Below are 576,716 nucleotides of genomic sequence, written 5' to 3'. Positions count from 1 at the left end.
TAGGCGGCACCCAGGAGGTTGGATTATTCAGTATTTTTTAAATGCATACAATGCATTATAGTGGTGGGGAGCACCAATAGTTGTCCTGCCAACTATATTTATATCCCGCCATTCTTCGAAAGCATAACGGCATATGCTTGAAGAAAATTCCAAAGGACAGTTCTTGCGGTAAGAGCTGTTCTTTGCGATGATAGGACTTCTGGGTTAATGAACTGAAATCCTATCTGCGCATGTGTGGGCTGACGCACGCCTCTGGCGGTTGCTGGAAGGGATCCAATTGGGCAGTAGGACTTAGCAAAGGGGGAGCAGATGGAGCAAGGGATGAGGCAGAATGGGGTTTGTTGGTGACTAATGTGTGTATATATATATACATATATATACACAGTATATCACAATGTAACTATTAGAATCTTTAATGACACCTTGTTCCTCACCTCCTGGTGCACCTTCTACACTTCCCCTCCCCAATTACCAGAGACAGAGAGCAAATACAGTAGGGAGTGGAATCCGAGGCGAGCGCGGTTCCGCCTCTTCTAATAACAACACTGCCTCGCAGGGGTAAACGCTGGATTTTTATGTGTGTGTGTGTGCATATGTATACAGTATATATATATATATATATATATATATATGTATATACACACATATAGCACACATGCATATGCCCCCACCCCCCCATACACACACACACATATGCACCTCACAAAATACAGGCTGCTGCAATCATAGCCTTCCCAGCAAACATTGGCTATTGCAGTGATCAATTGTAAACCCCACCCCTCCATATACAGTGGGGATTGAAAGTTTGGCACCCCAGGCAAAAATTCATTTTAATGTGCAAAAAGAAGCCAAGGAAAGATGGAAAAATCTCCAAAAGGCATTAAATTACAGATTAGACATTCTTATAACATGTCAAAAAAAGTTTGATTTTATTTCCATCACACTTTCAAAAGAACAGAAAACAAAAAATGGCGTCTGCAAAAGTTTGGGCACCCTGCAGAGTTAATACCTTGTACTGCCCCCTTTGGCAAGTATCACAGCTTGTAAATGCTTTTTGTAGCCAGCCAAGAGTCTTTCAATTCTTGTTTGAGGTATCTTCGCCCATTCTTCCTTACAAAAGTCTTCCAGTTCTTTGAGATTCCTGGGCTGTCTGTGACGCACTGCTCTTTTAAGGTCTATCCATAGATTTTCAATTATGTTGAGGTCAGGAGATTGTGAAGGCCATGGCAAAACCTTCAGTTTGCGCCTCTTTATGTAATCCACCGTGAATTTTGAGGTGTGTTTAGGATCATTAGCCATTTGTAGAAGCCAGCCTCTCTTTAACTTCAGCCTTTTCACAGACGGCATCAAGTTAGCGTCCAAAGTTTGCTGGAATCTTATTGAATCCATTTTTCCTTCTACTCATGAAATGTTCCCTGTGCCCCTGGCCGCAATACAACCCCAAAGCATGATTGATCCACCTCCATGCTTAACAGTTGGACAGAGGTTCTTTTCATTAAATTCTGTGCCCTTCCTTCTCCAAACGTACCTTTGCTCATTCCGGCCAAAAAGTTCGATTTTTAACCTCATCGGTCCACAGAACTTTATTCCAAAATGCATCAGGCTTGTCTATATGTTCATTTGCAAACTTCAAACGCTGATTTTTGCGGTGAGGACGTAGAAGAGGTTTTCTTCTGATGACTCTTCCATGAAGACCATATTTGTACAAGTATCTCTTTATAGTGGAATAGTGTACCACAACTCCAGTGTCTGCCAGATCTTCCTGGAGGGATCGTGCAGTCAAACGTGGATTTTGACTTGCTTTTCTCACAATCCTGCGAGCTGTTCTGTCTGATATTTTTCTTGGTCTTCCAGATCTTGCTTTAACTTCCACTGTTCCTGATGACTGCCATTTCTTAATTACATTCCGAACAGAGGATATGGGCATCTGATAACGCTTTGCTATCTTCTTATAGCCTTCTCCTGCTTTGTGAGCGTCAACTATTCTCAGTTTCAGTGTTCTACACAACTGCTTAGAGGAACCCATGGTGCAGATTGTTGGAGCAAGGTCAGATGAGTCTGGGCTTTTAAAACCTTTGAGATTGACATCACCTGATCTTTCCAGATGAACAATCCATGACACTGCCAGGTCTCAGCTATCCAAAGGGGCAGTACAAGGTATTAACTCTGCAGGGTGCCCAAACTTTTGCAGACGCCATTTTTTGTTTTCTGTTCTTTTGAAAGTGTAAATGATGGAAATAAAATCAAACTTTTTTTGACATGTTATAAGAATGTCTAATCTGTAATTTGATGCCTTTTGGAGATTTTTCCATCTTTCCTTGGCTTCTTTTTGCACATTAAAATTACTTTTTGCCTGGGGTGCCCAAACTTTCAATCCCCACTGTACATACTTACCCACCCATCCCCCTCCTTCCCCTAGCAAATATTAGCTGCCACAATCATTTATAATAGATAACCCACACACACACACATACAGTGAGAGTGCTGCCTTACCTGTGGACCAGCATGGAGGAAGAGAGTGTGTGTGTAGCACAGGTCTCAAAGCCCCATAGTAAGCAACTGCTGCTCGCTGCCGCTTCGGATCCCCCTGCCAGCTACATGAGGAGCTGTCGTTCATGCGCGGCAGCTCACTGGAGCTATGTTTAAAAAACAAAACTGTGGCTATGGATCGGCTGGCGGGCAGGGGGGGATTTCTAGGTACTCAGACCCCCCCCACTCTGCATGCGCGTGTGCCTCCTCGCACGTGAGTGTCTCCCCCTGCAGCAGCATCCCCTCTTCCTAACACCTACAATCACTGCAACCATGCACAATAGGTGAGCGCTGGAGGGGCTTACAGGCATGAGTGAGTCTGACTCATTGCGGCCGGCACAGAACTGGAGACAATGGAGGTGAGGTGCCCCGTTGAGGCCAGGAGCCCGGCGGCAGCCGACTCCACTGCCTCCCGGAGTTCCGCCACTGTCTTCAGCTCACAATGGGACAGCAGGATAACCTGCCACCCCCGCCTCTCTCTCTCTCTCTCTCTCCCATCTCTCCCTCACCCCTCTCTTCCATCTCTTGCTCACCACTCTCTCCCATCTATCCTCTCTCCCATTTCTCACTCTCTCTCTCCCATCTCTTCCTCACCCCTTTCTCTTTCCCCCCTCTCTGCCTCACCCCTTTCTCCCATCTCTCGCTCACCCCTCTCTCCAATCTAATGTTAATGAGGGGTACTAATGTGCAGTGTAATGAAGTTAAAATTGCACAACTGCATGGCCTAGTTTGAATCCTTTTTTAACCCTTAACATTCATTTTCCTAATTTTTTATTTTATTTATTTATTTATTTTGTATGTATTTATATATTTTAAACTATTATTTTTCTTTATTTTTTTCTTTATTTTTTGGGGGTTGGGGGTGGGGTGATGGTGGTGGTGGTGGTGTGTGTATGTGTGTGTGTGTGTGGGGGGGGGGGAGGCAAATTAGTGCCTTGCCCCAAGTGCCGAAAATCCTAGTTTCAGCCCTGCATTCACAATAATTAAAATGTTAATTCAGAGCTTTAGCTTGGGAGATTCCCAGCAAGTCTGTTTTTAATTAAGGCTGGGTAAAGACTTGACTGACAGCATCACAGAGAGACAGATTCAGCGACCGTGCAACCGATTTTGGTAAGCATACACACTTACCAAACATCACAACTACACGGGCATTTAAATATGCCTGCCCAGTTGTGTCATTGTTGGCGGTTCCTGTTGCCAGCAAAAATGGGTCGATTGGTCAGTTGCCCATACACACAGGCAGATGTACCGATATAGGGCCTAATTCAGAACTGATCACTGTTGTGCGATTTCACATGATTATCGAACAACTGTGCATGCTTCGGACAGCAATACGCAGGCGCAAGGCCAAACTGCGGAAGAATGGTGCAAAAAAATTTATTGCTAGGCATACGCCAGGTGATTGACAGGAAGCAGATGTTGGGGGTGGAAACTGGCCATTTTCAGGGAGTGTCAGGAAAAACGCAGGCGTTCCCAAGCGTTTTCAGCGTGTGACGTCAGCTCTGGCCCCGATCAGACTGTTTGTGTCGCACTGTAGGAGTTAGTCCTGGGCTATGCACAGACTGCACAGATTGGAAAAATCATTTGATGGTGAGTGAGTTGCAAACGGATTAGCAGATGTTCGCTATCTGGTGAAGTTTTCGTACGGCGTACGCATGCATTCACACACTTGCACGGGGTGGGTATTCACTCTCTATAGGCTGCAGCTATCTGGTCACAGATCTCTGCAAAAACAGAGAGCGATCAGGTTTGAATTAGGCCCATATTTGCAAGATATATTGGCATCTGCCGTGCTGCAGGGCCAATGCGATATGTCTGTGAACAACACTGTTGCACTTAATGATATATAATTTGGCAGCTGTGTGAACGATATTTCACATAGTGTATACTCAGTACAGGGGTGTCTCTAGAGAAGAGGGGACCCATGTACAGGCTCCGTGTGTGGGCCCCCTCCTCGCCCATAGCCGTCGTGCTGCTGCTAGCGCTCTGAGCGCTCTAGAATCTGTCACAGTGTTGGAGTCTATAGCGCATGCGCAGGACTCCGAAAAATGGTCGCTGCGCCATTTTTTCAGAGTCCTGCGCATGCACTGTAGACCCTGGCACTGTGTCAGAGTCTCTAGTGGTCAGTGCACTAGCAGCAGCGCAATGGTAACGGGAGAGGAGGGGGCCCACACACGGTCAGCGATGGACTCTGGAAAGTTAAGTATAGGAGAAATGGGTGCAGTGTGTGCGGTGTGGGCCCCCCCTGGACTCAGGGGCCCGTGTGCACCGCACACACTGCACCCATTATAGAAACGCCAATGGCTCAGCATAAGAATATGGTGGCCCAACACAAGCTATTATTTATTTACTCTCAGGGCAGTTACAAGGTGACTTCTATCAGCATAGCCACTGCTAAACCAAGGGAGCCCAGAGTTCAGTCACATAATAGGAAGTATACTAGTGTACTTACAGTACATCACATCTGTGACCTCACAGCTACCACCCAAAGGCAGTGTCATAGCTGTCTCACAGTATAGAGCAGGAAACTGGGAGCCAGCATTACATTAGCCTCCAGCTCCTTGTTGAAAACAGATAACATCAGAAATCATGGCTCGTCGTCAGATCAGGATGCACAAACAGAGGAGGCACAGGAGACCTCGTACTAGAGGTAAGTGTCACTAAGTATGGAATACAATAGGTTCATTAACATTAAAACAAAAGAGATAAAGAAATATAATTGAATGTTAACACTAAGCTCCCTCATTGCTTTCTATTACTACAGGTCCCAATCGCAGACACCGTTATTATTATCGGAGACGGGCATATTAAACAAATGTGACCATTTCTTCCTGTGACTGGTGCCAGCTGCTCCTGACATCATCACCTGGTGGACGATGAGCAGCACAGAACACAAGGATGCATGGCTACACAGCCCGCCGCTACATGACACAGCAGGAAACATGTAGTAAATAAACAACCCTGAGCAGCATGTGGTCTGTGAGCATTGTACTTTCTGGAGTAAGTGGCCATGAGAGTCACATGGGAGTGTATCATTTGTAGCACAGGGTAGAAGCCCATTGTGTCATTATGACTATGGAGTGTGTACAGTAGCTCGGTATAAAAGAAAAGAATCATACGCTATATTTGACCAATTCATATGCTGAAGGTATATAGAAGTATTGCTTCCTACAGAAGGATAATACACAAAACAATTGTATATTTTGTGTTTAATAAAGGACTGACTCCAATATAGATAAAAATATATACAGTTAATATCTCATAAAAATGTTGGACACATAAACGTCTATATTATAAATAGTCTATATAGTGCATGTATTCATCCTATTAATGGATTTATTGCAAGGATAATTAAACAGTATATAAAACTGGAACTTCTCCATATTCCTCCTTAGAGTAACTCCAGTATGCATCCTCTGAAAATCCCACAAATTCAGCAATGTCGATATTTTTTTAATATGTGTACAGCCTAAAGAATATAAGGCGCCCATAATTTTATTGTGATAAACTCAAACGCTTTCTTTTTGCTAGCTTAACACTAAAATAACGACACAGACACCGATAGCTGGATTTAAAGGTCAGACAGTATTTATTTATAGCTGACCTGATTGTTAAAATAAATTTATTATGATGAGAGATTTTATGTTGGTTGATGGCGAAGGAAAAATCGCTACCAGACGCCAGCTCCAGTCACTTAAATTGTACCAACAAAAAATTGAGGAGGGGACTAACAATAACACCGCCTCCTACAAGCATAACCCGCATCGTGCAGGACTCACCACTCTTCTCTCTGGCAGATACTGATGTTCCCGCAGGGGAACGTCAATTGTCCACCCGCAGGGTAAGGACACACTCACCGTCTTTCTAAAAGAAGGTGCCCCACAATGACCACTTATGCCTAGCTGACTGCTGGCTGGTAGCGACTTCCTGCCACAACAAGGTTTAACTAAACTGCCACCACCATCCACAACAACAGAAACAAAGGAAAACTCCCAAACTAACGGAAAGGACCAAAATGCTCTCTATAAAAACGCTAACACCTGCAGGAGAAAGATGGACACCACCAGCCTTGTAGAACTGTCTATTGTGCAAAAAAACAACAAAGGATGCTTAACCACTACACCCCCTAAAGCCGTGACAAACAAAGAAACAGCCGAGTTAACCTTCTTGTGCACCTTCTCCGTGGCAGAGAAACGCACAGCTCCTCTCCAATGACAACGGGGCACTAACATACAATAGGATGTCGATGCCTTTCACACGACCCATATCATTACCGCCCAGGTGGAGAATAATCCAAATCAGGGCGACCCCACCTCCGCACATGGTTACAAAAGAAGCTTCAACAAATCATCCCATCTCAAAACTTGAACACCTAACCAACGGACGACCCTGCGCCCAAAAACCTCATCCGACCTACGTGCCACGGGATGTCCTGCTGCTCAAAAAATATAAGAATGGCCAACTAGCCACACTTGTTCCAAAGGATCGTCGACAGCTGCAAAAGGAAACCCCTAACATCAGCACTGGAACAAACATGAGAACACCGTATAACAGAAATAACAGAAACAACCCAAGTGTAGGAGAAAACTCTAAAAACCTCCCGTGGACCTGAGATATGCCAATTGTAGTTAGGCCCCCTTGAAGGAATATGTAAAAATTTTCTTCACACCCCCGATTCCTGAACGTTACCCGTTCAAAAACCGAGGGGTAAACAGAGTTTTTGGGTTAGCGCAACAGGCGCAACTAAACTTTATCCAAACGTATGTAAAACTTCTAAGAAGCAGACCTCCAATGACCCAGCTCCTGAATAGCTGCCGCTGAGGAGCCTGCCACAGTCGCATGGGCAGCAGCCCCAATCCGAATGGAATGGGTACCGAAATCTGCACACCGCAAACCCAAAGCTTTAAAACATTGCCGGAACACCACAGAAAACTGGAACTTGGTGAGAGGACCAGTGAGGGCATGCAGCAGAAATTGACCACCTCCCAGAAGCCGCAATTGGACCTACTACTTCGCCAGGTGCAAGGGCTAATACCTTCATTCACCTGTGGCCTAAGGGACACCCAGCAAAACCCGGCCAGCCAGATCACGAGCCATCTGGCATAGCAACAGGTCATCCTGCAACTGAATGTTACAAAAAAGCAGGCAGGAGTCCCGAGATGACTTACTACTCGCCACCAACTCACTTATCCTAAAAACCCCAGAGAAAGCCAGTGCAAAAGCTAACTTAAAGAGAGCAACCTGAAACTGGACGCAGCCACACGAGGTAGCACACTCAGCAATTCTATCAATAACTGCAAACTAATAGGTCTACAAGAACCCGCTGGCGCAGACCTTTCCTTAGCCCAACCTTTAAGGGCCCTGGAAAGGACAAAAGATCTGGTGGGGTCTGCTTGCTCGCAAACTCCAGCATGGACGGAAATGCCCGCAAGGGCAGAAGCCATGGCCGCTTTAGACCTACCTTCCTGATATTGGTTCCAGACAAAGGCCAGCAAACTGTCCACGGAGAACTTACCTAGGGGACCATACCTACTCGAAAAAGCCATCCAATCACCCCAGGCTGCGTCATACGCCCGAAGCGTGGAAGGAGCTAAAGCTGTCCTGGCCAAAGCAGCTAACCCATCTCGTTAATCTGCCAGATATAAGGCAGGCACGGTAAACCTACAGCCGCCGCCCCCGGCACCAACCCACGGAACTTATCAAATTGAAAACGAGACAAAGCATCCGGTATCCGGTTGTCGATGCCGGGGACGTGGTGAGCCCTAAAAGTGATATTGCGCCTTAAGCATTTGAGGACCAAATGCCGCAAAAGGCGCAACGCATGGGGGGAGGAGGAACGCTGATTGTTAATAGCGTGAACCACTCCCAGGTTGTAGCAGCGGAACGAAATATCCCGATCCAAAAACCTGGAAGCCCACAGCTCTAAGGCCACATGTCAGCATCCGGAGTCTTACCGGTATGCTGGGGCCGCGGGGCCGGCTTCTCTAGCAGTGTGCGGGCAGCGGCGGAGGTGGGCTGCTGCGCCGGGTCCGTGGGCGGCAGTGGCAGCGGTGAGGGGGTCCGCTCGTGGCGGCGGGGCTCTTGCTGAGCCATTGCTAGGAGACCAGAGGCAGTGAGCAATGTGGCTTTGCAGAAAGGTTTGCATTACTGGACGCCGCCATGTTGGAGACCAAGTTTTAAGCATAGTTCCTGTTTCCTGTTTCTTCCAGCCAATCCAGGGGAAGCTCTCCCTATAAAAGCCGGCTGGTTTAGGACAGGGACGCCAGTGCTTCAAGTTACAACCCTGTTGTAGGTGCTTTAGCCTGTGCTCCCAGGATCCTTGTCGTATTCTGGTTACTCCTGCTCCTGCTTGGTCGGATCCCCTTTTCTGCTGCAGTCCTGCTGTTCCTAACCTGCTACTGCCTGTGGAAGCGCTCCTGGAAAACCCGGTCCAGTAAGACTCTTTGGGCACAGTCGGCCCCGGGTCTTCTGCCTCGTCTTTCAAGCCACACTCCACAGATCTACTTCACCAGCCACGTCTTTGTACCACCAACCACAACCTGCAGATTGTTATCTTCAGCCTCATCCTCCAAACCACAGTCCACAGTCCTTGTCTCCAGCCACGTCTTCAACTACCATCCACAGTTCCACAGTTCATCATCTACAGTCTCGTCTTTCATATCACAGTCCACAGTTCTTTACCTCCAGCCACGTCTTTTAACCACCATCCACAGTTCCACAGTTCATTATTCACAACCTCGTCTTTCAAGCCACAACCTGCAGTCCTCTATCCGCAACTACGTTCTTTAACCATCGTGCTCCAGCCACAGTTCTCTACCTCAGCCCTGTACATAATAAATACTATTTATTGACTTTCAACCCCGCCTACGTTCTTCATTGCTCCGTGTCCCATGCGAAGGAACTATATCCAACCCAATCATCTTGTTCACCCACAGCCATCTACCTCCTCGGGCAAGTCTCAGCTGCCGGATCCTCAAACTTTGCTAGACGTGACACCACAATGATAGGAAACAGTTCCAATAATAGAAGGTTCCTGGTGAAACCAAGGGAGACCCAAGAGGGAGGCCAGGGCGCAGCACACCATTCACCGACAAAAAAAGGGGGGCATCAAAACCGAAACTGCCCGAAGCATCAGTGAACAGCTGGAGGCATCCGTTGGAACCACGAGGAGATGGCCACAAAACCTCCCGGTTAAAAGAAACCTGGAACGAAGACCAAATCCTTAAATCATCCCTGATCTAACAGGAAAGGTAAATGGTGTAATGCCGCCTGACCGTCCCTGCCGTGGCCCGTTCAAGTTTCCGGCAAAACACCCTATCCATGGGGATGATCCTGCACGCAAAATTGAAGGAGCTTAGCAAAGACTGAACCTGTTTAAGTCGGACCCTGCACTTGCTCACGCAGTCGTCAATCAGCCCTAAAAGCTTCTGCACCTTGTCTACGGGGAGGCAACAGCAACCAGCCACCATATCTATTTCAATCCCTAAATAACTAAGGCAAGTTGCCGGCCCCCTACATTTATCCGGTCCAACGGGAACCCCCATGACAGCAAACAATGCCTGGTGGAAGACAAGATGTCACCACAAACCGAACTGTCCCTCGGGCCCACAAAGAGAAAACCATCCAGGTAGTGGGCAACTCCGGGCTGGCCGGAGGCGGCCCAGATGCAACAATACAAGAAAGTGCTGAATCTCTCAAAATAGGCACAAGAGGCAGGACAGCCCATGGTCAGGCACCTGTCCACGTTGAAATCTTTACCCAATTTCAAGGCGGACTCAACATCAAGCTTAGCAAAAAGGGGCACACGGACTGCAGTCACGAACCAAAATGCAGAGCTTCATCAAAAGATTGATAACGCACTCTGCAAATCGATTCGGGAATGGCATAATAAACGGAACCCCCATGTGGATGAGACAAATGCCGGATAAGGCAGAACTTGCCTGGAGCCTTCTTGGGCACCACCCCGACCGGGAAGATGCAAAAGGTGGGCAGAGGGGGTGTAGGATAGGGGCCACACATGCGACTCAAGCCAACCCCCACCTCCACCCTCTGTCCAACCACATGCAGGAAATAACGAGCCGACTTCAAATTTCTGCGGGTAACCGCATGTACGGAATCCAAAATGGGCAGGCGAAAACCGAAACGAAAACCGTCCGATTAAAACCGCGCTTCCGCCCTGCCAGGATACACACTAAGCCACCACCGCAGCTCCCGCACCTGAATTGGAAAATGGGCCTTACTTGTTAGTTCCGCTGGCCTCGGCCGGAGCGGAGGACTTGCCGCTCACGGCTGAGGTGGGATCTTTGGACGGGTGACTGGCTCCGCAGTCTTTGGACGGGTGATTGGCACCGCAGACTTTGCACAAGTGGCGAAAATGGCAGTTAAGGCTCCTGGTGCACGTGCCCTCATTATACGCAAAACACTTGCCCAGTGCTACCGAGTATAAAACCAGAAAACTCGAAGCAAGGGGCTCCTTGCTCCGGACAACCGTGGGAGGCCAAACTTGCTGGGTAACCTCGAACCACACCTCCTCATCTTTGAAACTCAAGGGCAAAATTAAGTTGCCATCTTGATTACGACGAAATTTGTCTTTGCAATCCCTCCAAGCGTAACCCTTAGATTTCAAATACATTTTATGAACCAAAAACAGATATTTCACAACATTGGGATATTCTGCAGGCCTGGAGTCAGCATAACAAGCCGCAAAATCGAAGAAACCCCGCAATCATTGATGGAAATTACGGAAGGCGTTTTTCCCCTATGCCACCCGCCTTCCTAGCAGTATCAAAACTCTGACGCATGTCATCCGTAAGGGTGAACATGTCCACATACTTGCCCTATCTTATCGTTTCCCTCGTCCTTTTTCTAAAGGCAGCGGGTAACCACCGTATTGGCGCAATGCACCATCTCTGTAAAAAGCGGGGGATCGGAGGGAACCACAGCAGCCAAGACTTTGTCCTGCCGAAATTCTTTAGCTACGCGATGCGCAATAAGCCTAGCCAACTTACGCAGGCGCCTAGGAGAACCAGAGGAAACACTACTAGAAAAGCTAGAAAAAGTGCTAGAGGAACAAGGAGAAACAACAGCATGCTCACCCGTGCCCGAAGGACCTGGAACCCCAAACAGCCGCATCAACTGCCGCCGATCCCGGCAGCGCATCTGCAGCCGGCATCGAAGCCAAATCTTTCCTCGACCCCCGAGACCTCCGTGGTGTAGACACCGACTCTGCTGGACTCGCTAACACCTGTGCAGAAGAAACAGAGGGGACAACAACAACAGGCAGGACCTGCAATTCATCACAGCAACAGAAGGTAAAGGTGGAAGGGAGGCAATACACCACTGGAATCCGGAAATGAGGAAGAAGGGAAACCTGAGGACCGCTAAAGGCCCACATGGGCTGGACCCCGAAGCCGAAGCTGCAAATTAGGGAGAAAATTGGGGAGATGCGGAAAAGGACAGACCGTGCAGCCGAGCACCAAAAGTTATGGTGAACGGCTGAGTGGCTGCGAGAGGCTGGACCCCGGGAAAAACAGAACAAAAGGGAACCCCAGCATGAACACCCAGGGCACCAGCGGGGGAGGGGGGCCTGGCAATTGAAAAGAGGCAGCCAGGGAGGTCTGCCCAGATACTACCTGCAATACCCCGGCTTGGCCCGCAGGGAGCACAGGGGAACCACTAACAAGGGGCGCTTCAGGTGGAACAAGTCCCAGGGGACCAGAAGACGCACCCAAAAGCATCCCCGGCAGATGCAGATGGGCAGGCACCCCCACCAGCGAGGCAGCCTGCACCACTGAGGCCCCAGGGGGAACCACCGGGACACCACCACCAGTGACATCCCAAGAGGACGCCCACTAGAAACCCCCCCAGTTGGTGAGAAGAGCAGGCTGGCTCACTGCAGGGGCGCCAGGTCCGACCCTCTGGCGCGCGGGGGGGGGCTCGGCACCCGTGTCCTGCAGGGAAACTGAAGGGGAAACGACGGCAGTGGTAACTGAACCCCTGCCCCAGCCCCCCCGCAGCGCCATGCATCCTCACCCACCCGCCACCATAAGGCACCACGAGGCCGCCGGCCGGAGCCGCAGAAGGGGAGGAGGAGCGGGAGACACCGGGCGAGTGGAGACCGCCGCCAGAAGCGCCATACGTGGATGTCCAGCGCTCACGGCAGCCAGAGACAGGACACCCTTCCTCACTCTGTCAAAAAAGACAGAGGAAGGGAGAGGACACCATCGGAGGCCCCCCGTCGCGACCTGGAGGTAACAGTGGAGGAGGGCAGTGGAGACCTCCGCGCGGGCATGGGGACGCCGAAAACCCGCTGATGGGAGCGGGCGCGCGGCTTCAACAAGCCGCTGGGGAGGGAGGGCTGATCTGCGGTGACGGGACATGGCCAGAGAGTGAGAATGGAGGCATGAGGAAAAGAACAACAACAGGGGACCCACAGCAGTAAACCACACAAAACAAACAAAGGAAGGGGCAGTGTAATATATGGAGACAAAAGGCAAGGCCAAATGGACACAGTGGGAGACAATAAGGAATACATTAAATGTATACTCAGCCTTCCAGCATTCCAAAATGGCAAGAGGAAGTCTGAGGCACATGATCGATATTATATTCTGGCCTAAGCCAACACCTACAATCCTTGACTGACATACTGTACAAACCAACCTATGAGAAAATTACCAGGACCCTTGAAAACTACCTAGCAACTGCTTAGTGATGAACAATCCAATCACAAAAAAAGGGTCTCTTATATGGCCTCATGCTTAGTCAGCCTTCAGCTAATCTAAGGAGGCCCAGTACTAGTAGGTCAGTTCTTCCATGTAACAAGCATACAGTATATAACAGGTTAACAGCCTACCTCCCAGTCATCCTGATTTTGGCTGGACAGTCCTGCTTTTCAGACACTATCCCATTGCCCAGGCACATGGGCCGCAGTGTCCTGTGTGAGGAAGGGGGGAAATACACGTGGCTTACATTCAGTAGCCACAGGGACTATGGCAATTTACCAAGGGGCTGATACCAGAGAGAGGCCGGATCTAGGAGGGTGGCCTCCACTTAGGTGAGTTTTGGAGGTCTCCTGGATATTCCAGCATAACAGGCAGTTACTGTAGCTAGATACTTGCCTAGACACTTGGAATATACAGGAAAGAGTCACTAATTTCAGCCAGATTCTTTGAACTCCAAGTAGAGTAGGTTACTTTCCTTTTCTTTGTTGTATAGTGAGCAATGCATGGTTTATGTGTGCCATTGGGCAGTAGGGGTCCAGGCCTGATGACATTACCTGGATCAGCATGCCCCCTTCCTCTTGGACTATCTAGTGGTGCACTTAGGGAGTTTTCTAGATACCTGGAGATTCCCCCAGTGCTGGCATCATCACCGCCTGTTGTCAGCTGTAGCATGGTTCACAACCTGCATATTGCCAGCCATAGAGAAGGCTACTCTTGTTTGAAGAGCACGGAACCCAGCACAACTCGGGTGATGGATGCTGTTTTACACTGTCCACAGTCCCAAATCAGGCATTGCCATTGACCATTAATGGTTAACAACCATCAATGTTTAACTTCCGATGGTTGTTGGTATTTCCATTGATTCCGATGATGCAATTGCTCTCCGTCATCAATGGCACAGAGCCCCGCAATATTTTCCCCCTTTCTCCGCTGCACCAGTACACAGAACCTACCTCTGCTCCCTGATGTCCAATCCCCAACTCTGATAAGCACGCAGTCTTGTGAGAAATAAAACAGGTATGACCATCGGTGAGCGAAACTATTGATGGTTCCCATCAATGGTTTTGTACCATCGAGTTTAACCACCAATGGTACTGTTAATACCACAGATGGCCATACCAGAATATGAGAGAGCAGACTGATAAAATTGATTCTCTTCTTTCCCTGCTGTTAACAGACTCCCCATGTGTGCCTCTCGCACACACACACACACACACACACACACACACACACAATGTACATTATTGTGTGCACATCTCTCCACCCTCCCTTTCTGTTTATGTATTTCTTTTCTTACTCCCCCTTTCTATATATATAACCATCTTCTCTTTCCCCTCAGCCCATCAGTACACTAGTGGCACACTTGAAGTAGCTTCCAGTTACCCAAAAACCCTCTCCCAGCACTAAAATAACGCCCTCTTGATATCAGATTGCCGCAGATTGAATTTATTAAAAAGATCAACAATTTTTTAAAAACTTCTATCCATTTAAAAAATATATTTAATTAAAAATATGTTATGGTTTTCTTTATAATCTTTTGTTACTATTGCGGTAGTACAAGTGTTGCCACAAAACCTACATTTGGGATCTACAAAAAAAATAGGCAAATGTGCTGACCCTGAGCCTAATTTACCTTCCCATGCCAGAGCTTTGCCCTGGACTTGAACCTTTAGAATGTTAGGGACCTACCCGATGATGAGGTTACCTGGATGCGGTGGATAGGGCCATACTTTTGGCCAAAATGATGCAAAAAAACCCTCACACTTAGGGGGTCATTCTGACCCGATCTCACGCTACAGTTTATCGCAGCAGTGCGATCGGTTCAGAACTGCGCATGCGCGAGCACCGCAGTGCGCCGGCGCATGCTAGAAGGTCGAAGCCCGTCGGGCCGCTACGATCGCCTCTGCCTGATTGACAGGCAGATGCTGGGCGGGGGGGCCATTTCGTGGGCGCGTCCGGCTAACGCAGGCGTGGCCGGACCGAACGGGGGCGGACCGAAGTGGCTGCGTGATGTCACATGCAGCTGCTGCGGGCCGGGGAGCGATGAGTAGCTCCAGGCCAGCACGCTAAAGCTGCGCTGGCCGGGAGCTACTCTTGAAGTGCAAAGGCATCGCCGCTCTGTGATGCCTTTGCACTACTGTGGGGGGGGGGGGGGGGGGCGGCACTGACATGCATAGCCCTGTGCTGGGCGTCCCCCCGCATGTCAGTGTGAATGATCGTAGCTGTGCTAAATTTAGTATGAACAAGTAGGTTTCAATGAAAAAAATCATGAAAAACATATGTCGACTTTTTGACCTGTCAACATTTTTAATGTCAGTATTTGACCATGTGGGGATCTTGACCGTCGATATTTTGATTGTAGGTAAATTGACTGCATCCCGTAAGAAGTGAAGTTGTTGAATTAGCAATCACTACACCTTTAACACATTACCGGGACAGGCTCACAGGGACAAGAAGTAATAATAATCAGGTTTAAGACCCAATAATTTATAAATATGCTCCTAAGAATTGTTATAATGCAGTCAGATGTGCCATCAGTGGTTGCATCTCTGTATTAAAGAGATAAAAGAAGTGTAAAGATATTAATGAAGAAAAAATAGTTATTGGCACTTAAAGGTTAATATGACTCATCTTTGTGGGCAGCATTTTTACTATGGCCCTCATTCCGAGTTGATCGCACGCTGCCGATTTGCGCAGCGATCAGGTTACTACTGCGCATGCGTATGCACCTCAATGCGCACGCGCGTCGTACGGGTACAAACAGCATTGTTGCTGTGCAATGCTTCTAGCGACGATTCCATTTGCACAGCCATTCGCAAGGAGATTGATAGAAAGAGGGAGTTTATGGGTGTCAACTGACCGTTTTCTGGGAGTGGTAGGGAAAATGCAGACGTGTCCAGGCATTTGCAGGGCGGATGTCTGACGTCAATTCCGGGACCGGACAGGCTGAAGTGATCACAAGGGCTGAGTAAGTTCAGACCTACTCAGAAACTGCAAAAAACTTTTTCGTCCCGCTCGGCTGCACATGCGATCGCACACTTGCTAAGCGAAAATACACTCCCCCGTTGGGCGGTGACTATACGTTTGCATGGCTGCATAAAGTAGCTAGCGAGTGATCAAATCGGAATGAGGGCCATTGTTAGGCCCTGACCTGCTACCTGACTCCCTCTATGGTGCTGTGTACTTCTATACTGTGCTGCTATGCTCACTTACATTTATTGTGCTTCTCCATTTAAGTCTTGTGTCTGTAACACTGCTGCTTGACTTGTACGGACCAGGATATTTATGCTAAAACTACACATATGGCTTTAGAGTATTAATTATATCATATACATAAATACATTTCTCTGACGTCCTAGTGGATGCTGGGAACTCCGTAAGGACCATGGGGGGGGGGGGGAATAGCGGCTCCGCAGGAGACTGGGCACAAAAGTAAAGCTTTAGGACTACCTGGTGTGCACTGGCTCCTCCCCCTATGACCCTCCTCCAAGCCTCAGTTAGATTTTTGTGCCCGGCCGAGAAGGGTGCACACTAGGGGCTCTCCTGAGCTTCTTAGTGAAAGTTTAGTTTTAGGTTTTTTATTTTCAGTGAGACCTGCTGGCAACAGGCTCACTGCATCGAGGGACTAAGGGGAGAAGAAGCGAACCTGCCTGCTTGCAGCCAGCTTGGGCTTCTTAGGCTACTGGACACCATTAGCTCCAGAGGGACCGAACACAGGCCCAGCCTCGGAGTCCGGTCCCAGAGCCGCGCCGCCGGCCCCCTTACAGAGCCAGAAGCAAGAAGAGGTCCGGAAAAATCGGCGGCAGAAGACATCAGTCTTCAACAAGGTAGCGCACAGCACTGCAGCTGTGCGCCATTGCTCCTCAGGCACACTTCACACTCCGGTCACTGAGGGTGCATGGCGCTAGGTGGGGGCGCCCTGAGCAGCAATGTAAAACACCTTGGCTGGCGAAAATACACCACATATAACCCCCAGGGCTATATGGATGTATTTTAACCCCTGCCAGAATTCACCAAAAAGCGGGAGAAAAGGCAGCCGAGAAGGGGGCGGAGCCTATCTCCTCAGCACACGGGCGCCATTTTCCATCACAGCTCCGCTGGAAGGACGTCTCCCTGACTCTCCCCTGCAGTCCTGCACTACAGAAAAGGGTAAAAAAGAGAGGGGGGGCACTAATTTGGCGCAGTTTTGATAATAACAGCAGCTATAAAGGGAAAAGCACGTTATATAGTGGTATTCCTGTCTATATATAGCGCTCTGGTGTGTGCTGGCATACTCTCCCTCTGTCTCCCCAAAGGGCTAGTGGGGTCCTGTCCTCTATCAGAGCATTCCCTGTGTGTGTGTGCGGTGTGTCGGTACGATTGTGTCGACATGTTTGAGGAGGAAAATGAGATGGAGGCGGAGCAATTGCCTATAATAGAGTTGTCACCCCCTAGGGAGTCGACACCTGAGTGGATGAGCTTATGGAAGGAATTGCGTGACAATGTCAGCTCTTTACGAAAGACAGTTGACGATATGAGACAGCCGGCTACTCAGCTTGTGCCTGTCCAGGGGTCTCAAACGCCATCAGGGGCTCTAAAACGCCCGTTACCTCAGATGGCAGACACGGATACTGACTCCAGTGTCGACGATGATGAGACAAATGTAACTTCCAGTAGGGCCACACGTTACATGATTGAGGCAATGAAAAATGTTTTGCATATTTCTGATAATACAAGTACCACTAAAAAGGGTATTATGTTTGGTGAGAAAAAACTGCCTGTAGTTTCTCTGACGTCCTAGTGGATGCTGGGAACTCCGTAAGGACCATGGGGAATAGCGGCTCCGCAGGAGACTGGGCACAAATAGAAAGCTTTAGTACTACCTGGTGTGCACTGGCTCCTCCCCCTATGACCCTCCTCCAAGCCTCAGTTAGATTTTTGTGCCCGAACGAGAAGGGTGCACACTAGGGGCTCTCCTGAGCTTCTTAGTGAAAGTTTTAGTTTAGGTTTTTTATTTTCAGTGAGACCTGCTGGCAACAGGCTCACTGCATCGAGGGACTAAGGGGAGAAGAAGCGAACTCACCTGCGTGCAGAGTGGATTGGGCTTCTTGGCTACTGGACACCATTAGCTCCAGAGGGACCGCTCAAGCCGTGGAGCTCGGTCCCAGAGCCGCGCCGCCGGCCCCCTTACAGAGCCAGAAGCAAGAAGAGTCCGGCAAATCGGCGGCAGAAGACATCCTGTCTTCCACAAGGTAGCGCACAGCACTGCAGCTGTGCGCCATTGCTTCTCAGCACACTTCACACTCCGGTCACTGAGGGTGCAGGGCGCTAGGGGGGGGGCGCCCTGAGCAGCAATAGAAACACCTTGGCTGGCTAAAAATACATCACATATAGCTCCTGGGCTATATGGATGAATTTTAACCCCTGCCAGATTTTCACAAAAAGCGGGAGAAAGGCCGCCGAGAAGGGGGCGGAGCCTATCTCCTCAGCACACAGGCGCCATTTTCCCTCACAGCTCCGCTGGAAAGACGTCTCCCTGACTCTCCCCTGCACTACAGAAACAGGGTAAAAAAGAGAGGGGGGCACTAATTGGCGGGTTATTAACAATACAGCAGCTATAAGGGAGAAACACTTATATAAGGTTGTCCCTATATCTATATATAGCGCTCTGGTGTGTGCTGGCATACTCTCCCTCTGTCTCCCCAAAGGGCTAGTGGGGTCCTGTCCTCTATCAGAGCATTCCCTGTGCGTGTGCTGTGTGTCGGTACGTTTGTGTCGACATGTATGAGGAGGAAAATGATGTGGAGGCGGGGCAATTGCCTATAATAGAGATGTCACCCCCTAAGGAGTCGACACCTGAGTGGATGGCTTAATGGAAGGATTTACGTGGCAGTGTCAGCTCCTTACAAAAGACGGTTGATGACATGAGACAGCCGACTAATCAGCTAGTCCCTGTCCAGGCGTCTCAAAAACCATCAGGGTCTCTAAAAAGGCCGTTACCTCAGGTGGTGGATACTGACGTCGACACGGATACTGACTCCAGTGTCGACGGTGAGGAGACAAACGTGACTTCCAGTAGGGCCACACGTTACATGATCACGGCAATGAGAGAGGTGTTAAACATTTCTGATACTGCAAGTACCACTAAAAAGGGTATTATGTGGGGTGTGAAAAAACTACCTGTAGTTTTTCCTGAATCAGACGAATTAAATGAGGTGTGTGATGAAGCGTGGGTTTCCCCCGATAAAAAACTGATAATTTCTAAAAAGTTATTGGCATTATACCCTTTCCCGCCAGAGGTTAGGGCGCGTTGGGAAACACCCCCTAGAGTGGATAAAGCGCTCACACGCTTATCAAAACAAGTGGCGTTACCGTCTCCTGATACGGCCGCCCTCAAGGAACCAGGTGACAGAAAACTGGAGAATATCCTTAAAAGTATATACACACATACTGGTGTTATACTGCGACCAGCAATCGCCTCAGCCTGGATGTGCAGCGCTGGGGTGGCTTGGTCGGATTCCCTGACTGAAAATATTGATACCCTGGAGCGAGATGCACAGAGGGATATTTCCACTCTGGCTTCAAGAGTGAGTGCGCTGTCCATTTCTGCCAGAAGAGGATTATGGACGCGACAGTGGTCAGGTGATGCGGACTCTAAACGGCATATGGAAATATTGCCTTATAAAGGGGAGGAGTTATTTGGGGTCGGTCTATCGGACCTGGTGGCCACGGCAACTGCTGGGAAATCCACATTTTTACCCCAGGTAGCCTCTCAACATAAAAAGACGCCGTCTTATCCGGCTCAGTCCTTTCGTCCCCATAAGGGCAAGCGGGCAAAAGGTTCCTCTTTTCTGCCCCGGGGCAGAGGAAGGGGAAAAAGACTGCAACAGACAGCCACTTCCCAGGAACAAAAGCCCTCCCCCGCTTCTGCCAAGTCCTCAGCATGACGATGGGGCCTTACAAGCGGACTCAGGCACGGTGGGGGCCCGTCTCAAGAATTTCAGCGCGCAGTGGACTCACTCGCAAGTGGACCCCTGGATCCTGCAAGTAGTATCTCAGGGGTACAAATTGGATTTCGAGACGTCTCCCCCTCGCCGGTTCCTGAAGTCTGCTTTACCAACGTCTCCCTCCGACAGGGAGGCAGTATTGGAGGCAGTTCACAAGCTGTATTCCCAGCAGGTGATAATCAAGGTACCCCTCCTGCAACAAGGGAAGGGGTATTATTCCACGCTGTTTGTGGTACCGAAGCCGGACGGCTCGGTGAGACCAATTTTAAATCTGAAGTCTTTGAACACTTACATACAGAGGTTCAAATTCAAGATGGAGTCACTCAGGGCAGTGATCGCGAACCTGGAAGAGGGGGACTATATGGTGTCTCTGGACATCAAAGATGCCTACCTCCATGTCCCCATTTACCCGTCTCATCAAGGGTACCTCAGGTTTGTGGTACAAAACTGTCACTATCAGTTTCAGACGCTGCCGTTTGGATTATCCACGGCACCTCGGGTCTTTACCAAGGTAATGGCCGAAATGATGATTCTTCTTCGAAGAAAAGGCGTTTTAATTATCCCTTACTTGGACGATCTCCTGATAAGAGCAAGATCCAGAGAACAGTTAGTAGTCGGAGTAGCCCTATCTCAAGTAGTGCTACGGCAGCACGGCTGGATTCTAAATATCCCAAAATCGCAGCTGCTTCCGACAACACGTCTTCTGTTCCTAGGGATGATTCTGGACACAGTCCAGAAAAAGGTGTTCCTTCCGGAGGAGAAAGCCAGGGAGTTATCCGAACTGGTCAGAAACCTCCTGAAACCAGGGTAAGTCTCAGTGCATCAATGCACAAGAGTCTTGGGAAAGATGGTAGCTTCCTACGAAGCGATTCCATTCGGCAGATTCCACGCAAGAACGTTCCAGTGGGATCTGCTGGACAAATGGTCCGGATTGCATCTTCAGATGCATCAACGGATAACCCTGTCCCCAAGGACAAGGGTGTCTCTTCTGTGGTGGTTGCAGAGTGCTCATCTTCTAGAGGGCCGCAGATTCGGCATTCAGGACTGGGTCCTGGTGACCACGGATGCCAGCCTGAGAGGCTGGGGAGCAGTCACACAAGGAAGAAATTTCCAGGGCTTGTGGTCAAGCCTGGAGACATCACTTCACATAAATATCCTGGAGCTAAGGGCCATCTACAATGCTCTAAGCCTAGCACGACCTCTGCTTCAAGGTCAGCCGGTGCTGATTCAGTCAGACAACATCACGGCAGTCGCCCACGTAAACAGACAGGGCGGCACAAGAAGCAGGAGGGCAATGGCAGAAGTTGCAAGGATTCTTCGCTGGGCGGAAAATCATGTGATAGCACTGTCAGCAGTGTTCATTCCGGGAGTGGACAACTGGGAAGCAGACTTCCTCAGCAGGCACGACCTCCACCCGGGAGAGTGGGGACTTCACCCAGAAGTCTTCCACATGATTGTGAACCGTTGGGAAAAACCAAAGGTGGACATGATGGCGTCCCGCCTCAACAAAAAACTAGACAGGTATTGCGCCAGGTCACGGGACCCTCAGGCAATAGCTGTGGACGCGCTGGTAACACCGTGGGTGTACCAGTCAGTGTATTTGTTCTCTCCTCTGCCTCTCATACCCAAGGTACTGAGAATCATAAGAAGGAGAGGAGTAAGGACTATACTCGTGGCTCCGGATTGGCCAAGAAGGACTTGGTACCCGGAACTTCAAGAGATGCTCACGGAGGACCCGTGGCCTCTACCTCTACGAAGGGACCTGCTCCAGCAGGGACCCTGTCTGTTCCAAGACTTACCGCGGCTGCGTTTGACGGCATGGCGGTTGAACGCCGGATCCTGAAGGAAAAAGGCATTCCGGATGAAGTCATCCCTACCCTGATCAAAGCCAGGAAGGATGTAACCGTGCAGCATTATCACCGTATTTGGCGTAAATATGTTGCGTGGTGCGAGGCCAGGAAGGCCCCTACAGAGGAATTTCAACTGGGTCGTTTCCTGCATTTCCTGCAAACAGGACTGTCTATGGGCCTAAAATTAGGGTCCATTAAGGTTCAAATTTCGGCCCTGTCGATCTTCTTCCAAAAAGAACTGGCTTCAGTTCCTGAAGTTCAGACGTTTGTCAAAGGGGTGCTGCATATACAGCCTCCTTTTGTGCCTCCAGTGGCACCTTGGGATCTCAATGTGGTTTTGGGGTTCCTAAAATCACATTGGTTTGAACCACTCACCACTGTGGACTTAAAATATCTCACATGGAAAGTGGTAATGCTATTGGCCCTGGCTTCAGCCAGGCGCGTGTCAGAATTGGCGGCTTTATCCTATAAAAGCCCTTACCTAATTTTTCATACGGATAAGGCAGAATTGAGGACTCGTCCTTAGTTTCTCCCTAAGGTGGTTTCAGCGTTTCACCTGAATCAGCCTATTGTGGTACCTGCGGCTACTAGGGACTTGGAGGACTCCAAGTTGCTGGACGTAGTCAGGGCCCTGAAAATATATACGTTTCCAGGACGGCTGGAGTCAGAAAATCTGACTCGCTGTTTATCCTGTATGCACCCAACAAGCTGGGTGCTCCTGCTTCTAAGCAGACTATTGCTCGTTGGATTTGTAGTACAATTCAGCTTGCACATTCTGTGGCAGGCTTGCCACAGCCAAAATCTGTAAAAGCCCATTCCACACGGAAAGTGGGCTCATCTTGGGCGGCCGCCCGAGGGGTCTCGGCTTTACAACTTTGCCGAGCAGCTACTTGGTCAGGGGCAAACACGTTTGCTAAATTCTACAAATTTGATATCCTGGCTGAGGAGGACCTGGAGTTCTCTCATTCGGTGCTGCAGAGTCATCCGCACTCTCCCGCCCGTTTGGGAGCTTTGGTATAATCCCCATGGTCCTTACAGAGTTCCCAGCATCCACTAGGACGTCAGAGAAAATAAGAATTTACTTACCGATAATTCTATTTCTCATAGTCCGTAGTGGATGCTGGGCGCCCATCCCAAGTGCGGATTGTCTGCAATACTTGTACATAGTTATTGTTAACTAAATCGGGTTATTGTTGTAGTGAGCCATCTTTTCTAGAGGCTCCTCTGTTTTATCATACTGTAAACTGGGTTCAGATCACAAGTTATACGGTGTGATTGGTGTGGCTGGTATGAGTCTTACCCGGGATTCAAAAATCCTTCCTTATTGTGTACGCTCGTCCGGGCACAGTATCCTAACTGAGGCTTGGAGGAGGGTCATAGGGGGAGGAGCCAGTGCACACCAGGTAGTACTAAAGCTTTCTATTTGTGCCCAGTGTCCTGCGGAGCCGCTATTCCCCATGGTCCTTACGGAGTTCCCAGCATCCACTACGGACTATGAGAAATAGAATTATCGGTAAGTAAATTCTTATTTTTTCCTGTATCCGAGGAATTAAATGAAGTGTGTGATGAGGCGTGGGTTTCCCCCGATAAAAAACTGATAATTCCTAAAAGGTTATTGGCATCATACCTCTTCCCGCCAGAGGATAGGGCACGTTGGGAAACACCCCCTAGGGTGGATAAAGCGCTCACACGCTTGTCTAAACAGGTGGCACTACCCTCTCCTGATACGGCCGCCCTAAAGGAACCTGCCGACAGAAAGCAGGAGAATATCCTAAAATGTATATACACTCACACGGGTGTTATACTGTGACCGGCAATCGCCTCAGCCTGGATGTGCAGTGCTGGGGTGGCGTGGTCGGATTCCCTGACTGAAAATATTGATACCCTAGATAGGGACAGTATATTACTGACTATAGAGCATTTAAAAGATGCATTTTTATATATGCGTGATGCGCAGAGGGATATTTGCCGACTAGCATCAAGAGTTAGCGCGCTGTCCATTTCTGCAAGAAGAGGGTTATGGACGCAGCAGTGGTCAGGTGATGCGGATTCCAAAAGGCACATGGAAGTATTGCCTTATAAGGGGGAGGAGTTATTTGGGGTAGGTCTATCAGACCTGGTAGCCACGGCAACTGCTGGAAAATCCACATTTTTACCCCAGGTAGCCTCTCAACATAAGAAGACGCCGTATTATCAGGCGCAGTCCTTTCGGCCCCATAAGGGCAAGCGGGCAAAAGGCCCCGTGGCAGAGGGAGAGGAAAAAGGCTGCAGCACACAGCCAGTTCCCAGGAACAGAAGCCCTCTCCCGCCTCCGCAAAGTCCTCAGCATGACGCTGGGGCTTAACAAGCGGACTCAGGCACGGTGGGGGCCCGTCTCAAGAAGTTCAGCGCGCAGTGGGCCCACTCGCAAGTGGACCCCTGGATCCTTCAGGTGGTATCTCAGGGGTACAAATTAGAATTCGAGACGTCTCCCCCTCGCCGTTTCCTAAAGTCTGCTTTACCGACGTCTCCCTCAGACAGGGAGGCAGTATTGCAAGCCATTCACAAGCTGTATTCCCAGCAGGTGATAATCAAGGTACCCCTCCTGCAACAGGGAAAGGGGTATTATTCCACACTGTTTGTGGTACCGAAGCCGGACGGCTCGGTGAGACCAATTTTAAATCTAAAATCCTTGAACACTTACATACAGAGGTTCAAATTCAAGATGGAGTCACTCAGAGCAGTGATTGCAAACCTGGAAGAAGGGGATTATATGGTGTCTCTGGACATCAAAGATGCTTACCTACATGTCCCAATTTACCCTTCTCACCAAGGGTACCTCAGGTTTGTGGTACAGAATTGTCACTATCAGTTTCAGACGCTGCCGTTTGGCTTGTCCACGGCACCCCGGGTCTTTACCAAGGTAATGGCCGAAATGATGATACTCCTTCGAAGGAAGGGAGTTTTAGTTATCCCTTACTTGGACGATCTCCTGATAAGGGCAAGATCCAGGGAACAGTTGGAAGTCGGAGTAGCACTATCTCAGATAGTGTTGCGGCAGCACGGTTGGATTCTCAATATTCCAAAATCACAGCAGATCCCGACGACACGCCTTCTATTCCTAGGAATGATCCTGGACACAGTCCAGAAAAAGGTTTTTCTCCCGGAGGAGAAAGCCAGGGAGTTATCCGAGCTAGTCAGAAATCTCCTAAAACCAGGCCAAGTCTCAGTGCATCAATGCACAAGGGTCCTGGGAAAAATGGTGGCTTCCTACGAAGCAATCCCATTCGGCAGATTCCATGCAAGAACCTTCCAGTGGGATCTGCTAGACAAATGGTCCGGGTCGCATCTTCAGATGCATCAGCGGATAATCTTGTCACCAAAGACAAGGGTGTCTCTCCTGTGGTGGTTGCAGAGTGCTCATCTTCTAGAGGGCCACAGATTCGGCATTCAGGACTGGGTCCTGGTGACCACGGATGCCAGCCTGAGAGGCTGGGGAGCAGTCACACAGGGAAGAAATTTCCAGGGCTTGTGGTCAAGCCTGGAGACATCACTTCACATAAATATCCTGGAGCTAAGGGCCATCTACAACGCTCTAAGCCTAGCAAGACCTCTGCTTCAAGATCAGCCGGTATTGATCCAGTCAGACAACATCACGGCAGTCGCCCACGTAAACAGACAGGGCGGCACAAGAAGCAGGGGGGCAATGGCAGAAGCTGCAAAGATTCTTCGCTGGGCGGAAAATCATGTGATAGCACTGTCAGCAGTGTTCATTCCGGGAGTGGACAACTGGGAAGCAGACTTCCTCAGCAGGCACGACCTCCACCCGGGAGAGTGGGGACTTCATCCAGAAGTCTTCCACATGATTGTGAACCGTTGGGAAAAACCAAAGGTGGACATGATGGCGTCCCGCCTCAACAAAAAAACTAGACAGGTATTGCGCCAGGTCAAGGGACCCTCAGGCAATAGCTGTGGACGCTCTGGTAACACCATGGGTGTACCAGTCAGTGTATGTGTTCCCTCCTCTGCCTCTCATACCCAAGGTACTGAGAATTATAAGACGGAGAGGAGTAAGAACTATACTCGTGGCTCCGGATTGGCCAAGAAGGACTTGGTACCCGGAACTTCCAGAGATGCTCACAGAGGACCCGTGGCCTCTACCTCTAAGAAGGGAGCAGGGACCCTGTCTGTTCCAAGACTTACCGCGACTGCGTTTGACGGCATGGCGGTTGAACGCCGGATCCTGAAGGAAAAAGGCATTCCGGATGAAGTCATCCCTACCCTGATCAAAGCCAGGAAGGATGTAACTGCACAACATTATCACCGTATTTGGCGTAAATATGTTGCGTGGTGCGAGGCCAGGAAGGCCCCTACAGAGGAATTTCAACTGGGTCGTTTCCTGCATTTCCTGCAAACAGGACTGTCTATGGGCCTAAAAATTAGGGTCCATTAAGGTTCAAATTTCGGCCCTGTCGATTTTCTTCCAGAAAGAACTGGCTTCAGTTCCTGAAGTTCAGACGTTTGTCAAGGGGGTACTGCATATACAGCCTCCTTTTGTGCCTCCAGTGGCACCTTGGGATCTCAATGTATTTTTGGGGTTCCTAAAATCACATTGGTTTGAACCACTCACCACTGTGGACTTAAAATATCTCACATGGAAAGTGGTAATGCTGTTGGCCCTGGCTTCGGCCAGGCGTGTGTCAGAATTGGCGGCTTTATCCTATAAAAGCCCTTACCTAATTTTTCATACGGACAGGGCAGAATTGAGGACTCGTCCTCAATTTCTCCCTAAGGTTGTTTCAGCGTTTCACCTGAACCAGCCTATTGTGGTACCTGCGGCTACTAGGGACTTGGAGGACTCCAAGTTGCTGGATGTAGTCAGGGCCCTGAAAATATATGTTTCCAGGACGGCTGGAGTCAGAAAATCTGACTCGCTGTTTATCCTGTATGCACCCAACAAGCTGGGTGCTCCTGCTTCTAAGCAGACTATTGCTCGTTGGATTTGTAGTACAATTCAGCTTGCACATTCTGTGGCAGGCCTGCCACAGCCTAAATCTGTAAAAGCCCATTCCACAAGGAAGGTGGGCTCATCTTGGGCGGCTGCCCGAGGGGTCTCGGCATTACAACTTTGCCGAGCAGCTACTTGGTCAGGGGCAAACACGTTTGCTAAATTCTACAAATTTGATACCCTGGCTGAGGAGGACCTGGAGTTCTCTCATTCGGTGCTGCAGAGTCATCCGCACTCTCCCGCCCGTTTGGGAGCTTTGGTATAATCCCCATGGTCCTTACGGAGTTCCCAGCATCCACTAGGACGTCAGAGAAAATAAGAATTTACTTACCGATAATTCTATTTCTCGTAGTCCGTAGTGGATGCTGGGCGCCCATCCCAAGTGCGGATTGTCTGCAATACTTGTACATAGTTGCTGTTACAAAAATCGGGTTTTTGTTGTTGTGAGCCATCTTTTCAGAGGCTCCGCTGTTATCATGCTGTTAACTGGGTTCAGATCACAGGTTGTACGGTGTGATTGGTGTGGCTGGTAGGAGTCTTACCCGGGATTCAAAATCCTTCCTTATTGTGTACGCTCGTCCGGGCACAGTATCCTAACTGAGGCTTGGAGGAGGGTCATAGGGGGAGGAGCCAGTGCACACCAGGTAGTCCTAAAGCTTTACTTTTGTGCCCAGTCTCCTGCGGAGCCGCTATCCCCCCCCTCCATGGTCCTTACGGAGTTCCCAGCATCCACTACGGACTACGAGAAATAGAATTATCGGTAAGTAAATTCTTATTTTTTTTTGTAAATGTTTTGTGTAATTAGTTTTTAAAGTTACCATCAAGGCAATACCTGAAAGGTTCAAACGTGACAAATTCACCTTGGATCAAGATATTTATATGTGGGGAAAACGTACACATCTGAAAATTACAGTATAAGCGTTAACTTACAAGACAAACATCAGCAGAAACATTATGGCAGGTGTGTTAAAACAAAAGCAGTAGGTATTTATTTAGTGCTACTCAGCAGCCACTGTATAGCAAATATCAGGTCTTCCACAACAGCAGGTTACAAATATTTTCCTTAGAATAAAGCAATCTCAACAGTGAACTCTCCGGTCCTGGTGCCCTGACGCTAAACCCACTCCCACCCAGCTTATCGCCTGGGCAACTTGTTCAGCATCAGGAGCCCTGAACCTTGTTCCCAGGGGATATTTAAGCCAAGTTCTCAGGTCCTGACTATTAGCTGGCTGCTGATCTCAGCCAGCTACAAAACCTGGACCAGACCTTCCATACAACCTACGCCCGGGTAACCAGGCGGTGGTTTGTCCCAACTCACTCTGCACCTGAAAACTATTCTGTGCCAACCTACTCACCTGTGGCCCCGTGACCGTCCACCCACACTAGTTACAGTCAGCTATGTTGGAATCAATCCTCTAATACTTTTCATTCTACAAATGCATTTGTAGGAAGATTAAGCTATGCTATACTCCCCCATCCCAATTTTCTGTATCCCCCTAATTGATATTAAATTCAATAAAAAATAAAAACATATGTACATACACTAGGTGGCTCATCGTGCCCTACGGCCACTCTTCACACAGTCGCAAGGGGCTACGCCCCCTTAACCGTTACACGGCCTTGGGGTGTGCAATATTTTTATTATATGAAGTATTACCTCCAAACATAATTTTGTGTTTGTGATTGGTTAAATATTGCACGGACAAAGGGCATGCGATAGTTAAGGGGCCATAGCCCCTTGCGACGGTGTGAACAGCGCACGCAGGGCACGATAAATCACCCAGTAGGTGCTCTGGTTGGGGAGTGGCGGGTGTGGGGGAGACGCGGATAGTGGAGGGGCGCCGCGGGTGGGAGAGGGGCTGTTGCGGGGTTGCTTCGGGTGGGGGAGGGGTGGGTGCGGGGGGGACTGCGGATGGGGGAGGGTGTCTATAGATGCTGCGGGTGGAGGGGTGGCGGATGGGGCATTGTGAGAGAACAGCTGGAAAAATTGTTAGTAAAGCTTGTAAATTACATGTAAGTTAAATAAGGATATTAATATGTCAAGAATATGGATGAGTAACCACGTTAGTCAATCCTATCTAACCTTGGGACCTGATAATTGTGGTGATATCTGATAAAGTCAGGTAAAACAGCCCCAGTATGTATCAGTGCTTCCACAGGAAGTGTTGGGCTGGCGGACTGTAGTGTTTTTATCTGCTGTTGAGATTCAGTTCAGCTGTTATGAGAAAAGTTTGCTAAGTGGTCAGTATATAATTAGAATGGATGGAGTTACTGCTGTGTAGTGAGACCGGTTGGAGATCAGGGGTCAGATGGAGCTCGATGACCTGAAAACAGCCCGCCACTGGGGGCATCGGCGTACATTTCATCTGGTGTCAAAACTTCACTTGCTTGTGATCAACGTACATCAGTGGAGGTCCAGGTTGGGGTTTTGGCACTGCAAATCTCCTCAAATGTAGCCCGCCCAATGTGGTATTATGCTGTAACAAATAGCATTATTTATAACTATAATCATTTTTTTCTTTTTACAGAAAAAATCACCAGGATGGCAATTCTTCACTGTGCAGGAACAGATAATGGCAACAAGAGGATGTACTGCCGATGCTGGAGAAGACGGGAGGTAGTAAGTGACATAGGCCCTCATTCCGAGTCGATCGCTCGCTGACGTTTTTCGCAGCGCAGCGATCAAGTGAAAAAGCGGCAATTGTGCGCATGCGCATCATACGCAGCGCGCATGCGCTAAGTACTTTCACACAAACCTTTGTACTTTTACCCAAGCTCGAGCGACGTTTTTCAGTCGCTCGAGTGATCGTAGTATGATTGACAGGAAGTTGGTGTTTCTGGGCGGCAACTCGGCGTTTTCAGGGAGTGTGCTAAAAAACGCAGGCGTGCCAGGCAAAAACGCAGGAGTGGCTGGAGAAACGGGGGAGTGGCTGGCCGAACGCAGGGCGTGTTTGTGACGTCAAACCAGGAACTAAACAGGCTGCATTCATCGCAAGATAGGAGCAGGTCTGGAGCTACTCAGAAACGGCATGAAATTTTTCACGCGCAGTTCTGCTAATCTTTCGTTTGCACTTCTGCTTGGCTAAGATACACTCCCAGAGGGCGGCGGCCTAGCGTGTGCACTGCTGCTAAAAGCAGCTAGCGAGCGATCAACTCGGAATGAGGGCCTATGGCCCAAAAATATATTAAGCCTTTAAAAGTGAGAAACTGGAGACGAATAAGGAGTGATAAAGTTTCAGCCAACCAGCTCCTAACTGTACTTTTTCAAACACCTCCTGTAAAATAGAGTTAGGAAGCTGATTGGATGGTCATTTATCACTCTTTGGGGTCTATTCATGAAGCAGTGAAAAGTGTGGAGAAGTGAGCCAGTGGAGAAGTTGTCTCTGACAATCAATCAGCAATTGAAGTAACATTTATAATTTGCATACTATACAATTGTATGGAGCAGCTGATTGGTTGCCATTGGCAACTTCTCCACAGGCTCACTTATACCCATTTTCCACTAGCTTTTTAAAACACGGGTAAATGCGGGGGGCGCATTTACCCGTGTTTCTCTGACGTCCTAGTGGATGCTGGGAACTCCGAAAGGACCATGGGGAATAGCGGCTCCGCAGGAGACTGGGCACAACTAAAGAAAGCTTTTAGGTCACCTGGTGTGCACTGGCTCCTCCCACTATGACCCTCCTCCAAGCCTCAGTTAGATTTTGTGCCCGGCCGAGGTTGGATGCACACTAGGGGCTCTCCTGAGCTTCTAGAAAGAAAGTATATAATTAGGTTTTTTATTTTACAGTGAGACCTGCTGGCAACAGGCTCACTGCAGCGAGGGACTAAGGGGAGAAGAAGCGAACCTACCTGCTTGCAGCTAGCTTGGGCTTCTTAGGCTACTGGACACCATTAGCTCCAGAGGGATCGACCGCATGGAACTGGCCTTGGTGTTCGGTCCCGGAGCCGCGCCGCCGTCCCCCTTACAGAGCCAGAAGCAAGAAGAGGTCCGGAAAATCGGCGGCAGAAGACATCAGTCTTCACCAAGGTAGCGCACAGCACTGCAGCTGTGCGCCATTGCTCCTCATGCACACTTCACACTCCGGTCACTGAGGGTGCAGGGCGCTGGGGGGGGGCGCCCTGAGCAGCAATAAAAACACCTTGGCTGGCATATATATCACAATATATAGCCCCAGAGGCTATATATGTGATAAATACCCCTGCCAGAATCCATAAAAATGCGGGAGAAAAGTCCGCGAAAAAGGGGCGGAGCTATCTCTCTCAGCACACTGGCGCCATTTTCTCTTCACAGTGCAACTGGAAGACAGCTCCCCAGGCTCTCCCCTGTAGTTTTCAGGCTCAAAGGGTTAAAAAGAGAGGGAGGGCACTAAATTTAGGCGCAATATTGTATATACAAGCAGCTATTGGGAAAAATTCACTTAATATAGTGTTAATCCCTAAATTATATAGCGCTCTGGTGTGTGCTGGCATACTCTCTCTCTGTCTCCCCAAAGGGCTGTGTGGGGTCCTGTCCTCAGTCAGAGCATTCCCTGTGTGTGTGCGGTGTGTCGGTACGGCTGTGTCGACACGTTTGATGAGGAGGCTTATGTGATGGCAGAGCAGATGCCGATAAATGGGATGTCGCCCCCTGTGGGGCCGACACCAGAGTGGATGGATAGGTGAAAGGTATAAACCGACAGTGTCAACTCCTTACATAAAAGGCTGGATGACGTAACAGCTATGGGACAGCCGGCTTCTCAGCCCGCGCCTGCCCAGGCGTCTCAAAGGCCATCAGGGGCTCAAAAACGCCCGCTCCCTCAGATGGCAGACACAGATGTCGACACGGAGTCTGACTCCAGTGTCGACGAGGTTGAGACATATACACAATCCACTAGGAACATCCGTTACATGATCCCGGCAATAGAAAATGTGTTACACATTTCTGACATTAACCCAAGTACCACTAAAAAAGGGTTTTATGTTTGGGGAGAAAAAGCAGGCAGTGTTTTGTTCCCCCATCAAATGAGTGAATGAAGTGTGAAAAAGCGTGGGTTCCCCCGATAAAAAACTGGTAATTTCTAAAAAGTTACTGATGGCGTACCCTTTCCCGCCAGAGGATAAGTTACGCTGGGAGATATCCCCTAGGGTGGATAAGGCGCTCATACGTTTGTCAAAAAAGGTGGCACTGCCGTCTTAGGATACGGCCACTTTGAAGGTACCTGCTGATAAAAAGCAGGAGGCTATCCTGAAGTCTGTATTTACACACTCGGGTACTAGACTGAGACCTGCAGATAGTGCTGCTGCAGCGTGGTCTGTAACCCTGTCAAACAGGGATACTATTTTGCGAACATAAGACGTCGTCATATATATGAAGGATGCACAGAGGGATATTTTGCCGGCTGGCATCCAGAATCAATGCAATGTCCATTCGGTCAGGAGGTTATTAGAGACCCGACACTGGACAGGTGATGCTGACTTTAAAAGGCACATAGAGCCTTATAAGGGTGAGGAATTGTTTGGGGATGGTCTCTGGGACCTCGTATCCACAGCAACAGCTGGGAAGGAAAAAAATTTACCTCAGGTTTCCTCACAGCCTCAGAAAGCACTGTATTATCAGGTACAGTCCTTTCGGCTTCAGAAATACAAGCGTGTAAAACGAGGGAAGAGGGAAAAAGCTGCACCAGTCAGCCAGTTCCCAGAATCAAAATTCTTCCCCCGCTTCCTCTGAGTCCACCGCATGACGGGGGGCTCCACAGGCGTAGCCAGGTACGGTGGGGGGCCGCCTCAAAAATTTCAGCGATCAGTGGGCTCGCTCACAGGTGGATCCCTAGATCCTTCAAGTAGTATTTCAGGGGTACAAGCTGGAATTTGAGGCGTCTCCCCCCCGCCGTTTCCTCAAATCTGCCTTGCCGACAACTCCCTCAGGCAGGGAGACTGTGCTAGAGGCAATTCACAAGCTGTATTCCAAGCAGGTGATAGTCAAGGTGCCCCTACTTCAACAAGGACGGGGTTACTATTCCACATACCGAAACCGGACGGTTCGGTGAGACCCATTTTATATTGAAATCCTTGAACACATACATAAAAAAATTCAAGTTCAAGATGGAATCGCTCAGGGCGATTATTGCAAGCCTGGAGGAGGGGGATTACATGGTATCCCTGGACATCAAGGAGGCTTACCTACATGTCCCCATTTACCATCCTCACCAGGAGTACCTCAGATTTGTGGTACAGGATTGCCATTACCAATTCCAAACACTGCCGTTTGGACTGTCCACGGCACCGAGGGTCTTTACCAAGGTAATGGCAGAAATGATTATACTCCTTCGAGAAAGGAAGTTTTAAGTATCCCGTACTTGGACGATCTCCTTATAAAGGCGAGGTCCAAGGAGCAGTTGCTGGTCAGAGTAGCACTATCTCGGGAAGTGCTACAACAGCACGGATGGATTCTATACATTCCAAAGTCACAGCTGGTTCCTACCACACGCCTACTGTTCCTGGGGATGGTTCTGGACACAGAACAGAAAAAAGTGTTTCTCCCGCAGGAGAAAGCCAAGGAGCTGTCATCTCTAGTCAGAGACCTCCTGAAACCAAAACAGGTATCGGTGCATCACTGCACACGAGTCCTGGGAAAAATGGTAGCTTCTTACGAAGCAAAATTCCATTCGGCAGGTTCCATGCAAGAACCTTTCAGTGGGACCTCTTGGACAAGTGGTCGGGATCGCATCTTTAGATGCATCAGCTGATAACCCTGTCTCCAAGGACCAGGGTATCTCTACTGTGGTGGCTGCAGAGTGCTCATCTTCAAGAGGGCCGCAGATTCGGCATACAGGACTGGGTCCTGGTAACCACGGATGCCAGCCTTCGAGGCTGGGGGGCAGTCACACAGGGAAGAAATTTCCAAGGACTTTGGTCAAGTCAGGAGTCGTCCCTACACATAAATATTCTGGAACTGAGGGCCATTTACAATGCCCTAAGTCTGGAAAGGCCTCTGCTTCAAAACCAGCCGGTACTGATCCAATCAGACAACATCACGGCAGTCGCCCATGTAAACCGACAGGGCGGCACAAGAAGCAGGATGGCGATGGCAGAAGCCACAAGGATTCTCCGATGGGCGGAAAATCACGTCTTAGCACTGTCAGCAGTGTTCATTCCGGGAGTGGACAACTGGGAAGCAGACTTCCTCAGCGGACACGACCTACACCCGGGAGAGTGGGGACTTCATCCAGAAGTCTTCCAACTTTTGGTAAACCGTTGGGAAAGGCCACAGGTGGACATGATGGCGTCCCGCCTAAACAAAAAACTAGAGAGATATTGCGCCAGGTCAAGGGACCCTCAGGCGATAGCTGTGGACGCTCTAGTGACACCGTGGGTGTACCAGTCAGTTTATGTGTTCCCTCCTCTGCCTCTCATACCAAGGGTACTGAGAATAATAAGAAAACGAGGAGTAAGAACAATACTCGTGGTTCCGGATTGGCCAAGACGAGCGTGGTACCCGGAACTTCAAGAGATGATCTCAGAGGACCCATGGCCTCTGCCGCTCAGACAGGATCTGCTACAGCAGGGGCCCTGTCTGTTCCAAGACTTACCGCGGCTGCGTTTGACGGCAGGGCGGTTGAACGCCGGATCCTGAAGGAAAAGGGCATTCCGGAGGAAGTCATTCCTACGCTGATTAAAGCCAGGAAAGATGTAACTGCAAAGCATTATCACCGCATATGGCGGATGTATGTTGCTTGGTGTGAGGCCAAAAAGGCCCCAACAGAGGAATTTCAACTGGTTCGATTTCTGCATTTCTCACAAGCAGGAGTGACTATGGGCCTGAAATTAGGCTCCATTAAGGTACAGATCTCGGCTCTGTCGATTTTCTTCCAGAAAGAACTAGCTTCACTACCTGAAGTTCAGACGTTTGTTAAGGGAGTGCTGCATATTCAGCCCCCTTTTGTGCCTCCAGTGGCACCTTGGGATCTCAACGTGGTGTTGAGTTTCTTAAAATCACATTGGTTTGAGCCACTTAAAACCGTGGATCTAAAATATCTCACGTGGAAAGTGGTCATGTTATTGGCCTTGGCTTCAGCCAGGCGTGTGTCAGAATTGGCGGCTTTGTCATGTAAAAGCCCTTATCTGATTTCTCTAACGTCCTAGTGGATGCTGGGAACTCCGTAAGGACCATGGGGAATAGCGGGCTCCGAAGGAGGCTGGGCACTCTAGAAAGATCTTAGACTACCTGGTGTGCACTGGCTCCTCCCACTATGACCCTCCTCCAAGCCTCAGTTAGATTTCGTGCCCGGCCGAGGTTGGATGCACACTAGGGGCTCTCCTGAGCTCTTAGAAAGTTATAGTCTTAGAATTTGTTATTTTCAGTGAGACCTGCTGGCAACAGGCTCACTGCAGCGAGGGACTAAGGGGAGAAGAAGCGAACTCGCCTGCTTGCAGCCGGATTGGGCTTCTTAGGCTACTGGACACCATTAGCTCCAGAGGGATCGACCGCAGGCCCAGCCTTGATGTTCGGTCCCGGAGCCGCGCCGCCGTCCCCCTTACAGAGCCAGAAGCAAGAAGATGGTCCGGAAAATCGGCGGCATGAAGACATCCTGTCTTCACCAAGGTAGCGCACAGCACTGCAGCTGTGCGCCATTGCTCCTCATACACACTTCACACTCCGGTCACTGAGGGTGCAGGGCGCTGGGGGGGGGGCGCCCTGAGGCAGCAATAAAAACACCTTGGCTGGCTAAAATACCTCAATATATAGCCCCTGGGGCTATATATGAGGTAAATACCCCTGCCAGAATCCCATAAAAAGCGGGAGAATAGGCCGCGAAAAAGGGGCGGAGCCTATCTCCTCAGCACACTGGCGCCATTTTTTCCCTCACAGCTCGGCTGGAAGGAAGCTCCCTGGCTCTTCCCTGCAATTCTACAGTACAGTAAGAGGGAAAAGAGAGGGGGGGCATTAAAATTGGCACTGTATACAGTATATTATATAAAAAGCAGCTATTAGGGACATAACTCAGTTAGTCCCTGTATATATATGGCGCTCTGGTGTGTGCTGGCATACTCTTACTCTGTCCCCCCAAAGGGCTTTTGTGGGTCCTGTCCTCTATTTGAGCATTCCCTGTGTGTGTGGAGTGTGTCGGTACGGCTGTGTCGACATGTTTGAGGAGGATAATGATGTGGAGGGGGAGCAGATGCCTTTAGCAGGGATGTCACCCCCTGGGGGTCAGACACCTGAGTGGATGGTATTATGGCAGGAAATGAGTGCACGTATAGACTCCTTACATAAAAAATTTGACGACATGCCGACTGTGGGACAGCCGAGTCTTCAGCTCGTGCCTGTCCAGGTGTCTCAAAAGTCATCAGGGGCTCTGAAACGCCCGTTATCTCAGGTGGCACAAGTAGATGTCGACACGGATACTGACACCAGTGTCGACGACGATGAGTCAAATTTAATGCCCGTTAAGGCCATTCACTGCATGATTGAGGCAATGAAAGAGGTGTTAAATATTTCTGATTTACATCCAGGTACCACAAAAAAGGGTATTATGTTTGGGGAGAAAAAACTACCTGTAGTTTTTCCCCCGTCAGATGAATTAAATGAAGTGTGTGAAGAAGCGTGGGCTTCCCCTGATAAGAAATTGGTAATTCCTAAGAAGCTACTAATGGCGTTCCCTTTCCCGCCAGAGGATAGGTTACGTTGGGAAACACCCCCGAGGGTGGATAAAGCGCTCACACGTTTGTCTAAAAAGGTGGCACTACCGTCCCAGGATACGGCCGCCCTTAAGGAACCTGCTGATAGAAAGCAGGAGGCGATCCTGAAGTCTGTATATACACACTCAGGCATTATACTCAGACCAGCTATTACGTCAGCATGGATGTGCAGTGCTGCCGCTGCGTGGTCAGATAAACTGTCAGAAAATATTGACACGTTAGACAGAGACACGATCCTGCTAACAATTGACCATATAAAAGACTCAGTCTTATACATGAGAGATGCACAGAGGGAAATCTGCCGGCTGGCATCTAAAATAAGTGCATTATCTATCTCTGCTAGGAGATGCTTATGGACTCGCCAGTGGACTGGAGATGCAGATTCCAAAAGGCACATGGAAGTCTTGCCTTATAAGGGGGAGGAATTATTTGGGGATGGTCTCTCCGACCTAGTTTCCACAGCAACGTCTGGGAAGTCAGCATTTTTACCCCATGTCCCCTCACAGCCTAAGAAGGCGCCATTTTATCAGGTTCAGTCCTTTCGGTCCCAGAAAACAAGCGGGGAAAAGGAGGGTCTTTTCTGTCAAGAGGCAGAGGCAGGGGAAAAAGGCTGCAGCAAACAGCAGGTTCCCAGGAACAAAAGTCCTCCCCCGCTTCCTCTTCCAAGTCCGCCGCATGACGGTGGGGCTTCACAGGCGGAGCCAGGTACGGTGGGGGCCCGCCTCAGGAATTTCAGCGATCAGTGGGCCCGCTCACAGGTGGATCCCTGGATCCTTCAAATAGTATCTCAGGGATACAGGCTGGAATTCGAGGCGACTCCACCCCGCCGTTTCCTAAAATCCGCCTTGCCGATTGCTCCCTCAGACAGGGAGGCGGTGCTAGCAGCGATTCACAAGCTGTATTACCAGCAGGTGATAATCAAGGTACCCCTACTTCAACAAGGCCGGGGTTACTATTCCACACTATTTGTGGTGCCGAAACCGGACAGTTCGGTGAGACCCATTTTAAATTTGAAATCCTTGAACACATACATAAAAAAATTCAAGTTCAAGATGGAATCGCTCAGGGCGGTTATTGCAAGCCTGGACGAGGGGGATTACATGGTATCCCTGGACATCAAGGATGCTTACCTGCATGTCCCCATTTACAATTCTCACCAGGAGTACCTCAGATTTGTGGTACAGGACTGCCATTACCAATTCCAGACGCTGCCGTTTGGACTCTCCACGGCACCGAGGGTATTTACCAAGGTTATGGCGGAAATGATGATACTCCTTCGAAAAAAGGGAGTTTTAATTATCCCATACTTGGACGATCTCCTAATAAAGGCACGATCCAAGGAACAGTTGTTAGTGGGAATAGCACTATCTCAGGAAGTGCTGAGCCAGCACGGCTGGATTCTGAATATCCCAAAGTCACAGCTGGTCCCCACGACACGTCTAATGTTCCTGGGAATGATTCTGGACACGGCCCAGAAAAAAGTGTTTCTCCCGGAGGAGAAAGCCAGGGAGTTGTCTTCTCTAGTCAGAGACCTCCTAAAACCAAAACAGGTATCGGTGCATCACTGCACGCGGGTCCTGGGAAAGATGGTAGCTTCTTACGAAGCAATTCCATTCGGCAGGTTCCATGCCAGGATTTTTCAGTGGGACCTGTTGGACAAGTGGTCCGGATCGCATCTTCAGATGCATCGTTTAATAACCCTGTCTCCACGAACCAGGGTGTCTCTTCTGTGGTGGCTGCACAGTGCTCATCTTCTGGAGGGCCGCAGATTCGGCATACAGGACTGGGTCCTGGTGACCACGGATGCCAGCCTACGAGGCTGGGGGCAGTCACAAAGGGAAGAAATTTCCAAGGACTATGGTCAAGTCAGGAGACTGCCCTTCACATAAATATTCTGGAACTAAGGGCCATTTACAATGCCCTAAGTCAAGCAAAATCCCTGCTCCTACACCAGCCGGTGCTGATCCAGTCAGACAACATCACGGCAGTCGCCCATGTGAATCGACAGGGCGGCACAAGAAGCAGGACGGCGATGGCAGAAGCCACAAAAATTCTCCGATGGGCGGAGAATCATGTACTAGCACTGTCAGCAGTGTTCATCCCGGGAGTGGACAACTGGGAAGCAGACTTTCTCAGCAGGCACGACCTCCACCCGGGAGAGTGGGGACTTCATCCTGAAGTCTTCCAAATGATTGTAAATCAATGGGGTCGTCCACAGGTGGACATGATGGCGTCCCGCCTAAACAAAAAACTAGAGAAGTATTGCGCCAGGTCAAGAGACCCTCAGGCGATAGCTGTGGACGCTCTAGTGACACCGTGGGTGTACCGGTCAGTTTATGTGTTCCCTCCTCTACCTCTCATACCAAAGGTATTGAGAATAATAAGAAAGCGAGGAGTAAACACAATTCTCGTGGTTCCGGATTGGCCGAGAAGAGCGTGGTACCCGGAACTTCAAGAGATGATCTCAGAGGACCCGTGGTCTCTGCCGCTCAGACAGGACCTGCTGCAGCAGGGCCCCTGTCTGTTCCAAGACTTACCGCAGCTGCGTTTGACGGCATGGCGGTTGAACGCCGGATCCTGAAGGAAAAGGGCATTCCGGAGGAAGTCATTCCTACGCTTATTAAAGCCAGGAAAGATGTTACGGCAAAGCATTATCACCGCATATGGCGGAAATATGTTGCATGGTGCGAGGCCAAAAAGGCCCCAACAGAGGAATTTAAACTAGGTCGATTTCTGCATTTCCTGCAAGCAGGAGTGAATATGGGCCTAAAACTGGGCTCCATTAAGGTACAGATCTCGGCTCTGTCGATTTTCTTTCAAAAAGAACTAGCTTCAGTACCTGAAGTTCAGACATTCGTGAAAGGAGTGCTGCATATTCAGCCCCCATTTGTGCCTCCTGTGGCACCTTGGGATCTCAACGTGATGTTGAGTTTCTTAAAATCAACATTGGTTTGAGCCACTAAAAACCGTGGATCTGAAATATCTCACGTGGAAAGTGGTCATGTTATTGGCCTTGGCTTCAGCCAGGCGAGTGTCAGAGTTGGCGGCTTTATCATGTAAAAGCCCTTATCTGATTTTCCATATGGATAGGGCAGAATTGAGGACTCGTCCCCAGTTTCTCCCTAAGGTGGTGTCAGCGTTTCACCTGAACCAGCCTATTGTGGTGCCTGCGGCTACTAAGGATTTGGAGGACTCCAAGTTGCTAGACGTTGTCAGGGCCCTGAAAATATATGTTTCCAGGACGGCTAGAGTCAGAAAATCTGACTCGCTGTTTATCCTGTATGCACCCAACAAGCTGGGTGCTCCTGCTTCTAAGCAGACTATTGCTCGTTGGATTTGTAGTACAATTCAGCTTGCACATACTGTGGCAGGCCTGCCACAGCCAAAATCTGTCAATGCCCATTCCACAAGGAAGGTGGGCTCATCTTGGGCGGCTGCCCGAGGGGTCTCGGCTTTACAACTTTGCCGAGCAGCTACTTGGTCAGGGGCAAACACGTTTGCAAAATTCTACAAATTTGATACCCTGGCTGAGGAGGACCTGGAGTTCTCTCATTCGGAGCTTTGGTATAATCCCCATGGTCCTTACGGAGTTCCCAGCATCCACTAGGACGTTAGAGAAAATAAGAATTTACTCACCGGTAATTCTATTTCTCGTAGTCCGTAGTGGATGCTGGGCGCCCATCCCAAGTGCGGTTTATCTGCAATACTTGTACATAGTTATTGTTAACTAAATCGGGTTATTGTTGAGCCATCTGTTGAGAGGCTCTATTGTTTCATACTGTTAACTGTGTTTCATATCACGAGTTGTACGGTGTGATTGGTGTGGCTGGTATGAGTCTTACCCGGGATTCAAAATCCTTCCTTATTGTGTACGCTCGTCCGGGCACAGTACCTAACTGAGGCTTGGAGGAGGGTCATAGTGGGAGGAGCCAGTGCACACCAGGTAGTCTAAGATCTTTCTAGAGTGCCCAGCCTCCTTCGGAGCCCGCTATTCCCCATGGTCCTTACGGAGTTCCCAGCATCCACTACGGACTACGAGAAATAGAATTACCGGTGAGTAAATTCTTATTTTTCCATATGGATAGGGCAGAATTGAGGACTCGTCCCCAGTTTCTCCCTAAGGTGGTATCAGCTTTTCACTTGAACCAACCTATTGTGGTGCCTGCGGCTACTAGGGACTTGGAGGATTCCAAGTTGCTGGACGTAGTCAGGGCCTTGAAAATTTATGTTTCCAGGACGGCTAGAGTCAAGAAAACTGACTCGCTATTTATCCTGTATGCACCCAACAAGCTGGGTGCTCCTGCTTCTAAGCAGACTATTGCTCGCTGGATTTGTAGCACAATTCAGCTGGCGCATTCTGCGGCTGGACTGCCGCATCCTAAATCAGTAAAAGCCCATTCCATAAGGAAGGTGGGCTCATCTTGGGCGGCTGCCCGAGGGGTCTCGGCTTTACAACTTTGCCGAGCTGCTATTTGGTCAGGGGCAAACACGTTTGCAAAATTCTACAAATTTGATACCCTGGCTGAGGAGGACCTTGAGTTCTCTCATTCGGTGCTGCAGAGTCATCCGCACTCTCCCGCCCGTTGGGAGCTTTGGTATAATCCCCATGGTCCTTTCGGAGTTCCCAGCATCCACTAGGACGTCAGAGAAAATAAGATTTTACTCACCGGTAAATCTATTTCTCGTAGTCCGTAGTGGATGCTGGGCGCCCGTCCCAAGTGCGGATTGTCTGCAATACTTGTACATAGTTATTGTTAACTAAAGGGTTATTGTTGAGCCATCTGTTGAGAGGCTCAGTTGTTTTCATACTGTAAAACTGGGTATGGTATCACAAGTTATACGGTGTGATTGGTGTGGCTGGTAAGAGTCTTACCCGGGATTCAAAATCCTTCCTTATTATGTCAGCTCGTCCGGGCACAGTGTCCTAACTGAGGCTTGGAGGAGGGTCATAGTGGGAGGAGCCAGTGCACACCAGGTGACCTAAAAGCTTTCTTTAGTTGTGCCCAGTCTCCTGCGGAGCCGCTATTCCCCATGGTCCTTTCGGAGTTCCCAGCATCCACTACGGACTACGAGAAATAGATTTACCGGTGAGTAAAATCTTATTTTTTTCCTAGTGGAAAAGGGTCCCCCTGCAAATTCCCGGATCAAGTGATCCGGGAATCCTACCTGGGTAGCTTGCCGGGTTGAACACGTGTTCAACCCGGGAAGCTGTGTAGTGTGAACGGGAGCCGTGTCGAGGCGACACGGCTCCCTTTCACAGTGTATGGGAGGGCGGCGCTGGGAGATCATGTGATCTCCCAGCGCCGCCCCTGCCGCGTCACCAACCTGACAATTGCCGGGTTGGTGAGCGCTGTCTGAAGGGGGCTGTAGCACGGGTCGCAGCCGTGTCAGGCGACACGGCTGCGACCCGTGCTGCAGTGGTGGAAAAGGGGTATTATCCAGACTTTTCACTGCTTCATGAATAGACCCCTTTATCTGTCTCCACTTTATCACGTTTTGAGGATTAATACATTTGGGCCATAAGACATGACGCAGTTCATTTCCCGACTGTCAGGATCCCGGCAGTCGAAATACCGATGTCGGAATCCCGACACCCGTTGAAATGTCAGCGGTCAGAATCCCCACTTGGGTGGTGATATAAGGGGCAAGAGGACACGCTGCGTTCTAGGGGGTATATTTACTAAGCTCCCGATTTTGGCCGATTTTGTGTTTTTTGTTCAAAGTGTCATCTCGGCAATTTACTAAACACAAAACTCAGCAGTGATGAGGGCAATGAATAAACCATCGGTCAAACACGCCTGTTATTTTATACAACTCTGTAATTTACTAACAATTCGTATTCTCAATCACTGCCGGCAATAGCCAAACACTGCCGGTAAATGTTACAATTCGTAAAAAAAAAGCAGTTTTCAAAAAGACCTGCCTTTTATCCGTATTCTGAATTTCTGATAGGCATGCACGGATCAGTGAGATCCGTGCATGCTTATCAGTGGGAAGGGGTGTGAATGGGTTAACAATCGGGGGGGGGGGGGATGCTGGTACATGTGGTTCTCCAAGTACCAGCTTGCGGGGGAGGCTTGCTGGGACTTGTAGTTCTGCTACAGAAAACAATATTCTTTATTTTTACACTATGGCTAACAGCCTCCCATCCACCGCCCACGGATGGGGGGGGACAGTCTCGGTCTTCACCCCTGGCCCTTGGGTGGCTGGAGGGGGGGGGGCCTTGGTTTAAGGGGTCCCCACTCCTCCAGGGTACCCCGGCCAGGGATGACTAGTTGGGGGGGTAATGCCACGGCTGCAGGGACCTATATAAAAGTGTCCCCCGGCTGTGGCATTATCTCTCTGGCTAGTGGAGCCCGGTGCTTGTGTGAAAAATACAGGGGACCCCTACATCTTTTGTCCCCCGTATTTTTTGCACCAGGACCAGGCGCAGAGCCCGGTGCTGGTTGTTTAAATATGGGGGGACCCTATTCATTTTTTCCCCTGTATTTTTTCAACCAGGACCGGCTCAAAGAGCCCGAGGCTGGTTATGCTTAGGAGGGGGCACCCCACGCAAATTTTTTGGTGATTTTTAACACTTTCCACACTTCATTTAATGTACACAATGAAGCCCTGCACGGATCACACTGATCTGGCCGGGATTCATTGTGTAAAGTCCGGCAGTGTTTTACTAACCACTTCCGTAAAACACTGCCCGACATTACGAATAGAGATGAGCGCCTGAAATTTTTCGGGTTTTGTGTTTTGGTTTTGGGTTCGGTTCCGCGGCCGTGTTTTGGGTTCGACCGCGTTTTGGCAAAACCTCACCGAATTTTTTTTGTCGGATTCGGGTGTGTTTTGGATTCGGGTGTTTTTTTCAAAAAACCCTAAAAAACAGCTTAAATCATAGAATTTGGGGGTAATTTTGATCCCAAAGTATTATTAACCTCAAAAAACATAATTTACACTCATTTTCAGCCTATTCTGAACACATCACACCTCACAATATTATTTTTAGTCCTAAAATTTGCACCGAGGTCGCTGTGTGAGTAAGATAAGCGACCCTAGTGGCCGACACAAACACCGGGCCCATCTAGGAGTGGCACTGCAGTGTCACGCAGGATGTCCCTTCCAAAAAACCCTCCCCAAACAGCACATGACGCAAAGAAAAAAAGAGGCGCAATGAGGTAGCTGACTGTGTGAGAAAGATAAGCGACCCTAGTGGCCGACACAAACACCGGGCCCATCTAGGAGTGGCACTGCAGTGTCACGCAGGATGTCCCTTCCAAAAAACCCTCCCCAATCAGCACATGATGCAAAGAAAAAGAAAAGAAAAAAGAGGTGCAAGATGGAATTATCCTTGGGCCCTCCCACCCACCCTTATGTTGTATAAACAAAACAGGACATGCACACTTTAACCAACCCATCATTTCAGTGACAGGGTCTGCCACACGACTGTGACTGATATGACGGGTTGGTTTGGACCCCCCCCAAAAAAGAAGCAATTAATCTCTCCTTGCACAAACTGGCTCTACAGAGGCAAGATGTCCACCTCATCTTCACCCTCCGATATATCACCGTGTACATCCCCCTCCTCACAGATTATCAATTCGTCCCCACTGGAATCCACCATCTCAGCTCCCTGTGTACTTTGTGGAGGCAATTGCTGCTGGTCAATGTCTCCGCGGAGGAATTGATTATAATTCATTTTAATGAACATCATCTTCTCCACATTTTCTGGATGTAACCTCGTACGCCGATTGCTGACAAGGTGAGCGGCGGCACTAAACACTCTTTCGGAGTACACACTTGTGGGAGGGCAACTTAGGTAGAATAAAGCCAGTTTGTTTGTGCAAGGGCCTCCAAATTGCCTCTTTTTCCTGCCAGTATAAGTACGGACTGTGTGACGTGCCTACTTGGATGCGGTCACTCATATAATCCTCCACCATTCTATCAATGTTGAGAGAATCATATGCAGTGACAGTAGACGACATGTCCGTAATCGTTGTCAGGTCCTTCAGTCCGGACCAGATGTCAGCATCAGCAGTCGCTCCAGACAGCCCTGCATCACCGCCAGCGGGTGGGCTCGGAATTCTGAGCCTTTTCCTCGCACCCCCAGTTGCGGGAGAATGTGAAGGAGGAGATGTTGACAGGTCGCGTTCCGCTTGACTTGACAATTTTGTCACCAGCAGGTCTTTCAACCCCAGCAGACCTGTGTCTGCCGGAAAGAGAGATCCAAGGTAGGCTTTAAATCTAGGATCGAGCACGGTGGCCAAAATGTAGTGCTCTGATTTCAACAGATTGACCACCCGTGAATCCTTGTTAAGCGAATTAAGGGCTGCATCCACAAGTCCCACATGCCTAGCGGAATCGCTCCGTGTTAGCTCCTTCTTCAATGCCTCCAGCTTCTTCTGCAAAAGCCTGATGAGGGGAATGACCTGACTCAGGCTGGCAGTGTCTGAACTGACTTCACGTGTGGCAAGTTCAAAGGGCATCAGAACCTTGCACAACGTTGAAATCATTCTCCACTGCACTTGAGACAGGTGCATTCCATCTCCTATATCGTGCTCAATTGTATAGGCTTGAATGGCCTTTTGCTGCTCCTCCAACCTCTGAAGCATATAGAGGGTTGAATTCCACCTCGTTACCACTTCTTGCTTCAGATGATGGCAGGGCAGGTTCAGTAGTTTTTGGTGGTGCTCCAGTCTTCTGTACGTGGTGCCTGTACGCCGAAAGTGTCCCGCAATTTTTCTGGCCACCGACAGCATCTCTTGCACGCCCCTGTCGTTTTTTAAAAAATTCTGCACCACCAAATTCAAGGTATGTGCAAAACATGGGACGTGCTGGAATTTGCCCATATTTAATGCACACACAATATTGCTGGCGTTGTCCGATGCCACAAATCCACAGGAGAGTCCAATTGGGGTAAGCCATTCCGCGATGATCTTCCTCAGTTGCCGTAAGAGGTTTTCAGCTGTGTGCGTATTCTGGAAAGCGGTGATACAAAGCGTAGCCTGCCTAGGAAAGAGTTGGCGTTTGCGAGATGCTGCTACTGGTGCCGCCGCTGCTGTTCTTGCGGCGGGAGTCCATACATCTACCCAGTGGGCTGTCACAGTCATATAGTCCTGACCCTGCCCTGCTCCACTTGTCCACATGTCCGTGGTTAAGTGGACATTGGGTACAACTGCATTTTTTAGGACACTGGTGAGTCTTTTTCTGACGTCCGTGTACATTCTCGGTATCGCCTGCCTAGAGAAGTGGAACCTAGATGGTATTTGGTAACGGGGGCACACTGCCTCAATAAATTGTCTAGTTCCCTGTGAACTAACGGCGGATACCGGACGCACGTCTAACACCAACATAGTTGTCAAGGACTCAGTTATCCGCTTTGCAGTAGGATGACTGCTGTGATATTTCATCTTCCTCGCAAAGGACTGTTGAACAGTCAATTGCTTACTGGAAGTAGTACAAGTGGGCTTACGACTTCCCCTCTGGGATGACCATCGACTCCCAGCGGCAACAACAGCAGCGCCAGCAGCAGTAGGCGTTACACGCAAGGATGCATCGGAGGAATCCCAGGCAGGAGAGGACTCGTCAGACTTGCCAGTGACATGGCCTGCAGGACTATTGGCATTCCTGGGGAAGGAGGAAATTGACACTGAGGGAGTTGGTGGGGTGGTTTGCGTGAGCTTGGTTACAAGAGGAAGGGATTTACTGGTCAGTGGACTGCTTCCGCTGTCACCCAAAGTTTTTGAACTTGTCACTGACTTATTATGAATGCGCTGCAGGTGACGTATAAGGGAGGATGTTCCGAGGTGGTTAACGTCCTTACCCCTACTTATTACAGCTTGACAAAGGGAACACACGGCTTGACACCTGTTGTCCGCATTTCTGGTGAAATACCTCCACACCGAAGAGCTGATTTTTTTGGTATTTTCACCTGGCATGTCAACGGCCATATTCCTCCCACGGACAACAGGTGTCTCCCCGGGTGCCTGACTTAAACAAACCACCTCACCATCAGAATCCTCCTGGTCAATTTCCTCCCCAGCGCCAGCAACACCCATATCCTCCTCATCCTGGTGTACTTCAACACTGACATCTTCAATCTGACTATCAGGAACTGGACTGCGGGTGCTCCTTCCAGCACTTGCAGGGGGCATGCAAATAGTGGAAGGCGCATGCTCTTCACGTCCAGTGTTGGGAAGGTCAGGCATCGCAAACGACACAATTGGACTCTCCTTGTGGATTTGGGATTTCAAAGAACGCACAGTTCTTTGCGGTGCTTTTGCCAGCTTGAGTCTTTTCAGTTTTCTAGCGAGAGGCTGAGTGCTTCCATCCTCATGTGAAGCTGAACCACTAGCCATGAACATAGGCCAGGGCTTCAGCCGTTCCTTGCCACTCCGTGTGGTAAATGGCATATTGGCAAGTTTACGCTTCTCCTCCGACAATTTTATTTTAGGTTTTGGAGTCCTTTTTTTTCTGATATTTGGTGTTTTGGATTTGACATGCTCTGTACTATGACATTGGGCATCGGCCTTGGCAGACGACGTTGCTGGCATTTCATCGTCTCGGCCATGACTAGTGGCAGCAGCTTCAGCACGAGGTGGAAGTGGATCTTGATCTTTCCCTAATTTTGGAACCTCAACTTTTTTGTTCTCCATATTTTATAGGCAGAACTAAAAGGCACCTCAGGTAAACAATGGAGATGGATGGATTGGATACTAGTATACAATTATGGACGGACTGCCACGGTTAGGTGGTATAAAAAAACCACGGTTAGGTGGTATATATTATAATAATAATACAATTATGGATGGACGGACTGCCTGCCGACTGCCGACACAGAGGTAGCCACAGCCGTGAACTACCGCACTGTACACTGGTTGATAAAGAGATAGTAGTATACTCGTAACAACTAGTATGACACTATGACGACGGTATAAAGAAAGAAAAAAAAATACCACAGTTAGGTGGTATATATTATAATAATAATACAATTATGGATGGACGGACTGCCTGCCGACTGCCGACACAGAGGTAGCCACAGCCGTGAACTACAGCACTGTACACTGGTTGATAAAGAGATAGTAGTATACTCGTAACAACTAGTATGACACTATGACGACGGTATAAAGAATGAAAAAAAAACCACGGTTAGGTGGTATATATTATAATAATAATACAATTATGGATGGACGGACTGCCTGCCGAGTGCCGACACAGAGGTAGCCACAGCCGTGAACTACCGCACTGTACTCTGGTTGATAAAGAGATAGTAGTATACTCGTAACAACTAGTATGACACTATGACGACGGTATAAAGAAAGAAAAAAAAATACCACGGTTAGGTGGTATATATTATAATAATAATACAATTATGGATGGACGGACTGCCTGCCGACTGCCGACACAGAGGTAGCCACAGCCGTGAACTACCGCACTGTACACTGGTTGATAAAGAGATAGTAGTATACTCGTAACAACTAGTATGACACTATGACGACGGTATAAAGAAAGAAAAAAAAATACCACAGTTAGGTGGTATATATTATAATAATAATACAATTATGGATGGACGGACTGCCTGCCGACTGCCGACACAGAGGTAGCCACAGCCGTGAACTACCGCACTGTACACTGGTTGATAAAGAGATAGTAGTATACTCGTAACAACTAGTATGACACTATGACGACGGTATAAAGAATGAAAAAAAAAACCACGGTTAGGTGGTATATATTATAATAATAATACAATTATGGATGGACGGACTGCCTGCCGACTGCCGACACAGAGGTAGCCACAGCCGTGAACTACCGCACTGTACACTGGTTGATAAAGAGATAGTAGTATACTCGTAACAACTAGTATGACACTATGACGACGGTATAAAGAATGAAAAAAAAACCACGGTTAGGTGGTATATATTATAATAATAATACAATTATGGATGGACGGACTGCCTGCCGACTGCCGACACAGAGGTAGCCACAGCCGTGAACTACCGCACTGTACACTGGTTGATAAAGAGATAGTAGTATACTCGTAACAACTAGTATGACACTATGACGGTATAAAGAATGAAAAAAAAACCACGGTTAGGTGGTATATATTATAATAATAATACAATTATGGATGGACGGACTGCCTGCCGACTGCCGACACAGAGGTAGCCACAGCCGTGAACTACCGCACTGTACACTGGTTGATAAAGAGATAGTAGTATACTCGTAACAACTAGTATGACACTATGACGACGGTATAAAGAAAGAAAAAAAAATACCACGGTTAGGTGGTATATATTGTAATACAATTATGGATGGACGGACTGCCTGCCGAGTTCCGACTGCCGACACAGAGGTAGCCACAGCCGTGAACTACCGCACTGTACTGTGTCTGCTGCTAATATAGACTGGTTGATAAAGAGATAGTATACAATACATACAACAATATACTACTATACTGGTGGTCAGGCACTGGTCACCACTAGTCACACTGGCAGTGGCACTCCTGCAGCAAAAGTGTGCACTGTTTAATTTTAAATTAATATAATATTATGTACTCCTGGGGGCTCCTGCTATAACAACCTGCAGTGCTCCCCAGTCTCCCCCACAATTATTATAAGCTTTGCCTTTTATACATTGATGTGCAGCACACTGGGCTGAGCTGAGTGCACACAGACTGAGTCACACTGTGTGACTGGCTGCTGCTGTGTATCGTTTTTTTTCAGGCAGAGAACGGATATAGCAGAGAACGGATATATTATATTAAAATAAATAAAAGTTAACTAACAACAACTGCACTGGTCACTGTGGTAAACTCTGTCTGACTCTGCACAATCTCTCTCTCTCTTCTAATCTAATTTCTAATGGAGAGGACGCCAGCCACGTCCTCTCCCTATCAATCTCAATGCACGTGTGAAAATGGCGGCGACGCGCGGCTCCTTATATAGAATCCGAGTCTCGCGAGAATCCGACAGCGTCATGATGACGTTCGGGCGCGCTCGGGTTAACCGAGCAAGGCGGGAGGATCCGAGTCTGCTCGGACCCGTAAAAAAAACATGAAGTTCGTGCGGGTTCGGTTTCAGAGAAACCGAACCCGCTCATCTCTAATTACGAATGACATCGACATCGGAAAAAAAAGAAAATGCAAAATACAACAGCTTTGTAAATGGCACGTAAAAAAACCAAAAAGTTGCAAATTCACACAACCGATGTCATTCGTGTTTAATCTCCCACCAAATCCCTACAAATACGAATGTTAGTAAATATACCCCTAGGTCGGAATTCCGGCATCGGTATTTCGACCGCCGTGATCCCGAAAGTCGGGATTTCGTACCGAATCTCATAAGACTTTAACATCAGAGAGATTTTGCGCTTCCATAGAAGCCTACGGCAGTGCAATAATCAGGCATCAAGTTTGCTCAGGCAGAAAACCAGCAGAGAAAATCCATTAGTACAGTACATATTGAGAAGCAGTATATACGTACATGGCTTTTCTATGCCTTTTAGCTTTTTTCCCCTTTTCTCCATTTAGTACATAGGGGGTAATTTAGACTTGATCGTAGATGTGCTAAACTTAGCACATCTACAATCACGTTTACAGACATGCGGGGGTACGCCCAGCACAGAGCTAGTCCGCCCCGCATGTCTGGCTTTGCCTCCCACGCACAGGTACAAAAGCATCGCACGGCAGCAATGCTTTTGTACCTGAAAAGTAGCTCCCTACCAGCGCAGCTCCTGCGCGCTGGCAGGGAGCTACCTGTCGGTCTTCTGGTCGCAGCGGCTGCTTGAGACATCAAGCAGCAGCCACGTCCCGCCCCCTGCACGGTCCGGGCACGCCTGCGTTGCCCGGACTGCGCCCCCAAAATGGCGGCCCAATGCCACCGGCCCGCCTCCTCCCACCCAGCGAACGCGTCTGCCTGTCAATCAGGCAGAGGTCGGGACTGTCAATCAGGCAGAAGCGATCACTGGGCAGAGATGCCGATCCCATCTTTGGCATGCACCGGTGCACTACGGCGCCTGCGCATGCACAGTTCAGACCTTATCACCTGCTGTGCGAACACGCACAGCAGCAATCAGGTCTGAATTAGCCCCATAGACCCCTCAGTCACACATAGATATACAAGTGTCACCTACCAGAATGAATCAATGCAGTCTAGTGAAGCGGTTTTATCACATTGTGAATAAGATGCACTTCTGTCGAAAAAGATGCTTGTGCAAGCCGAGTCGCACAGGTACTGGCTCGCCAGGACGGGATGTTTGGTGTGATTGCAACAATAGTGTATGAGAACACATTTGTATTACAGAATGTCCTTCTTTCTCTAACGTCCTAGTGGATGCTGGGGACTCCGTCAGGACCATGGGGATTAGCGGCTCCGCAGGAGACAGGGCACAAAAATAAAGCTTTAGGATCAGGTGGTGTGCACTGGCTCCTCCCCCTATGACCCTCCTCCAAGCCTCAGTTAGGTTTTTGTGCCCGTCCGAGCAGGGTGCAATCTAGGTGGCTCTCCTAAAGAGCTGCTTAGAAAAAGTTTTTAGGTTTTTTATTTTCAGTGAGTCCTGCTGGCAACAGGCTCACTGCAACGAGGGACTTAGGGGAGAAGAAGTGAACTCACCTGCGTGCAGGATGGATTGGCTTCTTAGGCTACTGGACACCATTAGCTCCAGAGGGATCGAACACAGGCCCAGCCATGGAGTCCGGTCCCGGAGCCGCGCCGCCGACCCCCTTGCAGATGCCGAAAAGCGAAGAGGTCCAGAAACCGGCGGCAGAAGACTTTTCAGTCTTCATGAGGTAGCGCACAGCACTGCAGCTGTGCGCCATTGTTGTCACACACTTCACACCAGCGGTCACGGAGGGTGCAGGGCGCTGCAGGGGGCGCCCTGGGCAGCAATGAGAATACCTTGTTCTGGCTAAAAAATACATCACATATAGCCCTTGGGGCTATATGGATGTATTTAACCCCTGCCAGGTCTCACAAACTCCGGAGAAGAGCCCGCCGAAATAGGGGGCGGGGCCTATCTCCTCAGCACACAGCGCCATTTTCCTGCTCAGCTCCGCTGCGAGGAAGGCTCCCAGGACTCTCCCCTGCACTGCACTACAGAAACAGGGTAAAAAAGAGAGGGGGGGGGCACTTTTTTTTGGCGTTTTTGATATATATTAAGCTGCTATAAGGGAGACAACATATAGGTTGTTCCTATATATATTTATAGCGCTTGGGTGTGTGCTGGCAAACTCTCCCTCTGTCTCCCCAAAGGGCTAGTGGGGTCCTGTCTTCGATAAGAGCATTCCCTGTGTGTCTGCTGTGTGTCGGTACGTGTGTGTCGACATGTATGAGGACGATGTTGGTGTGGAGGCGGAGCAATTGCCGGTAATGGTGATGTCACCCCCTAGGGAGTCGACACCGGAATGGATGGCTTTATTTATGGAATTACGTGATAATGTCAGCACATTACAAAAGTCAGTTGACGACATGAGACGGCCGGAAAATCAGTTAGTACCGGTACAGGCGTCTCAGACACCGTCAGGGGCTGTAAAACGCCCTTTACCTCAGTCGGTCGACACAGACCCAGACACGGACACCGAATCTAGTGTCGACGGTGAAGAAACAAACGTATTTTCCAGTAGGGCCACACGTTATATGATCACGGCAATGAAGGAGGCTTTACATATCTCTGATACTGCATGTACCACAAAAAGGGGTATTATGTGGGGTCTGAAAAAACTACCTGTAGTTTTTCCTGAATCAGACGAATTGAATGAAGTGTGTGATGAAGCGTGGGTTAACCCCGATAGAAAACTGCTAATTTCAAAGAAGTTATTGGCATTATATCCTTTCCCGCCAGAGGTTAGGGCGCGCTGGGAAACACCCCCTAGGGTGGATAAGGCGCTCACACGCTTATCAAAACAAGTGGCGTTACCGTCTCCTGAAACGGCCGCCCTCAAGGATCCAGCAGATAGGAGGCTGGAAACTACCCTGAAAAGTATATACACTCATACTGGTGTTATACTGCGACCAGCCATCGCCTCTGCATGGATGTGCAGTGCTGGGGTGGTTTGGTCGGATTCCCTGACTGAAAATATTGATACCCTGGATAGGGACAGTATTTTACTGACTATAGAGCATTTAAAGGATGCATTTCTATATATGCGAGATGCACAGAGGGATATTTGCACTCTGGCATCGAGAGTAAGTGCGATGTCCATATCTGCCAGAAGAAGTTTATGGACGCGACAATGGTCAGGTGATGCGGATTCCAAACGGCATATGGAAGTATTGCCGTATAAGGGGGAGGAATTATTTGGGGTCGGTCTATCGGATTTGGTGGCCACGGCAACAGCCAGGAAATCCACCTTTTTACCTCAGGCCCCCTCCCAACAGAAAAAGACACCGTCTTTTCAGCCGCAGTCCTTTCGTTCCTATAGGAGCAAGCGGGCGAAAGGACAGTCATATTTGCCCCGAGGCAAAGGAAAGGGTAAGAGAGTGCACCAAGCAGCTTCTTCCCAGGAGCAGAAGCCCCCCCCCCGGCTTCTGCAAAGCCCTCAGCATGACGTTGGGGCTTTACAAGCGGACTCAGGGGCGGTGGGGGGTCGACTCAAGAATTTCAGCGCACAGTGGGCTCACTCACAGGTGGACCCCTGGATCCTGCAGATAATATCTCAGGGTTACAGGTTGGAATTCGAGAAGTCTCCCCCTCGCCGGTTCCTAAAGTCTGCTCTGCCAACGTCTCCCTCAGACAGGGCGACGGTATTGGAAGCCATTCACAAGCTGTATTCTCAGCAGGTGATAGTCAAGGTACCCCTCCTACAACAGGGAAAGGGGTATTATTCCACACTATTTGTGGTACCGAAGCCGGACGGCTCGGTAAGACCTATTCTAAATCTGAAATCTTTGAACCTGTACATACAAAAATTCAAGTTCAAGATGGAGTCACTCAGAGCAGTGATAGCGAATCTGGAAGAAGGGGACTTTATGGTGTCCCTGGACATCAAGGATGCTTACCTGCATGTCCCAATTTGCCCTTCACATCAAGGGTACCTCAGGTTCGTGGTGCAAAACTGTCATTATCAGTTTCAGACGCTGCCGTTTGGATTGTCCACGGCACCTCGGGTCTTTACCAAGGTAATGGCCGAAATGATGTTTCTTCTACGAAGAAAAGGCGTATTAATTATCCCTTACTTGGATGATCTCCTGATAAGGGCAAGGTCCAGGGAACAGCTGGGGGACGTAGTAGCACTAACCCAAATAGTGCTGCAACAGCACGGGTGGATTCTGAATTTTCCAAAATCTCAATTGACCCCGACGACACGTCTGCTGTTCCTGGGAATGATTCTGGACACGGTTCAGAAAAAGGTGTTTCTTCCGGAGGAGAAAGCCAAGGAGTTATCCGAACTTGTCAGGAACCTCCTAAAACCAGGGAAAGTGTCTGTGCATCAATGCACAAGAGTCCTGGGAAAGATGGTGGCTTCTTACGAAGCGATTCCATTCGGCAGATTCCACGCACAAACTTTTCAGTGGGATCTGCTGGACAAATGGTCCGGATCACATCTGCAGATGCATCAGCGGATAACCTTATCGCCACGGACAAGGGTGTCTCTGCTGTGGTGGTTGCAGAGTGCTCATCTGTTAGAGGGCCGCAGATTCGGCATACAGGACTGGGTCCTGGTGACCACGGATGCCAGTCTGAGAGGCTGGGGAGCGGTCACACAGGGAAGAAACTTCCAGGGAGTATGGTCAAACCTGGAGATGTCTCTTCACATAAATATACTGGAGCTAAGAGCGATTTACAATGCTCTAAGCCTGGCAAAACCCCTGCTTCAGGGTCAGCCGGTGTTGATCCAGTCGGACAACATCACGGCAGTCGCCCACGTAAACAGACAGGGCGGCACAAGAAGCAGGAGAGCAATGGCAGAAGCTGCAAGGATTCTTCGCTGGGCGGAAGATCATGTGATAGCACTGTCAGCAGTGTTCATTCCGGGAGTGGACAACTGGGAAGCAGACTTCCTCAGCAGACACGATCTACACCCGGGAGAGTGGGGACTTCATCCAGAAGTCTTCCACATGATTGTGAACCGTTGGGAAAAACCAAAGGTGGACATGATGGCGTCTCGCCTCAACAAAAAACTGGACAGGTATTGCGCCAGGTCAAGAGACCCTCAGGCAATAGCTGTGGACGCTCTGGTAACGCCGTGGGTGTTCCAGTCAGTGTATGTGTTTCCTCCTCTGCCTCTCATACCAAAAGTACTGAGAATTATACGGCAAAGGGGAGTAAGAACGATACTCGTGGCTCCGGATTGGCCAAGACGAACTTGGTACCCGGAACTTCAGGAGATGCTCACGGAAGATCCGTGGCCTCTACCTCTAAGACGGGACCTGCTTCAACAGGGACCGTGTCTATTCCAAGACTTACCGCGGCTGCGTTTGACGGCATGGCGGTTGAACGCCGAATTCTAAGGGAAAAAGGCATTCCGGAAGAGGTCATTCCTACACTGGTAAAAGCCAGGAAGGAGGTGACTGCACAACATTATCACCGCATTTAGAGAAAATATGTTGCGTGGTGTGAGGCCAGGAAGGCCCCCACGGAGGAATTTCAATTGGGTCGATTCCTACATTTCCTGCAAACAGGATTGTCTATGGGCCTCAAGTTGGGGTCCATTAAGGTTCAAATTTCGGCCCTGTCGATTTTCTTCCAGAAAGAATTGGCTTCAGTTCCTGAAGTCCAGACTTTTGTAAAAGGAGTACTACATATACAGCCCCCGGTTGTGCCCCCAGTGGCTCCGTGGGACCTTAATGTAGTTTTGGATTTTCTCAAATCCCATTGGTTTGAGCCACTCAAATCGGCGGATTTAAAATATCTTACATGGAAAGTGACCATGCTACTGGCCCTGGCTTCAGCCAGGAGAGTGTCAGAATTGGCGGCTTTATCGTATAAAAGCCCATATCTGATTTTCCATTCGGACAGGGCAGAACTGCGGACGCGTCCTCATTTTCTGCCTAAGGTGGTGTCAGCGTTTCACCTGAACCAGCCTATTGTGGTGCCTGCGGCTACTAGCGATTTGGAGGATTCCAAGTTGCTGGACGTTGTCAGGGCATTGAAAATATATATTTCAAGGACGGCTGGAGTCAGAAAATCTGACTCGCTGTTTATACTGTATGCACCCAACAAGCTGGGTGCTCCTGCTTCTAAGCAGACGATTGCTCGTTGGATTTGTAGCACAATTCAATTTGCACATTCTGTGGCAGGCCTGCCACAGCCTAAATCTGTCAAGGCCCATTCCACAAGGAAGGTGGGCTCATCCTGGGCGGCTGCCCGAGGGGTCTCGGCATTACATCTCTGCCGAGCAGCTACGTGGTCGGGGGAGAACACGTTTGTAAAATTCTACAAATTTGATACCCTGGCTAGAGAGGACCTGGAGTTCTCTCATTCGGTGCTGCAGAGTCATCCGCACTCTCCCGCCCGTTTGGGAGCTTTGGTATAATCCCCATGGTCCTGACGGAGTCCCCAGCATCCACTAGGACGTTAGAGAAAATAAGATTTTACTTACCGATAAATCTATTTCTCGTAGTCCGTAGTGGATGCTGGGCGCCCATCCCAAGTGCGGATTGTCTGCAATACTTGTACATAGTTATTGTTACAAAAAAATCGGGTTGTTATTGTTGTGAGCCGTCTGTTCAGAGGCTCCTACGTTGTCATACTGTTAACTGGGTTCAGATCACAAGTTGTACGGTGTGATTGGTGTGGCTGGTATGAGTCTTACCCGGGATTCAAAATCCTTCCTTATTGTGTACGCTCGTCCGGGCACAGTATCCTAACTGAGGCTTGGAGGAGGGTCATAGGGGGAGGAGCCAGTGCACACCACCTGATCCTAAAGCTTTATTTTTGTGCCCTGTCTCCTGCGGAGCCGCTAATCCCCATGGTCCTGACGGAGTCCCCAGCATCCACTACGGACTACGAGAAATAGATTTATCGGTAAGTAAAATCTTATTTTTTGATATTGCTTCTCTGAAATGTATAAGCATAATATCCTGAAGACTTCTGAGTTTGGGAGAGTTATCCCAGACTTTTAGGAGCGTAGACAACCTTCTCACATCCCATCCACTGTTACGTGAAGGAGTAAGGGCATAATTCACTGTGCATTACGTGATCATGGCAATACCCCTATAATTATGGTACTGGATACACGTGATGTAGTTGTGTGATGGTCACAATACCGACGCTGGGATTCCGACCCCTAACAATCCCGATAGTTGGCATGCCGACTAACAGGGAGTATTCCACCACACCCATAGAGTGGGAATAGAACCTGCACTCGCCACCGAGCGTGCAGCATGGCGAGACTGCAAGGGGCTTTGTTGCTCTCCCCCCCGCACCTCATTCAGGCATCTCGAAGCTGGGATTCCGGCGTCGGTATGGTGGTAAGGTAACCGCCGGTCTCCTGACTGCCGGTCACACATACCCAACCCGTATACACATTCCTGTCAGGTGATATATAGGAGAGAGCCAAGCTAACAACAGGGAAGGAGGACAGAAATCTTCAGGAGAGAGAAGAGAGAGAGCAGATCCTGATCAGGATACAGAGGCACAGGGCAGACCTGTGAGAGAAACACCCACACTGCTTCAGCCATAACAGTTACTTTAGCCTGCCAGCTGCCTGTTATGACAGCATAGAGACCACAATACCTAAGAGGCCAATTCATCAAGCAGAGTGGAGGTGGAGATGTGCATCCAGAAAGTATCCACAGCACTTAACTTTTTCCACATTTTGTTATGTTACAGCCTTATTCCAAAATGGAATAAATTAATTTTGTCCCTCAAAATTCTACACACAATACCCAATAATGACAACATTAAAAAAAAAATTTTGAGAATTTTGCCAATTTATTCAAAATAAAAAAACTAAGAAATCACATGTACATAAGTATTCACAGCCTTTGCTCAATACTTTGTTGATGCACCTTTGACAGCAATTACAGCCTCAAGTCTTTTTATGATGCCACAAGCTTGGCACACCTATCTTTTGGCAGTTTCGCCCATTTCTCTTTGCAGCACCTCTTAAGCTCCATCAGGTTGGATGGGAAGCGTCAGTGCACATCCATTTTCAGATCTCTCCAGAGATGTTCAAGTCTGGGCTCTGGCTGGGCCACTCAAGGACATTCACAGAGTTGTCCTGAAGCCACTTCTTTGACATCTTGGCTGTGTGCTTAGGGTCGTTGTCCTGCTGAAAGATGAACCGTCACCCCAGTCTGAGGTCAAGAGCGTTCTGGAGCAGGTTTTCATCCAGGTTGTCTCTGTACATTGCTGAATTCACCTTTCCTTCTATCCTGACTAGTCTCTCAGTTCCTACTGCTAAAAAACATCCCCACAGCATGATGCTGCCACCACCATGCTTCATTCTCAGGATGGTATTGGCCTGATGATGAGCGGTGCCTGATTTCGTCCAAACATGACACCTGCCATTCACAACAAAGAGTTCAATCTTTGTCTCATCAGACCAGAGAATTTTGTTTCTCATGGTCTGAGTGTCCTTCAGGTGCATTTTGGCAAACTTCAGGCAGGCTGCCATGTGCTTTTTACTAAGGAGTGGCTTCCATCTGACCACTCTACCATACAGGCCTGATTGGTGGATTGCGGCAGAGATGGTTGTCCTTCTGGAAGGTTCTCCTCTCTCCATAGAGGAATGCTGTAGCTCTGACAGAGTGACCATTGGGTTATCGCTCAATTTAGACAGCCGGCCAGCTCTAGGAAGAGTCCTGGTGGTTCTGAACTTCTTCCATTTATGGATGATGGAGGCCATTGTGCTCATTGGGACCTTCAAAGCAGCAGATATTTTTCTGTACCCTACCCCAGATTTGTGCCTCGAGACAATCCTACCTCGGAGGTCTACAGACAAATCCTTTGACTTCATGCTTGTTTTGTGTTCAGACATGCACTGTCAAGTGTGAGACCTTATATAGACAGGTGTGTGCTTTTCCAAATCATGTCCAATCAACTGAATTTCTCTGACGTCCTAGTGGATGCTGGGACTCCGTCAGGACCATGGGGATTAGCGGCTCCGCAGGAGACAGGGCACAAAAATAAAGCTTTAGGATCAGGTGGTGTGCACTGGCTCCTCCCCCTATGACCCTCCTCCAAGCCCCAGTTAGGTTTTTGTGCCCGTCCGAGCAGGGTGCAATCTAGGTGGCTCTCCTAAAGAGCTGCTTAGAAAAAGTTTTTAGGTTTTTTATTTTCAGTGAGTCCTGCTGGCAACAGGCTCACTGCATCGAGGGACTTAGGGGAGAGAAGTGAACTCACCTGCGTGCAGGATGGATTGGCTTCTTAGGCTACTGGACACCATTAGCTCCAGAGGGATCGAACACAGGCCCAGCCATGGAGTCCGGTCCCGGAGCCGCGCCGCCGACCCCCCTTGCAGATGCCGAAGATTGAAGGTCCAGAAACAGGCGGCAGAAGACTTTTCAGTCTTCATGAGGTAGCGCACAGCACTGCAGCTGTGCGCCATTGTTGTCAGCACACTTCACACAGCGGTCACTGAGGGTGCAGGGCGCTGGGGGGGGGCGCCCTGGGCAGCAATGTATAATACCTTTCTTATGGCTAAAAATACATCACATATAGCCCTTGAGGCTATATGGATGTATTTAACCCCTGCCAGATCTCACAAACTCCGGGAGAAGAGCCCGCCGAAATAGGGGGCGGGGCTTATTCTCCTCAGCACACAGCGCCATTTTCCTGCTCAGCTCCGCTGTGAGGAAGGCTCCCAGGACTCTCCCCTGCACTGCACTACAGAAACAGGGTAAAACAGAGAGGGGGGGCACTTTTTTTGGCGATATTACTATATTTAAGCTGCTATAAGGATACAACACTTATATAGGGTTGTTCCCATATATATTATAGCGCTTGGGTGTGTGCTGGCAAACTCTCCCTCTGTCTCCCCAAAGGGCTAGTGGGGTCCTGTCTTCAATAGAGCATTCCCTGTGTGTCTGCTGTGTGTCGGTACGTGTGTGTCGACATGTATGAGGACGATGTTGGTGTGGAGGCAGAGCAATTGCCGGTAATGGTGATGTCGCCCCCCAGGGAGTCGACACCGGAATGGATGGCTTTGTTTATGGAATTACGTGATAATGTCAGCACATTACAAAAATCAGTTGATGACATGAGACGGCCGGCAAACCAGTTAGTACCTGCCCAGGCGTCTCAGACACCGTCAGGGGCTGTAAAACGCCCTTTACCTCAGTCGGTCGACACAGACCCAGACACGGACACTGAATCTAGTGTCGACGGTGAAGAAACAAACGTATTTTCCAGTAGGGCCACACGTTATATGATCACGGCAATGAAGGAGGCTTTACATATCTCTGATACTGCAAGTACCACAAAAAGGGGTATTATGTGGGGTGTGAAAAAACTACCTGTAGTTTTTCCTGAATCAGAGGAATTGAATGATGTATGTGATGAAGCGTGGGTTAACCCAGATAGAAAAGTGCTAATTTCAAAAAAGTTATTGGCATTATACCCTTTCCCGCCAGAGGTTAGGGCGCGCTGGGAAACACCCCCTAGGGTGGATAAGGCGCTCACACGCTTATCAAAACAAGTGGCGTTACCGTCTCCTGATACGGCCGCCCTCAAGGATCCAGCTGATAGGAGGCTGGAAACTACCCTAAAAAGTATATACACACATACTGGTGTTATACTGCGACCAGCCATCGCCTCAGCCTGGATGTGCAGTGCTGGGGTGGTCTGGTCGGATTCCCTGACTGAAAATATTGATACCCTGGATAGGGACAGTATTTTATTGACTTTAGAGCAATTAAAGGATGCTTTTCTTTATATGCGAGATGCTCAGAGGGATATTTGCACTCTGGCATCGAGAGTAAGTGCGATGTCCATATCTGCCAGAAGAAGTTTATGGACGCGACAGTGGTCAGGTGATGCGGATTCCAAACGGCATATGGAAGTATTGCCGTATAAAGGGGAGGAATTATTTGGCGTGGGTCTATCGGATCTGGTGGCCACGGCAACTGCCGGGAAATCCACCTTTTTACCTCAGACCCCCTCCCAACAGAAAAAGACACCGTCTTTTCAGCCGCAGTCCTTTCGGTCCTATAAGAACAAGCGGGCAAAAGGACAGTCATATCTGCCCCGAGGCAGAGGAAAGGGTAAGAGAGGGCAGCAAGCAGCTCCTTCCCAGGAACAGAAGCCCTCCCCGGGTTCTGCAAAGCCCTCAGCATGACGCTGGGGCTTTACAAGCGGACTCAGGAGCGGTGGGGGGTCGACTCAAGAATTTCAGCGCGCAGTGGGCTTGCTCACAGGTGGACCCCTGGATCCTGCAGGTAGTATCTCAGGGTTACAGGTTGGAATTCGAGAAGTCTCCCCCTCGCCGGTTCCTAAAGTCTGCTTTGCCAACGTCTCCCTCAGACAGGGCGACGGTATTGGAAGCCATTCACAAGCTGTTTTCTCAGCAGGTGATAGTCAAGGTACCCCTCCTACAACAGGGAAAGGGGTATTACTCCACGCTATTTGTGGTACCGAAGCCGGACGGCTCGGTAAGACCTATTCTAAATCTGAAATCTTTGAACCTGTACATACAAAAATTCAAGTTCAAGATGGAGTCACTCAGAGCAGTGATAGCGAATCTGGAAGAAGGGGACTTTATGGTGTCCCTGGACATCAAGGATGCTTACCTGCATGTCCCAATTTGCCCTTCACACCAAGGGTACCTCAGGTTCGTGGTGCAAAACTGTCATTATCAGTTTCAGACGCTGCCGTTTGGATTGTCCACGGCACCTCGGGTCTTTACCAAGGTAATGGCCGAGATGATGTTTCTTCTGCGAAGAAAAGGCGTATTAATTTTCTCTAACGTCCTAGTGGATGCTGGGGACTCCGTCAGGACCATGGGGAATAGCGGCTCCGCAGGAGACAGGGCACAAAAGCAAGCTTTTAGGATCACATGGTGTGTACTGGCTCCTCCCCCTATGACCCTCCTCCAAGCCTCAGTTAGGTTTTTGTGCCCGGCCGAGAAGGGTGCAATCTAGGTGGCTCTCTTAAAGAGTTGCTTAGAAAAAGTTTTTAGGTTCTTTATTTTCAGTGAGTCCTGCTGGCAACAGGCTCACTGCATCGAGGGACTTAGGGGAGAGATTTTCAACTCACCTGCGTGCAGGATGGATTGGATTCTTAGGCTACTGGACATAGCTCCAGAGGGAGTCGGAACACAGGGCTCGCCCTGGGGTTCGTCCCGGAGCCGCGCCGCCGACCCCCCTTGCAGATGCTGAAGATGAAGAGGTCCGGAACCAGGCGGCAGAAGACTCTCAGTCTTCATCAGGTAGCGCACAGCACTGCAGCTGTGCGCCATTGTTGTCAGCACACTTCACACAGCGGTCACGGAGGGTGCAGGGCGCTGGGGGGGGGCGCCCTGGGCAGCAATGTATAATACCTGTATGGCGAAAAATACATCACATATAGCCCTTGAGGCTATATGGATGTATTTAACCCCTGCCAGATATCTAAAACTCCGGAGAAGAAGCCCGCCGAAAAGGGGGCGGGGCCTATTCTCCTCAGCACACAGCGCCATTTTCCCTCACAGAAAGGCTGGTGGGAAGGCTCCCATGCTCTCCCCTGCACTGCACTACAGAAACAGGGTTAAAACAGAGAGGGGGGGCACTGATTTGGCGATATGTATATATATTAAAATGCTATAAGGGAGGAACACTTATATAAAGGTTGTCCCTGGATAATTATAGCGTTTTGGTGTGTGCTGGCAAACTCTCCCTCTGTCTCCCCAAAGGGCTAGTGGGTCCTGTCCTCTATCAGAGCATTCCCTATGTGTGTGCTGTATGTCGGTACGTGTGTGTCGACATGTATGAGGAAAATATTGGTGAGGAGGCGGAGCAAATTGCCTGTAATGGTGATGTCACTCTCTAGGGAGTCGACACCGGAATGGATGGCTTATTTATGGAATTACGTGACAATGTCAACACGCTGCAAGCCGGTTGACGACATGAGAGGGCCGGCGAACAAATTAGTATCTGTCCAGGCGTCTCAAACACCGTCAGGGGCTGTAAAATGCCCATTTACCTCAGTCGGTCGACACAGACCCAGACACGGACACTGATTTCAGTGTCGACGGTGAAGAAACAAACGTATTTTCTTTTAGGGCCACACGTTAAGGGCAATGAAGGAGGTGTTACATATTTCTGATACTCCAAGTACCACAAAAAAGGGTATTATGTGTGAGGTGAAAAAACTACCTGTAGTTTTTCCTGAATCAGATAAATTAAATGAAGTGTGTGATGATGCGTGGGTTTCCCCCGATAGAAAATTATTGGCGGTATACCCTTTCCCGCCAGAAGTTAAGGCGCGGTGGGAAACACCCCTCAGGGTGGATAAGGCGCTCACACGCTTATCAGAACAAGTGGCGGTACCATCTACGGATAGGGCCGTACTTAAGGAGCCAGCTGATAGGAGGCTGAAAAATATCCTAAAAAGTATACACACACATGCTGGTGTTATACTGCGACCAGCGATCGCCTCAGCCTGGATGTGCAGAGCTGAGGTGGCTTGGTCGGATTCCCTGACTAAAAATATTGATACCTTTGACAGGGACAGTATTTTATTGACTATAGAGCATTTAAAGGATGCATTTCTATATATGCGAGATGCGCAGAGGGATATTTGCACTCTGGCATCAAGAGTAAATGCGATGTCCATATCTGCAAGAAGATGTTTATGGACACGACAGTGGTCAGGTGATGCAGATTCCAAACGGCACAAAGATGTATTGCCGTATAAAGGGGAGGAGTTATTTGGGGTCGGTCCATGGGACCTGGTGGCCAGGGCAACTGCTGGAAAATCCACCGTTTTTTACCCTAAGTCACATCTCTGCAGAAAAAGACACCGTCTTTTCAGCCTCAGTCCTTTCGTCCCTATAAGAGTCATATCTGCCCAGGGATAGAGGAAAGGGAAGAAGACTGCAGCAGGCAGCCCATTCCCAGGAACAGAAGCCCTCCACCGCTTCTACCAAGTTCTCAGCATGACGCTGGGACCGTACAGGACCCCTGGATCCTACAAGTAGTATCCAAGGGGTACAGATTGGAATGTCGAGAGGTTTCCCCCCTCGCAGGTTCCTGTAGTCTGCTGTACCAATGTCTCCCTCCGACAGGGAGGCAGTATTGAAAACAATTCACAAGCTGTATTCCCAGCAGGTGATAATAAAATTACCCCTCCGACAACAAGGAAAGGGGTATTACTCCACACTATATGGTGGTACTGAAGGCTAGGTGAGACCTATTCTAAATCTGGAAAATTTGAACACTTACAAGGGTTCAAATCCAGATGGAGTCACTCAGAGCAGTGATAGCAAAGAACAAGGGGACTATATGGTGTCCCGGGACATCAGGGATGCTTACCTCCATGTCCCAAAATTTGCCTTTTCTCACCAAGGGTACCTCAGGTTCGTGGTACAGAACTGTCACTATCAGTTTCAAGACGATGCCGTTGGATTGTCCAAGGCACCCCGGGTCCTTACCAAGGTAATGACCGAAAGGAGGATTCGTCTTCAAAGAAAATGGACGACCTCCTGATAAGAACAAGGTCCAGAGAACAGTTGGAGGTCGGAGTAGCACTATCTCAAGTAGTTCTACGACAGCACGGGTGGATTCTAAATATTCCAAAACCGCAGTTGTTCCGACGACACGTCTGCTGGTCCTAGGGATGATTCTGGACACAGTCCAGGAAAAGGTGTTTCTCCCAGAGGAGAAAGCCAGGGAGTTATCCGAGCTAATCGGGATCCTCCTAAAACCAGGAAAAGTGTCAGTGCATCATTGCACAAGAGTCCTGGTAAAAATGGTGGCTTATTACGAAGCGCTTCCATTCGGCAGATTTCACGCAAGAACTCTTCAGTGGGATCTGCTGGACAAATGGTCCGGATCGCATCTTCAGATGCATCAGCGGATAACCCTATATCCAAGGACAAGGGTGTCTCTCCTGTGGTGATTACAGAGTGCTCATCTTCTAGAGGGCCGCAGATTCGGCATTCAGGATTGGATGCTGGTGACCACGGAGGCCAGCCTGAGAGGCTGGGGAGCAGTCACACAATGAGTGTGATCAAGTCTGGAGAATTCTCTCCACATAAATATACTGGAGCTAAGAGCAAATTTATAATGCTATAAGCTTAGCAAGACCTCTGCTTCAAGGTCAGCCGGTATTGATCCAGTGGGATAACATCACGGCAGTCGCCCACGTAAACAGAAAGGGCGGCACAAGAAGCAGGAGGGCAGTGGCAAAACTGCAAGGATTTTTCGCTAGGCGGAAAATCATGTGATAGCACTGTCAGCAGTGTTCATTCCGGGAGTGGACGACTGGGAAGCAGACTTCCTCAGCAGGCACGACCTCCACCCGGGAGAGTGGGAACTTCATCGGGAAGTTTTCCGCATGATTGTGAACCGTTGGGAAAGACCAAAGGTGGACATGATGGCGTCCCGCCCGAACAAAAATTGGGACAGGTATTGCGCCAGGTCACGAGACCTTCAGGCGATAGCTGTGGACGTCCTGGTAACACCGTGGGTGTAACAGTCGGTGTATGTGTTCCCTCCTCTGCTTCTCATAACCAAGGTATTGAGAATTATAAGACATAGAGGAGTAAGAACTATACTCGTGGCTCCGGATTGGCCAAGAGGGACTTGGTAACCGGAACTTCAAGAGATGCTCACAGAGGACTAATGGCCTGGGGAGCTAAGAAGGGATTTGCTTTCAGCAAGTACCATGTCTGTTCCAAGAGGAACCGTGGCATCGGCCTTTAAGAAAGGACCTGCTCCAGCAGGGACCTTGTCTGTTCCAAGACTTACCGCGACTGCGTTTGACGGCATGGCGGTTTGAACGCCGGATCCTAAGGGAAAAGGCATTCCGGAAGAGGTCATACCTACCCTGGTCAAAGCCAGGAAGGAGGTGACCGCACAACGTTATCACCACATGTGGTGAAAATATGTTGCGTGGGTGAGGCCAGGAAGGCCCCACGAAAAAATTTCAACTAGGTCGTTTTCTGCACTTCCTGCAAACAGGAGTGTCTATGAGCCTCAAATTGGGGTCCATTAAGGTTCAAGTTTCGGCCCTATAGATTTTCTTCCAGAAAGAATTGGCTTCAGTTCCTGAAGTCCAGACGTTTGTCAAGGGAGTATTGCATATACAGCCCTTGTGTGCCTCCAGTGGCACCGTGGGATCTCAACGTAGTGTTGGGATTCCTCAAATCATATTGGTTTGAACCATTCAAATCTGTGGATTTGAAATATCTCACATGGAAAGTGACCATGCTGTTGGCCCTGGCCTGGGCCAGGCGATTGTTAAAATTGGCGGCTTTGTCTTACAAAAGCCCATATTTGATTTTCCATTCGGACAGGGCAGAACTGCGGACTCGTCCCCAGTTTCTTCCTAAGGTGGTGTCAGCGTTTCACCTGAAACAACCTATTGTGGTGCCTGCGGCTACTAGGGACTTGGAGGACTCCAAGTTGCTAGACGTTGTCAGGGCCCTGAAAATATATATATATATATAATTCCAGGACGGCTGGAGTCAGAAAGTCTGACTTGCTGTTTATATTGTAGGCACCCAAAAAGCTGGGTGCTCCTGCTTCTAAGCAGACTATTGCTCGTTGGATTTGTAGTACAATTCAGCTTGCACATTCTGTGGCAGGCCTGCCACAGCCAAAATCTGTAAATGCCCATTCCACAAGGAAGGTGGGCTCATCTTGGGCGGCTGCCCGAGGGGTCTCGGCTTTACAACTTTGCAGAGCAGCTACTTGGTCAGGGGCAAACACGTTTGCTAAATTCTACAAATTTGATACCCTGGCTGAGGAGGACCTGGAGTTCTCTCATTCGGTGCTGCAGAGTCATCCGCACTCTCCCGCCCGTTTGGGAGCTTTGGTATAATCCCCATGGTCCTGACTGAGTCCCCAGCATCCACTAGGACGTTAGAGAAAATAAGATTTTACTTACCGATAAATCTATTTCTCATAGTCCGTAGTGGATGCTGGGCGCCCATCCCAAGTGCGGATTGTCTGCATTACTTGTACATAGTTATTGTTACAAAAAATCGGGTTATTATTGTTGTGAGCCATCTTTTTTAGAGGCTACTTCATTGTTATCATACTGTTAACTGGGTTCAAATCACAAGTTGTACGGTGTGATTGGTGTGGCTGGTATGAGTCTTACCCGGGATTCAAGATCCTTCCTTATTGTGTACGCTCGTCCGGGCACAGTACCTAACTGAGGCTTGGAGGAGGGTCATAGGGGGAGGAGCCAGTACACACCATGTGATCCTAAAAGCTTGCTTTTGTGCCCTGTCTCCTGCGGAGCCGCTATTCCCCATGGTCCTGACGGAGTCCCCAGCATCCACTACGGACTATGAGAAATAGATTTATCGGTAAGTAAAATCTTATTATCCCTTACTTGGACGATCTCCTGATAAGGGCAAGGTCCAGAGAACAGCTGGAAGACGTAGTAGCACTAACCCAAGTAGTGCTGCAACAGCACGGGTGGATTCTGAATTTTCCAAAATCTCAATTGAACCCGACGACACGTCTGCTGTTCCTGGGAATGATTCTGGACACGGTTCAGAAAAAGGTGTTTCTTCCGGAGGAGAAAGCCAGGGAGTTATCCGAACTTGTCAGGAACCTCCTAAAACCAGGAAAAGTGTCTGTGCATCAATGCACAAGAGTCCTGGGAAAGATGGTGGCTTCTTACGAAGCGATTCCATTCGGCAGATTCCACGCACGAACTTTTCAGTGGGATCTGCTGGACAAATGGTCCGGATCGCATCTGCAGATGCATCAGCGGATAACCTTATCGCCACGGACAAGGGTGTCTCTTCTGTGGTGGTTGCAGAGTGCTCATCTGTTAGAGGGCCGCAGATTCGGCATACAGGACTGGGTCCTGGTGACCACGGATGCCAGTCTGAGAGGCTGGGGAGCGGTCACACAGGGAAGAAACTTCCAGGGAGTATGGTCAAGCCTGGAGATGTCTCTTCACATAAATATACTGGAGCTAAGAGCGATTTACAATGCTCTAAGCCTGGCAAAACCCCTGCTTCAGGGTCAGCCGGTGTTGATCCAGTCGGACAACATCACGGCAGTCGCCCACGTAAACAGACAGGGCGGCACAAGAAGCAGGAGAGCAATGGCAGAAGCTGCAAGGATTCTTCGCTGGGCGGAAGATCATGTGATAGCACTGTCAGCAGTGTTCATTCCGGGAGTGGACAACTGGGAAGCAGACTTCCTCAGCAGACACGATCTACACCCGGGAGAGTGGGGACTTCATCCAGAAGTCTTCCACATGATTGTGAACCGTTGGGAAAAACCAAAAGGTGGATATGATGGCGTCTCGCCTCAACAAAAAACTGGACAGGTATTGCGCCAGGTCAAGAGACCCTCAGGCAATAGCTGTGGACGCTCTGGTAACACCGTGGGTGTTCCAGTCAGTGTATGTGTTTCCTCCTCTGCCTCTCATACCAAAAGTACTGAGAATTATACGGCAAAGGGGAGTAAGAACGATACTCGTGGCTCCGGATTGGCCAAGAAGAACTTGGTACCCGGAACTTCAGGAGATGCTCACGGAAGATCCGTGGCCTCTACCTCTAAGACGGGACCTGCTTCAGCAGGGACCGTGTCTATTCCAAGACTTACCGCGGCTGCGTTTGACGGCATGGCGGTTGAACGCCGAATTCTAAGGGAAAAAGGCATTCCGGAAGAGGTCATTCCTACACTGGTAAAAGCCAGGAAGGAGGTGACTGCACAACATTATCACCGCATTCGGAGAAAATATGTTGCGTGGTGTGAGGCCAGGAAGGCCCCCACGGAGGAATTTTAACTGGGTCGATTCCTACATTTCCTGCAAACAGGATTGTCTATGGGCCTCAAATTGGGGTCCATTAAGGTTCAAATTTCGGCCCTGTCGATTTTCTTCCAGAAAGAATTGGCTTCAGTTCCTGAAGTCCAGACTTTTGTAAAAGGAGTACTACATATACAGCCCCCGGTTGTGCCCCCAGTGGCTCCGTGGGACCTTAATGTAGTTTTGGATTTTCTCAAATCCCATTGGTTTGAGCCACTCAAATCGGTGGATTTGAAATATCTTACGTGGAAAGTAACCATGCTACTGGCCCTGGCTTCAGCCAGGAGAGTATCAGAATTGGCGGCTTTATCGTATAAAAGCCCATATCTGATTTTCCATTCGGACAGGGCAGAACTGCGGACGCGTCCTCAGTTTCTGCCTAAGGTGGTGTCAGCGTTTCACCTGAACCAGCCTATTGTGGTGCCTGCGGCTACTAGCGATTTGGAGGATTCCAAGTTGCTGGACGTTGTCCGGGCATTGAAAATATATATTTCAAGGACGGCTGGAGTCAGAAAATCTGACTCGCTGTTTATACTGTATGCACCCAACAAGCTGGGTGCTCCTGCTTCTAAGCAGACGATTGCTCGTTGGATTTGTAGCACAATTCAACTTGCACATTCTGTGGCAGGCCTGCCACAGCCTAAATCTGTCAAGGCCCATTCCACAAGGAAGGTGGGCTCATCCTGGGCGGCTGCCCGAGGGGTCTCGGCATTACAACTCTGCCGAGCAGCTACGTGGTCGGGGGAGAACACGTTTGAAAAATTCTACAAATTTGATACCCTGGCTAAAGAGGACCTGGAGTTCTCTCATTCGGTGCTACAGAGTCATCCGCACTCTCCCGCCCGTTTGGGAGCTTTGGTATAATCCCCATGGTCCTGACGGAGTCCCAGCATCCACTAGGACGTCAGAGAAAATAAGATTTTACTTACCGATAAATCTATTTCTCGTAGTCCGTAGTGGATGCTGGACGCCCATCCCAAGTGCGGATTGTCTGCAATACTTGTACATAGTTATTGTTACAAAAAAATCGGGTTGTTATTGTTGTGAGCCGTCTGTTCAGAGGCTCCTACGTTTGTCATACTGTTAACTGGGTTCAGATCACAAGTTGTACGGTGTGATTGGTGTGGCTGGTATGAGTCTTACCCGGGATTCAAAATCCTTCCTTATTGTGTACGCTCGTCCGGGCACAGTATCCTAACTGAGGCTTGGAGGAGGGTCATAGGGGGAGGAGCCAGTGCACACCACCTGATCCTAAAGCTTTATTTTTGTGCCCTGTCTCCTGCGGAGCCGCTAATCCCCATGGTCCTGACGGAGTCCCAGCATCCACTACGGACTACGAGAAATAGATTTATCGGTAAGTAAAATCTTATTTTACAACAGGTGGACTCCAATTAAGCTGTAGGAACAACTCAAGGATGATCAGTGAAAACAGGATGCACCTGAGCTCAATTTTGAGCTTCATGGCAAAGGCAGTGAATACTTATGTATATGTGATTTCTTAGTTTATTTTTAATACATTTGCAATAATAATAATAAAAATAATACATTTTACATTGTCACTATGGGATATTGGGGGTCATTCCGACCCGATCGCACACTGCACTTCCTCGCAGCCGTGCGATCGAATCGGAACTGCGCATGTGCAGTGGCCACAATGTGCAGATGCATTATTTCGCGGCTACGGCCGTCGCCAGGCAGCGACGCCGCTAGCGAGGAAAGCTGTCGCAGCGATGACCGCAAGAAGATTGACAGGAGGAAGGTGGAACCGGGCGGCAACTCACCGTTTTCGGGGAGTGGTGAGTCCAACGCAGGCGTGTCCAGGCATTTGGAGGGCGGATGTCTTACGTCAATTCCGGGACCTGCATCGCTGGATCGATCGCACTGGGTCAGTAACTCTTACTCTGGTCTTCTTTTACAGGAACCTTTTTTTTGCATAGCAGGGCTGCAGAAGTGTTCGCAGCCCTGCTATGCAGAAATGCACTCCCCCATAGGCGGCGTCTAGTTGATCGCACGGGCAGCAAAAAGTTGCTACATGCGATCAACTCGGAATGACCCCCCATTGTATGTAGAATGTTGAGGGAAAAAAATAATTTATTCCATTTTGGAATAAGGCTGTAACATAACAAAATGTGGAAAAAGTGAAGCACTGTGAATAATTTCCAGATGCAATGTACATAGACCTCTGAGTCTGACACTGCAAAGTGCTAAAATGCAGAGGCCATGGCTCTTCATTCCAAGTACCGCTGTGCTTCATATACATATGCAGACTCATTCGCACACAGATATACAACTGTTGCGTAACAAATAAATCAGTGCAGTTTAGAAAAGCAGTTTTATTGCATTGTATTGCAACTAGTGATGAGCGGGTTCGGTTCCTCGGAAACCGAACCCCCCCGAACTTCACCCATTTTACACGGGTCCGAGGCATACTCGGATTCTCCCGTATGGCTCGGTTAACCCGAGCGCGCCCGAACGTCATCATCCCGCTGTCGGATTCTCGCGAGATTCGGATTCTATATAAGCAGCCGCGCATCGCCGCCATTTTCACTCGTGCATTGGAAATGTTAGGGAGAGGACGTGGCTGGCGTCCTCTCCGTTTATTCATTGTTGATGCAAATATTTGTGCTTGCTTATATCTTCTTAATTGTGGGGACTGGGGAGCAGCTGTATTATTGATATAGGAGGAGTACAGTGCAGAGTTTTGCTGATCAGTGACCACCAGTTTTATCCGTTCTCTGCCTGAAAAAAACACTCCTTATCTGTGCTCAGTGTGCTGCATATATCTGTGCTCACACTGCTTAATTGTGGGGACTGGGGAGCAGCTGTATTATATAGGAGGAGTACAGTGCAGAGTTTTGCTGACAGTGACCACCAGTATACGTTGTCTGCCTGAAAAACACTCCATATCTGTGCTCAGAGTGCTGCATATATCTGTGCTCACACTGCTTTATTGTAGGGACTGGGGACCACCAGTATAATATTATATAGGAGGAGTACAGTGCAGAGTTTTGCTGACCAGTGACCACCAGTATACGTTAACTTGTCTGCCTGAAAAATACTCCATATCTGTGCTGCATTGTAGTATATAGTAGGAGTACAGTGCATAATTTTGCTGACCACCAGTATATAATATATAGGAGTACGGTACAGAAGGCCACTGCTGTACCTACCTCTGTGTCGTCAAGTATACTATCCATCCATACCTGTGGTGCATTTCAGTTTTGCACAGTTTGCTGACCACCAGTATATAATATATAGCATTACGGTACAGTAGGCCACTGCTGTACCTACCTCTGTGTCGTCAAGTATACTATCCATCCATACCTGTGGTGCATTTCAGTTTTGCACCGTTTGCTGACCACCAGTATATAATATATAGCATTACGGTACAGTAGGCCACTGCTGTACCTACCTCTGTGTCGTCAAGTATACTATCCATCCATACCTGTGGTGCATTTCAGTTTTACACAGTTTGCTGACCACCAGTATATAATATATAGCATTACGGTACAGTAGGCCACTGCTGTACCTACCTCTGTGTCGTCAAGTATACTATCCATCCATACCTGTGGTGCATTTCAGTTTTGCACAGTTTGCTGACAACCAGTATATAATATATAGCATTACGGTACAGTAGGCCACTGCTGTACCTACCTCTGTGTCGTCAAGTATACTATCCATCCATACCTGTGGTGCATTTCAGTTTTGCAGAGTTTGCTGACCACCAGTATATAATATATAGCATTACGGTACAGTAGGCCACTGCTGTACCTACCTCTGTGTCATCAAGTATACTATCCATCCATACCTGTGGTGCATTTCAGTTTTACACAGTTTGCTGACCACCAGTATATAATATATAGCATTACGGTACAGTAGGCCACTGCTGTACCTACCTCTGTGTCGTCAAGTATACTATCCATCCATACCTGTGGTGCATTTCAGTTTTGCACAGTTTGCTGACCACCAGTATATAATATATAGCATTACGGTACAGTAGGCCACTGCTGTACCTACCTCTGTGTCGTCAAGTATACTATCCATCCATACCTGTGGTGCATTTCAGTTTTGCACAGTTTGCTGACCACCAGTATATAATATATAACATTACGGTACAGTAGGCCACTGCTGTACCTACCTCTGTGTCGCCAAGTATACTATCCATCCATACCTGTGGTGCATTTCAGTTTTGCAGTTTGCTGACCACCAGTATATAATATATAGCATTACGGTACAGTAGGCCACTGCTGTACCTACCTCTGTGTCGTCAAGTATACTATCCATCCATACCTGTGGTGCATTTCAGTTTTGCACAGTTTGCTGACCACCAGTATATAATATATAACATTACGGTACAGTAGGCCACTGCTGTACCTACCTCTGTGTCGCCAAGTATACTATCCATCCATACCTGTGGTGCATTTCAGTTTTGCAGTTTGCTGACCACCAGTATATAATATATAGCATTACGGTACAGTAGGCCACTGCTGTACCTACCTCTGTGTCATCAAGTATACTATCCATCCATACCTGTGGTGCATTTCAGTTTTGCACAGTTTGCTGACCACCAGTATATAATATATAGCATTACGGTACAGTAGGCCACTGCTGTACCTACCTCTGTGTCGTCAAGTATACTATCCATCCATACCTGTGGTGCATTTCAGTTTTGCACAGTTTGCTGACCACCAGTATATAATATATAACATTACGGTACAGTAGGCCACTGCTGTAACTACCTCTGTGTCGCCAAGTATACTATCCATCCATACCTGTGGTGCATTTCAGTTTTGCACAGTTTGCTGACCCCCAGTATATAATATATAGCATTACGGTACAGTAGGCCACTGCTGTACCTACCTCTGTGTCGTCAAGTATACTATCCATCCATACCTGTGGTGCATTTCAGTTTTGCACAGTTTGCTGACCACCAGTATATAATATATAGCATTACGGTACAGTAGGCCACTGCTGTACCTACGTCTGTGTCGTCAAGTATACTATCCATCCATACCTGTGGTGCATTTCAGTTTTGCACAGTTTGCTGACCACCAGTATATAATATATAGCATTACGGTACAGTAGGCCACTGCTGTACCTACCTCTGTGTCGTCAAGTATACTATCCATCCATACCTGTGGTGCATTTCAGTTTTGCACAGTTTGCTGACCACCAGTATATAATATATAGCATTACGGTACAGTAGGCCACTGCTGTACCTACCTCTGTGTTGTCAAGTATACTATCCATCCATACCTGTGGTGCATTTCAGTTTTGCATAGTTTGCTGACCACCAGTATATAATATATAGCATTACGGTACAGTAGGCCACTGCTGTACCTACCTCTGTGTCGTCAAGTATACTATCCATCCATACCTGTGGTGCATTTCAGTTTTGCACAGTTTGCTGACCACCAGTATATAATATATAACATTACGGTACAGTAGGCCACTGCTGTACCTACCTCTGTGTCGCCAAGTATACTATCCATCCATACCTGTGGTGCATTTCAGTTTTGCACAGTTTGCTGACCACCAGTATATAATATATAGCATTACGGTACAGTAGGCAACTGCTGTACCTACCTCTGTGTCGTCAAGTATACTATCCATCCATACCTGTGGTGCATTTCAGTTTTGCACAGTTTGCTGACCACCAGTATATAATATATAACATTACGGTACAGTAGGCCACTGCTGTAACTACCTCTGTGTCGCCAAGTATACTATCCATCCATACCTGTGGTGCATTTCAGTTTTGCACAGTTTGCTGACCACCAGTATATAATATATAGCATTACGGTACAGTAGGCCACTGCTGTACCTACCTCTGTGTCGTCAAGTATACTATCCATCCATACCTGTGGTGCATTTCAGTTTTGCACAGTTTGCTGACCACCAGTATATAATATATAGCATTACGGTACAGTAGGCCACTGCTGTACCTACCTCTGTGTCGTCAAGTATACTATCCATCCATACCTGTGGTGCATTTCAGTTTTGCACAGTTTGCTGACCACCAGTATATAATATATAACATTACGGTACAGTAGGCCACTGCTGTACCTACCTCTGTGTCGCCAAGTATACTATCCATCCATACCTGTGGTGCATTTCAGTTTTGCAGTTTGCTGACCACCAGTATATAATATATAGCATTACGGTACAGTAGGCCACTGCTGTACCTACCTCTGTGTCATCAAGTATACTATCCATCCATACCTGTGGTGCATTTCAGTTTTGCACAGTTTGCTGACCACCAGTATATAATATATAGCATTACGGTACAGTAGGCCACTGCTGTACCTACCTCTGTGTTGTCAAGTATACTATCCATCCATACCTGTGGTGCATTTCAGTTTTGCATAGTTTGCTGACCACCAGTATATAATATATAGCATTACGGTACAGTAGGCCACTGCTGTACCTACCTCTGTGTCGTCAAGTATACTATCCATCCATACCTGTGGTGCATTTCAGTTTTGCACAGTTTGCTGACCACCAGTATATAATATATAGCATTACGGTACAGTAGGCCACTGCTGTACCTACCTCTGTGTCATCAAGTATACTATCCATCCATACCTGTGGTGCATTTCAGTTTTGCACAGTTTGCTGACCACCAGTATATAATATATAGCATTACGGTACAGTAGGCCACTGCTGTACCTACCTCTGTGTCGTCAAGTATACTATCCATCCATACCTGTGGTGCATTTCAGTTTTGCACAGTTTGCTGACCACCAGTATATAATATATAACATTACGGTACAGTAGACCACTGCTGTACCTACCTCTGTGTCGCCAAGTATACTATCCATCCATACCTGTGGTGCATTTCAGTTTTGCAGTTTGCTGACCACCAGTATATAATATATAGCATTACGGTACAGTAGGCCACTGCTGTACCTACCTCTGTGTCATCAAGTATACTATCCATCCATACCTGTGGTGCATTTCAGTTTTGTACAGTTTGCTGACCACCAGTATATAATATATAGCATTACGGTACAGTAGGCCACTGCTGTACCTACCTCTGTGTCGTCAAGTATACTATCCATCCATACCTGTGGTGCATTTCAGTTTTGCACAGTTTGCTGACCACCAGTATATAATATAAAACATTACGGTACAGTAGGCCACTGCTGTAACTACCTCTGTGTCGCCAAGTATACTATCCATCCATACCTGTGGTGCATTTCAGTTTTGCACAGTTTGCTGACCCCCAGTATATAATATATAGCATTACGGTACAGTAGGCCACTGCTGTACCTACCTCTGTGTCGTCAAGTATACTATCCATCCATACCTGTGGTGCATTTCAGTTTTGCACAGTTTGCTGACCACCAGTATATAATATATAGCATTACGGTACAGTAGGCCACTGCTGTACCTACCTCTGTGTCGTCAAGTATACTATCCATCCATACCTGTGGTGCATTTCAGTTTTGCACAGTTTGCTGACCACCAGTATATAATATATAGCATTACGGTACAGTAGGCCACTGCTGTACCTACCTCTGTGTCGTCAAGTATACTATCCATCCATACCTGTGGTGCATTTCAGTTTTGCACAGTTTGCTGACCACCAGTATATAATATATAGCATTACGGTACAGTAGGCCACTGCTGTACCTACCTCTGTGTTGTCAAGTATACTATCCATCCATACCTGTGGTGCATTTCAGTTTTGCATAGTTTGCTGACCACCAGTATATAATATATAGCATTACGGTACAGTAGGCCACTGCTGTACCTACCTCTGTGTCGTCAAGTATACTATCCATCCATACCTGTGGTGCATTTCAGTTTTGCACAGTTTGCTGACCACCAGTATATAATATATAACATTACGGTACAGTAGGCCACTGCTGTACCTACCTCTGTGTCGCCAAGTATACTATCCATCCATACCTGTGGTGCATTTCAGTTTTGCACAGTTTGCTGACCACCAGTATATAATATATAGCATTACGGTACAGTAGGCCACTGCTGTACCTACCTCTGTGTCATCAAGTATACTATCCATCCATACCTGTGGTGCATTTCAGTTTTGCACAGTTTGCTGACCACCAGTATATAATATATAGCATTACGGTACAGTAGGCCACTGCTGTACCTACCTCTGTGTCGTCAAGTATACTATCCATCCATACCTGTGGTGCATTTCAGTTTTGCACAGTTTGCTGACCACCAGTATATAATATATAGCATTACGGTACAGTAGGCCACTGCTGTACCTACCTCTGTGTTGTCAAGTATACTATCCATCCATACCTGTGGTGCATTTCAGTTTTGCATAGTTTGCTGACCACCAGTATATAATATATAGCATTACGGTACAGTAGGCCACTGCTGTACCTACCTCTGTGTCGTCAAGTATACTATCCATCCATACCTGTGGTGCATTTCAGTTTTGCACAGTTTGCTGACCACCAGTATATAATATATAACATTACGGTACAGTAGGCCACTGCTGTACCTACCTCTGTGTCGCCAAGTATACTATCCATCCATACCTGTGGTGCATTTCAGTTTTGCACAGTTTGCTGACCACCAGTATATAATATATAGCATTACGGTACAGTAGGCAACTGCTGTACCTACCTCTGTGTCGTCAAGTATACTATCCATCCATACCTGTGGTGCATTTCAGTTTTGCACAGTTTGCTGACCACCAGTATATAATATATAACATTACGGTACAGTAGGCCACTGCTGTAACTACCTCTGTGTCGCCAAGTATACTATCCATCCATACCTGTGGTGCATTTCAGTTTTGCACAGTTTGCTGACCACCAGTATATAATATATAGCATTACGGTACAGTAGGCCACTGCTGTACCTACCTCTGTGTCGTCAAGTATACTATCCATCCATACCTGTGGTGCATTTCAGTTTTGCACAGTTTGCTGACCACCAGTATATAATATATAGCATTACGGTACAGTAGGCCACTGCTGTACCTACCTCTGTGTCGTCAAGTATACTATCCATCCATACCTGTGGTGCATTTCAGTTTTGCACAGTTTGCTGACCACCAGTATATAATATATAACATTACGGTACAGTAGGCCACTGCTGTACCTACCTCTGTGTCGCCAAGTATACTATCCATCCATACCTGTGGTGCATTTCAGTTTTGCAGTTTGCTGACCACCAGTATATAATATATAGCATTACGGTACAGTAGGCCACTGCTGTACCTACCTCTGTGTCATCAAGTATACTATCCATCCATACCTGTGGTGCATTTCAGTTTTGCACAGTTTGCTGACCACCAGTATATAATATATAGCATTACGGTACAGTAGGCCACTGCTGTACCTACCTCTGTGTTGTCAAGTATACTATCCATCCATACCTGTGGTGCATTTCAGTTTTGCATAGTTTGCTGACCACCAGTATATAATATATAGCATTACGGTACAGTAGGCCACTGCTGTACCTACCTCTGTGTCGTCAAGTATACTATCCATCCATACCTGTGGTGCATTTCAGTTTTGCACAGTTTGCTGACCACCAGTATATAATATATAGCATTACGGTACAGTAGGCCACTGCTGTACCTACCTCTGTGTCATCAAGTATACTATCCATCCATACCTGTGGTGCATTTCAGTTTTGCACAGTTTGCTGACCACCAGTATATAATATATAGCATTACGGTACAGTAGGCCACTGCTGTACCTACCTCTGTGTCGTCAAGTATACTATCCATCCATACCTGTGGTGCATTTCAGTTTTGCACAGTTTGCTGACCACCAGTATATAATATATAACATTACGGTACAGTAGACCACTGCTGTACCTACCTCTGTGTCGCCAAGTATACTATCCATCCATACCTGTGGTGCATTTCAGTTTTGCAGTTTGCTGACCACCAGTATATAATATATAGCATTACGGTACAGTAGGCCACTGCTGTACCTACCTCTGTGTCATCAAGTATACTATCCATCCATACCTGTGGTGCATTTCAGTTTTGTACAGTTTGCTGACCACCAGTATATAATATATAGCATTACGGTACAGTAGGCCACTGCTGTACCTACCTCTGTGTCGTCAAGTATACTATCCATCCATACCTGTGGTGCATTTCAGTTTTGCACAGTTTGCTGACCACCAGTATATAATATAAAACATTACGGTACAGTAGGCCACTGCTGTAACTACCTCTGTGTCGCCAAGTATACTATCCATCCATACCTGTGGTGCATTTCAGTTTTGCACAGTTTGCTGACCCCCAGTATATAATATATAGCATTACGGTACAGTAGGCCACTGCTGTACCTACCTCTGTGTCGTCAAGTATACTATCCATCCATACCTGTGGTGCATTTCAGTTTTGCACAGTTTGCTGACCACCAGTATATAATATATAGCATTACGGTACAGTAGGCCACTGCTGTACCTACCTCTGTGTCGTCAAGTATACTATCCATCCATACCTGTGGTGCATTTCAGTTTTGCACAGTTTGCTGACCACCAGTATATAATATATAGCATTACGGTACAGTAGGCCACTGCTGTACCTACCTCTGTGTCGTCAAGTATACTATCCATCCATACCTGTGGTGCATTTCAGTTTTGCACAGTTTGCTGACCACCAGTATATAATATATAGCATTACGGTACAGTAGGCCACTGCTGTACCTACCTCTGTGTTGTCAAGTATACTATCCATCCATACCTGTGGTGCATTTCAGTTTTGCATAGTTTGCTGACCACCAGTATATAATATATAGCATTACGGTACAGTAGGCCACTGCTGTACCTACCTCTGTGTCGTCAAGTATACTATCCATCCATACCTGTGGTGCATTTCAGTTTTGCACAGTTTGCTGACCACCAGTATATAATATATAACATTACGGTACAGTAGGCCACTGCTGTACCTACCTCTGTGTCGCCAAGTATACTATCCATCCATACCTGTGGTGCATTTCAGTTTTGCACAGTTTGCTGACCACCAGTATATAATATATAGCATTACGGTACAGTAGGCCACTGCTGTACCTACCTCTGTGTCATCAAGTATACTATCCATCCATACCTGTGGTGCATTTCAGTTTTGCACAGTTTGCTGACCACCAGTATATAATATATAGCATTACGGTACAGTAGGCCACTGCTGTACCTACCTCTGTGTCGTCAAGTATACTATCCATCCATACCTGTGGTGCATTTCAGTTTTGCACAGTTTGCTGACCACCAGTATATAATATATAACATTACGGTACAGTTGGCCACTGCTGTAACTACCTCTGTGTCGCCAAGTATACTATCCATCCATACCTGTGGTGCATTTCAGTTTTGCACAGTTTGCTGACCACCAGTATGTAATATATAGCATTACGGTACAGTAGGCCACTGCTGTACCTACCTCTGTGTCGTCAAGTATACTATCCATCCATACCTGTGGTGCATTTCAGTTTTGCACAGTTTGCTGACCACCAGTATATAATATATAGCATTACGGTACAGTAGGCCACTGCTGTACCTACCTCTGTGTCGTCAAGTATACTATCCATCCATACCTGTGGTGCATTTCAGTTTTGCACAGTTTGCTGACCACCAGTATATAATATATAGCATTACGGTACAGTAGGCCACTGCTGTACCTACCTCTGTGTCGTCAAGTATACTATCCATCCATACCTGTAATGCATTTCAGTTTTGCACAGTTTGCTGACCACCAGTATATAATATATAGCATTACGGTACAGTAGGCCACTGCTGTACCTACCTCTGTGTCGTCAAGTATACTATCCATCCATACCTGTGGTGCATTTCAGTTTTGCACAGTTTGCTGACCACCAGTATATAATATATAGCATTACGGTACAGTAGGCCACTGCTGTACCTACCTCTGTGTCGCCAAGTATACTATCCATCCATACCTGTGGTGCATTTCAGTTTTGCAGTTTGCTGACCACCAGTATATAATATATAGCATTACGGTACAGTAGGCCACTGCTGTACCTACCTCTGTGTCGTCAAGTATACTATCCGTGTGCATTTCAGTTTTGCACAGTTTGCTGACCACCAGTATATAATATATAGCATTACGGTACAGTAGGCCACTGCTGTACCTACCTCTGTGTCGTCAAGTATACTATCCATCCATACCTGTGGTGCATTTCAGTTTTGCACAGTTTGCTGACCACCAGTATATAATATATAGCATTACGGTACAGTAGGCCACTGCTGTACCTACCTCTGTGTCGTCAAGTATACTATCCATCCATACCTGTGGTGCATTTCAGTTTTGCACAGTTTGCTGACCACCAGTATATAATATTGTTAGGGTCTCCTGCCCTGTGCTGCCACGTCGTCATGGCAACCGGGAGACAAGTGCTAGTGGAGTAACCTGAGCGCAGCTGATACTCCGGTTCGGGTCTTTTGCTGTGCAGTGGTTATAGGCTCTGTGCACGGCAGGGGATCCGGTGCTGGTTTTTGTGCTCACAGTCTGTGAGGTCTGAGTGGGGCGTGGACAGCACCTGCTTTATAAGGCCTCTTTTCAGGGTAAGCAGATGCTGCTGAATCTTTGTTGGTTAGTCAGTTCATGAAAGTTAGCCAGTACTGTGTAGCTTTGTATTTGTTTGTTGCTTACTGCAAATAGGCCTGGGGATTTGGTATTACACTCTGCCAATCCAGACCTAGCAGTAAGACTGGAGTCAGTCGTTTAGCTTGCTGGGGTTCTGTTACTACTCTGTGAACTTAGCAAGTTTGCGGCTGTATTCTAAGACTTGCCTGTCTAATCCTGTCTCACTGTGCTAGGTGTCAGGGGTCAGTTTAGTGGCAGTAAGCTAAAACCTGTGCACTGCAAGTGAGAATCAGGATTGTGGAGTCTCTCCTTGTGTCTATCATTCCATCTCTGACCAAGGAGTTTACTGCCACACCCGTTGGTAACCCTTTAGGGTTTTGCTGTTGCCCTTAGCAACAGCATTTCGGGTTCTCTACGTATTAAAACACAACATCTTGCTATTTCCATCTGAGCAGTTCTAATACAAGGGAGATACCCAGTTCCTTAGCCTCTGGGCTTCTCTGTTCACTTTGTGTGTATTTTGTTACCCTATCACCTTCTGTGTACGTTATGTCATATTCCCCAGTTTGTCTGTGAGTCCATTTGTTTTGCATAACATTTCAAACACCAGTACATTCCTGCAGACACTGGAGTGCATAACAGTTCTGACACCAGTACTTTCCTGCAGGCACTGGTGTGCATAACATATTCAGCAGCCTAATACTCCTGTTGAAATTTTGTGGGAATATGGAGCATACCCCTCAAAATACGTTGCAACAGGTGGTCGATCAGGTGCAGGTCCTGACTCGACAATTTAATGATTTGTCCATTAAAATGCACACCTCCCAGGCTGCTGGCGGAGCTCCCGCAGCAGCAGCACCTGCAGGGGTTAAGGAGCCGAAAGTAAATCTCCCGGATCGTTTTTCTGGAGATCGCTCGCAGTTCTTTTGTTTCAAGGAGAGCTGCAAGCTATACTTCCGGCTTAGGCCTCAGTCTTCTGGGTCGGAGATTCAGCGGGTGGGCATAGTGATTTCCTTGCTACAAGGAGACCCACAGGTCTGGGCATATGGGTTGCAGCCTGACTGTCCGTCGCTTAAAAGTGTTGATGCTTTTTTTACGGCACTGGGCATGTTGTATGATGACCCTGACAAGACGGCCTCAGCCGAGGCTCAGATTTCGATCCTTAAGCAAGGGCGAAGGCCAGTTGAGGTTTACTGTACGGAGTTTCGGAGGTTGGCCCATGATACCCAGTGGAATGACCCAGCCCTGAGACACCAGTACCGAAGAGGTCTTTCTAACCAGATAAAGGACCAACTGGTACAATATCCCTTGCCTGATAGCTTGGATCAGCTCATGCAGTTATCCATCCGGGTGGATAGACGGCTGAGAGAGCGTAGGCTTGAAAGGGAGACTGAGATTTCCTTCCTTCCCAAGGGAACCTCAGACTCTGAGGAATTTTCTGAGGAGCCTATGCAGATTGGGGCTACCCGCCTCTCCTCGCGTGAGAAGACGCGGAGGAGACAGCAGGGCTTGTGTTTGTACTGTGGGAATAAAGGTCATGTGGTAGTATCATGCCCAGAAAAGCCGGAAAACTTCAGGGCCTGAGGGTGATGGGAAATATCCTGTCAGGCCAGAAGTCAGAATTTCCCAAGAAGACTTTTATCATTCCGGTGACCTTGAAGATCCTCGGTCAAACTGTCAAAACTGAGGCCTTTGTGGACAGTGGGGCCGACGGGGTTTTTATGGACCGCCAATTCGCCCTGAAACACTCTGTTCCCTTAGTACCCTTGGCATCGGAAATTGAGATTTGTGGGTTAAACGGGGAACCATTATCCCAAGGTAAAATTACCTCTTGCACTAGCCAGATTTCTTTGTTTATTGGAGCCACACACTCTGAAAAATTGTCCTTTTATGTGACTGTCTGTACTTTTGCCCCATTGGTGTTGGGGTTACCCTGGTTAAGGGCCCACAATCCTCAATTTGACTGGGTCTCTGGGGAGATTCTTAGTTGGGGTACTGATTGTTTCAGGAGTTGCTTGAGCCTTCCAGTCAGGCTCTCGCAGCTAAGTTTGCCAGGATTGCCAGGGTGTTATGCAGATTTTGCGGACGTGTTCTCCAAAAAAGTTGCAGAGGTACTACCTCCCCATCGCCCCTATGACTGTGCCATTGATTTGTTGCCAAATGCTAAGCTTCCCAAGAGCAGGTTGTACTCCCTGTCACGTCCTGAGACTCAGGCTATGGCAGAGTACATTCAGGAGAACTTGGCTAAGGGATTTATCAGACCTTCACAGTCTCCAGTTGGGTCGGGGTTCTTCTTCGTGGGTAAAAAGGACGGTTCGTTGCGACCCTGCATCGACTTCAGGGAATTGAACCGTATCACGATTAAAAACTCATACCCACTGCCTCTCATTTCGGTCTTGTTTGACCAGCTTCGTACTGCCACCATTTTTTCTAAGATTGACCTACGCGGTGCGTACAATCTAATCCGAATAAGAGAGGGGGATGAATGGAAGACTGCCTTTAATACCCACTCAGGGCATTATGAATATTTGGTGATGCCTTTTGGGCTCTGTAATGCCCCGGCAGTCTTCCAGGATTTCATGAATGATGTGCTCAGGGAATATTTGGATAGATTCTTAGTTGTATACTTAGATGACATCCTAATCTTCTCCCATTCCCTGGAGGAACATCGGAAGCATGTACGCTTAGTCCTCCAGAAACTCAGAGACCACCGGCTTGGGGCGAAGCTGGAGAAGTGCGAATTTGAAGTTCAGCAAATCGCATTTCTAGGATATATTATCTCCCCAGAAGGATTCCAAATGGAGGGTTCCAAGGTACAGGCAGTCCTGGATTGGGTGCAGCCCACTAGTTTGAAGGCGCTTCAGCGTTTCCTGGGCTTTGCGAGTTTTTATAGACGATTTATCGCTGGATTTTCGTCTATAGTGGCGCCCTTGGTGGCACTCACTAAGAAAGGGGCGGATGTTGCTCACTGGTCTTGTGAGGCTAAAGCGGCTTTTGCCCGTCTCAAAAGGGCATTTGTTTCGGCCAAGGTGCTGCGACACCCAGATCCAGAGCGTCCTTTTGTGGTGGAGGTGGATGCCTCTGAGATGGGTATTGGGGCAGTGCTTTCTCAGATGGGAGTGTCTGATAATCGCCTTCATCCCTGTGCTTACTTTTCCCGTAAATTTTCGCCTGCCGAGATGAATTATGACGTCGGTAACCGGGAATTGTTGGCTATTAAGGATGCACTCGAGGAGTGGAGACACTGGCTTGAGGGGGCTAAGTTTGTGGTCTCAATTCTCACTGACCATAAGAATCTGGCATATTTAGAGTCAGCGAAGCGTCTCAATGCCAGGCAGGCACGATGGGCTTTGTTTTTTGCTCGCTTTAATTTTTTGATAACATATCGCCCTGGGTCAAAAAACATCAAGGCTGATGCGCTCTCGCGGAGTTTTGCTCCAATCCAGGAGACCACCGAGGAGCCGTTGCCCATTGTTTCCCCATCATGTATTAAAGTGGGCATTACCCAGGACCTCTTATCATTAGTCCTTAGAGCACAGGAGCAGGCTCCTCCAGACCTTCCGGTAGGTCTTTTGTTTGTGCCTCCTAGGTTAAGACAGCGAGTGTTCCTGGAATTCCATGCCAAGAAGTCGGCAGGTCACCCGGGTATTGCCAGAACTCGGGAGTTGCTATCTAGGGCGGTGTGGTGGCCCTCGGTGGCTAAGGATGTGGATCAGTGGGTTCGGGCATGTGACATCTGTGCCCGAAATAAGACTCCTAGAGGGGTTCCTGTTGGCCCATTACATCCACTCTCTATCCCATCTAAGCCATGGACCCACATTTCAATGGATTTTGTGGTGGACTTGCCCAAATCCTCGGGGATGACAGCCATCTGGGTTGTCGTTGACAGGTTTTCGAAGATGGCGCACTTCGTTCCACTGGTTGGGCTGCCATCAGCCAGACGCCTGTCTGAATTATTTATGCTGCATGTTGTGCGTCTCCACGGGTTGCCACTTGATGTGGTCTCTGACCGCGGATCCCAGTTTGTGGCCAAATTCTGGAGGGCATTTTGTTCCGATCTCCAGATTTCTGTCAGCTTGTCGTCAGGCTACCATCCGCAGTCTAATGGGCAGACTGAAAGGGTGAACCAGTCCTTGGAGCAGTTCCTCAGGTGTTATGTCTCCAAGTGTCAGACTGACTGGGTTGCTCATCTGTCCATGGCGGAGTTTGCCTATAACAACGCGGCTCACTCTGCTACAGGGATCTCTCCCTTCCTTTGTGTGTATGGGCATCATCCTAAGGCCAATTCTTTTGACCCCCTGGACTCCACGCCTGGTGGTTCCTCTGTGGTTTCGGTCCTTAGAGGTATTTGGCGGAAAGTGAAGAAAGCCCTTGTGTCTGTGTCATTAGTGACCAAAAGGGTTTTTGATAAGCGGAAAAGACCCTGCAGCTTCAAATTAGGAGACTTCGTCTGGTTGTCAACCAAGAATTTGAAGTTGAGACAGCCATCTCATAAGTTAGGCCCCCGGTTCATCGGCCCTTATAAGATCACCAGGGTTATCAATCCGGTGGCATTTCAGTTAGATCTGCCCCGTTCTTTGGGTATCAATAAAACATTTCATTGTTCCCTTTTAAAACTGGCGATTAGTAATCCTTCTTCCAGTGGAAGACCTTCCCCTCTTCTGATACGTGGCCAGAGGGAGTTTGTTGTTGAAAGGATTCTTGACTCCAAGGTGGTTCGGGGTCGGCTGTCATTTTTGGTGCACTGGAAGGGGTATGGCCCGGAGGAGCGGTCGTGGGTGCGCAGTTGTGATCTTCATGCCCCCAGACTGATACGCTCTTTCTTCTCGCAGTTCCCCGATAAACCCGGTGGTAGGGGTTCTTTGACCCCTCGTCAGAGGGGGGGTACTGTTAGGGTCTCCTGCCCTGTGCTGCCACGTCGTCATGGCAACCGGGAGACAAGTGCTAGTGGAGTAACCTGAGCGCAGCTGATACTCCGGTTCGGGTCTTTTGCTGTGCAGTGGTTATAGGCTCTGTGCACGGCAGGGGATCCGGTGCTGGTTTTTGTGCTCACAGTCTGTGAGGTCTGAGTGGGGCGTGGACAGCACCTGCTTTATAAGGCCTCTTTTCAGGGTAAGCAGATGCTGCTGAATCTTTGTTGGTTAGTCAGTTCATGAAAGTTAGCCAGTACTGTGTAGCTTTGTATTTGTTTGTTGCTTACTGCAAATAGGCCTGGGGATTTGGTATTACACTCTGCCAATCCAGACCTAGCAGTAAGACTGGAGTCAGTCGTTTAGCTTGCTGGGGTTCTGTTACTACTCTGTGAACTTAGCAAGTTTGCGGCTGTATTCTAAGACTTGCCTGTCTAATCCTGTCTCACTGTGCTAGGTGTCAGGGGTCAGTTTAGTGGCAGTAAGCTAAAACCTGTGCACTGCAAGTGAGAATCAGGATTGTGGAGTCTCTCCTTGTGTCTATCATTCCATCTCTGACCAAGGAGTTTACTGCCACACCCGTTGGTAACCCTTTAGGGTTTTGCTGTTGCCCTTAGCAACAGCATTTCGGGTTCTCTACGTATTAAAACACAACATCTTGCTATTTCCATCTGAGCAGTTCTAATACAAGGGAGATACCCAGTTCCTTAGCCTCTGGGCTTCTCTGTTCACTTTGTGTGTATTTTGTTACCCTATCACCTTCTGTGTACGTTATGTCATATTCCCCAGTTTGTCTGTGAGTCCATTTGTTTTGCATAACAGTTCAAACACCAGTACATTCCTGCAGACACTGGAGTGCATAACAGTTCTGACACCAGTACTTTCCTGCAGGCACTGGTGTGCATAACAAATATATAGCATTACGGTACAGTAGGCCACTGCTGTACCTACCTCTGTGTCGTCAAGTATACTATCCATCCATACCTGTGGTGCATTTCAGTTTTGCACAGTTTGCTGACCACCAGTATATAATATATAGCATTACGGTACAGTAGGCCACTGCTGTACCTACCTCTGTGTCGTCAAGTATACTATCCATCCATACCTGTGGTGCATTACAGTTGTGCGCAGTATATATAGTAGTAGGCCATTGCTATTGATACTGGCATATAATTCCACACATTAAAAAATGGAGAACAAAAATGTGGAGGTTAAAATAGGGAAAGATCAAGATCCACTTCCACCTCGTGCTGAAGCTACTGCCACTAGTCATGGCCGAGACGATGAAATGCCATCAACGTCGTCTGCCAAGGCCGATGCCCAATGTCATAGTAGAGAGCATGTAAAATCCAAAAAACAAAAGTTCAGTAAAATGACCCAAAAATCAAAATTGAAAGCGTCTGATGAGAAGCGTAAACTTGCCAATATGCCATTTACGACACGGAGTGGCAAGGAACGGCTGAGGCCCTGGAATATGTTCATGGCTAGAGGTTCAGCTTCACATGAGGATGGAAGCACTCATCCTCTCGCTAGAAAACTGCAGTGCCACTCCTAGATGGGCCAGGTGTTTGTGTCGGCCACTTGGGTCGCTTAGCTTAGTCACACAGCTACCTCATTGCGCCTCTTTTTTTCTTTGCATCATGTGCTGTTTGGGGACTATTTTTTTGAAGTGCCATCTTGTCTGACACTGCAGTGCCACTCCTAGATGGGCCAGGTGTTTGTGTCGGGTACTTGGGTCGCTTAGCTTAGTCACACAGCTACCTCATTGCGCCTCTTTTTTTCTCTGCATCATGTGCTGTTTGGGGACTATTTTTTTGGAGTGCCCTGACACTGCAGTGCCACTCCAAGATGGGCCAGGTGTTTGTGTCGCCCACTTGTGTCGCTTAGCTTAGTCACACAGCGACCTTGGTGCGCCTCTTTTTTTCTCTGCATCATGTGCTGTTTGGGGACTATTTTTTTGAAGTGCCATCCTGTCTGACACTGCAGTGCCACTCCTAGATGGGCCAGGTGTTTGTGTCGGCCACTTGGGTCGCTTAGCTTAGCCATCCAGCGACCTCGTGCAAATTTTAGGACTAAAAATAATATTGTGAGGTGTGAGGTGTTCAGAATAGACTGAAAATGAGTGGAAATTATGGTTATTGAGGTTAATAATACTATGGGATCAAAATGACCCCCAAATTCTATGATTTAAGCTGTTTTTGAGGGTTTTTTGTAAAAAAAACACCCGAATCCAAAACACACCCGAATCCGACAAAAAAATTTCAGGGAGGTTTTGCCAAAACGCGTCCGAATCCAAAACACGGCCGCGGAACCGAATCCAAAACCAAAACACAAAACCCGAAAAATGTCCGGTGCACATCACTAATTGCAACTAAGAGACACATTTGTGTGAAAAAGGCACTCAGTGCGGCTCACTCACATCTGCCCTCTTGCACTACATGGTGTATTAAGGCTAGGTGGCATATTTACTAAGTGCGAGGTTATAGAAATGGAGATGTAGCCCATAGCAACCAGATTTTACGTATTATCTTCTAGAAGGTGCTAGATAAATGATAAGTAGAATATGATTGCTTGCTATGGGCAACATCCCCACTTCTGTTTAACCACACTTTAGTAAATATACCCCTAGGTATATGAGAACACATATGTAATATGTTTTAGTACACTGGCTCTCATCCCTCAAGTTTTGACAGCAGGTCAGGTTTTAAGGACATTTTAAAGATAACTACTGGCCCAGTAAAATAGATTAACTCATCTGGGCATGCTTAAAGAAATTCACAAAAGATGGCCTGATGATGGTACTTGAGGACTGGAATTGAGAACCACAGTTTAAGTAATTAGAGCTTGCTGTTAAAGATAACCTAGCTATTGATATCATTATCAATCACTGAACTGTGGACTTGTGCAAGATAGCAGCGCTCTCATTTCCTATTAATCAGAAATATTGTAATCTTACTCATGAAGAGACTCGTTTTGTTGGTACAATAGATGTTATGCAAACAGACACCACCTTTGTCATTATTCACTTTGCATTGTTAAAAACTGTTTATGTGACTGCTCTGAGAGTTCATACTGTAGCTGTCACGCCACAATAAATAGTAATCATTAAAAATGTCATTGCATCCCAACACTGTACAGTCTAACCCGTGAGCTGCGGTTTCATCTTGCAGGGCATCATTATTGTCACCAAATAGTTGAATTTGTCCATAGTACTTAGCTAAGGAGGCATCGGTATGATAGCAGTTAAGTGGGTACACACGGGGAGATCTATCACAGACCGCTCAGCACACATCTTCCCCCCCCCTTCAGCACACAGCGCAATGTGTGCTGAGCGAGGGTGCTCACTTCACACAGCGGTGAAGTGAGCAATGTAACTAGATTGTGCCTGCATGCAGGCCAATCTAGAACTGGCGATAGCGACGCGCGGGGCCGCGCATCGCTATCCCTATGGTGCATACTCACGGAGAGATCCGTGCTTAATTTCTAAGCAATCTAGTCAGATTGCTTAGAAATTTAGCATAGATCTCTCCGTGTGTACCCCCCTTTAGAGATCACAATGACCTGTTCTCTCCAGGAGGTGGGTGTTTTGATGAATCATCTGAGAAAAAGCATTTGTGCAGTATTAGAACAGAAACCATCAGCACAGCTGTAGCAAGCAGAAGACAAAGACAGATGATGCAAGGAAGGGTAAATCAAAAGGCATTTCATACATAAAAAGTAGATTTGGATGACTTGGAGGAGGACAACGAGTTGTTTAGATGTGACTCATTTTCCCTAATCTTGATGTATTAAGCTGCATAAAATCTTACAGTGAATAGTTTTGAAGAAATTACAAGTTGCAAGATCTTGTGTTAGAGTGACGTCAGTAGATGCTGTCAAAAAAAGTTCAGTTTAAGGATATTTGCCAAGTACTGTAAGATATATTTGAAATCTCGACCATATAGGTTACTAATTTCCTGATATACTGATGTATTTTGTTTCCTCTATTTCCCAGCTAATATTCCTTGGGTACTGTTCCTCCCTGTCGTACACACCTTGGTGCAGTTTTGAACACTATGGTGGTCATTCCGAGTTGTTCGCTCGTTGCCGATTTTTGCTATGCTGCGATTTGTTGCTAAATGCGCACAAAACTTAGTAGATTTGCTGGTGTTCGTGCGGCGCTTTTCAGTCACACTGCTGATCGGTGAATGATTGACAGGAAAGGGGCGTTTCTGGGTGGTAACTGAGCGTTTTCCGGGAGTGTGCTAAAAAAACGCAGGCGTGTCAGGGAAAAACGTTGGAGTGTCTGGAGAAACGGGGGAGTGGCTGGCCGAACACAGGGCGTGTTTGTGACATCAAACCAGGAACTAAACGGACCGAGCTGCTCGCAATCTAGGAGTAGGTCTGGAGCTACTCAGAAACCGCAAGAAAATATTTAGTAGCAGTTCTGCTGATCTTTCGTTCGCTATTCTGCTAAACTAAGATACACTCCCAGAGGGCGGCGGCCTAAAAGCAGCTAGCGAGCGATCAACTCAGAATGTCACCTGTGTGTTTACTTTAACATATTTGTATGTCTAACAATACCCACACCAAAATGCAAATGATTTTATGATGAAATACCTAAAAGATGCTATAGTAAATAGACTCTTCTGCAATGGCATGGCATATTGGACAAGTTGGGTGTTTAGTGTCAAGTTTATGTTATACGGCAGCCGTTCAAACAGTAATTGGCAAGCTTCGAAAGCAATATTGCTCCCAAAAAGGTAACAGCTGAGATTTCCCTAAAAAAGTAAATACTGTACCAGTAAGAGAAAAGTCTAGCTATGGACATCACACTAGTTAGCAGCAAAAATAATGGTTATATCCCTGGAAAAACTCCACAATTCCTCAATATGGCTGCTTAAGCGCCTGGGCACCTGAAAAACTAGGTGTGTGGTGGTTTTGGCTGTGGGCTTTTTCTTTTATGGGTGGCTCTCCTAGACTCCAGGCTGAGCGGTTTGATGATGTACTTCACTCTGAATTGTGTCATTTCGGCCCAATCCCCATTTGTGAAACCAGGAATCATGGAGCAGGGCCACCTGCTGGACTGCCTCTTCCCCTGGAGCCCCACAAAGACCCCTGCTGAGAAGTCGGAAAGTATGCTTTTATCTAATCTAATGTATTACTCCATCACTGTGGAACAGAAACTCATTTAGATGTAAGACAGTTGATGCATAATTACATTCAATTTGAGCAATAGATAGAAGTGTATTTGTTACAATGGACTCCTACATAAATCTACCAAAACTAGTGAAGCTGGGTAAGTATAAACCAGTAAGCCTAAAATTGGTTGTAGGTCAAATATTTGAAGGGACTCATAACTGGCATTATGAGTTCATTTAGGACCTATCTTGCAAAACCAATATGATTTATTTGTATGAGGTGGGAAGTTGCAAAATGGATTTTGGGGGTAATTCCAAGTTGATCGCAGCAGGATTTTTTTTTTAGCAGTTGGGCAAAACCATGTGCACTGCAGGGGAGGCAGATATAACATGTGCAGAGAGAGTTAGATTTGGGTGTGGTGTGTTCAATCTGCAATCTAATTTGCAGTGTAAAAATAAAGCAGCCAGTATTTACCCTGCACAGAAATAAAATAACCCACCCAAATCTAACTCTATCTGCACATGTTAAACCTGCCTCCCCTGCAGTGCACATGGTTTTGCCCAACTGCTAAAAAAAATCCTGCTGCAATCAACTTGGAATTACCCCCTTTGATAGGACAGGGGATCTAAAATATTTAGATTTTTCTAGAAACATTTCATATTGTTTAATATAATAGACTGGTACAGTATCACACGACTTGAGGAAAGGTATGTACATCATTAGATAAATGGCTAAAAGATAGACTTTTAATTCAAATCAAACCTAATAGTAATGTTTCTTTTGCTATCAAAACAAAAGTTACAATAGTGTGTGTAGCTGTCCCATAATAGACTGTTATCAAAATAATAATAATAATAATAATAATAATAATAATAAATGTTATTTATAATATTGCACTTTTCTCCCAAAGTGCTTTATAGTTATACAAAACAAAAATATAAGCTTAACAGAAAAGAGAACTAGGCATTTGGGCTGTATGTGTTTAGGAAGGTTAGGGACATTAGTGAAATGTGTGCGTAAATAGGAAAGTCTTTAGTCTGTTTTTGAAGGATTCTAGAGTTGGGGCCTCTTGAACTGTGCGGGGAAGCGAGTTCCTTAGAGTCAGAGCCACAAAGCTAAAGCTCGACCCCAAGATAAATTCAGGGAAATCCCCTAGGTACTGTTAATAGTCCTTCATTTACAGATCACAGTAATCAAGCAGCAGTATGGAATCAGGATCTGCTTCAGGTACCTTAGGCCCTAGTCATGTAGGGCTTTGACAGTCAATAAGTCAATCTTGAAAAAGAGTTGCCATCTTACAGAGATCCAATTAAGGGACTAGACAATGGGTGTTATGTGCCAGAACGGAGCTGTTTGGTTAATAGCCTGGCAGCTGTATTTTGTACCAGCTGCAAGCGGTGCTATTCTTTTGCTGATAGACCTAGGTAGAGGACATTGCAGTAGTCTAGGGGGTACATTTACTAAGATGGGAGTTCTATCTAAGATGGGATGCTGCCCATAGCAACCAGTCAGATTCCAAGTTTTATCTTCTAGAAGGTGCTAGATAAATGAGAAGTAGAATCTGATCCGATGCTATGGGCAACTTCCCATCTTAAATAAAACTACCATCTTAGTAAATTTACCCCTAGGTATCTAGGTGTAAGGATTGGCGGCATGATGATACAAAAATGCAAACTGTTTAAATTGTACAAAAACATGCAGAATAGTTATTTTTTTATATACATTTTAACACTGATTGGGGTAGTTATTTGGTTTCAAACAAAAATATATGGGCGTGGTTTCATGGGGAAGGGGCATGGCCATAAAATAATACTAATTAATACAAAGCTGCACAGTAGTCTCCATTATTCAAATTCTGCCGCACAGTAGCGCCATTTACACACATTACACCAAGTAGGGGCCTTATACACATTATGCCAGGTAGAGCCCCTATCACACTTTACACCAGGTAGAGCCCCTTTTACACAGTATGGCAGGTAGTGTCCCCTTTTTACACATTACGGCAGGCAGAGTCCCCCTTTTTACACATTAGGCAGGCAGAGTCCCCCTTTTTACACATTAGGCAGGCAGAGTTCTCCTTTTTACACATTACAGCAGCATAGTCCCCCTTTTTACACATTAGGCAGGCAGAGTCCCCCTTTTTACACATTAGGCAGCAGAGTCCCCCTTTTTACACATTAGGCAGCAGAGTCCCCCTTTTTACACATTAGGCAGCAGAGTCCCCCTTTTTACACATTAGGCAGCAGAGTCCCCCTTTTTACACATTAGGCAACAGAGTACCCTTTTTACACATTACAGCAGGCAGAAAGCCCCTTTTTAAACATTAGGCAGGCAGAGTCCCCCTTTTTACATATTATGCAGGCAGAGTCCCCCTTTTTACACATTACGGTAGCAGAGTACCCTTTTTACACATTACAGCAGGCAGAGTCCCCCTTTTTACACATTAGGCAGCAGAGTACCCTTTTTACACATTACAGCAGGCAGAGATCCCCTTTTTACACATTAGGCAGGCAGAGTCCCCCTTTTTACACATTAGGCAGGCAGAGTTCTCCTTTTCTCTAACGTCCTAGTGGATGCTGGGGACTCCGTAAGGACCATGCGGAATAGCGGGCTCCGCAGGAGACTGGGCACTCTAAAGAAAGATTTAGTACTATCTGGTGTGCACTGGCTCCTCCCTCTATGCCCCTCCTCCAGACCTCAGTTAGAATCTGTGCCCGGCCAGAGCTGGGTGCTCCTAGTGGGCTCTCCTGAGCTTGCTAGAAAAGAAAGTATTTTGTTAGTTTTTTTATTTTCAGAGAGCTTCTGCTGGCAACAGACTCTCTGCTATGAGGGACTGAGGGGAGAGAAGCAAACCTACTCACGGCAGCTAGGTAGCGCTTCTTAGGCTACTGGACACCATTAGCTCCAGAGGGATCGAACACAGGTACCTAACCTTGATCGTCCGTTCCCGGAGCCGCGCCGCCATCCCCCTCGCAGAGCCAGAAGAACAGAAGCAGCAGAAGCATGAAGACATCGAAATCGGCGGCTGAAGACTCCTGTCTTCACTGAAGGTAGCGCACAGCACTGCAGCTGTGCGCCATTGCTCCCACAGCACACCACACACTCCGGTCACTGTAGGGTGCAGGGCGCGGGGGGGGGGGGGTGCACTGGGCAGCAATTAAGATACCTTTTGGCAAAATTATACATATATACAGTCAGGCACTGTATATATGTACGAGCCTCCGCCATTATTTTTACACAGAAACGGGGCCTTCTTCCTCAGCACTCACCAGCGCCATTTTCTCTCCACAGATCCGCTGAGAGAGGCTCCCCAGGCTCTCCCCTGCAATAGAAGAGGGTAAAAAGAGAGGGAGGGCATATAAAATTGGTGCAAAAACAATATATACAGCAGCTATTGGGTTAACACTAAGTTACTGTGTGATTCCTGGGTCATATAGCGCTGGGGTGTGTGCTGGCATACTCTCTCTCTGTCTCTCCAAAGGGCCTTGTGGGGGAACTGTCTTCAAATAGAGCATCCCCTGTGTGTGTGGTGTGTCGGTACGTGTGTGTCGACATGTCTGAGGTAAAAGGCTCCCCTAAGGAGGAGATAGGGCAAATATGTGTGTGAGAGGGTGTCTCCGTCGACAACGCTGACACCGGTTTGGATATGTGTAAGTGCTGAGGTGAATTTATTGCACAAAAGATTAGAGAACAGACAGGAAATCTACTCATGTCTGTCCCTATGTCGCAGAGACCGCCAGAGTCTCACAATGCTCACTATCCAAAATAATAAACACTGATATCGACACAGAGTTTGGCTCCAGTGTCGACTACGATAATGCAACGTTACAGCCAAAATGGCTGAAAGGTATTCAATATATGATTATTGTAATAAAAGAGGATTTGCATATCACTGATGACTCATTTGTCCCTGACACAAGGGTACACATGTTAAGGGGAAGAAAGCTGAGGTAAATTTCCCTCCTCTCATGAGGAAAAAGAGCGGGAAACTCCAGACAAGAGACTGCAGCTTCCCACAAAAAAATTCTCAAGCAGTATCCTTTCCCCACTAGGGCCAGGATGTGATGGGAATCTTCCCCTAGGGTGTCCCGTTTGCCCAGAAGGTAGCACTAGCTATTCTCAGGGATCCTGCAGATAGCGTGCACATTCTAGTATACTACTCAGACCGGCGATTGCGTCGGCATGGGTTTATAGCGCTGTGGCAGCGTGGACAGGTACCTTATCAGCAGAAATTGAGACCCTAGTATGCATATATATATATATATATATATATATAGAAATATATATATATTAAAGATGCTGTCTTAAGTGATAGGTATATATATATATATATATATATATATATATTAAACATGCCCAAAGAGACATGAGTATACTGGGTCCTAGAGTCAAAGCTATGTCGATTTCTGCTTGATGTGTCCTGTAGAATATACAATGGACAGATGATGCCGACTTAAGAGGCATTTGAAAGGCTGAGGATTGTGTGGAGAAGGGTTCTCGGACCTGATCTCCACAGCTATAGCTGGTAATTCTGATATTTTGCCTTATATTCCTGCACAGCCTACGAAAGCACGACATTATCAAATGCAGCCTTTTGAATAAAGAAACAAGAAAGTCCGAGGTGCGTCCTTTCTTGCCAGAGGCGGGGGCAGAGGAAAGAAGCTGCACAACACAGCTAGTTCCCAGGAACAGAAGTCCTCCCCGGCCTCTACAAAAATCCACCGCATGTCGCTGGGGCTCCACAGGTGGAGTTAGGCCCGGTGGGGGTACGCCTTCGTAAGTTCAGCCACAAGTGGGTTCACTCCCTGTTAGTTCCCTGGGCAATAGATATTGTGTCTCAGGGATACAAGCTGGACTTTGAGAAGATGCCCCCTCACCGACGGCCCTGCCGGCTTCCCCCCATGAGAGGGAAACAGTGTTAACTGCAATTCATAAATTGTATCTTCAACAGGTGGTGGTCAAGGTTCCCCTCCTTCAACAAGGAGGGGGTTATTATTCGACCATGTTGTAGTCCCGAAACCAGACGGTTCGGTCGGACCCATATTGAATTTAAAATCCCTGAACATATACCTGAAAGTGTTCAAGTTCAAGTTGGAATCGCTAAGAGCGGTGATTGCAAGCCTGAAAGGGAGATTTTATGGTGACTCGGGACATAAAGGATGCATTCCTTCATGTCCCCATTTATCCACCTCATCAGGCGTACCTCAGAATTGCGGTACGGGATGGTCATTACCAATTTCAAACGTTGCCGTTTGGTCTCTCCACGGCCTTGAGAATATTCACCAAGGTAATGGCGGAAATGATGGTGCTCCTGCGGAAGCAAGGTGTCACTATTATCACGTACTTGGACGATCTCCTCATAAAAGCGAGATCAAGAGAGCAGTTGCTGAACAGCGTATCACTTTCTCTGGAAGTGAAACGGCAACACGGCTGGATTCTATATATTCCAAAGTCGCAGTTGGCTCTTACAGCTCATCTGCCTCTCCTAGGCATGATCCTAGACACAGACCAGAAAAATGTTTATCTCCCGATAGAGAGAGCTCAGGAGCTCGTGATACTGGTCAGGAATCTATTAAAACTAAAACAGGTGTCAGTGCCTCACTGCACTCGAGTCCTGGGAAGGAGGGTGGCATCATACGAGGCCATTCCCTTCGGCAGGTTCCATACCTTCCAATGGGACTTACTGTACAAGTGGTCCGGATCACATCTTCGGATGCATCGGTTAATCACCCTATCCCCCAGAGCAAGGGTGTCTCTCCTATGGTGACTGCAGAGTGCTCACCTTCTCGAAGGTCGCAGATTCGGCATTCAGGACTGGGTCCTGGTGACCACGGATGCAAGCCTCCGAGGGTGGGAGGCAGTCACACAGGGAAGAAATTTCCAAGGGCTGTGGTCAAGGCAGGAGACTTGCCTTCACATCAATATCCTGGAACTAGGGGCCATATACAACGCCCTAAGTCAAGCGGAGACCCTGCTTCGCGACCAACCGGTTCTGATCCAGTCAGACAATATCACCGCAGCGGCTCATGTAAACCGCCAAGGCGGCACAAGGAGCAGGGTGGCGATGGTAGAAGCTGTCAGCAGTGTTAATTCCGGGAGTGGACAACTGGGAAGCAGACTTCCTCAGCAGGCACGACCTCCACCCGGGAGAGGGGGGACTTCACCAAGGAGTCTTCACGCAGATTGCAAATCGACGGAAACTGCCACAGGTGGACATGATGGCGTCCCGCCTCGACAAAAAGCTAAAATGGTATTGCGCCAGGTCAAGGGACCCTCAGGCGATAGCTGTGGACGCACTAGTAACACCGTGGGTGTTCCAGTCGGTCTATGTGTTTCCTCCTCTTCCTCTCATACCAAAGGTGCTGAGAATTGTAAGAAAAAGAGGAGTGAGAACAATACTCATTGTTCCGGATTGGCCATGAAGGACTTGGTACACGGAACTGCAAGAAATGCTCACAGAGGACCCATGGCCTCTGCCTCTCAGACAGGACCTGTTGCAACAAGGGCCCTGTCTATTCCAAGACTTACCGCGGCTGCGTTTGACGGCATGGCGGTTGAACACCGGATCTTAGCGGAAAAAGGCATTCCGGATGCAGTTATTCCTACGCTGATAAATTCTAGGAAGGACGTGACAGCAAAGCATTATCACCGTATATGGCGAAAATATGTGCTTGGTGTGAGGCAAGGAAGGCCCTACAGAAGAATTCCAGCTGGGTCGATTCCTGCACTTCCTACAGTCAGGAGTGACTATGGGCCTAAAATTAGGGTCCATACAGGTCCAGGTTTCGGCCCTATCCATTTTCTTTCAAAGAGAACTGGCTTCACTGTCTGAGGTTCAGACGTTTGTTAAGGGAGTGCTGCATATTCAGCACCCTTTTGTGCCACCAGTGGCACTTTGGGATCTTAACGTGGTGTTGGGTTTCCTGAAATCCCACTGGTTTGAGCCATTTAAGACTGTGGAGCTAAAGTATCTCACGTGGAAAGTGGTCATGCTGTTGGCCTTAGCTCCGGCTAGGCGTGTGTCAGAATTGGCGGCTTTGTCATGTAAAAGCCCCTATCTGGTTTTCCAGATGGACAGGGCAGAATTGCGGACTCGTCCGCAATTTTCTGCAAAAGGTGGTGTCATCTTTTCATTTGAACCAACCTATTGTGGTGCCTGCGGCTACTTGTGACTTGGAAAATTCCAAGTTGCTTGACGTAGTCCGGGCTTTGAAGAATTATGTAACCAGAACAGCTGGGGTCAGGAAGACTGACTCGCTGTTTATCCGGTATGCATCCAACAAAGTGGGTGCTCCTGCTTCAAAGCAAGCTATTGCTCGCTGGATCTGTAACACGATTCAGCAGGCTCATTCTGCGGCTGGATTGCCGCATCCAAAATCAGTGAAAGCCCATTCCACAAGGAAGGTGGGCTCTTCTTGGGCGGCTGCCCGAGGGGTCTCGGCATTACAGCTTTGCCGAGCTGCTACTTGGTCGGGTTCAACCACATTTGCAAAATTCTACATGTTTGATACCCTGGCTGAGGAGGACCTTGTGTTTGCCCATTCGGTGCTGCAGAGTCATCCGCACTCTCCCGCTCGTTTGGGAGCTTTGCTATAATCCCCATGGTCCTTACGGAGTCCCCAGCATCCACAAGGACGTTAGAGAAAAAAAGATTTTACTTACCGGTAAATCTATTTCTCGTAGTCCGTAGTGGATGCTGGGCGCCCGTCCCAAGTGCGGACTTTTTCTGCAATGCTTGTATATAGGGGGTAATTCTGAGTTGATCGCAGCAGGATTTTTGTTAGCAGTTGGGCAAAACCATGGTGCACTGCAGGGGAGGCAGATATAACATGTGCAGAGAGAGTTAGATTTGGGTGTGGTGTGTTCAATCTGCAATCTAAATTGCAGTGTAAATAAAGCAGCCAGTATTTATCCTGCACAGAAACAAAATAACCCACCCAAATCTAACTCTCTCTGCAAATGTTATATCTGCCCCCCCTGCAGTGCAAATGGTTTTGCCCAACTGCTAAAAAATGTCCTGCTGCGATCAACTTGGAATTACCCCCATAGTTATTGCTTAAATAAGGGTTATGTTATAGTTGCATCAGGGTTTATCTGATGCTCTGTTATTGTTCATACTGTTAACTGGGTAAGTTTATCACGAGTTATACGGTGTGATTGGTGTGGCTGGTATGAGTCTTACCCTGGATTCCAAAATCCTTTCCTTGTAATGTCAGCTCTTCCGGGCACAGTTTCCTTAACTGAGGTCTGGAGGAGGGGCATAGAGGGAGGAGCCAGTGCACACCAGATAGTACTAAATCTTTCTTTAGAGTGCCCAGTCTCCTGCGGAGCCCACTATTCCCCATGGTCCTTACGGAGTCCCCAGCATCCACTACGGACTACGAGAAATAGATTTACCGGTAAGTAAAATCTTATTTTTACACATTACAGCAGCATAGTCCCCCTTTTTACACATTAGGCAGCAGAGTCCCCCTTTTTACACATTAGGCAGCAGAGTCCCCCTTTTTACACATTAGGCAGCAGAGTCCCCCTTTTTACACATTAGGCAGCAGAGTCCCCCTTTTTACACATTAGGCAACAGAGTACCCTTTTTACACATTACAGCAGGCAGAAAGCCCCTTTTTATACATTAGGCAGGCAGAGTCCCCCTTTTTACATATTATGCAGGCAGAGTCCCCCTTTTTACACATTACGGTAGCAGAGTACCCTTTTTACACATTACAGCAGGCAGAGTCCCCCTTTTTACACATTAGGCAGCAGAGTACCCTTTTTACACATTACAGCAGGCAGAGATCCCCTTTTAACACATTAGGCAGGCAGAGTCCCCCTTTCTACATATTAGGCAGACAGAGTCCACCTTTTTACACATTACGGTAGCAGAGTACCCTTTTTACACATTACAGCAGGCAGAGTCCACCTTTTTACACATTAGGCAGCAGAGTCCCCCTTTTTACATATTAGGCAGGCAGAGTCCCCTTTTTACACATTACGGCAGCATAGTCCCTCTTTTTACACATTAGGTAGGCAGAGTACCCCTTTTTACACATTAGGCAGCAGAGTACCCTTTTTACACATTACAGCAGACAGAGATCCCCTTTTTACACATTAGGCAACAGAGTACCCTTTTTACACATTACAGCAGGCAGAAAGCCCCTTTTTACACGTTTGGCAGGCAGAGTCCCCCTTTTTACATATTATGCAGGCAGAGTCCCCCTTTTTACACATTACGGTAGCAGAGTACCCTTTTTACACATTACAGCAGGCAGAGTGCCCCTTTTTATACATTAGGCAGCAGAGTACCCTTTTTACACATTACAGCAGACAGAGATCCCCTTTTTCTCTGACGTCCTAGTGGATGCTGGGACTCCGTAAGGACCATGGGGATATAGCGGCTCCGCAGGAGACAGGGCACAAAATAAAAGCTTAAGGATCAGGTGGTGTGCACTGGCTCCTCCCCCTATGACCCTCCTCCAAGCCTCAGTTAGATTTTTGTGCCCGGCCGAGAAGGGTGCAATCTAGGTGGCTCTCCTGAGCTGCTTAGAATAAAAGTTTAGTTAGGTTTTTTTTATTTTCAGTGAGTCCTGCTGGCAACAGGCTCACTGCATCGTGGGACTAAGGGGAGAAGAAACGGACTCACCTGAGTGCAGAGTGGATCGGGTTTCTTAGGCTACTGGACACTAGCTCCAGAGGGACGATCACAGGTTCAGCCTGGATGGGTCACCGGAGCCGCGCCGCCGTCCCCCTTACAGAGCCAGAAGAGACGAAGAGGTCCGGTGAAATCGGCGGCAGAAGACATCCTGTCTTCAGACTAAGGTAGCGCACAGCACCGCAGCTGTGCGCCATTGCTCTCAGCACACTTCACACTCCGGTCACTGAGGGTGCAGGGCGCTGGGGGGGGAGCGCCCTGAGACGCAATATAACAGAATACCTTAGGTGGCAAAACAGAATACATCACATATAGCTCCTGGGCTATATGGATGTATTTTAATCCCCTGCCATTTTACACAAAAAAGCGGGAGATAAGGACGTCGTGAAGGGGCGGAGCCTATCTCCTCAGCACACAAGCGCCATTTTCCCTCACAGCTCCGCTGGAAGGACGGCTCCCTGACTCTCCCCTGCAGTCCTGCTTCAGAATCAGGGTAAAAAAGAGAAGGGGGGGCATTGTTGGCAGCAAATAACAATAATTAACAGCAGCTATAAGGGAATAACACTTATATAAGGTTATCCCTGTATATATATATAGCGCTGGGTGTGTGCTGGCAGACTCTCCCTCTGTCTCTCCAAAGGGCTAAGTGGGGTCCTGTCCTCTATCAGAGCATTCCCGGTGTGTGTGTGCTGTGTGTCGGTACGCGTGTGTCGACATGTATGAGGAGGAAAATTATGTGGAGGCGGAGCAGTTGCCTGCGTTGGTGATGTCACCCCCTAGGGAGTCGACACCTGACTGGATGATTGTATTTAAACAATTAAGTGATAATGTCAGCAATTTGCAAAAAACTGTTGACGACATGAGACAGCCGGCAAATCAGTTAGTGCCTGTCCAGGCGTCTCAGACACCGTCAGGGGCGCTAAAACGCCCGTTACCTCAGTGGGTCGACACAGACCCTGACACAGATACTGAGTCTAGTGTCGACTGTGACGAGACAAACGTAATGTCCAGTAGGGCCACACGTTACATGATCACAGCAATGAAAGAGGCATTGAACCTTTCTGACACTACAAGTACCACAAAGAAGGGTATTATGTGGGGTGAGAAAAAACTACCAATATTTTTTCCTGAGTCAGAGGAAATAAATGAGGTGTGTGAAAAAGCGTGGGTTTCTCCCGATAAAAAACAGCTAATTTCTAAAAAATTATTAGCATTATATCCTTTCCCGCCAGAGGTTAGGGCGCGTTGGGAAACACCCCCTAGGGTAGATAAGGCGCTCACACGTTTATCTAAACAAGTAGCGTTACCGTCTCCTGATACGGCTACCCTCAAAGAACCAGCTGATAGAAGGCTGGAAAATATCCTAAAAAGTATATACACACATACTGGTGTTATACTGCGACCAGCAATCGCCTCAGCCTGGATGTGCAGTGCTGGAGTCGCATGGTCGGATTCCCTGACTGAGAATATTGATACCCTGGATAGGGACAATATTTTGTTAACTATAGAACATTTAAAGGATGCACTATTATATATGCGTGATGCACAGAGGGATATTTGCACCCTGGCATCAAGAGTAAGTGCTATGTCCATCTCTGCCAGAAGAGCGTTGTGGACGCGACAGTGGTCAGGGGATGCGGATTCCAAACGGCACATGGAAGTATTGCCGTATAAAGGGGAGGAGTTATTTGGGGCTGGTCTATCGGACCTGGTGGCCACGGCAACGGCTGGAAAATCCACCTTTTTACCCCAGGTCACTCCACATCAGCAGAAAAAGACACCGTCTTTTCAATCTCAGTCCTTTCGTTCCCATAAGTACAAGTGAGCAAAAGGCCACTCCTTTCTGCCCCGGGGCAGAGGAAGAGGAAAAAGACTGCACCATGCAGCCGCTTCCCAAGAGCAGAAGCCCTCCCCTGCTTCTGCCAAGTCTTCAGCATGACGCTGGGGCTTTACAAGCAGACTCAGATATGGTGGGGGCCCGTCTCAAAAATTTCAACGCGCAGTGGGCTCACTCGCAAGTGGATCCCTGGATTCTACAGGTAGTATCGCAGGGGTACAAACTGGAATTCGAGGCGTTTCCCCCTCATCGTTTCCTGAAGTCTGCTTTACCAAAGTCTCCCTCCGACAGGGAGGCAGTTCTAGAAGCCATTCACAAGCTGTATTCCCAGCAGGTGATAATCAAGGTACCCCTCCTGCAACAAGGAAAGGGGTATTATTCCACGCTGTTTGTGGTACCGAAGCCGGACGGCTCGGTGAGACCAATTTTAAATCTGAAATCCTTGAACACTTACATAAAAAGGTTCAAATTCAAGATGGAGTCACTCAGAGCAGTGATAGCGAACCTGGAAGAAGGGGACTATATGGTGTCTCTGGACATCAAAGATGCTTATCTCCACGTCCCGATATACCCTTCTCACCAAGGGTACCTCAGGTTTGTAGTACTAAACTGTCATTATCAGTTTCAGACGCTGCCGTTTGGATTGTCCACGGCACCTCGGGTCTTTACCAAGGTAATGGCCGAAATGATGATTCTTCTACGAAGAAAAGGCATTTCAATTATCCCTTACTTGGACGATCTCCTGATAAGGGCAAGATCCAGGGAACAGTTAGAAGTCGGAGTAGCACTATCTCAGGTAGTGTTACGTCAGCACGGGTGGATTCTAAATATTCCAAAATCGCAGCTGATTCCAACGACACGTCTACTGTTCCTAGGAATGATTCTGGACACAGTCCAGAAGAAGGTGTTTCTCCCGGAGGAGAAGGCCAGGGAGTTATCCGAGCTAGTCAGGAACCTCCTAAAACCAGGACAGGTCCTGGGGAAAATGGTGGCTTCTTACGAAGCGATTCCATTCGGAAGATTCCATGCAAGAACATTTCAGTGGGATCTACTGGACAAATGGTCCGGATCGCATCTGCAGATGCATCAGCGGATAACCCTGTCGCCAAGGACAAGGGTGTCTCTCCTGTGGTGGCTGCAGAGTGCTCATCTACTAGAGGGCCGCAGATTTGGCATTCAGGATTGGATCCTGGTAACCACGGATGCCAGCCTGAGAGGCTGGGGAGCAGTCACACAGGGAAGGAATTTCCAGGGCCTGTGGTCAAGCTTGGAAACGTCTCTTCATATAAACATTCTGGAACTAAGGGCCATTTACAATGCCCTAAGTCAAGCAAAACCTCTGCTTCAGGGTCAGGCGGTGTTGATCCAATCGGACAACATCACGTCAGTCGCCCACGTAAACAGACAGGGCGGCACGAGAAGCAGGAGGGCAATGGCAGAAGCTGCAAGGATTCTTCGCTGGGCGGAAAATCATGTGATAGCACTGTCAGCAGTATTCATTCCGGGAGTGGACAACTGGGAAGCAGACTTCCTCAGCAGACACGACCTTCACCCGGGAGAGTGGGGACTTCACCCAGAAGTCTTCCACCTGATTGTAAACCGTTGGGAAAAACCAAAGGTGGACATGATGGCGTCACGTCTAAACAAAAAACTGGACAGATATTGCGCCAGGTCAAGGGACCCTCAGGCAATAGCAGTGGACGCTCTGGTAACGCCGTGGGTGTACCAGTCAGTGTATGTGTTCCCTCCTCTGCCTCTCATACCAAAAGTACTGAGAATCATAAGAAGGAGAGGAGTAAGAACTATACTCGTGGTTCCGGATTGGCCAAGACGGACTTGGTACCCCGAACTTCAAGAGATGCTCACGGACGAACCGTGGCCTCTACCTCTAAGAAAGGACCTGCTACTGCAGGGGCCTTGTCTGTTCCAAGACTTACCGCGGCTGCGTTTGACGGCATGGCGGTTGAACGCCGGATCCTGAGGGAAAAAGGCATTCCAGAAGAAGTCATCCCTACCCTGGTCAAGGCCAGGAAGGACGTAACCGCAAAACATTATCACCGCATTTGGCGAAAATATGTTGCGTGGTGTGAGGCCAAGAAGGCCCCTACAGAGGAATTTCAACTGGGTCGTTTCCTTCATTTCCTGCAAACAGGACTGTCTATGGGCCTAAAATTAGGGTCCATTAAGGTTCAAATTTCGGCCCTGTCGATTTTCTTCCAGAAAGAACTGGCTTCAGTACCTGAAGTTCAGACATTTGTAAAAGGGGTGCTGCACATACAGCCTCCTTTTGTGCCTCCAGTGGCACCTTGGGATCTCAATGTGGTGTTGAGTTTTCTAAAGTCACATTGGTTTGAACCACTTTCCACTGTGGACTTAAAATATCTCACATGGAAGGTGTCGATGCTGTTAGCCTTGGCTTCAGCCAGGCGTGTGTCAGAATTGGCGGCTTTATCATATAAAAGCCCTTACTTGATATTTCATTCTGACAGGGCGGAATTGAGGACTCGTCCTCAATTTCTACCTAAGGTGGTTTCTGCATTTCACATGAACCAACCTATTGTGGTACCTGCGGCTACCAGGGACTTAGAGGACTCTAAGTTGCTTGACGTTGTCAGGGCCTTGAAAATATATGTTTCCAGGACGGCTGGAGTCAGAAAATCTGACTCGCTGTTTATCCTGTATGCACCCAACAAGCTGGGTGCTCCTGCTTCTAAGCAGACGATTGCTCGTTGGATTTGTAGTACAATTCAGCTTGCACATTCTGTGGCAGGATTGCCACAGCCAAAATCAGTAAAAGCCCATTCCACAAGGAAGGTGGGCTCATCTTGGGCGGCTGCCCGAGGGGTCTCGGCTTTACAACTTTGCCGAGCAGCTACTTGGTCAGGGGCAAACACGTTTGCTAAATTCTACAAATTTGATACCCTGGCTGAGGAGGACCTGGAGTTCTCTCATTCGGTGCTGCAGAGTCATCCGCACTCTCCCGCCCGTTTGGGAGCTTTGGTATAATCCCAATGGTCCTTACGGAGTCCCAGCATCCACTAGGACGTCAGAGAAAATAAGATTTTACTTACCGATAAATCTATTTCTCGTAGTCCGTAGTGGATGCTGGGCGCCCATCCCTAGTGCGGATTGTCTGCAATACTTGTATATAGTTATTGTTACAAAAATTCGGGTTATTATTGTTGTGAGCCATCTTTTCAGAGGCTCCTTTGCGTTTATCATACTGTTAACTGGGTTCAGATCACAAGTTGTACGGTGTGATTGGTGTGGCTGGTATGAGTCTTACCCGGGATTCAATATCCTTCCTTATTATGTACGCTCGTCCGGGCACAGTATCCTAACTGAGGCTTGGAGGAGGGTCATAGGGGGAGGAGCCAGTGCACACCACCTGATCCTTAAGCTTTTATTTTGTGCCCTGTCTCCTGCGGAGCCGCTATATCCCCATGGTCCTTACGGAGTCCCAGCATCCACTACGGACTACGAGAAATAGATTTATCGGTAAGTAAAATCTTATTTTACACATTAGGCAGGCAGAGTCCCCCTTTCTACATATTAGGCAGACAGAGTCCCCCTTTTTACACATTATGGTAGCAGAGTACCCTTTTTACACATTACAGCAGGCAGAGTCCCCCTTTTTACACATTAGGCAGCAGAGTACCCTTTTTACACATTAGGCAGGCAGAGTCCCCCTTTCTACATATTAGGCAGACAGAGTCCCCCTTTTTACACATTACGGTAGCAGAGTACCCTTTTTACACATTACAGCAGGCAGAGTCCCCTTTTTACGCATTAGGCAGCAGAGTCCCCCTTTTTACATATTAGGCAGGCAGAGTCCCCCTTTTTACACATTACGGCACCATAGTCCCTCTTTTTACACATTAGCTAGGCAGAGTACCCCTTTTTACACATTAGGCAGCAGAGTCCCCCTTTCTACAAATTAGGCAGCAGAGTACCCTTTTTACACATTACAGCAGGCAGAGAGACCCTTTTTACACATTACGGTAGGCAGAGTCCCCTTTTTTATATGAGAGTGAGTGTATTATACTAACCTGTGACCAGCCGGCAGACCTCTCCTGTCTTCCTTCCCACCCTACACTGCGCTCTTAGCAGCACAGCACACTGTGGGTGGGTTGGGGGCAGGCTGGGAGAAACGTCAACTCTCCCAGAACACGGGGGGGGGGAGGAGCCAGGAGGCGAGGAGGGGGAGCTGCACTCTGCCCGTCTACCTATGTGAGAAGAGCTAGCCGGGTGATGCACTGCAGCTGAGCGGTGAAAGCGGCCAGGTGGGTGTTGCCGGTGGTCCTGCGCCCACAGTGCATCTGTGCTGTGTGCCAGGTACTACTGGCACACACCTAGTTACGGCCCCGAGTGTCGGGTGTCTTTTTTGCTGAAAATGCATTATAGTTACAACACAATGGACGGTATTCAAATTATATATCACTCCCAATCTCCTTTCTAAAATGATCCCCTTTATCGCGCATATCACACCCATAGTGATCAGGTTTAGCTTTGTAAAGTGCAAGAAATACTACCAAGGTAGGGATTGGCGCTGACGTGTGCTGTAGATCAACCAGCTGCTGAATAAATAGGGCTAGTTATACCCTAATAACCAAATAAATATAATGCAAAGAATCAGCGTTATAAGCTGGGTAAGTTATAATTCACAATGTTTATTATAGAATATATAGAAATTTTAAATATTATAATAAAATTACTGTTGCAACAGAAAATAAAAGTATGATATTTGTATAAAGGGCAGAAGCAGCACTGCTGGGTTTTCTTAGATCATGCTGGGAAAAGATTATTGGGAACAGCCTGAGTCCTAGGGAGATACAGGTATAAATGGCACATATTACCAGTTCCTCATACAGATAAGTCCTCCAAAAGGTTAGCACGGGTGGTCTTCAGGTTGCCGAATGTCGGGATCCCGGCGCACAGTATACCGGCGCCGGAATCCCGACACCCGGCATACCGACAGATATTCTCCCTCGTGGGGGTCCACGACCCCCCTGTAGGGAGAATAAATAGCGTGGCGCGCGTAGCGCGGTGAGCGCAGCGAGCCCGCAAGGGGCTCATTTGCGCTCGCCACGCTGTTGGTATGCCGGCGGTCGGGCTCCCGGCGCCAGTATGCTGGTCGCCGGGAGCTCGGCCGCCGGCACACCATACTACACCCCTGTTTGACAATGGAGGGCCTGGAAGTCGGTTGATTGGGAGTCGCTGCCATCACTTTGGGACACGTCCTGGAATATTTGCCAAAGGATCTTGCTACGGTCCACTTTCAACAGGACAGTTCAAATATCAGCAGAATCCAACAGTAAGAGGCCCTCCATTGTCAAACAGGAGTTCTAACCTTTTAGAGGACTTATCTGTATGAGGAACTGGTAATATGTGCTATTTATATCTCCCTAGGACTCAGGCTGTTCCTAGTAATCTTTTCCCAGCATGATCTAAGAAAACCTAGCAGTGCTGCTTCTGCCGTTTATACAAATATCATACTTTTATTTTCTGTTGCAACAGTAATTTTATTATAATATTTAATGTTTCTATATATTCTATAATAATTAATAAACATTGTGAATTATATCTTACCCAGATTATAGCGCTGATTCTTTGCATGATATTTATTTAGCTTTGTAAAGTGTTGGGTGCCTCGCTACCCCACCCGTCAGCAGAAACAGAATGGGTGTGGAAGGGGGTGAAAAGAATTGAATACTGCCCAATGTGATTAGGATGCATGGCTAGACTGTACTGGTTAATGTAATATATGACACTTGTATATCCGTCTATGACTGAGGGGGTAATTCAGAGTTGATCACAGCAGCACATTTGTTAGCAGTAGGGCAAAACAATGGGGGGGTCATTCAAACCTGATCGCTAGCAGTTTTTTGCAGTCCTGCGATCAGATAGTCGTTGCCTACAGGGGAGTGTATTTTAACTGTGCAAGTGTGCAATCACATGTGCAGCCAAGCGGTACAAAAAAACTTTATGCAGTTTCTGAGTTGCCCAGAACTTACTCAGCCGCTGCGATCACTTCAGCCTGTCCGGGGCCAGAATTGGCGTCAGACACCCGCCCTGCAAACGCTTGGACACACCTCATTTTTCCAACCACTCCCAGAAAACGGTCAGTTGCCACCCACAAATGCCTTCTTCCTGTTAATCACCTTGCGATCGGCTGTGCGAATGGATTCTTCGTAAAACCCATCGCACAGCAATGATCCGCTTTGTACCTGTGCGATGCGCCTGCGCATTGTGGTGCATATGCATGCGCAGTTCTGACCTGATCGCAGCGCTGCAAAAAATACTAGCTTGCGATCAGGTCTGAATGACCCCCCCATGTGCACTGCAGGTGGGACAGATATAACATTTGCAGAGAGAGTTAGATTTGGGTGGGTTATTTTGTTTCTGTGCAGGGTAAATACTGGCTGCTTTATTTTTACACTGCAATTTAAAGATTTCAGTTTGAACACACCCCACCCAAATCTAACTCTCTCTGCACTGGTTTCAGAGAGCTTCTACTCTCCCGCCAACTCAAATACTTGGCATGTCAGGTAGCATAGATAGTCTTATGAATAAGTTACATTACACAATCTTAACCATATCTTTGCAAATATATGTAATGAAGATCTCTGTTTTGTGTATTTTTGTTGCTTAGAATAACCCCTCCTTTTAAGCACCTGATAGATAATACTACATTGACTGAGCAGCTTCCATTTTAGATTGCAGTTCTGAGAGGCACAAATGGGATCAGTATTTGGAGATCAGGCTGGTTCTTGTAGTGCCATTTGGAGGACCTATGGGTGACTCCTGGTACGTTGGCTCTCAGTTTAGATATATTTTAGTATGTGCTAATATCATGTGGCCTTACAGTAGACAGTTGCATGGCCTAGAGTGGGTACTGTTATCATGTTTTGTTAGAGACCTCCAGTATCAGAGAAGCCTTGATGTTGTCCTGGAGGCTTAACCATATATTTGCAAATATATGTAACTAAGATCTCTGAATTATCTACCACTATGTAGTGTTCAAATTGTATTGCTAATATCCCTTGGTGTGCTGGGGAAAACCTGTTTTGTGTATTTTTCTTGATTATAATATCCCCTCCCTTTTAAGCACCTGAGGGATATTAGTAAATGGATTGAGCAGCTTCCATTTTATATTGCATTATACAAACTTCACCAGCACAGTCTTAAAGCACAGTTGCAAATGCAAAGTGCACTTTACACATATAGGTCCACCTGACCCTTTGCTGTCTAGTGCCTTTAGTTTCACAGCTCCACACACCTATCTTACTATTTTAATGGAGGACTTACCCTGTGCAAGTGCATTAGTCTTCCCTTATGTGCTACTACGTTCTGCCTCTCTTTGCAGACAGTGTACAGAATGCCGCATCAAACCCAGTCTGATCTCTCTGCTCCCTGAGGGCCAGCAATATACCGATAGTCACACACATCTGCCTGTGTTTGCTGTCTTTCTCCTGCACATGGGACAGCAGTATACAGGCTACTACCTTTACAGCTCTCACACTCTCAGCATTGTACTCTCAGCTGATGCCCACCCACCTCCTATAGTAATTGCTCCTCTAGTCACACTGCTCCCACAGTGACCCTTATATGCATGGGGGTGTCTTCTTAACAGTAACGCTCACTATCGTTTGAGGACTCCTTTTTTTCCCTCTCTCAGCAAAAACTCTGCAGCTCCTATCCTGTCCTGGGTGCTGCATGGTGGAGATCTCACTGGATTACTTGCACTGCATGCTTCTGGCTGCAGCTTCTCTCATTCCCAAGGTTTTCCTATGTGGTCTCTCTCCAGATCTCTCTCCTTGTCTCTCTCTCTCCTTGGGGGTCAGATGGGCATCGTGGCAGCCCTTCTCCCACGCTGAGTACGCAAAGGAGCTACCTTTTTACTCTCCAGCTCCAAGATTACTCTCTCAAAGGTGGGAAAACCTATCACTTTTATAGGCTAAGATGCACTCCGCTTCTAGATGTTGTTTCCGGCTTGACCACGACAATTTCCATTTCTTAAAATTTTCAAATTTGGCCTCACCCCTTTTTCTGCAAAAACCCTCCTATGGTCTCAGACATGCAGTATCTGCAATAGGCAGCTGCATTTAAAACTGAAAGGGGTGTTATTATATCAACATCCTCTATAGAGTGTTACACATATATAACCACAAATCTATTTTAGCATGTTCTACATGTAAAGGGTAATAGTTACATCAAGGTAATGTTTTCCTAGGAATATGACGTGGTCTTAATTACAGTACATAGTAAATGACAGTGGATCTGCCACAATACCAGCTGCAGATGGCAGAGTAACAATAACACTGCCTATTTTTTTAACTTTTTGCCCTCACTTCTCTAAAGGCCAAGCCAATGGAATACATACGATGTACTGGCAGGAAGGATGCCAGCTGTCCATATCCCGACATCGGCATCCCGCCCACCAGAATGCCGGCAGCGTGGCGAGCGCAAAGAGTCCCCTTGCGGGCTTGCTGCACTTATCACGATGCAAGCTCAGTGGCTTGCTGCACTCGCCACAGGATGTAATCCCACTCTAAGTGTGTCGTGGACACCCACGAGTGGGAATAGTCCTGTTTTGCCAGGATTGCCGGCTGTTGGGATTTCAGCATTGGTATCCTGATCGCCAGTATCCCGACAGCCGGCAAATTGAATGGATCCCAAACCAATGAGGAAAAGGTGTACATGTTTATTAAACATCATGTTTTACCCACAATAATTCATATTTATTGTAATATTACCACATATCACAGCAATAATATATTATTCGTGCAATATATTAAAAAAACACCAGTAGACGTCAATCCCTGTGGAAGGTAAAAAGTTAAGTGTCTGCTTATTCAATCACATTCTTACAGTGCATACACGGTCATAGGATCCCCGCATGTAACAGGAAGGGATATTTCTGATCCGTTTCCTAAAAAATTGTTCGAATCATAAAGTAGTCCATTGAATACAATGACTAATGATGGTGTTAGCTATTGAGGCCAAACTCAGGAAAGTAGTCTTTCTGGAATAATTTAGCAGCCCATATAGACACCTATGGGGGTTGCCTTTGCAATTGAAATCAGGGAGACCACAGTACATTTCAGAAATGTCTGTTTTTGGAAGATTTTCCATAAAATGCAGTGAATAAATACGCAGCATAACCTCAGAGGTGAATAAATGCGGTCAGAAGGGTTTACATAGCAAAAGCAGTGTTTTTGTAGTGAGGAACAAAGCACTTAGGGCTACATTCATCATTGAATATTTGTGGATTAATCGCAAAAAATTAGTGTTTCTCATATGTGTCACTGAAGGACCACAACAGATATCTCTGATACCTTCTGCAATTCCTCCATTCTTCCAGCTACTAATATTGCACCCAGATCACATTGGATATGCAATTCTTGATAAATGGGCCCCTGACCAGAATATACGCGCAAAATTCCTTAGGCCAGTATACTTGGGCATGCAAAGATCACAGGTAGCATTGGCCTTAGGGTACTGTGATGTATTATTTACCTCCAACCGCATATAAACATGCTTGTGTGACTAGTTTGTTATAATCCATTTACTGAAATCTAGAAACAATTGGCATCAATGAAACAAGCAATGTACCAACTAAAGCGCCAAACACTTGATGGCTACGTTGATGCTGACAATGCCGTTTTATATGCAGGGATGAAAGCTATACCTTAAACACACCTTAAATACACTTTACCATGGAGCCGCTGCGGCCGCTGTACTTAATACACACTCTACGTACTTTGTACGCTATTAGCGTACAAAGTCCCGTGCTGTGTACGGACTTAGCGTACAAATGCCGCGCTGACGGTACAAAGTACACACAGCACGTACACACCCAGAGATACACTGTAAACCCTTAACAGCTATGCAATGCAATGATAATACACTTTTCTCTAACGTCCTAGTGGATGCTGGGGACTCCGTCAGGACCATGGGGAATAGCGGCTCCGCAGGAGACAGGGCACAAAAGCAAGCTTTTAGGATCACATGGTGTGTACTGGCTCCTCCCCCTATGACCCTCCTCCAAGCCTCAGTTAGGTTTTTGTGCCCGGCCGAGAAGGGTGCAATCTAGGTGGCTCTCTTAAAGAGTTACTTAAAAAAAGTTTTTAGGTTCTTTATTTTCAGTGAGTCCTGCTGGCAACAGGCTCACTGCATCGAGGGACTTAGGGGAGAGATTTTCAACTCACCTGCGTGCAGGATGGATTGGATTCTTAGGCTACTGGACATAGCTCCAGAGGGAGTCGGAACACAGGGCTCGCCCTGGGGTTCGTCCCGGAGCCGCGCCGCCGACCCCCCTTGCAGACGCTGAAGATGAAGAGGTCCGGAACCAGGCGGCAGAAGACTCTCAGTCTTCATCAGGTAGCGCACAGCACTGCAGCTGTGCGCCATTGTTGTCAGCACACTTCACACAGCGGTCACGGAGGGTGCAGGGCGCTGGGGGGGGGCGCCCTGGGCAGCAATGTATAATACCTGTATGGCGAAAAATACATCACATATAGCCCTTGAGGCTATATGGATGTATTTAACCCCTGCCAGATATCTAAAACTCCGGAGAAGAAGCCCGCCGAAAAGGGGGCGGGGCCTATTCTCCTCAGCACACAGCGCCATTTTCCCTCACAGAAAGGCTGGTGGGAAGGCTCCCATGCTCTCCCCTGCACTGCACTACAGAAACAGGGTTAAAACAGAGAGGGGGGGCACTGATTTGGCGATATGTATATATATTAAAATGCTATAAGGGAGGAACACTTATATAAAGGTTGTCCCTGGATAATTATAGCGTTTTGGTGTGTGCTGGCAAACTCTCCCTCTGTCTCCCCAAAGGGCTAGTGGGTCCTGTCCTCTATCAGAGCATTCCCTATGTGTGTGCTGTATGTCGGTACGTGTGTGTCGACATGTATGAGGAAAATATTGGTGAGGAGGCGGAGCAAATTGCCTGTAATGGTGATGTCACTCTCTAGGGAGTCGACACCGGAATGGATGGCTTATTTATGGAAATTACGTGACAATGTCAACACGCTGCAAGCCGGTTGACGACATGAGAGGGCCGGCGAACAAATTAGTATCTGTCCAGGCGTCTCAAACACCGTCAGGGGCTGTAAAATGCCCATTTACCTCAGTCGGTCGACACAGACCCAGACACGGACACTGATTTCAGTGTCGACGGTGAAGAAACAAACGTATTTTCTTTTAGGGCCACACGTTAAGGGCAATGAAGGAGGTGTTACATATTTCTGATACTCCAAGTACCACAAAAAAGGGTATTATATGTGAGGTGAAAAAACTACCTGTAGTTTTTCCTGAATCAGATAAATTAAATGAAGTGTGTGATGATGCGTGGGTTTCCCCCGATAGAAAATTATTGGCGGTATACCTTTTCCCGCCAGAAGTTAAGGCGCGGTGGGAAACACCCCTCAGGGTGGATAAGGCGCTCACACGCTTATCAGAACAAGTGGCGGTACCATCTACGGATAGGGCCGTACTTAAGGAGCCAGCTGATAGGAGGCTGAAAAATATCCTAAAAAGTATACACACACATGCTGGTGTTATACTGCGACCAGCGATCGCCTCAGCCTGGATGTGCAGAGCTGAGGTGGCTTGGTCGGATTCCCTGACTAAAAATATTGATACCTTTGACAGGGACAGTATTTTATTGACTATAGAGCATTTAAAGGATGCATTAGGGATATTTGCACTCTGGCATCAAGAGTAAATGCGATGTCCATATCTGCAAGAAGATGTTTATGGACACGACAGTGGTCAGGTGATGCAGATTCCAAACGGCACAAAGATGTATTGCCGTATAAAGGGGAGGAGTTATTTGGGGTCGGTCCATGGGACCTGGTGGCCAGGGCAACTGCTGGAAAATCCACCGTTTTTTACCCTAAGTCACATCTCTGCAGAAAAAGACACCGTCTTTTCAGCCTCAGTCCTTTCGTCCCTATAAGAGTCATATCTGCCCAGGGATAGAGGAAAGGGAAGAAGACTGCAGCAGGCAGCCCATTCCCAGGAACAGAAGCCCTCCACCGCTTCTACCAAGTTCTCAGCATGACGCTGGGACCGTACAGGACCCCTGGATCCTACAAGTAGTATCCAAGGGGTACAGATTGGAATGTCGAGAGGTTTCCCCCCCTCGCAGGTTCCTGTAGTCTGCTGTACCAATGTCTCCCTCCGACAGGGAGGCAGTATTGAAAACAATTCACAAGCTGTATTCCCAGCAGGTGATAATAAAATTACCCCTCCGACAACAAGGAAAGGGGTATTACTCCACACTATATGGTGGTACTGAAGGCTAGGTGAGACCTATTCTAAATCTGAAAAATTTGAACACTTACAAGGGTTCAAATCCAGATGGAGTCACTCAGAGCAGTGATAGCAAAGAACAAGGGGACTATATGGTGTCCCGGGACATCAGGGATGCTTACCTCCATGTCCCAAAATTTGCCTTTTCTCACCAAGGGTACCTCAGGTTCGTGGTACAGAACTGTCACTATCAGTTTCAAGACGATGCCGTTGGATTGTCCAAGGCACCCCGGGTCCTTACCAAGGTAATGACCGAAAGGAGGATTCGTCTTCAAAGAAAATGGACGACCTCCTGATAAGAACAAGGTCCAGAGAACAGTTGGAGGTCGGAGTAGCACTATCTCAAGTAGTTCTACGACAGCACGGGTGGATTCTAAATATTCCAAAACCGCAGTTGTTCCGACGACACGTCTGCTGGTCCTAGGGATGATTCTGGACACAGTCCAGGAAAAGGTGTTTCTCCCAGAGGAGAAAGCCAGGGAGTTATCCGAGCTAATCGGGATCCTCCTAAAACCAGGAAAAGTGTCAGTGCATCATTGCACAAGAGTCCTGGTAAAAATGGTGGCTTATTACGAAGCGCTTCCATTCGGCAGATTTCACGCAAGAACTCTTCAGTGGGATCTGCTGGACAAATGGTCCGGATCGTATCTTCAGATGCATCAGCGGATAACCCTATATCCAAGGACAAGGGTGTCTCTCCTGTGGTGATTACAGAGTGCTCATCTTCTAGAGGGCCGCAGATTCGGCATTCAGGATTGGATGCTCGTGACCACGGAGGCCAGCCTGAGAGGCTGGGGAGCAGTCACACAAGGAGTGTGATCAAGTCTGGAGAATTCTCTCCACATAAATATACTGGAGCTAAGAGCAAATTTATAATGCTCTAAGCTTAGCAAGACCTCTGCTTCAAGGTCAGCCGGTATTGATCCAGTGGGATAACATCACGGCAGTCGCCCACGTAAACAGAAAGGGCGGCACAAGAAGCAGGAGGGCAGTGGCAAAACTGCAAGGATTTTTCGCTAGGCGGAAAATCATGTGATAGCACTGTCAGCAGTGTTCATTCCGGGAGTGGACGACTGGGAAGCAGACTTCCTCAGCAGGCACGACCTCCACCCGGGAGAGTGGGAACTTCATCGGGAAGTTTTCCGCATGATTGTGAACCGTTGGGAAAGACCAAAGGTGGACATGATGGCGTCCCGCCCGAACAAAAAATGGGACAGGTATTGCGCCAGGTCACGAGACCTTCAGGCGATAGCTGTGGACGTCCTGGTAACACCGGGGGAGTAACAGTCGGTGTATGTGTTCCCTCCTCTGCTTCTCATAACCAAGGTATTGAGAATTATAAGACATAGAGGAGTAAGAACTATACTCGTGGCTCCGGATTGGCCAAGAGGGACTTGGTAACCGGAACTTCAAGAGATGCTCACAGAGGACTAATGGCCTCGGGAGCTAAGAAGGGATTTGCTTTCAGCAAGTACCATGTCTGTTCCAAGAGGAACCGTGGCATCGGCCTTTAAGAAAGGACCTGCTCCAGCAGGGACCTTGTCTGTTCCAAGACTTACCGCGACTGCGTTTGACGGCATGGCGGTTTGAACGCCGGATCCTAAGGGAAAAGGCATTCCGGAAGAGGTCATACCTACCCTGGTCAAAGCCAGGAAGGAGGTGACCGCACAACGTTATCACCACATGTGGTAAAAATATGTTGCGTGGGTGAGGCCAGGAAGGCCCCACGAAAAAATTTCAACTAGGTCGATTTCTGCACTTCCTGCAAACAGGAGTGTCTATGAGCCTCAAATTGGGGTCCATTAAGGTTCAAGTTTCGGCCCTATAGATTTTCTTCCAGAAAGAATTGGCTTCAGTTCCTGAAGTCCAGACGTTTGTCAAGGGAGTATTGCATATACAGCCCTTGTGTGCCTCCAGTGGCACCGTGGGATCTCAACGTAGTGTTGGGATTCCTCAAATCATATTGGTTTGAACCACTCAAATCTGTGGATTTGAAATATCTCACATGGAAAGTGACCATGCTGTTGGCCCTGGCCTCGGCCAGGCGATTGTCAAAATTGGCGGCTTTGTCTTACAAAAGCCCATATTTGATTTTCCATTCGGGACAGGGCAGAACTGCGGACTCGTCCCCAGTTTCTTCCTAAGGTGGTGTCAGCGTTTCACCTGAAACAACCTATTGTGGTGCCTGCGGCTACTAGGGACTTGGAGGACTCCAAGTTGCTAGACGTTGTCAGGGCCCTGAAAATATATATATATATATAATTCCAGGACGGCTGGAGTCAGAAAGTCTGACTTGCTGTTTATATTGTAGGCACCCAAAAAGCTGGGTGCTCCTGCTTCTAAGCAGACTATTGCTCGTTGGATTTGTAGTACAATTCAGCTTGCACATTCTGTGGCAGGCCTGCCACAGCCAAAATCTGTAAATGCCCATTCCACAAGGAAGGTGGGCTCATCTTGGGCGGCTGCCCGAGGGGTCTCGGCTTTACAACTTTGCCGAGCTGCAACTTGGTCAGGGGCAAACACGTTTGCTAAATTCTACAAATTTGATACCCTGGCTGAGGAGGACCTGGAGTTCTCTCATTCGGTGCTGCAGAGTCATCCGCACTCTCCCGCCCGTTTGGGAGCTTTGGTATAATCCCCATGGTCCTGACGGAGTCCCCAGCATCCACTAGGACGTTAGAGAAAATAAGATTTTACTTACCGATAAATCTATTTCTCATAGTCCGTAGTGGATGCTGGGCGCCCATCCCAAGTGCGGATTGTCTGCATTACTTGTACATAGTTATTGTTACAAAAAAATCGGGTTATTATTGTTGTGAGCCATCTTTTTTAGAGGCTACTTCATTGTTATCATACTGTTAACTGGGTTCAAATCACAAGTTGTACGGTGTGATTGGTGTGGCTGGTATGAGTCTTACCCGGGATTCAAGATCCTTCCTTATTGTGTACGCTCGTCCGGGCACAGTACCTAACTGAGGCTTGGAGGAGGGTCATAGGGGGAGGAGCCAGTACACACCATGTGATCCTAAAAGCTTGCTTTTGTGCCCTGTCTCCTGCGGAGCCGCTATTCCCCATGGTCCTGACGGAGTCCCCAGCATCCACTACGGACTATGAGAAATAGATTTATCGGTAAGTAAAATCTTATTTAAACCTTAGCAGGGCAATGAAGACACGACACCAGATTGTAATTAAACCGCTGGGTTCCGACACCACAGCGTATTATTGCTGAAAGGGGGTTACAATACATACAATACAATATAACAATGGCTACAGGCAATGTTACATACGTGAGTGGATTCGCCGCGCTACCCAGTCTAGTCCTCCGTCATCTGATAGATAACGTTGTGAGTCTTGTGTCTGACCAGGCCTGCTGCAGGCTCTCTTTATACACTTCATCCAAAACATAACACAATGGATACTGTAATCTCTTTGTCCATTGGACACAGGGATGGTCATTTACAGTACAGGAGCGGTCATAGGTCGGTTTGAATAGGTGGGCGATGTCTGTTCCAACTGCTCTTGTGGGTGGTCTCCTCTGGATTCCCGCCGCATACATAATGTACAGTAAATACAGTTTATATCTATATTCTGCTCCTGCACATAACTATCCGCAGGAACATGCAATCTTTCTCAAACCAACACCAGAATGTTACCCTTAAAATACCCTACAGCCGGATACCAAACATCAACTTGTAACCTTGTTCTGTCCCCTCTTATCCTGTAAAGGTGAATCCCTTTGTTCTGTTACCATTTAAACTGCTGTTACTTTCTGGTGTGGTGCAGGGAGAATATGTGTACATTGTGCACTATTTGGATTAAATATGTAATGTGTTTTGATAGCCTTCCATGCGCTCACAAACTCTACCGTAAATACTCATACCACGCGCTAATGCGCAGGACCGCGGGAGCGACCATATGCAAATTGCGAATATGCGCACGCACAGCAGAGAAAGTACGCGCACGGAGGACATCTGTGTGTAGTTTGTACATGATGTGTGTACTGCAATATTTTTCGACTTTGACAGTCCACCCTTTGGCAGTCACCAATAACTGCCACTATCTAATCACTAAACAGAAAAATATCTATACAATATCTACAGAAGTTTTGGACGGTCGGGGGAGAGTTATAGGTGGGAAATGTATGACCTAGTGGGATAGTAGAAAGCATGTATGTATGAATCCATGTCTATGGGGCATGTATCAACAAATGGGGTGCACATTTAGTTGATGATACATGGAGGGGAAACATATGTGAGTGCTAGTATATGTGGATATCACCTGTCGACTATGTGTGCCATTAGCTGAAGGTTGCAGAGATGAAGTTAAGACATATAAATAAAATACATTCACATAAACATTTTGGGTAGGGCTGATGTCTTTTTCCGGATGGATGTATCTGGGCAGAGGGGGAGACAAAAGAAAAACGGGTGAACGAAACAGGCCATGAAATTCATTTGCAATCCTTATCATATCACAGTCTCTATGGATGGGTCGTGAACTAAATCTGCTGCTGTAACAGTACCCTTGCTCCTTAGACTCAGCAATTTTGTGCCGTGCTTGCGCCGCGTCAGAATTCAAACACACCTAAATATCAAACCAATAATTATGACGACTCCCAGGATACAAAGGAGAAACTTCCCTACACTCATGATGACATTTTGAGCCCACTCTCCTAAACCTGAGAACCAATTGCGTGGAATCAGTTCCTGCTTGAAAGCTTGTAACTCCCTTCCCGTATACCTGAAGGTGTCGTCATACATCTCAGTGATATTATCTATCAAGTTCGCTAGCGCATGGATATACCTATAATTTATAATTCCTCTGGCAGTACGGGTGATGTCTAATGCGAGAAGGAATTGAATCCCGGTGGATTCGTGGATCAAATCAGAGGCTGCGTGCTCTGTCCTATCTATGAGGTGTCTCTTGATGATGTGTTCGTAGTGAGTATTAGTATAAGGAGCCTGAGCACTGCGGTGAACGTCTTTCATCTTATCATGGGTTATGGTCATGACCTCTGGTAATACTCTCCCAATATAACACAATCCCTCTGAGCTCGGGGCAAGCCACTTGTACACCTTCCTCCCACATATGAAATAGGCATCATCTGGGAGAACATAGGGGACAAAATATGACATCACCATATTACAAACTTTCCAAGTAAAAAAACCTATCCCTAGTTCTCCCATCTGCTCAGTACAAGTATCGGGCTGGATGATATGGGCACAATACCCTGGCGATACTTTTCCAACCCACATGGTCTTGCTTCCACGAGTATACCTATACCGAAAATACCTCCCACTGTTGGCTATTTGGCGTACAAGTTCAGAGTCTATGGGTATCCTATCAGCTCTGAAGTGATGCGCTGATCCTGAGATCCTACAAATTCATACTTGCCATCAGAACCCATTCCAAATCCCTGCTCGACCTCTCTGGGACCCTCACCAAAACAAACCGTCCTTGATCAAAACCAGAATTACTAATAGAACCCTAAACACAGTCTCTTGTGATCGATCCATTTCGTTTAGGGAAAGGAGGAAAATAAGAAGGGGAAAAGACAGGAAAATGCAGGGGGAGGTGAGAGGAAAAAAAAAAAAAGAATGATACTACAACCGTTCTAGATCTGTGCTCGGATGCCCTTCAACAGTCCTGCCTCTCAACCTTCCCGGAACAGACACTCCAGTGATACGAGGTTCTCTACACTCTGCTCTTTGTCACGAGTTCTCTCCGGGTCAACGGCCTTTCATTTCCTCCAATGCATCTTATGTCTCTCTCTCTCTACTAATAGTTCACATTTTCCAGACCACCTGGCAGGTGCACTGTGTATGACCAACTGTTCTATTTTAAAGATCCACAGGTGACTTAGAAAACATGAACTGTTTGGTCCTGGGACTGAGCTTTAAAACCTCTTCTTATAGCCAGAAAGAAGACTTCCATTCATCCCAGGGTATTATACAAATTATATTTCTCTTACGTCCTAGAGGATGCTGGGGACTCCAAAAGGACCATGGGGTATAGACGGGATCCGCAGGAGCTTGGGCACACTGAAAAGACTGGGTGTGAACTGGCCCCTCTCCCTATGCCCCTCCTCCAGACCTCAGTTAGACTTTGTGCCCAGGACTGACTGGACACTCACAGGGGAGCTCTACTGAGTTTCTCTGAAAAATACTTTTTGTTAGGTTTTTTATTTTCAGGGAGACCTGATGGCTACAGGCTCCCTGCAGTGTGGGAGTGAGGGGAGAGAAGCAGACCCACTTCTTCTTAGTTTAAGGGCTCTGCTTCTCGGTTACTGGACACCATTAGTTCCAGAGGGTTCGATCACTTGGTGCGCCTACCTGCTTGTTCCCGGAGCCACGCCGTCACCCCCTCACAGAAGCCAGAAGAAAGAAGTCACGTGAGTGTGAGAAGATCAGAAGACTTCAGGACGGCAGAAGATTTCGGTGACCAGGTACAACGCAGCGGTGACGCTGCGCTCCATGCTCCCACACACATCACTGATGGCACTCACAGGGTGCAGGGCGCTGGGGGGGCGCCCTGGGCAGCAGGTCACTGGGGTCCGGGAAGCAGGCAGAAGCACTGTCGGTGCCTCGGCACCGTTCCTCGGCCCCCGCCTGCATTTTCAAATTGGGCGCGCTGAAGTCTGCCGGGAAGGGGCGGAGCTTAGCGCGTGGCTCACGGCGCCATCTTTCTCTCCTCCACGCGGCAGAAGGAGATGCTGGGCCGGACCTCCGATCACTGCCCGCAAGTAACGGGGTGATTTCTCAGGGGGGGGCGCAGTGTGGTGCATTATTTAGTTTCTAAGCAGCGCTGGTCATATATTTCCCCTATAGGGATATATAGGCGCTGGGGTGTGAGCTGTCATACTCCCTCTGGGTCTCTCTCTGGGCTTCACTGTAGGCCTGTCCCCTAGCTGAGACATTCTGAGTGTGTCGCTGTGTCGATAGAACGTGTCGACATGTCTGAGGCTGAATGTGATTCACCGGAGGAGGTTGTGGGGGGTGCAGTTGTGGGTCCGGATTTGGGTCTGTCGGCGCAGCCAACACCTGATTTACTCACGTTATTAACTACAATCAATACGAATGTAGCTTCGTTATCAAAGAGGTTAGATAAGTCTGAGTCACAGACGCAGGTGTGGAAAAAGTCCATAGAGGAGGCTTTATCTCAGGTACAGACCCCATCGGGCTCGCAGAAGCGGCCGTTTACTCAAGTGGCAGATACTGTTACCGACTCTGACTCTGAGGTCGATTTTTCTGAGGCGGCTTTGCATCCGCGTTTAGTGAAGAGTATTCAGTACATGATTGTGGCTATAAAGGATGTTTTACACATTTCTGATGAACCTGCGGTGCAGGAAACAAGGATTTGTTTGTTCAAGGGGAAAAAACCTGAAGTGAAATTTCCCCCCTCTCATGAAATGAATACTCTTTGTGAAAAGGCTTGGGAGTCGCCGGATAAGAGGTGGCAGATTCCCAAGAGGATTTACATGGCGTATCCGTTCCCCACTGATGATAGGGAAAAATGGGAGTCGTCTCCAAATGTTGACAAAGCTCTATCTCGTTTGTCTAAGAAGGTGGCGCTTCCGTCTCCGGACACGGCAGCTCTCAAGGATCCGGCGGATCGCAAGTTGGAGACGTCTCTGAAGTCCATTTTCGCTAATACAGGCGCATTGCTCAGACCTGCAGTGGCGTCGGTGTGGGTGAGTAGTGCTATTGCTAAATGGGCCGAGAATTTAGCTACTGACATGGATACCCTTGATAAAGATAATGTTCTTCTGACTCTTGGTTATATCAAGGACGCTGCAGATTACCTGAAGGATGCGGCGAGGGATGTTTGTCTCTTGGGATCAAGAGCCAATTCCATGTCAATATCGGCAAGGAGGGCGTTGTGGATCCACCAATGGAATGCTGATGCCGACTCCAAGAGAGCGATGGAAGCTTTACCCTTCAAAGGTAATGTCTTGTTTGGGGACGGTTTGGCGGACCTCGTCTCTACCGCGACGACGGGTAAGTCATCTTTTCTTCCCTATGTTCCCACACAGCACAAAAAGGCACCACATCAGCAGATGCAGTCCTTTCGTCCTAATAAATACAGGCGTGGAAAGGGTTCGTCCTTCCTCGCTTCAAAGGGTAAAGGAAGGGGTAGGAAGTTGCCTGCCGTGTCAGGAGCCCAGGACCAAAAGTCCTCCCCGCCTCTACCAAGTCCACCGCATGACGTTGGGGCTTCCCTGGGGGAGTCCGGACCGGTGGGGGACCATCTCCGAGTCTTCAGTCAGGTCTGGGTTCATTCAGGCCTCGATCCTTGGGTCTTAGAGATTGTATCTCAGGGATACAAGCTGGAGTTTTAGGAGGTGCCCCCTCACCGGTTTTTTGTTTCGCCCTTACCAGCGTCTCTTCCGGACAGGGAGCTGGTGTTGGCAGCGATACAAAAATTGTGTCAACAGAAGGTCATTGTTCCATTGTCCAGTATGACGGGGGGAGGGGTTCTACTCGAGCCTATTTGTGGTGCCGAAACCGGACGGTTCGGTCAGACCGATTCTGAATCTAAAATCCCCCAATCCTTACTTGAAAGTTTTCAAGTTCAAGATGGAATCTCTTCGAGCTATGATTTCCAGCCTAGAAGGGGGGGATTGTATGGCGTCAGTCGACATAAAGGATGCCTACTTACACGTCCCGATATTTCCTTCGCATCAGGCCTTCCTCAGGTTTGCGATACAGGACTCTCATTACCAATTTCAAACGTTGCCGTTTGGCCTTTCCATGGCCCCGAGAGTGTTCACCAAGGTCATGGCAGAAATGATGGTTCTCCTTCGCAAGCAGGGGGTTTCAATTATCCCGTACTTGGACGATCTCCTGATAAAGGCGAGGTCCAAGGAAAGGTTGCTAAGGAGTGTGGATTTGGTGCTGTCGGTGCTTCGTCAGCACGGTTGGGTGCTAAATTTACCAAAATCTCAGTGTATTCCAGCCACCCGGCTGTCTTTTCTGGGCATGATTCTCGACACGTAGTTACAGAGAGTTTCTCTTCCACAAGAAAAGGCTCTAGAACTGCAGTTGTTGGTCAGGGAACTTCTGAAGCCGAAGACTGTGTCCATCCATCAATGTACGCGCGTTCTGGGGAAGATGGTGGCGAAGTACGAGCCATTCCATTCGGCAGGTTTCATGCCCAGGTGTTTCAGTGGGACTTGCTGAGCAAATGGTCCGGGTCTCACCTGCACATGCACCGGAAGATAAGTCTATCTCCCAGAGCCAGAATTTCCCTCCTGTGGTGGCTACAAGGGTCTCACCTCCTAGAGGGACGCCGGTTCGGTATCCTGGATTGGGTACTTCTGACGACGGATGCGAGTCTCTGGGGCTGGGGTGCAGTCACCCAAGGCAGGAACTTCCAGGGGAGATGGTCGTTCGAGGAAGCGGGTCTCCACATAAATGTTCTCGAGTTAAAAGCCATTTACAACGGCCTGCTACAGGCAAGAAGCCTTCTTCAGGGTCGACCTGTCCTGGTACAGTCAGACAACATCATAGCGGTGGCACATATCAACCGTCAAGGCGGCACAAGGAGCAGAGCGGCAATGGCGGAGGCCACAAGAATCCTTCGCTGGGCGGAACAACACCTGAGCGCCCTGTCAGCAGTTTTCCTTCCGGGAATAGACAACTGGGAAGCAAACTTCCTCAGCAGACACGATCTCCATCCGGGAGAGAGGGCTCTTCATCAAGAGGTGTTTGCAGAAGTGACAAAGCGTTGGGGACTCCCTCTGATAGACATGATGGCGTCTCGTCTCAACAAGAAGCTTCCGAGGTATTGTTCCAGGTCAAGGGACCCCCAAGCCAGTGCGGTGGATGCCCTGGTGTATCCGTGGGTGTTCAAGTCGGTGTATGTGTTCCCTCCACTTCCTCTCATTCCAAAGGTACTGGGGATCATTCGGTGAGCAAGGGTTCAGGCGATTCTCGTAGTTCCAGATTGGCCAAGAAGGGCCTGGTATCCGGATCTTCAGGAATTACTAGTGGAGGCTCCTTGGCCGCTTCCTCTAAGAGAGGACCTGTTGTTGCAGGGTCCATGCATGTTTCCAGACTTACCGTGGCTGCGTTTGACGGCATGGAAGTTGAGCGCCAGATATTAGCTCGTAAAGGTATTCCAGGAGAGGTCATACCTACTCTCCTCAGGGCTAGGAAGTAGGTTACGGCGAAGCATTATCACCGTATTTGGAAGAAGTATGTTTCCTGGTGTGAGTTTAAGAAGGCTCCTGCGGAAGAATTTATTTTGGGGCATTTTCTTCACTTTTTGCAGGCTGGTGTGGATGCAGGCCTGAAGTTGGGCTCTATCAAGGTGCAGATTTTGGCATTGTCTATTTTCTTTCAAAGAGAACTGGCTGCCCTCCCAGAGGTTCAGACGTTCGTGAAAGGAGTTTTGCATATCAATCCTCCGTTTGTGCCTCCTGTGACCCCATGGGATCTGGACATGGTTTTACAGTTTCTCATGTCTTCCTGGTTTGAGCCTTTGCGTAAGGTTGAGTTGAAGTTTCTCACCTGGAAGGTAGTCATGTTGTTGGCACTGGCTTCTGCCAGGCGGGTGTCTGAGTTGGCGGCCTTATCTCATAAAAGCCCATACTTGGTCTTTCATTCGGATAGAGCAGAATTGAGAACTCGTCAACAATTTTTACCAAAGGTGGTCTCCTCGTTTCACATTAATCAGCCTATTGTGGTACCGGTGGCCAGGGATGCTGGGTCAGTTCCCAGGTCTCTGGATGTAGTGAGGGCGTTGAAGATCTACGTCGCCCGTACTGCAGTTGCCAGGAAAATTGAGGCACTGTTTGTCCTGTACGCTTCCAACAAGATTGGTCATCCTGCTTCAAAACAGACTATTGCACGCTGGATTTATAGTACGATTCAGCAGGCTCATTCTTCGGCCGGATTACCGGTGCCGAAGTCGGTGAAAGCCCATTCTACCAGGAAGGTGGGCTCGTCTTGGGCGGCTGCCCGGGGCGTCTCGGCTTTACAGCTCTGCCGAGCGGCTACTTGGTCGGGGTCAAACACTTTTGCCAAGTTCTATAAGTTTGATACCCTGGCTGATGAGGACCTTGCGTTTGCTCAGTTGGTGCTGCAGAGTCGTCCGCACTCTCCCGCCCGGTATGGAGCTTTGGTAGAAACCCCATGGTCCTTTTGGAGTCCCCAGCATCCTCCAGGACGTAAGAGAAAATAGGATTTTGGTACTTACCGGTAAATCCTTTTCTCCTAGTCCGTAGAGGATGCTGGGCGCCCATTCCAGTGCGGACTGTTTCTTGCAGTGTTCTCTTGTCGGTTCACTTAGTTTATACACGGGTTGTGTATTTCTGGTTTCAGCTTGTTGCTGTTGTTTTTTCATACTGTTATCTGGTTTACTGTTACTCCGGTTGTACGGTATGGTTGTGGTGTTTGTAGCCCTTAGTTTACACAAAAATCCTTTCCTCGAAATGTCCGTCTCTCCTGGGCACAGTTCCTATAACTGAGGTCTGGAGGAGGGGCATAGGGGGAGGAGCCAGTTCACACCCAGTCTTAAGTCTTTTCAGTGTGACCAAGCTCCTGCGGATCCCGTCTATACCCCATGGTCCTTTTGGAGTCCCCAGCATCCTCTACGGACTAGGAGAAAAGGATTTACCGGTAAGTACCAAAATCCTATTTTTAAGCACACTATGGAAAAGAAGCCTCGGAGAGAGATTAAAAAAAATGGCTGCCCAAAATGGTTGCCTCACCTTCTGCATGCTTCTGATCATCTCCATAAAACAGCTTAAATTCACCACAACTGACCAATGAATCATCATAAATATCCAAGGACTTACCTTTAACTTGTACTACTCTATGTGGACATCGCATCAAAACTAACGGATTGCATTCCTGCACTGAGATACACACTAAATTGAAACATCTGCATCTTTCCACTGAGACGTCCTTTAATTTGGAATCTACTGTATTCTGCATTGGACATCCCAAACAAGGTACTGTGGACTACAACCTATCTGTGGCTCCATCCAGCAGCTCAGTTAGACATCATTCACCTCTGTTCTCTGAGCAACAAATAACTATGGCCCTCATTCCGAGTTGTTCGCTCGTTCTTTTTCTTCGCATCGGTGTGATAAGTCGCAAACTGCGCATGCGCAATGTTCGCAGTGCGTCTGCGCCAAGTAAATTAGCACAAAAGTTTGGTATTTTACTCACAGCGTAACGAAGAATTTTCATCGTTCTGGTGATCGTAGTGTGATTGACAGGAAGTGGGTGTTTCTGGGCGGAAACTGACCGTTTTCTGGGTGTGTGTGAAAAAACGCTGCCGTTTCTGGAAAAAACGTGGGAGTGTCTAGAGAAACGGGGGAGTGTCTGGGCGAACGCTGGGTGTGTTTGTGACGTCAAACCAGGAACGAAACTGACTGAACTGATCGCAGTGGCAGAGTAAGTCTTGAGCTACTCAGAAACTGCAAAGAAATTTCTAATCGCTATTCTATTCGCAATTCTGCGAATCTTTCGTTCGCAATTCTGCACAGCTAATATTCACTCCCAGTAGGCGGCGGCTTAGCGTGTGCAAAGCTGCTAAAAGCAGCTAGCGAGCGAACAACTCGGAATGGGGGCCAATGACTTCTAGCATTAATCAACTAATATACAGTATAAACGAAATACTGTATAGATCAGTGTGCTCGTCTAGGGTTCGACAATTATGTATACCACTTGTCCAAATGGGTGGGTGTTTTTGATCAAAATAAGTTCACAGCACAGTCTCACTAATAATGCCCTGGTAAGATCCACAGGGAAGAAAAACGTCTGGGCTACTTAGTCCTTTGCGAACACCTTCCAATCTTCTGGGCAGCTGCTCAGTTCTTCAAAGTGCCATATGGTATATGGCAATAATTCTGTAAACGTAGAAGGGGGAGAAGAACAAGCGCCTTATGGGGTATATGCAATTGCGATAGAATTGCCGCAAATGTCGAAAAATGGGGCATTTTCGACAAAAAAAACCTGTCGAATTGGATTCGACAATGCAATACAGTACTTTTCGACAAAAAAACTGCCGTTTCAGATTCGACTTTTTGCAATTCGACATTTCTCAAATTCAACATGTCTGCAATGGTAAAAATGCGGCTTTTCGACAAAAGTATATTCAATTGAAGAATGTCGATTCGACAACAGTGCTTTTCGACAGTCATTTCGTCAATTTCATTCCGCCTCATTTTGCTGTCGTGATCTAATAAAAAAAATTTAAAACATGTTTTTTTTGTGTTTTTTTTTATTGCTAATAGCATATCTATTTATATTAAAAGGGATTATCTACTTGGTTTGCCTATTTAGGAGCCACAAGTATTATTTAATATATTTTTTTAAAGAATATTTTTCTTTTTTTTACTGACTAAAATAATATGGAGAGATCAGAGCATGTTTTTCAGTGGGAAGGGGTGGGAATGGGTTAAAATTTCAGAAATAAAATGCGCAGGGTCCCCCCTCCTAAGCATAACCAGCCTCGGGCTCCTTGAGCCAGTCCTGGTTGTAAAAATATGGTGGGGGGAAATGACATGGGATCCCCCGTATTTTAACAACCAGCACCGGGCTCTGCGTCCGGTCCTGGTGCCAAAAATACGGGGGACAAAACACGTAGGGGTTCCCCGTATTTTTAACACCATCACCGGGCTCCACTAGTCAGAGAGATAATGCCACAGCCGGGGGACACTTTTATACAGGTCCCTGCGGCCCTGGCATTAAATCACTAACTAGTCACCCCTGGCCGGGGTACCCTGGAGGAGTGGGGACCCCTTAAATCAAGGGGTCCCCCCTCCAGCCACCCAAGGGCCAGGGGTGAAGCCCGAGGCTGTACCCCCATCCAAGGGAGGCTGATAGCCAAGTGTTAAAAAAAAGAATATTGTTTTTTGTAGCAGAACTACAAGTCCCAGCAAGCCTCCCCCGCAAGCTGGTACTTGGAGAACCACAAGTACCAGCATGCGGGGGGGAAACGGGCCCGCTGGTACCTGTAGTTCTACTACAAAAAAAACAACAACAAATAAAAACAGTACACACACACCATGACAGTATAACTTTATTACATACATGCACACCAACATACACACATACTTACCTATGTTGACACATAGGCTCGGTCCCCTTCTCCACGTAGAATCCACGGGGTACCTGTAAATAAAATTATACTCACAACAATCCGGGGTAGATCGGTCCGCTTCTTAGTTTGTAATCCACGTACTTGGCAAAATAATAAAACTGAAACCACGGACCACGCACTGAAAGGGGTCCCATGTTTACACATGGGACACCTTTCCCCGACTGCCAGGACCCCCCGTGACTGCTGTCAAAGAGGGTCCCTTCAACCAATCAGGGAGCGCCACGTCGTGGCACTCTCCTGATTGGCTATGCGCGTCTGAGCTGTCAGGCGGCACATAGCGCATAGGCGCTTTATTATATTCAATGGTGGGAACTTAGCGGTCAGCGGTTGACTGCGAGGTTATGTGGGGTTATCCTCGCGGTCAACCGCTGACCGCAAAGTTCCCACCATTGAATATAATGAAGCGCCTATGCGCCGCCTGACAGCTCAGACGCGCACAGCCAATCAGGAGAGTGCCATGATGTGGCGCTCCCTGATTGGCTTAAGGGACCCTCTTTGACAGCAGTCACGGGGGGTCCCGGCAGTCGGGGAAAGGGGTCCCATGTGTAAACATGGGACCCCTTTCAGTGCGTGGACCGTGGTTTCCGTTTTATTATTTTGCCAAGTACGTGGATTACAAACTAAGAAGAGGACCGATCTACACTGGATTGTTGTGAGTATAATTTTATTTACAGGTACCCTGTGGATTCTACGTGGAGAAGGGGACCGAGCCTACGTGTCAACATAGGTAAGTATGTGTGTATGTTGGTGTGCATGTATGTAATAAAGTTATACTGTCACGGTGTGTGTGTACTGTTTCTATATGGGTATTTTTTTTGTAGTAGAACTACAGGTACCAGCGGGCCCGTTTCCCCCCCGCATGCTGATACTTGTGGTTCTCCGAGTACCAGCTTGCGGGGGAGGCTTGCTGGGACTTGTAGTTCTGCTACAAAAAAACAATATTCTTTTTTTTAACACTTGGCTATCAGCCTCCCTTGGATGGGGGGACAGCCTCGGGCTTCACCCCTGGCCCTTGGGTGGCTGGAGGGGGGACCCCTTGATTTAAGGGGTCCCCACTCCTCAAGGGTACCCCGGCCAGGGTTGACTAGTTAGTGATTTAATGCCAGGGCTGCAGGGACCGGTATAAAAGTGTCCCCCGGCTGTGGCATTATCTCTCTGACTAGTGGAGCCCGGTGCTGGTGTTAAAAATACGGGGGACCCCTACGTGTTTTGTCCCGCGTATTTTTGGCACCAGGACCGAACGCAGAGCCCGGTGCTGATTGTTAAAATACGGGGGATCCCATGTAATTTTTCCCCCCCGTATTTTTACAACCAGGACCGGCTCAAAGAGCCCGAGGCTGGTTATGCTTAGGTGGGGGGACCCCACTCAATTTTTTTCAGGGTGTTTTTAACACTTTTGTGCCGTCCATGAAGTCGAATCCAGGACGCACACTATTCGTCAATTGGTCCGTTTTTCGACAGCGGGACTGTCAAATCCGTTTTTTATTGAATATGTCAAATTTGGGTCCCGGCGGCCGGGATTCGACTGTCAAATTGTGTCGAATCCAAAAACGGTCGAATTCCAGCCGGGATTCGACCGCAATTGCATATACCCCTATGGTGTAGTAGGTTTTTTAAAGTGTGTTCCGACACACAAAGAATGATGGTTGCGTACCAGATAATAGCTTGGGTAAAGGCCTATCACTCTCCACTTGAGCTGCTTTTCACCATCCACAGAGGCTCCTGGGCCCAGCCTCCTCCTCTCACCCGCAGCACGTTACTTGCACGGCTTACAGTATATTCAGGCTCTGAATTGCTGAAGGGTCACTGTTCATTTCAAATCGCAGGACCCCAGCCAATCCCCAGGACACATGCCATCACTACCCCCACAAGAAATCTACTTCAAAGGCCTGAGACTGAGATTTTTCACACCTAGACAATAGGAATTGGATTCTAACACCTTTCCACAAGCCTGCTTTGTCATGGAATAATTGGCTAAATCAGCAACAGGAAAAGCAAAGTTATTTTATTTATCACTTGTTTCAGATATACCCATTGGATTAAAGAGCAGCAATAGGTTATAGCAATAACTCTGTTCATGAACCCATTATACATTTTTGGATCACATATCATTATAAATGAGTTCAAGATGGCACCGCAGATGGCTTCCTCGGCGCTGCTCTGCCAAGCAGCCTTCTTTTTTTTTTATTTTTCTATATGTTTATATTCCCCACCCCCATGAGTGCCACTGTCAGACACAGCAGAGAGGAAATTCTCAGGATCTCAGGACTCGCCCCCCGGCCAAACTTACCAGAGCTGCTGGCCAGATCAGTGGTTCTCGCTGCTCTTGCCGTCCTCTGTGGGGGCAGTGAAGCCAGACGGCCGGAAGTATGACGGCGACCTCGCAGCAGCCCAAGGAGAAGAGGTGCCCCATCAGGAAACGTAGCTGGCTGCCCGGAATCCCCAAAGTGGTCCTTTGTGGCGCACCCTTGAGAGAGTTGCCGGCGATGCCCTCAAGCCTGGAGCCCCGGCGAGCACCTAAGGAAGCGGTACACATGCCGGGTGCAGAGGAGGAAGAGTGCCCCTCAGCCCACGGCGGTGGCATCTGCTTCTACATAAACGAAGGGTGGTGCTCCAATGTTACAATCCTATGTAAATCAGGCAGCCCACGATTGGAGACACTCATCATTAACTGCAACCCGTTCTACTCCCCCCAGGAATTTGCCTCAACAATACTAGTGGGGGTGTATATCCCCCCAAGCAAGCGCAAATGATGCCCTGCAACAGCTGACCACCAGGATAACATACAGAACTCAAATATCCGGACTCATTGCTTATAGTACTGGGAGACTTCAATAACGCCAACCTGAGCCAGGAACTACCTAAGTACAAGCAGCAAGTCAAGTGCCATACCAGGGAGGGGCGAACCCTGGATCACTGCTATACCTCCATCAAGACAGCTTACCGGTCCATCCCCCATGCAGCCCTAGGCCTCTCCAACCACTGCATAGTCCATCTGCTCCCCACATACATTCAGAAGCTTAGCACGGAAAAGCCTGTGGTCAGGTCCGTCAAACGCTGGACAAGCGAAGCAAAGCTGAAGCTTCAGGCTTGTTTTGACTGCACAGATTGGAGAGTTTTTGAAACTTCTGCTACCAACCTGGATGACCTGGCTGATGTAGTGGCATCCTACATCAGCTTCTGCGAGGACACGTGTGTGCCAACAAAAACAATCCGCACCTTCAATAACAACAAGCCTTGGTTCAACTCCCAGCTCAGGAAGCTTCGTCGGGCCAAGGAGGAGGCATACAGCAGCGGGGACAGGACCCTGGGGGTCATTCTGACCTGATCGCTCGCTGCTGTTAATCGCAGCGCAGCGATCAGATCAGAAGTGTGTATGCGCCGGCGCTGCAGTGCGCCGGCGCATGCGAGACAGCCGACGGCTGTCAATCAGGCAGAGGCGGTTGCTGGGTGGCAGGGGGTGGCACGGCGGCGTTTGGCTGCCATATGGCCGATGTTTTGTGGGCGCAGTCTGGCCAATGCAGGCGTGGCCGGACCGTGTGGGGGGCAGAGCGCAGCAGCTGCGTGATGTCACATGCAGCTGCTGCAACCTGGGCAGCGAGGAGTAACTCCCGGCCAGCCGCAGGAGCTGCGCTGGCCGGGAGTTACTCTTCAAGTACAAAAGCATTGCCCCTGTGCAATGCTTTTGTACTTGTGTGGAGGAGGCTGGCCTGACATGCAGGGCGGACTAGCCCTGTGCTGGGCGTCCCCCTGCATGTCAGTGTAAGTGATCGTAGCTGTGCTAAATTTAGCACAGCTATGATCAGGTCGGAATGACCCCCCTGTACAAACAGGCCAGGAACTCCCTGACACGCGAAATCAGGCTGGCTAAAAACCGATTCTCCAACAAGCTGACTAACAACATTTCGGCCAACGACCCTGTGTCAGTTTGGAGGGGTATGCAAGCCATAACCAGCTACAAGAAAACCCGAAAACCCACTGTCATGCACCAGGAACTGGTAGATGAGCTGCACAACTTTTACTGCAGATTTGAGAAGGAGACCACCTGTGCCAGTCCTACCCCTGTCCCGGGTGAAGCTGACCACCCACTCCCCTATCCTGGTCTCCACTCCCAGGCACTGCGGGTGGATTAGAAAGAGGTAGAAGGAATGTTCAGTAGGGTCAAACCTAGGAAAGCCACAGGCCCGAACGGAGTATCGCCCCCATCTTCTCCAAGATCTACAACACCTCACTGGAGACGTGCAAGGTTCCCTCCTGCTTTAAATGTTCAACAATTGTCCCAGTTCCAAAGAGCGTAGCTGCAAAAGACCTAAACAACTACAGGCCGATCGCACTAACATCTGTGGCAATGAAATTGTTTGAACAGCTGGTGCTGAACTACCCGAGAGAAGCGACTAACACCCACCTAGACCCCGAGCAGTTCGCATACCGAGTGAACAGGAGTGTCGAGGACACAGTTAACTTGGGGCTGCACTGCATCCTACAGCACCTAGACTGACCAGGCTCTTATGCTTGGGTCCTTTTTGTCAACTCCTCTCCTTAGGGGTCCCAGAGTCAACACGCTTCTGGATCATCAACTTCCTGACAGCAAGGAAACAGGTGGTGAAAGCTGGGTCATTCACGTCTAGTGGGCGCACGATCAGCACGGGGGCCCCTCAAGGATGTGTCCTCTCCCCCTGCTCTTCTCTTTATATACCAACGACTGCACCTGGGCCAAGCAATCAGTAAAAATTATAAAATTCACAAACGACACCACCATCATCGGCTTAATTACTTAAGGACGAAGATGAATCTGCATACAGGCGCAAAGTGGAACGGCTAACGCAGTGGTGTGGCAGGAACAACCTTTACCTAAATCCCCTCAGAACAATTGAGATAGTGGTGGACTTCAGAAGGAAACCCAATGCTATGCAACTACTCGTAATAGTCGACATCGTGGTTTAGCGGGGCAACTCTTTCAAATTCTTAGGTCAAAAATTTCCCGAGACCTCAAATGGAGACCCAATATAAGCACTGTCGTAAAGAAGGCCCAGCAGCGGATGTTCTTTCTAAGGCAACTCAGGAAATTCAACATCCCGCAGAAGCTGCTGCTCATCTTCTACACAGCGATCATAGAATCGGTCCTATGTTCCTCGATCACAGTCTGGTATGGAGTTGCCAATGAGAGTGACAGACAGAGGCTGCAAAGGGTGGTGAGGACAGCTGAAAGGATCATTGGGGCTGACCTCCCTCCCATCCAGAAATTATACCAGTCAAGGGTCAGGAAGCGAGCGGAGAAAATCGTGGCAGATATGAAGCACCCAGGTCACAAATTTAACTGCTTTCATCAGGCATAAGCTACAGGTCCATTCCCGTGCAGTCGACCAGATCCATTAAAAGCTTCTTCCCACTAGCTGTCCACCAGCTGAACAATATATAAAATGTCTAACATGTATAATATGTCTAATATGTCGAGTCTATCGTACAGTTGCAATGTGCAGTATGAACCCCCTCTTCCCTCATGTGCTTATCCTTCTTTTTACTTTAATAATTTTCAACTGCACCAAATCCAGCGGTTTTCTGTCACCCTGATACTTATTTCAGTGTCATCTGCTGATGTAGTTTTGTTTTATTTACCCTGTACTTGTCCTATATATATGTCTTCAACTGTAAGCTGCTGTTTTCCTGTTTTGATTATTTGTTTATGAACTCTGTAATTGGGAGCTGCAGAACCCTTGTGGCGCCATTTAGATAAAGGATAATAATAATAATAATAATAATAATAATAAATAATAAGTGTTATCTGTGCTACGTTATCCCCCTTCTTATGCTATGTATTCCCCCTTCATGTTACTGCTTAGCGATGCACTGTACCACAAAAAATAAGATTTTACTCACCGGTAAATCTATTTCTCGTAGTCCGTAGTGGATGCTGGGACTCCGTAAGGACCATGGGGAATAGCGGCTCCGCAGGAGACTGGGCACAACTAAAGAAAGCTTTAGGACTACCTGGTGTGCACTGGCTCCTCCCACTATGACCCTCCTCCAGACCTCAGTTAGGATACTGTGCCCGGAAGAGCTGACACAATAAGGAAGGATTTTGAATCCCGGGTAAGACTCATACCAGCCACACCAATCACACCGTATAACTCGTGATACTATACCCAGTTAACAGTATGAAATATAACTGAGCCTCTCAACAGATGGCTCAACAATAACCCTTTAGTTAGGCAATAACTATATACAAGTATTGCAGACAATCCGCACTTGGGATGGGCGCCCAGCATCCACTACGGACTACGAGAAATAGATTTACCGGTGAGTAAAATCTTATTTTCTCTGACGTCCTAAGTGGATGCTGGGACTCCGTAAGGACCATGGGGATTATACCAAAGTTCCCAAACGGGCGGGAGAGTGCGGATGACTCTGCAGCACCGAATGAGCAAACTCTAGGTCCTCCTCAGCCAGGGTATCAAACTTGTAGACTCTTGCAAAAGTGTTTGAACCCGACCAAGTAACAGCTCGGCAAAATTGTAAAGTGTTGGTATAGTGCGATGGATCGATACCATAGGTGTGCAGTGGGGAGCCTTAGATAAAGTATTACCTCAGGAGTTACCTTGTATACAGACAGAACGAGACTTGAGATGTATATCTTGTTTATATAGTACTGAAATAGCAGGATCAATACAACAGGTTTCAGTATCATCAGCTTATCTCCTTCTCCCTCAGAGACTCTTCTAGAATAAACACATGTGAGGTAAAACAAACAAGTACATAACATATGCAACAGACAAACACTACATCTCTGTAACTATACAGCGCCATCTGCTGCCCCTGTACGGTAACTACATGCATATAAACGAAACCATAGTCTGTTGTCCATATTTCAACACCCCTTCTCAACAGACTGGGTTTCTTCAGTTAGACCCATCTTTGACGTAAGTCTCCAATGTCTCTCTCTGGTAAGAGGCTTAGTCATGATATCAGCTGTCATATCTTCTGTTGGGCAATAGTTCAACTCTATAAGACCTTGTTCCTGTAGATCCCTCAGGAAGTGATGCTTGACATCAATGTGCTTGGTTCTTGGGTTCACTCTTTCTGTTTGCGCTAATGCAAGGCATCCTTGATTATCCTCATATATCTTGATAGGTTCTTCTTGAGGCATTCCTAGGTCTGATAGTAGTTGCATTAACCATACCACTTCTTGACTTAGTGTGAATGTTCCATCACCTTCTCTTGAGATTTGCATTCCCAAGTAATGCGTTATGTGGCCGAGGTCTTTTGTTTCAAACTGACGGTTTAGTTCTTGTAACAATTCAACTTCGTCCCCTTCTTGTTCAAAACAAACTAGCAAATCGTCCACGTAAATTAATACATAGAACCATCTTTCCTCTATCAACTTTGTATAGAGACATGGGTCTGCTTTGCTTCTGATGAATCCCTTTTCTGTCAGAACTCCATTTATCTTTGTATTCCATGCTCTTGCTGCTTGTTTAAGACCATATATACTTTTGTTCAGTTTACATACGTGATCTGGGTTCTGAGAATTCACGAAGCCTGGTGGTTGTTCCATGTATATATCTTCCTTTAGTTCACCATGTAGGAAAGCCGTCTTTACATCGAAATGTTTCACTTGCATACCCTTTATGGCTGCTGTTAGGAGTAAGGTTCTAATGGTAGTGTGCTTCACAACTGGAGCAAACGTTTCATCATAATCTTCTCCAAATTTCTGTGAATATCCTTTAGCAACTTCTTCTCGTGATGCAGGTTCTTGCATGTTAACGGCTTTTGCTTTGTAAGATAAACGTGTAGGTGCTTTTCCCTTATTTTCTCTTGAAGAGCGTCTCACACCCTCGGATGCACTCTCATGAGTGTCGCTGGTATTTGTCTTGTGTTGTACTTCAACTTCTTGAATGATCTCTACTTCATCTGTTTCTTTGAATTTGGTGCTTTCTTCTTCTTCAGTAGAGTCTACTGGAATTATGACATCATCTCGTGTTTCTTCTATGAATGTCACACTGTTGCTTATAACTACTTTTCCAGTTCTTGGATTTAAGATTCTGTAGCCTTTTGAATGTTCACTATAGCCGACTAGAACTCCCTCTTCTGCTCGGTTCTGCAACTTGCTTCGTTTTTCAGCAGGAATGTAAACGAAGGCTCTGCATCCAAAAACTCTAATGTGCTTTAAGCTGGGTTTCTTACCGTGCCACAGCTCATATGGTGTCTTCCTTACTGCTTTGGAAAGTAGTCTGTTTTGAAGATAGGTGGCTGTTGCTGCTGCTTCACCCCAATATTTATCAGGTAGTCCTGAATCTGTAAGCATGCACCTTATCATTTCTGTTAGTGATCTGTTTTTCCTCTCAGATACGCCATTTTGCTCTGGTGTATATGGTACTGTCTTCTGATGCTCAATACCGAGTCCTCTTAAGTACCGTTCTATTTTCTGTCCTGTGAACTCGCCTCCATTGTCGCTGCGAAGAGTTAGCATATTCCTCTTGAATCTGTTTCTGGTCATGTTCACATAGTCTTGCAGCTTTTCAAAGACTTCATCTTTACTTTTTATTAGATAAGTGACTGTGAACCTGGAGTAGTCATCAATGAATGTCAGCATATACCTTTTGTCTCCTACGGTTCGCGTTTTCATAGGTCCGCATACATCACTATGTACCAGGTCTAGTGGTCTGGAAGCTCTGTTTTCACTTTTCTTAGGAATTGTTGTCCTTGTCGCTTTCGCTTTTATGCAGCATTGACACTTCATCATTTCTGAACAGTCTGACACTTTGAGATCCCTGGCTAGGTCTCTCTTCTGCATTTCCTTTATGCAATCTGGGTGTCTGTGTCCTAATCTTCTATGCCACTTGTGAATACAGTCAGCGTGTTTCTGTGTACTCAGCTTTGCCTGCTGTGCTGCGATATCCAGACAGTATAAATGTTCTTTTATTCTGGCTGTAGCTAGTGTTTCTCTTCCGTTTTGGATAAAACACTTATTATTCTGAAACTTTACAGTAAGTCCTTTTTCTACTAGATTCTTTACTGATAGCAGTGCTCCCTCAAGCTTGGGAACATATAGCACATCTGTTACGGGTATTTCTGTATAGCTGCCATTACCCTTGGAGCATAGGAATTGACCATTCCCTTTCCCTTCTGCAATGATATTTGTTCCATCTGCTAGGTAGATTGTTTCTTTATGGTTCAAATCAAGTTCAGTAAAGAAGTCCTTGTTATTTGTCATGTGACTAGTCGCTCCTGAGTCTACATACCACTTTTCTGATAATTGGGTTACTGTCGCTTTAAATGTTCCGTTCCAATTGTGTGCTCCTGTATCTGTAAGTGTGGCTTTGGCTCTTTGTTTGTGTAATCTTTCTGGTGGTTTGTGCTGCTCTGTCTTCCATATGGTGCAATCTCTTTTCAGGTGACCCACTTTCTTGCATCTGAAACATGCTCTTGTTTCCCTGGTGTGTGGCTTAGTGTCCGCCATTTTAAGTGCTTTCTCTGTGTCACTTTCAGTATTGCACTCTGTAAGCTCCTTTCTGCGTTGATACTCCTCTATGAGCCTGTTCTTCACAAAGTCTGGTGTGATTTCTGCTTCAGGTCTCATTTCTAGTGCGTTTATTAGTGCACTGTATGTATCTGGTAAACTGCAAAGGAGGATGGCTACTATGTGGTTGCTTTTGATTTCTTCTCCCATTGACCTGAGCTGTATGGTTATCTCTAGTAGTGCACTGATGTGTTCTTGCATTGTCTTGCCTTTATTAAATCTCATTTGATATAACTTTCTTAATAGGAATAGTTTGCTGTTCAAACTTGCTCCTTCATGCACTCTCTGCAAAGCACACCACATGCCTTTAGCTGTACTCTCTTGTCTTATGTGTATAAGCTGTTCATCTTCCACTAGTAAACTTATAGTGGCTCTTGCCTGTCTGTCCTTCTTAATCCACTGCTGATCCTCTCCTTCAGGTCTGTCTGCATTTATAACATCCCATAAATCATCTCTGGTTAATAGCATTTCTACTTTAAACTTCCATGTTTGATAGTTCTCATTAGAAAGCTTGCTTGCAGCTAGTCTGAGATCTGTGTAATTTGCCATAACCCTTCCTTGTATAGATCTCTCTATTCTTCTGTGGTATTAAACTTGTTTTACTCACAGTTTTCTTTCCAAGGTTCTCCTGGGTTGTTTCTTGTGCGTTACACAGTCTGCTGTCTGCGCCTGCTGGGACTTGCAGTGCGACTCGTGATCTGGATGCTGCTTAGGATGCACTCCTGAAAACTTTATCTTGTACAGACTCCAGTCTGGGCCCATAACCTGTTGGTATAGTGCGATGGATCGATACCATAGGTGTGCAGTGGGGAGCCTTAGATAAAGTATTACCTCAGGAGTTACCTTGTATACAGACAGAACGAGACTTGAGATGTATATCTTGTTTATATAGTACTGAAATAGCAGGATCAATACAACAGGTTTCAGTATCATCAGCTTATCTCCTTCTCCCTCAGAGACTCTTCTAGAATAAACACATGTGAGGTAAAACAAACAAGTACATAACATATGCAACAGACAAACACTACATCTCTGTAACTATACAGCGCCATCTGCTGCCCCTGTACGGTAACTACATGCATATAAACGAAACCATAGTCTGTTGTCCATATTTCAACATAAAGCCGAGACCCCTCGGGCAGCCGCCCAAGAAGAGCCCCTTTCCTGGTGGAATGGGCTTTTACAGATTTAGGGTGCGGCAGTCCAGCCGCAGAATGTGCAAGTTGAATCGTGCTACAGATCCAGCGAGCAATAGTCTGCTTAGAAGCAGGAGCACCCAGCTTGTTGGGTGCATATAGGATAAATAGCGAGTCAGTTTTCCTGACTCCAGCCGTCCTGGAAACATATATTTTTCAGGGCACTGACTACGTCCAGTAACTTGGAATCCTCCAAATCCCAAGTAGCCGCAGGCACCACAATAGGTTGGTTCACCTGAAACACTGATACCACCTTAGGAAGGAATTGGGAACGAGTCCTCAATTCTGCCCTATCCATATAAAAAAATCAGATAAAGGCTTTTGCATGATAAAGCCGCCAATTCTGATACACACCTGGCCGACGCCAAGGCCAACAGCATGACCACTTTCCACGTGAGGTATTTTAGCTCCACGGATTTAAGTGGCTCAACCCAATGCGACTTCAGGAATTCCAACACCACGTTGAGATCCCATGGTGCCACTGGAGGCACAAACGGGGGCTGACTATGCAGCACTCCCTTAACAAAAGTCTGAACTTCAGGCAGTGAAGCCAGTTCTATTTTGGAAGAAAATCGATAGAGCCGAAATCTGGACCTTAATGGAACCCAATTTTAGGCCCATAGTCACCCCTGACTGTCGGAAGTGCAGAAATCGACCTAGCTGAAATTCCTCCGTTGGGGCCTTCCTGGCCTCACAGCACGCAACATATTTCCGCCATATGCGGTGATAATGGTTAGCGCTCACTTCTTTCCTAGCTTTAATTAGCGTAGGGATAACTTCCTCCGGAATGCCCTTTTCCTTCAGGATCCGGCGTTCAACCGCCATGCCGTCAAACGCAGCCACGGTACGTCTTGGAACAGACAGGCCCCCTGCTGCAGCAGGTCCTGTCTGAGCGGCAGAGGCCATGGGTCCTCTGAGATCATTTCTTGGAGTTCTGGGTACCAAGCTCTTCTTGGCCAATCCGGAACAATGAGTATAGTTCTTACTCCTCTCCTTCTTATTATTCTCATTACCCTGGGTATGAGAGGCAGAGAAGGGAACACATCCACCGACTGGTACACCCACGGTGTTACCAGAGCGTCCACAGCTATCGCCTGAGGGTCCCTTGACCTGGCGCAATATCTTTTTAGCTTTTTGTTGGGGCGGGACGCCATCATGTCCACCTGTGGCCTTTCCCACCGGTGTACAATCATTTGCAAGACTTCTGGATGAAATCCCCACTCTCCCGGGTGGAGGTCGTGTCTGCTGAGAAAGTCTGCTTCCCAGTTGTCCACTCCGGGAATGAACACTGCTGACAGTGCTAACACATGATTTTCCGCCCATCGGAGAATCCTTGTGGCTTCTGCTATCGCCATCCTGCTTCTTGTGCCGCCCTGTCGGTTTACATGAGCGACCGCCGTGATGTTGTCTGACTGGATCAGCACCGGCCGGTGTTGAAGCAGGGGTCTAGCCTGACTTAGGGAATTGTAAATGGCCCTTAGTTCCAGAATATTTATGTGTAGGGAAGTCTCCTGACTTGTCCATAGTCCTTGGAAGTTTCTTCCCTGTGTGACTGCCCCCCAGCCTCGAAGGCTGGCATCCGTGGTCACCAGGACCCAGTCCTGTATGCCGAATCTGCGGCCCTCTAGAAGATGAGCACTCTGCAGCCACCACAACAGCGACACCCTGGCCCTTGGAGACAGGGTTATCCGCCGATGCATCTGAAGATGCGACCCGGACCACTTGTTCAACAGATCCCACTGGAAGATCTTTGCATGGAACCTGCCGAATGGAATTTCTTCGTAAGAAGCTACCATCTTTTCCAGGGCTCGCGTGCATTGATGCACCGACACCTGTATTTGTATTAGGAGGTCTCTGTCTAGAGACGACAACTCCTTGGACTTCTCCTCCGGGAGAAACCCTTTTTTCTTGTTCTGTGTCCAGAACCATACCCAGGAACAGTAGACGCGTCGTAGGAACCAGCTGCGACTTTGGAATATTCAGAATCCAGCCGTGCTGTTGTAGCACTTCCCGAGATAGTGCTACTCCGACGAACAACTGCTCCCTGGACCTCGCCTTTATAAGGAGATCGTCCAAGTACGGGATAATTATTTCGGCCATTACCTTGATAAATACCCTCGGTGCCGGGGACAGACCAACGGCAACGTCTGGAATTGGTAATGACAAACCTGTACCACAATTTTGAGGTACTCCTGGTGAGGAGGGTAAATAGGGACATGCAGGTAAGCATCCTTGATGTCCAGTGATACCATGAAATTCTCCCGGCTTGCAATAATCGCCCTGAGCGATTCCATTTTGAACTTGAACCTTCGTATATAAGTGTTCAAGGATTTCAATTTTAGAATGGGTCTCACCGAACCGTCTGGTTTCGGTACCACAAACATTTTGGAATAGTAACCCCGGCCTTGTTGAAGGAGGGGTACCTTGATTTCACCTGCTGGAAGTACAGCTTGTGAATTGCCGCCAGTACTACCTCCCTTTCTCCGATAGCAGCAGGCAAGGCTGATGTGAGGTAACGGCGAGGGGGAGTCGCCTCGAACTCCAGCTTGTATCCCTGTAATACTACTTGCAGAACCTAGGGATCCACCTGTGGGCAAGCCCACTGGTCCCTGAAGTTCCCGAGACGCGCCCCCACCGCACCTGTCTCCACCTGTGGAGCCCCAGCGTCATGCGGTGGACTCAGAGGAAGTGGGGGAAGATTTTTGATCCTCGGAACTGGCTGTCTGGTGCAGCTTTTTCCTTCTTCCCTTGTCTCTGTGCAGAAAGGAAGCGCCTTTGACCCGCTTGCTTTTCTGAAGCCGAAAAGACTGTACCTGAAAATACGGTGCTTTCTTAGGCTGTGAGGAAACCTGAGGTAAAAAAATTTCTTCCCAGCTGTTGCTGTGGATACGAGGTCCCAGAGACCATCCCCAAACAATTCCTCACCCTTATAAGGCAGAATCTCCATGTGCCTTTTAAAGTCAGCATCACCTGTCCACTGCCGGGTCTCTAATACCATCCTGGCAGAATGGATATTGCCTTAATTCTGGATGCCAGCCGGCAAATATCCCTCTGTGCATCCCTCATATATAAGACAACGTCTTTAATATGCTCTACGTTAGCAAAATATTATCTCTGTCTAGGGTATTAATATTGACAGGGTATCAGACCACGCTGCAGCAGCACTATTCATGCCGAGGCAATTGCAGGTCTCAGTATAGTACCTGAGTGTGTATATACAGACTTCAGGATAGCCTCCTGCTTTTTATCAGCAGGCTCCTTCAAAGTGGCCGTATCCTAAGACGGCAGTGCCACCTTTTCTGACAAACGTGTGAGCGCCTTATCCACCCTAGGGGATATCTCCCAACGTGACCTATCCTCTGGCGGGAAAGGGTACGCCATCAGTAACTTTTTAGAAATTACCAGTTTCTTATCGGGGGAACCCACGCTTCTTTACACACTTCATTCACTCATCTGATGGGGGAACAAAACACTGGCTGCTTTTTCTCCCCAAACATAAACCCCTTTTATGTGGCACATGTTCATTTTTCATTGCCGAGATCATGCAACGGATGTTCCTAGTGGATTGTGTATATGTCTCAATCCCGTCGACACTGGAGTCAGACTCCGTGTCGACATCTGTGTCTGCCATCTGAGGTAACGGGCGTTTTTTGAGCCCCTGATGGCCTTTGAGACGCCTGGGCAGGCGCGGGCTGAGAAGCCGGCTGTCCCACAGCTGTTACGTCATCCAGCCTTTTATGTAAGGAGTTGACATTGTCGGTTAATACCTTCCACCTATCCATCCACTCTGATGTCGGCCCCACAGGGGGCGACATCCCATTTATCGGCCTCTGCTCCGCCTCCACGTAACCTTCCTCATCCAACATGTCGACACAGCCGTACCGACACACCGCACACACACAGGGAATGCTCTGACTGAGGACAGGACCCCACAAAGTCCTTTGGGGAGACAGAGAGAGAGTATGCCAGTACACACCAGAGCGCTATATAATGCAGGGATTAACACTATAACTGAGTGATTTTTCCCCCAATAGCTGCTTGTATACACATATTGCGCCTAAATTTAGTGCCCCCCCTCTCTTTTTAACCCTTTGAGCCTGAAAACTACAGGGGAGAGCCTGGGGAGCTGTCTTCCAGCTGCACTGTGAAGAAAAAATGGCGCCAGTGTGCTGAGGGAGTTAGCCCCGCCCCTTTTTCGGCTGACTATTCTCCCGCTTTTTTCAGGAATTCTGGCAGGGGTAATTTATCACATATATAGCCCTGGGACTATATATTGTTATGATTTGCCAGCCAAGGTGTTTATATTGCTGCTCAGGGCGCCCCCCCAGCGCCCTGCACCCATCAGTGACCGGAGTGTGAGGTGTGCATGAGGAGCAATGGCGCACAGCTGCAGTGCTGTGCGCTACCTTGTTGAAGACCGAGGTCTTCTGCCGCCGATTTTCCGGACCACTTCTTGCTTCTGGCTCTATAAGGGGGACGGCGGCGCGGCTCCGGGACCGAACGATCGAGGTCGGGTCCTGTGTTCGATCCCTCTGGAGCTAATGGTGTCCAGTAGCCTAAGAAGCCCAAACTATCTCCAGTCAGGTAGGTTCGCTTCTTCTCCCCTTAGTCCCTCGCTGCAGTGAGTCTGTTGCCAGCAGATCTCACTGTAAAATAAAAAAACTAAAATATACTTTCTTTCTAGGAGCTCAGGAGAGCCCCTAGTGTGCATCCAGCTCAGCCGGGCACAAGATTCTAACTGAGGTCTGGGGGAGGGTCATAGTGGGAGGAGCCAGTGCACACCAGGTAGTCCTAAAGCTTTCTTTAGTTGTGCCCAGTCTCCTGCGGAGCCGCTATTCCCCATGGTCCTTACGGAGTCCCAGCATCCACTTAGGACGTCATAGAAAATTCCTAGTGTACGCGAGTACACCTGGCCAATAAAGCTGATTCTGATTCTGAAAAGGAAAGAGATTAAAGTACCAGCCAGTGAGATCCTAGCTGCCATGTTACAGGATGTGTTTGAAAAATGACAGTGACTGATGGTGTTGCTGGTAGTTTATCTCTCTCCACTTTTTCACTCTTGAAGGCTTAGTACATCTGCCTGTATATAATCGAACAAAATGGGTGATGTGGTTAGGTAAGCTGGCGCCCGCTTAACTAACCACATCACCCATTTTGCTCTTTAATTGTTGGATCTTCTGGGATAGATCCTAGGTGTAGGTGGGAGGCAGCAGGGATTAAAAAAGGAGCGCCAACCAGTTTCCTCATACCCCAACTCTTCTATTCTGTATATAATTTAACTTGGTGAAAAGTATTTGAAGAATTAAGTCTTTCCATTAGTCCTCTCGATAATCTGTACAAGGACTGATTGAGCCATACTTTTTTTTTACACATAGGGGGTAATTCTGGGTTGATCGCAGCAGGAACTTTGTTAGCAGTTTGGCAAAACCATGTGCACTGCAGGGGAGGCAGATATAACATGTGCAGAGAGAGATAGATTTGGGTGTGGTGTGTTCAATCTGCAATCTAAATTGCAGTGTAAAAATAAAGCAGCCAGTACTTACCCTGCACAGAAACAAAATAACCCACCCAAATCTAACTCTCTCTGCACATGTTATATCTGCCTCCCCTGCAGTGCACATGGGCCCTCATTCCGAGTCGTTCGCTCGTTCTTTTTTTTCGCATCGCAGTGAAAATCAGCTTAGAGCGCATGCGCAATGTTCGCACTGCGACTGCGCTAAGTAATTCTGCTATGAAGATAGTATTTTTACTCACGGCTTTTTGTTCGCACCGGCGAACGTAGTGTGATTGACAGTAAATGGGTGTTACTGGGCGGAAACACGGCGTTTTATGGGCGTGTGGCTGAAAACGCTACCGTTTCCGGAAAAAACGCAGGAGTGGCCGGAGAAACGGGGGAGTGTCTGGGCGAACGCTGGGAGTGTTTGTGACGTCAAACCAGGAACGACAAGCACTGAACTGATCGCACAGGCAGAGTAAGTCTGGAGCTACTCTAAAACTGCTAAGTTTTTTTTGTTCGCAATATTGCGTAAACTTCGTTCGCACTTTTAAGATGCTAAGATACACTCCCAGTAGGCGTAGACTAAGCGTGTGTAACTCTGCTAAATTCGCCTTGCGACCAATCAACTCGGAATGAGGGCCATGGTTTTGCCCAACTGCTAAAAAATTTCCTGCTGCGATCAGCTTGGAATTACCCCCCTAATACATGCAAAGATATAGCAGCCTCAGTAAACCGTTCCACAGGGCAGTAGTAGGGTCGATGCAAAGGAAAAATGTTTGCAATTTGTTTGTGGAATGTAATTGCTCCAGTTCATTATAAGACAGTCTGGTAGTCTATCTCCTTTCTGGCAATGAAGCTCCTACTACTTATATTACTAGTTATACCCCTGGATCTGCTCAGAGCTGGATTAAGGCTTCGGGGGGCCTGGGTTACTTAAGACAGGGGGGCCCTAAGATTTAAAATTAAAATCATAGCGTCTTCAATCACTACAAAGAAAATTACAATTAGGTTACATTACGTCACATGGTATAAGCTAAAATTCACATTACGTCACATGGTATGAGCCAAAATTTACATTACACCAGACAGTATGAGATAAAATTCACATTATGCCACACTGTATGAGCCAAAATTTATATTCTGCCACACAGCAAGAGATAATATTCACATTACGTCACACGGTATGAGCTGAAATTTACATTACGCCACACAGTGTGAGCCAAAATTTACATTGCGCCACACACCAAGAGATAAAATTCACATTACGCCACACTGTGTGAGCCGCAATTCACATTACGCCACACTGTATGAGCCGCAATTCACATTACGCCACACGGTATGAGGCAAAATTCATATTACGCCACGTGCGAATGAGCGGCTGCTGCCCGGCCTGAATAGACCCCATAGTACCCCCCAAACACATTATATAATACACAGTGCCCCAAACACATTATGTGACACATGGTGCCCCTCCAAATACATTATATAACACACATTATACATTACTTGTGGGTGCAGTCCTGTTCACGTGTGGGTTCCGGTAGCAGGTGCTGCTGACAAATGTACCCTCTACTGCCCCTGCAGCAGCATGTCTGTCGCCAGGCCTGCAAACCAGGCATAGAGGGCGAGTGTAGAGAGGGAAGGGTCGGGTGGATGACGTGCGCGGGCGTAGAGAGCGGGTGTGGGCGGGCATAACGAGCATCCGTAGATAGCGGGATGTCTCTGCGAGCAGGAAGTCTGTGCGGGTGGACGGCCGTAGAGAGCGGGCTGTCAGTGCTGGCGGGCGTACAGTGTAGTCACAGTCAGGAATAGAACTGCACACTCGGCAATGAGTCAGCTACAGGCGTGTGTGAGGGGGGTGCTGGACATTAGGGGGTGCCTGTGTGCATGCCTATGATAAATATGTCTATACATACATATATATATATACTTACGAGAAATTGGACTATAGTCCATTGGTTGAATTCCAGGAATCCCTACAAAAGTTACTGTATAAAGCCCATAGTTCTAAACTAATCTGTAAGGAGGAACTTGAATACTTAAATACTAAACAGCCAACATTACCGGTCTTTTATCAGTTGCCCAAGGTCCACAAAAGTAGAGACCACCCTCCTGGATGTCCAATCATTGGAGGGGTAGATTCCCTTACTGCTAATGTCTCTCATTACATTGACATCAAATTACAACCTTATGTAAAAAAAATCAAAGTCATATCTGAAAGATTCTGCTAATGTTCTTAGATTATTAGACGATTACATTTGGACTGAAGGTGATTATGGATTACAGTAGATGCCCAGGCATTGTACTCCTCTATCCCCCATGAGAATGGCATTGATGCCGTCAATAAAGTATTAAGTAATGGCCTTACTAAATCTCCTGAGGAAACCTCTTTTATTCTAGAATGTATTAAGTTTATATTGGAGCACAATTTCTTCGAGTTTGATGGCTCCCTTTTTCTCCAAAAACAGGGGACAGCCATGGGCACTAAATTTGGGCCCTCTTACGCTAACATTTTTATGAGTGAGTGGGAGGAGAAATACATTTACGGTTCATCTTATTACAAAGACAACATTAAATATTACCGTAGATATATTGACGACCTCCTATTCATCTGGCAAGGTGACGATCTCAGTATTACAGAATTTATTTCTTATCTGAATATCAATGATGTCAACCTCAAGTTTACGCACAAATTCGATAGGAACTCTATTGAGTACCTTGATTTAGAACTAGAAGGATCTAGGTCTGGTAAAGTCATCACCAGAACCTTTTTTTAAGGCAGTTGATGCTAACAGTTACATCCCCATATCCAGTTGTCATCATCCTGTATGGAAGGAGGGGGTGCCATACTCTCAATTTTTAAGAATTAGAAGGAACTGTAGTAGTTTAGAGGACAATTGGTCACAAACCGACCTTTTAAAGAATAGATTCTTGGAACGAGGTTATAATCCTGCATCCATTGATGATGCTAGACTTAAGGCCTCTCTTCGTAATCGAGAGGAATTGATTCAGGATAAAGTGGTTACAGCTAATTGTTCTCAACAGTACAATAGACCCTTCATTACGCAATATTGTCGTGATGCAGGAAGAATTAGAAAAATGATTGAAAAACACTCGGGTATACTCTTAAAAGACCCCATATTGGGGCTTAGCCTCCCTAAAAAACCTAATATGGTATATAGAAAGGCCAACAATTTGAAGAACATATTGGCACCTAGTCAGTTGAAGCCAATTAAGGTAGATAATCTTCATGGTTTACCACAATTAGGTTTGAGTGGGGGGTGTTTCCCTTGCCAACATTGTATATGTTGTAAACATATGTCAAGACTTCAATTTCAGATTAAATTGGATAATGGTCGACTATATAAACTTCAGGACAAGGTGACGTGCTTGACTGAGTATGTAGTTTACAAGATAGATTGCCCTTGTGGCTTGTCGTACATAGAAAAAACTAAGAGACAGGTTAAGCTCAGAATTCAAGAGCATTTGCGTAGTATAAAAAATAGAGTCATTTCTCATAATCTTCCCAAACACTTTAACGAAGCACATAATTCTGAAGTTAAGGGCTTGAGTTTTACTATACTGGAAGTTATCAAACCTCATAGTAGGGGAGGCAATAGGGATTTGGTATTATCCCGAAGGGAAACCTTCTGGATATACACCCTTAACATTCTGTCCCCGAGAGGACTGAATGAGGGGCTAGATATTGTGTCTTTTCTTTAATGCTTTTTGAAACCAGTTATGTACTCATCATGCTATGAGCTAGTTTTTTGCTCTTTGCATTATATGATTACTCTGTTTTTGTAAAGAAGTAATACAAATATGTACTCCTTTTATAATATATATATTATATTCCCACGCGGGTAATTTTAGGTATATTATTTATATTTATTTATCATTTTTTTATTATATTTATTTAGTTATATTTTATTTAATTATATTTTTACTTTATTTATATTTATTTTTTAGCTTTTTATATATATATATATATTTTATATATATATATTTTATATTTTTTTATTATTATTTTAGGGAGTCTCTGGTTATTATGATATGGCCACATAGACATACTAATATTCTAGGCTAGTATTATAATCTAATTAACACTATAGGTGTCTGCATGACTGCTTACAGGGGTACTTGCATGGGGAAGTACAGATATGCATGTTTATAGGGATATGGTACATATGATGGTGTCATAAGGCACTTTTACATACAGGCATATGGAAAGATTGCTAATTCACAGGGTTAGTTACTGCACGACAGAATAGGTTTAGTAACCCAATATGTGGTTTAAGTACAAAGCGCCTTTTGCGTTCCACTGCGGGTTCAAGTGGAGCGCACGCGTCACTTCCGGCCACCATCCTTGGTAGCACACATGGTGCTATGACGGTTTTGCGCTCCACCTTGCTTGTGTGTGGAGCGCGGACATCATATCCGGCGGGTGCGTTCCACCGTTGGAAGCGCTGGAGCGCACGGTTAAAGCCCGTAGCTCCGGGGCTATATGAAGCACCGAAAAGTTTTAAATCTATTTGGGTTGGGGTGGTGGGATGTCCCGACCATTATTAGTTGTTAGGGATTTATAGAGTCTTGGTTATTAGTGAGTTCACTTTGTAATAAAAGAGTTTATGGACGGAAATGATGTCACTTCCTGTCAGTCATTATTCACAGTTGGATTATATTAAAGATACACACATTAGCTTATATTAAATGATCATTTTGGTAAGGATATGGTGTGAACACATATATTACATCCATTGAGGACAATTTGTCCAGTTATAAATCATTAGATTCTATCACATCGCCCCTCATTGGATGAATAATCCAGGAAATGAGGTAAGTAGGGTATATAAAGCCCTTTCCCTGGTGCACCTGTCACTTGCACTTTGGGAGAGCACAGGAGCATATGTGAACCTGTAAGTATTGCACATAATAATGGTTTAAATTATTCACTGGTTAGGTTATATTATCCTAATTAATTAATTACACTGATTGTAGGATTATCTTCTGTGGAAGTTTTTTTCTCTATCAAATTTCACCCAAAGTGGGTATGTATGTTTGAGTCTATTCGGACCTTCTTTTTTTTTTTGTTATAATAAATATTCTTTTTATCTAGGTTACCCATTCATTTGTTCTTAATCATTTGGACCCTTGTTGTACTGTTGACAGAGGTCCTTTTTTATGAGTAAGTAAAATAAGGAGTACATATGTGTATTTATTCTACTCGTCTGGATTGCAATCATGACTATGTAAAATTATTTTGTAGAGCTTTTCAACAAATTTGTATTGTCACATGATCCAATAGAATTGGCGTTTCCTCTGATTGTCATTTTTGGATTTAACATTTTAGGTATGTACCTTTATAGGATATTAAAACATAGTATTAAAGGAAATTTTGGGTGGATCAATTATGATATTTTATGAATTACGCCCTTATTGTTTCATCTGTAATCAAATTGTTTGTTGTGTAATGTAATATGGATGTTCTAATGGCACGATCTATTGATCTTATGTTTACTTTAATCTTCATCATTCTCCTCCATTATTCTTTATCAACTGTATATTGTATGAACTTTTTATGTAGATGACGTATTTATAAATCTGTATATGTCTTTACCAGCTATTTTGACCTTCCCTCTGAAGAAGTCCGTAAAGGACGAAACGCGTCAGAGTTGAAGAGAGAAGAATACCCTTCATTTCATCTTTGACACTAATCTGTGCATTTGAAAGGGTTATCTCTAATAGCAAATTGTGCTTTTTAATAAATTGTTATTAACTATATATGTGGTCATTTGTATTGCTGGTGTAATGGGATGTGAGTGGTAGCGCCCCCGATTCATTGTTTGGAAGAATATATATATATATATATGTATATATACATGCAGACACACACATGTGTGTGTATATATGTATGTATATATATATATATATATATATATATTATATACACACATATGTATATATATATATATATATTAAAACCCAGTACGTACTGTACATACTGTAATGCAGCCTTACGTTTTTATGTGCTTTTGCACAGGTAGCCTAGGAGAGCTGGCTGAGAATGGGTGCTGGCTGCTGCCTCCATGCACTGTCCTCCTCCTTCCCTGCAGCCTGCGCGCCCAGCCAATGACTGAGCCGCAGGCTGCTGCTCCTCACATTATTGGACAGCTGAGCCATCGCTCAGCTGTCCTTCCGTTACAGGCAGTGACTAACGGCGCCAGCCTCTTCATGCAGTCAGTAGAGCCGGGAGCCAGAGCCGCCAGGAACAGCAATCGCTGAGCTGCCCTGCCGCTGCTTGTGGCGCCGGCTCCCGGGAGCGCAGCGCAATACCGCAGATCGGAACAGAGATCTAATCTGTGACAGGGGTCCCTTTGAATAAAGGGGGCCCGGGGTACTTATCCCCGGGGCCCCCCTCTTAATCCGGCTCTGGACCTGCTCACTGTAATGTGTTCTAAAATGAACTGGAGGACCTTATAAAGTTACAAAATATGAATTGGGGCACAATATGAAGTGGAGGCACTATAATGTGCCACAATATGAGCCGTGGCAGTACTATAACGTGGCATAATATAAGCAGGGGACAGTGTACACCATAATGTAAAATGGGTGGCTTCATGTGTACTGGCAGCCATAGAATGTGACAATGTAAACTAGGGCACTACTATGTTTATAAAATAAACATGGGCACTATTATTGGGTGTAAAAATAACAACTGCAGAGAGCTCTCTCTTGAAACATTGGGACAGGGGCCCCTTAGATATGTTGCTATGGGGCCCACAAAGTTCTGGCTGCATCCCTGCTTAGATGTACACTATAGCCTTTTTACTTTTTTATTCCAAGTTAATGAGATAGTTCATATGCAGCTAATTCCCAAGATAACATACAATTGTGGAGATGAAATTGATATAAAAAGTAATAATCCTTAGGTAATTAGGCTCAATTACTAATTCCAATGGCTTGTTTTCATGATCTTATCTTAAAGGTGAAACTCTGCTTAGTTATTAAAAGCAAATGTAATGTTCATTCAATTTCCTCTTGACCCAGAGTCAAGCATACCAGATATAGAAATGCAGCAAAAACCAATGCAGACTTTCAGATTAGAAAATGTGAGCTGTAATGTACTTTGTGCTACAGAAGAGAGATGCTGTTTTCAGTTGCTGTGGTCAACCTGACATCACAGACTCTTGGGGGTGATTGTATTGTTAGCGATGGTCATGAGTCATCAACATTCAGGGCGGAATGCATCAATCTGTATTTTGTGGTCAAACCTCAGAAAATGCAATTTTTGGAGGTTTGGCCGCTTACCGCAAGTGCACCAAGCTTCGGAATGCAATATATTCTGGAGCTTGGCCCCAATGGGTAACGCCATCTTTAGATGGCGGTACCCAATAGAAGCTTATGGGCCACTATTCACATTTCCATCTGAGGGGGATCCAATCGGTTTGCTCTCAACAACCCCCACGGCACATGGGTCACCCAGCACATACACAGTAGGACTCATCACAAACCCGGAACTCCTATCATCGCAAAGGACAGCTCTCCTCGAGAGAGAGAGAGAGAGAGAGAGAGAGAGAGAGAGAATTGACCTTTGCAGAAATCTTCATGCATATGGCATTAAGAAACGCTGATATGCATGTGATGGCGGATGCATTGTGTTCAAAATGCAGTGGGTCATGCATCTCTCCTTCAGACTGTTTCCCCAGCAACTCAACCCCACTCGTAGCCCATATAGGTACAAGGAATATCTGTGACGCCTGTAATTCTCAGTAATTTACATATTCAGAAACATTACTGAGAGCTGAATCGTCCAATTCATCAAAATAAAACTTTTCATAAAGTATCCCGCATTTTTCATGGTCTTTTAAATTAATTTGACATAAAAGGGCTGATTTCTCATATGCTCTATAGCCACTGGCTACCAGTCAATAATATGCAAGTTTGAGCAAATATGGGTGATTCTGAGTCATATACATTTCAACTGCATCTCCACTTACATCTGTATGAGTGTAACTTGGTCGGCAACAGGGTGTTTACATGTAGGGTAGGTGCTGTAAGTGTGTGTTGTGTGCGTGGTGGTGGAATTTGCGAGCTATTTGGAGTCAGCATATGCAGAGATTACAGATTTCTTGCATTAAGAATGGGAATGGTGCAGACGCATAGTTGTGTCCACTTCTGAGTACAGGTTAAGACCAGCATTTACTATGTGTGTACACGTAGAGTGACCGCTTGTGTGCAGCCACAGTGCTGACATACATTCTGATTTCAAAAGGAAAGGGAAGAATTGGACTTGTAGTGGCGCACTCAAATTAAGTAAATGTATTTAAAATATAACTTTTATTATCATCTTCATAAAAGAGCCAAGAACTGTGAAATTGATAAAATCAATGCAAACAAATGTGAGACAAAGTGCAACATATAGTGTTAAAAACACACACTCTTTAAGTCCACTGTGCTGTGCAATGTCTGATATATACAGTAAATGTGTTGCAGGTTCTATGACCTTATTGGTAATTAGTTGGTGCTGTCAGATATCAGGTCAGGTGCAAGTTTGAATCAGATTTATAGTATTATGTTATTATTAATTGTTTTATTGTCCAATAAATTCCATAACTCTATTCGACTTGATTCTTCTGTGTCGACCATCTACACCACACTTTGACACATATATTTGATCTATATTAATGAAGAATGTGTACTGTGTGACAATATGTGTAACAGACTGTATCCTGAGATTAATCCTTATTACAGTAAGTCGTGTGGAACAGAACTGTGCGCTCTCAGTCTCAGCTGTCAGCGCATTTGTGGTATACCTCTATCAGCACCGATTACATTGGTGTGTCCCACTCTGACTGATAGGTATCCACAGCTAGTGCCTATAACAATTCCTTGGCACGGAATAAGTTTAAAGTTGTAAAATGTACAATCAAATGATGAGCAGGGTACCACTCTTTATTTAGAACATTAGTAAGTGCTCTCAGTCTCTGCTGTCAGCCATTACTCATTCCTTAGCACAGAGTGAATTTGTAGTCATAAAATGTATAAACAAGTGATGGGCAGGGTACCTCTCTTTATTTGAGACGTTAATCAGTGCTCTCAGTTCTCTGCTGTCAGCACTCACTGAGGGTATCCCCCATATCTAGACCTATAAAGATGACTACCATTTGCCAGAATTTGTAAGTGGTACCATATGTTAAAATCTGTTAACCACACTGCAATATTCACATTAATACACCAAAACTTCCTGAATTGTAATTGTAATATCTCTATCACTTGGTGCTCTCAGTCTATGCTGTCAGCACTCATTATTCAAATCAGTGAAAGAGTATACAGTGAAAGTGACTGTTGATATATTTTTTAATTTTTTATATTTGTATCGGACGCACACGCCCTTAATCAACTGGTTATTTATCAGGGCTGTTACACCTTTAATTTCTTCTCACAATGTTATCACCATCAGTATTGAGTATAATAGTAGTAAATACTTGTCGCCTATCTAGGCCATGGCCCTCATTCCGAGTTGTTCGCTCGGTATTTTTCATCGCATCGCAATGAAAATCCGCTAAGTACGCATGCGCAATGTTCGCACTGCGACTGCGCCAAGTAACTTTACTATGAAGAAAGTATTTTTACTCACGGCTTTTTCTTCGCTCCGGCGATCGTAATGTGATTGACAGGAAATGGGTGTTACTGGGCGGAAACACGGCGTTTCAGGGGCGTGTGGTTGAAAACGCTACCGTTTCCGGAAAAAACGCAGGAGTGGCCGGGGAAACGGTGGGAGTGCCTGGGCGAACGCTGGGTGTGTTTGTGACGTCAACCAGGAACGACAAGCACTGAACTGATCGCACAGGCAGAGTAAGTCTGGAGCTACTCTGAAACTGCTAAGTAGTTAGTAATCGCAATATTGCGAATACATCGGTCGCAATTTTAAGAAGCTAAGATTCACTCCCAGTAGGCGGCGGCTTAGCGTGTGTAACTCTGCTAAAATCGCCTTGCGACCGATCAACTCGGAATGAGGGCCCATATTCAGTATAGGAATTAGTGGTATAACATACCGATGGGTGTAAAAATTTTACACCTTAATGTATGGTCACAAATGATGTTATAAATAATTACAAGTCTCTGTTTCAGATATTCAGTACTCTCAGTCACTATAATTAGTGTTGGAGTCTCATTTATAAAGGTAGACTTATTGTAGAAGCTACATAAATGTGAGCATCTTATAATATATATCTTTTTTCTTTCTCTATTTTAATTTTAAAAATAATGGCTTATATGTGCCAGTTGATAATTCACATTGATTACTGAGACCTCCAACTATGCAATCAAAGTATCGGCTTCACTACGTTCAATTGATGTTAATGAATGCCTGTCTTTTAGGTTTCTAATTGCCTGTTAGTTCCCAACACTGTGTGTGATATTTCCTATTCGTTATTCATTATCTGGGCCATATCAAACATATATAAAGGCCCTATGTTGTTTATAGCTGAATGCAATTGCTGGTTAATATTAAACACTGTTGCGTTAAAGCAGCTACCTATAAGCTGTTTGTTATAACAAGATAGCTGCCATCATGTTGCAGTGACAGGTGGAAATTATACAGGGCTCCTCTGTGTAATTGTACTAGGAGCTGATAAGCCGATACAATGTTGCTAAACTGAGTTACAATCTGAACTGAGCTGAGGCGTGGATAGAGCCGATACTGCACCTAACCTTGTGCCTTATCTCATAGACAGTTCACTATATAGATACACATTCGCTGACTATTACATTTTTCTGACTAGCACATTGAAATATGACATGTACGATGGATTAGACACATGGTTAAGAGTGTGAATCGCCGACGCGCGTTTCACAGTTAGCCCTGACGAAACTAAAACTGTGAAACGCGCGTCGGCGATTCACACTCTTAACCATGTGTCTAATCCATCGTGCATGTCATATTTCAATGTGCTAGTCAGAAAAATGTAATAGTCAGCGAATGTGTATCTATATAGTGAACTGTCTATGAGATAAGGCACAAGGTTAGGTGCAGTATCGGCTCTATCCACGCCTCAGCTCAGTTCAGATTGTAACTTAGTTTAGCAACATTGTATCGGCTTATCAGCTCCTAGTACAATAACACAGAGGAGCCCTGTATAATTTCCACCTGTCACTGCAACATGATGGCAGCTATCTTGTTATAACAAACAGCTTATAGGTAGCTGCTTTAACGCAACAGTGTTTAATATTAACCAGCAATTGCATTCAGCTATAAACAACATAGGGCCTTTATATATGTTTGATATGGCCCAGATAATGAATAACGAATAGGAAATATCACACACAGTGTTGGGAACTAACAGGCAATTAGAAACCTAAAAGACAGGCATTCATTAACATCAATTGAATGTAGTGAAGCCGATACTTTGATTGCATAGTTGGAGGTCTCAGTAATCAATGTGAATTATCAACTGGCACATATAAGCCATTATTTTTAAAATTAAAATAGAGAAAGAAAAAAGATATATATTATAAGATGCTCACATTTATGTAGCTTCTACAATAAGTCTACCTTTATAAATGAGACTCCAACACTAATTATAGTGACTGAGAGTACTGAATATCTGAAATAGAGACTTGTAATTATTTATAACATCATTTGTGACCATACATTAAGGTGTCAAATTTTTACACCCATCGGTATGTTATACCACTAATTCCTATACTGAATATGGCCTAGATAGGCGACAAGTATTTACTACTATTATACTCAATACTGATGGTGATAACATTGTGAGAAGAAATTAAAGGTGTAACAGCCCTGATATATAACCAGTTGATTAAGGGCGTGTGCGTCCGATACAAATATAAAAAATAAAAAAATATATCAACAGTCACTTTCACTGTATACTCTTTCACTGATTTGAATAATGAGTGCTGACAGCATAGACTGAGAGCACCAAGTGATAGAGATATTACAATTACAATTCAGGAAGTTTTGGTGTATTAATGTGAATATTGCAGTGTGGTTAACAGATTTTAACATATGGTACCACTTACAAATTCTGGCAAATGGTAGTCATCTTTATAGGTCTAGATATGGGGGATACCCTCAGTGAGTGCTGACAGCAGAGAACTGAGAGCACTGATTAACGTCTCAAATAAAGAGAGGTACCCTGCCCATCACTTGTTTATACATTTTATGACTACAAATTCACTCTGTGCTAAGGAATGAGTAATGGCTGACAGCAGAGACTGAGAGCACTTACTAATGTTCTAAATAAAGAGTGGTACCCTGCTCATCATTTGATTGTACATTTTACAACTTTAAACTTATTCCGTGCCAAGGAATTGTTATAGGCACTAGCTGTGGATACCTATCAGTCAGAGTGGGACACACCAATGTAATCGGTGCTGATAGAGGTATACCACAAATGCGCTGACAGCTGAGACTGAGAGCGCACAGTTCTGTTCCACACGACTTACTGTAATAAGGATTAATCTCAGGATACAGTCTGTTACACATATTGTCACACAGTACACATTCTTCATTAATATAGATCAAATATATGTGTCAAAGTGTGGTGTAGATGGTCGACACAGAAGAATCAAGTCGAATAGAGTTATGGAATTTATTGGACAATAAAACAATTGATAATAACATAATACTATAAATCTGATTCAAACTTGCACCTGACCTGATATCTGACAGCACCAACTAATTACCAATAAGGTCATAGAACCTGCAACACATTTACTGTATATATCAGACATTGCACAGCACAGTGGACTTAAAGAGTGTGTGTTTTTAACACTATATGTTGCACTTTGTCTCACATTTGTTTGCATTGATTTTATCAATTTCACAGTTCTTGGCTCTTTTATGAAGATGATAATAAAAGTTATATTTTAAATACATTTACTTAATTTGAGTGCGCCACTACAAGTCCAATTCTTCCCTTTCCTTTTGAAATCAGTCTTTTATATTGGCAACAATATATTATGTGGCAGCACCCCCTAAACCTGACCAGATACAAGGCAGCATAATATATGAAGGGGTATTGTATATAAACCTTGTTACTAGTGCAGTAGTCTCCCCATCCCCTCTTCCCTTCTGACATACATTCTCCCAGCATCATTGCTCTTTGGGTATAGAGATTCACTGGAGCGTCATTCATTTAGCGTCTGGTGCCTGGTGCGCCATCTTCCATCTCTTCAGTGTGTTTCTTTCTTTTTTTTATTTCAATATGAACGACTATCTTGCCGCTGAATTATGTAAGACCAGTAAGGAGAGAAGATTTGAAATAAGTATTTATTAGGGAAATAACACTTACCTATCTATGATGGGAACAGTACCAATGTATTTATCAAGGGTTCAGTATTAATGTTCTAATGAGACTATTATGTCATTTTCTTATAACAGTGAGATCACATATACCGTATCATTTCTTTGACAGGGCACTACTACTTGATTTACAATTGGTGCAATAAAAACATATTTTAAAGGGGAAATATTTATTACTTAATGAAGAGGCTACCAAACATGCATAGCATGTGCGAGTGTATCCATGGCCTGTCAGTGCATGCTGTCACATGTAGTGCCACAAGAGCCTACATTATATGTTGTCAGTTTTGTCCTAGTCTCCTATTGTGAAGTAAAACTTTTTTTATATATAGTTTTAGGTGTATGATAACTGGGAAAGAGTTGCTGAATAATTACTTTGTACATATAGAGACTTATTCAGCATGCAGCATTCGCATGCTTATGCCCTGTGAAGTATGCGTATGTGCAAAAGCTGCACTGTGCGTGTGCACACTGTGAAATGCGATGGTATCTCACATCTGCGAACACCTTTGCCTGATTGATTGGCGTTGGGTGGCCACTATTCGGACAACGCAGGCATGTCCAGACCATTTGCAGGGTGGGGTGGGCCGCAGTGGCTGTATGACGGCATCTGCCTTTAGAAGCTACGCTGCGTTGGCAGAGGGCTACCCTGACTATGCAAAAGCATCATCGTCGTGCAAGTGGGAGGGGGGCCGGATTCGGCCTTGTGCTGGGCTGCCCTGTGCTGGGTGTCCCCCCGCATGTCAGTGTAATTGATCATAGATGTGTGATTTTTTACACAGCTACGATCTATGCTGAATTAGGCCCATTGGGCCTAATTCAGGGTTGATCGCAAAAGCAAAATCTTTCTCTAATGTGCAAAACTATGGGGGTAATTCCAAGTTGATCGCAGCAGGATTTTTGATAGCAATTGGGCAAAACCATGTGCACTGCAGGTGTGGCAGATATAACATGTGTAGAGAGAGTAAGATTTGGGTGGGTTATTTTGTTTTCTGTGCAGGGTAAATACTGGCTGCTTCAACTTGGAATTACCCCCTATGTGCAGTGTGGGGGGGGACAGATATAACATGTGCAGAGAGAGATAGATTTAGGTGGAGTGTGTTCAAACTGAAATCTAAATTGCAATGTAAAATAAAGCAGCCAGTATTTACCCTGCACAGAAACAATATAACCCCCCCAAATCTAACTCTCTCTGCACATGTTATATCTGCCCCACCTGGTTTTGCCCATTAGAGAAAGATTTTACTGCTACGATCAGGTCTGAATTAGGCCCATAGGGGGTCATTTCAACCCGATCACAGCGTGCTTTCGTTCGCACAGCTGCGACCGGGTCACTACTGCGCAGGGGCTGTAATGCGCACGCGTGTCCGTGCCCGGAGACGGCCGTCGCTGGGCAACGACGCTGACAATGAAGAAAGTGGTCGCAGCAGCGACCGCAAGATTGACTGCAGGAAGGCATTCCGTGGCGGCAACTCACCGTTTGGAGCCATTTTCGGGGAGTGGTAAGGAAAATGCAGGCGTGTTCAGGCGAACGGAGGGCGGATGTCTGATGTCAAAGCCGTGCCCATCATCACTGGATCCGTTGCACAGGGTAAGTATGTCCAGGGCTGGTCTTGTTTTGCAGGAAACTTTTTTAGCATAGCAGGGCTGCACAAGCGTTCGCAGCCCTGCTAGGCTAAAATACACTCCCCCATAGGCGGAGATTAGTTGATCGCACCAGCATCAAAAAGTTGCTTGGTGCGATCAACTCGGAATGAGGGCCATAGTACATTATAATTGAGATATGTTTAATTGATTAGTTTGTCAAGATGTGTGGTAGGAAGTGAGCTTGCATGCATAGCTAGTTGGACACATTTGCATTATGGTTGGGATGCTCTACCTAGGGTTTTTGTGTTACAAGATGAACATCTATAAGGCTATTTGGAAAGATGACTCAAAAATATCTAAGAGGTCACGGATCTCATACCAAAGTAACAAAAATAGAACAAGAAGTAAAATACTGTTTGTTTTGTGTTCTAATAATTACTGAGACTAGTCATAAATGGACCAAAGCCTATTTTGTATCACCATCAGTCACTCATTGTTAAAAGTCCAGAGAAAGCAAACTTTCTAGCAAGTGTTTAACGGTACCCTTTATTCTGATCTTATCAACGTTTTCTTAACATTAATTTATCTAGCACCAGCATATTCTGTTGAGCTTTAGAATTGGCAACAAGACGCTAATAAAATGACACAGAAAGGTAAGAGGTTCCTGCGCGAAGACTTACTATAAGATAACAGGAGTTTAATACATAGTGCATATTGGTTCAGCCAGATTAAAAGGTTTAAAATAGCTTGGTGGACTATATGATCCAGTCACACACACAGCAATGATGGTCTCGGGTCAGAGAGTTGGTTGAATGTAGAAAGAGAACACATGTAAACTTTGTGTGAACTGCATAGAAGGTTATTAGGTGGAATTGCTTATGAAAGTTATGTGGGTGGTTGAGGAATTGATATACTTTACTGAAAAGGTAAATTTTCCTTGGAACGCTTCAAAGTTTGGAAGCTAAAACAATTTATTTTTGTTCTAGAGAATGCATTCCACAGAGTGGGTGCAGCCTGGAAAAGTCCTGGTAGTTTGCATGGTAGCAGAAGTAATTTATATTGGATATGGTTAAATACATAATGTTAATTTGGACTAACAAAGTGGAACAGCTATAGAGGAATGTTTTGCAAGGGAAATTAGCTGTTCAAAATAGTTTGACTATTTTGAAATAGTCAATGATAATGAGTACATGAATTCACAATGGGGCTGATTCAGACCTGATTGCTGGGCTGCAGAGTTTGCTGTCCTGCATTCGGATAGTCGTCGCCTCCACGGGGAGTGTAAATTCGATGTGCAAGTGTGTGATCCCATGTGTACGCAGAGCTGCAAAAATCCACTTTGTGCAGTCTGTGCGCAGCCCAGGACTTACTCCTACAGTGCGATCACATCAGGCTGATCGGGATCGGAACTGACGTCACACACCCTCCCTGAAAACGCTTGGACACGCCTGCGTTTTTCCGGACACTCCTGGTAAACGCTCAGTTGCCAGCCACAACTGGCCTTTTCCTGTCAATCACCTTGCAAATGCCCGTGGGAGTGGATTTTTGCACCATCCCGTCGATGACCGGCGATGCCCGTTGTTGTCCGACACGCGTGCACATTGCGGTGCATATGCATGCGCAGTTATGACCTCATCGTCCGCTGTGCGAAAACACAGCAGCTATCAGGCCTGAATCACCCCCAATGTGCAGACTTGTGTGAGATTTGTGCAAATATATCTTAACTGTATGCAGTGCCGTAACTAGACATGTTAGCGCTGTGTGCAAGAAACAGCATCGGCACGCGCCCCCCCCCCCCCTCCCCCCAATAAAAAAATAATGAAAACATGGCCAGTGCGCGTCCTAGATGCACGTCAAAAATATAGGGGCATGGCTTCATGGGGAAGGGGCGTGACCACAAAATAATACCAATTCATATTACGCTGCACAGTAGTCTCAATTATTCAAATTACGCCGCACAGTAATGCCACTTACACACATTACACCAGGTAGAGCCCCTGTCAAACATTAAGCCAGGAAGAGTCCCTGTCACACATTATGCCAGGTAGAGCCCCATTTTACACATTACGCCAGGTAGCGCCCCCTTTTACACATTATGCTAGGTAGAGAAATATAAAATAACATTCTTGTTTTAAGCATCACTCACGACCCCAAGCTCTCTGACTGACGGCAGGTGGGGAAAAGGTCACCGGAGGTCTGACTCCGGACTCGCTGGGCTGCTGCTGCACTGTGAGCTGGACTGCCTCCTCCTCAAAACCCCATGTCATCATGACTCTCCCTGCAGACACTGCAAGGGGACAGAGCAGCCAATCCTGGCGCTGTTATACGGAGGGAGTGAGGAGGAAGGAGAGGATGTTATACAGAGGGAAAGAAGAGGAAGGAGAGTTTGTTTAACAAGGGAGATTGGAGAAAGAAGAGAGTCTTATACGGAGGGAGCGAGGAGGAAGGAGAGAGTTGTCGAAGTCGAAAATATTATACCCACATCCGCAACGTGCAAACACCACAGAGTGGCCTCCGTGTGTGTGCTTGTTCTGCCGTGCGTGCGCATACCCGCATGCTGCGTACATCGGCTCACGAAGCCCTGCATATTAGCGCGTGGTATGACTAAATACAGTAGCATACGCATTGTAAACGCTGGTTTACTTACAGGACTAAAAAGCATATACCTTAAACACACTTGATACACTTTAATATTGGGCCGCTGCGGCCACGGTAATTAACCTTTCACCTTTATGTTATTCACAAACCTTACGTACACAAAGTCACACAGTGTACGCATTCTGCGTACGTATGCCTAAAGGGCGTAGTAACTACACAGTTTGCGTACACAGGACTATATGCTGTTAGCACAATGCAGCAGCCCGAGTGGCTGTAAATACCAGTGACGTGCGGTGAGGTCATTGGCTTGGGAGGCACTGAGATTTTATGTTATATATATATATATATATATATATATATATATATGTATATATATACATACACACACAGTGGTCGAAGTGGAAATTTTAAACTGGGGGTAGGAAAAGTGAAGGTTGCAATCATGCGCGCGCCTCTGGAAAAGGGGGTGTGGCCACTCAAACAGGGGTGTGTCCTTCAGTGTAGTAGGATTCCTTATACTATCTAGTACTGGCTCCCCTTTCACCTGATACCACACAGTATACACCGAAATTCACATTACAGCACACGTTATAAGCCAAAATTCACATTACAGCACACCGTATGACCTGAAATTCATATTTTACCACACAGTATGAGCCGAAATTCACATTACAGCACACGGTATGAGCCAAAATTCACATTACAGCACACGGTATGAGGCGAAATTCACATTACAGCACACAGTATGAGCCGAAATTCACATTACAGCACACGGTATGAGCTGAAATTCACATTACAGCACACGGTATGAGCCAAAATTCAGATTATAGCAAACAGTATGACCCGAAATTCATATTTTACCGCACAGTATGAGCCGAAATTCACATTACAGTACACGTTATGAGCCGAAATTCAGATTATAGCAAACAGTATGACCCGAAATTCATATTTTACCACACAGTATGAGCCGAAATTCACATTACAGCACACGGTATGAGCCAAAATTCAGATTATAGCAAACAGTATGACCCGAAATTCATATTTTACCACACAGTATGAGCCGAAATTCACATTACAGCACACGGTATAAGCCAAAATTCACATTACAGCACACGGTATGAGCCGAAATTCACATTACAGCACACGGTATGACCCGAAATTCACATTATAGCACACGGTATGACCCACAATTCAGGGACAGGGAGAGAGAGTGACAGCAGGGACTGAGAGAGTGACAGCAGGGACTGAGAGAGTGACAGCAAGGACTTAGGGAAGCAGGGGAACATTACCTGATATGTGCAGCGGAGGTGCGGAAGGGACTGTGGTTGTCGGTGGCAGATGAGCCCATGGTCTGCGGGGGATGCGGCGGTACTAAGCCGTCCTTTGTTGCTGCGGCATTGATGTCCCTCTGTTGTCTGCGGTGGTCAGCCTTCAGTGGCGGTGCAGCGTGCGGCAGTGAGCGCTGGTCAGCAGTGGGCGGCGGGCAGCTGTGATACAAATATATAATTTTTTTACATTTATTTTATTTATTTTTCCCTGTCCCTGCGTCCAAGTGATCTGGGGGTGAGCTGCAGTCCAAGTAATCTTGCCCAGATCACTTGGACTGCAGCTCACCCCCAGATCACTTGGACTGCAGCTCATCCCCAGATCACTTGGACTGCAGCTCACCCCCAGATCACTTGGACTGCAGCTCACCCCCAGATCATCTGGGGGTGAGCTGCAGTCCAAGTGATCTGAGGGTGAGCTGGCCAGACACTTCCCACCCCACCGCACAACTCCCCCCCCCCCCTGCGCCTCCTCGCCTGGGTGGTCAGGTACCAGTGCTGGTGCTGCAGGCACCGCAGCGCTGTCCCCAGGTCTGGTGCTCCAGTTATCTCCGGAGCTGCCGCTGCTGTAGGCAGCTACAACAACGGGTCCCGCCACCTGTAGTGGCGGCTCCACTGTAGCGCCGGGTCCCGCCGCAGCTGCAGCTCAGTGCCTATGGGTGATTGGACCAGCGGATCCAGTACTGGATCCGCTGTCCAATCACATCTGCCTCGTTGCCAGGGGCGGGTTTCCCCTGTCAACGAGGCACTGGCATATGTGTCGCTTTCCCTGCAGTTTTTTAATGGGTTTTCACAGCCCCGAGCTTGGCCCGCCCCCCTTTCTCTCCCCCTTTCCAGTGGGAAGGTGACAATACGCACCGGCTATCATCGCAGGCTATGGAAAACAGCTGCGGGAGGCTGCGCTATGCCGCGACGAGTACGCATCACAGCAACGCGACACTATGCAGCCTCCCGCAGCAAGGATGTTGGAGGACACTTTTGTATATATGTGTGTGCGTGTGGTGTGTGAATATATATATATATATATACACACACACATACATAAATACACACACATACATAAATATACACACATATGTACAGTTGCGGCAAAAGCAACCTGGGGACCTGTAAGTTTATGTATGTTAGTATTTAAGCACTGTTTGTTCAGCACTGAGTGTTATGTGTGTCCTGATGACGGGGGGCAGTACCCCGAAAACGGTGAAGAATAAAGCACCTTGTTTTTTCACTGAGATGATAGTCCAGGAGTGACAAGTGCAAGTTATTGAGGTATCCCGTGGAGTGCCGGCTGTTCGAGTTGGGTATGTATATATATATATATATAGAGAGAGAGAGAGAGACTTTTTTTGCAGGAGGAACTACAAATACAAGTACTTTATTTTGGAGCAATAATAATAAATACTTACAAGTATCTGGCATACGGATAGAAAACAGCAGGAAGTTGAGGGACTGGGGACTGAACAGAATGGAGACTGTCTGCAGCAGCTGCAGGCCAAGATACAGCCCATGACTCGTGGGTCATTTGAAGGGGGTGGAGCCAATTGCCAGAGGGGCGGAGCTTAAATCGCGGGCCGCGGCGACGGCTCTTTTACTTTTAAAAAAAATGATCTGGTCTGTCAGGGGACCCCCCTGCGTGCGCTAGTGCAGCGCACACAGTCCCCTGTGTTCCACACCCATTTCCCCGTGTGTCCCCGCAGACAGCGCGCACAGACCCCTGTGTTCCCCCTGGTCCAGAGGGAACACAAGGGTCTGTGCAGGTCGTCTGCGGGGACACACAGGGAAGGGGGTGTGGAACACAGGGGACTGTGTGCGCTGGCAGTGGGGACACCAGGGGGATGGGGGAACAAACTTACTGAGTCAGGGTAAGTCGGGATGCGGTGCCCTCCTAAATGTCCAGGGTAAATGATAGGGCCGGCCCTCCCACTGCCCAATCATATGTTCTTTAGTCACAGGGGCGTGCTTTCAGATGAGCTGAAAGCACGCCTCTGTCAAAGCGGCACTGCTATTAGGTGCCGCTTATTAGGCTTTTTTCAATGGGCTTTCACTGCCCAGTGCTTGGCCCCGCCCACCGCTTCCAGACATTTCTCGCAGACGGCTGGAGCCACCGTGAAAGGTGCCTACGATACACATTTAAAATAGTTTTTTTTATAGGGTCAAATTATTAAAATAATACACAGCCTAAAGAAGATACTTATGGCACAGAATATGTGTCATAAGTATCTTCTTTGTATTATTTTAATCATTAATGACAGGGGAGGCACTGCCTCCCCTGACTCCCCTGACTGCACGTCTGTTAGGTTCCTGGTGCTCAGAACAAGGGAGATGTTATGAAGTGAGTCCAGAGCACCAGGACGTAATACTGGATTTGGTGAAATGGAACGGGAATAGCCCCTGGCACCCTACCTCTGTTGTTTTACCCATGTTGTCAATTCACTCTTGCTGGACTATGGTTTCTTGGGCCCATGGCAGCCGCGTTTGAAGGGCGGATTAGGTCTGCCCAACTCCAATGCCCCCTCAGGTCTTAAAGACTCTTGTGCCGAGTTTACAGTATTTGGTGGACTCTCAGCAGACAAGACGGGTGTCTTAGAGGAACCTGAACCAATTTCTTTGGAACCATATCTTTTAATAACTGCATCACTGAATGCTGGGGGATCCTGAAGAATGGGATCTTCAGCTTTCATTAGGCTGGTCGCCCACTCAAAAGGCTCTCCTCTAAAGGAATATATCAGATAGAGCACTAGGTTCTCTGAAGTGATGCCCAGAAATGGTCTAGACAACATAATGATGTAATAGTGTTTGTAAAGCGCCAGAAATTGGACTAAGTCCCCATCAAAGATTATGGATGTTGAGATATCAACAGAGTCAGGATCTGTTTCCTTCCCATCTGACTGACTAGAGTGCTTTGCTAGAACCTGGTCACTATTGACCTTACTCGAGGCTGAGACTCTCTGAACCCCACCTGGGGCAGTGACTTTCTGAACCCCACCCGGGGCAGTGACTTTCTGAACCCCACCCGGGGCAGTAACTTTCTGAACCCCACCCAGGGTAGTGACTTTCTGAAGCCCACCCGGGGCAGTGACCTTCGGGAACCCCGCTGGGGTCAGCACCTCGGATTCTTTTACTGGGACCGAGCCGTTGGCCTCCCCCACTGGGACCGAGCCATCGGCCTCCCTCACTGGGACCGAGCCATCGGCTTCCCTCACTGGGACTGAGCCATTGGCCTCCCTCTCTGAGTCGATAATTATCGAAACTTCTCCCGGGACTATGACTTCCGGGACTTTTGCTGAAGCTATAACCTTCAGAACCTCCACAAATGCTATGCCTCTTAAGTTCTTTCCTGGGGAAGCGACCTCTAGACCCTTCTTTGAGGCTGCGTCTCTCGAGACCCCACTTGGGGATATTACTTCAAAGATCCCTTCTGGGGTTTTACTTCTCGAGTTCCCTTCTAGAACTATGGTTTCAGATCCCCTTTCTGGGGTTGTGCTTTTCAAGTCCCTACCTGGGGTAACAGCTTCTGAGACCCCTTCTGGTAATGACACCTGAGCTATAAAATTTGACGTCCCTCTATAACCAAGAGCATCGGGTACCGCTCCAGCGCTCTGGGCATCGGGTACCGCTCCAGCACTCTGGGCATCGGGTACCGCTCCAGCACTCTGGGCATCGGGTACCGCTCCAGCACTCTGGGCATCGGGTACCGCTCCAGCACTCTGGGCATCGGGTACCGCTCCAGCACTCTGGACATCGGGTACCGCTCCAGCACTCTGGGCACCGGGCACCGCTCCAGGACTCTGGGCATCGGGCACCACTCCAGGAACCTGGGCACCAGGCACCACTCCAGGAACCTGGGCATCGGGCACCACTCCAGGAATCTGGGCATCGGGCACCACTCCAGGAACCTGGGCATCGGGCACCGCTCCAGGGGCTTGCAACTCTGCTTCAACAGGAACCTCAAGAGAGGAGAGAAACATTCTCCTTTGGTTCCTGAATCTATAATGGGGCTCCCTAGCCCAAGGACCCCAATTATAAGACAGAGTGCTTTTAAGTGTGGGTTGTGTGACAAGTACCTCTGCCACAGTAGAGACAGGAGTAGGTCTTGTGTCCTGACTAAACTTGGCCAGAGGGCAGGACTTGTCGCCACACTTTGGCTTGCGCAACTCACAGGTCTGCAGATAGTGGCCTAAACCCCCACAATATAGGCATAAGTATAAGTTTCTGCGACGCAGACGCTCTTCTGAGAGCCTGGGCCGCAGAAAACTTTTAAACCTTTTCTCTTCAATTAAACCAGAGGATTCTCTTGTCACCATACTGTGAACAAGAGTCTCTTTAGAGATAGATGTACTCTCAACGACTTCTGGCAAGATGAGCAAGATTTTAGTCAGAAGGTTTTGCAGTTGGTTTAAGGATTACTGCAAAACTTCTAGTCGCTCAGGTCTCAAAGCACTGAAAGCAGAGTTCAGGGCTGAGAGAGATGCCTGCAGGGCTTGCATAGTAGACATAGGAGGATTTAAAACTAGACAAGACAAGGCAAGACTAGACAAGGCAAGACTAGACAAGGCAAGACTGAATTTTTAAACTAGACAAAACAAGACTGGATTTTTTTTTTTTAAATACCGGATTGGATTCTGCACTCTGAGTTATAGACAGGACTGGATTTTAAACACCGGACTGGATTCTAGACTAGACACTGGACTGGGCCAAAAAAGAAAAAAGTTTTATTTCTTTTTTGTGGTATGGCTGGTGGTAATGTTAGGTTCCTGGTGCTCAGAACAAGGGAGATGTTATGAAGTGAGTCCAGAGCACCAGGACGTAATACTGGATTTGGTGAAATGGAACGGGAATAGCCCCTGGCACCCTACCTCCGTAGTTTTACCCGTGTTTTCAATTCACGCTTGCAGGACTATGGTTTCTTGGGCCCATGGCAGCCGCGTTTGAAGGGCGGATTAGGTCTGCCCAACTCCGATGCCCCCTCAGGTCTTAAAGAGAGACAAAGCATGAACTGAGACAGGGTAATAACAAGGGGCCCTCTAACTGAAACAACCAAAGCCAGGGGCTACTAACTAGCCTAAAACTAAATGTATGTGCGGCTTGCCGCCAAAGGAAAAGAACAACAAAGGAAATGCTGACCACACGCTGACACAATACTTTTGTGTACCGGCGGTGACAGCATAAGCAGAACCCTCTGCAAAACACCAGTGACAGATACAACCAAGGAATACAGCGGCCTAGGCCGACGGACGCGGCAAAGCCGCTACTCACGGAACCGGTACAAATACTGGCAAACGGACAGGAACCCCCAATGCTGCCGACACAGACTCTCAGAACTGGAGGACAGGCAGAATCCCAAATGACAGACCGGTGGACACCAAGAAGCCAGAAACTCGACCAGGCATAGGCAAAGCCACAGGACTTCTGGACAGGAACGCTTCACGACAGGACACGGGATCAGACACAGGAATCGACACAGGGACTGACACAGGAATCGACACAGGAAGCAGCTAGACAGACACTGCTAGACAGGAGCTCAGGAACTGGCAGGAACAAGCTCAGAATTCAAGCACTCTGGAAGACTGGAAACCTAGAAATATCACCAGCGTCTGTAAATTGCACTCAGCCAGCACATAACAGAGAGGCCTAATTAATTATGTCATGCAGCTGCCCTGTTGCATGACTCCAAACTGACAAGATACAATTAGCAGCCAGGTGAGGCTGAACACATGGGAACAGGCTGCAATTACACAGACTCACCACTGACAGAAAACAATAATCTTCTAAACCAGAGCAAAGGGAAATCCTGGCCTGCAAGAGAACTAAAAACATAAAATAGGAATGAACCACTACCTGTGGTTCATAACAGTATCCTATCCTTAAGGGTGAGCTCCGAGCACCCCATGACACCCACGGGGAACATAAACAGAAGTATAACATAAAATACATAACCAAAATGCAAAACAGGAATGAGCCACAGCCGTGGCTCATAACAACGTCCCTGGTAAATACACTTTAATACCTTAGCAGGGAAAGGAAACACGACACCAGATTGTATTTAAAATGCCGGGTTCCGACACACCAACATATAATTACTGAAAGGAGGTTACAATAACAATACATTACAATAGAATAATGGCTACAGTCAATGGTACATACGTGTTTGATTTTTGCCTGCGCTTCCCAGTCTGGTCCTCAGTCATCTGGGTAGATGACCTTTACAGTCTGTGATAGTGACCTGGCATGCAGCTGGCTCTTTATACAGTGCATTAAAACATAATACAATAGACACTGTGTGCTCTTCTTCCATTGGTTCGAGGGTGGGACATATCCTGTGCACCGGGGATCATTGGTCAGCTCAAGAAGTGGGCGATGGCTAAGACTTGAGATGTGATTTCTGTTGTTTGCATCTGAGTTCCCGCCCCATGACCAGTTAAACCCATCACATTAATCATACTTAAATCTGGTATTATTAATAATTTAATGTGGTAATATATGATAATATTCTTATTCCCACCAGATTAATGTTTACGTGACTCTGAACAATATTATCACACACATGATATGATTATCTATTTCCATCCTCAAGATATCCATGTATCCATATACTCCTATATATATATATATATATATATATATAAAAGTTCCAACATACGGCACTCAGCGGGCTTAATCATCCGAAATAAATCACAATGCAGGCAGCATAAGCTTTGCAACGTTTCGGCACTTTATTTGCCTTCGTCAAGCAGCATAACCATCACCATACAGTGTAAAAGTGAATCTTAAATACCCTTACCTCTCTCCATCGCGTCTCGGCATCCCTCCAGTATCCGGACACGTCACTACCGCCTTCCGGGTTCAGCACACTCCTCCTTCCGTACACGATACTCCGTGTATTGTCATGGCAACCCGCGTCTATTGATAGTCGCGCTTGTTGCCAGGTTACGTCACAGTGAGAGTTAGCACGGCTTGAGGGGGGCTCCCGGATCAGTCACATGACACTCCATATTGCAGGATAAGGAGTACCCAGGCATCTGAAGAGGGGATATACCATAAAAAGTGAAAGAACAATACATTTAAAACCATAACATATACATTAAAAACATGGATTCTACAGATCTGGACGGTCCATCTACCTCCAAAGGTAAACCCCCTTTAGGGGTCAAAACCCGTGCAGGGCACGGGGGAAAAGGCAACACACGAGAAGGGGCGGTCAATGCAGGAGGAAGAGGGAGAAAGAACACCAAAGCAAAGAAATAGAGGTTGTTTTCAACTTATCCAACCATATCCTCTCTGAAGCTGAAACATCTGTACTGAGCAAAGGCTTAGGATTTGTACCGACTACCCCATTTGATTCTTTCGAATGGAAGGTAGAACAGTTCAGACTGGGTAGACAACTGAGACTTCGAGAATACTTTGGGGAACAAGCTGACAGTGAATCTTCCAACAAAACTCCAGTATTTAAAAGAAAGTCACAATTTGACCCTGTGTCGAATAATGTAGCTATTCAAACATTTATCAAGGCTCTCGACATTCAGGTCTTAAATGACCAGAAAGCCCCTAAACCCCATAAGAACAATCTGACTAAAGCCGAATGGATAGCCCTGAAGGACTTAAGTAACAATATGGACATTGTAATTAGACCTGCAGATAAGGGGGGGGGGGGGGGGTTGTAGTGATGAATGTCGAAATGTATTGTGCTGAGATTTACAGACAGCTAGCCAATGTTGAAGTATATACTCAGTTGTCTTCTGATCCCACTGATTTATATAAAGCAGAGATTGATTTGATACTGGATAAAGCTGTGAAAGATGGTATTATTGATTCTGAGGTTGGAAACTTTCTGAAGGTTGATGCCCCTAGGGTGCCCTTGTTGTATACTTTGCCCAAGATCCATAAAAGTATGTGCGACCCACCTGGACGACCCATAGTTTCAGCTAGGGATTCTCTATATAACAACATTTCCAAATTTTTGGATCATTTCTTACAACCATGCGTACAGGCGGGGAGCACATACTTAAAGGATACAACCGATTTATTATTGAAATTGAACGAGTTGGGTGAATTACCCCGTAATACATGGATGTGCACTTTAGATATTAGCAGCCTCTATACCAACATCCCTCATGAGGGGGGGTTGGAAGCTGTTGGTATTATACTTTCTGACAATCCATTATATGAAGGCCCAGATATAAATTTCTTTTTGGTGCTATTAGATCTGGTTCTTAGACGAAACTATTTTTATTTCAATGGCAAATATTATAATCAGTGCTCGGGTTGTGCCATGGGATCTCCCGTGGCACCGGTGTATGCTAACACCTATATGTCAGTACTCGAGAAACAACTATTTTTCACTCGTGAAGTACGTGACTATATAGTGTTTTACAAGCGCTATATAGACGACGTCATATTATTTTGGAATGGATCTTACTCACAATTGGTTGATTTGATTGGACAGATTAATGGGCGGAATTGCCCAATCAAGTTTACATACACACTCAGTCGTGAGGAAATCACATATCTTGACGTGAGAATCCAGCTGGATGCAGAAAATAAAATCCACACAAGTATTTACTCTAAAGAAACGGATAGAAACACGTTATTGGGGGCAGATAGCTTCCATCCCCAAGCTACGATTAACAGCCTCCCTTACTCTCAGATTTTGAGAGCCAAGAGAATCACCAGTGATACTAATATACTAGAAAAGTAATCTTGACACCATGACTAACAAGTTTAGAGCACGGGGCTATAATGATTATAACCTTAAATCTGCCAGAAATAAAGTTGCTTTAAGGTCGAGAGACAGCACATTTACTAAAAGAATCAGTGATGGAACCAAAGATTCCCTCAACTGGGTACATAGGTATACAGTAGCACATAATAAGATCAGAGAAACTAGTGCTACTCTGTGGCCCGTGATACAGAATGATATAAAAACTCTGAAACATACCAATATCAGACACTGTTATCAGAGAGGTAAAAACATCCGGGATTGGACGGTGCACACTGATATCACCAAACAAATGATAGCTAGGGAAGGTATAACCAGACGAGTGAATGGTTGTCATAAGTGTACAGGCTGTACTACTTGCAGCCATATGATAGTGGGAAAATATTTCTTTCACCCCCATACAGGTCGTAGATATGAGATCCGACATTCATTGACTTGCACCAGTTCCTTTATCATTTATTTGATTAAATGCCCATGTGGGCTGTGTTATGTAGGGAAAACCATCCGTACCTGTAGAGAACGGATGGCCCTGCATAGATCAGCCATTAGAGCGACCTTGAATGGCAAGGGGTCGGATCAGCCTATTGCGAGACACTTCAGGGAGGCTTGGCATAATATGGCCAATTTGCGCCATATGATTATTGATCATATTCCAAATGATGGGAGACAAGGTGATCGACTTAAAAAACTCTTGCAGTGTGAAGCTAAATGGATCCATTTACTAGATACTGTGAAACCGAGAGGATTGAATGACCAACTGAATCTTAGTGTATTTGTATAAATTAGAAATTAGTATGATACTAGCCATGACCTAATGATAGCTTATCGTACAGTTAACACTATCTCTATTTGTGTCTTTCATGATGATCTATATACATGAGCTGTGTATTCATTTGTTTTTAATGTATATGTTATGGTTTTAAATGTATTGTTCTTTCACTTTTTATGGTATATCCCCTCTTCAGATGCCTGGGTACTCCTTATCCTGCAATATGGAGCGTCATGTGACTGATCCGGGGGGGCTCCCTCAAGCCGTGCTAACTCTCACTGTGACGTAACCTGGCAACAAGCGCGACTATCAATAGACGCGGGTTGCCATGACAATACACGGAGTATCGTGTACGGAAGGAGGAGTGTGCTGCACCCGGAAGGCGGTAGTGACGTGTCCGGATACGGGAGGGATGCCGAGACGCGATGGAGAGAGGTAAGGGTATTTAAGATTCACTTTTACACTGTATGGTGATGGTTATGCTGCTTGACGAAGGCAAATAAAGTGCCGAAACGTTGCAAAGCTTATGCTGCCTGCATTGTGATTTATTTCGGATGATTAAGCCCGCTGAGTGCCGTATGTTGGAACTTTTACACATTATGGAATGAGCACCGCGGCAGTATTACAGGAAGTGTGAGTGCCGGTTATACGAATTGTATATATATAGATAGATAGATAGATAGATAGATAGATAGATAGATAGATAGATAGATAGATAGATAGAGATATATATACACATATATATAAAGATATATATATATATACATATAGTCAATGTCCGGCACTCCACTGAACAATGTATACTGCGCCCGGTGCCCTCACAGCCAAAATAGAAGCAAGAAATATAGTAATACCCAGCGGCACTCACAGCGTTGAAGATACTGGTAAATAAACGGCCAGACTCCGTGTCAGTCAATCAACGTTTCAATTTCATTTAGAATTGTCGTCAGGATACAAACAAACATAAAAATCTCACCTTATATCCCCACCGCTGTGTGCACGTCTCCCGCCCGCTGCGGCGCCAGTCCAGGACGCCGGAGCTGAGCGCGATTGAATGACGTCAGAGCAGAGCGCCCTCCCGGACGCTCTGCAACCCATCACCATGGTAACAATAATAAACATATCACCGTGCTGAAAATTATTAACAAAGAGAAAAGCAGCTATTGAACTTCATACTATCTAGTTCCAGATATAAATATCGGAAAAACATTAATCAAAGTTAATGAACTATATATAAAACAATCTCACAGTTTCATAAAGTTTAAAAACCATAGTCATCAAATTAGACCGTATGAAGCACATAATTAGCATGCAAATAGCAGAACCTATACGTTTCTAGCCACTAATACAACAGTTACATAGCTTCAGTATATGTATAAATGTGGGTGTGCAAAAAAGCATGCATACAGTTAATTAAAGCATGATAAGGGAAGTTTCTCATTTAACCCTCGAGGGGACAGTACATCAAGCTTAAAGATCCATCTAGCCTCACACCTCAATAAAGCAGTCCCTCTGTCTCCCCCCCTCATAGAGAGAGGGATGTAATCAATCATGCGGTACTTAATACTCGCTATGCTATGTTTTAATGCAGCAAAATGTTTGGCTACTGGTTGATCACTTGTACCAGTATTAAGTGCCTGTCTAATAGCAGAGCGATGTAATGTCATCCTCTCCTTGAACTTCCTAATGGTTTTACCCACATAAGAAAGCCCACATGGGCATATAATCTGGTATACGACATGGGTACTCTCACAGGTTAGCCGATGGTGGATTTTAATCTTAGTTCCCAAATGAGGATGGCAGAAGGTGTCACCACTAATTAAATACTTGCATGTAGTACATGGGCATTTAAAACAACCTGGTTTGCCACCTGCCAGGAAATTTCTTGATGGTGTAGCTCCTCTACCTGTGATATCCGTTTTGACTAAGATATCTTTCAGATTACTTGGCCTGGAGAAACAAGGCATTAAATCCGTCGTACCCAAGCCTAGATTTTCATCTGTTTTAATGAGATGCCAGTGTTTTTTAGAAATTTGACTGACTGTTTCTGATCGTGAATGAAATTGATTGACCCAGGGGAATTTAAGATTACCAGTGGTCTTAACTTTCTTAGTTAGTAGGTCCTTTCTATCTAGGGCCATTACTCTATTCTTATCAGAAAGCAACTTGGACTGTTTATACCCCCTGGCTACAAATTTAGAAATTAAGTCATCAATTTGAATGGCAGCTGTTTCAGCATCGTCATTGATCCTTCTCACTCTGATCATCTGAGAATATGGCAAGCCATATTTCAGACTCCTAGGGTGACAACTCTTCCAATGTAGGAAGGTATTACGATCAGTATGTTTAGAAAAAACCGTGGTGGTAACCCTACCCTCCTTAAGGAAGATTTTAACATCAAGGAAATCAATGACCTGCCGGTCCATTTTGTAAGTGAATTTAACCGGACTCGAGGATTCATTATGTTGGTCCATAAGAGATTTAAAGCTTGTCTCTGTACCTCTCCAAACAAGCATGAGATCATCAATAAATCTAGTAAAGAATACAATGTTGGTAGCATTCTCCGGATTTTTAAAAAATATCTCATGTTCAGCTGCGAACATGAAAATATTAGCATATGCCGGAGCGACTGCGGAACCCATCGCACACCCTTTAGTTTGTAAATAAAAATTTCCGTCAAAAAGAAAGTAATTTTTAGCGAGGATGAGTTCCAGCAGTTGCACAATAATTTCAATATGTGTTCTATCGAGAGAGCTACATTCCGACAGAAATTTTTGTACAGTATCCAAACCCTCAGCGTGAGGGATAACAGTGTACAAACTACACACATCTGCTGTGATTAACCATACATCATCGGGAACAGTACCTAAGTCAATTAATTTGTTGAGTAGTGCTGTGGTGTCCAGTAAATAATTTGGATGCGCCTGCACAAAGGGTTGTAAAATCGAATCAAGTAAAGTTGAGGTGGGTTGAAACAAAGACCCACGGGCCGCAATAATGGGCCTACCAGGTGGAGGATCTAATCCCTTGTGGATTTTTGGCAGACTATACAATAATGGAACCACTGGAAATTCTGGGATAAGGACCTCAAAGCACTCCTCAGTAATAAGTGAAGCATCCAATGCCAATAACAAAATTTCTCTAAGGTTACGAGAGAAACCGACTGTAGGGTCACCCCTGAGTTTGGTATAAACCCCGGGTTCTGCCAACTGCCGCTGTAACTCAATTCTATAGTCGCTCAGATCTTGAAGGACGACCGCTCCGCCCTTGTCGGCTGGTCGAATAATCAAATTCTCATTGCCGGATAAGGATTTTAATGCTCTGCGTTCTTGTGGGTTAAGATTAGGTGGTGGCGAGATAGTTTCTTGCATTGTGTTTGTCACCTGCTGATCAACAATGCGCATAAAAGTTTTAATACTGGAATTATTGGATAAAGGGTCAAAGGAAGAAGGCTTTTTGAATTGCATCAAACTGGGAGGAATAGATGATTCAATATTCCTATCACCTTGATTTTGTAGAAAAAACTCCTTTAATTTTAATTTCCGTTGTAGTTGGTATTTCTCAATATTCCATCTCAAATGATCAAAGTCTCTAGATGGTACGAATGAAAAACCTTTTGAGAGTACATTCTTCTCACTTTGTGTTAATTCCACACTAGATAAATTAAAAATTATTTTTTCTTGCTGGCAACGGGTGGTTTTCTTCCACGTTTGGCTGCGTCTATATTGGCCGCCTCGTCGGGTAGGGCGTCTTTGCGGGCACCGGTACGCGTTGTCACACCTAAAGGGAGGTTAGGACCTCTACGGCGATTACGGTTACGCCGGGGTTCAGAGTCGCTAGCCGTACTTGTGTTTTCAGCAGAGGTCTCAGTGTCTAAAGCTGTTCTTGGATACCGTTGTCTGCGAAAGAAGGGGCGCTTAATTTCACCTTCCTTGTTCCCGGAGAGCCATCTGTAGACCTGATGGTTGTCATAATCTTTTTCCACTTTCAGGAATTTCTCCCGTTTGTATTTAATTAGGTCTTGCTTATAAGTGGTCAACTGGTTGCCCAGTTTATTCAGCCACTCATTATCTTTATCGGCCTCTAGCAACGGTATATGTGTAACCTCTAATGCTGCAATTTTCATTTTAATAGATTCCACCTCTTTATTTGAATGCTCGATCACCAATAGCATTAAGTCCGCTGAGCATTTATTGAGGATGGATACCCATTTACGTCAAAAGGCAGGATCCCACCTGCCAATAGTAGGACAATTACGTACTCTGAATCCCCTCGGTATTTTTTTAGAACGAAAGTAATCGCTGAGTGTGATTGCATGAAGTGTGAAATCAATTTCCTTTTTCTTTAATCGTAATAGATCTCTGAAAATCACGTCAGTGGGAAGTGTCTCAATTTGATCAAACAGTTGTTCCTTGTGTAGAATAGTATCAGTCTCTGTCTTAGAGTAACTGAAATATTCTTGCAACGGTATAGATAAAGGGTTAAAGGTTTCATTATCACCGGCATTAGATTCCGCCATATTGGTGACAATATAGTGATTAATACAAAATAGAAAAAATCAATTAATTAAGCCGTGAACCGTTGAAATAATGGTCAAAAGAATCATTCATGTTCTGTATGTGTAAAAAAACGAAAACAGCAGCACTTAAGATATGAAACACCACCTTGTGAAAAAATGTGAAAAAAACAGCAAGTCCTGAGATATAACATAAAAATCACTACTGAGAAATCAATCAAGTTGATGGTTGCCGTGACTTAAAACACCCCAGCAATCTGGAACATCCTGTATAAATATAGTCAATGTCCGGCACTCCACTGAACAATGTATACTGCGCCCGGTGCCCTCACAGCCAAAATAGAAGCAAGAAATATAGTAATACCCAGCGGCACTCACAGCGTTGAAGATACTGGTAAATAAACGGCCAGACTCCGTGTCAGTCAATCAACGTTTCAATTTCATTTAGAATTGTCGTCAGGATACAAACAAACATAAAAATCTCACCTTATATCCCCACCGCTGTGTGCACGTCTCCCGCCCGCTGCGGCGCCAGTCCAGGACGCCGGAGCTGAGCGCGATTGAATGACGTCAGAGCAGAGCGCCCTCCCGGACGCTCTGCAACCCATCACCATGGTAACAATAATAAACATATCACCGTGCTGAAAATTATTAACAAAGAGAAAAGCAGCTATTGAACTTCATACTATCTAGTTCCAGATATAAATATCAGAAAAACATTAATCAAAGTTAATGAACTACCACCTAATCTTAACCCACAAGAACGCAGAGCATTAAAATCCTTATCCGGCAATGAGAATTTGATTATTCGACCAGCCGACAAGGGCAGAGCGGTCGTCCTTCAAGATCTGAGCGACTATAGAATTGAGTTACAGCGGCAGTTGGCAGAACCCGGGGTTTATACCAAACTCAGGGGTGACCCTACAGTCGGTTTCTCTCGTAACCTTAGAGAAATTTTGTTATTGGCATTGGATGCTTCACTTATTACTGAGGAGTGCTTTGAGGTCCTTATCCCAGAATTTCCAGTGGTTCCATTATTGTATAGTCTGCCAAAAATCCACAAGGGATTAGATCCTCCACCTGGTAGGCCCATTATTGCGGCCCGTGGGTCTTTGTTTCAACCCACCTCAACTTTACTTGATTCGATTTTACAACCCTTTGTGCAGGCGCATCCAAATTATTTACTGGACACCACAGCACTACTCAACAAATTAATTGACTTAGGTACTGTTCCCGATGATGTATGGTTAATCACAGCAGATGTGTGTAGTTTGTACACTGTTATCCCTCACGCTGAGGGTTTGGATACTGTACAAAAATTTCTGTCGGAATGTAGCTCTCTCGATAGAACACATATTGAAATTATTGTGCAACTGCTGGAACTCATCCTCACTAAAAATTACTTTCTTTTTGACGGAAATTTTTATTTACAAACTAAAGGGTGTGCGATGGGTTCCGCAGTCGCTCCGGCATATGCTAATATTTTCATGTTCGCAGCTGAACATGAGATATTTTTTAAAAATCCGGAGATTGCTACCAACATTGTATTCTTTACTAGATTTATTGATGATCTCATGCTTGTTTGGAGAGGTACAGAGACAAGCTTTAAATCTCTCATGGACCAACATAATGAATCCTCGAGTCCGGTTAAATTCACTTACAAAATGGACCGGCAGGTCATTGATTTCCTTGATGTTAAAATCTTCCTTAAGGAGGGTAGGGTTACCACCACGGTTTTTTCTAAACCTACTGATCGTAATACCTTCCTACATTGGAAGAGTTGTCACCCTAGGAGTCTGAAATATGGCTTGCCATATTCTCAGATGATCAGAGTGAGAAGGATCAATGACGATGCTGAAACAGCTGCCATTCAAATTGATGACTTAATTTCTAAATTTGTAGCCAGGGGGTATAAACAGTCCAAGTTGCTTTCTGATAAGAATAGAGTAATGGCCCTAGATAGAAAGGACCTACTAACTAAGAAAGTTAAGACCACTGGTAATCTTAAATTCCCCTGGGTCAATCAATTTCATTCACGATCAGAAACAGTCAGTCAAATTTCTAAAAAACACTGGCATCTCATTAAAACAGATGAAAATCTAGGCTTGGGTACGACGGATTTAATGCCTTGTTTCTCCAGGCCAAGTAATCTGAAAGATATCTTAGTCAAAACGGATATCACAGGTAGAGGAGCTACACCATCAAGAAATTTCCTGGCAGGTGGCAAACCAGGTTGTTTTAAATGCCCATGTACTACATGCAAGTATTTAATTAGTGGTGACTCCTTCTGCCATCCTCATTTGGGAACTAAGATTAAAATCCACCATCGGCTAACCTGTGAGAGTACCCATGTCGTATACCAGATTATATGCCCATGTGGGCTTTCTTATGTGGGTAAAACCATTAGGAAGTTCAAGGAGAGGATGACATTACATCGCTCTGCTATTAGACAGGCACTTAATACTGGTACAAGTGATCAACCAGTAGCCAAACATTTTGCCGCATTAAAACATAGCATAGCGAATATTAAGTACCGCATGATTGATCACATCCCTCTCTCTATGAGGGGGGGAGACAGAGGGACTGCTTTATTGAGGTGTGAGGCTAGATGGATCTTTAAGCTTGATGTACTGTCCCCTCGAGGGTTAAATGAGAAACTTCCCTTATCATGCTTTAATTAACTGTATGCATGCTTTTTTGCACACCCACATTTATACATATACTGAAGCTATGTAACTGTTGTATTAGTGGCTAGAAACGTATAGGTTCTGCTATTTGCATGCTAATTATGTGCTTCATACGGTCTAATTTGATGACTATGGTTTTTAAACTTTATGAAACTGTGAGATTGTTTTATATATAGTTCATTAACTTTGATTAATGTTTTTCCGATATTTATATCTGGAACTAGATAGTATGAAGTTCAATAGCTGCTTTTCTCTTTGTTAATCATTTTCAGCACGGTGATATGTTTATTATTGTTACCATGGTGATGGGTTGCAGAGCGTCCGGGAGGGCGCTCTGCTCTGACGTCATTCAATCGCGCTCAGCTCCGGCGTCCTGGACTGGCGCCGCAGCGGGCGGGAGACGTGCACACAGCGGTGGGGATATAAGGTGAGATTTTTATGTTTGTTTGTATCCTGACGACAATTCTAAATGAAATTGAAACGTTGATTGACTGACACGGAGTCTGGCCGTTTATTTACCAGTATCTTCAACGCTGTGAGTGCCGCTGGGTATTACTATATATATATACATATATATATATACACACACACATACTCCTGCTATTACAATTTGTTAGGAATTATATATATATATATATATATATATATATCTCCAAGAGTTTAGACTATGAATGTTATTACCTCAGATTTCTAAATGTCTGGTTTGTACTTTTGTTAGCTATTGCTAATTGAGTTTCTACTCAGCCTAGGTTCCTGGGTATTGTCTTTTTGTTTGTCTTGTTTTCAGACAAGACAATGACAATCCAGTATTTCTACCCTAGAATAATAGGAGTAAACAAAGGTGTTTGCCTTCTTCATAGAATTTCAAAGCTTCATGTAAATAAGGCCATTGTATTTGAGTCTCTGGGAGTTTAATTTATGTGTGACCGATCTTCATGCTATTAGAAGAGGAAGCAGACAGTGGGGGATTTATGCAATATATGGATTAGATATATGATATGTCTTTGTGGCTTTTCCATGCGAGTACAAATTCCACTGTAATTACTCATACCATGCTCTAATACGCAGAACCGTAGAAGCGACCATACTCAAATTGCGAATATATGCACGCACGGCCGAATACGTACGCACACGGAGGCCATCTATGTGGTGTTTGTACGTAATGTGTGTACTGTAATATTTTCTGACTTTGACAATCCACCCTTTGGCAGTCATCAATAACTGCCACTAACTAATCAATAAACAGGAAAAAAATATTACCTATACAATATATACAAAAGCTTGGATGATCGGGGGAGAGTTGTAGGTGGGAAATGTATGACCTAGTGGGATAGTAAAAAGCATGTATTTATGAATCCATGTCTGAGGGGCATGTATCATCGTGCCGTATATGTTCTAAATAAGCTTCGAGGTATTGCGAAGTATACATTAAATTCTTCTCATCCCGTATTAAGGGTCTGTAAATGGGCCAACAAACACTACCGAGCTCTTTTCGGCTTCTTGTTCCAACAAATGGGGTGCACATTTAGTTGATGATACATGGAGGGGGAACATATGTGAGTGCTAGTATATGTGGATATCACCTGTCGACTATGTGTGCCATTAACTGGAGGTTGAAGAGATGAAGTTAAGACACATATATAAAAATACATTCACATAAACATTTTGGGTAGGGCTGACGTCTTTACCAGTTGGATGTATCTGAGCAAAGGGGGAGACAAAGAAAGACGGGTGAAAGAAACAGGCCATGTAATTAATTTGCAATCCTTATCATAACACTGAGAAAAAGAAAAAATGGAACTGCGCATATCATCCAAAAATGAGACATTTATTCAATAATATAATAAAACATAAAAAGATTAAAAGGAAAAAATTCCCCCAGTTACCGGCCGGTAAACACAATAAAATTACTGTTCAGTATTCATATCATACAATAAGCCCCTATATCACAGTAATATACTTTCAACCACCTAAGAACAATGGTCTGATTCTTGCATCCGTTCACAGGTGACTACTATAATACAGCAGGCGTCCCTGCCATATTGAATATACTAGATTGTCCGTGGGACTATTTCAATAAGCAGTAAAATTGTATCTATCCTTCGCTTGTTCTCCCCTTGCACAACCAGGGTTTAATTATGAAATAGCAGCAATGTCCCATAGGTTTACTGATGCAGAGACAGAACAGCAGTGTAAGCTTATATTTGTTAGTCTCTTTTAAGAGAAGCAGAATTAATTGTTAATAGGCAGTCTCTGATAGCAGGCAGTTAGTACAACACACGGATCTGGGAGTGAATTTCCCTAATCCCCTTAGCACTGGGGTCCGAGTGTCAAGGTGTTAATATAGCATTATGCAGTTGCTCATACCACCAGCAATTTTGTGCCCACAGAGGTGTCCTATTCAGCAGTTGAGCCGGCCGGCTATAGACTCACGGTCATCCACATACGCGTTTCTCTGCTTTTCTCTGACCTCAGCGGCTTCCTCAGTGTGTATGGAGCCTCTCTGTAAATCACACGCTTAAATGTCAGTATCGTCTCTCTGTTCCGGTCCTGCGCGCGCACATCCGCCGTGCGCCGCGCTCCAAGTCTCCTTTTAGTTTGTATATAGCAGAGGTTCTCAACGTCCACTATCCTCAGTTATACCAAGCCTCGCTTTCAGCCCGGGATCACATTATCATCACCTTATTTCACGGCTTTTCAGAGGACGTATTTATAACAATACATACTAGGCTCTCATCACCTATGTAGTCACCTTTCTATATACGCATATTTTCCCCATCATTCCATAGATAGATATACCCACATAGATGTTATTAATCCTTTATATATCCTACACATTTCATATCCCTAAATAAATATATTAACGGGAAATAATATGTGATGTAGTTTTAAATATCATATTATTTTAAATTCTAGACATTAATTAAAACAGTTAATAAGTCTCCTACAGTCATCCCTTCATTTTCGTTTTGTTCTGGTGTTGGTCACTTTTAAACAGTTGTAATAATTTATAAACACAATACTTATTATTGTATGTCCCATATAGAAACTATATAATGCTCCCCATATCTGAATCCCTCCCCCTCTACATATTAGGGGGCCACAGAAAAGAAGAAAATATCAATGCTCCTATAGTCCCATTTATAGTAAATATCTTTACACCCCATTTAATTCCACAGTGTCATTTAATCCATTTGGCAACAGAGTGTCTAGCTGAAAAATCCAGTAGGCTTCGCGCCTACATAATAGCCCAAATCTATTCCCCCCCCCTCTTAGTGATTCCATCAAAATTACCCTTTTGACATCTATTAATATGTTTTGCTACTGGATGTTGCGCTCCCTTCATAGCGCTTCTCCTGTGCTCCATGAAACGTATATGGAGGGTGCGTGTCGTACGGCCTACATATTGTCTGCCACACCCGCAGGTTAATAGATAGATAATATATGTTGATAGGCAATTAATAAATTCTCTTATTTGGAATTTTTCTTTTGTTACACAAGACTGGAATTCCGTAGTTTTACGCGGTAAATATCTACATGATAGACAGTCAGTTTTTCCACACCTATGAAATCCTAATGGTTTTATTGGCATCCATGTGTTTTCAGTTCTTACTATGTTTTTATCCTCAAAATTACTAATGACCAATTTAGATCTCAAATTCTTGGCCTTCCTAAATATAACTGTACCCCTAGGATCTATATCTGCTTTTAACATATCATCGAGAAGTAACATAGAAGTATTCTTTTTGATAACGTTTTCAATTTGGTGTGCACAGCAGTTGTATTGTGTGGAGAACAGGCTACTTTTTTTCTTATTATTATTTTCCTCTGTCTTTTTAATCCCTATAGTTCTGGGTATCATCAATGTTTCCCTATCCATCTCAGCCACCTCAGACATTGCCCTCTCTAACAGATCTCTTGGGTACCCGTGTTCTAAAAATGAGTACATTAATGTCTTTGCTTGTGCATAGAAGGTGGATAGTTCAGTGCAGTTCCTCCTCAGTCTAACAAATTGACCCCTGGGGATATTCTCCTTCCATATGTGCCTATGAGCACTTTTAAAATTTAAATAGCGGTTCTGATCCACTTTTTTAATAAAAGTTTTAGTAACCACTCTATCATCCTCAATGGATAGGTCTATGTCCAAAAAATTAATAGAAGTGTTACTATGCTTAAATGTGAATCTTAAACCAAAATCATTAGCATTTAAACCTGTAGTGAAATTAATAAGTGATTGAAGGTCCCCACCCCAAATAATAAATAAATCATCTATATAACGACCATAGTATACCAGGTCCGCGCCAAGTCCACATCCCCACACATGTGCGTCTTCAAAGACGCCCATATATAGATTAGCGAAACTTGGCGCAAACCTGGCCCCCATGGCCACACCCCGTGTCTGTAAATAATATTGAGAATCAAATACAAAATAATTATGTGTTAAAATAAATGTGATGGAGTCCAATATAAAGGCACGTAGAGAGTCCAACATATCACTCTGTTCTAAATAATGTTTAATAGCTGCTACCCCTTTATCATGGGGAATATTGGAATACAAAGATTCCACATCACAAGTAAGTAAATAATAATGTTTTTTCCATTGTATTTTACTGATAGAATTTAAAAAATGTTTAGTGTCTTTAATATGTGATCTTAGACTCTCTACGTGCCCCTGTAAATAGTGATCTACAAAAAAAGACAAATTATTTGTTAAAGACCCAATACCCGAAATAATAGGACGCCCCGGTGGATTAATCAGTGTTTTATGAATTTTGGGTAAATAATAAAATGTGGCAGTGATCGGATAATTACAACTCAAAAATTTAGACGTTTCTTTAGAGATAGCACTATCCATGAGGGCAAGATCTAATAATTCACCATATTCCCTTTGGAATAGGGTGGTGGGGTTGGCATCCAATTTACAATAAAATCGATCATTATCTAATTGTTGGTGACACTCATTAACATAATCCCTTGTATTTAGGATTACCACCCCACCACCCTTGTCCGCAGGTTTAATTATGATATCTTTGTTACTCTGCAAGGAACCCAGAGCTTTTCTCTCCCCAGGGGTCAAGTTGTCCCCATACAGAGGACCCTCAGCTTTATTACATATATCCCTGAACTTCGAAAGTATATTATCTATCTATTAACCTGCGGGTGTGGCAGACAATATGTAGGCCGTACGACACGCACCCTCTGTATACGTTTCATGGAGCACAGGAGAAGCGCTATGAAGGGAGCGCAACATCCAGTAGCAAAACATATTAATAGATGTCAAAAGGGTAATTTTGATGGAATCACTATGGTGGCAATTGAACAAATTAAATATACTAAGAGGGGGGGAAATAGATTTGGGCTATTATGTAGGCGCGAAGCCTACTGGATTTTTCAGCTAGACACTCTGTTGCCAAATGGATTAAATGACACTGTGGAATTAAATGGGGTGTAAAGATATTTACTATAAATGGGACAATAGGAGCATTGATATTTTCTTCTTTTCTGTGGCCCCCTAATATGTAGAGGGGGAGGGATTCAGATATAGGGAGCATTATATAGTTTATATATGGGACATACAATAATAAGTATTGTGTTTATAAATTATTACAACTGTTTAAAAGTGACCAACACCAGAACGAAACGAAAATGAAGGGATGACTGTAGGAGACTTATTAACTGTTTTAATTAATGTCTAGAATTTAAAATAATATGATATTTAAAACTACATCACATATTATTTCCCGTTAATATATTTATTTAGGGATATGAAATGTGTAGGATATATAAAGGATTAATAACATCTATGTGGGTATATCTATCTATGGAATGATGGGGAAAATATGCGTATATAGAAAGGTGACTACATAGGTAATGAGAGCCTAGTATGTATTGTTATAAATAAGTCCTCTGAAAAGCCGTGAAATAAGGTGATGATAATGTGATCCCGGGCTGAAAGCGAGGCTTGGTATAACTGAGGATAGTGGACGTTGAGAACCTCTGCTATATACAAACTAAAAGGAGACTTGGAGCGCAGCGCACGGCGGATGTGCGCACGCAGGACCGGAACAGAGAGACGATGCTGGCATTTAAGCGTGTGATTTACAGAGAGGCTCCATACACACTGAGGAAGCCGCTGAGGTCAGAGAAAAGTGGAGAAACGCGTATGTGGATGACCGTGAGTCTATAGCCGGCCGGCTCAACTGCTGAATAGGACACCTCTGTGGGCACAAAATTGCTGGTGGTATGAGCAACTGCATAATGCTATATTAACACCTTGACACTCGGACCCCAGTGCTAAGGGGATTAGGGAAATTCACTCCCAGATCCGTGTGTTGTACTAACTGCCTGCTATCAGAGACTACCTATTAACAATTAATTCTGCTTCTCTTAAAAGAGACTAACAAATATAAGCTCACACTGCTGTTCTGTCTCTGCATCAGTTAACCTATGGGACATTGCTGCTATTTCATAATTAAACCCCGGTTGTGCAAGGGGAGAACAAGCGAAGGATAGATACAATTTTACTGCTTATTGAAATAGTCCCACGGACAATCTAGTATATTCAATATGGCAGGGACGCCTGCTGTATTATAGTAGTCACCTGTGAACGGATGCAAGAATCAGACCATTGTTCTTAGGTGGTTGAAAGTATATTACTGTGATATAGGGGCTTATTGTATGATATGAATACTGAACAGTAATTTTATTGTGTTTACTGGCCGGTAACTGGGGGAATTTTTTCCTTTTAATCTTTTTATGTTTTATTATATTATTGAATAAATGTCTCATTTTTGGATGATATGCGCAGTTCCATTTTTTTCTTTTTCTTTCTGATATATCTAATTGGGGTCAGAAAAACCAGGCCCTAGGAGCGTGCGGCTATTATCCAATATAAATCATTAGCGCCCAATTTTGTCTGTTATCATAACACTGTCTCTATGGATGGTTCGTAGATTAAATCTGCTGCTTTAACAGTGCCCTCGCTCCTTAGACTCATCAAATCTGTGCCGTGCTTGCACCGCGTTAGAATTTGAACACACCTAAATATCAAACCAATAATTATGATGACTCCCAGGATACAAAGGAGAAACTTCCCCACACTCATAATGACATTTTGAACCCACTCTCCTAAACCTGAGAACCAATTGCGTAGGTTCAGCCATGAGACCCAGCCGGTCAGTTCATTACTCACAGTCGCTAAGGTAAGGTTGTGTTTCCTCCTGAACTCCCACTTCAACTGCAAGATCTCGTCCATCTTCTGATCGATGATCTCCGTTGGGTCATCAGTGCTGTTCGTAATATATGTACAGCACTTCACACCATATTGAGTTGCCAGAGTAACACAGTACCCACCTGTCACGACTGTGACATAATTAAGGACCATCCTGTGCTGAATCAGTTCCTTCTTGTATGCTTGTAACTCCCTTCCTGTGTACCTGAAGGTGTCATCATACATCTCAGTGATATTATCTATCAAGTTCGCTAGTGCATGGATATACTTATAATTTATAGTTCCTCTGGCAGTACGGGTGATGTCTAATGCGAGAAGGAACTGAATCCCGGTGGATTCGTGGATCAAATCAGAGGCTGTGTGCTCTGCCCTATCTATGAGGTGTCTCTTGATGATGTGTTCATAGTGAGTATGAGTATAAGGAGCCTGAGCACTGCGGTAAACGTCTTTCATTTTATCATGGGTTATGGTCATGACTTCCGGTAGTACTCTCCCAATATAACACAATCCCTCTGAGCTCGGGGCAAGCCACTTGTACGTCTTCCTCCCACATATGAAATAGGCATCATCTGGGAGAACATAGGGGACAAAATATAACATCACCATGTTACAAATTTTCCAAGTAAAGAAACCAATCCCTAGTTCTCCCATTTGTTCAGTACAAGTATCGGGCTGAATGATATGGGCACAATACCCTGACAATACTTTTCCAACCCACATGGTCTTGCTTCCACGGGTATACCTATACCGAAAATACCTCCCACTGTTGGCTATTTGGCGTACAAGTTCAGCAGACAATATCCCTTCACAGTGCCTCCGAGCTCCATGACTACCAGAGCGCTTACTGATACCAGTCTTTACTCGAGTGATGTGATGCTCCTAAGATCCTACAAATTCGTAATCGCCATCAGAACCCATTCCAGATCCCCGCTCGCCCTCTGTGGGACCCTCACCAAAACAAATTGTCCTGATCAAAAACAGAATTACTAGTAGAACCCGAAACGCAGTCTCTTGTGATCGATCCATTTCGTTAGGGGAAAGAAGGAAAATAAGAAGGAGAAAAGAAAGGAAAATGCAGGAAAGGGGGTGGGGGTAAAAAAAAGAAAATGGTGCGACAACCGTTCTAGATCTTGTTGCTCTCTGTGCTCAGATGCCCTTCAACAGTCCTGCCTCTCAACTTTCCCAGAACAAACACTCTAGTGATACGAGGTTCTCTTTGCCTTGCTCTTTGAACACACAGTTCACTTTGAACACACAGTTACCAAACTACTTTGTCACGAGTTCTCTCCGGGTCAGCGACCTTCTTGCAGTGGGACGAGTGGACCCAAGTCTCTCTTTTGGCGAACTTCAATGCTGTCGTGCTGGTTAACAAGACTTGATATGGTCCTTCCCACCTGTCTATGAGGCAACCTGAGCGTAAGAAATTTTGACTCATCACATGATCCCCAGGCTTAATGTCATGACAATTACTGTCTGGTAGGTCAGGAATCACCAGCTTTAGCTTTCTTTGTTGATTTCTCAGCTGCTGGCTCATCCCAACCAAATATTTCATAGTCACTTCATTATTACATTTCAAATCATCCCAGGGGTCTATCATTACATGAGGTTGTCGACCAAAAAGAATTTCTAAGGGTGATAAGTTAAGCGGAGACTTGGGAGTGATTCTGATGCTGTACAACACTAGTGACAAAGCTTCTGGCCACAACAATCCAGTTTCAGCCATTAATTTGCTCAGCTTCCCATCAGTTTGCACATGACCTGAAAGACTTCACCTGTAACGTGGGTACCCCTATCACTTTCAATCACTCTAGGAATACCATATCTACACACAAATTCCTGCACAATTTTCTTTGCAGTGAACGTAGCAGTATTTGTGGCAGCAGGGAACGCTTCTACCCAATTAGAAAATACATCAATACAAACTAACACATATTTCAAATTCCTACAGGGTGGTAACTGTATGAAGTCGATTTGTATTACCTGAAAAGGTCCATCTGTAGGAGGAATATGGAATGGCTCTGTTGGTATTGTCTTTCCAATATTCTTCCTCAAGCAAGTAAAACATGTCATTGCTCTCTTACCTGCATGAGAATAGAATCCTGGCGCACACCAGTAGGCTCTCAACAGCCTGCACATACCCTCTTTGCCTAGATGAGTCAGACCTTGTGCCACCTCAGCTAGACTTGGAAGGTATGGTCTGGGGGCTACTGGCTTACCGTGTCCACCTGTCCACAGACCTGAGGACTCCTGGCCATACCCCTTTGTCCTCCAGACTGCCTTTTCCTGTAGGGAACACAATTTTTTTCATTTTAATTTACTATCGTGTATTATCAGTTGTGTGAAGTAAACAGTCTCTGGATGAGAGAAGAGAGGGGAAAAATAGTAAATAAAAAAAGAAAATGTCAGGTTTGGCATTCACCAACAGGCTGTCACACCATCATGCATATCGGTGTCTGTGCACAGTCTCCCTTCACCAGTATTCTCATTCTCCACCCTTTGTGCATGACCAGGCACACTGCATTAATACTGGTGTCCTTATGTCCTTATGCTGGTGAGATATACTGGATTTGGGCAGAGCTCTGAAGGACCGAGTAGGCATGTGGCGTTTGTACTGTGATCAGGTCCATGTATTGTACCCTCCTGTCGGTGAACGTAAGAGATGAGGAGGAAACTTTGAAGAAAAATCACGTAGAGGTTAGTAACAAATAAGTTTGTAGAGGCAAAGAGGATTTTATAAAATTTGACAACTGGATTAGGCACTATGGGGAAGTGATTCTCTACTGTCTATACCCCTAAAAAAAATTCTATGTGTCATATCTCTACTGGGACTATCCCAGCCATCAATCCAGTGTCCTGTCCATCCTAAGTTCATAGGGAACACGGTATCTGTGAGATAATTTCCTCTACCTGTGATGGACATGAATCTAGAACCGTGAAATGCAACATTAGTCTTCGTGGGTATCCAACATACTTTGTGCTTCCTGAGCGGAAGCACGCTATATGTATACCATCTCTAACAAAACTCCTGTTAAGTTAATCAGGGGCCATTTCTGCTAGAGAAAGAAGCAAAAGTTTAGAGGCCTCATCTTAACCCCAGCAAGTTTTGTCAAAAGGGTAAAGTTGCATTTATTCCGTTCTTCCCATTAACCGAATCTGTGTTTTCTATGTGGCTCATGATTCCTTACTATATGTCCCTTGATCCCGTCTATGTGTTTAATAATGTGGCTTGTTTTCTCTGTCTAGGGGTCTATATTGACTATGTGTTCTACTACTCCTACAGTCTCTGGCAAAATGCCCTTTATTTCTACAAATGTAACATATTATCGGTCATGATGAACCCCCAGGGGTCTGGGTTTTTGGCTGATGGGGCTTTCCTGTCAGAGCCTGTAAACTAATTGTCATCAGCTTCTCCTCCTGTTGTTTTCTGTGCCTAGCAATATTCTTGTGGTGTTCAATTGCGCACTCTCTGAGACAAGCTACTGTGGCCCCTCTCCAATTAGGCAAAGATGTTTGTACCCTTTCCCTTACTGTCTTATTGAGTCCGTCCATTAGCACAGAGACAGCCACCTCCCTGTAATTCGCATCGTTCCCTGTATCTGATATCCCAATGTATCTATCCATTATTTGCAGGGCCCGATGGAAATATTCAGATGCCATTTCATTTTCCCTCTGTTTTATGGAGAAAATTCTCTTCCACTTAACAGTAGTGGGGAAATACAACTCTAGTTGCCTGTTAATTCTTTCCACATTCTCCTGATTGTTTCCGTCAGTCATAGGACTATCCGACTCTAATCTACAATCAGTGATACATTTTTGGGTGTCAATATTAGGGGGTAGGCATGCTTTTAAAAATATCCGCCAATCTTTGTTAGCTGGTTCATGAGCATTACCCAGATCTCTGATAAACTTCTGACATCTGGCTAAATGCTTCCGGGGATCCGGGAATTCTGAAATGATTGACCGCAGCTCTGCTCTGGACCACGGGCAATACATTGCATTATTACTGGTGAGGATTACTCCCTGACTATCGGTTCCCCCATTGGGAGTTACTATTTCTAAAACAGGATGTAATCCTACCATTCCGTTCCTAATCTGTTTGCTGTAAGGTGTTGTTGTCTCTGTGTAATGACCCGTCTCACACTTACCAGTAGCTGTGACCTCACCAGTTCTTTCAGTGGGGAATACTGTTACTGCTCTAACTGGATGGACAGGCCCCACCTGTTAGGTGCGGCGGTCCGTGACGCCGCTCCGACTGTTGCCGAGCGACGGTCACGGCCGCCGCACCTTCTTCCGTACCCGTCCGGCGCCTAGCAACGCCAGGACGCCGTGCGTGCTGTGCCGCCGGGTCCCTGACAATGCTAGGATGCCGGGCGTCCACAGCCGCCGGGTCCATGGCAACGGGGACGCCACTGGCGGCCCGCGTGCCCCGTTGCCAGATACTAATTTTATTTAATGAGTTGCTCGTGCAGCAGGGTAGCTGCACGGCAACCATCAATTAGGGTCTGGGGGCTGGTCTGGCTGGCTCTCCGGTCATTGGACAGCAGGGCCTTTTTATGGGAGCCAGCACACTGCAGCCTCGCAGGTGATAGCTTCCTGTATGCTGTTCCTGCCTTGCAAAGTTTGTTCCTAGTCTGCTGAATCTGGTCGATCCTGCTCCCTGTGTTCCTGAGTCCTGGAGTTCTGAAGCCGGTCCTGGGAATCCTTCCAGTCCAAGTGAACCTGTTGCAGTCATCTGGGGGTTCTCGCTTATTGGGGTTTTCTCCCGGTTTCGTGAGTAGCGGCTTCTGCCGCGTGTTGCGGCCTAGGCCGCTTAGTCCTTGCGTTTGTTTTGTACTGGTGTTTTTGCGGAGGTTTCCGCTTTTCACTGTCCTCCCCGGTACACGACGGTGCCGTGTGGGGTGTGGACAGTGGTATCTTTTGTTGTCCTTTTCCCTTGGCGCCGTGCCGCACATATATTTAGTTTTAGGGTTGTTAGTAGCCCCTAGCCGTCTGTTTGCTTTAGTTAGAGGTCTCCTTGTTATTATCCTGTCTCGGTTCACGCCTTGTCTCACTCCAAGACCTGGGGGCATCGGAGTTTGGCAGACCTAATCCGCCCTTCAAACGCGGCTGCCATGGGCCCAAGAAACCATAGTCACGCAGGCGTGAACTGACCACACGGGTGAAACAATGGAGGTAGGTTGCTAGGGGCTATTTCCATACCACACCTTATTTCAGCGTCACGTTCTGGTGCTCTGGACTCACTACGCAACATCTCTCTTGTTCTGAGCACCATGAACTTAACATTATCACCGGCCCAAAAAAGAATAAAGAGTTATTTGTATTTGGTGGGCCTTGAGATTCGGCCTCATGAATCCGGCAGTATTAGGACCGTATCCCAGCCAGCTTTTGGCCAACCAGATTCAGGAACTAACTCAGATGGTTCAGGATCTTACTCTTCGGGTGAGATCGCAGGAAGATCTTTTGCGAGCCTCCCCGAGTATGATTCCAGAACCAAAGATGCATCTTCCTGACCGTTTTTCGGGTAACCGAAAGGATTTTTTTAATTTTAAGGAAGCTTGTAAACTTTATTTTCGGTTAATGCCCCGATCCTCTGGTACTGAGTCTCAACGGGTCGGGACTGTGATGTCTTTGCTTCAAGGCGACCCGCAAACCTGGGCTTTTGGGTTAAAAGCCGATGACGCAGCCTTGCTAACGGTAGATGCCTTTTTTAAGTCCTTAGGCCTTTTGTATGATGACCCTGATAGAGAAGCGTCGGCTGAGAGTCACCTGCGTGCACTTATGCAAGGGAAAAATCCAGCAGAGGCGTATTGTACCGAGTTTCGCCGTTGGTCGAACGACTGTGGCTGGATTGACCCGGCCCTGCGCAGGCAGTTTTGCCTCGGTTTGTCTGAAGTTATTAAAGACAGTCTCCTTCAGTACCCCGCTCCAGAGACTTTAGACAAACTCATGGAGCTTGCTATTAAAATTGATCGTCGTCTCCGGGAGCGGAGGGCTGAAAGAGGAGCTAGTTTCAGGCCTAGTCCATGTGTGTATACTTTCCCTGAGGACGTCGAGGAGCCCATGCAAATGAGTCTCTCCCGGCTGTCCCCAGAGGAAAGAACCAGAAGGCTAAATTCTGGTCTCTGCTTGTATTGTGGTGGCAAGGGACATGTCGCGCGTAATTGCCCGAATAAGCAGGGAAACGCTCTGACCAAGTGAATTGTGAGGGGGTTCACTTGGGTCTGCAATTGATCTCCTCTAATGATTCGTTATTAGTTCCTGTAAAAATTTCCTTTGGTAATCTCAGTTTGTTGGTGTCGGCCTTCGTCGACAGTGGAGTTGCGGGAAATTTCATGGATCTTGGTTGGGCTCAGGCTTTGGGCGTTACGCAGATACCTTTGGATAAATGTAGCACCATGCATGGCTTGGATGGTGGTCCGCTTTCTAATGGGGTAATCACTCACCGCACTCCTCCAGTACAACTGACAGTGGGGGCCCTACATTCGGAGAAAATCGAGTTTTACCTTACCCATTGTCCGGCAGTCCCCGTAGTTTTGGGTCACCCCTGGCTTGCCTTTCATAATCCCACCATAGATTGGCGGTCTGGGGAGATTTCCCGATGGGGTCCCTTTTGTGCTAAGGAATGTATTTCCCGTCCAGTCCGGGTTGCGGCTGTCACCCCAGAACTTATTCCTTTGGAATATCAGGACTTTGCCGATGTTTTCTCCAAGGGTAATGCGGATATTAAGCCCCTTATCGGTCCTATGACTGCGCCATTGACTTAGTTCCCGGTGCCTCTTTGCCTAAAGGGAGACTATATGCCCTGTCTGGGCCGGAAACTACGGCAATGGATGGGTATGTACAAGAGAGCCTGAAGAAGGGCTTCATTAGGCCCTCGAAATCTCCATTGAGTGCAGGGTTCTTTTTTGTTGAGAAAAAAGATGGGTCGCTCAGACCATGTATTGATTATCGGGCTCTGAATAAGATTTCTGTTAAAAATACCTACCCCTTGCCACTGATTTCGGTACTATTTGATCAGCTCCGTACTGCCGGTATCTTTTCCAAAATCTATTTTAGAGGGGCTTACAATCTCATCCGAATAAAATCTGGGGATGAGTGGAAGACGGCTTTCAGCACACAGTCAGGACATTATGAATACCTGGTGATGCCGTTTGGGCTGTCTAATGCTCCTGCTGTATTTCAAGATCTCATTAACGAAGGAGAGAGTTACACAGAGGTAGAGATGGAGAGAGTTATACAGAGGAGATGAGAAAGAGAGTGACAGACTAAAGGCCCGTACACACTGGCCGATATATCAGCCATTCTATTGAACGGCCGATATATCGCGGGTCCGTCGGCCAGTGTATACGGGCGATATGTCTGTGAACTCCATCGTTCACAGACATATTGCATCGGCCCTGCATCACAGCCGACGGTCAATATATCTACCGATATATTGGCGCATCGCTGTGTTTGTACGGGCGACCAGCCGACCGCCCGTACACATGCTGCGGCAGCCGGCGGTGATTGACAGCTGAACTGGGCGAGCGTGTTTACACGCCCACCCAGTTCATGACGTCAGTCCCCGACGGATCGGGCAGTGTGTATGCACAGTACAATGGCCCTCATTCCGCCGCCCTCTGGGAGTGTATCTTAGCTTAGCAGAAGTGCGAACGAAAGATTAGCAGAACTGCTTTGAAAAAATGTCATGCCGGTTCTGAGTAGCTCCAGACCTACTCCTATCTTGCGATCAGTGCAGACAGTTTAGTTCCTGTTTTGACGTCACAAACACGCCCTGCGTTCGGCCAGCCACTCCCGCGTTTCCCCAGCCACTCCTGCGTTTTTATCAGGCATGCCTGCGTTTTTTAGCACACTCCCTGAAAACGCTGAGTTGCCGCCCAGAAACACCCACTCCTGTCAATCATACTACGAACACTCGAGAGACTGAAAAGCGTCGCTCGAGCTTGTGTAAAACTGCATGGTTTTGTGTGAAAGTACTTCGCGCGTGCGTGCTGCGTACCATACGAATGCGCAGAAGTGCCGATTTTTAGCCTGATCGCTGCGCTACGAAAAACGGCAGCGAGCAATCAACTCGGAATGAGGGCCAATGCCCAATCTGTCCATATATATATCTGCAGATCAATTGATCAGTGTGTACCCACCATTACACACTTCCTGTCACATCTACTCCTCCGAAGTGGACCTTCTGTCTTTTCCTTCTGCCCGAGCTTGGCTCCGCCCCCTGACAGCCTGAGACCTCAGCTCCCACCAGCGAAGGCTGTCTCTCTGTGTCTCCTCTATTGCAGTGCTGCACTGTTGGGCCGGCAACAGTAACAGCGCGGGGGCAGCATCACACAGCCGGACCCACTCTGACTGAGAGATGATACTGGAAATAAACTACAGCTACCAGCATCCCTTGCTGCCAGGAGCTTCCAGCAGCAAGGGCTGCTGGGAGCTGTAGTTCATTTCCAGTTTCTTCACTAATGCGGTGCTGCAGTGCGGGGGGCACCTCTGAGTCCTGGCAGATTTATTTCCATTGAGCGGCCGTGCGGGTGGTGTTGCCAGATGGTGCGCCTACAGTGCGTATGCGCTGTGGGCAAGGCACCATTGGCCCACACCTAGTTACGGCCCGGACTGTATGTAACACGATTTAGCTACAGATGAATGTGGGTGTCACAATCCTGACTAGAATCATATCATTTGCATAACCTCCAACATTCTACACATGAAAACCAATACAAGTTAGCAAAGGGGTGGGGCCATGTGTAAAAGGGGCATGGTCAAGCCCCTTTTCCTATACTTTCAATGTTAATTTGGAGATTCAAAAATCGGTACAAAGCCCTTTTTGGCAGGTACAGACCATAAAAAAGGTACTGTATCTGCCATAAAGGTACAGTTGGAGGATATGCATCTGGTGACTTACCTCTGCCATCTGACTTCTATCCAGGGTCGGACTGGCCCACAGGGGAAACCTCCAGTGGGCCCCACTTCCTGTGGGCCCACCTCCACCTCTAGGGATTAGGTTCCAGGCTGTATCCTAGTGCACTTTAATTATACCTTGTACATATGTTACCTTATACTGCACAGGACTATGGGACCAGCCCATTCACTCTCCTACGGTTAGGTGGGCCTCTGTGGTGGTTGGCCACACCTCCACTATTGCCTGGCCACATCCTTAAGCATGGGCCCCTACCACTGCATTTCCCTGGTGGGCCCTTCTTGCCCCAGTCCGACACTGCTTCTATCCTAAATGTTTTCTGCTCACTGAGTTGAACAGCTCACCAGTACCATGAGTTGATTAACCTTCTGTGTGAATGCTAAAGTCAGCAAGTCTTTTTATGCTGTCCTATGCTTCTGTGCTAGCATCCACAAGTCCAGTGGTCACCAGATACAATGCCCTGTGCTCTCAGGCCTGCGGTCATTACTGTCTATCTCTGCAAAATACCCCACAACTAAGTTCCCTTCAAAACCAGCTATAGACGTTGTCATGACAGTTCCTGGTCAGCTGACCTTCCTGAGCCAATCCAGAATCACTCCCTCATCATGTGACTCCCTCATCCAGTCAGCAGTGAGCTAGCGGTATAAATTCCAAATCCCAGCACTGGCAAGCTGTCATTGCTTTGTTGCCTCTCACTCTGTAGCAGGGAGACCAATCCTGGGCCTTTTTTTCAATCCCAGGTATCGGGATTGAAAAATGATCAGTCCCGGAATTCTCGGGATACTCGAGACTGGGGTGAAGATTTTAAAATTAAAATCTTCAATTCCCCCCCTAAAATCCCCCGCCCCCCAATCCCCCTTCCCAGACCCCGCCCAACCCACAGAACTACTCACCATCTGGGTGGGCAGGTTCACTTGCTGCAGGCTGTGGGCGGCGAGGTGCAATACGGGCAGTGCGGATGGCTGGTGTCAAACTGCGCAGCATGACCTCTGACTTTACGTCATGCTGCGCAGTGCACACAGCCTGGAGCAGGGGGAGCTGGGAGAAGGGAGGGATTGGCCACCCTAGTCTGTAGTGAGCTCCTGCATCTCCAGCTGTATTAGACAAAGTGCTTTAACCATCACAGCACCACCTGACTCCCTGGCTGATATTAAAGGCCCATACCGCTATTTCTATTCCAGCATGTCCAAGTGCACTGGCGTGCCATCCTGGTGCACCTAAAGACTTTTCTGCATTCTATCGCGGCATCTATGCCTTGCTGGTTCCATCCAGCATTCTGAACACCTACCTTGTTGGTTCCACCCAACATTCAGAAAACCTGCCTTACTGGTTCCGTCCAGCGCTCTGAACGCCTACCTTGTGGGTTCCACCCAACATCCAGAAAACCTGCATTGCTGTCTTCATCCAGCATTCATAGAAAACCTGCCTTGCTGGTTTCGCCCAGCACTCCAGAAACTTCTGCCTAGCTGATTCCGTCCAGCATCCAGAACTCCTGCCGTGCTGGTACCATCCAGCATCCTAAAAACCTGCCTTGTCGGAAAGCCAATCCCGACATATGGAAATCCTGCCTTGTCGGAAAGCCAATCTCGACATATGGAAAACCTGCCTTGTCGGAAAGCCAATCCCGACATCTGGAAAACCTGCCTTTCCGGAAAGCCAATCCCGACATCCTGAAAACCTGCACTGTCGGAAAGCTAATCCTGACATCTGAAAAACCTATCTTGTTGGAAAGCCAATCCCGACATCTGAAAAACCTGCTGTGCTGGTTCTGCCCAGACTTCTGCAAATCTACTCCGCTGGTTCCATCCAGCACCTGGAAAACCTGCTGTGCTGGTTCTGCCCAGCATTCTACATTTCTGCCTTGCTGGCTCCACTCAGCATTCTGACATTCATCACCAGAACATTTCAGTCTTCACAAAGACAATTCGTATTGGTGACAACCCAGCTATATATTGCACTGGTGGGTCACTCCACAAGTGTTCCAGTACCCTCTTAGCTGGTCACCTTCTACCCTAATCCTCTCAGCCAACCTGCCATGTCTGCATGAGTAGATTATTTATAAAGCCTACCCAGTTCTGTCCACAACTCTCAAGAACAGACCCAGTTTCTAGTCCTAGTCCAGATTCACAAATAACTACAGCCGTGACAGTGGGGAGCAAAATATAGTTTTGAGTCAAGGACAACACTGTTGCAGGAAGCTTGAGGTGTAGGGTTTATTGTCATGTTGTCAAAAGAAATAGAATGTCAGGTAGGATGCTTGTTGGCTGGTGGGAATATTATTAGTTCTGTATTTCAAAGGTTCAGGTTTGAGGTGGTAAAATGACATCCAAGATGAATATCAGACTAGCAAAGCACCTCTCCTGGCCAAGAGCACTAGAAATCAGTAACTAGTCATCATTTCTGTACTAACAAAGAGTTTAGTTACAGTTTCGGTTCAATATTAGTATGTGTTATTACGATCTGTGAACCAGTTTAGATTAAATTTAGCCTATCCGAGCAATACTGTTAATACTGTCTAGATAATTTTTTCCCCCCAGGATGTAGTTTGACAACAAGCATTATCGGGATGTGAAAGGAAGGTGCCTGGATGTCCGTAAGTGTGAAATGCTGCTTTATAGCCATCGGAAGTGCAACTGTAAACATGATGAATTACCATCATATTTTGACACGTGTGAAATGCTTTAAGTATTACTTCATACCTGCCAAGATCCTTGTACCTGCCTTAACGTAGAAAGATAGAATTTCACAGAAGATAAGAACCACTTGGTCCATCTAGTCTGCCCTAAATACATGTAAATGCGCACAGACAGGGGCAAATGCAGGATATATTTATTTTTTTGGAGGGGGGGTTCCAGATATGAGAGAGAGCACATGTGTGGAAACTTCCTACCCACTCCAAGTGTGTATGTGTGTAAGAGAGCCAAGGAGACAGGGGGAGAGAGGGGTATGGGAGGGGAGAGAGAGCGACAGACATGCGGAGAGAGAGACAGACATGGAGATTGAGTGTGACGGGGAGAGAGAGAGACAGGTGCAGAGAGAGAGAGACATGGGGAGGGATAGAGACACACATGGAAAAGTGATAGACACAGGGAGAGACAGGCATGGAGAGAGAAACATGGGGAGAGAGATAGACACTGAGGGAGGAGACATGGAGAGAGAGTGACACAGGGATCGAGACAGGTAGACATAGGGAGGGAGAGATATAGGGAGAGAGTAAGACACACATGGGGAGAGAGGAGGAGACATGGAGAGAGACAATATGCAGAGAGAGAGAGAAGCAGACATGGAGTGAGAGTGAAATGGGAAGGGAGCAGGAGAGAGGACACATGGAGAGAGAGAAACAGACATGGGGAGGGAGAGATGGAGAGAGAGAAATGGACAAACATGGGGAGGAAAGACACTGAGTACTCACCTGATCAGCATCACCTGACCAGCCAGCCCCCCTCCAGCATGCGAGTCACGAACCTGCTGGATAGTCACTTCCCACCCGGCCAGCTCTGTCTTAAAGGCCCATGGGAACTGCCTGAGGAGCAGGCCGAGGGAGGAAGTGACTCTGCAACTCCCCCTTCGTTTAGGCAGCCCAGCCTCCAAGTAAATATAAGGGGATGTGCTGGAGCAGCACATTACAGACACAGCCTGCCCTGCAGCACTGAAACGTCTCCGTCTCCAGGATAACATCGGTCATCTTTAGATCCCGACTGCATGACCAACTACAGACCGGTATCGAACCTTCCTTTCCTAGGAAAGGTTATTGAGAAAGTCGTTGCAAATCAACTGGAAACCCGCCTGACAACCCATGATATTTATGATCCATTTCAATCAGGATTCAGGAGAAGACATAGCACTGAAACAGCCCTGGTGTGTGTGTTAAATGATCTTCTGATGGCAAAAGACAGAGGTGACTGTTCAATATTAATCCTTCTGGATCTCTCGGCAGCATTTGATACCGTGGACCATGGGCTTCTGATTGAGCGACTGATACATTTCTGTGGTCTGGAAGGCACAGTCCTAAGCTGGTTCAAATCATTTCTCACAGGCAGGTCACAGAGAGTATCATCTGGATTATACTCATCACCACCAGTGCCATTGCCATGTGGTGTCCCACAAGGTTCTATACTATCCCCCATGCTTTTTGCAGTATACATGCTTCCATTGGGCGAAATAATCAGGCGCCATGGCCTGGTCTACCACTGCTATGCAGATGATACACAACTGTACTTGTCCTTTGCTCCGGGCACTGATAACCCAATAGCAACCCTAAATGGCTGTCTAGCTGAACTACAGGAGTGGATGAGCGCCAGTTGGCTGCGACTGAACACGGATAAAACAGAGGTCCTTTTGATACGACCGCAACATCAAAGGACAAGACTGCAGCATAACCAACCAACTGGACTTACACTGGGGGATTCAGAATTACAGACCAGTGATCGTGTGCGGAATCTTGGCGTTGTCCTGGATAGTGGCTTGACACTTAAACATCAGATATCAGCCACAATCAAATCCTCATTCTTTCACCTGAGGAACATAGCCAGAATCAAGCACTTAATTCCCCCAGATGACATGCCAAAAGTCATACATGCATTTGTATCATCTCGTTTAGACTACTGTAATGCCCTCTACCTTGGTCTACCAGCAAAAGAATTGCAACGCTTACAGCTGGTGCAAAACACAGCTGCCAGGCTATTAACCAACCAGCCCCGTTCTAGCCACATAACACCCATCCTCTACTCCCTTCACTGGCTGCCTGTAAGATGGCGAATCATCTTCAAGATTGGCTTACTGAGTTTCAAAGCATTACATGACCAAGGCCCAAGGTACCTGAAACAGCTTCTGACCCCATACTGCCCCACTCGATTACTGCGATCTGTAGATGAAGGACTTTTAGCAGTACCTAGAATCTACCGTAATTCATCTGGGGGTCGAGCTTTTAGTCATGCGGCTCCGACTCTATGGAACTCACTTCCCCACACAGTGCGAGAGGCCCCAACTTTAGAATCCTTCAAAAGTAGACTCAAGACTTTTCTGTTTACTAAAGCATTTCCATAGTGTCCCTTTTAGTATCTTCATGCTTCTGTATTTTATGAAAATGTACTTCATTATTTTCTGTACTATATTATGCAATGTATCTGTTAAGCGCCTTGAGTCCTATTGGAGAAAGAGCGCTATATAAATAAAATTATTATTATTATTATTATTATTATTATTATTATTATTATTATTATTATCTGTGTCATGATCCAGGCTGTTTCAAGTAGGAATAGGTCTGTTAATAAGTAGTGTGATATCAATGTACAGTATGTGATATCAGGATATCTGAGTGGTGTGTCAATGGATGTGATGCCAAGGCATCTGGGTTATATCGAAATGGACATTAAAATTTGTATTATTCTGATTGATGTATCAATGTACCATTGTATAATACCAGTCAAATGTCTTTGCATGTTAAATGGTACAGACTTAATTGATCTGCTTGTAAAGAGCTTGTTTAAAGTACAGAGGTGTCAGATACCCTTTGATGCAGGGAACCAGAGATGGCTTGGAGAATGCATTTAAGAGCCTAGGAAAAATCCCTCAGAGACGCTTTGGCCAGCAGGGTGTGACTGGCCTTCCTGGGATCCAGGTGTAAAAAGGCCAGTATGTGTACACAGGCCTCATACTACAGCTGTAAAGGCAAGCCATAAAAGATGAGAAAACCAGACCAACTCTCTAAGCATCAAACAATGTAAAGATAAGGTCATCCAGCCTGCTCGTATTTCTAAGATACATCACAGTTTAAGCGGAGACTCACTTCACTGTGTCTTGGGAAGGGTTAACGAACTCTACAGAGGGAGTGGAGCCTGTGAGTGAGCAGCGACATGTAATTAAATATGAGGACCTGCTTGCTGCAAATTGTCATTATCTTGAGGTGGCATCCAGGGAGAGATTGGATCCTATAATATCCAAGAAACAGAGAGGCCTCACTTAAAACCAGTGTTTAGACTCTTCTGGTGATCTGAGTGTTGGCTTTTTTTTTTTTCCTCCCTTTTTATTTTTCTTGAGATTGTAATTTACTTGTGTGACTATTTAACTATTATATTCTTGTAACTTTCTTTTTTCTGTAACAATAAGCTTTGAAGTTTTTTACTTAAATTAAATTCTCTTAATTTTAGTTCTGGTTGTCTGTGCTTTCCAACCCAAAGCCTCAACAGAGGTTCAGGCTACCTAATCTTTAAGTATTAATAATTTTGTGTGCGGCTGAGAGCAGAAGCTCGCCCTGGGCATGGTCCCTCAAAGTTGCTTGGCCTGACTGGTGCAGCGACTAGTACTTCTGCTGGTGGCAGTTACCACGTGGATTTACCACACATGCTGAGGTAATCAGTAAGGTGTCACGGACAGTGTCTCAGATTGGTGCATCTGGACAATCTGCACTGGATTCGGTATGATATACCGATGGATTGGATGCTGCTGGTCAGACTACTGACAGCAGCATCACGTCTATCAGAATCCCGACAGCTCCCCAGAAAGTACCCTAACTTTCCCTTACCCTAACCCTCCCTTGTGGTGCCTAACACTCCCTTCCCCACTGCCTAAACCTAATCCTCCCCATTGGTGCCTAACTCTAACCTCCCCTTGTAAGTGCCTGACCCCCCCTCCCCAGTACCTAACCATCCCCTTCCCGTCCCTGCACCCTAACCCCCCATCTAATGCCTAAACCTAACCTCCCACACACACCCTCCCCGCGGCAGGATGCCAGCTATCAGAATTCCAGCTGTCGGTATTATGACGGTGGGATCCTAAACATTTTAACTACATCACTCTGCACCGATAGATGGCGTACTCCAAAACTCCCCCTGTATGTGTGTATGCACACCAGGGTTAATTTTTGGTCAGGAGCCAGTCTACCAGTATATTTTTGGATTATATGATAGTACAAGCACATGCTGTGTTTTAATTATTTAAAAATAAGCAAACATATTATTTATATTATCAACCAGTGCCGTTTCTTGCGGCGGGCGAGCCGTGCAACCGCACGGGGCACCCGCCGCGGCACTTCTTCAGCACTAAATCCCCCCTCCCCTCTCCTCCCGAGTGCCCAGCTCGGGGGGCGGGGTTTCGCGGAATGACGCTGGGCGCTCAGGAGGAGGGAGAAGGGGGAGCCAAGCTGGCCGGCGCCGCGCAGACGAGGGAGAGGCGGCTGAAGAGCGGGAAGAACCGCTTCAAATGTAAGTCATCCCCTCTCCCTCTCTCTCTCTCCCTCCCTCCCTCACCACCACCACCTGCCGTACTGTTTAAATTGGGGACACCTGTCTTCGGAATGTGTAAAATGGGGACACTTGCCTGCCATAATATGTAAAATGGGGACGCAGTCTGCCGGAATGTGTAAATTGGGGACTCTTGCTTGCCGTGATGTGTAAAATGGGGGCACTTTTCTGCCGCAATGTGTAAAATGGGGGCACTTTCCTACTGCAATGTGTAAAATGGGGACACGTGCCTGCCGCAATGTGTAAAATGGGGACACTTTCCTGCCGTACTGTGTAAAATGGGGGCACTTTCCTGCCGCAATGTGTAAAATGGGGGCACTTTCCTGCCGAAATGTGTAAAATGGGGGCACTTTCCTGCCGCAATGTGTAAAATGGGGACACGTGCCTGCCGCAATGTGTAAAATGGGGGCACATACCTGCCGCAATGTGTAAAATGGGGAAACTTGCCTGCCGTACTGTGTAAAATGGGGACACTTGCCTGCCGTGCTGTGTAAAATGGGGTTGCGTGCCTGCTGTAATGTGTCAAATGAGGCCTTTTTTTTTTTATCCTGTGGTGGCCGTGATGATGAGATCAGATGAGGCCACGCCCATCTTAAAGCCATGCCCATTTTAACGAGGCCACGCCCCCTTGCCGGGAGCGCACAAGCCTTTGGCGCGCGCATGGTTTTCCTCTTTATATCTATGGGGGGGGGGCATTTTTTCTTATGTGAATATGGGGGGGGGGCGCATTTTTAAATCTCGCACTGGGAGCCAAATTGGCTAGAAACGGCCCTGTTATCAACCTCTTGTTTTCATTAAGTCAAGTATGCTAAAGTAAGGAAACAGACATTAGTATGTTATGAACAATACTATACAGTAGGTGAAACAGAGAAGGTTCTAAAGAACAGTAATTCCATTTGCAAATACAATCTTGAGTAAGATACTCTTACAAACATTATATACAAAATGATTATGTAGAATAGAAGTACAGTACTAATACTGTATATCTAGTATTGGGAACCGATCTGCTGCAGTATATATACATTACTGTACAGTTGCTGTGTTCTCTGGTGTCCTACATAGCACTTGGTTTTCTCTGGCTGGGTCCACAGGATTATCAACAGGATAACATTGGGATATTGTCGAGCGACAGCGAAAATGGCACCAACACGGTCACAAGCTTTCTGGCCTCCCGGGATGCATTGGGGCCTCCACTATATAGTCCCGCCTACTGACTCAGTCAGATCAGTTTTTTTGCTTGGTGCGGCAGGAAGCCGCATGGTCACAGGGCTGCTGTGAGAGCAGCCTCAAGTTTTCATTACTTTATTTTTATAGACTTACTATAATGTTTTTTAGAGCGACTTCTCTTAACAGCGTCTTAAACGCATATTAGAAAGAGTCGCTCCAACAACTCCCCACCGGGTGGCAACAACACTTACCTTCGGGTATCAGTGCTGTCTCGACGGACGTCTGTGTCGGATGTTCTAGCAGGTCCAGCAGACGTAACCAGGCTGTGGCCGGAGCATGGGGAGACGGTGAGTCTATGGACTTCCTCTTACTAGAGGGGTCAGGACACAGCTACACTGATTTGGTGGAGACTACAAACAGTGTGTTGATGCGCCGAATATCCCGGTGTGACAGCGCTACGCTCTGGGGATCATAGGCGCCAGGACTAGGTGAGGCCGCGATCCTGGGAGTTTAAGTCAACAGGGGGTTTCAGACGCTCTCCTGGCCGTCCCTCCTCCGAGTTCATGGCCAGTTCCCGCGTGTCTCTCGTTTCATGAACTGAATTACCTCACTTCCGGCTCAGACGCTACCACGAGGGTACTCGGTCGCAGCTTAGACGCTGCGGTTGTGTACACTGGATATAAACCCGCCCAGACCGAGTCGCAGGCCTTTAGTGTCTGCATACACGTGGAAATCGCTCAGCGTCCGTGTCCGTTGGTGAGCGTCAGTGTCCGTTATCAGTTACCAAGAGCAGCAGTGTACACCAGTAGCGTCTGAATCCACTCAGCGTCTTACGAGCGTATTTGCTTGGATATGGAAGTGTGGTGAGTCTCCCTGTATCCCACTCTCTGGAGGCAGGGTATACAGTACTAAAAATTCTCTCTACTTCTTAGTATGCATTGTTAATTTTTTAGTACCTATTGCATATGAGACCTGTATATTACTGTGTTTTCTGCATGTTATGTTGAAATTAGAACCAGTTAAAACAGAAGTACAATGTTCCTACTTATGTTTAAGTTATTATGGAAGTTGTATTCTCATATGACAATGTCTAATGCTTTAACATGTGACTGACTGCTAGTATGTGTGCTGACTTTTCTGTGTAATGTCAGTCCTGTTCTGACCCTCAAATCAGGTGCACTGTGGTCAGATTGATCTCACCTCTATATACTGACATATAGGGTGTTTTTCAGTCACAAAGTGTGTAGTCGATAACAGGTTAATACCATGGGGTATATTTACTAAGCTCCCGATTTTGACCGAGATGGCGTTTTTTCTTCAAAGTGTCATCTCGGTCATTTACTAAACACTAATCACGGCAGTGATGAGGTCATTCGTATTTTTTTGCTAGTCCAAGTTCAAAATTACGAATTAATACACCATCGGTCAAATTACGCCTGTTTAGATATGAATCTCGGTCATTTACTAACCATTCGTAATTGCATTTGCTGCCGCGAAAATGATTTCGCGGCCGCGAAAAATTACGATTCGCATTTTTTTCCTAAAAAAAAACGCGCCAGCCTTTGAAAACCGCGTTTACATGTGAACTTAATTATCCATTACTCACACCTGTTTTTTTGGGCCTATAAAAGTGTTTCAGGCACATTCTGAACTACTCTCACTCTGAAATGGCGGCTGTAGTGTGTGGCAATGGTTTTTTGTTGGCTGTGGGATACGTTAGACTGCTCCATGAGGCTTCCAGGAATCAGGACCAGGTAAGTGAACATGGCCAACAGGTTGTCCAGGTACCGCGGAGGCTGCGCCAGCCTCGTTTTTTTAGAGGGCGTTTAAACTTAAATGCATTGTCCGATGATAGGGTCATACAGATGTTCCGCCTAAATAGAAACAACATTTTCCACCTGTATGACCTTGTCAAACTGGGCATAGACCCTGAGACAGCACGCTCTTGCTCTGTCTCAGGCCTACACAAACTCCTGGCTGTGTTACACTTTATGGCTACTGGGAGCTTCCAGGCTGTGGCAGGCGACGTCATTGGGATCTCACAGCCCACCTTTTCAAGATTTTTGATGCAGGTGAGTCTAAAAATACATATGCGGTTATGGCTAAGTGTTGCTTGTGTAAGTTGAAACACCACAGTATTGTAGAGAATACCTAACATGACACTCACCTTAGCTTATTTAATGTCCACTCAGGTTTTGGATGTGTTGGAGCCACACATTAAAGCCTCAATCTGCTTCCCTACTGAGGAGTCGGAGTGGAGTGCTGTCAGGGTAGCTTTCTATGAGCTTGCAGGCATGCCCAATGTGCTGGGGGCCATAGATTGCACACACGTTCAGCTGAGATCACCTAAGGGCCGCCAGTATATATATACTAATAGGCATATGGATCAATCAACTAATGTCCAGGTGGTCTGTGATGCAAATTTAAAAATTATTAGTGTTGTTGCAGGTTACCCTGGTGCCTGCCATGACTCCTTCATCCTCAGTCAGTCATCGCTCTTCGATAAATTTGAGGAGGGACAAATGCCTGATGGCTGGCTGTTGGGTATGTTGAAAATGTTATGTGTGTATGTCTTTTAACCACAGCCTAGATTTTGGAGGAGGTGATAGAATAATCTAACATATGTCCTAATGTTGACTATATATGTTTTTCAGGTGATGGGGGTTACGGCTGCTACTCTTGGCTCCTTACTCCATTGTCCCAACCTGATTCTCCTGCTGAACACAGTTATAATCATGCACATAAGGCTACGCGGAATGTGATAGAAAGATGTTTTGGGGTGCTGAAGTCACGTTTTCGGTGTCTGGATAAATCTGGTGGCCTTTTGTTGTATAGTCCCTCAAAGGTGACTCGGATTGTGTTCTGCTGCTGTTTTCTCCATAATCTGTGTTTAAGTCAACATCTGGCACATGGTGAGGGAGAAAGCAGTCAGCAAGCAGAGGAGTTAGATACATCTGGTGACAGTGTGAGTACAATTGTAGGGAGGCAGGTACGTCAAGAAGTGATCCTGCGATATTTTACAGGTAAGTTTTATTATGCTGTAATTATCCTTCACTAAACACTTTGCTCTACTTTCTATTGTGTGTTCTGTTACTTACTGTTTGTTGTTTATAGTGGTGTGTCCATTGTGCTTAGTTGATGCTAACAAAACATTTACAGTCATTACCCTTGAAAAACATAACTACATACATACAGACCAGCTTTAAAAATTTTGGAGACGGACACAGGAATGTTTTTTTTTAACAAATTTTTGTATTTATTTGCACAAAAAGATTGGTGTTATTTTTTTCGCTTGTGTGTGCTGGGTGCTGGCTCACTGGCACGTGCTCTTGAGGAACGCCGGACAGGGGAGGTTACTGGCGTTTGAACAGGGGTCGTGGTCCCCGAGCTGGAGGTAACTTGCTGAGCTCCCATCATAGCAATATTGCTGCTCAAATTATTTAAACTGGCAATCAGCTGAGTGTTTGTAGCAGTGTGGCTGGCTACAATCCTGGATAAGGCCTCATTCACCACTTGATTGTGTTGAATGATCTGAACGAGTGCCTGCTGATGTCGCTGTTGCTCATCTATAATGCGGGATAAATGTGCATTCATTTGGCTGTTTTCAGCCCTAATTTGCTCCATTGAGGTAGCCATTCTCCCTACTTGTACTATCAGTCTGCCCGAGTTGCGACTAATACGCGGTAGATGATGGGGCAGACTGGCAAGGTGTTGTGTATGTTGGGTCAGGGTGGCATTGCTTTGGGCCTGTTGGCTTGTCCAACTGGCCCAAAAATCGCCAGGAATTTGGCTTGGGGGCGGAGCTTGTGCCAGTTGGGGACTGATGGATGGTTGGGGTATATCCTGCAACTGTATTGGCATGCTTGGATCAACAGCTGTAAGTTGCAGTGTGAAGGATGGCTCTTGTTCTGGTCCCTGCTGGTCCTCGGCGGACATCAAGTTGTGCTCTGTATGGGGTAGGCAACATGCAATGTTGTAATTTTTTTTAATTTGGCCTGGCTAATGCAACACATTAATACATTCCTAATACTACATTTTTGCATTATTAGCACTTGTTTTTCTCAACGTTAACAATTTATAATTTTTATATTTTAAAAAACCAACACAGGCGCAAACATTGCCAAATTTGCATATTCCTCACTTAACTAACTTCCCTCCACACCATTACACTGTTAGATTCCCTCCCCTCACCACGATATAGACTACTTACCTGTATAGTCCAGAGGAGCGGAGCAAGTAAGCCATCTACATACTGGACAGGGGCGATGTGTGAACACTCTAATGGTTTTTTTATTTCGGTCCAACATTTAATTTTATTCATATTTTTTTTAAAATGTGAACGTGTGTGTGCTTAATGTATCCTCAAATCTGTTGTTTTCATACAAATAGGTTGTCTAGACCATCCACTAAGACCTTATCTAATTTTATTAAAGCACCTTGAGCAATTGAAGACGTTACATCACATTGATTGTTGAGGAAAACATGTAAACTCCAAACCAACTAACAACATCTTAAGTGTACTGTGTATATTATTGCTTATGTGTTTAATTTATGTTTTAACTCACCAGATAACTGAGGTGATCTGGCCTCATCACTCTGCGAACTCGACAATAGTGCCAGTGGTGGCTGGGGTGACACTGCCGAAAGTCTTCGCCTGGGTGGGGATGATGGAGGTGCGGAATCAGAGCCAAGACGCCGTGTCTTAGTTGGCCTCCTGGGTAAGTGGCCCAAGCCCTGTGATGGGCGGCTTACAGGAGGTCGGCTTCCAGAAGCAGAACCTAGGTGCAAAATTTAAACTTAATATTTTGTACTTCTATGTGTTTTCAGAATATGTGACTACAGTGAAGACTTACCTGCAATACCGGCATCATCCTGACTTGTGTGAGGCCAGTCTGGGCGGCTGGTCTGTGTGACTGTGGAAAAAGTGACCCCAACATTATTACCATGTTTTTGGAAAAATGACCCACTGAAAACCATTAATGTACTGTAAGCATCTATATGGTTTTGTTTAAAACAAATTTTTAAACTTAAGAGCTTCTACATTCATGATTTTGAGTTGAATATCAAAATGTACTTGATGTGGCACACAATAAATTTATTTAAAATAAGTTTTTGGTCTCAGATATTGCAGAGATTGAGTACTTGCAAATATTTTTAAAATGTAATGTTTTAAAAATTTCCCCGCTTTTCTGTTTGTTAAAAAAACAAAAACCTTTTGTGGATTTTAAACAAACACACATGTTCAAGCATTATCGCCAAAAATTGCAACAAAAAAAGAAAAAAAAACATTCAAAACACAAACACACCTTAAGGGAGCATAGGCATGCAATCTGTTTTGTGAGAAAAAAATCATCCTTTAAACTTTAAAAATGAAATTAACTAAATTTTACAGACATTTTAAGAACAATATTACAAAACAAACTTACCATCCTGCGTGGGTCGGTCCGAATCCCGGACATGAGTAGCAGACACCACTTCGCCAGGAATCAATGCCCGCACAGGCTCCTCCCAGTCCCGATAGCTTACACGTAAAGGTGGCCCACCTCCGGTTCTCCGTGCAGATTTGGACTCTTTGGCCATCTTGGCCTTGACACGCCGCTTAATATCATAGAAACGCTTGCGGCACGTGTCCTCTGTCCGCCTCACCACACCCTCACTATTCACAGCAAGTATGACTTGCCCCCACAGGGCAGACTTCCTGCGGGAGGACACCCTGGCAGCATCCTGACCAAACAATTGGCGATGGTGCTTCATCAGCTCACGCACCAACGCCATGTTTTCAGCATAGCTGAACTTTATATTCCTGCCAGTCTTGGTAGTGGTGCGTGGCTGCGGTGCCACAACACCATCACTATCACTGGAAAATCCAGCAACAGGCACCCCCTCCTCCTCCTCCTCACTAACCTCCTCCCTCTCACTACCCCCCTCCACCTCACTACCAGCCTCCACCTCACTACCAGCCTCCACCTCACTACCAGCCTCCACCTCACTAACCTCCGCCACCACACTGACCTCTGAGTCGGACATGACAAACAACATAAAACACACAAAAATGAAAACACAAAACACACTCCTCCACTACTCCTACTACACACCACACAGCCAACACACACGCTCACTCACTCACAAACAATGACAAAAGACTGAAAAAAAAAAACAAGGACAAAAAAGTTTACAAACTGGGAAAAAACAATACTACAAAGATCACAAGACTACTAACACACACAGTACAGCACTCAACAATCACCAAACTCCTCTCCAAATCCACCAAAAACTCCACCAAACTCACCAACTCCAAATACACCTTCCTCTCTCCTCTCCACTAGCTAAACCCACGAGGTGCGGAGTGTTTGGGGCGTTTTTATAGTAACATGCACAGACACTCCTCCTTCACGAATACAACCAATCACGGCCGCGTGACGTAAACGAAACTTAGGAGTAAAAACGCGGCCGCAAATTCCAAATCACTGCCGTAACAGACTTGTGACGCAGTCGTAAAAAAAACGCAACAACGCGGCCGCAAAATAGCAAACGCGGCCGCATTCAGCAGCAAAAAAACACGAATGACATCGACATCGGAAGATACGGAAAATACGAATACGACTGCTTAGTAAATGAGTCGTAATCAATTCAAAAAGTTGCAGATTTACACTGTCGATGTCAGTCGTGATTGAACTTGAACATGATTCTGAAAAATACGAATCTTAGTAAATATACCCCCATGTCTATGAGCGGCAAAAGTGATAAGGAGAATTTACCAAGCACTCCTATAACCCTAACATGCTTATCTTGTAAGTCAGGGGTAATTGATATGAATCAATTGGTCACTTATGAGGGTTTGTGTGCAAACTGTTTCGCTTTTCAGCGAAGTAAAAAACAGGAGTTAGTTCAACCTCCAGTAGAGCCACCATGGAATATGTTCGCAAAGACTCTGTCTTCAATAGCGGACAGGTTAGCTCCGGTAGCACCACCTCAAGGGTTAGGTTACACTATGAACCCATACATGCAGCTCCCTTCCTATGGTTTGGTTCCAGTAGCTTCTACAAGCAACCAAGGGGCAGGTAAGACTAAGACAGATACGTCTGTATGGCAGACTACACAAGATGATACATCGGATGATGATGCGGAAACAATAGATTCAACTCCGTATGATGATCAGTCGCAGAGCTTTAGTTCAGAAGATGTAGCTGAACTTATTAATGCCGTGAAGGCTGTGCTTTCTTTGGAAAAGCCAGCCAAGACAGCGTTAAAGGCAAAAGCACCTGTATTTAAACGAACAAAATCAGTGAAAGCTGAATTTCCAGCGTCAGATGAGTTGACGGAAATGATGGATGAGTCTTGGGCAGCACCCAGTAAAAAGTATAAGATTCCTAAGAGATGGGATTCTTAATATCCATTTCCTGCTGGGGATTGTTCGAAGAGAGAAGTTCCTCCAAAAGTAGATGCACATGTTCTGCGACTCGTGCATAAATCTGCTTTACCACTGTCATCTACCTCATTGAATGATGTCACTGACAGAAGGGTAGAGAGCCTATTGAAAAATAATTTTTCTCTTGTAGGAGCAGTGGTAAGACTTGCTATGGCTTCGGCCTGGGTAGCAAAGGGCAATGGGCGAATGGATAGAGGAACTGTAGAATGACATCCCCTCTCCTACTAGGGAGCAAGAGGATCGTTTTTGCCGTTTAAGACAATCTGCCCAGTATTTAGAAGAAGCAGCAATTGATGTAGGCACTGTTGCTTCTAAAGCTTCAGCTTTGACAGTAGTCGCTCGCAGAGCATTTTGGCTACGGACCTGGAAGGCGGATGCGGAGTCCAAGAAAGAATTGGAAGCATTGCCTTTCGTGGGTAATATATTATTTGGAAAACCTTTATCGGATATCCTAGAGTCAGAGGCTGAATCGAAAAAGGTCAGATTTCCGGCTGCTTATAACCCTAAGTCCAAGGGTTTAAAATTTCGCTCTTTTCGTTGGCAAAGCAAAGCGAAAGCTAAAGCGGAGTCTAAGCAACCCCAGTTTAAATCCAGGGGTAGGAAACAGTGGGCTAGCAAGAAGCCAGCTTCCAAACCTGAACAGAAACCCTCAGCCTGAAGAGACGGGCCTCCGCCTGAAGGATTCCAGGGTTGGGGGCCGACTCTTTCAATTTGCACACATATGGCAACAGTCAACAACAGATGCCTGGGTGCAGAAGGTAGTATCTCAGGGGTATGGGTTCCCATTCAGGAGGCAGTCTCCACAAAGATTTTTTTGCACCAGCCCGTCTCATATAGAGTCGAAGGCCAATGCCCTGCAAGAAGCAGTCCAAAAATTACTGCAGTCAGGTGTGATTGTCCCAGTGCCTCCATCACAAAAGGGACAGGGGTATTACTCCAATCTATTTCTAATCCAGAAACCAAATGGGTCATATCGACCAATTCTAAATCTGAAAATGTTGAACAACTACATATGGATCCCGAAGTTCCACATGGAGACGTTACGCTCCATAATGTTGGCTATGGAACCGGGAGACTACATGGTATCTCTGGATGTACGGGATGCTTACCTACATGTGCCTATAGCACTGTCACATCAGTGTTACCTCAGGTTTGCCATCCTCCAGGAACATTTCCAGTTCCAGGCTCTGCCTTTCGGGCTAGCTACAGCACCCAGGGTGTTTACCAAGATCATGGTGGTTATGGCAGCTTGTCTGCGCAAACAAGGGATAAGAATATTCCCATACCTAGACGACCTATTAATCTTAGCACAGTCGCAAGATTTACTGTTGAGCCATCTCCAACAGATGATAGTTTGTTTACAGAGACACTGGTGGCTCATAAATTGGGAGAAGTCGTCCCTGAATCCGTCACAGCGGATGGTTCATTTGGGAGCCATATTGGATTCAGACCTACAGAGAGTTCTCTTACCAGAGAAAAAAATAGTCAAGGTGCAGGTCATGGCTCAGGAAGCGTTGCAAGCCCAGACAATGTCAGTCCATGCAGCAATGCGACTGTTGGGTCTGATGGTATCAACCTTCGACATGGTGGAATATGCGCAATTCCACTCCAGACCATTGCAGCACCTTATTCTGACCAAATGGAACGGAAATCATCAGACGATAAAGAAGCAGATGATAAAGATTCCAATAAATGTAAAAAGGTCTCTAGCGTGGTGGCTACAGACAGACCATTTAAACAAGGGGAGACCCTTTTGGATAAAAGAGTGGCAAGTCCTGACAACAGATGCCAGCCTGCAAGGCTGGGGGGCAGTACTCGGAAGCCTATGGTTCCAGGGAAAATGGACCGCAAGGGAAAGTCGCCTGCCGATAAATCTGTTAGAAATAAGAGCCATTTACTTGGCTCTGGTTCAGGCAAAGGACAATCTACAAGGAAAACCAGTCCAGATCCGCTCAGACAATGCGACGGCAGTAGCATACCTCAATCATCAAGGAGGAACTCACAGCAAGAGTCTGATGGAGGAAGTAACCCCCATTCTAAAATGGGCAGAACTCCATCTCCCGGCATTGTCAGCAGTATTTGTCCCGGGTGTACTAAATTGGGAAGCGGATTTTCTCAGTCGGCACACCATTCAGGAAACCGAATGGGCACTACACCCAGAAGTGTTTCAGACACTGGTGAACAGATGGGGTCTACCGGAGATAGACCTTATGGCGTCTCGTCTAAACAACAAAGTTATGAGATACGGATCAAGAACAAGGGACCCAGGAGCGGTCCTGGTAGACGCACTGTCAGTAGAATGGAGGTTTCAGCTGGCGTATATGTTCCCTCCAATATCTCTGTTACCCAGAGTAGTGAGAAAGATAAAACAGGCAAAAGGAGCAATCATTCTAATAGCTCCAGCTTGGCCAAGAAGGCATTGGTACACAGATCTGTTGAGAATGTCCGTGGAAGCACCGATACTGCTCCCTCAACGTCCAGATCTATTAATGCAGAGTCCTTGTTGTCACAGTCATCTGGATCGCCTGTCTTTGACGGCGGGGCTGTTGAAACCTCTATCTTAGAGGCTAAAGGGTTTTCAAAGCAAGTAATCCAATCCATGCTTAGAGCAAGAAAGCCTTCTTCGGCCCGTGTGTATCATAGAATATGGCAAGCCTATATTCATTGGTGTTCTGGAAAAAATTACAATCCGAGATCTTTTAAAGTAGCGAGGATTTTGGATTTCCTGCAGGCAGGATTGGATAAAGGGTTGAAGGTTGCTTCCTTGAGGGTGCAAGTCTCAGCGTTGACTGTATGGTTTCAGCAGAAGATTGCTGACCAACAGGATGTACGTACGTTTTTCCAAGGAGTAGTACATATTCAACCTCCATTTGTTCCTCCTGCAGCTCCCTGGGATTTGAATTTAGTTCTTAAATTTCTCCAGGGTCCTCTGTTTGAACCACTTGAGAGAGCAGATCTTAAGTGGTTAACGGTTAAAGTTCTTTTTTTACTGGCAATGGCGTCAGCCAGAAGAGTGTCAGATTTAGGAGCATTATCATGTAAGTCTCCTTTCCTAAGTTTTTTTTCCAGATAGAGCAGTTCTCAGAACGAGATCTAGCTATCTTCCAAAGGTGGTATCAAAGTTTCACCTGAATGAAGAAATTGTAGTCCCAGCTTTTCAGATATCGGGACTATCTGCGGGAGAAGCGTCGCTGGACGTAGTCCGGGCTTTAAAAATCTACATAGATCGTACTAGTGCCATCAGGAAAACAGATTCCCTCTTCATCCTCTACGGATTCCATAGGAGAGGTTGGCCTGCTAGTAAACAGACGCTGGCGAGATGGCTCCGAATGGTAATATCTGAAGCTTATTCTCATGCAGATCTCCCTACTCCGGCTAATGTCTCTGCACACTCTACACGTAAGGTAGGTCCTTCTTGGGCAGCACAGCAGGGTGCTTCAGCAGAACAGATATGTAGGGCAGCCACATGGTCTTCCATAAACACTTTCATCAGACATTATGCCTTGGATACTTTTGCCTCTCATGACGCAGACTTCGGGCGAAAGGTCCTCCTGTGCAATCAGGAGCGTCCCCACCACTAAAATGGCTTTGGGAATCCTAATGTTATCCTGTGGATAATCCTGTGGACCCAGCCAGAGAAATGAACGGTATGGTAAGAACTTACCGTTGATAACGTGATTTCTCTTTTGTCCACAGGTATCCACAGGGATCCCACCCTGATGCATCTGATTTGAGGATCTAGACAATCACTAAAACCTCTTCCTTCTTGTATGGAAGGGTGTGCATGTGTGTTCTTATCGCCTGTACAGGTCTCTACCTAATGTTGCTGCCTAAAATCGCTGTGGAAAGAACTGATCTGACTGAGTCAGTAGGCGGGACTATATAGTGGAGGCCCCAATGCATCCTGGGAGGCCAGAAAGCTCGTGACCGTGTTGGTGCCATTTTCGCTGTCGCTCGACAATATCACAATGTTATCCTGTGGATACCTGTGGACATAAGAGAAATCACGTTATCAACGGTAAGTTCTTACCATAACGTTCATTTCCACCTCATGCAATTATAACTGGCGGCACATTATAAATATGGTTTATATGACTATAACAGTGTTCTGTTGTCAGCACATCAACCCTACATTTCAGTATACTATCTGTTTCTGTTTATTTTTCAGCTTCACCCCACAATGGACGAACCTCTTTAACTGTGCCCATGCCTGTTCAATTGGATTCATGTCTAGTGACCTTCCGTGGGCCACGTGCTGTTTGTCCACAAGCCATATGTAGCCCATATTTTCCTCTTACAAAGGAGAATTACAAGTGTGTCATGTTATAAGTGCTCATTAACAATCAATTCTATATTTTGCCTCTGCCTACAGCAAGGGATACTTTGTTTTTGTGTCACACCTCAACAAAAGCTCTTTTCTAAAGTGACATTTATTAGACTGTTTCCAAGATTTCATGACACATCAGTAAATTCTTATCAATTGACACTGAAGAAAGGACAAAGGGGGTAATTCCAAGTTGATCGCAGCATCAAATTTGTTAGCAGTTGGGCAAAACTATTTGCACTGCAGGTGTGGCAGATATAACATTTGCAGGGGGGGGGGGGGGGGGGGGCTTAGCTACCAGAGGAGACAGACGTGCAGTCCAGGAGCTCCTGCACATTACCTGACAAATAACTCCTTGTAAGACACCTGGGGTCACCCATCCACTTCTTACTGTCTCCCCCACTGCTATCCAGCTGGTTTGGATCACCCTGGGGAGGCGCCGCGGAATCGGGGAGTGCTTTTCAGCGCTCCTGCGGGTTGCGGCCCTCTCTCCAGATTGAAGCCGGGGCCTGGAGTGACCGCAGATCCCGGCCTGAACTCCCGGAGCCACACCGACACTCGGATCCGATTATTAAAGTACCCGGAGCCCTGCGCAGGGTTGGTGAGACCCTCATCACCGTCAGGCTGCTCTTTTGCTCACCCAGCAGCCCGGGACGCCAGCGTCCGGAGCCCCGGCCGGCGGGGTTCAACGAGGAGAGCGGCCGCCATCTTGCCGCGGCTTTCCCTGAAGCCTCAGACGGATGGCTCGGAGCGCCTGCCAGCTGCTCGCGACATCCGCGCCCGGTGACCTCTCCTTCATAGCCACGGCATCCGGCTGCCGGAGCACCCGCGGCGGATTGCTGGTAAGACGGGACGGGGGCTGGCTGTATATCCCAAAGCTGGGGGCCTGTAACTGTGCTGCGCTCCATACTGCAGCACCCGGCAGTTATACGGCCACGGGGATGCACTACCCTGATGTGGCTTGTCCCTAAACGTGGCCCCCCCGCCGCTGCTGCGGTCCGCTGCCTGGCCCGCATCCACCTCCATTGACGTCTCCCTGCGGCCATCTTATAATTGCCACCGGCTCCTTGTTGACCCGGGCACTGAGACAGAGAGGTGCCTCACTCCACCCCACTGAGTTTCCCTACTGATGATGACCCACGCTATACAAAGCGCCTCATGGCGCTCCTAGGCTAGCCAATCCTGCGGTCACCTGGCGCTCGAGGGCCAACTAATGTTCTGACCGGGGCCTCTTTTGAAATTATCTTCCGGATACTTCTGAGATTTCCTATGCGGAGTTGATACTCTGGATACCTACTTTTGTGCCTTTCCCGCTCTATTATGTCGCAAAAAAACAGCAAGTCGAACGCTGCTAATAAACCCAGCATTCTTCGTGCATGGGAAAAGGCTGGATCTACTTCTCGTAACTCTTCAGCTGCGGAACGCATGTCAGATTCGGAGGATGCTTCATCGCCTAGAGCCCCCCTCACCACCCAAGACATCGTCTCTATTGTGACCAAAGCTATTCAAACCGAAATGAGGTCGGCTCTGGCAGAATTTAGAAAGGATCTGACCGACCTGGGCACCCGTACGGATTCGTTGGAACGTAAGATGGATGAGGTGTGCCAATACCAGGCCGTGCTTGAACAGGAGCTACTCGAACTCCGCACTGATGTCGACGTGCATGAGGACCACCTGGAGGATTTGGACAACCGGAACAGGAGAAATAATATCAGGATCCGTAACATCCCTGAGAGCGTTGGCTTAGACGCCCTCCCGGGTTTTTTAGAAGGCCTGTTTCTGAACTTACTCCCGGGTACTCCGAAAGACCTGTTCCTTCTAGATAGAGCGCATAGAGCGCTCCATCCCCGGCCTCCGCCCTCACAGCCACCCCGAGATGTTATCCTCCGATTCCACTATTTTAAGTCCAAGGAAAAGGTTATGTCAGCCGCGCGGGACCTCCAATCTGTGGATTACTTAGGCTCTCAGCTTCAAATTTATCAAGACCTAGCTCCCTCCACGCTCAAAAAACGCTGAGACCTTGTTGTGGTTACTAAAGTCCTACGTTCCAATTCTATTAAATACAAATGGGGATTCCCTTTTCAACTCCACGTAGCCAAGGATGGATCCCATCACTCCATTAAAACCCCAGCTCAGGGCTATGACCTCCTTAAGACTCTTGGCATTTTTGACGCTCTACCTGGTGAGCTTAGGAATCAACTTACTCCCACGTCTCCATCAAGGCCCGCGGCTCCGACTCCAGATTGGTCTACTAAATAACAGGACACTCTGATGCTTGCAGACATGTAACTATGTTTTACTGATTATGGGACAGTTGCCCCCCCTCCCCCCCCCCCTTTTCTCCACCACCCCCCTTTTTTTTCTTTTCTTTTTTTATATATTTTACCTTACGCACATTGCTCGAGTGGGTACACTGACTGTTAGATATATGAGACATGTGGGTGTTGGTCTTGCCCGGACCCAGTGGGAAAATGTCGACTGTGCCTTGAATTGGTAAGGCTAAAATTAAACTCAATAGCATGGGGCCGGCCTGGGCTTTATCCCTGCACTTATTACCGCTCCTAACCCGCTTCTCGTTGTACCATGCTACTGTCATTCACTAAATGTTATTATGTGATTCTGTTTGCTCTCCCAAAAAGTTTCTCCCCCCTTCCCCTCCCCCCCCCTCTCTCTATCCCTCCCCGCTCCGCAACTAGTTGCTGTCGTTATAGCCAATTAGTTATATGTTTGCCTAGATAAGCCAAGAAGTCGATTTGCCCTTTTACAGTTAAGACCTGTTTATTTTTAATCCCTCACGCTAGACCGCAGGATGTTCTAGTTCTTGTTATACACGTTCTGGTTCTCTAATTATTATTCTTTTATATTGTCGTTACCCCCCACACTGAAGGGGCTGCCTGTGCGGCACTACCCCTTCCGTTTGTAGGCCCTACCCGCTCCTAGGCATGGGCCTGTACTTTGAGTCTTCTCTTGCTCCTCTTCTCTTCTATTCTTCTCTGTCCCTTCATTTGCCCTGCAGTTGGCCACGTCAATGGTTGTTCACTGTTTTGCATATGGGTGATTTTTACCCTCCATGACCTTGAAATTGTTATCACTGAATGTCAATGGCCTTAACTCCCCGACAAAGCGTTCCATGGCGTTCCATTTTCTTGCCAGACACAAGCCAGATATCGTTTTTCTTCAAGAGACGCACTTTAAGTCCCCCCACCCCTCCCTAAACAGTAAAAAATTCCCCCACACCTTTCACTCCACTATGTCAGCTAAGCGCAGGGGTACTGCTATACTGCTTCACAGGGATCTTTCTATAGTCATTCACGATTCTTATCATGACAACAACGGTAGATTTGTAATTATCTTGGGTACCCTCAACCAGCAGCCTATCACTTTGGCGTCCGTATATGCCCCAAACATGCAGCAGGGTTCTTTTTTTAGGAACTTTTCTGACCAGCTTGCTAAATTCCCGAACTCCAAGATTATAGTTGCCGGGGATTGTAACGTTACTCTCGACCCTCACTTTGATAGGTCTCACCCAGTCACGGGAACGTCCCCTCACGCGAGGTTATCTAAACTTCTACGGAACTGTATTTCCTCTCACAACTTGTACGATAGCTGGAGGACTTTATACCCTTCTGCCAGGGGTTTTACGCACTATTCGCCCCCGCACGACCTTTACACCCGCATCGACTACATCTTTGTTGATCGTGACTCTACTCAGTGCCTCCGCGGAGCACAAATAATCCCCACCACTTGGTCAGATCACTACGCCCTTATCCTGGACATTACTGTCCCTCATACCCTTTCTTCCCCGAGGACATGGCGTTTACAGGAGTCTCTACTTCTTAAACCCTCCAACCTTGTTGATATCACCGCCATGATTCAGACTTACTGTACTGAAAATAGCTCTCCTGATATCTCTCCGGCAGTGTTATGGGAGGCTCATAAAGCAACGTTACGTGACCTTCTTATTAATCTTGCCTCAACTCATAAGAAGATAGAGACTAAACGTATTCGTGACTTGGAAGCGGAACTAACTTCACTAACCCTTCTTCACCAGCACTTCCCGAAAAAGCGACTTTATACTAAGATTCTCTCGCTTAAGGGACAGTTGTCACAAATCCTCACGAAAAAAAAACGGTTAAATCGCTTTTATGGATCCGCCAGAAGTTTTATGAAAAATCAGATAGAGCTGACACTTTGTTGGCTCGTCGCCTCCGGGCTAAAAGGACACAAAACCGCATACTCGCTTTGAGATGTTCGGACGGATCCGTGACCTGTGACCCCAAAATTATGGCCTCGCAATTTCATGAGTATTATGAATCGCTCTACAATTTACCTCCGCCTGTTGATATTGATTCATCACACATTCACAATATTCAACATTATCTTGACACCTGTCACCTACCAAAACTTTCTGATTCAGACCTAGAAATGCTTAACGCCCCTATCTCCAACGAGGAAATCCTGATCACAATTTCTCAGTTGCGCCGCTCATCCGCCCCAGGTCCCGATGGCTATACGGCCATCTATTACAAAAAATTTGCACAATCTCTTCTCCCCATGCTTCACTCGTTATTCAACTCTTTATTGGAGCTAGGCTCGCTGGATGCGGCCACCACCAGGGCTAACATTATTGTTATACCCAAACCTGACCGTGACCCGCTTGAAATGAAAAATTATAGACCCATTTCATTGTTAAATACAGACCTCAAGTTGTTCGCCGAAATTCTTGCGAATAGATTAGCCCCACTTCTGCCGATCTTAGTACATCCGGATCAAGTCGGTTTTATTCCTAATCGGCAAGCGGCGGACAATACTCGCCGACTTATAAACCTTATTCACCTCTCTCAACGGGAGTCCCTCCCGGCCGTGGTGGTGGCTTTGAATGCAGAAAAAGCCTTTGATAGGGTGGCATGGCCCTTTATTCACCAGACCTTGAAAAACATGGGTATGCATGGTGCCTTTTTTAATGCTGTCACTTCACTTTACTATAATCCCTCTGCTTCCATTCTCGTTAACGGTCTGGCTTCCCCGTCACTCTCTATTAGAAACGGCACCCGCCAGGGTTGCCCACTTTCCCCTTTGCTATTTGCTCTGGTGATGGAGCCTCTGGCGGCCAAAATCAGACTGAATACCAATATCTCGGGCATCACGGTGGGGAACCACGACTTCAAGATAGCGTTATATGCGGATGACGTCATTCTCACCTTGACTGATCCACTCATATCACTGCAACATCTGTTTGAGGAGATTCAATCTTATAGTCAATTATCTAATTATAAGCTCAACACTGATAAAACAGAAATTCTGGATATACACGTGACTCCCCGGGATCTACGCCTTCTTCAATCTTCTTACCCGTTTAAATGGCAACACACTAAACTTAAGTACCTCGGTATCTACCTAACTAAATCTTACGCGTCACTATACACGGCCAACTTCCCGCGCCTATTCGCATCGGTACGTACCGACCTCGGGGACTGGAACAAATTCTTTATCTCTTGGCTTGGGCGTATAGCAGTGATAAGGGGTCGTGTCTAAGGGGTATACTTGTTTCCTTTTCTATTCCCCTCCTTTTCTCTGTCTGATTCTATTGCTTGTATTATATTACTATATTTCATATCTTTGAAGCAAATGTATAATTTTCCTTTTATAAGCAAACCCGCAGAGGTTGCATCTAGACATATATATCTTTAAATCATTAGGAATATTCTGTTCATATAAGAATGCACGCCAGTCATATAGAATGTAAATCATAAGAATGTATTTCAACAAACAATTGCTACTCATAGAATTCACTTTTATCATTAAACAGTATTGGTCAAATACAATGCAAGTCACCATATAATAGTTTCACAGATTTAAACTATATAAGAAATGAAATAGGATGAAAGAAGTGTGAGAGATGTATGTACTGTACTGTATGTGTGGATTTATTACTGGGGAGATATTTACTCAAAGCACTCGGCTAAATCCTAGATTTATTGATATATATTGGACAATATATATCTTAAATAAATACCTTAGGGGATTGGTTTTGGTATATGTATGTGTGTGTGTGTGTGTGTGTGTGTGTGTGTGTGTGTGTGTGTGTGTGTGTGTGTGTGTGTGTGGGAGAGGGGCAGCATGTGGCTGCATTGTCCACAGACCGCATGGGACAGAAGCTAGACTCCATTTTGGGAAAACTCCCATGATTCCAAAGTCTGTAACATATGGTTCAAAAGGGAATGCCAGCAGCCATTTTAGATTTGCAAGTCCAAACACATGGCATTCTTTGCTACACCATAATCACATAGCAGAAGCCATAAGACTCCACTATATTCCAACTCATATTGCAATTCCAAGCAATCTAATCACCTTTCACAATTCCAAGCCAACTAATCACCTTTCACAATTCCAAGCCAACTAATCACATTTCACAATTCCAAGCCAACTAATCACATTTCACAATTCCAAGCCAACACAGTATCTCAATAACCAGAGCATTTGGTATGCTGGCTATGTTATATAATGTAGCCTGTAATTATATTCCAATCCCAGTCTGTACTACATTATGCTAACTTTTCAGGCCTAAAACCAACTAATTCCAGCCTTCCAGGACCAGCACCACATATCTCATGCTGTCCCTATGAGCCATCACAAAACCAGATCACCAGGTAACCACAAATATCAGCCTGCCATTGCCACAAGCACATGCTATATTTCAGCAAGATGCACTATATAAAACCACTACAATCTGTTATAAATCACCATCCACAAATGTATACCAGGAATGCTATGCTACAGATTGTCTACTGTTCCAATTCATTACAGATTTCATAGAGTATTATCACCAACACATAACAATCACATAATTGTACAAGTATCATTAACCTTAAAGTCAAATGTATTTACATATTTAACTATTCTATGCCAATCATTTCACAACTACTTTACCACAAACACATATTTAACTATTCTATGCCATTTATCTATCTATCAGATATAGAGAGTATGATACTTAGCTTTCCAGGGGAATAACTCCCAAGCTTCCCAGGCATATCAAGGTCCATGCTTCTGAGAGAGGCTTTTTAGCTGTGTGCATCAGTGTAGGAGTCAGGAGAAAGAGAGAGCTCTGATTTCAAGTGGGTACAGTATATCATACCTGTGGGTGTGTCTTTCACAGCATGTGGGCTAGCTGTATCAGTGACAAAGCCATGTGAGCTTGGTTATTCAAATGCTAACTACACTGTAGGCCAAGGCTACAGTGTGGAGATGTTAATTAGGCTCAGGTCACAGAAGCCAATATTATAAGGAAATTACTCTGTAACATATCCCCCTGTTGACAGTGATCTGGCATTCGACAGATTAAACTGACATACAGTCAAAAACATTTTAGTGTTAGTGTGTGTTCTGTGTTAGTACAGGTGTCTAAAGGGAAAGATTTGGTTTGGAAAAGATTACAACAAAGTCATTTCACAGTTCAAAGTATAAAGTAATGAAGGGGTTGAGAAGAGGCATTTCTCCCCTGCACCGCCATAGGTAGATGGAAAAAAAACCTTGTTTTTATATTTATGCATGCTTATGCAAGGACAAAAAAATCTGCCTAGGTGGGCAAGCCCTTTCCTAATATCCCTCAACAATGGAAACTAAAGGCCTAGTTGTTTCTTTGTGAAGTCTTCTTCTCATAGTGTGGTGGGGTCTTCTGAAGGTGTCATCATCCCTTAGACCATCTGGTTCAGGTCATCTGTGTCCGGTACTTCAGGTCTGTGTCCTGTCCGATCATCTAAGGGTCCATGCAGTCATCTTTGGATATATCGTCTGTCTACAGCTGGGCTCGTCCTTCTCATCTGTATCTATGTAGGAAATAAAGAGGTATCAGTTTTGATGTCTCTTTCTACCTACCCATGATGTCTTATCTTCCATCCGATCCACTTGTAGTCTTTTGATATCCTTCTGTTGACTTTTTTTCCTGTAGATGCGAGAAACAGAAACTCTTCCAGAGCATTAGTTGTCCCTCCCCACCCTCTATGATACTTGATGATTTTGTATACTCCATTCTGAAATTTTTACAAATCACATTTGACACTATTTGAGAGTGCTACAGATTGAACTTCACATTATTTTAGCCACTAGATGGCATCCAGATCCTAGGATGCCTTTGCTTTTCACATTTTCATAAAATATTTCTCCAAAAATGTCCTGATATTCAGGATTTTCACCTATATTTATCCTGAACTAACTCATATACCACCCCCCCTTTCTCCTTTCCAATAATCTGTATATTAATTGGGAAGGAGAATGAAGGAAGTCTTGGGCTCTTTGACAAATTTGTGGAATGTTTCTTGGTGCTCTGAGAAAATAGAACCATTAGCATACATAATACAATTACTGTCAAAATGAAACTCTTTCCTATCTATTGCAAACACACAAACTGTTAGTAAGTTTTACCCAAATAGATTACCAATAACACAACATTGTCCTGTAGAACCTATTTAAATATGAGACCATTCTTTTACCTGCTGTGGACCGGTAAAGATGAGATGAAACAACTCAAGTTAACAGACCAATCATATATCAGATATTAGGCAACCATTAGCTCAATATCTTATGATTACCTTGTGATTACGATTTTATAGTTTCTTTGCAAACAGCTGATCCAATGCATGTTCTGCAAAGCCACTTTCAAATTTCTCCATTTTCTGGTTAAAAGAAACCACGAATTGTCCTACCATTTGATCTAACACCATCAATATCTTGGAGTTCCAAAACTCCTAAAGTATGGGAGTGTCCCTATTGGTCACCAGAGGTAAAAAAAAAACATCAAAATTACCACTATATGCATTTAAGGATAACTTACCTTCCCACCGTTTCAATCATTACTGTGACAGTTTAAACAGGATGATCATATTTTATGACCTATGGTCATCCCCCTGTCCTGGTGTATAAGACCATAAACATCAGGGTTATTCTTAATTCCTTAATTCTGAACATTTCAATTTAACTAGGGTTTACAGAGATTTGTGAACACAAAAAATAAAATCACATTTGTGTCAGCTCTTAACAAGCACTTGGGATTTAAACAACCTTTACATATGTACTGTTACAACAGTTGTGACAATGTTTATCCAATACTGTGTCACCTTATGAGAGATATGTCAGCAATTAAACTTTTCCAGATCTTCCAAAAGAACCTTGTCCCGCCCATTTTCCAATTCCTAAGAATCTGGTCAGAGGGCTGCAATACATACTTACTACCACTAGGTGGTTTGAGGATATTTTCCTCCAATATATACACATATATTCCATTATAAATACCTGTATATACCTGGTATTTCACAATGAGCAGGATTTTAATACCACCTGTCTATTTGTATCCCATATATTACCATATACAGTTTTAAGAACAATTATATGTATCTCATTGTTATTATAAACTGAAAGGTTGAAATCCATTATCATCTGTCAATAATGTTACAAAAAGACGTCTCCTTATGTACATACACATGACAGACCCAGATCGCCAAATCTTTGCTTATCATGCAACATACCTAGTACTAAGGGCATATTACATGTCCAACGTTCCGAGTATTACATATATTGCATTGTTTCTTAATATTTATAATGTAATGTATATAGCAGTCTAAAAATTCATGTTTCCTGAAGTCATATATATATACTTATCATATGACCCGTTTATCTAAGGAAAGAAAAATTTAGACATCCTAACATCTGCGGCATCTTAAATTAAATAAACATCCATCTTTACCGTTATTGTTAAAGACTTCGCCTTCCTGCGATTTAGTCTTTTTTTTTTTTTAAATAGCTTCTGCTTATCAATCTATAGAACGATTATTACAGGACTCATTGCAAAACCCGCTATATGGTCCACGTAATTACACCCTGCTTATCAATACCTTACCTGATTATAAGCTTCTTACCAGGGTACCTATAAATTGTAACAGAGTTGAATAAATGGGTCTAGTATACCCCCCTTCTGCGAGTTTCTTAAACTATTTAGGGAAATCGATATTTTAATGTTCGGTGTTCTATGACTGTATTACTAATTTGTGTGATATCCCTGCTGCCTGTTGCGTGGAAATGAAGTCCTCGATTCTCTATAGAATCGGTGAATTTATCTTGCAGACCTGGAGTCACCCAGCCGAAATCGCTAATAACGGCCTTAAAACAGGTATCCAGTGCGCATTGGTCAGCTCAAAATTCTTAATGTGTCGTTAATCACGTACCCACCTAGACAACTTTCAAAGACCTATTCAACGAATGCCTTGTACCACTGCAACCAGGGCAGAGTCCCCCAGATGTTACGCTTAATGCATTACATCTATGAGTCCGTGGGAGCGCCCCACGCGGCTCATACCTTGACTGAGTACCCCACTCAGATATCACACCCTTGACTAAAACCTGTCAAGTATCCATAATTCCATGGAATCTACATGAACTTATTCTAAGAAGAGGATCATCAACAACAAAAAATATAACACTTAGTCCATCTGGAAAGAGAAGAAAATAGTGTTAGCATGTTTAGCATATGTAGAATTATCCATATTCTTTTCTTCTTCCTAAATAAGGTTCTTATAATCAGTCATTAACAATCTATTAATTTTAACTAATTGTATTGCAAGTGCATTGCAAGTGTGTGCTCAGTAATGCTGCTGTACAGTATGATACAGATCCCTGTTTTATTGGGTCTTGTACACTGTAAACAATACCCCCATTCTGTTGCTGCTAAAATTTTGAGCAAAACAACAGAAGGTGTGGTAAGCTGAAATCATGCTTCACATTGGTGCTAAAAGCCTTCCTGTGTTAAGTATGATTTCCTTAACAAACATTAGAAAAGTTGCCAATTAAGTAATGTTTGTGTCATTACTTCAGCACAGTACATTGGAATACACTTTCCATACATTTCTGTTGAACCAAAAAAATGATTATTGCTATCAATAAATTTTCAGTTATATTTATTTTTGCTTCAAAACTATAAAAACTTTTATATTTATCCCAAAAAAAATGTACAAGTCATATATGGGTTTGCTGCAATTAATTATGCATCTGTTAAGAACAAAACTAAAGCAGTTTCAACTGTAAAAATTTATTTTTACTCTGTCCCATAGTTACTTTAGTATTCAAGGAAACCTATTGGTATGCAAATCTTAGGTCTTAAACCAGCCAGAAAAGGAACTGTTTGCACATCACTTAGAACAATGGTGATAATTCCTGGGTGTATTGGCTGTGAACAAGTTGATCTGAACAGAAAAATGTCTGCTTTATAAACTTGGGGAGAGAGCTACAGTTTATAATGCATTTGATAACTGTATTTGCTGTAACAAATAAAAGTTATAAATTAAAACCATACTTGCTTGGTTACTTCAGTGTGAATCCTTGGTCTTGAGGAAACTTCTTTGTGCTGAAAAAAAAACAAATCTTGCACGGAGAGAGATAAAGTAAATTTTGTATACAAGCGATTTAAACAGAAAAAAAATGAATATGGGTTCTCTGCTTTTAAATTGAAAGCAGTACTGTTCGGGGCGCCAATGATAAGGGGTCGTGTCTAAGGGGTATACTTGTTTCCTTTTCTATTCCCCTCCTTTTCTCTGTCTGATTCTATTGCTTGTATTATATTACTATATTTCATATCTTTGAAGCAAATGTATAATTTTCCTTTTATAAGCAAACCCGCAGAGGTTGCATCTAGACATATATATCTTTAAATCATTAGGAATATTCTGTTCATATAAGAATGCACGCCAGTCATATAGAATGTAAATCATAAGAATGTATTTCAACAAACAATTGCTACTCATAGAATTCACTTTTATCATTAAACAGTATTGGTCAAATACAATGCAAGTCACCATATAATAGTTTCACAGATTTAAACTATATAAGAAATGAAATAGGATGAAAGAAGTGTGAGAGATGTATGTACTGTACTGTATGTGTGGATTTATTACTGGGGAGATATTTACTCAAAGCACTCGGCTAAATCCTAGATTTATTGATATATATTGGACAATATATATCTTAAATAAATACCTTAGGGGATTGGTTTTGGTATGTGTGTGTGTGTGTGTGTGTGTGTGTGTGTGTGTGTGTGTGTGTGTGTGGGGGGGGGGGGAGGGGCAGCATGTGGCTGCATTGTCCACAGACCGCATGGGACAGAAGCTAGACTCCATTTTGGGAAAACTCCCATGATTCCAAAGTCTGTAACATATGGTTCAAAAGGGAATGCCAGCAGCCATTTTAGATTTGCAAGTCCAAACACATGGCATTCTTTGCTACACCATAATCACATAGCAGAAGCCATAAGACTCCACTATATTCCAACTCATATTACAATTCCAAGCAATCTAATCACCTTTCACAATTCCAAGCCAACTAATCACCTTTCACAATTCCAAGCCAACTAATCACATTTCACAATTCCAAGCCAACTAATCACATTTCACAATTCCAAGCCAACTAATCACATTTCACAATTCCAAGCCAACACAGTATCTCAATAACCAGAGCATATGGTATGCTGGCTATGTTATATAATGTAGCCTGTAATTATATGCCAATCCCAGTCTGTACTACATTATGCTAACTTTTCAGGCCTAAAACCAACTAATTCCAGCCTTCCAGGACCAGCACCACATATCTCATGCTGTCCCTATGAGCCATCACAAAACCAGATCACCAGGTAACCACAAATATCAGCCTGCCATTGCCACAAGCACATGCTATATTTCAGCAAGATGCACTATATAAAACCACTACGATCTGTTATAAATCACCATCCACAAATGTATACCAGGAATGCTATGCTACAGATTGTCTACTGTTCCAATTCATTACAGATTTCATAGAGTATTATCACCAACACATAACAATCACATAATTGCACAAGTATCATTAACCTTAAAGTCAAATGTATTTACATATTTAACTATTCTATGCCAATCATTTCACAACTACTTTACCACAAACACATATTTAACTATTCTATGCCATTTATCTATCTATCAGATATAGAGAGTATGATACTTAGCTTTCCAGGGGAATAACTCCCAAGCTTCCCAGGCATATCAAGGTCCATGCTTCTGAGAGAGGTTTTTTAGCTGTGTGCATCAGTGTAGGAGTCAGGAGAAAGAGAGAGCTCTGATTTCAAGTGGGTACAGTATATCATACCTGTGGGTGTGTCTTTCACAGCATGTGGGCTAGCTGTATCAGTGACGAAGCCATGTGAGCTTGGTTATTCAAATGCTAACTACACTGTAGGCCAAGGCTACAGTGTGGAGATGTTAATTAGGCTCAGGTCACAGAAGCCAATATTATAAGGAAATTACTCTGTAACAAGCAGCTATCAAAATGAACATACTTCCGCGCTTGTTATATCTTTGGCAGACCCTTCCTATCCATATACCGACTAAAATCTTGAAGAATCTGCAAAGAGATTTATCGATCTTCATTTGGGCTGGAAAGAAACCCAGAGTCAAGATAAGACTACCCCAACAACATCGTGACTCAGGGGGCCTTGGAATGCTGGATCTGATCGCCTACTATCAGGCCACGCACCTGGCCTCCTGTGCTCTCTGGCACTCACCTCCTGAACAGAGATTGTGGACACTTTTGGAAGCTCACGTAATGAATGTATACTCTTTCTCAACCCTGTTATGGTGCGCACCTCGCTCCCGCCCCCCCCCCCTGACTCTCTTGTTACCGACGATGCGCTTTGCATTATCGTGTGGGATCAATGCCCCCGCTATTATAGTCTTCGTTCCTATAATCCGTTGTTGACTCCTCTCTGGAACAATACCAAGTTCCCCCCAGGCACTGACCACCTCGCTTTCAAACACTGGACTTCTCACAATGTCCTTTTCCTGATTGATCTGGCTCCCCTTTCTTCATTTCCCTTGTTTGCGGATCTGCAATCACGCTTTTCTCTGCCCCATTCAACTTTCTATCAATTCCTACAAATACGTCACTTTTATTCCGCCCTACGTAAATCTACCCATCTTACCTCCAAAACTGATTTCGAATCTCTCTGTTGCGGTCAGCGCTCTACAAAAGGTTTGTTGTCTGCCATTAACCAAATCTTGCTATCCCACAATTCCCCTGCGAAAGAGTCTCATGAAATAGCGTGGGAACGAGATATAGGGGAGACGTTGACTATTGAAGAATGGGCTGACATCAGACAGGAAATTGCTAAGAGCTCTTTGTCGGTTCGTATCAAAGAAAACTCTTATAAAATATATTACCGCTGGTACCTTGTGCCGTCTAGACTTCAGGCTATTAACCCTTCCTGTTCTGATAGATGTTGGAGACTTTGTGGACAGAGGGGAACCATGCTGCATGTTTGGTGGTCCTGTGGGATTGCCAGCCGCTACTGGCGTCAAATTCATAAATTAATTCTAGAAATCACCGGAGTGGTTATTCCTGACTCCCCGTTTTACTCTCTACTCTCACGCCCAGTCCCAGACACGCCGAGCCGTCTATTAAAACTTATTAAGCACATTCTAAATACGGCCAAATGCCAAATAGCAGCAAATTGGAAATCCACCTCACCCCCTACTCTTTCCGCCACTATTAATGCTATATGGACCACATACAAACTGGAACGCATCACCGCTGCCCTTCACGACACATCAGTCACTTTTATACACACTTGGACGCCATGGACAACACACTTTAATGCTGAATCGCCTATGACAACCATCTGATCCACTTTTTATATAGTTAGCAAAATTCGATTTAGTGTCCAAACCTTGCCTGGCCGACTCTCCCACCCTCCCACCCCTCTTGCTTATCCCTTGCTCTTACTTTCTTCTTCCCCTTTTCACAATTCGTTAACTCTGTACCTGTATTGTAATTTCAATTACCTACAGTATCTTTGTTATTTGAGGAATAGGATCACTATGATAGGTGCTGTTAGTATGTTTTTCTACTGCTCCAAACTTGTGCGCCTTCAATGTTGATCCACATATAATGTTTAATGTTTATGCTTCTGTGTTTCTTAATACATAAACCAATAAAACTTATTTAAAAAAAAAAAAAACATTTGCAGAGAGAGTTAGATTTGGGTGGGATGTGTTCAAACTGAAATCTAAATTTCAGTGTAAAAATAAAGCAGCCAGTATTTACCTTGCATAGAAAAAAATAACCCACCCAAATCTAACTCTCTCTGCAAATGTTATATCTGCCCCCCCCCTGCAGTGCACATGGTTTTACCCAACTACTAACAAATTTGATGCTGCGATCAACTTGGAATTACCCCCATAGTGTTTTTCAAGTCCGTGTAACATGTAATAATGTACAGTATAAAAAATAAAAAAAAATTATATTTGTAAAAGATAATTTTCCTGACAACGGCCCTCATTCCGAGTTGATTGCTCGCTAGATACTTTTTGCAGCCGTTAAAATGCATAGTCGCCGCCCACGGGGGAGTGTATTTTCACTTTGCAGGTGTGTGATCGCATGTGCAACGGAGCGGTACAAAAACATTTTGTGCAAAATAAGACCAGCCCTACCAGCGTTTTCCCTACCACTCCCAGAAAACGGTCAGTTGACACCCAGAAACGCCCTCTTCCTGTCAATCTCCTTGTGATCAGCTGTGCAAATGGATTCGTCGCTAGATGCATTGCATAGCAATGATGCTGTTTGTACCCGTATGACGCGCGTGCGCATTGTGGTGCATACGCATGCGCAGTTTTGCCGTTTTTTTAACTGATCGCTGCGCTGCGAAAATCAGCAGCGAGCGATCAACTCGGAATGACCCCCAACATCAGTTAGGAACATCGGAAACATTGCAACTTTCATTTTCACAGCCAAACAGGTACACACTGGGTGGGGCTGGGGAGAGGGCGAGATTAATTTACATTTACCCAGCGGCTGCTATTGTCTGCAGCCACAGAGTGGGAAGCCCTATTGTGCTTACTGATGAGCAGTGACCGACACCACGGCAAACACTGGGGGAGGGTGCAGGGAGGCAGAGGGACTAGAAGGCCCCTTTGAGAGCCGCAGCTGCTGGAAGTTTCTCTTTTTTCATGCAGCTGCACACACTGTCTATCTGACTGGTTGCATAGTGTGCAATCACCATACTTAAATTGTTGATCTGCAGAGGATGTACAGATTTCTTACCAACAAGCATTTTTAAACTGTTTACCAACACTTGAATTGTATTCGCTGAAATAGTTTTGTCTACGGCAGTCCAAGAGAACCTAAAATGGTTAATAGCAGTTGCTTTCTCTGTGCGTCTAGACTTAATAGATGATACAATGTTGCAAAGTAAAGTTTACAAAGTGACACATCTCACAAATGTGTACTGCAGCTATTGAGGCTAATATGAACTACTATAGTAATACATATATTAATTTATTTGCAGTCCTAGTTGCAGATAAGATATAAGTAGTTAGCTTAAAGGCGTTCCAATTTCTACCACTGTCTAGTACACAGGTCTAAAAATATTAACCCGTATTTTATCTCAGGAAAATGTAATTTGTTGCTAAATACTAAAATCTAATAATCACCGGTCTGTGATTATCTGGCATATAGTAAAATATATAGTTCAGCTCAAAGTGGGGGGGGGGGGGGGGGGGGGTTAGTAAAATGACCATGAAAGTTCACAGGAATACAGTTAGTTTTCTGGATCTTGTTTGCAGGGGAAAGTACATCTGTCCTAGGTACCATGAGTGCTTTGTCCCTCTGTTTAATGGTATCCGGACTCCAGGTCGACAACAAAAAGGTCGACACACCTTAGGTCGCCGCCAATTGGTCGACACACCTTAGGTCAGCATGGACAAAAGGTCGACAGGAACAAGGTCGACATGGAAAAAGGTCGACATGAGTTTTTCACAATTTTTTTCTTTTTTGGAACCTTTTCATACTTAACAACCCACGTGGACTACGATTGGAACGGTAATCTGTGCCGAGTGAAGGCAGCATGCCCGAAGCATGGCGAGCGAATCGAGCCATGCGAGGGGACGCGGTGCACTAATTGGGGTTCCCGGTCACTCTGCGAAGAAAACGACACCAAAAAAACATAAAAAACTCATGTCGACCTTTTTCCATGTCGACCTTGTTCCTGTCGACCTTTTGTCCATGTCAACCTAAGGTGTGTCGACCAATTGGTGTCGACCTAAGGTGTGTCGACCTTTTTGTTGTCGACCTGGAGTCCCAGACCCATGGGGGGTTTGGAAGCAGTGGATTGTTTTTTGAGTGGAGACCCGCAAGTATGTGTAGAGAAAAAACTGTTCATTTTGAGATGTATTGAATACATTTTGTCCAACAATTACTTTAAATTCAATGATAAATTTTACATTCAATGCTGTGGCGTTGCCATGGGGACCCCGTATGCTCTGAATCTAGCGAATCTGTACCTTGGAAAATGGGAAAGGGAAGTGATAGAAACCAATAACCCCTTTGGAAGTAATATTAAATTATTTAAAAGGTATATAGATGACATATTGATCGTGTGGGAAGGTGATCTATTGTCATTTGAAAAGTTCATGGAGTATTTACAGACAAATTCATATAATTTGAGGTTCACATCCAATTTCAAAAAGGATAAAATAGAGTTCCTTGATCTGGTTCTGGACAGTACTTTGTGTTCAGCAGACAAGAAAATTAATACATATACATATATTAAGCCTGTTGACCGAAATAGTTATGTACATTTTCAAAGCTGTCACCATAGGAAATGGGTTTCAAATATCCCTTATTCCCAATTTGTAAGGCTGCAACGTAATTGTTCTTCTCTTACCAAATATAATGAACAGGCATTAATTTATGGTCAACGTTTTGTAGATAAAGGTTATCCTGAGAAATTGGTTAATGACTCAATGGTTAGAGCAAGAGATCGAGATAGGCAACAATTGTTGCAGTATAAGAAAAAAGATGAATCCTCCCATTTTTGTACAGTTCCCTTTGTAACTACCTATAACAGTAAGTTAGATGAGGTAACCAGAATATTAAATAAACATTGGAGTATTTTAAGTTTGGATCCGCTTTTAAAAGGAATTTTGCCATCTAAGCCACAAGTGATCTGTAGAAGAGCAAAAAAAGTAAAAAATACATTGGCCCCAAGTTATTTAAGGAGTCTTCGAAAGGAGAGATGGTTAGGTAACTTGCAAGGTTTTTATCCTTGTAGTAAATGTAAAATATGTAAATTGACTAATAAGGATAATAAACGAGTATACAGTCATAATAAATCCAAATTTTGGACTATAAAAGGTAAACTTAATTGTTTGAGTACACATGTCATCTATTTATTAGAATGTACATGTGGAAAAAGGTATGTAGGGAAAACTAAGCGACAGTTGAAAATTAGGATTTTAGAACACACCCGTAATATCACTAATAAAATACTCAATCACAGTGTTCCTCTGCATTTTTTGGAGTGCTGTAACTGTAAAGTAGAAAATCTTTCTTTCAAAGCGATTGAGCAGGTTAACATCGAAGAAAGGGGCGGGGATATTTTGAAATTATTGTCGCAGCGTGAAACCTTTTGGATATACACGCTGGGGACTCTGGCACCCGACGGACTGAATGAGGGTTGTGATATCACGCCTTTTCTGCATAATTAGCTGAACCTGGTTCGCATCGTGGATCCGTGCTGTTGTTGGTTTCGTTACCCGGCATGGATCCTGAGGGGTGTGTTCGAGTACAGTTATGGCAGTTGTGGTAGAGCTTCCCCCTGACATTCCGGCTCGTTTTTGCTGGGGCTCCGGTGTGTATTTTATATCTGCATACTTTGTGTCTATTTTTTTCTTCTTTCCTTTTTGAATATATACTTCTATTTGAAGCACTTTTTTGATTGTTCTTTAGTGTCAGAAAATAAAACTGATTAGAGTAAGTCACTTAATATGAGAAGCTGCGGGTAATATTAGACGGCTTTTGTGAATATTAACCATCTCCCTCTCATTTTAGGTTATGAAAAATATATAGTGTCTGATCGTAAATTGCGGTTTTAAAAGTAAAAAGTGATAACTAATATATATGGTTCCAAATATAAGAGTATCAGTTATTTAAAAATAATTAATGAACAATGAAGCATTTGAAGGAGATTACCTTGGTTAAGGACCGCTTGTGGTCCATTGTGTATTTTGGTCTTTATTATTCATTGTTTATTGATGTATAGAATTTTCATAAGAAAGATTAATATTGTATTAGATAGAATTACAGTATATTACATTTTTATGCTTTTGATGTAAATGTTTTTTATTGTATTGGTAATTATTTGAAACATATTGTGTCAATAATTGGTTAAAATATTGCATGGTGATGCTGGACCAATGAGGAGCAGGTCAGGCCTTTAAATTAGTCTGACCCATGGACTGCAATTACATTCCCTGACGAAGTCCTTTGATGACGAAACTAGTTGGGAGTGACTTATCTTCGTAGACGGCTGTTTGCTGAATCCGTGCTGTGACCAGACAGACGGCAGGCTTCCCCTTTATGGACACCAGTGTTCGTTGCTAACGACATTTTGTTGGACGTGTCGGTGGAGCTGGCTATTAGTGTGCCTTTTTAAACCTACATGTACGTGGATATTTATATTAGTAAACGTGTTTTTATTATTTATTCACGAGTGCGCTCTCCTATTTGCACATTTTCAGAAATTCTTTCTCCTGGCTGGAGTGGATGAGCCTGCACTACATGTGGAAAATAAACAACTGGGATTATCTTGGGTATTTGCGCAGACTATACCTACAACAATATATATATATATATATATATATATATATAAAGTTCCACTGTTGCTAAATCAGCAAGCTGCACGTAACTCCATTGTAAAAAAAAGTGCTTTTAATGAATTTTTAAATGCATGGAAAAAACAGCCTGTCCGTCATATCAACGGCTCGTTTCGGGACCTGGCATAGTCCCTTCGTCAGGATTGCTTTTGGCTGCTGTAATCAGTGGTGAAAAACATGCTGTAAGAAAAAAATAAGATTTAACTCACCGGTAAATCTATTTCTCGTAGTCCGTAGTGGATGCTGGGAACTCCGAAAGGACCATGGGGAATAGCGGCTCCGCAGGAGACTGGGCACAACTAAAGAAAGCTTTTAGGTCACCTGGTGTGCACTGGCTCCTCCCACTATGACCCTCCTCCAAGCCTCAGTTAGGACACTGTGCCCGGACGAGCTGACATAATAAGGAAGGATTTTGAATCCCGGGTAAGACTCCTACCAGCCACACCAATCACACCGTATAACTCGTGATACTATACCCAGTTTAACAGTATGAAAACAACTGAGCCTCTCAACAGATGGCTCAACAATAACCCTTTAGTTAACAATAACTATGTACAAGTATTGCAGACAATCCGCACTTGGGATGGGCGCCCAGCATCCACTACGGACTACGAGAAATAGATTTACCGGTGAGTAAAATCTTATTTTCTCTGACGTCCTAGTGGATGCTGGGAACTCCGAAAGGACCATGGGGATTATACCAAAGCTCCCAAACGGGCGGGAGAGTGCGGATGACTCTGCAGCACTGAATGAGAGAACTCAAGGTCCTCCTCAGCCAGGGTATCAAATTTGTAGAATTTTGCAAACGTGTTTGCTCCTGACCAAGTAGCAGCTCGGCAAAGTTGTAAAGCCGAGACCCCTCGGGCAGCCGCCCAAGATGAGCCCACCTTCCTTGTGGAATGGGCTTTTACTGATTTAGGATGCGGCAGTCCAGCCGCAGAATGCGCCAGCTGAATTGTGCTACAAATCCAGCGAGCAATAGTCTGCTTAGAAGCAGGAGCACCCAGTTTGTTGGGTGCATACAGGATAAATAGCGAGTCAGTTTTCATGACTCTAGCCGTCCTGGAAACATAAATTTTCAAGGCCCTGACTACGTCCAGTAACTTGGAATCCTCCAAGTCCCTAGTAGCCGCAGGCACCACAATAGGTTGGTTCAAGTGAAAAGCTGATACCACCTTAGGGAGAAACTGGGGACGAGTCCTCAATTCCGCCCTATCCATATGGAAAATCAGATAAGGGCTTTTACATGACAAAGCTGCCAATTCTGACACACGCCTGGCTGAAGCCAAGGCCAATAACATGACCACTTTCCACGTGAGATATTTTAGATCCACGGTTTTAAGTGTCTCAAACCACTGTGATTTTAAGAAACTCAACACCACGTTGAGATCCCAAGGTGCCACTGGAGGCATAAACGGGGGCTGAATATGCAGCACTCCTTTCACAAACGTCTGAACTTCAGGTAGTGAAGCTAGTTCTTTCTGGAAGAAAATCGACAGAGCCGAGATCTGTACCCTAATGGAGCCTAATTTCAGGCCCATAGTCACTCCTGCTTGTAGGAAATGCAGAAATCGACCTAGTTGAAATTCCTCTGTTGGGGCCTTTTTGGCCTCACACCAAGCAACATATTTCCGCCATATGCGGTGATAATGCTTTACAGTTACATCTTTCCTGGCTTTAATCAGCGTAGGAATGACTTCCTCCGGAATGCCCTTTTCCTTCAGGATCCGGCGTTCAACCGCCATGCCGTCAAACGCAGCCGCGGTAAGTCTTGGAACAGACAGGGCCCCTGCTGCAGCAGGTCCTGTCTGAGCGGCAGAGGCCATGGGTCCTCTGAGATCATCTCTTGAAGTTCCGGGTACCACGCTCGTCTTGGCCAATCCGGAACCACGAGTATTGTTCTTACTCCTCGTTTTCTTATTATTCTCAGTACCCTTGGTATGAGAGGCAGAGGAGGGAACACATAAACTGACTGGTACACCCACGGTGTCACTAGAGCGTCCACAGCTATCGCCTGAGGGTCCCTTGACCTGGCGCAATATCTCTCTAGTTTTTTGTTTAGGCGGGACGCCATCATGTCCACCTGTGGCCGTTCCCATCGATTTACAATCAGCGTGAAGACTTCTGGATGAAGTCCCCACTCTCCCGGGTGAAGGTCGTGCCTGCTGAGAAAGTCTGCTTCCCAGTTGTCCACTCCCGGAATGAACACTGCTGACAGTGCTAGTACGTGATTTTCCGCCCATCGGAGAATCCTTGTGGCTTCTGCCATTGCCATCCTGCTTCTTGTGCCGCCCTGTCGATTTACATGGGCAACTGCCGTGATGTTGTCTGACTGGATCAGTACCGGCTGGTGTAGAAGCAGGGTTTTTGCCTGACTTAGGGCATTGTAAATGGCCCTTAGTTCCAGAATATTTATGTGTAGGGAAGTCTCCTGACTCGACCATAGTCCTTGGAAGTTTCTTCCCTGTGTGACTGCCCCCCAGCCTCGAAGCCTGGCATCCGTGGTCACCAGGACCCAGTCCTGTATGCCGAATCTGCGGCCCTCTAGAAGATGAGCACTCTGCAGCCACCACAGCAGAGACACCCTGGTTCTTGGAGACAGGGTTATTAGGCGATGCATCTGAAGATGCGATCCGGACCATTGGTCCAACAGGTCCCACTGAAAGATTCTGGCATGGAACCTGCCGAAAGGAATTGCTTCGTAAGAAGCCACCATCTTTCCCAGGACCCGCGTGCAGTGATGCACCGATACCTGTTTTGGTTTCAGGAGGTCTCTGACTAGAGATGACAGCTCCTTGGCTTTCTCCTCCGGGAGAAACACTTTTGTCTGGACTGTATCCAGAATCATACCCAGGAACAGTAGACGTGTCGTCGGAACCAGCTGTGATTTTGGAATACAGGTTGAGTATCCCTTATCCAAAATGCTTGGGACCAGAGGTATTTTGGATATGGGATTTTTCCGTATTTTGGAATAATTGCATACCATAAATCCATAATGAGATATCATGGTGATGGGACCTAAATCTAAGCACAGAATGCATTTATGTTACATATACACCTTATACACACAGCCTGAAGGTCATTTTAGCCAATATTTTTTATAACTTTGTGCATTAAACAAAGTGTGTCTACATTCACACAATTCATTTATGTTTCATATACACCTTATACACACAGCCTGAAGGTCATTTAATACAATATTTTTAATAACTGTGTGTATTAAATAAAGTTTGTGCACGTTGAGCCATCAAAAAACAAAGGTTTCACTATCTCACTCTCCCTCAAAAAAGTCCGTATTTCGGAATATTCCGTATTTCGGATATTTGGATATGGGATATTCAACCTGTATTCAGAATCCAACCGTGCTGGTGTAGCACCTCCTGAGATAGTGCTACTCCCACCAACAACTGCTCCTTGGACCTCGCCTTTATTAGGAGATCGTCCAAGTACGGGATAATTAAAACTCCCTTTCTTCGAAGGAGTATCATCATTTCCGCCATTACCTTGGTAAACACCCTCGGTGCCGTGGAGAGTCCAAACGGCAGCGTCTGGAATTGGTAATGGCAATCCTGTACCACAAATCTGAGGTACTCCTGGTGAGGATAGTAAATGGGGACATGCAGGTAAGCATCCTTGATGTCCAGGGATACCATGGCCCTCATTCCGAGTTGATCGCTAAGTTTTTCGTTCGCACAACTTATTATTAAAGTTGCGTTAATGTAGTAAATGTGCGAACATCCGCCCCCAACTTATTTTTGCTAATTCGCACGTATTATTACACAAAGTGGGCGTACGCCAAATGACATCGCAGCAATGCAAAATCGTCGCAGCAATGCGAACCCATCGCATTAACACATACTTATTCGTAAAAATACTAAGTTGTAGTAGATTTACACATTTTTCTGTTAAAGTGCTCACTTTTGCAGAGAAACGCAGCAGAATTTGTTTTTTTACTATTTCGTGGACTAACACCTTCCAATTAAAAGTCCACAAGCCCTCATCAATCACAAATACAATTATTGAATGAATGGAAATGTTCATGATCAATTAAGTATTTGTTTAAATACCTGAAGAACACTTTGTAGCCATAAAAGAGCCTCCTTTTATTAACATGTTTAATATAAATATAGATGTTTGCAATGTACTTGTTCTAATGTGTTTTCTGAATTTATTAAAGTTGAGTTTTTGTTTGTGAATGAAGGTGTTTGCATGTTTATTTTGCCAATAACATGTTTTAGTTGGTCTTTTAAAATAAGTTACGTTAGATGTTTGAAATGTTTAAGGTAAGAAATGTTTGTTATGCAATCTGGTGTTCCTTTATTGCATTAATAAATAATAAGGAGCCGCAAAAGTATAAGAATGTTTTTTTTTATTTTTTTAACAAAGTTTTTTTTTTTGTTTTTTTTTTTTTTGTTGTCTAAATAAAATTTAACATAACTTTTCCAGGTCCCCAACAAGTTCCAACAAGGCCTGGAGATGCTGCCTCATATGTGTACAAATGTACTGTATTGATGTTGGATCTCCAACGGCAACATCTGAAATTAAGAGATAACATAAACATTAATAACTTACTCACATTGCTTATTATCCAAGCAAGGCACAAAGCACACTTTAATGCATGCAGGTCCAAACTGCATTCCTCCTGCTTGTGTGAAACTACATATACCAGCATGCGTTGACTCAGTTTTGGGGCCAGGGAATGCCAAACCTGTGTAAGGGCATGCTGGGATGTGTAGTTTATCAACAGTTGCAGTTGCGCAGTTTGGACAGGCCTGCTTAATGGCAAAGTTGATACATCATGACTGTTTTATGGTACAATCATTAGCTTAAAAAAAGGCAAGCCTGCTCAGTCTTTTTTGGTTACTTAGTCCAATTTTAAAGACCATGGGCTACATTTGCTACTATGTGAGTTCATTTTAAGAAGTAGCGTTGCCCATAGCAAACAAGCCAAAAAATAATTAATATCTTGTAGAAGTGGTTCCACAATTCTAAAGATTTATTGTATTGGTTGTTATGGGCGACATCCCATGTTAAAGTTATGTTCTATCTTCGTCACTGTTACACCATGTTGGCATTCATTACCTTTTTTATGTTTTTAGATTATTTTAAAGGGGTTTGGTCCTGCCTCCTCACACTGCATATCAACATCTTCAGAAGGCCAACATATCATAGCATTCCCACACTCCATGAAAGCTGCCCTTACTAAATAAGTGCAAACCGGTTTGACTAGAACAATTAGTAATTTTGAGAATGTCACTTTCACACAACAAATCAGTGTGTCATTAGGCTGCATAACAAAGTGAAGCATGTGATTTGTAAGTGTAAATATTCAGACTACACAGGCCCAAGTGTAAAAGCCCAACAACATACTAAACTCCACTCAGGTCTAACTGTTTACCATACAAAATAACACATATAAACCCTCTTGTCCTGCCAACCCTGGCTACCTAATGAGTGTCAACCTAGAGTGGACACACAAAACATTGCACACATACACACTGTACATATAATGACACTCACAAATATGTAAAGGCAACATGTACACCATGATGAAATTTTCAAATATTTGTCCAGGGTCCAAGAATTCAAACACTACAACACTGCATGTTTTGGCATTGTAAGTGTAAGTGGGTAATCATTTTTTTATAAATTAAAATAAACTTACTTTCCACGGCAACATCCAGACTCCCGGAACGGTCTGCAGGGGCTTCCTCTGCCCATTCACTGGGTGGGGATGTTGGCTGGATGGGGGAAGGCGGCTGGATGGGGGAAGGAGGAGGGATTGGGGAAGGAGGAGGGATTGGGGAAGGAGGAGGGATTGGGGCAGGAGGCTGGATGGGGGAAGGAGGCTGGATTTGTTTGCCAATTTCAGAGGGGGGGTCTGATTGAGAGGGCGAGGGGGGCGGAGAAAAAGTTAAAGCAATAGAGGGTGAGGGGGGTTCAGATTGGGATGTTGAATTTGAAGGAGAAGGGGTATGGGAAGGAGGAGAAGGGGTCCCAGAAAGAGATGGAGAGGTGTGGTGAGAAGGGGAATGGAAAGTGGAGTGGGCCAGGGAAGCTGATGGGGCCTGGGAAGATGAGGGGGACTGGGAAGATGAGGTGGACTGGGAAGCTGAGGTGGACTGGGAAGCTGAGGGGGACTGGGAAGCTGAGGGGGACTGTGAAGGGGAGGGGGAGTGAGAAGGGGAGGGGGAGTGAGAAGGGGAAGGGGGTGGGGAGTTTTGCCGTTGTTGTTGTCCTAGAATGATAATATTGTACAAATTGTTTAAACATGAGAAATTACATAGTAATCAATTTGTTTTCTCAATGTTCTGTTCATTGTTAAATTCTTTGTTTTGTTTCAAAGAAAAGCAAACATGTTAAGATCCTCTTCATGTTGGCCACAGCAAAAAAAATGAGTCCAAACTTTTACTTTGAAGCTCATTCCTTAATCTAGGCAATTGAGTCATAGTGATTGGTCTAGGCAACATCACCAGATTACTATTCAAGGCACCTTATTATATAGCCAGCACTGATCAAGTATTTTGGAATATTTTCCTGCCTGCTTCTTATTTTTTGTAAACATGCACTTGTTTGGTGTTACTTTGCTACAGTCAGTACTGTTTTACCTAACCACACACAGTGTCCTAATTTCCATAAAAGGGCACTGCAGGTTGCAATTAGCCTACCACTTACTGTAAAATGTCTGCAAATCCAAGGGGATTACAGCAGGAATTTAGTTTGCAATTGGCCAAAAGCATGTGCAGTGCAGGGGTGGCAGATATAACATGTGCCGAGAGAGTTAGATTTTGTATGTTTTTTTTTTAATTATGGGCTGGGTAAATACATGCTGCTTTATTTTAGCAATGCAAATTTTTGTACCTGATTTAACACACCCCACCCAAAACTTACTCTCTCTGCACATGTTACATATGCTTCCCCTGCAGTGCTCATTGTATTGAACAATTGTTACATAAATTCCGGAAGCCCAAAACTTGGAAAATCACACATTAGCACAATTTAGGACAAAAAACTTATGTAAGGTAACTTACTTCGTGTATGCAGCGCACGAATTTGCTGGCGGATCTCCGCCAACAAATCGGGAGTCCGCCTACGGAGATCACTCCACCTCCTTTCAAGCTGGATGATTGTCCGCCTGCTGCGGACGCGAGTCCGCAGCAGGCGGCGGACCTCCGCGTAGGCCTCGCGCTTCACCCGATTGGGGATGAAGCGCCCAACGCGGCCTACGCGGCGGTCCATCACCGCAACCAGCACGCGGAGCTCCCGCCTGGTGAACGGTGCTGCACGCATCATGGCAATGGCGTTTTCCTTATTTGGGCATATATTTATAGTGTCTGTTAGCATGTGATTGGTCAAAAATCTATGTTGTCATTTCTAATAACTTTATTGATCTTTGCAATGCTGTGAAGAGCAGAGTGTTATTTGGCACGAGCGGAAATTCGCATTAGCAGAAGCGAAAATGTTTTGAACACAAATTTAAGAAAACAAAACACACACAGAGACACAGACTTTAGATAAAATTACTATACATATCTGTGTACTCACCACAGTTCGTGTGATCATTCAGCTGGACAGTCACAAAGTGTGAAACATTGAGTATCATTTGTTTGTGTGTTTGGTTACATAATCAGGATTTGAGGATATAAAATAAATAAGGACACTATTTATTAACATTACAGTATTTAAATTTCTAAATAAACATTGTAAGCTTAACGTGTTTTTGGTTTTTGTTAAAAAAAACAATTACCCATTCCAACACAACAAAAGCCTTACCCAATCACTTTACAAGATCATACAAAATGCAATCATGGTTTAAAAAACATAAGCATACTGTGTTGTATTATTTGTGCAAATATAAAATATAAAAACACTATACCTGAAATATTCTGCAACAATTCTTGCCCTCACTTGGCTCCCCCTCCGTGTCACACTCCCCCCACCGAAGCGTGGACCAACCCCTGGCTCCTCATCAGGCAATTCCTCTGCCTGAGGAAGCTCTACACTACTCCTTACCGCGATATTATGTAGTATTGCGCACAGGACCACTATTTTACTTGCCATCTCCGGCGAATACATGATGTCGCCACCAGTGCGGTGGAGCACACGAAACCGCCCTTTAAGGACACCAATTGTGCGCTCCACCAGCTGCCTAGTGGCAGTAAGCGCGGAGTTAAATGCCATCTGTGGTCCTGGCCTGGGATTACGGTAAGGAGTCATGAGCCAGGGGGTGCAAGGATATCCACGGTCTCCTGTTGGTAGATAATCCAATATTTCAAAATAGTATATTTGTCAAGTTATTTTTGTTTGTTTAAAAAATTAAAGCAAAAACTCACCCAATAACCACATGTCTGCTCGTTGACTTGATCTTAATCTCTGCCATATCCCTGATTGTCTAATGACATATGCATCATGGGAACTTCCAGTAAACTTTGCATTCAGGGAAAGGATCTGGAGGGATGGCCCACAAACAACCATTACATTCAGAGAATGAAACAGTTTCCTGTTTCTATAAATTTCTTCATTATGTCTTGGTGGCTGAATAGCAACATGTGTGCCATCCACAACCCCAATAACATGTGGGAAGCGACTACCACCTTCCGCAAATTGCCGCTTCACCACATCTAGGGCACCAACATCCAAAGGCATATCAATGAACTGCTTCACCCGCTTTAGAAAAGCCTGGCAGACACGCCGCAGGACCTTACTGAACTGGCCCTGCGACATGCCAACCAGGTCTCCCACAACATGCTGATATGAGGCTGTAGCCAAAAAATGTAACACTGCAAGGAATTGTGTCAATGGTGGTATTGCTGTAGGATACCGAATTTCAGACTCCAGATCACTCTCTATTATGGAGAGAGTGTCTAGGATTAGATGTGGTGGCAGCCGGTATCTACGCACCACCACATCATCTGGCATCCCAAAAAGTAGGACACGGGTTCGGAAAATTGGTGGCCTAGCACGCCTCCGTTGCCTTGGTTGATGAGGAGCCGGCTGTGGTTGTGGGGCTTGCGGTTGGGGTGGGAGTGCTGGCGTGGGTTGGGGAGGTAGGGCTTCTGCTGCAATATATATTGACATCACACACTTTTTAAAAAAAAAACAAAAACAAAGATGAAGAATACAAAACTAAAGTTTGACAAATATACTACAATAAAATGTTTTTACAAATGTGGTGTCAACTTACTGCAGGAGCGTACATTTTTTCTGTGTTGAATTCATGTCCAAAATGTAAAAAAATTTTGCAAATAAAAAATAAAGAACAAATTTAATTAAAAATACATATGTTATTTTTACAATTCCCAAAAAAAATTTAAGGGTACATTTCTCTGCATAAAAAACTTCACAAACACCAATAAAAAACCACAAACAAAAAATAATAGGCATTTAGTAGCTAGACCAGGAAAGACAAACACTACTTTGCAGATCAATCCTGGTAAAAAAAAATTTGGTTTAGCCAAAAGGAAAAAAAACATAATCTCAACAATTTTAAAAAACACAAACAGGCACCAACACAGGCCAAGGACACTTACCTGCTCAAAAAGAAAGGAAAACTTGGTGTTCCCTAGCACACCAATCCAAAGAAATCTCAAAGGGTTATATGACCCAAAAACAAGCACCTACAAGAGAACACAAATGATAGTCACAAATAACATACAGACCATTAAAACAAACAGCCACCAATACAGGCCAAGGACACTTACCTGCTCAAAAAGAAAGGAAAACTTGGTGTTCCCTAGCACACCAATCCAAAGAAATCTCAAAGGGTTATATGACCCAAAAACAAGCACCTACAAGAGAACACAAATGATAGTCACAAATAACATACAGACCATTAAAACAAACAGCCACCAATACAGGCCAAGGACACTTACCTGCTCAAAAAGAAAGGAAAACTTGGTGTTCCCTAGCACACCAATCCAAAGAAATCTCAAAGGGTTATATGACCCAAAAACAAGCACCTACAAGAGAACACAAATGATAGTCACAAATAACATACAGACCATTAAAACAAACAGCCACCAATACAGGCCAAGGACACTTACCTGCTCAAAAAGAAAGGAAAACTTGGTGTTCCCTAGCACACCAATCCAAAGAAATCTCAAAGGGTTATATGACCCAAAAACAAGCACCTACAAGAGAACACAAATGATAGTCACAAATAACATACAGACCATTAAAACAAACAGCCACCAATACAGGCCAAGGACACTTACCTGCTCAAAAAGAAAGGAAAACTTGGTGTTCCCTAGCACACCAATCCAAAGAAATCTCAAAGGGTTATATGACCCAAAAACAAGCACCTACAAGAGAACACAAATGATAGTCACAAATAACATACAGACCATTAAAACAAACAGCCACCAATACAGGCCAAGGACACTTACCTGCTCAAAAAGAAAGGAAAACTTGGTGTTCCCTAGCACACCAATCCAAAGAAATCTCAAAGGGTTATATGACCCAAAAACAAGCACCTACAAGAGAACACAAATGATAGTCACAAATAATAAGCACAGGTTTATTTTCACAAATGGACTTGCCAAATATATATGGGATTAAATAATTAAACAAAAAAACATTAATAAAACACTTTGACTTCCAAAAATTAACAATAACATTTCCACAATACTCACAAACGAAAAATTGCATAAAAAATGCAACACTGTCTATATTCCAAACGCAAACGAAAGGACAAAGGTATGCTTGACAATTACTCACTCTGCAAATTCCACTAGCACCTTCACGCACAAGCCAACAAACAAATGAAACTCCAAACTACCTACACTCACAGCGTGCAAACTCGGCCCTTAAATAAGCAGTGCAATCATTCACCAGATTAATAGTGTACACCTGTGTGAATTAACGATTCGCACGTAGGTATATAAGCGCACACACCTCGGCGTACACACGTCATCACAAACATGGCTTCTCGTGAGCAAATCGCAGCAGAGATAGACCGCATTGCAGAGCAGCAGATGGCATTGCAGAAACAACGCTTAGAGTGGCAAAGGTGCTTGTTAGAATCCGCCTCTGCGGATGTTGAGGCAGGACCTAGTACTCTGCAAATTTCTGCTTCTGAACCTCAACAATTGAGTGGGGATACCCTGCCACACACACATAGTGAGCAAACTGAGGGAGAATTGACTTTAGCCACACAAACACAGCAGACAGAAGCTGCTAGTGAGGAGGAAGATGGAGATGACCAACAAGAAGAAACCTCACAGGCTACCTCCAGACGGAAAAAAAGACAGCCTGCATTCACTAAGAGGGAGTTGCGTGTCTTGGTCACGCAGGCCATGGCCAAAATACATAGAGGGCCAAAAAACATGGGTGCTGCTTCAAAAGAACGCATCTGGAGAGACATCACAAAATCTGTGAATGAAGTTGGCTCTGTCGTCAGAACATCACAGGAAGTGAGACGACGGTAAGTGCATCTTGACAATCCATTTTCTGTGCTAAGTTGATCAAAAAATATAGTTACATATCATGTTCTGTCTAGCAAACACAAGCAGAACATGTGTGCTATATATTTTCTACAACCAATAATAATACTCAACTTTGTCCCTCTTTCACAATACATATGTAGGTGGGCCGACTTCAAATCCCGCCTGAAGGCAAAGAGGGCTGCGGAGTGGAATGCCTCAAGGGCTACAGGGGGTGGACCACCTGTCGCTGTGGAGTATACTGACTTGGAGGAGATGGCGATGGACTGTGTCAGTTATGAGGAGGGCCAAGGGGTGTCTCATATGGACACGGACCTGCCTGAGATTCTGACGGGACATGACTTGGAAGGTAAGTTTACACATTTATTTGTCTGTAATTTGAACTGTATTTAGAATCTTTTACTAATTTATACTCCAACTTTTTCCCCACACATTCTTCTATTTGCTTGGCACAAAACACAGCACAGGGGGGTGAACAGTTTGAGTCACAGGCCGGTTATGTGGTTGAGGCTGAGGTGGAGGGACCTAGTGGGTCTGGCAGTGTGGGCCAACAAAACCCACCTATGCAGGTTCCTACTGGCCCCCCCACCCAACCCTCTGCTATCCCGGAGATCCTGCTTGAAATTGCTAGGTATGGTGAGAGCCTAAACACATTTCAAGACGGGGTCATCCGGGAGGTAAGCCAGATAGCTGTCCGGCTCACTGAGATCCGAACCTGTGTTGAGCAAGGTGTTGCTCAACTCTGCCAAGGTCTGGCAGAGATCAGGCAGGCCCAAGAACAACTGGCCTCCTCAAACCAAAGCCTTGCAAATAACATCTTGCAAGGGCTCCAGGCCATCGCTGTCTCCCTTGCCCACAGTGGCAGAGAGCCAACCACATCGGCTCCCTCCCCTGCCCCTGCCCAGGAAGAACAGGCCACTGGGCAGGCCCAACGAAGGTCACTCCGCAGACCAAGCAAAGAAGATCAGCCTCAGGCGGGGAGAAAAAGAAGAAAGTGATGTCTCTCCAGATGGGCAGCACCCATGTTTTTGTAGTTGCCTCTATGTTATTTTGGAGTTGGCTTGTGTGGCCAGAATGGATCACTCCCTCTTAGTGAAATGTCTTTTTTCTGTTTGGAGGAATTGTAGCCTGTGAGTTTCTTTTAACAAACAACAGAGCCATCTTCCTCTCACTAGTGTGCTGTGTATTGTTGTGTTTGTGTGGTGGATACTAATTCTTTTTCATTTGGTATCAAATTTGTGTGTGGCAGGGTGTGTAATATGTTTAATTTATGCATTTAAAAGATACTTTTGTCAGAAGCAGAAATTTGCAGAGTACTGAGTTCTGCTATATAATTATTGTCAGTGCCATCTGCTTGGTGCTTGGTCTATCTCTGCCTGTGAGACTCATGTGGAGCCATGTTTAAATGTTGTGTAATATTATTACCGTAATAAAAAAAAAATATTACAAATGTGTGCAATTTCTTGAAGGTAATGCATTAGCAAAATCTTAGTTACCAAAAGATTAGGTCAACATATAGACACTTGGTGACCAATCTGCTAATTCTCCTTAAAATTATAAATAATTTTAAAAAAAAAGGTATGCTTTGCACCACACTTTAATGTCCATATTAATAAAACAGACACGACAACTTGATTAAATATCTTTGGTCAACATGACATCATTGAAAACATTGACAGATATTATAAACATATATTATTGTGACTTTTAAAACTAAATCATAGTGTATGCTGCATTATGTGGGTGTTGGTTAATTGATAAGAATGTAGCAGAATTCTATAACTTTATCTAAAAATGTAACTTGTTTGTATTTAGTAGTCTAACACACATTAAAACATTTCTACAAAATGCTTACACACCAAGGTAAACACAAATAACAACCTTATTTGACAGTGTGTGAGATTAATATGTGAGTAGAATAAACATGTAATGTGTGTTCAGTCAATTGGTGGTTGGTAACTTTCATGTGCTCAGTAATTAACAAGTAATTGGACATCAGATGAATGTGCTCTCCAATTAACTGCTAATTACTGCATACACACTTGTACCAGTACTTCGCAAATGTAGAGTAACTGCAGACCTACTCTGCTGCTGCGTGAATGTTGCTACGGTTTCCTATGTTAGTTTTAACAGCGACAATGTTTATTTGCGAAAACCACGCCCAGTGTTAGTTGCATACTCCCACACAGTACGCCCACTTTCACGCCCATGTCGGAGCATTGCGAAGTCTCGCCTCCGCCACGCCCACGCCACTCCTCGTTTTCGTTTGGCAGTTACGGCTTTTTTTTTCCAAAGTAATTTTGCACAGTTGTCGTACGTATGTCGTCGCGCATGCGTAATCACGCATTTGCGCATGCGCAGATACTTACATTTCGTACATTTGCGATGCGATGACTCTTAGCGATCAACTCGGAATGAGGGCCCATGTAATCCCCCTCGTCCAGGCTTGCAATAACCGCCCTGAGCGATTCCATCTTGAACTTGAATTTTTTATGTATGTGTTCAAGGATTTAAAATTTCAAATGGGTCTCACCGAACCGTCCGGTTTCGGTACCACAAACAGTGTGGAATAGTAACCCCGTCCTTGTTGAAGTAGGGGCACCTTGATTATCACCTGCTGGGAATACAGCTTGTGAATTGCCGCTAGCACAGCCTCCCTGTCTGAAGGAGTAATCGGCAAGGCAGATTTTAGGAACCGGTGGGGTGGAGACGCCTCGAATTCCAGTTTGTACCCTTGAGATACTATTTGCAGGATCCAGGGATCCACCTGTGAGCGAGCCCACTGATTGCTGAAATTTTTGAGGCGGCCCCCCACCGTACCTGGCTCTGCCTGTGGAGCCCCACCGTCATGCGGCGGACTTGGAAGAAGCGGGGGAGGACTTTTGCTCCTGGGAACCTGCTGTTTGTTGCAGCCTTTTTCCCCTACCTCTGCCTCTGGACAGAAAGGACCCGCCTTTTCCACGCCTGTTTTTCTGAGTCCGAAAGGACTGTACCTGATAAAACGGCGCCTTTTTAGGCTGTGAGGGAACATGGGGTAAAAATGCTGACTTCCCAGCAGTTGCTGTGGAAACTAGGTCCGAGAGACCATCCCCAAATAACTCCTCACCCTTATAAGGCAAAACTTCCATGTGCCTTTTTGAATCTGCATCCCCTGTCCACTGGCGAGTCCATAAGCCTCTCCTAGCAGAAATGGACAATGCACTTATTTTAGATGCCAGCCGGCAGATCTCCCTCTGTGCATCTCTCATGTATAAGACTGAGTCTTTTATATGCTCTATGGTTAGCAGAATAGTGTCCCTGTCTAGGGTGTCAATATTTTCTGACAGGGAATCTGACCACGCAGCGGCAGCACTGCACATCCATGCTGACGCAATAGCTGGTCTAAGTATAATGCCTGAGTGTGTATATACAGACTTCAGGATCGCCTCCTGCTTTCTATCAGCAGGTTCCTTGAGGGCGGCCGTATCCGGAGACGGTAGTGCCACCTTTTTAGACAAACGTGTGAGCGCTTTATCCACCCTAGGGGGTGTCTCCCAACGTGACCTATCCTCTGGCGGGAAAGGGAACGCCATTAGTAACTTCTTAGAGATTACCAATCTTTTATCAGGGAAAGCCCACGCTTCTTCACACACTTCATTTAATTCTTCTGATGGGGGAAAAACTACGGGTAGTTTTTTCTCCCCAAACATAATACCCTTTTTAGTGGTACCTGGGTTTATATCAGAAATTTGTAACACCTCTTTCATTGCTTCAATCATGCAACGAATGGCCTTAGTGGACATTAGACTAGACTCATCGTCGTCGACACTGGCGTCAGTATCCGTGTCGACATCCGCGTCTGCCATCTGAGGTAGCGGGCGTTTTAGAGCCCCCGATGGCCTTTGAGACGCCTGGACAGGCACGAGCTGAAAAGCCGGCTGTCCCGCATTTGGCATGTCAAATTTTTTGTGTAAGGAGTCGACACGTGCACGCAATTCCTTCCATAAGTCCATCCACTCAGGTGTCTGCCCCGCAGGGGGTGACATCCCTTCTATAGACATCTGCTCCGCCTTCACATCATTATCCTCATCAAACATGTCGACACAGCCGTACCGACACACCGCACACACACAGGGAATGCTCTAACAGAGGACAGGACCCACAAAAGCCCTTTGGGGAGACAGAGTGAGAGTATGCCAGCACACACCAGAGCGCTATATAATGCAGGGACTAACTGAATTATGTCCCCTATAGCTGCTGTTATATATACTGCGCCTAAATTTAGTGCCCCCCCTCTCTTTTTTACCCTTTTCTGTAGTGTAGACTGCAGGGGAGAGCCAGGGAGCTTCCTTCCAGCGGAGCTGTGAGGGAGAAATGGCGCCAGTGTGCTGAAGGAGATAGCTCCGCCCCTTTTTCGCGGACTTTTCTCCCGCTTTTTTATGGATTCTGGCAGGGGTAATTATCACATATATAGCCTCTGGGGCTATATATTGTGGTATTTTTGCCAGCCAAGGTGTTTTTATTGCTGCTCAGGGCGCCCCCCCCTAGCGCCCTGCACCCTCAGTGACCGGAGTGTGAAGTGTGTATGAGGAGCAATGGCGCACAGCTGCAGTGCTGTGCGCTACCTTGGTGAAGACTGATGTCTTCTGCCGCCGATTTTCCGGACCTCTTCTTGCTTCTGGCTCTGTAAGTGGGACGGCGGCGCGGCTCCGGGACCGAACACCAAGGCCAGTTCCATGCGGTCGATCCCTCTGGAGCTAATGGTGTCCAGTAGCCTAAGAAGCCCAAGCTAGCTGCAAGCAGGTAGGTTCGCTTCTTCTCCCCTTAGTCCCTCGCTGCAGTGAGCCTGTTGCCAGCAGGTCTCACTGTAAAATAAAAAACCTAATTATATACTTTATTTTTAGAAGCTCAGGAGAGCCCCTAGTGTGCATCCAACCTCGGCCGGGCACAAAATCTAACTGAGGCTTGGAGGAGGGTCATAGTGGGAGGAGCCAGTGCACACCAGGTGACCTAAAAGCTTTCTTTAGTTGTGCCCAGTCTCCTGCGGAGCCGCTATTCCCCATGGTCCTTTCGGAGTTCCCAGCATGGTCCTTTCGGAGTTCCCAGCATCCACTAGGACGTCAGAGAAAAGAAGAGAGAAAAAGTGTGCTAAATCTTACCTTATATCCCTGCTGGTGTGTGTGTGTTCAGCTGCTCACGGAGGCTGGGGAGGCGCGCCCCTGGTCCCGGTGACGAAATCCCGGAAGTGGCTGTCATTGGCTACAGCTTGTTGCCCTGGCAACCCAGCTTGCGTCCCCGGTCTCCGGCGCTGTGTGTGGGAATAGAAATGATGTAATTGAACAGTCACAATGCATGCAGATGAACATGTAACAATCCCTGTCAGAATAATAAAGTACATAAATAGAATAAAGTGTTACTCTGCATTAATATGACTGGTTTGTTATCTAAAACTGTGAAATTGCTTGTGACTAACTGAAATGACAATAAGAAACATAAACGTAAACTAATGTGAATTGAGGGAGAGCATGCTGCTTCTCTAAAGGACATGTGCATATCTAAGATGTATGATGCTAAGATATCATGGACATTATATCTAATTACAATGAACTATATGTATGGACGGTCTGTGTTCTAGAAAGGAAGAAAGAGGAAGTGAGTCAGAAAATATTCCAGTTAATTTTTTCATTAAGTCCGTTGGGATGTATAGTGTCCAATTTGAATATCCAGCGTGATTCTAACTTATGTAGAGCTGTTATTTTGTCTCCTCCTCTGGTCATCTGCGGAAGTTGATCTATAATTTGATAGCGTAAATGTGCAAGGATTTGTTGACATAATTTGTAATGACGTGCCACTGGTTGGTCATTTGGTTCTCCTTGAAGTGATTTTGCTATCGCTGAGCGATGTAATGCCATCCTCTCTTTAAACATGCGGCCAGTCATGCCGATATAGTATTTATTGCACGGGCATGTGATATAATAAATCACAAAACGTGAAGAGCAATTTAGAATTTGACGGATTTCATATTGTTTGTTCTTATGTGGATGTTGGAAAGAACTTCCTGGGATGAGGTATTTGCACGTAGTGCAAGAAGCACACTTGTAGCAGCCCGTTTTTTTGCTAAAGCCAAATATGCCTGGAGATGGTGTGTAGTTGGTAATGTCCGCCTTGGCAAGATAATCACGTAAATTTCTTCCTCTCCTGAAACTAGTCATGGGTGTTGTATTAGTAAAGCATGGTAAATTCGGGTCGGTTTTCACTATTGGCCAGAGTGCCTTTGTTGCTTTGGTTATCATAGGGCTAGTAGTGGAAAAGTTAGTTGACCAGATAAATTTGTTCTTACTGTCTGTTGTAGTTTGTTTATTCAACAAGCCCTGTCTAGGAATCTGCAATACTTTTGCTTTGGTCTTGGCCAGTTGTATAGGGTCATAACCTCTTGTTATGAATTTGTTCATGGTTATATCCAACGCTGCTGGCAAATCGTCTGCGTTACTGGTTATTCTGGCTATTCTAAGCATTTGAGAGTATGGAAGACCCTGTTTTAGTGCCTTTGGATGGTGGCTACTTGCTTCTAAGAGAGTGTTTTTGTCCGTTGGTTTGTAATAAACAGACGTTTCCAAATGGCCCTGTTGATTGGTCACTATGACATCAAGAAAATTGACCCTCGTGTTAGTAATCTTAAAAGTAAATTTAATGCAGGAGGGGAGATGATTGATGTTATTCATCATGTGAATTAAGTCTTCTTCACTGCTATTCCAAAGCATGAAGCAATCGTCTATGTAGCGTGTGTACCAACAGATATATTTCTTATAGTTGACGTTATCCAAGAAGAACTTCTGTTCCTGTTTAAACATATAGATGTTTGCATATGCCGGAGCTACCGCGCTACCCATGGCGCAGCCTTGGGTTTGTAATTAATATCTGCCATCGTACAGAAAGTAATTTCAGGTTAGAACCAAACGTAATAACTGTAAAAAAAAGTGGAATGTGAAATCCAAAAGTTTCTTGTATATTATTGACAAACTCCTGTACCGCCTCAAATCCTTCAATATGGGGAATGGAAGTATATAAAGTCCTGTATTACTACACTTCCGCCCTTGTCTGCTGGCCGTATTATGATAGAGGTATCAGCTTTTAGTGATTTTAATGCTTTATTTTCTTCAGTTGTCAGATTAGGGTAGATTTTTGGTCTAGCTCCTCTGAATTTGTGGACAGCTTCATCCAACAGTCTGCTGTAAGTTTTGATTGAAGCGTTTGTTGATATTGGATCAAATTTAGATTTGTGATATTTCCTTAACGTAACTTCCATTGCCGTTGGAGTTTCTAATTCAGGTTGCTTTTGAAAATGTTCTTTCAATCTTAATTTCCGTTCCATTTTGTGTAGGACATTCTGCCATTCAAAGTCGTCATGGAAGTTTGTGGGGACATATGAAAGACCTCTGTTCAATAAGGAGGTTTCGCAGGTGAGAGCTCATGTGATGACAAGTTGAAAATCAAGTTGTTTTCTTGTTTTTTGGCTGAGACTTTGTTGAGCCTTTTGTTTTGGCCGCTCCTTCTGGTAGATCTCCTCCAGTGTCTAACTTCACCCGGGTGCAAACCCCTAAAGGGGGGCGTTGTGAATTTGGGGCCTCATCCGAGTCCACTATGTTAAAGTCACTGTCGCTGTTGGAAGTTTGGCGGTCTTTTGACCTTTGTTCCCGACGTTGACGCCAGTTAGATCTATAGTTGGTTCTGCTTTTGCCTGATGGAGTCTGTGCCCGTCAGCCAGCGATAAACGCGGTGTTCTTCATAGTCTGTCTTGACTACATGCATTTAAAAATTCATTAAAAGCACTTTTTTTACAATGGAGTGACGTGCAGCTTGCTGATTTAGCAACGGTGGAACTTATACATTATAGCACGAGCACCCAGCATTACCAATACCAGCAAGGGAGTGCCGGATTATCCAAGGTACATATATATATATATATATATATATATATATATAATGTTTTTTTTTGCCACTATATATATATATCACACACACACACACACACACACACACACACACACACACACACACACACACACACTTTCCACATGCATACGTACATACATACATACATGCAAACATGCTTAACATTCTGCATACATACTATAAATATCATACAATACAAAAATACAGTACATACAGTAAATACATGAACTAGCAGACATACCCATGGCTGTAAAAAGGAGACTGGTGGTCACGGTACTTTACGATGCAGATGGAGCTCAGTCCCATGTGCAGGGAGCTCAGTAGATGAGAGCTCTCTGCAGTAGCTGTGGTCGCAATCACAGTAGCAGTCGCAATCACGGTTTCTGTTGAGACGGAGACAAAGCTGTCTCCGTCTCTAAAAAAACACAATTTGGCCCATCAGGGGGGTTTCTGGGTAACCTGAAACCCCTCCTGTGTGCGCTATTGAAAATATATATTGAGATACATTGATGTCAGTAAAAAAAAATATTTTTTAACAGTAAACTTATAAATGTAAAACATATAACTGTAAAAGTGTTGTATGTTTTAAATACAGTATGTACTTTCCCACAAAGATTGAAATTGGTTGTAATAGAGATCCCCTAGCAGAAAATAATGGGTCTGCAAGGGGGATTCTGAGCAGTGCATATCTCCGATGTTAAAAGACTATTGTCCCTTGCTAGATTTAGAACCATAACCAGTTTTTTTGAAAATGCCTGTCAGGTCCCCTCTTAGTATTAAGGGGTTCACTACGGCTGGCCGGCGGTCGGGCTCCCGGCGACCAGCATACCGGCGCCGGGAGCCCGACCGCCGGCTTACCGGCAGCGTGGCGAGCGCAAATGAGCCCCTTGCGGGCTCGCTGCGCTCGCCACGCTACGGGCACGGTGGCGCGCTACGCGCGCCACACTATTTTATTCTCCCTCTATGGGGGTCGTGGACCCCCACGAGGGAAAATAAGTGTCGGTATGCCGGCTGTCGGGCTCCCGGCACCGGTATACTGAGCACCGGGAGCCCGACCGCCGGCATACAGAAGACCACCCGTATTAAGACCTTTGTACTAGGCAGTAGCCGTAATCAGGATATTTTTCAGCTAACTCAGTGGTTCTTAAACTGTGTGCCTAGGCACCCTGGGGTGCCTCGGGGCATTTGCATGGGTGCTTGATTGGTACTCTAGTACCAATTCAAATTATTTATGGTCAAATAGGCAAAAACCAGTGCTTGTGGCTTCCAATCATAAAATATGTGGACAAACAAAAGCAAATCTTGTCCCTCACCACACAATTGTACCTAAGGATTGCATATAAACACAATTTACTTAATTTAATATATGTTTCTAAATTTTTCAATACGAAACTTTTGGCCTGAAAATTTTTGCGAATTTCTAGGGCGCCATGATTCAAAACAGTTTGGGAACCACTGAGCTAACTTCTTATTAGCTATCTGCAAGTAGGATCGCAAATACATTTATATATGTATTACAACTATAATAGTTATGATATTAGCCTAAGGAGCAACATGGTTATGAGATGTGTTACTTTGTAAACTTTACTTTGCAACATTGTATCTTCTATAAGTCTAGACGCACTGAGAAAGCAAATGCATATTTATAATCTATTTTGGTTCTCTTGGGCTTCCGTAGGCAGAACCATTTTCTGTTAGTGTTGGTGAAGAGTGTCATGAAAATCCTTTGATGTCATCACAGCTGCTACTGTGATGAACTCAAGGCGGGAAACCACGAGTGTTGTGTATGCCCATAAGGTAAGCTGTATTCGCTGTAAAATTGTATCCTGATAAAAAAAAAGTATTAAACATTGGAAACATCGATTGCAAAGGGACTATCTGGCGTGCCACCCTTCTATGAGGCTTAAGGGCATTTTTTATCAGGTCCCACACCCAATAATTATAATTTATCACCATTATTCACAGCAATAAGAAATCAAGGGGGTTATTGAGGTTGCATTGCTTAACCCTGTCAGCGGCGTTCGCGGGGCGTGAGGGGCAACAACGGAGCATTGCAGGGAAAACAAGGGCGGGGTGGTGGCGTTTTCAGGGCAGCTGAGTGACATCACACATGACTCTGATGAGAAAAATGTTGGCTGACAACCTCCATATATGCAGCGGCGGCAGAGAGCCGTCCGCAGTTGCTGCGACTGCAGTTAAATTGCGGTCGCAGCCAGTGGGCAGGCCATTCTGCATGCTGGGCGGCCTTGCCCTGCGATGGGCGACCCCCTGTATATCATAGAGAGGATTGCAGATTCTGCTGTTTAGCAGGACCTGCAATCCATACTGAATGACCCCTAAGATTCGCCAGGATTTATTGAAAAAACACATTCAGGGACAGGAGCTCCTAAAGGAGCCCATCCCTGCAATGTGTAATGCTGGATACACACTAAATGATGTATGAACCCAGCGACGGCACAATACATTGTGCCATCCATACACACTGCACACACTGCACAAATGCAGTGGATGACAGCGCAATGTATTGTTGCCCACCGCATTTAAACTGTATGCCATTGTTCTCTTGGTTCATCCCATTGGGCATGCAGCACGCCCAATAGGACGACCCAGGTAATGACCTGCGGGAGAGCACGATAGGGCATACACACTGAGTGATGTGGTTGATATATCGTTCTGATCATCCGATTACCCTCCTAGTGTACCTGACTTTTGAAGCTAAGCGATTGGAATAGCAATCTATTCACTCCTCTTGCGGGACACTGCAGCACTATTGTGCATACAATCTGCTAACAGCACATGGTAATTCCTGCATTGTGTGCACTGTCGAAGTCAAAAATATTACATAAAAAGAACATACAAACTACACACATTATGAGTCGCTATACTTGCAAATACGAGCAGCGAGCACAGCAAAATATGGTAACACGCATTTACACGGACATGCCACAGAGATGGATTCGACACTTATTTCATACAGTACATAATTATAATAATATCAAGCGCCAGACATCATAATGTTTTAACATTATATAATGAAGTAATGTCATGTATGTTTATTATTTGAACGAAGCAAGATAGACCTGTCATATTTACTATTAAAGCAACCAGATCAATGTGTAGATTCATTGGATACTTGTTATTAAGTTGTAGGACATTGCAACAAATAGTTATGATTAAATGTATGAAAGGTAAAATCACTTTTATTAGAACAATAGATATTCCAAACAGGTAGTGGACAGGAAGCTCAGGCCAGCCCCTTTGGATGTCTTCAAGGCTGAACCTGTTGAGCATATACAAATAGACTAGTGACTCATCATGAATGAGAAAGTCCCCTCCCCCAAAAACTAGATAACACATTGCTGATCACACAGGAGGCAGTTGCTGATCTGTCCCAGACGATGATGGAGTGCCTGCATGATTTTACAGAGAGAGAGTGATATGGAGAGATGAATTTATATGAGAAAGATAATGGTATTGTATGCTGGCCTGTAACTGTATATATTAACTGCTTACTGTTTAAATTGTAATCATGTAATTATGTGTATACTGTACATTGTAATATATTGAATCCATATCCTTTTAATAACAAATGTATACATCAATGAGCTTTGGAACTCAGATAATGTGTGGGTGTATTGTTTTCTCTTATGGGATGCAGTGTTTTGCTATGTATAGCGCACATTCATGGCACATGGTAATAAGAGGTGCAGGCGTTCACAATATATATTAGAGCAGGCATTTTAAATATTTTTAAGGAAACAATTTGGCATTCACAGGACCATAGGCTACAGTGCCATCTGAAGATGGCATTAGTTGCCAGGACCTACAGTAGCTCCGGAATGCTGGACAGGTAAAATGCTGAGGTGTATAAAATGTCCTGCTGTGCAGTATGCTATGATGTGTAATATGCTGTGCAATATACTATGGTGTGTGATATGCTGTGCAGTATGCTATGTGTAATATGCTGTGCAATATACTATGGTGTGTGATATGCTGTGCAGTATGTTGTGGTGTGCAATATGCTGTGCAACATACTATGGGGTGTGATATGCTGTGCAGTATGTTGTGATGTGCAATATGCATTGCAATATACTATGGTGTGTGATATGCTGTGCAGTATGTTGTGGGGTGTAATATGCTGTGCAATATATTATGCTGTGCAATATATTATGCTGTGCAGTATATTATGATGTGTAATATGCTGTGCAATATACTATGGGGTGTGATATGTTGTGCAGTATGTTGTGGTGTGCAATATGCTGTGCAATATACTATGGTGTGTGATATGCTGTGCAGTATGTTGTGGTGTGTAATATGCTGTGCAATATACTATGGTGTGTGATATGCTGTGCAGTATGTTGTGGTGTGTAATATGCTGTGCAATGGGGGTCATTCTGAGTTGATCGCTAGCTGCTTTCGTTCGCAGCGCAACGATCAGGCAAAAAACGGCACTTCTGCGCATGCATATGCGGCGCAATGCGCACGCGCATCGTACTATTACAACGAATGATGTAGTTTCACATAAGGTGTAGCGAAGCATTTCAGTCGCACTGCTGGCCGCAGAGTCAGGAAAAACGCAGGTGTGGCTGGGCGAACGCAGGGCGTGTTCGTGATGTCAAAACAGGAACTGAATAGTCTGAAGTGATCACAAGCGCTGAGTAGGTCTGAAGCTACTCTGAAACTGCACACAAATATTTTGCAGCCGCTCTGCATTCCTTTCGTTCGCACTTCTGCTAAGCTAAAATACAATCCCAGTGGGAGGCGGCATAGCGTTTGCACGGCTGCTAAAAAATTCTAGCGAGCAAACTCGGAATGACCACCAATATACTATGGGGTGTGATATGCTGTGCAGTATGTTGTAGTGTGTAATATGCTGTGCAATATTCTATGGCGTATGATATGCTGTGCAGTATGTTGTGGTGTGCAATATGCTGTGCAATATTTTGTTTTGTGAAATATGTGATATGCTGTGCAGTGTGTTGTGCACATAGGTGTGCGCAGGGGGGGTGTCTGGTGCGCACAGGCACCCCGATCTCACATGCCTGATGCAGCGATCGCAGAGCAGGCTGATTACTGTCTCCTCTGCGCTGCACCCTGTCAGGACTGCATTACTGACCGGGCGCCTGGGTTAATCGAGAGTGCCACTGCCACCGTCTTTCAAATTCCCAGCTCCACCAACATGTACAAAAACAGCGTGATGTGATGTGATTACGTCATGCTGCTCGCACGCCCACCCGTCACACCCACCACATACACACTTCTCTCCTTCTATGCTATGCCAACGCCAGCCACTGATGAGGATCAGCATGCAGCCAGCATTCCTCTTAGGAAGACAAATTCAATACTGGCAGGCGGATGGCAGCAGCATTGACACGTCACTCGTTTTTCCAGCAGCAGCAGCAGCAATACCAGTCTGCGACTGTCAGTTTAGTTACTGACTTGTAAGTAAGCTGCTGCAGCTTGCAGGGGAAAGAGAGGGGGAGCCAGACCAGGCTGAGGAGGAGCAGTGTAATTGCAGTGAGTGCCATCAGGGGTGTTTTGGTGCATACCACAACATCTGACAATGTATCTGCTTTATTAGGATTGGTACAAAGGTGGATATTTTATATGCGTTGACCATCAACAGATGGTGCTAAACATGCCCAAAAGGCGGTGCTAGACACACCCCTCCGACGGTGCACCCCCTAATAAAATGTGCTGTGCACGCCAGTGGGTGTGCAATATACTATACTATGTTGTGCAATGTTTTGTTTAGTGTGATATGTTATATATGCTGTGGTGTGTAAGGAGAATAAGCACATTCTGGGTCTCATCCTCCTGATACATCCAATGAGAGCGAGGAAACAAAGAGAGCGGTCCTCCAGTCTATGCTCAATGACTCCAAGATAACCAGACCCGCCTATGACGTCACTAGCACGGAGAGAGGAGCCCATTGGCTGCGGGGCGTGGAGCTCAGTCAGTGACGTCGGATGCGCGCGCCCGCTCCGTTTTCTTTCCTCCTCGTGCCCATGTCCGGCGCCGCGCATCGTGAGCGCGCCCGCCCGTGTGAAGGCAGGAGAGGGAGATAACGGCAGAGGCTGCCCCCGCCGGCACCCATGGGAGGGTGTGTGGGCACCCACCACGACTCCTCGGGCAGCCTGAATGAGAACTCGGACGGGACCGGAGGTGAGAGAGGAAGGATGGTATGGAGGAGCAGGAGGAGGGGAGAGACTGAGAAGGGGGGAGGAGGGAAGATGAGATTCGCTGCTCTTTTGTCTGATACTGGCCCGGTGCAGATGATACCCCCCAGTGGGGCAACAAGCGACGCCAGGCTGCCCCTAGCCCATATCTTGATTGCTGCTATGAAGTGCTGGGTTTGAGGGCATCACCTGGCCGTCAGTGCTGATGTGACTACCCCCTGCTGCCAAGCACCCCATAAGTGTAGGCATCAGGTCAGCCTGGCACATGCATGGGGGGGCAGTGGCCGCTGGCTGCAGCGCTCAGTCACATGCCCTGTACACTCTTTTCACATGTACATGGATGTTGGCATTTGCAGGTACAATGGAGAACCATACACTTACTCTTCCTGCTAGGGTTACTGCCTGCCAATGCCATCACACTGGAGGGTAACATAACTCCTACAGTGCATACACTTGTCACCTAGTTTTCTGTGGTCTCATGGAAACCCTGCATTTGTAATACTGATAAGCAGATGACAATTTCTGCAAGATACTGCTGTCACCAACCTGACCTACTTACCTTCATATGTCCAGGCTTCTCAGATTCTTTAGTGATTCCATATAAGAGTTATGCAAATTCCCAGCTGCCAATTTGCATTTTCATTATACTGTATATTTAAAACCTATATACTCATTTGTTTTATCTGCACATGCAAATACATTGATATCCATGTTTTCTATTTATCCCTCACAATTGGTGCCTTATGTATTTTAGATAAAAAATATAATGTACATTTGACAAATGTCCAAGCTTCAGTAAGTTTTACTGAGAGTTAATGTTGTATGTCATGCTGTAAACCAATTTTAACCAATAATAACAGAAACATAATTTTGCATTTCTTAAATTGCACAGATTGATAAAATATGAAATTTTATTATTGATTGCATAATGCATTAACGCTAATGACTTGATCTTTACCTCTTGCGGAAAGTAAACTGGAAGGATTGGTGGTTTGACTTTAAATGCTGCTTTTGATAGAAGGCTTGATTCAGTTTTGACACAAATATAAAAGGGCAGCAGGCTGCAAGGCAGATTTTCTGTAAACTTGGTAATTAGACATCTTGTTGTGTGACAGCTGTGTAGACCTTCTCTTAATCTTTGCTCCAGTACCACCCTGTGTAACATCCTACATCTGTTTGTTGTCCCCTGTTCACTCTTTAGTTGCAGTTCACACTGATTGCACTGGGCTGCAAGCATGATTTCCCACTGTAATTACTGAAACAGACATACTTACACCCAACTGTCCAGGATCATTAGGGGCAGATGGGCAAATGGTTCAGCATACATACAGTATGTTTCTATTAGCCATCTTCATTATTTATTTATACACACACATGTAAATTGGGCAAGTGTTATATAAACAGTATATAAATAATGACGTGCCCAGTTGTGTAGTATTTGGGGTAAATGGTGTATTACATATAGATATAAAAGAGTCAAGTGCTCACATCCAGAGGTGAAAGTACAAATTGCTCAGGGGTCTATTTATGAAGCAGTGAGACGTTGCCCATGGCAACCTATCGGCATCATTGGAGTAACATTTATCATTTGCATGCTATACAATTGTACGGAGCAGCTGATTGGTTGCCATGGGCAACTTCTCCACAGGCTCATTTCTCCACTCTTTTCACTGCTCCATGAATAGACCTCTTAAATATGTTTGTTGATGTGTGGATGCTGGACATTTGATGGTCCTGGATTCTCTTAGGTGTAACAGCCTGATACTCCAGTGATACATAAGATAAGGGTATAACAAGAATGTAATACTGTATAATTTGTGTAATAAAACCTAACCTAATTGGGTGGCATACCGTATTGTGTATGAGCGTCATCTTATCTGTGTATCTTTCATCCTTTTTCCTGTATTCATCTGTCTTTTTTTTGTCATGTAGTGGGACTCTTATAGAAGGAAGGTACAGTCCCATATAGTCTGTATAGAATGTGCACGGATGCTGTAATGGTTAGAATTACTGCTTCTTAGCACTGAGGTCTTGGGTTCAATTCCGACCATGGCCTTATCTGTGTCAAGTTTGTATTTTCTCCCATTGCTTTCCTGGGTTTTCTTCCACACTCCAGAAATATACAGTCAGGTTAATAGGCTCTTGCCAAAAACTATCCCTAATTTCTCTGACGTCCTAGTGGATGCTGGGGACTCCGTAAGGACCATGGGGATATAGCGGCTCCGCAGGAGACAGGGCACAATAATAAAAGCATTAGGATCAGGTGGTGTGCACTGGCTCCTCCCCCTATGACCCTCCTCCAAGCCTCAGTTAGATTTTTGTGCCCGGCCGAGAAGGGTGCAATCTAGGTGGCTCTCCTGAGCTGCTTAGAATAAAAGTTTAAGTTAGGTTTTTTTCTTTCAGTGAGACCTGCTGGCAACAGGCTCACTGCTACGAGGGACTTAGGGGAGAGAAGTAAACTCACCTGCGTGCAGGATGGATTTGCTTCTTAGGCTACTGGACACCATTAGCTCCAGAGGGAGTCGGAACACAGGTCTCACCCTGGGGTTCGTCCCGGAGCCGTGCCGCCGACCCCCCTTGCAGATGCCGAAGTTGAAGAGGTCCAGAAACAGGCGGCAGAAGACTTTCAGTCTTCATAAGGTAGCGCACAGCACTGCAGCTGTGCGCCATTGTTGTCAGCACACTTCACCAACAGTCACCAACTGTCACTGAGGGTGCAGGGCGCTGGGGGGGGCGCCCTGGGCAGCAATGTATAATACCTTTTTATGGCTAAAATACATCACATATAGCCCTTGAGGCTATATGGATGTATTTAACCCCTGCCAGATCTCACAAACTCCGGGAGAAGAGCCCACCGAAAAGGGGGCGGGGCCTATTCTCCTCAGCACACGGCGCCATTTTCCTGCTCAGCTCTGCTGTGAGGAAGGCTCCCAGGCTCTCCCCTGCACTGCACTACAGAAACAGGGTTAAAACAGAGAGGGGGGGCACTTATTTGGCGATATGATTACATATATAAAAATGCTATAAGGGAAAACACTTGTATAAGGGGTTGTCCCTGTATAATTATAGCGTTTTTGGTGTGTGCTGGCAAACTCTCCCTCTGTCTCCCCAAAGGGCTAGTGGGGTCCTGTCCTCTATCAGAGCATTCCCTGTGTGTGTGCTGTGTGTCGGTACGTGTGTGTCGACATGTAGGAGGACGATGTTGGTGAGGAGGCGGAGCAAATTGCCTGTATTGGTGATGTCACTCTCTAGGGAGTCGACACTGGAATGGATGGCTTATTTAGGAATTACGTGATAATGTCAACACGCTGCAAGGTCGGTTGACGACATGAGACGGCCGGCAAACAAATTAGTACCTGTCCAGGCGTCTCAGACACCGTCAGGGGCTTGTAAAAACGCCCATTTACCTCAGTCAGACACAGACACGGACACTGACTCCAGTGTCGACGGTGAATAAACAAACGTATTTTCCTTTAGGGCCACACGTTTCATGTTAAGGGCAATGAAGGAGGTGTTACATATTTCTGATACTACAAGTACCACAAATAAGGGTATTATGTAGGGTGTGAATAAACTACTTGTAGTTTTTCCTGAATCAGATAAATTAAATGAAGTGTGTGATGATACGTGGGTTTCCTCCGATAGAAAATTATTGGCGGTATACCCTTTCCCGCCAGAAGTTAGGGCGAGTTGGGAAACACACCTTAGGGTGGATAAGGCGCTCACACGCTTATAAAAACAAGGGGCGTTACCGTCTCCAGATACGGCAGCCCTCAAGGAGCCAGCTGATAGGAAGCTGAAAAATATCCTAAAAGTATATACACACATACTGGTGTTATACTACGACCAGCAATCGCCTCAGCCTGGATGTGCAGCGCTGAGGGGGCTTGGTCGGATTTCCTGACTGAAAATATTGATACCCTTGACAGGGACAAGATTTTATTGACTATAGATGCATTTCTATATATGCGAGATGCGCAGAGGGATATTTGCATTCTGGCATCAAGAGTAAATGTGATGTCCATATCTGCCAGACGAAGACACGACAGTGGTCAGGTGATGCAGATTCCAGACGGCACATGGAAGTATTGCCGTATAAAGGGGCGGTCCATCGGACCTGGTGGCCATGGCAACAGCTGAAAAATCCACCTTTTGTTACCCCAAGTCACATCTCAGCAGAAAAGGACACAGTCTTTTCAGTCTCAGTCCTTTCGTCCCCATAAGGGCAGGCGGGCAAAAGGGCCAGTCATATCTGCCCAGGGGTAGAGGAAAGGGAAGAAGACTGCAGCAGGCAGCCCATTCCCAGGAACAGAAGCCCTCCACAGCTTCTGCCAAGTCCGCAGCATGACGCTGGGGCAGTACAAGCGGACTCAGGTGCGGTAGGGGGTCATCTCAAGAGTTTCAGCACGCAGGGGGCTCACTCACAAGTGGACTCCTGGATCCTACACGTAGTATCCCAGGTGTACATTGGAAATTCGAGACGTCTCCCCCTCACAAGTTCCTGAAGTCTGCTTTACCAACGTCTCCCTCCGACAGGGAGGCAGTATTGGGAACAATTCACAGGCTGTATTCCCAGCAGGTGATAATCAAAGTACCCCTTCTACAACAAGGGAAGGGGTATTATTCCACACTATATTGTGGTACTGAAGCCAGACGGCTCGGTGAGATCTGAAATATTTGAACACTTACATACAAGCGTTCAAATCAAGATGGAGTCACTCAGAGTAGTGATAGCGAACCAGGAAGAAGGGGACGATATGGTGTCACTGGATATCAGGGACGCTTACCTACATGTCCAAAATTTGCCTTCTCACCAAGGGTACCTCAGGTTCGTGGTACAGAACTGTCACTATCAGTTCAGACGCTGCCGTTTGGATTGTCCACGGCACCCCGGGTCTTTACCAAGGTAATGGCCGAAATGATGATTCTTCTTAAAAGAAATATGGACGCTTTCCTGATAAGGGCAAGGTCCAGAGAACAGTTGGAGGTCGGAGTAGCACTATCTTAAGTAGTTCTACGACAGCACGAGTGGATTCTAAATATTCCAAAATCGCAGTTTTTTCCGACGACACGTCTACTGTTCCTAGGGATGATTCTGGACACAGTCCAGAAAAGGATGTTTTCTCCCGGAGAAGAAAGCCAGGGAGTTATCCGAGCTAGTCAGGAACCTCCTAAAACCAGGAAAAGTATCAGTGCATCATTGCACAAGGATCCTGTGAAAAATGGTGGTTTCTTACAAAGCGATCCCATTCGGTAGATTTCACGCAAGAACCTTTCCGTGGGATCTGCTGGAAAAATGGTCCGGATCGCATCTTCAGATGCATCAGCGGATAACCCTGTCTCCAAGGACAAGGGTGTTTCTTCTGCGGTGGCTGCAGAGTGCTCATCTATGAAAGGGCCGCAGATTCGGCATTCAGGACTGGGTCCTGGTGACCACGGATGCCAGCCTGAGTGGCTGGGGAGCAGTCACACAAGGAAAAAATTTCCAGAGAGTGTGATCAAGTCTGGAGACTTCTCTCCACATAAATATACTGGAGCTAAGGGCAATTTACAATGCTCTAAGCTTAGCAAGACCTCTGCTTCAAGGTCAGCCGGTATTGATCCAGTGGGACAACATCACGGCAGTCGCCCACGTAAACAGACAGGGCGGCACAAGAAGCAGGAGGGAAATGGCAGAAACTACAAGGATTCTTCGCTGGGCGAAAAATCATGTGATAACACTCTCAGCAGTGTTCATTCCGGGAGTGGAAAACTGGGAAGCAGACTTCCTCAGCAGGCATGACCTCTACCCGGGAGAGTGGGGACTTCATCGGGAAGTCTTCCACATGATTGTAAACCGTTGGGAAAAACCAAAGGTGGACATGATGGCGTCCCGCCTGAACAAAAAACTAGACAGATATTGCGCCAGGTCAAGGGACCCTCAGGCAATAGCGGTGGACGCTCTGGTAACACTGTGGGTGTACCAGTCAGAGTATGTGTTCCCTCCTATGCCTCTCATACCAAAAGTACTGAGAATCATAAGAGGGAGATGAGTAAGAACGATACTCGTGGTTCCGGATTGGCCAAGAAGGACTTGGTACCCGAAACTTCAAGAGATGTTCACGGAAGACCCGTGGCCTCTACCTTTAAGAAAGGACCTGCTCCAGCAGGGGCCTTGTCTGTTCCAAGACTTACCGCGGCCGCGTTTGACGGCATGGCGGTTGAACGCCGGATCCTGAAAGGGCATTCCAGATGAAGTCATCCCTACCCTGGTCGAAGACAGGAAGGATGTAACCGCAAAACATTTTCACCGCATTTGGTGAAGATATGTTGCGTGGTGTGAGGCCAAGAAGGCCCCTACAGAGGAATTCCAACTGGGTCGTTTCCTACATTTCCTGAAAACAGGACTGTCTATGGGCCTAAAATTAGGGTCCATTAAGGTTCAAATTTCGGCCCTGTCGAATTTCTTCCAGAAAGAACTGGCTTTAGTGCCTGACGTTCAGATGTTTGTAAAAGGGGTACTGCATATACAGCCTCCTTTTGTGCCCCAGTGGCACCTTGGGATCTCAATGTTGTTTTGAGTTTCCTAAAGTCACATTGGTTTGAACCACTCACCACTGTGGACTTAGCATCGTCACCTTCCATGTGAGATATTTTATTAGCCCTGGCTTCAGCCAGGCGTGTGTCAGAATTGGCGGCTTTATCATATATAAAGCCCTTACTTAAATTTTCATTCTGACAGGGCAGAATTGAGGACTCGTCCTCAATTTCTCCTTAAGGTGTTTTCTGTTTTTCACATGAACCAACCTATTGTGGTACCTGCGGGTACTAGGGACTTGGAGGACTCCAAGTTACTTGACGTTGTCAGGGCCCTGAAAAATATGTTTCCAGGACGGCTGGAGTCAGAAAATCTGACTCGCTGTTTAGCCTGTATGCACCCAACAAGATGGGTGCTCCTGCTTCTAAGCAGACGATTGCTCGCTGGATTTGTAATACAATTCAGTTTACACATTCTGTGGCAGGCCTACCACAGCCAAAATCTGTAAAAGCCCATTCCAAAAGGAAGGGGGCTCATCTTGGGCGACTGCCCGAGGGGTCTCGGCTTTACAACTTTGCCGAGCAGTTACTTGGTCAGGGGCAAACACGTTTGCTAAATTCTACAAATTTGATACCCTGGCCGAGGAGGACATGGAGTCTCTCATTCGGTGCTGCAGGGTCATCCGCACTCTCCCGCCCGTTTGGGAGCTTTGGTATAATCCCCATGGTCCTTACGGAGTCCCCAGCATCCACTAGGACGTCAGAGAAAATAAGATTTTACTTACCGATAAATCTATTTCTCGTAGTCCGTAGTGGATGCTGGGCGCCCATCCCAAGTGCGGATTGTCTGCAATACTTGTACATAGTTATTGTTACAAAAATCGGGTTATTCTTGTTGTGAGCCATCTTGTCAGAGGCTCCTTCGTTGTTATCATACTGTTAACTGGGTTCAGATCACAGGTTGTACGGTGTAATTGGTGTGGCTGGTATGAGTCTTACCCGGGATTCAATATCCTTCCTTATTATGCACGCTCGTCCGGGCACAGTATCCTGACTGAGGCTTGGAGGAGGGTCATAGGGGGAGGAGCCAGTGCACACCACCTGATCCTAATGCTTTTATTATTGTGCCCTGTCTCCTGCGGAGCCGCTATATCCCCATGGTCCTTACGGAGTCCCCAGCATCCACTACGGACTACGAGAAATAGATTTATCGGTAAGTAAAATCTTATTTTGTGTTTAGGGAATATAGATTGTAAACTCCACTTGGCCAGGGGCTAATGTGAATGGCAAAATATTCACTGTAGAATAGGTACACGCTCTATAAATAATTGGTAATAACTATTTTAATCAAATACAGGAGAGAGTTTAAGACAAATACAAAATACAAAAATGGGCGCTTCTGGGTATGTAATAGGGCTCCCAGTTTAGTATATAGCTATTCTCAGGGGGCCAAGACCAACAAATGGGAAAAGTCCAAATACAAAACCTCCAGAAATATGTCCAACAGGTACAGTACAGCCAACTTTAATGCCCATATAGGAGGGGAGCATTCTGGACCCCTAAAAAGTGGCAACTAAGATAGGACAGTAAAGAACACTGTTAGTTGCTATAAGCAACTTGTAATAAATAAGCAAAGTATTGGAGGTTCTTAATAGATATCAAATGGTAGATTTTTACTTTTTTTTTTGTAGTAATTGTGGAATAATTATAGTTTTATTTCAGTAAGTTAATCTTGTTACAGAATTTGGTGGTGTGGAAAAATGTCTAAAGTGATTGTTCAATTGTTTTTATACAAGTTTGTTTAATGTTGTACCACATCATTGAACCCACTTTTAAGCTTTTTAGAGAAATTTACTTTACATGTCTTTGATGGCCGAATTATATTACTTAAGTGCCTAACACACTTGCCAATTACACTGAGCGATATGAACAATCTCGTTCATTAATTAACGAGATATCGTTCATATCGCTCGTTCATCGTTGGTGCCGGGTTACTTATGCATGCAGGCCAATATGGACAATCTCGTCCATATTAGCATGCAGGGCTGTGAGGCCGGGTGATGTCAGGGAGTGAAGAAACTTCACTCCCCCCATCATCCGCTGCCCCCCCCCGCCGCCGAATCATCATCATTGCAAGTTGGGAATTTATAGTGTAAAATTGGCATGAAAATTGCTCATAAGAACCCAAATTGCTCCCAATTGAATTGACCCCACTCTGCCTGGCTGGGTGTGCGCACTGTGTGGGGTCGCCCCAGTTGGGAGCAGGGTCCCAGTCATCCCTTCCACCTCAGCTCTGGGCCACTCTGCATAGGTTGGGAGGGTACGCGGTGGGCTGCTACTTGCCCCCTGTAATGTGGGCCTGTTCTGGTGAAAACCACGAGTAAGATTGTAATTTAACAGCTCTGATTAATTGCTGGCATCATAAGAGTTGTCTGATCTTAAACAGCTCCTAGGAATGTATTGCTGAAAATAGTGTTTGCTGTTTAGAGCTTTATTTAACATATAATAATAAATACTTGTGTCCTTAGATATTTGGATACATGTCTGTTATTGATTGAGCCATCATTCATGGTTTGCATGTGGAATTTTATTACCGTAGCAGTTGGGAGGGCGTATAGAGGGGCTAATTCAGTAAAAATTTGCTATCCTTTTGGTCGCATGCTGGGGGCCGCCCATCGCTGGGCAAGGCCGCCCAACATGCTGTCCGGAGCCTCCCCCCCCCCCCCCCTTCAACAAGCAGAAATTGCAATCGCTTCGCAATTTCTGCTTGTCAGCAGAAACTAAAGATGACTCCAGCTGCGCCGGCAGGAGTCCCGGAGCCATGTCGCCTGTCGCGCCGGTTACGTGTGACATCATGCAGCCGCCATGACCACACCCCCGATACGCCCCTGTTTGTGCCGCACCGCCCACCGTTCGGGATGCCTCACCCCCGCAACGCTCCGTCTCCTCCCTGGAAGTGGAGCGTTGCCCGCCCCGTGACCGCCTCTACCTCTGCACATGCGCCCGCATCTTTTCACCATAAATTCTGTTTGGACCGCATACTGCGATCCAACCTGAATTAGCCCCATAGTGCACTCTGGTAACTGTGTGAGGTAAAAGTATACTGCAGATACAATGTATATCTCTTTCTCACACAGTTTTCTTGCATCGACAACTGATATTTTCTCTTTCAGCATGATGTGGTGCATGTCTCCATTAGTAATGTGGTGTACATTCTTTTAGACCAATCTTTTGCTCACATAGCCTTTTATTGAACCCCCCCCCACAAAAAACAACTTTCATATGCCAATGGCTGTTTCAGAAGTATTTTAACAAAGGTATTCCACAGGATATATTGCAGGCATCTCCTGTTTTGAACAAAGTGCAGTCTTCAGTGGGAATGGTGGTCTTGTCCAATTTAACATGCTCTAAAAAGCTTTTCTTTTCAGAATTTCTCTGATAGCTAACACAGTCTGAGTGCTGGCAGCCTTTTCCTATGCCAAACAGCTATCTGAGAGTAGAGGGATCATCTCAGATCCCTCCCCTCCTCCCTAGTCTGTGTGGCTGCATGTACAGGAACACTGCCAGGACAGAACCTGGCGCAGCGAAGAGTCGTTTTTTAGTTTATCTGTTGATGAGCATCTGTCCTCGAATGAAAAAAAGGACTGATAATTCATCCCTTACTGCTGCTTACAGCCACAATAAGAGATATTAATGGGAGAAATTTGTGAAGGGTTTTACATAGGATCCCCAAATCTTACCATAGCTAGATTTCACCTTATGTTATTGCTGCAGTTATAACAAATTGTGACAGATTACCTTATTAATAAGTTGTTAGTTTTTTGAAAATGTGACTGAATGCATTCTGTCGTCCCAGGTTTGTGAACGTAAATTGTCGCCATCATGCTGTGATAATACTTAAGCTGAGTTTCCAATGCACAATGTACCACATCATGCTGTTGCCGTTCAGTCGTTCTCTTGATGATTTCCTTATGCCCATGTGAGCACTGGTCTGAGCAATGTTCACCTGTTGGCAATATGAATAGTGTGTATGGAGTACTATAAACAAAGTACTGATGGTACTTATAAGCGGTGTCTGGTTTCTAGATCTAAAGTAAAAAAATATATAGTAGGTCGATCGGGTCAAAAGGTCAACAGGTAAAAGGCAGACAGTGCTTAAGGTCAACCAGTTCAAAAGGTCATGAGACAATGGTCAACACAATGTTTTGTTTTTCTTTTATCATCCACGTGGACTACGATTGTGAATAGTAACCTTGCCGAAAGCGTGGTGAACATGCATGTTTCCACTAATTTGGCTCAGATATGGTGAATCATGCAAAATGACATACAAACCTTGTCTACATTTTGTTCCTGTCTACCTTTTCCACGTTGACCTTTTCTGCTGTCAACATTTTACATGTCGACCATTTGTCCTATTGACTGTTTTTCTTTTTACTGTAGCGCTATTGAACCACGCCTCTCATAAGCATGCACAGTGAATTCCGGCTGGATATGGATCACTTTACATGGAACTGTAAAAGGGATCAGTCTAGGTCCCATAGAAACTTCATCCTGCTTTGGCCAAAGTGGGTGTATAAACAGTACTTGAGATCTTCATAGGGATTATTAATAGCTTTCTTAAAGATCCCTTTGAGCTGCATTGTGTTCTGTTCAACAACAGTTGAAGGGAATATGCACGTAAGAAATTGACAACATGGGCTGAGTGTGCCTATTCTTAAGGCCCATACACACTTGGCGATTTTGAGCTGAAAGCAGCTCACTTTTGGTGATTTGAGCTGCTTTCAGCTCAAAGCCGCCCAGTGTGTATGGACAAGCGGTGAGCGCTCATGCTCGCTCCCGCTTCATCGCTGGGAGCCACCGTTCATCTACTGGTATTACCAGTAGATGAACGGCGGGGTGAGCGGCTTTCCATAGCGTCCTGCTATGAAAGCCGCTCATCCCCGCTGACATCGCTGGGCAGCGGGGAAAAGCACTCAGTGTGTATGCACTGAGCGCTTTTCAGCCTAGTGATGTCAGCGATCAGCGCTGTTCATACACGCTGGGCAAAAACGCCATGTGTGTATGCACCTTTACTCTGTTCTTTGTAATATGTCACCCTTTCATGTACATAACCTTCTAATAATTTAATTGGAATAACTTTAAAATAGTTGCTATTCAAAGTGCAAAATCTATAGCCATATTAGCAGCTTATGCAGCAATATGAATTCCAGTACACAGAATCTGCTTGTGTTTTTGACTGCTTGAGACCGTTGTTCTTTCCATTCCAGTTGCTCATACCATGACATGCTGAAAATAAATGCAGAAGTGGATTAGAGAATTATAGAGTAAAACTGTCAATGGCTGACCCTTAGCTCTTTCATTGGTAGTGAACATCAAATATTAATACCAAGGTAGAGATCTGTGTACACTTCTAACTTCAGACTGAATTACTGTTAGTTCACTCTTCAGAGTGCAAATACAGTGAGTGCAGGACATCCTAAAGCTCTGTTGACTTGGAGAAGTATAATATTCTAAATAGAGATGTGTGGCTGGCACTTTTCGTATTTTGGTTCTAATTCCACTTTTGTGTTTTGGTTTTGGATCTGGATGATTTTTGAAAACAACATAAAAACAGCTAAAATCACAGAATTTGGGGGTAATTTTGCTCCTACGGTATTATTAACCTCAATAACATTAATTTCCACTCATTTCCAGTCTTTTCTGAACAACCTCACACCTCACAATATTGTTTTTAGGCCAAAAAGTTGCACCGAGGTGGCTGTATGACTAAGCTAAGCGACACAAGTGGGCGGCACAAACACCTGGCCCATCTAGAAGTGGCACTGCAGTTACAGACAGGATGGCACTTAAAAAAACTAGTCCCCAAACAGCACATGATGCAAAGAAGAAAAAGAGGTGCAAGATGGAATTGTTCTTGGGCCCTCCCACCCACCCTTATGTTGTATAAACAGGACATGCACACTTTAACAAACCAATCATTTCAGCGACAGGTCTGCCACACGACTGTGACTGAAATGACTGGTTGGTTTGTTTGGGCCCCCACCAAAAAAGATGCAATCAATCTCTCCTTGCACAAACTGGATCTACAGAGGCAAGATGTCGACCTCATGCTCATCCTCCGATTCCTCACCCCTATCACTGTGTACATCCTCCTCAGAGTATTAATTCGTCCCCACTGGAATCCACCATCACAGGTCCCTGTGTACTTTCTGGAGGCAATTGCTGGTAAAGGTCTTCCCGGAAGAATTTCTAATTCATTTTGATGAACATCATCTTCTCCACATTTAGTGGAAGTAACCTCCTACGCCGATCGCTGACAAGGTTACCGGTTGCACTAAACACTCTTTCGGAGTACACAATGGAGGGGGGGACAACTTAGGTAAAATAAAGCCAGTTTGTGCAAGGGACTGTCTGACATGCCTACTTTACAGTTTGTGCAAGGGACTGTCTGACATGCCTACTTTACTGTCACTCATATAATCCTCCACCATTCTTTCAATGGTGACAGAATCATATGCAGTGATAGTAGACATATCCGTAATCGTTGGCAGGACCTTCAGTCCGGACCAGATGTCAGCTTTCGCTCCTGACTGCCCTGCATCACCGCCAGCGTGTGGGCTAGGAAATCTTATCCTTTTCCTTGCAGCCCCAGTGGCGGGAGAAATTGAAGGACGAGCTGTTGACGGGTCACGTTCTGCTTGAGTTGACAATTTACTCACCAGCAGGTCTTTGCACCTCTGCACACTTGTGTCTGTCGGAAAGAGAGATGCAACGTAGGCTTTAAACCTAGTATCGAGCACGGTGGCCAAAATGTAATGCTCTGATTTCAACAGATTGACCACCCTTGAATCCTGGCAAAGCAAATGAAGGGCTCCGTCCACAAGTCCCGCATACTTTACGGAATCGCTCCATCTTGGCTCCTCCAATTTCTCCAGCTGCTTCTGCAAAAGCCTGATGAGGGGAATGACCTGACTCAAGCTGACAGTGTCTGAACTGACTTCACGTGTGGCAAGTTCGAAGGGTTGGAGAACCTTGCACAAGAGGGAAATCATTCTCCACTGCGCTTGAGTCAGGTGCGTTACCCCTCCTTTGCCTATATCGTAGGTGGATATATAGGCTTGAATGGCCTTTTGCTGCTCCTCCATCCTCTGAAAGATACAGGGGGTAATTCTGAGTTGATCGCAGCAGGAACTTTGTTAGCAGTTGGGCAAAACCATGTGCACTGCAGGGGAGGCAGATATAACATGTGCAGAGAGAGTTAGATTTGGGTGGGTTATATTGTTTCTGTGCAGGGTAAATACTGGCTGCTTTATTTTTACACTGCAATTTAGATTGCAGATTGAACACACCACACCCAAATCTAACTCTCTCTGCACATGTTATATCTGCCTCCCCTGCAGTGCACATGGTTTTGCCCAACTGCTAACAAAGTTCCTGCTCTAATCAACTCAGAATTACCCCCATAGAGTGTTGAATTCCACCTCGTTACCACCTCTTGCTTCAGTTGATGGCAGGGCAGGTTCAGGCGTGTTTGCTGGCGCTCCAGTCTTCGGCACGCGGTGGCTGAATGCCGAAAGTGACCAGCAATTTTTCATGCCACCGACAGCATCTCCTGCACACCCTTGTCATTTTTCAAAAAAATCTTCACCTCCAAATTGTATGTGCAAAACATGGGACGTGCTGGAATTTGCCCAGATGTAATGCACGCACAATATTGATGGCGTTGTCCGATATCACAAATCCCCAGGAGAGTCCATTTGGGGTAAGCCATTCTGCAGTGATGTTCCTCAGTTTCCGTAAGAGGTTGTCAGCTGTGTGCCTCTTACGGAAAGCGGTGATACATAGTGTAGCCTGCCTAGGAGCGAATTGGCGTTTGCGAGATGCTGCTACTGGTGCTGTTGTTGTTGCTGCTGGAGGCCACTGTGACGGCCTGGTCACTGGAATGACTGATGGCCAGGACATTACCACTGGTCTGATGCAGCACAACACAGCAACACTGAGGAAATTGTAGTTGTTGTTATTATATGGCAGCAGTGGACATATAGCAGCAGCGTATTCCATTGTGACTGCCTTGTCACTGGAATGACTGATGGCCAGGACACTACCACCCAGCGTATACCACAGTGACTGCCTGGTCATTGTAATGACTGATGGCCAGGACACTACCACTGGTCTGATGCAGGACAACATAGCAACACTGTAAGGGACTTGTTATACAGCAGCACTGGACTTATGGCAGCACGGGACACCACCACTGTGACTGATGCAGCACAACACACCACCACTGTGACTGATGCAGCACAACACACCACCACTGTGACTGATGCAGCACAACACACCACCACTGTGACTGATGCAGCACAACACAGAACCACTGGACAACACTGGACATATGGCAGCAGATGACACAAGCACGGTGACTGGACAGACTCAGCACAAGCCACGGACACAGAGAACGGAGACATGTCCTCTCTGTACACTCTCCAATGCCGGAGTGAAAATGGCGGGGGCGTGCTGCTCCTTATATGGATTCCAAATCCTGCGAGAATCCCACAGCGGGATGATGACGTTTTGCCTCGTTCAGGTTTCTGAGTCAGGTGGGAAAACCCGAGCCTGGCTCGGAACCGGACTCAAATGGTGAAGTTCGGTACGGTTCGGTTCTCTGAGAACCGAACCTGCTCATCTCTAATTCTAAACCTACGAATACCACTTTCAGACAGAGAAAAATCCTAAAACCCCTGATTTTTCAACTCGGGTTGGTACACTTTTCACACAGCACATTTAACCCAAGTTATTACCTGTTTTCCCCCTGTCAAACAGAACCCGGGTCAGCCCTACAAGATACTGTCTTCATCCTTCTCCATCCATTGCCCCACTGCCGCCTCTCTCTCATCAATTTCTGCAGCTCAATGATGACTCCGGACGCCAGTGCCCTGTCCGCTCATCCAATCCCCCGCCAGCTCATCCAGTCACAGTTTATCGCGACTCGGCTCTTGAGAACCCGGGTCGCACTCTTTCAGATAGCTGGCAACCCATGTCTGATCCGGGAAACACCCAGGTACCTACTTGGGTCGAAGTTCCGGGATTTACGAAACAAGCTGACCCTTTCATACACAAAAATGATCCGGTTTGACCCAGCTCGTGGCGGAAAATTACTGGGTCGCTTTTTGTGTCTGAAAGGGGTATAAGACTATGGTATCTATCTGAAATATAGTATCCTATATTGCTGAAATTTGGGCTTTTTATATGGGAAGGTAATGCATCTAGGGATAAATGTGCTTCAAAAGAGTGGAAAACCAATCCGCTTCCAGCTAGCATTTATCAAGTACAGTACTTTCAAAACCTCTACTCTTAGAAGATTTTATACATCTCCACCTTGGTTTTGAGACCAGGCATATTATATATCATGTTACTGTATTATGGGAAACCCTGAATGTGGTAATAGAATAAACTGCAGCAGTTCAGTCCAGTCCAGAGAAAGCTTGCTATTCTTATGGCTTCAAGAGATAAGATGTAAAATCACTGATAGGCACATGTGATTGAATATACAATTTAGAAGACAGTGATACAGAAACAAGCATATACTTTATTGCAGCTTCCAATTAGATTATCATCGACAATTGTTTACGCACTGTCTGTCCTAATTTCATCTCTTCTTATTTCATTTTAACCCTGTCACTGCTGAAGGTTTTCTCACCCTAGTGCTGAGGCCATTCTCCAATGTTATCGCTAGTCATCATATTCCAACATCAATAGCACTGATGTTTTGATACGTGCACTCACATAAATTATACTGTTTGTTTTATCTTCAGAACACTATATTTACAGAAAATACTATTAATCCTTTTACTCATTCCAACAAATCAAACAACTATTTACACAAGTGGCCAGAAAGGTGTTTGTTTCTTTTTAAATTGAAATTTCAAGAAATGGAGCTCAAAGTGAGTTTTATTTTATTAATTTTTTGTCTTAACACTGTGTGCGAGATTCGCTTGATCTCCTGTCTAAAGTGACGGGAGATCGGGAGGCTATGGGGGTCATTCCGAGTTGTTCGCTCGTTATTTTTTTCTCGCAACGGAGCGATTAGTCGCTAATGCGCATGTGCAATGTCCGCAGTGCGACTGCGCCAAGTAAATTTGCTATGCAGTTAGGTATTTTACTCACGGCATTACGAGGTTTTTTCTTCGTTCTGGAGATCGGAGTGTGATTGACAGGAAGTGGGTGTTTCTGGGCGGAAACTGGCCGTTTTATGGGAGTGTGTGAAAAAACGCTACCGTTTCTGGGAAAAACGCGGGAGTGGCTGGAGAAACGGAGGAGTGTCTGGACGAACGCTGGGTGTGTTTGTGACGTCAAACCAGGAACGACAAGCACTGAACTGATCGCACTGGAAGAGTAAGTCTCGAGCTACTCAGAAACTGCAAAGAAATTTCTATTCGCAATTTTGAGAACCTATAGTTCGCTATTTTGATAAGCTAAGATTCACTCCCAGTAGGCGGCGGCTTAGCGTGTGCAAAGCTGCTAAATGCAGCTTGCGAGCGAACAACTCGGAATGAGGGCCTATATTCAATCTCTTTTCACCTTGACAAAGGGGTGTGCCAGCCCCGAAACGTTGGTATTATGGTCTTATGTCATCCACTTAAAAGTCTGAGTGCCGCTGCATGTTTTCTGCTTGTTGTGACCATTATCAGCAGATTTGCAGAGCATTTCTAATAAACCGATAAGCCGTTCAGGATTGGCAGATCTATATTTGCTGAAAATTATCTGCAAATCACTGAAATATCTGTAATGCATGGGTGCAGATTGGTGGAGTGGGGAATCTTTAAATCTGGGAAACAAATCTCAGAATCTGTGAATTGCTTTTTTTGTGATTGCTGATGTATGGCGGCCTTTAGTGACAAGTGATTAGTTGGAGTATGGTATTGTCTGCGCTAACTCCTCTACAGAAAGACAGATAGAATAGAAAAAGAAAAAAGGAGGAAGAAAGTATGACAAGAGTGACAAACAAAATGATGCAGCCGTAGATTAAACCAGTACCCTCACTGGTTGGAATTAATTACATGCAGAATTCTTGGCGCAACATTTAAAGACAAAGACTGATGTCAGACTGAAAATAACATTTAATATCAAGTTAAAAAATAGTTTAATAAGCATAAAATTAAATTAAAAAATGATAAGTTCATTCAATGGATATAGTCCACTCTGTAATGAACCAATTCAAAATTAAAAGTCAATGCCTCAACGGCAAAAATTGTCCTGAGACCTGGTATCCTTAGCCAAATAGGCTTTATGATGTATTTTATTAAACCAGTCTATAGCAGTATTCCAACGGTACAGCCTCTTGTCTTTCTACACTTTGCTCTGTAAATAGCTTAATCCACATTGGGAACTTTTCCGCAGCATACAGTCATATAGATAACTTTATGGGGGTAAATCCACTATTTTTCTGGTGACACTTTAGCCGATTACAGCGCTCATGTACCTGTTACTGGTAGTATGGTGGATCCCCCGTCTCTGCCGTCCTCGTTCCCCTCTGATAATGTCAGCCGCCTCCCAGAGCCGCGGTGATCCGTCGTTCTACACAGCTGGCAGTCTGTGGAACGCACCGCTCTGGCTTCCGGTTTCGCGGTTTCCGGCTTCCGGTGACGTTAGCCGGCGTGTGTGTGTGGTCCGTAGAAGATTCGGGCTCGTACTTGCTGTAGAACAGTGGTGCAGCTACAGAGGAAGCTGCACCACTGTTCTACAGCAAGTACGAGCCCGAATCTTCTACGGACCACACACACACGCCGGCTAACGTCACCGGAAGCCGGAAACCGCGAAACCGGAAGCCAGAGCGGTGCGTTCCACAGACTGCCAGCTGTGTAGAACGACGGATCACCGCGGCTCTGGGAGGCGGCTGACATTATCAGAGGGGAACGAGGACGGCAGAGACGGGGGATCCACCATACTACCAGTAACAGGTACATGAGCGCTGTAATCGGCTAAAGTGTCACCAGAAAAATAGTGGATTTACCCCCATAAAGTTATCTATATGACTGTATGCTGCGGAAAAGTTCCCAATGTGGATTAAGCTATTTACAGAGCAAAGTGTAGAAAGACAAGAGGCTGTACCGTTGGAATACTGCTATAGACTGGTTTAATAAAATACATCATAAAGCCTATTTGGCTAAGGATACCAGGTCTCAGGACAATTTTTGCCGTTGAGGCATTGACTTTTAATTTTGAATTGGTTCATTACAGAGTGGACTATATCCATTGAATGAACTTATCATTTTTTAATTTAATTTTATGCTTATTAAACTATTTTTTAACTTGATATTAAATGTTATTTTCAGTCTGACATCAGTCTTTGTCTTTAAATGTTGCGCCAAGAATTCTGCATGTAACAAGTGATTAGTGATTTCAGCTGTAGCCAGAAACTATTAAAAGAAAAAAAACAAACAAACTTCACCTCCAGTTCAATTGACTTCTTTTAAAATGGCTATCGGTTTATTTCCCAAGTATGCATGCAAAAGTTCAGGTATATAAAATAAATTGAAAGTATTTTATTAAGGTGGATGCAAGTATATTAAAAAGCACCGAATTGAGACTCCCATTACAAAAAAATCTCAGGAATCAGACCATACAAGTGGCTGTTTAAAGGCCCATACACACTAGATGAGAAAGTAAAAGATCTCGCTCAGAAGGTCCAATCTGAGCAAGATCTTTTACAATCTCACGTAGTGTGTACACGCAATGTCATTAACGATGTGCGCTCCTGCGCATCATTAATGACCCCCTCCCTCGTCTGAACATGTACAGATGAGGGAGATCCTTGTTAACGACAGCTGCAGCATTGGCGTCGTTTCCCCGCCCCCACATCTTTTTTTTATTTTTTAAAGATGGATGCAATATCAAAGTGCATAACTAGGCATATTTTTTTAGGTAGAAGAAAAAAGTCTCTGTAATATCCAACAATATCACAGAATTTAGTTGTCACATACTGGAGAAGCTAAGTCCACCAAGGTTGTGTACAGGAAACCTACTTGATAAATCATGTATGTATGTATGTATGTATGTATGTGTGTATATATATATATATATATATATATAATATATATATAATATATATATAATATATATATATATATATTCCATAGACAAAAAACCTTACGGTTTCACATGTCCCATTGAGGCTTCTTAGACATGATCGAAATTTCAGAAACCTGTTGTAACTCTTCCACTCAAACTCCAAAAAGCAATGAAATTCTGATCATTAAGGCTGACGCCTTAATGGACGTGTTCCTTGCGCAATACAGATATGGTATGCCATCACAGCCTGTGGGTAAGTGCAGATTCAGCACTCTCACAGAGTGAGATTGCTGTCACTCACACAATGGTGGAGCTGCTAATTCACAGATTTGTGTGCTCATTGGAATACACACATGCAGTCTATGCAACTGAAGGTCTGAGCGGAAGACAAAGCTGCTCAGATGAGGTAAGAGTGTTGTTGATTGGAGGGAGGAGAGCGGTGTGGATAGGGGAACAGAAGTGTGTGGATAGAGGGAACACTAAGCAGCACTGATGGGGGGGACAAAGAAACACAGGGGGTAATTCAGACCGCAGCAGCAGCAATCGCAGTCTGAATTAGTTTGTGAGGTGCGCACGTGCAATGGCCGCACTGCGCGTGCGTACCCCAGGAGCCCAGTGAGATGCTATCAGCATCTCACTGGCTGCGATCACCCTGCCTGATTGATAGGCAGAGGTGGTTGCGGGGAAGGAGGGGGGCGTGCAAACAGCGTTAGCATGCCATTGGCAGGGCATGGTCTGCACAACGGAGGCATTTCCGGACCACTGGGGGGTGGGCTGTAGCGGTTATCCCCCTGCCAAGAGCGCAGGATCCACGAAATTTACCTTCAGGATGTCAGCTACATGAATGGGGTAAGAGTGGTGTGGATAGGGGGTAGATTAAGCAGCAAGTATGGGAAGGGAGACAGAGCGGTGCAGATGGGGGAAATGGTGCAGATGGGTTAAAAACACTGGCATGGATGGGTAGAAAACTGGTGCAGATGGGAGAGAAGATAGTGTGCCATGTACTGAAGGAGGCAGAGTGACGTTGAAGAAGGAAACACTGAGCAGCACAGAGAGAAGGAAACGGTGGTACAGACAAGGCACAGGTGGGGAAAGACAGATGGTACAGATAAGTTAGTACAGACTAGCAAAGATGGGAGAACACAGCAGTAGGGATTGGGGAAGACAGGGCAGCATGGGGGTGTATAGGGGAAGTAAGTGTAGATGCATAGACCGTAGATAGGGTATTATAGTTTTAGCAATAACCAAGATGTTTGAGGGAGCTAAATGTGTATACTAAGTGAGATGGATGTATGGAGTTAGAAGGATGTTGTAACAAGGTGGGATTGTTGTGGTGACCGAATGGGATGGTTGTGGGCACTGTGTGGGATGGGAGCACCACAAAACTGCTCAGACCTTCAGTTGCATAGACTGCATGTGTGTATTCCAATGAGCACACAAATCTGTGAATTAGCAGCTCCACCATTGTGTGAGTGACAGCAATCTCACTCTGTGAGAGTGCTGAATCTGCACTTACCCACAGGCTGTGATGGCATACCATATCTGTATTGCGCAAGGAACACGTCCATTAAGGCGTCAGCCTTAATGATCAGAATTTCATTGCTTTTTGGAGTTTGAGTGGAAGAGTTACAACAGGTTTCTGAAATTTCGATCATGTCTAAGAAGCCTTAATGGGACATGTGAAACCGTAAGGTTTTTTGTCTATGGAATTTCATCGCTTTTTTTTAATTTATTTATTTTTATTCAGAAATGTAAAATTTCACTGTAAGAATAAACATTTGATTTTTTAAATGTTTAATGAAAATGTTCGTATAACATCACTGTTCTGTGCAAAATAATTTTATTAACCAAACCGAATTGTTTAAGGTCCGTACACACTTAACGATTTAATGAGCGACGTCGCTCATTTTCCCCCTCCTTGAGCGACGTCGCTCATTTTATCGTTAAGTGTGTATGCAGCCAGCGACAAACGATGCGCGGCCCAACGGGTCGGCAACAATCGTCGCTGACGGTAGGGCTTGCATGAAGGATGTGGACTGTCGTCCACGATCTTCATGCAGGGCTGGCGGGGGCGTGACGTCACTGAGCGATATGAGCGGTCATATCGCTCAGTGTGTACAGTCGGCCGCCGGCCGGCCCGGGAGGGGAAACATCGTTTAATGTGTGGTCAAAATATTTTGCTGCCTTTGCAGCTGATGCAGGGAGGGGGGTAGGCGGCAGCAGCCTGTGACTGAGGCTGGAGGTAGGCGTCAAATGCATTGCTTGTACCTGTGAGTGCGTGGTGTCAGGTGCTGCGCGTGTATATGTGTGTGTGTGTCAGGTGCTGCCTGTGTATCAGCTCCTGTGTGTATGTGTGTGTCAGGTGCTGCGTGTATATATGAGTGTGTCTGATGGTGCGTGTGTATGCGTCAGCTGCCGCACGTGTGTGTGTGTCAGGTGTTGCGGGTGTATATGTGTGTGAGTATCAGGTGCTCCACGTGTGTACAAGTGTATGTCTGGTGCTGTGCATGAATACTTATGTCTGTGTCAGGTGCTGCGCGTGTACATGAGTGTGCGTCAGGTGCTGCGCGTGTACATGAGTGTGCATTAGGTGCTGCACGTGTACATTAGTGTGCGTCGGGTGCTGCGTGTGTACATGAGTGTGCATTAGGTGCTGCGCATGTACATGAGTGTGCGTCAGGTGCTGCGTGTGTACATGAGTGTGCGTCAGGTGCTGCACGTGTACATGTGTGTGCGTCAGGTGCTACACGTGTCTATGTGTGTGTGAGTAAGGTGCTGCATGTGTATGTGTGTGTCTGATGGTGTGCGTGTATATGTATGTGTCAGGTGCTGCGTGTATATGTATGTGTCAGGTGCTGCGTGTATATGCATGTGTCAGGTGCTGCATGTTTATTTTATTGTGTCTGATGCTATGTGTGTGTGTGTCAGGTGCCGCACGTGTATGTGTGTGTGTGTCAGGTGCTGCGCGTGTATGTGTATGTCAAGTGCCGTTCCCCTTCTTCCCATCCCAGCTCTCTCTGTAGAATACAGCTCTGCACCCAGAGAGAGGGAAAGACCAGGGGGCTGATCACTGCACTGCTCACTTTTTGGTCATGAGTTCGGCCTCCTGTTTCTTCCAGTGCTGTGTTCCTGCAGCCCAGCCCTCCCTGTTGTGCCAGAGAATCAACCCTTCCTTCCCCTGCCAGAGAGAGAGAGAGCCCGAGGCAGAGACACTCTTCCCGTAGCTGGCTTACCCCCAGTACTTCAGCACTGGCCATGCGGCAGTCAACAAAGGAGACCAGCAGGGGATTCTGGCAGCAACAGCTGTGGCCGCAGCTGGATCGGGGAGGCCTGCAGTGTCTGAGGTGGGCAGCACTTCCTCCGCCGCTGTCACCTTCCCCTGCCGGAGAGAAAACCAGAGACATACCCTTCCCGCAGCTGGGCTACCCCTAGTACCTCAGCGCTGGCCAGGCGGAAGTCTATGGAGGGGACCGGCAGGGGTTTCAGGCCGCAGCAGCAGCGGCCGCAGCCAGATCAGGGAGGCCTGCAGGGTCAGAGCTGGGCAGCACTTCCACCAACACTGTCACCTCTGTGCTGGGCATGTACACAAGTCCGTACGGACGGAGGTGTCCACAACAGGCAGCAGTATAATCAGTCAGACAAACTCATTACACGCTGCCCACTGCTGCGCCGCATGCCCTCGATGGAGGAAGCCTAGATGCGGTCCCCAGCGGCAGCGAGGGAGAAGGGTGATCACATCACCCTTCAACCCGGCACCTCACAATCAGCTGGGGATCTGCAGTAGCTTCATCTCTCTCTTCCTCTCCCTCTCTGACAGCACAGCAGCCCTTCTGGGTCCCATGTAGCTCTGCCCCCCTGCTCACAGTTCACTCAGCCTCTCCTGATTAAAAAGAAAATAAGAGCCTGACCTGCTGCTCAGATGCGAGGAGGGGACGGGCGGTAGGTCCTCTGTGAGTACACTACACAGTCAAAATTAACTCTGACTCCTCACAACAGTGTGGACTGCGGGCGACTTCAGACGCCAATTTGGGTGTGCTTGCCGCACTACCTGCCCATCAAGCCCAACGTGGTGCCATGGTGCCAGCCCCGCCCACTATACGGATTCCATTTTGTATTAGGAACCCTATAACAGCATTCCGACATCCCTCCCTATGACGCTGCCATCCATACACTGCCGCTCTCATACATCCGCACACTGCCGCTCTCACACAACTGTACACTGCTGCTCTCATACATCCATACACTGCCGCTCTCATACATCCACACACTGCCGCTCTCATACATCCGTACAACCCCGCTCTCACACAACTGTACACTGCTGCTCTCATACATCCATACACTGCCGCTCTCATACATCCGTACAACCCCGCTCTCATACATCCGTACAACTCCGCTCTCATACATCCGCACACTGCCGCTCTCATACATCCGCACACTGCCACTCTTACATCCACACACCACCGCACTCATACATCCACACACCAACGCAGTTATACAGCAGTACACTGCCGCTCTCATACATCCACACACTGCCACTCTCATACATCCGCACACTGCCACTCTCATACATCCGCACACTGCCACTCTCATACATCCGCACACTGCCGCTCTCATACATCCGCACACTGCCGCTCTCATACATCCGCACACTGCCGCACTCATACATCCGCACACTGCCGCACTCATACAGCCGCACACTGCCGCACTCATACAGCCGCACACTGCCGCACTCATACAGCCGCACACTGCCGCACTCATACAGCCGCACACTGCCGCACTCATACAGCCGCACACTGCCGCACTCATACAGCCGCACACTGCCGCACACTGCCGCACTCATACAGCCGCACACTGCCGCACTCATACAGCCGCACACTGCCGCACTCATACAGCCGCACACTGCCGCACTCATACAGCCGCACACTGCCGCACTCATACAGCCGCACACTGCCGCACTCATACAGCCGCACACTGCCGCACTCATACAGCCGCACACTGCCCCACTCATAAAGCCGCACACTGCCGCACTCATAAAGCCGCACACTGCCGCACTCATACAGACGCACACATACAGCCGTACAAACCCGCACTCATACAGCCGCACACTGCTGCTCTCATACAGGCGCACACCGACGCAGTTATACAGCCATACACTGCCGCTCTCATACATCCGCACACTGCCGCACTCTTACAGACGCACACCGCCGCACTCTTACAGACGCACACCGCCGCACTCTTACAGACGCACACTGCCGCACTCTTACAGACGCACACTGCCGCACTCTTACAGACGCACACTGCCGCACTCTTACAGACGCACACTGCCGCACTCTTACAGACGCACACTGCCGCACTCTTACAGACGCACACTGCCGCACTCTTACAGACGCACACTGCCGCACTCTTACAGACGCACACTGCCGCACTCTTACAGACGCACACTGCCGCACTCTTACAGACGCACACTGCCGCACTCTTACAGACGCACACTGCCGCACTCTTACAGACGCACACTGCCGCACTCTTACAGACGCACACTGCCGCACTCTTACAGACGCACACTGCCGCACTCTTACAGACGCACACTGCCGCACTCTTACAGACGCACACTGCCGCACTCTTACAGACGCACACTGCCGCACTCTTACAGACGCACACTGCCGCACTCTTACAGACGCACACTGCCGCACTCTTACAGACGCACACTGCCGCACTCTTACAGACGCACACTGCCGCACTCTTACAGACGCACACTGCCGCACTCTTACAGACGCACACTGCCGCACTCTTACAGACGCACACTGCCGCACTCTTACAGACGCACACTGCCGCACTCTTACAGACGCACACTGCCGCACTCTTACAGACGCACACTGCCGCACTCTTACAGACGCACACTGCCGCACTCTTACAGACGCACACTGCCGCACTCTTACAGACGCACACTGCCGCACTCTTACAGACGCACACTGCCGCACTCTTACAGACGCACACTGCCGCACTCTTACAGACGCACACTGCCGCACTCTTACAGACGCACACTGCCGCACTCTTACAGACGCACACTGCCGCACTCTTACAGACGCACACTGCCGCACTCTTACAGACGCACACTGCCGCACTCTTACAGACGCACACTGCCGCACTCTTACAGACGCACACTGCCGCACTCTTACAGACGCACACTGCCGCACTCTTACAGACGCACACTGCCGCACTCTTACAGACGCACACTGCCGCACTCTTACAGACGCACACTGCCGCACTCTTACAGACGCACACTGCCGCACTCTTACAGACGCACACTGCCGCACTCTTACAGACGCACACTGCCGCACTCTTACAGACGCACACTGCCGCACTCTTACAGACGCACACTGCCGCACTCTTACAGACGCACACCGCCGCACTCTTACAGACGCACACCGCCGCACTCTTACAGACGCACACCGCCGCACTCTTACAGACGCACACTGTCGCTCTCATACATCCGCACACTGCCGCTCTCATACATCCGCACACTGCCGCTCTCATACAACCGCACACTGCCGCTCTCATACAACCGCACACTGCCGCTCTCATACAACCGCACACTGCCGCTCTCATACAACCGCACACTGCCGCTCTCATACAACCGCACACTGCCGCTCTCATACAACCGCACACTGCCGCTCTCATACAACCGCACACTGCCGCTCTCATACAACCGCACACTGCCGCTCACATCTATACATACATAGCCTCCATACATCTACACATCCAATCCCTGCGCAAGGGAACACTGAAATCACTATCACTTTTCCCCGGGGTGTGACCACAGCCAGCCACTACTCCGGCTACCTTCTTGTGACACCAAAATGCATCTTACCTATCATCAGGGTGCTGCTGCTGCTGGGGACGGGTTGCTGCCTCAGTCTCCTGGTTGGTGCAGTGATTGGAGGGGGTACTGCTTCCCTGTGCTGCCACTGTCTCCCGGATCATCATGCCGCTGGCTGATTTGCAGCTTGATGCTACTGCTGCCGAGAGTAACAGCTTCCTGACTGTTGTTGCTGGTGGCTGCCTACTGCTCATTGCCGCCGGAACACTGACCGGCTCGGCAGTGATGGTGGGGTGCCTGCTCCCTTCCGTCGAGCATGTCACAGAGTAAAAAAATAAATAATAAATAGAGAGCATACCAGGGTGAGAGTCTGTATGGATCACAGTGATTACACGGGGCACAGCATAAGGACACCTTGCTGTGAGGGGCTCTGCCCACACAGATTGCTGCACCCTCTCTGATGTCAGCCGCTGCCCTCTCGTTCTCTGGGCGGCCAGTTCCAGTGTGGGGTAGGAGAGGAAGAGAACACACAGGAGAGCAGCCCTGATATATAACAGAGGTGGAAGTTCTATAGGCAGCAGAGACGGAGACCAGCCAGCCAGTCTCCCAGTGCCCTGATCACTACACGCCGCCAGCACAGCATTACAGGAGGGTCCTATAGTGCTGCCCTGAGCTAACAGGTGTGTGTACCAAGTGTACCCCGTACAGTGTGCTGCGCCCTGGTGTCTCTGAGAGGGGTGAGGTCACCGTGCCGCTTTAGTATATGGCTTTTCCTTAGTACTGTACGTTACAGCCCTGCACTAGTAGTGGCAACTCTGCCCTATGTGAACCTGTGAGGTTATTTTCCTATTTACAGAATAACCGGGGAGAAGGCGGCCATATTGCGGCTCTCAAGTGAAGGCACTCTAGTACCCCCCCTGCTGCGGGCACTGCGCAGGCGCAACAAATTGAAATGCCCTATCTCTATAATGGGGCATATTTCTCTTCATTAAAAAAAAAACTGTAACTTTCTGAAAAACCACAACCCCAAAAGGCACTTCACTGGGACATGCTCTATCTAATAAAACAAACCCCAAGTCTTATTTATATATATATATATATATATATATATATACACTCATGTATATACATGCATATACATGTATACACAAATACACGTATGTACATGTTTATGTATGTATAATACACTGATAGAGTACATTATATTTATGAATTAATTGCTTCCCGATTCTGCAGCAGCATCATCAGCACCACCAGTGTTACTCACAGTCACTTCACACTGACTGCTGCACAACACATCACTTAATTTCCGGGCCGCCCGCCACCTGGTGAAAAGACATGGGAGATGAAGGACCAGCAGTGCCACGTTGAGCGGAAGTATTGTGAATTAGTTACCCACACACTCCTTGTGACACCTGCTCCCCGTCTGCCCTCTCACCCGCCGCCTGCCATCCGGAACCCGCACTGACAAGTAAGTCTCAGCAGAATGTGTCTGCCGGCGGCTCCCAGTCCCCCCTAGAGGAACACTGCCAGTGGTGTGGTGGCCACGGAACACTAGGACTGAGAGACTGCAGCGGGAGGAAAGCACAGATGGGCGGGAGGAGAGCATGGGCGGACATCACCACGTCACATTGCAAGGTGACGCCAGTCCTCCCAGTGAGGCCGCCGATGAATGCACTCAGCATAGTATTAGCAGCAGGCAGAGGGGGGGCGGGTGCAGCGGTGGTGGGAGGTACGGAAATGAGCTGCAGGCTAGGCTCCACCGATCACACACTCAGCGATCACTGTGCTACAGCAAGCGTGGCGTGCAGCGGTGCTGGACATTAGGGAGTGCCTGTGCGCACCAGGCACCCCCTGTACGCACGCCTATGCACTACCACCCACCATATGCCACACTACATCACTATGCTATAGCCCTCTCATATGCTGCACTTCATAATTACACTATACCCCCCATACAACATACTACATCACCACACTACACTACTCACAATAAAATTAAAACATCCCAGTTCCTCATTCTTAATGAGCTCACGTGAGTTCTCTCCCCAACGGAGCTCCAGACCAAGTAACAATGAAGACACCAGCAGCGTGTAGGGGGCAGGCCTGGTCCACTTGTCAGGAGAGAGCAGGCACTGGAGGGTAAGAAGGGGGCGGGGCCTAGTCCTACAGATGGGAGAGAGCACAGACAGGAGAGAGCAAGGTACAGGGGTAGAAGGGGACGGCTGATGTGAAGAAGGGGGCCGGGCCTATTCTTACAGGCTTTCAAAATTCTACTTTTTAAAATTCGACATTTGACAAATTTGACTTTTCTGCAATGGTACAAATGCGGCAATTCGACAAAAGTATATTCCATTGAAGTTTGTAAATTCAACAACAGTGCTTTTAAACAGTAAATTCGTCATTTTCAATCCGCCACACTTAGCTGGCGGAATCTACTAAAAAATGTAAAAACATGTTTTTTTTGCTGTTTTTTTTTTTTTTTTTTTGGTAATAGCATATCTATTTATATTAGAAGGGATTAGGTCAGTCATTCCAAACCGCGGCCCTCAAGGCACACTAAAGGGCCCTACTCATTTGGCGATGTGCCGCCGAGGTGCCCGACGGCCGATACGGCCGACGAGCAACCCGGCGGCGGGGGGGCAGTGATGGGGGGAGTGAAGTTTCTTCACTCCCCCCGTCACCCGGCTGCATTGAAGTGTAGTGTTCATTCTAGCACCCTGCACCTTTCAAATCCTGTGCAGTTCCTCTTTCCTGCCTGGGGTGTCGCTCCCTGCTCTGGTGCTTCTCAGTACACACAGGTCTGTATCACAGCACTGAGTAACAGATCAGTGTGTGCTGAGAAGCACCAGAGCAGAGAGCAACACCCCAGGCAGGAAAGAGGAACTGCACGGATTTTGAAAGGTGCAGGGTGCTAGAATGAACACTAGAAGTGCAGGCAAATATGGACGAGATCATCCATATTGGCCTGCATGCACAGCCGACAGGAGACCAGCGATGAACGAGCGCGGGGACGCGCATCGTTCATCGCTTAAGTCTCCACACTGAAAGATATGAACGAGTTCTCGTTCATTTATGAACGAGATCGTTCATATCTTTCAAAATATCGCCAAGTGTGTAGGGCCTATAACAGTGCAGGTTTTAGTGATATCCAGGTTCCAGCACAGGTGACTTAATTAGTAGCTCAGTTATTTTGATTTAACCATCTGTGCTGAAGCCTGGATATCACTAAAACCTGCAGTGTTGGTGTGCCTTGAGGACCGCGGTTGGGAATGCCTGGATTAGGTACTTGGTTTGTCTTTTTTGGAAGCACAAGTATTATTTATATATTTTTGAAAAGATTATTTATTTATAAAAGGAATGTGAAAAACCCGGAAAAAAAATGGCGTGGGGTCCCCCCTCCAAAGCATAACCAGCCTCGGGCTCTTCGAGCCAGTCCTGGTTCTAAAAATTCGGGGGGAAAACGGACAGGGGATCCCCCGTATTTTTAAAACCAGCACCGGGCTCTGCGCCTGGTGCTGGTGCAAAAAATACGGGGGACAAAAAGAGTAGGGGTCCCCCGTATTTTTTACACCAGCATCGGGCTCCACTAGCTGGACAGATAATGCCACAGCCGGGGGTCACTTTTATACAGTGCCCTGCGGCCGTGGCATTAAATATCCAACTAGTCACCCCTGGCCGGGGTACCCTAGGGGAGTGGGGACCCCTTCAATCAAGGGGTCCCCCCCCCAGCCACCCAAGGGCCAGGGGTGAAGCCCGAGGATGTCCCCCCCCATCCAAGGGCTGCGGATGGGAGGCTGATAGCCTTGAGAAAATTGAAAGAATATTGTTTTTTCCAGTAGTACTACAAGTCCCAGCAAGCCTCCCCCGCAAGTTGGTACTTGGAGAACCACAAGTACCAGCATGCGGGAGAAAAACGGGCCCGCTGGTACCTGTAGTTCTACTGGAAAAAAAATACCCAAATAAAAACAGGACACAGACACCGTGAAAGTATAACTTTATTTCACACCTGCCGACACACACATACTTACCTATGTTGACACGAAGCAGTCGGTCCTCTTCTCCAAGTAGAATCCACGGGTACCTGAAAATAAAAGATAATTATACTCACCTGATCCAGGTTCCAGATTAAATCCACGTACTTGGCAAAACAACAAACCGAACACCCGGACCAGACGGACTGAAAGGGGTCCCATGTTTACACATGGGACCCCTTTCCACGAATGCAGACATCCGAATCTCGCGAGAATCCGACAGCGGGATGATGACGTTCGGCCGCTCTCGGGTTAGCCGAGCAAGGCGGGGAGGTTCAAACCTGCCTCGGACCCGTGTAAAATGGGTGAAGTTCGGGGGGTTCGGATTCCGACGAACCGAACCCACTCAACACTAGTATGTACGTGTGTGTCAATGCCGTGCGTGCACGTACGTGTGTGTCAGGTGTCGTGCGTGTACGTGTGTGTGTGTGTCAGGTGGCGCATACCTACATGTGTGTATGTCAGGTGCTGTGCATGCTTGTACGTACACGCGTGTATGTGTCAGGTGCCGTGTGTGTGTGTGCGCGCGCCAGGAGCCGCGCGTGTACATGCGTGTGTGTCAGGAGCCGGTCGTATACGTACATACGTGTAGGTGTCAGGTGCCGCGCGCATACGTACATGTGTGTGTGTGTGTGTCAGGAGCCGCGCGTGTACGTACATGTGTGTGTGTGTGTGTCAGGAGCCGCGCGTGTGTGTGTGTGTCAGGAGCCACGCGTGTGCATACGTATGTGTGTGTCAGGTGCCGCGCGTGTACGTACGTACGTGTCAGGTGCCGCGCGTGTACGTGTGTGTGTGTGTGTGTGTCAAGTGCCGTGTGTGTGTGTGTGTGTGTGTGTGTGTGAAGTGCCGCGTGTGTACGTACGTATGTGTGTGCCTGGAGCCGCGTGTGTACATACATGTGTGTGTGTGTGTATGTTAGGTGCTGTAAGTGTATGTGTGTGTCTCAGGTGCTGCACGTGTATATGTGTGTATCTCAGGTGCTGCACGTGTATATGTGTGTATCTCAGGTGCTGCATTTGTATGCGTCAGCTGCCACGTGGGTGTCAGTTGTTGAGCGTGTATGTGTTTGTGTCAGGTGTCGCATCTGTGTGTGTGTGACTGTCAGGTGCTGCGCGCGTATGTGTGTCAGGTGCTGCATGTGTATATGTGTGTGTCAGGTGCTGTTCATGTATGTGGGAGTGGCAGGTGCTGCATGTGTATACGAGTGTGTGTGAGGTGCTGCGAGTGTATGTGTGTGTTAGGTGCTCTGAGTGTATATGATTGTGTGTCAGGTGCTGTGCGTGTGTGCGTTAAATGCTACATGTATATATGTGTGACAGGTGCTGCCTTTGTGTGTGTGTGTCAGGTGCTTTGCTGCATGTCTGTGTGTGTGGGTGTGTCAGGTGCTGCATATCTGTGTGTGTGGGTTTGTCAGGTGCTGCATGTCTGTATCTGTGTGGGTGTGTCAGGTGCTGCATATCTGTGGGTGTGTCAGGTGCTGCATGTCTGTATGTGTGTGGGTGTGTCAGGTGCTGCATATCTGTGTGTGGGTGTGTCAGGTGCTGCATGTCTGTATGTGTGTGGGTGTGTCAGGTGCTGCATATCTGTGTGTGTGGGTGTGTCAGGTGCTGCATATCTGTGTGTGTGGGTGTGTCAGGTGCTGCATGTCTGTGTGTGTGGGTGCGTGTGTGTGTCTGTCAGGTGCTGCATGTGTGTGTCAGGTGCTGCATGTCTGCGTCTGTGTGTCAGGCGCTGCATGTCTGCATGTGTGTGTCAGGTGCTGCATGTCTGTGTGTCAGGTGCTGCGTATGTGTGTGTGTGTCAGGTGCTGTGTGTGTGTGTGTCAGGTGCTGCATGTGTGTGTCAGGTGCTGCCTGCGTGTGTCAGGTGCTGCGTGTCTGCGTGTGTGTGTGTGTGTGTCAGGTGCTGCGTGTCTGCGTGTGTGTGTGTGTCAGGTGCTGCGTGTTTGTGTGTGTGTGTCAGGTGCTGTGTGTGTGTGTCAGGTGCTGCGTGTCTGCGTGTGTGTGTGTCAGGTGCTGCGTGTCTGCGTGTGTGTCAGGTGCTGCGTGTCAGGTGCTGCGTGTGTGTGTGTGTGTGTGTGTCAGGTGCTGCGTGTCTGCATGTGTGTCAGGTGCGTGAGTGTGTGTGTCAGGTGCGTGTGAGTGTCAGGTGCTGCGTGTGCGTGTGTCAGGTGCTGCGTGTGCGTGGGTGTCAGGTGCTGAGTGTGCGTGGGTGTCAGGTGCTGAGTGTGCGTGGGTGTCAGGTGCTGAGTGTGCGTGGGTGTCAGGTGCTGAGTGTGCGTGGGTGTCAGGTGCTGAGTGTGCGTGGGTGTCAGGTGCTGAGTGTGCGTGGGTGTCAGGTGCTGAGTGTGCGTGTGTGTCAGGTGCTGAGTGTGCGTGTGTGTCAGGTGGTGAGTGTGCATGTGTCAGGTGCTGCCTGTGCGTGTGTGTCAGGTGCTGCCTGTGCGTGTGTGTCAGGTGCTGCCTGTGCGTGTGTGTCAGGTGCTGCGTGTGTGTGTGTCAGGTGCTGCATGTCTGCGTGTGTGTCAGGTGCTGCGTGTGAGTATGTCAGGTGCTGCGTGTGAGTGCGTGTGTCAGGTGCGTGTGAGTGTCAGGTGCTGCGTGTGCGTGGGTGTCAGGTGCTGCGTGTGCGTGTGTGTCAGGTGCTGCGTGTGCGTGTATGTCAGGTGCTGCGTGTGCGTGTATGTCAGGTGCTGCGTGTGCGTGTGTGTCAGGTGCTGAGTGTGCGTGTGTGTCAGGTGCTGAGTGTGCGTGTGTGTCAGGTGCTGATTGTGCGTGAGTGTCAGGTGCTGCCTGTGCGTGAGTGTCAGGTGCTGCCTGTGCGTGAGTGTCAGGTGCTGCCTGTGCGTGTGTCAGGCGCTGCGTGTGTCAGGCGCTGCGTGTCTGTGTGTGTCAGGCGCTGCGTGTCTGTGTGTGTCAGGCGCTGCGTGTCTGTGTGTGTCAGGTGGTACGTGTGAGTGTGTGCATGTGTGTCAGGTCCGTGTGAGTGTCAGGTGCTGCGTCTGTGTGTGTGTGTGTCAGGTGCTGCGTGTGTGTCAGGCGCTGCATGTCTGTGTGTGTCAGGCACTGCGTGTCTGGGGGGTGGCCGGACACACAGCAGGGAGGGGGGGGGGAGGCCGGACACACAGCAGGGAGGGAAGGGGGGAGGGCGGCCGGACACAGCAGGGAGGGAAGGGGGGGTGGCGGCCGGACACACAGCTGGGAGGGAAGGGGGGGGGCGGCCGGACACACAGCTGGGAGGGAAGGGGGGGGGCGGCCGGACACACAGCAGGGAGGGAAGGGGGGGTGGCGGCCGGACACACAGCTGGGAGGGAAGGGGGGGGGGCGGCCGGACACACAGCTGGGAGGGAAGGGGGGGGGGGCGGCCGGACACACAGCTGGGAGGAGGAGGGTTGCTGGACACACAGCAGGGAGGAGGGAGGGGGAGGGGGGTGTGGCCGGACACACAGCAGGGAGGAGGAGGGGGGTTGGCCGGACACACAGCAGGGAGGGGAATTTGGAGTCTGGCTATAGGTGCACATTACGTGGGGGGGGGGGTTGGTGAGCTGGAGGCTAAGTAAAACAGCTCACACGACATGAGAGTTGGAGTGCCAGCAGGTCACACTAGTGGACACAACACATAACAGGGGGAAGAGGTGCGGAACAGGGAATTGAGCAGTGCTGCTGAGTGGCAAGTAATTGCCAGTCAGCCTTGTGCTGGGCACATCCAGACGTTGATCACATGCCACTGTTTTCTTACCCAGACACCTCTGCCGCTGTGTGCTAGATGAGATCTGTGAGTGCGCCTCCCCCCTCTATTCTCCACGTCACTGTGACTGGCCTGGCAGAGCTGTCTTCATTGAAGCAGCGAGGGAAGGGGGTGGTAGAATGCAGGTGTCCGGGTCTTCTCCCCCTATAAGGTGCTGTTTCCAAGGTCCGCTGGATGGGGAGTGGCCAAAGTGTTTCATCAGCCCCTCTACACCGCCGCAGCTCCCGGCCTCCCCGAGTACACCTTCCTCCTCGGCTCCTCCTCCCTTTCCTAAGAAAGTAATGAAGAAGGGGGCGGGGCCTATTCCTGCAGACGGAGAGAGACACGGGGGGGGGGGTTTGGAGCATGGAGAGGCAGAGAATTCGGAGAGCAGAGAGGTGGGTTGGAGGGGGGATCGGAGTGCTTTTGCTGCGTGTGAACCTGTAGAGGAGGAGGAGGATGGGGACCCAGAGTCTGGCTGCAGTGCGAGGCTGCGTCTATGATGACTGGGTAAATACTGCACAGTGCTAAGCACTTTTGAACTTCCCGCCCCTGGCTGACTGTGCTGTGATCACGTGGTGTAGGAGCCGGCCCTGCCACCGCTCCTACACCACGGAACAATAAAACTAACGTGAGCCGTGCCAGGGCCTATTATTGTCACACTATGCCCCCAGTAACCCCAAAACACCCCCTTACCCCACTATATCACCCAAGTGTAGGCCGTTCCCCTCCAGTTTACCAACAGAAACCGGAGGCGAGGAAAAAGTCGTCCATGTTAGTACACCCAAGTGAAGCTGCCACTGTACACCCCCTGCTGGCGGCCACTGCGCAGCCGCAACAAATTGAAAAGCCCTATCTCTATAATGGGGCATATTTTACTTAATTAAAAAAAACTATAACTTTCTGAAAAACCACAACCCCAAAAGGCACTACACAGGGACATACTCTATCTAATAAAACAAACCCCAAGTCTTAATTCGTCCACTATCCTGAGTTATGCCTTCCCAAAAATCTCCTCATTCACTCTATAGGAAAACCATGTCAAAAAGCCACAGAGGGAGTGGCAGAAAAAAACTGACAGTTGGAACTTTAGGTTACTCCCAATTCCTCATTTTTTATAATTTTACCCTGAAATTTGGCATGCAGCACCGGGTGACGATTCTACGCATCCATGACAAATTTCAGCTCAGTACGTCTAATCACTTTTGAGGTGTAGCCCCTCAAACACCATGCCCCCATCTCAGAAGTTCCCTATGGGAGAATTCCGTTTGTTCGATTCAGCCTTAATATAAGGGCACGACCGTGCCCTTATTATTAATATACATACACACACACACACACAGATGGGCAGATATAAAAAGAGAGGTAAATGAAGACATATAGAATTACAAAGGGGGAGAAAAAGATGGCAGACACACAGGAGGTCATTCCGACCCGATCACACGCTGCGCTTCTTCGCAGCCGTGCGATCGGGTCAGACCTGCGCATGCACGGCGACCGCATTGTGAAGGTGCGTCGTTGCCTGGCGATGGGCAGCGGCGACCGCAAGAAGATTGACAGGAGGAAGGCGGATCCAGGCGTCAACTCACCATTTTTGGGGCGTGGAGATCTGAACGCAGGCGTTGGAGGGCGGATGTCTGACATCAATTCCAGGACCTGCAACGCTGAATTGATCGCACAGGGTAAGTAAGTCTTACCCTAGTCTAGTTCTGCACAAAACTTTTTTGCATAGCAGGGCTGCACAATCGATCGTAGCCTTGCTATGCAAAAATAGACTCCCCCATAGGAGGCGTCTAGTTGATCGCACAGATACACAAACACAATTAAAGGGAGGCAAAGAGAGAGAGACTGAAATACAGCTGTACATATAAAATAAATGCACAAAGAGGGGTAAAGAAAGGAACAGACATACACAAACAGGAGACAGATGGAGAGAAAATGGCATAGAGGGAGGAAAGGGGGAGACACTGACACGGAAAGAGTAGACGAGTGGCATAGTTAGAGGGCAGAGTGAATGGCAAAGATAGAAAGAGAGGCTGGCGCAGTAAGGACGAGGACAGAGAGGCTGGCGCAGACAGGACAAGGGCAGAGAGGCTGGCGCAGACAGGACAAGGGCAGAGAGGCTGGCGCAGACAGGACAAGGGCAGAGAGGCTGGCGCAGACAGGACAAGGGCAGAGAGGCTGGCGCAGACAGGGCAAGGGCAGAGAGGCTGGCGCAGACAGGGCAAGGGCAGAGAGGGCAAGGGCAGAGAGGCTGGCACAGCAGAAGGGCATAGAGTCTTGCACAGCAGAAGGGCATAGAGTCTGGCACAGCAGAAGGGTAGAGGCTGGCACAGAGGAGAGAATAAAAGCAGAAGGCTGACACAGAGGAGAAAAGTGCAGAGAGTCTGACATGGACAGTAAGAAAAAGAGAGATTAAAAAAAAAAAAAAGTACAGGAAGAAACGTACATGTTACAGGAGAAGCTGATAGGAGATCAGCAACAGGCAGCAAAGTGCCCTATCCTAGCACGTTACTGTACCTCCGTCAGCTGGACAGTCTTTCAGTTTTCTACAGGGCTCACACATGCTGTAAGCCAACGGGAGCCACAGCAGCGCGAGACATATACAGGAGGGGAGGGAGAGCGGAGCAGGAGACACCTGTAGAGAAAGAAGCAGCCCGGCCACTCTTGCTAACACACTCAGCGCCAGCCAGCTTCTTCACTCTGTCTCCTGACTACCCGCTGTGGTGCGCAGCTCAAATTTAGGATGGAGAGGGGAACGGGACTGCGGCGCTGGGCACTTCCGGCGTGCAGGGGCGCCCTGGACATGCGTGCTCCGCAGCTCCGCATCCCGATCCGTGCCTGGTGGCATATGTCTAAACTGTGCGATATTGGCGGCAATGAATCGGCGCAGGGGTTGGAAATGATTCGGTGCAGGGGGGTTTCTGGGTACTCAGAAACCCCCCCCCCCCCCTGCGTGCGCCACTGAGCTCAACTCTTGTTTCTCTATCGTCCTAAGTGGATGCTGGGGTTCCTGAAAGGACCATGGGGAATAGCGGCTCCGCAGGAGACAGGGCACAAAAGTAAAGCTTTTACAGGTCAGGTGGTGTGTACTGGCTCCTCCCCCTATGACCCTCCTCCAGACTCCAGTTAGATTTTTGTGCCCGGCCGAGAAGGGTGCAATTCTAGGTGGCTCTCATAAAGAGCTGCTTAGAGAGTTTAGCTTAGGTTTTTTTATTTTACAGTGATTCCTGCTGGCAACAGGATCACTGCAACGAGGGACAGAGGGGAGAAGAAGTGAACTCACCTGCGTGCAGGATGGATTGGCTTCTTGGCTACTGGACATGAAGCTCCAGAGGGACGATCACAGGTACAGCCTGGATGGTCACCGGAGCCACGCCGCCGGCCCCCTCACAGATGCTGAAGCAAGAAGAGGTCCAGAATCGGCGGCTGAAGACTCCTGCAGTCTTCTTAAGGTAGCGCACAGCACTGCAGCTGTGCGCCATTTTCCTCTCAGCACACTTCACACGGCAGTCACTGAGGGTGCAGGGCGCTGGGAGGGGGGCGCCCTGGGAGGCAAATGAAAACCTTTAAAAAGGCTAAAAATACCTCACATATAGCCCCAGAGGCTATATGGAGATATTTACCCCTGCCTAAATGTACTAAATAGCGGGAGACGAGCCCGCCGGAAAAGGGGCGGGGCCTATCTCCTCAGCACACGGCGCCATTTTCTGTCACAGATCCGCTGGTCAGGAAGGCTCCCAGGTCTCTCCCCTGCACTGCACTACAGAAACAGGGTATAACAGAGAGGGGGGGCAAAATAAATGGCAATATATCAATATAAAAGCAGCTATAAGGGAGCACTTAATCATAAGGCTATCCCTGTCATATATAGCGCTTTTTGGTGTGTGCTGGCAGACTCTCCCTCTGTCTCCCCAAAGGGCTAGTGGGTCCTGTCTTCGTATAGAGCATTCCCTGTGTGTCTGCTGTGTGTCGGTACGTGTGTGTCGACATGTATGAGGACGTTATTGGTGTGGAGGCGGAGCAATTGCCAAATATGAGGATGTCACCTCCTAGGGGGTCGACACCAGAATGGATGCCTTTATTTGTGGAATTACGGGATAGCGTCAACTCGCTTAAGCAGTCGTTTGCCGACATGAGGCGGCCGGACACTCAATTAGTGCCTGTCCAGGCGCCTCAAACACCGTCAGGGGCTGTAAAACGCCCCTTGCCTCAGTCGGTCGACACAGACCCAGACACAGGCACTGATTCCGGTGGTGAAGGTGACGAATCAACCGTATTTTCCAGTAGGGCCACACGTTATATGATTTTGGCAATAAAGGAGATGTTACATTTAGCTGATACTACAGGTACCACTAAACAGGGTATTATGTGGGGTGTGAAAAAACTACCAGTAGTTTTTACCGAATCAGAAGAATTAAATGACGTGTGTGATGAAGCGTGGGGTGCCCCGATAAAAAACTGCTAATTTCAAAGAAGTTATTGGCTTTATACCCTTTCCCGCCAGAGGTTAGGGAGCGCTGGGAAACACCTCCTAGGGTGGACAAAGCGCTAACACGCTTATCAAAACAAGTGGCGTTACCCTCTCCTGAGACGGCCGCACTTAAAGATCCATCAGATAGGAGGATGGAAAATATCCAAAAAGGTATATACACACATGCAGGTGTTATACTACGACCAGCTATTGCGACTGCCTGGATGTGCAGTGCTGGGGTAGTTTGGTCAGAGTCCCTGATCGAAAATATTGATACCCTGGACGGGGACAATATTTTACTGTCGTTAGAACAAATAAAGGATGCATTTCTTTATATGCGTGATGCACAGAGAGATATCTGCACACTGGCATCACGGGTAAGTGCTATGTCCATTTCGGCCAGAAGAGCTTTATGGACACGACAGTGGACAGGCGATGCGTAGAGGAGTTATTTGGGGTCGGTCTATCGGATTTGGTGGCCACGGCTACGGCCGGGAAATCCACCTTTCTACCTCAAGTCACTCCCCAACAGAAAAAGGCACCGACTTTTCAACCGCAGCCTTTTCGTTCCTTTAAAAATAAGAGAGCAAAGGGCTATTCATATCTGCCACGAGGCAGAGGACGAGGGAAGAGACAGCAACAGGCAGCTCCTTCCCAGGAACAGAAGCCCTCCCCGGCTTCTACAAAAGCCTCAGCATGACGCTGGGGCTTCGCAAGCGGACTTGGGGGCGGTAGGCGGTCGTCTCAAAAATTACAGCGCGCAGTGGGCTCACTCGCAGGTAAATCCCTGGATCCTGCAGATAATATCTCAGGGGTACAGGTTGAAATTAGAGACAGAGCCACCTCGCCGTTTCCTGAAGTCGGCTTTACCAACGTCCCCCTCAGAAAGGGAGACTGTTTTGGAAGCCATTCACAAGCTGTATTCTCAGCAGGTGATAGTCAAGGTACCTCTTCTACAACAAGGGAAGGGGTATTATTCCACTCTTTTTGTGGTACCGAAGCCGGATGGCTCGGTACGGCCTATTCTAAATCTGAAGTCCTTGAACCTGTACATAAAGAAGTTCAAGTTCAAGATGGAGTCACTCAGAGCAGTGATAGCGAACCTGGAAGAAGGGGACTTTATGGTATCCTTGGACATCAAGGATGCGTATCTCCACGTTCCAATTACCCCTCACACCAGGGGTACCTCAGGTTCGTTGTACAAAACTGTCACTATCAGTTTCAGACGCTGCCGTTTGGTTTGTCCACGGCACCTCGGGTCTTTACAAAGGTAATGGCCGAGATAATATTTCTTCTTCGAAGAAAAGGCGTATTAATTATCCCATACTTGGACGATCTCCTAATAAGGACAAGGTCCAGAGAACAGCTAGAGATGGGTTTAGCACTATCTCAAGAGGTGCTAAAGCAGCACGGATGGATTCTGAATATTCCAAAATCCCAATTAATGCCGACAACTCGTCTGATGTTCCTGGGGATGATTCTGGACACAGTTCAGAAAAAGGTTTTTCTTCCCGAAGAAAAAGCCAAGGAGTTATCTGACCTGGTCAGGAACCTCTTAAAACCAGGAAAGGTGTCTGTACATCAATGCACAAGAGTCCTGGGAAAAAATGGTAGCTTCTTACGAAGCAATCCCTTTCGGCAGATTCCATGCAAAGGGATCTGTTGGACAAATGGTCAGGGTCGCATCTTCAGATGCACCTGCGGATAACCCTGTCGCCGAGGACAAGGGTATCCCTTCTGTGGTGGTTGCAGGAGGCTCATCTATTGGAGGGCCGCAGATTCGGCATGCAGGATTGGATCCTGGTGACCACGGATGCCAGCCTGAGAGGCTGGGGAGCAGTCACACAGGGAAGAAATTTCCAGGGAGTGTGGTCGAGCCTGAAAAAGTCTCTTCACATAAGCATTCTGGAACTAAGAGCAATCTACAATGCTCTAAGCCAGGCGGAACCTCTGCTTCAAGGAAGACCGGTGTTGATCCAGTCGGACAACATCACGGCAGTCGCCCATGTAAACAGACAGGGCGGCACAAGAAACAGAATGGCAGAGGCTGCCAGGATCCTTCGCTGGGCGGAGAATCACGTGATAGCACTGTCAGCAGTATTCATCCCGGGCGTGGACAACTGGGAAGCAGACTTCCTCAGCAGACACGACCTTCACCCGGGAGAGTGGGTACTTCATCCAGAAGTTTTCCACATGCTATTAAACCGTTGGGTAAAACCAATGGTGGACATGATGGCGTCTTGCCTCAACAAGACACTGGACAGTTATTGCGCCAGGTCAAGAGATCCGCAGGCAATAGCTGTGGACGCGCTGGTAACACCTTGGGTGTACCAGTCGGTATATGTGTTTCCTCCTCTGCCTCTCATACCAAAGGTATTGAGGATTATACGGCAAAGAGGAGTAAGACTAGTGGCTCCGGATTGGCCAAGAAGGACTTGGTACCCGGAACTTCAAGAGATGGTCACGGACGATCCGTGGCCTCTACTTCTGAGAAGGGACCTGCTTCAGCAGGGTCCTTGTCTTTTTCAAGACTTACCGCGGCTGCGTTTGACGGCATGGCGTTTGAATGCCAGATCCTAAAAGGAAAAGGCATTCCAGAAGAAGTCATTCCTACCTTGATAAAGGCAAGGAAGGAAGTCACCGCGAAGCATTATCGCTGTATTTGGCGAAAATATGTTGCGTGGTGCGAGCAGCGGAGTGCTCCGATGGAGGAATTTCAACTGGGTCGTTTTCCTACATTTCCTGCAATCAGGATTGTCTATGGGTCTCAAATTGGGATCTATTAAGGTTCAAATTTCGGCCCTATCAATATTCTTCCAAAAAGAATTGGCCTCAGTCCCTGAGGTCCAGATTTTTATCAAAGGAGTACTGCATATACAGCCTCCTGTGGTGCCTAAGGTGGCACCGTGGGATCTAAATGTAGTTTTAGATTTCCTCAAATCCAATTGGTTTGAACCACTAAAGAATGTGGATTTGAAATATCTCACATGGAAAGTGACTATGTTACTGGCCCTGGCTTCGGCCGGGAGAGTATCTGAACTGGCGGCTTTGTTTTATAAAAGCCCTTATTTAATTTTCCATTCGACATAGGGCAGAGCTGCGGACGCGTCCGCATTTTCTCCCTAAGGTGGTATCAGCGTTTCACCTGAACCAGCCTATTGTAGTGCCTGCGGCTACAGACGACTTGAAGGACTCCAAGTTGTTGGACGTTGTCAGAGCCTTAAAAATATACATTTAAAGGACGGCTGGAGTCAGAAAATCTGACTCGCTGTTTATACTGTATGCACCCAACAAGTTGGGTGCACCTGCTTCTAAGCAGTCGATTGCTCGTTGGATTTGTAACAAAATTCAACTTGTACATTCTGTGGCAGGCCTGCCACAGCCTAAATCTGTTAAGGCCCATTCCGCAAGGAAGGTGGGCTCATCTTGGGCGGCTGCCCGAGGGGTCTCGGCATTACAACTCTGCCGAGCAGCTACGTGGTCAGGGGAGAACACGTTTGTAAATTTTTACAAATTTGATACCCTGGCAAAGGAGGACCTGGAGTTCTCTCATTCGGTGCTGCAGAGTCATCCGCACTCTCCCGCCCGTTTGGGAGCTTTGGTATAATCCCCATGGTCCTTTCAGGAACCCCAGCATCCACTTAGGACGATAGAGAAAATAAGAATTTACTTACCGATAATTCTATTTCTCGGAGTCCGTAGTGGATGCTGGGCGCCCATCCCAAGTGCGGATTATCTGCAATACTTGTACATAGTTATTGTTAACTAATTCGGGTTATTGTTTAGGAAGCCATCTTTCAGAGGCTCCTCTGTTATCATACTGTTAACTGGGTTTAGATCACAAGTTGTACGGTGTGATTGGTGTGGCTGGTATGAGTCTTACCCGGGATTCAAAATCCTCCCTTATTGTGTACGCTCGTCCGGGCACAGTACCTAACTGGAGTCTGGAGGAGGGTCATAGGGGGAGGAGCCAGTACACACCACCTGACCTGTAAAAGCTTTACTTTTGTGCCCTGTCTCCTGCGGAGCCGCTATTCCCCATGGTCCTTTCAGGAACCCCAGCATCCACTACGGACTCCGAGAAATAGAATTATCGGTAAGTAAATTCTTATTATTTAGTGACATTTTTTTTTTTTTTTTGGATGAAAACCTATGAGAAACCTATAATTTAACTTGTGAAACGATGTTGAAAACTCAAAAGATATACAGCTACAGATTTTTTTTATTTTTTTTTGCAGTGTCAAGATATTGGACATTTTTATTTCCTGTCATGGAATGGCCCATTAGCTGAAAATGTGTGGCAATCATCAAGTCAGATTAGTCAGATGCAGTGTTGAAGGGCTGGAGAGAAGGCTTAGGGGCCTATTTATCAAGGCAGTTTTTCAAATGATTGCTCAGAAGCTACTGTTTGTGCATAATGTTATGTTTCAGCGTTCGAGTAGCCTAATGCAGGAGATTTCACTGAAATCTGCTTATTCTCATTGACATCTCTGCTGCTTTTTACACTCTGGACCACCCTCTCCTTCTGCAAATCATTCACTCTGCGTGATACTGCCCTCTCCTGGTATACCTCCTACCTCTCTGATCGTGCCTTCTCTGTCTCCTCTCATGATGCCCCACCTCCCCCCCACTTCCACTAACTGTAGGTGTCCCCCAAGTTTTGTTCTTGGGCCTCTCCTTTTCTCTCTATACATCTTCCTTAGGCGAACTCAAGAGCTCTTTTAACTTCCAATATCATCTATCTCAGGGGTGGCCAGACTTTTTGAGTCTGTGATCTACTTTGAAAGCTGAAAAACTTTTGTGATCGACCTAGGTGGGATAATAGAAGAAAGGTGCCTGGCATAACAAAAAGGGGCGTAGCCTTGCTGCACAGGGTGTAATGACTGTCTCGCACGAAATCACGCATTGGCCCCCACAGGTAACAACCTCAAACACACAGGCCCCCACAGTGCCAGATAGACACATGCCCCCACAGTGCCAGATACACACATGCCCCCCGCAGTGCCAGATATGCCCCCCACAGTGCCTGATATGCCCCCATAGTGCTGCTCACCGTTTTGCTGCGGTGGTGGTGAGAGCATAGCGCACGCGCGCCTCTCCTGCCTGCCCCGGGCCCTCTGTCTGTTCTCTGGCGGTGACGGCAGTGTGTATATCTCAAATCAGGCGCCAGTCCGCGAGCTCTGATTGGCTAACGAACTGGCGCCGGAGACCAGAATGAGGGGCAGGGCAGAGGGCAGGAGAGGTGCGCTCTCCTCGCCTCTGTGGATGGGCGGCAGCTCGCGATCGACTGGTTGCATGTCCGTGGTCGACCAGTCGATCTCGGATCGACACTCAAATCTACCTTTCCTCTCCTGACCTCTCCCCTGTTCTCCTCACTTGTGTATCCAACTGTCTGTCTGCTATCTCTTCCTGGATGTACCAGTGCTTTCTTAAACTCAACATGTCTAAAGGTGGATATACATTGGCCGATATATCGGCCGTTCTCTTGAACAACCGATATATCGCTGGTCCGTCGGCCAGTGTGTACGGCCGTTACGTCTGTGAACTCCGTCGTATCACGTCGGCCCCGCAGTACAGCCGACGGACAATATATCTACCAATATATTGGCGCGTCGCTGTGTGTGTACACCGTACACGTGCTGCGGCAGCCGCTGGTGATTGACAGCTGAACTGGGCGGGCGTGTATACACGCCCGCCCAGTTCATGACGTCAGTCCCCGACGAATCGGGCAGTGTGTATGCTCAACACACTGCCCGATCCGTCCATAGATATATCTGCCGATCAATTGATCGGCAGATATATCTACCAGTGTGTACCCACCTTAAGACTGAGCTGATCATCTTCCCACCCTCCCGCACAACCTCACCTCCCAAAATCTCATCTGTTGATGGCACTACTATCTTCTCTAACCCCCAAGTGAGTGGTCTTGAAGTAATCCTTGCCTCCTTGTTCTTCAACACCACACATTCAGCACCTCTCACAAACCTGCCACTTTTATCTCAAAAATATTTCCAGGATTAGACTCTTTCTCACCCAGGATGCCACTAAGATCATTATCCACTCACTGCTCATTTCCAGACTGTACTACTGTAATCTTCTCCTATCTGACATCCCTGACAAATACCTCTCTCCACTCCAGTCTATCCTCAACGCTGCAGCCCGGCTCATCTTCCTCACCAAACGCAATACGTCCACCTCTCCTCTCCTACAAGACCTTCCCTCTCAGAATCCAATTCAAACTTCTCACACTCACTTGCAAAGCACTCAACCACTCCTCTCCAATTTACCCTTCTGACCTGATATCCCTTTACTGTCCCACCCGTCCTCTTCGCTCTGCTAATGCACGCCGACTCTCCTGCCTACTTATTACTTCCTCCCACTCCTACCTTCAAGATTTCTCACTTGGTGCTCCCTTTCTCTGGAATTCCCTACCTCTCCCCCTCAGACTCTCTACAAAACTTCAAACTGGCTCTCAAGACCCACTTCTTCACCAAACCCAGCCAAATCTCATCCTAACCCTCTGTTCCACGCTCACTGTCTACCCCATGTGTGCCAACCCTGTCTGTCTGCCTCTCCCCTTTAGAATGTAAGCTCTCACGAGCAAGGCGGTCAACCCTCATGTGCTTATCCTTCTCTTACTTAAACCATCCTCGATGGCACCTAATCCTGTGGTTTTCTGCCACCATGATACTTATGTCAGTGTTATTTACCCTGTACTTGTCCTATATTGTCTACAACTGTAAGTCAGTATTGTCCTGTTTTTGATTTTTCATTTATGCACTCTGTAATTGTGCGCTGTGGATCCCTTGTAGCGCAGTTTAAAGGATAATAAAATTCTCCTGAAGAAGGCTCATTAGTGCTACAGATCGCAGTCTCCATTATGATCAATGGGGACTATGATTTGACCCCTACCTGGCAAGCTTTTTCGGAGTTTGGCCTTCATGGTTTACACCAGTGGTTCTCAACCGCGGTCCTCAAATACCCCCAACAGTTCATGTTTTCCAGGTCTCCTCACAGGATTGCAAGTGAAATAATTTGCTTCACCTGTGGGTCTTTTAAAATGTGTCAGTGAGTAATGAATACACCTGTGCACCAGCTAGGTGACCTGGAAAACATGAACTGTTGGAGTTACTTGAGGTTGAGAACCACTGGTTTACACCATTCTCAGATGGCGTAATCCGCTTTATGCCTATGGCGGCACTTTCTCAGGAGAGGGATCTTCCGATTCCTCTCCCGTAGCTTCCAGCCAGCTCCCCATTCTGACACTGTCAATCTATTAATAAAAGGATTATTATTTTTTTTAATCTATCAAATATGTTGTAAATGTGTGTAATATATTTTTATATTTCATTTATCCAGTTAAAATTCTGTATAGTATAAAGATCATAAATCAGATAATGGCAGATTTACTGTAAGGACTGTTATGCTTTTAGCTTGCGTTCTTGCAGGCTGTTAAGTGCGCTTTAACAATAATAATTGCAGCAATGTTGTAAGCAGAATTAAGTGGCGCACTCTTTCTGATGAGCTATTGTGTTTTTTTGCTTCACATAATTTTTGATGTTACCTCCAATGTTCACAGATATTAACCCTTCATAATGTATTACTTGGAAACTCTTCCTAAGTACACTAGTCTGCATGTCTGTGGGGGGTATCCAATTATCCGCAGTAATTTACTGTGGGTAATTGCATTGCAGAGGGCTATCCAATTAGCCCCAATAAACCAGAGCGAGCTGGCGAAACAAAATCCCCAAAAGCAGCTCCATTTTCTGGGATGCGGTCTTGAAAACACATAGGTTTCACTGAACCTGTGTGCTTTTGTGAGAAAATATATTTTATTACAGGCAATCTAATTGGGTAGCCTGTAAAAAAAAAAAAAAGTGAAAATCGCGAGAAAACTGACGTTTTCCGCACCCAATGTTTTATTGTGCCTAATTGGATACCCCCCAATGTTTTCAACAGTTATTGTTTACATTGTGTACAAGCTCTAATATTAGCGAAGAAGAGGTTTTGCTCTCCTGGATATCTGGGAATAGCTTGTTAGTTGTAAATTTAGGCAAAGTTCACTCTTTGGTGTAGACTTTTTGTAGTGTGTGAGATCACATCTGACAGGTTACATCTTTGCACAATGGTCTCTCATGAAACGTAGGAAACAGGGACCACTAGTCAATCAGACAGTAAGGAGCATGTTCACTTTGGCAGGGAAAATGCAGAAGGCAGAATTTCCTTGCAGCTTACGGAGCTGCAAACAGGACCTGCCTACCGCAATGTATGGAAAAATGTTCAATGTGAGCTGCTGATGGCAGCTCATGACTAATTGAAACTGGCCCTAAAATGAGTAGTTGCTTTGTAGTAAGTTTCACGCCATTCACAATCAATGTCTTTCTGAAAGCACACAAGATTGCTGTAGTGGTGCTTCCTATATTTTCTGTGTTAAATACAGGGTTGCAATTGCATGTGTGTAAAATTATACACCTGAAATCACTATGTCAAATCAAATTGTAATTTACTCTACTGGTAAAGGAGGGAAGTGTTGTAATATTGAATCGTGAAGATTGCATTGTCAAGAGACATTGTTCAGTAACTCAGTGCTATAAAACATTAAAATATGGAGAGAAAAAAATAGGGAAAGTGATTGTCATACAAATGGGGTTAATGAACTATTGGATAGATGAATTCACATCTGTTTTTTTATGTCTGGACTTTAGTAAATTTCCTATCATATATGTTCTACTGAAATTCACAAATCAACAAACAATCTCTTCCCGTGATTCTTTTATTCAGCCCTTGTCTCCCAGTATGTTGGCTTTTTCTTCAACCTGTTGAGTCTTTCTTTTGTAACACTGATTTTATTAACACATTGAGAAAATTAGAGCCACTTCCAGACATTTTTTTTTATTATTCTCAGTGTAATCCTTTTCTGTGTGCTAACATTCGTCATCAGACAAGGTCAAGTGCTGTGTGGGATTGGTAACTGCTAGTCCTCCTGACTTTCTTATGGTACTTATTGATGTTATCCTGCATAAGAAAAGTTGTCTCTGAAAATTCTACCGTCTATTACATTGCACTGCAATGAGGTTTAATATGTCCCCATCATATGATAACCTTGGGTGGTATTCAATATGCCGGCTGTTGGGATCCCGGCGCTCAGTATACCGGCGCCGGAATCCCGATAACTATTCTCCCTCTTGGGGGTCCACAACTCCCCTGGAGGGAGAACCGTGCCTGCAAGGGGCTCATTTGCACTCGCCCAGCTGTCGGGATCCTGGCCGCCGGCATACCATACTACATCCATAACCTTAACATGAATCAACATGGTAGTCAACACATTACTTCAGCAGGGCATAGACTACTATACAATCTAGAAAAAAGCAGCAGAATTGTAGCGCACAGAAAAAGCATCAAATAATAAATAAAAAGTTTTTTTTATTTGATTAAAACAATTTATTATAACCTTAGAATAAGTATATAGACTTTAAAACACATCACCCACTACAACATATAATAAAATGCAGGAAAAGCTCTGTTTACATATCCACCGCTACCTTGTAGCTAATCTTCAACAATGTATCAACAATGTTGCTTTCATGGAACTACTGCCAGTATATCATACAAAATCAATTAAACTACACTCAGATGTACATAAATAGGTCAATGGACTTCCCTCTGATAAGATTCTTGACAACCAGAGAGTTAAGGACACTTAATTCCTATGTTTGTAAGTCCAGTATCCACAATTGTACAATTATATATAGGCCGCTGGCCAGCTATTTTAAATATCACTGATGCAGTAATGAGCTGTAAACAGTGCTCACGTCCTCCCCGGCTGCTGGTGCCGTACCTTTTTTATGGCAGTCTTTTCAGGGGGACTAAGATAACCACTTTCCACATGTTACGTTTCAAAAAACCTCCCCTTCTCCCCGACTGCTGGGTGCTTAATCCTTACGTGGCAGTCTTTTCTGGGAGACTGAGGTGCAGAGATACAAACATAAAGTGGTTCCCAGTGCAAACATGCAGGTGCAGTCTCGTTAGGTGGTGAGCGTCTCGGATAAAACTTTACGCGTTTCTCCGCCTCCCTACGGTCTCAGCGGCTTCATCAGAAGTAATTCCATGTCTGTCTTGGATGTTATTTAAACACCGCGGCTCATTAGTATACTATACAATTATCTGGCAGATCATCTGCCATATCTGGCTGGTTGTAATGAAAATCAGACCAGTTAAATCTGTTGTTCAGATTTAACTAATCTGAACAACAGGTTTTGTCCATCTCTTACAGTGTATTGGTCATGATATCGGCGCTCCACCCCCAGGGAGGAGACATTTTACATTTTCCCCGTTCTTCCCATGTGAAGGATCAGTGGAAATGTTTGTTGGTCAGCCGCAGCAGGGGATACACTGCCTGATGCGGCCGACTTTCCACTTTCAAGATATGAATCGGACGGGTATGCTGGACTTGTCGCCATGTCCAATTGATATTGCCAGATTGGTCGCCCGAATACACGATGCAATTATCTGGCAGATCCAGCGCTATTGGGCGGATCGGCCAGATTATTGTAGCGTGTATGCCCAGCATTAGGAATGTGATGCATATTCTGGCTCCCTTTCCTTCAGGCCCACACTGTGTCTAGACTTGGTTAACAGGTTGCCTAGGTGACAGTGATATCACTTCCAGTTCCTGTTTTTCTGTTTTAATGCAGATCCACTGATTAGCTAGAGATTCTTGATTATGTATATATTTCTTACAGTTTTTGTCTAAAGGCCTCCCATGCATATGCAGCGGATTACCACAGTTTACAGATCCCTCAATGCCTGGATTGGGGAATTGGGAGTTTTTAAAATGCGGAATCGCTCCGATTCCCTGATGGATCGCCGATAAATGATGGCTGCCAATCTGTGTTTTCGATCTTTGAATTGGGGAGTCGGGGGAAATGCTTGCGCTACCTCTGATTTCATCCAAACCTGGTAGTCTGGTGATGTAAACATTTTTTTCTCATACGTCCTAGAGGATGCTGGGGACTCCAAAAGGACCATGGGGTATAGACGGATCCGCAGGAGCTTGGGCACACTATAAAGACTTAAACTGGGTGTGAACTGGCTCCTCCCTCTATGCCCCTCCTCCAGACCTCAGTTAGATTCTGTGCCCAGGAGAGACTGGACACACACTAGGGGAGCTCTACAGAGTTTCTCTAAAAGACTTTGTTAGGTTTATTTTCAGGCAGACCTGCTGGCTACAAGCTCCCTGCATCGTGGGAGTAAGGGGAGAGAAGCAGGACCTACTTCTTCTTAGTTCAAGGGCTCTGCTTCTCGGCTACTGGACACCATTAGCTCCAGAGGGTTCGATCACTTGGTGCGCCTAGCTGCTTGTTCCCGGAGCCGCGCTGTCAATCCCCTCACAGAAGCCAGAAGAAAGAAGCCGGGTGAGTATTGGAAGAAAATAAGACTTCAGTGACTGCAGAAGACTTCAGTAATGGAAGTAACAGCAGCGGCAGCGCTGCGCTCCATGCTCCCACACACCAACGTCTCTGGCAGGGTGCAGGGCGCTGGGGGGGAGCGCCCTGGGGGTAGGTTGCTGAGGGTCTAAAACGCTGGCGGGGGGACACATTTAGGTGCCCGGGCACCGGGTATGTTCACCCCGCCAGTGTGCCGCAGGGGGGAGCAACAGCGGTAGCGCTGTGCTCCCTGCTCCCCCACACACCATCGGGGTGCAGGGCGCTGGGGGGGAGCGCCCTGGGCAGCGTATGTATGTATGTATGTATGTGTGTGTGTGTGTGTGTGTGTGTGTGTGTGTGTGTGTGTGTGTGTGTGTGTATATATATATATATATATATATATATATATATAAAAACTATAACGTAGATCACTGGCGGGGGGCAATACTTCGGTGCCCGAATACCGGGTATGTTCACCCCGCCAGTGTGCCGCGAAAGGGAGGAAGCAGCAGCGGTAGCGCTGCGCTCCCTGCTCCCGCACACCATCGGCCTGCAGGGCGCTGGGGGGAGCGCCCTGTGCAGCATTTATTGAATGATCCCGGGCGGGGGAACATACCCGGACACCGGGTGTCTTCACCCCGCCAGGGTACCGCAGCGTGTGCGCTGCGCTTCATGGCTCCCACACACCAACAACTTCCGTGGGTGCGGGGCGCAGGGGGGGCGCCCTGGGCTGCGTTTATACATGTAGGGGTATATACAGAGCCGGCCCTAGCCAATTTGATGCCCTAGGCAAAATTTTGTCTGGTGCCCCCTAGCTCCACCGCTAGTTCTGCATCTGTACCTGCAACGCTCAGGTAGTGGGGCCCACCGGGGGGTTACCCTGTGGGCCAGTTCAACTCTGCACAATGCCACACAGTAATGACCATAATACATATAATTCCACACAGTAAAGGAACCTTACACATATGCCCCACATTAGTAATGCCCATAATACACATATACTGCCACAGATACTGCCACACTTGCTGGTTATACAAAAAGACCAGTATCAAACATATAGAAACTGTCCATTCTCTTCACTATTCAGTGTGTTTGCTGGTGTCTGTTACTGCATGCCCTTTACTTTATACTGTGGGAGTGATATGCTCTGCCCTCCAGTCTGATGTGTCCGAAAGTCATGCTGCACTGATGTTTCATATAGAAAAGCACAACGCAACTTACTGACCACGTTACAGTGCTGGGTGGCAGGGGAATTTTACGGCATGGACTGACTAGGAAATAAAGTGTGGGGAGAACATTGCCCATGTTATGTCCCTGCAGACACCTGGGAATTGCACAGGGATAAGGGACACAGGATAACAGGGTCCCCCTCCCCTATGTGCACAAGCAGTATAGGTGATGTCAGGTTTCTGTGAAGCAGTCTTCCAAAATACACATGTGTTATAGAAGCCATCCAGTAATAACCTTATATAGTCAGTGAAAATGTCACAGGTCCAGGAATTGCATTTACTTGGCTTCTGCTGTCTGTCTGAGGTCTCACAAGTCAGGGGCATTCAAGCATGTCAGAGGAAGTTTAAGGCACAGTGTGCATTTTTTTTACAAATGTAAACAGCAGTGTATACAAGTACTGATTGAATACATTTGGAAAGTAACAGTTAGTTTGCGGACTGTCCCTCCCAGCATGAGATACTGCAGGGACATGCTTGGATGCCCCTAGACATGCTTGGATGCCCTAGGCAAATGCCTAGCCTGCCTATAGCTAAGGCCGGCTCTGGGTATATACAGGGGGCTACTCCCTGTATATAAGTTCCCCCAGCTCAATTTAGGGTTATATATTTATATATTTTGAGCGGGCTTCAGCACGCCGGGAAGGGGCGGAGCTTAGCCCTCACAGAGGAGTCAGCGCCATTTTCCTCAGATCCCCCGCCAGGACTTGCTGGATAGTAAGATGGAGGGGGGGGGGGCACAGTGTTTTTAATGCTATATGGGTGTCACATAGACTTAGGTTTAATAATGGGCGCATAATCACTCTTATATTACATAAATTCACTGTGTCCCTGTTTGTACCCACTATTGGTTAGTCGACATATGTCGGCAGGTGTGAGGGTTTTGGCGGTACTTGATTCGGAAAATTAAGTATTAGCAAATTGGTGTTTATGTGCTTAAAACAGCAAAGGATCTTACACAGGCAGCTAAGTGAATTTTCTCTGACGTCCTAGTGGATGCTGGGACTCCGTCAGGACCATGGGGAATAGCGGCTCCGCAGGAGACAGGGCACAAAATTAAAAAGTTTGACCACTAGGTGGTGTGTACTGGCTCCTCCCCCTATGACCCTCCTCCAAGCCTCAGTTAGGTTTTTGTGCCCGTCCGAGCAGGGTGCAATCTAGGTGGCTCTCATAAAGAGCTGCTTAGAATAAAAGTTTTGATAGGTTTCTTATTTTCAGTGAGTCCTGCTGGCAACAGGCTCACTGCAACGAGGGACCTAGGGGAGAAGGAGTGAACTCACCTGCGTGCAGGATGGATTTGCTTCTTAGGCTACTGGACACTAGCTCCAGAGGGACGATCACAGGTACAGCCTGGATGGGTCACCGGAGCCGCGCCGCCGACCCCCTTGCAGATGCCGAAGTAAGAAGAGGTCCAGAAACCGGCGGCTGAAGGCTTTTCAGTCTTCATGAGGTAGCGCACAGCACTGCAGCTGTGCGCCATTGCGCTCAGGCACACTTCACACCAGCGGTCACGGAGGGTGCAGGGCGCTGGGGGGGGCGCCCTGGGCAGCAATGAGATTACCTTTCTGGCTAAAAAGAATACATCACATATAGTCCCTGAGGCTATATGGATGTATTTCACCCCTGCCAGGTCTCAGAAAAACCGGGAGAAGAGCCCGCCGGAATAGGGGGCGGGGCCTATCTCCTCAGCACACAGCGCCATTTTCCTACACAGCTCCGCTGCTAGGAAGGCTCCCAGGCTCTCCCCTGCACTGCACTACAGAAACAGGGTAAAAAACAGAGAGGGGGGGCATTTTTTGGCGATATTATATATATATTTAAGCAGCTATAAGGAAACAACACTTATATAAGGTTGTTCCTATATAATTATAGCGCTTTGGTGTGTGCTGGCAAACTCTCCCTCTGTCTCCCCAAAGGGCTAGTGGGGTCCTGTCTTCTATCAGAGCATTCCCTGTGTGTCTGCTGTGTCGGTACGTGTGTGTCGACATGTATGAGGACGATGTTGGTGTGGAGGCGGAGCAATTGCCGGTAATGGTGATGTCACCCCCTAGGGAGTCGACACCGGAATGGATGGCTTTGTTTATGGAATTACGTGATAATGTCAGCACGCTGCAAAAGTCGGTTGACGACATGAGACGGCCGACAAACCAATTAGCACCTGTACAGGCGTCTCAAACACCGTCAGGGGCTGTAAAACGCCCTTTGCCTCAGTCGGTCGACACAGACCCAGACACGGACACCGAATCTAGTGTCGACGGTGAAGAAACGAACTTATTTTCCAGTAGGGCCACACGTTATATGATCACGGCAATGAAGGAGGCTTTGCATATCTCTGATACTGCAAGTACCACAAAAAGGGGTATTATGTGGGGTCTGAAAAAACTACCTGTAGTTTTTCCTGAATCAGAGGAATTGAATGACGTGTGTGATGAAGCGTGGGTTACCCCTGATAAAAAATTGCTAATTTCAAAGAAGTTATTGGCATTATACCCTTTCCCGCCAGAGGTTAGGGCGCGCTGGGAAACACCCCCTAGGGTGGACAAGGCGCTCACACGTTTATCCAAACAAGTGGCGTTACCGTCTCCTGATACGGCCGCCCTCAAGGATCCAGCTGATAGGAGGCTGGAAAATACTCTAAAAAGTATATACACACATACTGGTGTTATACTGCGACCAGCAATCGCCTCAGCCTGGATGTGCAGTGCTGGGGTGGCTTGGTCGGAGTCCCTGACTGAAAATATTGATACCCTTGACAGGGACAGTATTTTATTGACTATAGAGCATTTAAAGGATGCATTTCTATATATGCGAGATGCACAGAGGGATATTTGCACTCTGGCATCAAGAGTAAGTGCGATGTCCATATCTGCCAGAAGATGTTTATGGACACGACAGTGGTCAGGTGATGCAGATTCCAAACGGCACAAAGGTGTATTGCCGTATAAAGGAAGAGGAGTTATTTGGGGTCGGTCCATCGGACCTGGTGGCCACGGCAACTGCTGGAAAATCCACCGTTTTTACCCTAAGTCACATCTCTGCAGAAAAAGACACCGTCTTTTCAGCCTCAGTCCTTTCGTCCCTATAAGAGTCATATTTGCCCAGGGATAGAGGAAAGGGAAGAAGACTGCAGCAGGCAGCCCATTCCCAGGAACAGAAGCCTTCCACCGCTTCTGCCAAGCTCTCAGCATGACGCTGGGACCGTACAGGACCCCTGGATCCTACAAGTAGTATCCCAGGGGTACAGATTGGAATGTCGAAACGTTTCCCCCTCGCAGGCTCCTGAAGTCTGCTTTACCAAGGTATCCCTCCGACAAGGAGGCAGTATGGGAAAAAATTCACAAGCTGTATTCCCAGCAGGTGATAATCAAATTACCCCTCCTACAACAAGGAAAGGGGTATTATTCCACACTATATTGTGGTACTGAAGCCAGAAGGCTAGGTGAGACCTATTCTAAATCTAAAAAAATTTGAACACTTACAAAGGTTCAAATCAAGATGGAGTCACTCAGAGCAGTGATAACGAACCAGGAAGAAGGGGACTATATAGTGTCCCGGGACATCAGGGATGCTTACCTCCATGTCCCAAATTTGCCCTTCTCACTAAGGGTACCTCAGGTTCGTGGTATAGAACTGTCACTGTCAGTTTCAGACGCTGCCGTTTGGATTGTCCACGGCACCCCGGGTCTTTACCAAGGTAATGGCCGAAATGATGATTCTTCTTCGAAGAAAAGGCGTCTTAATTACCCCTTACTTGGACGATCTCCTGATAAGGTCAAAGTCCAGGGAACAGTTGGAGGTCGGAGTAGCACTATCTCGGATACTGCTACAACAGCACGGATGGATTCTAAATATTCCAAAATCGCAGCTGATCCTGACGACACGTCTGCTGTGCCTAGGGATGATTCTGGACACAGTCCAGAAAAAGGTGTTTCTCCCGGAAGAGAAAGCCAGGGAGTTATCCGAGCTAGTCAAGAACCTCCTAAAACCAGGAAAAGTGTCAGTGCATCATTGCACAAGGGTCCTGGTAAAAATGGTGGCTTCCTACGAAGCAATTCCATTCGGCAGATTTCACGCAAGAACTTTTCAGTGGGATCTGCTGGACAAATGGTCCGGATCGCATCTTCAGATGCATCAGCGGATAACCCTATATCCAAGGACAAGGGTGTCTCTCCTGTGGTGGTTACAGAGTGCTCATCTTCTAGAGGGCCGCAGATTCGGCATTCAGGATTGGATGCTGGTGACCACAGAGGCCAGCCCGAGAGGCTGGGGAGCAGTCACACAAGGAAAAAATTTCCAGGGAGTGTGATCAAGTCTGGAGACTTTTCTCCACATAAATATACTGGAGCTAAGGGTAAATTTATAATGCTCTAAGCTTAGCAAGACCTCTGCTTCAAGGTCAGCCGGTATTGATCCAGTGGGAAAAACATCACGGCAGTCGCCCACGTAAACAGACAGGGCGGCACAAGAAGCAGGAGGGCAATGGCAAAAACTGCAAGGACTTTTCGCTGGGCGGAAAATCATGTGATAGCACTGTCAGCAGTGTTTCATTCCGGGAGTGGAAACTGGGAAGCAGACTTCCTCAGCAGGCACGACCTCCACCCGGGAGAGTGGAAACTTCATCGGGAAGTTTTTCCACATGATTGTGAACCGTTGGGAAATACCAAAGGTGGACATGATGGCGTCCCGTCTAAACAAAAAACGGGACAGGTATTGCGCCAGGTCAAGAGACCCTCAGGCAATAGCTGTGGACGTTCTGGTAACACCGTGGGTGTACCAGTCGGTGTATGTGTTCCCTCCTCTGCTTCTCATACCTAAGGTACTGAGAATTATAAGACGTAGAGGAGTAAGAACTATACTCATGGCTCCGGATTGGCCAAGAAGGACTTGGTATCCGGAACTTCAAGAGATGCTCACAGAGGACTTATGGCCTCTGCCGCTAAGAAGGGACTTGCTTCAGCAAGTACCATGTCTGTTCCAAGACTTACCGCAGCTGCGTTTGACGGCATGGCGGTGGAACGTCGGATCCTAAGGGAAAAAGGCATTCCGGAAGAGGTCATTCCTACCCTGGTCAAAGCCAGGAAGGAGGTGACCGCACAACATTATCACCACATGTGGCGAAAATATGTTGCGTGGTGTGAGGCCAGGAAGGCCCCACGAAGAAATTTCAACTCGGTCGATTCCTGCATTTCCTGCAAACAGGAGTGTCTATAGGCCTCAAATTGGGGCCCATTAAGGTTCAAATTTCGGCCCTGTCGATTTTCTTCCAGAAAGAATTGGTTTCAGTTCCTGAAGTCCAGAAGTTTGTCAAGGGAGTATTGCATATACAACCCCCTTTTGTGCCTCCAGTGGCACTGTGGGATCTCAACGTAGTTCTGGGATTCCTCAAATCACATTGGTTTAAAACCAGTCAAATCTGTGAATTTGAAGCATCTCACATGAAAAGTGACCATGCTCTTGGCCCTGGCCTGGGCCAGGCGAGTGTCAAATTGGTGGGTTTTTTTCTCAAAAAAGCCCATATCTGTTTGTCCATTCGGACAGGGCAGAGCTGCGGACTCGTCCCCAGTTCTCTCCCTAAGGTGGTGTCAGTGTTTCACCTGAACCAGCTTATTGTGGTGCCTTGCGCCTACTAGGGACTTGGAGGACTCCAAGTTGCTGGATGTTGTCAGGGCCCTGAAAGTATAGGTTCCAGGACGGCTGGAGTCAGGAAAACTGACTTGCTGTTATCCTGTATGCACCCAACAAACTGGGTGCTCTTGCTTCTAAGCAGACTATTGCTAGTTGGATGTGTAATACAATTCAGCTTGCACATTCTGTGGCAGGCCTGCCACAGCCAAAATATGTAAATGCCCATTCCACAAGGAAGGTGGGCTCATCTTGGGCGGCTGCCCGAGGGGTCTCGGCTTTACAACTTTGCCGAGCGGCTATTTAGTCAGGGGCAAACACGTTTGTAAAATCCTACAAATTTGATACCCTGGCTAAGGAGGACCTGGAGTTCTCTCATTCGGTGCTGCAGAGTCATCCGCACTCTCCCGCCCGTTTGGGAGCTTTGGTATAATCCCCATGGTCCTTTCAGGAACCCCAGCATCCACTAGGACGATAGAGAAAATAAGAATTTACTTACCGATAATTCTATTTCTCGGAGTCCGTAGTGGATGCTGGGCGCCCATCCCAAGTGCGGATTATCTACATTACTTGTACATAGTTACAAAAATCGGGTTATTATTGTTGTGAGCCATCTTTTCAGAGGCTCCGCTGTTATCATACTGTTAACTGGGTTCAGATCACAGGTTGTACAGTGTGATTGGTGTGGCTGGTATAAGTCTTACCCGGGATTCAAAATCCTTCCTTATTGTGTACGCTCGTCCGGGCACAGTATCCTGACTGAGGCTTGGAGGGGGGTCATGGGGGGAGGAGCCAGTGCACACCACCTGATCCTAAAGCTTTACTTTTTGTGCCCTGTCTCCCGCGGAGCCGTTGTTCCCCATGGTCCTTTCAGGAACCCCAGCATCCACTACGGACTCCGAGAAATAGAATTATCGGTAAGTAAATTCTTATTTTTACGTACAATATACATCCATTAAATGAAACAAAAAGAGAATAAAAAAGCAAACAATTCCACTATTTGAAGTGCCGCAGTATGTATGGAACAGTAGAACGCTAAAATAAGCCGCCTTTAAATTTAAAAGTTCCGATCATGTGATCGGCATGGAAAGGAGTTACTGACTTCGTTTAACTGCTAAGGGACTGGACAAAGCCTGGGCAGATTACATGGCCCGTGGGGCTGAAAGATACTAGATACGTACGGAGACACTTCACAGCCATATCTTCCCCGCATATACACAGTTCAAAAGGGTTCCCCGTCATCCCAAACTCATTTCAGCAATACATTGGATGGAAATGTGGTTATTCCGATCCTACAAGGGATGCATCCAACATGTAATTAAAGTGCCCTGCTAACTGCCGCGATCATATGGCCCGCAGGAGGCGGATATCTTAATAGTAACTGTATTGAACTGAACATTTAATATAAACCTACGTATAAAACGGTGCATTTCTCTCAAGGTAAGGAATATCCACGCTTCCATTCCATGACCATTATAAACATCGTGTGAATGTCCCATAATCAAAAACGTCCTTTATTGGGGCAGTCTTCTTATTTTTTCAGTCAGAAACGTAACCAATGTCCATGGCTTATTAGATCCAATGGTGGGGATCCTCGTAGAAAATGAGGGAATAAAAAGACAAAACAACACCATACAAGTGTATTAATAAACAGTTTCTTAAATGAACCATTTTGTTTCAAAGTCCATATTGAGACCATTAGGTGTCAAGGTCCTGAGTTCAAATATAGTCCTCATCTCTAATTTTGCCAAATTTTCTTCTATGTTTTTGGTTCTCCAACTCCCCTTCCCAATCTTTATACCGCAAAAACTTTTTAGACCCTTTATATTGCATTCATGTTTTTCCTTGAAATGGAGGGACACACTGTGTGCCTCCAAACCATTCTTAATGTTTCTAACATGTTCATTCATTCGCTCCTTGAGCATTCTACTTGTCCTCCCCACATACTGAGTGCCACATTGACATTCTAACAAATATATAACATTTCTGCTACAACAGGTAATAAAGTCCTTAATGGGTTGTAATTTTTGTGTCTGATTTGATTTATAATGTGTTAATTTGGTAACCTCTGATTTGCAGTTTTTACACATATTACAACTCCCACAACGATAAAATCCTTTAGATGTTATTCGTGTCTGTCTTTTTTCTACTTCCAACAAACTTTTTACTAACATGGTTTTAAGGTTATCAGCCCTTCTGTAAATAAATTTCGGTGTAGTCATTATTTGATCCTTTAATAGTGGATCCCTGGTAAGTATGTTCCAGTGTTTACGTATAATCCCTTCCACTTGTTTATGTTGCGAGGAAAATTTACTTATAAAATTTACACCTCTTGCATGCTCCCCATTTTTAACCTTTTTGACATTATTAATTAACTCCTCTTGTGATAAAACTCGGTTTTCTACTTTTGCTCTATGTATTGTTTCTACATTATACCCCTTATTGACAAAATCTGCTTCCATGTAAGACGCTTCAATATCGAATAATTCATCTGTAGTACAGTTTCGTCTGAGTCGTCTAAATTGACTCTTTGGTATACTTCTTACCCAATTTTGATGGTGATTGCTTTCTTGGTTAATGTACGCATTACTATCCGTGGGTTTTTTGTAATTTGTTGTAAATAATTTACCCCCTTCCGAAAAAATGGTTAAATCTAAAAAATTTACCTTTTCATTACTAATTTCGAAGGTGAGTTCAATGTTCTTATCATTCTTATTTAAGTATGTGCAAAAGGAGTCCAAATCTGATCTATTGCCCCCCCACACAAAAATAATATCATCTATGTATCTAGCCCAGAGCACCAGGCTGGCACCCCACTGGTGTCCCGCCCATACTGACTGGTCCTCCCAGTGTGCCATGAAAAGATTGGCATAACTGGGTGCCAGCCTGGTGCCCATGGCTGTGCCTGATATCTGGAGATAGAAGTCCCCTTCATACCAGAAAAAAATATTCTCTAATACAAGTGATATCCCATCCGTAATGAATTTTTTTTCCTGTATAGCCACATCTCTATTACTTAAATGGTAATCAATAGCTTCTAGGCCTAGATGGTGTTGGATAATGGTATATAACGACTTAACGTCTGCTGTGACTAGGAAATATTCTGAACTCCACTCTATTTCCATCATTTTCTTTATGGTGGCGCCTGTATCCTTTAAATATGATTTTGTTTCTAACACAAGAGGTTGGATTTTACTATCTATATATGCTGACAGATTCGACATTATAGAATTTATACCGGCCACAATTGGGCGTCCAGGGGGATGAGTAATGTTTTTATGGAGTTTGGGAAGAACATAAATGACTGGTATGGAGGGATTATCTATTTTTATATATTCAGCTTCTGTCTCCAATAGAGTCCTATTAGATAGATATAGATTGAGGAACACCTCCAATTTTTTTGATATAGTATTGGAGGGATCACCCCTCAATTTTTTATATGTCTCTTTACATGCCAGCTGTTTGGCAATCTCTGCATGATAATCGTCTCTATTGAGGACTACAACCCCTCCACCCTTTATCGGCTGGTTTGATGACAACTAAATTATTATTTTTAAGGGAACCTATTGCTTTTCTTTGTGCATGATTTAGATTACCCTTTGGAGGTTTGAACATTGTTTGTTCTAAGTCCTCCTTTACCAAACGCTCAAACGTATCTACAAAACATCCTTTTTTGTGTTTTGGAAAAAATTTAGATTTTTACCTAAACACCTTAACACTTCCCACCTCCATATTTTCCTCCTCACCTTTCTCAGCAAAAAACCTTTTCAATGCTAGCTTGCGTACGAACCTTTGTAGGTCCACAAACACCTCAAACTCATTAATTTTACTTGAAGGTGCAAACTTTAGCCCCTTTTCCAGTACCTCAGTTTCTTCTTTAGTCAGGGTGTAATCACTTAGATTATATATCTTTGTTTTACTTTTATCCTCTACTTCTGAAGGGATCGATTCTTTAGTGTTACTTTTATCTCTATTTTTATTTATCCTTTTTTTCTTTGAGATACCCCGATTTTTTTCCAGCCCTACATCCTCGTTGTGTTTTTTTTAATACTATTTGTTTCTGGCATATCTGGTTCCTCTCTCTAAAAAAAGTGGTCGTCTATTCCCCCCTACCCTTCTCTCCAAAACATCCTCCTTCTGATTTATCCTTCCTTCTATTACCGGTGATTTTTGGACATGATAATCCCCTTCTGTCCTATCATTTTCTGTATATCTATTTCTCTCTGGTATATATCTGGAGTGGTCTCTATAGTGTGTTCTCTGTTGCCTAGCTCCTATAGGTGACCTCCTATATTCTCTGAAGTTATGATTTCTAACTGGGGTAACATGATTATATTCTCTCCTGTTACGGATGGGAGTGTTATGATTGTAAGTCTCATAGTTTCGCTGTTCATAATAATAATTTTAAAGAACCTGTAGAGAATGCAGAAAGAGGGGTGGAGGAACCTAATAAATTTGGATATAGAAGGAACTTTGAGAGAGGGTATAACAAAAGACAGTTTTCTAGGTCACGTCCATATTATGAACAGCGAAACTATGAGACTTACACCTCCAAAAAAATTGGAGGTGTTCCTCAATCTATATCTATCTAATAGGACTCTATTGGAGACAGAAGCTGAATATATAAAAATAGATAGTCCCTCCATACCAGTCATTTATGTTCTTCCCAAACTCCATAAAAACATTACTCATCCCCCTGGACGCCCAATTGTGGCCGGTATAAATTCTATAATGTCGAATCTGTCAGCATATATAGATAGTAAAATCCAACCTCTTGTGTTAGAAACAAAATCATATTTAAAGGATACAGGCGCCACCATAAAGAAAATGATGGAAATAGAGTGGAGTTCAGAATATTTCCTAGTCACAGCAGACGTTAAGTCGTTATATACCATTATCCAACACCATCTAGGCCTAGAAGCTATTGATTACCATTTAAGTAATAGAGATGTGGCTATACAGGAAAAAAAATTCATTACGGATGGGATATCACTTGTATTAGAGAATATTTTTTTCTGGTATGAAGGGGACTTCTATCTCCAGATATCAGGCACAGCCATGGGCACCAGGCTGGCACCCAGTTATGCCAATCTTTTCATGGCACACTGGGAGGACCAGTCAGTATGGGCGGGACACCAGTGGGGTGCCAGCCTGGTGCTCTGGGCTAGATACATAGATGATATTATTTTTGTGTGGGGGGGCAATAGATCAGATTTGGACTCCTTTTGCACATACTTAAATAAGAATGATAAGAACATTGAACTCACCTTCGAAATTAGTAATGAAAAGGTAAATTTTTTAGATTTAACCATTTTTTCGGAAGGGGGTAAATTATTTACAACAAATTACAAAAAACCCACGGATAGTAATGCGTACATTAACCAAGAAAGCAATCACCATCAAAATTGGGTAAGAAGTATACCAAAGAGTCAATTTAGACGACTCAGACGAAACTGTACTACAGATGAATTATTCGATATTGAAGCGTCTTACATGGAAGCAGATTTTGTCAATAAGGGGTATAATGTAGAAACAATACATAGAGCAAAAGTAGAAAACCGAGTTTTATCACAAGAGGAGTTAATTAATAATGTCAAAAAGGTTAAAAATGGGGAGCATGCAAGAGGTGTAAATTTTATAAGTAAATTTTCCTCGCAACATAAACAAGTGGAAGGGATTATACGTAAACACTGGAACATACTTACCAGGGATCCACTATTAAAGGATCAAATAATGACTACACCGAAATTTATTTACAGAAGGGCTGATAACCTTAAAACCATGTTAGTAAAAAGTTTGTTGGAAGTAGAAAAAAGACAGACACGAATAACATCTAAAGGATTTTATCGTTGTGGGAGTTGTAATATGTGTAAAAACTGCAAATCAGAGGTTACCAAATTAACACATTATAAATCAAATCAGACACAAAAATTACAACCCATTAAGGACTTTATTACCTGTTGTAGCAGAAATGTTATATATTTGTTAGAATGTCAATGTGGCACTCAGTATGTGGGGAGGACAAGTAGAATGCTCAAGGAGCGAATGAATGAACATGTTAGAAACATTAAGAATGGTTTGGAGGCACACAGTGTGTCCCTCCATTTCAAGGAAAAACATGAATGCAATATAAAGGGTCTAAAAAGTTTTTGCGGTATAAAGATTGGGAAGGGGAGTTGGAGAACCAAAAACATAGAAGAAAATTTGGCAAAATTAGAGATGAGGACTATATTTGAACTCAGGACCTTGACACCTAATGGTCTCAATATGGACTTTGAAACAAAATGGTTCATTTAAGAAACTGTTTATTAATACACTTGTATGGTGTTGTTTTGTCTTTTTATTCCCTCATTTTCTACGAGGATCCCCACCATTGGATCTAATAAGCCATGGACATTGGTTACGTTTCTGACTGAAAAAATAAGAAGACTGCCCCAATAAAGGACGTTTTTGATTATGGGACATTCACACGATGTTTATAATGGTCATGGAATGGAAGCGTGGATATTCCTTACCTTGAGAGAAATGCACCGTTTTATACGTAGGTTTATATTAAATGTTCAGTTCAATACAGTTACTATTAAGATATCCGCCTCCTGCGGGCCATATGATCGCGGCAGTTAGCAGGGCACTTTAATTACATGTTGGATGCATCCCTTGTAGGATCGGAATAACCACATTTCCATCCAATGTATTGCTGAAATGAGTTTGGGATGACGGGGAACCCTTTTGAACTGTGTATATGCGGGGAAGATATGGCTGTGAAGTGTCTCCGTACGTATCTAGTATCTTTCAGCCCCACGGGCCATGTAATCTGCCCAGGCTTTGTCCAGTCCCTTAGCAGTTAAACGAAGTCAGTAACTCCTTTCCATGCCGATCACATGATCGGAACTTTTAAATTTAAAGGCGGCTTATTTTAGCGTTCTACTGTTCCATACATACTGCGGCACTTCAAATAGTGGAATTGTTTGGTTTTTTTATTCTCTTTTTGTTTCATTTAATGGATGTATATTGTACGTAAAATGTATGTTTTGTCCGGCTGTGAAACGGTCACAATACAGCCTACCACAATACCCACCCAATTAATTAGTAATTAGTGTGACAATTAGCACTTTGGAATAAAGTTCAGGAATATGTAGTATTTAGAATATTATCATGGGTGTATTTAGATCCAATAAACAGCGGACAAAACAAATACATAGGGGATAAGAAGTTTAAATGTAACATAAATGTTTTAAATGGATTTTATAATCATTTTTAAAGAGTTGTTAATAATTGATGACAGCTGTGTAATGAGTGAGAGTATAAATATCGGACATGAGGAAGGGGACGGTACTTCTTGAAAAAGGGGAGTGAACTCCCTGAAACGCGTTGAAGCCGTCCTGTGTCTGTGTTTAGAAGGTCCTGGAAGTCGGTGATTCAGACTCCGTACTGGGCGCTTACCTGTCTGCAGCCGGTACGTTCTTCTACGGGGTTTTCCATCAGCTGCCGATACCCAGTTCCTGTTGATGTATATGGACTTTGTTTTTAATCAATTTTGTATTTTAATAAAACCCTTTTGGAAACAAGCTTGTCCGACTGGAAATCAGCACACAGAGAGGAGAAAGATACCTTTATGAGCACGCGGGACAGAAGTGCAATGTAAGTTGTAATACTGTCAGTTATTAGTGAAAGAATACTGTGGTGCCAGTGGGTTGAAATCCATATGCTGATAAAAGATACCTTTATGGACACACGTGAAAGAAACAACCTGTAAGTGTTTTTCCAGGGGAGAGACCATACAGGGGATTTCTACGTGGCAATATTCATATTAGCTTCACTGCAATCCAACTATAGCGCTAGTTCTTGGTATTCTTTTTTGTATGGTCTATCGGATTTGGTAGCCACGGCAACAGCCGGGAAGTCCACCTTTTTACCTCAAGTCCCCTCCCAACAGAAAAAGACGCAGTCTTTTCAGCCGCAGTCCTTTCGTTCCTATAAGAACAAGCGAGCAAAAGGACATTCATATTTGCCCCGAGGCAAAGGAAAGGGTAAGAGACTGCACCAAGCAGCCCCTTCCCAGGAGCAGAAGTCCTCCCCGGCTTCTGCAAAGGCCTCAGCATGACGCTGGGACCTTACAAGCGGACTCAGGGGCGGTGGGGGGTCGCCTCAAGAATTTCAGCGCACAGTGGGCTCACTCGCAGGTGGACCCCTGGATCCTGCAGGTAGTATCTCAGGGTTACAGGTTGGAATTCGAGAAGTCTCCCCCTCGCCGGTTCCTAAAGTCTGCTTTGCCAACGTCTCCCTCCGACAGGGCGACGGTATTGGAAGCCATTCACAAGCTGTATTCTCAGCAGGTGATAGTCAAGGTACCCCTTCTACAACAGGGAAAGGGGTATTACTCAACGCTATTTGTGGTACCGAAGCCGGACGGCTCGGTAAGACCTATTTTAAATCTGAAATCTCTGAACCTGTACATACAAAAATTCAAGTTCAAGATGGAGTCACTCAGAGCAGTGATAGCGAATCTGGAAGAAGGGGATTTTATGGTGTCCTTGGACATCAAGGATGCTTACCTTCATGTCCCAATTTGCCCTTCACACCAAGGGTTCCTCAGGTTCGTGGTACAAAACTGTCATTATCAGTTTCAGACGCTGCCGTTTGGATTGTCCACGGCACCCAGGGTCTTTACCAAGGTGATGGCCGAAATGATGATCCTTCTTCGAAGAGAAGGCGTATTAATTATCCCTTACTTGGACGATCTCCTGATAAGGGCAAGATCCAGAGAACAGCTGGAGGTCGGAGTAGCACTAACTCAAGTAGTGCTCCAACAGCACGGGTGGATTCTGAATTTTCCAAAATCCCAACTGATCCCGACGACACGTCTGCTGTTCCTAGGGATGATTCTGGACACTGTTCAGAGAAAGGTATTTCTTCCAGAGGAGAAAGCCAGGGAGTTATCCGAACTAGTCAGGAACCTCCTAAAACCAGGGACAGTGTCTGTGCATCAATGCACAAGAGTCCTGGGAAAAATGGTGGCTTCTTACGAAGCGATTCCATTCGGCAGATTCCATGCACGAATTTTTCAGTGGGATCTGCTAGACAAATGGTCCGGATCGTATCTGCAGATGCATCAGCGGATAAAATTGTCGACAAGGACAAGGGTCTCTCTGCTATGGTGGTTGCAGAGTGCTCATCTGTTGGAGGGTCGCAGATTCGGCATACAGAACTGGGTCCTAGTGACCACGGATGCCAGCCTGAGAGGCTGGGGAGCGGTCACACAAGGAAGAAACTTCCAGGGCGTGTGGTCAAGCCTGGAAACGTCTCTTCACATAAATATACTGGAACTAAGAGCAATCTACAATGCTCTAAGCCTGGCAAAACCTCTGCTTCAGGGTCAGCCGGTGTTGATCCAGTCGGACAACATCACGGCAGTCGCCCACGTAAACAGACAGGGCGGCACAAGAAGCAGGAGGGCAATGGCAGAAGCTGCAAGGATTCTTCGCTGGGCGGAAAATCATGTGATAGCACTGTCGGCAGTGTTCATTCCGGGAGTGGACAACTGGGAAGCAGACTTCCTCAGCAGACACGATCTTCACCCGGGAGAGTGGGGACTTCATCCAGAAGTCTTCCACATGATTGTGGTCCATTGGGAAAGACCAATGGTGGACATGATGGCGTCCTGCCTCAACAAAAAACTGGACAGGTATTGCGCCAGGTCAAGAGATCCTCAGGCAATAGCTGTGGACGCTCTGGTAACACCATGGGTGTACTAGTCAGTGTATGTGTTCCCTCCTCTGCCTCTCATACCCAAGGTACTGAGAATTATACGGCAAAGGGGAGTAAGAACGATACTAGTGGCTCCGGACTGGCCAAGAAGGACTTGGTACCCGGAACTTCAGGAGATGCTCACGGAAGATCCGTGGCCTCTACCTCTAAGAAGGGATCTGCTTCAGCAGGGACCGTGTCTATTCCAAGACTTACCGCGGCTGCGTTTGACGGCATGGCGGTTAAACGCCGGATCCTAAAGGAAAAAGGCATTCCGGAAGAGGTCATCCCTACCCTGGTCAAAGCCAGGAAGGAGGTGACTGCACAACATTATCACCGCATTTGGAGAAAATATGTTGCATGGTGTGAGGCCAGGAAGGCCCCGACAGAGGAATTTCAACTGGGTCGATTCCTACATTTCCTGCAAACAGGATTATCTATGGGCCTCAAATTAGGGTCCATTAAGGTTCAAATTTCGGCCCTGTCGATTTTCTTCCAGAAAGAATTGGCTTCAGTTCCTGAAGTCCAGACTTTTGTAAAAGGAGTACTACATATACAGCCCCCGGTTGTGCCCCCAGTGGCACCGTGGGATCTCAATGTAGTTTTGGATTTCTCAAATCCCATTGGTTTGAGCCACTCAAATCGGTAGATTTGAAATATCTTACATGGAAAGTAACCATGCTACTGGCTCTGGCTTCAGCCAGGAGAGTGTCAGAATTGGCGGCTTTGTCGTATAAAAGCCCATATCTGATTTTCCATTCGGACAGGGCAGAATTGAGGACGCGTCCTCATTTTCTGCCTAAGGTGGTATCAGCGTTTCACCTGAACCAGCCTATTGTGGTGCCTGCGGCTACTAGCGATTTGGAGGATTCCAAGTTGCTGGACGTTGTCAGAGCATTGAAGATATATATTTCAAGGACGGCTGGAGTCAGAAAATCTGACTCGCTGTTTATACTATATGCACCCAACAAGATGGGTGCTCCTGCTTCTAAGCAGACGATTGCTCGTTGGAGTTGTAGCACAATTCAACTGGCACATTCTGTGGCAGGCCTGCCACAGCCTAAATCTGTCAATGCCCACTCCACAAGGAAGGTGGGCTCATCTTGGGCGGCTGCCCGAGGGGTCTCGGCATTACAACTCTGCCGAGCAGCTACGTGGTCAGGGGAGAACACGTTTGTAAAATTCTACAAATTTGATACCCTGGCTAAGGAGGACTTGGAGTTCTCTCATTCGGTGCTGCAGAGTCATCCGCACTCTCCCGCCCGTTTGGGAGCTTTGGTATAATCCCCATGGTCCTGACGGAGTCCCAGCATCCACTAGGACGTCAGAGAAAATAAGATTTTACTTACCGATAAATCTATTTCTCATAGTCCGTAGTGGATGCTGGGCGCCCATCCCAAGTGCGGATTGTCTGCAATACTTGTACATAGTTATTGTTACAAAAAAATCGGGTTGTTTATTGTTGTGAGCCATCTTTTCAGAGGCTCCTACGTTATCATACTGTTAACTGGGTTCAGATCACAAGTTGTACGGTGTGATTGGTGTGGCTGGTATGAGTCTTACCCAGGATTCAAAATCCTTCCTTATTGTGTACGCTCGTCCGGGCACAGTATCCTAACTGAGGCTTGGAGGAGGGTCATAGGGGGAGGAGCCAGTACACACCACCTAGTGGTCAAACTTTTAAATTTTGTGCCCTGTCTCCTGCGGAGCCGCTATTCCCCATGGTCCTGACGGAGTCCCAGCATCCACTACGGACTATGAGAAATAGATTTATCGGTAAGTAAAATCTTATTTTTATTTCTATACTTTGACCTTATTTGCACTGTATGCACTCAAGGGAGTGTTGTATTCGGGTAGGCATCCGATAGAATTACCCTACCCAGAGTGGGTAGGCTTGCTTATGTTTAAACTACCTTATAACTTTACAGCAGGCTGCCACGTGACAGCAGGTGTGACCGGAAAAATGCGGGAGATGCTGGAGGGAGGTATACAGCTGTTTGGTGTGGCCTCTGTTCAGTCAATCTCGGCGGATGCCACTGGTAAGTCTAACTTTGAGTTAGCCTCCTTCACAACGGTTGGTGACGCATTCTTTTGTGGGATGCAGTCGTTTTAACCAGTTCGATACCGTTCTTTTTTCCTTTTCTGTGCAGACAGTGGAAGGTGAAAAGGTAAGAGTTCTGCAGCCTTGTTAGGTTCACAGTAGTGGATGTCGTTTTCTGTTTCCTCCACATCCACCACTTGTCGCTGAGTCTATCGGGCTGGGCCCCACTCCGGTGGGCACTCGTCTACTATTTTTCAGTTGGTCCAGGAATAGACTAGGACCTGTGGGTTATTTATAGAATCCAAAGGGGAACATTCTGAGTTACGGTTGTTTCCCCTTACTGTTTTTTTAATAGTTCTTGCCGTTCCACTCTGGAAGGGAAGATAGTATGCGACGCCATACAGAGGTGCGTCAGGTTCAGGACATTGTCCGATTGTCCCTGTTTAAGGGTGCAAATCATTGTTTCTCTCTGACTGTTCTTCAACACAGGGATTGGCTGTTGGTGGTTTTGTCTCACAAGAGCCTTGTTTGATCTTTCATGTGGATAGAGAGGAGTTGAGAACTCGGGTAGTAGTTCTGCCAAGAGTGGTTTCTGGGTTTCGCAGAAATTGGCCTATTTTGATGCCGGTGGTTACTTAGGCATTAGCTGATTCAAATTCTCTCAATGTAGCCAGTGATTTGAATATTTAGGTCGCCAATTTGGCTCAGATTGGAGAAACAGGGGCTCTGTTTGTCTGGTTTGTTCCCAGCATGGTTTGGGTGACTGTATTATGCAGTCGGTTACACGCTGGATCTGTGATGCTATTTGGCATGTTCGTTCTACGGCTGGATTGCCGTCACCGAAGTCGGTGGAGGCCCATTATACTGGGAAGATGGGCTCTTCTTGGGCGGATGCCCAAGGAGTCTCGGCGGTTCAACTTTGCCGAGTGGATACTTGGTCGGGTTCAAACGCTTTTGCTATGCTCTACAAGTTTGATACCCTGGTTGAGGGGGACCTTTTGTTTGCTTAATCGGTGCTGCAGAGTCGTCCGCACTCTCCCGCCCATTCTGGAAGTTTGGTATTGACCCCATGGTCCTTTTGGAGTCCCCAGCATCCTCTAGGACGTATGAGAAAATAGGATTTTAGTACCTACCGGTAAATCCTTTTCTCTTAGTCCATAGAGGATGCTGGGCGCCCGTCCCAGTACGTACTGTGTCTGCAGTTATTGCTTTTGGTTTACACTCTAGTGGTGTTTCGTCTCTGTCAGACTGTTGCTGACTATGTTCATGCCATGGCATGCGGTGTCTTATTATTGGTTGTGTTGGCACACAGGTTGTGCTACATATTCTCTCAGCATGTGGCTGTGTCTTTTTCATGCCGTAGGCTGGTTTTCTATTGAATGCCACGTTCTGCGGTATGTTCGTGGTGTGAGCTGGTATGACACTCTCACAGTGTTTATAAATTCTTTCCTCGAAATGTCCATCTCTCCTGGGCACAGTTTCTAACTGAGGTCTGGAGGAGGGGCATAGAGGGAGGAGGCAGTTCACACCCAGTTTAAGTCTTTATAGTGTGCCCAAGCTCCTGCGGATCCGTCTATACCCCATGGTCCTTTTGGAGTCCCCAGCATCCTCTACGGACTAAGAGAAAAGGATTTACCGGTAGGTACTAAAATCCTATTTATTTATTTTTAAAGCTACTAAGGAAAACTGATCACCAATCAACCGACCAGTATAGAAGTGTGCACGCTCCTGCGACTAGTTTCCCCATTTGATCTCCTGATTCATCCCTAAGGCAGCACCACTTTTGTGGGCATGCATTAACATGGGATTCTTCCTTGCACAGTTTCCACCAATCAGTGCCACCAGCCACATGCCAGGAGCATCCAGTGTACAGCATGCTGCCATTCGGAGAGGCAGAATGAGAGACCCACCTCATTGTCACATGTGCCACCAACCAGAGGAAACGGACGCTGCTAGTACAGTGAAATTCCAACAGCACAGTAGGGGAAAGAGAAACAGCCACATGTAAGCTGTGGGGTGGGCATACTGCGGCTGTTTTGGGAATTTGTGTGTGCGTAGCAGCCGGTCTGCCAAAGATTGGAGGAGTGTGTACGGTGACGCGATCCTTTTAAGCTGCTATTATTATTTTAATTTATTTTTTAAGTATATTTGTTTTGGAATCCTTTAGAAAGGTTCACACTGAAACAACAGACTTCCTTTCATGAACATAATGCCCTTCATTTAATTACTGTTGTATTTTGGTCTGATAAGTCAGATTGAATACATTTTATGCTATATTTTTTTTTTATACATTGGTGTGCTGCTTATCTGGTTGTTGGACGAGGCTGGATTGAGATACATATATGGTAATTAGGTGGTGTTCTGTCGCTAGAACCTGAAATTACACTAGTTGATCTACAGTCGATTTTGAAGTGTATCAAGTGACACGCCAGTAGTCTGTACACCCGTCAGTCATCGACAGCCCATCTACGTGCAAGGCAGCTGTATCTCTGATGATGTCAATAGCGGCCTTCTTAGGTACACATTTTTGGTACTGGGTATGACATCCGCTTATCCCCTTGTATCTAGAACAGCCTGAATTCGTCATGGCATGGTTTAGTTAAGGTGCTAGAAACATCCTTTAGATATTCGTCTGGTCCATGATGACATGTTAACATTGCATAATTGCTGTAAATTTGTTGGTTGCATGTTTATACTGTGACTCTCCCATTGTACCACATCAAAAAGGTGCTCTGTCGGACTGAGATCTGGTAACAGGAGGCCATTGGTTTACCTGAGCTCAATGTCATGTTTGTGGAACCAGCAGGAAACTACATGTTCTTTCAGGTCGTGATGTATTGCTGGAAATAGTCAATAGAAGATAGGTAGACTATTGTTGATAACCATGTACAACCCTTTATGGCCACACTCTGGTAGGTTGTTGTATTTATGTCACTAATGTGTGACAAGAAAACATTAATCACATTGTGGGGGTGCTTTAACTGTCCCCCCAAAGCCTAGATATGTATGGTGGCAGCAACTGCAGTGCTGGCTCCGGTACCCCCACAAAATTACACCAGGACATCCAGCTTGAACCACTGTCACAAGACAGGTTGGATTTATCAATTTGTGGTTTTATGCCTAATTTTGACCTTACCATCTATATGTAAATCGATATTCGTTTTACCAATCTTTAACGGTTTAATTTTGTGACCTTGTTCCCGCTGTTGTGTCCATTTTTCACTGACTTTACGGAGTGGGGTCTTCTGCTGCTGTAGCTCATACACTTCAAAGTTTGAAATGCTTTGTGTACAGAAGTGCTATTCTACATGCCACTGTTGCAATACGTGTTTATTTAAGGGGATCACTTTGCAACACCGGCATCCAGATGTTTACGATCTCGATAGGGGTGAGGTAAGTATTTAAACTATCTCCACCCCACTACTGCCTTAACCCTTACCCTCCCTTATTGCAGCCTAACCCTAACCTTCCCCATCAGTCCCTAAACTTTCCCTTTTCTGCCGCCTAACCCTAACTCTCCCCCGTCCCCCCCACCAGGTGACACCTAAATTTATCCCCTGCAGCCCGACCCTAACCCACGCGGCTATATTTACCTTTGGGATTTGCGGCATCGGTATTTCGTCTGCCGGGATCCCCACAGCTGGTATCTTAAACGTATACCTATTTAATTTACTGTTGTCTTCCTGGAAGATTGAACCAGTCTGGCCATTCTCCTTTAACAAGCCATTTTATCCCATAGAGCTGCCACTCTATTCTTGTCTATTGTGCATGAATATGACAGGAGATTATCAGTTTCTGTGATACCCCATTTGCCACATCAATCATTCCTCTCTTAGTGTGCCTTGGATTACATTTCTTCCCCATTCTGGTTTGTGGTTTGAACAACTGCTGGACCTTTCGAACTTGTCTGCATGTTTTTACGCATTGAGTTGACCACATAAGCCGATTTAAATAATTTGCATTAACATACAGATGTACCATTGACATTGCCTCTCCTGTCATACCCCAGTATACTCCATAGTTTTAATCGTAGAAAATATTAGCGTCACACAAATATGATATTTAGAACTTTATAAATATCATCTTTGTATTATTCTAATCATTTTTATAGTCAACATTTGCCACCAAATCATATATGTAGTATTATTATTATTATTATTATTATTATTATTATTGTGCCACAAGGGATCCGCAGCGCCCAAAATCTGGCTGATATTAGTGCCTCCCCAGCCACTGACCTCACCGCACTTCACTGAGGTGTACCTAATTAAGTGGCCAATGTGTGTATATTTATATAAACACTCTGGTTTTTTATTTATTTTTTATTAATGATATTAACAACTTATGAGTAGAAGTGGTTAAAAGTGGTAATTACATGCAGGACTCCTAGAAAGGAATATATATTGATGTAACTGAAAACTTGTAACTGATTGTAAGCAATAGATTGGAGGCTTGTGAGCAAGGGTCCTTAACTACTTCTACTTTGTTTATACAAAGTCATATTATTAATGTTTGTGTCCTATTGTAAAACACAACAAAGTACAGTATGTTGGCGCTGTGTAAATAAATCTTAATAATAAATGCAGCTCCTCTATGTGCTGTGTAATACTAGTTTATGAGCCTTTATCTGTATTTTTCTATTGATAATTTATGCATTGATTTCCCAGGCCTAAAAAAGCATTAGAACATATTGCAGGGTAATTGATGTGCAGATGTTTTGTATTTTGCTGATTCAACATAAGGGCTTCCTTAATCCTCTGCCAAGCTAAATCTGTGACTGAGAAAGTTCTTGAGCCTGTGGTAGTGAGGGTGTACAGTATGTATTGACTAACAACCACAATGGGTTGTCCAATGTGACACATTGGTTTTTATTCCCAGTACAGTATTGTAAATGTGGCTACATAGCAACAGGACTTTTTATCTGGGTCATGGGTCTAGCAGGGAGACACAGATTGCATCCAGACTTGCTGTTCTTCTAACTGCAGAAGACAATGAAATGCCCTGATTTATGATTTATCCTTTCCAGGAGATTTGCCTTCATTTGAACTTCTTTATTTTATCAGGATTGTTGTATAACAATAAACCTAAGTCATTAGTTGTGACTGAAAATCAAATGGGTATAAAAAACAAAGACCCTTTTGTGGAATAATCGATTTGTGTATGTGAAAGTAGCAAATAATGCCAGTATTAAAATCACCTTTCTTTACAATTCTAAAGAGGCAGAAACTTTGAGCAGAACATCATTCATAGCATAACTGCTATGTCTTTATACGCAACGGCTGTGCTGTAATCTGCTAATGCTGCAGGGGGCATTCTCTGATCTGTTGCTGCGTCCAAAGATGCTGCATCGGATTATCTGCGTGAACATTGGCTATCTGAGTAGCCTTCAGGTAACTTAGGTTGGACGTTGTTTTCATACAGCTGGTGCCAGTGAGGCTCCTCGGTATGCCCAGAAAACATGTCTATTTTCTGGAATGCTGGCTGTCACCGCCTCTTCCCCACTCTCGTATAACCGCAGCATGTCCAGCACTGCAGCTAATGAGACGCAGACAGAGATCTGCAAATGTGCAGTGCAGACCTAAAAACACAGACGATATACACAAACCATCAGGTTTGCATACATATCTGAATATGGCCCTCAGTCCAGGAGTAAACGTCAGTAATAACTCTTTAACACCGTCTGAGGCGGTTTGCACACGGGAGCTCACAGTGTGCGACGCGCCTCAGACGCCGCGCCGTCGATGTGTGCAACCTGGCATATTTCCGGGTTGGTGACTTAAGCGATGATTCGTCGGGGGCGGCTCTCGGAGATCACATCGACCCGTATTTTCCCCCTGGCACGTTTCAGACCGCACATGAACACGTGTTATGCACGCTCATATGACAATGACCCGGTTCATAGCTGGCGGTCTGAAAGGGGTATAAAAGAGAAATTCTCTCATGTATTATCATGTAGCTTTTAACCCCTTCAGTGTGGAAGACGAGCGGGACATGTCATCTGTATACATACATAATCTGAAGACAATGAGGTGGGTGAACCAGATGGCTTGACACGGTGTGTGCTGAATGGTGCCATTGTGACCCCACTCCCAAAATTACAATGTTGGTAATTGTGGCAGTATTTACCTGGGGTGTGGCTATGATGATAGCTGTGCCATGCTCAGCGAACCTCCCACCTGGAAGTGACATCTAAAAAAATAAAAAAAATAAAAATCTGCAAAAATGCTGTACAGTACGTTGAGGAGATGATACCTTTATAAATAATCACCGCGCTTGTATATATGTGAGCAGCTCCGTTAAAATGAAAGCAATAATGAAATGTTAAATGGAGCGCTAGATGTATAGAAAAGTGCTAATACCTGTGAGAAAAAAATGGTTAATAAAACAATGTTTGACATCACTTTTATGTGTGGGTGTGAGAGTCCGTTATTCATCCTGTTAAGGGTTCCGTATTTTCGCCGGCGGTCAGTACCGCATTCAGGTAGTGTGCAGGGGGTTGAAGTTGACTGAGCTAGCTCTCCCTACCGCTGCCTACTTTTTTGCTGTGTACGATGCCTCGCCGTCCGGCTGGTTCCCATTAATGTCTTCTCCCGCTGGTGTCTTCATGCTCTCTCGCCCGTCTGTGCAGTGGAGATGACGTGCTGGATCTGGACTTCTGTCGCTTTCCAATGCGTTTCGGGCTATTGAGCCTTTTGTCAAGGATAGTGCCTCTGATCTGAGGTCTCCTTTTTATTTAAAAAAACTTGTTTAATTGATTGAGATATTAAGAATTTCTTTAAAAACAGTGGTTTCCTCTCTTTTAAAAAAATGTAAGTAAACCGGTATTGCACTGTAAGTGTTTTAAATATATACAATACTGTTCATTGATGCAAAAATAAATGGAATGGTAATAAATGTGTTAATTAGTGTTAATTGTAGCTCACAAAAAAAGAATTGAAGTCAAAGTCTATGTTCATGCCTTTAGGCTCTAGTGTCGTTGTATATAGAAAATCCATTTGAATTTAAAAAAAATTCAACTGCTGAGAAATGTCTCCACCTCTCCAGTTAGTAATTATTTTTTGCCCATTAATTGTATCTTATCCGTTCAGATGGTCGACAATGTTAAGGTCGACACTCATTAGGTCAACTACTATTGGTCGACATTGAAAAGGTCGACATGGCTTTTTTTTTTTTTTTTTAGATTTTTACCTTTTTCAAACTTTACCATCCACGTGGACCACGATTGGTAATAGTAACCTGTGCCGAGCGCAGCGAGGCACCTTGACCGCAGTTCGCTCGCCGTGCAAGGGGGCGCGGTGCACTAACTGGGGTTCCTGGTCATGTTACGGAAAAAATGATAACAAAATCATTTCAAAAATCCATGTCGATCTTTTCATGTGTCGACCATTTGCCAATGTCGACCAATAGTGGTTGACCTAATGACTGTCGACCTTGACATTGTCGACCATTCATACAGGGAACCAAATTGTATCCCCTCTGGGTTCCGGTTATGATGATCAATAAAATGTTTGGAGACACTGTGTCTGCATGCCTTTTTTAATGTTCTAGACCTGTTCGGCAATCCGTATCTTCAATTTCCTTTTTGTCTGTCACACATACTGTAACCCACATGGGCATTGTAACAGATATATTACACTTTCTGTAACAGAAAGCAAAGATGGTTCTGCCCAAACTAGCTTACAGTCTGACTGTTATAGGGAACAGTTGATACATAAGCTATTGGAGTGACAACTATGGCTGTTAGTGAGGAAAGTGTGTATGGGGGATGCAGCTAAGATTACGGCTGTCTGGATCCTGGCAGCTGGAATACCAATGCTGGAATCCCGACACCAATCAGAATGCCCATCATAGTTTTAGGCACCACTAGGGGGAGGTTATGGGGTAAAGGAGAGGGGTTAGCATGCTTACCTCGCCCCTGTCCACTGGTCATTTATACCGAACCAGTGTGTGGCTACTGTAAGGGAGAAGTATCCGCCATCATTATTAAAGCAACCATTGTTTTACAGCTAATGAGTGAGGTGTTATATGGGCTACGGTGTGAAAAAAGGTGATCTAGTCTTGCAGGAGCATGCCTACTTGCAGCCATGACTGCCTGAAACCTGAATTTTGCCTCATCATTAAGAATCGGCTAACAGATCCCTGCTGAGCTGAATCTACAAGTAGCTAGGGCTTTATTTCTGCAAAATTCTATTTACTTTTGATCTGTTGGTATTAAAATTATTGTGGCCCCTTGGAGTCTCCTATGGCTGCTGTGGAAAAATGTTACTTAATGCACAACTGACGCAGACCGCATCGTGAAAATGAGCCGGGTCACTAAAGTAGCTAAGCTCACTAAATACTTCACGCAGCAGAATTGTGAAGAAGAATACAGAATCCTTTGGTTGTAATGCACACCCACCTGTTCCACTTTCCCCTGCAGTTATGCACAAGGTCTAGACTTGGCTGAGAATATCATACACACTTTATTCCTTTAAAACAAACCAATTTGGCCTAATTTAGAGTTGCACATAAGTGCACTTAGCTTAATGTGAAAATGTTTACAACGTGAGTGTGTATTTGCACATATTTGCACGTACAACCCATTGTACTTGAAGAGGCGCATTAGGATTGTTCATATGCTGATGCAAGTTAAGCACAACCCTTGGTATGTGTTACATGGATCTACTTTGAAAGTTGTACAATTTACAGCTGTATAAACAAAGTGCAGGTTTTGGAGTTGATCATGATTATCACATCTTGAGCTCATACACTGACAGGGAAACTTTGTGCTGAAGTCTATCTGATACTGAGTTGAAAGTAAATTGTGAACACATGGCTCAAAAGTAGGGTGCAGGGAAAAAAAAAAAAGTATATTCACCATATGAAGAGGGGATATGGTTATGAGACCGGCGGTCAGGAGACCGCTGGTCACAATACCGGCTCCGGCATCCCAAACACTGACTAGCCCGCCGGTTGGCATGCTGACCAACAGAACAGAGACTATTCTCACTGGCGGGTGTCCACAACACCCATAGAGTGGGAATAGAACCTGTGGCCAGCCACCAAGCCCGCTAGGGGCTTCATTGCACCAAAAAAATGAAAAGCATGTGATACACAGGACTTTATGTTCACTTTCTGGAGAATCCCCCATGTGCCGTTTGTGTAACATACACTCTGCAGATGGCCGTATGTTTTAATTCTGCATCAGCCACTAAATCAGGCTTTGTGATTGCGTCTGCAGTGCTAAATAGTGCACCGATCAAGTAATATATTTTATATGTCAAAGTATGCATGTCTCCATCTATCACACCTGTACATATTCCAGATGTTTGCATATTGGTTTCCCTTACACTGTTGGCAGTCTTCTCTTTCATGGTTGTAACCAGTGACCTTTTTCCTTTTTTTCTTCAAGTTGGAGGATACGGTTATTATATTGTTGTTCGTGACAAGTTATGAGGGAATGGTGTAAAAAAAAAAAACCCTAAAATGAACTCACTGCAAAAGCATACATGTAAAATATTGGCAGTGTATGAGATATATATGGCCAGTGTGTAGTGTGTAGTGTGTTTTGTCTAGGATTGCTTACATACATATCATGTGTCCCTGTAGTACAAAAATAAAGTAGCAAGGCTTACTATAATCCTACAGTCATGAATTATTTATACCTGTGCCACCCAAGCTCACTGCAGAGGAATCTACCAAATTGCCAGCTATAGTGTATATATATATATATATATATATATATATATATATATTAAATTTAAAGTCCCTGAACATTTTTCTGAAAAGATTCAAGTTCAAAATGGAATCGCTCAGAGCGGTCATTGCAAGCCTGGAAGAGGGGGGATTTTATGGTGTCTCTGGACATCAAGGATGCTTACTTGCATGTCCCCATTTATCCGCCTCATCAGGAGTACCTCAGATTTGTGGTACAGGACATTACCAATTCCAGACGTTGCCGTTTGGGCTCTCCATGGCACCGAGAATATTTACCAAGGTAATGGCAGAAATGATGGTGATCCTGAGAAAACAAGGAGTTACAGTTATCCCATACTTGGACGATCTCCTCATAAAGGCGAGGTCCAGGGAGCAGTTGCAGATCAGCGTAGCGCACTCTCAGGAAGTGTTGCAACAGCATGGCTGGATTCTGAATATCCCAAAGTCGCAGCTGATTCCTACGACGCGTCTGCCCTTTCTGGGCATGATTCTGGAAACAGACCAGAAGAAGGTGTTTCTCCCGGCGGAGAAGGCTCAAGAGCTTGTGACTCGAGTCAGAGACCTCTTAAAACCGAAACAGGTGTCTGTGCATCACTGCACGGGAGTCCTGGGAAAGATGGTGGCATCGTACGAAGCCATTCCCTTCGGCAGGTTCCATGCGAGGATCTTTCAATGGGATCTGTTGGACAAATGGTCCGGATCGCATCTTCAGATGCATCGGCTGATCACCCTGTCCCCCAGGGCCAGGGTGTCTCTTCTGTGGTGGCTACAGAGTGCTCACCTTCTCCAGGGCCGCAGGTTTGGCATACACTACTGGGTCCTGGTGACCACGGATGCGAGCCTCCGAGGGTGGGGGGCAGTCACTCAGGGAAGAAACTTCCAAGGGTTGTGGTCAAGTCAGGAGGCTTGTCTGCACATAAATATCATATTCAACGCCCTGAGTCAAGTGGAGCCCCTGCTTCGCAACCAACCGGTGCTGATTCAGTCAGACAACATCACCGCGGTGGCTCATGTAAACCGCCAGGGCGGCACAAGAAGCAGAGTCGCGATGGCGGAAGCCACCAGGATTCTTCGGTGGGCGGAGAATCACGTGCAAGCACTGTCAGCAGTGTTCATTCCGGGGGTGGACAACTGGGAAGCAGACTTCCTCAGCAGGCATGACCTTCACCCGGGAGAGTGGGGACTTCATCACGAAGTCTTCATTCAGATTACAAATCGATGGGAACTGCCACAGGTAGACATGATGGCGTCCCGTCTCAACAAAATGCTACAACGGTATTGCGCCAGGTCAAGAGACCCTCAGGCGATAGCTGTGGACGCCCTGGTAACACCGTGGGTGTTCCAGTCGGTCTATGTGTTTCCTCCTCTTCCTCTCATACCCAAGGTGCTGAGAATCGTAAGAAGAAGAGGAGTGAGAACAATACTCATTGTTCCGGATTGGCCAAGAAGGTCTTGGTACCCGGAACTGCAAGAAATGCTCACAGAGGACCCATGGCCTCTGCCTCTCAGACAGGACCTGTTGCAACAGGGGCCCTGCCTGTTCCAAGACTTACCGCGGCTGCGTTTGACATCATGGCAGTTGAACGCCGGATCCTAGCGGAAAAAGGCATTCCGGAGGAAGTTATTCCTACGCTGATAAAGGCTAGGAAGGACGTGACAGCAAAGCATTATCACCGCATATGGCGAAAATATGTTGCTTGGTGTGAGGCCAGGAAGGCCCCTACAGAGGAATTCCAACTGGGCTGATTTCTGCACTTTCTACAGTCTAGAGTGATTATGGGCTTGAAGTTGGGATCCATAAAGGTCCAGATTTCGGCCCTATCCATTTTCTTTCAAAAGGAACTGGCGTCTCTTCCTCAAGTTCAGACGTTTGTTAAAGGAGTGCTGCATATTCAGCCCCCTTTTGTGCCACCAGTGGCACCTTGGGATCTCAACGTGGTGTTGGGTTTCCTGAAATCCCACTGGTTTGAACCACTTAAGACCGTGGAGCTAAAGTATCTCACGTGGAAGGTGGTCATGCTATTGGCCTTAGCTTCGGCTAGGCGTGTGTCAGAATTGGCGGCTTTGTCATGTAAAAGCCCCTATCTGGTTTTTCATATGGACAGGGCAGAATTGCGGACTCGTCCCCAATTTCTGCCAAAGGTGGTGTCATCTTTTCATTTGAACCAACCTATTGTAGTGCCTGCGGCTACTCGTGACTTGGAGGATTCCAGGTTACTAGATGTAGTCAGGGCTTTGAAGATTTATGTAGCCAGAACGGCTGGAGTCAGGAAAACTGACTCGCTGTTTATCCTGTATGCCCCCAACAAGTTGGGTGCTCCTGCTTCAAAGCAAACCGTTGCCCGCTGGATCTGTAACACGATTCAGCAGGCTCATTCTGCGGCTGGATTGCCGCATCCAAAATCAGTGAAAGCCCATTCCACAAGGAAGGTGGGCTCTTCTTGGGCGGCTGCCCGAGGGGTCTAGGCATTACAGCTTTGCCGAGCTGCTACTTGGTCGGGTTCAAACACATTTGCAAAATTCTACAAGTTTGATACCCTGGCTGAGGAGGTCCTTGAGTTTGCCCATTCGGTGCTGCAGAGTCATCCGCACTCTCCCGCCCGTTTGGGAGCTTTGGTATAATCCCCATGGTCCTTACGGAGTCCCCAGCATCCACTAGGACGTTAGAGAAAAGAAGATTTTACTCACCGGTAAATCTATTTCTCGTAGTCCGTAGTGGATGCTGGGCGCCCGTCCCTAGTGCGGACTTTCTGCAGTATATAGGTATTGCTTAATAATGGGTTATGTTATGTTGGCATCCATTGTTGATGCCCTGTTGTTGTTCATACTGTTGACTGGATAAGTGTATCACAAGTTATACGGTGTGATTTGGTGTGGCTGTTATGAGTCTTACCCGGGATTCCAAAATCCTTTCCTTATAATGTCTGCTCTTCCGGGCACAGTTTCCTTAACTGAGGTCTGGAGGAGGGGCATGGAGGGAGGAGCCAGTGCACACCAGATAGTACTAAATCTTTCTTTAGAGTGCCCAGTCTCCTGCGGAGCCCGTCTATTCCCCATGGTCCTTACGGAGTCCCCAGCATCCACTACGGACTACGAGGAATAGATTTACCGGTGAGTAAAATCTTATTTTTCTTCATACAAGGCCAATATTTATTCATTGAATCTGAAAAACACAGATTATTTCCAAGGGAAGTAGAACAGATATTATAAACACAGAATTCCCGAAACCACTAAACCTTAATTATACTAAATTTATTGATGAGTAAATTCAAAAGCACTCGTTATAAACATTTTGCAACCGTTTAGTCATTTGCACTTCTAATTGTACTCATTATTTGCCCCATTTTATTGTGTTTGTAATGATCTGTTTTCGCTTCAAATTCCCTCAGGTTTTGCAAAAGTGTGCATTAGTGCAGTGCAGTGGTATAGGCTACATATTAGAATTTGTTTTTTCAACTTTATCTTTGCTAATAGTCGAATGTGAAAGGGTAGAAAAAAGATGCACAGGGTTTCAAGAAAGGCTGGAGGCCCATCAAGAAATACCTCTGCCCCATTTGAGCAGCATTATAGGTGCAGCCAAAGTGTTCGCTTCTGTTGGTCTGCTTGACCACATCCCCATTGAGGAGTGTAGCCAAGGGCTGAGCACATCCAGGCCCAAGTTTATTTTCGAGGGGCCTGAGGATGAGCATGTCCATTTGTGCATGTTTAGCTAATGTGTCTACTAGCATCTGTGTATTTTCTGCCAACCCTTCTGTCATTAAAATTGATGGGCAACACTCTTTCAGTGTGTATGTGCTAGTAGTACCGTACTGTTTCATTGTTGTTTTAATGAAAAACTTTCAGTTCTATGTGGTGTTCCACCTAGAAATATGTATGATAAGAAACAAACTACTGTACTCCTACTGTAAAATACAGTACTTAGTGGTTACATACCTGCTGTGAAACCTGTAGTGTATTTGCTTTATGATCCAGTGGACTAAATTGAGCATTATAAACTAGCTCAAAGGTTTAAATCTGCACTAAATTCATAACCGCATAGCCACAATTAACTTTTATACATCTAAATAACATGCACGCATTATAGTGTTCATTCTAGCACCCTACACCTTTCAAAATCCATGCAGTTCCTCTTTCCTGCCTGGGGTGTCGCGCTCTCTGCTCTGGTGCTTCTCAGTACACTCTGGTCTGTATTTCAGTGCTGAGATACAGACCAGAGTGTTCTGAGAAGCACCAGAGCAGAAAGCGACACCCCAGGCAGGAAAGAAGAACTGCATGGATTTTGAAAGGTGCAGGGTGCTAGAATGAACACTACATTACATAAATCTAAAAACCATATCCAGAATATGCGCCGTATCTTATACAAGCATACCTCCCAACTGTCCCGATTTTTGCAGGACAGTCCCGCTTTTTTGGGACTGTCCTGCTGTCCCACCCGCGGGCCGCAGTGTCCCGCGGTGGGGCCACCTGCACTCGCCACTCTGCTTAGCAGAGCAGCGGGGAATAGACGCGCTGCATGCGCACAGCGTCTATTCAGTGGAGACAGGAGTAGAGGGGGTATGACAGCAGCTCACAGACCGCTGGGCATGCCCCTCAGTGACAAAAATGGGGGTGTGGCTCTCGATCGCACGTCGTTTCCATAGGACACGCCCCTTTTGGGTGGGCTGGCGCTTTGCCCGCAGATGTCCCTAATGTCAATAAACAAGAGTTGGGAGGTTTGTACAAGACACTGCAAAAAACAACCTCTAGTTCATGCACTTATTATCTTCCACACTGATTATTGCAATAGTCTCCTTACTGGTCTTCCCCTAAACAGGCTTTTAGTCCATTTTGAATGCAGCTGCGAGGTTCACGGTCTGCTGCTTCACTCTGTCAGTCCTTCCATTGGTTACTTGTGTTTTACCAATTTCAGTATAAAATACTTGCACATTAGGCTATTAACGAAACTACACCAACCTACTTCTCTTAGCTTGTCTCAAAATATCTTCCAACTCACCCTCTCCAGTCAGCACAAGATCTGCATCTCCTATCCACATGCATTACCTGTTCAGTTTCAGGACTTTATTTCAGGTTGCACCCACTCTGTTTAATTCCCTACCACACACAATAAGACTCGCCACAAGTCTCTAAACAGTCCAGCCTTTCCTGAAAACTCTCCTCTTCAGACAAGCTTATCAAATTCCAGAACCAACAACATAACTTTCAGAAGCTATCCTACCCAATTACATTCCATCTGTACAGTCCACACATAACTTTTATCTTTTTTTCACTTTCACATTCTGCTGACCCTAGGCCACCCATTCCTGTGTGACTTGGATCATACAACCTACCTAGAACTAGAGATGAGCGCCTGAAATTTTTCGGGTTTTGTGTTTTGGTTTTGGGTTCGGTTCCGCGGCCGTGTTTTGGGTTCGAACGCGTTTTGGCAAAACCTCACCGAATTTTTTTTGTCGGATTCGGGTGTGTTTTGGATTCGGGTGTTTTTTTCAAAAAACACTAAAAAACAGCTTAAATCATAGAATTTGGGGGTCATTTTGATCCCAAAGTATTATTAACCTCAAAAACCATAATTTACACATTTTCAGTCTATTCTGAATACCTCACACCTCACAATATTATTTTTAGTCCTAAAATTTGCACCGAGGTCGCTGTGTGAGTAAGATAAGCGACCCTAGTGGCCGACACAAACACCGGGCCCATCTAGGAGTGGCACTGCAGTGTCACGCAGGATGTCCCTTCCAAAAAACCCTCCCCAAACAGCACATGACGCAAAGAAAAAAAGAGGCGCAATGAGGTAGCTGACTGTGTGAGTAAGATTAGCGACCCTAGTGGCCGACACAAACACCGGGCCCATTTAGGAGTGGCACTGCAGTGTCACGCAGGATGTCCCTTCCAAAAAACCCTCCCCAATCAGCACATGATGCAAAGAAAAAGAAAAGAAAAAAGAGGTGCAAGATGGAATTGTCCTTGGGCCCTCCCACCCACCCTTATGTTGTATAAACAAAACAGGACATGCACACTTTAACCAACCCATCATTTCAGTGACAGGGTCTGCCACACGACTGTGACTGATATGACGGGTTGGTTTGGACCCCCCCCCAAAAAAGAAGCAATTAATCTCTCCTTGCACAAACTGGCTCTACAGAGGCAAGATGTCCACCTCATCATCACCCTCCGATATATCACCGTGTACATCCCCCTCCTCACAGATTATCAATTCGTCCCCACTGGAATCCACCATCTCAGCTCCCTGTGTACTTTGTGGAGGCAATTGCTGCTGGTCAATGTCTCCGCGGAGGAATTGATTATAATTCATTTTAATGAACATCATCTTCTCCACATTTTCTGGATGTAACCTCGTACGCCGATTGCTGACAAGGTGAGCGGCGGCACTAAACACTCTTTCGGAGTACACACTTGTGGGAGGGCAACTTAGGTAGAATAAAGCCAGTTTGTGCAATGGCCTCCAAATTGCCTCTTTTTCCTGCCAGTATAAGTACGGACTGTGTGACGTGCCTACTTGGATGCGGTCACTCATATAATCCTCCACCATTCTATCAATGTTGAGAGAATCATATGCAGTGACCGTAGACGACATGTCCGTAATCGTTGTCAGGTCCTTCAGTCCGGACCAGATGTCAGCATCAGCAGTCGCTCCAGACTGCCCTGCATCACCGCCAGCGGGTGGGCTCGGAATTCTGAGCCTTTTCCTCGCACCCCCAGTTGCGGGAGAATGTGAAGGAGGAGATGTTGACAGGTCGCGTTCCGCTTGACTTGACAATTTTGTCACCAGCAGGTCTTTCAACCCCAGCAGACTTGTGTCTGCCGGAAAGAGAGATCCAAGGTAGGCTTTAAATCTAGGATCGAGCACGGTGGCCAAAATGTAGTGCTCTGATTTCAACAGATTGACCACCCGTGAATCCTTGTTAAGCGAATTAAGGGCTCCATCCACAAGTCCCACATGCCTAGCGGAATCGCTCCGTGTTAGCTCCTCCTTCAATGTCTCCAGCTTCTTCTGCAAAAGCCTGATGAGGGGAATGACCTGACTCAGGCTGGCAGTGTCTGAACTGACTTCACGTGTGGCAAGTTCAAAGGGCATCAGAACCTTGCACAACGTTGAAATCATTCTCCACTGCGCTTGAGACAGGTGCATTCCACCTACTATATCGTGCTCAATTGTATAGGCTTGAATGGCCTTTTGCTGCTCCTCCAACCTCTGAAGCATATAGAGGGTTGAATTCCACCTCGTTACCACTTCTTGCTTCAGATGATGGCAGGGCAGGTTCAGTAGCTTTTGGTGGTGCTCCAGTCTTCTGTACGTGGTGCCTGTACGCCGAAAGTGTCCCGCAATTCTTCTGGCCTCCGACAGCATCTCTTGCACGCCCCTGTCGTTTTTTTAAAAAATTCTGCACCACCAAATTCAAGGTATGTGCAAAACATGGGACGTGCTGGAATTTGCCCATATTTAATGCACACACAATATTGCTGGCGTTGTCCGATGCCACAAATCCACAGGAGAGTCCAATTGGGGTAAGCCATTCCGCGATGATCTTCCTCAGTTGCCGTAAGAGGTTTTCAGCTGTGTGCGTATTCTGGAAAGCGGTGATACAAAGCGTAGCCTGCCTAGGAAAGAGTTGGCGTTTGCGAGATGCTGCTACTGGTGCCGCCGCTGCTGTTCTTGCGGCGGGAGTCCATACATCTACCCAGTGGGCTGTCACAGTCATATAGTCCTGACCCTGCCCTGCTCCACTTGTCCACATGTCCGTGGTTAAGTGGACATTGGGTACAACTGCATTTTTTAGGACACTGGTGAGTCTTTTTCTGACGTCCGTGTACATTCTCGGTATCGCCTGCCTAGAGAAGTGGAACCTAGATGGTATTTGGTAACGGGGGCACACTGCCTCAATAAATTGTCTAGTTCCCTGTGAACTAACGGCGGATACCGGACGCACGTCTAACACCAACATAGTTGTCAAGGCCTCAGTTATCCGCTTTGCAGCAGGATGACTGCTGTGATATTTCATCTTCCTCGCAAAGGACTGTTGAACAGTCAATTGCTTACTGGAAGTAGTACAAGTGGGCTTACGACTTCCCCTCTGGGATGACCATCGACTCCCAGCAGCAACAACAGCAGCGCCAGCAGCAGTAGGCGTTACACGCAAGGGTGCATCGGAGGAATCCCAGGCAGGAGAGGAATCGTCAGAATTGCCAGTGACATGGCCTGCAGGACTATTGGCATTCCTGGGGAAGGAGGAAATTGACACTGAGGGAGTTGGTGGGGTGGTTTGCGTGAGCTTGGTTACAAGAGGAAGGGATTTACTGGTCAGTGGACTGCTTCCGCTGTCACCCAAAGTTTTTGAACTTGTCACTGACTTATTATGAATGCGCTGCAGGTGACGTATAAGGGAGGATGTTCCGAGGTGGTTAACGTCCTTACCCCTACTTATTACAGCTTGACAAAGGGAACACACGGCTTGACACCTGTTGTCCGCATTTCTGGTGAAATACCTCCACACCGAAGAGCTGATTTTTTTGGTATTTTCACCTGGCATGTCAACGGCCATATTCCTCCCACGGACAACAGGTGTCTCCCCGGGTGCCTGACTTAAACAAACCACCTCACCATCAGAATCCTCCTGGTCAATTTCCTCCCCAGCGCCAGCAACACCCATATCCTCCTCATCCTGGTGTACTTCAACACTGACATCTTCAATCTGACTATCAGGAACTGGACTGCGGGTGCTCCTTCCAGCACTTGCAGGGGGCGTGCAAATGGTGGAAGGCGCATGCTCTTCACGTCCAGTGTTGGGAAGGTCAGGCATCGCAACCGACACAATTGGACTCTCCTTGTGGATTTGGGATTTCGAAGAATGCACAGTTCTTTGCTGTGCTGCTTTTGCCAGCTTGAGTCTTTTCATTTTTCTAGCGAGAGGCTGAGTGCTTCCATCCTCATGTGAAGCTGAACCACTAGCCATGAACATAGGCCAGGGCCTCAGCCGTTCCTTGCCACTCCGTGTCGTAAATGGCATATTGGCAAGTTTACGCTTCTCCGACGACAATTTTATTTTAGGTTTTGGAGTCCTTTTTTTTCTGATATTTGGTGTTTTGGATTTGACATGCTCTGTACTATGACATTGGGCATCGGCCTTGGCAGACGACGTTGCTGGCATTTCATCGTCTCGGCCATGACTAGTGGCAGCAGCTTCAGCACGAGGTGGAAGTGGATCTTGATCTTTCCCTAATTTTGGAACCTCAACATTTTTGTTCTCCATATTTTAATAGGCACAACTAAAAGGCACCTCAGGTAAACAATGGAGATGGATACTAGTATACAATTATGGACTGCCTGCCGAGTGCAGACACAGAGGTAGCCACAGCCGTGAACTACCGTACTGTACTGTGTCTGCTGCTAATATAGACTGGTTGATAAAGAGATGTCTATGTAACTATGTATGTATAAAGAAGAAAGAAAAAAAAACCACGGTTAGGTGGTATACAATTATGGACGGACTGCCTGCCGAGTGCAGACACAGAGGTAGCCACAGCCGTGAACTACCGTACTGTACTGTGTCTGCTGCTAATATAGACTGGTTGATAAAGAGATGTCTATGTAACTATGTATGTATAAAGAAGAAAGAAAAAAAAACCACGGTTAGGTGGTATACAATTATGGACGGACTGCCTGCCGAGTGCAGACACAGAGGTAGCCACAGCCGTGAACTACCGTACTGTACTGTGTCTGCTGCTAATATAGACTGGTTGATAAAGAGATGTCTATGTAACTATGTATGTATAAAGAAGAAAGAGAAAAAAAAACCACGGTTAGGTGGTATACAATTATGGACGGACTGCCTGCCGAGTGCAGACACAGAGGTAGCCACAGCCGTGAACTACCGTACTGTACTGTGTCTGCTGCTAATATAGACTGGTTGATAAAGAGATGTCTATGTAACTATGTATGTATAAAGAAGAAAGAAAAAAAAACCACGGTTAGGTGGTATACAATTATGGACGGACTGCCTGCCGAGTGCAGACACAGAGGTAGCCACAGCCGTGAACTACCGTACTGTACTGTGTCTGCTGCTAATATAGACTGGTTGATAAAGAGATGTCGTAGTAGTATGTATGTATAAAGAAGAAAAAAAACCACGGTTAGGTGGTATACAATTATGGACGGACTGCCTGCCGAGTGCAGACACAGAGGTAGCCACAGCCGTGAACTACCGTACTGTGTCTGCTGCGACTGGATGATAAATGATATAAAAAATATATATATATCACTACTGCAGCCGGACAGGTATATATTATATATTATATAATGACGGACCTGCTGGACACTGTCTGTCAGCAGAATGAGTTTTATTTTTATAGAATAAAAAAAAAAACAACACACAAGTGAAGTCACACGACGAGTGTTTAACTTTTTCAGGCAATCACAATATAAGTATACTACTAACTATACTGGTGGTCAGTGTGGTCAGGTCACTGGTCAGTCACACTGGCAGTGGCACTCCTGCAGCAAAAGTGTGCACTGTTTAATTTTAATATAATATTATGTACTCCTGGCTCCTGCTATAACCTATAACTGGCACTGCAGTGCTCCCCAGTCTCCCCCACAATTATAAGCTGTGTGAGCTGAGCAGTCAGACAGATATATAATATATATAGATGATGCAGCACACTGGGCTGAGCCTGAGCAGTGCACACAGATATGGTATGTGACTGAGTCACTGTGTGTATCGCTTTTTTCAGGCAGAGAACGGATATATTAAATAAACTGCACTGTCTGGTGGTCACTCACTATATAATATTATGTACTCCTGGCTCCTGCTATAACCTATAACTGGCACTGCAGTGCTCCCCAGTCTCCCCCACAATTATAAGCTGTGTGAGCAGTCAGACAGATATATAATATATATAGATGATGCAGCACACTGGGCTGAGCCTGAGCAGTGCACACAGATATGGTATGTGACTGAGTCACTGTGTGTATCGCTTTTTTCAGGCAGAGAACGGATATATTAAATAAACTGCACTGTCTGGTGGTCACTCACTAGTAAACTCTCTGCACTCTCTACACTTCTACAGTACTCCTCCTAGTCCTAAGCTCCAGTAAATCTCTCTCTCTTATAATCTAAATGGAGAGGACGCCAGCCACGTCCTCTCACTATCAATCTCAATGCACGTGTGAAAATGGCGGCGACGCGCGGCTCCTTATATAGAATCCGAGTCTCGCGAGAATCCGACAGCGTCATGATGACGTTCGGGCGCGCTCGGGTTAACCGAGCAAGGCGGGAGGATCCGAGTCTGCTCGGACCCGTGAAAAAAACCATGAAGTTCGGGCGGGTTCGGATTCAGAGAAACCGAACCCGCTCATCTCTACCTAGAACCTGTGCAATCTGGATAAACCAATATGCAATACAGAAGTGTCCACTTGCATCTAGCCTCCCTGCACGTTAAACAGCCCATCTAGTCACGCCATGTTGTGGTGTAACTCTGTATCGTCAAGTATCCATAGGTGTCTTCTTCGCGAAAATGATGCAAATATGACACATACTCAGCATTTGATGATTAAAATGATATGTGGCATGCCTATATTCTGTGTGTTTCTGCGTCTATATCTGCAAACAAAATGGTATGTTACAATGTTTTCCTAGAAAGCAATGTAACGTATCATTTTGTATGTAGTTACAGCCGCAGACGCACAGAGAATATAGGGTGCCGCTTAACATTTTAATCAGCAGCTACTGCTTGTGTGTCCTATTCGCATAGCAATGCAAATAAGATTTTCGGCATAAAAAAAGACACCAGACGCTAACGGAGTTGCACAGAATCTGTCAGCTCACTCACGCCAGGCATCTCCCGCTGCGTGGCGTATTCAGGAGATATGCATGAGGACACATCTGTATGTAGCAGTTTTCTTTATATATCAATGCCTGTTTCCCTATAGATTATAAATTTGCGAGCAGGGCCCTCTTACCTCTCTCTGTTTATTATTACCCAGTTTTGTTTCATTACTGTGTTCCCAACTGTAAAGCGCAACAGACTATGCTGACACTATAGTGAACAATCTGTCTAATGTAAATTAGACAATGAAAGCAAGTGTCTGGTTATTATGGCTTAGTGTAGACTTGCACCACTGAACTGTGTTGGTATAAGCAGTAGTAACTGAAGTCATTTTATTAACGAGAATATAAATGAGAACATTTGCTTTTGTAGGAATGCGCTGTGGGCCTAATTCATGTTTGTATGCAATTGCACTCACAATTGCTGCGGCAGTAGCGATGCTGGCGCCATATTTCTCTACATACACAATATCAGCTGACAGCAGATAAACACCCCGAAAACGGCCATGACATCTACATTTTTACTACGACTTCCCATTACCACCTGCAAGCAGTTCCTTTCTGTCAATCACTCTACGATAAAAATCTCAGCACGAGCTTGATCGCAAAAGCACCTTGACGCATGTGCAGTCTGCAGTTATTCGCTCACTTGCGTGAACATGGCGATTGCTTACAAACATGAATAAGAGGTGTAATAGTGTATGCCGGCGGCCGGGCTCCCAACCACCTGCATACCGACAAGCTGGGCGAGCGCAAATGAGGCACTTGCGGGCATGGAGGCGCGCGCCACACTATTTTCCCTCCAGGGGGGTCGTGGACCCCCAAGAGGGAGAAAAGATGTCGGTATGCCGGTGGTCAGGATTCTGGCGCTGGTATGCTGGTCGTCGGGAGCCCGGACGCCGGCAAACAGAAGACCAGCCATGAATAAGGCCCTGTATGCAATAAGACTCTTTAGGTTGTATATAAAAGCTTGGTTTGTTTATAGGCACAAGTGCTAGGTGTATTTAGAGATATATATTTGCTTCCTATGCTAGGTGTTACCCAGAATTGCGCCAGAGAAGCATTTGTTGGGGAACATGATGAAATTGAGTCCATCTTGTTTGTTTTATTCAGCTTCTCATGAATTTATACAACAATGTGGAAAACATTAAGGGTTGTGGTTGGAAATCCTTTTACACTAGGAAAATGTCACCACCTTCAATGATCTGGTTTCCTGAAAATGAACATTAAAGTCTAGATAATTACTGTAATATCGGAATCTGAACTTCAAGATGTTCTCTTTCCTCTATTGATCTAGTACAAACCTTTAACATCATCGTCTTTATTCCACAAAGCCGTTATTTGGTAATACTAGGAATGTTCAATTGATTCCCCATAATGTTTGAGGCAATACCTTTTAAAGGCACTGGAATGACTTGCATTAATTGTGTGCATTGTAAACTGAGGAACTGAATGTTTGTATTGCCTGATAAGACCAGCAGAGCTTTCAGGCTGTCATGCTGAGACTTAGAAGGCCAGATTTATTACACAGCTGGCAGATGAGTGTGGCCAAGGCCAGTGTGCAGGGAATGTTGTGTTTAAACAGTAGCAGCTGATGTTTCAGCAGATTGAGATCCACAGTACAGTGGGTTGTTATCTGTGTCATGTAAAGGGCCATACTGACGGGGAGATTTCCCCAGAGATGTGTGGGGAGCGGTCTAGCACAGACCGCTCAGCACACATCTCTTTCCCCGCTCAGCACAGCGCGATGTGCTGAGCGAGGGGGAGCAGACACGGGGGGGGGGGCGCTTATTTCACCCAGCGGTGAAATGAGCGACCTGCTAGTTTGTGCCTGCATGCAGGCCAATCTAGCACCGGCGATAGCGACGTGCGGGGCTGCGCATCGCTGTCGACGGCACCCCTACACACGGAGCGACGTTCAACTAATTTCTAAGCAATCTAGTCATATTGCTTAGAAAATAGCTGAACATCCTCCTTAACACCAAAAACCAAGATAAGAAAGAAGAGAGCTCAGATTTAAAAAAAACAAAAAAAAAGTGGGTTCTCTTTTGGAAACTTTTAAAGAGACCCTATCACCTCTGTTTTCATATGGTAATCAAACGTTTGGTGTAATCTCAAACATAGGCTCCCATGAATGTCACAACTGAGGTGGGAAAGATGGGGTAGAATGTTTTGTGGTGTATGTATTGCTCATTTATATACTGCATTTTGTTACCACATTTATTATCAAAAGTGCAAATAGAATTGTTTAGTGGTGAAAAAAAATAGCTGTTTGTGTCTCTGCTGTATTATTAATCTAGAAGAAAAATAACTATGAACTAGACTTAGGCCGGGTACACACTAGGACGATATCTGCATGATATGTCATATTGGAATGAGGAATTGTGCATGTCGTCTAGTGGGGTGGTCTTCTGTTTGCCGGCGGTCGGGCTCCCGGCGCTCAGTATACCGGCGCCGGGAGCCCGACCGCCGGCTTACCGACACTTATTTTCCCTCGTGGGGGTCCACGACCCCCATAGAGGGAGAATAAAATAGTGTGGCGCGCGCCACCGTGCCCGTAGCGTGGCGAGCGCAGCGAGCCCGCAAGGGGCTCATTTGCGCTCGCCAAGCTGTCGGTAAGCCGGCGGTCGGGCTCCCGGCGCCGGGATGCTGGTCGCCGGGAGCCCGACCGCCGGCCACCCGTAGTGAACCCGTCTAGTGTGCATGCCGATTGTCTACCCATGTGTCGAATATGAGAGGTTAGCCGTGCTGCACAGCCAACCAGAAGATACAGTGTGCAGCCCGATGCAGTGTAATGAAGGATGGAACAGGAGATCGTTCTGCCGTTCATTACATCTGACTGTTTGTACGGGCAATCTAGTATGGTCCGGGACAAAGGGAAATCGTCCTGACCAGCGGCCTGATTGCCCGTCATTCTGGTGTCTACCCGGCTTTACTCTAGGGGAAAATTCCTCCGTTTCAGCAGATGCAGTGCAGTTACTTTATAATATGCTAAAGGTTTTATGGATCTGGAAGAAACTGGACGGGAAGTAGCCACAATAATACTTTGCTTGCTGAAACATGTAAAATATATACAATTTTGTAGTGACAGTAGTCTCCATAAGCCGGATGTACTACCACCAGGGGTGTTACCATCCCATGCAGCAACTCATTTCCTCACCTCATTAGCTAGGCCATCACATTCCCATAGCAATACATCCTCCTGTACTGCCACTGTACTCTCTCCGTTTGGCTCCCGCTTGTAGGGTCAGTTGTTGCCATCAATCAAATGCAATCCTGAGGCTCAGAGAGAGTAGTTGTGCTCTCAGCGACATTAGATTTAAGAAGATTTTCTTTTTTTCAGACATGTCAATAAATGTGTCTGGCATGCATAAGTTCGCTTTATAATTCCAGTCTGGCTCTGTGTACTGTATAAGAATGAAAATAATTTCTACACAATCCTCTACAACAGAAACCAGACCTGCAAATAAAAACCATTGCTAAATTATTTGTCTGAACATTTTAGCTTCGTCCATAATGTAATGTATTATAATTTAAATAATAATGAAGTGTAGAGATCCATAAAAAAAAAAAAAAAAAAGAAGATATTTGGGCTAGAAGATGTCTCAGTCTGTCTGAGTAGAGCGGTGAGCGTAAAGCGCTTGGCAATCTCGCGATATTATTATTACATTATCGAGTCTCCATGCCCATGTCTCTGCAGAGACAAATGCATGGCACTGTAACTTCATTGGCTGCCAAACTGCGTCTCACAGGGGAATGTAGTTGGAATCCCAGCGGTCAAAATACCGATGCCGGAATCCCGACCGCCAGAATGCCAGTGGAGTCGCCACAGCTATTCCCACTCCTTGGTGTCCACGACACCCATGGAGTGGGAACAGAACCTATGGCGAGCCCACAAGGGGCTTCATTCCACTCGCCCTCCTGCCGGCTTTCTGACGGGATTCTGGCGTCAGTATTTTGACTGCCGGGATCCCGTACCCAACCCCTCACAGACATGCATCTGCCGAGTTCTGGCAGATGAATAATTCCTTCCCTCTCCCCAATGCCGGATGCAGAAAAATTTTTGAGGAAGAGAAGAAAAGAATTACTTCCACAAGCGGGGCAGTACTGCATGGGTCTCTCACCAGAGGCCCACACATGATGAGGGCACAGGCTGCAAGTGGCCCTGCGTCTGCAGGTTGTGCACAGATGATTTAGGTACATTTTCTTTTACCAGTAGAATGGGTGCTATTGTTAAGCCAATGGGAAAGTAACCCGTATTAGCTGTGTGTTTTCTATCTTTCCATGAGTCCATTACTTTGAAGTAGTTGTATAATTATATTGATAAATACCAGCATGGTTAGCAAATAGCTGTCCAGCTGTACCCTCTATACCACAGTCACCTTCTCCTTTAAACCACCCATCTGATGAAAGCACACTTTGTTCTACTTCTTGGTCCTGAAAACGTGGCAAATATAAAGCAACTGTTGTTGATACGTGGCATTCCTGCTTATTAACGTCCATTCGTATGAAATGTTATTTGTAACACTGCGTAAACCTGACAATGAACTACATTTGTCTAATCCAAATTGGAAATTCTTCTTGGTCATGTCTGAAATCAAAGAGTTTGGAAATTCTTATAAAACAAACCATTTCTGGAGAGGTTATGCAGGGACAATATAGAGTCAGTGGCATAGACTCAGACTTGTTTGTAAAATTGCATGGTTGTGCAGATCCCATGGTTACAAAGTCGTACAATGCTGTAAAGATGAAAGGAATGGGGAAGCGCAAAGAACACGTTTATCTGTAGCAGTAAACGGATACTGAATCCAGTAAATGGATCCATTCATAGGAGTAGACTGAAAGTTTTGCTGCTGTTTTTTTCGTATTATGTCATAAACGGACACGGTTTACAAAGGAACTTATATATACACTATATTAAAGTTCAGGAAAGTGTATGTACGCAATTTATTATACCTTGACACCCATGGTTGTATTACAGTGGTTGAAGTGCCATAATGTTTGCTTCACTGAGAAAAACAAATATCATTCATAGATCTCAATTGAAAGATCTCCACCAGGTGGCCATTTAGCATACAGTTATGGTAAGATGCTTTCCTGGCATTTAATAAAGCAGTAACTTTTGAACAGAACTTGTTTTACATGGGAGCATTTTTCTGGGCACTTAACAGGCACTGCATAACTATGTAGATAAAACACCAATATACATGGATATATGTGACTATGGTACAGATACTGTATGAACGACATTTCAGATTAATTTACATCATTTGAAATACATTGAGGATTTTTACCCCTTTCTTTGTGTTGCTGCTGTCACAAACCTGCACAACCCAAACAGATTCTGAAGCATTTTTCTGCCTGGCTTCCTTACTTCTTATCCTCTGACATCTCCACCATCATTATAGGTGATTTCAGTATCCCTATTGACAGTCCACAATCTCATGCCTCCAAACTACACTCATTAACCACCTCTCTCAATGTCTCCCAATGGACTGAATCTTCTCATCAGGAGGTCCGCTGCCTTGATCTTGTATTCACCAGACTATGCTCAGTTTCTGAATTCCCTAACACTCCTTTTCCTCTTTCTGATCACAACCTTATTTATCACCTGCCTCTCCAAACCAGCAGAAATATTAACGCTATTCGTTTTCAACAACTATCCACCTCTCTGCAGCAACTGCTCTCACAGGTTTCTCCATTCACCTCTCTTGAGACTGCTTTATCACACTTGAACCAGACTTTAGAAATAGCCCTCGATGAATTGGTTCCAGCTACCCATCACACTACATGTGGCACTCTAAATTAACAAGAAACATACAAAAACTCTCACATAAAGTAGAACGTCAGTGGCATAAATCTCGTACTCCAAGTGACTTCCTCACATATAAGACTATCTTCCACTTTTATCATAATGTTCTGGACACAGCCAAACAAACACATTTCCAATTTCTCATCTCTGCTCAAACTTCTAACCCCAAGCGACTTTTTAATACGTTTGAAATCACTTCTTATCCCTCCCTCATCAAACCCACCAGCTACTCTCAGTGCACAAGATCTCTATTCCTGTTTCAAGGACAAGATCGATAAAATCCAAAATGAAATGATATGGTTTCCAAAGCCAGTGACCTGCTAAATTCCCTACCTAAACCCTTTGGTAAATCTTCATTTGATGCCACAAATGAAAATGAAGTACAGGTTGAGTCTCCCTTATCCAAATTGCTTGGGACCAGAGGTATTTTGGATATTGGATTTTTCCGTATTTTAGAATAATTGCATACCATAATGAGATATCATGGTGATGGGACCTAAATCTAAGCACAGAATGCATTTATGTTACATATACACCTTATTCACACAGCTTGAAGGTCATTTTAGCCAATATTTTTTTATAACTTTGTGCATTAAACAAAGTGTGTGTACATTCACACAATTCATTTATGTTTCATATACACCTTATACACACAGCCTGCAGGTCATTTAATACAATATTTTTAATAACTTTGTGTATTAAACAAAGTTTGTGTACATTGAGCCATCAAAAACAAAGGTTTCACTATCTCAGTCTCACTCAAAAAAGTCCGTATTTCGGAATATTCCGTATTTCGGAATATTTGGATATGGGATACTCAACCTGTATCTACATTCTCATCCTTCTACTCTACTGATTTGTGAGAGTATATGATCAAGAAGAGAGGTAGTAAAATTCTGTTTCCTGTGCTCTTCCCAACCTTAATTCAAATCTGTAATCTCTCTCTCTCTCTCTCTCTCTCTCTCTCTCTCTCTCTCTCTCTACTTTTCCAGCACTGTTCAAGCATGCAGTGATTACTCCCATTCTGAAAAAAGCAAAATTCTGACCCTAACTCGCTCTCAAACGTCCCATTCCTTAGCTCCCATGCCATACTGCACTATATAAGAAACTGTTATTAAATAAATAAATACATTTAAATATAATTTATCACTGGGTATTGCATTGTCATGTTCCGTATACATTAGTTTGTGATCTATACATGTATAAAAGTGTTCTGTCGTAACCATATTCACCAGTCAGGGAGGGAGATGTACAAAGCCTTCTGAAGAGATGGAGAAGTTGGCCATATCAACCAATATGTTTCTAGTTATCATTTTGTATCATATACTAGATAAATGATAGCTAGAATCTGTCTGTGGCTACCCATCCACAGGGTGCTTGCTATAGACCAGGGATATGTAAAATAATATCAAATTTAGGGACTAGTCGGTCAAATTTAGAAATCTGCAAGATCTGTTAATGAGCCAGACAAGAAGTAAGGCCATTCACGTCAATAGAAATTGCTCTAGAAATGTAGCCACCAGTGGTACTTTTTATGCGCTGGCTGCTTGGTTTTGTAATGTATTGAGTTCCGCCATAGACCGAACTGGTAGGATGCAGTTATGTGACTGGCTCGTGGGTGTCCACGACATCCCTAGAGTGGGAATAGAACCTGTGGCGAGCGCCGATAGAAAAAGCCCAGGAACTTATGACTCTGGTCAGGAACCTTTTGAAATCAAGACAGGTGTCCGTGCATCATTGCACTCGAGTCCTGGGAAAGATGGTGGCCTCATACGAGGCCATTCCCTTTGGCAGGTTCCATGCGAGGACTTTCCAATGGGATCTGTTGGACAAGTGGTCCGGATCACATCTACAGATGCATCGGTTGATCACCCTGTCCCCTAGGGCCAGGGTGTCGCTCCTGTGGTGGCTGCAGAGTGCTCACCTTCTCGAGGGCCGCAGATTCGGCATTCAGGATTGGATCCTGGTGACCACGGACGCAAACCTCCGAGGTTGGGGAGCAGTCACACAGGGAAGAAATTTCCAAGGTCTTTGGTCAAGTCAAGAGACTTGTCTGCACATCAACATCTTGGAACTAAGGGCCATATACAACACCCTACGTCAAGCGGAGGCCTTACTTCGCGACCAACCAGTTCTGATCCAGTCAGACAACATCACCGCTGTGGCTCATGTAAACCGCCAAGGCGGCACAAGGAGCAGAGCGGCAATGGCGGAAGCTACCAGGATTCTTCGCTGGGCGGAGAATCATGTAAGTGCACTGTCAACAGTGTTCATTCCGGGAGTGGACAACTGGGAAGCAGACTTCCTCAGCAGACACGACTTACACCCGGGAGAGTGGGGACTTCATCCAGAAGTCTTCGCACAGATTGTGAGTCGGTGGGAACTGCCACAGATAGACGTGATGGCGTCCCGCCTCAACAAAAAGCTACAGAGGTATTGCGCCAGGTCCAGAGACCCTCAGGCAGTAGCGGTAGACGCCCTCGTGACACCGTGGGTGTTCCGGTCCGTCTATGTATTTCCTCCTCTTCCTCTCATACCCAAGGTGTTGAGAATAGTAAGAAGAAAAGGAGTGAGAACAATCCTCGTTGTTCCAGATTGGCCACGACGGACCTGGTATCCAGATCTGCAGGAAATGCTCACGGAAGATCCGTGGCCTCTTCCTCTAAGGCAGGACCTGTTGCAACAGGGACCCTGTCTGTTCCAAGACTTACCGCGGCTGCGTTTGACGGCATGGCGGTTGAACGCTGGATCCTAGCGGAAAAAGGTATTCCGGTTGAGGTTATCCCTACGCTGATAAAGGCTAGGAACAGCAAAACATCACCGTATATGGCGAAGATATGTTTCTTGGTGTGAGGCCAGGAATGCTCCTACGGAAGAATTCCATCTGGGCCGTTTCCTTCACTTCCTACAAACTGGAGTGGATTTGGGCCTTAAATCAGGCTCCATTAAGGTCCAGATTTCGTCCCTATCCATTTTCTTTCAAAAAGAATTGGCTTCTCTCCCAGAAGTTCAGACTTTTGTTAAGGGAGTACTGCATATTCAGCCTCCGTTTATGCCTTCGGTGGCGCCTTGGGACCTTAATGTGGTCTTGGACTTCCTAAAGTCACACTTGTTTGAACCACTGAAAACGGTGGAGTTGAAATATCTCACTTGGAAGGTGGTCATGTTATTAGCCCTGGCTTCGGCTAGGCGAGTGTCGGAATTAGCGGCTTTATCACATAAAAGCCCCTATCTGGTTTTCCATATGGATAGAGCGGAATTGCGGACACGTCCTCAGTTCCTGCCAAAAGTGGTTGCATCCTTTCATATAAACCAACCTATTGTGGTGCCTGTGGCTACACGGGACTTAGAGGATTCCGAGTCCCTTGATGTGGTCAGGGCTTTGAAAATTTATGTAGCCAGGACGGCTAGAGTCTGAAAAACAGAAGCACTGTTTGTTCTGTATGCAGCCAACAAGCTTGGCGGCCCTGCTTCAAAGCAGACTCTTGCTCGCTGGATCTGTAACACGATTCAGCAAGCGCATTCTACGGCTGGTTTGCAGTCACCAAAATCGGTCAAGGCCCATTCCACTAGGAAAGTGGGCTCTTCTTGGGCGGCTGCCCGAGGGGTCTCTGCACTACAACTGTGTCGAGCTGTTACTTGGTCGGGTACAAACACCTTTGCAAAATTCTATAAGTTTGATACCCTGGCTGAGGAGGACCTCATGTTTGCTCAATCGGTGCTGCAGAGTCATCCGCACTCTCCCGCCCGTTTGGGAGCTTTGGTATAATCCCCATGGTCCTTACGGAGTCCCCAGCATCCTCTAGGACGTTAGAGAAAATAAGATTTTACTTACCGGTAAATCTATTTCTCGTAGTCCGTAGAGGATGCTGGGCGCCCGTCCCAAGTGCTGACTTCTTCTGCAATACTTGTATATAGTTATTGCTTCAATAAGGGTTACGTTATTGTTGCATCGGGCGTGAACTGATGCTATGTTATTGTCATACTGTTTACTGGATTGTTATCACAAGTTATACGGTGTGATTGGTGTGGCTGGTATGAATCTTGCCCTTAGATTAACAAAAATCCTTTCCTCGTACTGTCCATCTCCTCTGGGCACAGTTCTCTAATTGAGGTCTGGAGGAGGGGCAGAGAGGGAGGAGCCAGTGCACACCAGGAACTAAATTCTTTCTTAAAGTGCCCATGTCTCCTGCGGAGCTAGTCTCTCCCCATGGTCCTTGCGGAGACCCCAGCATCCTCTACGGACTACGAGAAATAGATTTACCGGTAAGTAAAATCTTATTTTTTGAATTGCCGTTGTTAATGCTTCTTTTTTGGAAGAGAAGCTGGTAAGGTCGATTTGAAAAATCGGCATGGGGGGACGTCTTAAAACTCCAGTCTGTACCCTTGGGACACTATTTGTAAGACCCATGGGTCCAGGCCAGATGGAATCCAAATCTGACTGAAAAGTTTCAGACGTGCTCCCACCCGAGCGGACTCCCGCAAGGGAGCCCCAGCGTCATGCTGCAGATTTGGCAGAAGTATGCAAAGAAGGGGGAACCTTTGGCCTTCTTGTATTTGTTGGGCCGAAAGGACTGCATGTGAGAGTGATGTCTCTTTTTCGCCGGTGCAGGAGCATAAGGCAAGAATGTCGACTTACCTGCGGTAGCCGCCGAGACTAACGCATGCAGCCCATCACCAAATAAGGCCTCACCTTTATACGGGAGAGCCTCCATATTTCTTTTGGAATCTGCATCAGCATTCCACTGGCGGATCCACAACGCCCTCCGAGCCGATACTGCCATGGTAGCGGCTGTTGAACCCAAGAGTCCAATATACTTCATAGCTTCCAGCATGTATGCGGCAGCGTCTTTGATGTTACCTAACGTTAGGAGTAACTCGTGTCAATTTCCGATGACCAGTTATCAGACCATTTTTCAATAGCACAACTCACCCCCGTGCAAGCAATGGTGGGTCTGAGCAGCGTACCATTGGCCACATAAATAGATTTTAACGTGGTCTCCATTTTGCGGTCTGCCGGCTCCTTTAGTGAAGCCATCCCAGGTGCAGGGAGAATCATCTTTTTTGTTAACCTTGACAGTGCCCTGTCTAACACCGGGGGTGACTCCCATCTTTTCCTGTCCTCTAAAGGAAAAGGATAAGTAATTTGAATCCTTTTGGGAATATGAAATTTTCTTTTTTTTAGGATTCACCCAAACTCCCTCAAAAAGAGTATTGAGCTCGTGGGAAGGAGGGAAAGTTACCTTACTTTTCTTTTCCTTTTAGAAATAAGCCTTCTCCTGAGGTACAGTAGAGGCTACTGTAACTTCTAAGACCTCATTTATAGCAACAATCATATATTGTACGCTTTTTGCTAATTTGGGATCTATCCCCCTGGAATCACTATTGTCGACACAGGAATCGGAGTCCGTGTCGGTATCAGTATGTACCATGTTTGTCTTATGTGACCCAGAGGGGTCGCCTGCGGATGAGAAAGCAGAACCCTGAAAAATCACATCTTCCACTTATTTTCTCCAGCTTTCTGCATGAGACTCAGACTTATCTAATCTCCTACTGATATGATTCACACTATCACGTATTTCTTTCACTCAGTCAGGCTCGTGGTGTGCCTGCAGCGTCACCACATTACAAACTCTGTGTCCCTAAAATGGCTTCCTCAGGGGAAGAACTCCCTGCCTCAGACATGTCACACACGTGCACAAACACACCACAGACACTCCGGGACTTATAGGGGACAGACCCACAGTAAAATCTGTCAGAAAGACAAAGATAGAAGCAGCCAGTTCACAAACCCAGCGCCAGTAACACAATGCCTGTGAAACATAAAATGCCCACTGACATGCAGCGCTTTTTTATAATGTTAATACACAATGTAAAGCACCAATTTCACTGAAACCCCCCCCCCCCCCCCCCCCCCTGTTTTGCACCCTGATACATGTCTGCCCTGGCACATTTCTAAAACTGAGGTCTGGAGGAGGGGCATAGAGGGAGAAGCCAGTTCACACCCTTGAAAAGTCTTAAAGTGCAAGCTCCTGCGGAACAGTCTATACCCCTAGGTACTGAAGTGGACCCCAGCATCCTCTAGGACGTATGAGAAATCAAAAATACAGACAACAAAAAATGGCTTAAGCAGCATTGGATATATACACTAAAAATTTATTTACAAACGTGCAGGATGAGTCGGATGCATCTCGTATCATTTTCATATTCACAATAATAGCATGTACAAAAAACTGTAGTCCATACTATATTATACTCTTAAGCAATAGAAGCCAAATTGCAATATCTATAAGTACCTTAGTCTTTAACTGTACTTCATTTAAGCAATGAGTTACTGTAATTACTCATTTTTGGAATAAAGTGTCCCAGTATAAATGTTTTTCTACTAATTACACAGTACGGGGAAAAAGAAACTCCTCATATAATTTGTCCAGTATTCTAAATGTAAGAACAATAATTGCCAAAAATATAATTTAAACATTGCGCACGGAAGGGAAAAATGCACGGAAAAAGGTTGTGTAACCCAAGTGTGCCCACACCATTAAGTGTTACTTTTCTGATACAGGAGAAGGTGAAGCTATACCTAAACAAGATTAAGTCTGATAAAGCATCTGGCCTAGATGGAACAAAGTTCAGTAATTAAGGGACCATTATTTCCCTATATTTATGGATAACTGTACCAGCACCACAACACTGGTACTGCCACATCTGCTTTCTAAAAGGCTTTAAAAGGGAAAGAAAATGATAGTCCTGTGAACCAGACTTGAGTAGTGGGTAAATTATTAGAAGGTATTATGAGAGATGCACTTCTTCAGTGCATCAGAGAAAATGCATGATTGTTGGCATGATTTCATGACGGACCATACCTAGCAAATGCTGTTTGTTTTATGAGGAAGCACGTTTCAAAAGGGATGTTGAGAGAGTAATTTTGAATTTTTTTTTACAGTGTTCCCATGCTGTTCCTCATAAGCTGTGAGAACTAGGTCGATGGGTAGAGACCTCTATGAGGCTTAATAGACCAGGCATAGATAGGGGAAGCGGTCACCATACCTCTAGTCAGGATCCTGGACATCGCAATGCCGGCGCCAGTATACAGACTAGCGGGGAAATACCAATGCCGGAATCCCAGAGCCACAGCCTGCAGCGTAAATCCTGTGGCACGCCACCGTGCCAGGATCCCGCTGTCTGTATACGGATGGCTGAGATCTCGCCCACCGGTATTACATACAAATCCCATAGATAGAATTGTAACCTAGTAGCATGCCACAGGGATCATTATTGGGACCTATCGTGCAAACTTTTAAGAACTTGTAAATGGCCTAGAAAGCAAGTGTTCTGAGCACATTGGCCTTCTTTGGCTTGTATCTAGATTTCCCATTTGCTTGTTCCTTGTCCACACCTCCCTTTCCCAGCACAGTACCTTTGTTCTAGGTATCCAACAAGGATCATTGCAGCATCTTGGTGCCAAAGCCATTTTCTCCTGTTGTGATATCATACAGCGGCTTTTTTTGTACTCTTGGTGCTGACTATGCAATTGCACAAAGCGAATGGTCTCTTTTGCAAAGGAGCAATGATCCATATGAAATAGAGTGCCATACAGGTGTTTAATGCACTAAAACAAGATTTGACTAGGGCTAGAAAATATTACAATTGAAATATTCTCTCATTTGCATGGCATGACGACATTTTACTAACGGCAATCAAATATTATAAAGTACCATTAGTCACTACTTACCCTTGATGTGCTGTCAGGGTAGACGGGGGTGGCAGAACCTCACCTGTTATATAATATACTACAGAATTTTTATTAAAAAATTATTCGGGTAATATAAAGAAGATGCTTATAAAATCATCTTTGTATTATTCTATATAATGCGATCATCTTTGTTTTATTCTAATAATTTTTATAGACCTAGTTGTTCTAACCATTTTTATATGTGTTTATCTGACTGACACTAGCCAGTGCCTCCCCAGCCACTGACCTCACTGCTACTTACTAAACGCTGTTTACTTATTCCAGACTTACTTATAGGTAAATGTATTATCAAGGCAAAGCAGGAAGGGACATCAACAAGATATATTAACATCTTGTCTGCCTCCGGTGCTGTCCCCCTGAGCTCACAGCGCATCGGCTCAGAGCGGACGCGCTGTTTCTCCTTACCGGCAGGCTCCTGTGCACATGCGCAGGATTTTGCTACTCACGCGAGATCCCCAGCGCAGTCTGGAGATGGTGGCCGCCACAGCCAGGGACAGCTCTGTCCCTGCTGTGGTCTATGGGCATCGCCACCTGCAACTGTCAAAATCGACAGCTGCAGGTGTCAGAATGGTCTGCGCTACTGACTGTTCATACATTGCCTGCGCATATCGGCTTGCTATCTTCGTGCCCGCACCGCAGCTATCATACATGGGGGGATGCGGTATAGCGCACATAACGTGCACTGATACTGCTTCCCACCCATAACAACTGTTCATACATTTACCCCTCAAGTGAACCAGTATATTTGAAAATTAAAGTAGCACAATATCAAGATAAGGACAACAGTGAAGTCCCATTACATTCTTCAGTTCTATTTAAATATGTGTCAAATGACTAGTTCAGATTGATGACCGGTCTACTAATTAGTGGAAAACTTACCACGCTGTTCAAGACACCTACTAGGGTCCATGCAACACATAGCCAATATGATAGAAGTACTGTTGCTGGTATTTCCTGTTAATCATATAATAATTCACAGCGGGCCTGGCTCCCTGCTTGGTATAGCTGGATCACTTAATACTAGCATCATACTGCCATAATAATGTAGTAGTAGTTATGTGCTGTCAAGTCCATGCCAATTTATGGTGACCCTATGGATAGCTGCCAAGAACAAATTTTGATCTTCTGTGAAGCGCCTCAGTGTGGATAGTGTGGTATCCATGGTTGTTGTGATTGTATCAAGCCATCTTGTTGCTGGTCTTCCCCTTTTTCGCTGGCTGTCAACTTTTCCAAGCATAGGGGTCGTATTAAGCCTTGGTGAGGGATAAAGTGGATGGAGATAAGCTACCAACCAATCAGCTCCTAACGTCATAGTTCAAACACAGACTGTAACGTGGCAGGAGCTGATTGGTTGGCACTTAATCTCTGTCTAAGGCTTAGTACATGGGGGGTCATTCTGACCTGATCGCTCGCTGCAGTTCTTCGCAGCGCAGCGATCAGGTCAGAACTGCGCATGCACCGACGCCGCAGTGCGCCGGCGCATGGCTGCCAGACGACAGCTGTTGTTGCCTAGACTGTGCAGGGGGCGGGCCGCAGCGGCTGCGTGATGTCATGCAGCCGCTGCGACTCGGGCAGCAACGAGTAGCTTCCAGCCAGCACACAAAAGCTGCTTGGCCGGGAGCTACTCCTGAAGTGCAAAAGCGCTTTTGCACTTCTGCGACGGGGTAGGGACTGACATGCAGGGCGGGCTAGCTACGATCAAGTCTGAATCGCCCCCATAGAACCCATGATGCATTTCTCTAGGGATTCCTTTCTTTGCATGATGTGTCCAAAGTAGGTAAGGCACAATCTTGTTGTTTGTGCTTCTAGGGAGAGTTTAATAATGACCTAGTAGATAAATGAGCCTGGTCATAGAGGTGTAACCACTACTTGTATTCATGGCGTCAGTGGTTTTATAATATTACTTTTATGTAAATCTAAAAGCTTGTCCTTAGCATTAGAAAACACAGTAATATTCACATTGGGCAGTACGGACGGTGTAATGGTTAGTGTCACTGCCTCACAGCACTGAGGTCTTGGGTTCAATTCCCACCATGGCCCTAACTGTGTGGAGTTTGTATATTCTCCCTGTACATGCGTGGGTTTCCTCCCGGGTGCTCCGGTTTCCTTCCACAATCCAAAAATATACTGGTAGGTTAATTGGATCCCAACAAAGTTAACCCTAGCGTGAATGTGTGTGCATGTACATGTGATAGAGAATATAGATTGTAATCTCCACTGGAGCAGGGACTGATGTGAATGGCCAAGTATTCTTTGTAAACCGCTGCGGAATATGTGTGCACTATATAAATAACTGGCAATAAGTAAAAATAAATGGGATGTTTAGGTTTTAGTATTTTATCTTGCTAAGTGCTCTTGACTCTCATTTTATTTATAAAAAATAAATAGTTCTAGCCTTGTGGCCAAAAGTGTTGTCTTAAGTATTGTATCAAACATTGTTTGGGTGTTTCCACAGAATATGGGAGTAGGGATATTGGTAAGCCATAGCATTTAAATGTGCGTGCACTTTACAGCAACATTGTACTTGTATGAAGTGTAAATTATAATGAGACAATAAAAACAATATTGATTTCCGACATTAAAAGTATATGGAAGTACTGCAACAATTGTTATAATTCTGATTGTGATGCTTAAACTAAAGGGGAGAGATCAGTGTTTAAAATCTAAGCAATCTGACTAGATTGCTTAGATTTTAAGCACGGATCTGCCGTGTGTATGCCCCCCAGCGATAGCGATGCGTGGCCCCGCGCATCGCTATCGCCGGTGCTAGAGTGAGCCTGCATGCAGGCTCAATCTAGTGGGTTGCTCACTTCACCGCTAAGACCTATTTTAAAGGATTATTTAAATTGAAGAATACTTGTGTAAAAGATTAGCCATATCACTGAGAACTTGTACTCTAGAATACATAGAGAGTAAGAGCTCAGCGGAAGGTGGGACCTGACGCTCACTCCCCCAAATCAAAGACTTTCCAAATAGAAACAGCTGTACATGCAGACACTGAGCTACATGTGTTTTGGAACTTTTTATTTGCAAATATGTTACTTGTTAACATTTGTTTGTTTCCAGGAATTGATTTGGCTTGCTTTTCTAGAAAACATTTTACCATTAAAGTATGTATCCACCAAAACTAAAATCAACCTGAAACTCAAAAGATCACTTAACTGGCATCCAGGCTTTCGACTAATGGCTGTAATAATTTGCATGTGCTAGCTGCTGCTCCCTTATCTCCGCATGCCCACACACAGACAGAATGGCTGCTGAAACGATACTAAATCAATAGGAGAATGAATGGTACAGCAGAAATTGCTCTCTTGCAAGCATGGTCTGTGGTCCAGATAGGCAGCACGATGACACACTGCCCACAGTAATATGTGCAGGAGCGTGATAAGTAGTTTAGAGCAGAGGAAAGATATCAAGGATACCTAGATCCCAAGTAGATAAGCAAGTAATTTTTGGGGTTAATAGCCAAATTTAAATCTGGGCCCCAAATGGTTAATCTCTCTCTCTCTCTCTCTCTCTCTCTCTCTCTCTCTCTCCTATATAATCGCATCCAGCAAGTATTCACAGCACTTCACTTTATCCAAATTTTTTTATGATACAGCCTTATTCCAAAATGGAATAAATTCATTTCTCTGACGTCCTAGTGGATGCTGGGGACTCTGTAAGGACCATGGGGAATAGCGGCTCCGCAGGAGACTGGGCACAGCTAAGAAAGATTTAGGACTACCTGGTGTGCACTGGCTCCTCCCACTATGACCCTCCTCCAGACCTCAGTTAGAATCCTGTGCCCGGCTGAGCTGGATGCACACTAGGGGCTCTCCTGAGCTCCTAGAGAGAAAGTATATTTTAGGTTTTTTATTTTACAGTGAGATCTGCTGGCAACAGACTCACTGCAGCGAGGGACTAAGGGGAGAAGAAGCGAACCTACCTAACTGGTGGTAGCTTGGGCTTCTTAGGCTACTGGACACCATTAGCTCCAGAGGGATCGAACGCATGGAACCGGCCATTGATGTTCGGTCCCAGAGCCGCGCCGCCGGCCCCCTTACAGAGCCAGAAGCAAGAAGAGTCCGGAAAATCGGCGGCAGAAGACATCAGTCTTCACCAAGGTAGCGCACAGCACTGCAGCCGTGCGCCATTGCTCCTCATACACACTTCACACTCCGGTCACCGAGGGTGCAGGGCGCTGGGGGGGGGGCGCCCTGAGCAGCAATAAAAACACCTTGGCTGGCAAATATATCACAATATATAGCCCCAGAGGCTATATATGTGATAAATACCCCTGCCAGAATCCATTAAAAAGCGGGAGAAAAGTCCGCCGAAAAAGGGGCGGAGCTATCTCCCTCAGCACACTGGCGCCATTTCTCCCTCACAGCTCCGCTGGAAGGAAGCTCCCTGGCTCTCCCCTGCAGCCTACACTACAGAAAGGGTAAAAAAGAGAGGGGGGGCACTAAATTTAGGCGCAATATACATATAGCAGCTATAAGGGGATATAATTTAGTTAATCCCTGTATTATATAGCGCTCTGGTGTGTGCTGGCATACTCTCTCTCTGTCTCCCCAAAGGGCTTTGTGGGGTCCTGTCTTCTGTCAGAGCATTCCCTGTGTGTGTGCGGTGTGTCGGTACGGCTGTGTCGACATGTTTGATGAGGAGGCTTATGTGGAGGAGGAGCAGGTGCCTATAAATGTGTTGTCACCCCCTGCGAGGCAGACACCTGAGTGGATGGACTTGTGGAAGGAATTACGCAAAATTGTCGACTCCTTACATAAAAAATTTGACGACATGCCAAATGCGGGGCAGCTGGCTTCTCAGCCCTTGCCTGCCCAGACGTCTCAAAGGCCATCAGGGGCTCTAAAACGCCCGCTACCTCAGATGGCAGACACAGATGTCGACACGGATACTGATACCAGTGTCGACGACGAAGAGTCTAATGTAATGTCCAGTAGGGCCACTCGTTATATGATTGAGGAAATGAAAAATGTTTTACACATTTCTGATGTGACCCCAGGTACCACTAAAAAGGGTATTATGTTTGGGGAGAAAAAACTACCAGTAGTTTTTCCCCCTTCTGAAGAATTAAATGAAGTGTGTGAAGTAGTGTGGGCTTCCCCCGATAAAAAATTGGTAATTTCTAAAAAGTTACTAATGGCGTACCCTTTCCCGCCAGAGGATAGGTCACGCTGGGAAACACCCCCTAGGGTGGATAAATCACTTACACGCTTATCAAAAAAGGTGGTACTACCGTCTCCGGATACGGCCGCCCTAAAGGAACCTGCTGATAGAAAGCAGGAGCATCTCCTGAAGGCTATTTATACGCACACTGGTATTATACTGAGACCAGCTATTGCTTCAGCATGGATGTGCAGTGCTGCAGCTGCGTGGTCGGATTCCCTGTCGGAAAATATTGATACCCTAGACAGGGACACTATATTGCTAACCGTAGAGCATATTAAAGACGCTGTCTTATACATGAGAGATGCACAGAGGGATATTTGCCGGCTGGCATCAAAAATAAGTGCACTGTCCATTTCTGCCAGGAGAGGTTTATGGACTCGGCAGTGGACAGGTGATGCAGATTCTAAAAGGCACATGGAAGTTTTGCCTTATAAGGGTGAGGAGTTGTTCGGGGATGGGCTTTCGGACCTAGTTTCCACAGCAACAGCTGGGAAGTCAGCATTTTTACCACATGTCCCCTCACAACCAAAGAAAGCACCGTATTATCAGGTACAGTCCTTTCGTCCCCAAAAGAACAAGCGGGGTAGAGGCGCGTCCTTTCTGCCCAGAGGCAGAGGTAGGGGAAAAAAGCTGAAGCATACAGCCAGTTCCCAGGAACAAAAGTCCTCTCCCGCTTCTTCTGCTAAGTCCGCCGCATGACGCTGGGGCTCCACAGGCGGAGCCAGGTACGGTGGGGGCCCGTCTCAAAAACTTCAGCAATCAGTGGGCTCGCTCACAAGTAAATCCCTGGATCCTTCAAGTGGTATCTCAGGGGTACAGGCTGGAATTCGAGACATTTCCCCCCCGCCGTTTCCTCAAATCTGCCTTGCCAACGACTCCCTCAGACAGGGAGGCTGTGATAGAGGCAATTCACAAGCTGTATTCCCACCAGGTGATAATCAAGGTGCCCCTACTTCAACAAGGACGGGGTTACTATTCCACAATGTTTGTGGTACCGAAACCGGACGGTTCGGTGAGACCCATTTTATATTTAAAATCCTTGAACACATGTATAAAAAAATTCAAGTTCAAGATGGAATCGCTCAGGGCGGTTATTGCAAGCCTGGAAGAGGGGGATTACATGGTATCTCTGGACATCAAGGATGCTTACCTGCATGTCCCCATTTACCATCCTCACCAGGAGTACCTCAGATTTGTGGTACAGGATTGTCATTACCAATTCCAGACGTTGCCGTTCGGCCTGTCCACGGCACCGAGGGTATTTACCAAGGTAATGGCCGAAATGATAATACTCCTTCGAAAAAAGGGAGTTTTAATTATCCCATACTTGGACGATCTCCTGATAAAGGCGAGGTCCAGAGAGCAGTTGTTGGTCGGCGTAGCGCTATCTCAGGAGGTGCTACACCAGCACGGTTGGATTCTGAATATACCAAAGTCACAGCTGGTTCCTGCGACACGTCTACTGTTCCTGGGGATGATTCTGGACACAGTCCAGAAAAAAGTGTTTCTCCCAGAGGAGAAAGCCAAGGAGCTGTCGTCTCTAGTCAGAGGCCTCCTGAAACCGAAACAGGTGTCGGTGCATCACTGCACGCGAGTCCTGGGGAAAATGGTAGCTTCCTACGAAGCAATTCCATTCGGCAGGTTCCATGCCAGAACTTTTCAGTGGGACCTGTTGGACAAGTGGTCCGGATCGCATCTTCAAATGCATCGGTTGATAACCCTGTCTCCAAGGACCAGGGTGTCTCTGCTGTGGTGGCTGCAGAGTGCTCATCTCAAAGAGGGCCGCAGATTCGGCATACATGACTAGGTCCTGGTGACCACGGATGCCAGCCTTCGAGGCTGGGGGGCAGTCACAATGGGAAGAAACTTCCAAGGACTTTGGTCAAGTCAGGAGACTTCCCTACACATAAATGTTCTGGAACTAAGGGCCATTTACAATGCCCTAAGTCAGGCAAAGCCCCTGCTTCAAAACCAGCCGGTTCTGATCCAGTCAGACAACATCACGGCAGTCGCCCATGTAAACCGACAGGGCGGCACAAGAAGCAGGACGGCGATGGCAGAAGCCACAAGGATTCTCCAATGGGCGGAAAATCACGTGTTAGCACTGTCAGCAGTGTTCATTCCGGGAGTGGACAACTGGGAAGCAGAATTGCGCCAGGTCAAGAGACCCGCAGGCGATAGCTGTGGATGCTCTAGTGACACCGTGGGTGTACCGGTCGGTTTATGTGTTCCCTCCTCTTCCTCTCATACTCAAGGTACTGAGGATAATACAGAGAAGAGGAGTAAGAACTATACTCATTGTTCCGGATTGGCCAAGAAGAGCTTGGTACCCGGAACTTCAAGAAATGATCTCAGAGGACCCATGGCCTCTACCGCTCAGACAAGACCTGCTGCTGCAGGGGCCCTGTCTGTTCCAAGACTTACCGCGGCTGCGTTTGACGGCATGGCGGTTGAACACCGGATCCTGAAGGAAAAGGGCATTCCGGAGGAAGTCATTCCTACGCTGATTAAGGCTAGGAAAGAAGTAACCGCAAACCATTATCACCGCATATGGCGAAAATATGTTGCGTGGTGTGAGGCCAAGAAGGCCCCAACGGAGGAATTTCAGCTGGGTCGATTTCTGCACTTCCTACAGTCAGGGGTGACTATGGGCCTAAAACTGGGTTCCATTAAGGTCCAGATTTCGGCTCTGTCGATTTTCTTCCAAAAAGAACTGGCTTCACTACCTGAAGTTCAGACATTTGTCAAGGGAGTGCTCCATATTCAGCCTCCTTTTGTGCCTCCAGTGGCACCGTGGTACCTCAACGTGGTGTTGGGTTTCCTAAAGTCTCATTGGTTTGAGCCACTTAAAACCGTGGATTTAAAATATCTCACGTGGAAAGTGGTCATGCTTTTGGCCTTGGCTTCGGCTAGGCGTGTGTCGGAATTGGCAGCTTTATCATGTAAAAGCCCCTATTTGATTTTCCATATGGATAGGGCAGAATTGAGGACTCGTCCCCAGTTTCTTCCTAAGGTGGTATCAGCTTTTCACTTGAACCAACCTATCGTGGTGCCTGCGGCTACTAGGGACTTGGAGGACTCCAAGTTACTGGACGTAGTCAGGACCTTGAAAATTTATGTTTCCAGGACGGCTGGAGTCAGAAAGACTGACTCGCTATTTATCCTGTATGCACCCAACAAGCTGGGTGCTCCTGCTTCGAAGCAGACTATTGCTCGCTGGATTTGTAGCACAATTCAGCTTGCGCATTCTGCGGCTGGCCTGCCGCAGCCTAAATCGGTAAAAGCCCATTCCACGAGGAAGGTGGGCTCTTCTTGGGCGGCTGCCCGAGGGGTCTCGGCTTTACAACTTTGCCGAGCTGCTACTTGGTCAGGGGCAAACACGTTTGCAAAATTCTACAAATTTGATACCCTGGCTGAGGAGGACCTTGAGTTCTCTCATTCGGTGCTGCAGAGTCATCCGCACTCTCCCGCCCGTTTGGGAGCTTTGGTATAATCCCCATGGTCCTTACGGGGTCCCCAGCATCCACTAGGACGTCAGAGAAAATAAGATTTTACTCACCGGTAAATCTATTTCTCGTAGTCCGTAGTGGATGCTGGGCGCCCGTCCCAAGTGCGGATTGTCTGCAATACTTGTATATAGTTATTGTTACCTAAAAGGGTTATTGTTGAGCCATCTGTAGAGAGGCTCTGTTATGTTCATACTGTTAACTGGTGTTAGGGTATGTTAACCTCTTCAGGTCTGGTCTATAAACTCTCTGCAGTCATCAGTCAGAATTCTGTTCCTTTAGCAACCGGTTGGAGGTCAATGAATGATAAGATGACACGAATTCATGTGTAACCGAAGCAAATCATAAATGACCTGCCAGGGGCCGTCATAGCTTTATTATTTATAGCTTGAAAACAAAGGATTCATGTTTGCCAATACATTTAGCCAATCAGAATACACCATGTATGTCTTGAAATTCATCGATTGTCATACAATGTTCCAAGTGGCAACTAGAACAGCCTTGAAAATGGTTATTGTTTCGTTTATCAGTCTTTCGGACATAAACTCAGAAGATTTCTTTCAGCATTCTTCTCAATTAGCCTTGGATATATCTGGTGTTGCTTTGTCCGCCTTGGATACATTTAATGTTGCATTTGTCTTTGTACAAGTCATGCTTTAGGACAAGATATTTAGCAAATATAGTATTCTGACCAACTCAGCAATATTTTCTTAAGGACACATGAACCCATTTTGTGATTAACAGTAAATATCTTAATAAATGCGAAAAAGCGTGAATCAATATATATTTGCTATACTGCGGAAGCTCCTACACTATCATTTCCCCTCTTTTTGATTCCACTTTTTCTCCATATTCTACCTACACTAGGCCTGAACTATTCCCTTTCAGTAAACCAGTTGCCTGGACTTATAGTCCAAACCTTGGGGATTACCCCTAACAACAAACAAAGGATAAGCAACTTCATTCTTCTGGTTGGAGAGTCACTGTCAACTTCTTTGAGTGGGAGGCGTGTAATCAGGTATCACGACCTTTCACCCTAATTTGAGGTAGGCATGGTTAGCAGCACTTGATATGGACCATCATATCTTGGTTCAAAGGTCTTTCTCACATGTCTCTTTAAATAGACCCAATCTCCTGGATTTAGCTTATGCGTAGCTGATCCTTCTGGGTCTGGAATGGAAGAAAACACTCGGCAATGGAGGTTAGTCAATGTTTTACAGACCTCCTGTACATAACCTGTTAAATCACCATGATTATGTTGTAATTGTTGTGGATAATAACAACCTGTTCTTGGAGCTGACCCAAACAATATTTCATATGGGGTCAGTTTACTAGGTCTCATGGGTGTGGTCCTAATATTGAACAAGACTATAGGTAGGCATTCTGGCCAAGTTCTTTTGGTTTCTGTCATCATTTTCTGTAGTTTTAGCTTAAGGTCAAAGTTCAGATGTCCGCCCCCCCTCGCCTGGGGACGGTAAGGCACGTGGAAGGCCTGCTGTACCCCCAAATCTTTCATTATATGCTGCATGACTTCTCCTGTGAAACGTGTACCTCTATCTGATTCTATAACCTCAGGTATCCCAAATCTACATACTACTTCTGCTATCAGTTTCTTTGCAGTGGTTTTTGCTGTGGCTTTGCTTACTGGCCAGGCTTCGGCCCAGTGACTTAACATGTCCGTTGTTACTAGTACATATTCATATGGACCGCTTCGTGGCAACTGTATATAGTTGATTTGTAGTTTTTTGAAATGGGTAAGAGGCTTTGGGTATAGTTCCTAGAGGTGTTTTGGTTCTTTGTCCTGGATTGCTGATTCCACAGATCCAGCATCCTGCTACAAAGTTTGTTGCAGCTTTATTGAAGCCTGGAGCTATCCAATGCTCTTGTACTCTATTTACCATGGCTTCCTTTCAATGATGTACTTGCCCATGAGCTACTTGTAACATAGGTGGAAATAGAGCTGCTGGTAGACAGTACTTGAATTCTCTTGACTTCCAAAGTCCATGTTCATCTTCTTCTGCCCCCAATCATCTCCATTTCTCCTTTTCTCCTTGTGATGCTTGTTGCTGAATTTTGATCAGCTCCTCTTTACTAGGCATTTGCTTCACATCTTGAGCTACTAAGACTTGCTCAGGTTCTTTTGATTGTAAGGCAATTCTCTTGGCTTCTGCATCTGCAAATGCATTTCCTTTTAGCTTCCATAGTTTGGCTCTTAGTATGTGCTTGTACCTTGATTATGCCAATCCTTTTAGGTAGTTCCATAATCAAACTGGCATGTTTGATGGGTTTTCCGTTTGCACCTTTGAAGTCCCTACTTTTCCAAATAACAGCGTAATCCTGGGACACCCCACAAGCATAGCGTGAATCCGTGTAGATGTTAGCTGTCATGTTTTCAGCATGTATGCAGGCTTTTGGTCATTGCTATGAGTTCTGCTTCTTGTGCTGACATTCTTGGTCCAGAATCTATGACTTCAGTTTCAGTTGTTACTGCATATCCTGTCCTTGGGGATCCATTATTATAATATCTTGATCCATCGACGAACAGGTTCATGTCTAGATTGTCCAGTGGTGTATCTTGGACATTAGGAAGAGGTAAAGTCTCTAATGCCATGAGGGCTAGGCAATCATGTGGAAATGTTTGTGTTGTATTTTCTGCGTCTGTAGCAGCATTTTCCTCCTCATCTGACGATTCACCATCATTACCATTTCCCCCTCTCCTCCCCTCTTTGGAATCGTTAATGGGAAGGAGTGTAGCTGGGTTTAGTACAGTTCATCTTGTGATGGTGACATGGGAGGTGCTTAATAGCGCTACTTCATATTTGGTAAGTCTGGCTGCAGAAAGATGCTTGCTTTTTTCTTGACTTAGTATTTCTGTTACAGCGTGCGGTACTTGTATACACAGTGGATGATCAAGCACAATGTCTGCCACCTTTTCCTTCAGTATTGCTGCTGCTGCCACTGCTCGGACACAGGATGGTGCTCCTCTGATAATCAGATCCAGCTGGGCTGAATAGTATGCCACTGGCCTTTGTTTTGGTCCGTATTTCTGGGTGAGCACCCCTAAAGAATGCCCTCTGTTTTCATGGCAGAATAGGTTAAAAGGCTCGTTGTAATCAGGCAATCCTAATGCTGGGGCTGTTATTATGACTTGCTTTAGTTTTCTTACTGCTTCTTCAATGGTGTCCCTGTTTTCTGCTGACGCCTCCTTTTTTGTTAATTCATATAGGGGATGCATTAGTAATGAGGCTGAGGGTATCCATTCTCTGCAATAACCAATAAGGCCCAGGAAAGCTCTGATTTCTTTTAATGTTCTTGGGGTTTTTGCTTGAGTTCTTGCTTTTGTTCTTTCATCAGTAAGATGCCTTGTTCCTTGGGATATGCAGTGTCCTAAAAAGATAACTCTTTTCTGTACTAGCTGTAGTTTGGCTTTTGACACTCTGCAATCTTCTTCTGCCAAAAAGATGAGTAGTAATGCGGTTTCCTTTTTTGCACTTCTCTTCTGTCTGTGCAGCAATAAGCAGATCATCGACATGTTGAACTAACTGGGAGTCTGTAAAGTGCGGTCTCTATTTCTGCAGGATTAATGCCATTGCCTTTGCCTCTGAGAAATCTGATGGACTGGTTGCTCCCCCTTGGGGTAATCGTGTCCAACAATATTGTTTACCTTCATGAGTGAATGTTATAAACTTCTGGCTTTCCCATTCATCAGTAGATAATCTGTTTTTCCCTCCTTTTGAATCTTGAGATTCAACACCTTTATTGATTAATGTTGGAAAAGGGTTACTGAGTTGAGGGTAATACATCTTCTGATGGTTACTTGTCGCACTCTGGCAGTGCTACTTCATACATGGTCAACCTTGCCACTGACAGGTGTCTGGTTCTTGCTTGTTGAAGCTTCTCTGTACCTGCATGTGGACCCTGGATGATAAGTTCATGATTCAGCACTATGCCTGTGCTCTTGTCCTCTTCTAGGACTACTGATTCAGCACTGTGTCTGTGCTCTTGTCCTCTTCTAGGACTACTGATTCAGCACTGTGTCTGTGCTCTTTGATTACTGCTGTCAAGCTTGCTTGAGTTGTAGGCCACTGGTCTTCACCTCAGTCCATGATTTTGCGTAAGGACTTCTATGTATGGCCTCTTTCTTTAATAGTCAGGTAGTTCTAGGGCTTGAGATGAGGCAACTGCTGTTTCCAATTGTTCAATAGCTTAATTCATCTGTTGCTGTATGTAGGATGCGGACCCTCCTCCCTTTCAGTGTTGTCATACAATGCTTGCATGTAGACTGGTGCTAGAGGTATCCGTGTTCTGTAGTGTCCTACTAGGCCCAGGAATGATCATCTGACTTGCTTGACACTAGTTGGTATCTTAGCTTGCAGTATAAATATTTTCCTTCTCACTTTTGTTAGATGTCGGGTACCTTGAGTGTCCTAGGAAGATTAACTCTTGCTTGACTAGCTGCAATTTCTCCTTTTGAGGCTCTGCAGTCTTGTTCTTCCAGAAACTTCACTAAGGACACTGCCCCTTCTTGGTGCTTCTTTTAGTAGTGGTGGCAATCAACAGTTCATTCACATCCTGTATTTAGCTGTGTGTTTTGTGGATAAATCATTTGGTGATATAGCCCCTCCACAGGGCTATCCTGGTCCAGTAGTATTGCTTCCTTTCTTCTACAACTGGTACTGCGGGAATGAGCCAATACTGAACTTCTGTTCTAACTTGCTTCTAAATGGCTTTTTGTTCTTTCCTTTGATAAGTTGCTGGAAAGTTAAACTTCTACTGGTGTGTACTGTATTCTCCTTGGATAAGCTTTAGTACATTGTGCTTCAGCAAAGTCACTGGACATGTACTCCGAGGTCAAGAACTGGGCTGGTATTGGTGACTGTAGTTCTTGCATCTCCTGTCCTTTTAAGAATTTCTGAATTCATCAGTTCTTGTGGTATCTCCCTCTGCTGTCTTCTGCGTGTGCTGGCTCCAGTATTAATTAGGCACAAACGTATTTCTCCAGTGGGCAAGGTGACTGTAATTATACCTTCTGCTGTTTCCTCTGGAGACATTATGTTTACTGGGGAGTACCTGAAGAAGCTTGTACTTCATATTGGCAGAAGAAGCATCATTTATTTGTCTTTTGGAACTTTTTCTGTCTTGTTCCTTATTATTTGCTTTAAACCCCGGAGCTTCTGTTGCTTTAAATCATGGCATTATCTCTAATCTTGCCATGTAGTACTGACCACTTGTCAGATGTCTTTCTTTGTCCTTTTTAAAGCAGACTTCCTTTAGTCTCCAAACTTTCATGCGACCTTCATATTGTTTCTCAACTTTTCTTTTTTCAATCACCTCTCTTTATGATTCATTCATTATTCTTCATACTTTGTCCTTTCTTCACTTGCATATTCTTTCTCACTGCTGCTGGCATGTCATCTTCTTAGTCCAAGTCCACCCAGGCTGGTGTTCAACATAATGATGTTCATGCTGGGAGTTGTTGTTCCTCTTTGTCTTACTTTTACTGTGAGAGATAGACTTGTATAGCAGCTTGTATTTCAGGTTACATCTTTGCTTTCTTGCGGGGGTAGGGCTTAACCTCCCAATCCAGTCGTTGCAATGGCCTGATCTGTAAGTAAATGTAGAGGAATCTGGTTGTGCATAAAAACAGCTCTTGAAACCCTTGTGTCTCCTGTGGGTAAAGTCACTTTTATCGAACTGCCAGTGGTGACTGAGTACACTGTTGCCGACACGGGAGTTGCACACCCTCATATTCTATCATCTTGTGTGTCGTATAGTGACTTTATCATAGTAAGTTCTGATGGACTCAGTCTTCTCCTGTTTCAAGTCTGGGGCTGCTGGTGCCCTGAGTGTCTGTGCATGACACCATCTCTTAAGTCTTGTCATGTACATCTTTCCACTTTCAAACGTTGTTCTATTTTCCTGTTCTTCTCTTTTCAATTTCACTGTTAGTGAGCTTGCAGATGATTCAATTCTGTTCATACTAGGGGTACCTGGGTGTGCATGCATGTCTGGGTATAGGGGTGGGGTATAGTGTGGAGGTGCTGTTGCTGAAATTACAGGCAGTGAGTTTAACGCTGGTTGTGGTGCTATTGGGTACTCTGGTACAATGGGGAAATCATTCTATTCTCTGCTTCTAATTCTTTTGCTACAGTGATCCAGATGGATGCTTGATGTCTACAATTATGCTTAATTATCCAACTCTTGTTACAGGAGGCAAATTTTTCCCATTTCTCTAAGTCTAGTGTCCCTTCTGACGGAAAACCTGCTCTTTTGAAAATTTTACTTATTCCTTTCAGAGCTTTCCTCCCCTCCCTGTTACTAACAATATCCACGGGTTTGAACCCATCCTGATGTGGTATTTTAGTAACCCCTTATGAGGGATTTAAAATCTCCTTTCAGAGCTTTTCTCCCCTCCCTGTTACTAACAATATCCACAGGTTTGTCGGGCCCTGACATCTTTACAGACCGCGCTCCCATGCCTGGGTGAACGTGCGCGGAACCCCTCCTGATGTGGTATTTTAGTAACTCCTTATGAGGGAATTAAAATCTCCTTGTGAGACGCTGACTCTGAAGAATCTCTTCTATCCTTGTACCTAAAGAGCTCCTTAAATCCGTCTGTGGACAAATGACTGGGGTTGTAGTGTTGCCCCTTCCTCCCTGTATTGGTGGAAAATCTGTTAGTACTGCTCCCCAAGTGAGACCTGCATAATAGATTATTTCTTCTGGATCACTGAGATGCGTCCCTAATATTATTGTTAAGTCACTCCAAGGGTCTATCCCCCTGCCTATATAGACTCCTGCTTGTACCAGTATCCCTGTTGTTCCTTGTGTTCTTGGTAAACTCCCCACTATTCTTGGAATTCGTTCACCTTGTGTCTGGAAAATTATGTGTCCTGTGCACCGCAGGCAATCATACCTGAGTCTCCTTTCTATTGGGGTTACCATGTAAGTTTATCCCTTGTTTTCTTTCAGACAGTAGCTGTTCTTTATTACTGACCCAATCCTACCCCTTAACTGTCTTGCATAGGGACATACAATATATACAGTACAATGTGTGCAGGAGAATCTAGTTACTGACACTGATTTCATTATTCAGCAGACAACCCGACTCCCCCCCACCTTTTCAAAAGCATATTGGCAGAGTACATACAACAGTGCAAGGATACAAAAACAAGGATGACAGTAAATGATATATCTGTTATCTGTGTGCACGGCAGCTGTTTGAGGCTGCACGGGCAAATGGGTCTTAGACCTGGGATTATGTGGTTCCTAGGCCAATAGGTTATGATGTTAGACCAATCATTCTCAATGCAATGTTCCAACAATTCTCTTTTTAAATGACAACCTATTGTACAATAAAATTCATCATCATTTTCCACATAACCAAATGAGACTTCAGTGCTTGTAATTGCCACCAATCTCGGTGCTACAGACCCTTTGTATTTTCTTAACACAACAACACAGGTACAAGATTTGCATACACCTCTTTGGTTATTTATCAATTCAAACTGTTTATCAGCATTAGAATACACCTTGGCCATACGCCACCTTTTAAAAATGTAACATTTTTCTGAATATTTGATTAATTCCCCCTGTACACTTGTGACAAATTAGCTGAAGATATTTACCCACAATTCAACAATATAACATCACAATATATATTTTTTTTACCTTAAAAATTTTTCTTTTCTTCTTCTGACTGACACTGGGCTCTTTAAGATATTCTCTGATCTTCTCGACTGGACTTTCTCAGATGCATTCAAGAGACGCTGATTCAAATGAGCAGGTAGAAATCTACACATTGAATCTCACTTACCGGTTTTTGTTATCAGCGGTTCCTGAAAGATCAGAGGATTTGTTGCCAGTGGAGGAGATGCTGGAATATCCCCGGACGATGTCCCCAAATAATGTTAGGGTATGTTAACCTCTTCAGGTCTGGTCTATAAACTCTCTGCAGTCATCAGTCAGAATTCTGTTCCTTTAGCAACCGGTTGGAGGTCAATGAATGATAAGATGACACGAATTCATGTGTAACCGAAGCAAATCATAAATGACCTGCCAGGGGCCGTCATAGCTTTATTATTTATAGCTTGAAAACAAAGGATTCATGTTTGCCAATACATTTAGCCAATCAGAATACACCATGTATGTCTTGAAATTCATCGATTGTCATACAATGTTCCAAGTGGCAACTAGAACAGCCTTGAAAATGGTTATTGTTTCGTTTATCAGTCTTTCGGACATAAACTCAGAAGATTTCTTTCAGCATTCTTCTCAATTAGCCTTGGATATATCTGGTGTTGCTTTGTCCGCCTTGGATACATTTAATGTTGCATTTGTCTTTGTACAAGTCATGCTTTAGGACAAGATATTTAGCAAATATAGTATTCTGACCAACTCAGCAATATTTTCTTAAGGACACATGAACCCGTTTTGTGATTAACAGTAAATATCTTAATAAATGCGAAAAAGCGTGAATCAATATATATTTGCTATACTGCGGAAGCTCCTACACTATCACTGGGTATAATATCACGAGTTATACGGTGTGATTGGTGTGGCTGGTATGAGTCTTACCCGGGATTCAAAATCCTTCCTTATTGTGTCAGCTCTTCCGGGCACAGTATCCTAACTGAGGTCTGGAGGAGGGTCATAGTGGGAGGAGCCAGTGCACACCAGGTAGTCCTAAATCTTTCTTAGCTGTGCCCAGTCTCCTGCGGAGCCGCTATTCCCCATGGTCCTTACGAAGTCCCCAGCATCCACTACGGACTACGAGAAATAGATTTACCGGTGAGTAAAATCTTATTTTTTACCCTCAAAAAAGCAACGCTGTCAATGCAATCAGTGAGGTGTATCTCAGAGGGAGACCTCTTCCTCACAGCCTCAGCGGCTACGTAGAGAAATCACTAAGAAAAGTCTCCTGGGGTTTCACATGCGGTGAAGCCAATACAGTCTGCATTTTATGTGCAGTGTATCGATTAGTGTGCGTAAACCCAGTCTTTACCGCGTAGGGAAAAGACAGTTTTATTAAATAGCACTGGCCATGAATCCGGTCTATTCCCTTTAGAATGTAAGCTATCATGAGTAGGGCCCTCTTCCCTCATGTGCTTATCCTTTTCTTAAGGGCCCCACACATATGGCATTGTGACGCCAAGGTGCCCGACCGCCGATACGGCCAGAGGGCGACCCGTGGGGGTGGGGGGGGGGGATGAAGTTTCTTCACTCCCGCCATCACCCGGCTCCATAGCACTGCATGGTAATATGAACGAGATTGTAAATATTGGCCTGCATGCATAAACGACGGGGCACAAACGATGAAAGAGCGCGGGGCCACGCTTCGTTCATCATTGCTGCCTCCACACTGAATGATATGAACGAGTTCTCGTTCATTAATTAACGAGAACGTTCATATCGTTCAGTGAAATCTGCCAGTGTGTAGGTCCCATAACTTTAATAATCTTCAGCTGCACCAAATCCCGTTGTTTTCTGCCACCTGATATTTATTTCACTGTCATCTGCTGATGTAGCTATGTTTATATACCCTGTACTTGTCCTATATTGTCTTCAACTGTAAGTTGATATTTTTTTGTTTTATTTGTTTATGTACTCTGTAATTGGGCGCTGCGTAACCCTTATGGCGCCATAGAAATAAAGGATAATAATATTCCCCAATTTCCCCTTTAGGCAAACACTTTGGCTAATTGAATTTTCCTGTGTGGGATTCCATGTGCATTAGAATGCAGAGGCTGCACTTTAATGCAGATCATCGCAGCTCCTGTGACTGCAAAGAAGACTCCACCCACTGGGGCAAAGCTCATGGGCCTTTTTGTAGTAATTGTTTCAGTTCTAATTATTTGGGTCCCTGTAATATCTGTCTGAAGCCCTTTTTATATATTGTATTTATTTTATTGTATTTTTCCATGCATGAAGCTACTGACACGAGGGCACCTTTATAAATAAAAGATATAATTGCTGCAAAGTCTGCCAAGGAATCTGCCATTCTGTGTCTGCTGTTAGAGAAACATTTCCCTATCCTGGTATGTAAAATTGCTGCAGAATGAGCAAAAAAGGACATTTGGTGGGGGGGGTTAAATTAAGGGAGGGGGTATGTAGCACAGAGAATAGCTCATGTTTTATGCCTGGAGCTGTTCAATTAACCCTGCACGGCAAATAATGCGTTATTTTGTGCTAACCAATAAAATACACGAAAAGCGCTGAAACCTACGTGTTTCCCCGTGCGTTAAAATGCAGAGTCTGCAAATCCACCCTCTGGGGCTTAGCACACGGGCTTCTAATTACAGCATTCAGTTAGCTGCGGCGTAAACCCAACACCTAATTGAATCACCCCCTAATTGAACGCACTGCCCAATTCACTTAGCTGTGGTAGGAAGTTTTATCAGCAAGGTGACATTCTGGAAGAGCAGAGGGGGTGAGAGGGATTGAAGTGAGGTCAGAGATGTTGAGGAGTGATTGAGTGCTTTGAAGGTGAGGGTGAGATGCCTACACTGGATTCTGTAGGGAAAAGGGAGTCTGTAAAGGACTTGAGGGAGAGGAGATGTTGAATCAGAGCACATAGGAAGATGAGGCGAGCAGTAGCGTTGAGGATAGATTTAAGAAGAAAGAAGTATAAGCGAGGAAGAATAGAGCATCAGAGGTTACAGTAGTCCAGGCAGGAGATAACGAGAGGGAATAATACCCCTTTCACACTATGGAGTTTATTTATGAAGCAGAGATAAGAGTGGGATAAGTAAGCTAGAGGAAAAGTTGCCCATAGCAACCAATCAGTTGCTACATATAATTTTATAGCATGCACTTGATAATTGTTACTTCAATGCTGATTGGTTGCCGTGGGAAACTTCCCCACTGGCTCACTTCTCCACTCTTTTCACTGTTCCATGAATAGACCCCTAAAAACCCAGCTCCAGCCTGTGTTATTTAATACTTTCAAGCTGCGCCACAGCGGCTTGAAATCCCGTTTACACCACATGCTGGACTTGGGTTATTGCCGGGTCTTCCCATTGCTGGCGCTTGGAGATGACATGATCTCAAAGTGCCGGTGATCCAGCTCTCGGTATGCTTTTAGTGTGACCCGTATAGCACCGTTCGCATCTCAGGCTACCTCGGTCAGTGCCAGGTTTGACCCTGGTAGTTGCCAGGGTTGCATTCCCGAGTAACCCAACCCGGGTAGACCCTTTCACACCAAACCTGGATCTGGGTTATAAGTTTAGTGTGAAAGGGGTATTTGGGGTTTGGAAGCTTCTAATTCAGGCTATATTGCTGAGGTGTAGTCAGCACAAGTTAGAGGTTGCAAGAATATTGGGATACAAAGAGTAGTCAAGGATGATACCCTGGCAGCAGTGGGACAGGAGAGGCTAATATGTTAGCACCAGAGAGTGAGATGGGTGTAAAGATGGACCTTTAAAGGAGGGGGGGGGGGGGGGGGGGGGGGGGGCTTTAGTCTTTTCTGCAGTGTAGATCTGGTTGGGGAGATAACACGTTTCTCTGTAACAGCTGCAGTGCATTGTCCGATAAATAGATGTATTTTACGTTCATGATGCATATCTAAAAATTCTAATGCTGTACTTTAGGTGTCCTTTTAATATCTCCACGGCTGAGCCGATTACTGCTATTTTTTAGCTGGTCAAATTCCAACAATAGTGGTAGTTATGCTGTACCCACATAAATTATACCTTGTTTTTGGCAGAAGAGTTTTCTGAAAATAACATTAGTTGGTTTTTCTGTGTGATGAGAAATAAGCAATCTACTCAAAATGGCGGAAGTGTTTTGTTTTATTTTTTTGTTATTGAAATGGTGAAAAACCGACCACCAGTAAAACGCTATAGCATTAATATTCTTTTAACCAAAACAACGAACAATTAAAAGGAATATACATCTTTTTAATACAATATGCAATATAATTCTATTTTCTTTGTGTGTTTGAATGTATATTTGTAACAATATTATGGTAGCTCAACAAGGCATACTATTTAGAAAAATAGACAACCTGGTGACTGAAATGTGCCCAAACTCCCCCACCCCCCACTGAGCTTATTGGTGCTAAGATGGATCGATCACGGCAGTGGAACCCCCTTCTGGATAACTTAACACTTTCTGGAGCGTAAGGGGTATGCAGTCATATTATTGCTGTTGACACTATAGTTAAAATGTCAACACCTAGGAAATGTCGACATTGACAGAATGTTCACCTAATAAATGTCAACATCAAATTGTCCTTGTTAGTTTTAAGGGTCAAGAATAAAGTCTCCTGAAAGCTACATTGCTTTCATTTCATAAGTGTCGATATAGTCAGTGTCGATATTATTAATGTGTCTACATAATGACCACATTGACATTATAAATGTCGACATGATGAATTTCACACTAATATACTGAACCCATATAAAGTCTGATGATCAGCATAACTTTCAAATAAGGTGTCTATGAAAGTGGTGGAAATATTCCTCCATCCCTAGACTTTATAATGATTTATGCAGTGCAGGAACGGTATGCAGCCATGGCAGGGAGGTAATGGTAGGAGACAGATAGCAGAGCTGGGGGCGATCAAGGGGTTGCAGAGCAGTACTTGTCAGCTTACAGCATGGTTCAGGGGTACATAACAGACGGAGGAGTAGGTAGAGATTGGGCTGGTGAAACAGCGATGGATGGGTCTTGTGCAGAGGATCGATATAGTTGGAGCATAAAGCAGAGATGGGTGTGGTATGCAAGGTTGACAGTGTCTAGGTCGACCACTATTGGTCGACAGTAAGTAGGTCGACATGGTTTCTATGTCGACAGGGACTCTAGGTCGACATGACAAAAAGCTGACATGAGTTTTTGCACTTTTTTTGGTGTCGTTTTCTCCGTACAGTGACCGGGATCCCCAATTAGTGCACCGCATCCCCTCGCATGACTCGCCATGCTTCGGGAAAGGTGCCTCGCTCCGCTACCGCAGTGCTCGGCACAGGTTACCGTTCCCAATTGTAGTCCATGTAGATCGTAAAGTATAAAAAAAAGTTATAAAAATAAAATGTGAAAAACTCCTGTCGACCTTTCGTCATATCGACCTAGAAACCATGTCGACCTACTTACACTCGACAAATAGTGGTCGACCTGGACAGTGTGGAGCCAAGTGTGGTCGACCTAGAGACTGGATACCAGCAGAGATGATGACACCGGCTCCTAGAGCTTTTTTCCTTTACAGACAAAAATTTTATCTAAAATCATACAGTACACTTGAAGTGCTTTGTTTGTTTTTTAACGCCTAAAGGAACCGTTTTATTTACTTTATTTTTGTGGTAGACAACTGGGATATAAAAATCTGAGGGTCCTGATCCAATAGAAAAAATATGTGAAAGTGCCAGTAAATATCATTGGGTGATTTATTGTGTAGCTGCTTATCTCATTGAATTTTATGTCACTTCCTCTGTACATTGGGGGTAATTCTGAGTTGATCGCAGCAGGATTTTTGTTAGCAGTTGGGCAAAACCATGTGCACTGCAGGGGAGGCAGATATAACATTTACAGAGAGAGTTAGATTTGGGTGGGTTATTTTGTTTCTGTGCAGGGTAAATACTGGCTGCTTTATTTTTACACTGCAATTTAGATGGGTGGTATTCATGTGACCGCCGGTCTGCTGACTGACAGTCACATGACCTCCTCCACCATCCCGCCGGCTCAGTATCCCGATGGTCGGCATGCCGACCAACAGGGACTATTTCCACTCGTGGGTGTCCACGACACCCATAGAGTGGGAATAGAACCCGTGGCGACCGCAGGTCGCCACCGAGCCCGCAAGGGGCTTGCTGCACTCGCCCCTCCCCGCCGGGATCCCGGCGTCGGTATGCTGCCGGGATCCCGGCGTCTGTAAGCTGACCGGCGGTCAGCCATACTACACCCATTTAGATTGCAGATTGAACACACCACACCCAAATCTAACTCTCTCTGCACATGTTATATCTGCTCCCCTACAGTGCACATGGTTTTGCCCAACTGCTAACAAATTTGCTGCTACGATCAACTCAGAATTACCCCCATTACCCTTTTTTTTCTTACTAGTGCTTTTCTGTTTCAAAACACAAGATTTGCCTCTTGATAGCCCAGGAGTCATTTTCATTATGTTGATAAAACCAAAGGCCTTGGAGCAATGTGGAATTACATATATCTATTCTATCTATGTAACACTGGAAAAAAAGTTTAATCCACACAAATAAAGGGATCGGTGTATGCTGTATTCAGAGATGCTAAAGCAGAAGTGATCTGTAAATTAGAGAAACTGTAAATGAAGATTGATACCACACTTTAACGGGTGGTATTCATGTGACCGCCGGTCAGCTGACCGACAGTCACATGACCTCCTCCACGAGCCCGACGGCTCACCTTCCCGATGGTCGGCATGCCGACCAACTGGGACTATTTCCACTCGTGGGTGTCCACGACACCCATAGAGTGGGAATAGAACCCGTGGCGACCGCAGGTCGCCACCGAGCCCGCAGCGTGGCGAGCGCAGCGTGGCGAGCGCAGCGAGCCCGCAAGGGGCTTGCTGCACTCGCCCCTCCCCGCCGGGATCCCGGCGTCAGTATGCTGCCGGGATCCCGGCGTCGGTAAGATGACCGGCGGTCAGGAGACCGCCTGTCAGCCATACTACACCCCACTTTTACAGAGGTCTTATGTATTTCTATCATTCTTAAGCTCCATACCCACTGGTGGTCTGAAGCGTTTAAATAAAAATGTGAGGGCGTCAATGAATGATTTAAAATAAAACTATGTCCTTTGTGTGTTTTGACATATTGTTTTTTTGTCTAATGTTTTTTGTTTATTGACTTAAGCCAGGTATTCATTATGCATTCGTCACCCCAGTCCGCAGATTATCAAGGGATCGGGTTAATAATTGACAGTGTATGGCCACGACCAACCAGCGTTGATCAGATGGTCACTCATGAGTAATATTCCAACATGCCCGCTGTGACCGACCAATATTTCAACTGTTCCGTCTCATGAAAGGAATGGATAAATGTCTCCTCCCCGGATTTTGGGACAGATTTATTAAGCCTGGAGAAGTGATAAAGTGGAAGGTGATAACACACCAACCAACCAGCTCCTACCTGTCAATATACAGGCTGGGTTTGAAAAATGACAGGAGCTGTTTGGCTGGTGTTTTATCACCTTCACTTTATCACTTCTCCAGGTTTAATACATCTGCTTAAATGATTGTGTGGCCATACACTGTGAGCTATTTCACAGTGTATGGCCATGATATCTTAAGGGTTACAGGCTGTCTAATAAAATGTCTGTCTGTCTGTCAGACATTTTATCTGTATGTATGCCCAGCATAAATGTAGACCTGAACATAATTAAGATTATATTTATGTAGAAATTCTGAAATGTTCACGTTTCTAGTGCTGGTTTATCTGCTAATAGGTAATAAAGCATTGACTGCTCCAAAATGGTGAAAGGAGTTATTTGTACACAGAGCTGAGAACAACCACATAGATTTCCCAAACCTTTTATGTCGGGCATTTTTTTGTTTCTGACAATCCCACCTCATGCAAAGGGCACAGCTGATTTACAGATATTGGGGCCGATTCAGACCTGATAGCTGCTGCGCGTTTTCGCACAGCGGGCGATCAGGTCTGATCTGCGCAGGTGTATACGACGCAATGAGCAGGCGCGACAGTCCACAGCGACGGGATGGTGCGAAAAATCCCATTGCAACGTCGAACGCAAGTAGATTGACAGGAAGAGGCCGTTTATGGGTGACAACTGACCGTTTTTGTCGAGTGACCAGAAAAATGCAGGAGTGACCAGGCGTTTGGAGGGAGCATTCCTGACATCAGCTCCGGCCCCAATCATCACAGCAGCTGAGTAAGTCCTGTGCTGTGCAGAGATTGCACAAACTTCAGTTTGTGTAGCTCTCCTGCACATGCGATCGCACCCCTGCACAGAGGTTTCCCCCTCCCCCTGTAGGCGGCAACTACCTGATCGGGCCCGTCCATATATTCCTGGCTCAGGCAAATGCTTTGTTTTTCCAAAGCTCAAGGTAGGAGCATCACAGAGAGCCCTAATAAGGCAAGAAAAACACTCATGCACACCCTTCCGTACAAGAAGGAAGAAGTTAGTGAGTAAAAGGATCCTCAAATCAGGTGCGTCAGGGTGGGATCCTTGTGGATCTTGTGGCCTTAGGAGAAATACCGTTATCAACGGTAAGTTCTTACCATAACGTATATTTCTCCTGCACAGGATAACATTGGGATGTCCCAAAGCAATTTAGTGGTGGGGACGCTCCTGATAGGACAGGAGAATCCTTCGCCCGAATTCAGCGTCATGAGAGGCAAATGTATCAACAGCATAATGTCTAATGAATGTGTTAATGGAAGACCATGTGGCTGCCTTACATATCTGTTCTGCTGAAGCACCATGTTTTGCTGCCCATGATGGACCTACCTTACAAGTAGAGTGAGCTGAGACATTAGCCGGAACAGGGAGATCAGCTTGAGAGTATGCTTCTGAAATCGTCAGACGAAGCCACCTCGCCAGTGTCTGCTTGTCAGCAGGCCATCCTCTCTTGTGAAATCCGTAGAGAACAAAAAGAGAATTTGTCTTTCTGATAGCACTGGTACGATCTACGTAAATCCTTAAGGCACGACGGACAAGGTCCAACGATGCATCTCCCGCAGAAAGATCCGGCTCTTGGAAAGCCGGGACTACAATTTCTTCGTTAGACACCACCTTAGCAAGATATCCAGATTTAGTTTTGAGAACTGCTCTATCTGGATGAAAAAATCAGAAATGGAGGACGACATAACCATGCCCCTAAATCTGAAACTCTTCTAGCTGAAGCCATGGCCAGTAGAAAGAGAACTTTAGCTGTCAATCATTTAAGATCCACTCTTTTAAGTGGTTCAAATGGGGCAACTTGAAGGGCCTCTAGAACTAAACTTAAGTCCCAAGGCACTCTAGGAGGAACAAAAGGAGGTTGAATGCGCAGCATTCCCTGGAAAAAAATGCGCACATCCTGTAGGTTGGCAATTGTCTTTTGGAACCATACAGTCATTGCTGACACTTGCACTATCAAGGAAGCCACCCTTAAACCTTTATCCTTTCCTGCCTAAAGGAATGCTAAGACCCTGGAAACTCTGAAGACCTAGGGTCAAGTTTCCATTCACTGCACCATTGAATATAGGCTTGCTATATTCGGTGATGAATGCGAGCTGAGGAAAGTGTCCTTGCTCTCAGCACTGTTTGAATTACCTGTTGTGAGAATCCTCTTGACTTCAGGATAGAGGTCTCAAGAGCCACGCCGTCAAAGACAGTCAATCCAGGTGTCTATGATAACAAGGACCTTGAGTCAGTAGATCTGGACATTGAGGGAGTAGGAATGGAGCATCCATCGACATCCTCTGCATATCTGTCTACCAATGTCTTCTGGGCCAAGCCGGAGCTATTAGTATCACTGCACCCCTTCTTTGTTTTACCTTTCTCACCACCCTGGGTAATAAGGCGATTGGTGGAAACACATAGGCCAGATGAAAGTCCCATCTTACCGACAGGGCATCCACAAAGATCGCTTTGGGATCCTTTTGTTCTTGACCCGTATGCGAGAACTTTGTTGTTCTGACGGGACGCCATGAGATCTATCTCCGGCAACCGCCACCTGTCGACCTCCAGATGTAGAGCCCATTAGTTTGCATGAATGGCGTGTCGACTGAGAAAATCCTCTTCCCAGTTTAGGAACGAACACTGCGGACAAGGTTGGATGATGAACTTCAGCCCACTTTAACATTTGAATCACCTCCTTCATTGCTTTTTGGCTGCGAGTTCCTCCCTGATTGTTGAGGTACGTTACTGCCGTCGCATTGTCTGAGCGGATCTGAACTGGTTTCCCCTGAAGGATGTCCTTTGCCTGAATCAGCGCCATGTATATGGCCCGGAGTTCCAATATATTTATTGGCAGGCAACTTTCTTCCTTGGTCCACTGCCCCTGGAAGCAACTCCTTCCTGACACGCTCCCCATCCCTGAAGGCTGACATCCGTTGTCAGAATTTCCCAATCGGATATCCAAAAGGGTCACCTTTTGTCCAGATGGGATGTCTGTAGCCACCCGGCTAATGACCTCCTTACTTCCAGAGTTAGGACCATAGTCTGCATTTTTATTGTATGATGAAACCCATTCCATTTGGTAAGGGTCAGATGTTGCAGAAGCCTTGAATGGAACTGAGCTTACTCTACCATGACGAATGTTGACACCATCAATCCCATCACACGCATTGCTGCGTGAATGGATGCCCTTCGACTGTGTAGCAGCTCCTGAATCCTTGACTGAACTTTGGTTATTTTGTTCAGAGGTAAAGTTACTCTCTGAAGGTACAAATGTTACTACCAAGGTAGGGATTCGGTTAGCACTCCTGAGGGTATTGGAGGTCCCTTTTAGGCTTAATTCCTGCTGGAATCTATGGTGTGATCCGGGCAGCGCGGGCAGCTGGCGTCAGACTGTGCAGTGTGACCACTGACTTCAGGTCACGCTGCGCAGAGCTGGGGCAGGTGAAGCCAGGAGGAGTGAGCTGGGCAGCATCTGAGCCTCCTGAGGACGCTCAACACCTGCCTGGAATTTAAAAAACAAGGGGGCTTTCTAATCCCGAAATACCCGGGATTGGAAGCTCCAATCCTGGGATTGAATCCCGACCAATTTTAGGTCTAAATCCCTGCTCACAGGTATACAAGTGTTGCATATCAAATGAACCAGCACGCTGTCCTGGTGTGTCCTAGCCAAGACACATTTTCAGCAAAAAAGATGCACAATGCTAGCAGAGTCTCACGGATCATGGTTTCCAGAGAGGGGCTATTTGGCACGACTGCAGCAGTGATGTATAAAAACACATCTGTAGGGTCCAATTAACCAGTATATCAGAGGAAACCAGAGCACCCAGAGAGAACATACAAGCTCCACGTGAAGTGGCCTGGCACTACTCCAGTACTGTGAGGAAGCAGTGCTAACCAATCTGCCCTATCTGTCTACAAGGTTAATGCTTGTTTACATTTAATAATACAGCGCACTGTACTTACTTGTTCTTGATTTCCATTCCCTATGGTCATTTCTGCAAAAATCTGCTTCTGCAGCTCCTTTGTGTTTATTCTCATGCACAGTACAGATGTAGCCATGTTCCGCTTTGCTGCATCCTATTCGCGGCAAAGCTGGCGCACCTTTTGTGCCCTCGACAATGATATGCGCATGCCCATGGAAATACATGGGGGCTGCAAACAGTTGCATGCGGCCGTCCCGCGGGATAGATGAGTGTGGTTACATCTGTACGTTGGGTTTGTTTCTTTTAAAAAAAAACAAGCTACAGATCTGTGATAGGTCTCTGCCTTACAGCAATGCTTCTCTGCCCACTGTAAAGGCCCGTATTCACGGGCAGATCTGGGGAGAGATGCGTGCTGAGTGAACTGCTCAGCACACATCTCTCCCCTCACTCAGCATCGCTATCGCTGGGGGGGGGGGGTACACACGGAGAGATCATGCTTAAAATCTAAGCAACCTAGTCAGATTGCTTAGATTATCGCTCCATGTGTACCCCCTTTTCTCTATCGTCCTAGTGGATGCTGGGGTTCCTGAAAGGACCATGGGGAATAGCGGCTCCGCAGGAGACAGGGCACAAAAAGTAAAGCCTTAGGATCAGGTGGTGTGCACTGGCTCCTCCCCCCACGACCCTTCCCCAAGCCCCAGTTAGATTTTTGTGCCCGGCCGAGAAGGGTGCAATCTAGGTGGCTCTCCTAAAGAGCTGCTTAGAGAAGTTTAGCTTAGGTTTTTTATTTTACAGTGAGTCCTGCTGGCAACAGGATCACTGCAACGAGGGACTTAGGGGAGAAGAAGTGAACTCACCTGCGTGCAGGATGGATTGGCTTCTTGGCTACTGGACATTAGCTCCAGAGGGACGATCACAGGTACAGCCTGGATGGTCACCGGAGCCTCGCCGCCGGCCCCCTTGCAGATGCTGAAACGAGAAGAGGTCCAGAATCGGCGGCAGAAGACTCCTCAGTCTTCTTAAGGTAGCGCACAGCACTGCAGCTGTGCGCCATTTTCCTCTCAGCACACTTCACACGGCAGTCACTGAGGGTGCAGGGCGCTGGGAGGGGGGCGCCCTGGGAGGCAAATGAAAACCTTTTTTGGCTAAAAATACCTCACATATAGCCTCCGGGGGCTATATGGAGATATTTAACCCCTGCCAGAATCCGTTAAGAGCGGGAGACGAGGCCGCCGAAAAAGGGGCGGGGCCTATCTCCTCAGCACACAGCGCCATTTTCCCTCACAGAAAGGCTGGAGGGAAGGCTCCCAGGCTCTCCCCTGCACTGCACTACAGAAACAGGGTTAAAACAGAGAGGGGGGGCACTAATTTGGCGTTAGAAATATATAAAAAAGATGCTATAAGGGAAAACACTTATATAAGGTTGTCCCTATATAATTATAGCGTTTTTGGTGTGTGCTGGCAAACTCTCCCTCTGTCTCTCCAAAGGGCTAGTGGGTCCTGTCCTCTATCAGAGCATTCCCTGTGTGTGTGCTGTGTGTCGGTACGTGTGTGTCGACATGTATGAGGACGATGTTGGTGAGGAGGCGGAGCAATTGCCTGTAATGGTGATGTCACTCTCTAGGGAGTCGACACCGGAATGGATGGCTTATTTAGGGAATTACGTGATAATGTCAACACGCGCCAAGGTCGGTTGACGACATGAGACGGCCGACAAACAATTAGTACCGGTCCAGACGTCTCAAAAACACCGTCAGGGGTTTTAAAACGCCCGTTTACTTTAGTCGGTCGACACAGACACAGACAGGGACACTGAATCCAGTGTCGACGGTGAATAAACAAACGTATTCCTTATTAGGGCCACACGTTAAGGGCAATGAAGGAGGTGTTACAGATTTCTGATACTACAAGTACCACAAAAGAGGGTATTATGTGGGATGTGAAAAAACTACCGTAGTTTTTCCTGAATCAGATAAATTAAATGAAGTGTGTGATGATGCGTGGGTTCCCCCCGATAGAAAATATGGGCGGTATACCCTTTCCCGCCAGAAGTTAGGGCGCGTTGGGAAACACCCCTTAGGGTGGATAAGGCGCTCACACGCTTATCAGAACAAGTGGCGGTACCGTCTATAGATAGGGCCGTCCTCAAGGAGCCAGCTGACAGGAGTCTGGAAAAATATCATAAAAAGTATATACACACATACTGGTGTTATACTGCGACCAGCGATCGCCTCAGCCTGGATGTGCAGAGCTGGGGTGGCTTGGTCGGATTCCCTGACTAAAAATATTGATACCCTTGACAGGGACAGTATTTTATTGACTATAGAGCATTTAAAGGATGTATTTCTATATATGCGAGATGCACAGAGGGATATTTGCACTCTGGCATCAAGAGTAAGTGCGATGTCCATATCTGCCAGAAGATGTTTATGGACACGACAGTGGTCAGGTGATGCAGATTCCAAACGGCACAAAGGTGTATTGCCGTATAAAGGAAGAGGAGTTATTTGGGGTCGGTCCATCGGACCTGGTGGCCACGGCAACTGCTGGAAAATCCACCGTTTTTACCCTAAGTCACATCTCTGCAGAAAAAGACACCGTCTTTTCAGCTTCAGTCCTTTCGTCCCTATAAGAGTCATATCTGCCCAGGGATAGAGGAAAGGGAAGAAGACTGCAGCAGGCAGCCCATTCCCAGGAACAGAAGCGTTCCACCGCTTCTGACAAGCTCTCAGCATGACGCTGAGACCGTACAGGACCCCTGGATCCTACAAGTAGTATCCCAGGGGTACAGTTTGGAATGTCGAGACGTTTCCCCTGCGCAGGCTCCTGAAGGCTGCTTTACCAAGGTCTCCCTCCGACAAGGAGGCAGTATGGGAAAAGATTCACGAGCTGTATTCCCAGCAGGTGATAATTAAATTACCCCTCCTACAACAAGAAAAGGGGTATTATTCCACACTATATTGTGGTACTGAAGCCAGAAGGCTAGGTGAGACCTATTCTAAATCTAAAAAAATTTGAACACTTACAAAGGTTCAAATCAAGATGGAGTCACTCAGAGCAGTGATAACGAACCGGGAAGAAGGGGACTATCTGGTGTCCCGAGACATCAGGGATGCTTACCTCCATGTCCCAAATTTGCCCTTATCACTAAGGGTACCTCAGGTTCGTGGTACAGAACTGTCACTATCAGTTTCAGACGCTGCCGTTTGGATTGTCTACGGCACCCCGGGTCTTTACCAAGGTAATGGCCGAAATGATGGTTCTTCTTCGAAGAAAAGGCGTCTTAATTATCCCTTACTTGGACGATCTCCTGATAAGGGCAAGATCCAGAGAACAGTTGGAGGTCGGAGTAGCACTATCTCGGATACTGTTACAACAGCAGGGGTGGATTCTAAAGATTCCAAAATCGCAGCTGATCCCGACAACAAGTCTCCTGTGCTTAGGGATGATTCTGGACACAGTCCAGAAAAAGGTGTTTCTCCCGGAAGAGAAAGCCAGGGAGTTATCCGAGCTAGTCAGGAACCTCCTAAAATCAGTGCATCATTGCACAAGGGCCATGGTAAAAAAATGGTGACTTCCTTCGAAGCAATTCCAGTCGGCAGATTTCATGCAAGAACTTTTCAGTGGGATCTGCTGGACAAATGGTCCGGATCGCATCTTCAGATGCATCAGCGGATAACCCTATATCCAAGGACAAGGGTGTCTCTCCTGTGGTGGTTACAGAGTGCTCATCTTCTAGAGGGCCGCAGATTCGGCATTCAGTTTTGGATGTTGGTGACCACGGAGGCCAGCCCGAGAGGCTGGGGAGCAGTCACACAAGGAAAAAATTTCCAGGGAGTGTGATCAAGTCTGGAGATTTTTCTCCACATAAATATAGCTAAGGGTAAATTTATAATGCTCTAAGCTTAGCAAGACCTCTGCTTCAAGGTCAGCCGGTATTGATCCAGTGGGATAAAACATCACGGCAGTCGCCCACGTAAATAGACAGGGCGGCACAAGAAGCAGGAGGGCAGTGGCAAAAACTGCAAGGACTTTTCGCTGGGCGGAAAATCATGTGATAGCACAGTCAGCAGTGTTTCATTCCGGGAATGGAAACTGGGAAGCAGACTTCCTCAGTAGGCACGACCTCCACCCGGCAGAGTGGGAACTTCATGGGGAAGTTTTCCACATAATTGTAAACCGTTGGGAATTACCAAAGGTGGACATGATGGCGTCCCGTCTGAACAAAAAACGGGACAGGTATTGCGCCAGGTTAAGAGACCCTCAGGCAATAGCTGTGGACATTCTGGTAACACCGTGGGTGTACCAGTCGGTGTATGTGTTCCATCCTCTGCTTTTCATACCTAAGGTACTGAGAATTATAAGACGTAGAGGAGTAAGAACTATACTCATGGCTCCGGATTGGCCAAGAAGGACTTGGTACCCGGAACTTCAAGAGATGCTCACAGAGGACTTATGGCCTCTGCCGCTAAGAAGGGACTTGTTTCAGCAAGTACCATGTCTGTTCCAAGACTTACTGCAGCTGCGTTTGACGGCATGGCGGTGGAACGCCGGATCCTAAGGGAAAAGGCATTCAGGAAGAGGTCATTCCTACCCTGGTCAAAGCCAGAAAGGAGGTGACCGCACAACATTATCACCACATGTGGCGAAAATATGTTGCGTGGTGTGAGGCCAGGAAGGCCCCACGAAGAAATTTCAACTCGGTCGATTCCTGCATTTCTTGCAAACAGGAGTGTCTATGGGCCTCAAATTGGGGTCCATTAAGGTTCAAATTTCGGCCCTGTCGATTTTTCTTCCAGAAAGAATTGGCTTCAGTTCCTGAAGTCCAGAAGTTTGTCAAGGGAGTATTGCATATACAACCCCCTTTTGTGCCTCCAGTGGCACTGTGGGATCTCAACGTAGTTCTGGGATTCCTCAAAACACATTGGTTTAAAACCAGTCAAATCTGTGGATTTGAAGCATCTCACATGAAAAGTGAACATGCTCTTGGACCTGGCCTGGACCAGGCGAGTGTCAAATTGGTGGTTTTTTTCTCAAAAAAGCCCATATCTGTTTGTCCATTCGGACAGGGCAGAGCTGCGGACTCGTCCCCAGTTCTCTCCCTAAGGTGGTGTCAGTGTTTCACCTGAACCAGCTTATTGTGGTGTCTTGCGCCTACTAGGGACTTGGAGGACTCCAAGTTGCTAGATGTGGTCAGGGCCCTGAAAATATAGGTTCCAGGACGGCTGGAGTCAGGAAAACTGACTTGCTGTTATCCTGTATGCACCCAACAAACTGGGTGCTCTTGCTTTTAAGCAGACTTTTGCTAGTTGGATGTGTAATACAATTCAGCTTGCACATTCTGTGGCAGGCCTGCCACAGCCAAAATATGTAAATGCCCATTCCACAAGGAAGGTGGGCTCATCTTGGGCGGCTGCCCGAGGGGTCTCGGCTTTACAACTTTGCCGAGCGGCTATTTAGTCAGGGGCAAACACGTTTGTAAAATCCTACAAATTTGATACCCTGGCTAAGGAGGACCTGGAGTTCTCTCATTCGGTGCTGCAGAGTCATCCGCACTCTCCCGCCCGTTTGGGAGCTTTGGTATAATCCCCATGGTCCTTTCAGGAACCCCAGCATCCACTAGGACGATAGAGAAAATAAGAATTTACTTACCGATAATTCTATTTCTCGGAGTCCGTAGTGGATGCTGGGCGCCCATCCCAAGTGCGGATTATCTGCATTACTTGTACATAGTAACAAAAATCGGGTTATTATTGTTGTGAGCCATCTTTTCAGAGGCTCCGCTGTTATCATACTGTTAACTGGGTTCAGATCACAGGTTGTACAGTGTGATTGGTGTGGCTGGTATGAGTCTTACCCGGGATTCATAAATCCTTCCTTATTGTGTACGCTCGTCCGGGCACGGTACCTAACTGGGGCTTGGGGGAGGGTCGTGGGGGGAGGAGCCAGTGCACACCACCTGATCCTAAGGCTTTACTTTTTGTGCCCTGTCTCCTGCGGAGCCGCTATTCCCCATGGTCCTTTCAGGAACCCCAGCATCCACTACGGACTCCGAGAAATAGAATTATCGGTAAGTAAATTCTTATTTTAATGTCCCCACTAGTGTGTTACTCATACATATTCAAAAGGTACTTCAGCCTGATTAATGTAACACAAAAGCTATCTGTATTTGCAAAGGAAACAGAAATAGGGTTACCTGTTTAACAGTTGTAAAGGGATAATTAGTAAATATTTATAGATTAAGTGGGAATTCAATTGGGCAATTTTGGATTACCGTAGGTATGCGCGCTCCTGATTTCTGCAGTATCCAATAAAACAAAAAAGTGGTAGTTAGGTTTTCCGCGCTGAAAACCCTGCGGCGCGTGAAGAAAAGAAAAAACATACCTGTCCTGCTGTCTCCTGGGCTCCCAGTGGTCTCCCCTCCATCTTCCCACTGGGTAGGGGACTGCTGGGAGGCTCTGGGGGTGCTGTGAGGCACAAGGGCTGCTGGGAGATGTAGTTCTCCCAACAGTCTGCTCCAGGAGGGATTACATGGCGGGGGGCCCACATACTTGGGGGGCACATACATACATACATACATACATACATACATACATACATACATACATACATACATACATACACACTTACATACACACTTACATACATACATACATACATACATACATACATACATACACACTTACATACATACACACTTACATACATACACACTTACATGCACACTTACACAAAGACTTGCAAACACTCACACACACTGCATACTCATCGCTGCTGCAGAGGACCGGCTCCCGACGTTTCAGAAAGTGAGTAATTACTGACTTATCTAATTGGAAACTTCCAAATGCTTAATTAGTCCCTGGAGGGGAGGAGGGTGCTGTCAGGGGTGGTCTTCTGTTTGCCGGCGGTCGGGCTCCCGGCGCTCAGTATACCGGCGCCGGGAGCCCGACAGCCGGCATACCGACAATTATTTTCCCTCGTGGGGGTCCACGACCCCCATAGAGGGAGAACAAAATGGTGTGGCGCGCCACCGTGCCCGTAGCGTGGCGAGCGCAGCGAGCCCGCAAGGGGCTCATTTGCGCTCGCCAAGCTGTCGGTAAGCCGGCGGTCGGGCTCCCGGCGCCGGGATGCTGGTCGCCGGGAGCCCGACCACCGGCCAGCCGTAGTGAACCCAGTGCAAGTAAAAAGACGCACTTCTCATTTTCTCTGTTCAATTTGAATACCAAAACCCAGCGGCTGTGGGAAAAACCCAGTGCTGCAGGGTTTTCTAAATTTCCTGTTTGCAATTGAATTCTCCCCAAGTGTCCCTGACAAGGAAACCAGAACCAAGTTTACGCATTTTAAGTGTTTAATGCCATCTGCTTGATGTCCTGGATTTATTAACTTCATAGTAGTCCGTGAAATCATGAAAAATGACGTTTTGTCTTTGGTGCTTGCATTATTATTGCACTTCCTTCATTCTGTACTCCATAGTATGCAGCCACTCTGTATAGAAAACTCCATGGGGGGAATGTAATAGGGTGTGAGAGATTTTGTGAGAGTTTCTGTTTTATTAAAAAGTGGCAATCATTTACATGGCAAAATCAACCTGGTTTTGCCATGTTAATGATTGCCACTTTTGAATAAAACAGAAACTCTCACAAAATCTCCCACTTTCTAATTGTACTACACCCTATTGCATTCCCCCCCCCCTATCTGTTAGTGACTGCTACATTCATATTGGGTGTGCTATGATATACCGGCTCTCAGGATCCCAGCGCCCAGCATACTGGTGCCAGAATGCCGCCAGCGGGGCAAGCACAAAAGAGCTCCTTGCGGGCTTGCTGCACCCGCCTCGCTGGTGCCACGCTATGTATTCTCCCTCCAGAGGTGTTGTGGGCACCCCAGGAAATAGAATAGTTGTCTGTATCCCGGCCGGTATGCAGGGAGCCGGGATATCGAGTGCTTCCCATTCATACTGTATGTCCCAGTGCTAAATTGTGCTTTGTTTGGGAGCAAAGAAGTTAACAATCTTGTGCGTTTTACTATGGGATCAGCAAGTGTGCTTGATGGAAAATGATAGCTCTGCAAAGAATGGGGATGGACTAGGTAACAGTAGTAATCTGTTTGACACTTTCCCGTCTGAGCTGCTCCATGTATTTCAGCAGGGGAGTTGTGGCTAATGAAATATTTAAAATACATGTGGCCTTCCCTTGTGTTGTGCTAGAAGCACACTGTAGTCCTAGTTCTATTTTCTAAGTGAAGTTGCCTACCCTGCAAACTTTAATTAAAGTTGAAGCCACATAGTTGCTGAAATCCTTATGTGTAAGAAAATACTGATAATGTAATAGAACATTTTGTATTGACAATTTATTTCATGGTTCACATTGAGGGGCATATTTATGAAATAATATTTAGGGGTACCTGCTTTTTGCCAGCATGTCTTATAGGGTATTCAGTGTGATATCCCGGCTGTTGGGATCCCAGCGGTCAGGAGACCGAGGCCGGGATCCCAACAGCCAGAATACCAGCGGCGATTGGGATACCGGTGACTGTATCCTGACCACCGGGAACTTGACAGCCGGCAACTTGATTGCCTCCCCTTATAGGAACCTGTATCCCAGCAAGCGGTTTTTAGTAAATTTGCGTGAAAATATTTTCACATTGCGCATATGGAGGAAAAGTATGTATCACATCCATATTAAATACACGGATTATGATAAATGTTCCTCTGCGTGAGAAACTTTTTCCTGGTTTTGCAGTATGTTCTTCAGCAGTTATTGTTAAGGGGCTATCCTATTAGCCCCAATGCTGTCACTTATTGGGTATTATGCTGTGGCACGCAAAGCATAATACTCGATAAGCAGCCCTTCAGACCCACAAAAACACATAGGTACTGGTACTTATCCTAGAATCTATAGTGGCACATTTTTCAGCCTAAAAAACAGGCTTCAATAGGATAGGCCGAAAAATTTATTGGGCTATGGTCTGACCCCTAATGTACCAAAAACCTTTTGGCGTTCAGCCCTTTAAGGTTTATGCTTTCCATAAACCGCTTTTAGCCTATGGAGGCATACTCACAGGAGAAGGTTCTTGCAATCCCTTTCTCACAACCTCCGGCCAGATCCCATAACTCACACTGGCACAAATGTATTAAGTCTGAAAAAGTGATAAAGTGGAGATGGATAAAGAGTGATAAAGTACCAGCCAATCAGCGTCCAAACTGGCATGTTACAGGATGTGTTTATCCATCTCCAGTTTCACTTTATAAGGCATAATACATTTGGGCCACTCTGCAGTGTCCGATTCCTACTGGAGGCGTGACTCGCAGGGACAGCGGTTATCGCTACCTCTATCCAACTTTAGGACATAGCGGGGATATTTTCATTTAAAATGAAAATATCCGCCATGCTATAGACTATTGATAATCATGGCAGTGGCACTATTATTAATTCATAGGCAGAGTCGTAACAAGGGTAGGGCGAGTCGGGCACGTGCCCTGGGCGCCTTGGCAGGCCCAGGAGAGGGGGGCACCGCCGGCGGCCAGGGCATCATGCCCCACTCGCCCCCGTCACGCCGAAATGTGAGGGGAGGAGAGCGCAGCGTCTCTCCCTCACCGCCGCTGCCAGCGGCGCTGCGTGTGTCCGGTCTCCGGCGGCGTTAGCCAATCAGAGCTTGCGGACCGGCTCCTGATTGGCTGCCGGTCCGCGAGCTCTGATTGGCTAGCGAACCGGCGTCACACAGCCGCCGGAGACCTGGAGCGGTGAGGGGAAGGAGAGGCGCTGCGCTCTCCTCCCCTCCCATATCAACAAGCGGTGAGTGACCGGGGGAAGGGGGGGGGCAATGTAACTGGCACTGAGTGGGGCAATGTAACTGGCACTGAGTGGGGCAATGTAACTGGCACTGAGTGGGGCAATGTAACTGGCACTGAGTGGGGCAATGTAACTGGCACTGTGGGCCATTTTCAGTGGCCACATCCCTTCTGGTGCGTGGCCACACCCCTTCTGGTGTGTGACCACGCCCATTTTTCCGTTGCGTGCGGTTTCGGCGCACGCACATGCTTCTTTTGGTGTGATTTTTTTTTTTTATTTTTTTTTTGGGGGGGGCGCCATATTCCATCTTGCCCTGGGCTCCGAAAACCCTTGCTACGCCTCTGTTCATAGGTCCCTAAATTGTTTGTATTGCTCTTCAAACACCGAACCACATCTGTACCAATATAGAGACCCCCAGAGTGCTATATACCAGAGTGCTATAGTGTATTGGCATGGCACCCTGGGCTAGTTTAAAAGAAAGTGGATCTGTTGAATGCTCCCAGTAAAATGGCACTCTAGAACCAACCCAGTTACTGTCAATACTTTTCTATAATCCCAGAGAATACATTGTTGTTGCATATGGTTTGCACCATTACCATTGACTACTATTACCAAAGCTACAGTAGTTTAAATGTCTGTTGCAAGGCATCAAGCTCACTATTGTGTTAATTGTAAGTATTTGTACTGGCCTACTAGTGGCCGTCAGATGCTGCAAGATGTTACACGTTCATGGCTTGTAAGATCTGCGCTTTATGTTTGGCTAGGATTGGCCGGAGCTACCATTCACTACTTAACTGAATGACTGGGTGTCTTAGATATATTCTGAAAATGTGAAACTTAAAGTCTTGTACTTATGGAAGTGTAAACCCTGAATAACAAAGGCTAAACGTTATCATGTAAAAAGTTAGAAAATATAGTACTTAAAGGGACCGATGTATTAAGCCTGGAGAAGTGATAAAGCAGTGATAAGTGGAAGGAGATAACGCACCAGCCAATCATTACAGATTTGAAAAATGACAGTTAGGAGCTGATTGCCTAGTGCGTTAACACCTTTCACTTTTCCCTTCTTTATCATTGCTTTCATCACTTCTCCAGGCTTAATACATCTGCCCTAGGGTGGCTAATTCCGGGATCGGTGGGATCCCGGTATTTAGACCTAAAATTGGCCGGCATTCAATCCCGGGATTGTAGCATCCAATCCTGGGGATTTCAGGATTAGAAAGACCCTTGTATTTTCAGTGTCTGGCAGCATTGAGCGTCCTCAGGAGGCTCAGACGCTGCTCGGCTCCCCCTGCGCAGCGTGACGTGAAGTCAGAGGTCACGCTGCACAGCCAAACGATCATCCCCCTCCGAACCCGGAGGAAGTGTGTGCAGCCACCCGCCTGTCACCCGCCACGCCCGGAGAAAGTGTCCCGCCCCTGTGGTATGGTGAGTTGTGTGCGGATTGACCATTTTTCAATCCCGATACTCGGGATTGGCCACCCTAATCTGCCCCAATGTATCAATTTTGCACCAGGCAAATACTCATTGAACATGCCTTCAGCTGGGTACACACCTATTTGATTCCCGGTTTGGGTTAAACGCTTCTAATCTGCCAAGCTGTATACATGCAGCTGTAACCCCTTGTGAGGCGGCAGCAGCAGGGAGGTAAGCAGCTCCTCTGTGGATCTGTGGAGTCGGGAGGTTGGCTGTGCGGCACATAAAATGCAACCTCCCGGTCCTAACCGTTACAAGAGCATTATAAGATGTTTATCGGCTAACGCTTGATAGCGTATGTTAACCTATTCAGGTCTGATTATGAATTCTCTTCAGTCATCCGTCAGAATGCTGTTTCCCTTAGCAACCGGTTGGAGATCAGTGAATGAATAAGTGACACAGGATCATTGTGTAACCTAAGCAGTTCATAGTTGATCTGTTAGGGGGCCATCATGGCTTTATTTTTATAGCAGAAGAACAAAGGATTCATGTGTGCCAATACAATTAGCCAATCAGCATACACCATGTATGTCTTGAAAACTGAAACACGTCATCTGTCAAACAATATTATAAATTGCAATTAAAACATATTTATTGCTTTGCGATTATCAGCTTTCCCGGAACATCCCTTCTGGAGGTCAGGACAGGTCAAAATCCTCCCCAATGTTCAGAACTTTTGGCGATATGCTTGACTGGCCTTGGAATACATCTGGCGTTATAACAATGAGTAATTCATGCTTTGAAATACAATGTTGCTTATAATATATCTGTGAAGCTTCTTAAGGAAACACTAACCTAAAGAAGTGAGGAGCAGTAAATATCTTTGTTAAATGTGAAAAAGCTTGAATCAATATATATTTGCCATTTAAAGGAAGCTCATACACTATAATTTCCCCTCTTTTTGATTCCACTTTTTCTCCCTAATATCTACCTACACTATCTAGGCCTGAACTATTTTCTTTCAGTAAACCAGTCCCCTGGACTTATAGTCCAAACCTTGGGGATTACCCCTAACAACAATCAAAGGATAAGCAACTTCATTCTTCTGGCTGGAGAGTCACTGTCAACTTCTTCAAGTGGGATGCATGTAATCAAGTATCACGACCTTTCACCTTAATTTAAGGTAGACATGGTTAGCAGCACTTGATGTGGACCATCATATCTTGGTTTAAAGGTCTTTCTCACATGTCTCTTTAAATAGACCCAATCTCCTGGATTTAGCTTATGCGTAGCTGATCCTTCTGGGTCTGGAATGGAAGAAAACACTCGGCCATGGAGGTTAGTCAATGTTTTACAGACCTCCTGTACATAACCTGTTAAATCACCATGATTATGTTGTAACTGTAGTGGATAATAACAACCTGTTCTTAGAGCTGACCCAAACAATATCTCATATGGAGTCAGCTTACTAGGTTTCATGGGTGTGGTCCTAATATTAAACAAGACTATAGGTAGGCATTCTGGACAAGTTCTTTTGGTTTCTGTCATTTTCTGTAGTTTTAGCTTAAGGTCAAAGTTCAGATGTCCCCCCTCCCACTCGCCTGGGGCTGGTAAGGCACATGGAAGGCCTGCTGTACCCCCAAATCTTTCATTATATGCTGCATGACTTCTCTTGTGAAATGTGTACCTCTATCTGATTCTATAACCTCAGGTATCCCAAATCTACATACTACTTCTGCTATCAGTTTCTTTGCAGTGGTTTTTGCTTACTGGCCAGGCTTCGGCCCAGTGACTAAACATGTCCGTTGCTACTAGTACATATTCATATGGACTGCTTCGTCGCCACTGTATATAGTCAATTTGTAGTCTTTCAAATGGGTAAGAGGCTTTGGGTATAGTTCCTAGAGGTGTCTTGGTTCTTTTTCCTGGATTGCTGATTCCACAGATCCAGCATCCTGCTACAAAGTTTGTTGCAGCTTTATTGAAGCCTGGAGCTATCCAATGCTCTTGTAATATAGGTGGAAATAGAGCTGCTGGTAGACAGTACTTCAATTCTCTTGACTTCCAAAGTCCATGTTCATCTTCTTCTGCCCCCAATCGTCTCCATTTCTCCTTTTCTCCTTGTGATGCTTGTTGTTGAATTTTGATCAGCTCCTGTTCACTAGGCATTTGCTTCACGTCTTGAGCTACTAAGACTTGCTCAAGTTCTTTTGATTGTAAGGCAATTCTCTTGGCTTCTGCATCTGCAAATGCATTTCCTTTAGCTTCCATGGTTTGGCTCCTAGTATGTGCTTGTACCTTGATTATTCCAATTCTTTTAGGTAGTTCCAATGCTCTGAAGAGTTCCATAATCAAACTGGCATGTTTGATGGGTTTTCCGTTTGCACTTTTGAAGTCCCTACTTTTCCATATAACAGCGTTGTCCAATGGTGTATCTTGGACATTAGGGAGAGGTAAAGTCTCTAATTCCATGAGGGCTAGGCAATCATGTGGAGATGATTGTGTTGTATTTTCTGCGTCTGTAGCAGCAATTTCCTCCTCATCTGACGATTCACCATCATTACCATCTTCTCCTCTTTTCCCCTCTTTTGAATCGTTGATGGGAAGGAGTGTAGCTGGGTTTAGTACAGTGCATCTTGTGATGGTGACATGGGAGGCACTTAACAGTGCTACTTCATATTTGGTAAGTCTGGCTGCAGAAAGATGTTTAGTTTTTGCTTGACTTAGTATTTCTGTTACAGCGTGAGGTACTTGTATACACAGTGGATGATCAAACACAATGATGTCTGTCACCTTTTCCTTCATTATTGCTGCTGCTGCCACTGCTCGGACACAGGATGGTGCTCCTCTGATAATCGGATCCAGCTGGGCTGAATAGTATGCCACCGGTCTTTGTTTTGGTCCGTATTTCTGGGTGAGCACCCCTAAAGAATGCCCTCTGTTTTCATGGCAGAATAGGTTAAAAGGCTTTTTGTAATCAGGCAATCCCAATGCTGGGGCTGTGATTATGGCTTGCTTTAGTTGTCTTACTGCTTCTTCAATGGTGTCCCTGTTTTCTGCTGACGCCTCCTTTTTTATTAATTCATATAGGGGCTGCATCAGTAATGAGGCCGAGGGAATCCATTCTCTGCAATAACCAATAAGGCCCAGAAAAGCTCTGATTTCATTTAATGTTCTTGGGGTTTTTGCTTGAGTTATTGCCTTTGTTCTTTCATCAGTAAGATGCCTTGTTCCTTGAGATATGCAGTGTCCTAAGAAGACAACTTTTTTCTGTGCTAGCTGAAGCTTGTCTTTTGACACTCTGCAATCTTCTTCTGCCAAAAAGATGAGTAGTGATACTGTTTCCTTTTTGCACTTCTCTTCTGTCTGTGCAGCAATAAGCATATCATCGACATATTGAACTAACTGGGTGTCTGTAAAGTGTGGTCTCCATTTCTGCAGGATTAATGCCATTGCCTCTGAGAAATCTGATAGACTAGTGGCTCCTGCCTTGGGGTAATTGTCCCTCCTTTTGAATCTTGAGATTCAACACCTTTATTGATTAATGTTGGAAAAGGGTTGCTGCGTTGAGGGTAATACATCTTCTGATGGTTACTTGTCGCATTTTTGGCAGTGCTACTTCATACATGGTCAGCCTTGCCACTGACAGGTGTTTGGTTCTTGCTTGTTGAAGCTTCTCTGTACCTGCATGTGGACCCTGGATGATAAGTTCATGATTCAGCACTATGCCTGTGCTCTTGTCCTCTTCTAGGACTTCTGATTCATCACTGTGTCTGTGCTCTTATACTCTTCTAGGGCTGTTGCTGCTATCACTGCTCTGATGCCGGTAGGTGCTCTTTGATTACCGCTGTCAAGTTTGCTTAAGTTGTAGGCCACTGGTCTTCACCTCAGTCCATGATTTTGCATAAGGACTTCTATGTATGGCCTCCTTCTTTAATAGTCAGGTAGTTCTAGGGCTTGAGATGAGGCAACTGCTGTTTCCAACTATTCAATAGCTTAATTCATCTGTTGCTGTATGTAGGATGCGGACCCTCCTCCCTTTCAGTGTTGTCATACAATGCTTGCATGTAGACTGGTGCTAGAGGTATCCGTGTTCTGTAGTGTCCTACTAGGCCCAGGAATGATCATCTGACTTGCTTGACACTAGTTGGCATCTTAGCTTGCAGTCTGAATCTTTTCCTTTTCACTTTTGTTAGATGTCTGGTACCTTGAGTGTCCTAGGAAGATTAACTCTTGCTTGACTAGCTGCAATTTCACCTTCTGAGGCTCTGCAGTCTTGTTCTTCCAGAAACTTCACTAAGGACACTGCCCCTTCTTGGTGCTTCTTTTAGTAGTGGTGGCAATCAGCAGTTCATTCACATCCTGTATTTAGCTGTGTGTTTTGTGGATATATCACTTGGTGATATAGCCCCTCCACAGGGCTATTCTGGTCCAGTAGTATTGCTTCCTTTCTTCTACAACTGGTACTGCGGGAATGAGCCAATACTGAACTTCTGTTTTAACTTGCTTCTAAATGGCTTTTTTGTTCTTTCCTTTGATAAGTTGCTGGAAAGTTAAACTTCTGCTGGTGTGTACTGTATTCTCCTTAGATAAGCTTTAGTACATTGTGCTTCAGCAAAGTCACTGGACATGTACTCCAAGGTCAAGAATTGGGCTGGTATTGGTGACTGCATTTCTCTCATCTCCTGTCCCTTTAAGAATTTCTGATATCATCAGTTCTTGTGGTATCTCCCTCTGCTGTCTTCTGCGTGTGCTGGCTCCAGTATTCATTAGGCACAAACGTATTTCTCCAGTGGGCAAGGTGACTGTAATCATACCTTCTGCTGTTTCTTCTGGAGACATTCTGTTCACTGGGGAGTACCTGAAGAAGCTTGTACTTCATATTGGCAGAAGAAGCATCATTCATTTGTTTTCTGGAACTTTTTCTGTCTTGTTCCTTATTATTTGCTTTAAACCCCGGAGCTTCTGTTGCTTTAAATCATGGCATTATCTCTGTAATCTTGCCAGGTAGTACTGACCACTTGTCAGATGTCTTTCTTTGTCCTTCTTAACTTGCATATTCTTTCTCACTGCTGCTGGCATGTCATTTTCTTAGTCCAAGTCCACCCAGGCTGATGTTTAACATAATGATGTTTATGCTGGGAGTTGTTGTTCCTCTTTGTCTTACTTTTCCAGTGAGAGATAGTCTTGTATAGCAGCTTGTATTTCAGGTTACATCTTTGCTTTCTTGCAGGGGTAGGGCTTAACCTCCCAATCCAGTCGTTGCAATGGCTTGATCTGTACTTAAACGTAGAGGAATCTGGTTGTGCATAAAAACAGCTCTTGAAACCCTTGGGTCTCCTGTGGGTAAAAGTCACTTTTATCGAACTGCCAGTGGTGACTGAGTACACTGTTGTCGACACAGGAGTTGCACACCTTCATATTCTATCATCTTGTGTGTCGTATAGTGACTTTATCATAGTAAGTTCTGATGGACTCAGTCTTTTCCTGTTTCAAATCTGGGGCTGCTGGTGCCCTGAGTGTCTGTGCATGACACCATCTCTTAAGTCTTGTCATGTACATCTTTCCACTTTCAAACGTTGTTCTATTTTTCTCTGTCGGAACGTCCGTTATGGCTGGGCAATCATCGACTGCATCTGCTTTTAACATGGTGCTTACTTTTTGGGCAGTTGCTGGTCCTAGTATAGCCTCACACAACTGGTGGTAGTTGACCCATGCCGGTGTCCATATGGTTTGAATTCTTTCCATATAGGCATAAACTGCTATTGGGTTTTATCTAGGATCTGGGGACTCTGCAACTATATTTGCGAGGTCATTGCCATACCATGGTTTGTGGTGTTGGCTCTGTACGATGTATGGTTCGTTCGTCCTGGCTGCATTATCTGGGTTGCGTATTTTCTGTACTTGTGCTGGATACAGAGAAACAGGCAATGATGACCGTCTTTCCGTATTTCTAGTCGCATAGATATCTTGGCATGGTGGTTCATGGTGTGAAATCCAGTTTCCACAATTTGGGCAATGTTCATATCCTTCTGGAACGCAAAACTGACATACCGGACACAATCTTTCTGGAAAATATGTCAGTTTATTCTGTACATTATGCACCTGGGCATTAAAAGCTGTAGAGGCTGTGTCTTGATCCCTTGTTTCTCCTCTCTGCCTGAATTGCACCCTGCTGCCTATAGTCCCTGATTGTGGACAATTGTTTACTGGACTCAGCTTGATTGCAGGTGTCTACCACTCGTTTAAACATGAGGGAAGCATTAGGTAGAAAATTTCTTCGCTTTAACCTTGTTGGGGTTTCTTGTGATGAAGTATCAGGACACTGGGGCATACTCTGTACACATAGCTCAGGTAAATCATTCGGATTTTCAACCACAGATCCTTCTAAGATAGGGCTGATTATTCGTCACTCTTTTAACCTTGCTCGTATCTTTTTAATTTCACTTTTAGTGAGCTTGTAGGTAATTGCATTCTGTTCATACTAGGGGTACCTTGGTGTGCATGCATGTCTGGGTATAGGGGTGGGGTATAGTGTGCAGGTGCTGTTGCTGCAATTACAGGCAGTGAGTTTAACGCTGGTTGTGGTGCTATTGAGTACTCTGGTACAATGGGGAAATCATTTTCCTCATCTCTTCTTCTATTCTCTGCTCCTAATTCTTTTGCTACAGTGATCCAGATGGATGCTTGATCTCTACTATTATGCTTAATTATCCAACTCTTGTTACAGGAGGCAAATTTTTCCCATTTCTCTAGTTCAAGTGTCCCCTCTGACGGAAAACCTGCTCTTTTGAAAATTTTACTTATTCCTTTCAGAGCTTTTTTTGCCCTCCCTGTCACTAACAATATCCACGGGTTTGTCGGGCCCTGACATCTTTACAGACCGCGCTCCCATGCCTGGGTGAACGTGCACGGAACCCCTCCTGATGTGGTATTTTAGTAACTCCTTATGAGGGACTTAAAATCTCCTTTTAAAGCTTTTTCTTCCCTCCTTGTTATTAACAATATCCACGGGTTTGAACCCATCCTGATGTGGTATTTTAATAACTCCTTATGAGGGAATTAAAATCTCCTGTTAAAGAATCTCTATCTAGGTCAAGTGTCCCCCCCTGACGGGAAGCCTGCTCCTTTGAAATTCCTTTCAGAGATTCATTACCCTACCTGTTATTAACAATATCCACGGGTTTGAACCCATCCTGATGTGGTATTTTAATAACTCCTTATGAGGGAATTAAAATCTCCTGTTAAAGAATCTCTAAAAGAGCTTCTTCAATCCGTCTGTGGACAAATGACTGGGGTTGTAGTGTTGCCTGTGTTGGTGGAGACTGCTCCCCAAGTGAGACCTGCATAATAGATTATTTCTTCTGGATCACTGAGATGCGTCCCTAATATTATTGTTAAGTTACTCCAAGGGTCTATCCCCCTGCCTATATGGACTCCTGCTTGTATCAGTATCCCTGTTGTAGTTTAATGCTTGTTTCTCTTCAGAAAGTAACAGCTAACACCGGGAATGCTTGGATGTGAGAAATACCTATCAGTGTGTGTAGGAGAATCTAGTTTCATTATTCAGCAGACAACCCGACTCCCCCCCACCTTTTCAAAAGCATATTGACAGAGTACATATAACAGTGCAAGGATACAAAAACAAAGATGACAGTAAATCCTATATCTGTTATCTGCGTGCACGGCAGCTGTTTGAGACTGCACGGCACATGGGTCTTAGACCTGGAATTATGTGGTTCCTAGGCCAATAGGTTATGATGTTAAATCAATCATTCTTAATGTAATGTTCCAACAATTCTCTTTTTAAAATGACACCCTTTTGTACAATAAAATTCATCATCATTTTCCACATAACCAAATGAGACTTCAGTGCTTGTAATTGCCAGCAATCTTGGTGCTACAGACCCTTCGTATTTTCTTAACACAACACAGGTACAAGATTTGCATATACCTCTTTGGTTATTTATCAATTCAAACTGGTTATCAGCATTAGAACATATCTTGGCCATGCGCCACTTTTATAAAACGGCTCTATTTTCTCAACAAACACACATCAGTACAATTTAAAAGTTTTCTGCATACTTGATTAATTCCCCCTGTGCACTTGTGACAAATTATCTGAAATTATTTACCCACAATTCAACAATATAACATAATTCAACTATATAACATACTTCAACAATATAACATACATGTATGGTACCTTAAAAAAAATTTCTTCTGACTGACGCTGGACTCTTTAAGATATTCTCTGACCTTCCCGACTGGTCTTCCTCTTGATTTACACAGGAAGCGCTGAGTTCAAGTGAGCAGGTAGAAATCTACACAATAAATCTCACTTACCGGTTTTTTTTTGTTATCAGCGGTTCCTGAAAGATCAGAGGATTTATTGCCAGTGGAGGAGATGCTGGAATACCCCGGACGATGCCCCCAAAATGATAGCGTATGTTAACCTATTCAGGTCTGATTATGAATTCTCTTCAGTCATCAGTCAGAATGCTGTTTCCCTTAGCAACCGGTTGGAGATCAGTGAATGAATAAGTGACACAGGATCATTGTGTAACCTAAGCAGTTCATAGTTGATCTGTTAGGGGGCCATCATGGCTTTATTTTTATAGCAGAAGAACAAAGGATTCATGTGTGCCAATACAATTAGCCAATCAGCATACACCATGTATGTCTTGAAAACTGAAACACGTCATCTGTCAAACAATATTATAAATTGCAATTAAAACATATTTATTGCTTTGCGATTATCAGCTTTCCCGGAACATCCCTTCTGGAGGTCAGGACAGGTCAAAATCCTCCCCAATGTTCAGAACTTTTGGCGATATGCTTGACTGGCCTTGGAATACATCTGGCGTTATAACAATGAGTAATTCATGCTTTGAAATACAATGTTGCTTATAATATATCTGTGAAGCTTCTTAAGGAAACACTAACCTAAAGAAGTGAGGAGCAGTAAATATCTTTGTTAAATGTGAAAAAGCTTGAATCAATATATATTTGCCATTTAAAGGAAGCTCATACACTATCACGCTCCTGCATCGGTACTGCATACTCACCTATACAATCGTCTGCCAATGATTTTATAGGTGTGTACCCAGCTTTATGTAGATTACTGAGAGATTTACATAAACTACATTTCTCTAACGTCCTAAGTGGATGCTGGGGACTCCGTCAGGACCATGGGGAATAGCGGCTCCGCAGGAGACAGGGCACAAAAATAAAGCTTTAGGATTAGGTGGTGTGTACTGGGTCCTCCCCCTATGACCCTCCTCCAAGCCTCAGTTAGGTTTTTGTGCCCGTCCGAGCAGGGTGCAATCTAGGTGGCTCTCCTAAAGAGCTGCTTAGAAAAAGTTTTTAGGTTTTTTATTTTCAGTGAGTCCTGCTGGCAACAGGCTCACTGCATCGAGGGACTTAGGGGAGAGAATTTCAACTCACTTGCGTGCAGGATGGATTGGATTCTTAGGCTACTGGACACCATTAGCTCCAGAGGGAGTCGGAACACAGGTCTCACCCTGGGGTTCGTCCCGGAGCCGCGCCGCCGACCCCCCTTACAGATGCTGAAGATTGAAGGTCCGGAAACAGGCGGCAGAAGGCTCTTCAGTCTTCATGAAGGTAGCGCACAGCACTGCAGCTGTGCGCCATTGTTGTCACACACTTCACACCAAGCGGTCACGGAGGGTGCAGGGCGCTGCTGGGGGCGCCCTGGGCAGCAATATTTAATACCTTTATGGCAAAAGAATACATCACATATAGCCATTGAGGCTATATGTATGTATTTAACCCATGCCAGATATCTAAAACTCCGGGAGAAAAGCCCGCCGAAATAGGGGGCGGGGCTTATTCTCCTCAGCACACAGCGCCATTTTCCTGCTCAGCTCCGCTGTGAGGAAGGCTCCCAGGACTCTCCCCTGCACTGCACTACAGAAACAGGGTAAAACAGAGAGGGGGGGCATTTTTTGGCGATATTTTGATATATTTAAGCTGCTATAAGGAACAACACTTATATAAGGTTGTTCCCATATATATTATGGCGCTTGGGTGTGTGCTGGCAAACTCTCCCTCTGTCTCCCCAAAGGGCTAGTGGGGTCCTGTCTTCGATAAGAGCATTCCCTGTGTGTCTGCTGTGTGTCGGTACGTGTGTGTCGACATGTATGAGGACGATGTTGGTGTGGAGGCAGAGCAATTGCCGATAATGGTGATGTCACCCCCCAGGGAGTCGACACCGGAATGGATTGCTTTGTTTATGGAATTACGTGATAATGTCAGCACATTACAAAAATCAGTTGACGACATGAGACGGCCGGCAAACCAGTTAGTACCTGCCCAGGCGTCTCAGACACCGTCAGGGGCTGTAAAGCGCCCTTTACCTCAGTCGGTCGACACAGACCCAGACACAGACACTGAATCTAGTGTCGACGGTGATGAAACAAACGTATTTTCTCTATCGTCCTAGTGGATGCTGGGGTTCCTGAAAGGACCATGGGGAATAGCGGCTCCGCAGGAGACAGGGCACAAAAAGTAAAGCTTTAGGATCAGGTGGTGTGCACTGGCTCCTCCCCCTATGACCCTCCTCCAAGCCTCAGTTAGATTTTTGTGCCCGGCCGAGAAGGGTGCAATCTAGGTGGCTCTCCTAAAGAGCTGCTTAGAAAAGTTTAGCTTAGGTTTTTTATTTTACAGTGAGTCCTGCTGGCAACAGGATCACTGCAACGAGGGACTTAGGGGAGAAGAAGTGAACTCACCTGCGTGCAGGATGGATTGGCTTCTTTGGCTACTGGACATTAGCTCCAGAGGGACGATCACAGGTACAGCCTGGATGGTCACCGGAGCCTCGCCGCCGGCCCCCTTGCAGATGCTGAAACAAGAAGAAGGTCCAGAATCGGCGGCATGAAGACTCCTCAGTCTTCTTAAGGTAGCGCACAGCACTGCAGCTGTGCGCCATTTCCTCTCAGCACACTTCACACGGCAGTCACTGAGGGTGCAGGGCGCTGGGAGGGGGGCGCCCTGGGAGGCAATGAAAACCTGTTTTTGGCTAAAAATACCTCACATATAGCCTCCGGGGGCTATATGGAGATATTTAACCCCTGCCAGAATCCGTTAAGAGCGGGAGACGAGGCCGCCGAAAAAGGGGCGGGGCCTATCTCCTCAGCACACAGCGCCATTTTCCCTCACAGAAAGGCTGGAGGGAAGGCTCCCAGGCTCTCCCCTGCACTGCACTACAGAAACAGGGTTAAAACAGACAGGGGGGGCACTAATTTGGCGTTAGAAATATATAAAAAAGATGCTATAAGGGAAAACACTTATATAAGGTTGTCCCTATATAATTATAGCGTTTTTGGTGTGTGCTGGCAAACTCTCCCTCTGTCTCTCCAAAGGGCTAGTAGGTCCTGTCCTCTATCAGAGCATTCCCTGTGTGTGTGCTGTGTGTCGGTACGTGTGTGTCGACATGTATGAGGACGATGTTGGTGAGGAGGCGGAGCAATTGCCTGTAATGGTGATGTCACTCTCTAGGGAGTCGACACCGGAATGGATGGCTTATTTAGGGAATTACGTGATAATGTCAACACGCGCCAAGGTCGGTTGACGACATGAGACGGCCGACAAACAATTAGTACCGGTCCAGACGTCTCAAAAACACCGTCAGGGGTTTTAAAACGCCCGTTTACTTTAGTCGGTCGACACAGACACAGACAGGGACACTGAATCCAGTGTCGACGGTGAATAAACAAACGTATTCCTTATTAGGGCCACACGTTAAGGGCAATGAAGGAGGTGTTACATATTTCTGATACTACAAGTACCACAAAAGAGGGTATTATGTGGGATGTGAAAAAACTACCGTAGTTTTTCCTGAATCAGATAAATTAAATGAAGTGTGTGATGATGCGTGGGTTCCCCCCGATAGAAAATATGGGCGGTATACCCTTTCCCGCCAGAAGTTAGGGCGCGTTGGGAAACACCCCTTAGGGTGGATAAGGCGCTCACACGCTTATCAGAACAAGTGGCGGTACCGTCTATAGATAGGGCCGTCCTCAAGGAGCCAGCTGACAGGAGGCTGGAAAATTTCATAAAAAGTATATACACACATACTGGTGTTATACTGCGACCAGCGATCGCCTCAGCCTGGATGTGCAGAGCTGGGGTGGCTTGGTCGGATTCCCTGACTAAAAATATTGATACCCTTGACAGGGACAGTATTTTATTGACTATAGAGCATTTAAGGATGCATTTCTATATATGCGAGCTGCACAGAGGGATATTTGCACTCTGGCATCAAGAGTAAGTGCGATGTCCATATCTGCCAGAAGATGTTTATGGACACGACAGTGGTCAGGTGATGCAGATTCCAAACTGCACAAAGGTGTATTGCCGTATAAAGGAAGAGGAGTTATTTGGGGTCGGTCCATCGGACCTGGTGGCCACGGCAACTGCTGGAAAATCCACCGTTTTTACCCTAAGTCACATCTCTGCAGAAAAAGACACCGTCTTTTCAGCTTCAGTCCTTTCGTCCCTATAAGAGTCATATCTGCCCAGGGATAGAGGAAAGGGAAGAAGACTGCAGCAGGCAGCCCATTCCCAGGAACAGAAGCGTTCCACCGCTTCTGACAAGCTCTCAGCATGACGCTGAGACCGTACAGGACCCCTGGATCCTACAAGTAGTATCCCAGGGGTACAGATTGGAATGTCGAGACGTTTCCCCTGCGCAGGCTCCTGAAGTCTGCTTTACCAAGGTCTCCCTCCGACAAGGAGGCAGTATGGGAAACAATTCACGAGCTGTATTCCCAGCAGGTGATAATTAAATTACCCCTCCTACAACAAGAAAAGAGGTATTATTCCACACTATATTGTGGTACTGAAGCCAGAAGGCTAGGTGAGACCTATTCTAAATCTAAAAAAATTTGAACACTTACAAAGGTTCAAATCAAGATGGAGTCACTCAGAGCAGTGATAACGAACCGGGAAGAAGGGGACTATATGGTGTCCCGAGACATCAGGGATGCTTACCTCCATGTCCCAAATTTGCCCTTATCACTAAGGGTACCTCAGGTTCGTGGTACAGAACTGTCACTATCAGTTTCAGACGCTGCCGTTTGGATTGTCCACGGCACCCCGGGTCTTTACCAAGGTAATGGCCGAAATGATGGTTCTTCTTCGAAGAAAAGGCGTCTTAATTATCCCTTACTTGGACGATCTCCTGATAAGGGCAAAGTCCAGGGAACAGTTGGAGGTCGGAGTAGCACTATCTCGGATACTGTTACAACAGCAGGGGTGGATTCTAAATATTCCAAAATCGCAGCTGATCCCGACAACAAGTCTCCTGTGCTTAGGGATGATTCTGGACACAGTCCAGAAAAAGGTGTTTCTCCCGGAAGAGAAAGCCAGGGAGTTATCCGAGCTAGTCAGGAACCTCCTAAAATCAGTGCATCATTGCACAAGGGCCATGGTAAAAAAATGGTGACTTCCTTCGAAGCAATTCCAGTCGGCAGATTTCATGCAAGAACTTTTCAGTGGGATCTGCTGGACAAATGGTCCGGATCGCATCTTCAGATGCATCAGCGGATAACCCTATATCCAAGGACAAGGGTGTCTCTCCTGTGGTGGTTACAGAGTGCTCATCTTCTAGAGGGCCGCAGATTCGGCATTCAGTTTTGGATGTTGGTGACCACGGAGGCCAGCCCGAGAGGCTGGGGAGCAGTCACACAAGGAAAAAATTTCCAGGGAGTGTGATCAAGTCTGGAGATTTTTCTCCACATAAATATACTGGAGCTAAGGGCAATTTACAATGCTCTAAGCTTAGCAAGACCTCTGCTTCAAGGTCAGCCGGTATTGATCCAGTGGGATAAAACATCACGGCAGTCGCCCACGTAAATAGACAGGGCGGCACAAGAAGCAGGAGGGCAGTGGCAAAAACTGCAAGGACTTTTCGCTGGGCGGAAAATCATGTGATAGCACTGTCAGCAGTGTTTCATTCCGGGAATGGAAACTGGGAAGCAGACTTCCTCAGTAGGCACGACCTCCACCCGGCAGAGTGGGAACTTCATGGGCAAGTTTTCCACATGATTGTAAACCGTTGGGAATTACCAAAGGTGGACATGATGGCGTCCCGTCTGAACAAAAAACGGGACAGGTATTGCGCCAGGTTAAGAGACCCTCAGGCAATAGCTGTGGACGTTCTGGTAACACCGTGGGTGTACCGGTCGGTGTATGTGTTCCATCCTCTGATTTTCATACCTAAGGTACTGAGAATTATAAGACGTAGAGGAGTAAGAACTATACTCATGGCTCCGGATTGGCCAAGAAGGACTTGGTACCCGGAACTTCAAGAGATGCTCACAGAGGACTTATGGCCTCTGCCGCTAAGAAGGGACTTGTTTCAGCAAGTACCATGTCTGTTCCAAGACTTACCGCGGCTGCGTTTGACGGCATGGCGGTGGAACGCCGGATCCTAAGGGAAAAGGCATTCAGGAAGAGGTCATTCCTACCCTGGTCAAAGCCAGAAAGGAGGTGACCGCACAACATTATCACCACATGTGGCGAAAATATGTTGCGTGGTGTGAGGCCAGGAAGGCCCCACGAAGAAATTTCAACTCGGTCGATTCCTGCATTTCCTGCAAACAGGAGTGTCTATGGGCCTCAAATTGGGGTCCATTAAGGTTCAAATTTCGGCCCTGTCGATTTTTCTTCCAGAAAGAATTGGCTTCAGTTCCTGAAGTCCAGAAGTTTGTCAAGGGAGTATTGCATATACAACCCCCTTTTGTGCCTCCAGTGGCACTGTGGGATCTCAACGTAGTTCTGGGATTCCTCAAAACACATTGGTTTAAAACCAGTCAAATCTGTGGATTTGAAGCATCTCACATGAAAAGTGAACATGCTCTTGGACCTGGCCTGGACCAGGCGAGTGTCAAATTGGTGGGTTTTTTTCTCAAAAAAAGCCCATATCTGTTTGTCCATTCGGACAGGGCAGAGCTGCGGACTCGTCCCCAGTTCTCTCCCTAAGGTGGTGTCAGTGTTTCACCTGAACCAGCTTATTGTGGTGTCTTGCGCCTACTAGGGACTTGGAGGACTCCAAGTTGCTAGATGTGGTCAGGGCCCTGAAAATATAGGTTCCAGGACGGCTGGAGTCAGGAAAACTGACTTGCTGTTATCCTGTATGCACCCAACAAACTGGGTGCTCTTGCTTCTAAGCAGACTTTTGCTAGTTGGATGTGTAATACAATTCAGCTTGCACATTCTGTGGCAGGCCTGCCACAGCCAAAATATGTAAATGCCCATTCCACAAGGAAGGTGGGCTCATCTTGGGCGGCTGCCCGAGGGGTCTCGGCTTTACAACTTTGCCGAGCGGCTATTTAGTCAGGGGCAAACACGTTTGTAAAATCCTACAAATTTGATACCCTGGCTAAGGAGGACCTGGAGTTCTCTCATTCGGTGCTGCAGAGTCATCCGCACTCTCCCGCCCGTTTGGGAGCTTTGGTATAATCCCCATGGTCCTTTCAGGAACCCCAGCATCCACTAGGACGATAGAGAAAATAAGAATTTACTTACCGATAATTCTATTTCTCGGAGTCCGTAGTGGATGCTGGGCGCCCATCCCAAGTGCGGATTATCTGCATTACTTGTACATAGTTACAAAAATCGGGTTATTATTTGTTGTGAGCCATCTTTTCAGAGGCTCCGCTGTTATCATACTGTTAACTGGGTTCAGATCACAGGTTGTACAGTGTGATTGGTGTGGCTGGTATGAGTCTTACCCGGGATTCATAAATCCTTCCTTATTGTGTACGCTCGTCCGGGCACAGTATCCTAACTGAGGCTTGGAGGAGGGTCATAGGGGGAGGAGCCAGTGCACACCACCTGATCCTAAAGCTTTACTTTTTGTGCCCTGTCTCCTGCGGAGCCGCTATTCCCCATGGTCCTTTCAGGAACCCCAGCATCCACTACGGACTCCGAGAAATAGAATTATCGGTAAGTAAATTCTTATTTTCAAGTAGGGCCACACGTTATATGATCACGGCAATGAAGGAGGCTTTGCATATCTCTGATACTGCAAGTACCACAAAAAGGGGTATTATGTGGGGGGTGAAAAAACTACCTGTAGTTTTTACTGAATCAGAGGAATTAAATGATGTATGTGATGAAGCGTGGGTTAACCCAGATAGAAAAGTGCTAATTTCAAACAAGTTATTAGCATTATACCCTTTCCCGCCAGAGGTTAGGGCGCGCTGGGAAACACCCCCTAGGGTGGATAAGGCGCTCACACGCTTATCAAAACAAGTGGCGTTACCGTCTCCTGATACGGCCGCCCTCAGGGATCCAGCTGATAGGAGACTGGAAACTACCCTAAAAAGTATATACACACATACTGGTGTTATACTGCGACCAGCCATCGCCTCAGCCTGGATGTGCAGTGCTGGGGTCGTCTGGTTGGATTCCCTGACTGAAAATATTGATACCCTGGATAGGGACAGTATTTTATTGACTATAGAGCAATTAAAGGATGCTTTCCTTTATATGCGAGATGCTCAGAGAGATATTTGCACTCTGGCATCGAGAGTAAATGCGATGTCCATATCTGCCAGAAGGAGTTTATGGACGCGACAGTGGTCAGGTGATGCGGATTCCAAACGACATATGGAAGTATTGCCGTATAAAGGGGAGGAATTATTTGGCGTCGGTCTATCGGATCTGGTGGCCACGGCAACTGCCGGAAAATCCACCTTTTTACCTCAGACCCCCTCCCAACAGAAAAAGACACCGTCTTTTCAGCCGCAGTCCTTTCGGTCCTATAAGAACAAGCGGACAAAAGGACAGTCATATCTGCCTCGGGGCAGAGGAAGGGGTAAGAGAGGGCAGCAAGCAGCCCCTGCCCAGGAACAGAAGCCCTCTCAGGGTTCTGCAAAGCCCTCAGCATGACGCTGGGGCCTTACAAGCGGACTCAGGAGCGGTGGGGGGTCGACTCAAGAATTTCAGCGCACAGTGGGCTTGCTCACAGGTGGACCCCTGGATCCTGCAGGTAGTATCTCAGGGTTACAGGTTGGAATTCGAGAAGTCTCCCCCTCGCAGGTTCCTAAAGTCTGCTTTGCCAACGTCTCCCTCAGACAGGGCGACGGTATTGGAAGCCATTCACAAGCTGTTTTCTCAGCAGGTGATAGTCAAGGTACCCCTCCTACAACAGGGAAAGGGGTATTACTCCACGCTATTTGTGGTACCGAAGCCGGACGGCTCGGTAAGACCTATTCTAAATCTGAAATCTTTGAACCTGTACATACAAAAATTCAAGTTCAAGATGGAGTCACTCAGAGCAGTGATAGCGAATCTGGAAGAAGGGGACTTTATGGTGTCCCTGGACATAAAGGATGCTTACCTGCATGTCCCAATTTGCCCTTCACATCAAGGGTACCTCAGGTTCGTGGTGCAAAACTGTCATTATCAGTTTCAGACGCTGCCGTTTGGATTGTCCACGGCACCTCGGGTCTTTACCAAGGTAATGGCCGAAATGATGATTCTTCTGCGAAGAAGAGGCGTATTAATTATCCCTTACTTGGACGATCTCCTGATAAGGGCAAGGTCCAGAGAACAGCTGGAGGACGGAGTAGCACTAACCCGACTAGTGCTGCAACAACACGGGTGGATTCTGAATTTTCCAAAATCTCAGTTGACCCCGACGACACGTCTGCTGTTCCTGGGAATGATTCTGGACACGGTTCAGAAAAAGGTGTTTCTTCCGGAGGAGAAAGCCAGGGAGTTATCCGAACTTGTCAGGAACCTCCTAAAACCAGGGAAAGTGTCTGTGCATCAATGCACAAGAGTCCTGGGATAGATGGTGGCTTCTTACGAAGCGATTCCATTCGGCAGATTCCACGCACGAACTTTTCAGTGGGATCTGCTGGACAAATGGTCCGGATCACATCTGCAGATGCATCAGCGGATAACCTTATCGCCACGGACAAGGGTGTCTCTTCTGTGGTGGTTGCAGAGTGCTCATCTGTTAGAGGGCCGCAGATTCGGCATACAGGACTGGGTCCTGGTGACCACGGATGCCAGTCTGAGAGGCTGGGGAGCGGTCACACAGGGAAGAAACTTCCAGGGAGTATGGTCAAGCCTGGAGATGTCTCTTCACATAAATATACTGGAGCTAAGAGCGATTTACAATGCTCTAAGTCTGGCAAAACCCCTGCTTCAGGGTCAGCCGGTGTTGATCCAGTCGGACAACATCACGGCAGTCGCCCACGTAAACAGACAGGGCGGCACAAGAAGCAGGACAGCAATGGCAGAAGCTGCAAGGATTCTTCGCTGGGCGGAAGATCATGTGATAGCACTGTCAGCAGTATTCATTCCGGGAGTGGACAACTGGGAAGCAGACTTCCTCAGCAGACACGATCTACACCCGGGAGAGTGGGGACTTCATCCAGAAGTCTTCCACATGATTGTGAACCGTTGGGAAAAACCAATGGTGGATATGATAGCGTCCCGCCTCAACAAAAAACTGGACAGGTATTGCGCCAGGTCAAGAGACCCTCAGGCAATAGCTGTGGACGCTCTGGTAACACCGTGGGTGTTCCAGTCAGTGTATGTGTTCCCTCCTCTGCCTCTCATACCAAAAGTACTGAGAATTATATGGCAAAAGGGAGTAAGAACGATACTAGTGGCTCCGGATTGGCCAAGAAGAACTTGGTACCCGGAACTTCAAGAGATGCTCACGGAGGATCCGTGGCCTCTACCTCTAAGACGGGAGCTGCTTCAGCAGGGACCGTGTCTATTCCAAGACTTACCGCGGCTGCGTTTGACGGCATGGCGGTTGAACGCCGAATTCTAAGGGAAAAAGGCATTCCGGAAGAGGTCATTCCTACACTGGTAAAAGCCAGGAAGGAGGTGACTGCACAACATTATCACCGCATTTGGAGGAAATATGTTGCGTGGTGTGAGGCCAGGAAGGCCCCCACGGAGGAATTTCAACTGGGTCGATTCCTACATTTCCTGCAAACAGGATTGTCTATGGGCCTCAAATTGGGGTCCATTAAGGTTCAAATTTCGGCCCTGTCGATTTTCTTCCAGAAAGAATTGGCTTCAGTTCCTGAAGTTCAGACTTTTGTAAAAGGAGTACTACATATACAGCCCCCGGTTGTGCCCCCAGTGGCACCGTGGGATCTTAATGTAGTCTTGGATTTTCTCAAATCCCATTGGTTTGAGCCGCTCAAATCGGTGGAGTTGAAGTATCTTACATGGAAAGTAACCATGCTACTGGCCCTGGCTTCAGCCAGGAGAGTATCAGAATTGGCGGCTTTATCATATAAGAGCCCATATCTGATTTTCCATACGGACAGGGCAGAACTGCGGACGCGTCCTCATTTTCTGCCTAAGGTGGTGTCAGCGTTTCACCTGAACCAGCCTATTGTGGTGCCTGCGGCTACTAACGATTTGGAGGATTCCAAGTTGTTGGACGTGGTCCGGGCATTGAAAATATATATTTCAAGAACGGCGGGAGTCAGAAAGTCTGACTCACTGTTTATATTGTATGCACCCAACAAGATGGGTGCTCCTGCTTCTAAGCAAACGATTGCTCGTTGGATTTGTAGCACAATTCAACTTGCACATTCTGTGGCAGGCTTGCCACAACCTAAATCTGTCATGGCCCATTCCACAAGGAAAGTGGGCTCATCCTGGGCGGCTGCCCGGGGGGTCTCGGCATTACAACTCTGCCGAGCTGCTACTTGGTCAGGGGCAAACACGTTTGCAAAATTCTACAAATTTGATACCCTGGCTGAGGAGGACCTTGAGTTCTCTCATTCGGTGCTGCAGAGTCATCCGCACTCTCCCGCCCGTTTGGGAGCTTTGGTATAATCCCCATGGTCCTGACGGAGTCCCCAGCATCCACTTAGGACGTTAGAGAAAATAAGAATTTACTTACCGATAATTCTATTTCTCGTAGTCCGTAGTGGATGCTGGGCGCCCATCCCAAGTGCGGATTGTCTGCAATACTTGTACATAGTTTTCTCTATCGTCCTAGTGGATGCTGGGGTTCCTGAAAGGACCATGGGGAATAGCGGCTCCGCAGGAGACAGGGCACAAAAAGTAAAGCTTTCCGATCAGGTGGTGTGCACTGGCTCCTCCCCCTATGATCCTCCTCCAAGCCTCAGTTAGATTTTTGTGCCCGGCCGAGAAGGGTGCAATCTAGGTGGCTCTCCTAAAGAGCTGCTTAGAGAAAGTTTAGCTAGGTTTTTTATTTTACAGTGAGTCCTGCTGGCAACAGGATCACTGCAACGAGGGACTTAGGGGAGAAGAAGTGAACTCACCTGCGTGCAGGATGGATTGGCTTCTTGGCTACTGGACATCAGCTCCAGAGGGACGATCACAGGTACAGCCTGGATGGTCACCGGAGCCTCGCCGCCGGCCCCCTTGCAGATGCTGAAACATGAAGAGGTCCAGAATCGGCGGCAGAAGACTCCTCAGTCTTCTAAAGGTAGCGCACAGCACTGCAGCTGTGCGCCATTTTCCTCTCAGCACACTTCACACGGCAGTCACTGAGGGTGCAGGGCGCTGGGAGGGGAGCGCCCTGGGAGGCAAATGAAAACCTATTTGGCTAAAAAATACCTCACATATAGCCTCCGGGGGCTATATGGAGATATTTAACCCCTGCCAGAATACACTAAAGAGCGGGAGACGAGCCCGCCGGAAAAGGGGCGGGGCCTATCTCCTCAGCACACAGCGCCATTTTCCTTACACAGCTCCGCTGGTCAGGACGGCTCCCAGGTCTCTCCCCTGCACTGTACTACAGAAACAGGGTAAAACAAGAGAGGGGGGGCAAAATAGTGGCAAAAATTATATTATAAAAGGGAGCACTTATTATAAGGCTATCCCTGTCATATATAGCGCTTTTGGTGTGTGCTGGCAAACTCTCCCTCTGTCTCCCCAAAGGGCTAGTGGGGTCCTGTCTTCGTTAAGAGCATTCCCTGTGTGTCTGCTGTGTGTCGGTACGTGTGTGTCGACATGTATGAGGACGATATTGGTGTGGAGGCGGAGCAATTGCCAAATATGGGGATGTCACCTCCTAGGGGGTCGACACCAGAATGGATGCCTTTATTTATGGAATTACGGGATAGTGTCAACACGCTAAAGCAGTCGTTTGACGACATGAGACGGCCGGACAATCAGTTAGTGCCTGTCCAGGCGCCTCAAACACCGTCAGGGGCGGTAAAACGCCCTTTGCCTCAGTCGGTCGACACAGACCCAGACACAGGCACTGATTCCAGTGGCGACGGTGACGAATCAACCGTATTTTCCAGTAGGGCCACACGTTATATGATTTTGGCAATGAAGGAGGCGTTACATTTAGCTGATACTACAGGTACCACTAAACAGGGTATTATGTGGGGTGTGAAAAAACTACCTATAGTTTTTCCCGAATCAGAAGAACTAAATGATGTATGTGATGAAGCGTGGGTTGCCCCCGATAAAAAGATGCTAATTTCAAAGAAGTTATTAGCTTTATACCCTTTCCCGTCAGAGGTTAGGGCGCGCTGGGAAACACCTCCTAGGGTGGACAAGGCGCTCACACGCTTATCTAAACAAGTGGCGTTACCCTCTCCTGAGACGGCCGCACTTAAAGATCCAGCAGATAGGAGGATGGAAAATATCCAAAAAAGTATATACACACATACAGGTGTTATACTACGACCAGCTATAGCGACAGCCTGGATGTGCAGTGCTGGAGTAGCTTGGTCAGAGTCCCTGATTGAAAATATTGATACCCTGGATAGGGACAATGTTTTACTGTCTTTAGAGCAAATAAAGGATGCATTTCTTTATATGCGTGATGCACAGAGGGATATCTGCACACTGGCATCACGGGTAAGTGCTATGTCCATTTCGGCCAGAAGAAGTTTATGGACGCGACAGTGGTCAGGCGATGCGGACTCAAAACGGCATATGGAAGTTTTGCCGTATAAAGGGGAGGAGTTATTTGGAGTCGGTCTATCAGATTTGGTGGCCACGGCTACAGCCGGGAAATCCACTTTTTTACCTCAAGCTACTCCCCAACAGAAAAAGACACCGACTTTTCAACCGCAGCCCTTTCGTTCCTTTAAAAACAAGAGAGCAAAGGGATATTCATATCTGCCACGAGGCAGAGGAAAGGGGAAGAGACACCAACAGGCAGCTCCTTCCCAGGAACAGAAGCCCTCCCCCGCTTCTACAAAAGCCTCAGCATGACGCTGGGGCTTCTCAAGCGGACTCGGGGGCGGTGGGCGGTCGTCTCAAGAATTTCAGCGCGCAGTGGGCTCACTCGCAGGTAGATCCCTGGATCCTGCAGATAATATCTCAGGGGTACAGGTTGGAACTAGAGACAGATCCGCCTCGCCGTTTCCTGAAGTCTGCTTTACCAACGTCCCCCTCCGAAAGGGAGACGGTTTTGGAAGCCATTCACAAGCTGTACTCTCAGCAGGTGATAGTCAAGGTACCTCTTCTACAACAGGGAAAGGGGTATTATTCCACTCTATTTGTGGTACCGAAGCCGGACGGCTCGGTAAGACCTATTCTAAATCTGAAGTCCTTGAACCTATACATAAAGAAGTTCAAGTTCAAAATGGAGTCACTCAGAGCAGTGATAGCGAACCTGGAAGAAGGGGACTTTATGGTGTCCTTGGACATCAAGGATGCGTACCTCCACGTTCCAATTTACCCCTCACACCAGGGGTACCTCAGGTTCGTTGTACAAAACTGTCACTATCAGTTTCAGACGCTGCCGTTCGGATTGTCCACGGCACCTCGAGTCTTTACAAAGGTAATGGCCGAGATGATGATTCTTCTTCGAAGAAAAGGCGTATTAATTATCCCATACTTGGACGATCTCCTAATAAGGGCAAGGTCCAGAGAACAGCTAGAGAGGGGATTAGCACTGTCTCAAGAAGTGCTAAAACAGCACGGCTGGATTCTGAATATTCCAAAATCCCAGTTAATGCCGACAACTCGTCTGCTGTTCCTAGGGATGATTCTGGACACGGTTCAGAAAAAGGTTTTTCTCCCGGAGGAAAAAGCCAAGGAGTTATCCGAGCTTGTCAGGAACCTCCTAAAACCAGGAAAGGTGTCTGTACATCAATGCACAAGAGTCCTGGGAAAAATGGTGGCTTCTTACGAAGCAATTCCATTCGGCAGATTCCATGCACGAATTTTCCAGAGGGATCTGTTGGACAAATGGTCAGGGTCGCATCTTCAGATGCACCAGCGGATAACCCTGTCTCCAAGGACAAGGGTATCTCTTCTGTGGTGGTTGCAGAGTGCTCATCTATTGGAGGGCCGCAGATTCGGCATACAGGATTGGATCCTGGTGACCACGGACGCCAGCCTGAGAGGCTGGGGAGCAGTCACACAAGGAAGAAACTTCCATGGAGTGTGGACGAGCCTGGAAACGTCTCTTCACATAAACATTCTGGAACTAAGAGCAATCTACAATGCTCTAAGCCAGGCAGAACCTCTGCTTCAAGGAAAATCGGTGTTGATCCAGTCGGACAACATCACGGCAGTCGCCCATGTAAACAGACAGGGCGGCACAAGAAGCAGGAGTGCAATGGCAGAAGCTGCAAGGATTCTTCGCTGGGCAGAGAATCATGTGATAGCACTGTCAGCAGTGTTCATCCCGGGAGTGGACAACTGGGAAGCAGACTTCCTCAGCAGACACGACCTTCACCCGGGAGAGTGGGGACTTCATCCGGAAGTCTTCCACATGCTGGTAACCCGTTGGGAAAGACCAATGGTGGACATGATGGCGTCTCGCCTCAACAAAAAACTGGACAGGTATTGCGCCAGGTCAAGAGATCCGCAGGCAATAGCTGTGGACGCGCTGGTAACGCCTTGGGTGTACCAGTCGGTGTATGTGTTTCCTCCTCTGCCTCTCATACCAAAAGTATTGAGAATTATACGGCAAAGAGGCGTAAGAACGATACTAGTGGTTCCGGATTGGCCAAGAAGGACTTGGTACCCGGAACTTCAAGAGATGATCACGGAAGATCCGTGGCCTCTACCTCTAAGGAGGGACTTGCTTCAGCAGGGTCCCTGTCTGTTTCAAGACTTACCGCGGCTGCGTTTGACGGCATGGCGGTTGAACGCCGGATCCTAAAGGAAAAAGGCATGCCGGAAGAAGTCATTCCTACTTTGATTAAAGCAAGGAAGGACGTAACCGTGCAACACTATCACCGCATTTGGCGAAGATATGTTGCGTGGTGCGAGGATCGGAGTGCTCCGACGGAGGAATTTCAACTGGGTCGATTCCTACATTTCCTGCAATCAGGATTGTCTATGGGTCTCAAATTGGGATCTATTAAGGTTCAAATTTCGGCCCTGTCAATTTTCTTTCAAAAAGAATTGGCTTCAGTTCCTGAAGTCCAGACTTTTGTTAAGGGAGTGCTGCATATACAGCCTCCTGTGGTGCCTCCAGTGGCACCGTGGGATCTCAATGTGGTTTTGGAATTTCTAAAATCTCATTGGTTTGAACCACTAAATAAGGTGGATTTAAAATATCTCACATGGAAAGTGACCATGTTACTAGCCCTGGCTTTGGCCAGGAGAGTGTCAGAACTGGCAGCTTTATCTTACAAAAGCCCATATCTGATTTTCCATTCGGACAGGGCAGAACTGCGGACTCGTCCGCATTTTCTCCCTAAGGTGGTGTCAGCATTTCATCTGAACCAGCCTATTGTAGTGCCTGCGGCTACAAGTGACTTGGAGGACTCCAAGTTACTGGACGTTGTCAGAGCATTAAAAATATATATTGCAAGGACAGCTGGAGTCAGAAAATCTGACTCGTTGTTTATATTGTATGCACCCAACAAGATGGGTGCTCCTGCGTCTAAGCAGACGATTGCTCGTTGGATCTGTAGCACAATCCAACTTGCACATTCTGTGGCAGGCCTGCCACAGCCTAAATCTGTAAAGGCCCATTCCACAAGGAAGGTGGGCTCATCTTGGGCGGCTGCCCGAGGGGTCTCGGCATTACAACTTTGCCGAGCAGCTACGTGGTCAGGGGAGAACACGTTTGTAAAATTTTACAAATTTGATACTCTGGCTAAGGAGGACCTGGAGTTCTCTCATTCGGTGCTGCAGAGTCATCCGCACTCTCCCGCCCGTTTGGGAGCTTTGGTATAATCCCCATGGTCCTTTCAGGAACCCCAGCATCCACTAGGACGATAGAGAAAATAAGAATTTACTTACCGATAATTCTATTTCTCGGAGTCCGTAGTGGATGCTGGGCGCCCATCCCAAGTGCGGATTATCTGCAATAATTGTACATAGTTATTGTTAACTAATTCGGGTTATTGTTTAGGAAGCCATCTTTCGGAGGCTCCTCTGTTATCATACTGTTAACTGGGTTTGATCACAAGTTGTACGGTGTGATTGGTGTGGCTGGTATGAGTCTTACCCGGGATTCAAAATTCCTCCCTTATTGTGTACGCTCGTCCGGGCACAGTACCTAACTGAGGCTTGGAGGAGGGTCATAGGGGGAGGAGCCAGTGCACACCACCTGATCGGAAAGCTTTACTTTTTGTGCCCTGTCTCCTGCGGAGCCGCTATTCCCCATGGTCCTTTCAGGAACCCCAGCATCCACTACGGACTCCGAGAAATAGAATTATCGGTAAGTAAATTCTTATTATTGTTACAAACAAATTCGGGTTGTTATTGTTGTGAGCCGTCTGTTCAGAGGCTCCTACGTTTGTCATACTGTTAACTGGGTTCAGATCACAAGTTATACGGTGTGATTGGTGTGGCTGGTATGAGTCTTACCCGGGATTCAATATCCTTCCTTATTGTGTACGCTCGTCCGGGCACAAAAACCTAACTGAGGCTTGGAGGAGGGTCATAGGGGGAGGAGCCAGTACACACCACCTAATCCTAAAGCTTTATTTTTGTGCCCTGTCTCCTGCGGAGCCGCTATTCCCCATGGTCCTGACGGAGTCCCCAGCATCCACTACGGACTACGAGAAATAGAATTATCGGTAAGTAAATTCTTATTTTTGGGGCTGATTCAGTGGAAAAAAAAACAGAGCAAGTAACTGTGCTTTGGGAGGGGTGTGACCAAAATCAAATCTAAATTGCAGTGTGAAAAAAAAGCTCTCCAGCATTTGTGGGCTACATGCAAACGCAGCCAGTGTTTACCCTGCATGTAAAATAATAAATGTATTTGCACCTCTTGCATTGCAACATGGTTTGTCCAGGTGCACCGTTATTTGCAGTATGTTTATGCTGCTCCATCAGTAGGATTTCTAGTCCTTGTTTTTAGAAGCCATTTTGAAGTTAAATTGGCTGAATAGATCCTAATTTATTGCATTCTCACATAAGTTTAGTTGTGAGTTTGATCCATGCTTGCCTATTTTTGAAAAAGCATTTCATTGAGATGTGAAAGCAACACCCATCAGCGTGGACGTGTGCTGCTACATCTGGGAGGCGGGTCATCTGACTGACATCCAAATGTAAATGAGCCCCAAAGTTAATAAGATCTACTTGTTGAAGGAACGACACTGATATTTTTCAGGATTTGCTTGTGTATAGTGTTTTACAAGAGGTTCCATATGTTGTAAGTGGCTACGAGAAACCTTATTTAAAATGCATGTAGCCATAGGGATGGGATGCCATTTATATGCTTGGGGTCGGGATCCTGGTGGTCAGGAGACCAATGCCGTAATCCTGACCACTTACAATGCTGCCAGCCGGAATGCCGGCTACCGAGCTATTCCCACTCGTGCGTGTCCACGACACCCACAGAGTGGGAACAGAACCTGTGGCGAGCCACCGAGCCCGCAAGGGACTCGGTTATGCGTGTCCGCGCCGGCATTCTGCTGGCCCTGGATCCCGGGGCCGGCATGCTGAACTCCGGGATCCCAACCGCCGGCATATCAACTCCAACACATAGGGATCATTGTGCATTATAACCAATGCGGGGAAATGACACTGATGATACAATTTTAATGTATGTATTTCTGTTATCTTTTTCCCCCCAAGAAAGTAACCGCTGAATAATGGAGATAAGGTGCAGTCAGGGAGATTGCTGGACTATTCAGGGAGTCAGGGAGATTGCTACCATTTCAGGGAGTCTCTTGCAGAATGCAGGAGGGTAGGCAACTTTGGTTTGATCTCATAGGATTACACTTAACCTTCCTCTGCATGATTTTCCTGTACCAGATAGAACTACATTGCAATCCCAAATCACATAATGATCTCCATCTACACTCCTACAGCATTATTGATTGCGCTGCTAAGTGACTCTATCACTGTATAAAACAAGCATGCTTACATCAGATTTATTAGGGCTGTACAGTAAATTATAGTAGTAACGGTTCTTCCAAAGTAGGTTATGCTACAAATACCTCATAAATAAGGCTGGCATATCTGTACAGTGCCCTGGCACTGCCTGCAAACCCCCGCCAGGATAAACATGTAAAAATAAACGGGAAGAAGCGCGCCATGTTGGGGGCGGGGCTTCTTCCTCCAGGCTCACTCGGCGCCATTTCCTCCTCCAAGCAGCAGCGCTGGTCCTTCCTCACAGCAGACAAGTACCAGGGGCTATAAAAACGAGGGGGGCAGATTATTTCTATACAGATATATAGCGCTGCAGCTCTGTGACACTTGAGGGTGTTTTCAGACCTGCACTTTGGCGCTGGGGTGTGAGCTGGCTCCTTTCCTTTTGTTCCCTCACAGGCTTTTCTTTGGGTGCTGTTAGGGAGACAACATGTCTGAGGCAGAATTTTCCTCTCAGGGGGATAATTTATTGGGGACACCAAATGTTTTGGGGGTCCTGTCGGCACCGCCGACGGCTGATTGGTTAACTGCTTTAAATGCTTTAAATGCTAATGTTACACTGTTAAATCGAAAGTTTACTGAATCTGACTCTCAACTGCAGATTTGGAAGAAATCAGTAGATGACGCTTTATTACAAAGGTCACTGAAACGTGGTGTTGACCAATTAGATGCCACAGATACCGACACGGACTCTGATACCGGTGCCGATTATGCTGATTCTAGATTAGATCCTAAATTGGCTAAGAGTATTCAATATATGATTGTGGCTGTCAAAGACATATTACGTATTGATGAGGACCCCTTTACACCAGAAACAAGGGTCCTCATTTACAAGGAAAAGAGACTTTGGATTCTTTTCCTCCTTGTTTTGAACTAAATGACCTTTTTGATGGCATTTGGAATACACCTGATAAGAAATTTCTCAGTCCTAATAGGATCAAGGTGGCATACCCCTGTCCCGCAGCTGATTGGGATAAGTGGGAAACACCACCCACAGTAGACAAAGCCCTAGCACGCTTGTCAAAACAGGTAGCGCTCCCTGCAGCTCAGTCGACGACTCTTAAGGAGCCGGCTGATCGTAAGCCTCCTGCTGCTTTAAAAGCTATATTTACTACCACAGGGACGCAGCTTAGACCGCTTATTACGTCAGCGTGGGTTAGTAGCGCCATTAAAAAATGGGCTGAAAGTTTATCTGCTGATTTATATACTCTGGATAGGGATAGAATCCTAGTGACGCTTGGTTATATCAGGGACGCGGCTGCGTACTTGAAAGAGGCTGCAAGAGATGCTGGCCTCCTGGGGGCTAAGGCTAATGCTAGGTCTATTGCGGCTAGGCGTGCGCTATGGACTCATCAATGGAATGCTGAAGCGGATTCCAAGAAAAACATGGAGTCCCTTCCCTTTAAGGGTGGGGAACTGTGGTGACGGCCTTACTGATTTAGTATCAGCGGCCACTGCGGGTAAGTCTACTTATTTACCTAATGCTCCTGTGCAACAGAAGAAACCACACTATCAAATGCAGTCCTTTCGGCCCAACAAATATAGAAAAGGCAGAGGTAACTTCTTCCTCGCTACCAAAGGTAGAAGAAGTGGCAATAGAACTCCCGCTTCCTCGAGTTCACAAGAGCAGAAGTCCTCCCCGGCTTCCGCCAAATCCACCGCATGACGCCGGGTATCCCCTACAGGAGACCGCACCGGTGGGGGCACGTCTGAGGCTGTTCAGTCAGGTTTGGGTTCGCTCGGATCTGGACCCTTGGGTGTTACAAATTGTGACCCAAGGGTACAAACTGGAATTTCAAGACGTTCCCCCCGCCCTTTTTTTCAAATCACCCCTTCCAGTTTCGCTTCCAGACAGAGCTCTAGTTTGTGGAGCAATACAAAAATGATGTCAAAATCAGGTTGTGATCCCGGTTCTCCGGGCGCAACAAGGGGAAGGGTTTTATTCAAGCCTATTTGTAGTGCCGAAGCCGGATGGCTCGGTACGACCAATCCTCAACCTAAAATCTCTAAATTTTTTCCTGAAGAAATTCAAATTCAAGCGGTGATCTCCAGCCTGGAGGAGGGGGAATTCATGGTGTCTTTGGACATAAAGGATGCCTACCTTCATGTTCCCATTTATCCCCCTCATCAGAGTTATCTCCGGTTTGCAATCCAGGATACTCATTACCAATTTCAGACGTTGCCGTTTGGCCTGGCCACGGCTCCGAGGATTTTCACAAAAGTCATGGTAGAAATGATGGTTCTCCTCAGAAAAAGAGGAGTTACAATTATCCCGTACTTGGACGATCTCCTGATAAAGGCGAGGTCCAAGGAATAACTGGTACAGGACATTGCACTGTCTCTGTCGCTTCTACAACAGCACGGCTGGCTCTTGAACCTGCCGAAATCACACTTAATTCCAACAACTCGGTTGGCATTTTTGGGTATGATTCTGGACACTGTCCAGCTGAGAGTGTTCCTCCCTCCGGAGAAAGCACTGGAAATTCAGAGTTTGGTAAAACTCATTCTGAAACCACCGACTGTCTCCATTCATCAATGCATTCGATTGCTGGGGAAGATGATGGCGGCATACGAGGCCCTCCAATTCGGGAGGTTCCATGCCAGAGTGTTTCAGTGGGACCTGTTGGACAAATGGTCCGGATCCCACCTTCATATGCACCGGAGGATAGTTCTATCCCCCAACACCAGAATCTCACTCCTGTGGTGGCTACACAGCTCTCACCTTTTAGAAGGACACAGATTCGGGATCCAAGACTGGATCCTAGAGACCATGGATGCAAGTCTCCGGGGTTGGGGAGCAGTCACACAAGGGGTGACCTTCCAAGGAAGATGGTCAAGTCAGGAAACTCTTCTTCACATAAACGTGCTGGAGTTGAGGGCCATTTACAACGGCCTTCTACAAGCGGAGCATCTTCTTCGAAACCGGCCTGTCCTGATCCAATCGGACAATGTGACAGCAGTAGCGTACATAAACCGCCAAGGCGGCACAAGGAGCAGAACAGCAATGGCAGAAGCCACAAAGATTCTTCGCTGGGCAGAGACTCGGGTAAGCGCTCTGTCTGCAATTTTCCTTCCGGGAGTGGACAACTGGGAAGCAGACTTCCTCAGCAGACACGATCTACATCCAGGAGAGTGGAGCCTCCATCGGGAGGTCTTCTCCCTACTAACGAATCTATGGGGGGTTCCCCACATAGACATGATGGCGTCCCGCCACAACAAAAAACTACTAAAGTATTGTTCCCGGTCCAGGGACCCTCAGGCGGCGGCAGTGGATGCACTGACGTCACCTTGGGTGTATCCGTCGGTGTACGTTTTCCCTCCGCTTCCTCTCATTCCAAAGGTTCTGAGAATCCTAAGAAAATCACAGATTCCAGCGCTTCTTGTAGTTCCAGACTGGCCAAGGAGAATTTGGTACCCGGATCTTCAGGAATTGTTAGTCGAAAATCCATGGCCGCTTCCTCTTCGCGAGGATCTGCTGCGGCAGGGGCCGTTCGTCTATCAAGACTTACAGCGGCTACGTTTGACGGCATGGCGGTTGAACGCCAGATTTTAGCCCGTAAGGGTATTCCCGATGAAGTCATCCCCACTCTTATCCTTGCTAGGAAGGGTGTGATGTCCAAACACTATCACCATATTTGGAGGAAATATGTTTCCTGGTGCGAGTCCAAGAAAGCTCCAGTGGAGAAGTTTGACCTTGGACGTTTTCTCCATTTTCTACAAAATGGAGTGGATGCGGGCCTTAAATTAGGCTCCATAAAAGTGCAGATTTCTGCTTTGTCAATTTTCTTTCAGAAACATTTGGCCTCACTTCCTGAGGTGCAGACCTTTGTAAAAGGGGTCCTGCACATCCAACCTCCTTTTGTGGCACCTTGGGACCTTAATGTGGTTTTGACATTCCTAAAATCACATTGATTTGAACCTTTAAGTAAAGTTGAGTTGAAATTCCTCACTTGGAAGGTTGTCATTTTGTTAGCATTGGCATCCGCAAGGCGGGTGTCTGAATTGGTGGCCTTGTCTCACAAGAGCCCTTATTTGATCTTCCATGAAGATAGGGCAGAATTGAGAACTCAGCAACAATTTCTGCAAAAGGTGGTTTCCTCTTTTCATATTAACCAACCTATTGTGGTGTCGGTGGCTACTGGCACTTTGGCGGAGGAAAAGTCTCTGGATGTCGTCAGAGCTTTGAAAATTTACGTTGCCAGAACGGCTCCAGTTAGAAAAACACTCTGTTTGTGCTATATGCTCCCAATAAACTTGGATATCCTGCTTCCAAGCAGACCATTACCCGCTGGATATGTCACACGATTCAGCAGGCTCATTCCACGGCAAGTTTGCCGTTACCTAAATCGGCAAAAGCCCATTCTACTAGGAAGGTGGGCTCGTCCTGGGCGGCTGCCCGGGGTGTCTCGGCATTACAACTTTGCCGAGCTGCTACTTGGTCGGGGTCAAACACGTTTGCTAAGTTTTACAAGTTTGATACCTTGGCTGATGAGGACCTAAAGTTTGGTCAATCGGTGCTGCAGAGTCATCCGCACTCTCCCGCCCGTTATAGAGCTTTGGTATAATCCCATGGTTCTTTTGGTGTCCCCAACATCCTCAAGGATGTAATAGAAAACAGGATTTTAATACCTACCGGTAAATCCTTTTCTATAAGTCCGTAGAGGATGTTGGGCGCCCGTCCCAGTGCGTACTGTATCTGCAGTTAGTTCTGGTTACACACAGGTTGTGTTTTGGTTTCTTCAGCTTGTTGCTGAATTTTGTTCATGTCCGTTGGCATGTGTTCAGTTGAATGCCATGTTATTCGGCATGTTTATGGCGTGAGCTGGTATGATGCTCACCTTGTTGTTATTTCCTTTCCTCAAAATGTCCATCTCTTCGGGCACAGTTCCAAACTGAGTCTGGGAAGGGATATAGAGGGAGGAGCCAGGTCACGCCCCCTTTGAAAGTCTTAAAGTGCCCATGTCTCCTGCGGATCAGTCTATATCCCATGGTTCTTTTGGTGTCCCCAACATCCTCTACGGACTTATAGAAAAGGATTTACCGGTAGGTATTAAAATCCTGTTTTTACCCAGATGGCAGATACAGGTACCGACACGGATTCTGACTCCGATGTCGATTTTAATGAGGCTTCTTTGCATCCACGGGTTGTCAAGAGTATTCAGTACATGATTATAGCCATTAAAGATGTTTTACATATATCTGAGGAATCTGCCGTTCCTGACACAAGAGTTTGTTTATTTAAAGGGAAAAGACCTGAGGTAAAATTTCCCCCCTCTCATGAAATGAATGCGCTTTGTGAAAAGGCTTGGGAGTCGCCTGACAAACGGTGGCAGATTCCCAAGAGAATTTTGATGGCATATCCTTTCCCCTCTGACGACAGGGAAAAATGGGAGTCATCTCCCAATGTGGACAAGGCCCTCTCGCGATTGTCCAAGAAGGTGGTGCTTCCGTCTCCTGACTCGGCTGCTCTCATGGATCCGGCAGATCGCAAGCTGGAGACGACGTTGAAGTCCATTTTCGTCAATACTGGTGCATTGCTCAGACCTTCTGTGGCGTCGGTATGAGTGAGTAGTGCTATTGCGAAGTGGGCTGAAAATTTGGCTTCTGATATGGATGCTCTTGATAAAGATAATATTCTTTTGACTCTTGGTTATATCAAGGACGCTGCAGATTACCTAAAGGATGCGGCGAGGGATGTTGGCCTCTTGGGATCAAGAGCCAATGCCATGGCGATTTCGGCCAGGAGGGCGCTGTGGGTTCATCAATGGAATGCTGATGCCGACTCCAAGAAGAATATGGAAGCTCTGCCTTTTAAAGGTAGTGTCTTGTTCGGTGACGGCCTGGCTGACCTGGTGTCTACCGCTACTGCGGGTAAGTCCTCTTTTCTTCCCTATGTTCCCACACAACCGCAAAAGGCACCCCATCAGCTTTGCAGTACTTTCGGCCGAATAAATACAAAAGAGGTAAGGGCTCGTCCTTCCTCGCTTCAAAAGGTAGAGGAAGGGGAAGGAAGTCGCCTGCAGTGTCAGGCACCCAGGACCAAAAGTCCTCCCTCGCCTCTACCAAGTCCACCGCATGACGCTGGGAGTCCCTACCGGTGGGGGGCCGTCTCCGATTCTTCAGTCAGGTCTGGGTTCGTTCGGCCCTGGATCCTTGGGTCTTAGACATAGTGTCCCAGGGGTACAGACTGGAGTTGCAGGAGATGCCCCCCAACCGGTTTTTCGTGTCGGCCTTGCCAGCTTTTCTTCCCGAAAGAGAAGTGGTATGGGATGCAATACAAAAGTTGTGTCAACAGAGGGTCGTGGTGCCGGTTCCCCCGTCCCAACGGGGGGAAGGGTTCTATTCGAGCCTCTTTGTGGTGCCGAAGCCGGACGGATCGGTCAGACCGATTCTGAACCTAAAATCCCTCAATCCATACTTGAAAGTGTTCAAGTTCAAGTTGGAATCTCTTCGAGCGGTGATCTCCAGCCTCGAAGGGGGGGATTTTATGGCGTCAGTCGACATAAAGGATGCTTACTTGCACATCCCGATATACCCTCCTCATCAAGCCTTCCTGAGGTTTGCGGTACAGGACGGTCATTACCAATTTCAGGCGTTGCCGTTTGGGCTTTCCACGGCCCTGAGGGTTTTCACCAAGGTAATTGCGGAGATGATGGTGCTCCTTTGCAAGCAGGGGGTCACAATTATCCCGTACTTGGACGATCTCCTGATAAAGGCGAGGTCCAAGGATCAGTTGTTGAGAAATGTGGATCTGTCTCTGTCGGTTCTGCGGCATCATGGTGGATTCTGAATTTGCCAAAGTCTCAGTTGTTCCCGGCCACTCGGCTGTCCTTTCTGGGTATGATCCCGGACACGGAACAACAGAGTATTTCTTCCGGAGGACAAAGCCCTGGAAATCCAGACTGTGGTCAGGGAGCTTCTGAGGCAGACAAGTGTGTCGATTCACCAATGCACTCGAGTGCTAGGGAAAATGGTGGCGGCTTACGAAGCCATTCCGTTTGGCAGGTTTCATGCCCGGGTGTTTCAGTGGGATCTGCTAAAAAAAATGGTCCGGGTCTCACCTGCACAGCACCGGAAAATAAGTCTATCTTCCAGAGCCAGGATCTCTCTTCTGTGGTGGCTACAAGGCTCTCACCTCCTAGAAGGACGCCGATTCGGAATCCGGGACTGGGTCCTGATGACAACAGATGCAAGTCTCCGAGGCTGGGACGCGGTCTCACAAGGAAGAAATTTCCAGGGAAAGTGGTCAAGTCAGGAAGCTTGTCTCCACATAAATGTCCTCGAGTTAAGAGCCATTTACAACGGCCTGCTGCAAGCGAAGAACCTTCTTCAGGGGTTTCCTGTCCTGATCCAGTCGGACAACATAACAGCTGTGGCGTACGTAAGGCGGAACAAGGAGCAGGGCGGCAATAATCCTTCGCTGGGCGGAACAGCACGTGAGTGCTCTGTTGGCAGTTTTCCTCCCGGGCGTGGACAACTGGGAAGCATACTTCCTCAGCAGACACTATCTCCATCCGGGAGAGTGGGCATTTCATCAAGAGGTATTTGCAGAAGTGACAGAGCGTTCGGGCATCCTTCTAATAGACATGATGGCGTCACGCCTCAACAAGAAGCTTCCGAGGTATTGTTCCAGGTCAAGGGACCCCCAAGCCAGTGCAGTGGACGCCCTGGTAACTCCGTGGGTGTTTCGGTCGGTGTATGTGTTCCCTCCGCTTCCTCTCATTCCAAAGGTGCTGAGGATCGTACGACGAACAGGCGTTCAGGCAATACTCGTTGTTCCAGATTGGCCACGGAGGGCTTGGTATCCGGATCTTCAGGAATTGCTGGTAGAAGATCCTTAGCCGCTTCCTCTAAGAGAGGACCTGTTATTACAGGGACCCTGCGTGTTTCCAGACTTACCGCGGCTGCGTTTGACGGCGTGCAAGTTGAACGCAAGATCTTAGCTCGGAAGGGTATTCCTGAGGAGGTCATTCCCACTCTCCTAAAAGCTAGGAAGGAGGTCACGGCAAAACATTATCACCGTATCTGGAGAAAGTATGTGTCCTGGTGTGAAACCAAGGCAGCTCCTGCGGAGGAGTTCCATTTGGGTAATTTCCTCCATTTTTTGCAGGCAGGCGTAGATGCAGGCCTGAAATTGGGTTCCATCAAAGTGCAGATTTCGGCTTTATCTATTTTCTTTCAAAAGGAATTGGCTGGCCTTACTGAGGTTCAGACTTTCGTGAAGGGTGTACTGCATATACATCCTCCTTTTGTGGCACAGTGGGACCTTGAAATGGTGTTAGTTTCTTATGTCTCACTGGTTTGAACCTTTGCGTAAGGTTGAGTTAAAATTTCTCACTTGGAAAGTGGTCATGCTTTTGGCTCTGGCATCTGCTAGACGAGTGTCCGAGTTGGCAGCTTTGTCTCACAAGAGCCCATATTTGATCTTTCATTCTGATAGAGCGGAATTGAGGACTCGTCAGCAATTTCTGCCGAAGGTGGTTTCTTCGTTTCACATAAACCAACCTACTGTAGTACCTGTGGCTACGGATGTTGTGGCGGTTCCAAAGTCTCTGGATGTTGTAAGAGCCTTGAAGATTTATGTCGCCAGAAAGGCTCTTACTAGGAAAACAGAGGCTCTGTTTGTCTTGTATGCTCCCAACAAGATTGGAAATCCTGCTTCTAAGCAGACTATTGCATGCTGGATTTGTAATACGATTCAGCAGACTCATTCTTCGGCTGGACTACCGTTGCCGAAGTCTGTAAAGGCCCATTCCACCAGGAAGGTGGGCTCATCTTGGGTGGCTGCCCGAGGGGTCTCGGCACTTCAACTTTGCCGAGCAGCTACGTGGTCGGGTTCAAACACTTTTTTGCTAAATTCTACAAGTTTGATACCCTGGCTGAGGAGGACCTCATGTTTGCTCATTCGGTGCTGCAGAGTCGTCCGCACTCTCCCGCCCGGTCTGGAGCTTTGGTATAGACCCCATGGTCCTTTTGGAGTCCCCAGCATCCTCTAAGACGTAAGAGAAAATAGGATTTTAATACCTACCGGTAAATCCTTTTCTCCTAGTCCGTAGAGGATGCTGGGCGCCCATCCCAGTGCGGACTGTTCCTTGCAGTAGTAGTGTTACTGGTTGGTTTTGGTTACACGCGGATTGTGTATCGTTTATATTCAGCTTGTTGCTGTTATTAGTTCATACTGTTTTCTGGTTTCTTGTTATTCCGGTTGTACGATATGTTTGTGGTGTGGGCTGGTATGTGTTTCGCCCTTAATTTAACAAAATCTTTTCCTCGAAATGTCCGTCTCTCCTGGGCACAGTTCCTATAACTGAGGTCTGGGGGAGGGACATAGAGGGAGGAGCCAGTTCACACCCAGTAAAAGTCTTTTTAGTGTGCCCAAGCTCCTGCGGATCCCGTCTCTACCCCATGGTCCTTTTGGAGTCCCCAGCATCCTTTACGGACTAGGAGAAAATGATTTACCGGTAGGTATTAAAATCCTATATTTTTTTTTAGACACATTAGCTATCAGATGGTTCAATGTACACAAACTTTGCTCAAAATGATTACAAATATTGTATAAAATGATCTTCAGATTGTGTGTATAAGGTATATATGAACCCTAAATGCATTCTGTGTTTAGGCTTGGGTCTATCTCATTATGGTATGTCAGTATTCTAAAATAGGGAAAAATCTGAAATCGCTTACATCTAGCCTCCCTGCACGTTAAACAGCCCTTCTAATCACACCAAGCTGTGGTGTGAATCGGTAGCGCCGGGCATCCTTAAATGCGACCTTTTCCATTAAATGTGTCTTATTCGCAAAACGAGAATAGGACGCACAAGCAGCTTTTGCTGATATGCATCATTACTATATTCCAGGCATGTCCAAACTGCGGCCCTCCAGCTGTTGGGAAACTACATATCCCAGCATGCCCTGACACAGTTTTGCTGTCAGAGAATGCTAAAGCTGTGTCAGAGCACGCTGGGATGTGTAGTTTCTCAACAGCTGGAGGGCCGCAGTTTGGACATGCCTGCTATATTCTGTTCCTAGAAAACACTGTAAGGTAGCATACCATATGGAGATACAGCTGCGGTCGCACTCAGCATATAGGCATAAGCAGACGCTGCTTGTGCTTCCTAGTCACACAGCGATGTGAATAAGACTCTGGGGGAAATTCAAATGTTTGAAAAGTCAGTTGGGAGTCTGTTTTTTTTCCTATCTAATAGACAGGAAAAAACAGACACCCAACCGACTTTTCAGACATTTGAATCTCCCCCTCTTTCTGAAAAAAAGATGCCCGATGCTAACGGAGTTGCACTGGACCTGTCGGCTCACTCACTCGGGCATCTCCTGCTGCGTGGCGTATTGAGGCAAGATGTATGAGGACTCATCTGTAGCAGAGCTATGTTTGCGTAATTCCACAGGCTAAAAGCTACCTGTGCAGCTTGTGTGGTTTTTCTCATTTTTTATTTTTTTTATTTTGCATTGTGTTTCACAGCATATTAATGTTGGCTGGTGTGTAGGCTACCTCAGTGAAATCATTAGGCAAATGCTAACAAAAAACCTACATTAAAAAAATAGGTTTTCAGTAGACCATTGATGGATTTTTGGTGCTTTGTGCACCTTTTACTTCTGTTTTGCTGCTGTGCCTCCTGATAAAGGTCCTCACAGGGACCGAACTGTTGAGATACATCCTGGCAATGTGAGAAATTAACATATGGCTTTCTATTGTGCATGAAAATCTGGAGAGTGTATATTTTGAGTGTGAATGTTTTTCATCTCTATACTTGGAAGTCCTCACCAGCAGTTATGGGTGACACCCCAGTAGATGCCTGAAACGTTAAAACTTGTGAGTGCAGCCTGCTGTGGGGTTGTTAGATGATAGATATATATATATATATATATATATATATATATATATATATATATATATATATATATATATATTATTTCAAATTCTGTTAGTATGATCTCACAAGAAAATTGTCATGGGTGAATGTGCCTTATACCCTATACAGTTTTATTGTGTGGCTCCTATAAATCTACAGTAGTAGATAAAAATGGCATTTCTTCAATTTCCTCAGTAATTAAAACAGTCTGCCTAAGCACACACACAATTTTATAAATAAAACTGGTGCAGCCTCCAACGTGGCTGGTTCCCAGCTGGATCTCTTTCATTAGTGCCAGCACGAAGACATTGTACAAGGTTTGGTTTGCAATAGCTCCTTCCTTTGAACAATTTTTTTATCCTGCCATCCTTCAGTCTTTAATGTAGCTAGCAATTACGAGAGCTGCTGCTTTCAGCAAATCTAGCTGCATTTCTTATGTAATGGTACTCACATTTGACCCAAGCCATTCTGACATAAAGTAGAAGGCAGGCCCACTATCATTATAACAAGCTGAATAAAGCCATATACTACACAGTGAAAAGTTATTCTTTCCCCCAACATTTTGTTTATCCTATTGCCCGTAAGACATCTAGTAGAAAGTGTCTGCAATGATCTACAGATTAATTGTCTGTGTAATTGTATTGTGAACTATGAATGTCAATTTTCTGAAACATTTTCGTTCTCTTCTCCAATTCATTTTTTTTTAACCAGTTTTCATTTGCCTTTGGATGACATACAACACATTATTTTCTCCTTGTCGGTGCATATTTAACATGCAAACATACTTACAGTATGCAATCTTTTATTTTCTAGTGGCCTTAGGACGCAATCAACCCTTGAAGAAAGATAAACCCAAATGGAAAAGTGATTACCCTATGACAGATGGACAGTTGCGCAGTAAACGGGATGAGTTCTGGGACACTGCACCGGCTTTTGAGGGGCGCAAAGAAATTTGGGATGCGCTGAAGGCAGCAGCACATGCATTTGAGAGTAATGATCACGAATTGGCCCAAGCAATCATTGATGGTGCAAGTATAACATTACCGCATGGTAGGTTTCTTTTATCCGTGATATTAGGCTGTGTCCAAAGTTCAACATGTTCAGAAGTGAGAGATTTTTTTTCACTTGCTCATAACACATCTTAAGGAGTACAAGAAGGTCAAACCTCATTATTGTAAGGTTCTGTGCGTAATTTTGTAGCCATATTTGCTTGGGATGTGGTCTGTTTACGGATGGTCACAGTCTTGACGCTTATAATGCTGACAGATACCAACAGTAAGTATTAGGGTTAGGCACTAGGGGAGGGTTAGGGATAGGCTGGGGGAGAAGACAATTGGGATAGCGGCGTGAGCAGATGATTATGGGTAGGAGGCACTTCTGGATAGGCTGTGGGAATAGGCACTTATGGATAGGCTGTGGGAGGAGGCCCTTATGGATAGGCTGCGGGAGGAGGCCCTTATGGATAGGCTGCGGGAGGAGGCCCTTATGGATAGGCTGCGGGAGGAGGCCCTTATGGATAGGCTGCGGGAGGAGGCCCTTATGGATAGGCTGCGGGAGGAGGCGCTTATGGGTAGGCTGCGGGAGGAGGCCCTTATGGGTAGGCTGCGGGAGGAGGCCCTTATGGATAGGCTGCGGGAGGAGGCCCTTATGGATAGGCTGCGGGAGGAGGCGCTTATGGGTAGGCTGCGGGAGGAGGCGCTTATGGGTAGGCTGCGGGAGGAGGCGCTTATGGGTAGGCTGAGGGAGGAGGCGCATATGTGTAGGCTGCGGCAGGAGGCGGTTATGGATAGACTGCAGGAGGTGTCAGTTAGGGTTAGGACTTGGGTTAGAATACTCACCAGGATCAATTGGAATTCCGCTGTGGGGATTCTGACCCATTTACTTTCATTGTGATTCTGTTAATCAGCAGCTGTTGCACATCACATGACACTTTAGTTTTGCACTGAGTGCACATCTACCTTTTACTTTTAGGAGACCCATCCGCAATCGAGAAGCATGTAACGTATAAGTGTTATATCCATATACAACCTTCTAACACCTTTTAAAATATAACATATTAAGTTTTTCTCCTAAAATACTGCCCAGATTAATGCCATTAATATCCAACTTAAATCAGGAGAGTGGGGCAACACCGAGACTGTTGTCTCTTTGTCAGGCCACTCGGTGACCTACAGTACAAACAATGAAGCGAGTGATTGAACAGAAATATAAAACATACTTTCTCTGACGTCCTAGTGGATGCTGGGACTCCGTCAGGACCATGGGGAATAGCGGCTCCGCAGGAGACAGGGCACAAAATTTAAAAGTTTGACCACTAGGTGGTGTGTACTGGCTCCTCCCCCTATGACCCTCCTCCAAGCCTCAGTTAGGTTTTTGTGCCCGTCCGAGCAGGGTGCAATCTAGGTGGCTCTCCTAAAGAGCTGCTTAGAAAAAGTTTGTTAGGTTTTTTATTTTCTCTATCGTCCTAGTGGATGCTGGGGTTCCTGAAAGGACCATGGGGGATAGCGGCTCCGCAAGAGACAGGGCACAAAAAGTAAAGCTTTAGGATCAGGTGGTGTGCACTGGCTCCTCCCCCTATGACCCTCCTCCAAGCCTCAGTTAGATTTTTGTGCCCGGCCGAGAAGGGTGCAATCTAGGTGGCTCTCCTAAAGAGCTGCTTAGAAAAGTTTAGCTTAGGTTTTTTATTTTACAGTGAGTCCTGCTGGCAACAGGATCACTGCAACGAGGGACTTAGGGGAGAAGAAGTGAACTCACCTGCGTGCAGGATGGATTGGCTTCTTTGGCTACTGGACATTAGCTCCAGAGGGACGATCACAGGTACAGCCTGGATGGTCACCGGAGCCTCGCCGCCGGCCCCCTTGCAGATGCTGAAAAGAGAAGAAGGTCCAGAATCGGCGGCAGAAGACTCCTCAGTCTTCTTAAGGTAGCGCACAGCACTGCAGCTGTGCGCCATTGCTCTCAGCACACTTCACACGGCAGTCACTGAGGGTGCAGGGCGCTGGGAGGGGGGCGCCCTGGGAGGCAATGTAAACCTATTTTTTGGCAAAAAATACCTCACATATAGCCTCCGGGGGCTATATGGAGATATTTAACCCCTGCCAGAATCCGTTGAAGAGCGGGAGACGAGCCCGCCGAAAAAGGGGCGGGGCCTATCTCCTCAGCACACAGCGCCATTTTCCCTCACAGAAAGGCTGGAGGGAAGGCTCCCAGGCTCTCCCCTGCACTGCACTACAGAAACAGGGTTAAAACAGAGAGGGGGGGCACTAATTTGGCGTTAGAAATATATAAAAAGATGCTATAAGGGAAAACACTTATATAAGGTTGTCCCTATATAATTATAGCGTTTTTTGGTGTGTGCTGGCAAACTCTCCCTCTGTCTCTCCAAAGGGCTAGTGGGTCCTGTCCTCTATCAGAGCATTCCCTGTGTGTGTGCTGTGTGTCGGTACGTGTGTGTCGACATGTATGAGGACGATGTTGGTGAGGAGGCGGAGCAATTGCCTGTAATGGTGATGTCACTCTCTAGGGAGTCGACACCGGAATGGATGGCTTATTTAGGGAATTACGTGATAATGTCAACACGCTGCAAGGTCGGTTGACGACATGAGACGGCCGACAAACAATTAGTACCGGTCCAGACGTCTCAAAAACACCGTCAGGGGTTTTAAAACGCCCGTTTACCTTAGTCGGTCGACACAGACACGGACACTGAATCCAGTGTCGACGGTGAATAAACAAACGTATTCCTTATTAGGGCCACACGTTAAGGGCAATGAAGGAGGGGTTACATATTTCTGATACTACAAGTACCACAAAAGAGGGTATTATGTGGGATGTGAAAAAACTACCTGTAGTTTTTCCTGAATCAGATAAATTAAATGAAGTGTGTGATGATGCGTGGGTTCCCCCCGATAGAAAATTATTGGCGGTATACCCTTCCCCGCCAGAAGTTAGGGCGCGTTGGGAAACACCCCTTAGGGTGGATAAGGCGCTCACACGCTTATCAAAACAAGTGGCGGTACCGTCTATAGATAGGGCCGTCCTCAAGGAACCAGCTGACAGGAGGCTGGAAAATATCATATAAAAGTATATACACACATACTGGTGTTATACTGCGACCAGCGATCGCCTCAGCCTGGATGTGCAGAGCTGGGGTGGCTTGGTCGGATTCCCTGACTAAAAATATTGATACCCTTGACAGGGACAGTATTTTATTGACTATAGAGCATTTAAAGGATGCATTTCTATATATGCGAGATGCACAGAGGGATATTTGCACTCTGGCATCAAGAGTAAGTGCGATGTCCATATCTGCCAGAAGATGTTTATGGACACGACAGTGGTCAGGTGATGCAGATTCCAAACGGCACAAAGGTGTATTGCCGTATAAAGGAAGAGGAGTTATTTGGGGTCGGTCCATCGGACCTGGTGGCCACGGCAACTGCTGGAAAATCCACCGTTTTTACCCTAAGTCACATCTCTGCAGAAAAAGACACCGTCTTTTCAGCCTCAGTCCTTTCGTCCCTATAAGAGTCATATTTGCCCAGGGATAGAGGAAAGGGAAGAAGACTGCAGCAGGCAGCCCATTCCCAGGAACAGAAGCCTTCCACCGCTTCTGCCAAGCTCTCAGCATGACCCTGGGACCGTACAGGACCCTTGGATCCTACAAGTAGTATCCCAGGGGTACAGATTGGAATGTCGAAACGTTTCCCCCTCGCAGGCTCCTGAAGTCTGCTTTACCAAGGTCTCCCTCCGACAAGGAGGCAGTATGGAAAAAAATTCACAAGCTGTATTCCCAGCAGGTGATAATCAAATTACCCCTCCTACAACAAGGAAAGGGGTATTATTCCACACTATATTGTGGTACTGAAGCCAGAAGGCTAGGTGAGACCTATTCTAAATCTAAAAAAATTTGAACACTTACAAAGGTTCAAAGCAAGAGGGAGTCACTCACAGCAGTGATAACGAACCAGGAAGAAGGGGACTATATAGTGTCCCGGTACATCAGGGATGCTTACCTCCATGTCCCAAATTTGCCCTTCTCACTAAGGGTACCTCAGGTTCGTGGTATAGAACTGTCACTATCAGTTTCAGACGCTGCCGTTTGGATTGTCCACGGCACCCCGGGTCTTTACCAAGGTAATGGCCGAAATGATGATTCTTCTTCGAAGAAAAGGCGTCTTAAATTACCCCTTACTTGGACGATCTCCTGATAAGGGCAAAGTCCAGGGAACAGTTGGAGGTCGGAGTAGCACTATCTCGGATACTGCTACAACAGCACGGGTGGATTCTAAATATTCCAAAATCGCAGCTGATCCTGACGACACGTCTGCTGTGCCTAGGGATGATTCTGGACACAGTCCAGAAAAAGGTGTTTCTCCCGGAAGAGAAAGCCAGGGAGTTATCCGAGCTAGTCAAGAACCTCCTAAAACCAGGAAAAGTGTCAGTGCATCATTGCACAAGGGTCCTGGTAAAAATGGTGGCTTCCTACGAAGCAATTCCATTCGGCAGATTTCACGCAAGAACTTTTCAGTGGGATCTGCTGGACAAATGGTCCGGATCGCATCTTCAGATGCATCAGCGGATAACCCTATATCCAAGGACAAGGGTGTCTCTCCTGTGGTGGTTACAGAGTGCTCATCTTCTAGAGGGCCGCAGATTCGGCATTCAGGATTGGATGCTGGTGACCACGGAGGCCAGCCCGAGAGGCTGGGGAGCAGTCACACAAGGAAAAAATTTCCAGGGAGTGTGATCAAGTCTGGAGACTTTTCTCCACATAAATATACTGGAGCTAAGGGTAAATTTATAATGCTCTAAGTTTAGCAAGACCTCTGCTTCAAGGTCAGCCGGTATTGATCCAGTGGGAAAAACATCACGGCAGTCGCCCACGTAAACAGACAGGGCGGCACAAGAAGCAGGAGGGCAATGGCAAAAACTGCAAGGACTTTTCGCTGGGCGGAAAATCATGTGATAGCACTGTCAGCAGTGTTTCATTCCGGGAGTGGAAACTGGGAAGCAGACTTCCTCAGCAGGCACGACCTCCACCCGGGAGAGTGGAAAATTCATCGGGAAGTTTTTCCACATGATTGTGAACCGTTGGGAAATACCAAGGTGGACATGATGGCGTCCCGTCTGAACAAAAAACGGGACAGGTACTGCGCCAGGTCAAGAGACCCTCAGGCAATAGCTGTGGACGTTCTGGTAACACCGTGGGTGTACCAGTCGGTGTATGTGTTCCCTACTCTGCTTCTCATACCTAAGGTACTGAGAATTATAAGACGTAGAGGAGTAAGAACTATACTCATGGCTCCGGATTGGCCAAGAAGGACTTGGTACCCGGAACTTCAAGAGATGCTCACAGAGGACTTATGGCCTCTGCCGCTAAGAAGGGACTTGCTTCAGCAAGTACCATGTCTGTTCCAAGACTTACCGCAGCTGCGTTTGACGGCATGGCGGTGGAACGCCGGATCCTAAGGGAAAAAGGCATTCCGGAAGAGGTCATTCCTACCCTGGTCAAAGCCAGGAAGGAGGTGACCGCACAACATTATCACCACATGTGGCGAAAATATGTTGCGTGGTGTGAGGCCAGGAAGGCCCCACGAAGAAATTTCAACTCGGTCGATTCCTGCATTTCCTGCAAACAGGAGTGTCTATGGGCCTCAAATTGGGGCCCATTAAGGTTCAAATTTCGGCCCTGTCGATTTTCTTCCAGAAAGAATTGGCTTCAGTTCCTGAAGTCCAGAAGTTTGTCAAGGGAGTATTGCATATACAACCCCCTTTTGTGCCTCCAGTGGCACTGTGGGATCTCAACGTAGTTCTGGGATTCCTCAAATCACATTGGTTTAAAACCAGTCAAATCTGTGGATTTGAAGCATCTCACATGAAAAGTGACCATGCTCTTGGCCCTGGCCTGGGCCAGGCGAGTGTCAAATTGGTGGTTTTTTTCTCAAAAAAGCCCATATCTGTTTGTCCATTCGGACAGGGCAGAGCTGCGGACTCGTCCCCAGTTCTCTCCCTAAGTTGGTGTCAGTGTTTCACCTGAACCAGCTTATTGTGGTGCCTTGCGCCTACTAGGGACTTGGAGGACTCCAAGTTGCTGGATGTTGTCAGGGCCCTGAAAGTATAGGTTCCAGGACGGCTGGAGTCAGGAAAACTGACTTGCTGTTATCCTGTATGCACCCAACAAACTGGGTGCTCTTGCTTCTAAGCAGACTATTGCTAGTTGGATGTGTAATACAATTCAGCTTGCACATTCTGTGGCAGGCCTGCCACAGCCAAAATATGTAAATGCCCATTCCACAAGGAAGGTGGGCTCATCTTGGGCGGCTGCCCGAGGGGTCTCGGCATTACAACTTTGCCGAGCTGCTACTTGGTCAGGGGCAAACACTTTTGCAAAATTCTACAAATTTGATACCCTGGCTGAGGAGGACCTGGAGTTCTCTCATTCGGTGCTGCAGAGTCATCCGCACTCTCCCGCCCGTTTGGGAGCTTTGGTATAATCCCCATGGTCCTTTCAGGAACCCCAGCATCCACTAGGACGATAGAGAAAATAAGAATTTACTTACCGATAATTCTATTTCTCGGAGTCCGTAGTGGATGCTGGGCGCCCATCCCAAGTGCGGATTATCTGCATTACTTGTACATAGTTACAAAAAATCGGGTTATTATTGTTGTGAGCCATCTTTCAGAGGCTCCGCTGTTATCATACTGTTAACTGGGTTCAGATCACAGGTTGTACAGTTTACCCCAGGTCACCTCCCAGCAGAAAAAGCCGCAACCTTACAAGCAGACTCAGGGGCGGTGGGGGGTCGCCTCAAACATTTCAGCGCACAGTGGGCTCACTCGCAGGTGGACCCCTGGATCCTGCAGGTAGTATCTCAGGGTTACAGGTTGGAATTCGAGAAGTCCCCTCCTCGCCGTTTCCTAAAGTCTGCTTTGCCAACGTCTCCCTCCGACAGGGCGGCGGTATTGGAGGCCATTCACAAGCTGTATTCTCAGCAGGTGATAGTCAAGGTACCCCTCCTACAACAGGGACAGGGGTATTACTCCACGCTATTTGTGGTACCGAAGCCGGACGGCTCGGTAAGACCGATTCTAAATCTAAAATCTCTGAACCTGTACATACAAAAATTCAAGTTCAAGATGGAGTCACTCAGAGCAGTGATAGCGAATCTGGAAGAAGGGGATTTTATGGTGTCCTTGGACATCAAGGATGCTTACCTTCATGTTCCAATTTGTCCTTCACACCAAGGGTACCTCAGGTTCGTGGTCCAAAACTGTCATTATCAGTTTCAGACGCTGCCGTTTGGATTGTCCACGGCACCCCGGGTCTTTACCAAGGTAATGGCCGAAATGATGATCCTTCTTCGAAGAGAAGGCGTCTTAATTATCCCTTACTTGGACGATCTCCTGATAAGGGCAAGATCCAGAGAACAGCTGGAGGTCGGAGTAGCACTAACCCAAGTAGTGCTCCAACAACACGGGTGGATTCTGAATTTTCCAAAATCCCAACTGATCCCGACGACACGTCTGTTGTTCCTAGGGATGATTCTGGACACTGTTCAGAAAAAGGTATTTCTTCCGGAGGAGAAAGCCAGGGAGTTATCCGATCTAGTCAGGAACCTCCTAAAACCAGGAAAAGTATCTGTGCATCAATGCACAAGAGTCCTGGGAAAAATGGTAGCTTCTTACGAAGCGATTCCATTCGGCAGATTCCATGCACAAACTTTTCAGTGGGATCTGCTGGACAAATGGTCCGGATCGCATCTGCAGATGCATCAGCGGATAAATTTGTCCACAAGGACAAGAGTGTCTCTGCTATGGTGGTTGCAGAGTGCTCATCTGTTAGAGGGCCGCAGATTCGGCATACAGAACTGGGTCCTAGTGATCACGGATGCCAGCCTGAGAGGCTGGGGAGCGGTCACACAGGGAAGAAACTTCCAGGGCGTGTGGTCAAGCCTGGAGACGTCTCTTCACATAAATATACTGGAGCTAAGAGCAATCTACAATGCTCTAAGCCTGGCAAAACCTCTGCTTCAGGGTCAGCCGGTGTTGATTCAGTGGGACAACATCACGGCAGTCGCCCACGTAAACAGACAGGGCGGCACAAGAAGCAGGAGGGCAATGGCTGAAGCTGCAAGGATTCTCCGCTGGGCAGAAAATCATGTGTTAGCACTGTCAGCTGTGTTCATCCTGGGAGTGGACAACTGGGAAGCAGACTTCCTCAGCAGACACGATCTGCACCCGGGAGAGTGGGGACTTCATCCAGAAGTCTTCCACATGATTGTGGTCCATTGGGAAAGACCAATGGTGGACATGATGGCGGCCCGCCTCAACAAAAAACTGGACAGGTATTGTGCCAGGTCAAGAGACCCTCAGGCAATAGCTGTAGACGCTCTGGTAACACCATGGGTGTACCAGTCAGTGTATGTGTTTCCTCCTCTGCCTCTCATACCAAAAGTACTGAGAATTATACGGCAAAGGGGAGTAAGAACGATACTCGTGGCTCCGGATTGGCCAAGAAGAACTTGGTACCCGGAACTTCAGGAGATGCTCACGGAAGATCCGTGGCCTCTACCTCTAAGACGGGACCTGCTTCAGCAGGGACCGTGTCTATTCCAAGACTTACCGCGGCTGCGTTTGACGGCATGGCGGTTGAACGCCGAATCCTAAGGGAAAAAGGCATTCCGGAAGAGGTCATCCCTACCCTGGTAAAAGCCAGGAAGGAGGTGACTGCACAACATTATCACCGCATTTGGAGAAAATATGTTGCGTGGTGTGAGGCCAGGAAGGCCCCGACGGAGGAATTTCAACTGGGTCGATTCCTACATTTCCTGCAAACAGGATTGTCTATGGGCCTCAAATTAGGGTCCATTAAGGTTCAAATTTCGGCCCTGTCGATTTTCTTCCAGAAAGAATTGGCTTCAGTTCCTGAAGTCCAGACTTTTTTGTAAAAGGAGTACTACATATACAGCCCCCGGTTGTGCCCCCAGTGGCACCGTGGGATCTTAATGTAGTTTTGGATTTTCTCAAATCCCATTGGTTTGAGCCACTCAAATCGGTGGATTTGAAATATCTTACATGGAAAGTAACCATGCTACTGGCCCTGACTTCAGCCAGGAGAGTGTCAGAATTGGCGGCTTTATCGTATAAAAGCCCATATCTGATTTTCCATTCGGACAGGGCAGAACTGCGGACGCGTCCTCACTTTCTGCCTAAGGTGGTTTCAGCGTTTCACCTGAACCAGCCTATTGTGGTGCCTGCGGCTACTAGCGATTTGGAGGATTCCAAGTTGCTGGACGTTGTCAGAGCATTGAAAATATATATTTCAAGGACGGCTGGAGTCAGAAAATCTGACTCGCTGTTTATACTGTATGCACCCAACAAGCTGGGTGCTCCTGCTTCTAAGCAGACGATTGCTCGTTGGATTTGTAGCACAATTCAACTTGCACATTCTGTGGCAGGCCTGCCACAGCCTAAATCTGTCAAGGCCCATTCCACAAGGAAGGTGGGCTCATCTTGGGCGGCTGCCCGAGGGGTCTCGGCATTACAACTCTGCCGAGCAGCTACGTGGTCAGGGGAGAACACGTTTGTAAAATTCTACAAATTTGATACCCTGGCTAAGGAGGACCTGGAGTTCTCTCATTCGGTGCTGCAGAGTCATCCGCACTCTCCCGCCCGTTTGGGAGCTTTGGTATAATCCCCATGGTCCTGACTGAGTCCCAGCATCCACTAGGACGTCAGAGAAAATAAGATTTTACTTACCGATAAATCTATTTCTCGTAGTCCGTAGTGGATGCTGGGCGCCCATCCCAAGTGCGGATTGTCTGCAATACTTGTACATAGTTATTGTTACAAAAAAATCGGGTTGTTATTGTTGTGAGCCGTCTGTTCAGAGGCTCCTACGTTTGTCACTGTTAACTGGGTTAAGATCACAAGTTGTACGGTGTGGCTGGTATGAGTCTTACCCGGGATTCAAATCCTTCCTTATTGTGTACGCTCGTCCGGGCACAGTATCCTAACTGAGGCTTGGAGGAGGGTCATAGGGGGAGGAGCCAGTACACACCACCTAGTGGTCAAACTTTTAAATTTTGTGCCCTGTCTCCTGCGGAGCCGCTATTCCCCATGGTCCTGACGGAGTCCCAGCATCCACTACGGACTACGAGAAATAGATTTATCGGTAAGTAAAATCTTATTATTCCTCATGGTTATATACAAAGTACAGAACTGGTAAGAACAAAATTAGCCCATAGCCATAAGAGCAATCGGACCCACATAGTTAAGCTTGGAACCCCGGTAATCGAGGATTGCAAGTGCAACACCAAATGCTGTTTACATAATAAGAAACGAGAGAGAAAAGAAGGGTAAAAAGGGGAGAGGAGGGGATGCCGGAAAGGGAGAGGTGTGGTACTGTAGGTGCTCTGCCCTGCAATGTTATGCTCATGTATGATATGGATATAAGTGCGGAGAGGGCAAGAGCCATTCTCAAGATTCAAAAACCTTCAGTATTTTTTTCTAGCTCAGGTAGGAAATTGATATAACGCTCCCATTTCCTAACAAAACACTCCTCACCCCTCTCAATATCTTGGAGGACAGCCCTTTATATTAAAGTAAGTATATCGAGCAATTCCATTTTGACAGTACTAAGGACTCAGGATGAATTTCTGAGCTACAGTGATTACCCTGGCCAGGAGAAGGATGCTCCAAGAAATAAAGTGTGCAAGAAATAATGCTCCTAGGGACAAAAATAGCTGGTCATGAAAAATGGAGTTTAGAATACTCTTTTAAGACATAATATAGCTATTTTGTGGAACAGAACCACATGTTATGTATAAAGATTGCCTCCTCTTTTGTATTTAGGACAAAGTATGCCCCACAGCCATATGTTATCTATGAGCATGGGATACATAAGCCCTATTAAGGATTTTGGGCCTGATTCAGATGGAGGCAATTCGTACATCAGCTGCGACTTTAGACGCTGCTGCTTTGCAAAAAAACGCAAAAGCGGCAGGAGGCTTCCTGAGTAAATAGACTATTTGTATGCTTGTGTGATCTGCTGCTGCGTCCGAGGACTCCGCATTGAATCACTTGCTTGAACACAGTAGAGTAACCCTCAAGTCACGCAGGATGGGCAGGCTGTTTACGGTGGTAAGGCCAGGATATCTGTCCTAAGGCACAGACCTTAGCCTCACCATTCCCAGAAAATGGGGCTCCACCCCCAAATCCCCCCTCCCCCTTGTTTTCGGGAATGCTGCCCACCTCCCACCCAGGAATGCTGGCAACTTCTTAATCAGGATGCGGCTTGTGAACACCTGCGCATATCCAGTCTACCCGCCACTGAAGTAGTATGCAAATTATCAGGTTTTCTTACACATCCGGCTCAGGCCCTTTGTTGTGTATCTTTTGGAGTCTAGCGGAATGGATGCTTTTATAGTTCTAAGCAGCCAAGAACCATTATTGGTTTTAAACAGTGGGGAAGTCCACTGCTCTGTGGACCACAATTTATCACATAACTGTCTTTAGGAGTACCTCTGAATACAAGTAACACATTTTACATTTGACAGTGTGGGGAAAAAGAAAGCAAAGACTCCAGACTATCATCCTATTGCAAGGTTCTTGAGCGGCAGACCGGTATTTTACATAAGGCATAGTGATGAACCTGATGGTATAAGTAGAAATGAGAATTAGGTCATCCAAACTTTTCATGGAGCTGTTGGAAGCTGCAAATAGTGGCCCCAGGATTGAAGACATAATGTATGGTTGCTATGCCTTTAGCTTGCCACCCAAAAAAATATAGTGTTGGTTAGAACTGGGTTAAATTCTGGTTTGCTTAAGAGGCAATTGTCATGTTCTCATCAGACAGAGAAGAGCGGCACAAGAGTAATGGGGCGCAAAGGCAAGTAAGGCACTCCAGGTGATCGGCAAGCTAGGAATACACTCCTTTCAAAGCAATTATTTTTTTTGTTTGGGTGCAGTTGTCCTTCAGGTCACAGAAGCTGCTTACACTAAATCGCAGAATGTGGCAATTTGAAGTCCCACAGAAGATGTTCCTGAAGGACACAAGTGGCACATGTCATAGCGTATAGTTTCATATTGTCTATCACAGACGCAAGCTAAATCTGTAAATCTCATGAATGGCTCAATGATTACAAATAGATTATGATTTGAAATACAAGATTTGTACAGGGAGATTTCTACTGATGTTAGTAGTGTATATGAAAGGGTAAAATGGTTTTCAGCACTATAAAAATAACAGGTGCATCGGCTGCACAATGTGTGGTTCAGGTAAGTTTAGCACTGCAGTATGTATGCAGCAAGTTTACCATAGACATTGGAGTTCATGCTGCATCTACCATGGGGTCCATGCTGTTGACTGAGCTGCAACTAAAAATAGAATTTTAATACCTACCGCTAAATCCTTTTCCCGTAGTCCATAAGGGATATTGGGGGAAACTAGTACGATGGTGTATAGACGGGGTCCAAAGGAGCCAGTGCACTTTACATTTCTTCAACTGGGTGTGTTGGCTCCTCCCTTCTATTCCCCCTCCCATAGGCAGTTATAGGTAAAAACGTGCCCGAAGGAGAAAGGACATATAAGAGAGAAGGAACATGATAACAGAAAGGGTGGTGAGATTTACACACCAGCACACCACTAACATACAACAACCAGCAACGGCTGTAAACGACAACAGCAACAGCTGAACAGGTAACTATAGAACAAGAACCTGCAGAAAAGTCCATGCACTAATGGACCACGAGAAAAGGAGTTACCGGTAGGTATTAAAATCCTATTTTCTCTAGCATCCATAAGGTATATTGGGGGAAACTAGTACGATGGGGACATCCCAAAGCTTCCAGAACGGACGGGAATGTGCGGAGACTGGTGCAGCGCCGCCTGCCCAAACTGGGTATCCTTTTTGGCTAGGGTATCAAATTTGTAGAACTTCACAAAAGGTAGCAGCTCGGGATAGTGGCAAGGCCGAGTCTCCATGGGCAGTTGCCCGGGAAGAGCCCACTGATCTAGTAGAGTGGGCCTTTAGAGACTTAGAAACAGGTAAGGCTACCGACACATAGGCCTGTTGTATATTAAGCCTAATCCAACGAGCAATGGACTGCTTTGAAGCAGGGCAACCTTTCTTCTGCACATCATAGAGCATGAACAAGGAATCCATCTTTCTGACCCGAGCTGTACGCTTGGCATATATCTTCAAGGCCTGCACAGCATCCAATGCCTCCGGAGAAGCAGAAGCGTCAGAACTGGACGGAAGCACAATAGGTTGATTCAGATGAGAGGTGGAGACAACCTTTTGCAGGAACTGCTGTCGTGTCCTGAGCTCCACTCTGTCCTCGTAAAAGACCAAGTAGGGACTTTTACACGATAAGGCCCCCAATTCTGAAACACGTCGAGCAGAAGCTAGGGCCAGTAACATCACCATCTTTCACATGAGGTACTTGTCTTCTACCATCATCAGGGGTTCAAACCAGGAGAACTGTAGAAATTTCAACACTACAACCAAATCCCAGGGCGCCGTAGGCGGCACAAAGGGAGGTTGTATGTGGAGTACCCCTTGCAAGAAGGTCTGAACTTCTGGCAACACTGCCAATTTCTTCTGAAAGAAAATGGAGAGAGCTGAAATCTGGATCTAAATGGAACCCAGACGTAAGCCCTTATCCACACCAGCCTGCAGGAAACGTCCCAAGTGTAACTCTGCAGGCGGATATGTGCGTTTCTCGCACCAAGAGACATATCTCCTCCAGATATGATGATAGTGTTTTGACATCACAGGTTTCCTCGCCTGAACCATGGTTGCAATAACCTTCCTGGAAAGGTCCTTGTGAGCTAGGATGTTCCACTCAACCTCCATGCCGTCAAACGAAGTTGCCGTAAGTTCGGGTAGACGAACGGTCCTTGTTGAAGAAGATCCCTTCTGAGTGGTAGAGGCCAAGGGTCTTCGACGGACATGTCCAGAAGATCCGCGTACCACGCTCTCCGAGGCCAATCCGGGGCAATCAGAATTGCCTGGACACCTTGATTCCTGATTTCGCTTTAGCACTGTTTGGAGCAATGGGATCGGAGGAAACTGGTAGATCAGCCGTTACGGCCAAGGCGACACCAGTGCATCCACTGCCCTCGCCTGAGGGTCCCTAGTCCGCGAGCAATACCAGGGAAGTTTCTCGTTGAGACGACGAGAAGCCATCATGTCTATTTCTGGGCAACCCCACCGGTCGATGATCTGCTGGAATACCGGGTGGAGATCGTGACGACTCAGGAAGTCCGCCTCCCAGTTGTCCACACTCGGAATGAAGAGTGCTGACATGGCTCTTGCATTTGTTTCCGCCCAGAGGAGCATCTTTGACACCTCTTGCATGCAGGCTCTGCTTTTTGTCCCGCCTTGTCAATTGATATATGCCACCGCCGTGGCGTTGTCCGACTGTACCTGGATCGTGTGATCCTTGAGTAGAGGAGAGGCTTGAAGTAGAGCATTGTAGATTACCCGAAGTTCCAGAATGTTGATTGGAAGGAGGCTTTCGTGGGCTGACCACCTGCGTAACTTGCATATCCTCTAAAGCTGGTAAGCTTGATTTGAAAAATCGTTAGGGGGGAGTACTGTCGAACTCCAGCTTGTAGCCCTGAGAAACGAGCTCTCTGACTCAGGCATCCCGGCAGGAAGTCTCGCAGACGCTGCTGAAGTGATGCAGTCAAGCTCCCACACCGTCATGCTGAGGCCTTAGTGGAAGCAGAGCCGGTGGACTGTTCCTGAGAACTGGTGCTTGTAGGTTTTCTGGACTTACCTCTGGTGCCTCTAGTCACATTGGAGGCACCTCTAGCCTTCGACCGAAATCTGTGAGACCTGAAAGACTGGACACATGGCCCCAGATAGGAGCATATCGCTGGCAGGGCCCCAGAGGGGAGAAACGTGGATTTGCCAGCCGTAACTTTGGAAATCCAGGTATCCAATTCAACCCCAAAAAGCCATTCCCAAGAAAAGGAGAGATATTCTACACTATGTTTGGATTCTTCATCCGCAATCCACTGACGCGACCACAAGGCCCTGCGTGCCGACACTGCCATGGCAGTTGTCCGAGCATTAATGTTCCTCATCTCCTTGAGAGAATCACAGAGGACACGTGTAGTGTCCTGAATGTGCTTCAGTAGGGTTACCATAGTAACTAAGGACATATCCCCCGAGAGACCCCCCTGAATTTGAATGGCCCAAGAATGAATAGCATGGGTCATCCAGCAACCCGCAATGACCGGTCTTTGGGGGTCATTCCGACCCGTTCGCACGCAGCGGTTCTTCGCTGCAGTGCGAACGGGTCTGGAATGCGCATGCGTGGCTTGCGCATTGCACGCATGTGTCGTTGCCCGGCGCTGACAGAGAAGAAAGTGTTTGCAGCGGCGACCGCAAGAAGATGGACAGCAATAGGGCATTCCGTGGCATCAACTTACCGTTTGCTGCCGTTTTCGGGGAGTGGTAAGTAAAACGCAAGCGTGTCCAGGCGAACAGAGGGCGGATGTCTGACGTCAAAGACGGCCTCATTATCGCTGGATCCGTCGCACAGGGTAAGTAGGTCTAGGGCTAGTCTTGTTTTGAGTGAAACTTTTTTAGCATAGCAGGGCTGCACAAGCGATCGCAGCCCTGCTATGCTAAAATACACTCCCCCATAGGCGGAGATTAGTTGATCGCACCAGCAGCAAAAAGCTGCTTGGTGCGATCAACTCGGAATGAGGGCCTTGGTGAGAGGCTAGCTGCAGTGTATATAGACTTTAGGGTAGTCTCTATCTTCCGATCCCCAGGATCCTTCATGGTAAAGGGGACCGGGGCAGGCAGCACCGCCTTCTTAGACAGGCGAGAGACTGAGACATCCACTCCAGGGGGTTCCTCCCAAAACTTTCTACCTACAGGAGCAAATGGGAAAGTGTGCAAAAACTTTTTGGACACTTGGAATTTTTTGTCTGGATTTTTTCAGGCCTGTTTGAATAAGTCATCTAACTCTGGAGGATCAGGGCTTGTTTTGTACAAAGAAAAACGACTGCTGTGACGCAGTGTCCTCTAGAGGGAGCTTTAACACATCCGTTATAGCCAAAATGAGGGGTTCAATACCCTGAGTAAAATCGTAATCCCCACTAACGGGATCCAGGTCATCCCTTCATCATATATATCATCATCTGTATCAGATAGTAGTGCAGGTAAACCACGCTTCTGGGGACCTGCATGAGAGAGGGGGGCTGTGCATCAGCTCTAGCAGCTAAATCTGCAACAGCTTGTTGCAGTAGCTGAGTTTTCTGCACATTTAGCAGTGAGCTGGGATGACATATCTGACATCATAGTCTGAAGAGACCCTAACAAGTGGGGCTCTGGACCCTCTCCCCCAGCCTCTTCACTAATTTGTGAAGATTGACTGCATTGTTCACAGGAAACCGAGTCATTCGATAATGGAGAGAATCTGGTGTGACATACACTGCACAACCTGTGCATTTCCATATTTCACAGTAAGTACAAAACATATACACACACACACACTTATATGCAAGCCTGCCCTACTGTATGTGAGAGGAGACAGAGAGAGAGGGATGATACCAGCACACCCTGAGCTTCACAGCCCCAGTGTGACTGTCAGCTCTGTAAATCACAGTAAACACTAACAATTGCAATCCTAAATATGCTCAGGATAGTGTACACAAGCGACTCTCCCCCTTTGCTACACCCTGTACCAATTTTCCAGCATGTCTGTGAGGCAGGAAGCGCTGTGTGTGCTGTAGATGGCTGCAGTAAGCAGAGGACGGCGCCAAAACACCACAAGTCCCACTCTGAGGAAGCTCCGCCCCCTCCAATGGCTCCGGAGCTGTACTGTGAAGCAGTTTTGTGCCAGTTCACACACGGGGGATCCTAGCGGGACCCCCAGGGGGAGGGTCTGCACCTCGTAAGGCCGATGACCGCTAACCCCCCCCCCCCCCCCTTCCTCCTAACTCCCACGGTGCAGGTATGCTGTTGCCCAGATAGCATACTGAAAATAATACGTTTTAAAAGAAATTGCAGTTTCTTATATCACCAGGAAACTCCTAATGGTGCCCCTGAGGTGTAGTGCATTTATTTGGCCATATAGATTACTGTATGTGTGTTATATAGTATACAGTCCAAGTATAGTGTAGGCTTTTATCGATTGTCAAAATCTTGAAATCCGTAATTATTTTTTTAAATTCTTTTAACCACATTTTTTTAGGACAGTCTCATTTTAAAGATTTTGTTTTGTTTCCCTATATTTTCCAATTTTAAAGTTACCAAGTGCTCTTTCTTATCGTTCTGTGTGCTGATTCTAATGATGACTATTGCGTTCATTCTATATTTTTCCAGGTTAATCTGTAACCTAAATTTTTATATCATCCTTTTTTTTTTTTTTTGTATGTAAAAAAAATTAATAATTTAACAGGTGACATAATATACAAGTGTGACAGATGTACAACTTTTTTAATTGGTGTCAAATTATTTGAATGCAGATATACTATACTTTCTTACCTGTTGACATTTTCTCAGTCAAACAGTGTGCTCACCCTGTATACACTTCCCAGAAATCTCTTATGGCGTACAGAGGAAAGAACGTTGTGATACTTGTCCATTACTCCAATGAAGATGCATAATATCTTAGAATGAAATGATTCTTTCCTTATTTTCCAATATCATGTCAAGTTGAAATGTTGCCTCTAGAACATGTCAGGAATAAAAATGTTGCTACAAATTGTGTTCAAATCCAGCATTATTAAAAATGGTGGTTTATTTTTTTATTTTTTCTGCTAGTTTGAGAACTGTACCCATACACTTCACTTCATAGCTTTATGTGCGGTACAGATATGTCCTCATACCTCTTTGCTGCAGCCGCGCCAAACAGCCCCTCTTGGCACGCAGGTCGCTTGAGAATCTTCTAGGATTGGGTGTCTTTTTTTTGCGTCTTAGTTGCAACGCAATGCAACAAGAATGCACAAGGAGACTGTGCTGATTAATGTGATATGTGACACCTGTATATCTGTGTGCGACTGAGTCTCTGAATCAGTGCTACAATGTGCTACAGTGTAGCAGCTGTTTTCCAATACAAGTTCAGTTCTGCTCCATATACAGGCTCGGTCACACACAATATGCAGGTGTCATATCAAATTAATCAGCACAGTCTTGCATTGTGACTGATACCCCTTTTCCACTTGAAGTCTCGGGTCTGACCCAGGATTTGGAACACTGTTCCAAGCCAGGTTTGACCCGAGACGGACCCCTTTTCCACAACGGCGCCGACCTGGGAATAACCCGGGTCGGCACCATTTACACTGCACCCCGGTGCGGTGTCTTCTGCCCGGCATTTGGAGATGACTTCAAGCGCCGGGAATACCGGCAGATCGGGACCCCCGGACAATAGCCACGGTCCAGTTAGGCCACGCCCCCAATGTGATGCTGTCCTCCATCATGCGGGGGGCAAGCCCAGCACTCTTGAAGCTGTTAGGCTGCCCCCAGCCTCCGGCACACGCTTTCCCGGCCAGCGCTGCTGTCTGCATAGCAGGACAGACAGCATGCGCTGTTCCCCCCCCCCCCCCCCCCCAACCTCCCGACCGCCCGAGAGACACTGCGGTCAGTGAGGAATGCGCTCTGACATACTGTAAACGGGTCCCGGGTCGAATGACCCGGGTAACCCGTTTACACTACACCCTTACCGGAGTCATTCCCGAGTCCAACCCAGGTAGCTACCCAGATAGGATTCCCGGGACACTTGACGTTGGAATTTTCAGAGGGAGCCGATTCCACTAGCAAAAAACCTGGGTAGATGCGCGCCCCCGTGCAAAAACCCGTGTTTTTTTGAGCTAGTGGAAAAGGGGTATTAGATGAATTTTTGGCCAAAAAAAGACGCCCAACATTCCATGAGCTGCACGGGAAGTGGCGGATCACTTAATACAGGCACATATATCGCACTGCGTGGGATATTGAGGCAAGATGTATGAGCACACATCTGCACATGCTGTATATGCATACTTGCTTGTTCTACCAAATTTTTGGTGAGTCCACAGTGAACAGCTGCATCTCCCCTCCAGGAGATATCCTGAGGGTAATATGTAAAAGAAGGGACATGCGTCTATTCGGCAGTCTTCAGTGCTTAGTGCGATGTCTCTCTAAAGTGGAATGAATGGTATGTCTGAGCAAGTATGTTTTACCTAGAACTTGCAAACTTTGGGTAGCTTGACTGTATGACCAGCCTTGTACCTTAAAGCTATCCACGTGGTGAATTTGCGACAACTGTAATCCTTCATAGGATCAGTACTGCCACACATTAACCAATGTGCTACACAGGAATGTGCGCACCTAACTGGATGGTTCAACCAGGTAATGCGTTCTTGTAATACCACAAGATGTGTCTGGTCCATAATACAATGTCTGACAAAAGTAATGAATGGGGAATGGTATTTTTGAAGTCAAAACTTCCCAGTGTCCCTTGCTGCTTTTATCTCTGGAACAGATCCATGCTGCACATGGCCTTTGTCTTTCATATCCTACCTCACGTTTGCTGTGGGGGTTTTTTTGTGTTAAATAAGTACAGAACTTGTCTTTATAATATTATTAAAGCATTATAATTATTGTTGCTATGTATTTTTTTTCCCTGTTTATGAACAATGCTTTATAATGTTACATCCCTAAACCAAACCTTACAATACACAATGGGCTGCTTCTGAGTTGGGAGCACAGCACAGAAATCTTTGTACCTGGAACACACTGTGATGCAACGACGCTAGGGGTAACAATATATTGTATTACAGCTTGGACATCCCTTCTTAAATGTAACTCTCGCTGCACGTTACATCCCCCCCCCCCCACACTTGCAGTGCAGCATAGCTTTACCAGGTGCAAAGTTACATGCTCTTTTCTCTGACGTCCTAAGTGGATGCTGGGGACTCCGTCAGGACCATGGGGAATAGCGGCTCCGCAGGAGACAGGGCACAAAAGTAAAAGCTTTAGGATCAGGTGGTGTGCACTGGCTCCTCCCCCTATGACCCTCCTCCAAGCCTCAGTTAGGTTTTTGTGCCCGGCCGAGAAGGGTGCAATCTAGGTGGCTCTCCTAAAGAGCTGCTTAGAGTAAAAGTTTTGTTAGGTTTTTTATTTTCAGTGAGTCCTGCTGGCAACAGGCTCACTGCAACGAGGGACTTAGGGGAGAAGAAGTGAACTCACCTGCGTGCAGGATGGATTGGCTTCTTAGGCTACTGGACACTAGCTCCAGAGGGACGATCACAGGTACAGCCTGGATGGGTCACCGGAGCCGCGCCGCCGACCCCCTTGCAGATGCTGAAGAGAGAAGAGGTCCAGAAATCGGTGGCTGAAGACTTCTCAGTCTTCATGAGGTAGCGCACAGCACTGCAGCTGTGCGCCATTGCTCTCAGCACACTTCACACCAACGGTCACTGAGGGTGCAGGGCGCTTGGGGGGGCGCCCTGGGCAGCAATGAAAGTACCTATGCTGGCTAAAAATACATCACATATAGCTCCTGGGGCTATATGGATGTATTTAACCCCTGCCAGGTTGTCAGAAAAACGGGAGAAGAAGCCCGCCGAAAAGGGGGCGGGGCCTATTCTCCTCAGCACACAGCGCCATTTTCCTACACAGCTCCGCTGCTAGGAAGGCTCCCAGGCTCTCCCCTGCACTGCACTACAGAAACAGGGTTAAAACAGAGAGGGGGGGCACTTATTTGGCGATATTATTATACATTAAGATGCTATAAGGGAAAACACTTATATAAGGTTGTCCCTGTATAATATAGCGTTTTGGTGTGTGCTGGCAAACTCTCCCTCTGTCTCCCCAAAGGGCTAGTGGGGTCCTGTCCTCTATCAGAGCATTCCCTGTGTGTGTGCTGTGTGTCGGTACGTGTGTGTCGACATGTATGAGGACGATGTTGGTGAGGAGGCGGAGCAATTGCCTGTAATGGTGATGTCACTCTCTAGGGAGTCGACACCGGAATGGATGGCTTATTTAGGGAATTACGTGATAATGTCAACACGCTGCAAGGTCGGTTGACGACATGAGACGGCCGGCAAACCAATTAGTACCTGTCCAGGCGTCTCAAACACCGTCAGGGGCTTTAAAACGCCCATTTACCTCAGTCGGTCGACACAGACACGGACACTGACTCCAGTGTTGACGGTGAAGAAACAAACGTATTTTCCATTTGGGCCACACGTTACATGTTAAGGGCAATGAAGGAGGTGTTACATATTTCTGATACTACAAGTACCACAAAAGAGGGTATTATGTGGGGTGTGAAAAAACTACCTGTAGTTTTTCCTGAATCAGATAAATTAAATGAAGTGTGTGATGATGCGTGGGTTTCCCCCGATAGAAAATTATTGGCGTTATACCCTTTCCTGCCAGAAGTTAGGGCGCGTTGGGAAACACCCCTTAGGGTGGATAAGGCGCTCACACGCTTATCAAAACAAGTGGCGTTACCGTCTCCAGATACGGCCGCCCTCAAGGAGCCAGCTGATAGGAGGCTGGAAAATATCCTAAAAAGTATATACACACATACTGGTGTTATACTGCGACCAGCGATCGCCTCAGCCTGGATGTGCAGCGCTGGGGTGGCTTGGTCGGATTCCCTGACTGAAAATATTGATACCCTTGACAGGGACAGTATTTTATTGACTATAGAGCATTTAAAGGATGCATTTCTATATATGCGAGATGCACAGAGGGATATTTGCACTCTGGCATCAAGAGTAAGTGCGATGTCCATATCTGCCAGAAGATGTTTATGGACACGACAGTGGTCAGGTGATGCAGATTCCAAACGGCACATGGAAGTATTGCCGTATAAAGGGGAGGAGTTATTTGGGGTCGGTCCATCGGACCTGGTGGCCACGGCAACAGCTGGAAAATCCACCTTTTTTACCCCAAGTCACATCTCAGCAGAAAAAGACACCGTCTTTTCAGCCTCAGTCCTTTCGTCCCCATAAGGGCAAGCAGGCAAAAGGCCAGTCATATCTGCCCAGGGATAGAGGAAAGGGAAGAAGACTGCAGCAGGCAGCCCATTCCCAGGAACAGAAGCCCTCCACCGTTTTTGCCAAGTCCTCAGCATGACGCTGGGGCCGTACAAGCGGACTCAGGTGCGGTGGGGGGTCGTCTCAAGAGTTTCAGCGCGCAGTGGGCTCACTCGCAAGTGGACCCCTGGATCCTACAAGTAGTATCCCAGGGGTACAGATTGGAAATTCGAGACGTCTCCCCCTCGCAGGTTCCTGAAGTCTGCTTTACCAACGTCTCCCTCCGACAGGGAGGCAGTATTGGAAACAATTCACAAGCTGTATTCCCAGCAGGTGATAATCAAAGTACCCCTCCTACCACTATATTGTGGTACTGAAGCCAGACGGCTCGGTGAGACCTATTCTAAATCTGAAATATTTGAACACTTACATACAAAGGTTCAAATCAAGATGGAGTCACTCAGAGCAGTGATAGCGAACCAGGAAGAAGGGGACTATATGGTGTCCCTGGACATCAAGGATGCTTACCTCCATGTCCCAATTTGCCCTTCTCACCAAGGGTACCTCAGGTTCGTGGTACAAAACTGTCACTATCAGTTTCAGACGCTGCCGTTTGGATTGTGTCTAACCCCTTTGTCACATCTTGACAAAGGGGTTAGACACCCCGAAACGTTGATGCCTCATGCTGTGAATCTTTAATACACGTTATTCAGCCATAAGACCCTGAGTGCCGCAGTCTTTTTTTCAAGTTTTATTTATAATATATTTTGTTCCTTTTAGTTCTGATATTTTGCATTTAGTGGTCACATAAAATATATGTAAGACATCTGGCTACAAGTTCATTCAGACGATTCAATTAAAATATTTATTTGGTTTGAATCTATTGTGTATGTCAACTCGCTTCTACTGCTTGCAGAAACTTCTTTCTGATTGCAGCTTGTTCTCCAATTCGGTGAGTATACACATTTACTAACTTTGCCATGAGAATCTAAGCACACACAGATTTCATGTGATGCTGGTTATATTAACATATAGTTTACTATATACAGCAACAAAACATGCTAAATAAAGACAAAATATTTTGTGTGTCGTGTGCCAAACAGACATTTAGCGACACAGTTAAGAGCTTGATGTAAACATTATAGACAGAACACACATTTTTACTAAATGTAGCTTTACAGTAATGTGGCCACATATTTCAGACATCCAGTGCGTTTTGTCATCATTGTTGACTTCATCAGAGGTGGTGCAAAATAGGAAAGTATGGTAACCTCCAACATTTTTTTTTTTTTTTTTTTTAATGTACAGTTTGAATAACATACCATACGGCAGGTAATCAATCTTCAGAGTAACTGAATGTATATTTTGTGGTATATGGGTGTATTCAATTGATGCTTGATCCTTACCGACAGAAATTATTTGACATCTCAGTATTCTATTCCGCCGATCCACGTGTTTTCCGACAAGTTGGAATTGGCAACTTGTTGGAAATACGGCAGTGGGATTGAATAGGTCACAACAGTTTCCGACCTAGAAAAGCCGGAAACTGCCATCTTTCCGCCAAGACGGCAGTTCCGACTACAATTGAATACCCCCCATAATTGTTTTAAATAGAGTGCAAATCCCCACTATACAGTTCAGCAATCAAGATTCACCACTTGGCTGTCTACCTGGGTTCGGTATGAAATACCTATGGCCGGGGTGCCAACCACCAGTATGCTGACAGCGGGGCGAACGCTAGTAAGCTCCTTGTGGGCTCGCTACGCTGCAGGCACGGTGGCTTGCTATACTCGCCACAGTTTATATTCTCCCTTTGAGTGTTATGGACGCCCACAGAGGGAGAATAGCCTATCTCGCCGGTATTCCTGTGCCGGCATTGTACCGCTTTGCGGGATTCCGGCATCAGCATTGCGATTTGCCAGGATCCCGTGCGGCGGTATCTGAACTGCTTCCCGCTAACCTGTATACTGGGGATTTGCCCTGTATTTAAATACCGATTATACCGCATGATGTATATTTAGCTACTCTGTTAAAAAAAAAAGAGCTGGACGTTGTCTCACACTTTAACCACCAGTGATTTATTACCTGCCGTATGGTGTGTTTTTTTAAAATATATATCTATATAAAGATATAGCAACATCACAAATACTGAAATCGGGACTCCTTCCCGTGCCTCCAAAAGGGGTCGTGTCCTCAGCAAAATGTCCCGAGAAAATCGTGACAGTTGGGAGCTATGCTGTTGGTAGTTAATATTTTAATAGAAGTGCAGGAAAAGGGATCACTTTGTGTTGATGTGTGTGTGTGTGTGTGTGTGTGTGTGTGTGTGTGTGTGTAAATATTAGTGTTTTGTTTTTAACTGTAGAGCATTTGTATATCCTTGTAAGACTGTATGTTGTCTAATACTGTAATTAGTGAGCCAAAATGATTTTATGTGAGGATGGCCTATTCCCTTCAGTGCTGACAAGTTAGGTTTTGATGGTGTTGGTGTGATGCATATCTTTATGCTAGTCATGCTTCCTTTTTATTGTTGCATAACTAGTACTACACAGTACTGTATTTTTTTTGTCTTTGAAGGAGTTTGAGAGACTGTAATTGGTTCCTCACATAGTCCTGACCCAGCATACTCGACCTTGGCTTTTATTTGCAACGTTACATCTTTCTGCAGAATTTGTATGGGGAAGTTGTTTTTGCATAACGATGAATCACATTTGGCTTTAAAACAGTTTTATTAGATTGAAGAGAAATTAAATTGTAAGCAAGATATATATATATATATATATATATATATATATATATATATATATATATATATATATATATATATATATATATATATATATATATATATATATATTATATGGCATTGCACACCGTTTACATTGAATGAGGCATGAAGCAGAGTCCAGGTCTGGCCTGCATTTCATTGTTTGATCACAAATTATATTGGCAAGCCGTTTTCTCATGACACAAATTGGATTCAGCAGTAAGTTAACCGTTTTGGGGGAAATTGTTTTAGGTTACGAGTAACAGGTGTGATAAATGTGATCTCTAATAAATTGTATTTCCCCACAACAGCTGGCAGAGGCCACATTTTTCCACTGCAGTAATCTTTCACTAGAGCATGTTACAACTTGTTCAGTTTATGACGAATAGGTCCTTGCAAATTGCCTTCTAAACAATGGATTTCTTATTATGTTGAACCAGCTCATTTAGGTCAGAAGTTTTAAGGGCTATTCTTTTAAACAGGGAAGATGACATTCACAGAAGATGATCATACAGTACTTGTATGCACCAATGACTGCAATAGATATCATATAAATGCATGTGCTCCTGAGCGTAACACAATCACGGAAACACAGCTTAGACTCAAGGTATATTTGGCAATTCATAATGATTTGCTTCCTCTCAGAGAGTTACTTCGTACAATATTTTTAAACCTCATTTAATACATGCTAAGTGTCTGTTTTGGAGCATATATTCTTTGTCAAATCCATTATTGGATTTTGAGGCCTGATGTGAAGTCCAAACCAAAATGCAATTTTAGGGTTCAATAACCACCAACACTAATTTTATTCTACATTACTTGGCAACATAAGGGAACTATACATTTCTACATACTTTTTAGCCAGAATGAACAAGTGTTTTATGTAAATTGTTTGAGAATTAGTTTCATTTGACTCATTAGATTGTAAGCCCTTAGGAGCAGATCCCTCCCTACAGCCTTGTCCAATTCTACCTTATGCAACTGTGTGAGTTTTTATTGTGCCTTTTTGTTCTGTGTCATGATTTGTTTATTCTCTTTAATATTATGCTTAATTTGCTGGTGTTGTTTAATCTTTGCTTCTTCAGCACTACATAACTCAGAATGAGTTATAATGGGAGACAGAGAGAGCACACTGGTCATGAGAGCTTACAGTCTATAGGGTTATGTCATGGTTTAGAGTGCTCCAAGAGGGGAACCACTCTGCTAGTGTAGTAATCAGTCACAAACCATGCTTTGTTATTAGGGCGAAATCTGAAGTCAGTGGTTTGGAGAATGAGGAATTATGAGAGTCAGCAGAAATTGATAAACAGGCATGCAAATAAAAAAAAGTAAGCCCAAGCGGAGAGACGATATTCCAGCTTTGTTTGTATAGAGATTGGCAGGAGTAACGCTTTTATAAAGGCAGCGTATGGATGAGGTCTCTTCATCTTTCCTGACCATGCTGATTGCGGTGAGTGAAGAAGAATGTGGCGTTGTCATTGCTTAGTCTACTGTGCCAACTGCTGTCTGTAGGGAATACATATGAAATCCTGGCGGATGAGATGCCGGCGGTCATGAGACTGACACCAATGCACAAAATCCCAATGTGGGTTGGGTGAGTATGCTTAACCTCCCCTCTACCTCTCCTAACCCTAACACTAATCTTCCCCTGCCCTAAGGCGCCCCCCCTTCCCCCACAGCCTAACCCTATCCCACTTCCGGTGTGCTTTGCCTAAGCTTAAGTTCAGGAGATGCCCGCAGTCGGGATTCCGGCGTCGGTATTCCACTTGATGTTGGAGTCTCGGCACGGGGATATTGCTGTGTTGGGATTCTGGCACCGGTATTTCAAGCGCCAGCATCCTTAATGTATCCTGCCTGTAGCTGGTATTGTGGCATGTAAATGGCATATCAAAGGCAATAAGAATTAGTAGGACTCAGAATAGGGATGGGACTGTAGCTTCTGGTAGAGGGTAGGATAGGCTAAGGCAGTGGTTCTCAACCTCTGTCCTCAGGTACCCCAAACAGTTCATGTTTTCCAGGTCACCTAGCAGTTGAACAGGTGTATTCATTACTCACTGACACATAAGAGACCCACAGGTGGAGCAAATTATTTCCCTTGCAATCCTGTGAGGAGACCTGGAAAACATGAACTGTTGGGGGTACTTGAGGACCAAGGTTGAGAACCAGTGGGCTAAGGGAAGGCAGTTTTTGAGAGCTTGCTTGAAAAAAATATAAGTGCAGGCAAGAAACTGATGTGATGTGATAGGGAGTTCTTGAAGGGAGTAGTAACGTAAGAAGATTGGAGGTTGTATTGATGATAATCAGAGTGGAGTTGAGGCCCAGGTCATCAGGAGATATGAGAGAACATTTTTGAAGTGATGCTATCACAGTTTTATGATTGAGAGACTTGTATGAGTACAGTAGCTTGAAGTTGAGTTTTGCGTTAATGGGTTGGCAATGTAATGATTTGTACAGTGGGATCGTTAGCAGGGAGCTGAAGTTGTCAAGGTGGGATTTGTGGAGTAGAGCTTAGGACATGGTCTTAGATGACACCAAGGCATAGTGGACATAGAGAGCTGGGGAGAGCGTGATATTGACTATCTTGAAAGAGACTGGGGGTAAACGTTGACTACGGGAGAAAACATGATGAAAAATCCTGATATGCACTTTAAACTTAAGGCAGCAATGGGGGTGCGTCCCAAGTGAAGATGGAAATGAGGCATTTGGATGAATGGCATACAAGAGGTGGAGGGCAGGGACAGAGGTAGATTTGGGTGTTATCTGCATAGAGATGGTACTATCGGCTGATAGAGCATATTCATTCAGGTATTGTATTCAGTTCTAATGTTCTTTATTTTACTTTCTCTTACGTCCTAGAGGATGCTGGGGTCCACATTAGTACCATGGGGTATAGACTGGTCCACCAGGAGCCATTGGCACTTTTAGAGTTTGAGTGTGTGAGCTGGCTCCTCCTTCTATGCCCCTCCCACCAGACTCAGTTTAGAAAATGTGCCCGAAGGAGCCGGTCACAGCTAGGGGAGCTCTACAGAGCTTTTCTGGTAAGTTATTTTTAGAGTTTTTTTATTTTACAGGAGGCTATTGGCAACAGCCTACCTGCTGCGAGGGCTAAGGGGGGGAGCAGTGTCCGCCCTGCGGGGTCTGAGCCACTGTCTCCGCTGACTGGACACGGAGCTCCAGAGGGGTCTGATCGTTCTCCGCCACAGGGGACCGCTCGCCCTAGGAGCATGCCGCCAACCCCTTACAGAGCTGAAGAAGTGGTGAGTGAGTCACCGATCCCCCTAGCAAGTGGGGGGCCGGTTTGAAGATGGCGGCAACGGGGAGGGAGAGCAGTCTTAACTGCGCTCCTGTGAAGGTTCAGAGGCACATTGTGCGGCGCTGTGAGGGGCGCCCTGAGCCAGCGCTTACCCCCACACTGGTCCACGAGTCTGTCGGGGTCCGCGGATCTCAGCCAGCAAGTTTTACCTCAAGCCAGTATAATCTATGAAGAGCGGGAAGACGGCACCATTAAGGGGGCGGAGCTTCTCCTCAGAGCGGACCCAGAGGCATTCCAGAGCCATTTTCCTGCCTGCACAGTTCTGGATGGAAGAACACATCCCTCCACAGCAGCTCTAACTGTCAGTACACGGTACCAGTAGGCTGTAAACTGACTGTGTCTCCTATTAAGGGACACAGTCTGCGCCGACAAGGGGTCTCCCTTTGCTGAAAGCGCTGTATGTGGGTTGGCTCCGATCTCTGTGTCTCTTGCCATTCTTGGGGGGAAACTCTGTCTGCCCCCACGTGTGTGTGTGTGTGTGTGTGTGTGTGTGTGTGTGTGTGTGTGTGTGTGTGTGTGTGTGTGTGTGTGTGTGTGTGTGTGTGTGTGTGTGTGTGTGTGTGTGTGTGTGGAGTGTTTGATGGTCTCCTTTAGCTATGTCCAGGGACACTGTCATATGCTGCAGAGGATTTATCCTCCCAGGATGATCCCATTCCATGTAATCAGGATAGCACTGGTTTAGCATAGATACCAGCAAGGGAACCAGAGTGGTTTTCCTCTATCAAATCTTGGATTTCTCAGATTTCAGACAGGGTTGCAAATAATGAATCTGCAACCCAGGTATTACGGAACTCTATGGCAGTATGGCCTGGTTCTGGTACCTCAGGACGCCCCGTTATATACCCCCACAAACGTGCACTTGTGCAAGTCACACAAGACGACACAGATGCTAATTCTGACACTACAGATGGTGATGGGGATGTGTTGCAGGGGTCTACATCTCTTGCAAAGGCGGTGCAATTGTTGATATAGGCTATCAGGGATGTATTAAATGTTAATGATACCACACCTGAGCAGGTTGAGGAGGCTTTTTTCACTGAAAATAAAAAAGCCTCGCTAACCTTCCCTGCGTCAAAGGAATTGAATGCTATATTTGAAAAAGCATGGGTAAACCCTGAGAAAAAATTCCAGATCCCTAAAAGGGTCCAGGTGGCATTTCCTTTCCCTGAGCAGGATAGGGAAAAAATGGGAAAACCCGCCAATTGTTGACGCCTGTGTCCAGACTCTCAAAGAAGATTGTTTTACATGTTCCAGGATCTACCAACTTAAAGGAGCCGGCTGATAGGAAAATTGATAACACGTTTAAATCAATGTACACTGCTTCAGGTGCCATATTACGTCCCACTATTGCTACTGCATGGAATGCAAAGGCAATAGTAAAGTGGTCGGCTACCTTACTTGAGGATTTGGATACGATGGATAGGGATGATGTTGCATTGTATTTACGCAACATACATGATTCTGCAGGTTTTATGGTAGAATCCATGAAAGGCCTGGGTTCCATGGCTGCTGGAATATCTTCCATGTCTCTTTCAGCTCGTCGGGGACTGTGGCTGCGCCAGTGGTCGGCCGACGCGGAATCCAGAAGAAGCGTGGAGTCCCTACCCTATACAGGTCGGGCTGTCTTTGAGGAAGCTCCAGATGCGTGGATATCCACCGCTACAGCGGGTAAGTCTACGTTTCTTCCCTCAGCAGCACCTGCTCCGAAGAAATCTTTCTCTTCATTTGCAACGCAGTCCTTTCAGCCTAACAAGCCTAGAAAGGCCAGAACTTCCAATACCTTCTTTAGGGGATGTCTGGTTAAGTCCAAGAAACCTGCCGCTGCAGGTTCCCAGGAACAAAAGTCTGCTTCGGGTACGCCAAAGTCCTCCGCATGAGGGTGGACTGCACGCCCCGGTGATGGGGCCAGTGGGAGCGAGACTCAGACACTTTAGTCATGTCTGGGTATCGTCCAGCCTGGAACCCTGGGTGGTAGATGTTGTGTCTCAGGGATACAGGCTGGAATTTCAAAGTCTCCCTCCTCATCGCTTTTTCAAGTCAGGCTTGCCAACTCTGTTGGAAGACAGCACTGTACTACAAGACACTGTCCAAAAGCTGTTAGAGGCACAGGTCATTGTGCCAGTACCAACTCACATGCTGAACAATGGTTACTATTTCGAACCTTTTCGTGGTACCAAAACCGGATGGTTCGGTCCGCCCATTCTGAACCTAAAATCATTGATTCAAGATGGAGTCTCTCAGGGCGGTGATATCAGGTCTGGAAGAATGGGAATTCCTGGGATCCCTGGGTATCAAGGATGCGTACCTCCACATTCCGATCTGGCTGCCGCATCAGGCTGATCTCCGCTTCGCATTACTGGACTTTCATTTCCAGTTCCAGGCACTGCCATTCGGCCTCTCCACAACACTGAGGGTGCTTACCAAGGTGATGGCGGAAATTATGATTCCCCTCCGCAAGCAGGGTGTGAACATCATTCCATATCTGGATGACCTGCTGATAAAGGCATCGTCCAAGGAGAGGCTGCGGCAGTCCATTGTCCTCACAACGCGACTGCTCCAGAGTCATGGTTAGATTCTGAACCTTCCAAAGTAACATATGGAACCAACCCAGAGGTTGTCATTTCTGGGAATGATCCTGCAGGAAAAGGCGTTGGTGATACAAGCCATGGTCCGGGATGTCCTGAAGCCACTTCGGGTGTCTGTTCATCAATGCATTCGCCTATTAGGAAAAGTGGTGGCCTTTTACGAGGCTCTCCGGTACGGGAGGTTCCACGCTCGGACCTTCCAACTGGATCTCCTGGACAAGTGGTCGGGATCTCACCTCCACATGCACCAGGGGATTCGTCTGTCGCCAAAGGCCAGGATTTCACTCCTCTGGTGGCTCCAATTGCCTCACCTTCTGGAGGAATGCAGGTTCGGGATTCAGGGCTGGGTCCTTCTAACCACGGATGCGAGCCTTCGGGGCTGGGGAGCAGTCACTCAAGGAGTAACCTTCCAAGGACGGTGGTCAAGCCTGGAAGCCGGCCTGCCCATCAACATCCTGGAACTAAGAGCCGTCTACAACGGTCTTCTTCAGGCGGCCCCTCTTCTGAGAAATCGGGCCATTCAAGTGCAGTCGGACAACTTAACAACAGTGGCTTACATAAACCGACAAGACGGAACGAAGAGCAGAGCGGCAATGTCAGAGGTGACAAGAATACTCCTCTGGACAGAAAAGCATGCGTTAGCGCTGTCCGGCATCTTTATTCCGGGAGTAGACAACTGGGAAGCAGACTTCCTCAGCAGACACGCTCTCCATCCAGGAGAGTGGGTACTCCATCCGGAGGTGTTCAAGGAAATAACAGATCTTTGGGGCTTACCCCAAATAGACATGATGGCCTCTCGTCTCAACAAGAAGCTTTGACGTTATTGTTCCTGGTCAAGGGACCCATAGGCAGTGGCAGTGGACGCCCTGGTGTCTCCGTGGGTGTTCCAGTCAGTGTATGTGTTTCCACCACTCCCACTCATCCCAAGAATCCTAAAGCTCATAAGGAGAACAAGGGTTCAAGCGATCCTCATTGCCCAGACTGGCCAAGAAGGGTTTGGTACGCGGACCTTCTGAATCTACTGCAAGAAGAGCCGAGGCCTCTTCCTCTTCGGGAGGACCGGCTGCAGCAGGGGTCATTCGCCTATAAAGACTTACCGCGGCTACGTTTGACGGCATGGAAGTTGAGCGCCTGATTCTTGCTCGGAAGGGCATTCCGAAGAAGGTTATTCCTACCCTCATACAGGCTAGGAAAGGGGTAACTTCTAAACATTACCATCGTATTTGGAAGAAATGTCTCTTGGTGTGAGTCCAAGATGTTTCCTACGGTGGAGTTTCAACTGGGATGTTTCCTCCTCTTCCTGCAAGCAGGAGTGGATATGGGCCTGAGTTTGCGTTCTGTGAAGGTCCAGATTTCAGCCCTATCCATTTTCTTTCAGAAACAATTGGCTGCCCTCCATGAGGTTCAGACCGTTTTGAAAGAAGTTCTGCATATCCAACCTCTCTTTGTACCGCCTACAGCGCCTTGGTACCATAAAGTGGTGTTGCAGTTCCTCCAGTCGGATTGGTTTGAACCTCCTACAGGAGGTAGAGGTCAAATTTCTTACATGGGAGGCAGTCATTTTGTTGGCCTTGGCTTCTGCTAGACGTGTGTCTGATCTGGGGGCTTTATCCTGTAAAATCCCTTACTTAATCTTCCACGAAGATAGAGCTGAGCTCCGGACTTGTCAGCAGTTTCTTCTGAAGGTTGTGTCTGCATTTCATATCAACCAAACTATTGTGGTGCCAGTGGCTACTGACTCCTCAATTACATCAAAGTCCTTGGATGTCGTAAGGGCTCTGAAGATATATGTGAAGAGGACTTCTCGTCACAGAAAGTCGGACTCTGTCCTCTATGATCCCAAGAAAATTGGGTGTCCTGCTTCTAAGCAGACTATTTCTCGCTGGATTAGGTTCACTATCCAGCACGCTTATTCTACGGCAGGGCTGCTGTGTCCAAAATCTGTTAAGGCCCACTCTACTCGTAAGGTGGGGTCTTCCTGGGCAGCTGCCCGGAGTGTCTCGGCAGTGCAACTTTGCCGAGCTGCAACTTGGTCTGGGTCGAACACGTTTGCGAAGTTTTACAAGTTCGATACTTTGGCCTTTGATGAAGTTCAGTCAATCGGTACTGCAGGAGCCTCAGCGTTCTCCCTCCCATTCTGGGAGCTTTGGTACAACCCCATGGTACTAATGTGGACCCCAGCATCCTCTAGGACGTAAGAGAAAATAGGATTTTGGTTACCTACCAGTAAATCCTTTTCTCGTAGTCTGTAGAGGATGCTGGGCGCCCGCCAAGCGCTTCGTTCTCCTACAAATGTGATTTGGTTCAGTACAACTTCGTTTTAGTTGAGTACTGCATTGTTACTTAGTAAGTAATGTTTCAGCTGTTGCTGAGTAGTTCAGGCTAGTTGACTTGACGTGCCTTGTATGTGTGAGCTGGTATGAATCTCACCACTATCTGTGTATAATCCTTCTCTCGAAGTAGGTCGTCTCCTCGGGCACAGTTTCTAGACTGAGTCTGGTGGGCGGGGCATAGAGGGAAGAGCCAGCCCACACTCTTAAACTCTTAAAGTGCCAATGGCTCCTGGTGGACCTGTCTATATCCCATGGTACTAATGTGGACCCCAGCGTCCTCTACGGACTACGAGAAGAGGATTTACCGGTAGGTAACCAAAATCCTATTTTTTTCTGTATTTTTTTTTTCTGTTTTTGACCTCTAAATGTTATGCATTGCGCTACAGATTATTATTATTATTATTTTTTTGTTGTCTGTGTCTACGAATACTACATATTTTATATACAACAATCTTTTTGTTTAAACAATTTTTTTGTGAAACATTGCTATCTATTAGAAACCTTGATCGACCATGTTTTAATGCTTTCTAACATTAACAATCTAACTTTGGTTTGTTAATGTTACAAAGCATTAAAACATGGTTGATTAAGGTTTCTAATAGATAGCAATGGTTCACAATATTAATATAATAAGCAAGATTCTTTTTTTTTCCCCGTTAAAACAATGCCAAAAAACTGTTTTAAAAAAAGGTACATAATGCCTATTTCTGAGTTGATCGCAGCAGCAAATTTGTAAGCAGTTGGGCAAAACCATGTGCACTGCAGGGGAGGCAGATATAACATGTGCAGAGTGGGGTGTGTTCAAACTGAAATCTAAATTGCAGTGTAAAAATAAAGCAGGCAGTATTTACCCTGCACAGAAACGAAATTACCCACCCAAATCTAAAGGCCCATATAGACGGGCCGATGTGGGAGAGATGTGTGCTGAGCGGACCGCTCAGCACACATCTCTCCCGCCGCTCAGCACAGCGCGATCTGTGCTGAGTGTGCGGGGGGGAGACAGGGGGGGCGCTCATTTCACCCAGCGGGTAAAGTGAGCGACCCGCTAGATTGGCCTGCGTGCAGGCCAATCTAGCACCAGCTATAGCGATGCACGGGGCTGCGCATCGCTATCGCTGTAGGGGGTACACACGGAGCGATAATGCTTAAATTCTAAGCAATCTAGTCAGATTGCTTAGAATATCGCTCCATGAGTACCCCCCTTAACTCTCTCCGCAAATGTTATATCTGCCACACCTGCAGTGCACATGGTTTTGCCCAACTGCTAACAAAATTGCTGCTGCGATCAACTCAGAATTACCCCCCATAGATCGAAACAAGACACAAAAAACAGGTATCCCCCAGCACTTGGGATGACATCAGCAATAGGATTTGAAAACTACATGGTGGTAGATAATTCAGAGATCTCAGTTGCATATATTTGCAAAGATATGGTAAGCCTCCAGCCCAACTTGACAACGTCACTTGCTTTATTTTTTCTATTTTACATTCTTTAACCACTGAACTGGTTAATATTTTTTTCCAAAAACCACTCAAATTCTCAGATATTTTATGATTTCTCTAACGTCCTAAGTGGATGCTGGGGACTCCGTCAGGACCATGGGGAATAGCGGCTCCGCAGGAGACAGGGCACAAAAATAAAGCTTTAGGATTAGGTGGTGTGTACTGGCTCCTCCCCCTATGACCCTCCTCCAAGCCTCAGTTAGGTTTTTGTGCCCGTCCGAGCAGGGTGCAATCTAGGTGGCTCTCCTAAAGAGCTGCTTAGAAAAAGTTTTTTAGGTTTTTTATTTTCAGTGAGTCCTGCTGGCAACAGGCTCACTGCATCGAGGGACTTAGGGGAGAGAATTTCAACTCACCTGCGTGCAGGATGGATTGGATTCTTAGGCTACTGGACACCATTAGCTCCAGAGGGAGTCGGAACACAGGTCTCACCCTGGGGTTCGTCCCGGAGCCGCGCCGCCGACCCCCCTTACAGATGCTGAAGATTGAAGGTCCGGAAACAGGCGGCAGAAGGCTCTTCAGTCTTCATGAAGGTAGCGCACAGCACTGCAGCTGTGCGCCATTGTTGTCACACACTTCACACCAAGCGGTCACGGAGGGTGCAGGGCGCTGCTGGGGGCGCCCTGGGCAGCAATATTTTAATACCTTATGGCAAAAGAATACATCACATATAGCCATTGAGGCTATATGTATGTATTTAACCCATGCCAGTTATCTAAAACTACGGGAGGAAAGCCCGCCGAAATAGGGGGCGGGGCTTATTCTCCTCAGCACACAGCGCCATTTTCCTGCTCAGCTCCGCTGTGAGGAAGGCTCCCAGGACTCTCCCCTGCACTGCACTACAGAAACAGGGTAAAACAGAGAGGGGGGGCATTTTTTGGCGATATATTAGATATATTTAAGCTGCTATAAGGAACAACACTTATATAAGGTTGTTCCCATATATATTATAGCGCTTGGGTGTGTGCTGGCAAACTCTCCCTCTGTCTCCCCAAAGGGCTAGTGGGGTCCTGTCTTCGATAAGAGCATTCCCTATGTGTCTGCTGTGTGTCGGTACGTGTGTGTCGACATGTATGAGGACGATGTTGGCGTGGAGGCAGAGCAATTGCCGATAATGGTGATGTCACCCCCCAGGGAGTCGACACCGGAATGGATGGCTTTGTTTATGGAATTACGTGATAATGTCAGCACATTACAAAAATCAGTTGACGACATGAGACGGCCGGCAAACCAGTTAGTACCTGCCCAGGCGTCTCAGACACCGTCCGGGGCTGTAAAGCGCCCTTTACCTCAGTCGGTCGACACAGACCCAGACACAGACACTGAATCTAGTGTCGACGGTGATGAAACAAACGTATTTTCAAGTAGGGCCACACGTTATATGATCACGGCAATGAAGGAGGCTTTGCATATCTCTGATACTGCAAGTACCACAAAAAGGGGTATTATGTGGGGGGTGAAAAAACTACCTGTAGTTTTTCCTGAATCAGAGGAATTAAATGATGTATGTGATGAAGCGTGGGTTAACCCAGATAGAAAAATGCTAATTTCAAAAAAGTTATTAGCATTATACCCTTTCCCGCCAGAGGTTAGGGCGCGCTGGGAAACACCCCCTAGGGTGGATAAGGCGCTCACACGCTTATCAAAACAAGTGGCGTTACCGTCTCCTGATACGGCCGCCCTCAGGGATCCAGCGGATAGGAGACTGGAAACTACCCTAAAAAGTATATACACACATACTGGTGTTATACTGCGACCAGCCATCGCCTCAGCCTGGATGTGCAGTGCTGGGGTCGTCTGGTTGGATTCCCTGACTGAAAATATTGATACCCTGGATAGGGACAGTATTTTATTGACTATAGAGCAATTAAAGGATGCTTTCCTTTATATGCGAGATGCGCAGAGAGATATTTGCACTCTGGCATCGAGAGTAAATGCGATGTCCATATCTGCCAGAAGGAGTTTATGGACGCGACAGTGGTCAGGTGATGCGGATTCCAAACGACATATGGAAGTATTGCCGTATAAAGGGGAGGAATTATTTGGCGTCGGTCTATCGGATCTGGTGGCCACGGCAACTGCCGGAAAATCCACTTTTTTACCTCAGACCCCCTCCCAACAGAAAAAGACACCGTCTTTTCAGCCGCAGTCCTTTCGGTCCTATAAGAACAAGCGGACAAAAGGACAGTCATATCTGCCTCGGGGCAGAGGAAGGGGTAAGAGAGGGCAGCAAGCAGCCCCTGCCCAGGAACAGAAGCCCTCCCAGGGTTCTGCAAAGCCCTCAGCATGACGCTGGGGCCTTACAAGCGGACTCAGGAGCGGTGGGGGGCCGACTCAAGAATTTCAGCGCACAGTGGGCTTGCTCACAGGTGGACCCCTGGATTCTGCAGGTAGTATCTCAGGGTTACAGGTTGGAATTCGAGAAGTCTCCCCCTCGCCGGTTCCTAAAGTCTGCTTTGCCAACGTCTCCCTCAGACAGGGCGACGGTATTGGAAGCCATTCACAAGCTGTTTTCTCAGCAGGTGATAGTCAAGGTACCCCTCCTACAACAGGGAAAGGGGTATTACTCCACGCTATTTGTGGTACCGAAGCCGGACGGCTCGGTAAGACCTATTCTAAATCTGAAATCTTTGAACCTGTACATACAAAAATTCAAGTTCAAGATGGAGTCACTCAGAGCAGTGATAGCGAATCTGGAAGAAGGGGACTTTATGGTGTCCCTGGACATAAAGGATGCTTACCTGCATGTCCCAATTTGCCCTTCACATCAAGGGTACCTCAGGTTCGTGGTGCAAAACTGTCATTATCAGTTTCAGACGCTGCCGTTTGGATTGTCCACGGCACCTCGGGTCTTTACCAAGGTAATGGCCGAAATGATGATCCTTCTACGAAGAAGAGGCGTATTAATTATCCCTTACTTGGACGATCTCCTGATAAGGGCAAGGTCCAGAGAACAGCTGGAAGACGGAGTAGCACTAACCCAACTAGTGCTGCAACAACACGGGTGGATTCTGAATTTTCCAAAATCTCAGTTGACCCCGACGACACGTCTGCTGTTCCTGGGAATGATTCTGGACACGGTTCAGAAAAAGGTGTTTCTTCCGGAGGAGAAAGCCAGGGAGTTATCCGAACTTGTCAGGAACCTCCTAAAACCAGGGACAGTGTCTGTGCATCAATGCACAAGAGTCCTGGGAAAGATGGTGGCTTCTTACGAAGCGATTCCATTCGGCAGATTCCACGCACGAACTTTTCAGTGGGATCTGCTGGACAAATGGTCCGGATCGCATCTGCAGATGCATCAGCGGATAACCTTATCGCCACGGACAAGGGTGTCTCTTCTGTGGTGGTTGCAGAGTGCTCATCTGTTAGAGGGCCGCAGATTCGGCATACAGGACTGGGTCCTGGTGACCACGGATGCCAGTCTGAGAGGCTGGGGAGCGGTCACACAGGGAAGAAACTTCCAGGGAGTATGGTCAAGCCTGGAGATGTCTCTTCACATAAATATACTGGAGCTAAGAGCGATTTACAATGCTCTAAGTCTGGCAAAACCCCTGCTTCAGGGTCAGCCGGTGTTGATCCAGTCGGACAACATCACGGCAGTCGCCCACGTAAACAGACAGGGCGGCACAAGAAGCAGGACAGCAATGGCAGAAGCTGCAAGGATTCTTCGCTGGGCGGAAGATCATGTGATAGCACTGTCAGCAGTATTCATTCCGGGAGTGGACAACTGGGAAGCAGACTTCCTCAGCAGACACGATCTACACCCGGGAGAGTGGGGACTTCATCCAGAAGTCTTCCACATGATTGTGAACCGTTGGGAAAAACCAATGGTGGATATGATGGCGTCCCGCCTCAACAAAAAACTGGACAGGTATTGCGCCAGGTCAAGAGACCCTCAGGCAATAGCTGTGGACGCTCTGGTAACACCGTGGGTGTTCCAGTCAGTGTATGTGTTCCCTCCTCTGCCTCTCATACCAAAAGTACTGAGAATTATACGGCAAAAGGGAGTAAGAACAATACTAGTGGCTCCGGATTGGCCAAGAAGAACTTGGTACCCGGAACTTCAAGAGATGCTCACGGAGGATCCGTGGCCTCTACCTCTAAGACGGGAGCTGCTTCAGCAGGGACCGTGTCTATTCCAAGACTTACCGCGGCTGCGTTTGACGGCATGGCGGTTGAACGCCGAATTCTAAGGGAAAAAGGCATTCCGGAAGAGGTCATTCCTACACTGGTAAAAGCCAGGAAGGAGGTGACTGCACAACATTATCACCGCATTTGGAGGAAATATGTTGCGTGGTGTGAGGCCAGGAAGGCCCCCACGGAGGAATTTCAACTGGGTCGATTCCTACATTTCCTGCAAACAGGATTGTCTATGGGCCTCAAATTGGGGTCCATTAAGGTTCAAATTTCGGCCCTGTCGATTTTCTTCCAGAAAGAATTGGCTTCAGTTCCTGAAGTCCAGACTTTTGTAAAAGGAGTACTACATATACAGCCCCCGGTTGTGCCCCCAGTGGCACCGTGGGATCTTAATGTAGTCTTGGATTTTCTCAAATCCCATTGGTTTGAGCCGCTCAAATCGGTGGAGTTGAAGTATCTTACATGGAAAGTAACCATGCTACTGGCCCTGGCTTCAGCCAGGAGAGTATCAGAATTGGCGGCTTTATCATATAAGAGCCCATATCTGATTTTCCATACGGACAGGGCAGAACTGCGGACGCGTCCTCATTTTCTGCCTAAGGTGGTGTCAGCGTTTCACCTGAACCAGCCTATTGTGGTGCCTGCGGCTACTAACGATTTGGAGGATTCCAAGTTGTTGGACGTGGTCCGGGCATTGAAAATATATATTTCAAGAACGGCGGGAGTCAGAAAGTCTGACTCACTGTTTATATTGTATGCACCCAACAAGATGGGTGCTCCTGCTTCTAAGCAGACGATTGCTCGTTGGATTTGTAGCACAATTCAACTTGCACATTCTGTGGCAGGCTTGCCACAACCTAAATCTGTCATGGCCCATTCCACAAGGAAAGTGGGCTCATCCTGGGCGGCTGCCCGGGGGGTCTCGGCATTACAACTCTGCCGAGCTGCTACTTGGTCAGGGGCAAACACGTTTGCAAAATTCTACAAATTTGATACCCTGGCTGAGGAGGACCTTGAGTTCTCTCATTCGGTGCTGCAGAGTCATCCGCACTCTCCCGCCCGTTTGGGAGCTTTGGTATAATCCCCATGGTCCTGACGGAGTCCCCAGCATCCACTTAGGATGTTAGAGAAAATAAGAATTTACTTACCGATAATTCTATTTCTCGTAGTCCGTAGTGGATGCTGGGCGCCCATCCCAAGTGCGGATTGTCTGCAATACTTGTACATAGTTATTGTTACAAACAAATTCGGGTTGTTATTGTTGTGAGCCGTCTGTTTAGAGGCTCCTACGTTTGTCATACTGTTAACTGGGTTCAGATCACAAGTTATACGGTGTGATTGGTGTGGCTGGTATGAGTCTTACCCGGGATTCAATATCCTTCCTTATTGTGTACGCTCGTCCGGGCACAGTATCCTAACTGAGGCTTGGAGGAGGGTCATAGGGGGAGGAGCCAGTACACACCACCTAATCCTAAAGCTTTATTTTTGTGCCCTGTCTCCTGCGGAGCCGCTATTCCCCATGGTCCTGACGGAGTCCCCAGCATCCACTACGGACTACGAGAAATAGAATTATCGGTAAGTAAATTCTTATTTTAAAGCACAATGGAATATGCTGCGCTATATAAGAAACTTAATAAATAATAATGATTGAATTAGGTTTAGAGCATCTATTTAAAACATGTCCAACAGAATTTAAAAAAATAAGCATTTTTTTGTAAAGCGTTAACCTTTATTTATTCTAAACATTGGCTATTGATATATCAGACCATTGATGAACGGGACTTATGGCTTTACATTTCCCTGTGTCCCTGGAGGCTGCTCCTCTCTGCAGCTGCTTGTGGGAAGGGTGGGGGGGGGGTTTACTTCGCTATACAATTTCAAATTATGTTAAATCAATACTGCATCATTTGTATGGGCCGTATTGTGGTAAATGTACACTTCAGGGAAACATGGTCACACTATGTATTGTTCAGGCTGTTTTCAGTTCTAGTCTGTTTTAGTGGCATCTTCCTTCTGGCAGCTTGTTATAGCCTTGGGATGTTTCCTCTGGCTCTCCACTCTTGGGCTTTAGCAACTAATGATGTTTGAAATAACAGAATCCAAGTTTCACTGGCTGTGTTCAGGGGAAGTAATGTAGTTTGTCCAGAATATTGCATACCAGTGTTCCATATTTTACTGCCAAATTTAATACAATGTGTTTATCACCCTTAGGCCCTTTTGTTTATCGCTACTTAATTTTTAAAGTCCATGAGAATGTAATTTGACTTTCTCTGGAGCTCAGAAAGACACAGATATTAAATATGCTATTTTATTTTAAAAACACTGCTTTTTTTATTATGTTATTTACTTTTTATTTATTTTTTTAATTGCATGGGTATTACCAAACCTTAGGTACTTCGTTGCCAGGATATTTGTAGGTAATGGTACATTCTGCTATATAAACCATATCTAATAAAGATATAAATAGATTTTTGTGGGGGCTGATGTGTTGGTGTAAGTCCTTCATTTTACTTATGTATGGGTGAGGACTGTACATTCTATGGATTTCATTGCTCTCCCATCAATTTATTCCACTTCAGATTCATACTTTCATCCTACTACTTTGCCTAACTTATGCTAAGCAGTTGTTAGAGTATCTGCAGTTACATCTATTCCCTCCATCTTGTCTTTCTTCTACCCCACCACTGGGGTGAAGTCCGCCTCCACCTTTTCTGCAGTGGGGTACACTGTGTTCCACAGGGAATACATCGGGTGTAGAGTTGGATCTTGATCCAGAGGCACCAACAGGCTAAAGTTTGACTGTTCCCAGGATGCATTGCATGACCTCCTCTATAACCCCTCCTCCGTACACTGGAGCTCAGTTTGTAAGTTTGTGCCTGCAGAGCAAGTCACTTAAGAGGGGGGGGGGGGGGGGGGGCTGCGCTAGGCAGCCCTGAATAGAGCTTTCATTAGAAGATTCTTCAAGGGCTGCAGCACTTTTCTGTCCTAGTGACATACTGTCCTGCGGCTCCAACACCTCCCCAGCAGCACCGCATACTCCCACTGGCCGGGTTCCTGGGTACTTGCGGGGAGGCGCTCCGATTTCCAGGCACACACCGCTGGCGCTCTCCAGAATTGCGTAGCTGCTAATTTGGGAGGAGGTAAGAGGGTCCCCCAGGTGGGACCTGCTGAAATCACGTTCCAGTCGTGGTCTTAGGGGACGGACCACGGCGCTGGCGTCGACACTGTGGCCGTGCAGGGACCCCAGTATATCCACCAGGGCAGGGAGCACAGGTTGGACTTCACAAAAATCCTTTTTCTCTGACGTCCTAAGTGGATGCTGGGGACTCCGTCAGGACCATGGGGATTAGCGGCTCCGCAGGAGACAGGGCACAAAAGTAAAAGCTTTAGGATCAGGTGGTGTGCATTGGCTCCTCCCCCTATGACCCTCCTCCAAGCCTCAGTTAGGTTTTTGTGCCCGGCCGAGAAGGGTGCAATCTAGGTGGCTCTCCTAAAGAGCTGCTAAGAGTAAAAGTTTTGTTAGGTTTTTTATTTTCAGTGAGTCCTGCTGGCAACAGGCTCACTGCAACTAGTGGGGTCCTGTCCTCTATCAGAGCATTCCCTGTGTGTGTGCTGTGTGTCGGTACGTGTGTGTCGACATGTATGAGGACGATGTTGGTGAGGAGGCGGAGCAATTGCCTGTAATGGTGATGTCACTCTCTAGGGAGTCGACACCGGAATGGATGGCTTATTTAGGGAATTACGTGATAATGTCAACACGCTGCAAGGTCGGTTGACGACATGAGACGGCCGGCAAACCAATTAGTACCTGTCCAGGCGTCTCAAACACCGTCAGGGGCTTTAAAACGCCCATTTACCTCAGTCGGTCGACACAGACACGGACACTGACTCCAGTGTCGACGGTGAAGAAACAAACGTATTTTCCATTTGGGCCACACGTTACATGTTAAGGGCAATGAAGGAGGTGTTACATATTTCTGATACTACAAGTACCACAAAAGAGGGTATTATGTGGGGTGTGAAAAAACTACCTGTAGTTTTTCCTGAATCAGATAAATTAAATGAAGTGTGTGATGATGCGTGGGTTTCCCCCGATAGAAAATTATTGGCGTTATACCCTTTCCCGCCAGAAGTTAGGGCGCGTTGGGAAACACCCCTTAGGGTGGATAAGGCGCTCACACGCTTATCAAAACAAGTGGCGTTACCGTCTCCAGATACGGCCGCCCTCAAGGAGCCAGCTGATAGGAGGCTGGAAAATATCCTAAAAACTATATACACACATACTGGTGTTATACTGCGACCAGCGATCGCCTCAGCCTGGATGTGCAGCGCTGGGGTGGCTTGGTCGGATTCCCTGACTGAAAATATTGATACCCTTGACAGGGACAGTATTTTATTGACTATAGAGCATTTAAAGGATGCATTTCTATATATGCGAGATGCACAGAGGGATATTTGCACTCTGGCATCAAGAGTAAGTGCGATGTCCATATCTGCCAGAAGATGTTTATGGACACGACAGTGGTCAGGTGATGCAGATTCCAAACGGCACATGGAAGTATTGCCGTATAAAGGGGAGGAGTTATTTGGGGTCGGTCCATCGGACCTGGTGGCCACGGCAACAGCTGGAAAATCCACCTTTTTTACCCCAAGTCACATCTCAGCAGAAAAAGACACCGTCTTTTCAGCCTCAGTCCTTTCGTCCCCATAAGGGCAAGCAGGCAAAAGGCCAGTCATATCTGCCCAGGGATAGAGGAAAGGGAAGAAGACTGCAGCAGGCAGCCCATTCCCAGGAACAGAAGCCCTCCACCGCTTTTGCCAAGTCCTCAGCATGACGCTGGGGCCGTACAAGCGGACTCAGGTGCGGTGGGGGGTCGTCTCAAGAGTTTCAGCGCGCAGTGGGCTCACTCGCAAGTGGACCCCTGGATCCTGCAAGTAGTATCCCAGGGGTACAGATTGGAAATTCGAGACGTCTCCCCCTCGCAGGTTCCTGAAGTCTGCTTTACCAACGTCTCCCTCCGACAGGGAGGCAGTATTGGAAACAATTCACAAGCTGTATTCCCAGCAGGTGATAATCAAAGTACCCCTCCTACAACAAGGAAAGGGGTATTATTCCACACTATATTGTGGTACTGAAGCCAGACGGCTCGGTGAGACCTATTCTAAATCTGAAATATTTGAACACTTACATACAAAGGTTCAAATCAAGATGGAGTCACTCAGAGCAGTGATAGCGAACCAGGAAGAAGGGGACTATATGGTGTCCCTGGACATCAAGGATGCTTACCTCCATGTCCCAATTTGCCCCTCTCACCAAGGGTACCTCAGGTTCGTGGTACAAAACTGTCACTATCAGTTTCAGACGCTGCCGTTTGGATTGTCCACGGCACCCCGGGTCTTTACCAAGGTAATGGCCGAAATGATGATTCTTCTTCAAAGAAAAGGCGTCTTAATTATCCCTTACTTGGACGATCTCCTGATAAGGGCAAGGTCCAGAGAACAGTTGGAGGTCGGAGTAGCACTATCTCAAGTAGTTCTACGACAGCACGGGTGGATTCTAAATATTCCAAAATCGCAGCTGTCTCCGACGACACGTCTGCTGTTCCTAGGGATGATTCTGGACACAGTCCAGAAAAAGGTGTTTCTCCCGGAGGAGAAAGCCAGGGAGTTATCCGAGCTAGTCAGGAACCTCCTAAAACCAGGAAAAGTGTCAGTGCATCATTGCACAAGGGTCCTGGGAAAAATGGTGGCTTCTTACGAAGCGATTCCATTCGGCAGATTTCACGCAAGAACTTTTCAGTGGGATCTGCTGGAAAAATGGTCCGGATCGCATCTTCAGATGCATCAGCGGATAACCCTGTCTCCAAGGACAAGGGTGTCTCTTCTGTGGTGGCTGCAGAGTGCTCATCTACTAAAGGGCCACAGATTCGGCATTCAGGACTTGGTCCTGGTGACCACGGATGCCAGCCTGAAAGGCTGGGGAGCAGTCACACAAGGAAAAAATTTCCAGGGAGTGTGATCAAGTCTGGAGACTTCTCTCCACATAAATATACTGGAGCTAAGAGCAATTTACAATGCTCTAAGCTTAGCAAGACCTCTGCTTCAAGGTCAGCCGGTATTGATCCAGTGGGACAACATCACGGCAGTCGCCCACGTAAACAGACAGGGCGGCACAAGAAGCAGGAGGGCAATGGCAGAAACTGCAAGGATTCTTCGCTGGGCGGAAAATCATGTGATAGCACTGTCAGCAGTGTTCATTCCGGGAGTGGACAACTGGGAAGCAGACTTCCTCAGCACGACCTCCACCCGGGAGAGTGGGGACTTCATCGGGAAGTCTTCCACATAATTGTGAACCGTTGGGAAAGACCAAAGGTGGACATGATGGCGTCCCGCCTGAACAAAAAACTGGACAGGTATTGCGCCAGGTCAAGAGACCCTCAGGCAATAGCTGTGGACGTTCTGGTAACACCGTGGGTGTACCAGTCGGTGTATGTGTTCCCTCCTCTGCTTCTCATACCTAAGGTACTGAGAATTATAAGACGTAGAGGAGTAAGAACTATACTCGTGGCTCCGGATTGGCCAAGAAGGACTTGGTACCCGGAACTTCAAGAGATGCTCACAGAGGACTCATGGCCTCTGCCGCTAAGAAGGGACTTGCTTCAGCAAGTACCATGTCTGTTCCAAGACTTACCGCGGCTGCGTTTGACGGCATGGCGGTTGAACGCCGGATCCTAAGGGAAAAAGGCATTCCGGAAGAGGTCATTCCTACCCTGGTCAAAGCCAGGAAGGAGGTGACCGCACAACATTATCACCACATGTGGCGAAAATATGTTGCGTGGTGTGAGGCCAGGAAGGCCCCACGAAGAAATTTCAACTCGGTCGATTCCTGCATTTCCTGCAAACAGGAGTGTCTATGGGCCTCAAATTGGGGTCCATTAAGGTTCAAATTTCGGCCCTGTCGATTTTCTTCCAGAAAGAATTGGCTTCAGTTCCTGAAGTCCAGAAGTTTGTCAAGGGAGTACTGCATATACAACCCCCTTTTGTGCCTCCAGTGGCACTGTGGGATCTCAACGTAGTTCTGGGATTCCTCAAATCACATTGGTTTAAACCGCTCAAATCTGTGGATTTGAAATATCTCACATGGAAAGTGACCATGATGTTGGCCCTGGCCTCGGCCAGGCGAGTGTCAGAATTGGCGGCTTTGTCTCACAAAAGCCCATATCTGATTGTCCATTCGGACAGGGCAGAGCTGCGGACTCGTCCCCAGTTTCTCCCTAAGGTGGTGTCAGCGTTTCACCTGAACCAGCTTATTGTGGTACCTGCGGCTACTAGGGACTTGGAGGGCTCCAAGTTGCTAGATGTTGTCAGGGCCCTGAAAATATAGGTTTCCAGGACGGCTGGAGTCAGGAAAACTGACTTGCTGTTATCCTGTATGCACCCAACAAACTGGGTGCTCTTGCTTCTAAGCAGACGATTGCTAGTTGGATGTGTAGTACAATTCAGCTTGCACATTCTGTGGCAGGCCTGCCACAGCCAAAATATGTAAATGCCCATTCCACAAGGAAGGTGGGCTCATCTTGGGCGGCTGCCCGAGGGGTCTCGGCTTTACAACTTTGCCGAGCTGCTACTTGGTCAGGGGCACACCCTGGCTGAGGAGGACCTGGAGTTCTCTCACTCGGTGCTGCAGAGTCATCCGCACTCTCCCGCCCGTTTGGGAGCTTTGGTATAATCCCCATGGTCCTGACGGAGTCCCCAGCATCCACTTAGGACGTCAGAGAAAATAAGAATTTACTTACCGATAATTCTATTTCTCGTAGTCCGTAGTGGATGCTGGGCGCCCATCCCAAGTGCGGATTGTCTGCAATACTTGTACATAGTTATTGTTACAAAAATCGGGTTATTGTTGTGAGCCATCTTTTCAGAGGCTCCGCTGTTATCATGCTGTTAACTGGGTTCAGATCACAGGTTGTACAGGGTGATTGGTGTGGCTGGTATAAGTCTTACCCGGGATTCAAAATCCTTCCTTATTGTGTACGCTCGTCCGGGCACAGTATCCTAACTGAGGCTTGGAGGAGGGTCATAGGGGGAGGAGCCAGTGCACACCACCTGATCCTAAAGCTTTTACTTTTGTGCCCTGTCTCCTGCGGAGCCGCTAATCCCCATGGTCCTGACGGAGTCCCCAGCATCCGCTACGGACTACGAGAAATAGAATTATCGGTAAGTAAATTCTTATTTTAACAAGGCTCCACAGTACCTGGTGGTGAGGACCAGCATAAGGGAATAAGGCGCTTGACTTGTAGCCCCTCCCCTAGCTCCAGGCGCCATCTACTGCTGGTGTTTCCACCCTGGAGCTGCTTCTCACTCTCCCTCAGTCCCTGGCAGAGATTTTGGTTCCACCTTTACACAAGTAGCTGCGGCTGATCTCCGGGACTGCAGGGCAATGTCTCCTCAGTAAATCCGCCTGCCTCATCATTGCTGTGCACTTACAGTAACTTAAGTATTCTACATGTCATTAGTTCGTTAAGAACAAGTGTACTTCTACCTGAATATTTAGTACAAGTATTCTGAGATATACATCCAGTATCTACTGTGCATTGATATCTCTCTCTCTCTCTCTCTCTCTCTCTCTCTCTCTATATATATATATATATATATATATATATATATATATATATATATATATAGAAAAGTTCCAAGAATAACCACCAGAGGGATTAAACCCAGAGAAACCAGCACACCACTTGAATGCAAAAAAGTGTTTTACTGTTCACAATGGAACCCAAAATTATTTTAAAAAGGGTAGCAAGCATTTGGCACACATGATAGCAGCATATAAATAAATCAATGAATACTCATTGATTTATTTATATGCTGCTATCATCATGTGTGCCAAATGCTTGCTACCCTTTTTAAAATAACTTTGGGTTCCATTGTGAACAGTAAAACACTTTTTTGCATTCAAGTGGTGTGCTGGTTTCTCTGGGTTTAATCCCTCTGGTGGTTATTCTTGGAACTTTTCAATATTACTATACTGACCGAGCACCTGCATCCAATTCATATGAAAGTGAGAAGCGGCTTCTTATGTGGATTTGTATATATATATATATATATATATATATATATACTCTATATATATATATATATATATATATATATATATAGACTCTATATATATATATAGAGCCTCTATATATAAACAGAGTCTCTGTTTCTTTGTGGTCCTGAGGACGGGGTACTGTCCCCGAAAGTACTCAAACTAAATACAGTTTTATCTGCATTATTGTGGACTCTGAGTGCAATCATTATATGGACTTATTAATTGGAGATTTCGCTGCAGCAAAGCATGTTGCTACATTCAAGTGAGTGCCGGCATAATATGGAGATATATATACAGTGGGGCAAAAAAGTATTTGGACAGCCACCGATTGTGCTTGCACCAAGGATTTACCTGTGGAGGAAGCTTTAGCTGATGGTTCTGGTACTGGGTAGCATACATCTCCCAGTCAGCCTGCAGCACCTGTGGTCAATCAGGAATCACCTTGGGCAGCGTTCTCAAGTATGCTGAATATGCTTGTGACACATCTTACGCCACCTGTGGGGCCTCCTGTGCCATTGCAGCTTCATATTGTCCCTGTAGTTAATCCGCCCTGGGCGGACACTCTTGTCTACCCAGATACAACAATTAAATCAATCTTTGGTTAGACAAAAGTCTAGCCCCGCCCCTCTGGGGTCATCTAAGCGGGCCGCTTCCTTCCCACTATCCACTAATATTTCAGATAATTCTTCTGATGAGGATGGGGAATATACTGATCCGTCAGACACTGATAGTCACTGCTGATGAGGAACCTACAACTCAGGTTGATGTTCCTGACCTAGTGGAGGCAATTAAGCTGATTCTACAAATTGATGATGAGGTAGATCCAACTACTGCGTCTAAGAAACCTGATAAATTCAAACGTCAGAAGGTTACTAAAGTAATCTTACCACATTCTGACCATTTAACATACATCAGGAATCCTGGTCGTCTCCAGGGAAGAAATTCTCCCGGTTTAAAAAGATGCTACCTCGTTATCCTATCCCTGCAGAGTTAAGTAACAAGTGGGAAACTCCACTGCCGGTGGACTCTCATGTCGCTCGTCTTGTGGTGTCATCTACTCTGCCTGTCACCACTGTCATCTGACTGAAGGAACCGACGGATAAGCGTGTGGAGGGATGTCTGAAGTCTATTTACTCCCTTACCCGTGCTGTACATAGACCCACTATAGCAGCCTTCTGGGCCGCAAAAAGGTATTGAAGCATGGGTTCAGGCATTAGAGGATGAGCTGCCTCAGGATATTTCTGACACTGCCAGACAATATCTGACTCATATTACCACCGCTTTCCACTATATTCAGGAGGCGGCCTCTGAGGCAGGTGTAATGGCAGCCAAGGTGTCTACTACGTCTATACTGGCTTGCCGAATTCTGTGTTTGAGGTCCTAGAAGGTCCAAAAAGACCTTGGAGGTGCTCCCTTTTAGGGGAAACATCCGATTTGGGGAGGATCTGAATAAGATTGTGAGTGACTTGGCGACTGCTAAGACTGTGTTTCTCCCAAGTACTAATCCTTCTGCACCGAAGGCAAAGATTACTACTTTTCGTTCCTTTCGACCATCCAGGGAAAGCAAAGGGTCAGGCGTACCCAAGGCAGGCTCGTACTTCCAAAACCATTAAGCCCAAACCTAAACAAACCTGGGAGGCCCCTCAGCCTGCTGCATGACGGGCGCGCCTACCCCTGGGGGACCCCAGGGTGGGAGGCTGACTTCTGCAGTTCGCCCAGGCCTCGTTAAAGACCACTTCAGACGCCTGGGTGCGGGAAGTTGTCTCTCACAGGTACGCAATCTTTCAAGAGACGTCCCCCTCGCCAGTTCTGCTCGACTTTTATCCCTTTGGATCTGTTAAAAGCACAAGCTCTACCCTTGGTTGTGCAATCCCTCCTGGACACAGGAGTAGTAGCGCCGGTACCCCTCTCCCAGAGAGACAGGGGGAATACTATTCGACCCTTTTTCTAGTTCCGAAACCCAATGGGTCCTTCCGGCCTATACTCAACCTCAAATCATTTAACACATTTGTGAGTGTGTTCAAATTCCATATGGAAACTCTGTGCTTCATTGTACTGGCCATGGAACCCAAAGACTATATGGTATCCATGGACACACAGGATGCTTACCTGCATATACCTATTGCCATATCGCATCAGCAATATCTGAGGTTTGCTATTGGCAACCTACATTATCAATTCCAGGCTCTGCCATTTGGACTGGCCACGGCCCCTCGAATCTTCACCAAGGTCATTGCCGTAATGACGGCCCTTCACCGTCGTCAGGGATTTAGGATCCTGCCATATCTGGATGACTTGCTGATCCTGGTGAACTCCCAAGATGCTCTCCTCAGTCATCTGGAACAGACTGTCCAATTCCTACAAGCCCATGGGTGGCTCATCAACTAAAAAAAGTTCTCGCTGGTCCATGCTCGGAACATGGTGCCCCTGGAGGCACTGCTAGACACACACAGCCAAAGCAGCCAAAGACTGTTTCTGTCTCCGGAGAAAGTCCTGAAACTTCAGGACAGGATCAGATGCTTCCTTTCTCGCTCAAGAGTATCGATACACTCGACAATGCAAGTACTAGGCCTCATGTTGTCAGCTTTCGACATTGTAGAGTACGCTCAATTTCATTCACGCCCTTTCCAAGTTTCATTCACGTTAATCCTTTACAAGTGGGATGGCCTACCTCATCGGATCAGGTCTCAAATGTTCTCATTGACTCCGGAGGTTCATCTGTCACTGAGCTGGTGGCTACGGGACCAACAGTTGTGCAGGGGCTGTCCCTTCTGGATCTTCAACTGGGTCCTACTGACAACGGACGCCAGCCTGCGGGGTTGAGGCGCGGTACTAGAGCCACACTCTCCCCAGGGTCGGGGGACCAAGGAGGAATCTCTCCTCCTGATAAACATTCTGGAATTGTGTTCAGTGCTTAGGGTCTGGTACGGAATAGCAAAGAAAATTTGGAGTGTCAGGCAATGCGCAATTAAGGCAGCTAATCATACAGTGTACCACTAGAGGCTTTTCCCACCTCTAATACAAAATGCAAATAAAAGAGATACGTGGAATACCGCTCGACCAGCGCCTCCCTCAACGTCGGTAGAGTTTTAATCACACCCGGCTCTCAGATCCAAAACATCCTTCGGACGTAGTATACAGGAACATGGTCTCAGTATTGGTCATAGGAGGTTTAACCGGAAAGAGAGATAATGGGCAACCATAGTGTGATACTGTTTAAAAATTTAATACATCACACAAACAATTAAAAATGAATCCTAAAATACACAAACCACACAATGATGGTACAGACATTCACTATTAGGGCTGACACCCTGGGCAACAGTGATAAAAATGGCTGGTTACCGGCTAGAAGTAAGAACTGGCTCACGTCAGTTCTTAGGTGCTCTTTTGGACTGACTACCTGAATGGGAGCGACGATTGTGAACTGAGCCGGTGTGTGAAGAAGTCCTGGGACTGGGGAATCCCTTGCTGCAGCCTGGTGATTTACTCCGTGTCATTCATGCCTTTAGAACTGACGTGAGCCAGTTCTTACTTCTAGCCGGTAACCAGCCATTTTTATCACTGTTGCCCAGGGTGTCAGCCCTAATAGTGAATGTCTGTACCATCATTGTGTGGTTTGTGTATTTTATGATTCATTTTTAATTGTTTGTGTGATGTATTAAATTTTTAAACAGTATCACACTATGGTTGCCCATTATCTCTTTCCGGTAAAACCTCCTATGACCAATACTGAGACCATGTTCCTGTATACTACGTCCGAAGGATGTTTTGGATCTGAGAGCCGGGTGTGATTAAAACTCTACTGACGTTGAGGGAGGCTCTGGTACGGAATAGGCCTGTTCAAGTACAATCAGACAACACCACCATGGTGGCATACATAAATCATCAAGGCAGCACTTGAAGCCGCATGGCAATGATGGAAGTGTCAAAAATCCTTTGTTGGGTGGAACGGCATCTGCCAGCAATATTGGCAGTGTTCATTCTCGGAGTCCTCAACTGGGAAGCGGATTTCCTCAGTCAGTAAATGCATGCCAGAGAGTGGTGTCTTCATCCGGAAGTTTTTCAATTCCTAGTGGACGATTGGGGCCTACCAGATGTAGTCCTGGTGGCGTCTCAACAAAATCACAAGGTTCCGGTCTTCGGATCAAGGACAAGGGATCCTCAAGCAGTGTTCGTGTACGCACTGGCAATTCCATGGAACCTTCGTCTGCCATACATGTTCCCTCCAGTGTCACTCCTGCCCAGGGTACTACGGAAGTTCAAGCAGGAAGGTGGAATACTACTTCTAGTCGCTCCAGCGTGGCCCAGACAGCATTGGTTCTCAGACCTGCAGGGTCTATCGATCGAGCATCCTCTTCTACTTCCTCAACACCCAGACCTCCTCGTTCAGGGCCCTTGTGTCTACCCCAGGGGTGGGCAATTATTTCAGCTGGGGGGCCGCTTATCACTTCCAGCGAATATTCGAGGGCCACACACAAAATACACAAAAAGAGTCCCCTTGTTACACATTATGGCAGACAGCATACCCTTTTTTACACATTACGGCAAACAGCGTGCCCTTTTTTACACATTAAGGCAGACAGCGTGCCCTTTTTTACACATTAAGGCAGACAGCGTGCCCTTTTTTACACATTAAGGCAGACAGCGTGCCCTTTTTACACATTACGGCAGACAGCGCCCCCCTCTTTACACATTACGGCAGACAGCGTCCCCTTTTTTACACATTACAGCAGACAGCGCCCCCGTTTTTACACATTACAGCAGACAGCGCCCCCGTTTTTACACATTACGGCAGACAGCATCCCCCTTTTTACACATTAAGGCAGACACCGCCGCCCGCCGAGGAGAGAAGAGCGCAGCGGCACGGAGGAGGAAGAGGAGGAGGGAGGTGAAGGAGGGAGCTGCAGCAGCGCTGTGTAATTGGTAGAGGCGCTGCTGCTGCTGTCCCTCTGCTTCACCATAGGCTGTTCTCCACCGCTGTGAATGTGGAGGGCAGCCTATGGTGAAGGAAAGGGGCAGCAGCGCCTCTATCAGTTACACAGCGCTGCTGCGGCTCCCTCCTCCTTCTCCCCCATGCCGCTGCGCTCTTCTCCTCTCCTCGGCGGGCGGCTGTGTGCTGCGGGCGGCGGTGGCCCGCAGCACACAGCGGCATGTAATGAGTCAGTTTGACTCATTACATGCTTTGGGCTCCTGGACAGTGGCGGGCCCCAGTGCAAGGCACTGCCTGCACTGGGGGTAGTTCCGCCCCTGTAGCAGTCCTACACCCCTTTTCCCCCCTCCCCTAAACCTATATAGCAGTCCCTACCCCCCTCCCCTAACCCCATATTGCAGTTTTTAACTCCCTTCCCCTGAACCTATATGGCAGCTTAAGCACTGATCCAGGGGCTGGCTGGACAGGGGGTTTACCTGTTTTTCACACTGGCAGACGATCCCCGCTGTCCGATGATCCGCGCTGCTGCTGCTGCCCGGAGTCACTGCTGCTGCTGCCCGTAGTCACTGCTTCTGTGGCCTCTGCACGCTCCTGCTCCCGCTCGCTGCCCGCCGCTCCTGCTCACTGCCTTGTCGGTGTGGTTTCAGAGGAAGATTGCGTCTATTCCTGACGTTCATACTTTCACTCATGGTGTTTTATGGATTCAGCCTCCCTCTGTCCCTCCTGTGGCTCCATGGGATCAGTCTGTTGTCTTGAATGCCCTACAAGAGTCTCCATTTGAACCTCTTGAGTCTGTAGACCTTAAATTTCTTACGCTTAATGTCCTTTTTCTGCTGGCTATTGCCTCTGGTAGGAGGGTGTCAGACTTAGGCGCTTTGTCCTGTCGTCCACCCTTTCTGATTTTTCACTGTCACCGGGCAGTTCTCAGAACTCATCCCGGTTATCTACCTAAGGTGGTGTCATCTTTCCATCTTAACCAAGATATTGTGGTTCCGGATTTTATCTCTTCTGGTTTGTCCTCCAAAGAGCGGTCTTTGGATGTGGTATGGGCTCTCCGTATTTACGTGGAGAGGACTGCCTCTTTCAGGAGGTCAGATACCCTTTTTGTACTTTTTGGTTTCCACAAACGTGACTGGCCTGTGAATAAGCAAACCTTGGCCAGATGGATTAGAATGGTGATTGCAGAATAATATACACAGGCTGGTCTTCCAGCTCCTGATGCTATCAAAGCCCATTCTACTCTGTCTGTTGGACCTTCTTGGGTGGCCCGCCGAGGTGCGTCCGCTGAACAATTGTGTAAGGCGGCTTCGTGGTCCTCAGGGAATACGTTCATTAGGTTTTATGCCTTTGATACTTCTACCTCCCAGGATGCTTCCTTTGGACTCCGGGTTCTTGTGCCCACTACGGTGCGTCCCCTCCCATGAGGAACTGCTTTAGGACATCCCTGATGTATTCCCTGTGGAACACACTGTACCCTGCTGCAGAAAAGGAGATTTATAGTACTTACCGTAGTTAAATCTCTTTCTGCGAGGTACACTGGTTTCCACAGGGAATACATCAAAGTGTAGAGTTGGATCTTGATCCAGAGGCACCAACAGGCTAAAGCAGGGATGGGGAACCTTAGCTGTTGTTGAACTACACATACCAGCATGCCTTGCTACAGTTTTGCTATTTGGCCATGCTAAAACTGTTGCAGGGCATGCTGGGATGTGTAGTTCAACAGCAGCTGGAAGGCCGAAGGTTTCCCATCCCTGGGCTAAAGTTTTGACTGTTCCCAGGATGCATTGCATGACCTTCTATAACCCCGCCTCCGGACACTGGAACTCAGTTTCGTTAACCAGTCCAATGATGTGAGGTGGTACCTGGGCAGCATATAAATCCTCAAAAAAGGCACTGGCAAGAGGGGGACATAAGTGCCAAAGCACTGTCCTAACCCCCGCCAGTATAAATATTCATTGGAAAAAAGCGGGATGAAGCGCGCCATTGAGGGGCCGGAGCTTCCTCCTCACAGCCCGCACAATACACTGCTAGACATAGGCAGGGCGCAGGGGGGCGCCCTGGGCAGATAAAACACTAGTTTTTGGCAAAAGGGGCATAAACACACTCTGTCCTTCCCCCACCAGTGAGATTAATTATTTAATTAAGAGCGGGAGATCGCGCCATTATGGGGGCGGGGCTTCTTCCTCACTAAGCCAGCACACTTCTCGGCGCCATTTTCTCCTCAAGAGAAACGCTGGTCCTCCCTTCAGTACTGACTTGTATCAGGGTGCAAAAAAAGGGGGGGGGGGGGCGAGTTATATGGTGCTTGTATTGTATTATGTTATATTATAAAGCGCTGCAGGTCTGTGTATGATATATGTCGCAGATTTGTGTGTTTACACTGGGGTGTGAGCTGACTAATCCTTTTTGTGTCCCTCTGACAGAGGTCTGTCCCCTTTTAGTCCCAGTGTGTCTGTAGGTGTGTGTGTGTGTGTGATACACGAGGGTGACATGAGGCAGGGAGTTCCTTCACGGAGGAAACCGTTTGGGGACGCAGAGTTGTAAGGTGGTGACGCTACCGACACACCAAGAGCCTGCATGGGTGGATGAAATACGTGGTGGTATGCATCATATCAATAGGAGATTAGATAAGGCTGTATCTTTTGCTGCATGCTGAATATGTAGAAGATATGTTTGTCAGCATTCTGTTCTTCCATCTGCAGATGTCCCTCTCTGGGTCACATAAAGTCCATTTAAATGTTATGACTATTGTTACCGACACAGACTCTGAGTCCTGTGTCGACAATGGGGACTCCAGGGAAATAGATCAACTCCCTTCCACGTGCTTAATATATTCTTTCCCGGCAGTCCCCCCCTGTGTTAGACAGTTCACTGTCCACGTTGACAAAGAAGATCATTCTCCCTGCACCTGGCACGGCTTCACTAAGAGAGCTGACGGACCGTAAGATGGAAACTACATTAAAATCCATTTATGTTGCTAATGGTCCATTGCTCAGACCCACTATTGCCTGCGCGTGGGTGAGTCGCACTATTGAAAAATGGTCAGAAAGTGTGTCCTCAGAATTGGACACGATTGATAAAGATGAGATGCTTCTTAAGTTAGGGAATATCAAAGACGCTGCCGCCTATATGCTAGAAGTAATGAAAGATATTGGACTCCGGAGCTCACAAGCCGCTACCTTAGCAGTATCGGTACGGCGGGCGTTGGGGATTCGCCAGGGGAACGCGGATGCAGATTCCAAAGAGAAATATGGAGGCTCTCCAATATAACGGGGACTCCTTATTTGGCGATGAACTGGATGCATTAGTCTCGGCGGCTACCGAAGGTAAGTCAATATTTTTGCCACCTGCGCCGGCAAAAAAGATCACCCTCACATGCAGTCCTTTTTCGGCCCAGTAAGTACAGCGATACGTTTCCCCTTATTCGCAGGATGGGGAAGAGACGAAAAGTTGTCTCCAACGGCTTCAGGTTCCAAAAACAGGTGTCTACCCCTGCTTCTCCCAAGTCTACAGCATGACGCTGGGGATCCCTCGTGGGAGGTAGCTCGGGTGGGGGCTCATCTAAAAACTGCTCAGTCAGGATTGGAGTCAATCTGACCTGGATCCCTGGGTGTTACAATTAGTGTCTCAGGAATACAAACTGGGGTTTCAAGACGTTTCCCCATGCCGATTTTTTAAAATTTACCTTGCCAACGTCTCTTTCAGAGAGAGAAGCACTTATAAAGGTGATTCACATTTTATGTCAGGACCAGGGCATAGTCCTGGTGCCTGGGTCACAACAAAGGGTGGGGTTTATTCAAGCCTCTTTGTAGTTCCGAAACCAGACGGCTCGGTCTGACCGATCCTGACCCTAAAATCTGAATCTCTACTTGAAATGTTTCAAGTTCAAGATGGAATAACTGGGGGCAGTGATTTCCAGTCTAGAGGAGGGGGATTACAGGGGGTCAGTTGACGTAAAGGATGCTTACCTGCATGTTCCCATTTATCCTCCTTACCAGGCTTATCTGAGTTTCGCGGTTCAGTATTGCCATTACAATCCAGACGTTACCTTTCGGTTTATCCACGGCGCCGAGGGTTTTTACCAAGGTGTTGGTGGAGATGATGGTCCTCCCGCCTCAAGAAGGAGTCAATATAATTCCTTGTCTAGAAGATCTCCTCATAAAGGCGAGATCCAGTGAGCGCTTGGTGTAAAACATTGCGCTCTCCCTATCCATACTCCAACAACACGGTTGGATTATAAATTTTCCAGGAAAGTTTTTTGTCTTTCGGGATGTTTATGGACAGGGTAGTTCAGAGTGTTTTTCTTCCGGTGGAAAAGGCTCTGGAAATCCAGAAAATGGTAATACTAGTTTTGAAACCATCAAGAGTGTCGATCCATCAGTGCAAATATGGTGACGGCCTACGAGGTCATACAGGTTGGCAGGTTCCATGCCAGGGTATTCCAGTGGGACCTGTTGATAACGTGGATACCACCTACACATGCACCGGAAGATAGTCCTGTTGTCGAAAGCCAGGAGTTCACTCCTGTGGTGGCTACACAGCTCGCTCCTATTAGAGGGACGCAGGTTTGGAATTCAGGACTGGGTCCCGGTAACCACGGATACAAGTCTCCAAGGCTGAGGAGCTGCCACTCAGGGAAAAAACTTCCATCAAAAATGCTAAAGTCAGGAAGCCTGCCTTCAGATGCACAGGCTGGAATTGAGTGCCATTTACAAAGATCTTCAACAAATGGTACATCATCTTTAAGATCATCCCGTGCAGGTCCAGTTGGATAATGTAACAGCAAGGCGGAATGAAAAGCTGAGCGGAAATGGCAGAGCTGATGAAGGTTTCCTCTGGGCAGGAAAACATGTAAGGGCTCTGTCTGTAATTTTCATTCCAGGAGTGGACAACTGGGAAGCAGACTTCCTCAGCAGACACGATCACCAGCCAGGAGAGTAGAACTTCCACCAAGAAGGCTTCGCAGAGGTGACAAGTCTTTGCGGAGTTTCTCAAATAGACATGATGACATCTCGTCTCAACGAGAAGCTTCAGAAATATTGTTCCTGGTCAAAAGACCCTCGGACAATAGCAATAGATGCACTGGTGACCCAGTGGCTATTCCGGTCAGCATATGTATTCCCTCCACTTCCACTGTTCCCAAAAGTTCTCGGGATCATAAGAAGAACGAGGTTTCGGGCAAAATTTCATTGCCCAGTCTGGCCAAGGAGGGCTTGGGGTCCGTATTTTTTAGGAGCTAAAAAAAAAAAAAGAGGAGGATCCTGGACCTCTTCCTCTTCGCGAGGACCTACTACAGTAGGTGCCGTGCGTGTGCCTGGACTTACCGCGGCTACGTTTGACGGCATGGCTGTTGAACGCCGGATTCTAGCCCGGAAGGGTATTCCCAAGGGAGTCATCCCCACTCTTATTCAGGCCAGGAAAGGAGTAATGTCTAAACCAGGCATTCCCAACCTCGGTCCTCAAGGCACACCAACAGTGCAGGTTTTTGTGATATCCAGGCTTCAGCACAGATGGTTACATCAACATAACTGAGCTACTAATTAAGTCACCTGTGTTCAAGCCTGGATATCACTAAAACCAGGACTGTTAGTGTGCCTTGAGGACCGTGGTTGGGAATGCCTGGTCTAAACGTTACCACCGTCTTTGGTGAAAATGTGTGTTGCCAAAAATTCAAGAAAGCTTCACCGGAAGAGTTTCAGTTAGGGTGTTTTCTCCATTTCCTACGGGCTGGAGGGAATGCAGCATGTAATTGGACTCCATTAAGGTCCAGTTTTCCGCATTGGCAATTTTCTTTCAAAAATGATTGGCTTCCCTTCCGGAAGTTGTCTTTCGTGAAAGACGTGTTGCGCATCTACCTTCCATTTGTGCCTCCAGTGGCACCTTGGGTTCTTAATGTGGTGTTGCAGTTCCTTCAATCACGTGGGTTGGAACCTTTACAGAAGGTGACGTTGCTGTTTCTCACTTGAAAAGTGGTCATCCTGTTGGCCTTGACATCTGCTAGGCAGGTGTCTGAGTTGGGGGCCTTATCTCACAAGAGCCCTTATTTGATCTTCCATGAAGATAGAGCTGAATTGAGGACACGTCGGTGTTTTCTACCGAAGGGGTTGTCCTCTTTCTACAGGAACCAACCTATTGTGGTGCCTGTGGCTACTGACGCCTTCGCTGAGTCAAAGTCTCTGGATGTGTTTAGAGCTTTGAAAATGATGTCGCCTGGACGGCTCGGATTAGGAAAACAGAGACTGTTTGTCCTGTATGTCCCAACAACACTGGGTGTCTTACTTCCAAGCAGACCATTGCGCGCTGGATCTGTAGTGCTCATTCCACGGCTGGATTGCTGTTACCGAAATCGGTGAAGGCCCATTCTACTAGAAGGGTGGGCTTGTCCTGGGCGGCAGCTACTTCGTCGGGTTCAAACACTTTTGTGAAATTTTACAAGTTTGATACCCTGGCTGATGAGGACCTCATGTTTGGTCAATCGGTGCTGCAGAGTCATCAGCACTCTCCCGCCCGTTCTAGAGCTTTGGTATAAACCCCATGGTTCTTGAAGCAATTATAGAATAACATTTAGTGTATCAAGTATAAAGTGTAACTGCCTAACTTGGGTGTGAAATAACTATATAGTGTGTATATATGTGTATGATTCACAATTCCGGCACTGCAATTCTTCAGATACGCCAATCTGAGACCACTGACCGTGACTCCTTACTAATTACCTCAGCACGTGTGGTAAATCCACGCGGTAACTGCCACCAGCAAAAGTATCAGTCACTGCGCCAGCCAGGCCAAATTACTTTGAGGGACCACGCTCAAGGTGTGCTACTGCTCTCACCTGTACACAAAATTATTAATACATAAAAACTTAGGTAACATGAGCCTCTCAAGATTTGGGTGTGAAAACACAATTAAGATAATTTAAGTAAAAACTTCAAAGCTTATTGTTACTGAAAAAATAAAGTTACAAGAATATAATAGTTGAAATAGTCACACAAGTAATTACAATATTAAGAAATAAAAGTAGGGAAAAAAAGGTAAAATGTTAATATCACCTGGGCAGGACTGAACGCTGATTGAGGTGAAGCCTCCTCTGGTAGGTATGTTTCATTATGATCATCTAGACCCCTTCACAATAATGAATGAATGCCAGTGTCCCATCTTTAAACTCACTGCTGCAGCTAACCCCCAGCTTCCGTCCCTCTTGGGATTCCTTTAACCCTCCCACCAAAGTGTAGTGCATTTCAGCTTGCACTGTGGAGTCTTTTAACCATACTAATATATCCCATACACTTGTGAGACATGGCACACAATCCTTCGATTTCGACCGCAACTGTGAGAGAAATTGAAGGATTGTATGCACATTTAAGGTGCCATGGGACGCGAAGCGCGGGAACGCTGCGCGAATATCGTGTCTCATGATAGTATGTGCTGCACTTAATATTTATCACATGCCCCCCCCGGCACTTAAATGCATTCTCCAAGCCATCTCTGGTTGTACTGTAAACAAGCTCTATACCAGCAGATCAATTAAGTTTCTACCATTTGATATGCAAAGACATTTCTCTAGCATAACACATATATATTGATACATCAATCAGAATAATACAAATTTTAATTGTGCACGTTTCAATATAAAATTGTATGTCCCTTACAGTATGCATATATAATATATAGTTTTCCATTCCTCTGAGATTATCTATTTAATAAGGCATTAATAATAATTCAGAATGGTATGCTCTCATTGCCTCAGCGGAGACGGGACAAACATGCAAAGGAGTACACAGACTGGCAAAGGTAAGTATTGGAGGATGCGTGATGTGGGCAGGTTAGGTGACCGGACATATACTGGGTCCATTTTACAGTATAAAATAAGGGCAGCATTTAGTAGCAGAATGTAAGCAAAGTGAATCTCTCTTTCCTACTCAATGTTAAGTATTCATTTCTTCATATAACCCTAATTAACTGAATAATAAAATACTATAGATCAGTGATTGTAAAATGCAACCAACTACATCATTAAATATGTTAATATAATGTTTTCAAGTGGAAAGTAACTCTGAATGCATAAAAATAATATTTATAAGTGCGGGCAGAAAAGAAAAACACACAAGAAACCATAACTTTATTAATATAAGAACACTCAAATGAGTATTAAGTAGTTTTGTGTTCCAATTTGTAGATTAATTTACTTTCTTCGAAATTTCCTTACAAATATTCCTCATAGTGTCTCTTTATGCTTTTAATTACTACAAATGTTAAAACTAAAGGATTTCTATTGTGTGCTGCTGTAAAATTGTTAGATATGCTTGGCTGGTTACAAAGTTGTCCTCAGTTGCACCCCAAATTGCTGGCACAAATTGCAGTCATTAAAAAAAACAAAAAAACACACAATTTCACTTATATGCAAAACAAAAACTATCAGAAGATTTATTATTTATTACCAGTTATTTATATAGTGCGCACAAATTCTGTAGCGCTTTAACATAGAATATTTGCCCAATCACATCAATCCCTGTCTCAGTGGAGCTTACAATTTATATTCCCTATCACATGTACACACACACACACGCGCGCGCACACACGCGCGCGCGCGCACGCACACACACGCGCACGCACACATTCACGCTAGGGTTAATTTTGTTGGGAGTCAATTAACCTACTAGTATATTTTTGGATTGTGGGAGGAAACCGGAGTACCCGGAGGAAACCCACGCAGGGACGGGGAGAATATATGAACTCCACACAGTTAAGGCCATGGTGGGAATTGAACCCATGACCTCAGTGCTGTGAGGCAGTGATGCTAACCATTACACCATCTGTGCTGACCATGGTAATTGCCAGCAGCAGCATGTATATGTGTCCTACATGTGTATAGGCATTCGGCAGTGGTAGTGTGTATACATACAGTGTATATCAATATATAAATATATATATGTGTGTGTGTGTGTACGTGAATGTCTGTGCAATATGACAAAGTTTACCAGTGTTCATATCTGTCTCCAGTTGGAGCATCAAAATGGTGGCAACTCCCCTTTAAATATATTTGCGTACATATAAGTTTCCACTAATAGATATATACCCAAACAGCCAATCTCCGGAAACCTCAGCAATATTGATTCCTCTTTGCTCCTTCCCTCCGCCCGATTAGACCTGGTTACCTCATGGTCATCTTCTCAACGTGTTTAGTTTTTACAACTTCATCAGGAGCATGTTGCGATCACCACCAGAGTGGAGTATCCTTTTATCCTCCTTGCTTGTTTCCTATTGGTCAATCCATTTGCTGTCCATAAAGTTCTCACTGTGTTCATGATTAATTTTCCTAATTTCACAGACTTTAAATACTCATTTTATATATGTATGTAGATTAAGGATGACAAATGTAGAAAATGAAAAGGACACACTGATGCCAGGAGGAGTCTGTATTGCTGAGGTTTCGGGAACTGACTGACTGGTGATATACCTGTTACTGAAAACATATATATATATATATATATATATATATATATATATGCATGCGTTCATCTGGTCTACACTTGGCACATGTCTGTCACTTATGTCCAAATTTGCACTTGTTTTAAAACCGTTCTGTAAATATGCAAGAAATGCATTTTGTTATTATGTACCCATTATGTTTCAATTGAACTTGAGTAAAAAAACACCAAAACCCAAAAAAATTAGCAGAAACCTCTCCCCTTCTCATGTCCGAAATAAACAGAAAGGGTTCTCCTTAAATGCTCCCACAAAGAGCATAATCTGTGCCGAAAAGAAATCAGAAGTCCACGAACATGACCCTGTATTTCCACCTGCCGCAGACCACTTGCAAATAATGGGTATATGCATCTTTTTCATGGTATGCATGTGTTGGCAATTACTCTAACACGCCCTCACTGTACTAGGCCTACATGCCCTGGCCATCTAGGAGTAAGTAGTAAAATAACACAATCTGCACAGTCACATATGCATGTGTTTTTGTTCAAGCAAGATATGCTATGTAAGTGGCGTAAAACCCGCTCTGCATCACATCTCTATATGTAACCAGACCTATCCTAATAATTTGTGCTTAGAAATTTTTAATGTTGGCTTACCCTGGAGCAGCATGGTATTGTAGGAAGCACACAAGCCTCTCTATGGCAAGTTATAACTTTTCTAGCTTTTGAATAAATTAGATACAGTTATATTGTTGATGTAGTCACACAACCTCTGGTTTCCTACAATCCTGGTCATCTGGTCAGGAGTTGGATCCCTGGAGGATTGGATAAGTGTGTGCCCAGTGTTACCCTTGTGTAGATTAAAGAGACCTAGGACCCAATGTAATAGCTTGGTTGGTTTTGCTTTGCGGCCAAATTGACGAGATCTCGACACTTGCCTCGATTCGCAAGCTACTACATTTGTCTCTTCATCTCATCTCCTTCAGTAGGATTTTCTAGTATTCACTTTTAACTGATTACTGATAGACTAGACACAGTGGTTCTCCAACACTGTCCTCAGGACCCCACACACCTCACGTTTTCCAGCTGACCTGGCAGATGCACCTTGTTTGACCAACAGTCACATTTTAAAAATCCACAAGTGACCTGGAAAACATGATCTGTGTGGGGTACTGAAGACCGAGTTTGAGAACTTGTAGGCTAGAGTCACTGCTGTAGTTATTATGAAGTGTACAGTCTCCCCTTATTCTGAAGCAGACCTCTTTACCTTATTATCAGCTAGTACAACAAACCTTATCAAATGCACCAAGATTTAGGGATCACAAAAATGTTTACAGACCTTTTGTGATGCGGGAACAGATACAAACAGCTATTACCACATATGGGAAAGGAAATTTTGTTTAGAGCTGGGAAGAGCCACAAGGGACTTTATGATTAGTCTTCTGAAGAACACAGCGTCTATACGTTGTGCTAATATGTAAGTATTTATTACCAGTTATTTATATAGCACACACACATTCCGCAGCGCTTTACAGAGACTATTTGCCCATTCACATCAGTCAAGTAATCCTTAAGATTGAACCAAATCCTGATATATTTTTATATTGCCTATATTTTATTTAGTTCACAATTAGGACCCCCATGGTGTCTTATCTTCACTCCTTTTTGTCTTTAGCAATTATTAGTGCCAGACATTTAGCTTGGTGCTTCTTCAAAGTGGTAAATGATTATGTATGATTTGGACTAATGTAAAATATTAGTAAGCAGACAGGTGTGGAAGATTTTGTCCTCCAAGCACACTGGACTGGTTGTACTTGTCTGTGGTAATTTTTTTGCACGGAAAAAAAACTTTTAGCACGATTTTTGCCCAATGGTCATTATCGGCCTATCCAATTATAGCCCCCCTTTCTCTTACATCCTAGAGGATGCTGGGGACTCCGTAAGGACCATGGGGGATAGATGGGCTCCGCAGGAGACATGGGCACTAAAAAGAACTTTAGATATGGGTGTGCACTGGCTCCTCCCTCTATGCCCCTCCTCCAGACCTCAGTTTGATACTGTGCCCAGAGGAGACTGGGTGCACTACAGGGAGCTCTCCTGAGTTTCTCTGAAAGAAAGAATTTTGTTTGTGGTTTTTTATTTTCAGGGAGCCCTGCTGGCAACAGGCTCCCTGCATCGTGGGACTGAGGAGAGAGAAACAGACCTACTTAAATGCTAGGCTCTGCTTCTTAGGCTACTGAACACCATTAGCTCCAGAGGGAGTCAAAACGCAGGTCTCCCCTCGCAGTTCGTCCCGGAGCTGCGCCACCGTCCTCCTCACAGAGCCCGAAGATAGAAGCCGGGTGAGTATAAGAAGATAGAAGACTTCAGAGGCAGCAGAAGACTTCAGATCTTCACTGAGGTAACGTGCAGCGGTAACGCTGCGCGCCATTGCTCCCACACACAACACACACGGCAGGCACTGATGGGTGCAGGGCGCAGGGGGGGGTGCCCTGGGCAGCAATTTTAAACCTCCATGACTGGCCAAAATATATATATAGGCTCTGAGGGCTGTATATAGGAAATCCCCCGCCAGTTTTTAAAGAAATCGAGCGGGACCGAAGCCCGCAGCTGAGGGGGCGGAGCTTGATCCCTCAGCACTAACCAGCGCCATTTTCTCCACAGCACACCGCTGAGAAGCTGGCTCCCCGGACTCTCCCCTGCTGAACACGGTGACAGAGGGTTTTAAAGAAGGGGGGGGCACATAATTGGGCGCAGTAAATATATATAATAAAAGCGCTATATATATCTGGGAATTTTTTCCACGGTCATTGGCGCTGGGTGTGTGCTGGCATACTCTCTCTCTGTCTCTCCAAAGGGCCTTGTGGGGGAACTGTCTCCGGATTAGAGATTTCCCTGAGTGTGTGGGGTGTCGGTACGCGTGTCGGCATGTCTGAAGCGGAAGGCTCTTCTAGGGAGGAGGTGGAGCAAATGAGTGTGGTGTCTCCGTCGGCAACGCCGACACCTGACTGGCTGGATATGTGGAATATTTTAAATGCAAATGTAAATTTATTACACAAAAGGTTGGACAAAGCAGAGTCCAGGGAATGTACAGGGAGTCAAGCCTTTCCTTTCACTATGTCGCAGGGACCTTCTGGGTCTCAAAAGCGCCCACTATCCCAAGTAGTAGACACTGATACCGACATGGATTCTGACTCCAGTGTCGACTACGATGATGCAAAGTTGCAGCCAAAATTGGCTAAAAGTATTCATTATATGATTATTGCAATAAAAGATGTGTTGCATATAACAGATGATCCCTCGGTACCTGACACGAGGGTCCACATGTTTAAAGAAAAGAAGCCTGAGGTTACTTTTCCCCCTTCACATGAGCTAAATGAGTTGTTTGAAAGGGTTTGGGAAACTCCAGACAAGAAACTGCAGATTCCCAAAAGGATTCTTATGGCGTATCCTTTCCCGGCTAAGGACAGGATACGGTGGGAATCCTCCCCCAGGGTGGACAAGGCGTTGACGCGCTTATCCAAAAAAGTGGCGCTACCGTCTCAAGATACCGCAGCCCTCAAGGATCCTGCTGATCGCAGGCAGGAGACTACCTTGAAGTCAATTTACACACATACTGGTACATTACTCAGACCGGCGATAGCGTCTGCTTGGGTTTGTAGCGCTGTAGCAGCGTGGACAGATACCTTATCGGCTGATATTGATACGCTGGATAAGGAAACCATTTTATTGACCCTGGGTCATATTAAGGATGCTGTCCTATATATGAGAGATGCTCAGAGAGACGGCCTACTGGGTTCCAGAGCCAACGCTATGCCGATTTCTGCTAGGCGAGCCCTATGGACCCGCCAATGGACGGGTGATGCCGGCTCGAAGAGGCATATGGAGGTTTTGCCTTACAAGGGTGAGGACTTATTTGGGGAAGGTCTCACGGACCTGGTTTCCACAGCTACTGCAGGTAAATCAACTTTTTTGCCTTATGTTTCCTCACAGCCTAAGAAAACGCCACGTTATCAGATGCAGTCCTTTCGGTCGCATAAATCCAAGAGAGTACGGGGATCTTCCTTTCTTGCCAGAGGTAAGGGCAGGGGGAAAAAGCTGCCAACTACAGCTAGTTCCCAAGAGCAGAAGTCCTCCCCGGCTTCTACAAAATCCACCGCATGACGCTGGGGCTCCGCTGAGGGAGTCCGCCCCAGTGGTGGCACGTCTTCGACTTTTCAGCCACGTCTGGGTTCAATCACAGGTGGATCCCTGGGCAATAGACACTGTTTCCCAGGGTTACAAGCTGGAATTCGAAGAGGTGCCTCCTCGCCGGTTTTTCAAATCGGCCCTACCGGCTTCTTCCCAGAGAGGGAGGTAGTTTTAAATGCAGTTCAAAAATTTGTCTTCAACAAGTGGTGGTCAATCTTCCCCTGCTTCAGCAGGGGATGGGGTATTACTCAACCCTGTTTGTGGTCCCGAAACCGGACGGTTCGGTCAGACCCATTCTGAATTTAAAATCCTTAAACCTATACTTAAAAATGTTCAAGTTCAAGATGGAATCGCTCAGAGCGGTCATCACCAGGATGGAGGGGGGGGGGGGGACATTATTTGGTGTCCCTGGACATAAAGGATGCACACCTTCATGTCACCATATATCCTCCTCATCAGGCGTACCTGAGATTTGCTGTACAGGATTGTCATTACTAATTTCAGACGTTGCCGTTTGGGCTTTCCACGGCCCCGAGGGTTTTCACCAAGGTAATGGCGGAAATGATGGTGCTCCTGCGCAAGCAGGGAGTCACAATTATCCCGTACTTGGACGATCTCCTAATAAAAGCGAGATCAAGAGAGACGTTGCTGAACAGCGTATCGCTCTCCCTGAGGGTGTTGCAGCAGCACGGTCACAGTTGGTTCCAACGACCCGTTTGCCTTTCTTAGGCATGATTCTGGATACAGAACAGAAAAGGGTTTTTCTCCCGAGGGAAAAGGCCCAGGAACTCCAGAACTTGGTCAGGGACCTGTTGAAGCCGAAAAGGGTGTCGGTGCATCAATGCACTCGAGTTCTGGGAAAGATGGTGGCGTCTTACGAGGCCATTCCATTCGGCAGGTTCCATGCGAGGACTTTTCAGTGGGACCTTCTGGACAAGGGGTCCGGGTCACATCTACATATTCATCAGATGATCAGCCTGTCCCCCAGGGCCAGGGTATCTCTCCTGTGGTGGCTGCAGAGTGCTCCCCTTCTAGAGGGTCACAGGTTCGGCATTCAGGACTGGGTTCTGGTAACCACGGACGCAAGCCTCCGAGGATGGGGAGCAGTCACACAGGGAAGAAACTTCCAAGGTCTGTGGTCAAGCCAGGAGGCTTGTCTACACATCAACGTACTGGAATTAAGGGCCATATACAACGGCCTTCGTCAAGTGGAGAATTTGCTTCGCGACCTATCTGTTCTGATTCAGTCAGACAACATCACCCCAGTGGCTCATGTAAACCGCCAAGGCGGAACAAAGAGCAGAGTGGCAATGGCAGAAGCCACCAGGATTCTTCGCTGGGCGGAAAATCATGTAAGCGCTCTGACAGCAGTCTTCATTCCGGGAGTGGACAACTGGGAAGCAGACTTCCTCAGCAGACACGATCTACATCCCGGAGAGTGGGGACTTCATCAGGAAGTCTTTGCAGAGATTACAAGTCAGTAGGTACTGCCTCAAATAGACATGATGGCGTCACGCCTCAACAAGAAGCTTCCGAGATATTGCGCCAGGTCGGGGGACACTCAGGCGGTAGCAGTGGACGCCCTGGTGACACCGTGGGTGTTCCAGTCGGTCTATGTGTTCCCTCCTCTTCCTCTCATCTCAAAGATATTGAGAATCATAAGACGAAGAGGAGTACGGACAATTTTCATTGTTCCAGATTGGCCTCGAAGGGCCTGGTATCCGGATCTACAGGAAATGCTCACAGAAGATCCGTGGCCTCTTCCTCTCAGAGAGGACCTGTTGCAACAGGGGCCCTGTCTATTCCAAGACTTACCGCGGCTGCGTTTGACGGCTTGGCGGTTGGATGCCGGATCCTAGCTGAAAAGGGCATTCCGGACGAGGTCATTCCTACTCTGATAAAGACTAGGAAGGAGGTGACGGCGAAACATTATCACCGTATATGGAGGAAGTATGTGTCTTGGTGTGAGTCCAAGATTGCTCCTCTGGAAAAATTCCATCTGGGCTGTTTTCTTCACTTCCTCCAGACTGGAGTGAATTTGGGCCTAAAATTAGGCTCCATTAAAGTTCAGATTTCGGCCCTGTCCATTTTCTTTTAAATAGAATTGGCTTCTCTCCCAGAAGTCAAGACTTTTGTGAAGGGAGTGCTGCATATCCAGCCTCCTTTTGTGCCTCCAGTGGCACCATGGGACCTTAACGTGGTGTTACGGTTCCTTAAGTCTCACTGGTTTGAGCCGCTTCAAACGGTGGAGTTAAAGTATCTCACTTGGAAGGTGGTCATGTTGTTGGCCTTGGCATCTGCTAGGAGAGCATCTGAGTTAGCGGCTTTGTCTCACAAAAGCCCCTATTTGATTTTCCATGTGGATAGAGCGGAGTTGCGGACTCGTCCTCAATTTTTGCCTAAGGTGGTTTCCTCTTTTCATATGAACCAACCTATTGTGGTGCCTGTGGCTATGCAGGACTTGGAGGATTCAGAGTCCCTTGATGTGGTCAGGGCATTGAAAATTTATGTAGCCAGAACGGCTCGGGTTAGGAAAACGGAGGCACTGTTTGTCCTGTATACAGCAAAGAAGGTTGGCGCCCCTGCTTCTAAGCAGACTATTGCTCGCTGGCTCTGTAACACGATTCAGCAGGCTCATTCTACGGCTGGATGCCGTTACCTAATTCGGTAAAGGCCCATTCCACTAGGAAGGTGGGCTCTTCTTGGGCGGCTGCCCGAGGCGTCTCGGCATTACAGCTGTGCGAGCGGCGACTTGGTCGGGTTCAAACACCTTTGCGAAATTCTACAAGTTTGATACCCTGGCTGATGAGGACCTTATGTTTGCCCATTCGGTGCTGCAGAGTCATCCGCACTCTCCCGCCCGTTTTGGAGCTTTGATGTAATCCCCATGGTCCTTACAGAGTCCCCAGCATCCTCTAGGATGTAAGAGAAAATAAGATTTTAAACCTACCGGTAAATCTTTTTCTCCTAATCCGTAGAGGATGCTGGGCGCCCGTCCCAGTGCGGACTAAATTCTAAGACTTGTATATAGTTGTTGCTTGCATAAGGGTTATGTTACGGTTTTGATCAGTCTTTGACTGATGCTGTTTTGTTTCATACTGTTAACAGGTTAGTATATTCCATGTTATACGGTGTGGATGGTGTGGGCTGGTATGAATCTTGCCCTTGGATTACCAAAATCCTTTCCTCGTACTGTCCGTCTCCTCTGGGCACAGTTTCTCTAACTGAGATCTGGAGGACGGGCATAGAGGGAGGAGCCAGTGCACACCCATATCTAAAGTTCTTTTTAGTGCCCATGTCTCCTGCGGAGCCAGTCTATTCCCCATGGTCCTTACGGAGTCCCCAGCATCCTCTACGGACTAGGAGAAAAAGATTTACCGGTAGGTTTAAAATTTTATTTTTTTTATTTTTATTTTTTGCAAAAAATGTTCCATTTTCACACAAAACGACATAGGATCCACAAAAATCACAGACCTATGTGTTTTCCCGGCAGTGATCACAGAAAAAAAATGCATATTGATCAGGGATTTGGTTCGGCCTCTTTGGTTCGGCCCCAATGCCTTTGGTGCTGGCATTGGTGCTACTTGGATACCCCCGGGTGAGTCATCTACAGCAGCTAATTTTATACCGCCCTTAAAGTCACCCCAAGCAACCAGTCAGTCTGCAATGGTCAACTAACATGTAGAATGGCTTTCTCAGTACAAAGCCTTTATTCATCGTGTAAAAGTGAATCTAAAGACTTGTAGAAAGGCTTCATTAAAATATTTGCTGCAAGGGATCCAGTGGCTCTAAGTGGCTGCACATTTTAGTAACTTACTCAGATTTGATGCAGAGAGAGTTACATTTTGGTAGGGTGTTAAAAAATAACATCTAAATTGCAGTGTAAAAATAAAGAAACCATTATGTACCCTGCACAGAAACAATATAACCCACCCAAATCTAACTCTCATTGCACATGTTGCATCTGCCCCATCTGCAGTGCAACATGGTTTTGCCTATTAATGTGCTTTTATTGGTTTGCAAACAAACCTGAATAACAGTTACAAAAACTGTATACACCTGGCGCCACCGCCCTCAAAGTATTAGCAGCTAGTCTCGGGGATTAAGTTCCAATTCCCCCAAATTTGATGACAGAAAAAAAGAGAATGTGAGACAGCGCTAATTACTTTGACGTCTTTTTATATCATTAAAACACAATTTCACAATATCACATCTAAATACCGGCCAGTATTCTTTAAAATATGCATATAATCTGATTAACTTCTAAGAAAATCAATATAACTTAACCCTTTATGGAGCTGCTGAATCTATCACTATTTTATACAATAGAGCTGCAGTGTTATATTGCAGAGGTAACACTCTATCCTTTCTGGAGGCAAATGGATCGATGTAATTTGCAAATTAAAGTCCCACTGTAGATAATTCCATCACAGTTCTTTATGGGTATAGCATGCACCTCTACCAAACAATTCAAGGTGATATGCAGTTCTTGATGCGTACCAAGCTAGGGTAAGGATATTGAGCGTGTTGGTAAAAAGCAAATCCTCCCAATACTTGAATAACATACACCAAATGAGCTGCTGGTTGGTTTATAAACAGTTCTTTTAGGTGCACCATGCAAAGCACCAATTACCTCTCACGGCTGCTCCTCTCACTTGTGGCTCTGCCTGTGTTCTCAGGCTGCAATGTGGAGTCCGTTGTATTCCCCCTTAGCACTGGGGTATTGTATTGAATGTGCGCCGGCCGGCTTAGCAGACAATGCTGCAAGAGTGGTGGTACATCTCTCCCGGATGTCTCGCTTGTGACAAACGCGTTTCTCCGCCTCCTAATTAGCATCAGCGGCTTCCTCAGTGTCAGTAGTGTTAGATGTAGAATTTGATCTTTAAATACCCATTTTCGCGGCTCCCGCGTGCGCACTGAGCCCGCGATTCAAGCCTCTATTTCAGGTTTGTTAGTTCCCTTATGTTCAGCGTATCCAAACCTCATTTTCAATTTGGCTTTATAGGAAGTATATTTAATACACCGAACCAAGCCTCTCTCTCAATCAGTGGGTATTATATGGGTTATGAATATACAAGCATTATCTGCATTCCATATTTTTATAATAGCAGCATAGATATACACCAAAACACATACAATGCATAAAAATTATTATATATACAATTTGCAAGGTACATAATGATTAATTATCTCTTTTTATAATCTGAATACTATTATTCATTTTTTTATTATTATTTATTTAATTAATTTATGTAAATTAATTCCAATTACAATCAAAATTAAAATTGCAATTATATTTACAATTATAATAAATTAACCTCCCATACAGGGTGCCAAAGGTCGTCCGCATCTATGATGTACAATCTATACCTAAAACCCTCCCCTCCTCCCCCCAAAAAAACATTTATAGTTATTTGCCCACCACATATTTACTTATTATATGACCAGTTTGCCTACAGATAAATGAATAACTTGATACAGCCATTTTCATGTATGAACATGAGTATCATACCCCATTCAATTCCACTGTGTTATTCAGGCCACCAGGCATCAAGGTTCCCATTCTAAAAATCCAATATGCCTCACATCTACATAGTAGACTGTACCGATCTCCACCCCGTGTTGTATTGTTGATTTGTTCTATAGCCATCATCCTGCAATTATCAAAATTAGAATTCTGACATTGCACGATGTGGCTAGATAGTGGATGCCTGGTGCCCCTAATGACATTCCTCCGGTGTTCCACGTAACGAATATGCATGGTTCTTGTGGTCCTCCCCACATATTGTTTTCCGCATTGACAGGTAATTACATATATAATATATGTTGAACTACAATTCAGAAAATTCCTCACTTGAAACTCTTCCCCCGTATTGGATGATGTATATATTTTACTACTTCTTGGCATCTTAGCACATGATAGACAATTTATCTTTCCACATTTGTGGAACCCCACAGGTTTTTCAGGTAGCCACATACTGTCTGTTCTTTTCATCTTTATATTTTCAAAGTGACTAGGCACTAATTTAGACCGCAGATTCTCTGCCTTCCGAAAGATTGTATGGCCTTTTGGATCAATTTCTGTTTTTAGAATATTGTCAAGCATCAAAAGGGCTGTGTTCTTTCTAATTACTTGTTCTATTTGATAGGCAGCCATTATACTGTGTAATAAATGACATATTTCTAGTATCTTTTTCTTTTTGTTTTAACTTATTCCTCTTTTTAGACTCCAATAACGTTTCTCTCTCTATCTTTTCTACCTCAAATAAATCTTTTTCTAATTTTTCTCGCATATACCCTTGTTCTAAAAAGGATTCCAAAAGGGTTCTAGCTTGTATACGATACAGCTCAACTGAGCTGCAATTCCTCCTAATTCGGACAAACTGACCCCGGGGAATATTCTCTTTCCAACTTTTTCTATGACAGCTGGTAAATTGTAAATAGTTATTTTGGTCCACAGACTTAATAAATGTTTTAGTCTTAAGATCTTCTCCTTCTACGTATAGTTCTATATCCAAGAAACTCATCATCATATTACTATATTTATGTGTGAATTTTAATCCAAATTAATTTTCATTCAGTCCTTCCATAAATTTGTGAAGTGTATTTAAATCACCACCCCAAATAATAAATAAATCATCTATAAAACGGCCATAGTATACCAGATCAGCGCCGAGTCCGCCCCCCCCCACATGGTGGTCCTCAAATACCCCCATGTATAGGTTCGCGAGACTCGGCGCGAATCTGGCACCCATGGCCACACCCCGTGTCTGTAAATAATATTGTGAATCAAATAAAAAATAATTGTGAGATAATATAAATGTGATAGAATCTATTATAAAACCACGTAGGGAATCCGAGATCCCATCCTTCAGAAAATATTTTTCTACTGCTTTAATCCCACCGCTATGCGGAATGTTTGAATACAAAGATTCAACATCACATGTAATCAGATAATACTCTTTTTTCCAAGGGATTTTATTGATTGTATTAAGAAAATGCTGTGTGTCTTTGATATGGGACCTCAGATTTCCCACGTGGTCCTGTAAATAGTGATCAACAAAAAATGATAAATCATTAGTGAGTGATCCAATTCCCGAAATAATGGGGCGCCCCTGTGGATTAATAAGTGTTTTGTGTATCTTGGGCAAAGAATAAAATGTGGCAGTGATGGGGTGTGGACACAACAAAAAATTAAAGGTTTCTTTGGATATAGTGCCACACATAAGTGCATTATCCAACAAATCCATGTATTCCTTTTGGAATCGGGCGGTGGGGTTCGTTGTCAATTTACAATAGAATTTACTATCATTAAGTGGTCTATAACATTCTTTTGTATAGTCTTCTATATCCAGTATGACCACCCCACCGCCCTTATCCGCTTGTTTAATTATAATCTCTTTATTACGCTGTAGACTTTTCATCGCTTTTCTTTCCCCCGGGGTCAGATTGTCCCCATACGGATTTCTTTCTGATTTTTCACATATTTTTCTAAAGCTAGCAAGAGTTGCTTCATAGAAGCTATCTACATAAGGACCCCTGTATTGTAACGGGTAAAAATCAGATCTTTTCTTGAATGATTTAGTGACATCATATACACGTGTCTCTTTTCCACATTCCCCCTCCGCTTCCTGTTGTAATGATTGTAGAATCCCAATCGCTATGTCATCATCACCATCTAAAATGATGGGACTCTCTTCACTCTTTTGGGTTTTTAATGCTTTTAACGCAAAATACCTTTTTCGACTTAAAGTTCGGACATAGCGGTTGAGATCCACAAATAATCTAAATAAATTGGGTTTTGCGGTTGGGGCATAATTCATACCATAGCAAAATCCCAGAGAAAGAGGGAAAGAAACGGAGAAGAAGAGGATGTAGAGGAGGAAGGAGGCAAACAGAAACAAGACTCCATGCAGAAGATAGACCCCAAAGAAAAAACAGGAAAAGGCATATTTAATTTATCTAAAAAAAAATTGACACAAGAGGAAATAAATGTTCTAGAAAAGGGTATGAATTATGCCCCTTTAGTTTTTTGTTGTGTCCACACCCCATCACTGCCACATTTTATTCTTTGCCCAAGATACACAAAACACTTATTAATCCACCGGGGCGCCCCATTATTTCGGGAATTGGATCACTCACTAATGATTTATCATTTTTTGTTGATCACTATTTACAGGACCACGTGGGAAATCTGAGGTCCCATATCAAAGACACACAGCATTTTCTTAATACAATCAATAAAATCCCTTGGAAAAAAGAGTATTATCTGATTACATGTGATGTTGAATCTTTGTATTCAAACATTCCGCATAGCGGTGGGATTAAAGCAGTAGAAAAATATTTGCTGAAGGATGGGATCTCGGATTCCCTACGTGGTTTTATAATAGATTCTATCACATTTATATTATCTCACAATTATTTTTTATTTGATTCACAATATTATTTACAGACACGGGGTGTGGCCATGGGTGCCAGATTCGCGCCGAGTCTCGCGAACCTATACATGGGGGTATTTGAGGACCACCATGTGGGGGGGGGCGGACTCGGCGCTGATCTGGTATACTACGGCCGTTTTATAGATGATTTATTTATTATTTGGGGTGGTGATTTAAATACACTTCACAAATTATGGAAGGACTGAATGAAAATTAATTTGGATTAAAATTCACACATAAATATAGTAATATGATGATGAGTTTCTTGGATATAGAACTATACGTAGAAGGAGAAGATCTTAAGACTAAAACATTTATTAAGTCTGTGGACCAAAATAACTATTTACAATTTACCAGCTGTCATAGAAAAAGTTGGAAAGAGAATATTCCCCGGGGTCAGTTTGTCCGAATTAGGAGGAATTGCAGCTCAGTTGAGCTGTATCGTATACAAACTAGAACCCTTATGGAATCATTTTTAGAAAAAGGGTATATGCGAGAAAAATTAGAAAAAGATTTATTTGAGGTAGAAAAGATAGAGAGAGAAACGTTATTGGAGTCTAAAAAGAGGAATAAGTTAAAACAAAAAGAAAAAGATACTAGAAATATGTCATTTATTACACAGTATAATGGCTCTGCCTATCAAATAGAACAAGTAATTAGAAAGAACACAGCCCTTTTGATGCTTGACAATATTCTAAAAACAGAAATTGATCCAAAAGGCCATACAATCTTTCGGAAGGCAGAGAATCTGTGGTCTAAATTAGTGCCTAGTCACTTTGAAAATATAAAGATGAAAAGAACAGACAGTATGTGGCTACCTGAAAAACCTGTGGGGTTCCACAAATGTGGAAAGATAAATTGTCTATCATGTGAAAAGATGCCAAGAAGTAAAATATATACATCATCCAATACGGGGGAAGAGTTTCAAGTGAGGAATTTTCTGAATTGTAGTTCAACATATATTATATATGTAATTACCTGTCAATGCGGAAAACAATATGTGGGGAGGACCACAAGAACCATGCATATTCGTTACATGGAACACCGGAGGAATGTCATTAGGGGCACCAGGCATCCACTATCTAGCCACATCGTGCAATGTCAGAATTCTAATTTTGATAATTGCAGGATGATGGCTATAGAACAAATCAACAATACAACACGGGGTGGAGATCGGTACAGTCTACTATGTAGACGTGAGGCATATTGGATTTTTAGAATGGGAACCTTGATGCCTGGTGGCCTGAATGACACAGTGGAATTGAATGGGGTATGATACTCATGTTCATACATGAAAATGGCTGTATCAAGTTATTCATTTATCTGTAGGCAAACTGGTCATATAATAAGTAAATATGTGGTGGGCAAATAACTGTAAATGTTTTTTTTGGGGGGAGGAGGGGAGGGTTTTAGGTATAGATTGTACATCATAGATGCGGACGACCTTTGGCACCCTGTATGGGAGGTTAATTTATTATAATTGTAATTGTAAGTATTATTGCAATTTTAATTTTGATTGGAATTGATTTACATAAATTAATTAAATAAAGAAATAATAATAAAAAAATTAATAATAGTATTCAGATTATAAAAAGAGATAATTAATCATTATGTACCTTGCAAATTGTATATATAATAATTTTTATGCATTGTATGTGTTTTGGTGTATATCTATGCTGCTATTATAAAAATATGGAATGCAGATAATGCTTGTATATTCATAACCCATATAATACCCACTGATTGAGAGAGAGGCTTGGTTCGGTGTATTAAATATACTTCCTATAAAGCCAAATTGAAAATGAGGTTTGGATACGCTGAACATAAGGGAACTAACAAACTTGAAATAGAGGCTTGAATCGCGGGCTCAGTGCGCATGCGCGAGCCGCGAAAATGGGTATTTAAAGATCAAATTCTACATCTAACACTACTGACACTGAGGAAGCCGCTGATGCTAATTAGGAGGCGGAGAAACGCGTTTGTCACGAGCGAGACATCCGGGAGAGATATACCACCACTCTTGCAGCATTGTCTGCTAAGCCGGCCGGCGCACATTCAATACAATACCCCAGTGCTAAGGGGGAATACAACAGACTCCACATTGCAGCCTGAGAACACAGGCAGAGCCACAAGTGAGAGGAGCAGCCGTGAGAGGTAATTGGTGCTTTGCATGGTGCACCTAAAAGAACTGTTTATAAACCAACCAGCAGCTCATTTGGTGTATGTTATTCAAGTATAGGGAGGATTTGCTGTCTACCAACACGCTCAATATCCTTACCCTAGCTTGGTACGCATCAAGAACTGCATATCACCTTGAATTGTTTGGTAGAGGTGCATGCTATACCCATAAAGAACTGTGATGGAATTATCTACAGTGGGACTTTAATTTGCAAATTACATCGATCCATTTGCCTCCAGAAAGGATAGAGTGTTACCTCTGCAATATAACACTGCAGCTCTATTGTATAAAATAGTGATAGATTCAGCAGCTCCATAAAGGGTTAAGTTATATTGATTTTCTTAGAAGTTAATCAGATTATATGCATATTTTAAAGAATACTGGCCGGTAATTATATGTGATATTGTGAAATTGTGTTTTAATTATATAAAAAGACGTCAAAGAAACCTGAATAACCCCCTTAGATACAAGTAATGAGATTCTCCTGAGGTGTGGAGGCTAAATAGTAACAGGGGTGGTAATTGGGCTCACAGTTGTGGGATTGAAATTGTAAGGGAACGTACTACAGGATAGTGTAGGGGTCAACATATTGGTTAAGCGCCATGTATTCAGCTGGGAGGAAACTGTGGGATGGCTATGACTTGTTCTTGAGAGAGAGAGTATGTGTGTGCGTGTGTGTGTATATGTATATATATATATATATATATATATATATATATATATGTATGTGTGTATATATATATATATACATATATATATATGTATGTATGTGTATATATATATATATATATATATATATATATATACAATATGTATGTGTGTGTATGTATGTATATATATATATATATATATATGCACACACGTGTGTATATATGTGTGTGTGTGTGTGTGTGTGTGTGTGTGTGTGTGTGTGTGTGTATATATATATATATATACACACAATATGTATGTATGTGTGTATATATATACACAATATGTATGTGTATATGTTTATATATATATATATATATACATACATACATACATACATACATACATACATACATACATACATAGTAATATATGTTGACCCCTACACTATCCTGTAGTACGTTCCCTTACAACTTCAAGCTTACAACTGTGAAGCAGATTCTTAAAAATAAACTTGACCTATTCTCAGGGTTGATTCTATTTCGGAGTGGGAGAAGGGACCTTCTGACGTATCTAGGGGAGGAGACACGTCACCAGGGGGAGGAGCTACGGGCGAACAGGGTACCCGAAAAGTACGCTTGCCACGCTTCGGGCTCGGTGGCTCGCTCCGCTCCGCTTCGTTCGCCACCTGATTACTAAAGGTAATAGTTGGTGGCGTGGATAGTAGAGGAACTATCCCGCTGGCCTTGCTCCTCCCCCTTGTGTTGTGACTCCTCCCCCAGACGGAAAAGGTCCCTTAGCCCACTTGATTCTAGCATCTACCCTATTCTCAGCCCAATTACCACCACCCTGTTACTATTTGGCCTCCAAACCTCAAGAGAATCTAGTCACTTGTATGATATGATATTATATATAACCTGGGGGGGGTTAGGGGTTCCATTACAAAGAAAATGATATTGCGCAGCTACCAATGTGTTGTAGCATCAAACTCCCTGGGGCTGCATTTTAATGTGTGGTAATTTCTTAAGTTAAGACTACCCTCTCTAATATTTCCTAATGACGGTAAAAGTTAGTATTGTATAAACTATCACATCTGCACGAAAACCTACTTATATATATATTTGATTGGCATTTGCCCATTGTATTTGTAACTTGATACTTAAAGTAGAGATACTGCACCGTCAAAATAGTTAGAAATGGCTTACATTTACATTCTCTTAGCAGCGCTGCTGGTGAACTAGGGTCTGCAGAGCGCCCAGATAGCACAGTGCATCCAGCGGAATGGAATAGTTGTGTGGCTTCTCTCGCTATTATATTACCCCCTCCAATTGTTAATAAAAGCGCCAAGAAGTAAGTATGGGTGAAAGTTACTGTTATCAGGTATACAAGTCAAAAATATTTAATATTAATCATTAGTACTTTTAGGTGAAATAAATCACAACCACACACACGTAAATATACAATTAAACATTTTTTATTTTTTTTATTTACTGGGGTTGCTAAGTGGCATTGTTTATCTCATTACAGTTTTAGTTTTTCCTTCAGTTGCATTCAAAATGAACAAACTTTTTGAGACGTCAGTGGCTGCCACAATTATGGGATCTTCATGGACATCCTTAACTGAGGGGATGACTGTACAGACACAAGGACCAGGATTGTGTGTTCCTGTAAAACAAATGAATGTGTTACTTAGCACATTCCTGCCTTTTACGTCTTGTATAATGACTTATGGTCATTTAAATAAATCCTATGCATCCCATTCCATCAGACATTAAAGACCACAGTGTCTGGAATTATTTAGGTACTTAAGTATCCCTATGTCATTCTGAGTTTTAAAACCATAAGCACTTAGCGCTTCTGACCACACTGCTCCCAAATGCAAACATCCAAGGGTGAACTCGCGCTTACAGTGCAAACACCAAGGTATGTGCGTTTTAATCTGGGCTTAATGTAATGTATAGAAGCAATACCTCACAAAAGTTTCCATAAGAGGGGGTGGACCTGTGTTCCTGTTCTAATTACAGTCTAATATTGGAATTTCTTCCCCCTTCAATCATACAGTCTAAAGCAGACTGATTCACAGACCAATCACCTGCTCTTCAGTTGCACAGCATTCAGCCACATTGTGCTGTGTGTACACCCGCCGTCCGCTGCATCATTCATCGGTCGAACAAACAATATATCTTTCTACTGTGTACCCTGCCTGAAAGTTTAAGGGAACTGCACATGGGTAAAAGTCAGACAAATTGGTTAACCTATTTGTCTGAACTACCGTTTTTGTCTGTTTTACTGCATTTAGGAGCAAATGGTCAATTATCATTTGCTCTCATCCATTACCAGGTTTTCATTCCAACCATCCAGATCTGATAATAAATCTTTAGGTTTATGGGCAGCATTGGTCTCTTATCAATAAAATAAAAAAAAGCTTCCAAACCCCCAACAAAGCTATTGGGAATGAATAGAATGGACTCCTTATATTTGGTACTTACAGACATTAGTGTCCCTTATATTACTACAGCCACAGCCAGCATAGGTCTTATTCTAGGGTGAAGTCAAGTACATCGTATCATACTATGGTACATAATTTACCGTAAAGTTGAACCCTTACCAGACAACAGGCTGACTAAAAAATAGAGCAAGTTAATATTTACTTACAGTATTACTATCATGGGACTATCTTGTAATTGTTTCCTCATGCTCTTGGCTGAAGAACAGTTTAATACATAAAGCTAAAACATTTAAGAACTTGGCACCCTCATCATTGTCAGTCCACATTACAGCCATTCCCTGCATCCAAATCTTAGTGTCACCTTTGTACTGCCGAGCCACATAATCCACATGGGAATAAGGTAACCCATGATCTGAGGGCATAAAACCCTATAGTAGCCATAGATCCCTCAGCCAGTCACAGGGGGCATATCCGTTGTTTTCATTTACTTATTTATTTTGCCAACATCCAATTCATATTTGTGGCATTAATAGTTTAGTTATTAATGTGGACAGTAATATTAAATTAATAGGGAAAAGTGGAATTCATATTTCCTTTGGGGTAAATGCTTTCATTATTTAGGATCATGAGCATTAGTGTGGGAATTCAATTCACTGTGATTGCAGCAAAAGTGCCTCCCAAGTGGTTGGGCGAAGGGGTAAATATATAAATAGCGAAACGAATCATGCCGCTATAGCTCTTCTGCTTCACCTCTTTACCAAGGCAAAGCAAGAAGCAGTAGCGAGAAGATGTATTATCATCTTGGCTGCCGGAGAGGGGGAGTGAAAAGTTCCCCCTCCAGCGATACCCGCTAGACCCTACAGCGTATTAGCCTAGTGCTGATGCATTGTGTCTCACCAGTGGGCATGCGCAAGATCTCGCTATTATCACGAAATCTTACATGCAGCTCTGAGCCTTCAGCTGCTACAGCCAGGGGGCAGTGCTGACCCTGCTGTGGTGAATGGACAGTGACACCTGTAGCTGTTGAACGGCGCTGCAGCCCAGGGGCAGCAGCTGCCGCTGGATGTAGGGAGCCATTGAGCCCAGTGTGTGAGTAGTGAGAGTGACAGCATCGGGGCATTTCAAATGTAGCTCTGGCCATCAGCCAATTGGATATCGCGGTCAGGCAGCCAGTAAAGTGCTGCTGATGGGCTGCCGGCCTGTGATTTCTGATTGGCTGCCTGTCGGCACCACATGTGAAATCCCGCCGCAGTTGCCCTGTCTGGGCCTGGGACAAAAGTCCTGACGGCCCCTCCATGATGGCGGCCCTGGCCATGGTACAACATTAACTGCAATAAACTCTGATTATAGCTGTAGTACTTTGCTCTATTTCTTTTTACATTTTCTTTGTAGGGGCTCTCATATTATTTATTTTATTGATAGAAAATCTCTCTAACTGCAGCACTTTCATGCTGATAAAGTAAGCATTACTAATAGAAATGGCCTGCATGACATAGCACGTTTAATTACACATGCCTAAAGTCTTACCACGGGGCAGAAAATCTATTCCGCTATAAAGAAAGTGTGTATAGTGACTTATCAATAGATGTTCTCTTCACGCAGAGGGGAGATCTGTGATGCAGAGTGCAATATGCAGTACTCTCCTTCTGTACATTGTGTTGCTGCTTTCTGCATCTAGTATCTGCCAGACAATACCTGATAAAAGTGCTTTATAGGAAAGGAGTCTGAAAACAAATAGCTACCCATTGGCTGGTTTATAGAGCAAGTCAATATGTTGAGTATTACTGTCAAGGGATTCCTGTGCTGTAGTTGTTTCCTCATACACTTGGCTGTAATACAGTTTAATGCTTAAAGAGAAAACACTTGAGAACTTGATTCAATCATTATTGGCAGTCCACACACAGCCGTTCCCTGCATCAAAAGCTCACTGCCAGATTGCCAAGCAGCTAAGGCTTCCTAATGTACTTATTACTGTAGTGCTATCCCAAATCTTTTGCAAATGTGATAGTTATTTTATTGTTTTAAAGACCATTTTAAAATAAGTGTTATCCCAGGTTTTCAGTTTGTGCTTTAATGTTAAAGGGTGATTCCATAAATAAGGTAACGACATATTATTTTTCCATATTACATATTATTTTTCCACATATGTAAGTCCCTATAATTCAGCATTTGATCCAGCAGTACACCATGGCCTCTATCCTGGCATAGAAGTAATCCGTGTCGAGCGCCTGAAGCCAGGACATAATGGCTTGCTGAACATCACCGTCTGTTGCAAATTGCCTTCCACACAGGTGCTTCTTCAGTTGTCTAAAGGGTTGGAATCAGACCTTCAATGTGGCATGAATGGTCATCTGTGGTGGACTTGCTTGGCCAGCTGAATCACTGCTCATCTTGAACGTCTGTCCTGACGTTCTCAAAGGCAGTGTACCAAACCCAAACCGGTTTCTGTTACATGACGTCATCACCGTACACCTGGACAAGTTGGCGATGAATGAGTTGTGCCCTTTAGATGCAGAACTCTGTGCACACTATGCACTTCAATGTGTGCCATGTCTCCGCCAACCCCAACATCTTACAACTGATGTTGGGACAGTACGACTGGTTTAAGGAGCAATCTAATGGTGTTGAGGGGAAGCAGTGATCTGCCTGCTCTGGCCTGGCAGGAAAGTAGAACATTACACACATGAGAGGTCTTGTTACCTTACTTGTTGCACCACTCTTGTATGTAACACTAATAGAAGAACACTAATTCAATAGTTATAAACGCAATTTCACCAGAAATTACCTGCTGGGGAGCATATTCAGTAACAGTTTTGTTTTTTCTTCTTTCTCATTAAATTGGGTTAAGAAAGAAATTGGTGTCTCCAATCCTGGGATTTCTGGGATTACGGTGTGCATGTTTTCAGTTGGGCAGTGCTGAGCTCTAGCACTCTGCTCGGATACTGGCCAGGGCCGGCTGTGCGCCATAGAGGTCACGCTACACAGCCCCATTCCAGCCTACCCCTTAAACAGTCGCGACCACCCGCACTGTGTGTGAATAAGTCTGTGTGGGCAGCTGGTTTACTAAGCAAAGCCCTGGCTACAGTGAGTGGCACAGTCTCACTGAGCGGTGCCTGAATGTGAGTGACTTGGGACCGAAGTCACCTGGTACCTGCTGCTGTCTGCCACTATCTGTGCCCTGGACTGGCCTTTCCTGCGCTCTACAAACTTGCTTGCAACCAAGGGACCAATTCAGATCTGATCGCAGCAGCAAATTTGTTAGCTAATGGGCAGAACCATTAAAAAGAAAGTTGTATATCTTCAGTGGTCAACTCAATCACGGTTATCCATGGAATTTAAAAAATGTGGCTGGATTGGCTTCCCTAACTGCAAGCATCCAGTCTGCAAATCCTGACTGCAATATGTGTATGCGGAACTGTGCACTTAGTACTACTGTACTGTATATCAAAGGTATTTCTTCACCTTTCAGTTACTGTGACCTGACTTGGTTACACAATACAGGGCAACAGCTGTTATTCTTTCCCATTTATTTATGCTGCATACCTGAGAGCTGTAGGTATGAAATACACATTTTTATTTATGAACATTATACTCTGACAGGAGCAACTATTCCACCTTCGGACAAATACACTTATTCTTTCAGATAAACATATCTACAGTATTTTGAAATCAACTCCAACCTGATAGGAGGACAGGCATTTGTATTCCATTTTTCTTCTACAAGGAGCTTTATATTTCCATCAAAAGATAAACATCATTACTTTATTCCACACAGACAACGTATGATTTATTTGGACAGCAATAATATTATGTATTGTATAACATTGTAGATTTGATATTATCAGAATTATAGATTATTCTATTATAAGAATTGCCCTTTGCCATATAAATTGACAAAGGAATTGACTAGCGCAGGTCCTATCAATGTATTTCTAAATTTTGTGGTCAAAACCTCCAACAAATCTAGCTTCTCTTTTAAAGTTTACATTTGTATCACATTTAGAGGTTTCACCGATTTTTGTTGTTGTTGTTTTTTAAAGTTTGTGATGTTAGAAGACAAACGTTGCTATTTTTTATTTTTGTTCCTGTAGCTTCTGCAACATATTTTCCGTAACTTGCATTTATATAATGGGGGCAAGGTGTGTGGTGCACATGGGCCGCAGGATCCAGGGGGGCTCACACTGCACACCCCGCACTCATATATTATACTTACCCCTTCGGAGTCCTGCAGCACTGGCCCTGCACTGCAGACACAAATCACTTGGAAAATGGCCGCCGTGGCCATTTCCAAGTTATATGTTCATTGAAGATGTCCCCAGGAACTAGGTGCAGAGGGCCATGTTCCCGGAGACCTGTGCATAAAGCAAGAGTCTACTTGATGCCAGACAGGAGACTGCACATGGGCCCCCTCTCTCTTAGAACGTCCCTGCTTGCACATGTACATTCATTTACAATAATGGTTATCGATTTGTTCTGGCCTCAAAGAAGAATGCTGCGGGTTGAGTAGCATGTGGGAGTTAGGAATTTTAAAGTATGTTTTCAGAAACTCTTCAAACACTAGAGAGCGAATATTGCTAAAGTGACAATTGAAAGTTTATTCGTTATTTTTTCTGACAGTGTTTTGTTGCTTTTTTAATTATTTCTAAAGGGCTTCTTAAATGCTATTGATAAATGATACTCTGAAAGGGCAAATCACCAAGGTTTAAAACTGTAATTATAAGTACATGTCGCTGTTATTTTTAAATTAGATGAAAAACAATAGATAATTTGTCCTTGACAAGTCCTTTTGTATGCTGGTCTTCAGCAGTGAAATATGTTTTGAAATAAAATAGAAATTTCTGTGAGTGTTCTAGAACAGGGATTCTCGCCTCCAGTCCTTAAGTTCCCCCCGCAGGTCATGGTTTGTGGATTTCTTTAATCATGCACAATGAGTTAATTTATATTGTAGGGTCGGTAATTATCCCAACTGCTTCCACAGACAGGAATCCCTTAAAAACAACCTGTTGGGAAAATATGACGGTTGAGAACCCCTGTTGATTCTATAGTATAGAGCAGTGGTTCTCAAACTTTTTTTAATCACTGTGCCCTAGAGCATAGGTTCTCAAACTCGGTCCTCAGGGCCCCACACAGTGCATGTTTTCCAGGTGTCCTCACAGAATCGCAAGTGAAATAATTAGCTCCACCTGTGGACCTTTTAAAGTGTGTCAGTGAGTAATTAATACACCTGTGCACCTGCTGGGTTACCTGCAAAACATGCACTGTGTGGGGTCCTGAGGACCGAGTTTGAGAACCTGTGCCCTAGAGCATTAGAATTTTTATCATGGCACCCCTAGGCCAAAAGTTTTTTATTGAGAAATGTAAATTATGTAAATTGTGTTTATATGTCATCCAATTGTGTGGTGAGGGACAAGATTTGTGTGTGTGTGTGTGTGTGTGTGTGTGTGTGTGTTATTTTGATAGGCAAAACCAGTGCTGGTTGCTTCCCATTACATAGACCATGTATAATTTGAATTGGTCCTGGACCACCAATCCAAGGCTCCCCTGCAAGTGTCCCGAGGCACCCCAGTTTGAGAACCACTGGTATAGTGCATTAGAGTCAATGCTGTATATTCCCAATAAATCCTTTTCTATTGCACTCGCATGAACAAAAGAGAAAAGGCATTAAACAAGTACAGCGGCTCTTTTGAATGCACATAATCAAACGATAAAGGGAATCAATAGATTGCACTCTGATCAAAAATGAAGATGGAAAAATCTTCTACAGGGGTGGGTAACGTGGCACCTCAACTGCTGTGGAATTGCACAGTCCGGCATGCTCTGACACCCTTATAAAGTGCCCTAACAGTAGAATATGGCAGGGCATGCTGGGTTTTGTAGTTCTACAGCAGATAAAGTGCTACAGGTTCCTAGCCTAGTACTTTTATTTTAAAAACATTAATTTACCCTTATGTACTTTCAGATACAAGTATATTAAATAAGTAAAAGTGGTTTAAAACATATCCCCCAAATTCAATGTAAGTTCCCTATCTCAGATCATCAGTAATAATTAGATTTTCAGTTCTAGGAATAAAACTGTCGAAATATGCACTGTATGGGGATACGTACGATTTACCAGTAGACGGGATGCCGGCTGTAATAATCCCAATAGTGGGATCTCATCCACCTCAATGCCGGCATCCGGGTGAGTGGACACCCACAGAGGGAGAATAGCCTGTGTCGCTGGTATTCCGGCGGCGGCATGTTACTGCATGTCGGGATTCCAGCGTCGGTATTGTGACAACCGGGATCCCGACTGGTGGTATTTTACCTGCTTCCCACTGCATTTAAGCTTCCAGAAGTGAAGCTTACTCGTTCCTTGTACCTTATACCATTGACTCCTTTCAGACTGAGCCTAAAAAACATCCTATTTATATTTGTCTGGGCCAATCCAAACTGTTCTTAGTATATCCCATTCATAATCAATGCTCACTATAAATGGATCCAAGTATCTTATTAGGATATTTTTATCACAGTGTTGAACAACAGACCCATCGATACTGAAGTGCGTACAATGATATGTAGCAACAGTCACATGTTCATTTAATATATGCACTTATGAAATGAAAACTAGTATTTATTGTACAGCATGTTGGTGATTTGAAACGTCACCTCTGGCATCCAGGGAGTAATCTATGCTGTGTTTTTTTATTCTTTCCACCATAGTTCTGCTTACAAATGTGCTTTTCATACTGATCATTTCTATGTAAAAAAAAAAAAAAATATAGAAACTTTATTGCATACCTCCCAACTTCTGTCCCTTGGGAATCGGGACACGCCAGGCCAGAGGCGCGGCCGCAGCTGAAAAGGGGTGTTGCCTCTGTTAAGGGGGCGTAGTCTTGTAGTAAGGGAGCATGGTCTATTGCCGTGACCCCCCCCCCCCCCCCCCCCCCCTGTTTTCGTCATTTTGGGGGCATGTCCAGCGCTCCATGAGCTGCTGGACAGCCCCTGGCTCCCCTGTTGTGCTGATAGATGCCATGCGCATGTGCACGGCATCTATTGTGTGTGATCACCGGCTGCTTTTCAAAGCAGAGCAGTGGTGATCACTACCTCTCCCAACTGCTCCGCCCGACACTGCGACCCGTGAGAGGGACAGTGTCCAATTAGCGGGACTGCCCCGCTGAAATCGGGACAGTTGGTAGGTTTGCATGGGTCTTTTACTTTAATGGTTTATACACATGCACATTGGGGCAGATGTATTAAGCCTGGATAAGGGATAAAGCAGTGATAAGTGGAAGGTGATAACGCACCAGCTAATCAGCTCCTAACTGCCAATTTACATATTGGAGCTGATTGGCTGGTGCGTTATCACCTTCCACTTATCACTGCTTTATCACTTCTCCAGGCTTAATACATCTGCCCCCTTATTCCTTCTAACCCGTTACAATTGTAGATATCGGAAGTTTAACTAGGCCTCATTGTTAACAGTTATGTTTCCATGTAGTCTCTGGTGTATTTCTCCAGACTATAGAGAGTATATTTACTAAAGTGTGAGTTTTCAGAAGTGGAGATGTTGCCCATAGCAGCCAATCAGATTCTACTTATTTCTCTATCTCCTTCTAGAAGATAATAGCTAGAATCTGATTGGTTGCTATGGGCAACATTTCCATTTCTTGCGTAACTATGCTTCTAGGAACATAATTGGCATGAGTACTACGTCACCAAAACTCTTGAGGTTTCTTTTGTGCAAATTATGCCACATACAGTTGACAGTATGCATTTATGTTTCATATACACCTTATACACACATCCCAGAGGTAACTTGCTACAATGGGGGTTATTCAGACCTGAGCGCTCCTCTGCGAACTTGCAGAGGTCTGTGATCAGATAGCCTCTGCCTAGGCAGAGAGAAAACCCGCCCCATGCAAGGCTGCGTACGCCTCACAAAAATCTCAGCTTTCGCCGGTCAGCTGCAAATCCGTTCGCAACTCACCATCTAATGATTTTTCCAGTCCAGCCCAGGACCTACTCCTACAGTGCGATAAAATCTGGCTGATCGGGGCCAGAGCTGACGTCATACACTCATCCTGAAAACGCTTTGCCACGCCTGCGTTTTTCCTGACACGCCCAAAAAATGGCCAGTTACCGTCCTCAAACGCTGGCTTCCTGTCAATCCCTCAAACTCCGGCTTCCTGTCAATCAACTTGTGTACAGCTAGCAATCAAAAAAGTTGCAGGATTTTTTCACTGTTTGGCCTCGCGCATGCGTACTACGATCCGTACACATGCGCAGGCTTGCGAATTCGCCCAACAGCAATCTGGTCTGAATAACACTCAGTATTTTAATAATTTTGTGCATGTGTACATCGAATTATCAGAAAGCAAAGGTGTCATCTTCCCAGTCGCCCTCAACAAATGTTAGATATCGGATTTTCGGATGTGGGTATCTCACCCTGTATAAGCACTTTACTGCTCAGTCATGGCTGGACTAGTCACAAAGTCAGCTAATCACCAGTTTGTTGGTGGACACATTGGTATGTAAGATTTTGTTTCCTGGGAGCAGAGTTTTCCATGTTCTGTTTATTTTGTATTCCGGGGCACAGGTTTGTGTGTACTGTATGTTTTGTATTCCAGGCCACAGGGTTGTGTGTACTGTTTTTGTATTCCGGAGCAAAGGTCTGCGTGTAATGTTTGTTTTGTATTCCGGGGCACAGGTTAGTGTATACTGTTTGTTTTTTTGTGTTGTATTCCGGGGCACAGGTTAGTGTATATTGTTTTTTTTTTTTGTGTGTGTTTGTTTTGTATTCCGGGGCACAGGTTATAGTGTGTACACACGGTGAGATTTTTTCTTACGATTTTGAGTATATAGTCAAAATCGTAAGACGTTAGTGCAGATCGCAAGGTGAAAGTCACCTTGCAATCCCGATTCCATGCCGATGTGCGGTCCCGCGCGGTCTGCATCGCAAGAATAGATAGACTGTGCAGGCAAGTCAATTTTGACTATCTCTATATAAGGGATAGTCAAAATTGACACTTAGCCAAAATCGCACATAGTCAGTATCGCAAGCACACTCATTATGTGCATTATGATACTGACTATGTGCCAATCTAGCCCGTCGCATAGTGAGAATCGGGCATTAGTGTATACTGTTTGGTTTTTTTGTGTTTGTTTTGTATTCCGGGGCACAGGTCTGCGTGTAATGTTTGTTTTGCATTCCGGGGCACAGGTTATGGGCCCTACACACTTGCAATCCGCTGCCGAGCTGCCCGACGGCGGATACAGCGGACGGGCGACCCGTCGCGGGGGGGGAGTGAAGTTTCGTCACTCCCCCCGTCACCCGGCTCCATAGCAGTGCAGGCAAATATGGACGAGATTGTCCATATTGGCCTGCATGCACAAGAGACAGGGCAGCAGCAACGAACGAGCGCGGGGCCGCGCATCGTTTATCGTTGCTGCCTCCACACTGAAAGATCTGAACGGTATCTTGTTCATTAATGAACAAGATCGTTCATATCTTTCAGTTTTATCGCCCAGTGTGTAGAGCCCATAAGTGTATACTGTTTGTTTTGTTTTTTTGTGTTTGTTTTGTATTCCGGGGCACAGGTCTATGTGTGTGTTGTTGTTGTTCCTGGAAGTGCACAATCTTGTTTACTGCTTGTTTTGCTTTCCTGGTAGTACAGTAAACACGTGTGCTGTGTTTGTTTACAGATGAGCAGAATGTCCTGGGTTTCTCCTAAGTGCACAGGCTCATGTGTACAGTTTTGTTTTCTGGGAGTTCAGTTTTGTATGTGCTGTTTGTTGGTTTTCTGGGAGCCCAGGCTCATGTGTACAGTTTTGTTTTCTGGGAACACAGATTTGTGGTGTTTAAATATCTAGGAGCATAGGGTCGTATGTATGGCTTACTTTGTTTTTTTTTCTGGAAGTGCAGAATGTTATCTGGGAGCACAGCATTTTAGATTTTACTTACAGTAGATAAATGTGGTCACAGCTTAGAGATTTGAGTTCAGTCAAGTGTGAAGTCCAGGGGAAGTGCCAGCTAAGAGATATGAATAGCACTGTGTAACTAAACTGATCCAAATGCGAGTCCGTTGCTAAGAGCACAAGTGCATGCTAAAAGGAGTACGGACTTTGTTTGCCAATTGGCTACATTTGGTAGACTTTGAGGCACAGTAAGATGTATGACCTAAGGTTCATAGCAGTTAGGATTTATCCCTACCACAATGCAAGCATGGGTTGCACACAGAATTCGTAGGACTGGTTTAGTTACAGCAGTGATTGATGTACAGCAGGAGTGTCAAACTCGCAGCTTGTGGGCGACATGCGGCCCCTAATGCATTCTTTTGCTGCCCGCTGGCAGGGGTCCTTTTGCGGCAGGTTAACTCTGGCTGGAACGAGTTAACAGAGTCTGCCTTCATCCGCCCACACTGCATCACCATCCGGCCGCCCCCGTCTGGCCCACTTGTCTGCATCGCCCACCTCACCCAGTCATGGCTGCTGCAGAAGATTAGGAGGCTGGGTTCTGGGCGGGCTTACCACTACCAGCATCGCCCACTAGACCCAGTCATGCTGCTGCAGGAGGAGAGGAGGTTGGATTCTGGGCGGGTTTACCCACCAGCCCGCTCAGTCTTCAGAGATGATGTCAGATCACGTCTCCTGGGAGGAGGGAAGCCGCCCTGAGAGGACAGAGTGCCCATGTAGATGCTGAAGACTGTAAGTGTGAGTCTTACCAACAGAGATCTTTACAGCTATTGTTATATATATTTCTCTAACGTCCTAGAGGATGCTGGGACTCCGTAAGGACCATGGGGAATAGATGGGCTCCGCAGGAGGCATGGGCACTTTGAGAAAGACTTTGGACTCTGGGTGTGCACTGGCTCCTCCCTCTATGTCCCTCCTCCAGACCCCAGTTTTAGACTGTGCCCAGAGGAGAATGGGTGCACTGCAGGGAGCTCTCCTGAGTTTCCTGCTTAGAAAGCATTTTTGTTAGGATTTTTTCTCTTTTTCAGGGAGCACTGCTGGCAACAGGCTCCTTGCATCGAGGGACTGAGGAGAGAGGAGCAGACCTACTTAAATGATAGGCTCTGCTTCCTCGGCTACTGGACATCATTAGCTCCAGAGGGAGTGAACACAGGTTCGTCCTGGGCGTTAACCCCAGAGCCGCGCCGCCGTTCTCCTCACAGAGCCAGAAGAAACGAAGACAGAAGACTTCTCAGGCGGCAGAAGCCTTTGGTGCTTCACTGAGGTAACGCACAGCACCGCAGCTGTGCATCATTGCTCCCATACACCTCACACACTCCGGTCACTGTAAGGGTGCAGGGCGCAGGGGGGGGGCGCCCTGGGCAGCAATAAAACAACTCTCCTATGGCAAAAGTCTATATACATGTACAGGTGGGCACTGTACATGTATATAAAAGAGCCCCCGCCATTTTTTAGTAAGTTTGAGCGGGACAGAAGCCCGCCGCCGAGGGGGCGGGGCTTCTCCGTCAGCACTCACCAGCGCCAATTTCTCTCCACAGCACGGTGAAAGGGGGTTTTAAAGTAGAGGGGGGGCACATTATTGGCGTTTATACATTAAGCAGCGCTACTGGGTAAACAATCTGTGTTTTTCTCCAGGGTTATATAGCGCTGGGGTGTTTGCTGGCATACTCTCTCTCTGTCTCTCCAAGGGGCCTCAGGGGGAACCTGTCTTCAGAAAAGAGATTCCCTGTGTGTGTGAAGTGTCGGTACGTGTGTGTCGACATGTTTGACGAGGAAGGCTCACCTAAGGAGGAGGGGGAGTGCATGATGATCAGGTCGCCGTCGGCAACGCCGACACCGGACTGGGTGGATATGTGGAATGTCTTGAATGCAAATTTAAATTTACTGCATAAACGATTAGACAAGGCTGAAGCTAGGGATCAGTCAGGTAGTCAGACCATGCCTGTCCCTGTGGCACCAGGACCTTCGGGGTCTCAAAAACGCACCATATCCCAGATCACTGACACAGATACTGACTCTAGTGTCGACTATGAGGATGCAAAATTACAGCCAAAGGTGGCGAAAGGTATTCGTTACATGATTATTGCCATTAAAGAGGTTTTGCATATCACTGAGGAACCCCCTGTCCCTGACACGAAGTTACACATGTATAAAGGGAAAAAGCCTGAGGTCACTTTTCCGTCCTCATTTGAACTAAGCGACTTGTGCGAAAAGGCTTGGGACTCTCCAGATAGGAGACTACAAGTTCCCAAAAGGATTCTTATGGCGTATCCCTTTCCACAAAAGGACAGGATACGATGGGAATCTTCGCCGAAGGTAGACAAGGCGCTGACACTCTTATCCAAGAAGGTGGCACTGCCTTCTCAGGATACAGCTTCCCTCAAGGATCCTGCTGATCGTAAGCAGGAGGTTACCATGAAGCACATTTACACACATTCCGGTACTATCGTTAGACCGGCTATGGCATCGGCCTGGGTGTGTAGTGCTGTCGCAGCATGGACAGATTCCTTATCTACGGAACTTGACACCCTAGATAAGGATACCATTCTAATGACCCTAGAGCATATCAAAGATGCTGCTTTATATATGAGGGATGCTCAAAGAGACATTTGTTTACTAAGCTCCAGAATAAATGCTATGTCTATTTCTGCTAGGCGACTCCTGTGGACCCGACAGTGGACGGGGGATGCCGACTCAAAACGGCATATGGAGTCGTTGCCTTACAAGGGGGAGGAGGAGTTTGGAGAAGGCCTCTCGGACCTTGTCTCTACTGCTATGGCCGGTAAATCGAATTTCTTACCTTATGTCCCCCCGCAGCATACTAAAAAGGTACCTCATTATCAAATGCAGTCCTTTCGTTCCAATAAAAGCAAGAAGGTACGGGGATCGTCCTTCCTTGCCAGAGGAAAAGGCAAGGTTAAAAAAGCTGCATGCAGCTAGTTCCCAGGAGCAGAAGTCCTCCCCTACATCTGCAAAGTCCACCGCATGACGCTGGGGCTTCCCGGGGGGAGCCAGCTCAAGTGGGGGCACGTCTTCGATTTTTCAGCCAGGTCTGGGTTCACTCACAGGTGGATCCCTGGGCTATAGAGATTGTTTCTCAGGGATACAGGCTGGAATTCGAAGACGTGCCTCCTCGCCGGTTTTCAAATCGGCTCTGCCAGCTTCCCAGTCAGAGAGGGAGTTAGTGTTGACTGCAATTCAAAAATTGTATCTTCAACAGGTGATAGTCAAAGTTCCTCTTCTCCAGCAAGGAAAGGGGTATTACTCAACCCTGTTTGTGGTCCCGACACCGGACGGTTCGGTCAGGCCCATAAGTTCAAGATGGAATCGCTCAGAGCGGTTATCGCCAGCCTGGAGGGGGGGGGGGGTTGGTTGGTGTCCCTGGACATAAAGGATGCATACCTTCACGTTCCGATTTTCCCTCCTCACCAGGCGTTCCTGAGATTTGCAAATGATGGTGCTCCTGCGCAAGCAGGGTGTCACAATTATCCCATACTTGGACGATCCCCTCATAAAGGCGAGATCTCGGGAGAAGTTGCTGGACAGCGTGTCGCTGTCGGTGAGGATGTTGCAGGGGCACGGCTGGATTCTCAATATACCGAAGTCCCAGCTAGTCCCTACAACGCACCTGACCTTTCTGGGTCTGATTCTAGACACAGACCAGAAAAAGGTTTTTCTTCCGATGGAAAAGGCTCAGGAGCTCATAGTCCTGGTCAGGAACCTATTAAAGCTAAAAAAAGGTTTCAGTGCATCACTGCACGCGTGTCCTGGGGAAGATGGTGGCATCGTACGAGGCCATCCCCTTCGGAAGGTTCCATGCGAGGACCTTTCAATGGGATCTACTGGACAAATGGTCCGGGTCCCATTTACAAATGCATCAGAGGATCACCCTGTCTCCCAGAGCAAGGGTATCTCTCCTGTGGTGGCTGCACAGTGCTCACCTCCTAGAAGGCCGCAGGTTCGGAATTCAGGACTGGATCCTGGGGACCATGGACGCAAGCCTCAGAGGTTGGGGAGCAGTCACACTGGGAAGAAATTTCCAAGGTCTCTGGTCGAATCTAGAGACTTGTCTCCACATCAACGTCCTGGAGTTGAGGGCCATATACAACGCCCTACGCCAGGCGGAGGCATTGCTTCGGGACAAACCGGTTCTGATTCAGTCAGACAATGTCACAGCAGTGGCTCATGTAAACCGCCAAGGCGGCACAAGGAGCAAAGCGGCCATGGCAGAAGCGACCAGGATTCTTCGCTGGGCGGAAGGCCATGTAAGCGCCCTATCCGCTGTATTCATCCCGGGGGTGGACAACTGGGAAGCGGACTTCCTCAGCAGGCACGACCTGCATCCGGGAGAGTGGGGACTTCATCAAGAAGTCTTCGCACAGATCGTGGGTTGGTGGGGACTGCCTCAGATAGACATGATGGCGTCCCGTCTCAACAAAAAGCTAAAGCGGTATTGCGCCAGGTCAAGAGACCCTCAGGCGGTAGCGGTGGACGCTCTAGTGATGCCTTGGGTGTTCAGATCGGTCTATGTGTTCCCTCCTCTACCTCTCATACCCAAGGTGTTGAGAATAATAAGACTAAGAAGAGTAATAACAATCCTCATTGTTCCAGATTGGCCACGAAGGACTTGGTATCCGGATCTGCAAGAGTTGCTCACAGAAGATCCGTGGCCTCTTCCTCTAAGACAGGACCTGCTGCAGCAGGGGCCCTGTCTGTTCCAAGACTTACCGCGGCTGCGTTTGACGGCATGGCGGTTGAACGCCGGATCATAGCGAAAAAAGGTATTCCGGAGGAGGTCATTCCTACCCTGATTAAGGCTAGGAAGGACGTGACATTGAAACATTATCACCGTATATAGCGAAAATATGTTTCTTGGTGTGAGGCCAGGACTGCTCCTACGGAGGAGTTCCATTTGGGTCGTCTGCTTCACTTCCTGCAAACAGGAGTGACTTTGGGCCTAAAATTAGGGTCCATAAAGGTCCAAATTTCGGCCTTATCCATTTTCTTTCAAAAGGAATTGACTTCTATTCCTGAAGGTGCTGCATATTCAGCCTCCTTTTGTATCTCCGGTGGCGCCGTGGGATCTTAATGTGGTATTAAGTTTCCTCAAGTCACCTTGGTTTGAACCACTCACAACAGTGGAGTTGAAATATCTCACTTGGAAAGTGGTCATGTTGTTGGCCTTGGCTTCTGCGAGGCGTGTTTCGGAATTAGCGGCTTTGTCACATAAGCCCCTATCTGGTTTTCCACGTGGATAGGGCAGAATTGAGGACTCATCCTCAATTTCTGCCTAAAGTGGTCTCTTCTTTTCATATGAATCAACCTATTGTCGTACCTGTGGCTACACGGGACTTGGAGGATTCCGAGTCCCTTGATGTGGTCAGGGCTTTGAAGATTTATGCGGCCAGAACAGCGAGGGTTAGGAAAACTGAAGCGCTGTTTGTTCTGTATGCAGCCAACAAAGTTGGCGCGCCTGCTTCAAAGCAGATTATTGCTCGCTGGATCTGTAACACGATTCAGCAGGCGCATTCTACGGCAGGATTGCTATTGCCTAAATCGGTTAAGGCCCATTCCACTAGGAAGGTGGGCTCGTCTTGGGCGGCTGCCCGAGGGGTCTCGGAATTACAGTTGTGCCGAGCAGCTACTTGGTCGGGGACAAACACCTTTGCAAAGTTCTATAAATTTGATACCCTGGCTGAGGAGGACCTCCTGTTAGCTCAATCGGTGCTGCAGAGTCATCCGCACTCTCCCGCCCGTTTGGGAGCTTTGGTATAATCCCCATGGTCCTTACGGAGTCCCAGCATCCTCTAGGACGTTAGAGAAAATAAGATTTTCCACTTACCGGTAAATCTATTTCTCGTAGTCCGTAGAGGATGCTGGGCGCCCATCCCAAGTGCGGACTTCTTCTGCAAGACTTGTATATAGTTATTGCTTACATAAGGGTTATGTTATAGTTTCATCGGTTTAGACCGAGACTATGTTGTTTGTTCATACTATTAACTGGGTAGTTATCACAAGTTATACGGTGTGATTGGTGTGGCTGGTATGAATCTTGCCCTGGGATTCCCAAAAATCCTTTCCTCGTACTGTCCATCTCCTCTGGGCACAGTTTCTCTAACTGGGGTCTGGAGGAGGGGCATAGAGGGAGGAGCCAGTTCACACCCAGAGTCCAAAGTCTTTCTTAAAGTGCCCATGCCTCCTGCGGAGCCCATCTATTCCCCATGGTCCTTACGTAGTCCCAGCATCCTCGACGGACTAGGAGAAATAGATTTACCGGTAAGTGTAAAATCTTATTATTAAAGTAAAAGGAGATGGGTCCGTACAGTGATAGATTAGGGGGAATAACACTTTTGTCTACTCACACTATGTGGTGGTATTATTATATAGGGAAGAGGGGACCGCACAGTGATATATATGAGGGGAATAACACAGCCCCCGGCGCACGCTTATATGTGGTATTATTATATAGGGAAGAGGGGGACCGTACAGTGATATAGGACAGGGAATAAAACTGCTATCAGCTCACTCTGATAAGTGGTATTAATATTATCAGATATTAAAGGGAATAGGGGTCTGTACAGTGATATGAGGGAGAATAACACAGCTGTCAGCTCACACCGATCTATAAGACACATGACTCTTGTTTTTCTTATGGCCCACACAAGACTAAGGGTGCATACACACGGTGAGATTCGGACTTATCCGATTCTCACCGTGCGACAGGGGGCCAGGTCGGCACTTAGCCAGTATCGCAAGCACATAATGAGTGTGCTTGCGATGCTGGCTATGTGCGATGTCAATCCTGACTATCTCTTCTATAGAGATAGTCAGGACTGACTTGCCTGCACAGCCTATTTTTTCGTCCGATGCCGACCGCGCGGGGCCGCGCATCGGATCGGGATCGCAAGGTGACTGTCACCTTGCGATCTGCACTATCTTTTCTTCCGATTCTGACTATATAGTCAGAATCGGAAGAAAATATCTTACCGTGTGTACACACCTTAAGGTGTGTACACACGGTGAGATCCCTGCTATGTTCGATTTTGACTATGAGATTTCCCTTGAACTCCCCCAGAGCTCAGATAGCACAGATAGGACAGATTTTGACTGTCTGTGCTTGAGATTTTGTCTATGTACGATTTTGACTAAGGGTGCATACACACGGTGAGATTCGGACTTATCCGATTCTCACCGTGCGACAGGGGGCCGGGTCGGCACTTAGCCAGTATCGCAAGCACATAATAACTGTGCTTGCGATGCTGGCTATGTGCGATTTCAATCCTGACTATCTCTTCTATAGAGATAGTCAGGATTGACTTGCCTGCACAGCCTATTTTTTCTTCCGATGCCGACCGCGCGGGGCCGCGCATCGGCATCGGATCGGGATCGCAAGGTGACTGTCACCTTGCGATCTGCACTATATTTTCTTCCGATTCTGACTATATAGTCAGAATCGGAAGAAAATATCTTACCGTGTGTACACACCTTAAGTGCCAATTTTGACTATACTTTGTACTAGATAGTACACTAGATAGTCAAGATTGACTTGCCTGCACAGTCTATCTAGCCTTACGATACCGACCCCACGGGAGCACGCATCGGGATCGAATGTGTATCGCAAGCTGCCTAACACCTTGAGATATGCACTAACTTTTCATAAGATTTTGACTATATAGTCAAAATCTTACAGATTTATCTCACCGTGTGTACACACCTTTAGTCAAAATCGTACATAGAAAAAATCTCAAGCACAGATAGTCAAAATCTGTACAATCTGTGCTATCTGGGCTCTGGGGGAGTTCAAGGGAAATCGCATAGTCAAAATCGAACATAGCAAGGATCTCACTGTGTGTACACACCCTTAGATCTTGATTATTCGGCCCAGTTGGGATTTTGAGTTTGGCATGCCTGATGTACAGTAATTCCTACTCTCCCGGAAGTTGCAGGAGACTCATGATTTTTCAGTTAATCCCCCGAAAGAGTAGATAGGTCATGCTTCCTAGTGAAGCAGGCAGGATTGTAGTGAAGCGGGAAGGATCGCAGTGCCATATGGAAGGGGCGGTATGTAATGACAAGAGTCCGGACCCGCTTAACGGAATGGCTGGAGTTATAAAAGAGAGGAGACCAAGAATGATGGATAAAATTCAGTAATTCTTTATTAGATGACTGAGCAAAATGATTTCTGTGTAATTGCATGTCTCTGAATGAAGTGGTTAGGCTGCCTTTAGAGCAGGGTTTGGCTAGTAGATTTCACATTGGTTAGATCTGTAGAGACAAGGCAGCATTTTGCATTCTTTGTCATACATCCCACAGTTTGTGGAATCTTCTCTTTTAATAAATCCCATCAGTACTTTTTGTCAGAAGCACACACAAAAGGCCAGCTGTTCTTAATTGGGACATTTCTTCTCTCACAGATCTCTCATACCCGCTGTATGACATGCTTACTTCGTGTAGCATGTACAGTGCTCTTTTCTTCCAGCTAACCAAGAAAGATGGCAGCATGTGTTTTGCATTTATGTAGTTAGTGTATGTTTTGGGGCCCATACATCAAGCAGCTATCGAGCAAATTCTCCATTATACCGATACCTGGGCCGGGGGATCGGGAAAATCCTTGATTCACCAATTCCGACCAAAAGATTATTGGGAACGGCAAGTTAGGGATTTTTAACATGCTGTATTATGCTAATTCTCCGACGGTTCGTCGATCATTGATGTCTGCCAATTGGCATCGGCAAAATAGGGTATTGCAGCTCAGACGTATAGCCCACTTTTATTAAATTGCCACCTAACAATACAACTAAAAACGTATACAACACTGACAAATATACAGTACTAGTTAAAAGCTTGTCAAAATGATGGACACTAGGGCCGGATTATAGGGAGAGGGCGGTCGCTACTTACACAGGAGCTGACTGGTTTCTGAAATTCCTGCTGCTGGGAGCTGGGGACGCTGTCATGTTGAGTGTGTATTTGTAGCGTAAGCCTTTTATATATCTAGATGCTGTATATCTGTAATGGGCAGGCTATAATGATTCTGCACTATATACACCAGTACTGGCAAGTGTAAGCTCTCCAGTCCCCGCACAGCTCCCGGCCATTCTGGCGGTAGAGGACACCAATAGCCACCAGCAGCTGGCCGGAGGTTCTGTGCATGGCTTATGTGGGGTGTGGGAGGGGTGAGCACAGGATTTTGGCCACCGTCAGCGTGCAGTATATATATGAAGAAGCTGAGCCAGTTTTCTGCGGCCTCCTCACCTGCATCATCTGCAGCCCTAGCACCGACCCCTCCTCTTCCTCCTGGTCACCACCTTGCTCACCCGCCACAGGGTCTCACCTCTTCCTGCCAGACTTATTCACCTTCTCCCCCCACCAGTAAATGGTCACACGTGTTCCTGCTGCCTCTGCTCTGAGCACTGCGCGACCATGCAGAGTCCCAGTATATGGTGGGGTGCAGTGTAACTAGGGGCTGTGTGCCTGTGTCCCGAACGGAATACGTTGGAAGCTCTCCAGTGGCCCACGGCGGCACCACAGAGGTGACCAATATTGAAAAGAATCTGCATCTCTCCAACTGTCCTTATCTTCCCCTACCATTCCACTCTCTCCCCAGTCCCTATCTACCCCAACCCCTTCACTCTGTCTGTCCCCCCCCCAGTCCCTATCTGCCCCTACACCATTCTCCACCTCCCCCCGTCCCTATCTGCCCTTGCCCCCACTTTTTCTCTCCCCAGTCCCCTCTCTCCGTATGCAGCAAGTGTGAAACAGTCAGATCAGTATTATTGATATTAGCAGCAGCAGAGTAGGAGGCTGTAACATCTCCCTGCAGTATCACATTCACTTTCAGATGTGAGTCATTTGGTCTGTGTGGCGTCCTCTAGTGGCTGCCGGCGCACATAACAGAGATGAGGAGCAGCCTTAGCCTTTTATTATATAGGATGTACAAAAGTTCCCATTCTATGACAGAGGTGGAAATGTTTGCCATTCTGTTTACCTTTGTTGTGCAGTTATATATAAGCTATTGTTACTTGTTGTAAGCCATTACCAGCTGAGAAGAGACTGACTGCAGCTTCTCCAGTGGGATTACAGATAGGAAGTATTGTGGGTATGGTGTTTTGCATTAAACCATGGCGTCTGTCCGCCTTTACAGGCTGACGCAGAAAAAAAGTAGGAAGGCAAGTATATATTATTTTAACCTTTGCTAAATGGGAGGTAAATAATTGGGGCCACTATGTTTGTTTTTTCTACTTTTTCCTGTATCCCTGTATATCACCATTTAAATTGGAAATCTTTTTTTATGTTAGATGTCATGATAGAAAAAGAAATCCCCTATTTGCGCTAAAACAATACAATATTTGCATGGGTACCCTTCCACTGTAATTTTAAAGTGGCAAATATAATTATTATCTACTTAGTAATGCAGCTTTACGTAAGCCTCATAGGGAAATCAAGACACAGGTAAGAGAGGTAGCAGTACACATTAGATGATGATGTGTACCAAGCGAGATCTGAAGCAATGGACCCGGCTGGAGTGCCTGCATTAGCAGGTGCATACATACTCGCCGATGCCAGCAGCAACAGGGCGGGAAGAGAAGGGCCATGCTGCATTCGACAACATTGACATCCCCTGAGTGAGCTGCATGTACAGAAGATGGGGAAGTCGCTAGCAATGCACGGGAGCTCGCATCATAGCGATGTAGTGAGTACACACTACACGGTTTTAAGAATTTGTTGTAACTAATGGTCGTTATCAACAAATTTGTTTAACATGTCGATCTTGTGTGTACCTGGCTTTACTCTCCGGTGATTAAATTATTATAAGGAGGCATGCTGCAAATCTGTGTGCTTTGATAATGGTCTGCTTGGCTAGACTTTGGATTGGCTTTATTGGTCCTTATTTTAAGGCTCCAAACTTCTTGGCTAATGTCTCGGTACAGCACGGGAGATATCTATACACTGCTCATAAAGCCAAGTCAAAGTATGACCGTGTATGGTACAGGTAGGTGGTTATCCTCGATACACACATCCCCCCGACGTTCTGATTAATGTACTATTATGTATTGTGATGGGGGTATTCTGTATCATGTCTTTTATCCAAACACCATTACTGTTTTATGTTTTTGCTTATTTTGTTGCTTGACGTGGGAATCTCTTTCCTTATTGACTGCCTTGCATTTATGGTGTTTTCTTGTTTTTGAGATGTGCGACATGTATATGTATTGTGCTACTCTGTGTATGTATATCACAATTTGCATTATTGGATTTTCAACGGTCTGTGTGTGTGTGTGTGTGTGTGTGTGTGTGTATATACATATATATATATGTGTGTGTGTGTATATATATATATATATATATATATATATATCTACACATATAGCTTTATGAATGAGCTTTTTGGCTTAAGTGAGAAGCATTATGTTTGGAAAAAGGAGAGCCCTGCATTTCAGCATAAAAACCTCACACCGACTGTGGAACAGGATGTAGTTAGTTTGCCGGCTGTTGGGATTCCGGCTGTCCGAATACAGACGCCGGAATCCCGACACACTGCCGGCTTTGGAGTCTCGAAATGATCAGGACACCAAGGTCTGAATCCCGACTGTCTGTATACCGACCTATGTAATTATACAACCTGCGCTTGGTTTGGGGGGGGGGGGGTTGTGTTAGTTTAGCTGACCCCTGGGGAAGTCAGGGTTAGGCGGGGGGGGGGGGGGGGTTAGGGTCAGGCAACACCGCACTCACCCCTGTCGGCATTGCATGCTTCGGTATCCCGGCAACGGCCTTTTAACCACTGGGATCCCAGTCGCCAGCATATCGTAGTGAATCCTGTGAAACACTGTGGTAGTAGTATCATGGTTGGGATAAGCAGGAAATACCGACGGATGGGATCCCGGCTGTCCTGATCCCATCCATCATAATGCCGGCAGTGGGGCGAGCGCTAGAATGTCCCTGGAGGGCACAGTGGCTCGCTGCACTTGCCACAGTTTCTATTCTCCCTAGTTTCCCAGTGGCGGCATTTCCCTGCTAGTCGGGATCCCGTCATCAGCATTGTGACCACCGGGATCCCAACTAGCGGTATTTTAACCCCTTCCCTAACGGTTTCGGCCTGATTTGCTGCATCTGGCCCAGGATTACTTGCCATCATTGATGGGATGAATTATACCAAAATATTCGAAAGGAAAATGTCAGGACATCTGTCCATGATCTGCATCTTGAGAACGTGGGTCCTGCAGTAAGACAATGACCCAAAGCACACAAGTCATTCAACCAAAAAATGGTTAAAGAGAAATAAATGTAAAGTTTTGTAATGGCCAAGTCAAAGTCCTGACCTTAACCAATCGACATGTTGTGGAAGGACCTGAAGTGAGCAGTTCATGGGAGGAAACCCACCAACATAACAGAGTTGAAGCTGTTTTGTACAGAGGAATAGGATAAAATTCCTCCAAGCCGATGTTCAGGGCTAGTCATCAATTACCAGCAACATTTATATACAGTTATTGCTGCACAAGGGGGTCATACCAGATACTGGAAGCAAAGGGACACATATTTTTGCCACTCACATATAATGTGATATTGGATCATTTTCCTCAATAAAAACATGAGCAAGTCTAATTTTTTTGTTTGATGTGGTTCTCTTTATCTACTTTTCGGACTTGTGTGAAAATCTGAGGTAGTTTTAGGAAAAATTTCATCAGAAATATAGGAAATTCTGAAGGGTTCACAAACTTTCAAACAGTGTATCTCCCTTATGTGTACAGAAGTGTTACACTATTTGTTGCCATTATGCAGCTACAACTGAGATTTTTCTACAGTGTTATTTTTTTCTTCTATTGTTTTGTTTTCTTTTTTGAAAAGCAATAAAATGTAATAAAAAAAAAAAAAAGGAAGGAGACTGTTCCAAGAACCGTTAGAAGTTGTTTGCATATTCCAGGGGTAAACACTGGCCTGTTATCTCACTACACAGCACTCACATTGTTTCCTACTAAAGTACACATTAGCCTTTGTAGAAAGTGATAATTAAAGGATACCTGTGTTTCCCTAATGTTAGCCTAGCAGCTTAAAGCATTAGAAAAAAGAAGTTGGTGATGTGGACTTGCTCAGCTTCTCTATTTGGTACTAGCTTTGACCTTCCTCACCCCTATACCAGTGTGAAGGTGAGGAGACAGAGGCTCCTACGAGGAGTAGTATTTTAAAAGATGTGTGTATCTGTATTATTATTTCGGTGGGACATCAAATGTCAAAATTCTGTAATATTGGGAAAAGGGGGGTGTTCTGCTAAGCCTTGGAGAGAGAAAGAAAGTGGACAGAGACAAAATACCAGCCATTTGCCAAAAAGAAGTTTGTGATTCCGCACCAGTCCTACACAAATTAAATGCATAGTTCAAACCAGTATTATCTGTATTAGAGTAAATCTCTGATGAAACACGTGGTGGTGCACCCAGAGTCAGACAAGAAACTAAGACAAAATATTTACAGAAGACTCTTGTGTGGGTGCACTCTTATATATGTTTATGTAAATATGGTAAGTATTAAAACATAACGTTTATTATGAGTAGTTAAGATAAGTTCAATATCCACTAATCCACCATAGGATCAACATACAAAGAACAAAAAGCACATTGGATATCTACAAATTCATAAAATGTAGAGTATGTTCTGGTTACATAAACATATATGAGTGCACCAACACAAGTGTCTTTTGTAAATATTTAGTCAAATTACCAGCCAGTCAGCTCCTAACTGCAGTGTTACCAGTTGTGTTTGCAAAAATGTAGTTATGAGCTGTATGGTTGGTACGTTATCTCCATCCACTTGTTCTCTCTCCTTAGTAAATAGACCCCCATGGTCGTTTCCATGGTATCCATATGTAATGAGAAATGTAGCAAACAATATTGTACAGGTAGTATAATTTAGATTTTCAGTTGAGCAATAACCTAGTGATAAATCAATTAGCATCATTTTAGTCACACTCTACCAGGTATTTAAACCTCTCTAGTTTGCTTTACCTACAACCTACTAAAAAATCCATGTAGAATGAAACGCATTGGAATTTTGATGCTTCTACCATTTGCTGGTTCCTGTTAAAAAAAAAAAAAAAACACCCTACCTGGGCTCATTCAGACAAGCTTGTTTTTATATTTGTGTACGTGTTTTCTACCCATGTGTGTTTGGTCAATTTAAAAATTATTTGCTAAAAGTCACCACAACGTTTATTAATATAGATCTGGTATAGAAGAGTACTGGTGGTGACCCCAAAAGATATAAAGGTTTTTCCAGTGTTTCATTTTTTTAGCAATACTTCTCCTCAGGGACAAAATTACATGCTTACTACTTATGATAGGAGACCCTCTTCTCCCCCACCTTCCTCCCTGCCTTTGACTTTACCTCCAGCATTACTTACAAACCTGACCCTTTCTGCCATCTTCTTCCTTTAATTTCCTTTCCACCTCTTGGCATACAGACTTACTCCAACCTGGTTTTCATTCTCCACTGAATCTGCCCTCACTTACATCAAAAATAACCTCCTCCGCAGCTAAATCTAAGGGTCACTACTCTATTCTTATCCCCCAACCTCACTGCAGTCTTCAACATCATTAAACACACCCTCCATCCGAAAATCCCCCCACTCCATCATCATAGTAATATTTCATACACATGGTTTACCTCTTAGGGATATATTCAATAAGTGTCGGATCCATTCCGACATGCATTTGTCGGAATAGATCCGACATGGGTTATTCAATGGACGGCCAAATCCGACTGTCTGATTTGGCCGTACCTGGGGTCCTGTCCTGCTGCCACTGTCAGCAGTTGCCGGGTGTGCTGACAGCTGCGGCAGAGGGAGCAGACGGTGGTGGCCGGCGGGGGGAGGTGACGGCTGCGGCCTGCGGGGGGAACTGCCAGCCTCTGTGGCAGTGTGTCTGCGGGGGTAGCTGGACGGTGGCGGGGCAGCTGACAGCCTCTGCGGGGGCGGGGGGAGCTGGACGGCGGCAGGAGGATCTGCCAGCGGGTGTTCCGAGCCGGAGCGAGCGACATGGATGCAGCTCCTCCTTCACCTGCAGGCTGGTGATCCCAGCCAGGGAGGGCCGCATGGACGATCCCGAGGCCTAGTGTCACAGCAGTCAGTGTCCCGGCTGTGGCAGCGAGGTAAGAGACGGACGGAGGCGGGTGGCAGGAGGAGCTGCCAGCGTCTGTGATGGCGGCGATGGGGGGGGAGTCACTGCAGGAAGATAGGTTCCTGGCCAGGGGACGGCCAGGCAAGGTACCTCTCATCCCCGTAGCCCACTGCACCACTCCCCGTCTCCTCACCTCAATCCGACTTATTTTCAAGTCGGATTCAGTTTGTCGGAAAGGGGGCCAAAACCTGTCGGATTTGGCCCCATTTCCGTCAGGAGCACATGGATCGACGGCTATTCCGACGATCCACCAGTTTTCCGACTTGTCGGGAAAAAAATGCACATTTTGAATAGGTCTGAAACCCTACCGACCGAAATCTGTCGGAAGGTGACGTCTTTCCGACAAGACGGCAGCTTCCAACAGCTATTGAATACACCCCTTATTTGTCAAACCACTCTTTCTCTATCTGTATGCCTACCTCCACCTCCCTCCTCTTCATCTTCCTATCTGTGTCTCCCAATAATGTCCATAGTCCCTTCTAGCAGCGACTTCTACCTTGCGGTGGTAGGGCGGCTGCCGATACGCATGCCTGCCCGGAGAGGAGATAGTCAGCCCATCAGCCAGGTCCTGGCACATAGGTGCCAGACCACATGCGCAATTCCCCAGCTTCTATGGACTGCATCGGTTGCAGCCCACAGAAGCTGGCTAGGGCTGACGCAGCAGGGCGTGGCTTCCTACAGGAAGCCAGCTCTCTGCTAATCGCAGCCTGGTCTGGCAGTCCCAGAGGGAGGAAATACCTCCCAATAGGACTGCCTGTAGTGTCTGTGACTGACAGGTAGAACTTCCAATAAGAAGTCACTGCCAGCCACAGTGAAACAAGTGCAGTCACGGACTGTATCTGGCTTCACGGACACTTAGTTAGGTGACAGATTTTACCTGGAGGAAACTGCAGTCCTGCAGCCCATAGTTGAACTCTGCAACTAGTCTCTTCTCTTCTTTCTCTATGCTTTTCCCTTGGAGTTCTCATTATTCCCTCAGCTCCCATTGCATCCTTTACACTGATGACACTGATGTCTTCCTGACCTTTTAAGGGGTGGCATTCTAGTAGATTGGTGTACCGGAACTCGCACTATAAACGTTCATAATGTTAATGTTCATATCCGGGTCTTCTCTACGTCCATCTACTATACTGCCACTTCTCATCAGAATTACAGAGACGAAGTTTCTGACAATGTTTCAAGCCATAAACATTTCTACACATCTTTGTATTTTTTCTGTTTGCATGTACTGTTCCATCATCAATTGGTATTGAAGCACTTGAGGTGTGGAGTACAGGCAAAGGATTGTAAGCAAAGTTTGAGTCTTTCGACAGGAACATATATTTCCTCATATTTTTAATTGTCTAGCACATAATGTGTTGAGCCCAGCCTCTTTTTGCTGTTGTTGCCATTATGAAATGTGGTGACCTTTCTGGCTGCGGCATAACCCGTGGCTGCTTTTTTGTGCAAGTGTAGAGGAAATCCCCCGATTTTATTTTATTTTTATTTTTTTAAATTCCCATCCCATTGATTTGCTACATTTATTTTATTCATTCTTTTTCTTTAGGAGTCTCCCACTTCATAGCAACTCTCTGCATAAAGTTAGCACTGTCTTAGTACAACAAAGAAACTGACATCATACAAACAGATAGTAAAAAAAAAAACTGTCCTAGTTAAAATCTTAAAACGGCCTAATATACATTTATAAAGTGTGTAATAAAAATGAATGCCATGTAACGCTTATAGTAAAAAGAAGAGATATAATCACGTTACCGGTGGTCAGGATACCGATGCTGGAATCACGACCGCTAGAAATGCAGACAGTCGGCATGTCGACTTACAGGGACTATTCCCACTCTTGGGTGTTCACGACACCCATAGAGTGGGAATAGAACCTGTGCCAATCGCAGTGAGCCACCCAGCCCGCTGCTTGGCAAGCGCAGCGAGGCCGCAAGGGGCTTCGTTCCACTGGCACACACCCCACACACACACACACCGCCGGCATTCTGGCGGCCGGAATCACATACCAAACCCATAAAACAATAATGGTGATAAAAATCACATATACTAATGGGCCTGTGTAAAAAGCTTTCTGACAAAGTACCTTCTTGTATCACTAACATTGCGTACATTGCCCTGAAATATATAGTTGGATTCTAGAAGAGCGTTTTATGTATGTAGTACATGACTCTGGTATGAGAACGCACTTTTAATGCTCTTTTACATTCGGTATTATCCTTGCATTGTTCTTTTCACTTTCTGTGTGTATGAGCCCTAATCCTAAAGAACAAAACAACACTTAATATTCGTTTGTTTCCAGCACCAGGGGTTACACTTTATGCAGAGTGCTGTGGAACGTTATTGCATCATTAGTAACAGTAGCCCTGACTGCCTGCTGACTTCTGTTGTAGTGAAGAGGGAAGTTGGCAGGAAATCTGAATCATCCATCTAACTATCAGTTAAGCAATATGAGCAAAGAAAAATATGGCGCTTTCATTACTGTTTACTGCCATTGTTTAAGAAATACAGACCATTCTTATTAGTATTTAAGTGCTACTGCTTAGTTACCCTGCATGAGGGTTTATTTTGATAAGTAACAGTGCATACGTTTCAGAGCTCCTATCAAAGGGTTTGCTGCATATTACTTATTCCACCTGGGAGTCTGAAGAAATCTACAAAGCTTACACTATTTGGGGCAGACAAGGAGAGGTGTGCCAACCACTCCCCTGCAGCACCATTACGCCATTGTGCTGCTTCCCCTTTAAATGAGTCTGATAGAACGTATGACCTAGATACGTGTTTCTTTGTTGTCTGTACCATTGACTACATAAAATGGGCTATAGAGTATTTTCCGGGAATATGATTATGTTCTGTTGTCTTGGTGTTCCAACTGTTTGATAATAGATGTTTTCAACATATTGTGGATGTTGTGTTGTGTAGTCTGAGAGTTGTGATTACCAGAAACATTAGGAGTAATTGCTTCTATGTACAGTGAGGTCACAGGACATGCACAGAATTTGGAGAATAATAGCAAACCCATAGCTTACATATATTGTGTCATTCATGAAGCAGAGCCAGCTGACACCAATAAACATGAGAAATACTTTTACATTTTTAATGAGGACCAGCTGACAAACATGTGCGAAATAACAATCAAATAGCTATTGAGAGTGCTTATGCTTTAAGTACTTGGGCCAGCTAGAATCGGACATCTAAGGCCGTGTGCGCCATCTGCTGGCAAAATAGGATACTGGAAGACTCCTACATAGGCTTTTGATTAGGGTAACATTTTGAAAAGAGTGCTTGCTTTTATTTTCATATTGTAAATGTGCTTAAAGTACAGAAGTACAGTACTTTGTCAAACGCGCTACATACACACACACACACACACACACATATACATATGTATATATATATATATATATATATATATATATATATATATAGAGAGAGAGAGATATATATAGAGAGAGATATGAAGCAAAGCCTTTACTGTCATACTAATGTTTACGCCAGAATTCTGACTACATAAATACAAAGAATATACTGGAAATATCTTGCTTGTATTATTCTGAATATTTTTATAGTCAAAACTCTGTAGCAAAAAGTCTATGGCAGGTAAGGCGCTGCCTCCCCTGCCTATCTTTTCCGCACGTCTCTGATCAAAGCTCACCAAATGTCCAGCAGTATATACTGCTGCACCTGTGTATAATGCCCACGTGAACGCTTTGGCTCATATATTGTGTGTAAATCTTGCTCTGGTACTAGCCAGTGCCTCCTGAGCCATTTACCTCACCGATCTGATATATATATGTGTGTATGTTGAAAAAATGTTGGCTCACTATAATATCAGTTATGTATACAATAAAGAAATATATTATGTCAAACCTTCACTACGTAATACCAAAAAGCCAAAACCATTATTAGGCCATTCAATTGTTATGGGCGCCTGACGGAGCAATTCAGTTGTTCCGGGTGCCTTTTAATTATCTTGTCACCCCCCCCTTCCTGTGGCACTCGCGCCCAAACGGAGCACTAATTGAATTTCTCTGTCAGGCACTATATAGTGGCAGCCATGGGGGAAACAGTTGAATCTCTCACTTACAGCATGTTACTGAGTCAAATACAGCTCTGTATGTGGCCATATTAGGTATATGGATACTTTCCTAATGGAATGCTAATGTGACTATACTCACGCCTTCATGTGAATACATCACACTGCTCCACTGTTTTCAGTTTGCAGATTCAGCCGCCATCACTAGTGTAGTGAATTACTTCTACCCCTATGCAGGAGGCAAGAGATCAGTCTGAAATAAGTGTCCCCTCTCTGCATGTGTGGGACTCAGAATAGGATGAGACACAAAGTTCAGTAGAGCGCAAGCACTAGATGCAGCCGCGTACAGAGCTGTGTGCCACTCAGAATCCGGCCTTAATATTAGGTTGCATTTACAGACTTCTATTACTGTGTTTGATCTTATATGGGATGGCATTATTGTAGTAATTGGACTTGTTTAAAATTAATATGCAAAGATATATATTTAGCTTGCCCATATACGGAGATACTAAGATGTACAAAGACCTGCCCATGACTTAGTCTGGTTATTATATGTAATGTACGCTATGGTGAAAATGTGAAGACAATCAACAAATTGCTGTGACTAATATATTGTACAAGTTAAACTCCAAAAGCCAACATCTGATTGTCTGCTGTAAGTTTGCTAGTGCCCCGATTATGTGACCCTGATATGAGTGCTGACAAGTAAAAGGAAACTAGGGAAGACATTGCCTTGTTAATATGAACCGGCCTGATAAGTATCTTTAAATGAGAGGTATAATTACAGTGCGGCTTGTGTATGTATTTAGTTTTTGTAATTGAACGTAGCACCTACTAGCTGGGTCTCTGTATCATTGTACACCTATTCCTTATTGACCCCATGAAAAATATGGACTTTACTGAAAAATATAATAGGACAGAGATCCCCAAACGCGGCCCTCAAGGCAGTCCAGGTTTTAAGTATATCCATGGCTCAGCACAGATGGTCAAATCAAATTGACAGATTACGAATTATGTTGCCTGATGCCAATCATGGATATACTTAAAACCTGGACCGTTAGGGTGCCTTCAGGAGTGCATTTGGAAACCTCTTTAATAGGATGTTAATGAAAAATGTCTAGGCCTAAAAGCCTAAGGGTTGTTCACCACCATTTACTCACCAACTCTGGTATCGTGGCACTATATACTGTATCGGATTAGAAGGATATATGTATATATAGAGTGTGTGTGTCTTTGTATGTATGTATGTATGTATGTATGTATCTAATATGTAGTTATGTAATGGAATGGGGAATAATTATTGACCCTGCAAACAGTTTAACTTACACATGCATGATTAAAGAAAACCGGAAAACATGACATGTTGGGGGGTACTGGAGTTGAGAACCCCTGATATAGTACAATATTAAACATGTAGTTTGATTTTATTGGCAGCTGTTCCTAGAAGTGTCTAATTATCCCTTCTTTTTCAGGTGCCCTTACTGAGTGCTACGACGAACTGGGAAACCGTTATCAGCTACCTGTTTACTGCCTTGCCCCCCCAATTAACATGATTGAGGAGAAGAGTGACACAGAAACTTTGGACATCCCTGAGCCACCTCCTAATTCTGGACATGAATGCCAGCTACGACTGCGCCTCTCTACAGGCAAAGACCTCAGGCTGTTGGTGCGCAGCACAGACACTGTATATCATATGAAGCGGCGACTCCACACTGCAGAAGGAGTTGAACCCGCCAGCCAGCGCTGGTTCTTTTCAGGCCGGCCATTAACAGACAAAATGAGACTGGAAGAGCTGAAGATTCCCAAGGACTATGTAGTACAAGTTATAGTGAGCCAACCTGTTCCAAATCCCACACCAGTAGAGAATTGACCATCTCAGAAAACAGGCACACCGTCCTCTCACTCCTTGCTATGTTTGTACGCAGCCTGTACCTTATTAACTTCCCTAGATATTGAGTCCTGAGCTGTCAGAGCAATGCGGGCCTCTTTGGCAGTGCGGGATTTTGTAGCTGGGTTCATGAACATGTGAATGCAGGAGGAAGAGCCGGGCTTTCCTCTGATGTCATAGGGGAGAAAATGAGTTGTATTTCTTAATATTGCATCAAAAGACTTTTTATAACATCAGGAATACTCTCTTTTTTTATCTGTTCTATAAAGGTTTGGACTGTCCGTGGAGTATTTAGCATTGCACTTTTAAAAAAACAAAAAATGAAAATTTGAAACAACCAAATGTTTGTCACATTTTATGGAAACACCACATCTTGATAATTTTATGCCGTTAGGGGTACAAGCAAAACATTCAAAAGGACTATCATGACATATGTATTCTATGTAAGAACAATCCCTGACCTTTAAAATACAATTAGAAGGAAGATACTTTAATTACTAAATTGGCAAACACTCTCTTCTACATTGTCTTTAGTCCTATGACTTTAGGGGGTATATTCAATTAGGGTCGAAAAGACGGCAGTTTTCGACTTTTTTCGGTCGAATAGTGATCCGACCTATTCAGTCCCAGCAGTTTTTATTCGACAAGTCGTGGAATTCGACTTGTCGAATAGTACGTGAATCGGCGGTATAGCTGCCGATTCACGTACTTTTGAGGGAAACGGGGCCAAATTCGACAGGATTTGGCCCCGTTTCCAACCATCTCAGCCCGACATAAAAAAAATGTTGGACTGAGATGTGGGACCCAGAGGAGGAGAGGGGGTAGAGCCGCGGGGAGAAGGGGGACAGCCGCAGGCAGACAGGGGAGATCAGCGCTACAGCAGGATGTCTCACAGCCGCGCCGCTCACGGCAGCGTCCACCCGGCTCCAGCAAGTGAGGGCACGCTTGCTGGAGCCGGGTGGACACTGCCGTGAGGTAGGGCGGCTGTGTGACATCCTCCTGCAGCGCTACTGTAGCGCTGAGCTCCTCCGTTTGCCCGCAGCTCTCCTCCTCTGGGTCCCTCATCTCAATTCAAGATGAGATTGAATAGGGGTTGTCTGATCCATTCCGACAAATGCATGTCGGAATGGATCCGATCCTAATTGAATATACCCCTAGGTGTCACTGCTGCTATTGCTGTGTATAAAAATATTGTCAGCAAGTAAATCACAATGGTAAGAATAACACTTGTTAGGAATTAGTTGTAAGGGCCAGCATTTAATATTTCCAGAAGTGCATTATTTCAGATAGGACGCCCAAGGTCTCTTCAGCAATGTAGGGCTAGAATCATGTTCACATTATGTGGCCTCTGCCCTGTTATACTTGTGCTGAGTACATGATTCCTACCAGCAAAATGTTTCTGCATCGGTGATAAACAACTAAATGGTTCACTGATACTATCTATAAGCACTGAAGAGCCACACATAACAGCTAGCAGTGCCTGCATATAAGTACTGAAGACACACACACAACAGCTAGCAGTGCCTGCATATAAGCCAGTGGTTTCCAAACTTTTTTGAATCACGGTGCCCTAGAATATCAGAATTTGTTTTCACGGCACCTCTAGGCCAAAAATTTCTTATTGAGAAATTTAGAAAGAAATATTACATTAAGCAGATCGCGTTTATATGTCATCCTTAGGGTCAGTTGTGTGGTGAGGGACAAGATTTGCTTCTGTTTGGCCACATATTTTATGACTGGCAGCCACCAGCACTGGTTTTGCCTATTATATTGACCATGACTAATTTGTATTGGTCCTGGACCACCAACCCAGGGCACCCCTGCAAGTGTCCCGAGGCACCCCAGTGAGCCACGGCACACAGTTTGGGAACCTCTGATATAAGCACTGAAGAGCCACACATAACAGCAGCTAGCAGTGTCTGCATATAATCACTGAAGAGCCACACGTAACAGCAGCTAGCAGTGTCTGCATATAATCACTGAAGAGCCACACACAACAACAGCTAGCAGTGTCTGCATATAAGCACTGAAGAGCCACACATAACAACAGCTAGCAGTGTCTGCATATAAGCACTGAAGAGCCACACATAACAGCTAGCAGTGTCTGCATATAAGCACTGAAGAGCCACACATAACAACAGCTAGCAGTGTCTGCATAGAAGCACTGAAGAGCCACACATAACAACAGCTAGCAGTGTCTGCATATAAGCACTGAAGAGCCACACATAACAGCTAGCAGTGTCTGCATATAAGCACTGAAGAGCCACACATAACAACAGCTAGCAGTGTCTGCATAGAAGCACTGAAGAGCCACACATAACAACAGCTAGCAGTGTCTGCATAGTTTTCTGCATGCACTTAGATTATACACGGTTGAGTCACAGTATTATGACCACCTCCTACATTTGACATCTGCAGTGTGTAGTCCATGAAGTACATCATGTGTCATGCACTGGCTTGGTGGATATATAAGGTGTGTGATAGTCCATCTGCACACATATCATCGTTGCGTTCATGGGTAAATGGGGCAATTTATCTGAGATGCAAAAAGGGATGATTATCACCTTTTGGGCCAAGGCTGGCAGTATTTCTGAAATGGTGCAGTTCGTGACATTTTCGTGTGTTGCTGTGGTGAAGGTGTACCGTGACTGAACAAATGGCACCATTGTGAATAACTGACGTGGACACTGCGGAGCACCATGTGCCATTGATGTGAGAGGTGAACACCGGCTATGAAGGTGAGTGTGGGCTGACCGAAACACTACAGTGGAGCAGCTCACCATCAAATCGAACCCGTCTAGCTGCTGTCTGTGCTGCACACAGCGGTTACTCTGGCTATTAGCTGGTGGTCATAATAATGTGACTCGACCGTGTATAAAGTGTCAAATTAAGTTAAGTATCAAAAAGGTGCTGGGTATTTCTAAGTAATCTGTTCCTTCAGTTTTGCTTTTTAGTTTTACTGTTCACTCATATTGAATTTAAAGTTGCACTTTACCTACTAAGTAAATCTTACTTCCTACTCGAGCTGTAGCCCAAGGAATGCTCCATGCAAACCGTTTTGTCAGGAGTCCTCTGGCTGTCCTCACAGCAGGCTCTGAGTGGCAGTGATCGTGCTGAGCGAAAAAATGTGGGTCCCAGGGACCCCTTACTTTAAAAAAAATTGGGGTCCTACTTCACTTTTTCTGGGTCCCATCGCAGTTTATGCTTTTTAGCTCCCCGTGGGTCTCCCCACATGTGCTTAAATGCCCATCTGAACCTACTACATAGCTTCAGACCAGTCAACAAACCCCTTAAATGACTGTTTAACGCCTTCATAATCCTAATTTTTTTTATAGGTGTATGAAATAACATATACAGTGGGGCAAAAAAGTATTTGGACAGCCACCGATTGTGCAAGTTGACCCACTTAAAAAGATGAGAGAGGTCTGTAATTTCCAGCATAGGTACACTTCAACTGTGAGAGACGGGATCTGGGGGGGAAAAACAAGAAATCACACTGTATGATTTTTAAACAATTTTATTTGTATATTCTTGTGGAAAATACATATTTGGACAATCAAGTTTAACTCAATACTTTGTAATATAACCTCGGTTGGCAATTACAGAGTTCAAACGTTTCCTGTAGTTCTTGACCAGGTTTGCACACACTGTAGTAGGTATTTTGGCCCACTCTTCCATTCAGATCTTTTCTAGATCTGTCATGTTTTGGGGCTATCGCCAGGCAACACGGACTTTCAACTCCCTCCACAAATTTTCTATTGGGTTGAGGTCTGGAGACTGGCTAGGCCACTCCAGGACCTTGAAATGCTTCTTACAGAGCAACTCCTTAGTTGCCCGGGCGGTGTGTTTGGGGTCATTGTCATGCTGGAAGACCCAGCCACGTTCCATCTTCAATGCTCTTACTGAGGGAAGGAGGTTTTTGCCCAAAATCTCAAGAAACATGGCCCCATTCATCCTCTCTTTAATACGGATCAGTCATCCTGTCCCCTTTGCAGAAAAGCAGCCCCAAAGCATGATGTTTTGACCCCCATGCTTCACATTGGGTATGGTGTTCTTGGGATGCCATTCATCATTCTTCTCCCTCCAAACACGGCGAGTGGAGTTTATACCAAAAAAGTTCGATTTTTGCTCTCATCTGACCACATTACATTCTCCCAATCCTCATCTGGATCATCCAGATGGTCACTGGCAAACTTTAGACGGGCCTGGACATGTGCTGGCTTAACAGGGGGACCTTTTCGGGCGCTGCAGGATTTCAATCCATGACGATGTAGTGTGTTACTAATGGTAACCTTTGTTACTGTGGTCCCAGCTCTCTTGAGGTCATTGACCAGGTCCCCCTGTATAGTTCTGGGCTGATTCCTCACCGTTCTTAAGATCATTGATACCCCAAGAGGTGAGATCTTGCATGGAGCCCCAGGTCGAGGGAGATTGTCAGTGATCTTGTATTTCTTCCATTTTTTAATAATTGCGACAACAGTTGACCTCTTCTCACCAAGCTGCTTGCCTATTGTCGAGTAGCTCATCCCAGCCTTGTGCAGCTCTACAATTTAGACCATGGTGTCCTTAGACAGCTCTCTGGTCTTGGCCATGGTGGAGAGGTAGCAGTCTGACTGTTTGAGGGTGTGGACAGGTGTCTTTTATACAGATAACCAGTTCAAACAGGTGCTATTAATACAAGTAACGAGTGGAGGATAGAAGAGCTTCTTAAAGAAGAAGTAACAGGTCTGTGAGAGCCAGAAATCTTGCTGCTTGGTAGGTGTCCAAATATTTATTTTCCACAAGAATATACAAGTAAATTGTTTTAAAATCATACAAAGTGATTTCCTGTGTTTTTTTTTTTTTTCCAGATTCTGTCTCTTACAGTTGAAGTGTACCTATGATGGAATTACAGACCTCTCTCATCTTTTTAAGTGGGTCAACTTGCACAATCGGTGGCTGTCCAAATACATTTTTGCCCCACTGTACATGTGTTATACCTGCGGCAGCTGACGGTAGCATCAGAGCACAGCTGCCCTCTTGCACTGCTCTCTCCTACCAGGTTACTGTAATGCTATCCTTATGCTCTGTCATTCTGACGCTATTCTGCTGTGCTGCAGACGCTTTGTGGTGCTTAATAAGTAAATAAAAACCCCTATGTCAGTAACGCCGCCAGACAGGCTGCAGAAAAAATGCATTTGTGGCTCTCTGTACAGGAAGGGGGTAGTGACATGGCCAAAGCTTGTGATGGAGGTCAGAGTGTATGGGGGAGGATATCTGGGTGGCTGGGGATTCATTAAAGGCCACTATGTGTAAATAAACTGGTGCCTGGGCCAGTTGCCGTAACTAGACATTTTAGCGCTGTGTGCAAGAAACGGCATAGCCTCAAAAATATAGGGGTGTAGCTTCATGAGGAAAGTACATGGTCAAAAAAAAAGGATATTTATGGTAAGACTTACCATTGTTAAATCTCTTTCTGCGAGGTACACTGGATTCCACAGGGAATAACATCAGGATCTGTTCCCAGGATGCACGGCACCGCCTCCTCTATAGCCCCGCCTCCAGGCACTGGCGCTCAGTTTCGTTAACCAGTCCAATACAGTAGCAGGTAAAAGGGACAACAGCCGTTAGTAGCCACAGATAACCACATATCACGACAGGAGAAGGTACCAGCGGCTAATGCCATACAAACCCAAAGAAGCTAAGTGCGTCAGGGTGGGTGCCCTGTGGAATCCAGTGTACCTCGCAGAAAGAGATTTAACAATGATAAGTCAACATAAATCTGATTTTCTGCAGCGGGGTACACTGGTATTCCACAGGGAATAACATCGTGGATGTCCTAAAGCAGTTCCTCATGGGACGGGATGCACTGTAGCGGGCACAAGAACCCGGCGTCCAAAGGAAGCATCCTGAGAGGCGGAAGTATCAAAGGCGTAGAACCTGATGAACGTGTTCACTGAAGACCACGTAGCCCCCTTGCACAATTGTTCTAGGGAAGCGCCATGGCGGGCCTCCCAAGAAGGTCCAACAGACCGAGTAGAATGGGCCTTGATAGCAGCATGAGCTGGAAGTCCAGCCTGTACATAAGCTTGTGCAATCACCATTCTAATTCATGTGGCCAAGGTCTGCTTATTCGCAGGCCGGCCTCGTTTGTGAAAACCAAAAAGGACAAAGGGGGTCATTCCGAGTTGATCGTAGCTGTGCTAAATTTAGCACAGCTACGATCATCTTCCCTGACATGCTAGTCCGCCCCGCATGTCAGTCCGGTCCCCCCCGCCCCCGCACAAATACAAAAGCATCGCACAGCGGCGATGCTTTTGTATTTGTGGAGTAACTCCGGCCCCCTACCCCCCCCAATGGTCCGGCCACGTTTGCATTGGCCAGATCGCTCCCCCTAAATGGCAGCTTAACGCCGCCATCCAGCCCCCTCCCACCCAGCGACCGATCTCAGAGGCGATTGCTGGGCAACGACGGCTGCCATGCACCAGCGCACTGCGGCGCATGCGCAGTTCCGACCCGATCGCTGCGCTGCGACAAACAGCAGCGAGCAATCGGATCGGAATGACCCCCAAAGAGAGAATAAAATCTAAGAGAGGCGATTTTCTTCACATATATAAGAAGAGCCTGTACCACAGCCAAAGACCATTCTTTGGAGGACAAACCAGGAGAGATAAAGGCCGGAACCACAATCTCTTGGTTAAGGTGGAAAGACGACACCACCTTAGGCAGATAACCAGGGCGAGTTCTAAGAACCGCACTGTCACGGTGAAAAATCAGAAAGGGTGACCAACAGGATAAGGCACCCAAGTCTGAAACCCTTCTAGCAGAGGCAATAGCCAGCAAAAATAAGACCTTAAGTGTAAGCCACTCAAGAGGTTCAAACAGAGACTCTTGTAGGGCATCCAGAACAACCAACACATCCCAAGGAGCCACAGGAGGGACATAGGGAGGTTGAATCCGTAAAACGCCCTGAGTGAAAGTATGAACGTCGGGCAGAGCCGCAATTTTTCTCTGAAACCATACCGACAAGGCTGAAATGTAACCCTTGAGGGAGACCAGACGAAGACCTAAGTCCAGGCCTTGTTGCAGAAAAGCCAAAAGTTTGGCAGTACTGAACTTGTATGCATCATAATTCTTAGCCGCACACCAGGTGAAGTAAGAATTCCAGACCCTATAGTAAATCCGAGCTGAAGACGGTTTACGGGCTTTCAACATAGTTTGAATGACCGCCTCAGAAAATCCTTTGGCCCTCAGAACTGAAGCTTCAAGAGCCACGCCATCAAAACCAGTCGGGCCAGATCCTGGTAGACACAATGGCCCTGAACGAGGAGGTCTGGGCGTTGCACAAGTAAAAGAGGAAGCACTATCGAGAGACCATGCTGGTCTGCGAACCAATGCCGTCTGGGCCACGCTGGAGCGATTAGAAGTAGTAACCCTCCTTCTTGCTTGAACTTCCTTATTACCCTGGGCAGGAGTGACACCGGAGGGAACACATACGGCAGCTGAAAGTTCCATGGAATGCCAGCGCGTCCACGAACATGGAACTTTCGGCTGCCGTATGTGTTCCCTCCGGTGTCACTCCTGCTGCTTGAGGATCCCTTGTCCTTGCTCCGAAGACCGAAACCTTGTGATTGTGTCGAGACACCATTAGGTCTACATCTGGTAGGCCCCACTTTTTCAATAGGAGTTGAAATACTTCCGGATGAAGGCTCCACTCTCCGGCGCGTACTTCCTGACGATTGAGGAAGTCCGCTTCCCAGTTTAGGACCCCCGGAATGAACACTGGCGATATTTCTGGCAGATGGCGTTCTGCCCATAGAAGAATCTTTGACACTTCCAACATTGCCATGCGGCTTTGCGTGCCGCCTTGATGATTTATGTATGCCACCGTGGTGGCGTTGTCCGACTGTACTTGAACAGGCCTGTTCTGTACCAGAGGCAGGGCCAGTTTCAGAGCATTAAACACTGCCCGCAACTCCAGAATGTTTATCGGAAGGAGAGATTCCTCCCTGGTCCACCGACCCTGAAGAGAGTGTTGCTCCAACACAGCGCCCCAACCTCGTAGATTGGCAACCGTCGTTAGGAGGACGCAGTTGGAGATCCAGAAGGGACGACCCCTGCTCAATCGTTGGTCCTGGAGCCACTAGGTCAGAGACAGACGAACTTCCGGAGTCAAGGAAATCATGTGAGACCTGATCCGGTGAGGCAGGCCGTCCCACTTGGAAAGGATTAACCGCTGCACAGGGCGAGAATGAAATTGAGCGTACTCTATCATGTCGAAAGCCGACACCATGAGGCCTAGTACTTGCATCGCCGAGTATATCGACACATGTGGGCGAGATAGGAAGCATCTTGTCTTGTCCTAAAGTTTCAGTACCTTCTCCGGAGACGAGAACAACCGTTGGTTGTGTGGGTCCAGTAATACCCTCAGGCGCACCATGCTCTGAGCAGGGACCAGTGAGCATTTCTTCCAGTTGATGAGCCACCGGTGGGCTTGCAGGAATCGGACCGTCAGTTCCAAATGACGGAGGAGAACCTCTGGAGAGTTCGCCAGGATTAACAAGTCGTCCAGATACGGCAGGATCCTGATACCCTGACGGCGAAGAACGGCTGTCATGACTGCCATGAATCTTGGTGAAGATTCGCGGAGCCATGGTCAGTCCAAAAAGCAAGGCCTGGAATTGATAATGTAGGTTGCCAATAACAAACCGCAGATACTGCTGATGCGACATGGCAATAGGTATATGTAGGTAAGCATCCTGTATGTCCAGGGATACCATATAGTCCTTGGGTTCCAAGGCCAGAACAATAGAGCGAAGAGTTTCATACGGAATTTGGATACATTCACAAATTTGTTCAAAGACTTGAGGGTTGAGAATGGGCTGGGAGGATCCATTCGATTTCGGAACTAGGAATAGCGTTGAATAGTACCCCTGCTTCTCTGAGCCAGAGCCACCGGCACTATCACTCCTGTGTCCAGGAGGGGTTGTACCACCAAATGTAGAGTTTTTGCTTTCAACGGATCTGAAAGGATATTTGTCGAGCAAAGCTGGCGAGACGTTTCTTGAAAGAGATGGCTTATCCCTGAGCAATGACTTCCCTCACCAAGGCATCTGAAGTGGTCTGTAACCATACCTGGACGAACTGCAGAAGGCGGCCTCCCACCCTGGGGTCCCCCAGGGGGAGGCCCACCCGATCATGCAGCAGGCTTGCCTGGTTTGGAAGCAGGCTAATGGGCAGCCCAGGAACGTTTAGGTTTGGGCTTAGAGGTTTTGGAAGTGCAAGCCTGTTTTTGGTACGCCTGACCCTTTGCTTTACTTGGAGGTCAAAAGGAACGAAAGGTGGTACTATTACCCTTCGGAGCCGAAGGATTAGTACTCGGCAGACATGCAGTTTTAGCAGACGCTAATTCAGCAACAATTTTGTTCAGATCTTCCCCAAAAAGGATGTTTCCCTTAGAAGGGATCACCTCCAAGGTCTTTTTGGAGTCCTGATCCACAGACCAAGACCGCAACCACAGAATTCGCCGAGCCAGAATGGACGTACTAGACGCTTTGGCCGACAGCGCGCTGGCATCAGAAGCCGCCTCCTGAATGTAATGAGAGGCTGTGGTAATATAGGAAAGGCACTGTCTGGCATTATCAGAAAAATACAGATGTAGCTCCGCCTCAACTTCTTGAACCCAGGCTTCAATAGCTTTTGCAGCCCAAGAAGCTGCTATAGTAGGTCTGTGTACAACAACTGCAAGAGTGTAAATAGACTTCAAACAACCCTCCACCCGCTTATCCGTCGATTCAGAGAGGTGACGGTAGTGACAGGCAGAGTAGTAGACACCACAAGACGTGCGACATGTGAGTCCACCGGAGGTGGTGTTTCCCAAGTTTTACTTAACTCCGCAGCGAGGGGATACTGAGCTAGCATCTATTTAAACAGGGAGAATTTCTTTCCTGGAGACTCCCAGAAATCCTGACGTATGTCTGTTCAGAATGTGGTAAAACTAATTTAGTAACCTTCTAACGTTTGAACTTATCAGGTTTCTTAGACGTATCTGGAGGGTCATAAATCTGAAGAATCAGTATGGTCAGGTACATAAACCTGTGTTATAGATTCCTCATTAGAAGCAGCTGCATCAGTGTCTGATGGATCAGTATATTCCCCATCTTCATTGGATGAAGTACCCGAACCATGAGTGGATTGTGAGGAAGAAATTGACCGCTTAGATGACCCTTTGGTCCTAGGAGGGCGAGGGTTAGGTGTTTGTTTAACCAAGGACTGATTTAATTGCTATAACAGAGTTGACAGAGTATCCGCCCATGGCGGATTAACTACAGGGACAATATGTGGCTGTAATGGCACAGGATGTCCCACAGGGGGCATAAGTCTTGTTACCAGCATAGTCAGCATATTAGAGAAAACAGCCCAAGGTGGGTTGTGGTGTGCCACCGATGCTGCAGGCTGACTAGGGGGTGCAGAACACCCAGTACCTGGACCCTCAGCTGAAATATTTTCCTCAGGTAAAACCGTGACATCAGCACTGCATGAGGCAGGAGCGTTCATAGAATTCCCGCCCTGTATAGCAGACATTACTTGGAAACGTAGCCTTGGGGCGTAGTAGTACAATATAGCCAGACAAAAACAGTACCGGACAAAAAAAAAAAAACCTGTGTAAGGTGACTGCAAACGCAGAACACAAACAGAGGATTTAAGCGGTATAGGGTGACTGAAAATACACAGAGAAAAATACTAAATAGTATATCCTGTGAAATATATATATGTATGACCCTGATGCACTTAGCAGCCCCCTCAGGGTGCAGAATATAGGGATAGCAATATGTGTGAGATACACTGAATGGAAACCACACAGCAGCTATTGGCACACGCAGTCACATGTACAATGCAGAAATTATTACATAAAACAATAAAACTGCACTGGTAATACTACATAGAGCTATGTATGTATACAGATATAACAATGCACAGTAAACACTGGATGTATATCACAGAATACTTGTACTAACTATTCATATAGTTATGCACTTGTTCTTAACTAACACTGTCTAAACGATATGTAGAATACTTAAATGTCCTGTAAAAGCACAGCGCTGATAAGGCAGGTGGCTTTACAGAGGAGACTGTGCCCAGCAGTCCCAGAATTAGCGCAGCTCTGTGTATTGGCGCCCAAACGCTGACAGGGAGTGAGGGAGAGAGAGATATTCAGCTCCAGAGCGGGAACATCTGCAGTAGATGGCGCCTGGGGCTGGGGGAGGGGCTACAGGTCAGCGCCTTATCCCCTCTGCTGGACTTCACCACCGGGTACTATGGAGCCTATGTGAAACGGATTTGAGATTTGAGTAAATCTGACCTGTGCTCCTTGCCCTGGTGGATATAGTGGGGTCCCTGAACGGCCACAGTGTCCAAGCCAGTGGCGCGGTCCATCTCTGGAGACCGCGTCCGGATCACGATTTTGGCGGGTCCCGCCTGGGGGACCCTCTTACCTCCTCCCTATATGTGCAGCCACGCGATCCAGGAGAGCAGTGGCGGTATGTGTGTGCCTGATGAAAACGGAGCGCCTCCGCTGTAAGTACCCGGCAACCAGGGCGCGGGAGTATACCGCGCTGCTGGGGAAGCTGAGGGAGCCGCAGCACAATATGTCAGTATGACATATAGCAACTAGTGCCTGTGCTGCGGCCCTTGAAGTCTTCTCAGAAAAGCTCTTTTTAGGGCTGCTTAGAGCAGCACATCCTGTTAGCTGCCTGCACTGCAGGCACCAACTTACAAACTGAGCTCCAGTCCCTGGAGGCGGGGATATAGAGGAGGCGGTGCAGTGCATCCTGGAAACAGTCAAAGCTTTAGCCTGTTGGTGCTTGGGATCAAGATCCAACTCTACACCCCCCGATGTTATTCCCTGTGGAATACCAGTGTACCCCGCTGCAGAAAATAATACCAATTCATATTACGCTGTACAGAAGTCTCCATTATTCAAATGACCCCGCACAGTAGCGCCACTTAGACACATTACACCAGGCAGAGTCCCCTTTTTTTACACAGTACGGCAGGCAGAGTCCCCCTTTTTTACACATTAGGCAGGCAGAGTCCACCTTTTATACATATTACAGCAGTAGAGTCCTCCTTTTTACACATTACAGCAGCAGAGTCCCCCTTTTTTTACACGTTAGGCAGAGTCCCCTTTTTTACACATTAGTCAGGGTCCCCCTTTTTATACACAAGGCAGGGGGGAGGGAGAGGCATGGACCCTCACCTTTCAGCATGCTTCTCCACCAGCACCATGTGCACCTGCGGGTCAGAACTTCCTCATCTGCTCCAAGTCCAAGGCGCTCTTCTCCTCCAGAGCAGCGGCCGGGGGGTCACCGCCATCCTCCAGCAGCAGCAGCGGCAATAAACTTCCAGATGTATTTCTGCAGCACCGGGGGGTCCGCCTCTAGGCCGGTGCTGCAGTCATCTCCCCGGGTCCAACATCGCCACGGAGCGGAGGCTGTGGGACAATGACCAGGGGACGCCGGAGGCTGAGGGACGGTGACCAGGAGGCAGCGGAAGCAGCTGAGGGACAGTGACAGGAGAATCGCTGACTGACAGAGTGAGCGTGGCTTGAAGGAGCTCTCACACTGACGGCGGTGCGAGTAAAAGGGGAGAGTGAGACAGCAGGATTACCCTGGACTTGCAGCAGATGTGGTACACAAAGCGTCCTGTGGGACCCACTCATTTTTTAAACCGAGTCCCGTAGCGCTTATAGCGATCACTGCTTTGCCCCCAGTAATTGTGCCCCCTGTTGCTTTGCACCCAGCAGTTGTGCCCTGTTTCTTTGCCCCCAGTAGTTGTGCCCCCTCTTTCTTTGCCCCCAGTAGTTGTGCCCCCTCTTTCTTTGCCCCCAGTAGTTGTGCCCCCTCTTTCTTTGCCCCAGTAGTTGTGCCCCCTCTTTCTTTGCCCCCAGTAGTTGTGCCCCGTTTCTTTGCCCCCAGTAGTTGTGCCCCGTTTCTTTGCCCCCAGCAGTTGTGCTCCCTCTTTCTTTACCCCCAGTAGTTATGCCCCGTTTCTTTGCCCCCAGCAGTTGTGCCCCCTCTTTCTTTGCCCCCAGTAGTTGTGCCCCGTTTCTTTGCCCCCAGTAGTTGTGCCCCGTTTCTTTGCCCCCAGTAGTTGTGTGCACACACACACACACACACACACACACACAAATAAAAAAAACAATACTTCCCAGTGCTCCGCTCCTGCTTCCCGATCGCTGCTGCTGCTCCGTCTGGCCGCTGGCTCCTATCTATGGGAGAGACGTCATGATGTCTCTCTCATAGCAGCGCCGCACAGACACTAGAGGTCAATACTGACCTCTAGTGTCTGTCCCTGGAGCCGGCTGCAGCGGACGCCCACACAGCCCACGGCATCTGCTGCTGCTGTGGAGCGGGGTGCGGGCAGGCGGCGGTGCCTGCGGGGTGACTGCGGCCGCGCCCCCAGGCCGCAGCGCCCCAGGCGAAGGCACTGCTTGCCCGCACCAAGATCCGCTCCTGGTAGGCTATAGACACTTTTATGAAATTCTACAGCCAGGGCCAAGCTTGACTAGTTAGTATAGTTTCATTCTTGTAATAGAATAAACTATTGAATGGTGGTGGTGTGCTCAAGCCTGGATATCACTAAAACCTGGACTGTTTGCCTTGAGGAACGAGGTTGTGAATGCTTTCATACTTTGACAAAACGCAGAATTGGCCCAGTTGACAGCGTATATATAATGCCTGTTTGCAGAGGGTATCGTGCATGTTTTCACACTGTGCGGCTTAAGAACTACAGTAAGTGCATGCATTTCATTTACTTTTCCATGGGTGACCTGAGGAAGTGTATCAGGGCGTATAGAGGACTTGTTATTAGGACTGTAGAATAGACATAAATATCTGGTTTCAAACATCATTTGCACCAAGTCTATAGTCTGATGCAAGTGTGCCCTAAGGCAGGGCCGAAACTAGGATTTACGGCAACCGGAGCAAGGCAGTAAGTTAGCTACTTACTGCCTGGAAATAAATAAATAAATAACTTAATAATAATAAAAAAAATCTATAATTTTTTTTTAAACTATGCCACCCAGTGGTGCACATATTATATGTGTGTATATATAATATATAATATATTATATACACATCCACCCCTAGTTACGGCTATGCCTAAGGATGATGGGTATCACATCAAGCGTATAGTTAATGGGCGTGTGCCCCACAAAGATGTGTACAATCTATATATATATAAATGCAAAAGCCCTCACGCACTCACTCACTGACTGACTCATCACTAATTCACTTACTCCCCGATATGTTTAGGAAGATGAAATGTAACATAGGTATTCTGCAGGTGGGAAGTAGGAAAACTATATAATTAGAATTTTAATAAACCTCCCCTAAATGGGATAAAAAGGGGATTGACCTAATGACGTCATTACCGATGCGTCGCTTGCGTTGCATGAATGATAACGCCCAAACGGACAATCGGATCAAAATTTGGTTTGCACCTGCAGTGTATAGAATTTAATAAACTGCAAAAATGGTCCTGTCACTTTTTACCATATCTGCTACGGGTGCTCCTCTGGTAACTCCAAGAACCATGGATTAATATTTACTTACATCAAGACGTCTCAAATTTACAGCTCTATAGATCTAACTCATATTTACAACCGTGAAAATCAGAAACTCCCGTGTGAAGAACAGCTAGTACTGCATATGGGGGATATATGCGTTTCTCTAACGTCCTAGAGGATGCTGGGGACTCCGTAAGGACCATGGGGAATAGACGGGCTCCGCAGGAGATAGGGCTCTTTAAGAAAGCTTTGGATTCTGGGTGTGCACTGGCTCCTCCCTCTATGTCCCTCCTCCAGACCTCAGTTTTACACTGCCCAGAGGATGAAGGGCGCACTGCAGGGAGCTCTCTTGAGTTCTTTGCTACAGAAAGCATTTTTGTTTGGATTTTTACTTTTTCACAGGGAGCACTGCTGGCAACAGGCTCCCTGCATCGAGGGACTAAGGAGAGAGGGGCAGACCTACTTAACTGATAGGATCTGCTTCCTCTGCTACTGGACACAATTAGCTTCAGAGGGGGTGAACACAGGTTCGTCCTGGGCGTCCACCCCCGGAGCCACGCCGCCGTTCTCCTCACAGAGCCAGAAGAACAGAAGCAAGAAGACGTCTCAGGCGGCAGAAGCCTTCAGCTTCACAGAGGTAACGCACAGCACTGCAGCTGTGCGTTATTACTCCACATCACCTCACACACTCCGGTCACTGCATGGGTGCAGGGCGCAGGGGGGGGGCACCCTGGGCAGCAATAATAACACCTCTTAGATGGCAAATAGGTATATACATGTACAGCTGGGCACTGTACATGTATATAATTGAGCCCCCGCCATTTTACGCGATTTTGAGCGGGACAGAAGCCCACCGCCGAGGGGGCGGGGCTTCTCCCTCAGCATTCACCAGCGCCATTTCTCTCTCCACAGAACGCTGAGAGGAAGCTCCCCGGACTCTCCCCTGCTTACACACGGTGAAGGGAGTTTAAAAAGAGAGGGGGGGGGGGGCACATAATTGGCGGAATAAAGTATAATACAGCGCTGCTGGGGAAAAGCATTCTGTGTTGGTCTCCAGGTAGTTGCGCTGGGGTGTGTGCTGGCATACTCTCTCTCTCTGTCTCTCCAAAGGGCCTTTTAGAGGATACTGTCTTCAGAAAAAGTTTCCCTGGGTGTGTGTGTAGTGTGTCGGTACGTGTGTGTCGACATGTTTGATGAGGAAGGCTCGTTTAATGTGGAGGGGGAGTGCTTGAATGTCAGGTCGCCGTCGACAATGCCGACACCGGACTGGGTAGATATGCTGAATGTCTTGAATGCAAATGTAAATCTCCTGCATAAAAGATTAGACAAGGCTGAAGCTAGGGATCAGTCAGGTAGCCAGTCCGTGCCTGTCCCTGTGGTGCCAGGACCTTCAGGGTCTCAAAAGCGCCCCATATCCCAGGTCTCTGACACAGATAGCGACACAGATACTGACTCTAGTGTCGACTATGAGGATGCAAAATTACAGCCAAAGGTGGCAAAAGGTATTAGGTACATGATTATTGCCATAAAAGAGGTTTTGCATATCACGGAGGAACCCCCTGTCCCTGACACGAGGGTTCACATGTATAAAGGGAAAAAGCCTGAGGTCACGTTTCCGTCCTCATTTGAGCTAAGCGCATTATGCGAAAAGGCTTGGGAATCTCCGGATAGGAGACTCCATGTTCCCAAAAGGATTCTCATGGCGTATCCTTTTCCACAGAAGGATCGGATACAATGGGAATCTGCGCCTAAAGTAGACAAGGCGCTGACACGCTTATCCAAAAAGGTGGCAATGCCTTCTCCGGATACTGCTTCCCTCAAGGATCCTGCTGATCGCAAGTAGGAAATTACCATGTAGCACATTTACACACATTCAGGAACTATAGTTAGGCCGGCCATGGCGTCGGTCTGGGTTTGTAGTGCTGTCGTGGCATGAGCAGATTCCTTATCTACGGAGATGGGCACCTTAGATAGGGATACCATTCTAATGACCATGGAGCATATCAGAGATGCTGCCTTGTATATGAGGGATGCTCAGAGAGACATTTGTTTACTAAGCTCTAGAATAAACGCTATGTCTATTTCTGCTAGGCGGCTCTTGTGGACCCGACAGTGGACGGGAGACGCCGACTCAAAGCGGCATATGGAGTCATTGCCTTACAAGGGGGAGGAGATGTTTGGATAAGGCCTCTCGGACCTAGTCTCTACTGCTACGGCCGGTAAATCAAATTTTTTACCTTATGTTCCCCCGCAGCATTCTAAGAAGGTACCACATTATCAAATGCAGTCCTTTCGTTCCAATAAAAACAAGAAGGTACGAGGATCGTCCTTCGTTGCCAGAGGTAAAGGCAAGGGAAAAAAGCTGCACTCAGCTAGTTCCCAGGAGCAGAAGTCCTCCCCTACTTCCGCAAAGTCCACAGCATGACGCTGGGGCTTTCCAGGGGGGTCAGATCAAGTGGGGGCATGTCTTCGTCTTTTCAGCCACGTCTGGGTTCAATCACAGGTGGATCCCTGGGCAATGGAGATTGTTTCCCAGGGATACAGACTGGAATTCGAAGACATGCCCCTTCGCCGGTTTTTCAAATCGGCTCTGCCGGCTTCCCTGTCAGAGAGGGAGCTAGTGTTAGCGGCAATTCACTAATTGTACATTCAACAGGTGATAATCAAGGTTCCTCATCTCCAGCAAGGAGAGGGTTATTATTCATCCCTGTTTGTGGTACCGAAACCGGACGGTTCGGTCAGACCCATTCTAAATCTAAAATCCCTGAACCTGTACTTGACGAGGGTCAAGTTCAATATGGAATCGCTCAGCATGGTCATCGCCAGCCTGGAGGAAGGGGATTGGAGTCCCTGGACATAAAGGATGCGTACCTTCATGTTCCGATTTCCCCCCCTCACCAGGCGTTTCTGAGATTTGCAGTACAGGATTGTCACTACCAATTTCAGACGTTGCCATTTGGTCTTTCCACGGCCCTGAGAATTTTCACCAAGGTAATGGCGGAAATGATGGTGCTCCTGCGCAAGCAGGGAGTCAAAATTATCCCGTACTTGGACGATCTCCTTATAAAGGCGAGATCTCGGGAGAAGTTGCTGGACAGCGTGTCTCTATCCGTGAAGACGTTGCAGATGCACGGCTGGATTCTCACTTTACCGAAATCCCAGCTAGTACCTGCAACGCGTCTGACCTTTTTGGGCCTGATTCTAGACACAGACCAAAAAAAAGTTTTTCTTCCGGTGGAGAAGGCTCAGGAGCTCATAGCCCTGGTCATGAACCTTTTAAAGCCAAAAAAGGTTTCGGTGCATCATTGCACAAAGGTTCTGGGGAAGATGGTGGCTTCATACGAGGCCATCCCCTTCGGCAGGTTCCATGCGAGGACTTTCCAATGGGACCTATTGGACAAATGGTCCGGGTCCCATCTACATATGCAGAAACGGATCACCCTGTCTCCCAGGACCAGGGTATCTCTCCTGTGGTGGCTGCACAGTGCTCACCTCCTAGAGGGTCGCAGGTTCGGCATTCAGGACTGGATCCTGGTGACCACGGACGCGAGCCTCCGAGGTTGGGGGACTGTCGCACTGGGAAGAAATTTCCAAGGTCTCTGGTCAAGCCTAGAGATGTCTCCACATCAATGTCGTGGAGTTAAGGGCCATTTACAACGCCCTACACCAGGCGGAGGAGTGGCTTCAGAACAAACCGGTTCTGATTCAGTCGGACAATATCACGGCAGTGGCTCATGTAAACCGCCAAGGCGGCACAAGGAGCAGAGTGGCCATGGCAGAGGCGACCAGGATTCTGCGCTGGGCGGAAGGCCATGTAAGCGCACTATCAGCAGTGTTCATCCCGGGAGTGGACAACTGGGAGGCGGACTTCCTCAGCAGGCACGACCTGCATTCGGGAGAGTGGGGACTTCATCAAGAAGTCTTCACACAGATCGTGGATCGGTGGGGACTGCCTCAAATAGACATGATGGCGTCCCGTCTCAACAAAAAGCTAAAGAGGTATTGCGCCAGGTCAAGAGACCCTCAGGCAGTAGCGGTAGACGCTCTGGTGACACCATGGGTGTTCAGATCGGTCTATGTGTTTCCTCCTCTGCCTCTCATACCCAAGGTGTTGAGATTAATAAGACTAAGAAGGGTCAGAACAATTCTCATTGTTCCAGATTGGCCAAGGAGGATTTGGTATCCGGATCTGCAAGAGCTGCTCACAGAAGATCCGTGGCCTCTTCCTCTAAGGCAGAACCTGCTGCAGCAGGGGCCCCGTCTGTTCCAAGACTTACCGTGGCTGCGTTTGACGGCATGGCGGTTGAACGCCGGATCCTAGCTGAAAAAGTGATTCCGGAGAAGGTCATTCCTACCCTGATCAAGGCTAGGAAGGATGTGACATCGAAACATTATCACCGTATATGGCGGAAATATGTTTCTTGGTGTGAGGCCAGAGCTGCTCCTACGGAGGAGTTCCATTTGGGCCGTCTGCTTCACTTCCTTCACACGGGAGTGAATTTGGGCCTAAAATTAGGGTCCATAAAGGTCCAAATTTCGGCCTTATCCATTTTCTTTCAAAGAGAATTGGCTTCTCTTCCTGAAGTACAGACTTTTGTGAAGGGAGTGCTGCATATTCAGCCTCCCTTTGTACCTCCGGTGGCGCCTTGGGATCTTAACGTGGTATTAATTTTCCCCAAGTCACCTTGGTTTGAACCACTCAAAACAGTGGAGTTGAAATACCTCACTTGGAAAGTGGTCATGTTGTTGGCCTTAGCTTCTGCAAGGCGTGTTTCGGAATTAGCGGCTTTATCATATAAAAGCCCATACCTGATTTTTCACGTGGATAGGGCAGAGTTGAGGACTCGTCCTCAATTTCTGCCCAAGGTGGTCTCATCTTTTCATATGAACCAACCTATTGTCATGCCTGTGGCTACACAGGACTTGGAGGACTCCGAGTCCCTGGATGTGGTCAGGGCTTTGAAGATTTACGTGACCAGAACAGCTAGGATCAGGAAGACTGAAGCTCTGATTGTTCTGTATGCGGCCAACAAGGTTGGCGCTCCTGCTTCAAAGCAGACAATTGCTCACTGGATCTGTAACACGATTCAGCAGGCGCATTCTACGGCAGGATTGCCATTGCCTAAATCGGTTAAGGCCCATTCCACTAGGAAGGTGGGCTCTTCTTGGGCAGCTGCCCGAGGGGTCTCTGCACTACAACTGTGCCGAGCTGCTACTTGGTCGGGGTCAAACACCTTTGCAAAGTTCTATAAGTTTGATACCCTGGCTGAGGAGGACCTCCTGTTTGCTCAATCGGTGCTGCAGAGTCATCCGCACTCTCCCGCCCGTTTGGGAGCTTTGGTATAATCCCCATGGTCTTTACGGAGTCCCCAGCATCCTCTAGGACGTTAGAGAAAATAGGATTTTACTTACCGGTAAATCTATTTCTCCTAGTCCGTAGAGGATGCTGGGCGCCCGTCCCAAGTGCGGACTTCTTCTGCAAGACTTGTATATAGTTATTGCTTACATAAGGGTTATGTTATAGTTGGTCAGTCTTGAACCGAGGCTATGTTACTTGTTCATACTGTTAACTGGGTAGTTTATCACAGGTTATACGGTGTGATTGGTGTGGCTGGTATGAATCTCGCCCTTAGGTTACATAAATCCTTTCCTCGTACTGTTCATATCCTCTGGGCACAGTTTCTCTAACTGAGGTCTGGAGGAGGGACATAGAGGGAGGAGGCAGTGCACACCCAGAATCCAAAGCTTTCTTAAAGTGCCCTATCTCCTGCGGAGCCCGTCTATTCCCCATGGTCCTTACGGAGACCCCAGCATCCTCTACGGACTACGAGAAATAGATTTACCGGTAAGTAAAATCCTATTTTATCTCTGAGCACACAATGTGGGAGCATCTGCAGCCCATTTTCAGTTCAACGCTGCATCAAAACCTGTGTAAAATGTTTCTAAATTCCCTTTAACACTTTTTCTATTTTAAAATGTAGTTTGTCTTTGCAACATAGCACTCACTGGTGCTTCGGCATATAATGGGCAAGTGCTTCATTAGCAGATAAACCTTTTCTACTTTCAGAAGCCGCAAGCCGACTGATTTTCCTAAATGGTAGACCAGCTTTCTAACATCATCCCATTGAGAGGAAAAGCTGCATCATTTGACATCTGTTTGTGTTCTGTAGCTTTCATTTATTTTGGTATAAAAAGTAATTCCTCATTGTGCAGGGCAGATAAATCATATATGAATGTTTCTCCAACTAATAAGATCATTTAAGGCCTCTTTATATACAGTCTATTGAGAGATAATAATAGCTTAGAACACAGGTCAGTCATATTGAAGGAATAGTTATGGGAACTGAGAGTGCATATGTGTGTATTACTGTTCATTACACATACATAGAAACATAGAATTTGACGGCAGATAAGAACCACTTGGCCCATCTAGTCTGCTTTTACTTCCATAGTGCACTTGTAGCAGTAAGTCATACGTCACATCTGCCCTGATCTGATGCCTCTGTCTGTGCCGTTTAGATGGGAATGTTGGGAGGAATGTCCAGGTCACTGCAGTGTGCAGCTGCCACGGTGGGCATTGATTTGAAATGGTAATTTTAGGGGAAAGAAATAAGGTAGACAGCAATCGAGTGCTACAGACATGCCCAGGCTTGGACTGGCCCACAGAGGTACAGGGGAAACCACCGGTGGGCCCACTGTAACGGGGTCCACCTCCTGCTCTAAGGATCAGGTTCCAGACTGTGCACTTGAATTATACATTACACACATGTTACTTTATACTGTACTATGGTTTATTTTCTACAGTGTATTGCTGTTATTAATCTGGTACATTATCATGCATGCAGCAGATGAATTTACTGTGCATATTTATGA

At 46.1% G+C, this 576,716-nt stretch overlaps 1 protein-coding gene and 2 long non-coding RNA genes across 5 annotated transcripts; all 3 read left to right on the top strand.

Annotated features, from left to right (window-relative positions):
• Nucleotides 1–4,942: 4,942 nt before the first annotated feature.
• Nucleotides 4,943–5,500, top strand: LOC134935516 (uncharacterized). The gene is made up of 2 exons (XR_010180210.1): nucleotides 4,943–5,179; nucleotides 5,294–5,500. It is a non-coding gene; the product is annotated as an uncharacterized LOC134935516 (long non-coding RNA).
• A 256,717-nt stretch (nucleotides 5,501–262,217) lies between these two features.
• UBTD2 (ubiquitin domain containing 2) lies at nucleotides 262,218–555,637 on the top strand. 3 transcript variants are annotated; one of them, XM_063928079.1, is made up of 3 exons: nucleotides 262,218–262,405; nucleotides 444,100–444,336; nucleotides 554,880–555,637. In XM_063928079.1, the coding sequence occupies exons 1-3, from the start codon at nucleotides 262,336–262,338 to the stop codon at nucleotides 555,275–555,277; spliced, it is 705 nt and encodes a 234-aa protein (XP_063784149.1). In that variant the 5' UTR covers nucleotides 262,218–262,335; the 3' UTR covers nucleotides 555,278–555,637. The 3 variants fall into 3 exon arrangements, with proteins under 3 accessions (XP_063784149.1, XP_063784150.1, XP_063784151.1); XM_063928080.1 differs by having other exon boundaries at nucleotides 262,337–262,422; XM_063928081.1 differs by lacking the exon at nucleotides 262,218–262,405 and adding an exon at nucleotides 413,494–413,573.
• On the top strand, nucleotides 523,032–523,580 carry LOC134933115 (uncharacterized). Its single transcript, XR_010179611.1, has 2 exons — nucleotides 523,032–523,154; nucleotides 523,332–523,580. It is a non-coding gene; the product is annotated as an uncharacterized LOC134933115 (long non-coding RNA).
• Nucleotides 555,638–576,716: the final 21,079 nt, after the last annotated feature.

This window comes from Pseudophryne corroboree, chromosome 6 (assembly GCF_028390025.1).
Source record: "Pseudophryne corroboree isolate aPseCor3 chromosome 6, aPseCor3.hap2, whole genome shotgun sequence".
NCBI classification, from domain to species: Eukaryota; Metazoa; Chordata; class Amphibia; order Anura; family Myobatrachidae; genus Pseudophryne; species Pseudophryne corroboree.
This window is presented reverse-complemented; position numbering and strand designations above follow the sequence as displayed.

Bases quoted from the DNA above. Each gene is read 5' to 3' on its own strand.
- UBTD2 (XM_063928079.1), top strand. From the start codon at position 262,336: ATGGGAGGGTGTGTGGGCACCCACCACGACTCCTCGGGCAGCCTGAAT. The intron at 262,406-444,099 runs GTGAGAGAGGAA...TTTATTTTCTAG, and splicing joins GAACTCGGACGGGACCGGAG to TGGCCTTAGGACGCAATCAA. The intron at 444,337-554,879 runs GTAGGTTTCTTT...CTTCTTTTTCAG, and splicing joins AAGTATAACATTACCGCATG to GTGCCCTTACTGAGTGCTAC.